General features: G+C 44.1%; 30 protein-coding genes and 1 pseudogene across 83 annotated transcripts in view; 15 read left to right on the plus strand and 16 right to left on the minus strand.

The window, feature by feature from the left end:
- The window catches only part of atp11a (ATPase phospholipid transporting 11A), a 58,941-nt gene extending 56,785 nt beyond the window's left edge, over positions 1–2,156 (minus strand). The window contains exon 1 of the mRNA XM_054787851.1: positions 2,025–2,156. The gene's annotated coding sequence lies outside the window, so the exon portion shown is untranslated. The remainder of the gene's footprint in view (positions 1–2,024) is intronic.
- Positions 1,754–22,147, plus strand: tubgcp3 (tubulin, gamma complex associated protein 3). Its single transcript, XM_054787972.1, has 23 exons — positions 1,754–1,943; positions 4,369–4,476; positions 4,877–4,944; positions 5,419–5,496; positions 5,600–5,808; positions 6,043–6,218; positions 6,408–6,520; positions 6,851–6,976; positions 7,074–7,142; positions 7,199–7,331; positions 7,399–7,565; positions 9,652–9,762; positions 10,202–10,310; positions 14,910–15,099; positions 15,200–15,335; positions 15,402–15,470; positions 15,547–15,682; positions 16,816–16,904; positions 17,058–17,189; positions 17,257–17,397; positions 17,463–17,579; positions 17,653–17,747; positions 19,961–22,147. The coding sequence occupies exons 1-23, from the start codon at positions 1,868–1,870 to the stop codon at positions 20,025–20,027; spliced, it is 2,715 nt and encodes a 904-aa protein (XP_054643947.1). The 5' UTR covers positions 1,754–1,867; the 3' UTR covers positions 20,028–22,147.
- A 3,757-nt stretch (positions 22,148–25,904) lies between these two features.
- Positions 25,905–93,031, minus strand: LOC129188023 (fibroblast growth factor 14-like). Of its 4 annotated transcripts, XM_054788001.1 has the most exons (6): positions 91,825–91,932; positions 89,955–90,117; positions 60,246–60,356; positions 50,885–50,988; positions 35,995–36,193; positions 25,905–35,756 (listed from the first exon to the last, which is right to left on the minus strand). In XM_054788001.1, the coding sequence occupies exons 2-6, from the start codon at positions 90,022–90,024 to the stop codon at positions 35,608–35,610; spliced, it is 633 nt and encodes a 210-aa protein (XP_054643976.1). In that variant the 5' UTR covers positions 90,025–90,117; positions 91,825–91,932; the 3' UTR covers positions 25,905–35,607. The 4 variants fall into 4 exon arrangements, with proteins under 4 accessions (XP_054643976.1, XP_054643983.1, XP_054643957.1 ...); XM_054788008.1 differs by lacking the exons at positions 89,955–90,117; positions 91,825–91,932 and adding an exon at positions 92,703–93,031; XM_054787982.1 differs by lacking the exon at positions 89,955–90,117 and having other exon boundaries at positions 91,825–93,031.
- Positions 93,032–98,091: 5,060 nt separating this feature from the next.
- cdadc1 (cytidine and dCMP deaminase domain containing 1) lies at positions 98,092–108,579 on the plus strand. Of its 2 annotated transcripts, none has more exons than XM_054792054.1 (11): positions 98,092–98,607; positions 98,700–98,794; positions 100,921–101,098; positions 101,249–101,525; positions 101,601–101,807; positions 103,108–103,250; positions 104,043–104,092; positions 104,179–104,348; positions 104,417–104,606; positions 104,713–104,752; positions 104,821–108,579. In XM_054792054.1, exons 1-11 carry the CDS (start codon positions 98,514–98,516, stop codon positions 104,919–104,921), a joined length of 1,545 nt encoding a protein of 514 aa, XP_054648029.1. In that variant the 5' UTR covers positions 98,092–98,513; the 3' UTR covers positions 104,922–108,579. The 2 variants fall into 2 exon arrangements, with proteins under 2 accessions (XP_054648029.1, XP_054648038.1); XM_054792063.1 differs by having other exon boundaries at positions 103,108–103,223; positions 104,821–108,571.
- Positions 108,580–111,096: 2,517 nt separating this feature from the next.
- cab39l (calcium binding protein 39-like) lies at positions 111,097–128,096 on the minus strand. Its single transcript, XM_054794337.1, has 9 exons — positions 127,869–128,096; positions 116,890–117,011; positions 116,641–116,805; positions 116,453–116,571; positions 116,201–116,369; positions 113,686–113,745; positions 113,540–113,605; positions 113,331–113,474; positions 111,097–111,855 (listed from the first exon to the last, which is right to left on the minus strand). Exons 2-9 carry the CDS (start codon positions 116,989–116,991, stop codon positions 111,676–111,678), a joined length of 1,005 nt encoding a protein of 334 aa, XP_054650312.1. The 5' UTR covers positions 116,992–117,011; positions 127,869–128,096; the 3' UTR covers positions 111,097–111,675.
- A 667-nt stretch (positions 128,097–128,763) lies between these two features.
- mcf2la (mcf.2 cell line derived transforming sequence-like a) lies at positions 128,764–179,300 on the minus strand. Of its 12 annotated transcripts, XM_054770364.1 has the most exons (35): positions 174,321–174,478; positions 158,097–158,180; positions 155,892–156,006; positions 154,628–154,718; positions 148,028–148,141; positions 146,659–146,775; positions 146,429–146,578; positions 144,561–144,685; positions 143,506–143,620; positions 143,293–143,412; positions 142,780–142,971; positions 142,528–142,719; positions 142,221–142,374; positions 142,094–142,146; positions 141,935–142,014; positions 141,783–141,849; positions 141,562–141,677; positions 141,414–141,483; positions 141,206–141,298; positions 140,423–140,515; positions 140,218–140,343; positions 139,907–140,128; positions 138,440–138,532; positions 137,024–137,102; positions 136,888–136,954; positions 136,722–136,807; positions 136,457–136,549; positions 135,196–135,199; positions 132,815–132,828; positions 132,586–132,660; positions 132,289–132,390; positions 131,986–132,095; positions 130,696–130,835; positions 130,506–130,609; positions 128,764–130,419 (listed from the first exon to the last, which is right to left on the minus strand). In XM_054770364.1, the coding sequence occupies exons 1-35, from the start codon at positions 174,460–174,462 to the stop codon at positions 130,340–130,342; spliced, it is 3,678 nt and encodes a 1,225-aa protein (XP_054626339.1). In that variant the 5' UTR covers positions 174,463–174,478; the 3' UTR covers positions 128,764–130,339. The 12 variants fall into 12 exon arrangements, with proteins under 12 accessions (XP_054626339.1, XP_054626287.1, XP_054626253.1 ...); XM_054770312.1 differs by lacking the exons at positions 132,289–132,390; positions 132,815–132,828; positions 135,196–135,199; positions 174,321–174,478 and adding exons at positions 178,356–178,487; positions 179,229–179,300; XM_054770278.1 differs by lacking the exons at positions 132,289–132,390; positions 132,815–132,828; positions 135,196–135,199; positions 174,321–174,478 and adding an exon at positions 175,418–175,550.
- Positions 179,301–179,477: 177 nt separating this feature from the next.
- Positions 179,478–197,497, minus strand: arhgef7b (Rho guanine nucleotide exchange factor (GEF) 7b). 3 transcript variants are annotated; one of them, XM_054770384.1, is made up of 22 exons: positions 197,043–197,497; positions 196,391–196,474; positions 192,906–192,990; positions 192,719–192,834; positions 192,419–192,623; positions 188,833–188,924; positions 187,244–187,338; positions 187,019–187,114; positions 185,502–185,624; positions 185,294–185,432; positions 185,171–185,230; positions 184,947–185,093; positions 184,776–184,862; positions 183,323–183,401; positions 183,093–183,223; positions 182,815–183,009; positions 182,646–182,739; positions 182,472–182,561; positions 182,013–182,171; positions 181,732–181,828; positions 181,605–181,659; positions 179,478–181,530 (listed from the first exon to the last, which is right to left on the minus strand). In XM_054770384.1, exons 1-22 carry the CDS (start codon positions 197,205–197,207, stop codon positions 181,408–181,410), a joined length of 2,517 nt encoding a protein of 838 aa, XP_054626359.1. In that variant the 5' UTR covers positions 197,208–197,497; the 3' UTR covers positions 179,478–181,407. The 3 variants fall into 3 exon arrangements, with proteins under 3 accessions (XP_054626359.1, XP_054626351.1, XP_054626367.1); XM_054770376.1 differs by having other exon boundaries at positions 182,013–182,384; XM_054770392.1 differs by lacking the exon at positions 182,013–182,171.
- A 1,416-nt stretch (positions 197,498–198,913) lies between these two features.
- Positions 198,914–217,508, plus strand: LOC129188471 (protein-tyrosine kinase 2-beta-like). 3 transcript variants are annotated; one of them, XM_054789048.1, is made up of 30 exons: positions 198,914–199,265; positions 199,346–199,626; positions 200,949–201,127; positions 201,190–201,277; positions 201,356–201,435; positions 201,526–201,588; positions 203,446–203,500; positions 203,582–203,722; positions 205,525–205,596; positions 205,678–205,779; positions 206,960–207,077; positions 207,158–207,188; positions 208,651–208,676; positions 208,776–208,823; positions 208,900–209,003; positions 209,091–209,172; positions 209,272–209,372; positions 210,150–210,265; positions 210,322–210,440; positions 210,515–210,604; positions 212,703–212,907; positions 213,004–213,094; positions 214,212–214,256; positions 214,361–214,459; positions 214,568–214,600; positions 214,819–214,843; positions 214,933–214,973; positions 216,157–216,291; positions 216,375–216,455; positions 216,529–217,508. In XM_054789048.1, exons 2-30 carry the CDS (start codon positions 199,423–199,425, stop codon positions 216,760–216,762), a joined length of 2,808 nt encoding a protein of 935 aa, XP_054645023.1. In that variant the 5' UTR covers positions 198,914–199,265; positions 199,346–199,422; the 3' UTR covers positions 216,763–217,508. The 3 variants fall into 3 exon arrangements, with proteins under 3 accessions (XP_054645023.1, XP_054645029.1, XP_054645037.1); XM_054789054.1 differs by having other exon boundaries at positions 210,340–210,440; XM_054789062.1 differs by lacking the exon at positions 214,568–214,600.
- A 1,105-nt stretch (positions 217,509–218,613) lies between these two features.
- LOC129187402 (inosine-uridine preferring nucleoside hydrolase-like) lies at positions 218,614–222,363 on the plus strand. Of its 5 annotated transcripts, XM_054786614.1 has the most exons (9): positions 218,630–218,667; positions 219,335–219,438; positions 219,611–219,815; positions 219,883–220,062; positions 220,132–220,243; positions 220,329–220,465; positions 221,697–221,774; positions 221,992–222,108; positions 222,185–222,363. In XM_054786614.1, exons 3-9 carry the CDS (start codon positions 219,636–219,638, stop codon positions 222,335–222,337), a joined length of 957 nt encoding a protein of 318 aa, XP_054642589.1. In that variant the 5' UTR covers positions 218,630–218,667; positions 219,335–219,438; positions 219,611–219,635; the 3' UTR covers positions 222,338–222,363. The 5 variants fall into 5 exon arrangements, with proteins under 5 accessions (XP_054642601.1, XP_054642571.1, XP_054642598.1 ...); XM_054786626.1 differs by lacking the exon at positions 219,335–219,438 and having other exon boundaries at positions 218,614–218,667; positions 219,635–219,815; XM_054786596.1 differs by lacking the exon at positions 219,335–219,438 and having other exon boundaries at positions 218,616–218,667.
- A 1,291-nt stretch (positions 222,364–223,654) lies between these two features.
- LOC129179077 (nucleoside hydrolase-like) lies at positions 223,655–226,741 on the plus strand (annotated as a pseudogene).
- Positions 226,727–230,211, minus strand: unc50 (unc-50 homolog (C. elegans)). The gene is made up of 6 exons (XM_054786641.1): positions 230,094–230,211; positions 229,192–229,461; positions 228,991–229,111; positions 228,774–228,913; positions 228,580–228,687; positions 226,727–227,270 (listed from the first exon to the last, which is right to left on the minus strand). The coding sequence occupies exons 2-6, from the start codon at positions 229,457–229,459 to the stop codon at positions 227,134–227,136; spliced, it is 774 nt and encodes a 257-aa protein (XP_054642616.1). The 5' UTR covers positions 229,460–229,461; positions 230,094–230,211; the 3' UTR covers positions 226,727–227,133.
- Positions 230,212–230,437: 226 nt separating this feature from the next.
- ndufs1 (NADH:ubiquinone oxidoreductase core subunit S1) lies at positions 230,438–238,619 on the plus strand. The gene is made up of 19 exons (XM_054786583.1): positions 230,438–230,585; positions 231,004–231,080; positions 231,176–231,267; positions 232,410–232,517; positions 232,612–232,688; positions 232,770–232,851; positions 232,929–233,059; positions 233,129–233,314; positions 233,390–233,524; positions 233,607–233,721; positions 233,799–233,944; positions 235,223–235,351; positions 237,082–237,211; positions 237,295–237,455; positions 237,522–237,676; positions 237,747–237,922; positions 237,994–238,128; positions 238,198–238,270; positions 238,350–238,619. The coding sequence occupies exons 2-19, from the start codon at positions 231,008–231,010 to the stop codon at positions 238,439–238,441; spliced, it is 2,196 nt and encodes a 731-aa protein (XP_054642558.1). The 5' UTR covers positions 230,438–230,585; positions 231,004–231,007; the 3' UTR covers positions 238,442–238,619.
- A 153-nt stretch (positions 238,620–238,772) lies between these two features.
- On the plus strand, positions 238,773–247,515 carry zgc:110699 (uncharacterized protein LOC325371 homolog). Of its 6 annotated transcripts, XM_054786707.1 has the most exons (10): positions 238,773–238,901; positions 240,956–241,000; positions 241,088–241,256; positions 241,339–241,412; positions 244,467–244,523; positions 244,595–244,668; positions 244,759–244,897; positions 245,216–245,309; positions 246,749–246,820; positions 247,037–247,515. In XM_054786707.1, the coding sequence occupies exons 4-10, from the start codon at positions 241,361–241,363 to the stop codon at positions 247,143–247,145; spliced, it is 597 nt and encodes a 198-aa protein (XP_054642682.1). In that variant the 5' UTR covers positions 238,773–238,901; positions 240,956–241,000; positions 241,088–241,256; positions 241,339–241,360; the 3' UTR covers positions 247,146–247,515. The 6 variants fall into 6 exon arrangements, with proteins under 6 accessions (XP_054642682.1, XP_054642630.1, XP_054642652.1 ...); XM_054786655.1 differs by having other exon boundaries at positions 244,595–244,897; XM_054786677.1 differs by lacking the exons at positions 240,956–241,000; positions 241,088–241,256 and having other exon boundaries at positions 244,595–244,897.
- A 6,067-nt stretch (positions 247,516–253,582) lies between these two features.
- Positions 253,583–276,587, plus strand: creb3l1 (cAMP responsive element binding protein 3-like 1). Its single transcript, XM_054786090.1, has 13 exons — positions 253,583–254,146; positions 259,593–259,725; positions 262,329–262,415; positions 266,840–266,994; positions 267,057–267,138; positions 267,210–267,403; positions 267,483–267,629; positions 268,027–268,085; positions 269,952–270,020; positions 271,654–271,756; positions 271,850–271,976; positions 272,393–272,555; positions 274,889–276,587. Exons 1-13 carry the CDS (start codon positions 254,036–254,038, stop codon positions 274,923–274,925), a joined length of 1,467 nt encoding a protein of 488 aa, XP_054642065.1. The 5' UTR covers positions 253,583–254,035; the 3' UTR covers positions 274,926–276,587.
- On the minus strand, positions 275,354–279,451 carry harbi1 (harbinger transposase derived 1). The gene is made up of 6 exons (XM_054786104.1): positions 279,264–279,451; positions 278,968–279,133; positions 278,686–278,888; positions 278,317–278,612; positions 278,071–278,246; positions 275,354–276,761 (listed from the first exon to the last, which is right to left on the minus strand). The coding sequence occupies exons 2-6, from the start codon at positions 279,130–279,132 to the stop codon at positions 276,561–276,563; spliced, it is 1,041 nt and encodes a 346-aa protein (XP_054642079.1). The 5' UTR covers position 279,133; positions 279,264–279,451; the 3' UTR covers positions 275,354–276,560.
- Positions 279,452–279,477: 26 nt separating this feature from the next.
- Positions 279,478–294,055, plus strand: atg13 (ATG13 autophagy related 13 homolog (S. cerevisiae)). Of its 4 annotated transcripts, XM_054786063.1 has the most exons (18): positions 279,480–279,673; positions 280,351–280,431; positions 280,511–280,591; positions 280,711–280,830; positions 280,957–281,003; positions 281,930–282,070; positions 282,147–282,187; positions 282,829–282,925; positions 283,012–283,119; positions 288,789–288,879; positions 288,982–289,080; positions 289,249–289,332; positions 290,283–290,392; positions 290,468–290,594; positions 292,016–292,090; positions 292,159–292,266; positions 292,334–292,462; positions 293,563–294,055. In XM_054786063.1, the coding sequence occupies exons 2-18, from the start codon at positions 280,363–280,365 to the stop codon at positions 293,638–293,640; spliced, it is 1,605 nt and encodes a 534-aa protein (XP_054642038.1). In that variant the 5' UTR covers positions 279,480–279,673; positions 280,351–280,362; the 3' UTR covers positions 293,641–294,055. The 4 variants fall into 4 exon arrangements, with proteins under 4 accessions (XP_054642027.1, XP_054642038.1, XP_054642046.1 ...); XM_054786052.1 differs by having other exon boundaries at positions 279,478–279,673; positions 290,283–290,594; XM_054786071.1 differs by lacking the exon at positions 288,982–289,080.
- A 3,956-nt stretch (positions 294,056–298,011) lies between these two features.
- kpnb3 (karyopherin (importin) beta 3) lies at positions 298,012–310,941 on the minus strand. The gene is made up of 26 exons (XM_054784627.1): positions 310,799–310,941; positions 309,057–309,137; positions 308,479–308,671; positions 308,283–308,385; positions 307,034–307,130; positions 306,840–306,944; positions 306,466–306,588; positions 306,265–306,385; positions 306,098–306,185; positions 303,653–303,759; positions 303,416–303,540; positions 303,249–303,338; positions 303,005–303,178; positions 302,292–302,510; positions 302,135–302,218; positions 301,932–302,064; positions 301,745–301,866; positions 301,559–301,655; positions 301,315–301,487; positions 301,082–301,193; positions 300,934–300,989; positions 300,732–300,854; positions 299,914–300,133; positions 299,604–299,832; positions 299,396–299,537; positions 298,012–298,906 (listed from the first exon to the last, which is right to left on the minus strand). The coding sequence occupies exons 1-26, from the start codon at positions 310,874–310,876 to the stop codon at positions 298,820–298,822; spliced, it is 3,282 nt and encodes a 1,093-aa protein (XP_054640602.1). The 5' UTR covers positions 310,877–310,941; the 3' UTR covers positions 298,012–298,819.
- Positions 310,942–320,244: 9,303 nt separating this feature from the next.
- On the plus strand, positions 320,245–335,058 carry LOC129192250 (semaphorin-5B-like). The gene is made up of 22 exons (XM_054796055.1): positions 320,245–320,385; positions 324,096–324,284; positions 324,934–325,033; positions 325,117–325,162; positions 325,239–325,301; positions 326,167–326,265; positions 326,360–326,573; positions 326,650–326,935; positions 328,600–328,735; positions 328,828–329,035; positions 329,108–329,315; positions 329,386–329,503; positions 329,578–329,762; positions 330,063–330,206; positions 330,309–330,456; positions 330,544–330,769; positions 330,840–331,061; positions 331,133–331,303; positions 332,902–333,045; positions 333,744–333,779; positions 333,868–334,082; positions 334,167–335,058. Exons 2-22 carry the CDS (start codon positions 324,140–324,142, stop codon positions 334,326–334,328), a joined length of 3,276 nt encoding a protein of 1,091 aa, XP_054652030.1. The 5' UTR covers positions 320,245–320,385; positions 324,096–324,139; the 3' UTR covers positions 334,329–335,058.
- A 12,533-nt stretch (positions 335,059–347,591) lies between these two features.
- Positions 347,592–368,780, plus strand: LOC129187649 (voltage-dependent L-type calcium channel subunit beta-4-like). 4 transcript variants are annotated; one of them, XM_054787231.1, is made up of 14 exons: positions 347,592–347,825; positions 350,330–350,413; positions 354,147–354,317; positions 354,396–354,518; positions 354,623–354,750; positions 358,141–358,217; positions 358,666–358,685; positions 359,497–359,577; positions 362,561–362,619; positions 362,702–362,811; positions 362,880–363,031; positions 363,517–363,612; positions 363,684–363,869; positions 363,949–368,780. In XM_054787231.1, exons 1-14 carry the CDS (start codon positions 347,763–347,765, stop codon positions 364,201–364,203), a joined length of 1,605 nt encoding a protein of 534 aa, XP_054643206.1. In that variant the 5' UTR covers positions 347,592–347,762; the 3' UTR covers positions 364,204–368,780. The 4 variants fall into 4 exon arrangements, with proteins under 4 accessions (XP_054643206.1, XP_054643196.1, XP_054643223.1 ...); XM_054787221.1 differs by having other exon boundaries at positions 347,595–347,825; positions 363,946–368,778; XM_054787248.1 differs by lacking the exons at positions 347,592–347,825; positions 350,330–350,413 and adding an exon at positions 351,924–352,357 and having other exon boundaries at positions 363,949–368,779.
- A 1,115-nt stretch (positions 368,781–369,895) lies between these two features.
- LOC129187670 (ETS translocation variant 5-like) lies at positions 369,896–375,519 on the minus strand. Its single transcript, XM_054787260.1, has 13 exons — positions 375,354–375,519; positions 374,791–374,856; positions 374,645–374,720; positions 374,503–374,550; positions 374,365–374,415; positions 373,929–374,037; positions 373,635–373,832; positions 372,567–372,835; positions 372,380–372,445; positions 372,183–372,251; positions 371,136–371,287; positions 370,951–371,052; positions 369,896–370,872 (listed from the first exon to the last, which is right to left on the minus strand). The coding sequence occupies exons 2-13, from the start codon at positions 374,836–374,838 to the stop codon at positions 370,639–370,641; spliced, it is 1,422 nt and encodes a 473-aa protein (XP_054643235.1). The 5' UTR covers positions 374,839–374,856; positions 375,354–375,519; the 3' UTR covers positions 369,896–370,638.
- Positions 375,520–377,192: 1,673 nt separating this feature from the next.
- On the minus strand, positions 377,193–378,602 carry LOC129187697 (gamma-crystallin M2-like). The gene is made up of 3 exons (XM_054787310.1): positions 378,458–378,602; positions 378,053–378,295; positions 377,193–377,524 (listed from the first exon to the last, which is right to left on the minus strand). The coding sequence occupies exons 1-3, from the start codon at positions 378,473–378,475 to the stop codon at positions 377,252–377,254; spliced, it is 534 nt and encodes a 177-aa protein (XP_054643285.1). The 5' UTR covers positions 378,476–378,602; the 3' UTR covers positions 377,193–377,251.
- A 2,167-nt stretch (positions 378,603–380,769) lies between these two features.
- On the minus strand, positions 380,770–381,670 carry LOC129187703 (gamma-crystallin M2-like). The gene is made up of 3 exons (XM_054787317.1): positions 381,504–381,670; positions 381,180–381,422; positions 380,770–381,093 (listed from the first exon to the last, which is right to left on the minus strand). Exons 1-3 carry the CDS (start codon positions 381,510–381,512, stop codon positions 380,818–380,820), a joined length of 528 nt encoding a protein of 175 aa, XP_054643292.1. The 5' UTR covers positions 381,513–381,670; the 3' UTR covers positions 380,770–380,817.
- Positions 381,671–382,447: 777 nt separating this feature from the next.
- Positions 382,448–383,471, minus strand: LOC129187673 (gamma-crystallin M3-like). Its single transcript, XM_054787275.1, has 3 exons — positions 383,304–383,471; positions 382,975–383,223; positions 382,448–382,768 (listed from the first exon to the last, which is right to left on the minus strand). Exons 1-3 carry the CDS (start codon positions 383,379–383,381, stop codon positions 382,493–382,495), a joined length of 603 nt encoding a protein of 200 aa, XP_054643250.1. The 5' UTR covers positions 383,382–383,471; the 3' UTR covers positions 382,448–382,492.
- Positions 383,472–383,754: 283 nt separating this feature from the next.
- LOC129187681 (gamma-crystallin M3-like) lies at positions 383,755–384,668 on the plus strand. The gene is made up of 3 exons (XM_054787288.1): positions 383,755–383,896; positions 383,986–384,249; positions 384,336–384,668. Exons 1-3 carry the CDS (start codon positions 383,843–383,845, stop codon positions 384,612–384,614), a joined length of 597 nt encoding a protein of 198 aa, XP_054643263.1. The 5' UTR covers positions 383,755–383,842; the 3' UTR covers positions 384,615–384,668.
- Positions 384,669–387,749: 3,081 nt separating this feature from the next.
- LOC129187690 (gamma-crystallin S-1-like) lies at positions 387,750–388,557 on the plus strand. The gene is made up of 3 exons (XM_054787298.1): positions 387,750–387,779; positions 387,914–388,156; positions 388,234–388,557. The coding sequence occupies exons 1-3, from the start codon at positions 387,750–387,752 to the stop codon at positions 388,501–388,503; spliced, it is 543 nt and encodes a 180-aa protein (XP_054643273.1). The 3' UTR covers positions 388,504–388,557.
- A 90-nt stretch (positions 388,558–388,647) lies between these two features.
- LOC129187710 (gamma-crystallin M2-like) lies at positions 388,648–389,626 on the minus strand. Its single transcript, XM_054787330.1, has 3 exons — positions 389,528–389,626; positions 389,198–389,440; positions 388,648–388,970 (listed from the first exon to the last, which is right to left on the minus strand). The coding sequence occupies exons 1-3, from the start codon at positions 389,534–389,536 to the stop codon at positions 388,695–388,697; spliced, it is 528 nt and encodes a 175-aa protein (XP_054643305.1). The 5' UTR covers positions 389,537–389,626; the 3' UTR covers positions 388,648–388,694.
- Positions 389,627–404,007: 14,381 nt separating this feature from the next.
- Positions 404,008–419,419, minus strand: LOC129191899 (DNA-binding protein SATB2-like). Of its 3 annotated transcripts, XM_054795394.1 has the most exons (12): positions 419,208–419,419; positions 417,039–417,269; positions 415,432–415,617; positions 413,173–413,299; positions 412,958–413,081; positions 410,073–410,175; positions 409,452–409,502; positions 408,037–408,506; positions 407,764–407,964; positions 405,530–405,673; positions 405,248–405,439; positions 404,008–404,778 (listed from the first exon to the last, which is right to left on the minus strand). In XM_054795394.1, exons 1-12 carry the CDS (start codon positions 419,212–419,214, stop codon positions 404,203–404,205), a joined length of 2,412 nt encoding a protein of 803 aa, XP_054651369.1. In that variant the 5' UTR covers positions 419,215–419,419; the 3' UTR covers positions 404,008–404,202. The 3 variants fall into 3 exon arrangements, with proteins under 3 accessions (XP_054651369.1, XP_054651367.1, XP_054651368.1); XM_054795392.1 differs by having other exon boundaries at positions 407,764–408,506; XM_054795393.1 differs by having other exon boundaries at positions 407,764–408,506; positions 417,039–417,283.
- Positions 419,420–421,795: 2,376 nt separating this feature from the next.
- LOC129186984 (potassium voltage-gated channel subfamily H member 8-like) lies at positions 421,796–441,213 on the minus strand. 5 transcript variants are annotated; one of them, XM_054785804.1, is made up of 15 exons: positions 440,616–441,207; positions 435,920–436,153; positions 435,729–435,860; positions 434,965–435,110; positions 434,589–434,847; positions 434,355–434,512; positions 434,069–434,276; positions 431,126–431,497; positions 430,853–431,052; positions 429,958–430,207; positions 428,260–428,474; positions 425,208–425,482; positions 423,024–423,133; positions 422,896–422,948; positions 421,796–422,818 (listed from the first exon to the last, which is right to left on the minus strand). In XM_054785804.1, the coding sequence occupies exons 1-15, from the start codon at positions 440,689–440,691 to the stop codon at positions 422,120–422,122; spliced, it is 3,387 nt and encodes a 1,128-aa protein (XP_054641779.1). In that variant the 5' UTR covers positions 440,692–441,207; the 3' UTR covers positions 421,796–422,119. The 5 variants fall into 5 exon arrangements, with proteins under 5 accessions (XP_054641779.1, XP_054641789.1, XP_054641772.1 ...); XM_054785833.1 differs by having other exon boundaries at positions 422,421–422,711; positions 422,798–422,818; positions 434,069–434,512; positions 440,616–441,213; XM_054785814.1 differs by having other exon boundaries at positions 434,069–434,512; positions 435,920–436,124; positions 440,616–441,209.
- Positions 441,214–444,271: 3,058 nt separating this feature from the next.
- On the plus strand, positions 444,272–500,319 carry LOC129179123 (protein FAM184A-like). 8 transcript variants are annotated; one of them, XM_054771994.1, is made up of 24 exons: positions 444,272–444,907; positions 449,975–450,052; positions 451,317–451,451; positions 452,807–452,905; positions 458,716–458,922; positions 460,122–460,295; positions 460,376–460,537; positions 460,694–460,829; positions 462,231–462,412; positions 462,487–462,672; positions 466,598–466,720; positions 466,792–466,953; positions 467,026–467,147; positions 467,371–467,521; positions 471,222–471,336; positions 471,459–471,556; positions 472,593–472,746; positions 474,862–474,989; positions 475,486–475,670; positions 479,148–479,294; positions 479,381–479,498; positions 479,575–479,679; positions 481,369–481,494; positions 483,543–490,312. In XM_054771994.1, the coding sequence occupies exons 1-24, from the start codon at positions 444,722–444,724 to the stop codon at positions 483,552–483,554; spliced, it is 3,291 nt and encodes a 1,096-aa protein (XP_054627969.1). In that variant the 5' UTR covers positions 444,272–444,721; the 3' UTR covers positions 483,555–490,312. The 8 variants fall into 8 exon arrangements, with proteins under 8 accessions (XP_054627969.1, XP_054627960.1, XP_054627952.1 ...); XM_054771985.1 differs by having other exon boundaries at positions 488,898–490,296; XM_054771977.1 differs by having other exon boundaries at positions 481,369–491,306.
- Positions 491,907–499,642, minus strand: pln (phospholamban). Of its 6 annotated transcripts, XR_008569920.1 has the most exons (3): positions 495,142–495,160; positions 492,607–492,908; positions 491,907–492,478 (listed from the first exon to the last, which is right to left on the minus strand). XR_008569920.1 is itself a non-coding variant. In XM_054772063.1 (2 exons), the coding sequence occupies exon 2, from the start codon at positions 492,879–492,881 to the stop codon at positions 492,720–492,722; it is 162 nt and encodes a 53-aa protein (XP_054628038.1). In that variant the 5' UTR covers positions 492,882–492,908; positions 499,442–499,642; the 3' UTR covers positions 491,907–492,719. The 6 variants fall into 6 exon arrangements, 5 of the variants coding, with proteins under 5 accessions (XP_054628038.1, XP_054628047.1, XP_054628058.1 ...); XM_054772063.1 differs by lacking the exon at positions 495,142–495,160 and adding an exon at positions 499,442–499,642 and having other exon boundaries at positions 491,907–492,908; XM_054772072.1 differs by lacking the exon at positions 495,142–495,160 and adding an exon at positions 499,442–499,522 and having other exon boundaries at positions 491,907–492,978.
- Positions 500,320–500,510: 191 nt separating the features above from the next.
- On the plus strand, positions 500,511–519,081 carry LOC129179162 (uncharacterized). Of its 2 annotated transcripts, XM_054772052.1 has the most exons (10): positions 500,511–500,586; positions 502,705–502,768; positions 509,411–509,510; positions 509,891–510,184; positions 512,267–512,343; positions 514,056–514,398; positions 514,470–514,547; positions 514,607–514,776; positions 514,860–514,919; positions 517,580–519,081. In XM_054772052.1, the coding sequence occupies exons 3-10, from the start codon at positions 509,438–509,440 to the stop codon at positions 517,802–517,804; spliced, it is 1,320 nt and encodes a 439-aa protein (XP_054628027.1). In that variant the 5' UTR covers positions 500,511–500,586; positions 502,705–502,768; positions 509,411–509,437; the 3' UTR covers positions 517,805–519,081. The 2 variants fall into 2 exon arrangements, with proteins under 2 accessions (XP_054628027.1, XP_054628019.1); XM_054772044.1 differs by lacking the exons at positions 500,511–500,586; positions 502,705–502,768 and having other exon boundaries at positions 509,192–509,510.
- Positions 519,082–523,599: the final 4,518 nt, after the last annotated feature.

The raw sequence follows: 523,599 nt of genomic DNA on the forward strand, positions 1-523,599 counted from the left end.
ATATACAACAATGTAACAATATCAGCAAGTGTTCCCTTGTACTAAATAGTGCAAAAATATTGAAACTAAAGCAAAAACTACTATCAGCTCTCATTCAAACCCTTTGTCTATTTGCCCCCAAAGCCCCCCTGAAGCATGTAGCGCACTACTAAGCAAGTTTATCTTACCCCGGCTGCCTTCTTTGGTTTCTGACTTAACCAAGCCAAGCACTGAAGAAGTGGGATAACAAGATAGTGGTATAAAAGAACAGACTGAGTAAAAAACAAAACAAAACTATATTTATCACTATTACTAATGACATTGCATGAAAATTGTCTTGTTGGGCCGAATAAGATGACTTCCGTTCACTGCCTGTCACTCACGGCCGTTTTGTGGGTACGTGCATGCACGTAGATGCCCGCTACGCGTGCACATGCACAAAGGCAGTTGCAGAAAAGCTACTACCAATTTGGAGTCATGCTGTTGTTATGATAGCTAACGTTAGTAGCCAAAATTGGCCAAATAGATATCATTAGCTGACAGCAATGATAACTAATGCATGTGTGTGTGCGCTATGTGGGGTGCAGCTTGCATGCTGGGAGCAGGAAGGGCAGAATATAAAGCTTGCAGCATGTTTGAAAGTCAGCACCCTCTAGGCAGGCGCCTAAGAGTTGCAAACAGTCCCTTTATGAGGAGTATAAAGATATTACACTTGCGAATGCGGCTGCTAAATGCAAGATGGAACACTTTCTTAAAATCATGTCCACATCATTAACAAACACATGGCTACTGATACTGATATCGTATCCCACAAGGTAACCTGCTTGCGAGCCGGCTCCAGCACGTAAGTTATCGTGTGACGTATCCTGCTAAGAAGTGAACCAGTTTCATAACATGTTCGGATAGATAAATGTTGAAAATATGTATATATATATATATATATATATATATATATATATAATGTACTATGTGAAAGTTTTGAACCAATATTTTGGTTCATATAATATTTAGGTGTATATACATACATATATATATATATATATATATATATATATATATATATATATATATATATATATATATATATATATATATATATATATACATATATATATATATATATATATATATATATATATATAATGTACTGTGTGATATTTTTGAACCAATATTTTGGTATTCAACATCTATCTATCTATCGCTATTGGGACATCAAATAAGTAAACTTTTGAGAGCAGTATAAATGATTATGTAAGCGAGTGTACCCTCCATAACAATACATTGACAATAAAATCAAAATCTACATGAACAAAACAGAAAGCCTGACTACGATATTGACAATAAGAGTATGACTGCATGTGTCAAATTGGAGGGGTAGGAACAGAATATTCGGCGTACAATGTTTCGAGGGGGAAATGTTTTCCATCGTCTGTCCAGCTTGCGTTTCCTGGAGACGCTTTTCGGCGGGTTACGTCGAATGGTAACGTTAAGCGTACTTTAACAACTATATGAGCATCCGGTTGATATTTTCAGTTTAAAATCGTTACCTAAATGCTGCTGACATAACTATGATTGTTGAAGTAGCTAGTTAATGTCCCGAATGTTCATATTGCTGTCGGTTAGAAATAGTCTATATTTTTCACAATTTTAATGGCACATGGACATTTTTTGTAGGAGGGAAATATCTACTTACTCTTGCTTTGAAGACAACTTTTCACAGGCTGAGGTCGTTTTTCCTTTTTGACGCTACATTAAACTTAGCTTGTCAAAATGGCGTTGCTGGTTACTGGTGGATCGGAAGTAACTGTTTCTCCTTCATATATCGAGATGTTCATTTAGATATGTTTATTTAGATATTACACCGCGCGAAACTCTAGTCACGGACAGAATGGCGACTCTGGATCAGAAATCACCCAATGTGCTTCTCCAGAGCCTCTGCTGCAGAATCACAGGGAAAAGCGAAGGTACATTATCATAACTCTGGATGCGAACCCTCACATTCACATGCATCACTTTCACGCAGCATCGCCTGTATTCTCACTTACGTAGTCTAATGCCTTTGTTTGAATCCTTGGCAACATTCTTCCAATTTGGCTTGTCATCTTCTTGTTAGACTGCGCCGAGTCCGACAACATTTGATATGAAATTGGGTGTACCCGGTATGCATCATGAGAGGATGTGCAGAGAAGCGTTGCAGTATAAGTGTTTATCAAATGGCTTGCCTGTGATTCAGCAAGTGCACACATCAACCATCATGACTCTTCATCGTCTTGTTGGCTTTCTTAGAGAGGAACTCTTACATTTATACACCAATTGGTGACTGCTGCATGTATTGTGGGCGGGCATCCACGCAGTTGGATAACTAAACATTTGATCAGAGACAGTAAGCGCATGCAATAATATTCTAATCATCACTTTTTACTTTGATTGCAGTGCAAATAAGCTTTTGCAAGCGTATTTAGGGCAATAGACGGATATTATCATTACTGTCAACGTCACTAATTTCAGAGTACAAGTGATGTTTTCCCTTTAGAGCAGCGGTTTTCAAAGTATGAGGTGCTAAAATACTTAAGGCAATAAAAAAGAAAAGAAAATCAAACCTGCTAAGCCGAGGGTGTCCATAGTGCGAGCCAGGGGCCATTTGTGGCCTGCAGCTTGTTTTTTGTTGCTTCACCAAGCTGACATGCAGGCTGTTTTTTTCTTTTAATATGTACAGGTGCCGTTCAATAACTTGGAATATGGTGCAAAAGTTGTTTGATTTCAGGAGTTCAGACTGTACGATTTAAAGACTCAGGTAGTTTTTACAGTTCATTTACTGATTAGAGAGCGAGCTAGTAGTTTACAGTATTGAACTTTGTGACCATTTTTCAGAGATTTTATTAGCTGTAAGCAATAATCATCAAAATTATGAAAAAAACTAAGACATACATTCTTGCCAAATATGCTCCAGAAAAGTTAGGGATTGGGGTATGCCTCAGCCATGGCCAAACCTCTGCTTTAGAGTAATCCCATTATAAACAATTTGCTGCACAGTCCACATACAGTGGTGTAAAAAAAGTGTTTGCCACCTTCCTGATTTCATATTTTCTTGCATGTTTGTCACACTTAAATGTTTCAGATCATCAAACAAATGTAAATACTAGTCAATGACAACACAACTCAACACAAAATGCAGTTTTTAAAAGATTTTTTTTATTATTAAGGGAGAAAAAAGATCCAAACCTACATGGCCCTGTGTGAAAACGTGATTGTCCCCCCTTAAAACATAACTTACCTGAGCTCTATCAGTCTGGAAAAGCCATTTCTAAAGCTTTGGGACTCCAGCCAACCACAGTGAGAGCCATTATCCACAAATGGCCAAACCATGGAACAGTGGTGAACCTTCCCAGGAGTGGCCGGCCAACCAAAACGACCCCAAGAGCGCAGCGACGATTCATACGAGAGGTCACAAAAGACCACACAACAACATCCAAAGAACTGCAGGCCTCACTTGCCTCAGTTAAGGTCAGTGTTCATGACTCCACCATAAGAAAGACACTGGGCAAAAACGGTTCATGGCAGAGTTCCAAGACCAAAACCACTGCTGAACAAAAATAACATTCAGGCTCATCTCAATTTGTTCAGAAAACATCTTGATGATCCCCAAGACCTTTGGGAAAATACTCAAAAGTTCAACTTTTGTTTCCTGGAGACAAAAGTTGAACTTTTTGGAAGGTGTGTGTCCCATTTCATCTGGCGTAAAAGCATTTTACAAAAAGTACATCATAGCAACAGTAAAATGTGGTGGTGGTAATGTGATGGTCTGGGGCTGATTTGCTGCTTCAGGACCTGGAAGACTTGCTGTGATAAATGGAAGCATGAATTCTGCTGAAGGAGAATGTCCGGCCATCTGTTGGTGACCTCAAGCTGAAAGCAACTTGGGTTCTGCAGCAGGACAATGATCCAAAACACACCAGCAAGTCCACCTCTGAATGGATGAAGACTTTGGAGTGGTCTAGTGACCTTAAAAAGGAAAAGCCTCCAATGTGGCTGAATGACAACAATTCTGCAAAATTCCTCCCCAGCGCTGGAAGAGACTCATTGCAAGTTATCACAAACGCTTGATTGCAGTTGTTGCTGCTAAAGGGGGCCCAACCACTTATTAGCTTTAGGGGGCAATCACTTTTTCACACAGGGACATGTAGCTTTGGATTTTTGTTCTCCCTTAATAATAAAAAGTTTAATAATAAAAGTGCATTTTGTGTTGAGTTGTGTTGTCATTGACTGATATTTACGTTTGTTTGATGATCTGAAAAATGCAAAAAGTAGAGAAATCAGAAAGAGGGGCAAACACTTTTTCACACCACTGTGCCGTGACCCTTACTCATCACTGTTTGCGTGTCTGTCCAGCCGAAGTTGCCCACCAGTTCCAGTTTGCAGTGCGAGTCATTGGCAGTAACTACGCCCCCACTATTGAACGGGATGAATTCCTGGTGACGGAGAAGATCAAGAAAGAATGTAAGTTGAAGTTCAGCTAAAAACACCTGCCAATAACAACACATTACTCATTTTGACATCAATGTCCAGTCTCTATCACTGTCGTTTTTGTTGGGTTTTTTTACATTAGTGTACTAAAGCTTTTATGTTGCACTCTACTGGAAATGCTGAATGAGAGTGTATTCCCAGTAGGACCATCAAAGTTGTCTAGGTTGCGCCATTAGTCGGAAAACAATCAATCAAAGTGTTCATGCTGACGGTAAAAATAGCACTCCGTTTCCAGTAGGAAAATGTTTATTTAGCATAGATTGGTCCACATTGGTCACTGGATCTTACACTTGTGACTGAAGAGTACAAACTATTAGTTTCCCAACATGCTACATGTTTCTCTCTTGAACTTCAACTTTCTTACTCTTTGCAGTGCTAAAGCAGCGGCGAGAGGCGGATGCTGCTCTCTTCTCAGAGCTGCACAGAAAACTTCAGACGCAGGTTGGCATATCCACGCTCAACAAACACATAAACGGCATGATTATTGCACAGGCGTGTCTTAGGTTGGCCACATTAAAAGGTCTTTCCAAAATGTGCAGTCTTACTGTATTGGGGATTTGCCTGAAATACGGTGTACGCCGACCCAGAGCATCCCAAACATGCTCGAGGGGTGACGCGTCCGATGAGTATGCTGGCCATGCAAAAAAGTCGGGATGTTTTCAGCTTCCCGGAATTGTATACAGATCCTTGCAACGTGCGGCCGTGCATTATCATGCTGCAACACGAGGTGACGTCCCATTGCTGTAGGGCTGCAACAATTAATAATCGATTCTATCTATCCAGTTAATCAACAATGATGAGGGTGACTTTTGCCAGCCGTCTTACACGCACTGTTCGGCACTGTTTTGTAAAAAAGCATTTATTTAATTAAAGGTTTACACAATTTTAATCTGTTCTGTCTTCTTTGGTCAACAGGGTGTTCTCAAACATCGCTGGTCTGTTCTTTACTTGTTGCTCATCCTCGCTGAGGACCCACGCAAGCCCTCCAGCAGGGTTTGTTGGCCACATTGTTCTTTTGTTGTTGTTTTTGTTGTTCCAGTTCTTTTGTGCCCAGTGTTTCCTTCTGTAATAAGAACAATACTAACTGCCATACCAGGTTGGAAACTACGGGGCTGTGTTTGCCCAGGCCCTCCCCAGAGATGCTCACTCCACGCCGTTCTACTGCACTCGACCCCAGAGTCTGGCCCTGGGCTACGGGGAGAGGTGTGCTGGGCTGTCAGCCAGCATGGCCACCAGTGGGATCTCAAGTCTGGGAGTCTACACGCTCAACGGACCCACTCCAACTCCGCAGTCGCTGTTGGCAGGGTGCGGCCCATGCACATAATTCCAAACTTGTACCTATTTTGTTCTCATGTAGTCCTCAGATAAACAAACAGCGTGACCTTGTATTAATGAGGTTCATGCGGCATTACAGCACCATTTAATACCATTTTGCCTCATTAATAATGCAGCAGTACCTTTTGAGCGGTGGTGCCTGTGCTTACTAAACATGCAATCCAGACATACAAGTAAAAGAACTATGATTTGTGTTCCTTTCAGTCAACCTGCTCCATCTGCAGTCGGAGGCGCTCCGCCTTTGGGTTCTCGACTGGCCTGGGCTCTTCCCACAAGCTCTTCCCCCTCAGCCGTGGGCCCAGCCACCATTCGGCCACCCCTCGGACCATCGCTTTCTACAACCAGAGCGCTCCGCCCTCGACAAGATGGCGATGCAGCTGGTGGGTTTACGTACGACCGTAACACTAATGTCAGTGGATGGAGTGGCACTGTTTAGTGCTTATTGTGCATTAAAAGTGACCGGTTGGCCTTGAAGGAGGTGTCTGACTCTTCATCTGAAGCTGGGGCAGTGAGCTACATCTCCAAATGTAAATCTTCTGCCTTTGTCACTTTTATGTGCTCATCTGTAGGTGAGGTGAGCGAGGCATCGCTGGTGCGGGACATCCTCTATGTCTTCCAGGGGATCGATGGCAAGTTCGTCAAGATGAGCGCACAAGATAATTGTTACAAAATAGACACCAAGGTAGGTAACGCCCTTTAAAGAGGTCCAACTCAGTCCCTGCATAGTACGTAACTGACGTTGTACTCGCTGATTTAAAAAAAAAAAATAATGAACGTCACGAGTCAGCACCACTTTAGTAGCCACCACACATCCAGCAGATGATTTGATGTCCAGACAATCTGGGTTGATTGTAAAGCTTCAACAGATCAATATGGCGCTCTTTGGCTACGAGCCACATTGACCTGGCCTCTCTTTGCGCAGTCAAGCTCTCCTCTGCTCTTATAGTGTCTATAAATGTGGAAGATATGACCCGGCTTTGCCTCATTGTGTGTCTCATGGCACGCTCTCCAGGTGGTGGTGAACAAATCCCTGCGGGACACCTGCAGCAGACTGGCGGAGCTTGGCTGGCTCCACAATAAAGTGCGGAAGTACACCGACGCCAGGAGCTTGGATCGGGCCTTTGGACTGGTTGGACAGGTGTGTGCGTGTGTGGATTATTTGCAGTAGACATGATCCATCTTGATTGAGTCCAGCCACTAATGCAGTTTTTCATCTTCTTCCTCCTCCGGCACAGAGCTTCTGTGCGTCGCTCCACCAGGAGCTGAAGGAGTATTATAGGCTCCTCTCCGTCCTCCACTCTCAGGTATGAAGTCTGACTTTCCTCCCGGTTGTTGGTGCTGACATGTGTGTACATTGTAGTTGCAGGTAGAGGATGACCAAGGTGTCAACATGTGCACAGAGAGCACGTTGACTCTCAGAAGACTCTTGGTCTGGATGTACGACCCCAAAGTGCGGCTCAAAATGCTGGCCGCCCTCGTTGACTTCTGCCAAGGTACGCCGAAGCCGCACGGCTTGCGCTGTGCATAGACTTAGTAGAGTTGTCATTGTTTTGTTGCCAGGCCGGAAGGGTGGCGAGCTGGCCTCCGCTGTTCACGCCTACGGGAAAACAGGAGACCCACAAATGAGGGCGCTGGTGCAACACATCCTCAGCTTGGTGTCACACCCCATCCTTAACTTCTTGTATCGGTGGATCTATGATGGAGAACTTGAGGACACTTACCATGAGGTACGCGCACACACACACACACACACACACCTGGACTTGCATCTTAAACTGTGTATTCCAGGGGTGTCCAAACCTTTTCTACAGAAAAATGAAAAGATATGGTAGCCGCGATGAAATTATTCACCTTTTGAATAAGACTAAAACCAATATAATGCAGGTCAAAATATTGCAAGTAGTTAACTCTCGTGAAAGCAAGAACCGCGTACTAAACCAGTGCTTTTCAATAGGGGGGCATGGTGGGGTGTCAGCAGGGCCTTAACATTGTTTGAACTTCTTGCAGATGTTTTTGTGAATCTATTTCCATAATCAGTTGATCGCATGCACAATGGTCGTACCAGCAGCTCATACAGTGGTTTGTACAGATAAGTTAATAAATGCTGAGCCATGGAATATTTTGGTAGTTATGGCATAGAGGACCTGTTTACGTTCTTCTAAATACAGTTTTAAACATTATTAGAGCCCTCAAGACACGAAATAACATCCCTATAGTCACCTTGACGTTTGTATTACCCGATATAGAAGATATAATCAGAGAAAATAAGACATATTAGACATAAATAAGATAGCATAGATAGACTCACATGTTAGCAGTTTCTTGGGGGTTTTTTTCTCCACTTTTTGCCAGTCCCTCACAAGTTTTTTGTTCACACCAAACTTTTTTTCTGCTGCTTGACTACCATTTTCAGCTGCATATTTGACTACTTGCAGCTTGATTTTTATGATTTTCTTTTTGGGGGCGTTTGTGTTCCGTCTTTATAAGTTGATGTTTACGTTGTAAATTTTCAGTGGTCCAGGAGTGATGGGAGTAGCAGATACCGGCACACAAGCCTAGAACGCCTTCTCGCGGCTGTGAAAAAAAACATATACAGGTCGCTCCGGAGTATAAGTCCCAGGACCGGCCAAACCATGAAACAAGTGCAACATACAGTTGGGAAAATACGGACTACAGTGTTCCCTCATTTATCGCGGGGGATAGGTTCTCAAAATAGCCCGCAATAAGTGAAATCTGCAAAGTGGCCCACTATTTATTGAATTTTTTTTTACAATGATTATATATGTGTTCAGGCTGTAAAACCCTCACCATACACTTTAAATACTTTTCTCACAGAGGCATTAACATTTTCTCACATTTCTCTCTTGTTGAAACACTCTCAAAGTTCAAATTTTGTTTTAATTTTAATGTTTTACGTACTAGGTTGGACAAAAGAAATTATTAAGTGACTCACGTGTATTTCACTCCTCTGCCTCTTCATCCTGGTGCCGTTCCGCTGTACGGTAGCGTTTTTTTGTCCTTGTTAAAACATATTACTCCTGTCGTCGTATTTTTTTAAATATATTCCTCACACGGTTAGCTTCTTCTGTTTTTCCTATTGTTTACAGTATCTGCGGTTAGCAAGCAGCTCACACGGTTAGCTAGTTTGGTAGCCACGACCACAACAGGAGACGAGATAGAAGACAATGGGCGGTGCAGAGAGAATAGAGAGACACCGCCACCTCCTGCAAAAACACAGAACTACAACACTCAACTTCCCACAATGCAGTTCTTCTTATCGGGCCAGGCTCAGCCTGTACCAGCATTCATACCTGTAAGAAAAGGGAAAAAAAAACACTAAAATTGCACTAAAAAATGGAGCCAGACAACACTGTATAAAAAAATACTATAAAATTGCAGATCACATTGTGTGTAATTTCTTATTTAAGTTCATTTGAAATTATTCCTGAATATCCGAAAAAATATCTAAATACTACACAGGCCAACACATTTTTCTCTGTGATTTTTAAAAAATTTTTATGCATGATAATTTCCCTATTAATGTGACTTTTTGGACCAATCAAAAGCATAATTGTAGATGATACACTGCATGTATTTTTTATTTAAAAAACCTGTTTAATTTGCTATTTGATGTAAATTATTCCTGACTATCTGAACCCAGGTAAATACTTTTCCCCTCTTTTTATTTCTTCATATTTCCGGTGTGGCCCTAATCCTCCTTTGCAACATTCTTTTATACTTAGAAAATATGGACGTTGGACACACCTGGTGTGTTCATTACCTGTGCTTATATTTTTTTGTACCTGTGTGTAGTTCTTTGTAGCATCAGATCCAAACGTGAAGACTGATCGCCTGTGGCACGACAAGTACTCTCTCAGGAAGTCAATGATCCCTTCGTTCATCACCATGGACCAGGCTCGCAAGGTGCACACTCATGCAGATCATCACAACGATTAATCACACGGCCAGTGTGGATTCATGACTCTTTATGATTGCATCTTGAAATGCAACTTGTCCGTGACAATATGAATGTGCCTGCAGTTTTTCTCGCCATCTGCTCGGCCGTTGTGTCAGTCAGTTGTCGGAGGTTGACCTACTGAAGCCCCCATGTTTTGTGGGGGTGGTTCGGCACTAATGTATGCTCCACATTCATGTTGAGCAGCAATGATAATGAGTGGAATGGTGCGATTCTGAGTCACCGTGTGCCGTGTAAGCGTGAATCGCATAACATTTTTAATCATGTGAATTATGCAAATGAATTCCTCTGGTTTCACGTTGACTGTCCTAATAATGATACATTTTATAATCAGTAATGAAAACAACAATCAGCACCAGTTCAAACGGTGTCCTCCTTTCCTTCCAGGTTCTGCTGATCGGTAAATCCATCAACTTCCTGCACCAGGTTTGTCATGACAGAACGCCGCCAGGCAAAATCACACCAGCGTCCAAGTCTGCAGACACACCCAAAGATGGTAAGGGCTGTTTTTAGATATCGATATCATTGTATTGACACATTCTAGTGGGCAGTTTGTGATCCATGCTTTTCCCGCTCGCTGGCCTTGTCTTCACTTTCAGCGGTGAGGGGGAAAGAGGCGCACTAACGATCCCGTCTGTGGGTGTTTGTCTGATCAGTTTGATTTGCAGCTTTTACTGTAATTTGTCCCTCAAGTTAACCAAAAATGGCAATAAGTGTTACTGTGGTTCCATTTGGTGGTGGTATAAACTGCAAAGAACAGTTTCTCACCACTGCCAACTACAACCACAATAGCAGAAATATTGTTCAGCACGATGGATCCCACTGGGGATCTTATGAGGTCAAGATTCAAGATTTCAAGATTCAAGAGTTTTATTGTCATATGCATAGTAAAACAGCAGTTATACTATGCAATGAAATTCTTATTCTGTTCATTCTCCCAAGAAAAGAAAGAAAACACAAAAGAATAAGAACATAAGAAACATTAGATTCAAGATTCAAGAGAGTTTTATTGTCATGTGCATGGTAAAACAGCAATACAATATAATATAATAAATTAAGCAACAACAACAGAAGAGGCCGCACGGTGGTCTAGTGGTTAGCACGTTGGCCAACACAGTAACAGCTTGGAGATCGGGAAGACCTGGGTTCGATTCTCCCCTGGGCATTTCTGTGTGGAGTTTGCATGTTCTCCCCGTGTGCGCGTGGGTTTTCTCCGGGTACTCCGGCTTCCTCCCACATTCCAAAAACATGCATGTTAGGTTAATTGGCGACTCTAAATTGTCCATAGGTATGAATGTGAGTATGAATGATTGTTTGTCTATATGTGCCCTGTGATTGGCTGGCGGCCAGTCCGGGGTGTGCCCCGCCTGTCGCCCGGGGTCGGCTGGGATGGGCTCCAGTGTGCCCCCGCGACCCTAATGAGGAAAAAGCGGTGTAGAGAATGGATGGATGGACAACAGAAGAGACATTAATACAGATAAATAATATAAATAAAAGTGCTATGAGTGTGTGTGTGTGTTGCGTGCGGCGTGTGTGAGTGCTTCGTTGAGAAGCCTGATGGCCTGTGGGTAAAAGCTGTTTGCCAGCCTTGTGGTCCTGGACTTCAAACTCCTGTAGCGTCTGCCTGACGGTAGGAGTGTGAATAATGAGTGTTGTGGATGTGTGCTGTCCTTGATGAGGTTGTGTGTTCTGCGTAGGACTCTAGTTTTATAAATGTCTTGCAGTGAGGGGAGGGCTGCCCCAACAATGTTCTGTGAGGTCTTGATCACCCGCTGGAGTGCCTTCCTATCACGTGTTGTACAGTTACCGTACCAAACAGTGATGGAGGCGGTAAGGACACTTTCCATAGTGCATCTGTAGCAGCAACTCAGGATTGTGGTGGACATGCCAAATTTCCTCAGTCTTCTCAGGAAGTACAGTCGCCTTTGGGACTTCTTCATAATTTGTTGGGTGTTGTGAGACCAGGTGAGGTCCTCGCTGATGTGTGTGCCAAGGAACTTGAAGGTTTTCACCCTCTCCACCTCAGTCTCATCAATAAACAGGGGTCTATGCGGCTCCTTTTCCCTTGTTCTTGGGTCAATGATCATCTCTTTAGTCTTATCTGTGTTGAGAAGGAGATTGTTAGCACGACACCAAGCTATGAGGTCCGCCACCTCTCTTCTGTATGATGTTTCAACACCACCAGTGATCAGGCCGATGACTGTAGTGTCATCCGCAAATTTAATGATGCTAGTGTTGTTCTGGGAGGCCACGCAATCGTAGGTGAAGAGCGTGTAGAGGAGCGGACTCAGCACACACCCCTGTGGGATCCCAGTGCTCACAGTTCTTGAGCTGGATGTGCGATTGTGGACTCTGACTGACTGGGGCCTGCCTGTTAGAAAGTCAAACACCCAGTTACAGAGGGAGGGTGACAGGCCAAGTGTAAAGAGCTTATTAGTGAGTTTGTGGGGGCTGACTGTGTTAAAAGCAGAGCTATAGTCTATAAATAGCATTCTGACATATGTGTCCTGGCCCTGTAGGTGAGAAAGGGCTGTGTGGATGGCAGTGTTGACTGCCTGTCCTGAGTGTTGTGGACTGACTTGCATGATGTAAATATGGAAACGTTTACATTATCCGTGCATGTGAATGGATTTTGGTATTTTTTGTGGGCAAACATGTTTACAGTAGTCAGTAACAAAGTGAAATGTTGACTAAGTTATGGAATACAGTGGATCCCCGCATATACGCTCTTCATAACACGCGCATTCACACATTTTCATCAAAGACTATTTTGTATTTGTAGGAAAACCCGCCCATTTTTGCCTTTTCTGTCAAATCTTTTTTGTTTTTTGCAGAAAACCCATCTTGTCCATCAGGCCTGTCATGATAACCAATAAATTGATCGTATGATAAAAGAAAAACAAAAAAACAGGTGGATAATTATGACGCCCTGGATAAATTGACATGTGCATGTATGCGTGTGTTTCATGTGCTCGTCAGGCTGGATGACAAGAGGGTTGACTCTGCATCTGTCAATGTGCATTGGTTCTATAGTGGAATGAAAGGAGAAAGTGGGCCCTCATCTCATCCCAAGAGTAACAGTCTCAGTAGGGAAGTCCAAACTTCCCAGACCCCAGCCACTTTTTCTACTTCTTCTGGGAGGACACAGAGGTGTTCCCATAATCCCTCCAGCATGTCCTAGGTCTGCCCCAGGGCCTTCTCCTGGCTGGGCACGCCTGGAACACCTTTACCAGGGAGGCATCCGGGAGGCATCCGGACTAGATGCTCGAGCCACCTCTACTGGCTCCTCTCCATGTGAAGGAGCAGCGGCTCAACTCTGAGCCCCTCCCGGATGACGGAGCTCCTCACCCTAAGAGATGTACTTCGGCGCAAGACCATGAAGAGACTTGTACACAAGCAGAGCTGTTTTAATGTCTATTCTCCGAGCGACAGGAAGCCAGTGCTACTGGACTCGTATGCTCAAATTGCCTGGTTCTAGTCAGGACTCGAGCAGCAGCATTGTGGATGTACTGCAGCTGTTTACAGAGAAGGTCGTTACCGTAGTCCAGCCTGCTGGAGACAAAGGCATGGATTAGTCTCTCTAAATCTGGCTTAGACACTATTCCCTTGGTTTTGGCTGTTACTGATTTAACGTGGCTGTTAAAGTTCTGGTCCGAGTCCATTATTACCCCTAGATTTCTAACCTGATGATGAGGTTTTAGAGAGAGATTTGCAAGGTGACTTCCTCTTAGCAATGACAATGATTTCATTGACCGTTATGGAGTGACCGAAGGAAAGAAATCAGATGTTTGGTTGGTGGTCCTCACAACAAACGACAAAACAAAGATAAAGCCGATCACAGTGAGCTGAGGGAAGCGGTGAGCCAGACACACCGGCGTATATTATGCCACATAATTACCAGTCCAAAAAATGCTGATAATATTGATTATCGACAATAATTTGTTGCACAAGTATCGACCAGCTAAATTTATTTTTGTGACGGGCCTACGCATACACTTCCCTCTGCCTCTGCGTCTCCCCGGTTCACGCCACAGCAACACTTCCGGGGTGTTTCAAATATGCAAGTTTCGCGCGTCATTCTGATCACATGATGTGACACGTTTCATACGTTTCTCAAATGCCTCAGAAGGACTTTTATTATTGTTTGTTTTGATTTAGTGTTTATTTAGTGTTTATTATGCCAGCTATTTTGCTAAATAAATGTTTCTTTATTTTTTTTATGGTAAAGAAACTGTTGACTGCCAGTAGGAGGAGCTTATGGGCTTTAAAAGGGGAGCCTTTTCAGGCAGGTAGTTGAGTCTAGCGGGAGTTACACAGCAGGTAACGTGGCTGATGACTTTTTTTTTTTTGGACTAGTTAATCATGAGTGAGTGCAGTACTCATGAGCCCATTTTTTGTGGCTCATCTGTAAATATATATGCTTTCTTGCTCTTTTTCCACTGCTTTGCTGTGTTTTGCACTTTGGGATTGTGGCCATGAATACCACTTGGGCACTGACCCCTGACTTGGCCCGAGTCTGACTGGAGCCCACCACAGCTGGCAACCACTTTAGATGTATAGTTTATAGCAGGGGTCACCAAGGTTTTTCCTTGTGAGAGCTACTTTTACAAAATGAAAATGGCCAAGAGCTACTCATTTTTGTGACATTTATTTTCAGAGCTTATTTTAAACCCAAACAAAGCGAATATGCTTGTTTTACCAGAACATGAACAAAATGCTGGTGTCCACAACTCACATGTTGTATTTCAGAATGCATTTCTTTCTACTGTTCTTTCATTATTAACTGAAAACCTGAATGAAAAGCAGGCTTGCGGGCACCTCATGTGGTCGTGGGGGGCTACCTGGTGCCCACGGGCACCACCTTGGTGACCCCTGGTTTATATCCATATCTGCATTTATCTTCTTAGTATTCTATGAATGGAGCTGGAATATCATTGTTTGGACACAGGGTGGCGCCATAGAATCAAAATCAGGACTGATCAGTTTTGTTTTAGCAGCTGTGAGGTGTAGGTTTATTCCACGTGGCTGAGAACAAACGCTGTTTTGGTCTGTTTGCGTTTAAGTGTGTAATGAAAACAAGTCTTCTCTCTTGTAGCAGCGGAACTCCTATCAGACCTGGAGGGAGCGTTTCAAGAGAAGATTGACGCCGCCTACTTTGACACCAGTAAATACCTGCTGGACGTCCTGAACAGGAACTACCTTCTGCTGGAGCATCTGCAGGCCATGCGGCGATACCTGCTGCTGGGCCAGGGAGATTTCATCAGGCACCTCATGGATCTGCTCAAGTACGCAGTATCGGCCCTTCTGATGGATAACAGCATGGTTACGATTACAGCGGTGCAATGAAAGGATGGATGCAGCTTACAAATGATGTCATTATTTTAGACCAGAGCTAGCGAGACCTGCCACCACTTTGTACCAACACAACCTGACAGGAATCCTAGAGACGGCTGTTCGAGCCACCAACGCCCAGTATGACAACATGGAGGTCCTCAAGCGATTGGATGTACGACTGCTTGAGGTGCGTGCTTGTGTCATGTCTTCACAACTTGTGTTCATGCATGAATGAGGCTTTTGCTTCTTGCAGGTGTCCCCTGGCGATACTGGCTGGGATGTATTCAGCCTGGATTACCACGTGGATGGACCCATTGCTACGGTAACACACACACACACACACACACACACAGTTGTGCACGTTGAGTCTTGCTTTGAGACTCGTGTGTGTATAACAGGTGTTCACGAGGGAATGTATGGGCCACTACCTGCGAGTGTTTAACTTCCTGTGGAGGGCCAAGAGGATGGAGTACACCCTGACTGACATCTGGAAAGGACAGATGTGTAATGCCAAGCTGCTCAAAACCATGCCTGGTTTGTAAACACACACGCACACGAGTAGAACGTATTTACCGGACTATAAGTCGCACCGGCCAAAAATGAACAATGAAGAGGGAAAAAAAACATATGTGAAGCGGTGGTCCCAACCCCCGTACTTGCAAGTGCGTGCTGTCGACCTGCAAAAACGTGAGAAAAATGTGGGGATCTGTACGTGGCGAGTACAGCCTCAGTGCGGACTTGGGAGCGAGCGCACACGACGTAGTGCTTTTAGTGTAGGAGGGACTTTAGCTACGTGTGGACTGCGTCGAGGCTACAGATGCGTGCGACGTGCGTGCCCTCCGCTGCCAATGAGCGCACAGAGTGCTGACCGCCCCCACTCACGGAAATAAAAGCACGTAGAGGTGCTACATATAGTTCCCCTCATATTGTGATTCACACCTTTCCAGGTGCTCTGACCATTTTTTGTGCACAAATGCCGAAAATGGTCACATTTCACAATTCCGTCCTTTTTATTTCACGTTTTAGTAGTGAAAGAACATGTTTGACACTCTTGTAATATTGAATAGAATATAATAATAACGATATATGTTTTATTTTTGACTGTTGTAATTTACTTTGTATTTTAACTGTCCTGTGGGCTGAGGCACAGTGGTGACCCCTCCCCACTCCCAAGCAGCGTGAGGGCACGAGTGTCCCGCCTGCAGAGGGCGCCCATCTGCCACACATGCTGACTTAAGCGCTGAACACAAATTCAGCAAGTTGGCACATCAGGACTGCGGTGCCATCTTGAGGCAGCAGCAGGGACTTCTGGAGAACTTCGGAAGGTCGCACACTGTGGTCACCCGGAACGCAGTTCCCGTGTGAATGAGAGGCTGAAACGATAAAAGAACTGACAACGTTTCCAAGTGGATAGCTGCTTAGTTGTCTTTATGAGTTGACGTTTATGTTGTAAAGTTGCGGTGGTACAGGAGTGATAGGAGTAGCAGGTAACGGCACACATGCCGAGAGCGCCCTCTGGCGGCTGTCAGTGTGAAAAAGAACATGTATAAGTCGCTCCGGAGTACAAGTCGCAGGACCAGCCAAACCATGACAAAAGTGCGACTTACAGTTTGGAAAATAAGGTGACTTTCCATCCTGTACAAGACTGATCTCTGGTTACCTTGCAGAGCTGTCAGGCGTGCTGCATCAGTGTCACATCCTGGCGTCTGAGATGGTCCACTTCATCCACCAAATGCAGTACTACATCACCTTTGAGGTCAGGCCATTAGCGTGGCTATTATACATGATTACATGTCCTTTCAAGGTTCTAAATCAGGATTAGCACATGGACCCTGGACCACTGTGTGGGTGTGAGTGTTTTAAAAGGGCAAAGGCGTCCCATCTAAATCTGGTTTTGTGTGTCGAGAAGGTGCTGGAATGTTCCTGGGACGAGCTGTGGAACAAAGTACAGCAAGCGCAGGATCTCGACCACATCATCGCTGCCCATGAAGTCTTCCTGGACACCATCATCTCCAGATGCCTGCTGGACAATAACAGCAGGGTAACGCACAACACACACAATCTGTGGAAACTACATCAGAAAAACGAAACCCACGTCTCTTTTGCAGTCTCTTTTGAACCAGCTGAGGGCCATCTTTGACCAAATCATCGAGTTCCAGAATGCTCAGGACTCCCTCTATCGCTCCGCACTGGAGGAGCTTGCCCTCCAGCTTCAGTTTGAGGAGAAGAAGAAGCAGAACGAGGAGGAGGTAAGTGGTTCAGGGAAGAGAAATCAGCTAAGAGATGCCTTGCGGACGACACTTGTTCCTTCCAGGGTCAGTGGGGCGTGACGGCCGAGCAGGAAGTGGAGGAGAAGAGGAGGATTCGGGAGTTTCAGGAGACGATACCAAAGATGTGCTCCCAGCTCCGCATCCTCACACACTTTTACCAGGTACGTGTCCCGCAACCAGCCACCACCTACCTGCTGTTCCCCTTCGACACCTTTTCCTGTTTTATCTCTTCAGAGTATTGTCCAGCAGTTCCTGGTGCTCCTCACTACCAGCTCGGACGAGAGCCTTCGTTTCCTCAGCTTCAGACTGGACTTCAACGAACACTACAGGTATGGCTGAGCCCAGGATGATCCACGGATCATATGATCATCGGATCATATAATCATCGGATCATAGCTATACAGGCGTCCCTCCTTTATCACAGTTAATTGGTTCCAGACCCGACCCCGGTAAATGAATTCCCGCGAAGTTGGATTCCGTGTTAATAAATGGAATATTTTGTATTGTATGTACTTTATTTATCCCACAGCGGGGAAATTTACTTGTTACAGCAGCAAGACAAGTAAAGAGAACAGTGTAAAGAAAGCATAGTGTCTACAACATGGTTCAGGTGGTGCAGGTGTTGTAGAGCCTGACAGCGGTCGGTATGAAGGACCTGCGGAACCTCTCCTTCTTACACCGTGGGTGTAACAGTCTGGTGCTGAAGGAGCTGCTCAGGGAAACAACAGTGTCATGTAGCGGGTGAGAGGTGTTGTTCATGATGGATGTCAGCTTAGCCAACATCCTTCTCTCCCCCACTTCCTCCACGGAGTCCAGAGGACCGTCCAGGACAGAGCTTTTCATAGTTATGACGTAGAAAACTTGTCTACGGTCTTCTAAATATGGTTTTTACCATTATTAGAGCCCTCTAGACGTGGTATAACACCCCTACAGTCACCTTTACACTCCTATTACCCAATATAGTTGACATAATCAGAGCAAACAAGACATAGTAGTCCTAAATAAGAGAACATAGGCACACACGCTAGTGGTTGTTGTTTTTTTGTTTTTCTGGCCAGCGTACTTCATGCAGTCTCATCAGTGTATTGTCATGATAGCTTGAAATGGCTGTACCCTCGTATTACCCAATATATTACACATAGTAAGAGTAAATTAGCCTTTTAAGACGGAAATAAAATTCCTGCTCGTGTGTGTCACAGTAAGTGTGTTCCCTAGGAGACCTTGGTGTCGGGCGGACAGATGTGTGGGGAACAGGAAGTGACGTCTGAGGTTTAGCTTGCTATGGGTTGTTATTATGATTATCTTGTTATTATTATTATTGTACTTATATCGTATTGTATTTATCTCACCCAACAGTGACTGACTTTTATGCTTGGAAATGCTTAATTCAGGTGAAGAATACTTACAATATGCTTTTTCTTTACTAATATTTGCTTTTCCTTTGCTATTGTCCTCCCCAGAGCAACAATCCTGCTAGCCCAGTATGTCCGTGGTGCGGAATTACTTCAGAGTTTCGCCGTAGACTTGTAAATACACAATTTGCAGGGACTGTAGAGCGCTAAGAGTGTAATGCGGCCACCTAATTAGCAGCGATGATTACTACGGAACGGGTACCGCTGCACACGCTTTACAGCGACGGCAAAGCAGCTGCGCAGCGTGGCGTACAGGAAACAGGAAACCGAAATAAGAGCACAAAACAGGAAAACCAAAAGTGAAGTCCAACCTGTCATGCGGAACATGACACAAAGCGGTGGTTATGCCAGGGGGGAATAAGGCGTCTTGCTTCCATACTTCTAATCTAATATCACACCTCAAAAAGGATCACAAGCAGCATTTTGCCACTTCTTCTATAACATGAATTGCATATTGCAGTCCAGTGTTCCCTCGTTATCGCGGGGGATAACGCCGTTGGGCTGTACTCGTTTTTGTGTCCTTGTTGAAACATATTGCTCCTGTTGGCGTATTTTCCTCCTTCCGTAATGGCGCCCTACAGCTGCAACTTCTTGCTCCTCCTCTGCCTCTTGGGTGCGACCGCAGGTGCCTTTGCCGGCGCAAAACGTTTCGCCGACATTGTGGGTGTTGTCTGGGATAAAACATACGGCGCTTGAGAGTCACACTGCTAGCGACGGAACATTTACAGTATGTACATTTGGCAAGCCGAACACATTCCATACTGCACAGGAAGGCACGGAGGAGATTGATTGGCTGCGGGACTGTAGACCATTGTCAATCAGGACGCAGAACACAATGCACGTTCATATGCTGAAAAAACAGAAAAGCACAAAAAAAAAAAATTCTGTGAAACTGAGTCTGCCAAAGGTGAACCGCGATGTAGCGAGGGAACGCTACCTGTCTTATTTCCATCAAGTAGAAGAAGCATCATGCGTTGCCACATTAGTTTGAGGGAAGAGCTGCTGCCCATTTTGGTATCTGGGATGAACTGCTGTACAATATCACTAAGAAAGACAATATCGGGCATCTTTACTCACGACACTTCCTTTTGCTACGGGATCAACCTGCTTACTGACCGTGTCGTCCTCAGGGCCAGAGAGCCGAGGTTGCGAGCATCGCTCGGAGCCACACGGGGGCGACGGATGTCCAATATCTGACGTCAAGCTTTTGGAACATAAAAATCACAAACAGGGACGACCAGCACTTCACTCCGAGATGACGTCCTGCCTTGATGGACACTGTTGCACTGCACTTAACCTGGCAACAGTGGGGGTGATGGCATCCTATTGGAAGATCCAGGAAACTTTCAAATTGTTTTTGTGTTTAAAGTACAGCCTTACTGATTGGAAAATATGTTCCTCCACATGGTTGTCAAGTTGCGCCCCAACACGCATGTGTTTACAGCGGTGTGAAAAAGTATTTTCCACCTTCCTGATTCCTTCTTTTGTTTGCATGTTTGTCACACTTAAATGTTTCAGATTATCAAACAAATGTAAATATTAGTCAATGACAACACAACTCAACACGAAATGCACTTTTTATTTGAAACTTTTTATTAAGGGAGAAAAAAAACCTACATGGCCCTGTGTGAAAAAGTGATTCCTCCCCCATTAAAACATAACTGATTAATTAAGATCTATCAGTGTGGAAAAGGTTATAAAGCCATTTCTAAAGCTTTGGGACTCCAGCCAACCACAGTGAGAGTCATTATCCACCAATGGCCAAACCATGGAACAGTGGTGAAACTTCCCAGGAGCGGCCGGCCAACCAAAATGACCCCAAGAGCGCAGCCACAACTCATCCGAGAGGTCACAAAAGACCCCACAACAACATCCAAAGAACTGCAGGCCTCACTTGCCTCAGTTAAGGTCAGTGTTCATGACTCCACCATAAGAAAGACACTGGACAAAAACGACCTGCATGGCAGAGTTCCAAGACCAAAACCACTGCTGAACAAAAATAACATTAAGGCTCGTCTCATCTTGATGATCCCCAAGACCTTTGGGAAAATACTCTGTGGTCTGACAGGACAAAAGTTGAACTTTTTGGAAGGTGTGTGTCCCATTACATCTGGCGTTTCAGAAAAAGAACATCATAGCAACAGTAAAATGTGGTGGTGGTAGTGTGATGGTCTTCAGGACCTGGAAGACTTGCTGTGATGAATGGAAGCATGAATTGTGCTGATGGAGAATGTCCGGCCATCTTTGATTTTGGTCTTTGGAGTGGTCTAGTCCAAGTCCTGACCTGAATCCTATTTCCTTAAAAAGGAAAAGCCTCCAATGTGGCTGAATGATAACAATTCTGCAAAATTCCTCCCCAGCGCTGGAAGAGACTCATTGCAAGTTATCACAAACGCTTGATTGCAGTTGTTGCTGCTAAGGGGGGCCCAACCACTTATTAGCTTTAGGGGGCAATCACTTTTTCACACAGGGCCATGTAGCTTTGGATTTGTTTTCTCCCTTAATAATAATTAATATAATAATAATAATTTCATTTAAAAACTGCATTTTGTGTTGAGTTGTGTTGTCATTGACTAATATTTACATTTGTTTGATGATCTGAAAGATTTAAGTGTTAAAAATAAAAAATGAGGAAGGGGGCAAACACTTTCACCCCACTGTACATGCATGCGTGTGTGTGTGTGTGTGTGTGTGTGTATAGGAACATCTTTACACCAGTGGCTTTGCATCTCCTTAGAGCGAGATGGGTCCGCTCACGAGTACAATTTTGTATTTGTAACGGTCATAAAAACTTGTATTTAATCCATTTTGTTACCAATTTCTGTCTATGAAATGAAATGCGTCTCGTACCGGTCGGAGCGTATTTCTCAACAAAACACGGTCGACTGTCACAATCATACATGAGCTGCTCGTCTGTGCTGCGATGTTCAAAAGAATGTTGACAAGCTCATGCTGATTCTTGCAGTGAAACCCAACACGTCACGCAAGTCGTACTGTTTCTTTTTTATTATTAAATAAGGAGTTAATTCCAAAATGACAAAAAAAAGACTAGCAAGAGAGTAGTTAGTGGCAAATATTGAACTTTACCTCAGATTAAAGAAATATAATCAATTGTAATTCCGATGGTCCGTTACAAATATATTTTTTAATGAGGTTTTTTTTTAGTTGTCATGAATAATTGGTGCTGCACGTGTAAATAAGTGACCTGATGCTGAAACTGGCTGTGCTTTCTCTGTCCTCTGCGTTGCACATCCCATCATGTGTCAACTTCACCGAGCTCACGTCTCACCTTGCCGTCAATAAAGTCTGGTTTTTAAGGGTGTGATGCATTTGTTCATCCTCATCGCCACCTTCAGGCTACTCGCTACAAACATCATGAATAGAGTAACGCCTCGTTTAGCGCAGTTAACTGGTTCCAGAACCAGCTATGAGGTAGGATAGCCTTATTTATACATGGAATAGTTTTGTATCTTCTAAATACTGTTTTTAACATTATCAGAGCCCTCTAGATATGACATAGCAACCCTATAGGCACCTTTACATTGGTACTACCCAATATAGTTGACTTAAGACAATCTGAAACAGCCTCACGTGTTCGCATTGGGAGATCACATGATCGCTGAGTGCTTCCTGTGGTGGCCAATGTCTCATCAATGTAACATTACTGACTCCTAGTGGCCATCTTGGAATACTACATATCACAGAGCTAACCCTAGCCTACATTTGATAGGCTTACAACATGCTTATACAGTAACAATACTTGCGTACTTGTACGTTATAATTGCACACACACAACCATTAACCTGTGACAAATACTGCAACCTGTTCAACGATGACGGTCGCCCAGGCCTTTGTGTTTGAACGGGTGAGTACCGTGCTCCGCCCAATGCATCTTGTTTTTTAACATGCTTAATTTAGTCCAAAAAGATATCAAATTTGCTTAAATATGCAAATTTGCTGACTAAGTGATATATAAGTGATATATATATATACATACGTATATTAAAAAACATGATAGAGTGAAGCTGCGAAAGTCAAAGCGCTAACTGTATGAAAGAGAGAAATGTGACTGCCTGTCTGAGAAAAGTGTATCAAGTTAAACATACAGCATATAATCATTGGGAACAAAAAAATGAGGTTGGCAACTTCGCAGACTTCACTTACTGCGGACTATTTTGTGAACCTATCCCCCGCGATAAACGAGGGAACACTGTACATCATTTAAAGGCTCGGTTGCAGTGTGAAGTCTGCACATTTGAAGCGGTAAAGCGTCTGTGCGGCCGCGTCATCGTGCACGGTATCTCTTGCGCGATATCTAGTCCTGACAGCCAGTCATGGAGGGATGCCTTCAGACGCCCACTTCACGTGAAGGCTCGGCCCTGCGTTGTTATAATTGAGCAGCAGGGGGAGGAGTGGGTCTATATTTGGCTGGATCTTTAGTACTGTACAGTATTACGTCTTTTATCCTTCCTCGGCTTATGATTGACTTTTTGGTTCGTGGTTCACACTAAAAATGCAGAGCTAACCCAGATGACGTCATCCTAGCCCAGCTCCCCTGCCGCAAACAGGCGCACTTACATCACCTGTGGATCATTACGTATTCGACCCACTTTGTATCTACTTCAATATCGATAAAAAGTGCCTGACTGATGATTGGATGAAGACCAACTAGAGCAGGGTTGGGCAAACCAGGCCCGCCAAGCGCCTTCATCCGGTCCACCTGGCATTTCCAAATTCCTTTTTTTTAAACCTTTGACATAGAAAGTGTAGCCGCCAACATGACTTGCAGTGCTATTGTGGCACAAAATAGTCAGATGCAATCTGTAGCCATGCGTCAACACACACGACGTGCAGAGTAACCTACCTAGCGCACCACGTGGGCATACCAACCACTATCTACGTGCAATACCCATGCCAAAAAACACCCATATACAGTACTCCCACCGCAAGGCATGCTGGGTAGCTTGTGGTACTCTTTCTCCCAACCTTTTGCCGTGTTTGTAGTGATTTTTCTTGATCGCAAAATATGCTGAGGTCGTCAGAGACGTAAACAAGGAGCTAGCATGCTCTTGATATCCAATGTTTTATTGTTCATAGCTCATATTGTTATTGCAGCTTGGCTACCCAGCATGCCTTGCGGGCTTTTGGAAATAACGGTTTCAAGTTACGTGTTATGTTTAGCGCTCAGTTGCTGATTTATGCGATGCGTGAGCTTGCTGTGTAGGTGTTGTGTTTTCGTTTTGTTGCACCGTGAGCAAGTATGTCGTTCTGTGCACGGACGGCAAATTTTCTAACCCAGTGTGGCCCGCGAGACAAAATGTTTGCCCACCCCCGCGAGGGCAAGAGCGAGCCGTCACCCTGCAGCAGGTCGCTTTGCACCCACACGCACTCCTCCGCACGTCAGGCACAGTGATAGGCCACACCGCCTGAAACCAGCGAAATGCAACAAAATGGAGAGCAGTGAAGCACGCAAGCCGAGTACCACAAATTCATACATGTTGGCAGGTCTGCCTGTCCCGCCCCACTATTTGAGAAGCACTGACTCATAGTGACGTGTACGGCCCCCTCCCCTTTGATTGGCTGCGTGGCGAATTAGTATTTTCAGCAGGCCTGATATTCTCCTCTACACGACCTTTGGCCAACATTTTAAGGTGCGACCGGAAATAACCGTGTGCTGTCAGGTCGACCACTGACGGCTGACATTTAGTGGCATTTCCTGTAGCGGGCGTACGTCTGAGAATCTCATCAAAACGATGTATTCCTTTTCGTCGACGAGCTGACCCCAAGACACGCCACAGATTTTGCTTATCTGCATGGCGGATGTTTTTGCCTGCTTCTTTTTTCTTTTGCCTGCCGGAGGTCAGGTTTGGCTTTAACGAGAATCTTGAGCCCGGACGCCAGCTGTTAATTGGACATTTGCATTTGTGGGCTCCTAATGAGGCTAATTAGCTCAGAGAGTGAACAAGGTGTGACGACGACAGGAAAGTGAAGTGAATTCAAGAGGCGGATTAGTGCTGGTTGCAGGTCAGCAGGGTCAAAGTGTGACATGTCTAACCTGCCAACGAGGAGGAATGGACCACAGATCCAACCTTCCTCTTCGGCATGCGGCTTGACCTTGTGACAATTAACCCGTTAACCAACCGCTGTGCATCGAGAGTCATTGTAAACCCACTAAAAGCAACCCAATGTAGGTGAAGATATACAAAGACAGGGTTGTCCAAAGTGTGACCTGGGGGCCATTTGCAGCCCACGGCACGTTCTAAACAAAATCAGTATATCAGATATCGCTAAGTACGGTCATTTCCGGGGTATAAGACGCCACTTTTTTCTTACACTTTGAACCCTGCGGCTTATAAAGCAGTGCGGCTAATTTATGGCCAAGTTGTAATGTCGTGACATCTCCTTTAAGAGAAGAACTACTTATCGCAAGTCAGTGAGGAAACGGTACTTCTTTCTTTGGCAGAAGCCAATCACGAGCTATCAGTGCTCTCACGGCGAGCTTGTAAACCCGCTGGAAATCGCAGGAGGCTATCAGTCAACATAGCAGTCTGACTCACGGTGTCATCTTACAAAGAACACTGAAATCATCACACAGCAACCTAACACTCAAAGGGTAGCTAAGAAAAATACAATACATTCGAAACAGTTCTTTTTACAGACCAGAGTTAGCTAGCTTTTTAGTACCTGACCGTTTGGACTGCCCACTTTTGGTCTTCCTCAGAGTGGTCACGCCCTGCCTTCACTGACAGGAAGACAACAACATCTGACAGGACACGTCACGGGAACATCGCGCGACCACTCTGAGGAAGACCGCAAGTGGGCAGTCCAAACGGTCAGGTACTAAAAAGCTAGCTAACTCTGGTCTGTAAAAAGAACTGTTTAGAATGTATTGTATTTTTCTTAGCTACATTTTGAGTGTTAAGTTGCCGTGTGATGATTTTAGTGTTCTTTGTAAGATGACACCGTGAGTCAGACTGCTACATTGAGTGATGACCTCCTGCGATTTCCAGCGGGTTGACAAGCTTATCGTGAGGCCACTGATAGCTCGTACAAAAAAACTAGCTAACCCTGGTGTGTAAATCTTTTTACACACCAGGGTTAGAATACATGAATGTTAGACCAAATTAACCTCATTGGACTAATACTACTAATATGAGTTTAAAATAAAAAACAACAGCTGCTTTAACTTCATCCCATGATGCATTTCGTCCCGGCAAAGCATTTCATTGGTTATTGCTGCCGGGGCGCTGCAATGATGTCAGCCTCCCTCCTAACCTACGGGTTCTCTTTGCTAACACTTCATTTCCTTTTTGTGCACAAACAGCACTCTCTACACGTGCACCTGTAAGAAGGGGGTAAACATATTGATTCCAAATTCCTTTTCCTCTAGCCTCTTGCATGTGACACGCGCAGGTGCACACCAATCAAATGTTCCGCCCCGCTGCCAGCTACCAAGGCCACCTAGGCGGAAAAACACGCCAAGAAAATGTTGCTTTTTTGTGTGTGTGTGTCTTGGAACTGCACTCTGCATTGATCTCCCCGTCTGGCTGATTGGCTTCTCCCACGGCTTCTGTCCCTTTTCCTCCTTCGCTGCCTGCGAGAAGGCACGGACGTTTGCTTTTGCAAGAAAAACCGAGAAAGAAAGCTGAATCCTCCCTGTTCTTTCACGCCGTAGAGCCGTGAATCAAAGATGCTTTTCAAGGAAAACACATTTTTATGAAAGAACCAACATGCTGGGCTATTCTGCAAAAGCGCCATTGCTGCTTGTCGTCCTTTTGTGCGGCCGTCCCGCACGGCTTCAAACAACACATCGGACACATCGGCCAGCTGGGTCCGCACAGTCGCTTCCTTACAATTCACCAAACTGCAGAGGCGGAGCCACCGGCGCACACCTGCAAGCAATTAGTCTCCTGGCCTTCTTAAGCTTGGCAGTCAGACTCAGTCGTTGCCAGATTGTTCCTCGGACTTCGCCCGCTCGCTGCTCATCCCTGCCCCGTGTTAGTCCTTTCTGGTCGTCGTCCTTTCTGGTCCAGTTAATGCGAGTGTTCTTCCCCTGCCTGGCCACCTCCAGCAGTTACGAACCCTTTGTGCTACGGTATGGTTGGCGTCCTGCTTGGTTTTTCAGCAGCGCTCTTCGTCTGGTCTTTCTGTTGGCTCTTGTATAGTGTTGTCTTTCTCCCTGCTGGACATTTTGAGTTCTCCTTGGCTGTGGCTTAGCTGAGTTCTTCCATTGGACTGTGTACCTTCTTTGTATTATTTTACTCCTGTGGAGGCCATCTTTTGTTCCAGAACGACGGTGTCCTCTCTGCATTTGGGATCCAAACACTGGCTTAGGCCAACTCGTGACAAAAGCTGCATGTTTAAGTGTTAAGATGGCCCTTTTTGCCATTTTTCTCGCAACAAATGACCTTCTCCAGTACAGCACTGTTCAACTGATGCTCACGAGGGTGTAGTACCACAGTGTGTTCCCAACACTGTTCCTATGCAGACAGAGGAGGTAGTAAGTACCCCAGAACGTGGCCCACCTGTATGAATGAGTTGCACCAACTGCCAAGGCTTGATCAACCTCCGTTTCTGAAGAACAGCTTTAAATTGTTGACCCATTTTGTGGTCCCTGAAACAGTATCATTCTGAAATACACGTTATTTGTCTGTTTTGGGTAACCTTACCTTTGTTTTTTCCAACCTCTGACACTTCACCACTTACCTTTGTAGCATTTCAAGCTATTCACTGGACGTCAACCACTTGAAGTTCAATCAGTAACTGGAAAAAGCGGGGCATTCTGAAACTTTTGACCGGTGGTGTGTACCACTTCCAAAACGGACATCATCGGTAAACCTGCTTTTGTATGTGAAAGTCATGTTCAGGTTCCACCAGTGAAACATGTCGTTATTATTAGTCCAAGCTGGAGAGACATGCGCACATGCGCACGTCCTCAGCAAACCACTTGGCTGCTGCTTTTATGGTTGCCATGGCGCCCAACAAGCATCTCTAGTGGGGCAGAATCAGTATTCAGACTGTGCTTGCTTGGCTGAACCTGTGTGTGTGTGTGTGTGTGTGTGTGTGTGTGTGTGTGTGTGCACCAAATGTCACTTATCACCTGAGAGATAAATGATTGCTTTCTCACCTCTCGTCTCATTCTCTTTGCTTCATCAGACTTCCTGTTGCTCTGAAGGGGAGGAGAGAGAGGCAATGAATGGAAGGGTGGGGGTGGGGTGGGGGTGGGGGGTGGGGGGGACAATGGAACGAGGCAATAGACAGGAAATGGGGGAGCAGAGGCCATCACAAGAGGCGGGAGCGTTGACAGCTTGCACCTCTGACGGTTTGACAGCGGAGGCCTGATGAGGTTTTCTGATGTGTGATTGGTCCATTTGAGGGGAGTACAAGTAAACATTTCTGTGTCTAATATTGTCGAGTGTGAACGTTTCCAGCGAGGGGAGCGTAATTAGAGAAGAATGTCAGAGTTGATGTTAACCTTTCAGTGTGATTGACAGCAGGCTGCTTGCCACGGGGCTCCCGATGCTTTAAATAATCCCGTCACTGCGCCGGAACCTCATTTTAGGGAAGCATGAGCGTGAGGATGGGGCGCTCCCCCGGGGGAACAAACGTCCTCCTGCCACGCCGGTCCGAGTGACCAACGCAGCGGGATATCTGCGTGGTTCCAACAGGACTTCACCAGCGTGATGGTGGAAGGCATGCGTGTGCGTGTGTGTGTGTGTGTGTGTGTGTACGTGCACAGACAAACACGCGGTACCGCGTCTGTTGTCTTTGATGATAATGAAGCAGACATGAGGCCGCTTCTCAAGTGAGCTCTCAACGCCACCTGAAACACATTGCTGCGTGTGCATGTGTGTGCGTGTGTGTGTGTGCGTGTGTGTGTGTGCGTGTGCGTGTGTGGCAGATGAGTTCTGGATTTAATGAACTCAACCACAAAGACGGGAATATTTTATAACGTGAGTGGCAACAAAAAGTCATTTTGCTTAGCAGTTGCGCTCTAAAAATAAGAGATGGGTCATGTTTGTGTTTGCTGTGTACAAATAAGATGACATCATTGACAGCGGAGCTCATTCAATTCAGCTCATTCACTTAAAGGGATAGTTTGCATTGTGATGTGGCGTGACATCCCCGTCATCAACGGTGACTTACCCTTAGTGCTCACAGGACCAGACTATGAATGCTGGAGCCAGCTGACTTTGGGTGAGAGGCGGGGCACACCCCGGGGCAGTCAAGCGGCACAGGGCGGGGCACATAAGACAAACAACCACAATTTAGAGTCGCCAACACGCGTGTTTTTGGAACGTGGGAGGAAACGGGAATACGTGACGAACACTCACGCACGGGGAAAACATGCAAACGCCATACAGATGCGAGATTCGGAACCCGGGTCTTCCCGACCTCCTGACTGTGTGGCCAACATGCTAACCACTCAGGCCCAAGTCACTGTTGATGTGCTACGCCGCTGGTGGGGATGTCATACTACTTCATATCACTAAAACCCAAACTATCCCTTCCACGCTACCGACAGGTGGCTCTGAAAGGGGCGAAGCGTGACTGAGAAAGTCATGTTCAGGCGTACTGCAGGGAATAAATTCATCAACAATCCATGCTTCCTTTCTACAAATCTTTAATATCGTTCTGTTGTGTGTATACAATAGGTGAGACACAAACTGCACAGTGCAGACATAATTTCTTTGCATAATGTGGATGTAAGAGGAACTGAACATTTACTGAAAGACAGCAGACAGCACGAGCCACCCTTTGCTACCCAACTTACTACAACGACACAGCTTGCTTTACGGAGTGTTTCATCTGGACGTACTGTAAATGCTGTCAAGCATCTTACTGGTGTAAATCAGTAGCAGAAATGAGCTAAATGCGGCTTTGCTTCTTTTACACATTTCTGACATGACCACATGCATTAGCCCCCTTGCACCCCACCCGCGTCATTGGCCCATAACACGTGCAACAAGCGGAAACGGTCCGAGCAGAGAGAGGAGTTGCAGGACTGGCTCCCTGCACTTACAGCCGACGCAATAAGTGGAGCAAAGGGTCACTGATAGTCATGTAGTGTGTGAGTGTTTGTGCGTCATAAGGCCTTCTTCTGTGAGAGGAACACAGTGAACCTGAATGAGACGAGCTGCAAGTCCTTGTGTGTCTACTGTGCACCCGCACCGGTGCTGCACGCCAACTCCACGATGCACGCGTCTGGCAGCGGCGCACCAGTGGAAATTAAAAGTCACCCAGGTTTGTCGTGATTGCTCCCTTCTAATTAAAGCCGGCGCTCTTTCTGCGTGCGAAGCTCATAATTGTAGCTTTGGTGCCGGGCTAACCACCGGCGGGGAGGAACCTCTCAGGAGATACTCGCAGTAATTGCGTCCCGCGTCAGACGTGTCATTATCAACCTGGAAAACGGCGTTGCATCTGCATCTTTGGTCCGTGGTCGTTTTTCACTGGACCGTCATTATTCTTGAACACATGCCACAGATGTTCCACAGCTGCGTTCATCCTGCTGCTAACTAACCTGACGAGGTGGGCTTCTCTGAATAGAAGGACATGCCTTCCCCCAGGGCCGCCCCCTGCCAAGCTGGAGACTGTGTCACGAGCAGCAGCGCCACAAGGAATTCTCTGGGCAGCGACAGTCACCACATTTTTAGGACCCAACTGACCCATTGAAAGCTATTTTTAGACTGTTTGAACAAATTTTTATGAATCGATACAAATTTGTTCAATCAATTATTTTTAATGCAAATACCAAATGAACAGAGTAAAAAAACAAACAAACTGCGTCCTCTCCCTTGAAAGGCAGCAGCTGTACCATTACACCACCAACGGACAGATGAGCGGGTGAATGCGCGTCTCTTCCCCCCCCCCCCTCTACTGCCTCGGACTGGCTCACATTTGCACGCAATGCGTCCCGTGGCACAAAATAAGGCCCCCACCCCGTGGATCCTGGGGTCCTACGCCCAGCACGGTTTCAGAGTGTTGGGAAATTCAATAAAGGACGAGAAAATTCTTAGTAAGAACTAGCAGACAACCACGACCTGGTATTAACTATTTTTGATAGCGTTCTTATGCATGTGCACCATAAACGTTTACAGCAACTCGAATGAAACTGAAATTAAATGTATGAAAAAAAACGTTTTGCCGATGGTGAGATTTCAAGTACTTTGAATGCGATCCAAATAAAAGCCTGACCTTCGTCTTGTGCACAAACACATCTCTGCGACGGTGGACGGTGGACAAGGATGGATCCAAAGGGACACAATGACGACGTACCTGATTGTCAGGGCTAGTTCTCTTATCACTTCCTAGCAACAATGATACAACAAGTGTCACAACACAAGCTAACAATCCATATTTCGTTGACGCGAGACAAGCACAACACCGGCCTCCCTCATCAGCGCATGGCACGTGAGCCTCGGGTGGGCTGAGATTCAAGAGTGTCTCAACATGCGGTGTACAGTGGAGCCTCGAAGGTCAAACGCAACTTCCAGTCATTGCGAAGGTGAGTCCTTTCAAGTCACAATGTGACTTTTGAAAGAAACAAACTGGTCTGATGATGCCGGAGTCCTTCGTTTCTGGTGTATGTTGGTGTACTTTCCCAAAAGCGTTGCAACAAAGCCCCAAAAGAAAGCAAAATGCAGAAGTAGTGAGTGACTTCAGACGCCTGTGAATAGAAGGACCTCAGGGTGTTGGTCTTCAGAGGTTCCACTGTAAAAACCCTCAGCCAGCGATTAGAGAATCTACAACACGACGTCCTGATGAGACAACAGCAGAAATACACTTGACAGGTTTTGTCCTAAGAACACGAGGCTCGCTGTGATTTTTGTCGTTGGAGTCGCAGAGCGGATGCATTATTCAAGGTCACGGGACTGCAGGGGAAGGAACAACGTACAGTGGATCCCTGCACATTTGCCATTCAGCTTTCACGGCCTCGCAAGTTTGCAAATATTTGGTAATTCCACCATGAGTCATGAATAACCGGATAAATGCATGCTAACACAGCGTACAGCACACATGTGCCGCTCTCAGAAAGACCACAGTTTGTACATGTTCATGCCTCTACGCTTTGCTGATATTGTTGTTTTGGCATGCGTTGAGAATTCGCAATTTATTCAGCAGTCCTTGAACGCACCGTAATTGCTGCGCTGTGTGACGCAAAATTTAGTTTGGCTATGTAAGCACCGGCTTTGACAGTCGCTCCGGCCTCAAAATGAGCAGCGAGCTGAGCACAAGCTAACACGTACTGTAACTGTACGTGTCTCAGGGTTTGGGGGGTGCTATGCATTAGGGCGGTTGGATTGGCCGCTGTGCTCATAACATTTGATTGCCTGTTGGTTGGTCTGTTAGCGTCTCTTGCACGACGCTGTGGCCAGCAACTCATACGATGGTTTGTACAGGTAAATTATTATAGGTTGTCAATACAATTTCAAATGGGGAGGGGGGAATCAGTCGGAAAAGGGTTGATTGCACTGTCCCGGTTGGGAATGAGGTCCTGCCCCAGGTGGAGGAGTTCAAGTATCTCGGGGTCTTGTTCACGAACAAGGGAAGGTTCGAGCATGAGGTCGACAGGCGGTCTGCGGTAATGCGGTCGCTGTACCGGACCATCGTGGTGAAGAGGGAGCTGAGCCGGAAGGCAAAGCTCTCAATTTACCCCCTCATCTATGTTCCCACCCTCAGCCAGCCACCCTACAAGATAGGGTGAGGAGCTCAGTCATCAGGGAGGGGCTCAGCATGGAGCTGCTGCTCCTTCACATGGAGAGGAGCCAGTAGAGGTGGCTGGGGTATCTAGTCCAGATCCCTCCCGGACGCTTCCCTGGTGAGGTGCTCCGGGCCTGCCCAGTCGGGAGAAGGCTCACAGCTGGCCTGGGAACGCCTTGGTGTCCTCCCGGTGGAACAGGAAGAGGTGGCTGGGGACCAGGAAGTCTGGACTTCCCTACTGAGACTGCTGCCCCCGTGACCCCGACCCTGATAAGCGGAGGAAAATGGATGGATGGATGGATCATTGAGAACCACTGTTGCAAATCGTTACTGGAATAACACAGAAGTAGTGTGGATTGTGGATGAGGACACAGTTTGGAGAAAGGCCTTCTCGAGCCCCCGTGCTAGCCTCTAGAGCAGGGGTAGGGAACCTTTGGCTGAGGAGCCAGGTGTGGTTCATCTGATGACTGGTCTGACGACATGGCTCTCTTTGTTTCTTAACACCATAAAATGTATTTTCATCTTTTTTCGCTGACATTTTAAAGTAAAACATGACCGTAATCCCAGTGTTAAAAATAACGTTGAAAGTATAAAACTTTCCTTTGCATTTGAATCCACCCATCCAGAGCCAATGCCAACTGTCCTTCCAATATTTTGCGGGTCAGACCACACTTGATTATTCCTGGATAATGCGCTAGCCTACCTGGGTCACTAAGAGGTCAAGAAGTATCAAATTGTCAGCTAGCTAATTCTGCAGAGCCACACCTTTTGACGAAGAAGATGGCGAAAAGAAAGAAAGACACGGAGTCCGGTTCAAAACCATGCAGCACCGCAAGTCGCAAGTAAGAAGCAGTTTACAGCTTCAGTAAAACTACTACAAAGAATCAAATCAAAGATGTCTGCACATTTAGTTGTATTCAATGTTAAAAAAACATGATCTGCCTGTCACAGAAACACATTTTAAAATGTGCAGCTTCCAACGCTCTCTCAGCCAAAAAGGTTCCGCCCCCTGACGCCCGGCTAAAGGCTAGACTGGGACTCACATTCCGTCTGTTCCATCCACTATCAGTGGTGAGCACCGATACATTTCTTTAACTGCGTTTCATCAGTGTGAGGCTTAAACCCGGATCCTGTCGCAAGTGAACAACGGCGATTGAAGACGGGAGGGAGACGTCACTTTTATTGCTTAGCAGGAAGGTTTGAAAGGGGAGGAGGGTGTCCGTGTATCAAAAACAGACATTTTTATGAGCGTATCAATAACTCGCGTATTTTTTGCCATTCGTTGGTGGTCCCGGAACGGAGCCCCTTGCAGAAAGCGGGGATCGACTGTACTGTGTTCCTGCCACTGAGGAGTGAAGCCTGGAGCCGCCATCCTGACGTGCAAGCGGCTTCGTTTTTTTTCCCCCCCAACTGTTGCTGAGGGGATACAGCTCGTCTGATTAGTCACACAGCCTTGTTTCTGTCCTCTTGGTCAGTCATTTTGTTCCAGTCCGCAGGGAGGGACAGCTTCTGAAATCACATCTGCTGAGCCTCCAACGTCATCCTGAGTCATGGATGGCATGTCTCTTTCGCTGGCGCTAACAGGACAGGAGTGGGATCACAGTAGTCGTATCTCCTCGGTGAGAATATACAAGTGCAACTACCAGTGTAGGTCACCGCCATCTGAACCAGAAGCCCGGGTCTTGAACTTGATTTCAAGCCCTGAACAGATCGGAGCCGAGGTGGCGGTCACAGTGAGGAATCTATTTGGTCTGCTTTCACTGAGGAGGGTGGTCCTTTTCGTTTCCGTGCACTTCCCCCACGCTCGACTGTGTCGTGCATTATTTTGATTGAGGCTAAAATATCTGTGCTATTGGCGGTTGTCACCAAACCTTCGCCAGCTATCAAAATGTTCCAAATGGTTTTCACTACAACACCGTGGTGTCACACGTCATAACACCTGTACACAGCACATCCAATCAGATGACTTGGACATGATTTACCCTGTTCATTCGTACGCCCACTCCGACCGTTAAATTCAAGTTCTTGGGAAGGCAGCAGGTCATGATACACTGTAGGAAATAGGAGCTCATTTCTGTCCCTAACAAGGTACACACGCGATCGCACCCTGAGGACCACGCCTGGAACCTTGTGTACCTTTTCCAGGGTCCAAGCACTGACAAGCCATCTTCCTTCCCGCTACATTCTATGTGTCCTCTGCTACTCCACGTAAACAACGCTGCTACCTTTCTGCCTGAAGCCCCGCCTTCATTTGCTTGGCGCTACACACACACGTCGTCGGCTCGAGCCATGTGAATCCTTCCTGCAGATCTTGAGTGGAGCTCCACGGGGAGGAGGTCATCGTATTCTTTAAGGGAGCTGACAGGGAGGTAGCAACAGAGGTCTGTTCCGTGTCTGTGCAACCAAGCAGCTCGGTCTTCAACCAGCGTTTTGATAAGCTACCAACAAAAGGAATAAACCCGAATGATAGACAGTGCCTGTCGCATAAGAACCAAACGTGTCAGATCGCAACTTGTAACAGAACAATGAGTGCCAGAGCCGAACTCGTGGCTGCGTCCTCATGACGCCGTCATGTGTGTCTTAACCATTCAAATCAAAGCTGTGGTGCTTGTGTGTGTGTGTGTGTGTGTGTGTGTGTGTGTGTGTGTGTGTGTCTGAGGCCAGCAGCCAGTAAGCACATTTGGCAACAGAACACTTGACGATCAGAAGAGGGAAAAACAGGCCCCTTAGTAACAGATTGTCACAGGAAAACACCGGCGGATACGACACTTTTGTACATTTTTGTTTGTTTGTTGTCGTCTTAAGAAGTCTGTCTTCTCCAAGGGAAGGTCCAACTGCTGCCCACTTCCATTTGGCTGTCGTCATCTTCTTCCTCTCTGGCCCCCTGCCGCCTGCAACACCGGTTCTGTCCAATAAGATGAGAAGCGAGGTGCCTGGTGAGGCTCCCTGCTGCTGATGAGTCCAAACTTGGCTTGGAGTTTGTTTTGTCGCATTTGTTGCAGAGTCGCTGGCTTTTCCTGGACTTTGCTTGGCTGGGTGAAGTGGGAAAGAGGCTGGGGTGGCGGCTCGGGCGGGGCTATGTCTCCTCCTTGTCGGGTTTGCTGACAGGCTTGCCGCCATTCATGACCACCGGCTCGCTGGTTGTGCTTTTGGAAGGCGGGCCCCCGGCGAGCTTAGGCACCGCCTCCCCTACATCGTGCAGTGAAGGCTCTCGGTACATCGCAACTAGAGGGGTGGATGGGAGAGTCATTTAAGGAATGGCGCCGGGGGAGGTGGGACGGGGGTGAAGCCACGAGGAATGAAGAGTTCAGAGAAGAAGATGAGGGAATGTAAAGAGAAGGTAGAACATATGGATGACATATGGATGATGTAAATAAGGGGAAGGATGAAGGAAAGAGAAAAGGGAAAATTCATGAAAGACTCTTTCAGGTATTAAAAATACAACCAATGAGGCGAGACTTACCTTCTATCGGTTTAGGCAGGAAATGTGCAGCTGGTTTGGTCTTCTTGACTCTGTTTCCCTTCATGGCCTGGCCTTCCTTGTTGAGGCCCAGAAACCAGGCTCGGCCCGACTCCTTCTGCCTGTAGAGCATGGAGCTGTAGATGACGTAGTAATTCTCGAACACAGACTCCTTAAATTTGCACTCCGGGGTGAACAGTTCCTGATGAGACAGGCAGAAAAAGCCTTTTCCGTTATCTCGTGGTGTCTCACATGGAACAAATGATGTGAAAGAACAAACATCACACAGTTCCTCAGAGGAACGGAAAAGAAAAGAGCTCATCTGTTGATTGCTTGAGCTTTTTAATGCGCGAGTCAATAAAATGTCCAACGTGACGTGTTCACATTGATTATTTTGTCCGGAACACAAGAAAGCAATGAAGCAGCCACCGATCCCAACCAATTATTTCATATGAGGAGGAACAATGTTCAAGCAATCTTTGAGGGCAAGCTTTGCTTTCATCCGGTGAAATCGTGTCCTCGTCCACTTCAGTCACCAGCAGCTAAAATCCATGATGGTAGGCAAACCGATACTAGGCCAGTTTGAATGATCTCGGGCTGATATCCCAACATGTCTGGGGGATGCAGCTGGAACTGGAATGGCAGTGGAGCGCTGATCTCTGCCAACGCTAATCAACGGTCCTACTTTGGACAAGCACCCAATGGCTGGCAGAGCCGTCCCTACCCGAAGTGGCGCCCCCGCTCCATTGGTCATTTACATAGCTTGCCAAAGAACCCGCATGGCATTGTACGTCTTTCATTTGTAAGTAACGTGTCACCAATTCACACGGTTGGCAAATTACAAAGAAATAATAAAAAAATAATATAAATACCCTTACCACCAAATAAAAGTCCTGTAAATAAATAAATAAATAATAATAAAAATAATAAATACAATGACATTTAACATGATTATATATTTATTATTTAAAATTAAACAAAAATCCTGTAAATAAATAAATAATAATAATAAAAAAAATAAATACAATGACATTTAACGTTATTATATATTTATTATTTAAAATTAAATAACACATTATATAACATATTATTATTATGACAAGCAATTTAAATAACACAGTTTGCACACAATAACCCTACGTACAGTAGAAGCTACATTTACAAAACTACAAAAACGAGTCACAAAACCACGCAGGTGCGTGTTGAAATGTTTATTGTTCCAAAAATTGACAACACAATATTATTGTCCATTTTTTGATACCAAATAAACCTCTGTTATGATAGTGTATCAATAATATTAATAAACAATAATCCTTGAATCACCACCGTATCGCTTGAGTGCCCGAGTGATCCTCTGTGCTAGGTCGTCCGGGGGCTACACGACCGGTCAAAACTTTTAGAACACCCCAGTTTTTCCAGTTATTGATTGAAATTCAAGTGGTTCAAGTCCAATGAATAGCTTGAAATGCTACAAAGGTAAGTAGTGAAGTGCCAGAGGTTTAAAAACAAAAAGGTAAGGTTAGCCAAAACTGAGAAATAACGTGTATTTCAGAATGATACTGTTTCAGGGACCACAAAATGGGTCAACAATGTAAAGCTGTTCTGCAGAAACGGAGGTGGATCAAGCCTTGGCAGTTTGTGCAACTCCTTCCTACAGGTGGTCCACGTTCTGGGGTACTTACTACATCCTCTGTCTGCATAAAAGCACACTGTGGTACTAGCATCAGTTGAACTGCATTGCACTGCAGAAAGTCATGTGTTGCTACAAAAGTGGCAAGAAAAAGAGGAATTAAGAATGGAAGAGCAACAGACCATCTTAACACTTAAACATGCAGCTTTTTCCTCCAGGGAAATTGGAGAGTTGTAAACCTTTTGACCGGTAGTGTACAGTATATGCCCCTGGGAGGGTCTCCCAAGGCAAACAGGTCCCAGGTGAGGGGCCAGACCAGGAGTGATTCAGAAGACTCTATGAACAAACACAAGAGGAGGGATGCGAGATACCGGGGCCTCACCCTGGAGCCAGGCCCAGGGGAGGGGCTCACAGTCGGGCCTTCACCTGTGGGGCCCGAAGAAGCCCCCGCCTCCGTAGACCCACCGTGTGCGGGGGCAAACATAAGGGTCCGGTGCTATGTGTTTTGGGTGGTGGTTGAGTGCTGGCGCCTGGGCGACCTGGTCTTCGGCGGCCAAATCAATTCAATTCTTGGGACATAATTTATTTTAATAATGCAATATTTCCTTTAATATGTCATCTTTCACTCTGTAAAGTCGCGTAATCGACGTTTCCCACATGTATATTCTCACAGGCAATTGGCACCGCCTGTGCGACAATCCTCAACGTTGGCAAAGGTGAAAGCCAGGCTGAAAAGGCTTCTATTCTAGTGTGCACATGACAACCGAACGTACTTTATCTGCACTCTTCGTTTGTCCTATGGAATGATTCATGGAATGGAATGTATGTAACGATGCTTTTATAAGTGATTTGACTTCCTGTAAAGCACTTTCAATTACCTTGTGTGAATTGTGCTCTTGCCTTTGTATTGACATGATGCTGTATTTCATCTTTTCCTTGCACCCCCTTAGCATGTGCATATACTGTATTGCCTGATGGGCCAGCCCGCTCTAATGGCTGGATCTCGTCATTAAAGTGCCTTCATTGTTCACTACAGGTGAGGGATACGTATCTAACAGTACTTCAAAATCTCCAATGTTTTTTTGTTTTTTTTAATGAATTGGTTTGAACCTTGAATCAATTCTGCACCACCGTCTGATGGATTGTTCCGTGGCCCCGACCCCACCGCCCTGCAAAGCAGTGTGCAGCCCGATCAACTCGTAATTTCCAAACAACAAAGTGAAGCAAAGTGAACAACTGCGCAGAGGCCATCGTGTTCTAATCAGCTATTCACCAACACTCCGCGCAGATGAACGAGCATGCGGGGATGAAGTGCCCCTCACATGTATGAAGAGGCCCAAAGAAACCCCCCTGTTGGGCAGGCTGGGCCCCGTCTGTCTGGGCCTTCTCTTATTGGCTGTTGTGGGCCTCTTGCCAGAGCCACAGACACATTGTCATTCAGTGCAGGTCTGCTGGTCCGAGTCTCATAGCAACATGAGGAAGAGAGGCGACAATGTAGCCGTGGCAACCAACCAGCGCTGAGAGGGAGGGCTCGCTGTTTGTGTGTGTGTGTGTGGAGAAGGTGGTGGGCTGTGTGAGATATAAAGAAATAGACTGACAACCGCTCAGTAATGTAACGTCTTAGAAGATCTAACACCGTGTTCTCCAGCTACCTCGGGAAGTCGTCAATGTAGCGCCAGCAAGCAGCTGCGAGGGATCACATGAATACACACACACACACGCACGCACGCACACGCACACACACTTGTGGCTCTGAGAGTGAATGGAGGGAGGTACGGGAGCATTTGCTCGGCTATGAAATGTGACTAAATAATTGGTTGGCGACAAATGGAGGCAGGTGATGATGATTGAATGCTCTATTTATGACACCGACACAGCGCCACCAATCACGTGTGGGTGGCTGCAATGATTCCAACCCGTCAGAGGAGCTTTGGGGGATGAAATAAGCTCTAATACATATTTAGTCCCGACCTCGGGCCAAGATTCATAATTCATTTGTTGAAGAAGATGATCTTTTGTGATGTGCGCAGCGCCAGGTGCACGTCGGCATCGGTCAGGGAGGTCATGCATCATTCAAAGCTGCTTTTAAAATAAAAGCAGTTTGACGCTCCAGCCTCCCAAAAGCAGATGAGTCATTTTAGCGCCGCTCGCCCGTGCGCTCCTGCCGTCGTTTCAAAACAGCAGAGGGGCAAAAGAATGAATGAATGAATGAAAGCAAGAAAGAGCGGGGCAGAGCAAAACTGGGACATGAAGGAGGAAAGGAGGGAGGATAAATCACAAAGGCAGGAGGACGACAACAGGCTCTTGATTGGAAAATCAGCAGGAGATTCTCTGTCTCGCTCTCCTCTCGTATCTTGAATTCTCTATCTTTCATTATTCTCGTTGCCTTTGTGCCTCATGGTGCACGCAGGCCTGCTCTCTTATCTTTTCACTTGCATGTGTTCTGTGCATGCACGGCTCAATCCCATCTGCTCCCCGCATGATCAAATAGAAGAAGGGTCACCAATATGTTGACCATCGCCTTGTTGCACCCGCTTGATGCCGACGGCATCCTTACCCGCTACGGACGTAGCCGCCACTAAAGCAGAGCACGCTAGGAAGGCACAGAGTAGACTGCAGACCTCTGCCAAGGCCCAACCATCCCAATTGGCACTGAAAAATGATGGATGTAAAAAATAAAAAATAAATCCCATAATGAATGTGTTCTTCCTCCGCTAACGTCCAACCCTTCCACAACGTTTTGTGTAAATCGGTATAAAGTGGAACCAGTTTCTGTCGACCGAACACTGCAAAAACAGCCCAAGTGATCTTAAAATGACACAACTTTTCTTATTTCACGCAAAAATTCCTGCCGATGGGGTAAGCAAAAATGAGCTTGGCTGGAATTCTTCTTGTGACTTGAACAATCTAATGAGTCCTAAAATAAGAAAAGCAAGTTGTTCTTAATCACATAGCAAGATTTAAGTGCAATGTTCTTATTCCAAAGTAATACCTAAGCTCTTATACGATTCATAAGTTGAGATCAAATGTACTTTTATGAGGCTACGTTTGAGCAAAATGCAAAAACTACATTTCAAGAAAGTAAAAAAGTCCAATTTTAAGCAATTGTTTCTTATTTTTTTCCGAAAAAGAAAAAAAACTTGTCTAGCAATTTTCACTTGAGAAGGTATAGCTAGCCAATTCTTACGAAGATATTTTTTCTTGCCAGAAATTTGTTCTTTTTTTCTAACAACAAGCTAAAAGCTGAATTTTGATTCATCTTCAGCGACAGATTATAAATATTTGCCTTAAAATGAGAGCAAAAACTGCTCACCTGATTTTCTAAATTTAAGAACGGACTCACACACAGAAAATATATTTAAAAAATTGCTGATTTCAGAACATTTTTATTCAAGAAAAATAATCTTATACTAAGAAAGTACAGCTAGCCAATTCTTATGAAAATATTTTTTGCCAGAAATGAGCTCTTTTTTCTAATAACAGGCTAGAAACCTTATTTGGATTTTTCTTCAACAACAAATTAAGAATAAAACTGGTTTCTAAACTTTCTAAATTTAAGAATGGACTCACACACAGAAAACAAATGTAAAGATTTGCTGATTTCAGACCAACGTGGAAGAATATAAGTTCCTGGGGGTCATAATAGATGAAAAAATGAGTTGGAAATCTCATATTAAAAATATACAACAAAAGGTGGTGAGAAATATCTCTATATTGAATAAAGCAAAATATGTTCTTGACCAAAAATCACTCCACACTCTGTACTGTTCCTTAGTATTAGCATATCTAATGTATTGTGTGGAGATATGGGAAATAATTACAAAAGCAATCTTCACTCACTCACTGTACTGCAAAAAAGATCCGTGATGATCATTCATAATACCAAGTATAGACAACATACACACCTTTATTTTTAATATCACATATTAGTGATGATCATTCATAATACCAAGTATAGACAAAATGAAAACATTTATACGCCAGAACTACGCTGAAAAGCCACAGCATTTCCGTGTGTGGAATGAAAAGATGGAAGGGATTGAGTAAGGAAGTCCAACAAAGTACAGAGATGAGCACATTCATAAACAATACAAGCAGTTGATGTTTGCTAAATACAAGGCAGAAGAGTCTCGATCATCACAATGATGGTTCTGTCAGGTTTCTGTTTTTTTTTAAGTTTTGTTTTTTTTAATTTATATTTAGTAGGATTAAATAAGCTTTGCTCCTTCCTACTCCTTTTGGACATGTGAAAGAATGATTCATGAGATGTATTCCATTGGAACCTTCATGTTCAAATAAACTAAACCAAACCAAACCAAATGTGAAGGCTGCACCGCAAATTTCATAGAGCGTACCAAGATTTATTACATGAAATCTGGTCATAAAATCTGTGTAAATGTGTCAAATATATTAGACTTGATTCAAGAAAATATTACTCTCTTTTTGTCTAGTTTATAAATGTAAAAATGAGTGAATTTACATTCAAATCTTGCCAAAACATAATTGTGATAGTGTTTATGACAATAGGTTTCCTTCCATACGCATGATAGGTTCACTGGAGACTCTAGAAATTGTAAGAAAATAAAATAGTACTCCTACATCTACAAAATGTAAAAACATTTTTGCGTTAATCTAGCTTCATAAAAGCAAACTTAATCTCAATTTAAGAATCTTATAAGAGTAATTTGGCTTACTTCTTACCTCGTAGTAAGAACACTTGACTTAAATCTAGCTAAGTGGCTCAGAACAACTCGCTTATTTTAGGACTCATATTCTTAAAAGTCACAAGAAAAATATTCTAGTTATAAGAATTCTAGCCAAGCAACTTTTGCTTACCCCACTGGCAGAATGTTTTGCTCGTAACAAGAAAACTTGTCTCATTTTAAGATCATTTGGCCTTTTTCAAGTATGGCTGTTTTTGCAGTGTACACTGCAAAAACTAAAGCGGGGGCGTTGGAGTAATAGTAAGAGAACGGAGGAACGGGACTGATGAGTTGGCCGACATAAGCGGGTTCCACTGCACTCGATGATGTTGCACGTCAATAAATGTTCACATGAGCTCACGTAAACAAAACATGGACATGACTGTTGGTGGCAAGGATGAGTGGCACCCACAAACAAACAGCCGGAAAGCAGCGAGCTGGCGTTTGTGGCACCATCAACCCGAGCGAGCGCTGAATGACAGAAAGGTCACAGGCTCTCCCCGAGAGATGTGACTACGCGGCCTGATAGGCCAAAGACAGGCTGGCTGATCGACTGCCTGTGGCCAGAATCATGCTGATGAAGTAGAAAGGCTCTGCGGCGGCCAAGCAGCTGGCGTGGAGCTCTTGAGAAATGCAACACGCACACCTCCTCGCTCTAAGAAAGAAATTTTAACTACAGTCAAACCCCAGTTTTCGTATGACCCAGTTCTCTGCAAAAATGTTGCCTTGGGTTTTGTACACTGTCATGGTTTTGGTCTGTGATGACACTTAAACCAGCGCTGTACTAGCATGTCCTTCCATGTCATCCACTGCCCAAAAAAAGCAGCCGACATGTTGCTGACTCACTGCCCGTGCATTTTTTATTGAGTGCGACTGCTAAACAACCCGTCATGGAGCCAAAGAAAGTTGCGAGCACTTTGATAAAGAAGATAAAGATCTCGCCAGGATTCACGGGAAGTCCACGTCAACAGTAACTTCCATCCGTTCGTCATTTATAATTATTCTGCATTGTCTTCTGCAGAAAATGTATTTTTTGTGAATATTTTTGGGTGTTGGATTAATTGGATTTACATGATTTTCGATGGTCTGATCCGTGAACCTTTCATTTTGTTTCTGCAGTGATGCAATGACAAATCAGCCGTGGTCCGCAGATGGCCCCTGGGCCGCACTTTGGGCACCCCTACTTCTCTGGATCTTCGTCGGGGTCGGGCGAAGCGATGGTGGTTGAGGGGAGAGGGGCTGCGTTACAACAGTCAGTCCTCATGAGCAGCGTTTTTTTGGAGGTGCTCATCTGTGGAGGTATATTTGTGCCTTCATTTCGAGGTAGCTAAGGCTGATTTTGAGCCACAGCGTGCAATAATTGCTGTTGCGTGAGCAGGCGCATCGATGCACGCTGACACTCTCTCTAGCCTTGTCGCTCAACCTGTGAGCGCCAGGCCAGCCGGTGTAGATGCGTGTGCTCATGGTACCTCCGGTCGGGTTTTGGGGACCGGGCTCCTGGCTGGAGCTCGCGGGTTGCGTGCCTGGAGAGCGGCAAGGCGTGTTCAGCGATCAAAATGCGTGCCTGTTGGTCACTCTCCGGGAGGGGCGGGCACTCATGTAACAATACAGTTTTTCCTAATATTTTCGCGATCGACCGGCAAAGTCTTGAAGATCGACTAGTAGCTCGCGATTGACGGGTTGGTGACCTCTGTTCTACAAGTTGCAAGTTAAATTCTGAAAAACATCATACAACCATTTCCGAATATTTCAATGAATGCCTTCCAAACGGGTCACGGCAACATGTTATGCTCAAAGTTCCTTGAACCAGATTTTAGAAACGGGCTGGTGCATCACTCAGACACCCTTGTTTAAAAATGACAAACTCTCACAGCTCACCAAGGTTCAGCCCGGCGTGTACGTCAGCGTGTGTGTGTGTGTGTGTGCTCCTCAGTTTGTGAGGGTGTTTGTTTCCAGTCATTATCACAGCACTAATTACCCAGGGGGATTGTGGGTAAACAAATTGTTCCACAGAAAAGGGATCCAGTGGTGAAGTGGGAAGAGAAGGAGTAGAGGCGAGACAAAAGGCGGGACGAGCGTTGTTGGAGACAGTGAAGTGGTTATTGTGTAACGCTTCCAGCAAACAGACTGGCTGGAAACATAACTCCTTGCAGGAGGTAATAACGTAACAAAACTCCAAGGTCAATGGCCTCCTTGATGGTTCTCTTAGCAAAAGTGAGAGCACACGTTGGTTCTGGAGCGTCATACTTTGATGAGCATCAGTGTGGGTGTTTTGGATGCGCAAATCACAAGCTGGCAAAATTCTGAAACACGACTGGTGTGTGTGTGTGTGTGTGTGTGTGTGGCATAGCTAATATGTCTAACATTTATTATTGCTGCCACTCCTCCCTCTCATCTCACTCGATGCAGACACCACAGCATTTGCCGTCTAAGTGCTGCACTGACAGCTCTCTGAATGGAAGCACCCGCCCACGTGTTTTGGCTTGTGCCAGGCTGACACACACACACACACACACACACACACACACACACACACACACCTGAAGCTGTCCTGTTGAAAAAAAACATTCAGTGCAGCAAGAAAGTGCAGAAGAAGGAGGCAAAAAGGGCAATTAGAAAGGGCTGAGCAAATGGAAGGAGGGATGCTGCGGTGGTGACACACCAAGCAAGGCAACGCTCAGACACTGACAGCAACTTAATAGCGATGAGTTGGATCGTTACCTCCCGTGATGTTTTAAATGCCCTGCTTTTGTTTGTCTGTCTGTGTGTTGTTTTTTATTAATACATTTTTAATAGCCTGCATTTTCCACGACGAGTGACTGTTGCAAAGTGTCGCCACAATTTCCACACAATGACTCATAAAAATCTAATGAGTCATAAAACTGTGACTCAGTTCTCTTTGAAACTTTTATATCAACTAAATATTCATATTTAGAAAACAAATATACCGTCATAGAAATGTATATTGACTAGGGCTGTCAAATGATTCAACAGTTTAATCAGATTAATCACAGTTTTTCAAATTAATTAACCCTGATTAATCAAAATTAGCAACTACAGTATGTCTGAAATTTGCCAATTTTTACTGTATTTAATGAACATAAAGATACATGACAGGACAGGATTATAAATATTTGTACGCATTAACAGCTCCAAATCAACTGAATATGTCAATCAAGCTAAAAGATACAAGTCTAAAAATCTGATAGTAGCAGAACATTTGAAACCACACTTTAAACCGTGTCACTCGGATGAAGGGTTGCGTTCAAAGACGTCACATAATTTAAGGTCAATTTACTTTTATTTTTCAGCATACTTAAATGTAGCAAATTGTACATCCGAATGAAGAGTTACAAAGTGAGTGATGGAAATATCCACTTCATGTTCTTCCTGTTTATATCCACACACACACACACACACACACGCACACACACACACACACACACACACTACAAAAACTACATTTCAAGAAAGTAAAAAAGTTGGATTTTAAGCAACCACTTCTTATTTTTTTCCTGAAAAGAAAAAATATCTTGTCTGGCAATTTCCACTTGAGAAAAATAAATCTTATATTAAGAAAGTATAGCTACACAATTCTTATACAGATTTTTTTTCCCACAAGTTAGTTATTTTTTCTAATAAAAGCTGAAAACGTAATTTTGATTATCCTTCAGCAACAGATGAATATATATTTGCCTTCAATTAAGAGCAAAAACTGCTTACCTAACTTTCTCAATTCAAGAAGGGACTCACACACAGAAATTATATCTCAAAATTTGCTGATTTCGGAACAACACTGCAATTTTATTTGAGAAAAATAATCTTATATTAAGAAAGTATAGCTGGACAATTCTTATGAAAATATTTTCATAGCATAGCATATATTTATTTGGTCTTCTACAAGTATGGCGGTTTTGCAGTGCATTATAATGGCGTTGTTGTGATGTTCGGCGTGGTCCTGAATGCATCTCGTGTTCTTGTAATGAGAAGGAGGAAGTGTGGATCCCAGGACCAACGGACTAGAGGCGTGTGTGAGCTGGAGATACATGCATGCAGGACACCGTGTTGGAATTGTACTGCTGTTGATGAGTCGGGGTCAGAATGAAGTTAGAAAAGACGGTGTGAGGACGCTCTACTGTGCTCCCGTCTGCCGTCGTGACAGAGAGGCGCGCTTGCTCTGGTGCGCATGCGTTAATTACGCTAAGAAATGTAACGTCATTCATTAAATATATTAGCCTCTGCCGTTCACGTGTTATTTTTAGGACGTAATTAAGGAAATCCAGAATCGGGGTTAAATGGAATCCAATGTGTGTACACAAGGTCAAGATCTGATCCGGACTGCACATTTGACAGCAATGTATCATCATTATTTTTGAACAGCTTTAAAACACATAAAACGACCAGAGCATAGTATTATAGTATATGCACAGTATATGTTAGCAAGGTTACCTTCTGCGTATGACTTACCATCAGTCCATTTGGAACCAGAACAAACAGGCTTTGGCAAACAAATCAATCTCTGCATTTTAGGGCACTGCCTTTGTAATTATTAAGAGTGTGTAAATATTTCTGGGACACCCTTCGCAGTATGTTACATTTGAATACAACCGGGTCATTTGTTAAAGAACTTATGGAATAATTCGTCAGTGGCTCAGGGGGTAGAGCAGGTCGTCCAGGAACCAGAAGGTTGCCGGTTCGATGCTCCACCCACTCAGTGTTGTTGTGTCCTTGGGCAAGACACTTCACCCACACTGGTGTATGAATGCGCAGCTGTGGATACAGATGTAGATTACCAGTACCAGTGTGTGACTGGGGAGTGAATGAATAGCGGGTGCACTTCATTGTGAAGCGCTTTGGGTGCCTTGAAAAGCGCTATAAATTATTATTATTAATTTGCCACAAATAAGTTACCTTGACAACAAGTGAAGCAGGAGTGAGATGTGATAAAAAAGCAGCAGGATCAGCTTTAGGGTGAAAAAGATGGATAGACATAAAATGATGCCGTCCGGCCTCGGTCTAACTCGCTGAAACCAGCGTGACGGGAGACGCTTTCTTTTCTCATCTTAGACACTCGTACTCGTGAAATGCCGTCCGCGCACACGAGACACTCTTTTCTACTCTACTTCATCTCACGCACACACCAAACTCACCCATACTTTGCCCGGCGTGGGCCGTCATTATCAGGCAGCAGCTCATTGCACACTGAGCCATCTGTGTCACACCCTTGAACGCACACGCACAAACACGCGCACACGCGCACACGTCGCCAGGTGCTTGAAATCTGGGATGCGTAGTAAAGTCTGACCATGCACTGCATAACAGCGCATCATTAACACATAGCAAGAAGAGACTAAATCATTTGAGCAGCAGCAAATGTGGCATTAAAAGCAGACGAGTGACTCCATTATTTAAGTCATCAATTCATATTATTATTATTATTATTATAGATTATGTTTACGCTGGGACCAGACAACACAAATACCTCCATCATGAGATTTCAGTTGATATTGGTATCAGTCGTGCTGCCTATGATGATACAGACAGCAAAGTACGTCCACGTATGTTCGCCTTTGGATTGTAAATATGCAGTTTGCAACACTTGCAAAATCACTGCAAGGGGGTGTAAGGCATCTTCCTTTAATGCTTGTAATCTGATATCACACCTCAGGAAGGATCGCTCGGATGCAGCTAGCGGAGCTGCAGCAAAATAATAAGCGTATGTCGGCATTGGTAATTAAAGTGCCTGACAATATCGGTATATCACCACGATAATCTAAATCAATTAATGGAATGATAAATAAAACCAAAGTGGATCATTTTGCCCGCCTCATATAAGTGTTGGATAAAACATTTATATGCGAGAACAACGCTGGAAAGCCACAGCTTTTCTGTGTGTGGAATTAAATGATGGAACGGATTAAGCAAGGAACTCAAACAATGCACCGAGATGAGCACATTCAAAAACAATACAAGCACATGATGTTTGCTAAATACAAGGCAGAAGAGTCTTGATCATCACAATGATTGCTCTGTCATGCTTGTTTTTTTACTGTTACTATTATTTATTATGACACTGATTATTATATAAAACATGACATGGAATGCAGGAAGTGAACTACATGTACTGTACTCGATGTGGAATGGATGGGGGGTAGGATTAAATAAGCTTTGCTTCTTCCTACTCCTTTTGGACATGTGGAAGTGTGAAAGGATGATTCATGAGATTTGTTCCATTGGAACCTTCATGTTCAAATAAACCAAACGGTTTATTTGAACCAAACCAATAAATTGACATGTGCATGCGTGTTTGTTTCCGTCTGTCTCGTCTCTTTACCGCACAGGCTGGATGACAAGAGGGTTCACTCTGCATTGTTCTGCGCGCGTTGGTTCTCTATTGGAACGAACGGAGAGAGTGAACACCCCCCTCAGCCATTCAGCCTCTTTGTCCCAGTAGGTGGAGGAGGGGCTGCTAGTGAGTTGATACACAGAGTTCAGGTCTGCCAGGTTAGCGTTAGCACAAGTTAGCGCCATGAGCAAGCGAACGCAAATATGAATGATGGCACAAATGCGATGGTTTCCAAGCCAGATGCCACAGCCTCAGTGGGGGCATATTTCACTTTCACACAGAATGAAGCAGGATGAGCGCATGAACACCGACAAACTGATATGTGCTATTTGTTGGAGAGTAGTGCCGACGAAGAAGGGGAATACGAGCAACTTGCATGTGCACCTCAAACACAGTCAACGCTTGCTGAGGCGTTTGGTGGGCAAAGTAAATATAAACAAAACAGTGCAAAGTGGTGCACGCTCACAGACAGTGTCGTTCGCTACATGTTTTTCTTAATAGAGACAGGATCTTACTTTCATCTCATCTGCTTTTATTGTTTGTATTTGTAGTCTTTTTTTTAAAGCCTAGTGAACGTTGTTTGATTGTGTGAGCTATGAGCGATATCTCATAACTATGAGAGATATCTCTCACAGCTCACACATCTGTCTTATGTATCTTGTTGTTTTTGGTTACGATTGTGATTTTTATTTAAGTGCAATTTTTGCTAAAAGAGACCGAGAGCCCATCTTATTTTCATTGGGTTTTTCTTTGTCTTTTTTTTGTTGAATTTATTTGATTGAAAAGCTCTTGACATTCAAATTACAATGTTAAATACTCTTGATAAGTTAATGTTTATTGCTTTTGATACAATGTACTCGCATTATTATGCCATATAATTTGTGAAAAAATGGTCTGAAAAAATTTTGTCGATGATATCAATGATCGACAGCAAAATTTGTTATCGTGACAGGCCTAGTATATCACCTATCATAGCTAGTATCAGATATTTTCCCTTCGCAGTGGAAATGGCAGATTTTTGCAGTTTGCCAGTTTTCAACTGGACAAACAGGACTTTCCACATTCGTACTGTGAATTGTGTCCTTGTGATGTTTAATGAGCATCTCTTCAGCTTGTAGCAGCCAATTAAACGTCCAGAGCTGACATCATTACGAATCAGAGGCTGGACTTTGGTGCACACTTTGCAGTGTTGGAATGTGATCACACGCCATTTAGAGGGGATTTCTTAAAATTCAAAGTGAGTGTGTGTATGGGGTGGGGAACTTCTGTTCTTTAAAGGAAGCCCCTCATGCATTTGTTGGAAAGCCCGGCAGAGCAATCAGATCTTTCCTTGTGTTTCTCATCACGCTTTCTCTCGTGCCTCTCCTTGCCATTTTCCCAACATTTCCTTTCCTGTCTTTTCCCCTTTAATTGCACACCACTTTTTCCAATTTTAATACCTCCACCTCACAAATTATGCTTACAGCAGCTTCTGTTCGTTAACAGGATTATAAAAAAAGATGTATCTACAAAACCAACTGACACAAAACCTCATTAGGGTATGAGGCATGCATTTGTTTTCTTCATTTTGCTTACATTGTCAGTGATGGGGTGAAGGGGACATTAATATAATTCAAATTTAACTCAAACATTTGTGCTAAAGTGTTTGATATTGATCATAGGCAGGGCAGTCATTATAAAAAAACAAGTCAAAACATGTCAACTAGGGCTCCACACATTTTTAAAAAAACATTGTGATCTTGATTCAAACTAATATGCATTTTAATTTCAAAATGAAGACCGCATCACAAACAAACGCTGATGTTTTCTTCAAGGACTCACGCTGCACTGTCATTGCCATGATGGCCGACACTTTCTCCTCACTCACACTGTCCCTCAGCGAGCGATGGTTCCACCTGCCCATGGCCGACGCCACCGGCAAGGCTTACTGGCTACCATTCATCAGCTCACGGGAGGAGCGATCGCATGAATTAACAGACTTATCTTTATTGCATTCAGTCTTTCTAAGTGATTTCTTTAACATGCGGAAGTGTAAGCATACTGTATGCCCGTGAGCATGGTGTGTGTGTGTGTGTGTGTGTGTGCATGGGAACAAATCATCCCAATCTCACTTTTAAGCAAGCATTTCCTGCAGAATTGTGCAGCCATAATGTAAAACATTCATCTGAGTTGCAATATACGTATGTGTGCATGCACGCATGCATGCATGCTTACCGAGGAGTAGAGGTGACCCTCTCCGTTCATGGCGATGTAGAGACCGGTCTTGACTGATTGGATGGCCACAACTCTGAGACCCACGGGAATTAAGTTGAACAGAGCTGCAAACAAAGATAAAACATAGTGGTCATATGGCCATGAGCGTGCTGTAAACAGGGATGGACACTAAACTCAATGAATACAACTCTTAAGGCTCCGTCCCCCACTGCCGTTTAACCATTCCATCTGTCTCTGTCGAAATATTTACGTCAGACGGTGTCATAGGGTGGCCAATTCAAGTATTTGGCCATGCATGGTAGATAGAACAGCTTGAGTAACATCCAAATATGCCTCAGAAACATCTGCTTAAGTATGAACGGCGTCTTCATTGAACGTCGAACGCCTGAGTAGCGTCTGCCTAGCGTTGAAGTCTCGTAACATTGGGGACGTCATGCGCAAGGGCGGCTCAAATTCCCAAATTCTTGCAACTTCAGAGGACACATTTTTGCGGAAAGTATTGGTGACATTCCAAAACTGAACAAGCATTTGACCTTAGGTGTCTTTCTCGTTCTGTTTTTGAACAGTTCTTCCTTTGGTGCCACAGTGGGAAGAAAAAGTAAGTGAACCCTTTGGAATTTCTACAATTTCTGCATAAATTGGTCATAAAATGTAGTCTGATCTTCATCAAAATCACAAGAACAAACATACAGAGTCTGCTTAAACTAATACCACACAAATAACTACCGGAAATTCTTCTACTTTTTTCTTCATCTTTGAACCCTGCGGCTTATGCAGCCATGCGGCTAATTTATGGCTAAATTCTAACCTTGCGACATCTCTTTACGTCAGAACTGCTACTAATTGTTTAAATACTGTGCTAGCTTGTCAACCCACTGGAAATGGGTCATTAAATATACCAGTATAGCAACATAGGTCTGACTCATGATGTCATCTTTCAAAGAACACTTGACTAACAACACTAAATTCATCACACAACAACTTAACACTCAAAAGTTGCACCTGACAAACATACAAACATGTCCTAATGTGACTTTAAATTAAAACAAAACAACATTTAAAAGTTTTCCCATAAGTCATTGCGTCTGAACAAAGCATTCATGGGTGCGCTGCAATGACATCAGCTTCCCTCTGGGCTTTGGGCTACGGTTCCTCTGGCTCACTCTGGTGGACAGAAGCACATGATAGCTCATGATTGGCTCCTGTCGCATAAAGAGCTGCCTGGTCGTCAGGGGCTTGTGTGCGCTACAACATGTCATTTTATGACGTGGACACGTGCGGCTTATACGCCAGTGTGGCTTATATATGAACAAATGAACAAATCTGTTTTTTCCTCTGAATTTAGTGGGTGTGGCTCACACACTAGACCAAACACAACCAAACATTTCCCGTAGTTGCAGATCAGACGTGCACAATGATCAGGACGACTTTAGGACCTTTCCTCTTTACAAAACTGTCGCAGTTCAGAAAGATTTCCGGTGCGAATAGCTCTCTCGGGGGCATGCCGGGTTGAGGTCTGGACTCCGACTGAGCCACTCCACACTGCAAAACCAAAATTTCAAGAAAGTAAAAAAAAACATTTTAAGCAACCATTTCTTTTTTTTCCTGAAAAGAAAAAACAACTTGTCGAGCAATTTTCACTTGAGAAAAATAATCATATATTAAGAAAGTATAGCTAGCCAATTATTATGAAGATATTATTAGCCAGAAATGAGTTCTTTTTTCTAACAACAATCTTAAAAACCTTATTTTGATTTTTATTCAACAACAGATTAAGAATATTTGTCTTAGATTAAGAATAAACTGGGTTCTAAACTTTCTAAATTTAAGAATAGACTCGCACACAGAAAATAAATGTAAAGATTTTCTGATTTTGGACCAACGTGAAGGCTGCACAGCAAATTTCAGAGAGCGTACCAAGATATATTAAATCATAAAATAAATCATAAAATCTGTCTAAAATTATTAAACTTGATTCACGAAAATATTACTCCTCTTTTTATCTAGTATATAAATGTAAAAACTATTGAATTGACATGCAAATCATGCCAAAAAAGAATTGTGATCGTTGTTATGACAATGGGTTTTCCTAAATTAAGTCAATCTTAGACACAATCACACTTTATTCTTCTTAAATAAAAAAGTTGCATTCATATCATTTGTTTCGTGCTTGTTGAAAAGAAGTAACCAACATAACTAGCATGCCGACGTGAAGAGACGTTAGCTGCATGGTGGCCGAGTGGCTAGTATGTTAACCCCACAATCAGGCAACCCGGGTCCTGTCAGCACACATCTCGCACGCTCCCCCCGTGCACTGGCTTCCTTCCCTGTGCATGGTGGGTTCATTGGAGACTTAGGAAAACAGAATAATACTCCTACATCTACAATATGTATATTATGTATTTTGCTTACATGTAGGCTCATAATAGCACATTTCATCTCCATTTTGGAATCTTATGAGAGCATTTGGCGTACTTTTTACTTTGTAATAAGAACATCTGACTGAAATCTAGCTATGTGATTACGAACAACTTGCTTATTTCGGGACTCGTATTCTTAAAAGTCACAAGAAAAATATTCTAGTGATAAGAATTCTCGCCAAGCACATTTTGCTTGAAATAAGAAAAGTTGTCTCATTTTAAGATCATTTGGGCTTCTTTCAAGTATGGCTGTTTTTACACCCGTCCTCTTTTGAACCTCAACGGTTGGACAAACGGCCTCCAGTTCATCTGCAAAATACCTTGAGAAACCTGGCAAGTCATTTTCCATGGATGATAGCAGCAAAGCACGCCCATACCATGACGCTCCCTCTGCCCTGCTTCACCTTTGGGATGAGGTGTTGATGTTGGGCTGCTGTGCAATTTTTCCTTCACACGTGGCGTTGTGCGTTCCTCCCTAACAATTCAGCTGTGGTTTCATCGGCTCGTCTAATATTTAATGTTGAACTTTCTCCATTTCTAGACAATTTATCTAACCGTGGACTTTTGGAAATACTTTAGAGCGGACACTGACGTCACTGATTGTGCGAGCGGTGGCTTGGAGCACGGTGGCGGGGTGAGCCTGAGGAGAACCTTTTTGTTGACTGTTCTCATAGCAACTATCGTGAGTTCCAAACTGCACTGCTAGTATCGTCGCCAACAACCTAATCCATCCATCAAAGTAGGCGCCGCCGCGGCATTTTGGATTTTTAAGCTATGCCACAACACTGTGTGTTTTCTATTGGCCAGAGCAGCTTTACGCCACACCTCCAATCTTGTCTCATTGGTTGGATTTCAGGTTGGCTCACACCTGACTCCGGTTAGCTCTTGGATAATCCGTAGCCACTTACTTTTTCCTCCCCGTCCTGTGAATGTTTACATGTTATTTTCAGTGAAAATATGAAAACTAGGGCTGTCAAATGATTACCATTTTTAATCAGATTAATCACAGTTTTTAAAATTAACTCATCATGATTAATCACCATGTCACACGTTCTGAAATATGCCCATTTTTACTCTATTTTATTGAAAGAAAGATCAATGACAGTGCAGGATTATATATGCATATATATAAATATATATATATATATATATATATATATATATATATATATATTTGTATGTACTGTATCAGCAGCACCAAATTAACTGAAAATTGAAATCAAGTTACGAGATGGCACACGTCTAAAAATCTATTTACCTAGCACTGGTTCCTTTAATAGCAGAATATTTGAATCAGACTTTAACTGTGTTATTATGAGCAAGGAGGAGTTGCGTTCAAAGACACCACATCATTTAAGTCCCATTCTCGTTTTGAGTGTATCTTCTGGGATTTCCGAGCACACTTAAATGCAGCAGATTGTACTTCCGCATTAAGAGTTACAAAGTGAGTGATAAGAATATCCACTTATCGTTTTTCATTGCATTTCTGTTTATTTAGAACAAAAAACACACTACCGGTCAAATGTTTTAAAACACCCCAATTGTTTGCGGTTATTTATTGAAATTCGAGTGGTTCAAGTCTGGTGAATAGCTTGAAATGCTACAAAGGTAAGTGGTGAAGTGCCAGAGGTTGGAAAAAAAAAGGGGTAAGATTACCCAAAACTGAGAAATAATGTGTATTTCAGAATGATACTGTTTCAGGGACCACAAAATGAGTCAACAATTTAAAGCTGTTCTGCAGAAACGGAGGTTGATCAAGCCTTGGCAGTTGGTCCACATTCTGGAGTACTTACTACCAGAGAAACAGTGTTGGGAACACACTGTGGTACTACACCCTCATGAACATCAGTTGAACAGCATTGTACCGAAAATCATTTGTTGCGACAAAAATGGCAAGAAAAACGGGAAGTAACAATGGAAGAGTGACAGACCATCCTAACACTGAAACATGCAGCTTTTTCCTCCAAAGAAATAGGAGCGTTCTAAACCTCTTGAGCGGTAGGGTACATGCATAAGGAAGACGTCGTTGTGATGCGTTCAGGTCAGAACAAAGTTGTATAAGAGCGGCAGACTCTGTGTGACGCTGTGGGGAGCTACGCTGTGCTGCCGTCTGTTGTCATAACAGAGAGCCGTGGCTTGCCATCATGCGTATGCATTAATTACGCTAAAAAATCGTACGTAATTAATTAAATAAATTAGTTACCGCCCTTAACGCGCTATTTCTGACAGCCCTACTGAAAACATATTTTTGGTGTGGCATTAGTTTAAAACAGACTCAGTTTGTTTATTGTTGTGATTTAAATGAAGATCAGACTACACTTTATGACCAATTTATGCAAAAATGTGAGAAATTCCAAAGGGTTCCCATACTTTTTCTTCTCACTATCGATAATATTTTGGAATAAGATATGCTCCCCTTTGCAACAGTGGAAAACAACGGCTTTAAAACACCTGCTGAAAAGGATGGACTCACGATGCCCAGCGAGCTCCGTGGTCACAATTATTCAGCACGACGAGCTCTACCACAAATGTACAAGGAAGTCAGACAGACAGTTGCTAAGCCTGATGCACTTGACAGGTTGGTGTTCCTGGCACAAAATAAGGACTAAAAAAATACTACTCTTCAATTGAAAGTATTTTTGAGTTGCTGACATTTTAAAATGTCCTCCTTCATATTTTCTTCTTTTGTTCTTAGCTGAGGATTTGAGCATAACTAAAAGGTTTGTTATAAAAAAAAAATAATATAATAATATATAAAAAAATATAAAAAATTATATATTTATTTCAAAATGAAAATGGCCTACTTGATTTAAGAGGATATTTTTAGGTACGATTTTTTGATGTGCATCTTGCACAAAGCTTTCAAATTTCCATCCTCATGTTAAGTGTTTATTTTAATAAAAACAACTTGACACGCACATTTGGCTTTCATTTTCTCTAAACTCACTTTGCTTAAAAAAATGTGGGGATATACAGTCATGGGAAAAAGGATCAGACCACCCTGGTTTCTTCAGTTTCTTGATCCATTGTAATGCCTGGTACAACTATAGGTACGTTTGTTGGGACAAACACAATGATGACAACAAATACAGCTCATAAGAGTTGAATTTAAGAGCTGATATCTAGCGACTTCCATGCTTCTCTTATTATGAACAAAAATCACATAAGTTCTTACATGAATAGCTAAAGCATCGTACTGCCAAACAATGTAACTCTTGTTGTCATTGTTATATTCGTCCAAACAAAGGTACCTTTAGTTAAAATGAACAAGGAAGTGAAGAAACAAGGGTGGTCTAATCATTTTTTCCATGACTGTGTGTTGTATATCCATATTCAACCTAAGTACATCGGGGATATGAGTTTTGGTCCACATCGCCCAGCCCTACTCCTCACCAGACATGTTTTCCTTTCTACCTCTTGCCCTCACGCGTCTTCTTATAAATAAATGACTCCGTGGCGGTCTATCAATTAAACTTTTATGAAGCAACACCTCGACAACAAGTCTCTGTCGACAAATGTTTCAGACTAATCGCTGACCTCACGGGTGGATGAGTGGATATAAGGTTCCACAAACACTCTCTTTTAGAAAGATTGGACTTCCATGTTCACTTTCTGTGGGTGTCACGCCATGTGTCCTGATACTTTTGTGTCTTTTGTGCCGGGGACGATATGCGTGCATATAATCAAAACAAAACGCTGTGATGAAAGACTCGACAGCCGACACTGAATGATTTTGTTTTAGTGGTGCATCTGCCTTCCAATCAAGGCTTGATTACACGATGGAAGGCAGGGCCCTCATTAATCAAGACCGCTTCTAAGTGCTTGTTAAATCTCCCCGTAAACCAACACACACAACGTTGAGCGCCGAGCAGGAGGAATGTACGAACTGTGGAAAGGTGATCATGCGTAACAGAAATGCTTCCAGCTGATTAGAGGAGAAAATAACATTCCTATAAATGGCGTTCCAGACGTCGCGGCTTTCTCTGCCCGCAGACGAGAGAGACAAAGGCCGGAGGTGAGAGACGCATTACACTCTGTTAATCCACATGCCGAGCCGTGCGTGTCCGCATTAACGCCAGGGCTGCGATATGCAAACAGATGGGACATTTGATGCTGGAGACGGTCACGCGGAGCGGCGACATCACGTTCGCAAATAATGCGAGGAGTTCATCATTCAACCGGAGGCCATGTCAGGTTCCGAGGTCTCCCGGCAAGGGAACTGTGATGGCAAAATGTCCAAACAAGACCCATCACCACCCATCACGTGCTCACGCATCAGGATATGCGTACATACACTCGGCTTTCGGCAAACATTTGTGCCCAAATTTAGTTCCATCCATCCATCTTCTATGCTGCTTATCCTTATTAGGGTCGCGCGTATGCTGGAGCCTATCCCAGCTGACTTCATGCGAGAGGCGGGGTACACCCTGGACTGGACGTCGGTCAATCCCAAACTTAGTTATCATACAATGTTGCGCATCACAAACCATTTTACGAGGGGTGTCCGATGTTGGCTTGCCGATATGCCGATATTGTCCCACTCTCAATTTCCGATTCCTACATCAACTGATACCGATACCGATATGTGTGTAACATCACATACCTTCTTTCGTGACAGGACTGGAATTATTATCTTATTATGTATTCTTATTACTATGTATTATTATTATTTATGATGTAATATTGCAGTACAAATGTTCTATTTTTCAAACTATTTTCTTGTTTTTCTTATTGCTCATGTCTTGCCTTGGTTGTTTTAGTTCATTATGACATTTTTGCAGAGCTGCATCTATCTATCTATCTATCTATCTATCTATCTATCTATCTATCTATCTATCTATCTATCTATCTATCTATCTATCTATCTATCTATCTATCTATCTATCTATCTATCTATCTATCTATCTATCTATCTATCGATCTATCTATCTATCTATCTATCTATCTATCTATCCATCTATCTATCTAAACACATATCTGTTGTGAAGTTAATGGATACAGCGTCAGCAAAGTGTGGCCGAGGAGTCTTGCCTGCCGCGTCTGCCTGTCACTATTTCCGCGTTTTTTGGGTTTGTTTTTTTTTACATTGGACTTGAATGTCGAGTGGACTCGCAGGCACACGGGGCTAAAAATCTGTAAACTCCTAAACTTTGCATAGAAACGCCCACAAATTCAGCAATGTTTTGCGACTTTGGTGCTTACAGGGCTATATCGGCTTTCATTATAAGGAAAAAAAGATATCAATATTGACCGATATTACATTTTTATGCCAGTATCGGGCCGATACGCATGTTTTCATAATTTGACATGTACAAGTGGAGGAGTTCTGGTAGAGTGAGGGAAGGAAGGAACGTGAGATCAACAAGCGAATTGGTGCGGCGTTTGCAGTGATGCTGACTCTGCATCGGGCTGTTGTGGTGAAGAGAGAGCTAACCCGAAAGGCAAAGCTCTCAATTTACCGGTGGAGCTACGTTCCTACCCTCACCTACAGTCAGGAGCTTTGCGTAGTGACCCAAAGGACAAGATGGCGGGTACAAGCGGCCAAAATGAGTTTCCTCCGTAGGGTGGCTGGGCTCTCCCTTACAGATAAGGTGAGAAGCACTGTCTTCCGGGAGAGACTCATCCGCATTGAGAGGAGCCAGATGAGGTGGCTTGGGCATCTGGTCAGAATGCCTCCCGGACGCCTCCCTGGGGGGGTGTTCAGGGCAAGTCGAACCGGTAGAAGGCCTCGGGGAAGACCCAGGACACGTTGGAGAGACTATGTCTCCAAACTGGCCTGGGAACGCCTCGGGATCCGCCGGGAGGAGCTGGACGAAGTGGCTGGGGAGAGGAAAATCTGGGCCTCCCTGCTTAGGCTGCTGCCCCCGCGACCCGATCACGGTTAAGCGGTAGAAGATGGATGGATGAATGGATGGATATGTGCAATTCTAAATGCATATAAATGATGAATTAATGAATGTTAAACGTTACTTTGACCTTCACGGAAGGCGTGATTCTTGATGTGATTGTTCCCAAAGACACCATGTGGCAGCGAGACACAAGACGGACGCCATCTTCCTGTTTTGTCATGAGTTATTTCTTGAATTCACTTCAGTTCAATGGTGTTTTCACCCTCTTTATCAAAATGCTGGCTTTCTTTGGCTCCATTTTGGGGTTACTGAGGTGAGAAACACTATTGAATCCAAGAAATAACTCATGACAAAACAGGAAGACGGTGTCCGTGTGGTGTCTCGCTGCCACATGATGTCTTTGGGAACACTCGTATCAAGAATCACGTTTTCACTGAAGGGAAAAGTAACCTTAAATGTTAATTTACTGCTTTCATTCATTCATTCATTTGCATGTATTTATATGCATTCGGAATTGTTTTCTGCATGTCAAACTATCATTTTAAACCTATAAAAAAGTGTTTTGGGCTAACATTTTTGGCTTTCTGGAAGAGATTAATTGGATTTACATTATTTCTTATGGGAGAAACTGATTCAGTTTGCGTCCGTTGCGGTGAGAGTCTGACATCCTGGGACCAATTAATGACGCTAACCAAGGTTCCACTGCAGTTTTTCTATATTACAAGTGTTTTGTGTTAACTTTTTGGAATGTCTGGAACACAATAACTGGAGATTTCAAGCATAAAGTCGTACGTTTACGAGAATAAAGTCGTAAATTCACAAGAAATAAAAAGGCATAAATTTATGACTTTTTTCCTCCTAAGTTTAAGACTCGTAAACTCGTAAAAAAAAAATCGCAAATGTACAACTTTCTTTCTCGTAAGCTTACGACTTTATCCTCGTAAATTTACAACTTTATTCTCAGCATCTTAAAATTCTCAAAATTATTAGAAAATGAAAAGGCAGAAGAAAGGCAGGAGGTTTGTCCTGATGTACAGTACATTACTGTATGTTGTCATGAGTGAGTGTGTGCGTGTGCGTGTGCGTGTTTACAGGAGTTGGTGCTGTCGTCTTTGGTCCCATCCAGACTTCCATCCTGGCCCATCTGGAGATAGAAGCCCTGCCTGCAGAACAACCTGGTCACTATGCCCTTCAGCTGTGGTTCTACAAGAAACAAGGCAAGGAAAGGAGTCAGAGGTAAACACACGGGTCACATTCAATCAGATTTAATAAAACTGTATAAAATTATTTGTCAAATGTGCATAATTGGCCATGGCAACATTTTAAAACCTTAATTAACGACAGAACATAAAGTTATTTCATTTCATGCAGCGGTAGACGCGCTTGCGTACGTCTTATAACACTCACAATAAGACCAGCTCGTCGCTTTGTTGAGTCATTAAGTCGCTAAACCGGCAGCACGGCATCTTCTCGTTCTCTGGCAGACCAGGGGCCTCATTTACAAAAGCTTGCTGTGCACAAAAAAGTTACATCAGCAGGAGTCACATGAACGTACGCGTCTTTCACCGCACACGTTGGTATTTATATAAAAATGATTTGTGGAAAAAGAGAGCGTACTCCTTCACCCATGCCTGAATGTATGGCTTTTTGCAAAAACAAAAGCAATTTAGAGTCTACCGTGAAGCTAACTATGTTTTTGCCATCACTGAACTTGTCTTCAGTAAACCTACAGTCTTTACGTCTCAAAAGACAAATTAGCATCTTTGATGAACCTAACGTACGTGTTATCGGCGTCATTCAGGAAAATCTTGGCCTCTGTGAGGCAAATGTCGGTAGAGTCCCGGTGAAACGTTTTAGAACACTCCAATTTCTCTGGAGGAAAAAGCTACATGTTTAATTGTTAAGATGGTCAGTCGCTCTTCCATTGTTAATTCCATTTTTTGTTGCCATTTTTGTAGCAACACATGACTTTCTCCAGTTCAATACTGTTCAACTGATGCTCACAAGGGTGTAGTACCACAGTGTGTTCCAAACGCTAATTTTAGTCAGACAGAGGAGGTAGTAAGCACGCCAGAACGTGGAACACCTGTAGGAACGAGTTGCACCAACTGCCAAGGCTTGATCAACCTCCATTTCTGCACAACAGCTTTAAATTGTTTACTCGTTTTGTGGTACCTGAAACTGGCATTTTTGTATCATTCTGAAATACACATCCTTTTTCAGTTTTGGCTAACCTTACCTTTTTTTTTTTAAGCTCTGGCACTTCACCACTTACCTTTGTACCATTTCAAGCTTTTCATTGGACTTGAACAACTTGAATTTCTATAAATAACTGGGAAAATTGGGGTGTTCTAAAAATCTTGACTGGTTTTTCGTCAACATCAAGGACATTTTAGCGTCTACGATGAAGCTAACGTACGTGTCGTTGTCGTCAACAAGGAGCTCAAATTTTTCAGACACAGGAATCGACACCACAAAATAAAGCTCATACATTCAAAAACACATGAACTACAAAAGTCATAGCACCACTGGGATTGTTAACCGGCCCTTGAAAAACACCATCATCCATTATTTGGAAACAAAAAGTCTGCGTCTCGTATTGATGGGAAAAGGGAAGCACTTTGTCCTGTCAGTCAATGAATAACAGCACGCTTTCTATGACATTTTATGGCTTTTTCCCGCTCTCACCGGTAGGCTACCTTCCGTCTCGAGAGACAATGGTAGCGTATGGAGACCATGTGCTGCCCATTCAACATGGTCCCCCTCTCAGCCTCGCCAGCTTGGTCCAACGGTACACGTTAGAGCGTTACAATTTGGAGCTGGTTTTGGTTGCAGGAGCAAGGTGGGTGAAGTGTCTTTCCCCAGGGACACAACGACAGTGACTGGGTGGAGGGAGCGTGGATCGAACCGCCAACCTTCTGGTTTCTGGACGACCTGCTCTCACCAGTAAGCGAGCAAAATGCATACGTTTTCCCAACAATCCCTGTTAGCGTCTTCTGAAGCAGAGAACGCAGGTTTGATCCGGGCTATGCTGACGTCAGAAGGAGTCACCTGTTTTATTCCGTTAATTTTGTTATTTTGTGTTGTTCATGTGTTGGTATTACTTCAAAGCATGCATCTAATTAAATTCAGTTTCGCGTCAAACAGTATAAAAATCCTTTTATATAATTCACCACGCCGGTAGGAGTTGGTAAAAACAGAAGGCTCAGAAGTGATCGTGTGTTTTTCTTCATCTCGGTTCAGTTCTCACAGTGGAGCTGACATTATTAACTTGATTCATGAAGTATTGACATTCCAATTTTTGTTTTTATTAGATATGCCGCTACTTAGCCCTCCAAAATAACCTTTATACAGCGCTTGACGTAATGACCACCAATCTCCTTCTGGGAGTCGCCATGTCCATCTTTCCCTCCTTGACAGTCCAACACGTGCTCATTACGAGCATCATTACATTCATGAGCTATTTAGCATTGACCACTTCTAGATGGTTGTGGGAGGAGTAGTGGAGTGGGTGGAGTTCTCCTGCGCACAGTTCACCGCTGGTGGGATTTAGAATAGGAAAACTGTGCAGAAATGTGTGCCGTGTGATTTTATACATCGGAATTTTTTCTTGCGTTTGTACGTTCTGAGGTTTGTGAGTACGCAATGTTTTACGCTGGAATCCACGCACACTTTTGATAAATGAGGGCCCAAACGCGTATGAGTGTGTTAAGAAGCAGAGTCACGATGCCATCGTTCATGAACGAGAGTGACCAGGGAGCGCCAAATCCATTTTCATTTTTTTTAAAAGGTAGTGCCAAATGTATCTATGGTGTTAGGAATGGAATATTTTCCACTCCGTTTTGGGTGAGTAGTGAAACATATTTGCACGTTCATAACAGACAGATAACACACAATCACAAGGCCTTTCACTTGGAACAAACACACCGTGTTCAGACCAATACACCAACAAACAGTTAAAGGGAAGCTTCCTGGTCATTGGGACCGCCTCCACAGAAAGGCTTATGAGGGAAAGGAACTCTCTCTCGCATCTTGCTAGGCCTTGGCTGTGTGGCTGACCGTTCTCTCCAGCGCTGGCATTGCAATTGCTTGCATTCACTTCAAATGCAAAAATTGTTCAACCGACTTTTTGACCTGGACAGAACCCGAGAGGTCCAAATTTAGCAGAATTTATTCATGATGGGCCAACCCAAATAAATGAATTTATGGGAGACACTGCTCATTTTTGATGGCCGACGTGAGACATTCATTCAACAATATGTTTGTGGTTGTACTTCAACATTGTTACAGTATTTTGGTTATCTACATGTAAGGAGCAAAACATGCGATACTAAGATGAGCATCATTCATTAGCTGTGTAATGGTATATTTTTTGATCAAGGCTCTTGTATTAGAGCTCATTACAGTGTGCAGCTGTACCTAATGTTGAGCAATGAAATAGTTAGACAAATGTGACATTATGTACAGTTATAACCATGACAACATATCTTGGAGGCACATTTGAAATTCAGCTTGAGCAAAGTGGCAGCATGTGACGCCACATCCTGAGGGACTTCCTGTAGAGAAGACCAGTCAAGCACATCAAATCCATCACAGGATTCTCGGACTAAGTCATCCTTCCTGGTCGTTGGTGCACTTGGAAAACTTTGCTAAGGTTGTCAGGTTAGATAGAAGGTACGTCATGAATCACTGACTGAAAATGGAGACCGAGAAACGATTGGCACATGCATGTGACCACACCCACCGTGCTAAAAGCATGCTGGGAATCCCCTTTGTGTGTGCGTGTGAGAGCCGGAGCGTAAAGGTAGAGTCAAGGTGATGCACAGAAACAAAACCGAGGTTGACCCAGTTTGGGATGTGTGTGAGGGGGAGGGGGGCGGGGGCGCTGGGGGTGTTTTCCATCTTTGTGACGGATCCATTTTGTGCAGCGGGAAGAAAGGGAGAGGAGGTGTCAAGTTGGTGCGCTCGTGATGTGACAATGCATGGGGCGTAGTCACCAACGGATCTCTACTTTACTTCAACATTATTAGAATAAATATCAGAGGGGTTGTTGTTTTAAATGTGTTACATGATGAGAATATAAAAACAGTGTATTTTCTTCAGTGGGGGGACACAACCAGCATGTGCCTGGTATTGTGGTTCACACATCTACATATTAAAAAAGCAACACATGACATGAATACAAACACAAGCGTCTGCCGAGGCCAAAAGATGCTAACATTGTCATTCATCCAGGTCATCGTGTTCTCAGGGCATTCGATCGATCGCAACTGGACTGTTCGGGTAGCCTGAGAAGACGTTTCGCCTCTCATCCGAGCAGGCTTCATCGGTTCATGCTCAGAGACTGAGCATGAAGGTGAGGTGAGGTGGGACACACGCCAGTCAGACTAGATAGGACAGCTCTAGTCTGAGAGCCTGGCGCAAGATCCAATCTATTTATCCTCAAAGGGAGGGGGCACCTGCCTCCTGTCTTTGAGCATGACCTACACTAGAGCTGTCTTATCTAGTCTGACTGGTGTGTGTCCCACCTAGTCTTTGAGCATGAACTAGACAAGAGCTGTCCTATCTAGTCTGACTGGTGTGTGTCCCACCTCGTCTTTGAGCATGAACTACACTAGAGCTGTCCTATCTAGTCCCGACTGGTGTGTGTCCCACCTAGTCTTTGAGCATGAACTAGACTAGACTTGTCCTATCTGGTGTGTCCCACCTAGTCTTTGAGCATGAACTAGACTAGAGCTGTCCTATCTAGTCTGACTGGTGTGTGTCCCACCTAGTCTTTGAGCATGAACTAGACTAGACTTGTCCTATATGATGTGTCCCACCTAGTTTTTGAGCATGAACTAGACTAGAGCTGTCCTATCTAGTCTGACTGTTGTGTGTCCCACCATTTTTATAGAGCATTGAAAACCTGTTTACGGCCTTCTAAATATGGTTTTTAACACGATTAGAGCCTTCTAGACAAGAAATGACACCCCTACAGTCCCCTTTACACTCCTATTACCCAATGTAGACATAATAACAGAAAGTAAGCCATTTAAAACAGAAATAGGACCTGTGTTCATGTGTGTTGCTGTAAATGTGTTCACAAGAAGTGAACACATTTGGACAGGAAGTGAGTTGAGGTTTAGTTTGCCATGGGTTACGGCTGCAAAAGTAGCTGTTGTTGGGGATTGTTTTGGCCGTTGTGAGATAATTTAAAAGATTATTTAAACCTACAATAAAAGCCTGTTGTCCCGACGATCAAGTCTGCTGCTTGTGTGTCTCGCCGTACATTACAGTAACATTACTGACCCCTAGTGACCAGTGTAGAATACTACATATCATCACAGCGTCTTTGAATGCGTCTTCTGAATGCCTTACATTTGTATTTTTGTCCATGTAACCATTTTTGTGCTTGAAACGTTTAATTTAGGCAAAAAATGTGTAATATTAAATATGCATTTTGTTTTTCTAATAATAGCCGCATTCAACCACAAAACAGCATGATTTAGCTAATGTACTTATTTTTTTTAAACCTTGAGAGAGTGAAGCTGCAAAATTCCAAGCGTAAAGTGGCAAGGGACGACTGTCAATCAATCTATGCCGGCGTCCCATAAATGTTCTTCCACGAGGTCAGGGGTCGTCAACCTTCAGCATCAAAAGTGCCATTTTGCTTCCACTTCCGGTAAAAAAAAAAAAAAAAAAGTCTGGACCGTAAAACATCACACAGCTTATAAACTTTGATGCCAATGCTGAATTGCCATCAATAACCATTCTACTGAGCCTGTCCTTGATTGTCTTTGCAGAGGGAGGCATTCTTTCATTTTCTGAATCATTTCTTGTTTATTTTTTAATTTGAACAATAGATGCTCTGATATTTTTATGAACGTATCTGTGAACGGCTTCCTCTTCCTTCCCCAGCCCAGTGTTGCCAACTTGGCCTTTTTCTCGCTAACTCTGGCAACTTGGTGATTTATTTTCCCAAAAGCGACTGGCGACAAATGTAGGGTCTGGTATTTGGAGACGTAAAAGTGAAAAAACGTATTGTTCCTCCCCGCCTCACAGCAGTCACAAGCAGCGTGACACCGTCAGCTCCCGCAGCGCACTATCCGCCTCTCCCGGCGTCACCACCTCGGCGATTAGCGCGTCACGGGCTCCGAACACATACAGCAGCTACGGCGCGCTTCTCGTTATAAAACATATTGCGATGCTCTCGTAAATGAAATAGTTTCACTTCACTCTGCGGTAACTTGCTCCAAACTCGGTCAGCTTTTTTCTCTCCAGTGAGACTCACCGCATACACTAGCCTACCGCCCCTTCCCTTGCTCATCCAATCAGCAGTCAGAACTCAGTCTACATGCATTCACGGACTTGCGGTGAGTCGGATATTTCAAATTCTTTTCGAAAATGCACTTTCCCCTACTTTCCCCTAAATCACAGAGCTCAGCAAAGGGAGCCGCAACAAGGACCCGCGGGTTGCCGACCCCTGCAGTAGGTGGAAGTACCGATGAGGTACATAATTAACCTGTGTAACCACCTGTTGTCATTCACACAACAGAATAAGTCACAGCACGCTTGGTGGTGCGCCGTCATGTAATATCCATTACGGGCTGAAAAGAAAAATGGTTGTTTAGGGGGAAAATATCTCTACGAGCAAGATAAGGGAAACAAATCGGACAGTGGCAAGATTATCTAATTGAAATGGGTCTCTCACTACAGAACCATATGCAGCCTTGCAGGCTGCCAAGGTCACGCTTTGTGCTCAGCTTCGGTTTGTGGCAATTTATTAAACGCGTGTGCAGAAACCAGTGATGTCTGACCGTGAAGCTAAAACAAGCGTCCAGATCTGCAGTTCAGAATCATTTACCACAAAAGGTGGGCTCACGCAGGTGTGGTGTAAGCTTTATCGAGGTAAATGGGGTATTAATGAACTCAATTTAGATTTTAATCACAACGTCCAGACTGGTTTTGAGCACAATTATAGTTTGGTGATGGATTGGTGATGCCAGCTGTATAATGGATGGAAAAGAATCAATGATGGCTCACAGGGAAACTGCAGCTAATCAGCATTTGTCCATTCAGCTGTCTCACATGCGGTTACCCCTTTAAACACGCCGTCTTTCCTCCCTCAGTCGCCAAGGTGATATTCCCTGCTCTTCCCAGAATCTCCATACCCTGTCTGTTACTAGGGAAATTCCCATCTGCACGTTGCCATGACAACAGTCTCGTGATTCCACAGTGTTCCAGCAGAGGGGTATTCCCCCATACGCACGCACACACACAGTCGCGCAGTGTGGTGCGACTCGTGCGCCGGTCCCTCGGTGATGTGAGGCGTCACTCTCCTCCTCGTCCACTTGAGCCTTGCGACGCACGCACTAAATTTTGGGTGTGACACATGACGATAACGCCGCTTCTGCGTCATACCGAAGTCAGAAATGAGAGTTCTTGCTGAAACACCGTTGGAATGAAGGCGCCGGTGGCCGCACCTCGTGGCCGACTCTCGTCTTTGTCACAACGAGGCACTTCATTTGACACCGTCGTTGGCTCCAAGTGCCGCGCGCGGACTTGACACAAGTGCACAATGCGGGGGCGAGCGCTTCTGTCCGCTATTGATTTTCCATACCTGCGTATGATTACGCATTGATTCAGTCACGGGGACGCCGCACAGAGAGCCTTTCCTTCACAGCGATGACATTTGGACAAGAAGCGGTGACACAGCCGCTCGACGTTAAATAAGATCACATCAATTTTCACATTTACAAGATTTACATGCGCAAGTAAACTACAGTGAATGACTCAAGTCAATTTAACGACACCATAATGCGATCAAATTTACAGACAAAACGCACAATGATAGTAATTGGATCGAGGTTTACGCCCACGTCTCATGACAAGCCAATTATGAGGCCGTATCTGTTTGAATATCATTTGGAGCTCCACTCTCTCCTTCACAAAACCTTTGGAAGACAGTAGGGGATGTTGGCAAATAACACACAAACACCCAGAACCGAGCTGGTGCACGTTGCCAAGCTTTTGCCGTCGGCGCTCACAGCTGTGTGTGTGTGTGTGTGTGTGTGTTGGGGGGGCGAAAGAGCTGGAGGGAGTGATGGAGAGATCTGAAGCAAAGGAGGAGGATTAGAGTTACAGGAAAGGTGGTAGATAGATGATGGCGGGAGGCTGTCGTCGTCTTTGTTTTAAAAAAAGGGAAAAGGGGTATAAGGATGTAAAGACAGGTTTTTCATGAAATACGTGTTACAATCTCGCAGACAGGGCAAAATATCCAAAGCAGGCGTGTCCAAAGTGCGGCCCGACGTCCATTTGCAGCCTGCAGCTGCTTTTTTTAAGCTGGCTTGCTGCTTATTCCAGAAATAAAATACATTTAAAAATGGGGGGGGGGAGCACAAAAAGGCAAAGAGAAATTACTGAAATGCTGATGCTAATAACAACTTCTGATTGCATACTGGAATGGGTTTTCACCCTACTTCACAAAACAGCATGTGGCCTTCCGGGGATGACGTTTGGACACTCCTGGCCTAAACACGTGATGGAGGACTGAGAAAAATGGCACGCTCACGTTCCCGATTGGAATGTAAATATTTTTAAGCATCCTGTTCCTCACCAGTCCCATCAACATGACACCTCAATATAGTTTCTTGGACTGTTTCAAATCGCACTTCCGTCAGTACACTTTAGTGTGTGTGCTGTGTACGCTGCGTACTTTGTCCCAGAGGGCGTGAATTTTGACGTAGTGCTGTCCCAAATCCATTACTGCTGCCGCGCACTTACCAGAAATGACGCTCACAATATTTGCTCTCTTCTTCTTGTTCTCTTCTTTTTGCAACGTGCAACCACTCACGTTAGCCCCCCTCTCCCTGCGTAGCCAAGACGGCAATGATCGAGGGCGGTGAGGGTCCGCGGTCGTACCCTCGCCATTTGGGGCGTGTTGAGTGCACTGCTTATTGCCGTATTCTCACTTATGCACTCAAAATGTCAAGTGTGAGTATGAAAGTAGGCGAATTGAGACACAGCCTAAGCTCGCGTTCTGTCCCTCCCAGCCGCTTACCTGCAGGCAATCAATCGATTCCAACCACACTTAACAGCTATGAAAACGAACAGAATCTTCCTTTTCATGTATTTGTCTTGTGCGTGGACTGCAGTTGTGTTGACCTCTACGCACATTTTACTCAAAGAACATTACACAAAAAGTCCTCGTGCAAAATAAAAGACGGTGGCTTTCATTTGGGCGGTAGTGTCGGAGAGAGAAAGAGAGACTAGACACTACAGACCAAATCTCTGACTTCAATAATGAATGCGTTGGGAAACTACCGAACCATAGGACACCACAAGACATGATCGTGCGTGTGCGCGCCCGCAAGAGAGAGGAAAAGGGACGAATTTGTCAATTTTGTGATTGTGCAATATTGATGTGCTTGCGCGTTTCCCACGCGTGAAGGTGTCCAAAATGTGCATATGCGTGCATGTCAGTATAGGCGCGTCTGTCCGCCGATTTGTGCGTGTGTGTATGTGTGTGTGTGTGTGTGTGTGTGTGTGTGCGTGTGTGTGTCCCGCGCACACCTTGTCTCCGTAGCCTTCTCTTCTTTAAGCCGAATATCCGGACTTTGGAGAAGATGTCGACCAGGTTCCCGTTGCACAGCCCCTGCTTCTTGCCGGGGCTCTTCCGTCGCCGGTGAGTGGTGGGTCGGTGAGCGTGTTGCTCCCTCGCCTGCCGCTTCTGGCGGATCAAGCCGCTCGCGATGGCCGCTGCCATGTCCCCGCCGACACAAAAGCAGACCTGTCTCCGTCCGTGTCTCCGGTCTCGTCACTTGTGTCCTCCGAAGTGTCTCGGAGCGCAGACGATACCGCGCCCCACAGTCTCGGCTTTGCCAGCTACAACGGCCCCATTACTTCACAGTCCGAGGCAACCGGCCATTGGCTTTCAACGCACAGCTGTTTACCTGTCCGTCACGTCCCGACGCCCTGTCTGTCAGTCAGACGGCAGCGGCTCTCAATGAACGGCTCGTCCGCTTCATTTGAGCGGTTTGACAGCGAGCCCCCCCATGGCGAACACGAGCTTCCGAGGAACAGAATTGTTGGGCGACTGAAAAGCGTCTCCTCCGCCGCCGGAAAGCGTCCGTTTGTGCTCGGCTGAAAAGGGCGCGAGGCGCGCGTGCCGCCGCGAGCCGCTCCAGGTGTGTAAAACGAACGTGAGTCAGACAGAGCCTCGCCGGAAACGGAGCCGTCGGGCTTTCGAAGTTAAACAAACACACGCCCGGCAAGTGGGCAATTTAACGACAAACGTCATCATCATGATTTAAAGCACGGGGCGGACTAAGCGTACTAAGTTTAAGTGCTACAACATAAACAGATAATAATTAGCTATTGGCACCTGTTGTTGATGAAACTCGATCTAATCACACGCCGAGGGGTGTTTTTAAAATTCCTTTTTGGGTTCAATTTGATCCTCAACAACCTAAAATCAGCACGAACATCGTCTTTTAAATGCCAAGCGCAAACTACGCTCCTACTTAAAGTTTTAATGTGAAAGTATCAAACCGGATGCTCTGGTAATTGTCGCCGCGGCTGGTTGGACGCTACAGTGTTGCTGGAGCCACGCGCCCAGCGAGGCACCTCACACACTCTTTGACAAAAACAGCTCGTCATCATGGCCGGTGCAACACACGCGAAACGATCAAACATGATTTCTTTAAACCAAGTGAACTGGTAAAAGTTTGGTTTTTTTATGTGTCTGAGGGAGAATTGTGGTTTTGTTGTCTTTTAAGCAGGTGTTGGCAGCCATAGGCACACGTGCCATTGTGGGCACCTGCTGGCCTAACCAATGGCACACAAGCAACTCAATGACGTCATCATAACACTTGTTGAAAGCAGTGCACTTATACGGTATACAGTGGATGTTTGCTATCAGTTAACTACAACGTAACAATGCTAATCACTACAAGTGAATGTTTTCATAAGAATGGCCGCATTCTTGGGTGACTCGGTCCAATTTTCACACAAAAGCGCCGCGCTCAAATGTAACGTGTGCACATAATTGATACTGTCATGGACTTAAAAATGCTAACAACGTGATTTTATAAAGTCTAGAGTTTATGAACCACTTTGCTGGAGTGTGGCTGGCAATCCAGAAGTTTTTCATTGGGGTGGCCGAGGTGAACCTGACCGGAACCGATCAAAGTAATCAAGGAAATCTTACCTGCCGCTTGCACTTCACGCAACACGCGCTTTTATTGACAGCTCCGCCACACGAAAAGTCGTGTGCTGCAGTGAAATGCGTCCAAGCGGAAACGGCGGTTAGGCTGAACTAACGGCCACGACCACCCTGGCCACCCTCGTAGCTCCGCCACTGCTGTCGGTGTTAATCACATCGAGCTCTTCTAGAATGGCAGCATTTTGTGCATGATATCTCGATCACAGGAGGACAAGGATGATCAAAGTATGTCAACTTGGCTGGCATTTGTAAACAAATGTGGTGATTTGCCATTATAAGGAGTTCATATTAACCCATCACATGAAATGTTAAAAATGACAAAAAAAAAAGGTTGCAGACCTCTGCTACGGAGCAATGACTGACCTACATAACTTTAATTGAATTCCAGTGATCCGCTATGAATTGAAATGTTCCCAGTGTTTCCCTTCCCAGAACTAGAAGGCGTATGACACAAAGTATCCTATCAGGAATCCTTGCGTTGTTTGTGATGCTGACACGTCCATGACAATGGTTGAGCAAAACAGTTAGATTGCAGTAATGAGGTCAGCTGATAAACACGCACACAGACAGCAACTCCGCTTGCTGGCCCATCACCGCATCCACGTGCGGCTCACGACAGCCGCCTGAAAGAGGTTTAAAAATGCAGGTGCAAGCCTGCCCCACATGTCTGTCGTTTGCATCAGGTGCACGGCGCTTCCTTTCAAAGAGGCTGTAAGCTTATACCGGATGAAACTGGACTCCACCCATACGTCCTCCCATGCTACAGCATGTGACGGTTAGGTCACAAGCTAAGGATATCACGTCGATAATTACAAAAGGTCCAGTCAAACGTTTGGAAACATTCGAGTGTCGGGTGTTGCAGTATGCACCGCATGCACACCTACAAACTTTACGTAACATTTTGAGCTAACTATCATTCAGGTCTTTTTGTTTCAGAGACAGGCACTGACGTCCATGAGTATGTGTCTATATGCAGGGTTTCCCCTAGGATATTTCAAAGCTGTGGTGGTGGGCTGCATGGCCGGGCGGACCGCCGGCGCGTCGTAAATTTTTATGACTTATTAACTTACTAACTTATTTCTTTAACGTTTTCCCACAACCAGCAGAACATGAACCGAGAACACTGCAAAACTCTTACCGTAAATTCCGGTGTATAAGCCGCACCCACTAAATTTAGAGGCAAAAACAGATTTGCACATACAAGAGCCGCACCGGACTCTAAGCCCCACATGTCCACGTCATAAAATGGCAATGTCTGCGAGGACTAGGGATGTCCTGATCGTCTGCCAAGCCGAGATTTTAGAAAAAAGCCTTCTTGCACAGATGCAGCCTTTTTTAGATTTTAGACACCTTCCAGTCAGGGGACAGGGCCTTTCATAGCACTGGGTATGCACTTTTAAATGTTTTTAATGACTGATTCTGGTGGTTCGGCCATTTCAGTGCTTTTAGACAAAGTGGTGCTTTCGACATAGTCGACCATGCTATTCTTTTATCTGGCTTGGAAAACCGTGTTGATGTGAGAGGGGCTGCCCTTGAGTGGTTTAGTTCTTACTGGTCAGGGAGATGCCTTACTGTGGGACTTGGAGACTCCACCTCATTCACCGCCCCCTCTTGACTGTGGAGTCTCCCAGGGATCAGTTCTTGGGCCCATTCTATTTGCTCTTTATGTGGTCCCACTTAGTGCAATATTCAAAGTGCCTTTGTTTTTATTTGATCTTTTAGTTTTTACTGTAGTAATTGTACTTTTACTTCTTATTATTTGTGGTTTTACTAGTCTGTGCAGCACTTTGGAAACAGTGTTTATAAAATATGTTACGTATATAAGTGAAGTGGATTTGGATTTGAAGATCAAATAATATCAGTTTTCTCAACTGGGAAAAAACACTACCAAAGGAGGCGCTCGGGCAGCGGAGCCTTCGTTCCGACAGTCAGTGCTTTTGGTCGGCAAATATAAAAAAAACAGTGCAAAATGGGGCTCACTCACAGACAGTGTCGCTGGCTACAATGCAAAAATATACACACAGGCAACTCCTGTGTCAAGCTAATGTCTTAAAGAGGTACACCGGACACTACACCTGAGTACCATCTCGTGGTTCAAATGTGAATTACACCGCTCATAACAATAATTTAGGAAAAAATGGCTTCAAAAAATGTTGCCGATAATATTGAATATCGACGATAATTTGTAGCACAATTATCGACCAGCAAAATGTGTTATTGTGACAGACCTTGCTATCACGCACGCTGGCATAGACGGGCTTAGGCTGCGACAAGCTGTCGTCAATTGACTACACATTTTACAGACAATTTTTCATTCTCTCCAAAATAAGTGAACGTCTATCTGGTCACACATGCGCAAGTGCCAACAGGGGCATGTTTATCAAAATAAAGTGCAGTTTTTGTGATATTTTAATTGTTTTCAAACTAATTGTGGTCAATATGTTCATAAATAATTAGCTATATATATATATCTATGTCGCATGTATATCCATTCATACAGTATATTACTTAACGTTGCTTTCAAGTTTAAAAAACAACAACTAATTTTGAAGGTTTGGTGGCTTTTATTTTGTCGTGGCGCTGTGCCACGATCAATTACATGTAGCGGAAACCCTGATACATCCAAGCAAGGCTGGAATAAAATGAGTGTATCTTCTTAAATTGGGGCTGTGGTGTGTCATTCAACTGAAACGTGCATGCGGTTACGTACACGCACCCACAAATTAATTAAAAACGTCATTTTGGTTCGTCAACACGACACTCACTTGAGAATGAGTTTACATCAGTACACACTATGTGCACTTGTCTCAATCGCTTGACTCTGATCGATTAACATTCTCCTTATTGCTAAAACAAAACAGGCCATTGTCGGCCTTTGGCTTTTATTTTTTTCGGTACTCCTTCATTGAATTCTTGTGTTTAGTGTTTTATTACTGTATTTTATGTCGTCCATGAGCTCGGTGTGTACAGTGTGAGTGATTTAGCAGGGTATAACTTTGCCGTAAGATCTGACTTACAGAAAAACTATCTAGGAATGGAACTTGTACGTAACTCAAGGACGACCTGTAAACACATTTGCACTGCCGGGGAAACTGTGTAGAAACCGTTCGTAGAAATGAAAGAATTCAATTATGCATTGCTAACTAACACAGCAGAACTCACCGAGGCATGTTAACAGTCTTTCTGATGAGTGTAATGTAAAAAAAAAAAAAAAAGAAGGAAAAAAATGCTTCGGAAAATATTAAAGATCATTTTTTTGTTATGTGGACACAGCTTAATGATGTGTTTTCTTGTGCTTGTATCAAGTTTAAGTTCGGAGAAGATATGCACCTTATTAGCGTACTTAATTATTAATATTAGACTGATTATCATATTATATTTAAAAATTGCAAATGTATTTTTCTACAATGTTGTAAAAACGTAAAAGTAATCAAATATTTACTCCAAACGACTTCAACGTTTCAGCACCACGGATAGCTCTACCAGCAATTGCATTTGTGGCCACTTGAGGGCGCCACAGTGCATGTAAGAGCCTGCCTGCGGTTCCATTTTATTTTCCACAAATGTCTCCCTGATGCATGCTGCATTTCCTGATCTCACAGCAGAAAGCTGTCAAATGTCCGCATATCCTCTCCCACATCACCGCTTCATCTGCTTGCGATACAAGATGCTTTTTCCCAAATGAGAGCCATCTTTGCTTGGAATATGCAAATCACGGAGTGTGAACTTGATCCCGGCCACGCCAAATGAAAGCGTGAGTATGAATAAATCAAAGCCGCATTTACATTAAAATTCATGGATTCGGTTGCTTTTTATAGCAACACAGGAAGGCGGGACACCGACTTCAAAGAGTAATTCACTCCCACCCCCCCCTTTCATCCACATGCTTCATGCAATAAACATTTGTACACGTGGAAGCACTCGAACAAGACCCCAAACATGACACATTCATTTATGATCAAATACACCGCCCCCGTTTTCCATTCACACACCCAAGACGGAGCACACAGACACGCCCTTCCACTCAACTCGTCTTTGCAAAACCCTGTGGAGCTACACAGGGACAAGGGCGCCCCTTACTGGCAACTATTGAGAATGCAACTCTTCTGCCTTGCTCGTTTTTCAGACCATGCAAGCAAATGGGATCCCCACAGGTCATAGCTATTTGGTCTAGTATAACAATGTGGTACAATAGGAGCAGATTTCAGGCAAAGTCGCTGATGGTGATTAACTCATTCGATCCCAGCCATTTCTCAAAAGACAGCCCCTACAGTACGGGCCATTCTAGACCATTTTGACTGATTTTTCAAGGCACACAGAACATTGTGTTCTGTGGTTATATAAACACGGAACCTACCAAAAGAAAGGTTAGACGCTCGTCTTTCATCAGAAATAAAAAGTTTGCTTCTTTCTTTAGCAGTAGAACATAGGTAAGTTTCAAGAAAATGTCAGTTCCCAATAAAAATACGAGAGAAAAACTGCTTAACTTTCACTTGGACATCATTTTTTTGTTTTTGTGACAGCTCAAATATCCTAAACGACTACACCACAACATAAGCAACACAAAAAAGGGTTGTTTTACATCAAATTAACAATTTATTTGCAAATATAACGCCATGAACTATTCACAGTTTTCACATTTGGAACTAAACTGTGAGTGCGCACGCGTGTGCACGCGCATGCGTGCGGGTGCCTGCGTTAAAGCCTTCTTAATCATGATTAATTAATTTAAAAACTGTGATTAATCTGATTACAATTTGTAATCATTTGACAACCCTAGTTTTAAGTTGAATTTGATTTTTCAAGCATAAAAACGCCTAAATGATGTAAAATACAAATGCAAGACGTTCAGAAGGCGCATTCAAAGACGTTGTGAGGATATGTAGTATTCTACACTGGTCACTAGGTGTCAGTAATGTTAATGTAATGTTCGGTGAGACGCACACACACCAGACTTGACAGGCTTGCAGGTTCGAATGCTCTCACAACAGGCACAATAATCCCCAACACCGACTACTGTTGCGGCCATAACCCATGCCAAGCTAACACTCAACTTTGAACCCCTGAAGTCACTTCCTGTCCTCCACCTGCTCAGCACCAGAACACATTTACACCAACACACACGAGCACAAGTCTTATTTATGCTTATTTTCACTTATTATGTCCACTACTGTGGGTAATATGAGTGTAAAGGCGACTGTAGGGGTGTTACTTCATATCTAGAGGGCTCTAATAATGTTAAAAAACATATTTACAAGGTCGTAAGCATGTTATAAAAATATTCATTTTCTAATTGTTGTTATTGTTGTTTTTCTTTTTTACTTCCTGTTCTGGGAAGCAGCACATCCTGCAGTGGCTACTGTCGTAACATTACTGACACCTGGTGACCAGTGAAGGATATTACATATCATCACAATGTCTTGGCACGCCTCTTCTGGATATTTACCTCCGCCAAGCACGGATGTGTTTGCGTTCAGAATAACTTGGAAAATTCTGAATGGACTTGGACGAAATTTTCAGGATTTGTCAGAAATGGGATATGGAAGAACTGATTACATTTTGGGATGATCCAAAATTCCAGATTTTCCCAAAATTCAGCCTTTCTCCTAAAACTAATTACCTGCTACTACTGCCGCATTTCTCAACCGATTCAAGCCATGCCAACATCAAACTGTTCAACACGTTCATGACGTTCAGGCTACCTACAGTATATACTGGAAAACAATTACAAATGTTCCCAAAATTCACAGTTTTCCCGAAAACTAATTACCCGCTACTTCTTCCACATTGCTCAACTGATTCACCTCATTCAACAAAGTCAGGACATTCACGTTGTCAGCCACCGCACAAACACCCCCACATTTTCTTCTTGCAAAATGCCTTTGATCTAAAGAGCTCCAGCTACTTCCACGCTTCTCAACACATTCAGACCCTTCCAAAGTCCAAATTCGGGACATTTAACCTTCCCGGTACATTCCACTATCATGCTAGGTATGTTAGCATGTTAGCATTTTTTGCTATTTTCATGGGTAGACACATGTATAAAGACTTAGCATTATCATGCTAGGTGTTAGCACGCTAACATTTGCATAGTAGCATTTTTAGCCATTTTCATCGATAGACACATGTCAACACATAGCACTATTATGCTACGTGGGAACTATGGCGCTTGGCGGAGGTCTCCAAGCGCTTCTACTTTATATTTGTATTTTAGTTAATTTAGCCCTAATTTTCATGCTTAAAAGGGCATCAACAGTGCTTAAATGTGTTTTTTTTATACCAATAATGTGCCGTGTTCAACCACGAAACAGCATGTTTTATAAATTCAGATATTTTTGAAAAACCGTGAGAAGAGTGAAGCCTTGAGATTGCAAGTGCAATGTGGTGAGGGATTACGGTGTTGAAATCACTGCTGTGAAAACATTTCAGGTCAACAGCTCATGTTTTCAGCAAATACTCTTTTTTTTACGGTCTGACTTGTTGCGGAGGTTTTTCAAGGCCCGTCGTGGCGGCGTCCGCACTGGCTGAGAAAATGTGAATCAAAGCAAGTGGGGGGGCGGGGGTCATGATTGAGACGCACAGCGCGGCGGGGGGGTGAGGCAGACAGGGCGGAGACGTCGTCTGCGTACGGGTGTCCCCCACACACGAGGAGCGTGAAAGTGAGCAGGATGAGTCATAATTCACATTCAGACATCCGCCCACACGCGCAGGTTCACGCAGGCACGGGGGAAGTCCACTGTTACCACGGCAACCGCTGATTAGTGACGCAGGCGGGTCTCCGAATGTGGCGAGACGGCACCTGCTGAATGCTGACAAGAGGCGCGCACGCACGCGCGCACACGCCAATGCCTCACATTCGTAATACATTCATGAGATTGTTTTCTCCACCTACCGTCTCTCTAGCTACCATCTGTCATCCCCTTCCCTGCCTCCCTGCCTCCTTGCCTCCTCTTTCCTCACTACACCGCCCGCCCGGTGGGGAGCAGCAGAAAGAGAACAGACAAGACTAAATTATTCATCCCTTCTTTTTTTCTTACATCTCTGTCTGCTCATCTCCTTCCCTCGTTCTTTTCTCTCTCGCCGTTCTTTCTGCAAACCATCGCTACGTAGCGTGACGCTACGCTGACCTGGGACCAGTGGACTTGTGCATTACAGTCATTATGTAAGGAAGGGGACAGGGTGGGTACCCAGCGGTTCTGTTTATGCCGTGTGGTAAGAATCTGCCAGCCTTGATAATGCACTCTGACCAGCGTCCTCACATTCCTTGTGAGACGTACTGTATGAAAAGCACACCAGGCCCCAAGTAGGACGTCCTCTTCAACAGCAGTCTTTTTTTAGAGTACTGGCCCATTAAGCAGCATTACACAAAAACTAATCATCCAATCAGGCGTGTTTCTACCGTGCTTATCCTGAGTCATGAGCGGTATGACGGGCGGTGAAGGTGGGGGTGGGGGGTTGGGGGGACCGGGGGTAAGTCTCAGTTGATGGCCTTGCAACTTCATGTCAAAGAATCCAAACTATCCCTTTAAGCGTAGCATGCTGCCGCACAAACTATTTAGCCTCCCATTTATTTATTCAAACCATAAGAAAACAAAATGGGGCAGAAGGACAAAGTAAGAAGCTAAGAACTTACCACTTCCACACAGAATGGGAGGAGAACTTGTTTTCACTATGTCATGTGGGACACGCCATGGCTGACTGCGCGTGGTGTGAAGGTAATGTAATGTAAGGCAATGTCTCATCAATGTAACATTACTGATGACTACTTATCAGAATACGACATGTGACTCGTCTTTTGGACTACTAATGGGCCATAGTCGACCCATTGAAAAACCACAATAGAGTGAGGGAGCGATGTTTGAACCACAGAGTGGCCAGGGACGACTGTATTCTTTGTTGGGGGTGTCACAAGATATTTGTGAGATCTCGCGAGATCGAAACGTGACGAGATTTCTCATTAGGAAAAAAACTGTCTCCCGATAAATAAATAAATGAATTAAAGGCAACGAAACGAACAGAACAACGCAAAATGGTGTGCTTTCACAGAGTGTATGTGTTTTAATACATTGCAAAATAAATGCTGCCCTTTAAAGAAGCCAGCATTTCAAGAAATGCTCCAAAAGTTTGGCAGACAGTACGAATGGCCTGTGAGAAAATACGTCACAATGGCCCATTCCACAACTTCACACAGTGAGAGACGACATATTAAAGGTAATACTGCATTCTTATGATATATTACTATTGTTATTATATAGTATTGTAACGTTAGTGGTTTATTTGGTCACAAAAAACGTTGGTGATATCGTTTAGCGTCAATTTTGTAGGATAATAAACATTTCAAAACGCACCCGCATTGTTTTGTGACTCATCTAAATAACAAAGTTTGCCATCTTTTTGCGTTCTGATTTTCTTAAAAGTCACGTCTCGTTCTCGTGGACCCAATCTTGTGTATCCTCTCGTCCCGTGAGTTGGGTGTCTCGTGCTCGTCGGCTGTCACTCTGTCATCCGCAAGTTGCAGACATTCTTGCGGTTGTTTACGATGTTTACCACTGGCAGAAAAACACCCCAGAGAATGATTACACCACCACCATGATTGACCGCTTCCACACGGTTCTTAGGTTGAAAGCCTCACTTTGACTCGTCCAAACGTGCTTCCAGTCATGATGAGCGGATCTCTCAGTCGTGCTCTTCTCGTCTGACCATAAATCATCAGAAAAACCAAGACCCATGTGAGCCAATGTCTAGTTTTTATGCAAATATCGGCCAATAACATCAGCGAACCGATATTATCGGACATCGCGAGGACGGATCAAAGAACAAAGCGTTACATATTTGTAATGAGGAGCTAGTAAGCTTTTACTTTTGCTAACTTGCAAGATGAATAATTCTTTCCTTCCTCGAATATTCGCACACTTGGTTTTTTGACGCTTGCATCTTATCCTTTATCACAACCTTCGGCACACTTGGTATCGACCAGCCTACGTCCCCCCCCCAAGCTAGGTAAAAAGACATCTGACATCTGAAGTGCCTCGGCCTTGCTCCCGGGACGTGAAACTCTTCAAATTGATCTATGGTTTCTGAGACATATTTGGAAGCATTAAAGAAAACGAACCAACAGCGACAAAAAAACTTTCAAGCGGTCCTTCGAGACGGCCTTCGACACGTGACACGCGACACGCGACACTTCCGGCAATTTAGGAGGCCCAAAATAACAAGGTAAGCAAAACAACCTTTCTTTGGAAAGGAGTGATTTCTGCCCGTCCCCTTGTGGGGGGGCAGATTGCTGGACCTGACGAGGAAAAAAAGGCATTTCTTATTCAATTGCAATAATTACAATAGAGCCTACCAGTACGAGCGATCCCCCCCCCTTCTCTTTTTTAAAGAAGAAACATGAAGAGAATAAGACGTTTTGACATTGTGAGTTGACGCGGATCCTACAAGTGGTGGATGTGCTGTCAGGTCAAGTGTCTTGACTGCTTGACTTTTGATATTGCGAGTTGACGAGGATCCAACAAGTGGCCTCATGTTAACGTGGAAGATGTCAAAGCTACAACACCTTGACAAAAATGGACCCATTTGTCATGGAAAGGACCTCTTTGGATGACAAATTCCATGCTGGCAAAAGGCGGTGGACCAGGACTTGTTGTCAACATAAGCGGGACCAACTGAAACGGTAGCACTGAACCGCTGTGATAATGAATAGAAACAAAATGAACATATTTTGGGACAAAAGTACGATTCTGCCAAAGACACAACAGCCGCAGTTGTTTGTGTCGCCACCCACGGTCCATTGGCAAGCGCTTTGTCTCGCTTATCCGGCCAGCAGCTTCAGGCCGTAATCAAATGTTCAGCTTCAGTTCAGCTATTGTGTTGCATGAAAAAAGTCTGAGAAATGTTAACAGATGGACAGAGGGGGAGGAAGGAGGTGGTGGATGATAATAATACAAACAGCAGTACCGGCTTGTCCGGCTCACGGTACAATCACTTCCAAGTGAGTCGATAAGAAAACAACACAATACACCTTTGTGTCGTTATTTAGTTGAAGCTCAGTGTTAAGACGCACAAATTTCAGTCAAATAGCTTCTTATAGAAGGCCTTCTTGACACACACACACACACACACACTCACACAGCACAACTAGAGCGGCACAACACTCGCAGATAACCCACGGAAAAGCACTGAGAGGGGAAGATGGTAAACAGACATGCTTTCATCATGACTGGGTCAAAACCCGACCGCAACAGGTGAATTTCCTTGAAGTCGGATTCCTTCTTTATAAATGGAATATTTTCCGACTTAATGTGAGTGTGAATGGTTGTTTGTCTATATGTGCCCTGCGATTGGCTGGCGACCAGTCCAGGGTGTACCCCGCCTGTCGCCCAAAGTCAGCTGGGATAGGCTCCAGCATGCCCCCGCGTCCCTAATGAGGATGAAGCGGTATAGAAAATGGATGGATGGATATTTTCCTACTTGGAGCATACAAAGCCTGTTTAGGACCTTCTCAGCACCACTATAGTCACTTTTACACTCGTATTACCCGATATCGTAGACCAGTGTGGAATACTGCTTGTGGTTAAGGAGCGACTCGCGATGGACGTCATTTGCTTTGTTAACGAGCAAAGAGCACACACGCAGCAATCATCCACACAGGAGCTGCTGCCGGCCACGACTCATGGCAGCATCTGCGCTCTCCACGCTGCGAACAAAAGATGTCATCTGAACACGGCCGTGAACTCCAGCTAGCTGACGTCACAAACGTCACTCCACAGGCCCCACTCCTTAAAGGCACACACCCGTCACAGATATGGACATGACCCCGCCCACATCCCTTTCTTATTATTTATCCTGAAATGTTCAACACTTTCAACACAAGCTTAAAACCTTCTTGTCTTTTTGACTCGTGTGCATCATCAGCGCACGCACACTGATGCTCGTTTGAAGTCACGAACATGACAGGACGTGTCCCAATAATCCAGGCCCAAAAAATAGTAGTTACTATGGTCAGATTTTGAGAAAATGTCTCATTTGCACCGACGTGACGACTACATAAGCAAGCAGCCTACACACTTTTTATCCCGGTTCCCCGCGCGCACATACAATATAATTCACCCCCTGGGGTTGCGCTTTCAGGTTGGGACAAAATACGCGTGACAGCTGGTGTATGTGTCTTTACGGGACATGCCTTTTTATTCAACTTCACTTGTGTGGATGGACATTTTTTGTTTGTTTTTTTTTACATCAGAGTTCATTCTTGCCTAAAATTTCTACATTCTGAAATGACTATGGTTGTTTTGGTGTGGTTGTTGGTTTCAATAAATTGCTTGTTGATCGACCACCCCTCCGTCATTCTCTCAATGTCCGCTACAGCATTTTATATCAACACTAAAGCATCACAAGCCGTGAGTTTACGGCTGTGGAATGGGCAGATTACGCACTTCCCAGCATGCTTTGCTGTTGTCACAATGATCACTTTTGACTGTCTTACGCCTCCTTAAGGTGTTATTTTAAACAGACAGGACGTAATAGTTCAAGTGCTGCCCTTTTTTGTCATGTACAGTTCAAATTTTTCAGACTTTTGGGATGAACCTTATTAAGAATGGCTGTGCTAGACGCAATATCGTTTCCACTTGAAAAATGAAAATGCCAGAGGAATCGCTTAATTACGCAGATCTCTGTCAGCCCTTTGTTCGATAAGGTCCGTGGGGCGCTGTTTTCCAAGCAGTTCTGCGGGCCAGATTTGGCCCCCGGGCCTGAGTTTGACATGGGGGCTCGATATAGAGCACTTTCCTTCTGGGCTCTTTCCTCCATCTTCCTCATTACCAGTCCAGTGCTGTAACCAAATATATTGCTCCAGGTTTTTCCATACAATTTTAAATCGTGTGATCATTGACTACTTCTCCGACAGTAACGCAGTCCAAGGAGCCAGGAAGGCTAAACAACAATGGCGGTTCAACAATGAACTTTGGCAGCCATTAGCGCACACAAGCATCTCAGTCACAAATGCACGTTTCTTATCCACTCCAATGTTTTGGCGTCCAACTCACAAACGAGTGATTAAGCAAGACAATTTCGTGTTTGGTTCCCCTTTCTTCAGATCCTTACCTGGCTCAGTTTGGTTTAAAGCAGCTCGAATTCGCCGTTCTGCAACTTTTAGGATGAACTCAAAGTCCATGGCCAAGACAAACACGCATCCACTGAGTGTACTACCCTTTTAAAAGGCCCTCAAGCCCCTATCGAGGCCTCACACACACAGATATGCAGTGATGTCATGCGGGGCTGTCATCGGCCAAAAGGTGACCGAGCTCAAGCTCAAGCGCCTGCGACCGACAGCCCAAACGAACCAATCAGCCTCTGCGTAGGCTCTCCAATGCTCGGAGGCATTTCAAGCGTCACCAATGAAACACTTCTCCCACAGCAAGTTGCAGAGTAGACTTGCAGAGTAGAGTGTTCCCCAGCTTCTTATCACCACGTCGGTGAAAACACCTTCTCGTCAAGCCTTTGATGGCTCGCCGCTCTTTAAGTGCCCTTGGAAAAAACAACGCTCAGCAGTCCCTCCTGCTGTCACACAAGTTTGTACAGTCTTTGAGAGTACAGTCAGACCTCCCTTTTAGTATCATTCAGTCTTCCGAGAACAATTTTGGCCATCATTTTTCCCTCGGTTTTCGTACACTGTCTCAGTTATCGGTTGCATTTTATGCTTTAGCACGCTGAATCTTGTGGTCTTAAAGCCTCACAAAAGCAAACTTTATCTCAATTTAAGAATCTTATAAGAGCATTTGGCTTACTTCTTACCTCGTAGTAAGAACACTTGACTTAAATCTAGCTAAGTGGCTAAGAACAACTCACTTATTTTAGGACTCTTTAAATTCTATAAAAAAGAAAAATATAAATAAGAAAAATATAATGTATAATATATTACAATATATATTATATATATATTATAATATATAATATATACATATATAATATATAATATAAAATATATAATGAAAACACTGTCATTTGTTCCAAAAGGTCTGATGAAAGCCGAGGGAGATCTTCCAAATCCAATTAATCTAATTAATCTCACCCAAAAACATGAACATCCATCCATCCATTTTCTATACCGCTTCTCCTCATCAGGGTCACAGAGGCATGCTGGAGCCTATCCCAGCTGACTTTGGGCGACAGGCGGGGTACACCCTGGACTGGTCGCCAGCCAATGGCAGGGCACATATAGACAAACAAGCATTCACACTCACATTCATACCTATGGACAATTTAGAGTCGCCAATTAACCTCACCTGCATGTTTTTGGAATGTGGGAGGAAGCCGGAGTACCCGGAGAAAACCCACACACACACGGGGAGAACATGCAAACTCCACACAGAAATGCCCAAGGGAGAATCTCCGATCTCCAGGCTGTTAGTGTGTTGGCCAACGTGCTAACCACTAGACCACCGTGCAGCCCAAAATATTAACAAAAAAATACCATTTTACAGAGCATAATCATAATTTTACATTCAGAAAACAATGTGAAATAAATGACAAATGGATGGAACTTGCTGTTGATGAGGACTTCCCGTGCATCCTGACAAAATCAAATTCAATAGTCTTTGTCACCTTCTTTATCAAATTGCTGACACTCGCAACTTTCTTTGGCCCCATGGCGAGTTATTCAACAGTCACACTCCAAAAGAGAGAAAATGCACAGACAGTGAGTCAGCGACAGGTAGGGTGCACTGTTTGGACATGGAATGATACTGAGATGAATTGAGATCTATGAGTGTGGAAAAGGTTATAAAGCCATTTCTAAAGCTTTGGGACTCCAGCCAACCACAGTGAGAGCCATCATCCACAAATGGCCAAAACATGGAACAGTGGTGAACCTTCCCAGGAGTGGCCGGCCAACCAAAATGACCCCAAGAGCGCAGCAACGACTCATCCGAGAGGTCACAAAAGACCCCACAACAACATCCAAAGAACTGCAGGCCTCACTTGCCTCAGTTAAGGTCAGTGTTCATGACTCCACCATAAGAAAGACACTGGGCAAAAACGGCCTGCATGGCAGAGTTCCAAGACCAAAACCACTGCTGAACAAAAACAACATTAAGTCAGTTTTGCCAAAAAACATCTTGATGATCCCCAAGACCTTTGGGAAATACTCGGTGGTCTGAGGACAAGATGGTTTTAGTTAAAGTTCAGTGTTAAGACCTGCAAAGGGAGCTGACTTTGTCAAACTCTAAAAAGAAAAACCCATTTGTGCATTGTAATCTAAATTTTAACCTTCCAAAAATGGTCCCCTTACAGGCCTGTTAGATATTATTATTACACCTTTAGATTCAGTCTGTTAGCTTGCTAGTGCATTTTCAGTCTAATACCTTTTTATAGAAGACCTTCTTGACACAAACACACTCACACAGCACAACTAGAGTTGCACAACACTCACAGATAACCCATGGAAAAGCAAAAGATGAGACAAAAACATTTTGGATGGTGTGTGTCCCATTACATCTGGCAAAAAGAACATCATAGCAACAGTAAAGGATGGTGGTGGTAGTGTGATGGTCTTCAGGACCTGGAAGACTTGCTGTGATAAATGGAAGCATGAATTGTGCTGAAGGAGAATGTCCGGCCCTCTTTTCTGACCTCAAGCTGAAAGCAACTTGGGTTCTGCAGCAGGACAATGATCCAAAACACACCAGCAAGTCCACCTCTGAATGGCTGAAGACTTTGGAGTGGTCTAGTCCAAGTCCTGACCTGAATCCTATTTCCTTAAAAAGGAAAAGCCTCCATTGTGGCTGAATGACAACAATTCTGCTAAATTCCTCCCCAACGCTGGAAGAGACTCATTGCAAGTTATCACAAACGCTTGATTGCAGTTGTTGCTGCTAAGGGGGGGCCAACCACTTATTACCTTTAGGGGGCAATCACTTTTTCACACAGGGACATGTAGCTTTGGATTTTTCTCCTTTAATAATACAAAGTTTCATTTAAAAACTGCATTTTCTGTTCAGTTGTGTTGTCATTGACTGATATTTAAATATTTTGATGATTTTTGAACATTTAAGTGTGACAAACTCAGGAAGGGCACAAACATTGTTTCACGCCACTGTACCACAACACAGCGTTTGTCTTTGGTGGTGTGCTGAAACACTGTATTGAACGACCTGCACTGAGTGTGTGTGTGTGTGTGTGTGTGTGTGTGTGTGTGTGTGTGTGTGTGTGTGTGTGCAGTATGACGTACAGAGCAAGTACAGCACAGCAAACTCATGCTGTTTTTCTGCAGAGTCAGACTGTTTGGACAATGAGGCCACAAACTAATGAGCTCACTGACACACACATGCATGCAGCTTCTTTGGATTGACCGTAGAGGACACATCCCCGTGGCGGTCCACGTTCTGTTAGCTCATCACCCAGCAGCGGACACAAGCAAAGTTTGGAAAGCCGAGGGAGAACTTTGTGATCTGATCTGATATTTGTCAGCGTGCAAAGCAAACAGGGAGTGTGTTTATGTTCGAGTGGCTCTTTGGCTTCAGGAGTCGGAGCTGGCACGAACCCGTGAGCGTTTTGAATAAAATATGAAGCACGTCGCCTTGATGGCAACCCTCCAGAGAAGGCGAGTGAGCGTGTGCACATATTCAACGGTGGGCTATAAAAGGGCCAAAGTGTCCAATCTAGGTCACACCACGTATGACCCATGACACTGAATTACAACGTAATGTACCTTGATGTCTCGATGGCGCCAGTCTTTACATCGCTTATCCTCAGCCTGTCCCGGCTGACGTGAGGCAGACTACACCGTCACAGGGCCGGTCAAGTGAATTGATCCCACGCCACCATTTGTTTCTTCTACGTGACTCAATCATGCAATGCCAGCGGAATACAAACGTTAGCGTGTGTTCATACGGCAGCCTACCGCTCCCTAAAGACACACAGTGACTTTTTAACTTGACTTTTCCACTTTACTCACCCGTACTTCTTCACTCTCCCAATAAAGCCTAAAATCAGTCCAAAAATATTGATTTATTTATTCATATTGCCTAAATTCAACATTTTCAAGCGTAAAAATGGCTGAAAATGGAATATAAGGCATTCAGAGGACACATTCAAAGACATTGTGATGATATGTAGTATTCCACACTGGTCACTAGTTTGTCAGAGACACACAAGCACCGGACTTGACCACCGGAACAACAGGCTTTTATTGCAGGTTTGAATGATCTCACGGCAGGCACAACAATCCCCAACACTGGCTACCAAAACCCAAAACAAACTCAACTCTGAACCCCTGACGTCACTTCATGTCCGCCCCACACTCAGCTCCCCACTAGCGCCGGAACACATTCACAGCAACACACACAACCATGAGTTTTAATTTATGTCTAAAATGGATTATTTTCTCATACTGTGTCTACTGTATTGGGTAACAGGAGTGTAAAGGTGACTAGAGGGGTGTTATGTCATGTCTAGAGGGCTCTAATCATGTTAACTGCATTTAGAAGATCATAAAGGGGTTGTCTATTCTCTAACTAAAAAAATATTCAATTTATAAATAAGGAAATCGTACTTTGCGGAAATTCACTTATCACGGTCGTGTCTGGAACCAATTAACCGCAATAAACAAAGGATTAGGCCTGTCACGGTAATTGATAAATCAATTAATCGAACGATAAAGAAACAAAAACAGGTCGATAATTATGATGCCCTTGATAAATTGACACGTGCATGCATGCGTGTGTTTCATCTGCTGGTCTCTCTGTACCACACAGGCTGGATGACAAGAGGGTTCACTCTGCATCTGTCTGTGCTCATTGCTTCCATAGTGGAATGAACGGAGACAGTGGGCTCTCATCTCATTCAGATTCCTCGGGCTTCCTGAGGCGTTTGGTCGGCAAATATAAACAAAACAAAATGGTGCGCACTCACAGGCAACTTCTGTGTCAAGCTAATGTCTCACACAGGTACACCGTACACTATACTTGAGTACCATCTAGTGGTTCAAATGTGAATCACACCTCTCATGATAATAATTAATGAAAAAATAGTCTCAGAAAATGATGCCGATCATTTCCATTATCGACAATAATTTGTAGGATGATTATCGACCAGCAAAATTTGTTATTGTGACAGGCCTAAGCCGGGGGATTTACTGTACATTGATTTGCCAAGATACACACAAGGACAAATTCCAGACTTTATCGGCTGTTCGGGTCTCATTCACTCCACCTTCACAGCTGATGAACAAAGCGTGACTGACGTGACTGACTGACCATCCGTCCTCTCCCTCTGGGCAACCAAGACTTCACGTCTCAGCACATTTTGGAGTAGTAAGGACATTAACATCGACACCCTCCGCTCCAATATTGGCAATATTCTACTACCGGACTATCTCCCCACCCCCGATGAACGGGCACATTAAAACAATGAACTAAGCAGCATTTGAAACTCTCTTGGTCTGTTTCCTCCTCCTCAGTTGCTCCCTCGATCCAAATTAAAACTATTACTTTGGTTTAATCAGCTCAAGCAGTTCAACAGTTTTAATCTTTTAAGTCCGACCCCTCCTCAGTCACCAGTGGTGTGCCCCAGGGCTCAATCCTGGGGCCCTTTCTCACCATCACCTACCTTCCCCCCCTCAGCAGTATCTTCTGCAGATTCAGCATCCATTTCCACTGCTTCAGCCAGCTCTACCTCTCTAGCAAACCAAACTCCATACCTCAAACTTCCCAAAACTAAACAGCAACCAAACCAAACTCACTTTCTCTCTGGCCACTGACCGCTTTCCAGCGCTCCGCTTGGCACCTTCACAATAAAAGCCCAGTGACGAGTTCTTCAGCAAAGTGATCCCCGTCTCTGGCAGACCAGGCACTTATGAGGTGTGTCACGGCGGGGAGTTAGGATGCAAGCTACGTTCACAGACAGTCCCATGATAATGTGTTCATGAGGCAGCCATCAATATCACTGGATGGGAAACGCTGGCATAGGTAAAACAACTGTCATGGCGACCGAATACTTTGGCAGAGTTCTGTGTGTTTATTAGCAGCATTGGTTTGTACGGTTTGTGCTGACACATGCAGGCGCACGTACACACACACAACTGGAGCTTTGCCATCCCAGTGGACCCTTACACAACACAGTAGTGCAGGCCAACACGTGCTGAGTAAGCAATATTATGAAAAAAAGCTCACATGTCGTTGTCAGTTCAAGTGGCCATCTGTGAAGCTGACTGTTTGTCCAGTCTGTCAAAGCACCGCGACAGTGCTTTGTAATCACTGAAACGCCGGGAAAAAGTGCATTTGGCACTCAAGGGGCAGACAAAGAGAGAGCATAGCATGGACGTCTCCGAAAATGAACGTGAATGATCCTAACATTGACCACTGATGGGATGCCGCGCACGCTTTCAGAAAGGCACGGCCATCAGAATGACGCTTGGGACCGACGCTGGCGTGCATGACTAAGCTGCACACTCCCCGATGCAATGTCAATATGTCAATAGCGTGAAACACGTCCACGTGCCGGAACACTGCCGACGTCAACCTCTGTCTGACCTCCGGCCAGTGTGGAGGGACGCGAGCCTGATGGGAAACAGCAAAAATAATTCAGAAGTTTGTGTTTACTCTGATATAACAGCGCCTCTTGCCAATACACGGTGTTCCCTTTGAAAGGATGCATCTGTGGGACGAGCATGCGCTACGTGGTTGTGCCCATGTTGATCGTCCAGTACACCCTGCAGCTGACGATAAGGTGCCTGACTGGCAGTTGATCTGGTCCCAGTTAGACCTGCAACAATTAATCAATGATTAATCGATTATACAATTAATCGACAACCATTTTGATATTGAATTGATTGGTTTTTTATTTAAAAATGTAAATATCCTCTGATATCCTCTCCATCTAGAGCCTAACTGATTACTCGATTAATCGAAACAACAAGCGATGAAGAAACTAATCATTAGTTGCAGCCCAAGTTTCAGTGTATCTCAATCGCGATGAGATTCTCTGCAGTCTGCGAGCGAACTTCACCCTCCATGATGCCCCCCTAGAGAAGTGTTCATGGACGGCCTTGAAGGGATAGTTGGGACTTTTTGACATGAAGTTGCATGACATCCCCATCGGCAGTGTAGGAAGCCAAAGGTGACTTACCACCCCCACTTGGTCCCGCCAGTCCAGTTCTGCTGATTATTTTCGTATGTTGTTTGGAGAAGCCAAACTCTCAGCAACTAGGCGGAACGACGTCATTTGGACCAGTTTGCACAATATTAAAACCCACTTGGAGCCACAAAACCTATTTGACCACTAAATTGTAGGTAACGCGACTTATATAGTTTCTTTAAGCATGGTGTCGTTTTCCTTTTCTGTCTTCCTGGCGGAGTGATGAGCCACAACTGTTGCCACCTGGCAATTAATCACATTTCTTAATGTTGTAACACACCAATTAATTCCAGGACAATTCTCCATGCTCCTTTGATTGCCATCGTTCATTAGCTAACAAGCGAAATAGATGACCAGCATCGTGGTTTCTCACCAAGCTGCCTCATCAGAAAACACAGCCCCTGCCACTTTGGTGGAGAATTGCACGGCACACGCTCAACTCCCACATAGAACCTTCAAAGTCTCATGACGGCATCAGAAGAGACGGCGTAGTGACTACACACACACACACATCATCCCCTGCAACATGATTGACGTCTAATGTCTGAGCGATACAATCAATGTATCAGTCGGGCATTGGGCTTGACTACCTTGGTTTCCCCTGAATCTTAACTCTTCCAGCAACCAAGACCTTTTGGTTTGTTGCATGCTTCCAACTTTGTGGGAAAAGTTTGGGGAAAGCCCATTTCTGTTCCAGCAGGACAAAACCAGGTCTACAAAGGCATTCAGGGATGAGTTTACTGTGGAAGAACTTGCACAGAACCGTGCCCCCGAAGCCCATCAGGCCTCTCTCAGGTCCAACATCGCAAATGTTCTTCTGCATGAACGGTTGAAAGTCCCTAAAGACACACGTCCATTTTCATTTCTTGTCGGTGCAGATGATTTTGTCTAAGTCGAGTATAAGAGAGATGAAAAAGTTGTCTCCGACACAGCTTGATTCTGTGAAGTCAGCTCCCTGTCAGGCTCTGCTGAGCACAGCATCGCACTGGGCCTTCTGTCTCTTGAGGGAGATGTTTGTGGTCCTACACAGAGACACACTTTTTGCTCTCCATACTGTCTGCCTCCACAGCAGGAGTGGAAATAAGGCCATGTGCTGCTTAATCATGCAGGCTAGTGGAGCCTGAACTGCCCGCATGCTGCATTAGACTTCATTTTCCGCAGCATCTCTGCCACACACACTTTTTTTGCACGCACTGCCGCTGTATGTGCGCTACAGCACCTTACACCTCAACCCGAGACGCCCTCGCTTCCCTCAACTGCAGAGAAAACAGCAGCAACCAGTAGCACAGTCACAGCAAAGTCACTCTAATTAGCTCCACGCACACTCAAACTCACCAGTTGGGTTCTTGGTTTTCTTGAGGCTCCTGCCACAAAGACACTGCAGCATATGCGATCCTTTACTGAATATGTTGCTCCAGATAAACCGCATGGATTTGGCCGAGACGGGGGAGGAAGAGGAGGAGGAGGAAGAGAAGGTGGGGGACGAGAGGCGCACCGGATGCGGCAGCCTAAAATTCACCCACCGCATGGGGGCCGGTCCGCCCCCCTGTTTGCATGCCAGCGGAACCGGCCAGCTGTCGGGCTCAGTTCGACGGTGCTTGGCTCCCCCGATCTGCACCATAGAAAGGAATAAGAGAAGCAAGCCCGGTTCGTCGCCCGGTTTCTCGCCCGGTTCCTCCACCCGCACGTATTCAGCCTTGACGTCGTCCCCGAGCGGCAGGAAAAGAGCGACCTCCGCGGCGCTTCCCTCTGGAGGCCGGTGGTCCTCAGCAGGTGAGGAAGAGGAGGACGAGAAGGTGGTGGAGGAGGAGGAGCGGCTGATTCTGCCGCGCTCCCGCCGCGGCGTCAAGAGTCCCCGAGTGCTCCGCTTCGAATGGCGTCGTCGTGTGCCGCGCGGCGCGGGGAGAGGAGCGGCAGCGGTGGACAGGCATGCGGCGGCGCTAGCGTGTAGTCGGCGGTACGCGGCAGCTGTCGGCTTCTGCACAAAAAACCATTGCATATTAGTGAAGGAGGGATGGCAGGGCTCCGTGCGTCCGTCCGTCCGTCCGGGGGTGGGGGGAAGAGGAGGAGGAGGAGGAGGAGGAAGGGTGGGAGGGTTTGCGGATCCCGGGTGTCCGTCAGCAAGTCGGTGGCATCTTTGTATCGGTAGAAGCGGGCAACAACTGCAGCGGAGGCTCCTTTCTAAAGGCGCACGCACGCACACACGCACTCACACGCTAGATGCAGAATCCTCCTCCAGCAGCCGCGCTGGTCCTCATCTGGTCCTTATGTGGTCCTCATGTGGTCCTCATCTGGTCAATCACTGCAGGGAATCTCTGCAATACCGTTTTCTCCTCAAAAGTCCTTATGAATATTTCATCCGTCTTTCAGCATCCACTTCTCAATAATCCATAAACTCCAGTGCGCAAAGGTCTATTGCCGCTGCCTCCTCTTCCTCCCGCTCTTTCTCGCCTCCTCACAGGTACGCGGGAGACGTGGCGGGAAATTGTGCACGGGAGAAGCGGATCGCGGACTGCTGCTGTGAGATAACCGACCGCCGGCTGGGCGCGAAGAGGTGCAACGAGTCACTTTAAGCAACCTGCCAGGCAGCAATAACAAGCACACCGACACGCGGCATCCGCTTGGCACCTTCACAATAAAAGTCCGGTAACAAGCGCCTCAAATGGGTTTGAGGGCACGTGTGTGGTTTTCCAAACGTCGCTGGTATCGACACCAGGGGTAATAGCAGTATCGGAGTGATACTGGCGTGATGAGATTGATATTCCTCTGTTCTCTTTTATGTTTATTTTCACAAATATCTGCATGTTTTTGTTGTTTTGTTGAGCTACGTTGTTACATTGTTGATGTTTTTTATATATATCCTGTTTACAAACAAAAACTCAGCCCAGGAGAGATTTGGGGGCAAAAAGTTAATACGTTTTTGGTTTTGCTTTGCTTTTTTGTAAATTTTGTCTGTAATATAATGTAGACACAAATGTTATTATTTTGTTGATATTGTTACATTGTCTTATTGATATTTTATGAGTAAAAAGAAAAACTCTATTGGTATCAAAACTGGCCCTGCATTTACATGACATCAGATTGATACCAACATTTGCAGTATCACCCTCGCCTTTTTATATGTATTTATTTATATGTATATAAAATATATATGCCAACTTTTGGGGGAATTTGACGTGTGTGGACTCTTACTGTGAAGGAAAGGTTTACTTCCGGTTTGCTTGTGCAATTTGATGTGGCCCAAAGGACAGCAGACGCATGCAAGCTTGCTGACACGTGGTTCCCACGCCGTCAGTGGGTTGGGGGGGCAGAACCGGCAACATCTAAGGAGAAAGATGGCGTCACTCAGGTGAGAAACCACATTCATGTGTCTCTCTTTCTTCTTGGTGTCTTTCTGGGCGCATTATTGGAATAAACGACCACATTATTAGGCACTTGGCATCAAAAGTAAATGGTGCTGTCCCTGGTGCTGGAGCTCACAGTCACTGACACATGCAGAAATATTGTAAATCCCCAAAATAGGATCAAAACTGCATTACTTTACAAATACAGAAACAGTAAACCGTCCAACACTTGTTGCAGTCATACTGACAGAAAGCATGAACAAGTAGTAATACAGCGGTGTCAGAAAGTGTTTGCCCCCTTCCTGATTTCCTATTTTTTGCATGTTTGTCACACTTAAATGGTTCAGATCATCAAACAAATGTAAATATTAGTCAATGACAACACAACTCAACACAAAATGCACTTTTTAAATGATTGATAAATGATTACCCCCCTCCCCTTTTTAAAACATAACTTAACTGAGATTAACTGAGATCTATGCATGTGCAAAAGGCCTTACTTGCCTCAGTTAAGGTCAGTGTTCATGACTCCACCATAAGAAAGACACTGGGCAAAAACGGCCTGCATGGCAGAGTTCCAAGACCAAAACCACTGCTGAACAAAAACAACATTAAGGCCAGAAAACATCTTGATGATCCCCAAGACCTTTGGGAAAATACTCTGTGGTCTGACGAGACAGACGTTGAACTTTTTGGACAGTGTGTGTCCCATTGCATCTGGCAGTTCAGAAAAAGAACATCATAGCAACAGTGAAATGTGGTGGTGGTAGTGTGATGGTCTGGGGCTGATTTGCTGCTTCAGGACCTGGAAGACTTGCTGTGATCAATGGATGGGTGATGGGTTCTGCAGCAGGACAATGTGGCTGAATGACAACAATTCTGCAAAGATGAGACTCATTGCAAGTTATCACAAACGCTTGATTGCAGTTGTTGCTGCTAAGGGGGGCCCAACCACTTATTAGCTTTAGGGGGCAATCACTTTTTCACACAGGGACATGTAGCTTTGGATTTGTTTTCTCCCTTAGTAACAAAAAGTTTCATTTAAAAAATGTATTTTGTGTTGAGTTGTGTTGTCATTGACTAATATTTACATTTGTTTGATGATCTGAAACACTTAAGTGTGACAAACATGCAAAAGAATAAGAAATCGGGAAGGGGGCAAACACTTTTTCACACCACCGTACAGTATGTGGTATTCTGGTCACTAGGCGTCAGTAATGTTACGTTGATGAGACATGACATTAGATTAGATGACCTTCACACTGCATGGAGTCAGCCATGGCATGACTAACATGATATCGTGAAAGAAACATTCTCTTCCCATTCCGTGTGGAAGTGGTATGTTTTTGGCTTCTTACTTCTACCCTACTTTGTTTGAAATCTAGGTTCCTACCCTCACCAATGGTCAGGAGCTTTGGGTCGTGACCAAAAGGACAAGATTGCGAGTTCAAGCGGCCGAAATGAGTTTTCTCTGTAGGGTGGCTGGGCTCTCCCTTAGAGATAAGGTGAGAAGCACTGTCATCCAGGAGAAACTCAGAGTAGAACTGCTGCTCCTCCGCATTGAGAGGAGCCAGATGAGGTGGCATCTGGTCAGGATGCCTCCCGGACATCTCCCTGGGGAGGTGTTCAGGGCACGTCCAACTAGTAGAAGGCTTTGGGGAAGACCCAGGACACGTTGGAGAGACTATGTCTCTCAGCTGGTCTGGGAATGCATAGGGAAGCCTGGGCTTCCCTGCTAAGGTTGCTGCCCCTCGGATAGACAGTAGAAGATGGATGGATGGATGGATGGATGGATATCTCCACAACAAATTCCTACATTGGTGTATCCATGCCAACGGGCCCTCCTGTGCTTTCCTAACTGATAAAGTTTGAATAAATACACTTCTGTCCCTTCTTTTCAGTGGGACACTTGCATCAGACTGCGATGGGTTTGGGTAGACTGCCTCCTTCTGTGTGGAACAAATAAGACACTTCTTTTACCACCAGTCAGGTTGTAATGTAAAGGGTTAACATTTTTCCCTTGACAATGCAAAACAAGAAAAATGAGCTTCAGGCTGATCACATGTTTTAAATAAAGCTTGTTTTTGTCTTTGGAATGCTATCCAAGGTGGGATTCTGGGAGCCTGAGTGTTTGTTTTAAGAAACGGAATCATCCACCAGCGGCGTCAATAAGCAACAGTTGTTTGACAGAGCCTCTGCAGTGGCAGCAAACGGCCAATTATGAGCGAAAGCACCAGCAACAAGCCTGGCTTTGTTTGCTGCATTGCAGTGTCAACAAATGAGCTGAGGATAATGAAGCGCGGCGGCTGGACCTTGTATGTACTATAGTGACATGGGTCATCACACGCACATGCAAACACACTCGTTAGCGCAGGGTGAACCAGGCCGGCATCACACAGTGTTCTGTGCGTGTATTGTCTGGAAGAGCTCAAGGCTGCAGCATGGGATTGCTGTTGTGTAAACAGCCACCGGTGAATATGCTCGCACGTGTGTGAGCTTATCTCACGCAGGTGATGATGCACAAGGGAAAATAAAAGACAGAAAGGCTGAAGAATGGAAGCTATGAGTCAAACAAGCTGAGTCTGGATTCAGAAAGTTCAAAGTGAACATTTTAAAACTGCCTTTACCAGCAGAATCCAACATCAGCATCCTTTGCGCATTTGCCGAGAATGCGCCCCAACTCCAAAGGGTGAGAAGTGCCGTGTGGATCAGACCACTGCAAGCCAGCCTCGATTTGGGTCTCATTACATTTTCAAAATTGAAAAATTAAGTTTGATTTGATTAGGAAGCAGCCAGGATGTCACCTACAGGGACTGATATAAGGTAACTGATATGGTAAATATAAGGGCTTGCCTGGCACAGCTGCACATTGTGGTGTTCTTAGAGCTGATTTGTTCGTGAGAAATTTCCATGAAGATATTTGACCTATTTTGACCTCATTTTGCCTATCGAGGTGGGTCTTTGTTTTTGTATTTTATAATATAACTTATATTATAACATGTATTATAACATAACATGTAGCTGTACACTGAGGTTTAAATAAATCCATTTAAATCAAGATTTGATATCATGTATTTTTTACATTTGTAATTCATTTTACACAACACACATAATTTGGTCATACATTATTAAGACAACAAAAAAATCTGAGGAGCCACTTGAGAGCCGAAAGAGACGGCTCTTTTTAGTGAGCCGAATCAAGATAACAGACTCTCTAAAAAGAGCCGACATTTCCATCACTGTTCAAAGCTCTGTTAACACAATAACCGTGCATTATACTGTATTTTCCATTTTTACCTGTTTTATTGGTAACTCATTTAACTTTGTAAAATGACAAAAATACAAAAAATACAGATTAAGGGGCACATTTTGACCAGTTTTGTTTTTACTGGAACTCATTAAAATGACAGCAATAAATAAATAAATAAATAAATAAATAAATAAATAAATAAAACAGGCTAGAAAAGAGTCCATTTTGACCATTAAATGAAATGTTTGTTTTATTGGACCTCATTAAAAATGAAAATTAAATTTAAACATCCATTTTTGACCAGTTTAAAAAATTGGACCTCATTTTAAATAACAGCCAAAAACCTAAAGAAAAAAATACAGGTTCATTTGGACCATTAAAAAAAATGTTTTCCGTTGGCAGGCAATAAATGCCAAAAATAAAAAGGCCATTTTGAACAGTTAAAAAAATGTTTTTCATTGGCCCTCATAAAAAAATTACACCGGAAAATACTTTCAATTGTTTTAATTCAAATGAATAATTAAAAACGGGCTAAATAGCCTGTTTTGACCACAGTCGACGGCGTCACCTAGTGTACATATGATGAACTACACGTTGCTGCTCCAGATCTCCACTTTACGGTAACGTTATTTTCAGGATTATTATTCTCAGGAGCTGTTATTTTCAGATTTTGCATCAACGATCTCACCCAGGCGACTCAGACGCCAACCTTCAAGCAGGCTGGCGGAACCATGCTCATAGGGTTCATGGTCAAAGCAAGCTACTGACTTCAGGAACTGAGTGTATACTCTCCATTCATTTTGGGTTAAAATGATATTCTCGCATGCTGGACGCTGGATGTGTTTTTTTTTTTTTTACTCCATATGGAGTCCTAGAAGCACCACCTGTTAATTTTTTTGCATTTCATTTTTGAGAAATTGAAGATTTGTGTAATAAATTGGTATTTAATATTAAAGCAACATTTGACTTTCCACGCCCATGCGCAGACGTCACGTATTTGCGGAAGTAATCCGTGGCATCAACAAACACGTCCGTGTTCTCGCGAGCGAAGAACACACTTTAGCCTGAAACATCAGATACGTGAGAGACTTCTTTGAGGACACTTGTCGTGGCTGTGTTGACATAAGGAGGCAAAGGTGAGCATTAAAAAAAGAATCTTTCGCCGAGCTGTGTGTCAAAGCTTCTCCGACCTTCACCGCTTCAAGCTAGCAAAATGACAGGCAGCTGCTAAACTGAGCTCAAGTCACTGATCTTAGATCAGTACTTTTTCTCCACTGGAGTCTGTGATGATGCGTTTTTGTAAACCCTGAGTCTTTAATGAATTTGGAACGCTGAAGCGGACAAACACAAGGGGTGTCAGTCACCTTCTCCAACTAGGTACTCGGAATTCCCGACTTCCGGGTACGGCTTAAACGCAGCAAGCTGATTGAATGGAAGAAGGCCAGGGAGAGAGTAGGACTAATGTGGGCCAGACGAGGCCTCATGGAAGAGACTGCAGCAGCCAGACCATTAGCACACTACAAGGTTTGGCCTTTTTTTTTATTTTTAAATCAGCAATGCAGCATGTTATTTATTTATTTAGTAACACTAATGCTAATGATGGTTGTATGGCGCAGGTCATGGTCCCAGGTTGTCAAAGATAAACCTGTTCAGCTTGTTGAGTTTGTGGCTGGAACTGTTCCCTCAGGAGCAACCTGAAGAAGAAGAGCAGGTGGGTGTGTGCACAAATATTTACGACAGGAGTGATCATTTCAGGTCAAACTAATTTAATATTAGTCAATGACAACACAACTGAACACAATGCAGTTTTGAAATGATTTGCGATTGTGAATTGCAATAACTTGCAATGAGTCTCATCTTTGCAGAATTGTTGTCATTCAGCCACATTGGAGGCTTTTCCTTTTTAAGGTCATGCCACAGCATCTCAATAGGATTCAAGTCAGGACTTGGACTAGACCACTCCAAAGTCTTCAGCCATTCAGAGGTGGACTTGCTGGTGTGTTTTGGATCATTGTCCTGCTGCAGAACCCAAGTTGCTTTCAGCTTGAGGTCACCAACAGATGGCCGGACATTCTCCTTCAGCAAGTCTTCCAGGTCCTGAAGACCATCACACTACCACCACCATATTTTACTGTTGCTATGATGTTCTTTTGCTGAAAATTACACCAGATGTAATGGTACACACACCTTCCAAAAAGTTCAACTTTTGAGTATTTTCCCAAAGGTCTTGGTGAGTTTTCCAGGTCCTGAAGGAGCAAAACAGCCCCAGACCATCACACTACCACCACCACATTTTACTGTTGGTATGATGTTCTTTTTCTGAAATGCCAGATGTAATGGGACACACACCTTCCAAAAAGTTTAACTTTTGTCTCGTCAGACCACAGAGTATTTTCCCAAAGGTCTTGGGGATCATCAAGACGTTTTCTGGCAAAATTGAGACGAGCCTGAATGTTGTTTTTGTTCAGCAGTGGTTTTGGTCTTGAAACTCTGCCATGCAGGCCGTTTTTGCCCAGTGTCTTTCTTATGGTGGAGTCATGAACACTGACCTTAACTGAGGCAAGTGAGGCCTGCAGTTCTTTGGATGTTGTTGTGGGGTCTTTTGTGACCTCTCGGATGAGTCGTCCCTGCGCTCTCGGGGTCATTTTGGTTGGCCGGCCACTCCTGGGAAGGTTCACCACTGTTCCATGGTTTGGCCATTTGTGGATAATGGCTCTCACTGTGGTTGGCTGGAGTCCCAAAGTTTTAGAAATGGCTTTATAACCTTTTCCACACTCATAGATCTCAATCTTGGCATGATGTCTAGCTTTTGAGGATCTTTTGGTCTACTTTGTTTCACTGTCTAGCAGGTCCTATTTGATGGAGACCAAGTGTGGCAGTAACCAGGCTTGGGTGTGGCGGGTGGGCCAATCACTTTTTCATTTTTTTCTCCTTTAATAATAAAAAGTTTAATTTAAAAAGTGCATTTTGTGTTGAGTTGTGTTGTCATTGACTGATATTTACATTTGTTTGATGATGTGAAACATTGAAGTGTGACAAACATGCAAAAAATAAATCAGGAAGGTGGCAAACACTTTTTCACACCACGGTAGTCGAGCAAAGACTGCATCTCAGCTTTGTGATATCAGTGAAAAGAAGCCTATTATTAGTATTATTAGTGTGAATCCTGTTAGCTCTTTTTTTCGATTTTTGCTGGGGTTTTTTTCCCCAAATATTTCAACTTTCTTTTTAAATAATCTTTGTCAATTTCTTTTTTAAAATATTATGGCTTTATTCCCATAGTATTATAACTTTCTGCAACCTAATTTTCCAAAAATTACAACTTTATTCGTTGTTTTGTTTCTCATATTACGAGTTTTAGTGTTATTGTTTTTTAATATTTCAACTTTACACTACTAATATTACATTATTTTTATTTAATTAATATTATTTAATTAATATTATTGTCATCAATATTTATTTAATTTAATATTATGTCATTCTTGTAAAAGTGCGACTGTTTCTTGTTAGATTACAACCTTTTTCCTCTTAATATTTTGACTTCGTTTTTGTAAAATTGCTGCTGATTTTTGTACTTTTGCTGCTAGGTGCTGTCTTTTTAAGTTATATTTTTTTAGAATATACCGGGGGCCATACTGACCAGCATGTTTTATGGACACAATTATTACATTTATGATGGATTTGGTTGGCACTAGACAGTCCAATTAAAAAATGTAGCGTAATTTGTTTTCTTGCACACAAAAGTGGCATATTGTTCTCACCCAGCAAAATTATTTCATGTAAAAAACAAAATACAAGCTTGTTTTTTCTGGGTATTCTAATCCTGCTGTGTTGCAGATCCGTAATGTGGGTCTAGTGGTGGTACGGGACGCTAAGGTGGTGGGACTCCACTATTCCAGACATGAGCTCCACGCGGGACAGGCAGCCATCATCCAACACGGCGCCCGTCTGGCCGACTGTCAGCTGTACTTCTCCAGGCGACCATGCGCCACCTGCCTGAAGATGATCATCAATGGTGCGCAGAGGAGGCGATGAGAACGTTCTAAATGTGTTGATTGGGCTGTCGTTGCATTTTGTACCTCATGAAGTGTCTTCAGGTTTTTTGATTACTGTACACGAGTGAGTTTTTGTCCCGCTTTCATCAGGACCTCATTTGTGTTTCCAGCTGGAGTGAGTCAGATCTCCTTTTGGCCTGGAGACCCTGAGTGCAGCATGCTCAGGTCCAGCCCCCACGGTCCTCCCATCCCAGAGGAAGCCATGCTGGACGCCATGGCTACCGAGAAGCTGAAGTCCAACAGCCGCTCCCACATATGCTTGCTCCTCCAGCCTCTTGCCCCCGGCATGGCGCAGTTTGTTGCCGAGACGTCCAGAGAGTGTGATTTCATGGTGGAAGCCGCTGATGATGATGATCTCGGCCTGACCGCAGAGGAACTCTTCAGCAGGTATTTGCCCTCGCTGTTATTTGTGCCTCACACAGATAACGCTGGCTTTCAAGAACGTCTGTTGGTCTCCTCTAGGGAACAGGAGAAACACTTCCAGGATTTCTCCAAACATTTCCTGATCGAGAACTCCCATCAGCACAGAGAGATTCTGACCCGGATGCATCTGGAGAACTTCTGTGTGGAGCCCTACTTCTCCAACCTGAGACACAGCATGAGGGAGGTGGTGGAAGTTCTGGCTGCAGTGGCGGCCGGGGTGCCACAGCGACACTGCGGCTTTCACCGGTTAGAAGCGCTCAACCCCTCCCCTAGATGTTGCCCTCGTTCTTTGATTTTTGGCGAGCTGCAACATTTACCCTCAATTCCGGTGCATAAGCTGTTACTTTTTTCTCAAACTTTGAACCCTGCGCCTGAAACACCGCTGCGGCTAATATGTGGCTAAAAACTACATTTCCCACGATGCTTGGTGTGGTCATGTTTGAATCTTCTGGTATCTCCTGTACTTCAGAACTGCTAGTAATCATTTAAATATGTAATTCGGAAAATACAATTACTAAGATAGTCCATCATAAGGGCAAAAAAGTACAGGAAACAACCAAAACACGCCGAGAAGCCTCCATTCTTAGCGTTTGCCAACCCTGTCGTTGCTTACGCTCGAGTGAGCAACATCAACCACAGTTTATACTTTAGCCAAATGTAAAGACATTGTTGGATGTGGAATTATCCAATGAACAACATAAATATACCGCCAAGATGGCCAAGCCTGTTATGACGAATGAAAACAAAAAGGAGACGTGACATATAAAAGCGGAGACGCACCTGGATCCAGGAGAATCCACGCAGGGATCCACGCGCTACGATGCCTCAGAGGTGCCACCGTACCGTGGTTCTCAAGCACAAATTCCCTTTGAACCTTTCCTACACCAAAACATTCAGCTCATTCAGGTCAGTCCTTTTGAAACATTCTAAAAAATCTGACGTCTGATTTTTCACAACAACATTCCCGTTGAAAAAGAACCATTTTTCTTTTCCAACAACAAAACATACGGGCTTCTATTTTCGACGTGGCAAAAATTCCAGGTTTTTCTAGAACTCCATAATTTCAAGTCCAAAAATACCCGTTGCAACCCATACCTGCATTACAAAAATAAAAATCCACATCCCAAAATTGTCCATCTTCCCCAAGATTCCCAAGCACAATTTCCCTTTGATAAAAAAAATAAATAAAATCCCAGTTTTCCTGGAGTTTCCATATATTCCAGGCCAAAAATTCTCTTTGAAATGAAAGAAAAAAACATTGGGGACATTTGCACCATTGAAAAAATGTCCAATGTTCCTGGAAGTCCATATTTTCCCATCCCAATTGAAATGAACGGCATTTCCCAGTTACCAATCCTAGCATCAAAAAGTCTGGCTGTACGTGCTGGAAATTCCCATTTGCCCCAAACTACTTCCATTCCAGCATAAAAAAAAATCTACATCCCAAAATGTTCCACTTTTCCAGTAATTCCACATTACAGTTCAGCTTGTCAGCATTCCAATTGTCCTTCTGCAGCTGTTTGATGCTGTCACCTTTGGCACACAGGGAACCCTTAGCCGCCGATGCATCATTATTGTCGACGCCCCCTCGCCATGAGAGTGTGTCCCAAGAAGTTGCCCGTCATTGCATGATCCAAGCCAGGCTCTTGGCCTATCGGACAGGTCTGCTCAGAAAACACAAGCTTCATGGTTGTTTTTTTTTTTTTTTTTTAATCCAAAACGTGTACAGTGGTGTGAAAAAGTGTTTGCCCCCCTCCTGATTTTTTTTTGTGCATGTTTGTCACACTTAAATGTTTCAGATTATCCAAAAAATTTAAATATTAGTCAATGACAACACAACTCAACACAAAATGTCATTTTTAAATGAAACTTTTTATTATCAAGGGAGAAAACAAACCCAAACCTACATGGCCCTGTGTGGAGACGTGATTGAATTGTGGAGGAGAATGTCCGACCATCTGTTGGTGACCTCAAGCTGAAAGCAACTTGGGTTCTGCAGCAGGACAATGATCCAAAACACACCAGCAAGTCCACCTCTGAATGGATGAAGACTTTGGAGTGGTCTAGTCCAAGTCCTGACCTGAATCCTATTTTCTTAAAAAGGAAAAGCCTCCAATGTGGCTGAATGACAACAATTCTGCTAAATTCCTCCCCAACGCTGGAAGAGACTCATTGCAAGTTATCACAAACGCTTGATTGCAGTTGTTGCTGCTAAGGGGGGGCCAACCACTTATTAGCTTTAGGGGGCAATCACTTTTTCACACAGGGACATGTAGCTTTGGATTTTTTTCTCCCTTAATAATAAAAAGTTTCATTTAAAAAGTGCATTGTGTGTTGAGTTGTGTTGTCATTGACTAATATTTACATTTGTTTGATGATCTGAAATATGCCAAAAAAAAAATCAGGAAGGGGGCAAACACTTTTTCACACCACTGTAAAGGTTGGTGTAACCACCTTCTCTAATTGTCGTTATGCTTCCAGAGGACCCTAAGGTGGGCGTCGGTGCAGTTATTTGGGCCCACAGTCAATCGGTATACTCCTCTGTCTTCTTTACAATCCTTCTACTTTTGTTGTTTGGACTTAACCAAAGAAAAAAAACATCCCTTTCTTGTCCTAGGCTGCCCTTAATGGCTCAGGTGGTCTGTCCTTAGTGGGCTGCGGGTATAACGCTTACCCAGCGGGTTCGCAGTACGCCGAGTACCCACTCATGGATGACAAGCAGGAGGACAAACAGCGGCGCAAGTACCGATACATTATCCATGCCGAGCAGAACGCCCTGACCTTCAGGTATCAACTTTGTGGTGTTATCGTCAAACCATCACGGTGCCGCCTGACAGCAGGTCCAAATCTTCCAGAACTCGTGACATCAACCCTGAAGAAGCTGCCATGCTGTTTGTAACAAAATGTCCCTGCGATGAGTGCGTTCCTCTGATTCGAGGCGCCGGCATCACGCACATCTACACCAACGACCACGACAGGGATCGGGACAAAGGCGACATTTCCTACCTCCGCTTCAGCAACCTGAAGGGCATCCAAAAGTTCATCGTGAGCATTCATTCATTCATTCCATGTTCACCCCTGAACCATTGAATGGGATAAGCGTACATCTTAACTGTCACCAGATGAAAAAGTGAGTATCTTGTCTTCGCAGTGGCAAAGGGACCCTGTCGCTTCTTCTTACGTCACCGCCAGTAAGCTTCATTTCGTCCTGCTTTTTGTCCCGCCTGACACTTCTTAACAGCCACGTCTTTGCTTCCAGACGGTTATGCTGGCAAGCGCAGCAGGGCGGAGGCGCAGGAGAAGCACGGCATCAAGAAGCTACGCAACAACGGGGCCAACAACTTGAACCCCGTGAGCTGAGAATCAACCCGAGCCAGCAGCGTTGCACGAGCACACTGGACCTGAACTTCCTCTTGCATCGCCATTTTTTTTCTGGTGGTCCACAAACATTTGATGACAAATGTTCCTCATTCTGTGATTGAGGAGAACATGTGGAGAACTCAACACACCACATCGACTTCATCACTAAGAAGCGAAGAATGCATAGTCACAGTGGAACCTTTGTTAGAGTCCACCCGGGTAGTGCGTTTAGCGGTTCATTTATGCCACAGTTTTGCGAGCATTCTCTGATTAACGTACAATATGGCGCCCATCTGGTCTTGTTATAAATACACTGCTTGAGTCCAATGTGTTTTTATTGATTTGATTTGTATTATTATTTTACAGTTACATTACAATTTATATGTACATATACAGTGGTGTGAAAAAGTGTTTGCCCCCAATTTCTTTTTTTTTTTTTTTGCATGTTTGTCACACTTAAATGTTTCAGATCAAACTAATGTAAATTTAGTCAATGACAACACAACTCAACACAAAGTGCAGTTTTTAAATGACATTTTTTATTATTAAGGTAGAAAAAAATACAAACCTACATGGCCCTGTGTGAAAAAGTGATTCCCCCCGTTAAAACATAACTTAACTGAGATTGAGATCTATCAGTGTGGAAAACATTATAAAGCCATTTCTAAAGGTTTGGGACTCCTTCCCAGGAGTGGCCAACCAAAATGACCCCAAGAGCGCAGCCACGACTCATCCATAAGGTCACAAAAGACCCTACAAGAACACCCAAAGAACTGCAGGCCTCACTTGCTTCAGTTAAGGTCAGTGTTCATGACTCCACCATAAGAAAGACACTGGGCAAAAACGGCCTGCATGGCAGAGTTCCAAGACCAAAACCACTGCTGAACAAAAACAACATTAAGGCTTGTCTCCATTTTGCCAGAAAACATCTTGATGATCCCCAAGACCTTTGGGAAAATACTCTGTGGTCTGACGAGACAAAAGTTGAACTTTTTGGAAGGTGTGTGTCCCATTACATCTGGCATTTCAGAAAAAGAACATCATAGCAACAGTAAAACGTGGTGGTGGTAGTGTGATGGTCTTCAGGACCTGGAAGACTTGCTGTTATAAATGGAAGCATGAATTGTGCTGAAGGAGAATGTCCAGCCATCTGTTGGTGACCTCAAGCTGAAAGCAACTTGGGTTCTGCAGCAGGACAATGATCCAAAACACACCAGCAAGTCCACCTCTGAATGGATGAAGACTTTGGAGTGGTCTAGTCCAAGTCCTGACCTGAATCCTATTGAGATGCTGTGGCATGACCTTAAAAAGGAAAAGCCTCCAATGTGGCTGAATGACAACAATTCTGCTAAATTCCTCCCCAGCGCTGGAAGAGACTCATTGCAAGTTATCACAAACGCTTGATTGCAGTTGTTGCTGCTAAGGGGGGCCCAACCACTTACTAGGTTTGGAGGGTAAACAATTTTTCACACCACTGTACATATGTACAATACAATGTATTATTTATTTTTATTATTGTAATTAATTTTATTATATAAAAACAATTAATTTAATTAAACTAAACTATTCAAAATTATTGTTAATGTATTTTTGAACACAGCATGGCCTTCTTAGCATCCTATTAACTTGCTACTACAGTACATGGAAACAGGAATCAGAAGTCATCTCGTCTATGATGTCCACAGTGGTTGACTCAAAAACACGTTTTTACAGTTTTCATAATCAAAACGCATAAAAATGATGATCAAAACGGGTAAATGAACATTTAAGGTTGCTTTTACCTTGATTGAGGGTGATTGGAGTCGGACCTTCTGGAACAAATTAATGACGCTAACCAAGGTTCCACTATATTAAGAATGGCATAATAAACTTTAAAAAATACACCCATAAATCAAAGCAAAGCAAAATAAGCCAAATAAAAATGGAGAACAAAATCAAGCAATTTTGGATTCTTAGTGCAAAAGTTAGTGCATTAAGTCTCTATTTCATTCAAGATTTTTTGCACCATTTAAACTTATCAAAAATATATTGGGTGTGGTACAGTCCAGGGTGTACCACACTCCTTGCCCGAAGGCAGCTGGGATAGGCTCCAGCATACCCGAGACCCTTGTGAGGACAAGTGGCATAGAAAATGTATGGATGACTATATAATATTATAGAATTTTTCATTATTTAAATGACTTTAATATGAAAAAAAAACGGAGTAACCTATCTGAATTTGTAGATAGTATTTTGCGGATTCACCATCACGGTTATTCAAAAATGTATGACATGGTCAACTAAGGGCAATTTAAAAAATATATGCATATTTAAGCAGATTTTACGTATTTTGGGCCTAAATTAAACACTTTTTAGCATAAAAATGGCTAAATGAAGTAAAATACAAATACAGTGTACAAGGCATTCAGAAGACGCATTCAAGGACGTTGTGATATGTATTGTAGTATTCTACACTGGTCACTAGATTCAAGATTCAAGAGTTTTATTGTCACTAGGTGTCAGTAATGTAGTAACAAAACTCTAACATGTTTGAGTCTATATTTTCTAGTGTTATTTCCTCTTATTATGTCTACTACATAGGGTAATATAAGAGTAAAGGCAACTATAGGGGTGTTACATCATGGCTCGAGGGCTCTAATAATGATAAAAACTGTATTTAGGTTTTCTGTGCTCAAACTACAAAAATATTCCATTTATGAATAAAGAATCCTACTTTGTGGAAATTCACTTATCACAGTCGGGTTTGGAACCAATTATGAGGATGATAATTTTTCATCCATACGGAGGAGGCCTATTTTAAAAATGATAAGGCATCTCTAGGTAAACTTACATTAGTGGCTGTGTCCTGGTCATCAAAATATGGTCACCCTACTCTGTACGCAACTTTATATACCATACGTATTATTATTTATTATTGTGTATTATTATTTATGTATTTTATTGAAATAACCCCATAGAGCCATCCTGTGTTACAAATGAGCAGCACACAAAGCAAATTGTTGAGTTCCCATCATTTTATTTGTCGTCAGTGTGGTACACAATACGGGGCGTGTGCAGTGGGGAGACACCGCAAGATCATGTTTTGACTGCATGAAAGTGATGGAATGCCAGCTGCATGTCATCTAGCTGAAAGAACATCCACTGGTGAATAAACCTGATCCCTTAAAGCTTTTCTTTTATTGGTTTGGCGCATTTTGCAGTTCATTTTCGGGATTTGTTTTTGTACAATTGCCAGTCCAATGTAACTACAACTGCTCATGGTCTCCGAGAATGGAACTCTGTAGTCGAGAGCCGATTGTCTTGAGAATGAAGCCCCCCTCTTAAAAGGGACGGTTCACACTTTGACATGAAGTTGTAGGACATCCTCATCTGCAGTGTAGTCCATCAACGGACACTGACCCCCCACCCGGTCCCCAAAGTCAGTCCACGGTCAGTCCACGCAGTTGCTGGAAGACATATTTAAACGAGATGTCCGCGGCGCCACGTCGCGGAAGAACATGCGAGTGTCTTGGTCACACACACAAGAATGGACAGGCGACAGGGCGCAGGAATACGGCGGGAGACAAATATAACGCCGAGGGATTTGTGATGCAAATTACCATTTTGAACACATTGTTTTGAGACGCCAAACTCCATAGTAGCGTAACCCCAGCGACTACCTGGAACTACGTTCATCACCGAAATCCGACCAGTACTGGACATAGGGGACCAAGTGGGGCAGTGGTGGAGGCAGATTTTCATTGGGGTGGCCAAGGTGAGACCATTACTCACATAGTGGTGGCAATAAGTTGATACCTGAATTGTCCCGATAGCCAGTGGGGTGGCCACCATAGACATAGACACAGATAGACGCCGCATCGGTTTCTACACTGGCGATAGATACATCAACGTCGCCACCATATTGGAAGTATCAAGGCTGCGCTGTAAACGAATACAAGTAAATGTACTTACTTTCATAAATCGCCTTGCTACCAAGAAATGTAAGTTAATGGCTGTCCTTTATACATTCACACAGTTAGGCACCAAAAGTTTGAGAAGATCAAATACATTGTTTTTGGTAGCTAACTGTTCCCCAAGTATATCAGTGCCTGTATGAATATATAAACCAGAGACATTAACTGAAATCTCTTTGTAGAAAGGCGCTTTATGAAAGCAAGTATTTACGTATATTCCTTTCCAGCACAGCCTTGACACATCCAATATGGCGGCGACGTTGACGTACAGCTCAGCGCTCGATGCGGCATCTATGTCAACGGTGGCCACGGCCACCACTGGCTAACCTGTAACTCCGCCACTATTTTGTGGACCGTCTATTAGAGCAATTAATAGCTGAGCAGTGTGCCGAGGACATGTTTTCAATGCAGTTTTTGGATTCCGCTCCCCATCATGGCGACCAAACCCGCGCACGGAATAATACGGAAGTGGATGCCGATCGGCACTCCCATTTTAAAAACACTCGACTCCATGGTTTCCATGCCCACTCACACTGCTACAGAGAGCTTGCAATATTAACATTTTTATGAGCTGAATCACCCTTCAGAATTTAAGTCAACATAGTGAGAAAACTGGACCCGAAACAACCCAAGTAGTCATGGAAAACTTACTTACCGCTTGCCGTTCAATCAAGACGCGGTTTTATTGACAGTTCCTCCACACGGAAAGTTGTGTGCTGCAGTGAAACGCTTCCAAGCGGAAACGACGGTTAGGCTGAACTAAGGTTCTGCACCACAGAGCCGCATTTGTCAAAATTGTCCCCCAGCCATGGGGGTGGCCACTGGGCTGGGCGGAGAGGGGCCAAGGGTGGCCATAAGTCACTGTTGATAAGACTACACTGCTGATGGGGATGTCATACAACTGCATGTCAAAAAATCCAAAGTGTCCCTTTAAAGATAGAAAAACAAAACCCACTGCAAACTTAAAATGGCACTTCTGAATCTTCCACTCAACATATCAGAAAAAAAAGCTCCTCATTCACTCTGGGCACTCTCTTATAAAAGAATTAAACTGATTAGCCCAAGACGGGGGAAAGAAAACCTTTACAAACATCCATTTAAAATCGAGGGAAAGGCTTCTTGAGACGTCATCTGTACTTCTGTGAAGAAGGTGTCGGACGTTTCGCTCCTCATCCGAAGAACTTCGTCAGCGAACTAATAAGTGCTGGTAGCCTAGGCCTTAAATACAGTAAGAGTGGGCGGAATTGGTGTGCCAACACCCTCCTTCTATTGGTTCCTTACACTAAGCCTGGGCGTAGTAGTGGTCTAATCCTCTCCTGCCATTAGCACCTCAATCAAAGGGAAGTGTAGCTCCCTGTAGTTGGGTATGAACGACTCTGATACTGGCTCGTTAGCATCTATTGTTCTGGCTCGGCCCTGGCTCCACCTCATTTGCAAGACTAAGAGCTGTGGGTTTTGGTCTCAGTAACCTGCTGAACACAGGGTCCAAATTAAACCTCAAACCACCATTCCGATTCAATGATGGGTTCTGTTGTTTGACAAAAATAGCTTCCTTTACTCCTCTTTCAAACCATCTGTTTTCTTTGGCCAAAATCTTTACCTCGCTGTCCTGAAAAGAGTGATTGGTTGCTTTAAGGTGTAGATGTACTGCTGATTGAGGACCACTAGAATTGTCCCTGCGATGTTGATAAAGCCTTTTTTGGAGTATTTGCTTAGTTTCCCCAATGTAGTGCTCTTTGCATTCCTCATCTTTACAGTGGATGGAATAGACCACATTGCTCTGTTTTTGGTTTGGAGCCTTGTCTTTAGGATGCACTCATTTTTGTCTCAGGGTATTTACTGGTTTGAAATAGGTAGGAATTTTGTGTTGCCATAAGATCCTCTGGAGTTTTTCGGAGACCCCCGCTACATAAGGGACTACCACTCCTCTCCTTTTTGCTTCTGTGAGGTGGAGCCAGGGCCGAGCCAGAACAATAGATGCTAACGAGCCAGTATCAGAGTCGTTCATACCCAACTCAGGGAGCTACACTTCCCTTTTATCGGAGGTGCTAATAGCAGGAGAGGATTAGACCACAACTCCGCCCAGGCTTAGTGTAAGGAACCAATAGGAGGAGGGTGTTGGCACACCAATTCCGCCCACTCTTACTGTATTTAAGGCCTAGGCTACCAGCACTTATTAGTTCGCTGACGAAGTTCTTCGGATGAGGAGCAAAACGTCCGACACCTTCTTCACAGAAGTACAGATGACGTCTCAAGAAGCCTTTCCCTCGTTGGACAACTCCTGTACGACTGAGAGCCTACACAGACGCATCCATTTAAAATACAGAAAGTGCTAAGAGGCGCGCCGCAAGAAGAAAGATCAAACCGTTAAATGTCCGCTGTAGCCCAGTTAAAGGCTCTTCATTTACAAATTAAGAGTCAATCACGTTCTTGTTGGCAACATTTGGTGTACGTTTAGTGAGATGGCGTCAAGCTGTAAACAGTTCTTCTATCTTACACCTGTCGCAAGTAATGTTGGGTTTTGGGGTCACCGAAGCAACCGCATACTTATTTCCATCAAGTACGCAGTTACAGAATTTCATCAACGTGATTGAAAATAAAGAGAATGTATTTTTAACCGCTGCGTTACTGCTACATGCTAATGACCAAAAAATATGAAATACAAAAGAAACGTGATTGAGAACTATTCTTGCACACATTTTAGTGGCGCAAAAGAGCAAATACAAATATCTTGATTTTGTTTAAATAGTTAATGTGTTTGTTTTTGTTTCTACATGTTCCTACTGATAAAGAATTGGGCTCTAGGAGGCCGGTTTCTTGAGATCCCTGATCTGTTTGATTAGGTAGGTCTTCTCGTCGTTGAACTGCTCGTCGTCCGTGCGGTCCTTCTGGAAGTTGCTCAGGAAGTCGATCAGTTTGGTCTGGTTCTTGAGGAGGATGTCGACGATGGGCTGCGTCTTGCTGGGGTTGGCGACAAACACCTGAGCGCAGGGATGGATAAAAGGAAGGAAAATGTTAAAAAGGAACAGCAGACAGCGCAGGACATCGTCGCATGACCTCCGCTTTGTGAGCAACTCAGGCGTCTTTTTCTTTGGCTTTTATTACAAAAGGGGTGTTCAAGACACTGTTCCTTACCTGTTGCCCCTCCCACTCTTGTTGCTTTGTTTTTATTGATTCTGCCATAACCACAAGTCGGAGATAACGAAATTAACAAACCAGTTGCCCTTCGTTAATGGCGGTTGATTGGTTCCAGACCCGACCGTGATAAGTGAATTTCAGCTAAGTAGAATTCAATATCAATAAATGGAATATTTTTGTAGTTAAGAGCATAGAAAACCTGTTTACGAGTTTCTAGATACGGTTTTTACCTTTATTAGAGCCCTGTACACATGAAGGAACACCCCTATAGTCACCTTTATACTCATATCACCTAATATCGTAGACATGATAAGCAATAATAACACATAATAACTCGCACGTTAGCTTTGGGAAAGTTCCTTGTTGTAGTGTCTCGAATGTAATGTAGGTCGATAGCATGGCATCATCCATCATCAGTATGATGTTTGTCACTTGATTGATATACACGGCAGCCACTATGACGTGCTTCTGGCATACATACACGTACATCTGTAAAATAATGGACACTGCTGCACTACTGCTATATTTGTTTACACCAAATTGCCAAAGTCTTATGTGCAGGCTACTGGATAGGAGTAACAGGAGTGTAAAGGTTACCATAGTGGTGTTATTTCATGTCTAGAGGGCTCTAATAATGTTAAAAAGCGTATTTAGAAGGTTGTAAAAAGGTTTTCTATGTCTTATATGTATTACTTTGTCTTACTATGTGTACTACATTGGGTAATATGAGTATAAAGGTGACCATAGGGGTGTTACTTCATGTCTACACACTCTGCAGGGACACAGGAGACGGTCGTTTATTCTAAAAGGGTTTGAAACTGTGTGGGGAAAGTAAGGACAGAGGAAGAAGCCAAAAACGAGAACTTTACTTCACTCTGCATCCATGGCTGACTCCATGCAGTGCGAGTTAAGGTAATGTAATCTAATGTAAGGTCATATCTCATCAATATGACATTACTGACACCTAGTGACCAGTGTATAACACTACATTTGACTAATAATAGGGCATAATCAACCACAAGACAGCTATCTTTTATTAATTCATTAATTTTTGAAAAGGCGCAATAGAATGAGGGAGTAATGTTCGAACTGCGAAGTGGCGAGGAAGGAATGTACTCCAAGACTTCGACTCGTTTTTCATAGAAATGACCCCTTTGGGTGTCAAATTTTGATGGTGTCAAAAGGAGGACATGGAGGACCGGAACTTCACGAGTCGGTTGGGGGTTGTCGACATAAACGGGCCAGACTGTTGATAACTTATTTTTCATGTATGCTTGTTACAAATGAATGTTGTTCAAGTCGTGGCATCTGTACCTACCTTGAAGACGTGGAAGGCCTCAAACTGGATGTTGGGACTTTTGTCTCTAAGCAGGTTCATCATCATCTTGAGATTCTCCGGCTTGCTGATGTAGCGCGTCATCACGGTGAAGTTGTGTCGGTCCAGCAACAGCTCGCCCAAAAGCTGCGGGAGAGGCTTGCGTGTCACATGACCAACTGGGCCGCGCGCCGACTCGTGTGTGTACAAACCTTGAGCGACTGCCTCTTGGTGACGTAGTTCTCAGAGTGCAGCAGCTTCTCGTAGTTTGCAAATACCTGCGGCGACACATCACCGCTCAACACACGGCATGCCGTTTGCATTTGCTGCGGCACCGGGCCGGTCCACAATCACTCACCGCATCGTAGTTTTGTTCCAGATACTCCGCTACGAGCACTTTGTGCCTCGTCAGGAGATCCTGCAAGGAAAAGCAACCTGGTGAAAAATGATGAAATTTATCCCACGGGGGGGGAAAATATAAATCCAATTCATCCGTTCCAGACACCCAAAAATATTAACAAAAAATTAGGGCTGTTAAAAATAGTGCGTTAATGACGGCAGCTAATTTATTTCATTAATTACGTTTACATTTTTCACGTCATTAACGCACGCACATCACGTCAGGCCACTTCTCTGTTATGACGACAGACGGAGCTACAGTAGCGTCCCCACACAGTCTGACCATCTTTTTGAACTTTCTTCTGACCTGAGCGCAATTCCAACATCTTATACGTACAGTCAAACCTGTCTACAGCGGCCACTGAAGGGAAACGGCAAAAGTGGCCGCTATAGACAGGTTGGCGGCCATTTTGAATTTGTGCACACACATATTAACATGTATTCATAAAAAGACTGGAGCAAAACCAAGAGACATAGGGGAAAACGCTCTGTTGACACATCAACAGGTAGGTAAATCTAGGTAACAGCTCCGGTGAGGAAACTAGTAATATCAATAACAACAATGACATTCGACGGCGCTGGCCTTTTATCCGCCACAAATTGTTATTGACCGCAGCTCCGCGGCCACCAGGCATGAAGCGGCTGCCTCTTCCTCCCCGGAGAAGGCACAGCCCGCCAAATAGGAGCGCAGGACAGGGGACGCTCGCTCCTGTCCTGCAGAACGTCACAAATTTCCATCTTTGATTTTTTTAAAACTCGATTTTAAAAGCAAGAAATACAAATTTGAGTGAACGAGCCCGAGGATATATGTACAGGATACGCGTGAAGCAGTCATGAATGGGTGTGTGCGTGAACAATTGAGTGCGGCAGAGGTGCGAAGATCGTCGTAAACTAACAATACCATCGCTCCTTTCTTATTCAATGGCCTTCTAATCTCTAATTAGTCGGCAATTAAGTGATATTTTAGATGTTTTATTCAGGTGTTTTGGCTATTTTAGAATCTATTCACGGCATTGCAAAGTGGGAAGATTACCGTTTTGGCCGTCATTGAATCTTTTCAGGGCGGCATTGCAAAGTAAGAAGACGGCTTTTTTATGTCGAACTAAGACTCAGTAATTAAAGTCTACACACGACAGCTTCATTGCTTAAAAAAACTAAACTTTTTCGTGCATGAAGCTTCTGCTTGAGTCGGCATTTTGGCCGCTATATGCGGTCAGATATTGATCAAGGGATTCAAAATGGGTGGCCGCTGGCCGCGTTAGACAGGTGCACAGTGCGTCCTCCTAGGAATGACACTTTGTCATTGTCACGACACCACAGCGAGTTGTGTTCACTGGCATAACGAATATCACAACAACGTCTTTATTATGCGTGTATGTGTCGTCTAAATTTACAGAAAAATAAAAGGAAGCTAGTGATTGACTTCAGTCCATCACCATTCAGGGCCGGGAGGTGGCAGTAGTGGACCACTACAAGTACTTGGGAGTCCACATGAACTGCCATTGACATAAGCCGGGTGGCCAAACTGATCCGGAAAGCCGAACAAGTTATCGGCACTCAGTTGGAGGCGTTTGTAAACAGTGAGAGACAGGAGGACACTGGACAAACTGCTCTCCATCATGGACACCCCACCCACCCACCCACTCCACAGTGGAGCTCATTCTCCAACAGACTCCTCCAGTTCCGTTCCCACAGTGAAAGCTACATGATTTCATTCATTCCACACGCCATCCAGCTCTACAATACCTCACCTGTCTGCAAAAGATAATTCACAACATTATTTCGCTGTACTGTCTGCCCTCTCTTGCATAAAGTGCAAATTGACTTGTATTTATATTCGTACACACTATTTGGAAATTGTGTTAATCTTCTATTCTTTTTATTTCGATATTTTATTCATATTGTGTCTTTTTCTTTTTCTTCTGCAAATGAGCTACTGTAACCTTGTGGATCAATAACGTCTAAGTCTAGGAAAACAGTAAGTGGATATCCTTATCACTCACTTTGTAACTCTTTTTAATGTGGAAGTACAATTTGCTGCACTTCAGTACGCCCAGAAATCCCAGAAAATACATCCACACTCAAAACATGTCGATTCAACTTAGTGTACGTTAGGTGGTGTCCTTGAACGCTTTATGGCTCAATAATAAAGGCGGTCAAAGTGTGATTCAAATGTTCTGCTACTATTAAAGAGACTAGCGTGAGGACATTTTCCTACATGTGTGCTATCTTTTTGCTTGAGTTTAATTGAATACATTTCATGTAATTTAACAAAATATAATTGATACATACCAATATACATAATTGTGTTATGTCATTGATCTTTCTGTTAATAAAAAAAACAAAAATAGGCTTATTTCACGCATCATGACAAATGGTGATTAATCACGATTAATTCATTACATCTACTTTTCCATGCAGAGAACAGTGCAAACTACATAGAAATGCCGAATGAAATGGATGATTTGAGGTACCTTAAAGGTGGCGAAGGCGTCGGAGGCGATATCAAAGGTGGACATCTCCACGTAGCTGAAGAATCTGTGGAAATCATCTGAATAAAGAACCACCTTGGCCAGCGGCTCGTGGCGGATGCACTCCCTCAGCATGATCCCACAGTTGAGCGCCACCTGTGGTGCCTCGTACCTTCAAAGCCAATGTGGGTCTGAGTCACTGAAGCAGGTCTGGCCTGTGCGTGTGTGTGCCTGTGTGTGCGAGGTAAGACTTACCCTTTCAACAGGATAAAGAGAACCTCTTGATGTGAGCAGAAGTATTCCACAGTGGGACACCTGGTTCCAATCTGCCTCCTCAAGATGTTGTTAAAGATCTGACACACGTCCTTCTTGCCCTGAAAGCATACGTGCAGCAAAGCAGACCTTGAAGCTAGCATCGATGTGATGACACGTCACTGGCTCACCTCAAAGTCGATGACCTGCAGGTGCTCCACTAGTGTGATCAGCAGGCCGCTGTTGTAGAGCTCTTGGGCCAACTGGGCCACCGTCTCTGTGTGCGGCTCCTTATCGTTGCTCCCGTATAGAATCTCCTTCATGGACACCAGACACTTGGACACCTCCTCAGATGCCTGCAGGACAAACAAGGAGGTTGGAGCCAGACTGAACAGTCTTGACAGGGGTCATGTGCCGTTTCACAGATGGCATCCATCTACCTTGTCTGTCTTTTTGTCCTGCTTAACCAGCACAGCCAAGTTCTCCTTGAGAGTCTTGACAATCTCCACCGGAGTCTTGTGGGATTTACCAAACAGGGGCATGATGGACACACACTCAGGTCCTGGGAAGTGCACATACGAGACATATATTTCTTATCTTGTGCTTCCTTCAACGCTAAAGCAGGGTGGCGGTTGCTTTTGTGGCGACACCTAGAGGCCGCAATAATTCATTGCATTGAGCTTGTGACGCATTAGGCACACAAACAATGATTAGATTCAAGATTCAAGAGTTTTATTGTCATATGCATAGTAAAACAGCAGTTATACTATGCAATGAAATTCTTATTCTGTTCATTCTCCCAAGAAAAGAAAGAAAACACAAGAAAGAATAAGAACATAAGAAACATTAATACAATATAATATAATAAATTAAGCAACAACAACAGAAGAGACATTAATACAGATAAATAATATAAATAAAAGTGCTATGAGTGTGAGCGTGTGTTGCGTGCGGTGTGTGTGAGTGCTTCGTTGAGAAGCCTGATGGCCTGTGGGTAAAAGCTGTTTGCCAGCCTTGTGGTCCTGGACTTCAAACTCCTGTAGCGTCTGCCTGACGGTAGGAGTGTGAATAATGAGTGTTGTGGATGTGTGCTGTCCTTGATGAGGTTGTGTGTTCTTCGTAGGACTCTAGTTTTATAAATGTCTTGCAGTGAGGGGAGGGCTGCCCCAACAATGTTCTGTGAGGTCTTGATCACCCGCTGGAGTGCCTTCCTATCACGTGTTGTACAGTTACCGTACCAAACAGTGATGGAGGCGGTAAGGACACTTTCGATAGTGCATCTGTAGAAGCAACTCAGGATTGTGGTGGACATGCCAAATTTCCTCAGTCTTCTCAGGAAGTACAGTCTCCTTTGGGACTTCTTCAGAATTTGTTGGGTGTTGTGAGACCAGGTGAGGTCCATACAGAGCTTACAGGACACTTTGTTATGGAACAATTTCTAATACACGTCTGCCTTGGTGATGATGTGTCTGTAAGTAATGTGCAACTATAATTATGATACCTATGTGGATTGGGAAATGTATTTTAGACAGCAGTGTTGTTTAATTCGAACACTATTGTAGCTAAATAAATACACACAGCTGATGTTAATTCATTTGTGAATCCAAAAATGAAGTTTTGGTGTTAAAATACGGCAAAAAAATGTGACTAATTTTAGCCACTGTCGCTTTAGTTTGTCTCCCTGTTGGTGTAAACATTTCCACCTCCTTCTTCTTCTTTCCCTCTTGTGAATTGAATGTGGTTTGGAGCGGCACCCTCACACTCCTAAAAAAACAAAAAGGTTTGATAGCTCGATCATAAATACCACTTACATGTGTTTCTTTTCCTTCTTCATGTTGCATTTTTGGCTGCTGCAACTTACAACTCCAGAGCAACTTGTAGCAGGGAAAATACGGTATTTATATGAACATCCATCCATCCATCCATTTTCTATACCGCTTCATCCTCATTAGGGTCGCGGGGGCATGCTGGAGCCTATCCCAGCTGACTTCGGGTGGCAGGCAGGGTACACCCTGGACTGGTCGCCAGCCAATCACAGGGCATTTATATGAACATATAATCAAAATGATTATTTTAGGACACGTCTACAAAATAGTGTTCCGTAATAACAGAAGAGTTGACCAAAATTCAAACACTTTTCAGACGACAGGCATCACATGATATGGGCGATATAAGATATAAGCATACCGCACGATATACGCCAAAGCTAACGCAGCCCTCTATACGCCTTCCTTTGGCACCTGAGAGGCACATTGCAGCGCCATCTGAGCAAGGAGCAGCACTGATGACGACACTTGCTGCCTTCGTGGAGGAGGTCATTATGCAAGAGCCAGCCGGGCTTGCAGAGTCACATTCTCGTCTCAACGTGTCAGACTCTGGTCAAGATACGAGCGCAGGCTTTTTTTTAGTAAGGGAGAAAAGGAGGTGCAGGTTACTTGCGGGCGAGAGTGGCCTCAGGTAGAGATGGACAAATAACAGGAGTTCCGCATGTACTGGTGTAGGGGACAGTTTGGACCCAGTGTGCGACGGATGTGTGTATTACATACAGTGGATCCCCACATGACTCTAATTTGCCCATAGGTGTGAATGTGAGTGTGAATGATTGTCTATATGTGTCCTGCCATTGGCTGGCGACCAGTCCAGGGTGTACCCCACCTCTCGCCTGAAGTCAGCTGGGATAGGCTCCAGCATACCTCCACGACCTCACTGAGTTCCAGCGGCATAGAAAATGGATGGATGGATCCTCGCACATTCGAGGTCCAGCATTCACAACCCCCCGCAAATCCCTAGATTTCAGGTCCATTTTTTTTTCTTCAAAATTGGCCATTTTTTTCCACAGAACACACATCCCATTCACCCCACAGCAGCAGTACTGTATAAACACGCACAAACACAGCGGTTTTTACAGATTTATGCGTCACTGATGGTTTTTTTGTGCAGCGCAGTGATTCTACACTTTGTTTGGCCGTCCTTGAACGCACCGTAGTTCTGGGCTATGGCTCGGATTCCATCTGTTCATCTATCATTTGACATCACTGACAAATTTTAAGCTTTTAATGGCTTTAAATGAGCGTGTGAGGCATATTTTTGGCTTAAACTCGGATTGTGTCATAAGTGAACAATGGCAATTGAAGAGAGAAGGGGGTGGTTCTGGAGTTGAATTTTACAACAGTCACTTTTATTGCAAATGTTGATCCAAAATTGGAGGAGAACGTCGTCTCTCGTTTATGGCGGTTAATCGGCTCTAGACCTGACCGTGATAAGTGAATTTCCACCAAGTAGGATTCAATATTAATACAAATATTTTCACAGAGCATTAAAAAAACCTGTTTATGACTTTCTAAATACGTTTTTAAACATTTTTAGAGCCCTGTAGACATGAAATAACACTCCTATAGTCACCTTTACACTCCTATTATTCTTTGTTTACACCAGCAATGCTAATGCACAGCCTACAGAGGGTCACTGCTAGTCATGTGCGGCGTGATACTGAAATATTGATATTTCCGATACACGCTGTTCATGCTGTAGAATCGATTCGCAAATCAACATATCGATACTTTTCATTAGGCCTGTCACGATAAAAATGTTGCTAGTCGATAATAGTCCTACAAGTTATTGTGAATCATGAATATATTAACAATAATTAACAATAATATCAAACAATATTGTTTGGCTTTGTAACAAACCTCTGTGAGTCAGGTCCCTATCTCCAATAAAAGATCCAATAAAAGTCCATCCAAAAAATACAAAATTGGAAATAAATGGGTGTGCAAAATACTTTTTAGGGTAGGACTAATAATTTGACGTGGTTATAGATCAATTTATGGTGTGATTTAGAATATATGACATTTTTTTTTGACAAACTCACTTCCAACGCAATAGTAATTTATTGATGGTCCCTAGTATAAACGACCAGCGGTTACAGCAGCACTTCCCATGTGAGCTCCCCGCACCGTGACACAGCAGTCCAGCACAGTGAGGGGGAACTAGCACTGTAGCTACGGAGCCGAATATCCAACACGAAACTAACTTCACCATGGGAAACCGCGGACATGTCTGCATGGTGGTGTTGCGATTTCTTCTTCTTGCGGGAGGCGGGAGTCAAGTGGCGACCAGCTTTGGGGCGCATTACCGCACCTACCGTGTTGGAGTGTGGCCCACAGTTACGAACGTGATACGGCAACCCGATCGACCCGATCTCGTGGCGGAAGCTGATACTATCCCATCTTCAAAATAAAGCGGACCGGGAGCCGATCCCGATCCTAAGCATTGGATCGGGTCATCCCTAATCGATGTTATTGACAACATTTTTTGAGACTTTTGTTTCATTAATTACATGGCATGATAAGAAGACTACATGGTATCAAACGTTACAAACTTTAATTTAACTCCGTTTCAGGTGTGCATACAAGTTGGTCGTATTGCCCTTCTTCCTCGTCACTACTTTGCAACAAATGCAACACAGCAATTTATTATTTCATATTTGAAAAAAAACGCAACGTAGCGAGGGATCTTTGTTCGAACTGCGACGTAGCGAGGGCTTACAGCAAATCAAAATATGACGGTGTACAACACTGCTGTTATGTTTAGCCACAAGGGGGCAGTGAGACACAAGGTTTGGTGAGACGTGCGTGGCTGTTAAGTGTTCTGTTTAACAAACAAAAGCAAGCGGCATCGCACGAGTAAAATGTATGAAAAAGGGAGCCTTTGTGTATTCTTATTCCGCTTTTCCATTGCAAAAAAGGGAAGTGGGGGTGAGTTAATGATTATTTCGCCATAAACTCCAGCTATTTGTGCACACGTCTCGCAGCCCAGTCGATACCTGCCATGGGACAGAGCCGCACTGAGAATACGATGCCAATATTTTCATGCTGTGTCAGGTTTAGTGGCGGTTACAGATCACAGGCAAACTAAAACAAATGCTTACTCCCACATGCATGCAGGTTAAATCACCTTGCTCAGCCCTCATCAGCAGGATCAGGGCCACAAAACAAGACAAGAAAGCTGGAATATGACGAAAACAACGGCGTAACTTAACACGTGAATGTCAAATATGCCACGTAAATGTAAATGGAAGACAGCTGCTTGAGAGAGAGAGAGAGAGAGAGAGAGAGAGAGAGCGACCTGCCGAACGCATCGGGGCACGTTGATCAGAAGTGCGGGTATGAGTTCAAAGTGATGACAGCTGTGACGTTCAACGGCCATTCTTTCAAAAAACATGATTTAGTCTCGTGATGTCTTCCGCAAAGCGCAGCAGCGCAGGGGTTGTGTTTTTGCCGCCGTTTATCTGTTTGTTTGTGTTCAAAGTAACTTGAAAAGTTCGCAATGGGTTTGGATGAAATGTTCAGGAATTGTCGGAAATGGGATATGAAAGAACCGATTCCATTCCACATTCAGGACATTCAGGCTACCTATATTTACACTGAAAAAAAAAATCTAATCTAAATTTTCCCAAAATTCACGCTTTTCCGTAACACTGCTATTACCTCCTACTACCATGTCCACATTTCCCAACCGATTCACCTCATCCCAACATCAACCCATTCAACAAAGTCTGGACATTCATGCTATTAGCCACAGCACAAAAATTCCCACATTTTTGCTTCCCGAACGCAAAATGCCTTTGCTCTAAAGAATTTTAGCTACTTCAACATTTCTGAACTGATTCAGAACATTCCGACATCAAAGCAATCAACTAACTAATTAAGGACAGTCGTGCCATTTTCCACATACCAAGAATTCAAAATTGTCTTGACATTCCCATTTTTCCAAATGCAAAATGCCTTTGATCTAAAGAGTTCCAGCTACTTCCACATTTCTCAACCTCTTCAGACTGCTCCAAAGTCAAAATTCTCAACTCATTCAGGACATTTAGCCTTCCCGGTACATTGCATCATGTTAGGTGTTAGCATGCTAACATTAGCATAGTAGCATTATTATCCATTTTCATAGCTAGAAAATTATACAACCACTCAGCACTATTATGCTACATGTTAGCATGCTAACGTTAGCATATTATCATTGTTAGCGTGCTAACATTAGTTATCTAAATATGGAGATAAAATGTAGGACTAATATTTATGGTGTCCATCACAATATGGGGGGGAACTATGGCGCTTGGTGGAGGTCTGCGCTCTCCAAGTGCTTTTCTAGTTTGTCGTTATTTTGCATTGTTTTGTGCATGTAAAACCACTAATTCTACAAAATGTATTTTTTGTTAATATTTTGGGGTGTCTGGAGCGGATTCTTTGGATTGACATTATTTCCCATGGGAAAAATTGCCTCGGTTTTCATACGATCTGGTTTTCATTTGACTTTTTGGAACAAACTGATCACAAAAATCGAGGAACCAGTGTACTTTCATCATTTGATTCTTCAACTACGACTTTTTTCTCTTAATACGTTGACTTTATTCTTGTAACATTAGAACTTTTTCCACAAGCTAATTTTCCAAAAATTCTGTTTGTGTTCAGGATTGCCACCCAAAAAAAAGAACGTCTTTTTGCTTTTCGGGGGGGAGGGGGGGTCAAAGTAGTCCACGTATGATTATGACTACTGCCAGCCACCTTGTCAACAGAATGCAATAAATCCTCCACAGTGGACTTCTACCAAGACCCGTCTTTGGCCTCACGTCTTCTCTAAAGCCTGACCAAACGTTACGCAACAGACTTTTAATCTGACGACCACTGGGCTCGGCCTCAAACGCTCACAACACCCGCTGCTGTGTTCAACTGAAAGGGGTCCATGTTGTCCCATATGTCTGTAAATGACACATTGCGGTAGATTGGCTTCTACGGTATCATGCTGTCACACTTTCCTATCCCGACAATCCCTTGTTTGAAGTTCATCTGGAGGTCGTGGCTTCACTCTTGTCCACATGCCACGCTCCGCTTGCATCTGCTGGCCAAGCTGCCCTCCTTCCACACACGTAACAACCTTGACACCTCACATTAGACCGGTGCTGTCGCTTTAAGCTCCACAGCCCTGATGGTGGCCAGTGTTTGATGACACTCCACTGGGGCTTACCAAAACCCGTGCGGGTGACGGGGATTCGGACATTAGCGCAGCGCGGCACAAAATCACGCACATAACTGAACGCGGGCCATTGAAAAAACATCAGCAAGAACTGGTTGAGCTGTGTGCCCTCAGTGCAGCCTACAAGGCAAGCTTTTCTTGAAAGACTTCAGCAGATCCGTGGCAAAAGCCCGACCGTTCGCTAGTCACACTGTAGCTGTAAACAACACACTGTTGTACTGTGGGATACAGCAGGAGTGGACAAGCGTTTTACACCGAAGGGCTGCTTGCAGAATAATGAAAGGATGCAAGTCATCCTTGATGATTACGCAATTCCCCAATTCATCTACAACCATTTTGTGATTCAAGTCATCATTTTTTGATGACAGAACGCGTAATAGGACGAGTTATGAAGATGACCACGCCAAACAAATGTAAATAACCTGATTTCAGCCTCTCAAATGTGAATTTCCTTGGTCGTCCATGGAAGCAGATGTATCGTCTTTGTGCTTCAGGCAGAACAACATATTCATGCACGTCGGCTTTGGCTTTGGAAACCCGTGATGGACATTTTTACCTCCTTTCTGACATGTTGCGCACCAAACCACTGACTGTTTGTGTCTGGTGCATAACCGATTACTCCGTTGATCCAAACGACGACCTCAGATTAATCGACTAAGGTCATTTTTAGTTGCAGTCCTAGATTTCTTCTTCACGTGTGTAAAACACGCTAAAACCAAACCAGTCTTGTTGAATAAACACAAAATACAGCCCAAAACATTTCTCTCTCTCTTTTTTTAATCTACAAATTAATACATTTTCTGGTTATCCAAAAAATATATAAAATATTACCAGTTAAAATAAAATAATTTTTGATTTTTTGGCTATTTTTATCTGTTCGACAAAGTATTAGGGCCACATCGGAAAAAAAATCCTACATTTTGGACTATAAAGTCGTAAATATACCAGAGAAAAAGTCGTAAATTTACAAGAATAAAGTCGTACATTTCCGAGAATTAAAATCGTAAATGTACGAGAAGAAATTTGTAATATTAAAAGAATAAAGCCATAAATTTGCGAGACAAAAGTGGAAACTTTATGTTCCAGGCATTGCCTTAGACAGCAGTGAAAAGGGGGGACTTGTGTGACGTTAGCCTTGGCATTGCGGAGGGGGCGGGGCAAGGAAGCACAAGCGGAAGTGAGAAGGGCTAGCCAGGCTAATCTAAATGCTCAACTGTGTTTTTTACCACGTTCTCAATAAAAGCTGGCCTGAAGCAAGAGGAAAGTTTCCTTCCTTCCTGAAGAGCTGTGCTCTACGACACCATCACACCTCATATTAGCACTTTACACTTTATTCTCCTCATATTACAACTTTTCCTAAATTGACAACTTTATTCTTGTCAATTTACAACTTTATTCTCGTTATACGACTTTATTCTCGTAAATTTATGACTTCCTCATAATAATATGACTTTTTCTCATAAATTTGTGACTTCATGGAAATTTACGACTTTATTTTCAGAATATTACGACCTTATTCTTGTAATATTATGACTTTTTTCTCATAATATTACGACTACTCTCTATTATGACTTTTTTCTCTGGAAAAAACAGAATAAAGTCGTAAATTTATAACTTTATCCGTGTAAATTTATGACCTTATTCTCTAGTATTACTATTGTCTCGCAAAAAAAAAATCATTACAACTTTTTTCTCGTAAATTTGTGACTTTATGTAAATTTACGCCTTTTTCTCGAAAATTTACGACTATTTTCAGAATATTATGACTTTTTTCTCGGAAATTTGCGACTTTATTCTCGGAAATGTATGACGTTATTCACATAAATTTATTCCCTTATTCTCGTAGTATTACTATTCTCTCGAAAATTTCCGACTTTATTTTCATAATATTAATATTACTTTTTTCTCGTAAATTTGTGACTTTATGTAAATTTACGACTTTAATCTCGAAAATTTTTGACTATTTTCAGAATATCATGACTTTTCTCGTAAATTTGTGACTATGTAAATTTGCGACTTTATTCTCGTAAATGTATGACTTTATTCTCGTAATGGATTACGACTTTTTTCTCGTAAATTTGCGACTTTATGTAAATTTACGACTGTAATCTCAGAAATGTATGACTTTATTCTTGTAATGGATTACGACATTTTTCTCGTAAATTTACAACTTTATGTAAATGTATGACTTTTTTCTTGTAAATTTACGACTTTATTCTCAAAATCTCTGATTTTTTCCCCCCAATAGTCCTAGTTCTGCAACTAGTCAATGAATAATGTATCTATCTAAAATTTGAACAATTAATAATTTATTGATACTAAACTTGAATACGAGGGGAAAAGGACAAAAATGACTACAATACCTTTTTTTAAACCTGTTAATACATTAATACATTTCCTGGTTATCCCAAAAAAATAATCATATCAGTCAAAAACAAACTTCTGAGATTTGTTTTTGCTAGTTTTTTGAAATATATTAAAAATGACAGCTCACGCTGTGTTAAGGAAAACCAAAAAAATGTTAATGTAAAAAATTGAGCAGTAAAATTTGATACATTTTGACTAAATCATCCCATTTCAAAGTCATTTTTGGGTATAAATTATGCGTTACCTAATCGGTGATCACTGAATGAAACGTGTTGCGTTTTGTTGTTGAATTTGACATCATCGATTTGTTATTGCGGATCGGTGAGGGCTTCAAGCTCGGTCAAGTCTTTGTGAGTTCTGTCTGTAATTTCCTAGTAGTCCAGATGATGTCATCTTTACCGTTTGTCCCGGTCCCTGACGCCTTTGACAAAGAGTGCCGGGGGGTCGGCAATTTCTTTGCAATGTTACTTGTACAATGACAATAAAGCTACCAATCTAAGCACTTAGTCCTCCGTTAAACGTGACTAGATGTTGCGATTCCTGCTTTCTTAAGTCACGTGCTTTCTTGGTGTTTTGTCAGGTACCCATGCGCATTTTTTCATTGCTGGCGTCCGCGTCCGCCCCCTCTGACTGCAGGAAGTTGACCACATGCTGCTCTGTTGGAGCAACATCATCTTGTTCTCCTCCTCTGCTATCAGCTGCCCTGCGTGTAACGTGGAGCCCTGTCAAGACGCTCACGCGAGACGATATTAAAGCCGTTGGTGTCAGCAAAGATCGAGATCCGGGGGGGTCGGGAAAAGTGCCAAAATAGTCGAAAACTTTTAAAATGGTGCATAGCGCTTTCAGCAAGTGACATCACATTTTTTTATAACATATATAATTTATTATCAAGTTAAATGGATTAAAAATAATTATCATGCAATTTATTCGCCGATTTTATAGTAAATTAAATCCAATTAATTGAATATTTTTATGTTGCTGCATTTGCAATTCAATTGAAGTTATTGTAAATTATTACACATCCACATTCATAACTTTTTTATATATACAGCAACAATTTAAAAACTTTTTTTTTTCCAGCGAGGTCCGACTCATCTTTTGTAATGTTCTAGTGCAGGCCGTTCTAATGGTTGGTTTGAAAAACGGTGTCTTAATCTGGCATTTCTTGGCAAAAAAAACACAGTGAACTGGGCCTCGATGCGTAGGTCGACATATGCGGGTTCCATTTTACGTACTAAAATAATAAACACGCTATTACGCATTGACATGCCTATCTGACCTTGTCAATCACAACACACTCATTGCCTGGTGATGCTTCCATGGCATTGGTGCTTTTTCACTCATGACCCATCACTCCTTTATTTCTACATTACTGTATTTTAGAAGAGATTTAAAATCAAATCAAATCAAAATTACGACAGGTTGTTGAAGAGGCCACGCCACTGGCACCAAACCCACCTACCTGTTCAACATTTAAACGTACTTTGAAAGCCTGTGAAACAGACAAATTGATGGACCATTTCTTACTTCCGCAATGAAGCGTTACTTTTACTTTTACACTGACCGGAAGCTGCTTTTGTCATCCTCCTAGCGAGCCTGACACCTGACGTCTAAAGTAACAGCGGGCTGGGAAAAGGGGGAAAACAAAAATAAACACGCACTCGTGTCAATATTGGGGGGCGGGGGGGTGTAATGACAGAATAGCCAAAAACAATCAGAGCTTGTGACGACGTGTGCCGTTGACAGCACGTGCACAAGCGGCAGACAGCTTGATTTGACAAGGCTACACCCCTCTCGCCCTACAGCTCAGGTCGCTTTTTTGTTTGACAGATTTCCAAACCTAATCACAGCAGTCTCCCTCGTATCGGCAATAACAGCGGCTACAAATGTCCACTGGGACGTCATCTAAACGAACATATCAACGGGCTGACCCGGTGAAGTTACACAAGACTACCAAGGGCAATAAAACATCCCAGTTGCGTTCACGGGCAGATCTCCTAGAGAGGATACTTACAAGTGAGGAAGAATCTGTTGTGTTTGAACGTCTACGGCGCTTCTGACCCGCTTCACAGCCGCCCTGATTAACTTCGGCCGTCACGCCAGGGCTGTTAGTTCGCCGGTCAGCCAGCTAAAGAGTGCAAAACAATTTAAAATGTGAGCAATCTGTTAGGAAGGCAGTGCGGAATTCCATCTGGTTGATTTCGAGCCTTTTGTCGAGTTAGCAAAGGCGAGCCACACGACTTCCGGTATAAACGTTTGGCGTAAAAGCGGGTATTTCATATCAATAGGTGTACAAATACAAAGGAGAATGAAAGACCAGTGGTTTAGAAAACATATCGTTGAAATATATTCTTTGATGACTCGTCCGTTACACACTATATACGTTTGGACACAATTGGATTTTTTTCGTCCGCTTCCGCAGTGAAACAGACAAAAGTCCGTTTTAACTGTATTCCTGGCGTCACTTCCGGTTATGTTTCGCTTGCTAACTTGATTTATCAGTATCTTTCCAGGCGCGGTAGTTCTCGTCCGCCTTACCTCACAGCACGCCTTTGGGCTTCTCTTGTCTGTTGTATTTACCAAATCATTAATGAGAAATGTAAGCCTTAGATCTTATTGACAATTAAATGTAGATACCGGTGTGACTTGTCATCTATTTTTTCTTTCATCTGGACAAATAACAGTGTAGGAAACTACCTAGGTTGCACAGTAAACGAGTTTGAACGCGCCCGAGCTTACGTCGTGACGCTACCACTGATAAAAGTTCATTGGACGGTAGCTATCACGTGCCGACGATTCGTTTCCGACGCAGTGTGTGCATTTTTGTAAATATAGAAAAACTACAAAAAACATGTTGGCCTTTTAAAAAGTGTTTTTTCGACTGGCTGAAGAACTACAACAAATCTATATAGAGGAAATCATCTCAGACTTTATTAAAGCAGCTTCTGATTTTACATACAATAAAGAAATACATATTTACAAATATACACAGATAATAGCTTTATATCAATGCCATAATCAGCAGATATACAGTAGGAAAATAAAGACCGTGGTTGCTGCAATGTGCTGCATAAAAACAAACTAGAAAATATAACCAATTTCTCCAGCCTTGAAAGTACAAATGATTGTGATCAAACACTGACAAGTTTAGTGCCCGTGTGGGGCAGAAAATAACCACTCGTAATGTATTAGCTGGTACAAATGTTTGAGTGACGATGCACAAAAGACTCACAAAAAAATCCTCTTCATGACTAGCATGCTCTTGAGGAGGAATACATGTGAGGTATACCTGTATGTATATATATATGTGTGTGTGTGTGTGTGTGTGTGGCGAGAGAGAACACATTTGTACAACAGCTACATCCACTTCTGTGTTACACTGACCAACACACAAGGACAGCTTCCGGTTGAGATTCGCTGGCCGAGTTTTCATCTTTTGCATGTGAACAACGCGTCCTTTCACTGGGAAGACATGCATTCCGTGTTGGGGGGGAATTCGATTTGACGGAGAGACATTTTGCTTTAAGTGGTTCTCCACGAAAAGCACCAGGATAAGCCATCAAGAACACCGGATTGAGACGGGAGGCAAATAAGGGCCGTTCCGAGCAATAAGGTTCACTGTCGCACGTTTATCGTGAACTGAAACCAAGAGACTGCCTTGCAAGTGCAGTCAACGTGAGCGATGAGGGCCCGAAAGGTTCCCGGGCGATTGTCAGAGGTGCGCCGCCTCACGCGTTTCTTGCACGAAGTGGTGACGCGTCTGTCAGCGAGCTACATGGCAGCACCGTACTAAAGCAAGAGCGTTGGAAGGCTGAAAGGTGCAAACAAGCTGAGCAGGTCTGAGTCTGCTTGCTCGGAGGGAGGTGACTACTATGAAATGCCTGAGCTGGGCTGGGACAAAGCCTGTTTTTGTTCCTAAGACGAGCAAGCAGCGGCCCACGACAATCAGAAATTGGAGTTCCCATAATGACATTTCTCGGCAGATAAGCAGAAACAATTCCCTAAGCGTGACTAATGAGGCTACGCGTTCAAATGTGATGTTTGGTGACGTTTTGCACGTGCAAGAATGTGCACACTCAAGACTTCAGTCCCAGTGGGGGCGGGAATGCAGTCACACCTACCAGCCCCGGGCTTCCTCAGGGGTTAATCCGGAGCAGCTGAGAGGCGAGCCCGACAAAAGAACAAGGTCCATGTCCCGTCTCTGATTGCTTTGTCTACGTGACAGAGGCCTAGCTGACCGCGGGCGCAGGTCTCATTGGATATTCATGAGAAGAGGCCTGAGCTGCACTCAAAGACATTTCCAGAGTGATAGTTTGCCTGATTGCAGCTTGACGCCCGTTTTCTCTGCAGTCGTCGGGGCGCCACACGGACCAGCGTCAATGCTACATAGTGAAACACACACAGACTTGTCACGGCAACATCGCCGGCGCCACCCGACACTTTTGGTTTTCTGTTGAAATGCAGCAAACGGCCGTGGCGGACGGGTCAGGGTTTGATGTCGGAGAAGCTGGTGTAGGTCTCGCTGCAGCTGGAGGAGGTGCTGAGGTTGCCGGAGACGCTGTCATCTGCAGGACCAACAAAACATCCCCAATGGTGGATTAACTGACTGCTCCTGATTGCATTGAGTGTTTTACTGATGGCCGAGCCCAACCTGAGCTGCTGAGCGACTGGGACGACTTGGACTCTGAGATCAGGCCCGGTAGGTTCGCCGGTGCCACCCAACCCTCCTTGCTGCTGCGGAGGTTCTTCACAAACCTGCACATGAAGCACATTTGCTGACAGTGACAGCGAATAAAAGCCGCTCGGCTGCCGATGCGGCGATTGCGTAACGAGACGTTTACCACTGCCCCTCCTCGCCCTCTCTGATCAGCTGCACCACGTCGCCGCTCTTGACGGACAGCTCCTGAGGCCCCGCCTTCTCGCAGTCTGCTACCACCGTGTACTTCCCCGGAACCTGAAGGGGGGAAAAAGGCAACACCATCTACTCGATTGAAAAGCTATTAACGGACTAGAACGTTCACACATAAACACGGCTAAGAGAAAACATTCAAACAAATATTCCCAAGACGCAGTCCAAGACGTGATAAGTCGTATTCTACACTCGTCACCAGGTGGCGGTCGTTTTGCATTCACGTGGCAACAGCCAGCACAGGAAGTAACAAAAGAACAACGACAAGGAACTCTCCCAATGCTAACAATGTTTGTTTGGTTTGGTTTCATTTCATTTGAACATGCACGCGAGTCTGTGAGTCTATATGATGTCTTATATGATGTCTTATATGATGTCTTATACAGTCATCCCTCGTTTGTAATTGGTTCCAGGCCGCAAAGCAGGATTCCTTATTTATAAATGGAATATTTTCACAGTTAGCACATAGAAAACTTCACAACCTTATAAATACAATGTTTAACATTATTAGAGCCCTCTAGACAGGAAATAACACCCCTATAGTCACCTTTACATCCGTATTACCCAACATAGTAGACGTAAAAAAAGAAAATAAGACATAAACAAGGCACGTGCTTGTGTGTGTTGCTGTAAATGTATTTCTGGTGCCGAGTGTAGGGCGGACAGGAAGCGACGACGGGGCTCAGAGGCGGGTTTTTAGCTCGGCGTGGGTTACGGCCACGACAGTAGCCCGTGTTGGGGATGACTGCGCCTCTTGTGAGGTCATTCAAACCTGCCACAAAAGCCTGTTCTGGCGTTCAGGTTAAGGTGTTCGCGTGTCTCGTCGAACATTACAGCAACATTGCTGACACCTAGTGGCCGGTGTGCAATACTACACATCATCATGACGTCTTTGAATGCGCCTTGTGAATGCCTTATCTTTGTCTTTAGTTCATTTAGCCATTTTTATACTGAAAAATGCTTAATTTAGGCACAAAATATACTCAGTTTGCCTAAATATGCATTTTTTACTAATAATAAGCTGCAGTCAACCAATTAGTAGTATTAATACTACTATTACTACTACAATTAGTTGTCTAGTATTCCCCATAGTAGTCGGTGCACTATGTGTCGTTAGCATAGTTGTGCTATGTGTCGCTGTCAGGGCCACGGGTTTGAGACCCCTGCCTTAGAGGTTCCGCCCCATGCAACTTTTTATTTATTTTTTTTAATGAACTCTCACCAGCTTCTGTGCTACGTCATCCTCGGGGTCAGAGTTCAGCGGCTCCTCTCCACTGGAGTAGCCATCGTTCTCCTCAGAGGCGTCCACCGAGAGCGACGTCTTGGGCCAACCTGGAAGAAGACGCCTGAGTGTTATGAAAGTGGACCCTGGGGGGAGGTGAGGGTGGTGGGGGTGACAGAATGGCACACGGGAACAAGACGTGCGTGGCGTCCAAATCACGAGCACAAGATCCACACTGGACCGCCAACATCCTGGCAACGCTTTCAAAAGGCGAGCACAGCAAAGCACAGCACACGGCCGTACCTCGCCGCTTGCTTTGCAACAGACTCGAGGCGCTGGTCCACTTGACTTTGCTCAGGCTGACGTGCGGGGCTGGACGAGGACAACAAACAAGAGACACTCGTTCTCCATTGAAAGTCTTCCACCCGATTGGAGAGCGACAAGACTCATAAAGTACTGTGGTGATGATGAAGTTCTGACAGCGGGTGGACGTTCTAACGTCCCAGCAAGCCCCCCTCGGATGACGGCCAACACGTGAGATGAACACGATGACAACACACGACAAGATGGCTGACAGCCTGTTGAAAAGCAACGGTGTACCTTTGAACCCAAACGGAGTCGGGTCGCTCTTGGCCGAGTTGCGCTTGGCGCCGTGCTCGGGGCTCAAGGCTGAGCCTGGCAATACAGGCGGCGACAGTGAAGTGGGGGGGACAGAGACAGAGACAGAGAAGAGTAAGGCACCAGGCAGCAAAACAGGAAAGAAACAGTCGTTCGGTCCTCGGTCTTGTGTGAGCTGCTGCTCGCGACTCTTGCGATACTGCGTGATGACCGCCAGGAGGCAGAGTGGAGGCATGTTTTCATTGGGATGAATTTATCTTCTTGCTGGCTCACTGCTTCCTCAGGGGTGTCCAAACTTTTCACATCTATTTGATATTTTGTAAAGCAACACATGCAAATATGCTAACAACTTATATTTATATACATTTATCATTTAAATATCAAGAAAAAACTGCATCCCAGCGAAAATGTATCAACTTTGCATTTTTTCCCCCATTTTTGCTGTTGATTTATTACATTTTCCTAATATTTCAACTTTCTTCTTAATTAATGTTCATGAATTTTCTTTTCATAATATTACGACTTTATTCCCATAATTCATGTTTTTGCCGGCGTTTATCTGTTTGTGTTCAAAATAACTTGAAAAGTTCTGAATGGATTTGGATGAAATTTTAAGGAATTGTCAGAATTGGGACATGAAAGAAATTACAAAATTTTGACGGTGATCCGAAATCCAAAATTCACACTTTTCCGTAAAATTGCTATGACCTCCTTTATAGGTAGACACTTAAAGACTTAGCACTATCATGCTAGGATCGTTATCATGCTAGCATTAGCATGCTAGCATTGTTAGCATGTTAACATTAACATAGTAGCCATTTTCATAGGTAGACACATATAACGACTTAGCACTAACATGCTAGGTGTTAGCATGATAATGTTAGCAAATTAGCATTGCTAGCATGCCAACACTAGCATAGTAGCATTTTTTTTTTAGCCATTTTCATAGATACACACATATATAAACATGTAGCACTATTATGCTGCCTGTTAGCATGATAACATTAGCATGGTAACATTGGTAGCATGCCAACATTAGCATAGTAGCATTTTTTTTAGCCATTTTCATAGATACACACATATATAAACATGTAGCACTATTATGCTAGGTGTTAGCACTGCTAGCATGCTAAGATTAGCATTCTACATATGTAAATTAGATTAAATAAATGTAGGACTATTTGGAATATTTGTGGTGTAAATCACAATATGGGCAGGAACTATGGTGCTTGGCGGAGGCCTGCGCTCTCAGAGTGCTTTTCTAGTATTATAACTTTTTCTCTAACCTAATTGTCCAAAAATTACAACTTTGTTTTGTTTGGTTTGTGTCTCATAATATTGTGACTTAAAAAAAGGAAGAGCAGGATTTCTTTAATATTTCAACTCGATGCTACTAAAACGACATTTACCTCACAAAAGTACAAATTTATTCTCATAAAAGTACGACGTTTGTCTCGTTAGCATAGGACTTTTTACTCTTCACATTTTAACTTTGTTCTCAAACAATTGCACCTGTTTTTTTTCCTGCTGTTTTTTTATTTTCCAACCCTCTTGTAAATGTTTTTCCTCATCGTTCTGACTTTATTCCCCACAGCATTTGGACTTTATTATCATAACATGACAACTTTTTCCTGCAACCTCATTTTCAAAAAATGTCAACTTTGTTGTTTTGCTTCTTTCTCCTAATATTCCCTCTTTCTCATTTCGTTAAATTCCGACTTTGTTAGATTACAGATTTCGTCTCTTAATATTTGGACTTTTGACCATTTTTACTAAAATATAGTTTTAGAATGTGCCGTGGTCCAAAAAAAAACAAACAAAAAAAACACCTGCGAGCCGCAAACGGCCCTGGGGCCACACTTTGGACACCCGCGTGCTGCCTCCTGTCACACTTTCATGACAAGACACACATCAATGACCTGACTAGGTCAAACAAAGTCTCGTGTGGATCTTACGGGGGCCAGGACGTGCAAAACAACTTTAACAAATTGTGAAACGCGCCAACATTTCACAAAACAAGTTAGTGTTTCAGGAAACACGCTGACAAAAGCCCGAACAGATCACAATCACACAAACCAGAAAGGCAAAACACCAAAGCCCAGACTGACCGGAATGGAGGCCAATGACGGTGCATGAATGCCGGTGCATGAATGCCGGTGCATGAATGATGGTGCATGAATGATGGTGCATGAATGATGGTGCATGAATGACGGTGCATGAATGCCGGTGCATGAATGATGGTGCATGAATGATGGTGCATGAATGATGGTGCATGAATGCCGGTGCATGAATGCCGGTGCATGAATGATGGTGCATGAATGATGGTGCATGAATGATGGTGCATGAATGACGGTGCATGAATGACGGTGCATGAATGACGGTGCATGAATGACGGTGCATGCCGTTGACATGATTGGCTTGAAACGTGTCTGTGTGTGTGTGTGTGTGTGTGTGTGTTTGCTGTGTTGAACAAAGACATGAAATAGTTGAAAACAATGCAATCGAGCGGCAGTGAACGCTCATCTTCCTTACAATGAACGTAGCAGATGAAAATAGAGCTTCCAACACGTCTTCTGCGTTCTTCCACCCAATCAGTCTGCATGAATACATTCTTGTACGTTTGGCTGCGGTGTGATTCCATGAACATCACTTTGTTGTCAACTCTACTGATGGTATTTGCTGCATGTATCAGTAAAGAAGTACAACTTAACTAAACGGCATCTCATGTCACGACGGCTAATTAACTTGTATCGCTTATGTGAATATTTGTTTTTTTGTTTGAAATAGCAAAACAACAACAGACGAGTAATATGCAGTAGTGTGAAGAAGTGTTTGCGCCCTTCCTGAGTTCCCCTGTTAAAACATAACTTAACTGAGATGAATTGAGCTCTATGAGTCTGGAAAAGGTTATAAAGCCATTTCTAAAGCTTTGGGACTCCAGCCAACCACAGTGAGAGCCATTATCCACAAACGGCAAAAACATGGAACAGTGGTGAACCTTCCCAGGAGTGGCCGGCCAACCAAAATGACCCCAAGAGCGCAGCCACGACTCATCCGAGAGGTCACAAAAGACCCCACAACAACATCCAAAGAACTGCAGGCCTCACTTGCCTCAGTTAAGGTCAGAGTTCATGACTCCACCATAAGAAAGACACTGGGCAAAAACGGCCTGCATGAGTTCCAAGACCAAAACCACTGCTGAACAAAAACAACATTAAGGCTCGTCTCATCTTGATGATCCCCAAGACCTTTGGGAAAATACTTTGTGGTCTGATGAAACAAAAGTTGAACTTTTTGGAAGGTGTGTGTCCCATTACATCTGGCAAAAAGAACATCATAGCAACAGTAAAATATGGTGGTGGTAGTGTGATGGTCTTCAGGACCTGGAAGACTTGCTGTGATAAATGGAAGCATGAATTCTGCTGAAGGAGAATGTCCGGCCATCTGTTGGTGACCTCAAGCTGAAAGCAACTTGGGTTCTGCTAATGTTTCCTGAAACACTAAAGAGCTAAACAGTTTGCTAAAGTGTTCCGCACTTCCCGGTCACCAACAGAACGTAAAGGAAATGTACCGCGTTGGTCAAAATGGCGTTGCTTCCAGTAAGTGCGGGTGTCGGTGCGTCCCCTTCCGGTTTGGGTGATTGTGTTTTGTTTGGGTGTTTTGCACGTCTTGGCCAGCAGCTTAGATTAGAACTGAACTTAGCCGCACAGCGAGTGGAACGTGTCCCAACACTCTGAGATCTCCAGCTATTCCCATCATCCAGATGGGGAGGGGTTCAAGTGCAGCCCATTTGGCATTGTTGGCCTGCAGCACTCCCTCACAGAAAGAAGCCCTCGAGGTTTGTTCAGGTTACCTTTTGGACTCTTGAGAGTGCTGAAGCCCTGCAAAGTAAAACGCTTTTTAGCCACCGAGGACCTGTCCGTGGTTAGACTTGTCACCGTCTCATCTGGAAGCAATGTGGTGAAATGCGGGGAGGTGAGAAGATCACAGAATCACAAAGGGAGCGCCGAAAGAACATGGGGGGGGGGGGCGGCGAAGAGAAGAGAAGGAGGCCAGATCAGTGAAAGATAAGAAAGCAGTTTTAAAAACGGTCCCAGGACGCCTTCGAGAGCGTTCACCTTTGTGTTTGGGTGAAGAGCTGCTGTCGGACGCGGGGCTGGGCTCCGGCTTCTTCTGGTTCTTCTGGCTGCTGCTCCAGAAGGGGCTGCGTGGGGACGGCAGGAGAACGTCACCACCACGGCACACGCAAACTGAAACTGGTGAGGAATTGTCGGCAGCGCCAACCTGAGGGAGATGGAGCCGTTGCTGCTGGCGTGGTTCGGGGAGTCTCCGCTCTTCTGCTGGCTGGCATCTGCAAATGTTTGGACAAAAAGTCACCAGCGGATCCAGAGGAACCGAGGTGGGCGGGCGCGCACGGTACCTCTGCAGGCTTGGAGCTGCTGGGTGAGAACTTTGCGGATCTCGTTCAGCCACGCCGTTTTGATCTCAGGTGTGGGAGCCTAGACGTGACAAACAGGATGGAAGGGGAGCACACGGTGAGCATGAAATGCTTCATTTTGCATTCGCGTGGCGTGTTTCCACTTTAAGACAGGACTAGCAGTACAGCAGGGTGTCCTAGGAGCTACCTGGGGGCCATTTGTAGACACCAGCTGCTTTCTTATTGGCCCGCTGCACATACATGTGAAAATAAACACAATTTAACAAGAAAATAAAAAAAACAACAACCAAAAAAATGGAAAAATCTGCAGAAATTTTACAAGAATAACAAAGAGTTGTAATCTAACCAGAAAAAGTCCTAATTTCACAGGAATAATGAAATATTATGAGGATAAATAACACCTTATATTAAAGAAAGACTTTTTTCTTAAAGTTGTCATAGTACGAAAAACAAAACAAAGTTGTAATTTTGGGGAAATTTTGGTTGCCGAAAAAGTTGTGATGTTCCGAGACTGAAGTGAAAATATGATGAGAGTCAAGTCGTAATCACGAGAAGAACTTTCACAGGAAGAAAACTGAAATACGTGAAAAAGCAGCTGTCATTTCACGAGAAGAACGTCAAAACATTCTAAGTCAAATTATGGAGAAAGAAATGTCATTTTAGGAGCATCAAGTTGAAATATTCAAGAACATTTGAAGTTGCAATAAGAAACAAACTAAACTTAAGTTGGCCTTTTTGGAAAATTAAGTTGCTGAAAAAGTCATAATTTATGAGAAGAAAATTTATGAAGATTATTTAAGCGGGAAGTCCAAATATTTGGAAAATTAAAAAAACAAAGAAAAAAACAGCAGAGACTCCAGCTGATCCTTCGACAACAACCAAAACGTGCAAAAACGAGGCAATTGTTCCATTAGCAAATCATGTTAATCCAATTAATCCGTTCCAGACACCCAAAATATTAACAAGAGATAAACTGTATCGAGAATAATTCTAATTTTACCTGCAGAAAACAATGAGAAATAATTACAAATGACGAATGGATGGAACTTATTGTTGATGCCGACTTCCCATACATGCTGGCCGGATGGAATTCAGGAATGTTTCACACCTTTTTTATCAAAATGCTTTGCCTGGCAACTTTCTTTGGCCCGTGGCGGGTCATTTAGCAGCCGCACTCAATAAAAAATGCGTCAGCAACACGTCGGGTGCTTTGTTCGGGCACTCGATTTCGTGAAACGATACAGTACAGGGCAAAAGGACGTTGCACGCAATAGGGTGTGAAAACCGAGGCAAAGTTTGGTCGAAAAACTTTTCAAAGAAAAACAAATTATACAAAAACCGGGGTGTACAAAAACCGCCAAAAGCTGATTTTTCCAGATAATAACAAAGAAATCTTACCTGGACAATGAAGACTTCCTCTCTGGAGTTACACCAAATCTCAAACTTCTTGTTGTCTCCTTTCGCGCTCTCTGTGATTCCCACCGCACTCATCTGGGACGGGGAAAAGGCGAAGCCAACGTGAGTGTTGGACAGCATCGAGTCATACGAGTGCTTGGAAAGTTAAGTCCAACGTTAAACCTTTCACACTCATGTACCGGAGCTTCAAGACAAGAGCAAAGGGTACGTAGGACACAAATTCTCTTAAATATCTACCTGCAGAGGAAATTCCGTTAAAATCTCATGTTGCGAAATATGCTGATTTTGCCCCGGAATTACGGCGTACATGCAATCTGTAGTGCGCCGTGCGCAGTGTGGCCTACACGAAATGACACTTGATTTTCTTCCCTGGACTTTTTGATGATCAGAAAAATGGAAATGGCTGCTCTGTTGACTTTTAAAAGAAATGTCTCAGCCTAAGTTATGACATATTTTGTGGTACGGTTATACTTGCCAAGGTCCGTGGGTCCATCACTGCTGTTGTCTTGACTCGATGTGAAAGCAACGGGAACCAAAGGCACCATTTCCCGCTATGAAATGTGCTCTAACTCCTTTAATACTTGGGGTCGAGAAGTGAATGACGTATCCAATTAAAGTTCAAGTCAAGTTTTATCACAGACTTGATTTCATTCAACCTGTTCATTCTCAAGCGTTGGTTGCACTTTATTCATTCATTCATTTATACCCAAATCCCTTACAAAAAAAACAAGGCAATCGAGGAAACGTCAGCCGCACTGTCCAGTCTCCACACTGGCTAAAAAGCCACTCAATCGATTACAAGTTACTGGCTCGTTTCGGATCGTATCGTTCTACATGAACCGACATCGTCCTTGAATCGTATCGGCAACCACGAATCGTGATACGCATCGTGAATCGTTACAACCCGAGTTTGTTAGTGAGTCTCGGCTCGCCACAAACTTCTCAAATTCAAAAGTGACGAAACCGAATTCCTTTAAAAAAAAAAAAAAAAGATGACTTTACAAAGTCGAGAGTTTCACCCTCACCGTCGACAGCTCCTCCGTTCGCCCCTCCCCTCAGGTGAAGAGTGTGGGTGTCATCCTGGTTAGCGAGCTGTCATACAAATCCCACATCGCCTCCGCAATATGAATCGTCTCCGGCCTTCCCTCACGACCCACGCTGCCTCTATCCTGATCCACAGCCTGGTCACTTTCCGCTTCGACTACCGCAACTCACTCCTTTTTGGTCTCCCCCAGAAGTCCTCCGTAAACTTCAACTGGTCCAGAACTCCTTCATTTTGTCACATCACCCCCCCTCCTACAGCAACCTCGCTGGCTCCCGGTCCATCGGAGAATTGACTACAAACTCCTCCTTCATACCCTCAAGGCCACACACGACCTCAGCCCTCCGTACCTGCAGCATTCTACACGCTGCACATGTGATTCTATTTAAAAATAGCGGCGGACTCACGTTGAGAGAGTGTTTAAAGCTGTAAGACGGGGCTTTTTCGTATCCCTCGCCGTTCTCCTCCCTCTTCTTGCAGAAGAGCAGGGCCTTCTCATGCAAGAACAGGTGCCTCTGCATGGGCTTGAACCTGGCTAGGTCCTTGACCTTGGCATGGCCTTTCTTGTGCTCCGTCCACACACTGAAGGAGCCCTGCATGAGCAAACGACCCAGCTCCGAGAGGTTTCCCTGAAAGAAGAAAAGGAAGCTACTGTCACTCACAAGCTGCACAGACATAAAAAGAGGAACACTGAAACCTTGCCAAAATGCACGCATGCCTCATATCCTGTGATGGCAATCAGGTGCATGGAGTCATTGACAGCCTTAAGGATGCCCAGAATGGAGGACAGCGCTTCCTGGAGGTCGCTGCAGCCATCACAGCCTTTGCTGTATTTTAAGAACTCCTGCCAACACAAACAGGGAGGCATCGTCAGTCTTGTGCGCCTCATGCAAACTAACCCCCACACCATCGCAAGGCGTCACCTTCAACAGCAGCTGGTACTTGGTGATTCTCTGAACGGGTTTAAGGAGGTAGGAGTCCAATCCGAGTTTATGCTCCAGCTTCTTTTGACACTCCTGGTGTACAAAACATTCAACAATAAATCCCTTCTGTTGTGCCTGGACAGCACTTGCACAAAATCATTCTATTTTGAACAAGTGAAGGAAACCTCTCTCGCACAAATATCAGGGAAGTCCGATAACATCGGCCCAATACTGGCATAAAAATGTAACATCCTCGATCTTGTTCAGTTGTGAATTTACGTTTCCCACGATAACGGAAGCTACCGAAGGCTAGAATCTCCGCTTGATGATGACGGCTTTCGTCTTAGCCACGGCTCTGCTGCCTCGATACAGCTTCTTTCCTCCATGTGGACACACACCCATGCGGGACCTCGCTCTCATGGCACGTAAGAATGTGCTTGAATAAACAAGTGTCATATCCATAGGATAGAATATATTACTTCAAATCTGATAACAAACTAACAAACAGAGCTGCTTGAAAGCTGCGGTCTATGTTACGCATATCGAAATAGGAAATTGAGAGTTGGACAATATCGGCATATCGGACATCGCTAACAAATGTTGATTCTATTCACAGGCGCTGATTCTGAACTGCTCCGGATGTCGCAGCGTGGAGGATTGGAGTTGTGATGCATGGGAAGATAAAAGGCTAACTGGGGTTGTTGCTTTAGCAATAATGGTTTTCATCCCCAATTCTGTAATACCACGCATTGTTATACTGCTGAAGTTCATCATGTAAAGAACCTGGAAGAAGGCACAGTCGGAGCACTGTCTCCATAAGCTCTCAGAGCGAGGTTTATTCTGGCAGTAAGCCTCGTAGATCTGCAGGTCCTTCATCTGATGAAAGAACAAAAGCTTTTGACTTTTCTGCAACAATTGATGAGGTGTGTTTGACAAGAGGAAAGATCCTTGCTACTGATTTAACCTCATGAGTCTTAATTCAATTGCTTACTCGTTCCAAAAAGCAGCGGCCCACAAGTTCAGGGCAGTCGGTGTATGCCTCCAGTTCCTTCAGGAACGTCCTGGAAATCCAATTCGGATTAGTCGAAGATACACGAGCGCACAAAAGGCCGGTTGTTTCCTCTCTGAAAGAAGCTTACCTCTTATGAAACTGGTAGATTTCAGACATATTCCCAAAGAGGATGTCCTTCTTGCTCAGCAGCGTGCTGGGAATGAGGTGAGCCATGGTGGGGTTGTCCATCTCTGCCGCATAGCCCTGGAGCAACACATGCAGCGCTGTTCAAGAACTCTATCGACCGTCGTGCACACCACCACCACCACCACCACCACCACCACCACCACCACCACCACCAGAGCTCACCTCCAAAACACACAGAAGCTCCTCCACGTATGCTCTCTCCGTCTCCAGCAGCTCATTCATCACATGGCTGGAAAACACACACATGCACACACATGCACAGGCCTGTTTTGTTGTTGTTGTTGACAGCAATAATGAAGTCTGAAGACTCTCACCGTCGCAGCACAGCCAGGTTTTCTTCTTCTTCTGAGAGGGAGGCGTGTCTGGTGCCACCATTGTGTACGGGGGACTCCACCTACACAAAACAAAACCTTCAGCGTGGCTCCCAAAGGTTTCAAGGTGTCGTGTTTGATACGGCTGACAACAGCATTGACCTTCTTGCAGAGGGCGTTATCTGCAGAGTACCTCCTCTCTTTCCTCTGTTGATCTGACGAAACGAGAGGAGAACGTCATATCGTGCAAATCTACAAATACTCCTGCATCATGATGGAAAAGGCATACTGGGAGACGCCTGCGGGGACTTGACTTCCGGTCTTGGTGCCACAGGCTGAACTGGACGTGTCTGTTTGGCGGCAAGTTTTTTCAGGCTGATGCGTCTCTTCTCAAACATCTCCTGGACGGAGCTTTGCTTCTGGAAAACTCTGTCCACCTGGTCCTGATGGAAGACATATCAGCGAGATGGAAGGCTTGTAGAAAGGTACATAACTTTGGTCCGGGTTGCGGGGGCAGTAAATTAAGAGCTTTGCCATCATAGCAGCAAATAAACAAGCCAACATTCATGAAAACGTAGGGAGTCAGACAAACTGACCCTGAGCTGAGGTGTGAGCACCGCCTCATACTGGCAGCAGATGGCACTGCAGTCGACGAGGGTGTGAAGCAGCGCCGTCTCCAGGTATCGTTCCAGTTCTTGCAGGGCTGCCTCCGCTCCGTCCTGTGACTGACATCGGTCCACCGGCTGGCTTGCCAGTAAAAAGATTCCCTCTTCGCACCAACGGGAAGCCTGATGGAACACATCCGTTACGCACTTTTAATGTTCTCGCAGAAACACACGCCCGAGTACCTTCTCCAGAGCATGGTGGAGCTCCATTGCTGTTAACAGGAAGTTCTTCTTGGTCCTCAGAGTGGAGCTGATCTCTTCACACACTCCTCTCAGCTCACTGCACTTTGGCCGAATGGAGTCCTCAGCATAGTGAGAGCTCTCGATTAGACTGTCGCCTTCGCTGGCCAGTGACAGGGCGTAGTCCAGAACGTCCTGTTGGAACATCAAAGAGGCCCAACATGGAGGGAGGTTACATGAAGACAGCAGAGGATGCAGTGGATGATGAACTGAAATGGAAAAGTCATGTCGAATAGACGTACTACATCAAAATGTCCTCATGTTGTATCGTAATGCCAACAACTGCCTCTAATTGAAATTCTGAATAGTCATGTGGTTCTCCGTATGAAACCCCCTGAATCAAGTGTCTATCTACTCTATTGCAACTCTACAAAACTCAGAGTCAACAACTACTGTATTTGTTTTTATACACCATGTTAGAGTTGTGTTGCAGCTGTTTCAGCGAGTGTTCCTTACGCAGGCCTTTTCCTCGTGACCGCTGAGCTCTTGGAGGACGTGCTCGGCATGGGCGGGGCTCACGCTGACCTCCGAGAAGCCGCATAACCGCTCTGATGTCACGTCCAGCTGGGAGCGTACCTGCGAGCGGCAACACAATGGCAAAAAAAGCATCTTGGAGACGATGTTTCTCCTCCGAGTCCAGGGAGGCCTGGAAATGTGTTCTCATCTCACCTCACGGAAGTGCTGCTCGAAATGGCGAAGCTGCAAACACTGCTCCAGTTTGGCGCGGTGCCGCTCCCAGAAATCATCAAATGCCGTCTTCGTCTCGTCCAACTGACCCAGGAGTCTGAGAAGAATCACCAGAAAAAAGGTCAAGTGAGTGGTGGTTATAAAAATGTACAGGAATCCCTTGCCACTTCCAATTCCGCGGCTTCGCTCTCACGGTTTTTCCAACGTATATTGATAAATCATGCTGTTTTGTGCTTGAATACAGCCCATTGTTGTACAAATTCAGGCAAATTGTACATGCGTTTTGCCTAAATCAAACATTTAAGCATAAAAATGGATTCATCAATTCAAATGCATTCAGAAGACGCATTCAAAGACGTTGACGTAGTATTCTGGTCACTAGGTGTCAGTAGTGCTACACACAAGCACCAGACTTGATCGCCGGAACAACAGGCTTTTATCGCAGGTTTGAATGGCCTCACAACAGGCACAATAACCCCGAAGAAAAACATGGCCTACTGTTACAGCCATATAACATAGAACTCAGCTAGAACCCGCGTCATCACTTCCTGTCCGCCACTCACTCTGCTCCCCTAGGAGATATGCAGTATTCTCCACTGGTCAGTAGGTGTCAGTAATGTTACATTGATGAGACAATAGCCACAACAGGAACAGAAAAGGAAGTAAAATCAGAACCAGGGACTCTTCCGATGCTAACATGTGGGAAGCTATATTATGTCTTATATGTGTTTTCTTCTCTTATGGACAATCGATGCGATGCAAACACAAATGACAGCACAAAACACACACAGAGCAGTTGCTGTGTGTATGTTTTCTACATGTTCATTTGCTGTGTGTTCATAGTGTTATTTCTTTTACGACACCGTGAGTCAGATTGTTATGACCAAATAAGGCAAGCTAAAGTGCTTCTGACCATGTCTTGCACAACGCCGAGTGCCACAAGATTATATTTTTATACTTGCAACATACAATGAACTGGCGACGACACATTTAAATCACCCTTCATAAACAAGCACACAGTATCAAGCCCCTGTTACCGCTGTACAGTGGCTAAGTTGTCCAGCTCATCGTGGGTCATGCTGTAGTCTGGGTCCGTGCGCAGAGGCTCATTGATGCACTCCAACAGGCGGCCTCCTTGAGACTGCGCCACCTGCAGGTCCTCCTGGAAAACACATGCCACAACACGAAAGGACGCAAGGGCCCCTTTGATATTTTGTAAACCAGCACATTGAGATATTAGGGCTGGCAAACGCATTAACGGATGTTTCCTTAATCGTACGCGCGATAAACGTGGGCGCGTCCTGTTTGACCCTCGGCCCACGCTGTAGTTTCAGGAAGTAGCGGTGACTGTGAAGCGGGAACAAATATTGAGCAGAAATGGACAAAAAAGGGTATTAATTGGTAGATTTAGCTTCAAAGCCCTGGCAGATGGCTCTCACAACAAGACCAAAGTTATTTGTGTCTACTGTCGCTGTCACGGAGTCAACTTGCCAGAGAAAAGCGAGAAGTTACTGAAGCACTGCCGGTATTTTTTATTGTCATTTATACAGCGGTACCTTGGCAAATGTGGGCCGTCTCTCGGCTGATTTTTTGTACTGCCAGCTAAAATTTGGGCACGAGCTGCTAGTTAACGGCAGGCATAGCCGAGGACAGCTATTTGACCATGGCTGAAGAGCCAGTAGTGCTAGCATTAGCAGCGCACTAGCTAGTCATCAACATATCAGTAAAACACACGTACATTATAGCCATCCATCCATCCATCCATTTTCGATACCGCTTCATCCTCATTAGGGTCGCGGGGGCATGCTGGAGCCTATCCCAGCTGACTTCGGGCGACAGGCGGGTTACACCCTGGACTGGTCGCCAGCCAATCGCAGGGCACATATAGACAAACAACCATTCACACTCACAGTACATTATAGCAATTTATTTTATCTTATTATGTATTGTGTACAACTATGACAAGAACAACATCAAATTTAAAGCATAAAATAATAATACCGAGCCGCCATCCACCAGTACCAGCCTGGACTTTTGTTTTTCGGAGAGGTTGTGTACCGAAGAAATATCCACATTAGTGTTCAATAAGGTCATCAAATCTTACCTTTATGCATTCTCACATAGTATCAGCATTTGGGAGCAAATATGAGGTGAAAGAAAAAGGCTAAAAATACAGTATAGTAGTCTATCTGCACAGCGTGGGACAAAGTTAGAAGGCGCGTTCAAGGGCCATCAAACAAAGTGGAACAAAAAACAGCTGGCATTAAACATGCAAAAAACTGTGGGTTTCTAAAGGTATGTTATTTTTTTAATAATATATTGGCCCATATTTCCAAATTGATATCCCTTTACATAAAATTTGATGTAGTTATCGTATTTCCGTATCAAATCATTTACCCGTTACTGTATTGGTATGAACTTTTTCTTCTTAAATTACACTTTTTTGCTCGCTTTTCCATTTCTGTTGTTGTTTTCCCCCCACATATTCAACATTTACATTTTCTTTTTCCCTGTAATATTATGACTTTATTCCCATAATATTTTGACTTTATTCTCATATTATTCAATTTTTTTTCCCCAACCTAATTTTGCAAAATATGCAACTTCATTTTTTTGTTTTGTTTCTCATGCTACGACTTTAGAAAGAATAACATCTCTCTTTCTTTCATTTGCAACTATAGGCTTCTAAAAATGTTTTTCCTGATAATATTCTGACTTTCTTCTCGTGAAACCTTTTTCCCCCCGTGAGATGACACTTTTCACGTCATATTATGACTTCACGCTCCTAATACTTCGATTTATCCTTGCTAAAGTACTGCTGGTTTTACAGCACCGACTAACATCTGGCAACCCAATAAAAAGTGATGACATCCTCCCCGTCTAAGATAATAAGTGGGAAACAGACCTTCATTTTGTCCTTCTTCAGAGAGTGCGCGTGTAGCAGGCTGGCGGTGGCCTCGGCATCGTTGGGTAATTCTGTCTCTGCGAGCTCGGTGCCAAAGGCCTGCAGAGTGTGAGCTGTTGTCTTCACCATGAGAGCAAAGGCTTCAAGGGCCTGTGGTGAACATGCAGAAGCATGCATACACACCGGGCGCACAGAAAGGTAGCATGTTGGATGCTGGCGTGTGGACATACAGTGCGGTGTGAAATCCAGCTTTCGTGGCAGTATTCCAGCGAGCCCCCCAGCTCTGTGGTTAGTTGTCCTGGGTCGATGTAGGCATGGAGCTCGGTCACCGAACTCAGCATGACCACCTGCACGGATGCAAGACAGATTGGAACCGTGGGGGCGGCACATGAGTCAAGCAGAACAGAGGGAAATAAATTACCGTAATTTCCGGTGTACAAGATGCTGCTATTTTCTTAAACTTTGAACCCTGAGGCTAATTCATGACTAAGTTCTAATCTTGCAACATATCCTACTACTAATCGATGGAATACTGTGCCGCTCACGAGTCAGTGAGGAAACGGTAGCTCTTTCTTTGGCAGGAGCCAATCACGAGCTATAAGAGATCTCATGACGAGCTTGTCAACCCACTGAAAACTGCAGGCCATGACTCAATATAACAGTCTGACTCAAAACTCATCACACAGCAACTTAACACTCAAAGGTAGCAAAGAAATATACTGTACAAGTACCAATACGAGTTTAAAATAGTTTAAAATTCTTCCCATAATTCATTTCATCCCAGCAAAGCATTTCATTGGTTATGGCTGCGATGATGTCAGAGGAGCCCAGGGGGAGGCCCCCCTGGGCTCCTCTGGCTCCCTCTGGTAGACGGAGGCAGCATTGTAGCGCCGCAGCAGCAATAACCGATGAAATGCATTATGGGAAGAAGTTAAAATAGCTGTTTCTTTTATTTTTAAGTCGGATTGGTACTTGTTTTGTGTATTTCTTAGCTACCTTTTGAGTGTTAAGTTGCTGTGTGATGAGTTTAGTATTTGTAAGATGAAACCGTGAGTCAGACTGTTGACCTGCGATTTTCAATGGGTTGACAAGCTCGTTGTGACTTCCCTTATAGCTCGTGATTGGCTCCTGCCAAAGAAAGAGCTACCTGGTCCTCGTGAACTTGTGCGCACCACAATATGCCATTTTATGACGTGGACATGTGCGGCTTATAGTCCGGTGTGGCTTATATATGTCCAAATCTGTTTCTAAATTTAGTGGGTCTGGCTTAAAAAGCGTGTGTCCCATACACCGGTATGGTGTATAAGACAATATATGGTAGAAAAATTGCAGGGTCCGCACGGTGGCCTAGTGGTTCGCATGTTGGCCACGCAGTCCGGTTTTCTCCCACATTCCATGAGACTCCACGCGTGAGACCCTAAATTGTCCATAGGTATGAATGTGAGTGTGAATTGTTGGTTGTCTATACAAACCCTGGCGACCAGCCCGGGGTGTACCCTGTCGTTCTCCCAAAGTCAGTTGGGATAGGCGCCAGGACAAGGACAAGGTGGAATAGGAAATGTACGGATAGACAATTGCAGGGAGATAAACCAGCCGCACCTTCATCTTGAACTCATCCTTGTTGAACTTGAAGAGGAAGTCCGACAGTGCCCGCTGGAGCAAAGTAGTGGGACGAAGCACCAGAACCAAGTTTACATTCCCTGGAAAGGAGCCCTGGGGAAGCATTTTATTGTCTAATGTTAGTCACAATAATAATAATAATAATAATAGTAACAATAATAACCAGACTTCTTCAGTGTGCATCTTCAGCACATTGTTCCATGGACACCAGATGTGGGACCTCATCAGTGGTTGGTGTGGACCAGTGATTCCAAACCAGTGATTCACCGTTTTCTCGAATGAACGCGCATTGTTTTCTACGTCCTTGTGGTGTATTAGAGCGATCTATCGGTGCTCTGTTGCATGTGTTTAGCATGTTATTGTATTTCCTACTGCTGCCAGTAGAGGGTGTTGTACACGCTCGTGAGAGTTGAAGACGCGTGCAGCATCTTGTCTCAGTATGTGTTTACGAGCATATTAGGAACCCACAGTGACAATAGCCGGCTAAATATAGAGCCTTATGCTTATGCTTATACGGCTTTTACGTTTTTTTGCACGACAGGCAAAAGAGGTGATGACGCAACTCTCCCCTAATGGATTTCACTTCAGAGCAATTTTAAGACATACAAAATGTGTGCATTTTATAAGAGCTCGGCAGAGATCACGTGGGCGGAAAAAAGCACACTCGACAGCAAGGAGGAAGTGAGAGAGCGTGCAGGAGTGTAGCGCGCAGAAGGTTACGCATTGTAAAGGACTTTTAAGCAACGCGCACGCACGTGCATGCACACGCGTCACACACATAGTTCATTTCCAAATGTGAAAATTGCAAATAGTTCATGGTGTAAATTATTTTGATGTTGTTTATTTTGGTAAAGTTGTTTCCATATTTAAGCCATCACAAAAGCAAAAAATGTTTGTGCCAAAACAAAATGTATCCTTTCACAAAGAGCTGGTTTTCTCCCTTTTTTTTTTTTAGTCGTGAATTGATATTTTCCTGAAACTTACCTAAGTTCTACCGCTGATTCCTAAAGATCAGAAAAAGGTAGAAAAACCTTTTTCTCTTGACGAAAGACGGGACGCCAATCTTTCTTTTGGTAGGTTCCATGTTCACTGAGCCGTAGAACACAACATTCTGTTGCCCTGATCGATCAGTCAAGATCAGTCAAAATCGTCTAAAATGGCCGCTACTGAAGGGGCTGTCTTTTGAAGAATGCCTACGATTGAATGAGTTCATATTTATTTTGTGAGATTTCTTTTTTTCTTTTTCTGCCTCACACTTTCAGTTCCTGTGGGACTAATGGCCATGTGCCCACAGAGTATCGGTACTTTTTGAGTGAATGTCGTAAAGTGCAGCAAGACTGCAAGAACCAAACAGAAGCAGAAGATGCCGTGAACGTTTGTCAAACAGCTGCACCGCAACTTTGGGAATAATGCAAGCGCCCGTCTCCTCGGTTAAACCCCCCCGAGAATTAGAATTATTGGGTGAACGTCCTTGAGCACATTGCAAGAAAATGTGCACCAAAAAGAAGCAAATGTAGCTGCGACCGAGTCAAGAAGATGACCTGCACGCACCGAGCACAAACACATTCATCCTAGTCATGAAATGCCTGCATGGAGTTGCCATGGAAACCGCTCTCCTGGGAAAATGCACAGGCAGCGATGAAGCCACCGGGCGAGGGATGATGGAGACACACACACACACACACACACACACACACACGTACGCATTTTGGTTATGTGTTTTCTTAATTGTATATTGAGAAAGTGTAACCCAGACTAACACTCAATCCACAATGTGCATTTAATTTATGGATTAATCCTGTGCGGCCCGAGTTGCATTAACATGACAATGCACACGCTGCCTCACTACATGCTAATACACACACACACACACACATATTCGTGATGGGCACACAGACAGCCAAGCACATCCGAGATGAAAGGCGGCCATAAATAAATGATAAGAATTAGAATACAAATTTCTGCTGGCAAGGTTGTTTTATATTCTCTGAGGGAGTAAAACCGACCCCGTCTTTCCAACAATGTCCTTGTGGCTCCCTTGAGGGGGTGGGCAGGAGAGCCACGTGCTAATCCACAAAGCTTGAGCCCCCTGTCCTTTGGAACAAAGAGGGCTTTAATGTAGCAGTGAGACGCTGTCAACCGTACACACAAAAGTGTTGGGACACGGCTCTCGGTTATTCTTAGCAATCAAGGGTTCAGCTAGACCAGGGGTGTCCAAACTTTTTCCAGCGAGGAAAATGAAAAGGATGCAAAGGGCCACTTTGATATTTTGCAAACCAACACGCAGAGAAGCTACATGTAGCTCAAGAAACAAATGCATGTTTTTTCCTCATAATAATACGAGTTTATTCTTGTAAAATTGCGGCTTTTGTGCTTCATTCGATTGACTTTTTTTCTTAATATTTTGACTTTATTCCCCTAAAATTACAGCTGTTTTTTTTTTCCAATTTCTGCTGGGGTTATTTTATTTCAATTATTTCATTTCAGCTTTCCTCTTGTGAATTTTCTTCTCGTAATTATAACTTTATTACCATAACATTTTTTATCTGTGTCTTTATTTCAACATTGTTACTAAAATGATATTTTTCCTCATATTACCAGTTTATTCGTGTAAAATTACAACATTTTTCTCATTCGAAAATTTTTCTCTTAATATTTTGACTTTACTCTGTGTAAACAGTAGAAATGTTTTCCATTTCTACTGTTGATTTTTTTTGTATAAAATATTTGAACTTTCTTCTTGTCTATTTTCTTCTCCTAATATTTTCACTTCATTCCCATGTTATAAGTCCCCCGCCACCCCCCCAACCTAAGGTTCCAAAAATTACAACTTTATTCATTGTTTCTGACTTAAAAAAAAAAAAAAATTCTTTAATATGTCAACTTCATGCTACTAAAATGACATTTTTCCTCACACTAGTACTTTATTCTTGTCAAATGAAGGCTTTCTTTCCTTGCGAGATTACAACTCTTCTCTTCATATTTTGACTTGTGATTGATTTTCCCATTTTTGCTGCTGCTGTGTCTTTGTTAAATTACATTTTTAGAGTGTGCTGGTGCGTGGTCACACCTCTGAGCTAAACTCATTCATGGTCCCCAATATTAATCCTTTATATTTTGGATTGGCAATCCTGCCCTCCCAGCTTTGTGGGAAACATGAAGTGTGTCCAGCAGATCGTCATTCGTCATGGTCGGCTCTTCAAGTGTATCAAAGCGTGCCTCCGCGTGTCTCATGCACATTGATGGGCACCACTTTTTTTCTAGTTTATTGCCTCTTTCCTGCTCTTGGCACATTCTTTACCTGCAGCTGCGAGAAAATATAGACAAACAGTGCCAAAACTAGTCTTCACGCGTGCCATATATTCATAAATGACACGTATTGCCACGACAAATTGCAAGAATATGTGGAGGCAAAATGCGTGCATGTGTAAACACCACTTGACTCGTGGTGCAAACCAAAAAATAAGCTTAGCACGTAACAGGTAAGTTAAGACATAATAAACTGGCCGTAGAGTGACCAAGGGTCGCCACATAGCGCCACCACTGTACAACGGCACTTCCCGTGCGAGCTCCCCGCACCGTGACACAGCAGTCCAGGAACAGTGACGGGGAAGTACCGCTGTAGCTACTGAGCCGAATATTTAACGTCCACCGTGAAACTAACTCCACCACAGTACACCGCGTGGCGTTTTCTTCTTCGTGCGGGTGGCAGGAGTCGCACCTACCATGTTGGAGTGAGGCCCAGAGTCACGAACGCGATGCGGAAACCGGATCAGCCCGATCTCGTGGCGGAGGACTATATTATCCGATCTTCAAAATACAGCGGATTGGCAGCTGATCCTGAAGGTCCGATCGGGACATCCCCGAGCGATAATGCATTTTGCTGACAGAATCCAGCCATGTCCCGCAAAATTGAGAGCGACAAACGCCAACCTACAGTATAAGTTACTCATGCTCGCCTCCATGGCGGCAAGTAAACTACATTTCTACAAGTACAAGTACTACAAGTAGTATAGTACAAGTAGTTTAGTATCGCTATCACTGGAGGACAGGGAAGAGCTAAACACGTGACACACTGAGCAAGCCATACTAGCCACTAAATTTGCAACTTCATTCTGTTTTCAGTTGTCTCTCACAATATTGCGACTTTAGAAAATAAAATTTAATTTCAACCTTATTCTTCTGAAAATGACATGTTTTTCCTAATAACATTATGACCTTATTCTCATAAATGTATGACTTTTTTCCCCTTATGACGAGGCCTGTCACAACAAATTCTGCTGGATAATCAATTTTAGAATTGATTTTTTTCATTAGTCATGAGAGGTGTACTTCACATTTGAACCACTAGATGGTACTCAAGTATAGTGTACGGGGCACCTGTGTGAGACATTAGCTTGAAGTTGCCTGTATGTATGTTTTTGCAATGCAGCCAGCAACACGCACCATTTTGCAGTGTTTTGTTTATATTTGTAGACCAAACCCCTCAGTAAGCGTTGACTGTCGGGACAAAGGCTCCGCTGCCTGAGGCACCTACACCGGTAGGTTTTTTTCCCCCATTTGAGAAAACTGTCCGTGTCGGAGTTCATGCGCTCTCCGTGTTCACTCTGTTTAAAACCGAAATATTCCCACACTGTGGCTGTCGGTTGTGGCATTTGCCTCAGAAACCATTGCTTCTTCTTTATGTTAGCGTATGCTGTCTCAGCATGCCTTGTGGTGGGAATGTATGGGTGTCATTTCGGCATGGGTGTCAAGCGTAGATGTTTGTTTGTGTGCTCACATGGTGCAGTAGGTAGGTCACATTGTGGGTCACCTGTTGTGTTGTATGGATGGCATTTTTTCTACAAGCTACGGGTTGCGTCTGACTAGTTCCTTTGCGATTCAAGCATGCCACAGTAGCGCTGAAAGTCACGTTGCCAGCTAGTTTTGATGTTAGTTTTTAAAAAACAAAAAACTAAGTAATTTATAAACACCCGGTGGGCCGAATAAAGACGTTTGGCGGGCCTGATGTGGCCCGCGGGCCGCAGTTTGCATATAACATTACAAACTCCGTGTTTTCTCACACTTTGGCTTCTTTCTGAAGCAATTGCCCGGTGGCCGAACACTTTTGTCCCTGCAGTGTGGACTGGAACACGCTATAGTCACTGTGCAGCAGCCAACTTCACCATGCAGCGTTCGCTGGCACACTCGGCTGACCGCATGCCCTTAACTGCGAGAATGGACTGCAACAGGGATGGGGGGTGAATGGGGGGGTGTATTTCAATGATGTCGTTGGACCTGCAGTGAGGCTGTGGGCACAGGGCAATTAAATGTAACCATTTCCAAGAGGTTGAAGGTCATCTTCCAAGTCAAGCAATGTGTCCCTTTCTCGCTCTTCGCTATGTGAGCACACTGCCCATTCCCCCCCCCCCCAGAAGAATAGCAGCAGGCGACCTTGAGGAGCAAAGCTTCTCGTGGGACGACAAGCGACCTTCCCTTGGCAATAGGACGCTCTGCTATTTGCTAGTTCACAAAGTGGGCAGATGGCACGCACTCTGAACCACACCTTACCTAAAACCAGTTGACAATTGTATATACTGTACATAAATATGTATATACTTGACCTGGAAAGCGCAATGCCTCTGCGAGGCTTACTGTGGCAGTGGGCATACTTGGTCAAATACAAAAGGGAGAACAAGCTAGCCTGATGAGCTAGGTGTCCAATTAGCATACATTAGCATGCATCTGCATATATCCAAGATGCTAAACAGTGTTGCACCGGGTAAGCATCTTGACAACAGATGTGTGGACTGTGGTGAGGCTGCGTCCCAGCGTGAACAAGCGCTGCCTAATGACGATTAACAGATACCTTCATTTTCGGTGCGTAAGCTGCAACTTTTTTGTTAACCTTTGAACCCTGCGGCTTCTACTAATGTATGGCTAAAATCTAATCTCGTGACTACAACTAATTGTTTAAATACTGTGCCGCTCGCGAGTCAGTGAGGAAACGGTAACGCTTTCTTTGGCAGGAGCCAATGACGAGCTATCAGTGCACTCACAAGTTCGTCAACCCACTGGAAATCACAGGAGGTCATCTTACTGAGAACACTAAACTCATCACACAGCAACTTAACACTCAGAAGGTATACCTGGCAAATATACAAACATGTACCAATATGAGTTTAAAATGGAAAAAACCCAACTCTTTTAAAGTTTTCCCATAATGCACTGAATCTGAGCAAGGCATTCATTGGGGTGCTGCAATGACATCAGCCTCCGTCTGGCGTCATCTGGTAGCCACAGGTGTTGCAGCACCATCCATCCATTTTCTTTGCTTCTTGTCCAATGAAATTTTAAACTCATATTTGTATATTTATTAGGTGTACCTTTTCGAGTGTTAAGTTGTTGTTAAGTTTGTAAGTGAGTCAGACTGTTATATTGAGTAATGACCTCCAAGCTCATGAGTTTTTTTCACAGCTCATGATTGGCTCCTGTCAAATAAAGAGCTGCATGGTGCTCACGGACTCACGTGCGCCACAATATGCCATTTTACGACGCGGACACACACACACACACACACACACACACACAGTGCCTTACTGCAATCCGGAGCAGGGTAGCCCTTACAGCGGCCCATCGGTCCAGTCGCCTGTCGATGACCAGGATGAATCCCACTCGTGATGCTGCGACGCTGCAATAGAGAGGACCACACTGTTCAAGTGTTCTATAATGTGGATTACAAACATTGAATAATTGTTGAATACATTTCTGCCAGTAATGTGTTTACAATCAGAACCTCATGATGTTGACAGAACCTACAGTCACCATGGCAACCTTGGCTCTGCACTTGTGTGTAACGATCTCGCCATCCGTTCCATGCGGAGCGCCATATGCAGCAACCTCATCAAGATAATGTACGAGGCAGTGTGTGTGTCTGTGTGTGTGTGTGTGTGTAGTAAAAGCAGCCATTCCAATCAAGGTCTGGTAGAACATACCGACGCGCATCCTGACATCTAACAAAATAAAGCGTAACGCAATATTTGGACACGAAATGTGGATAGCAGTGTGTTTTTCCACAAACAGACACAAACACTCGCAAAACGCTACCTAGCGAATGCAGCAGCACCCAATCCTCAATGCGTCCATTCTAGGATAAATATTCAAGCCAGCGCACGGAGCTCGATCATCCCTGCAACTCCAGACTTAAAGAGAGCATATTTATCCTCAATATTTCGATGCTGTCATCCATTCCCATTCCGTTATACCATTCTGGCTGATTCCTGCAGCACTCATCATCTGTGTTGCTGCCCGCAGATGGAGAGAGGTGACCGTTCTCATCCTTAAAGAGCCCCCCCCCCCACAGACAACTCCTCCTCCTCCACCACCGCCCGCTTCACCTCCTCAGCCAATCGGAGGCGAGCCCTGCATCTTACTGTTCTCCCACAGCCAATGGGAGCTCGGGAGTGCAGCTCGACTGGCAGTTGGGTGCATCGAGCTGGTGGGAGCGGAGGGGGGGATTCAGAGAGGGCTGCAGGATGTGGAAAGATGTAGCCGCGAGGAAAAAAACAAAAAAACAAAAAAAAGGGAACGCTGAAAGGCGGCCATGACGGACATAAACAGATTTATGTATAAACGCCTGCGGTGTTCCATGTTTCTTAACATGATTACATTTTAGTGAAATATCTAAAAAAAAAAATCAAATACAATTTTCTCTAACATAAAAGATCCTCATCCTCCCTTCCTACGATTTCTCCAAGGTGTATTTTTATGCCTTCAGTGACTTCATGCCTTACATCCCCGGCACTGTGGCTCTGTGCTGCCATCTGTTGTTGCCAAACGGCACGGTGCCTGCGGCTCAACTGACCTGGGGACACCACTGAGGTAGCCAAGGACGTTCTGGAGCTCGTCTTCCTCCAGCTCGCTGAAAGATGGGAATTCTGGGAAGATGATGACGGGGCTGCCGTCGGCCCCGCGGCCCCCTGCGGGCAGAGAGGTGAGCGGTGAAATCACCGGTGGTTGTCAGGTGCAGTCGTCCCTCGCCGCTTTGTGCTTGGAATGTCGTGGCTTCGCGCAATCACGGGTTTCCAAAAACGCATGAATAAATCATTGGTGTTTTGTGGTTGAACGTGGCCTATTAAAAATGGTTAAATGAAGTAAAACAACAAATAAATGTAATCCAGAAGACACATTCAAAGACATTGTGATGATATGTAGTATTCTACAATGTTCACTAGGTGTCAGTAATGTTACATTGAGGAGAGGAGAGCCTCTGCAGGACGCACTGCTCTCCCAATGCTACCGCATGAGTCTATATTACTTCATATTTACGTCTAACATGTCCTATTTTCTCTTGTTGCGTCTACTATATGGGCTAATACGAGTGTAAAGGTGACTATAGAGGTGCTATTTCACGTCTAGAGGGCTCTAATAATGTTAAAAAACATATTCAGAAGGTCGCAAAAAGGATTTCCAAGCTCTAACTACAACAATATTCCATTTTTAAATAAGAAACCCTACTTCACGGAAATTCACTTGTCACGGTCAGGTCTGGAACCAATTAACCGTGATGAACGAGGGACTGGTATATTTCTGTCATGCTCCCCTGAGGAAAAAGAAATGTTTTCACACCCTATTGGCCCATTGGCCACTTGTTGTCAGCTTTACCAGCTCATTACTTTTCAAAAAAGGAACATTTGTCCCTCGTTCATCGCGGTTAATTGGTTCCAGACCCGACCGCGATAAGTGACTGTCCGCAAAGTAGGATTCAATTTTAATAAATGGAATATTTTTGTGGTTAGAGCATAGAAAAAGTGTTTGACTTTCTAAATATGTTTTACCATTATTAGAGCCCTGTAGACACAAAACAGCACCCCTATAGTCACCTTTACACTCCTATTACCCAATATAGTAGACATAAGAGAAAATAAGACATAGTAGACAAAAATATGACATAATATAGACTTATACGTTAGCATGGGAGAGTTCCATGTTGTTTTTACAGTACTATTTTCTTTGTTTTCACCACATTGCTAATGCGCAGGCTACGGGATCATTGCAGGGACACATGAGACGGCCACGACTTTAAGCACAGCATGCTAGTTAGCCTCCAATTTATTTATTCTAAACTTAAGAAAGGGTTTCAAACAGTGGAGAAGAAGGACAAAGTAAGAAGCCAACAATCTACCACTTCCACACAGAATGAGAGGATAACTTTTTTTCATGTTCTATCATGTTTTGTGTCATTACTGATGCCTCGTGACCAGAATACAACATATGACTTTTTCAATATTTTTTGACTAATAATAGGCCATAGTCAACCACAAAACAGTGCTTTATTCATTAATGAGTCAGTGAATCACTTTTTCACACAGGGCCATGTAGCTTTGGATTTTTTTTCTCCTTTAATAATAAAAATGTTCATTTAAAAACTGTATTTTGTGTTGAGCTGTGTTGTCATTGACTAATATTTAATTTTTTTTGATGATCTGAAACATTTAAGTGTGACAAAAATGCAAAAAAATAAATCAGGAAGGGGGCAAACACTTTTTCACACCACTGTAAATGGGATCCTATATAAACTAGCATGGAGCTAGCGCATGCTTTCTTTCTACAGCATACAGGCATTCCCCACTATTTGAGAAGCTGATCATTTAGCAGCTGCACACTAGAGTAAAATGTTTGGGGTAAAACAACAGACCAAAGCGTGTGACCGAAGCGCACACAAAATGAAAAGGGGGCGTATACGAGCACACACGAGAGGATTCTTCTTTCACTGGTGGCTCAAATTGCAAAGCAGATCGTCAACGGCGGTGAATTATTCACACGCCGTCACCAGGCAGCCATTATCGTCACGGCAACCCATCCCAAGCGCGTGTGGTTCTGGTGCGAGTCTGAATGTAAGTTTTTCGTAGTCCTTCATAAGTACGGTATTTCTCTGTGGGCGTGTGCGTCTCTGGCAATACTTCCTGCATGTGACTTCACGCGCATGAATCAAAGCAGTGTCATCTTTATACAATCACAGTATCCAACAATCAAGATACAACAGGAGTGTAAATGACAGCAAACCAACCTGGCAGGGTGGCAAACTGCTTCTGGAGCTCAGAGCCAATTTGTGCCGCACACAGAGGAACATCTTGTGTCTGCAGGATTTCATCTAGAAAGAGAAACATACTTAATTCCCTGTTTGCTGTTCTGCAAGCGGGAGTCAAAACAGATAAGGTAGTAACAACAAATTTATGTGTAGGGTGGAAAAAGTAGCCACGTGTTAGAGAAATGCCAGATGAGGGGTGTCCAAACTTTTTCCACCGAGTGTCACATACTGAAAAATGAAAGGATCCAAGGGTCGCAAGTTATATACACGTCAAGAAAAAACTGCCTCTCAGCTTTGTGACAGAGGTGGAAATGTGTTTTATTAGTATGAACTTTGCTCTTTTTCCACCCATTTCTGCTGTTATTTTTTAGTACAGTTTCCAATGACATTGATGACTTCATTGCCTTAATATTAGAACTTTTTCACCAAACTAATTTTCCAAAAATTACAACTTTATTTTTGGTTTTGTTTGTTTCTCATAGTATTACACGATGGACTGTTTGGGCCACATTGGGGGGAAAAAAAAAACATTTTGAGAATAATGTCGTGCATTTACGAGAATAAAGTCGTACTTTTTTTCTCGTAAATGTACGACTTTTTTGGGGGAAATTTAGGACTATTCTTGTTGAGAAAAAAAGTTGTCAATTTACAAGAAAAAAGCGTTGTTTTTTTTTTCTTGTCAATGTATTATTTTTTCCCATAAATTTACTACTTTGTGAGAAAAAAGTCATACAGTCTTAAATTTATGACTTTTTCTTGAATAGTCATATTTACAAATATTTACAAATATTCCTAAATATTCGTTGGATTTACAAATAAAGTACGAGAAAAAAACGTCATAAATGTACGAGAATAAAGTCGTAAAAATGTTTTCCCTCATAAATGTACGACTTTTTCTTGGAAATTTACTGCTATTCTTGTAAGTGAAAAAAAGCTGTAAATTTACGAGAATAAAGTCCTAAATGTACGAGAATAAAGTGGTAATTTTTTCCCCCATAAATTTTCAACTTTTTTGTTGTGAGAAGAAAGTCGTAAATTTACGAGACAAAAAGTCGTAAATTTACGACTTTTTTCTCGAATAGTGGCATTTACAAATTACAAATATTCCTAAATATTTGTCGTATTTACAAATAAAGTCGTAAATTTACGACATTTTGTCTCGTACATTTACGACTTTCTTCTCATAAATTGAAGATTTTTTTTCTTTGAAATGTAGAACTATTCTTGTCAGAGAAAAAGTCATAAATTTATGAGAATAAAATCGTAAATGTACGAGAAAAAAACATCAAATGTACGAGAATAAAGTCCCCCCCCCCCTCGTAAATGTATGACTTTTTCTTGGAAATTTATATTCTTGTCAGAGAAAAAAAATTTTTTAATTCTAAATTACTGCAGATTTTTACATGTTTTTTTGTTTGTTTTCCTGCTAAATTACATTTTTAGAATGAGCCACAAGCCAATAAAAACCCCAAATAAACCCAGCCCTGTGTTAGATGGGTCTACATGGCGTGGGTCTGTGAGTGGCTGTGTTTCATACGTGCAAGCGAGCGTGAGCAGGGTTATTGACAGCACGCTCACATAATTGTACAGTAAGTTGGATTAAGTTTGGTGGTTAACATTTCATGTCGGATGCCATTTTGTGCGGTTGCGATGACGCTATGACTGGGAAGGTAATCTGTGTTGGCTGTTTGGTCGTCTGATTGACTTGGGTTATTTCCTGCATGAATTACTAGAGAGGTTTGGCTGCTGGCAACCCTGGCTCTGGTTCTGACCGTGAAGAGAAGCGGAGGGCGTAGAAGCAGCAACTGAAGTCAGTGAAATGCGGTAACAAAGTAAAAAAAAACAAAACAATAACAACCTCTGAAGCAAATTTTAGATGTCGGAGCAGAAAGTTTCGCAGTGAAAGAGCATGCCAGTTGCTGACTTGTCTTTTGGGCATCGGGAGCACTTCCATGTAGCATGGGCCAACCCGAAGAACATAAACAAGCTGTTGTAGGACAAGCAGTGCGATGTTCAACAAAATACAGTATTTTGGTTTTCCTGTGTCACTGTGATGACATGTGAAAGTGACAAGTAGCGAAGTCACAAGCAAATGTGCAAGTGATATCAGTTTCGGTTTTGATTTCGGCTACGTTCACAACTGCTTATGTTGACATCAGTCAGCGAGTCCAAACTGCCCGTTTGGAATTTGCATGAGAGCACCAAACATGCGACATTAAAAAGCGGAAGAAAGTTTTATTCTCTGATGAGGAAAAAATGAAACCTTGATGGTCCTGAAGGCTTCTAAGATGACTGGCACGACAAGGAGATCCCACCTGAGATGTTTTCCCACACGGCACAGTGGAGGGGTTGCCATCATGATCCTTCATTGGAACAATGGAGCTTCAGGTTGTGCAGGGCCGTCAAACGGCAGCTGGCTATGTGGAGATGTCGCAGGGGGCATCTCTCATTACTGAAGGCCCTCGTCTGTGTGGTAATGACTGGACAACGTTGAAGTTCACAATGCCCGCCTGACAAATGACTCTTTTGGACCATCCTGCGTGTTCCCCTGATCTACATCCGATTGAGAACATTTGGGGATGGATGGCAAGGGAAGCCATCTTCACCACCTGGAGCAACATTCCCACTAGCCTCCTGGAGACGATGGCATCAAGCATGACCAAACCCATTTTTGAGGTTATTAACAAGAATGGCGCAGCTACTCATTACAGAGTAATTTTTTGAAAATTGTATTCCTACTTTAGGGGGGGTTCAGGCTTTTTTCCCCAGCTATGGTCTTGCATTTTGAAGCTCTCCTAAAAATCCAGCAGTGCAAAATGTAAATTCATGCAATTTTTCAACTGGTCTTAACATTTTGATCAGGAGTGTTTGAGAATGATGAGGCAGCTCTGTGTCTTTGCATCTGTGCCTTGCTCGTCGGCACCTCAACTCAACCTTTTCAACAACTTTAGGAAGCAAGTTGTGTTACTTGCGTGTTTTCCAGTCCTCTTATTCAGCCTCCAATAGAACGGGAGCAGTAGAAATCAGCCACATCACAACCCAGACACCCTGTATGTTCCACATACGCACCAAGGAAGCGACTGATGCGCTGTGTAATCGCATGCGCATCTGTGAACAAAAACCGAGAACCTCGCATGCGGTTCCTGGTGTGTCGGCATGTGGACAAAGGTGGGCAGAGTCGGGTGCAAGCGCAGCTTTACATGCAGTCTGCTGACACTGGCGGAGAAACGCATTCATTAGCATGACAGCACAAACCAGGGGCAGCTCAGCCATGTCCCTCCCTTAAGCAGTTTGTGGTTCTGTGCTTCCTTGCTCAGTGGCACACTGACAATGTTTGGGAGGGAAACTGGAATATCTCCAGCAGCCAGTTCTAATCTCCATAATTGGTGTGAGGTAGAGCTTCTGCGTTTTTGTTCCTTCAGGGGTACAATGGCTCGTTAGTAAGGTGGTACCGTAGAAGGTACTGCTTTATTACCTTTGATCTAGGACTTTTACTACTTGGGATACCTTGGAAAAGGTACAAACAACTTCCTTGGAACTCTGCAATCAACTCATAGGGTTATGCTAGTGTACCTTGAAGAACACAGACTCCTGTGGTGCACCTATTTCTGACCGTGTCTTGCAAGTCAAACCGACAACCTCCCGGTCCCCAGGCCAAATCCTTAAACGCTGAGCTGTCCCCAGTTCTTTTTTGGTAGCAAATTATAGACGTGCTAAAGCCACCAACGAGCACGAGAAGGAAAGGTAGGAAAACGTATGGAAGTTAGAATATGGCAAGATGGAGACGTGGCACAGCCGCAGGTCCACTTGGCAGACTTCAAACAAACCACAAGCATTCCAGCAAAGCCGAGCAGCCTCTAATTTGACCGCTATAATTAGCCATTACTACAGCAGAGGGGGTGAGAAGCTGGGAAAGACGGACTTTGCAGCAAATACTGTTTAGTACCACGGCTACTAACGTACTTTGTGTGTGTCGTCTACACGCTGGCTCACTGGAGCTGCTCTTTAATGCGTCTGGCACAAGACTCAGACTGGCTAAAGTAACCTTCTCCACTAGTATGTCGTACGTTGGTAAACCCCGTTGGTACGTTGGTAAACCCCACTCCCCGACGCCTTCAAGAGCCCCGCTGGATTACGAGTTGACAGCTTGAGCTTTTAGCCCGTCGGCTAGCGCTGCTTAACTCTCATTTAGAGGGGATCGGTGGACCCGATCCCAAACATGGATTTACAGCGGATCAGCAGCCTACCCTGATCCTGAAGATGGGATTGGGACATCCCTAATTTTCATGTTGCACTGCTGGATCTTGGGAGGTTCTAAGTAGAGCTTCAAAATGCAAAAAGAAGAAATGCAATTTATTGCAAACAAGCATTAAAATGAAATAGTCATCGTCTGTTCGAAAGTTTAAAAACCTCATTAAAATTCAAATGAAGGTTTGAACTTTTTTGAATGTTTAAAAAAAAGAGAGAAATGTGAGAAAATATTATTGCCTGTCTGAGAAAAGTGTATAAAGTGGATGGTGAGGGCTTTTACAGTCTTAAAACATGTAGAATCTTTGAAGTTGGATGCTTCGAAAAAATGTCACTTATTGCAGGCCACTTTGGGAACCTGTCCCCCGCGATAAACGAAGAAACACCGAACACCACAGATACAACGTCCAGTGCACAGAAGGACATCAGACATGCAGGCGTCTTGCTTTCTTCACTGCTACTGAACTCTAACTGCCAGCTTTGTATCCCCTCCAATGAAAGAAATCAAACTGCGAATGAACCCACTTTGTGTGCGCGCACACACACACACACACACACACACACACACACACATATTCACAGTGGAAGTGGGGCACACACAAATAGTGATTATGGGGGGCCGAGAAAAGAATGTCCCTCCGCCTTATTCACACCCTTCCCCCTACCCGCAGATCTCTTCCCCATTTCATTCATGCTTTTTCCACAGACAAACACACACACCCCAACATGCATGCCAACACATGAATTTCAATATCAATTTGACCGTTTTTCTCCGTCCCTGACAGCATTTCATTCAATATGTCAACAATAACACACACGGCCGTCCGTTTGGGCGACAGGGCGGAAAAACAGCTGAGAAAGTCACACCAAGGAGGAGGAAGGGGATGAAAACCAAGAGCACGAAGGTGCTTGCGTCTCCGTGGGGTGAAGCGGGACAGGATTTCTTTCCACGTGCTGGCCCGCTGATTGCCGGCTTTCCCTTATGAGGCTCAGCAAGGTCAAAAATTCCCCTCAAAAAATTGACGGGCTTCTGACCTCACCCGGCAAATTCGAGTTTTTGGCATCCTTTCTTCCCTGAGGATAATCACTTGTGTTGTAGCGAATGCTGGAGCTGTAAGCCCAATATCATTTGTTGTGTCTAGTCATGAAGGCCCAGCTAATATTTTCAATTACAGCGTCAAACCACACACACAACCAGTCCTTGTGTTCTGCTGTCATTTTATTTCTGCTAAACACACACGCAACGCCAGTTCAAACATAGCAGCCAGCTGTTAATGGCTGCAAGTGCTAGCAGCTCTGGTCAAAGTCCTGGGAAGTTAGCGTACACGGGCCACAGCGCACACACACACACACACACTCACACACACACACACACACAACACAATACATACAACATGCATTTAAAAACAGAGTTGTGCATGCACGCACACACAGCAGGGGTCCACTCAAATACCAAGAGAGAAAATGGACAGTTGCACGTGTATGCATGTAGAGCTGCAAAGATTTGCCTTCCACTCTGCAGCTGTGTGTGTGTGTGTGTGTGTGTGTGTGTGTGTGTGTGTGTTGACTCCTGTAAGGGAAGCCAAGCTCTATTATCTGGCATTACGGTGAGGCTTTACCAAAAGTCCATCTGTCACTCACACACACACACACACACACACACACACACACACACACACACACACACACACACATCATGCTCAACAACAACTGGGTCACACACGATGACAGTGGTCTGGAATGTGTGTGTATGTGTGTATTCTGTTTTTTTGTGGTTCAGTGGTATAATTTGTTTGTTGCGCTGGTCTGAGGTGTCAAACCATTAAAGCAGGAAAAAAAACAGGCTTAACAGCTAACTAGCCCATTGTACCCTCGTGGCCTTTCATGCAAGTGCAAGGTATGCATTTATGCATTTTAGTGTTACCCTTCTTTGGTTTCAAAATAAGTAGCGCCAGCCAAAGTAAGTGCAAAAAAAAAAAAGCAGCCTCTCTTGAGCAGACCCTGCTCTTAGCTAGCAGGTATCATATTTTGAAAGCCAACATGCATAATGAAAAGGACAGAAAGCAACATTAGACAGCAACTGAGACTGGGCCAGTACTCCCCCTGGACGTTGCATGTATACAAAGTCATTCTATACGCACTCAAACAAAACCCCAATCACCATTTTCAGTTAAGGTTGAAAATTGTGCCTCTGTGCCTCAGCAGTTTGATGAAGAAGGTTGACAAACACCACGGAATTCAAGGAATGGTGGCGGTGTCCGAGTGGATCTCGTCCTTGTCAACAATCGCGTCTTTAAATGAAGGCAAAACTGACATATATGCCTTTCATTCCTCATTTCTATGTTTTTAAATGTATTTTGAAGTGTTTTCTGCATCTAAAACTATAAAAACGTTTTCTGGAATGGAGTCACTGGATTTGTACTGTCTTGCAGGTGCATTTGACACCGTGCAGCGACACTATGATTCTGGCCGGCACGCTGCCTCTCCATATGCTAAAGTTGAGAGGGTCACAATGAAAAGGTCAGCGATCGCCTGTGGGAAGGCGAGCCGCTACCCCTAAAAGTTCAGCACCTGGGGGTGAATGTCAGATCTGTGCACCAGCAAGACTAATGTGGTCTTTTAAGTCTCTGTTGTAGTTCTGCTACACCTGTGCGCCGCCTTTGACACAGTTGACCATGTGATCTTATTACAGAGGTTAGAAAACTGGGTGGGAATCTCTGGTACTGCTCTAAACTGGTCCAAGTCCTATCTGAAGGACAGGAAGTACAGTAGACGCCCCTATAACGTAAATAATCCGTTCAGAGAACGTAATGTGATAGGGTTTTTACATTATATGAAGCGTAAAATACATGTAAATAACCTAATCCGTTCCAAGATCTTCCCAAACTCACCCCTTTGGCACTTCAAAATATTCAAAGCCCACCAAATATGGTGGGAAAATATAAGAAAACATTAGCATAAACATAGTAGAGTAACATTCCAAAATAAAATAAGGTAATAAATAAGATTACCGTAAATGAATAAACCTGAAAAACAAAAACAATTCTACCGTTCATGAGTGTCTTGATCAGGAGCGCAAGTGGAGGCAGGAAGGAGGAGGAGGACTAGCCTGAGTCGAAACGCGACTCAAAGAGTCTAAGAGTCAGCTGGTCTCACAGATAAACGCACACGCACTACACGATAATGCTGTGTGCAAAATATTAATTTGTAACTTAACTTAATTCTTTAACTTAGTTTAAGGGCGACTACGAAGAGGAAAGGAAGTTGAAGGGACAATCAGCCAGAAGATGTGCGCCAATCCTCCACTTTGTGTCCATCAGCACGTTTGACTCAACAGAGTGAATTTATTGATTGTGTTCTCTCGGTACGTGGATGCAGGGGCTGTTTTCAGCGCAGAAGCCCCTTGAGGACCAAATAAAACGTGCGTTACATTGAGATGATTAAAAGTTGACATGCACACAGCTCACATGCCAGATTGCATTACGAAAGCCCGGCAGCTTCTAAGCTTGACTTGGCAAGTCGCAAAGCGTGCAAGGGTTTTGATACCTTCACAGCCGTTGTGCGCGTGCGCGCGGCGGGACACCTGCCTGCAGGGAAAACACACGCACATGCACGTGCACACACACACACAATAAAGTGGAGGAGGAGTTTACATTCAGTCTCTAAAAAGGGGTTTTCCACCATGTTACTTCCAGAAGACAACAGTGAGCATTAATGGGACACACACACACACACACACACACACACACACACACACACACACACACACACACACACACCCTTCATATGCGCTGTTGACCTCAGGACACAATGCATGGTTTGCATTATGTAACGCTGATGGACGCTGATGCTTTCAACACAAGAAGCGTCTTGGGGCAAACCCCCCCCCGCCCCCCCCATCAAATCAATGACTGTGACAACGTGAGGCCGTGCGCCGTCATTCGGCTTATTCGGAACATTCACACGCCGTTCCGCACCCCCCCGTGTGACACATTTTCCGCGGCGATCAGCTGATTCAAGAAGATGACTTCCAATGGAACAACATGACCTCTTCTTGCGGATTGAACCCATTTCTCAAGAAACATTCTGACCACGCCAAGGAGACATGGGCACTGTTGCCAGCACGTAGAAGACCAAGCCAACACCAAAAGTAGTGGGTTCCCTCCTCAGCCCATGCCATGCACCTTTACATACGCTAACCTCCGCCATTGAAACTGAATGGCATTCAGAAGAGCACAGACCTCCGCCAGGCGCCGTAGCTCCCCCCATTAATAATTTATTTTATGGACATATTTAGATGCCTTGGCCATGAAAACAAACCATTAGAATTGGATTCATCACGATGTCAATATTAGTTCGGCAGTTATTCACAGAAATGTCATTTTCCGTAATGGCGTCGTTATTCGGGATCCCGCTCTACAGCTTTTGAAGATACACCAAATCCAGATTCCAGCGTCTTGGCTAAATACGATGGTGTTGGTTGCATGCTTATAGCGTCACTTCTTGTCTTCCTAGGATGAAAAGCCCAGAAGGTCCAAAAGGTCCACTATTTCTTTTTAATGTCTGGAATGAGACTGGATCAGTCTTTGATATTTTGTAGGAAACTTGTCCTGTGTTTTGTTTCCAAGTGCTCTGACCATCTTTTATTGAGTTCTATGCACAAATGCCGAAAATGGTCCCATCTTGCAACGTTAAAGAATACTTTAAAACAATTGCTGGCTCCAGACGGCGATCCGGACCCCCACCACCCAAAACGTAATCACTTCTTCCATATCCCATTTCCGACAATCCCTGAAAGGTTCACCCAAATCCATTCAGGACTTTTCAAGTTACTTTGAACACAAACAAACAATCAAACAAATAAACACTGGCAAAAACATAACCCGCTGGGCGGAGCTAATTAGATCAGCAAATGAAATTGCGCACTTTCGGAGTTATTCATTCGCATCCTGCTCGCGCAATTTTGTGAAAATACTAAATGACTTCATTATCCAGACGCTTTGATGTTGGAACGATCTGAATCGGTTGAGAAATGCGGACATAGCTACAACTCTTTAGATCAAAGGCATTTTGTATTCCCAACAATGGGAATGTCAGGAAGTGGGAATTCTTGGTATGTGGAAAATGGCATGTATGTCCTTAATTAGTCGAATGCTTTGACTTTGGAGCGGTCCGAATCGTGGAGAAACGTGGAAGTCGCTAGAACTCTTTAGATCAAAGGCATTTCGCGTTCCGGAAGAAAAACTGTTGGAATGTTCGTGCCGTGGCTAACGGCATGAACGTCCTGCCTTGAGTTGATGTCGGAATGAGGTGAATCGCTTGACAAATGTGGATGTAATAGTAGGTAATAGCGGCATCAGTGTCCCATTTCCGCAAACTCCTGAAAGTTTCATCCAAATCCATTCCGAACTTTTCAAGTTATTTTGAACATAAACGCCGGCAAAAACGTAACTGCCGCTCTGCGCTTGTGCTTGGCAAAGGTAACGAACACATTGTTAATACAAACAATACAAATAATGACACAAAATAAATAGAAACATACATTCTAATAATCAAATATTAAACACAAACATATTAAACACAAATCATGACGTCCAACACTTGCGAAGTCGCTCTACCTGTCAACACCTTCAGTTGCAGCCACAGCCTGGTGATATCAAAGCACAGCTGAGATACTCGGTTCACAGCCATCATCGCTGGTTGCTGTGTGACCCCCCCCTCAGACGCGTGCAAACACTCGCACCCGGCCGCATGCCGTCAGAGAACGTCCCAATGGAAGTGTAGGCGCTGGCGACCCATTCCTGCACAGCTGAGCACCCGAGCCGCTCACTGAGCTGTCACTGCACAGTGGCGCTGCACGCACACGCACACTCACACACACTTCCAAACAAAGTATCCCACGGGCAGGCGGAGCCACAAAAGGTCCGCCCCCAGTTTCACATTTCACAGTGTTTTTACACAAAGAGCATCACTAATGGGCTGCACACAAACTGTGAACATCTTTATTTTGATATCTGCTTTTGTCACACACACACACACACACACACACACACACACACACACACACACACACACACACACACAAAGCCACCCTGAGGATATCACTTCACTAAAACAAAACCTATTCTGCTGGTTTCCATGATGCAACTGATTGACTTCCTTGTGCAGGAAGAAAAGCCACAAGGTGTGGTTGCCGTTATGCTAGCCGTGTGAAACAGGTAGCGCTTCCTTCCTAGCGGAACAGCAGCTAGAGCTCCCGCCCAACACGAAACCAATATATGAAACATATTTATTCAGTGGGGGGGTGGGGATTAGGTTGAGTCCGTACACAAGCTTAATGTTGTCTGCGACATGCACTCTATTGTCACCTTGACACTCGTATTACCCGACATAGCAGACATAATAAGAGAAAACTAGAGAAGCACTCGGAGAGCGCAGACCTCCGCCAAGCACCATAGTTTCCCCATATTGTGATTTACACCACAAATATTAATCCTACATTTATTTTATCTACATATTTACAGTACATTCCTGAACAATGAAAACATACCATGGAAGGGTTTGAATGACTTTAAAATGCTAACATTAGCATGCTAATACCTAGCATAAAAGTGTCTAGCTAAAAAAAATGGCTAAAAATGCTACAATGCTAATGTTAGCATGCTAGCAATGCTAACATGCCAGTGTTAGCATGCTAACACATAGCATGATAGTGCTCAGTGTTCATATAAATGAAAATGGATAAAAATGCTATTATTTTAATATTAGCATGCTAGCAACATGCTAGCACCTAGCATAATGGTGTTTTTATGTGTCTACCCATGAAAATAGCAAAAAAAATAATACAAGTATGCTAATGTTAGCATGCTAACACCTAGCATGACAGCGCAATATATCAGGAAGGCCAACTGTCCCGAACAAGTGCTCTGGCCATTTTTTTTGTGGAGTTATATGCACAAATGCCAAAAATAGTCCCATCTGAAAATGTTAAATAGGCCTTTAAAAAAATTCCTGGATCCCCAAAATGTAATCAAATGTAACCACTGTTATGTTAGCATGTTAACATTAGCATAGTAGAATTTTTTTGCCATTTTCATAGGTACACACTTATATAAAGACTTGCACTGTCATGCAAGGTGTTAGCATGCTAACATTAGCGTGTTAGCACTGCTAGCATGCTAACATTAGCAGTCTAAATATGTAGATAAAATAAATATAGGACTAATAGTTACGGTGGAAATCACAATATCACAATATACAGCGCTCGGCCGAGGTCTGCGTTATCCAAGTGCTTTTCTAGTCGTATTTGAGTTCATTTAGCTATTTTTATGCTTGAAAATACTTCATTTCTGCCAAAATACAAGAAAACGTGTTTAAATGTGCATATTTTTTGGACTAATAATCAGCAGTATTCAGCCGCAAAACAGCAAGATTTATTAGATTTTGGAAAAACTGGATACCAAATAGTGTGAAGCCATGAAATTTGCAGCGTGACGTGGCGAGGGATTTTACCGTAGTATATTTACTTTACTTTCATAGATCACACATTGTGCTAAAAACAAGCCCCTTGGAAATGTAGAGAACTTGAATAAGTTCCTAGTGTGTAAATGGGAACATGTGCATCCATGGGATGTAAATGAGACGTGTGTGTGTGTGTGTGTGTGTTTGTGTGCGCGTGTGTGTGGATGGGATGTGGTGCAGACTAGACATCATTTATTTATTTATTTGACACACAATTGACTCCTTCCGCTGCCGGTTCAAACGCTACTGAGAGTAAACAGGAAGACGCCAATTCAGACGTGACTCAGACCAGAAGACGATGTCAGAGAATAAAGAGTACTGATACTTTATATCCTTGATCCTCTTGCTTCTTAATAAAGAGTAATGATACTTTATATCCTTTGTCCTCTTGCTTCTTGTGACCTGCGTGGAATAGAGCTGGTTTTTGTTTGCATTTGCTATTTTTGTGACCAAAATAACTTCAGAGCTTCGCAGATTTACACTAAATGTTGGGCAGGGGTGTGGCATGGGCGAGGGAGAGACTATGAAACAGGAAGCAATGTAATTTGGAAACTCATTCAGTCATCTCTCACCCTGTCATTTTGTCAATTTTATCTCCGCCAAGCGCGAAGAGCAGGTGCGGAGGTTACGTTTTTGCTGGCGTTTACCCGTTTGTCTGCTTGTGTTGTCTGTTTGGAAGTGGGATCTGGAAGAACTGATTACATTTCGGGGGAGATCCGGATCACCGTCCGGATCCAGGTATTTTTTAACATTGCGAGATACGACCATTTTCGGCATTTCAAAAAATGGCCAGAGCGCCGGCCATATAAGACAGTGCAATCCTATCAAAATACAGGACAAGTTTCCAACAGGTTCTGCAAAATATCAAAAACTGATCCAAAAAAAAAGCTACCGCCACAGAAAGATTGCCATCCTGTTGGAAAAACAGAGAATTTTTATTATTTTAGGTATTGATATGGAAACATGCAAGCCAAAATGGCAACAGGTTCGCAACCGCTACATCTATGCACGGCCAAAAATAATGGAAAAACAGAGCAGGGTCGGTGCCAAGAGTGTTTTGTCCACCAGCCATTAATTAGTCAATTCGTCAGCAATGATTCCACTCACCGAACCAATTTTACTCAAAACAGCGCTAAGTGTTGATTTATGCGTCTACACATGAAAAGATAAAAATGCTAGCAATGCTAACATTAGCATGCGAACACCTAGCATGATAGCGCAATGTACCAGGAAGGCTAAATGTCAGGAATGAGTTGGGAATTTTAACTTTGGAACGGTCTGAGTCGATTGAAAAATGTGGAAGTAGCGAGAACTCTTTAGATCAAAGGCATTTTGCGTTACGAAATAAAAAATGCGGGCATTTTTGTGCTATGGCTAATAGCATGAATGTCCTGACTTTGTTGAATGAGTTGATGTTGGAATGAGGTGAATCGGTTGGCAAATGTGGAAGTAGCTAAAACTCTTTAGATCAAAAGCATTTTGCATTCCAGAAGAAAAACTGTGGGAACTTTTGTGCTGTGGCTAATATCATTAATGACCTAACTTTGTTGAATGGGTTGATGTTGGAACGGTCTGAATTGGTTGAGAAATGTTGAAGTAGCTAAAACTCTTTAGATCAAAGGCATTTTGTGTTCCGGAAGAAAAACTATGGGAACTTTTGTGCTGTGGCTAACAGCATGAATGTCCTGACTTTGTTGAATGGGTTGATGTTGGAATGAGGTGAATTGGTTTGCAAATGTGGAAGTAGCTAAAACTCTTTAGATCAAAGGCATTTTGTCTTCCGGAAGAAGGTTGACAAATGTAGCAGGTAATTTATTTGAGGGAAAAGGGTGAATTTTGGGAAAATTCTGAATTTTGGATCACCCCCAAAATTGAATCAGTTCTTCCACATCCCATTTCTGACAATTCCTGAAAATGTCATCCAAATCCATTCGGAGCTTTTGGAGTTATTTTGAACACAGACAAACAGACAGACAAACACTGGCAAAAACCTAACTGTTGCGTTTTGCGCTGTGCTTGGCGGAGGTAATAACAGAGGAAGCTTTGTTCATTTGGCCTCGACATTCTTCTCTACGCTCTCGTGCCTTTTGATCGCACCCTCACACTATCGCAGTTTTTTCAAGTTTAATTCATACATGATCGCTGTTTTGTGGTTGAACACGACCTATTATTCGTTATATTTAAGCAAATCGTGGCCTAAATTAAGCATTTTCAAGAAACGAAAGGGCTAATGAAAACCCACTAAGTTTGAAATGAAACTGCTCAAGTTCCCCGCGCCACACAACATTTTGGAACATGTGGGGAGGCACTCCACACGTCCCCACTACGTGTTCAAAGGGATCACCTTCAGCACGAGTGAAAAGAGTGTTTGTTAATTAGAAGCCTACTTCCTGCTTCATGAAGGACGGCAAACAGATGGGCGGTGCCATAAGGGTTCAGGGAGGCGGACGGTTGCGTTGCATCCGAGTGAAATGGGCTTCACAAGAAGCAGATGAAGAAATAAGAACAATAAATGTTGTGATTGTCACTAAAAGAGGAAGTCCCTCACCCGAAACACACACACGGGACGGTCACAATGCATACACGCGACGACCAAGGAAGCTCAGAGAAGTTGAGCAACGCATTTTGGTTGTGCAAAGAGAGTTCTCCAAGCTAGTCAAGTGACTTGTTTTATTTTTCCTACTCTTGAGAGTCGCCCATCAAGTACACAACCAACTGTAATTAACCTTAAAGCCACGGCAGCAAACACTGTGTAGACTGGACTACGGTAGAGGTGAGCAACATATCATAGGAGGTACGTGAAGAAACATTAAAAACAGCGTGGCTACATTAGCATCTAACGCTCGCTTGAACGCCTCATCGTGTGAACGGCAGAAGAAAAGAAGACACAAAGTTGTTCAGCGTTCTGTGCACTTATATGAAACAAATGAATACCAAAATTTGCGGTCATTTTGCGCTTTGTGACATGCGACAACACCGATTTCTTTTCCGATTCGATACTGTGTAAAATTCTGCTGCATTCCGCGGAGGACAGCACAGGCTCGGGGGCTGATTAGCCCCAGGGCGGGGTTGACGCTTGTAGTAACAACGAAAAAAGGAGCGAGACAGGCGGCGTGTGCGCCCGGGAACTGTGGGGTTGTTTGTTCCCGGCAGTGAAGAGGACGACTTTAGTGGTTTTAGAGGACGGGGACAGCGATGAATGACTTTTCTGGTACGCTACTGTTAAAGCAGCCATATTACATGCACTGTTTGGGAAAAAAAGCATTTATTTCATTCAATGTGATTCTTTTCTTTTTTTTTAATCTTTGTGTACTAAATATTCCACGTTAGGATGTTTTCTGGCAGGCTACTGTTATCTATGTTACTAGGGACGAGCGTAATCTGGCTGGAGATATAAAGTCAGTTGGAAATCAATCCATGTCAGTTTCAGTCTTAAAATAATTTAAGCCCACATCCGGTTCATGCCGCCCACTTGGAGTACAGATAAGGATACAGATGATTTACATGGGTGAACAGATAGAGATAGAGATAGAGATACAGGTGTACTCGCTCATCCCACTGTATGTGTTACATGCACTATTCGGCACTGTTGAAACAGCCGTGTTGCACCACTGTTTGGCACGCAGTGTGTGGGGGGGAAGAAAGCATGTATTTTATTCAAAGTGTTTTAAAAATCTCTGTGTAATGTATTTCTGTGCACTAAATATCCCACTTTGTGACATGGACACCTGTGGCTTCTATATGTACAAATCTGCTGTTTCCTCTAAATGTAGTGGGAGCTAGCGGCTTATACAACGGAATTTACAGTACACGCCAGTGTAGCACAAATGATTTTGAGGTTGTCACCGTAAGAACAGTGTTCAATTTCAGTTTGAACTCGTAAGAAAATCACCGTGCTGAACTTCAGGCAACGCTGATCTGATGGCGCGCAGGGCGGCCGAAAAGACGGCAGCTGCCAAGGTGACAAAGCATTTCCTTGGAGAGTTCTTGCCAAAAATACACATCGACTCCAAATAAAGACCAAAAGAAATGGATCAGCGGCGCCGTGACGGGCATCCGGCTCCAAAAATAAACTCGCAACCAGGTTCAGCGGCTTGCAACGGTGGAAATGCAAGCACGCAGCTCCTGCACACTCACAACTATGCAAATGAGCTTTTCATTGCGAGTCACCTTGGCTAAACCAGGATGCAGTGCTTCTTTACAGCCGTGCTGTAGAATAGGATCCACTCTAACGCTCCCGTTGTTGTCATTCTGTGATGAACTGGCTTTCATTTACCTTTGATGAGTGTGTGTTACGGGCACCAAATAGTTACTGAGGACTTTCAAAGCGCACGACCCTCAAGAGCCTTAGGTCTCGTGCTTGGCGAGTTCAAAGATATTTAAATGGTGACTTAGCGCTTCTACTCATGCAGGTGAAAGAAGACCCACACTTACAAAGCAGCTGTTGGCAGCACTGGCCGTATGTGTAGTAGCTCGCCATCTCTGCCGCCGAGATGCAGACAAGCCTCTCGCCTCTGAGCTCCTTCCTCCCCATCGTTTCCCACTCCTCCTCCTCCTCCTCTTCCTCCCGTTCCATCTTCACCTCCGCAGGTAAAGAACGGCAAGACGCTAGCTCCTACCTCGCCGCACTCTCCTCATGTGTATTTGTCCGTCTCCCTCGTGTGCACATGCAGACACACACACACACGTGCACCTGTCAACTTGCGTGATCACGCCTCCTCCCTCTGTCCCGCCCCTGCGTCTCGCTCTGCAAACTGGCAAAGCGGACATAAATAACGCCTAACCCCAAAATAAGAGTCCACATTCTTGCATGCGACCTGGAGTCCTCACAGCAAAGTATGGAAGTGCACCACACGTCACGCAATGAACCCAACTTGAAGGGACCAGAGTCCAGCGAGGCTTAACATTATCCCAGCCACGCAAAGGTCGTTCCAACGACTGATACACCGACTCAGCCGCCTGTGCCTTCAAAACACACATCGTTGGCCCTGAGGGATCACAGTGTTTGCTTAGAAGTGATCAAACAGCAAATGTCCACAAAACACGCTGGCTTCTCTGACCTGTTTGGTTTCATGCTCTCGGCGGCGTGCGCCGTTGCCTTACGCAAACACGGGATCGGGCATGTGACTGCCAAGGAAGCGAGGCGGCGCGTCTTTTGACCAAAATCACCACTCACCTGAGCTGTTGATCTGCGAGTAGCGAGGACTGTCGTTGTCTCCTGCTCCTCCGCAGCACAGACAGGGAGACATGATGAGGACAAACAACGGCTCGGATTGCTATTTTGCTGATCTTCTTCTGCTTTTATCGTTCTACTTGTTGCTCAACCTTTGACAGCAAGTCAGCTGAGCCCCAAGTCTGCTTGGGTATAAAGTTAGTTAGCAATTAGCCACTTGCAAGAGCTAATCAGTGACTAAGGCCCAGCGGCTGCGTCCGCACTTAAAGGAATACGACCGCAGCATATAGGGTACGCATACACACGTGCTCCAATCATGGGGTGCACAACTAGGAGTCCAAGGAGGCACAACACTAACCTGAAATGGGATGACGGCCGCTGCTGAAGGTGTTTGGGTGGAGCGGGCCAAAAGGCAAAGTGTGAAGAAGTTGAGCCAACAGAGTTTGGAGCTCTTGAATCACCTCGGCTAGAGACATGGTCCCATGCAACACCAACACGATCCACACGGCCGCCGCCGCGTGTTTATTTGACTTGATGTCTGTGCTGCTTTATCAGAGGAAGAGGGAGGTGGACGAGGGTGGTCTCGGACATTACCCCCCCCACCACCACCACCACCCCGCATCTGCTCAAATGTGAAAAGCGGTCACATTTTATTTACAGCACGCCCTTCTGGGCACATATAAAAAGAAGGGGGGGAAGGAAATGATTGTACATATTATCTTAAAAAGGGGGAATTTTGCCCATGATCCACCATCCTTATGTGAGATGTGAACACACATCGTTCTCTTTTCTGTGCGTTCTAAAGATATAAAAAGATCAAATGCGCTTATTCCGCTTAAAAGGCTTCTGAAAAAAACCCTCCAAAAAGTGCCAACAATGCTCCATTTGCATGTGATGTTTAACATATATAATGTGACGTGCGTACTAACCAGGCTACAGCAGCATCCATCCACCTTCTACCGCTTAGCCGAGGTGGGGTCACACAGGTGGGGGGCAGCAGCCCAAGCAGGGAAGTCCAGACTTCACTCTCCCCGCCCACTTCGTCCAGCTCCTCCCGGCGTTCCCTGGCCAGTTGGGAGACAACGTGTCCTGGGTCTTCTACCGGTCGGACGTGCCCTGAACACCCCCCCAGGGAGGGGTCCTGACCAGATGACCAAGTCTCTCAATGCGGAGGAGCAGCGGTTCTACTCTGAGTTTCTCCGGGATGACGATGCTTCTCACCTTATCTCTAAGGGAGAGCTCAGCCACTCTACGGAGAAAACTCATTTCGGCCGCTTGTACCCGCCATCTTGTCCTTTCAGTCACTACCCAAAGCTCATGACCATAGGTGAGGGTAGGAACGGAGCTCCACCGGTAAATTGAGAGCTTTGTCTTTCGGCTCAGCTCCCTCTTCACCACAATGGACCGATGCACAGTCAGCATCACCGCAGACGCCGCACCAATCCGCCTGCTGATCTTGCGCTCCATCCTTCCCTCACTTGTGAACAAGACCCCCAAGGTACTTAACTCCTCCACTTGGGACAAGATCACATCCCCGACCTGGAGATGGCATTCAAGAAGGTAAATGCTGGCACTTTCTGGCTTCATTTGGGGTTATTGAGGTGAGAAGCAATACTGAATATCAGAAACAGCTCATGGTAAAACAGGAAGGTGTCTCGCTGCCACGTCGTGTCTTTGGGAAAAGTCCTATCACAAATCCCAGACAGGTAACCCCCGTGAAAAGTGTGGCTCTACTGCATATTGATTCATTCGGAAGCCCTGCAACTTCTTACGCCAAGTCTTTCTAAGCCATCTCTGTAACAACTCTTGAGGGGATCACACTCCTCATCCTCCCTGGGAAAGTCTATTCCAGGGTGCTGGAGGGAAGGGTACGACCGTCAGTCCAACCTCGGCTACACGAGGTCCAACCCTTGCAAGGGTGCTGGAGGGCACGTGGGGGTTTGCCCAACCGATCTACATGTGTTATGTGGACTTGGAAAAGGCATTCAACCGTGTCCCTCATGGTGTCCTGTTCATAATTTTCATGGACAGAATTTCTTGGCGCAGCCAAGGCGTCGAAGGAGTCCAGTTCGGGGGCCTTAGGATCTGGTCTCTGCTATTTGCAGACGATGCGGCCCTGATGGCCCCATCGGGCTGTGACCTTCAGTGTTTACTGGGGAGGTTCACAGCTGAGTGTGAAGCTTCTGGGATGAGACTCAGCACCTCCAAATCCGAGGACACGGTTCTCAGTCGGAAAAGGGTGGATTGCACCCTCCGGGTTGGGAATGAGGTCCTGCCCCAGGTGGAGGAGTTCAAGCATCTCAGGGTCTCGTTCACCAGTGAGGGAAGGTTGGAGCGTGAGGTCTACAGGCGGATTGGTGCAGCGTCTGCAGTAATGCGGTCGCTGTAGCGGACTGCCGTGGTGAAGAAAGACCTGAGCCGGAATGAAAAGCTCTCTCGTTTATTGTGTTTAATTGGTGAGTTCTTATTTCTAAAAGGAACATTATCGTATTTAGCGCATAGAAAACTCTTTACTACTTAAATACGGTTTTTAACATTATTAGAGCCTTTTGGACATGAAATAACACCCCTATAGTCACCTTCACACTCATAATACCCAATATAGTAGACATAATAGCAGAAAATAAGCCATTTCAGACATAATTAAGACTCATGCTCGTGTGTGTTGCTAGGAGACCAGAGTGGGAGGGCGGACAAGAAGTGACGTCGGGGGTTCAGAGAAGAGTTTTAGCTTGGCAAGCGTTACGGTGGTGGCCCGTGTTTTTCTTAAGGATTTTTCTCATCATTTAAACCTGCAATAAAAACCTGTTCCAGCGATCAAGTCTGGTGCTCGTGTGTCTCACCTAACATTACAGTAACATTACTGACACCTAGTGACCAGTGTAGAATACTACATATCACCACATCTTTGAATATGTCTTCTGAATGCCTTATATTTGTATTTTACTTCATTTAGCCATTTTTATGCTTGAAAATGCTTAATTTAGGCAAGAAATGCGTACAATTTGCTTCCATAAGCTTATGTTTTAGGTTGTATTCAACCACCAAACAGCAGGACTTGTTCATTCGTATGAAGTCACAAAATGCAAAGCATGAAGTGCTTCAAACAGCTCCAACGTGTTGGAATTGAGCGCTGCTGTTGATGTGTTAAGGTAGGAATAAAGCTGAGTGGAGAGTGTCACACCTGCGGGGACGCAACACTCGCCTCCGTCTCCCGATGTAACAGCCAGGTGTGGCCTGCCGTGATGCATTATGTGTTACATTTGACAGCCCTATCGTAAACAAAGGTTTCCTACCGCTGACTGCCGACAGCACCTCCAGCGTTTGCTCCAGCTGGTCTTGCACAGACAGCTCTCCGCCCATCCCGGCGAGGAGAAGACGGCCAAGACCCGAAGCGGATCGTGCTCCTCACGTGTGCCACGCGGCTCCTGAAAGAGAATGACACTAAACATGGCTGCAAGGCCGGCACCAACAGTCTTGAGCCAGGTGAAGGAAGGCAGACACGCGGTCACGTTCACAGGTTCGGGAATCAAACCAACAGATGCATGAGGCAGTGCATCCGCTTTTTCTCTTAAAACACACAAACATCTGAGCACAATCCAAGAAGAATTCCTGATCCAGTTACCAGTTTTGTTCACAGTGGCTCCTTTCATGGAATTCCACAATACAGCAGCGTGGCTTTTAGTCATAAGAGGTCTTGTGATGGGCCAGACTAAATAAAGACCAAGGCCAGGTCCACATGCACCACAATGTGACAGTGGGAACGGCCTTGAGCGGCCTGCAGGGAAAGTTCAACTGAATCGGTGTAGGTGTTTTCCAAATGGGGAACACAAACTTTCCATTACTGAAGCCTCGACTTGTAAAAGAAAGCTTGAGTCAGGTGCGCCAGCAACTTGACCTCATAGTATTCATGATTTCACGATTCAAACTCTTATTAAAATGAAATTAACTCAACTGTAATTGCACCAATTCTCACCAAAAAACATCGGTCAAATAATTACAGACCCAACAGAAGACTGAAACAACGTAGAAGCTAATCACTGACGACGGTCAGAGTTAAACACAACAGTGAGTCATCCACTGTTAAAGATCAATCTCCAATATGCTAATAAATCATATAAGCTGTCGTTTTAAATGTAAAATACGGCATGACGTATTAGCATGCCTACCAGTGACTGTTGCTGTATGGAACACAATTAACCGTTAAAATGCACAGCACGTATTTAAACTCCTCCCCGCCGAATGAAAGCACAGACAGGTTTGCTCGCTTTGTTTAGTCACGTTACCGTGGTTAGTTCAGAGTCCTCCAGAAAAAGTAGTGTCATCACGTAACAGGTGTTGGTCACAAATGTTAAATTGAATATCAAACGATTCATTTTCTGTTTGTTTTTCAAATTGTATTTATTTTTTTTGTTCTTTTTCATCAGGCCAGAAAACAAAGTCGTTGAATACACATTCATTCATACACCGGCATGATACGTGTGCTAGCTACTAGCTACCAGTAGATGGCATTACTTGGACACTGACGACAAGCACAGATGAAGAAGACAATGTGCTTGAGAGAGATGGCTAACTAGCATCACAAAACAAACTTCGATGTTTTATTAGTAGGCGAACCAGAACAGTACACACATTTGACTACAAACACGCTTCTTTATTACTAAAAGACAGGGTGACATCTAGTACACGAAATGGTGATCTTGACAATACACCTGTCAACAGTGGCGGAGGCAGAATTTTTTGTTTAGGGTGGCCAAGGTGAAACCATTAATCACATAGGGGTGAAAATAAGTTGATACCTGAAATGTCTAGATGGCCAGTGGGGTGGCTACCATAGCCATATACAAGTATAAGTGGACGCCGCATCGAGCGCTGAGCCGTACGTCAACGTCGCCGCCATATTGGATATGTCAAGGCTGCGCTGTAAATTAATGCAGGGACTCTCGGTTATACATCCATATACTAACTACATATTAAGTAAAATTTCTTTGTAGAAAGGCGCTTTATGAAAAGTACATATACTTGTATTCATTTATAGCGCAGCCTTGACACATCCAATATGGCGGCGACGTTGACGTATCGCAGCAGTGGAAAAAACGCACTCGATGCGGCGTCTATATATGTCTATGGTGGTCACGGCCAGTGGCGGAGAATAAATTGGCGCAGAAATTTTTCACGGCCACCACGTAGCTAGTTTTCATGGGGAAAATCCCGTTTTTGTCCTTCTTTCTCGTCACCATTCATTTTAAAAGACACCCGTATTTTTCAAATGTAACTTTAATTTGGGGGAAAAAAAATCAGCGCGGAATAGCTTCCGGTCCGCTCGGCAACACTCAGGCAACATCGTCGTAACACGTCCTGCAGGCGGAAGTTCAAAATACAACGGTAGACAAATCATCCAACGAGTAAAAAGTATGATTATTAGCGTCGCTGTGGGCATAACTGGCTGTGTATTTACTTAGTGTCGAATCACCTTGTCGACCCCAAACAAAAACAGGCCAGTGCTTAAGCGAAAAAATTACAGACCTCGTGAAGAATGAATAGGAAATACGTGGTGACATCTGTCATGTACTGTGCAAGTTGTGTGCAAGAAGCGGTGATTCTGTAATGTTCCTTCTCCATTGCCATAGCGTGCGCAGTAAAGTTGCGCAGCGTTGTACGATCGAGCACATGCGATAAGGCAATATAAGATGTCTACAACCTCAACTTACGCAAGGCTCCGTAATTTTACAACATCTAGTGGTAGAAATAAGTAAGTACAGAATATGTTAGCGATATCGGAAAAGGGTGATAGCTATTCTAATTGCATTCTCGATGACAGCTATGTCACGTATTTAGAAAACAAAAATAACGCTAGACTAAACCAAAACCTACCAAGATTAAACTAACCAGACCTGTTTAATCAGTGGAGTTATCACTTTATTTCACATTTGCTGACACGCTGGTGACATAAATAGGGATGTGAGAATCGCCACAATTAAACACAATAATTAGGAATAATAGAGGTTAATAGAGGTTTTCAATGTGACAGGTGTTTCATTTATGGCTGATATTGCTAAGCTTAATAGTTTGGGATCAAGGAATGTTGATGACAAACAATCTTAATACTGAAAAAATGATGTGTTACAAAAAAGTACAGCGTAAAAAAACAATCACAATACAAAAAAACCCCAGTATCTGTTAAATGACATAATTGGCATCATAAGAATCATGTCCAGTATCGTATTGCTTTGGTTTTGAGAACGCAAACAAACCAGAAGGAACAACAGGATTTGACGTCATCTTACCGACTAGATCACTAGTCGTTTGGGATGAGTCCCGACGAGAAGGCGAAACGCTCTTTGCGTGTCAGAGGTTGGTCTCATCCCAGGTCGGGTCATTCATGTTCTTCAGAACTCTCCTGATGATCCTCTCCAGCTCTTTCCTGGCTCGCTGCTCCTCCTCTAAAGTCCTCTTCATCCTCTTGTTGTCCTGCAGGACGACAGCAACGTGAGCGGCCTCCTCCTGCTGGTCGTTCTTTTGAGCCCGGCAAAGCGCACGCTCACCTGTTTGAGCTCCTGGACCTCGTCTCTCAAACTGTACACGGTGTCCACCAGGCTCCTGCGGTGGCACGGTGTTATTTTCATATCCAGTAATTGCGCACCGACCAATCACACGCTGACTATACGCTACCTCTCTTCCATCACAGTTTGTCCGTTACTCCTCGTTTCCTCCACTATGATCTTCTCCTCCTCTGGGAACAGCATGTGGACGTCCCTCCTGCTGGAGCCTGACCATAGGATCAAAAAGGGGGGTGGGGAAGCTGCAGTTCAAACGCCGTGTGACAACATGCAAAACGACACAGCAGCTTACATTCACATTCGGTCCAACAACAGGGACACTAAAGTTCTAACTCTACTTGCAATCTACCCGGGTTGCCGGTGTTTTGTTTTTTTTCGGACTTGCTATCTTACGAGAAAACGAAGCGGTCCTGTAACTAGCGGCGGTCCAGATACTGTCATAATCCGAGTCCTCTGACTGGTCGGAGCACGGCAGGTTACCCGGGATGCCGGTCGCCAGGAGGCTGGAGTCGGCGAGCACATGGTTGTGCATGAGATCAGTCCCTTGCCAGGCTGCCCCATACAGCCACCAGCGGTGGGACAACGGTGCGGGTGCAGCGATAGCAGGAACACAAACCGCAGATGTTGGGGTGCAGGACAAAATGAAGTAAAAAATATTTGTGTAATAATCATAATGGGCAGAAAGTGAGAAATAATAATGCACAGAAAGGGTGGAGGTGGAAAAAAACGTGGGAGAGGAGAGAAAAGCCTCGTTAGAGCTGAAAGCTGAGAAGAAACAATGGTTTTAGAGCCGAGCAGGCACATTCACGTGGGTGTACTGTAAAAACGGTCCGGATATGCGTGTGCACTCACTGGAGTTGAGAGTCTGTCTCGTCTTGGCGCTCGTACAGTACGCCTCAATCACTTTTAGTATCTGGGCGTCCTCCTCGAGGGCTGCTGTACCTGCGACAGATTATCACGAGCAAAGGGAGACGTCACGTGGACATTTTCCACCGCTTCAGGTCACTTTTAGAGCTTCCCTCTTACTCTTTCTGATGGTGAAGTCCTCTTCCGAGGGTTTCCTTTCAGGCTTCCTCTTGGGAAGCAGCTTCTTCATATTTTTTGGACTCTTGCTCATATCCTATGCATGGCGGGGAAGGGTGTCGTTTACATTTCACTGTCAAGAGCTCCACATCCTGCAAAGTGTAACGAGCACCTCCTTGTTGGAAAGGGCAGCAGACGGCCGCAGAGGAGGTGCCGGACGAAGGCAGCTCATGCTCCAGGGGTTTGGGGCACTCGGTGGCTCCAGCGGCCCGCACGTGGAAGGATGGGGGAGGGTGTGGTAGGTGTGTCCGCTGCCGCCGCCACAAGACTCTGAGTGTCTGGAAGGGGTGGCGGGCAGGGAGGGCAACTGGGAAGAAGAGACAGAGGGGGTCAGTCAGTGACGAAGCAGTGAATCCGTGGGTTTCAGGTGAAGTAAAACGGCAGACGGACTGTGTGACACACAGACTGAGGCTTGTGTGCGTGTGCAGCAGGAGTGTGTGTGTGTTTGGTGAGAAGGTCCAGCCAGTCCAGTAGATCCTGCTGATTGTTGCACGCCACCTGCATCCGCTCACACTGCGAACCTGCACAACGCACACACACGCAACCAGCGAACGGCTTACATGTAGTTTGCATGGAAGGGACGATAGAAGGTAAAAAACGAGATCAATAAAGTGTCTGACCAGAAATTTCAAAAGCATTCCTCAGGTTTTCCCCATCTTCTATCCTGGAGATCAGCATGCCCGACAGTGGCATCTTCCCCTTCACAGACAAAATGTTTTGTGTGGGACACATCATAAATACCACATGGTTGCGCAGGTGGTCCTGCGTTCCGTTCCTAGACTGCGATGTAAGTCGATTTTTGGTGTGAGTCGGATCTTCTACCTAAACTGGAAAAGGTCTCTGAGAGCACAGACCTCCGCCCAGCGCCATATTTCCCCAGCAAAAAATATTCAGCAGAAAACAAAAAAGGTTGTTTATCCAAATGAAGGGTCATGCTGGGTCAATTGTATGCAAACTGGCTTGCTAACTGCACTGTATACAATGCCTGGTAAGCCTCATGAAGCACTTAGATTCTCCCATTCCTTCAAGTAACGCAACCTTCGTCCCTTAAAGAAATACATATATCATGATATAACAAAAAAGTACGTACATTTCCTCTTAGCTATTATAGAGCTATATAAACCTATCAATTCTGGACATACATTTAATCAGAGGAATTTTACACGATTGAAAATATCTGAGAGATGGACAGTGCAAAACCCCTAAATGATCCATCATAAATCTACATTGCAATCATACGTACAGGTGAAATGTTCGTCCACAGCCTTTGAACTGGCGATTTGTGCAGTTAATAGCTGCACATGCAGGCGTCTTAAGGCAAAATTTGTGTCCAATCCGAATTAATAAAAGAAGTTCACCACGAATGCAAAAGCTTGTCGAGAAGTGTTTCTTGCGAGTAGCAATATGGCGGCCGTTTGCCTTCACAAGTCATCGCCAATGAGCTATCCAGATATATAATATAGATCAGTGGTGTCTACCCATGAAAATAGCTAAAATTGCTAGAATGCTAGCATGCTAACGTTAACATGCTAACACCTAGCGTGATAGCACATAGATGTACCAGGAAGGCTAATTGTCCCGAAAGAGTTGAGAATTTTGACTTTGGAACAGTCTGAATTGGTTGAGAAATGTCATCATAATTAGTTGTATGGAAAAGGGTTAATTTTGGACAAATTTAGAATTTTGGATCACCCCCAAAATTTTATCAGTTCTTCCATATCCCATTTCTGACAATTCCTGAAATTTCATCCAAATCCATCCTGAACTTTATTTGTTATTTTGATAGATTCCTAATAAAGTTTTCAACTTTGTTTACATTTTTTAAAAAGGATTCTTTAACATTGCGAGAAAAGACCATTTTCGACATTTGTGCATACAACTCCATAAAAATCGGCGAGAGCACTTGTATTCTTCCTATCTAACTACAAGTAGTTCTCGAGCGAGTCTCGTCTTTACCGACCAAAATTAGGCTTTTAATTGATTTTTTGTGACCACGAAACGATGACATTGGGAACGCCGTAAGCCGAGGACCACCCGTATATGAAGGCGGGACATCGATATATCTAACCAAACCTGGTAGATGAATCCACTCATCCTCAGACTTGCAGAAAGGAAGAGCAGCGTGTGAGGGAAGAGCACAAGGTAACGCTCGCTGGACCCCTAAAAGATACACAAGGTGACTGTTACACACACGTTCCAACTCATGGGCTCTGTGTGTCGTCCAAGTGTCCGAGAGGTTCACACCTGACAGTTCTGAGAGCAGACGGCAGCCTGGGACATGTGAAGAACAGGGCCGAGGGTCTTGATGTCGTCGCCCTCCCAGTTCCTGATTGGCTCAGTTAAAATCTGTAACTCCAGATCCTTCTTTTTCCTCGTTTCTTGGCACACAGCCTGGACAAAGGGGCGGTCCATGAACCACCTCCCAGGATGAGAACACTTGACGTCTATGTGCTGTATTTCTAGCTTACGGCAAGGCTTTGGAATGACGTCATAGAAGCTTGGAGGTCACCTCTGTCTGGGTGCTGGTCCTGAGATAAAGACATCATTTAAAACTGTTGCCTCATAAGTTGCCATTTTTAGGACAGACGTACCTCCATGTGTCTGTCCAGTTCCTTCAGAAGGGCGGGGTATTTCTCCAGCCGAGTGAAGGGTTTACTCAAACTGGTGGTCAGAGTCAGAATCCCCGGACTGGATGCCCCCCTGGACTCCATGTACTCCCCCAGCTCCTCGCTACAGAACAGGCAAGGTAGACACGTTTCCATTGCTCAAAGCAACCACTCCGTTCTTCTCTGACTTTACCTTTGCTGAGTCAGCACATTGACAGCAGATGGATGGTTTGCGCAGTAGGCCACATAAAGGGTCTTCATCTGGGGCATTAGACTCTGGAAAAAGCCTCCGATCCTTTGCTGGCATTCTGGAAGCCTTTAAGAAAAAAAAAATTGTTTTTTTTTTTAACCGAACCCTGCTAGTTGTCTTTGTCTAGAAAGTGAAAACAAAAAATCAGAGTTCAGAACAAATAGTTAAAAGTGCATACAGTGGTGTGAAAAAGTGATGGCCCCCTAAAGGTAATAAGTGGTTGGGCCCCCCTTAGCAGCAACAACTGCAATCAAGCGTTTGTGATAACTTGCAATGAGTCTCTTCCAGCGCTGGGGAGGAATTTAGCAGAATTGTTGTCATTCAGCCACACTGGAGGCTTTTCCTTTTTAAGAAAATAGGATTCAGGTCAGGACTTGGACTAGACCACTCCAAAGTCTTCATCCATTCAGAGGTGGACATGCTGGTGTGTTTTGGATCATTGTCCTGCTGCAGAACCCAAGTTGCTTTCAGCTTGAGGTCACCAACAGATGGCCGGACATTCTCATGCTTCCATTTATCACAGCAAGTCTTCCAGGTCCTGAAGACCATCACACTACCACCACCATATTTTACTGTTGCTATGATGTTCTTTTTCTGAAATGCCAGATGTAATGGGACACACACCTTCCAAAAAGTTCAACTTTTGTCTCGTCAAACCACATTTTCCCAAAGGTCTTGGGGATCATCAAGATGAGATGAGCCTTAATGTTGTTTTTGTTCAGCAGTGGTTTTGGTCTTGGAACTCTGCCATGCAGGCCGTTTTTGTCCAGTGTCTTTCTTATGGTGGAGTCATGAACACTGACCTTAACTGAGGCAAGTGAGGCTTGCAGTTCTTTGGATGTTGTTGTGGGGTCTTTTGTGACCTCTTGGATGAGTCGTGGCTGTGCTCTTGGGGTCATTTTGGTTGGCCGGCCACTCTGGGGAAGGTTCAACACTGTTCCACCAAGTGTGTTCTTAAGTTAGTCAGGTCAGCAGTGTCACGGATGTGTGGCTGAAGTGAGTTCCAAAGGGAGGGGGCGGCAACAGGGAAGGCTTTGTCCCCCCGGGTTTGGCGCTTGGCCCTAGAGACCACCAGCGTAGACGGGCCACTTTATTAGGAACCCACCCTTCAGGCCGTAACGTGCATTTAACATCCTGGCAACCGGCACGGACACTACGTGGGGTCAGACGTAAGCAACAAGCAGGCCCATTCTTTTTTTTGGCACTGCATTACTTCAGTGTAACACCAGGTGGCTACGCAGACAAGCTCTATCAGTTTGAACCACATCATGTGCTATATTTAAGAAAAGCTCATGCTGTGAGTGGATGTTTCATCGCATACGCTTCCTGATCTCAACGCAACAACATCATTGCAGAGCAGTGACGACTACAGTCTGCCGTAGTTTAACGTCTAGAACTTATACGACCAAAAGGCAACATTTGTGCATTGCCTAGCAGACGAAACAGATGTGGCCACTGACTTTGTATGCTCCTCCAAGGACTGAACCAACATCTGCTGGAAGGTCGAGATCTCCTCTAGATTTCCTTGAATGTGGCTGATGTCGACGCTGCTCAGCCTGCAACGAATCAGGGAGGACACATTTATAATTCAGCGGTTCCGTGTGGTTCTTTTTTGGATCATTTTGACATATTCATGATGTGCGTGCCCCTTGTATTTCAGGAATCTCGGTAAAAAATGACTCAACCTGTCGGTGGGTTGGAGGGAGCGCAGGTATGACACCAGAAGACTTTGTAGCTCCCTTGAATATTCGCTCTCTGCTTCCAGGATGTTCTGTAAAACCTGAACACACAACACACACACACACACACACACAGGACATTGTTACAAAATGATGTCACGCAAAAACTGGACAAGTATTTTGAGAGGATCCATTAGAGGAGAGGCAAAACTGTTTATAGTTTGTTCGGAAAGGAGATTCAGGTACGCTAACGGAAGATGGGCAGGCTGAGGAGACCATGGCAGCTTGCATTATTTAAACAGGCACACATGCAGCACCATCCCCGAGGCAAGGCTGTGGCAGAAACCAATGGAATGGAAGAAATAACCCACATTCTCTGCTAGACGCACGCACGCCGATCCAGCTCCCTGGTCATTCATTGCGTGTTCAGCTCACAAAATGATCAATTGAGCTTACAAAAGCAGACAGACGCATGGCAGGAATTCTAAATAACACAAGAGCGTCTTTGTAGCTTGTTGACAATTTTCAACATATAATAACAAATACTGACTGCATGCACTATTATGTGTTGAGCTGTTAGTTGACTGTTAGTTGAACCTCCGCTACAGGAGGTCCCGGTCGTGGAACACTGGATCAAGGCTGCCCTTTGTCACCTGTTCATCATTTTCATGGACAGAATTTCTTGGCGCAGCCAAAGCATCGAGGGAGTCCAGTTCAGGGGCCTTAGGATCTGGTCTCTGCTATTTGCAGACGATGTGGTCCTGATGGCCTCATCGGGCTGTGACCTTCAGTGTTTACTGGGGCGGTCCACAGCTGAGTGTGAAACTTCTGGGATGAGACTCAGCACCTCCAAATCCGAGGTCATGGTTCTCAGGGTGGGTGGATTGCACCCTACGGGTTGGGGATGAGGTCCTGCCCTAGGTGGAGGAGTTCAAGTATCTCGGGGTCTTGTTCACGAGTGAGAGAAGGTTGGAGTGTGAGGTCTACAGGCGGATCGGTGCAGCGTCTGCGGTAATGTGGTCGGTCACTGTACTGGACCGTCGTGGTGAAGAGAGGGCTGAGCCAGAAGGCAAAACTCTCAATTTACCCTCCCCAATCTATGTTCCCATCCTCACCTATGGACATGAGCTTTGGGTGGTGACCGAAAGAACAAGGTAGCGGATACAAGCGGCCGAAATGAGTTTCCTCCATAGGGTGGCTGGACCCACCCTATGAGATAGGGTGAGGAGCTCGGTTATCCGGGAGGGGCTCAGAGTAGAGCTGCTGCTCCTTCACATGGAGAGGAACCAGTTAAGGTGGCTGGGGTATCTAGTCCAGATGCCTACCGGACGCCTCCCTGGTGAGGTGTTCCGGGCATGCCCAGCCAGGAGAAGGCCCCGGGGCAGACCTAGGACACGCTGGAGGGATTACGTCTCACAGCTGGCCTGGGAACGCCTTGGTGTCCTCCCGATGGAACAGGAAGAGGTGGCTGGGGACTGGGAAGTCTGGACTTCCCAACTGAGACTGCTGCCCCCGCGACCCGGATTAGTGGAAGAAAATGGATGGACGGATGAGCTATTGGAATAGTTTTTGTTTTGGGAAAATGTGATACTTACGACATTGTAGTAGGTTTTACTGATGATAGATGTGTCAAAACCTTTTGGAGGACTTCTCAACGTCCCGGACTTTGGTTTGTCAGCTGCTTTGTCTGTACAACGACAAAAAAGGTGGAAAAAACATTCAAAGAGCTGAGACATGCAAAGAGAGGACACATACAGTACATGCCATGGATACCCGCATATTCACGACCCTGCAAATTTGTGGGTTGTTGATCAGAACATTGTTTTTGTTTGTGGGGAAAAGTCGCCATTTTGTGTTTATGCTCTCCATAATTAGGCTGTTTATTGGTAGAAATCGAATCAAATGTAATTTACCCTACATTGGTAAAGCTTGGGCTGCACACAAAATATTCAGAGGACAAACTTCAAGTTGCTTGAGGATGTGTTCTTGATATGCAGTAAATCAGTTTGATATTCACACCTGACTCACACATCACAAACCAACAGGAGCTCATCATTCCAAATGCCTACCTCGCTCACGGTGCAACCAAAAAAGCAAGTAACACGACTATGCAGGTGTGGAACTAGACACTTACACACTAATACTGTATACATGCAAAACCATACTATTTCATACTGATTTACTCCCCAGTACTCCCAGGTCCACCCTGGCCCCATGTGGTACCACTTGCTAGGGCCCCAGCTATGGGCAATTAGCATGAAACCGGAGTCCCAAAAGGCAGTTCTTTGCTGCATGCAGCATTGTTCTGGAAACTCCTGTGACGTCACTGGAACCATGCACTGGCTGCTGCCTTGCCAGTCGATCGTTCCTTTGACGTGGAGAGGGGAGACTTGTTGCATAGGTACCGACTTGTCTCCCAAATCTTCCCACTCCAGGCTGCTCGCACTGGATAGGTCACTCCAGGTGCGATCCTATTGTCTCCTATTTACTTTAGGACTTTATTCCCATATTATAACTTTTTCCCCAACCTAATTTTCCAAAACTTTATTTTGTTTTGTTTGTAATCTTACAACTTTGAAATAAAACATTTTTTTTTCTCTCTAGAGTACAACTTTTTTCTCTGAATATTTTTGGCTTTATTGTTGTAAAATTGCAGCTGTTTTTTTCCATTTCTTCTGCTGTCTCATAATTATGACTTTATTCCCATCATCCATTCATTCATCCATCCATCTTCTTATCCTCACTAGGGTCACGGGGGTATGCTGGAGCCTATCCCAGCTGACTTCGGGCGAGAGCGGGGTACACCCTGGACTGGTCGCCAGCCAATGGCAGGGCACATATAGACAAACAACCATTCACACTCACATTCATACCTGTGGACCATTTTGAGTCGCCAATCAACCTAACCTGCATGCTTTTGGAATGTGGGAGGAAACCGGAGTACCCAGAGAAAACCCACGTACGCACGGGGAGAACATGCAAACTCCACACATGAAATGCCCAACAAAAATTCAAACCCAGATATTCCCAATCTCCTGACTGTGTGGCCAACATGCTAACCACTAGGCTACCATGCGACCCTATTCCCAAAATATTCTTACTTCATTCTCATAACATTCTAACATTTAAGGGTTTCGAAGGGGTTACCACAAGGGTCGGTGTTAGTAAATGATGAATGATCTTTGCAATCATTTGTCAGATGTCCTTTGTCATTTTGATTGTATTGCATCGTCTGTTGTGCAAGCTTTCACTGACTTACAGTCGGCCTTTAATGTTGTTCAGGCGTGTCTACAAAGGTTGAAGCTGGATTTGAACAGACGAAGGTTATGCTGTTTCCCAGGGCTACTGTGCAGTCCAAAAATGTTGCCGTCTTAACCTCTCAAGGATCAGCCATTGAGCTGGTCTCGTCTTACAGGTACCTGTGTTTCCATGTTGATGAACGTCTGACTTATAAGTACCAAAGAATTACTGCATCAAACAGATCAGTGTGTGGATGCAAAACAACTCAACCTCATCATCAGGTTAGAAATCTGAGGGTAATCATGGACTTGAACAGCCACATTAAATCAGTAACACCCACCTAAAAACATCGCCACAACCAAGGGAATAGTGTCTAAGGCAGATTTAGAGAGACTAATCCATGCCTTTGTCTCCAGCAGGCTGGACGACTGTAACGACCTTCTCTCTACACGAGCTGTAAAACAGCTGCAGTACATCCACAGTGCTGCTGCTCGAGTCCTGACTAGAACCAGGCAATATGAGCATATGAGTCCAGTAGCACTGGCTTCCTGTCGCTCGGAGAATAGACTTTAAAACAGCTCTGCTTGTGTACAAGTCTCTTCGTGGTCTTGCGTCCTGCGGGCGTGCAGACTCAGGACTAAACACTGTGAGGCTGCGTTTCAGTTTCACGCTGCCAAAATCTGGAACAGTCTTCCCGAAGATGTGCGGCAATCCTCAACGTTGGCAGTGTTCAAATCCAGGCACGGGATAACACTGTCACTGGATGCAAAAATCTGACCCATCATTGGAGTTTGTATAAAAAAGCTGAACGGTGCATACACTCATGGGCTGACGTGTATTGACAAAGCTCTACTTGGGATGGTCCCATCCTATCTCGGAATGTACCTTGTTCGGAATCATGGACATTACAGGTTACCGTCCACTGGCTTTTTCTTTTTACTCTGACTGTCCCCCGTGTAAAAAGGCATTTTGTTTTGCTGCTCCCTTTGCAAGATGAACTCAAATCATTGGGCTTTGGATAAATTCTTAAAACGAAGGAACTCGAAGGCATTGGACTCTGTCACTGTTTTTAAATCAGATGTTCCGCTTCTTTTTAGCTGATCCGTGATCATTTTACTTTTTTTTGATTGAACCACTGCTATTTATTTCTATTTCTGCTTGTAAATGCTGCTGCCTCTCGGCCGGGTCGCTTTTGAAAAAGAGATCTTATATCTGAATAAGCTCCAACTGGTTAAATAAGGGTTGAATTAAAAATAAATAAATAAATCCGCTACTTCATTTTCCAAAAATGACAATTTTCTTTTCTTTTTTTGTTTCTCATAATATTATGACTTTAAAAATATAACGTTTTTTTTCTTTCATATTTCAACTTCATGCTACTAAAATGACATTTTTTTTCCTCATAACATTCCGACGTTTACCTGTAAAATTTTCCTGATAGATTACAACTTTTTTCTCTTAACATTTTGACTTTTTTCTTGTAAAATTACTTCAAAACTTTCCTTTTTTTCTGTTTTATTTTTGTTAGTTTTCTTGTTAAAATCAAATGTATAGAATGTGATGTGGGCCAACAAAAAACAGTTTGGACACCCCCGGTGTAAACAAAGACTGATCCTAGTAAGTAAACGGGAGGCGTGTGCTCACAGTCCCGCAGCAAACGGCTCACATTAACCAGATCGGTCCGCTCCCGGTCATCAGCAATCACAGCGCTCCACCCAAACCCCACAGAATGTTCCTCCGTTCCTGTCTGTCCGACATCTGCAAAACTTCCTGGCCTTGTCTGCCAGGCATGTTTCCTTCCTTTCTTTCCTTCCTGCCTTTCTACCCCCAAGCAACACACACATAGGATGTGTGCACGTTTGACAGTGTCCCTGTTTGTTGCAGTCTTGTATATTTCAGCCATAATAAAACGGCATATGTGCAATTCCTCGCTGCACCTACCATTTCCTTTCAGCTCCCGCACGTAGTTACTGGGGAACCAGCCACTCTTGCCATTGAGTGAACCTTCCCACCAGCCCCCCTCCTCCTGCCTGCTCACACTGATGATGTCGCCCTTGGAGAAAGACAGTTCGTCCTCATTTGTCTGCTGGAAGGCGAAGCGTGCCTTGACCAGAAAATGGCCACACCCACTTCCCTCCGACATGTCCTGCAGCATAAGAGACACGTGCATCACGTACAAACATCTGTGCATGCGTGCTGACTTTCAGCGTGTGAGACTGTGTCGTTGCCGCAGCAACTTACGAGGCTGTGGTACTGAGGTGGCGGCAATTTGGACGAGCGACTTTGACTGTTCAGCGAATCGAAAGATTTAATCCTCAGTGTGGCGGAGCGTGGGACACACAAGTTGGAACCTGATTCTGAACACAAGGAGCATAGCTGTCAATCATCTTGAAGATACAATTAAGAACTTTTATGCAAACATCATTACCTTCAGTGGCTTTGTTCAGCGCAACCAGGGAGTTTAGGACCTTGGGGAAGCTGAGTCCCTGAAAGAGGTCATTGACCTCAAAAGGCTGCAGGGTTGAGAAGATGCACAGTCAATCTAACGCAAGGGTGTCCAAACTTTTTCCACTGAGGGCCACATACTGAAATATGAAAGGATGCAAGGGCCACTTTGACATTTTGTAAACTCGCCCTGTGTGAAAAAGTGATTGCCCCCTAAACCTAATAAGTGGTTGGGCCCCCCTTAGCAGCAACAACTGCAATCAAGCGTTTGTGATAACTTGCAATGAGTCTCTTCCAGCGCTGGGGAGGAATTTTGCAGAATTGTCATTCAGCCACATTGGAGGGTTTTCCTTTTTAAGGTCATGCCACAGCATCTCAATAGGATTCAGGTCAGGACTTGGACTAGACCACTCCAGAGTCTTCATCCATTCAGAGGTGGACTTGCTGGTGTGTTTTGGATCATTGTCCTGCTGCAGAACCCAAGTTGCTTTCAGCTTGAGGTCACCAACAGATGGCCGGACATTCTCCTTCAGCAGAATTCATGCTTCCATTCATCACAGCAAGTCTTCCAGGTCCTGAAGACCATCACACTACCACCACCATATTTTACTGTTGCTATGATGTTCTTTTTCTGAAACACGGCGTTACTTTTACAACTTCCAAAAAGTTCAAACCTTTTTCTTGTCAGACCACAGAGTATTTTCCCAAAGGTCTTGGGGATCATCAAGATGTTTCCTGGTAAAACTGGATGAGTCTTAATGTTCTTTTCGTTCAGCAGTGGTTTTGGTCTTGGAACTCTGCCATGCAGGCCGTTTTTGCCCAGTGTCTTTCTTATGGTGGAGTCATGAACACTGACCTTAACTGAGGCAAGTGAGGCCTGCAGTTCTTTGGATGTTGTTGTGGGGTCTTTTGTGACCTCTCAGATGAGTCGTCGCTGCGCTGTTGGGGTCATTTTGGTTGGCCGGCCACTCCTGGGAAGGTTCACCACTGTTCCATGTTTTGGCCATTTGTGGATAATGGCTCTCATTGTGGTTGGCTGGAGTCCCAAAGTTTTAGAAATGGCTTTATAACCTTTTCCACACTAATAGATTTCAATTAATCTCAGTTAAGTTATGTTTTAACAGGGGGAGGGACAATCACTTTTTCACACAGGGCCATGTAGGTTTGGATTTTTTTCTCCCTTAATAATAAAAATTTTCATTTGCAAACTGCATCTTGTGTTCAGTTGTGTTGTCATTGACTAATATTTACATATTTATATTTGAAACAAGTGTGATGCAAAAAAATAAATCAGGAAGGGGGCAACCAGTTTTTCACACCACTGTAGGTGAAAAAGCTTCTTTGTACATATTTTGACTTCATTCTTGTAAAATGACTGCTGATTTTTCCATTTTTAGTGTTGTTTATAATGAGTTTTGTTTATAATGCGTTACCTTGTTAAATATTGTATGTTTTTGGAATGTGCCGCGGGGCAAGAAAAAAAACTGCTGCAGGCCACAAATGGCCACAAATTTAGACACCGTTCACCTAGTGCACCCTCTGCTTATGAACATATCACGGCATGACACCACAGCACTACGGCACACGTCTGCCTAAAAACAACGCGTTTAGTTGGGGGGTAGTTGGGACGCCGTTGCGACTGCAGTCTGAAGCGGGATTACTCCCAAGTCTGAGCCCCCCTTTGTTAATCTCCCCATCACACACACACTCGTGTATAGCCATCATCAAAATACCTCTGAGGCTCTTCTAATCTTGTGTGCACAACACACACGTTCCCAAGGCGTGGATGGAGAAATGTCGCTGCCTTATAAAGAAATGAGTGACCCCAAATAAAAGGTTCATTACATTATATGCAGTAAGGTACTCAAACATGATATACACTAAGTCCCCTACTAACGAACATCCGACGTGCGAACATTCGGAGATACAAACACAAGCCGACTGGTCTATATTTTCATGTGTTTTGCCTGATAAGTCCATATTTATACTGTACATGCTTGACCAGCAGAGGGCACTGTGACACTGCTAATGGGACCAACAGCTACAGGAAGACGAGGAAGAGGAGAGAGGAAGGCTAAGAGTTGTATGATACAACCCGGACAGAGCGTGTGATTCAAGTTTATGAAGAGTTAATAGGCCTGCTTAATTCTACACCACCCACAGAACACTACCTCTTTTAGAAGAGTCTAACGGCAATGACCATTTGTCCTTTTTTTCAATAACTCCTCCAACTCCACCACAACGACGTATGCTCGACCACTCCTCTTCAAAGGTAAATAACATTTATCATTACATATTATTATATCATTTTTATTGTTGTTTTTTTCATTAATTATCCTGGTTTAATATTACTACTGCATCCGAACTCATATTTACATACATACACATATACTGTATATGTATACACGTACATGTAGTACCTATATCATTGCTAATATTACCTTTTCCCCTACTTAAGAACAATTCGACATAAGAACGGTCGTCTGGAACCAATTGTGTTCGTTAGTTGGGGACTTAGTGTAGACTCATTATAGTCTCTATTGTGTGCATTGCAGGCATTCATTGTTTGATTAAAAGCAGTGTAAAAGATTGGCCGAGGACTTTTTCCACTGCTAAAAAATATATGATATCCATTCCTATTTCATTAATAACACAGCTCGAAAAGATTCGGAAGTCCTTTACAATCCACTATGCAATCCAATTGGACAGACAGCCCGCCTCGTCTGAATTACTACGCTGATGTCAGCCAGGCCGTCGCTAATGGAGGCCTTGGCGTCCGCCGCTACGGCTGACATCTAATCAACCTGATTGGAAAATCCAATGCGATGCGTGACATGTTGCATTACATCAACCTCCCACTCTCTTTTCATTTCTCTTTTGCTCTTCACAATGAAGCCAGGAACTAAAGTAAAACCGTAAAGTTGTTTGTTTGCGTGTGGGTGTGTTATTAAAGTGTTATTATATAAAAACAGCTGTAACAGGCACATTTTAATACTCCCACCTGCACCACAAAGTGCATCACACAAACAGCAACCTACTAAATATATTCTAAACTCTCACACCTACTGCAAGGTCAGAAGTTAAAATAGAAATATTTCCGCATCATGTTACCATGGCAACAACTGTCAGTCGTTCTTTTTTCCCCCTGACATTTATGTTTTAAAAATGCTGGAGTTGCATTTATTAACTTTTAGATGACATCACTCAACGCAAATGGCGTTGTTTACCACGTTAAATGGCATATTTTTTTTGTAATTCAACATCTTTCTATCGCATGCGTGTAAATGAATACCCTATTTCTGATTTAAATGGGACGTTTCCTGCCAAATAGTGCGCACCTGTAACTTCGCACACCTGACTGTATTGTCAGCAGATTTTTTGTTGTTGTTTTTTTGGTAAGGGAGTGTCGTTTCAAGCCTCCACATGGTGTCAGGACTTTAATGAAATCATTATTACGGCGTGACTCACCTCCACGCCGAAAGCCCCGCAACCTTTGATGAACTCGCTAATGTTCCTTTGACGTTCCCCGTCGGTCCTCGGCTCCTGGAAAAACTATGCATAAAAAAGTCGCTCAGTTAGAGTAGAATATCCAGCAACAATTTTGATAACTAGCAGCGGGAGCATTTAAGATAAATCGACTCGGAAATCGTCTTTATTCCAAGCGTGGTTTGCTACACTTGTCACTTGACGTTTAGCAGTGTTTGGCTAGCGTCAGTAGCCGGCTAGACTTCCGGTTGAACTTTCAAAGTAAACATTTAATTAGGGGGCGCTTCATTCGCTCGTGGTGTTAAGTTGCTGATTTCATAAAGGTATTGGCACTTGTTTGTATAAATTGAGTAACTACGAATGTGCTGGTTCCTTTGAGGAATATCACCTACGTGAGCGGATACAACTGCCTTTATTTTGAAAGCAACATTTCCTGCCTCCGTATGTGCATGCGCGCCCTTGCAGAAATGATGAGGTCTGTGATTTACGGTTTAATAAACAGCCTGTTTTCCTTCTTGGTTTTCTTTTTACCCCTTTTAGCCTACTGCAAATGTTCACCCTCATTGTTTGTGCTACGTTTAAAATCTTGTATCATAATAATACATTTCCCCCCATAGTCTTTCCCAACACGTACTTTGTCCGTCGTCCCCGGTCTCAGTCGCTCCAGCAGCCTGCACAGCACGACCCCGTCCTGCAGAGACGTCTGAAGGAAAGCCTCTGGATCAGAGATGCTTTTCTTGGGAGACTCCAGGACCCCGAGCGTGATGAGCCACGTTACCGTCTGCTCTGCCGCGTTCATCCTGGACTCTGGAAGGTCACGGGCCGGTAACAGGAGCGTCCGTGGCCTCCTCACTTTAAATCCCTTACTTTTTACACACAAGGCAAGAGGAGAGCAGAGACGTTTCAACACATTGTTGAGTCACTCCAGCTGATATTCCAATTTCAAAACACGGATGTCCCCCCCTCCAGCTCTCGCTCCCTCTCTTTCTCTCTCTCTCTCTACGTGCGGATGCTGGCATCACTTTTTTTTAACCTTGCAGAAACACTGGCGTCGAACACAGCAACGCAGGTAGAATTACATGCAATCAGTTCATCACATCACATGCGTGAAGAGATAAATTGGTGTGTTCTCCCTGTGGCTGCAAGGACATTCCATTATTAATTCATTGACCTGGTAACCTTCCATCTGCAGCTGTACCACATGGGGCTGTGTCCCCACCTAGTGGACAGGGATGCCAATTGTCCCTTCTTTGCTGGATCCGTAAACTGTGCCCAAGTCAATGAATGCACTTTCTGTGACTGCATGTACAAACATCTCTTATTTTATAATAAAAATGCAAAATAAGTGAACAGTTACAAGATTAAAGTGTTTTTATTACACGTAAATGTCACAAATGAGCGTAAATGCAATGCAATTAAAAATGTTTATATATACCCAACTTATCAAAATTGCAAGAATCTACACTGTTGGATAGTAAGGAGGTTCTAAGAAGAGCTCCAGAATGCTAAAAGAAGAAATGGGAGTGAGACAAAAACATTTTTGAGTCAGCAATTTATTGCAAAGAAGCATTCAAATGAAATAGGCTGATCAAAAGTATCAGACCACAGCCTTTAAAAGACAAATTCTTGGAAAAAAATGTGGGTTCAGTGTCATGATCTCTTGATGGCAAAGGCAAAAAGGCAGGGCCTCTTGCTGCGGAGGTTGGATGCGTCATGAGCAAGACAGCCATGTGAAATTTCTCCAAAGATCCTGAAGGTTTTGGAAGAAAAAGGTCAAGTGGTAGACCCAAAACAATGTCACTGGCCCGCCGTCAAAACACGGGACGATCCTCGGCCCAAATGAAGGTAGTTGCTGGTGCCGAGTGCAGTCCAGTATCCATTAGACGGCATCTGCGAGAGAAGGCTTATAAGAACAAAAAAACGTATTCAAAGGCCTCGTCTCCTTCAAAATTGCCCGTTTGGAATTTGCACGAGAGCACCAAACATGGAACCTTGACGGTCCTGATGGCTTCCACCGTTACTGGCATGACAAGGAGATCCCACCTGAGATGTTTTCCCACAGTGGAGGGGGGCCGGCATCGTGATCTGGGGGGCTTTCTCCTTCAATGGAACAATGGCGCTTCAGGTTGTGCAGGGGCGTCAAACGGCAGCCGGCCATGTGGAGATGCTGCAGGGGGCATCCCTCCTGACTGAAGGCCCTCGTCCGTGTGGTAATGACGCTGCAGTCCACCACGCCCGCCTGACAAAGGACTTCTTCCAGAGAAATAACCTCCTGGAGTCTTGCAAGCGTTGGATTTCGCTGTATTTTATTGTTATTTTTTCTGAATATATGAAAATAAAATGGAGTCGCATTGAGTGTGGGGTAGAGAGGAATGACAGCTTGCCTTCCTCCAAAAGTGGGGGGGCGTATCAGAAAACGCTTGAGAGCACTGCTTGCAAAAAAAAACAAGTGGTTTTCACATGATGTGCCCTGACGCAATTTCCTGATTTTACTTCGCATCAAACCCTTAACATGTCTACTCACCGTAGTAAATTGATCAACTTGTGTTTTCAGACATTCGGTCTTAAATCCAACAATCTTTTGTCCAAAAATGCCGGGTGCAGGTCAAGTGACGTTTGACAGAAAACTCTGCATCAGTCCTGTCAGTTTTTCTGTTCGCTGCTCTTCAACTTCCTCATTTGCGTGCAAGCGCCTCTTCCTCTTTCGTTTACTGGTGTGGAAGTTCTTCGGCGTGACGCTTCAAACAGAGTTTGGTGTGTTGAACATCGACAGAGCAGGCGAACGTTAGTTTGCTTTCAGATTGAGAAAAGTGGCTGCCGAGTCCTCGTGTGCGGTGGGGAAACTTGTGCAAGACGGGTGAGTACAAGAACAAAAGTCATTTGCGTGTTCATATAGAACAAGCGGATCATGAGTGTGTCCCTGTCGTCCTTTTGCAGCCCTGGTGTGGCCATACATGAAATGGGTGTGACAACAATGAATGTAGTCTACACGATCGTGTGTGTTCGTGTGTGAAATGTCCGGAGACAACAGCACCCTGTCCTGGAGGAGCATGTCTCCCACCAGCCAATGGGGGATCCCAGATATGTCTCCCACAGCAACTGTGGGAAGGACAAGTATCTTCCCAGCAAAGATCATCAAAGTCTGTTTCCTCAGCAACAGTTTCAACCTTGGCAAGAACTTCAAACTGGTCCGCTGTGATGAAGGAATGACAGTCAGGGTATGTGTACAAATACAAATACAGTGTTTGCCCCCTTCCTGATTTCTTATTTTTATGCATGTTAAATGTTTCAGATCATCAATCTAATTTAAATACTACTCAATGGCAACACAACTGAACACAAAATGTACTTTTTAAATGAAATGTTTTATTATTAAGGGAGAAGCTACATGTCCCTGTGTGAAAAAGTGATTTCCCCCTAAAGCTAATAAGTGGTTGGCCCCCCCTTAGCAGCAACAACTGCAATCAAGTGTTTGTGATAACTTGCAATGAGTCTCTTCCAGTGCTGGGGAGGAATTTAGCAGAATTGTTGTCATTCAGCCACATTGGATGCTTTTCCTTTTTAAGGTCATGCCACAGCATCTCAATAGGATTCAGGTCAGGACTTGGACTAGACCACTCCAAAGTCTTCATCCATTCAGAGGTGGACTTGCTGGTGTGTTTTGGATCATTGTCCTGCTGCAGAACCCAAGTTGCTTTCAGCTTGAGGTCACCAACAGATGGCCGGACATTCTCCTTCAGCACAATTCATGCTTCCATTTATCACAGCAAGTCTTCCAGGTCCTGAAGACCATCACACTACCACCACCACATTTTACTGTTGCTATGATGTTCTTTTTCTGAAATCCGGTGTTACTTTTACGGCAGATGTAATGGGACACACACCTTCCAAAAAGTTTACCTTTTGACCCGTCAGACCACAGAGTATTTTCCCAAAGACCTTCAGGATCATCAAAATGTTTTCTGGCAAGTTTTCTTTTTGTTCAGCAGTGGTTTTGGACTTGGAACTCTGCCATGCAGGCCGTTTTTGCCCAGTGTCTTTCTTATGGTGGAGTCATGAACACTGACCTTAACTGAGGCAAGTGAGGCCTGCAGTTCTTTGGATGTTCTTGTGGGGTCTTTTGTGACCTCTTGGATGAGTTTTGGCTGCGATATGGGGGTCATTTTGGTCGGCCGGGCACTCCTGGGAAGGTTCGCTACTGTTCCATATTGCACACCAGTAAGTCCACCTCTGAATGGCTGAAGAAAAACAAAATGAAGACTTTGGAGTGGCTCAGTCAAAGGTTAGCTTCAGGGAGCAATCACTTTTCCACACAGCGCCATGTAGCTTTGGATTGTTTTTCTCCCTCAATAATAAAAAGTTAATTTAAAAACTGCATTTTGTGTTGAGTTGTGTTGTCATTGACTAATATTTACATTTGTTTGATGATCTGAAACATTTAAGTGTGATAAACAGGGGAAAAAAGACATCAGGACGCAAGCAAACATTGTATAAGGTTGTGATTGGCAAGAATGGTCCTGAGAATAAGCTTCTGTCTCAGGATGTCATCAGCATTGTCCTGTCTGGTGGCTGTGTGGGTCCAGACATAAAACACACCCTCTGTTATGGTCTCCTCCTCAAACACCTCAAGTCGTCTGAAGTACACTGGCTGCACCCCGACCTCACCATGTTGGAACTCACCCAGCGATATGAGCAGCAGCACCTGGAGGCTGAGTGGAGGTACGTTTGGAGTACACGTGCTTGAAATGAAGCATGGCTGACCGTGACTGTTACTTCTCCAGATATGACCTGAGGATCAGATACATTCCATCAGATTTCATGGAAAGATTCCAAGATGACAGAACCACCATGCTCTACTTTTACCAGCAGGTTGGCTGCGTTGCTTCTTGTTGCACACAACGCTGCACAATCTTGAAATAAAATCTTCACGCCTAAAACTGCTTGCAGATACGAAGTGACTACATGCTGAAGTTTGCCTCCAAAGTCAGTGATGGGATGGCTTTGCAGCTTGGTTGCCTGGAGATTAGGTAGTGCGCACACACACACACACACACACACACACACACACACGTCATTCGTGGTTTCTAAGAAAGCCTCAAATGCTTAAATGCTTACAGGAGATTCTACAAGGACATGAATCCAAATGGACTAGAGAAAAAATCCAACTTTGAGCTGTTAGAGTAAGTCATTGCCTCAAACACTCACCTGCTACATCATTAGGTACACCTGGACAAGCTAATAACTGTGAAAACATTATAAACTGGTTAGTATCTATGCATAAATTAGCATAGTTTCTCGTTTAGGGAATCATTAGGCAATAAAAGTGTTAATAATTGTCAGGGGTGTAACGGTACATGTATTCGTATTTAGGTATTTTTAGTATGGCGTTTTCAATTCGGTACAGTGGCGTACCAAATTCCCACGCGCTATGCATTAAAAGTGAAAGACAGGAAGTGTACAACCGCAGCAGAAGCCTGGTTGGCATTGCCAGTCCAGCCTGTTTCTGGCGAATGCTGGCCTCCGCCAAGGCTGCCCTTTGCCACCAATTCTCTTCATAATTTCCATGGACAGAATTTCTAGGTGCAGCCAAAGTGTCGAGGGAGTCCAGTTCCGGGGCCTTCTCTTCGGGGGCTCTCGTCTCTGTTATTTGCGGACGATGTGGTCCTGATGGCCTCATCGGGCTGTGACATTCAGCGTTTACCGAGGCGGTTTGCAGCTCCCTGTTTCACAGTTAATTATTTGTCACGGCTTATTAGGAGTCAAAAATGTCCATATTTAAGCAAATTTGACATGTTTTTGCCCGAAATTGGACATTTTCAAGCCTAAAAATGTCTGAATGAACTAAAATACAAATACAAAGCATTCAGAAGACATCCTCTTGTATTGTATTGTATTGTATTGTATGTACTTTATTTATCCCACAGCGGGGAAATTTACTTGTTACAGCAGCAAGACAAGTAAAGAGAACAGTGTAAAGAATGCATAGTGACTACAACATGGTTCAGGTGGTGCAGGTGTTGTAGAGCCTGACAGCGGTCGGTATGAAGGACCTGCGGAACCTCTCCTTCTTACACCGTGGGTGTAACAGTCTGGTGCTGAAGGAGCTGCTGAGGGAACCCACAGTGTCATGTAGCGGGTGAGAGGTGTTGTCCATGATGGATGTCAGCTTAGCCAACATCCTTCTCTCCCCCACTTCCTCCACGGAGTCCAGAGGACCGTCCAGGACAGAGCTAGCTCGCCTGATCAGTCTATTTATCCTGCTCCTGTCCCTGTACCAAATGAAACAAACCGTAGGCTAGGGTTATGTGTGTCGGTGGTGACAGGTTTTGGAGAAACAAGCGACTAGCTCTTGAAAAGAAGCCCAAAAAAACAGGGAACTACAGAGCTTGCAAGTGACTACAAAAAAACAAACCCAAAGTCGCCTATAATAAGCGGATCTGGCAACACTGATGTGTGTAAGTCTGTCTTATTTTCTTTTATTATATTGGGTAATACGAGTGCAAAGGTGACTATAGGGGTGTTATTTCATATCTAGAAGGCTCCAGTCATGTTAAAAACCATACTCAGAAGGTCGTAACAGGTTATTTCTGTGCTCTAACTGCAAAAATATTCACTTTATAAATCAGGAATCCTATGTTGCGGTACATTCACTTATCACTGTCAGGTCTGGAACCAGTTAACCAAGATAAACGAGGGACGACGGTACAGTACGACGGTATGTTTTTATATGGTCCTTGGCTTACCGGAGGCTCCATAGACTCAATATTACCATCCAGATGGTTCAAAGAGGCTTTCTTTCCTGCTAAATAGAAATACAATTCATTCATTATCAGTAAGATATATTATTAGATGTTAGACTGATGTGCTTTGTCACCCACAACACAAAGCAAAGATCCTTAGCTTATTGACTGACATTGGATTGCTTTTAGCATCTTTAATGCAGAAAATGCAGCAAAGCGCATCTTGTATGTGACCCTTGGTGGGAAAACATTCCTAAACACTCCAAGGTTCATTATGGTCTGACTTTCTTCCATTAGAAAGGACGTGGGACTGGACTTGTTCTTTCCAAAAGAGCTGATCAGCAGCATGAAGGTACAGACACCCGAGAGAACCATCATATGTTCTGCGATGCCCCCCGCTGTCATGCCTAATTTGTGGCTTCCCTCGCCTCAGCCCAAGCAGCTGCGTCGGCTGATCCGACAGACGTTCCAGGGCTACGGCACTCTGAACCAGGAGCAGTGCATGGCCAAGTTCTTTGGCACTCTGGCGCAGTGTTACAACTACACACAGGAGAGCTTTGCCTGCCTGCTGGTGGTGAGTCTGGATGGATGTTAAGCTTCTCAGGTCACATGATCCTTGAGGAGGTCCTTCAGGAGAGCGGACACCTCCTCTAAGGCTGGCCGAATACGAATGCTGCTATTTAAATTGGTGGATTGTTTTTGTGAAATGCTGTTTTGTTTGTTTCCCTCAAGGCAGAAACTGGTGATGTAGTTTTTCAGTTATGCTCGTGGCGAGCAAATACACAAACCTTCTCCATCACGCTTTGCACTTGGCAGCAGCGTAGTAGTGCTCACTTTTCACTGACACTGTTCAGAGTCATGAATTTTACAGTGTTTCATATTGGGAATGTAGTTTTCTTTAGCTAGAGCAGGGGTGTCCACATTTTTTTCCACCGAGGACCGCATACCGTTCTAAAAAAAAAAAAAATATCAAAGGAATTTCGGAATAAGGCTAAAAATGTGGTCACCAAATGTGGAGATGTTATTCAGAACGAGACCGGATCACTCCCCATTACTCCATGACCACTGAACAAAGCAACAACTTAGCAACAGCTCAGCTTCTACAACAACCACATGACCCGCAAACGGAAGTGAAACCCTCTCCCATCGCACTACCCCTTGATGGATGTCTTACCTCTATCGTGGGTCGCCACACACAATATATTTAAGGGTAGAGTAATGGTAGGGTTTGTGTTGTTATTAGTTATTAGTATCAACATCTCATCTTTTTCTCGTTACAATATGTCCAAACAAAGGCCGCATACTAAATATCTGAGGATACGGGGGCCACTTTTACGTTCCTTAAACCGAGCTATGTAGCTAAGCTAAGATGTTTTTTATATTTATAGAAAAAAACTTAAACTTAAACATATTATTAGTGTCAATGGACTTTTTTTAGCGTTTATTTTATTCTTGAAAATATTTCCATTTTCTTCTTGTACATTTTTTCTTTTTCAATATTATGTCATTATTCTCACAATACTTTGACTTTAATATCATAATATGATAGCTTTTACCATATCTAATTTTCCTAAAATTGCAACTATATTCTTTATAAAATTGCAAAAGATTTACATACCGTGAATTCCGGTAGCTGCTACTTTTGTCTTGAACTTTGAACACTGCGGCTTATATAGCGCTGCGGCTAATTCATAGCTACATTCTAATCTAGTGACATCTCCTTTACTTCAGAACTACTACTGATTGTTTAAATCCCGTGCCGCTCGCGAGTCAGTGAGGAAACGGCAGCTCTTCCTTTGGCAGGAGCCAATCACGGGCTATCAGTGCACTCACAACGAGCTTGTCGCCCCGGTGGAGATCGTAGGATGTCATTATATAAAACAGAATAACAACATAACAGTCTGACTCACGGTGTCATCTTCCAAAGAACACTTTACCAACACTAAATTCACCACACAGCAGCTTAATGCTCAAAAGGTGTACCTGACAAAAACACCATTATGCACCAATATGAGTTTATAATAAGAAAAAAACACAATATTTTAAATTAATATTTTCCCATAAGGCATTGCGTCTGAGCAAGGCATTCATTGGGGTGCTGCAATGATGTCAGCCTCAAACTTCGGACACCCCTGGGCTAGAGGAAGGCATGCAAAATACAACAAGTCTATCTTTGGTCGGCTGGATTTTGCCTCCAGTTCAAGCACAGCTTATGAGTTATCAGATGGTGTAATTGTACTTCATGTCATGTCAAACTTTACCACCAGTTCATGGTAGGAAACATCTCCCACCACAATGACCTATTTGTCTCAAAGCCTCACACGCATCACGTACATCTTTGCCACAATACGTGTGTTTGTGTGTGTTTCTCTCCAGCACGGTTGGAGCGTGACAATAGACCTCGTCATCGGCCCCGAAGGTATCAGTCAGCAAACGGACAACTCGACAGTAAGCTCACTTGCTCTGCAAACTGTTTTTCAGCTTTTAGATGACATCTTGGTGAAATAAAGACAATGTTTGATTCCCCAGCCCCTCCGTCTGGCCACGTTCTCCCAGGTGAGCAGCATCACCTGCTCGACAGAGAGCCACGGCCGAGCTCTGCTCAACGTTTATATCGTGGGAACCAAGCAGGTAACCGAGGGACTTAATACGTCCTGCATGGATTGTCTTCTAGTCTTTCTATAATTAAAAACATTACAAAAAAATACTCTATGTCAGGAGTGTCCAAAGTTTTTTTTATGGAGGATCGCATGTGGAAAAGTACAAGAATTGTGATATTCTTTTCCTTCTTTTAAGTTATTAGAATTACTACCGTCATTTCCGGTGTATAAGACGCACCAACTAAATTTAGAGAGAAAAACAGATTTGTACACGTATAGGCTTCACCGGACTATAAGCCGCACATGTCCACGTCATAAAGTGGCACAGTGTCCGTGAGGACCAGGTAGCAGTCGAGCTTGTCAACCCATCGGGAATCGCAGGAGGTCATGACTCACGGTGTCATCTTACGAAGAACGCTAAACTCATCATGCAGCAGCTTAACACTCAAAAAGTAGGTAAGAAATAAACAAAATAAGTACCAATACGAGTTTAGAATGAAAAAAAACAACAATTTTAACGGCTTGCCAGCAAAGCAGTTCATTGGCCGTGGCTGCCGAGGCGCTGCAGTGATTCAGCTGTCTCTGTCCACCACAGGGAAGCATGATTGGCTCCAGGTTTTCAGTTAATAAAAAAGCGTTATATGTATAAATTATTATTACAATTAATATGAGATTTTAGTATTAATTTAAAGAAGTACAGCAAAGAAATTTGCCAACTTGACCCCAGTGTTGGCTTACCTTCCTCTCGCTGATGCTTTGATTAATTAGTGGCAAGCAACACGATGACACGATAACAAAAGTCCTTGTTCATCATGAATCTGTTTTTACCTGAGCGATTTTCACCGTTTAAGGACTCATGTGCGGTTTGAAGTCTTCACGTTCGCCACACGTCGACAGCGAGCGCCTGTGCGGCTGCGCCGTCACGCCACGCCACCTGTTATGCTACGTCTGCGTGCACCCCTGAGAGCTAAAAATGCTCAAATCGAAATAAAGCCTTTCAAGACTTCACAGACCTCATAACATTTTGTACCTTTTTTGTTTTTGTGTGGCCCCAATCGCCATTCGGAACATTTTGATGATGACAACATCCCACAGGCCCATAAAAACAAGCGGAGGCCCGCAAATGGCCCCCAAGCCGGATTATGGGCACCCTTGCTTTAAGTGTTTTTATGTTCTTTCTTTCACTCCCTCCCTCCGATTCAACCCTACAGCCGCTCTCTGTGAGCACGGCCTCTCTGGCCGTAGCAGAAAACATGGCTGACCTCATTGACGGCTACTGCCGGCTGGAGGGCGTGTCCGAGGGCTCGCTGATTAGCAGACCTAGCAAAGGTATGCCTAAATTGGACAAGTCAGCCTATGTTACGGCAGCTGATGCATTTGCTAATATTCTTCATCATTTACTTTTACAGTGAGAATGAAGCTGCCTGACATTCCAAAACAGTGAGTTCATACTTTGTAAGACGTTCCTGAAACACGTCATGTCCAACCCTGACAATTATTGTAACACATGAGTACATTTGACTCATATTCTCAATTACTGTAGCTAGACGGCCCTGCGGTTCAATTCCTGGATGAGCCCCAATAAATATGTGACGGCGGGAAAGTCAGAGACAGAAAAAAACCCTCCCATGCCCAAAGTAAAGGTCCTGATGCGTAGTCCCGTCATCTCGCTGCTACCCCTAAATGAGAAAAAACACACAACTCAAACCCTAAACAAAACAAGCCCAAAAACAGGATCAACCGGTCACACCGGTGCAAACAAGACCCTAAAGGTTAATGAGAAAGGAACCCAGGCTGCCGCTCAGCGTCGTGCCCGCGGCCAGCGAGAACCAGCGGAATGGCCCTGGAGCGTGACGAGGACGTGGAAACGAGCCTGCAGCCTGCGGACGACGGCAGCACTAGCAGAGCGGGGAGTGGAGAGAGAGTAACGCTCACCTGCACACCTTTATATGCTCCGGAGAGGGCGGGGCCAATCAGGAGCTGTATTATGGTACATACAGTACAAGTGCATTGCAATATATTACATTTGATTTCAGGACTTCAGGCTAAGAGAGCAATTAAAGGCGCAGGCAGTTTTTGCAGTTCATTTGCTGATTAGAGCGCAAACCAGGGGCGTGGAAATCTGACTAAAAGTCTGCGTACGCCAGAAACCCAAAATGTGCGCACGGACGAAAATATTCAGACCTAAAAAAAAAGCGACGTACGCACACATTCACGCAATTTGCGCTTCACGTGCCGTCCAAATGTGCGTACGCAACACGCCCACGCCCTCTCCACGCCTCCAATTCGGCATAAATGCTCAAAGCAAACTGGCTCATGAATGCGGCATCCATATTTAATGACCCCTTGATCGCATTTCTCCCGATTCTTCTGAATCACGGCTACCGGGAAGCCAAAGACGAAGAAGCGGAGCTTCACCGAGACTCAGGTGGAAATCTTAGTTGGAGAGCTGGAGGCCCGTGAACACAGCAGTGGCATTGCACTGCAAAAAAAGGGCTGGACAAAACCTACTGTTGATACGGACATCCCGTACATCCTGGCAAGATGGAGTTCAAGAGTGTTTCTCACCCTCTTTATCAAAGTGCAGGCACTCGCAGCTTTCTTTGGCCCCATGGCCAAAAAAATGAGTGAGTCAGCAGTGCTTAGGGTGCCTGCTTTGTGCACTTGGTTTCAAGGAATGGACTAGTTTGTTACCAGCAATATTGAGACCGAGTACAAAAACCGGGGCCAAATCTTCCACGATTTCCGAAATTTTCCTCGAAAAACTGAATCGTCTGAATCCGGGGCGTACAAAAAAACAAAGTTTGGCAGTACTAATTCTGCTCGATGGAGAAAGAAGATTGCACTGTGCTTGTCTTTCTATGACGTGTCCGCCTAAGCAAGGCTGTTTCATCTCTTCCAGCGATGATTCCCCTCGACCCAGTAGAGGTTTGATGAACTCTAATACAAATCATGCAGACTAATAAACAAAAATACATCATGTCGCACATGGGAGCCTTTCGAACGTTTGCCTTTTTGTCCCGTCAGGTTCGGACATTTATGCTGAGATTCCTGAGAACACGCTGGAGCCGTGTAGTGAGTCCAACACTGAGAACGCTTGACCATCACAATGCTGCAAGATCCTTGAAAGGTTGTCCTGTCTTTTTGCTAGTCGACTCAGAGAAGCATAGGATCTCCCGAGCTGACGTCATGGTGGGCGGGATCCTGGGCGAGGGCTTCTTTGGAGAGGTTCACAATGGTGTTTACAAAAACCCGGTGAGTTGACCTGCATGTTAAAATATTGCAAAATGGCCTGCCCACGTAAGATGGAACGATCACGGTGACTGAGTGTTGTGTGTGAAGACAGGGGAAAGGATCCAAGTGGCCATAAAAACGTGCAAGGACTGCTCACCGGGCGTAAGGGAGAAATTTCTTAGTGAAGCTGGTGAGTTGCAATGTTGTTTTCGTGTGTGTTTTTGTTCTCCAGTGTACGGGACTCACCACCTTTGGATGAAGCGAATGAATAAATGACATGTTGTTTCAGACTTGATGAAAAATCTGGACCACCCTCACATTGTACGACTGATTGGCGTCATTGACGTCAACCCGATATGGATTGTCATGGAGCTCTATGAGCATGGAGAGGTGTGTATGGAGCTCTAGACACTGCTGTTGCTGAAATACACGGACCACGGTCAACCGCGTAGGCTGACTAGGGGCATCACGAGTTCACGAGACGAGACACGAGATTGGGTCTAGGAGAACGAGACGAGAGACAAGATTTTTTTACGTTACTTTTAGAAAAGTACAATGAAAAAAATATTACAAATATATGACAATAATTTGCAATCTTCAGCACACTGTGTGTATGCTAGTGGCCCCGCCTCCACCCACTGAGACAACGAGACTGTACGACTGACAAAAGTGCTCACTTCATTCAGGCCGTTGATGTATGGAGCAAAATGTGCCACGGTGCTGAAACCCTCTTCCTGCCTGTTTGGAGGCGAGAGACAAAGAAAACAGAAATGCCAAAATATCGAGGCCGGCAAAATGATCCAGTTCATTTTCATTTATTGTGTGATTAATTCATTCATTTATTTTCATTTATTTTTTATTGATCAAAAAAATGTTGTCACGGTTTAATCTCGCCAGATCTTGTGACACCCCAAATGTTGGCGCCGACTTACACGTCTACCTGACATATGGGTTCCACCGTATAGCACAACAATTCACAAATAACATGAGAACAAGGGATGTATTTACTGTATTTCACTTTCCCTACTGTTGTTGGATTCAAATTTCCAAAATTGTGGGTTCTTTAATAATTATTGGATTCGATCAGTAACTATTATTAGTAAACTACTGACTGAGTAACCCAATAATTGACCCGAGTGAGCCTTGGGTGTCTGTGTGTGCTGTCAGTTGGGGAAATATCTGATGGAGCAGAAGTACATCCTGACAACAGCGACCTTAAATCTGTACTGTCTACAAATCTGCAAAGCCTTGGCTTACCTGGAAGGCCTCAACATGGTGCATAGGTATGAGCAGATAACCTTGCACCTCGAGAAGTGGACTCTCCAACCTCATTGTCCAGTCTGCCGTGCTTGTGCAGAGACATCGCGGTGAGAAACATCCTGGTGGCATCTCCTGACTGCGTCAAGCTTGGTGACTTTGGTCTGTCTCGTTACATTGATGACCAAGAGTACTACAAAGGTACACACACACACACACGCACACACAAACAAGTCACCATCTCATCTCTTGAAATTCTCTCCTTGATCATGCAGCATCAGTTTCACGTTTGCCGATCAAATGGATGGCACCGGAATCCATCAACTTCCGACGGTTCACTGCTGCCAGCGACGTGTGGATGTTTGGTGAGAGACGCCCTCATGCTTTGTGTGACGACCTGTGTTTGGTTAGCCTAAATCTTACCAATAAACACAAAAGCTTATTTTTACACCCAGTGGTGACGTAGTTACACACGTACACGCTGTAATGCAGTGGTGTACTACCTGTCAGTACTCTCATTCATCCAAGTGACTGTGGTCTCAGGGCAGTGAATCGAGCGCAACTGGACTGTTCGGGTTGTCTCAGTTCATGCTCAAACACTAGATAGGACAGCTCTAGTTTGAGGGGATAGTGCAAGATCCAAAGTATTTATCCTGTAAAGTAGAGGCACGCCCAAATAAAAACGGTTTCACTCTCTTGTGGCACAAAACAACACTAGTTAAGCTACAATGGAGTGGGGCCTCTTCTCTAGTTTCAGGGGTTGGTGCAGGATCCAAAGTATCTATCCTCTAAAGCAGGGGTCACCAACGTTTCTCCTTGTGAGAGCTACTTTTACAAAATGAAAATGGGCAAGAGCTACTCATTTTTATAACATTTATTTTCAGAGCTTATTTTAAACCCAAACAAAGCGAATATGCTTGTTTTACCAGAACATGAACAAAATGCTGGTGTCCACAACTCACATGTTGTATTTCAGAATGCATTTCTTTCTACTGTTCTTTCATTATTAACTGAAAACCTGAATGAAAAGCAGGCTTGCGGCCACCTCATGTGGTCGTGGGGGCTACCTGGTGCCCACGGGCACCACGTTGGTGACCCCTGCTCTAAAGTAACAGCGCTACCAGATAATAGCGTTTTCACTCTGTTGTGGTGCAAAACGACAGTCGTTAAGATACAGTGGCGTGGGGCCTCTATTCTAGTTTGAGGGGTTGATGCAGGATCCAAAGTATTTATCCTCTAAAGTAGAGGCACACCCTAACAAGAACAGTTTCACTCTGTTATGGTGCAAAACGACAGTCGTTAAGCTACAATGGAGTGGGGCCTCTGCTTTAGTCTGCGGGGTTCATGCAGGATCAAAAGTATTTATCTTCTAAAGTAGAGGAAAGCCCAAATAAAAACGATTTCACTCTGTTGTGGTGCAAAACAACAGTCGTTAAGATACAATGGAGTGGGGCCTCTCTTCTAGTCTGAGGGGTTGATGCAGGATCCAAAGTATTTATCCTCTAAAGTAGAGGCACACCCTAACAAGAACAGTTTCACTCTGTTGTGGTGCAAAATGACAGTCGTTAAGCTACAATGGAGTGGGGCCTCTGCTTTAGTCTGCGGGGTTCATGCAGGATCCAAAATATTTGTCTTCTAAAGTAGAGGCAAGCCCAAATAAAAACGATTTCACTCTGTTGTGGTGAAAAACAGCAGTCATTAAGATACAGTGGAGTGGGGCCTCTCATGCAGGATCCAAAGTATTTATCCTCTAAAGTAGCGGCACACCCAAACAATAACCACTTCATGCTTTTTTGGGGCAAAACGGCAGTCGTTAAGATACAGTGGTGTGGGGCCTCTGCTAGGTTTGGGCATTGTTTGAATTTGAATGTTTTGATTCCGGTTCCTAACGATTCTCGATGCCGATGCTTTTAAGATACAGGGTCATAAAAGTCTGTATGGTTTAATGTTAGTCCCGGTTCCCATTGATGCTTGAGACTCAATGCCCAACCCCCGTCTGCTCGAGTCTGAAGTGTTGGTGCAGGACTCAGAGTTTTTATCCTCTAAAGCACAGTATTGTCCACCTACCTCCCACATACAATCCCTAAAATAATAAAAGAAGCAAAATGGTGGTGGGCGGGACACCTGGCGAGAAGAGAGGACAATCGGTGGACTGGGCGTATTCCAGACTAGGCACAAGAAGAAGAAGGGGAAGACAAAAACACAGATGGAGGGATGACCTGACATCGTATGCTCGGGCAGCCTGGACAAGGACGGCAGGGAACAGGTGATGGTGGCAGATACATGAGGAGGGCTACATCCGACAGTGGATGATGGAGCCGTGATTGATTGATGGATCCTGCACCATCACCTCAGACCAGACCTGTTGTATCGAGCCTTTGACCTGATGAACTTTCAGTGGATTTTGTCAGACTGCGGGTGTGGCTAGCCAACTCGACTCTGCTGTACTGTGTGTTTGATCAGGTGTGTGTGTGTGGGAGATCTTCTCCATGGGCCAGCAGCCCTTCCTCTGGCTGGAGAACCGGCAAGTGATCACCCAGCTAGAGTCCGGCGTCCGACTCCCCAAACCACTGCTGTGCCCGCCAGATGTTTACTCCCTGCTGACCCACTGCTGGGCCTACGAGCCACATGCCCGGCCCGGCTTTAGTCAGCTGGTCTGCTCCCTTAGGTAATCCTCTACCCACCCTGGACACACTGCTGTCAACTACTAAGCTTGAATTGTTTAGAAGATTGATGATGGACACTCACTGTAGTGTGGTGATAGGGACATTCACACAATGGAGCAGGCGGATGAACCAGAACGCATCTCATCCATCTCGCTACTTGACCTCGAGCACAACGAGCCGCCCCCAAAGGTACTCTCCAGCCACATGACGCCAAGATTACGTCCCTTGTAAACCTGCGATTCTCAAACAGTGGGGCGGGGGAAGGTGTTGGGGAGGGCGGGGGGGGGGGACTTTCATTATGAGTGTTCGTAATGTGCAATACCACTGGTTTCTTTTCCAATCCGATACTGAGCAATATTCAGGCTGGTATCGGCGATACTTTGTGTAAATACACCTAATGTGTCTGGTATATTTTTAAAAGTAGTGTACAGTATTTGCATTGTATGCTGAATGTTTTTTAAATGATTGTTGTTATTGCTGGTGATACTATCATTATTATTATTATACTCTATTACGACTTTATCTCAGAATATTACAACTTTTTTTTTGTAAATTCCCCACTTCATTCTCATAACATTACAACTTTATTCTCGTAAATTTACGACTTTATTCTTTAAATTTATGACTTTTTTCTTGTAAATTCACAACTTTATTCTCGTAGATTTACGACTACATTCTGATATTACAACTTTTTCTCTGAAATTTACGACTTTATTCTCATAATAACTTTTCCTGAAAATGTACTTCATTCTCGTAATATTACAACTTTTTTTCTCACAAATTTACAACTTTATGACGTAATATTACTACTTCATTCTTGTAATATTAAACAATTTTCTCTGAAATTTACAACCTTATTCTTATACATTTAAGACTTCTTTCTTGTAAATGTACAACTTTATTCTCAAAATCTCAGATTTTTTTTCCTCAGTGTGGCCCTAATACTCCGTCGCACATTTCAGAGCCTTTACTTTGAAAACTGAACATACAGAAATAAAGCATGTCAATTCTGACTTGCACAAGATCCACATCATTTCTCTGATATAAACATAAACGCATCAAAACAAATGCTCTGGTGAAATGCTAATTTACATTGGAAATCCCAAATAAGTGCTAGCGATTAGCATCAGCATTTACGTGGTGATTTGGAACATGAAATGTACATTCCACTGAAAGAAATAAACTCATCTTTCAAAGAGTGCTGTACATTTTCTGTCCTCTAGGGGGCGCACGACAGACACTTACTGTATTGAGAATGACTGCTTTTAACCAATAGCTCATCTCCTCTCTTCTGGTCTTCCACCAGCCTTCCAGGGTGGGCACCATCCGGCCATATGTCCCACGTGTGCAGGTCTGCTTCATGTGCATCCATATGCTGCAGTGCATTGTGTGCATCATGTCAAAAGCACCACGTTGTGTGTGTGTGTGTGTGTGTGCGTGTGTGCGTGTGTGTAGGGAAGGGACGAGCGAGAGCAAGTTGATGACACTTTACGAAGGCAAAGAAGAGAGATGCTGATAGACAGACAGTGGCTGGAGCAGGAGGAACGACAACTGGTGACACACACACACACACACACACACACACACACACAACATAGTGCTTTGGGCATGATGCACACAATGCACTGCAGCATTTTATTTCATCATGTGTTTGTCTTGCAGCATCCTGCTGTGCGACAGGCTTCAGCTACCAAGGTACAATATTTTTTTGACTGACGGCTCAAATATTTGGATTGGAAAAATGCTCAACATTTGGGAAAAAAAACAGTTTTCATAACGAATCAGAGAATATTCAGCGACACCCGCTTGTGTGTTTGTGCATCATTTGATTGTTCAAACAATTCAAGATGCTCTGCAAAAGCAATAAGCACTAACTTGACATGACTAATGTGACTTTTTTATTTTATTTGGAGCTTCCGGAAAAAAGTTTGGCTGACGGTGAGTTGCTGCGATATTGTTTGACTTCAAGTCCAACTTAACAAATGTTACAGAGAGAACGTGTGTGATTTCTTCTATTTGTGTTTTAGGTCCTCCAATAAAGCCCCCAGTGCCTCCTGACATCACACCGGTAAAAACAACATCTTCTCTCTGATTAGCCTAACGATAAAATAAGATTTGTAATCTTATACTTAAATCAGGGGTGTCCAAAATGCGGATGAGGGGCCATTTGTACCAAAAAATCCTGAAGGAGACTGTCCGGCCATCTGTTCGTAAAAATGTGTCACTGTGTCAATTTACAACTTTATTCTTGCAAATTTACGACTTTATCTTGTAGTATTACAACTTTCTTTCTCATAAATTTATTTCATTCTCATAAATTACAACTTTTTTTTCTCGTAAATTTACGACTTCATTCTCGTAAATGTGTCATTGTGTCCACTGACGACAGCTTGTCGCAAGCTAATCTCATCTATTCCAGCGTGTGTGATCGCTCACTTTGCAACCTCATTCGACTTTCTGGCATCTTTGTTTACACGTTTTGCCCGTCTCTCACCGCCTCTCTGGCGGCGGCCGGCTAGCGCTTTAGAATGTCAGAATATTGGCTTCACCTCTTTGTAGTTTTATAAGTGTTCTACTCAAACATGGCATGAGCACAGTGAGTAGAGCTTTGTGCTTTGTAAATAAAGTACAATTTAAATGTTGGCAGTCACGTAAAACACAAATAGCTCACCTCTCCTTTCTTTGTCAAAGCAGCTTTAATAGTGCTGCAAGTTGGATACACCTGTGCTAACATAACCCTGGACTCTGAATTTATACGGCATATACAGGACAGATTTACCACAAAAATATTGAAATTGTGATTTTGTTAATTGTGTTATTTTGATCTAAAAAAAAATCTACATTTTTGAACAATTCATTTCTCATGTATTTGTATTACTCTAAACGGGCATCAAAGTAAATCTGGGTCTGTGTCAAATAGTACAAAATGTACTTTTGTACTAGTCGCGTAGTACTATTCGGACGAAATAGGTCGGGTAACAAAAGGAGGCTCGACATTAAATGCCATTAAATGTTCTGCTGGTTGATGAAAAAAGTGAAATAAATACACCCAGTTAAATACAGTAAATAAGTTAATGAATGAATAAGTCTTAGGACTTATTTATGGCGGTAGGCTCCAGCCTACCGCCATAAAAAGTCATAAAAATTGCTATTTGTCAAGAAGTTGACGTGATTTTGTGGTGTACACTATGTCCCTCGATGGAAAACCTTTGGACAGCCCCAATTTAAACGTTTGAACTGTTGTGTTCCAGTTACGTCCCACAGCTGAGCTGGACCGATCAGGTGATCGGGTGTACTCGGGTGTCATGGCGATGGTCAGGGAGGTGGTTCAGCTTAAGAATGAAGTCAACACGCTTCCAGCCTCAGAGTATGCCACCGCTGTCAAAGTAAGCGTGTGCCGTTTGTGTGTGTTTTCACTCTGCCATCCACCACCTTCCACCCATGAGTCCATCTGTTTGCCGCCACCCAGGCAATTGGCGTCACTCTCAGAGGCCTGATTCAAAGCGTTGATGACGTCCTGCCTGTCCTGCACGACTCAGTTACCAGCGAGGTATGATCGCACGTCTGGGATACCACATGCCCAATTCACACTTACAGGTATGCTTTGGATTTTGCTGTCTCAGATTGTGGGCACAAAGAAGCTCCTGAACAAGGACTTAGGGGAGCTGATCAATAAGATGAGACTGGCCCAGCAGAACTCAGTGACGACACTGAAGGAGGAGTGCCAGAGACAGATGTTGGCTGCCGCACACACACTGGCACTGGACTCCAAGAACCTGCTGGACGCAGTGGACCAGGCCCGGGTCATGGCCACCTTGCCCACAGCGACGCAGGATGAGGACGGCCCAGGGGAGTGAGGAGGGATGGGTACCGTTATTTCTTATACACGGTGTCCCAAATGATATTTTTCCCTGATTTTTCCCTGTCATCAACCTTTTAGAGTCCATTTTTAATGTCCTTGAACAAACCTCCCAATGATAACAGTATTCTTTTTCAAAAATAAAAACTTCAAATGCACTGTTCCACATTATTATGCACAACCCGGTTTCAAAGCATTTCACTGCTTGTTAAGGAGCGAAAATGGTCATTTGTTGAATTTGCAGCATAAGGAGGTCAAGCAAATGCTATTTCAATCACTAACATTTGAATGTAACATACTTCACCACAACTGAAGTCACAGCGTCACAAATAGCTTTGGTTTTGTCGAGATACTCATCTGCCAGGGCGCGGAAGCGAAACTTAACATCCAAAATACCTTTTTCTTTGCCCATTTCTGCTCAATATTTGTTCCCGCTTCCTCAGACTACGGTGTGGGCCAACTTTGACAGCCCTAATAAAAATACATCAAGAACACAGTTGGACTCACACGGTGTACTAATGACATAACAAGATGTGCGCCATATTTTATGCTACCAGGGAAACAAATGCAAAATGCTGGCATAAACCAAAAAACACGCTAACCAAGGAATACATTAACCAAGGTTCCACTGTATAGGTTTTGTTGGGTTTTTTTGCTTTAATAAATCTTTCATTATTATATTAGTTGCATGGTCGTTGTTTGCTTGTTGATTTATTTAGAATTTGTTGTTTTGTGAATTGAAAAAAAAAGCAGTGTTATAAAGATAATGTGCAATTTTTTGTAAATTCATTGCAATAAAGTATTTTTAAAAAGAAAGAAAAAGCTTATGTCTTTTTTTCTTATAAATGTACAACTTTATTCTCAAAATCTCCGATTTTTTTTCCCAATGTGGCCCTAATACTCATTTCATAGTTTGAAACCCTTTAAGTTTAGAATAAATAAAATGGAGGCTCACTAGCTAACTAACAGAATCGGCAGCATAAAACTCTGATCGGCGAATCCCTAGAGAGATGTGCTCAGTCTTTCGGTTGAGCAGGGCAGTGATAGTAATCTGCCACTGAAACTGCTCTCCTGTCGGGAGATGATGCTGCGCGTTGGATGATGCTGGTTGTCCATGCTGGAAAGGAGCCTCCTCAGTGTCCTTTGCTCTGCCACAGATATCAGGTAGTCCAGTTCACTGCCAATGGCTTCCTCAGAGCCTGCCCTCCTCACCACTTTGTTCGGGCGTGTGGCGTCCTTCTTCTTGAGGTTGCTCCCCCAGTCCCACAAGCGGTCATTAACAGGTTTTCTATGCTCTAACCACAAAAATATTCCATTTAATAATTCTGAATCCTACTTTGTGGAAATTCACTTACCGCGGTTGGGTCTGGAATCCCAGGGTGTTGGGGTTAAGAAGCCAGTGTATAGCTTGCTAGTCTTTGTTTGAACTCGAATGAAACGACCCCTGGTGTTCACATCTTACTGTTTATGTGAATGTTTTCTCCCCTTGGAAGTCAGAAGGAATGCAATGTTGTCCTCGTAGCACATCTTTGACATGGAAAAGAACCATACATCGGCACCATGGACCCCACACTCCCTTCTAAAACACAGGGAATAAAAGAAGCATCTCCTTTTAATGTGACTGTGTAGCATCCTAACCCTCCACAAGGAGCTGGGGAACATTTCTGGCTGAATATTTGCTGGCAACCATTTAGCAAACTGTACTACACTTTGAAACGCTGTTGATGTTGAAACTGGAAACATACCAAAAACATTTCATGGCCTCACAGGCATGGGTGTTGCCTGTTACATAAGAACCCTTTGCTCTTTAAAAAGATGCTCTGCAAGTTTGCCGTCTCAGAAGCTCACGTTCACGTTTGCAGGCAACACGGAAGACGCCCATCCTTCAACGTTCTCACCCCAGGTAAGGATCGTTGTCGTGTGATAAACTGGCAAAAGAAAGCAGCTAATTTCACACAAGTACTCTTAATGAGCTTTTTATTTATATTGTGCCGCTTCTTGCATAATGCGATTATGGAGACACAGTTAGAAGCTTTTTCATTGACTATTTAACACGTGCGCACGTGTGTGGGTAGTTAGCTATTTTATCTTATTTCATATGATAATTTTTTTTGTATGATTCCATTTTTGTTGGAACATTTTCCAGTTCTTGCACAGCATTGCATGTCACAACAATACCCTACCATGGGGCCAAAGAAAGTTGCAAATTTCAGCACTTTGATAACGAAGATGAGAAACACGACATCCATTCGTCACTTGGAATTATTTTACATTGTTTTCTGCAAGCACAGTAATTCCTCGTTTATTGCGGTGAATTGGTTCCAGACCCGACCGTGATAAGTGAATTTCCATGAAGTAGGATTCCTTACATATTTCTAAATTCAATATTTTCATAGTTGGAGCATAGAAAACCTTCAAAATATGGCTTTTAACATTATTAGAGCCCTCTAGACATTAAATAACACCCCTATAGTCACCTTTACATGTGTATTACCCAGTATAACAGACATAACAGAAAATAAGCCATTAAAGACATAAATGACATAATAACTCGTGTGTGTTGCTGTCAGTGTGTTCCGGTGCTAGGGGTCAGAACGGGGTGGCGGACAGGAAGTTAACTTGGCATGGGCTACGGCTGCAACAGGAGCCCGTGTTAGGGATTATTGTGCCTGCTGTGAGTTCATTCAAATCTGCAATAAATCCTGTTGTTCCGGTGATCAAGTCCGGTGCTTGTGTGTCTCACCTCTTGGGTATCTAGAATGGATTTGTTGGGTTTACATAAGTCCCTATGCAACTAAACATTTGTGTTTTCGTCAGAGTTTTTTGAACATGTGATTGTATTCAAGATCAGTTGAGCGTCGTTGCTGCAGGATGAAAAAGAAACTTATACTTGATGTGGACACGGGTGTGGACGACGCTCAGGCCATTATAATGGCCCTGGCAGCACCCGATGTGGAGATATTGGGCATCACCTGCTGCCACGGTAACACCCCCTTGGAGAACGTCCTGAAGAACACCCTGCGGGTTCTGAAAGTCTGCAACAGACTGGATGTAAGTCTGTTTGATTCCTGATTGAACTAAATGCTTCGGAGGTTTCATCAGCGATCAAACTTCGCAGATTCCAGTGTACGCGGGATGCTCCCAGCCTTTGCTGTCCGACACTAAAAATGCCAGCGATTACCACGGAAAAGACGGGCTGGGGGACGTGCCTGATCCAGATGCTCCGGGATTGGAAATGGTGCAGAAGAAAAAAGGTGTCCAGGCCTTGTTGAAAATGATCAGACAAAACCAGGGGGAGGTAAGACGAGAAGAGATTATTTGCATCTAAAAGTCCTATCAAGGCCAGTGAGACTCGTCTTGTGTGTAGGTGACTCTGGTGGCCACAGCGCCTCTGACCAACCTTGCAGTGGCAGTGCAGCTGGACCCTTCCCTTCCCAAGAAGCTCAAGGCTCTCTACATCATGGGGGGCAACATTGAGTGTAGCCGTCTATCACTCCCAAGCATGCCCTTGAATTCATCCTGACTTACTTGGATTGGTTCAAAGTGTGTATGTGATGTGTGCAGCCAGGGGGAACACCACCACGTGCGGGGAGTTTAACTTTGTGTCCGACACGGAGGCCGCCTACGTGGTGTTGGAACGCTACACCTGCCCCACCTACATCGCCTCCTGGGAGTTCAGCTGCAGGAACAGCCTGCCATGGGTGAGTCCTCCGACCTCTTCCTCCCTCCACCTCACCGTCTCTACATTCTAGGAATAATACAAACTCATGATGAATGAGATATATTGTTAGGTTTCGCACTGTAACGAGAGATGCTCGATATTGGCTGTCTTACCGATGTCTGACGTACAGTAATCCCTCGCGACATTGCAGCTTCAGTCTATCGCAGTCTTTTAAAAATATATTCATGAATAAATCATCAAAATGTTACGGATCTTTTGCCTGAATTTGTAGTTTTCAAGCATAAAAGTGGTTAAAATACAAATATAATGCATTCTGAAGCCGCATTCAAAGACTGGTGTGTAGTAGGGGTGTAACGATTCACTCACTACATCTATGCATCCATTTATATTCCCATGACTCAACTACATCGATGTGGGTTCTGAAGTTTCCATTCAGGACGATCTAACATCGTTTAAAAGGTAATCCATCAACAGAATCGATACTAGGAAACGAAGCATTGGATTTAAGCACAGCAGGCTTCGTATGGATAAACGTTGCAGTCTGCCTGTCAGTGACGTCACCAAGTTTCAACACCTAATTGAAGATGCCATGCCACATTCATTTGCATCATGTCCCTCATTGGGTGCATGGTGCAGGTTTGGATTGCACTCTTTAAAGTAAACAATTCATCATGGTAAGTGATACCATCCTCTGTTCATCCTGATTTTAACTCATTTTTGTAGTCATTGATCATTTATTCTTAAGTATGCCAGCATTATTCATAATTTATACCTGATTCCCTGACAACAAACAACATGAATCTAGGAAACTTCACAAAATAGTCCCATTTTCCCTCGTATTACCCAATGTAGTGGAAATGATAAGAGAAAATAACACATTTAAGATATAAATAAATATATAAAAATATATACAATAAATAATAGTATGAAAACTGAGGTTTGACTGTATTGACCTACAGTGGGTTTGTTTTAGCATCTTTAATCCACAAATGTACCAAATTATCGATATGAGGCCCACATTTTATCTGTGGGCAGATATGAATAAAATGTATCATTATTATTGTTATTATTATCATTTGGGCGACAGGCAGGGTACAGACAGACAGACCACTATTCACAGTCTCCGATTAAGCATCCGTGGAGAAGCCAAGTTCCATCTGAATCTGCTGGCTGCGAGGCAGGAGGCAGGCAACGCCGCCGCATCAATAAATGGTGCTTCGCGTTGACTGAATTATGTCTTTCCTCCTCAGTCTTTTTGTGACAAGTGGCTTGCAGTCAAGACTGAGAAATCTGCCTTCATGAAGACCATTTCAAGCCTGTCCATGAAGGTATGAGTCGCTGCGTTGTAGCGTGTAAATAGCTTTAACGTCATATAAGGCAGAGCTTTACCGTACCTCCAGCATGTTTCACGTCATCACCCCCCCCCCCCCCCACATCCCCACCTCCAAGCACAATTTGACTGACAGAGCGCAAACTAGATCATATACACTCGTCTATAAGATGTACGCTCCAACATGTCAAGAATGTATCTTCATGCCATCACAGAAAGCTCAGTCAGCAGAATATGAGAAAGAAATCACAGCAGGAAAGGGCTTCAATTCTTGCGACAGCTACGCTGTGGCCGCTGCCATTGATGACACGCTCATCACAGAGAGTGAGGAGGTAAACGATGGCTGTTTTTTGGTCCATTTAAACGGAATTGGACTCCTTTCGGTCACTGTCTCTGTTGGACCCTCAGGTGGCAGTGACAGTGGAGTTAGAAGGGGCCTGCACCCGAGGCATGATGGTGTTGGACTACATGGACATGTTGAAGAAGAAACATAAAGCCATCATCATGAAGAAAGTCGACCTGGAGAAGTTCAAGCAGATGCTTGTCAAGTCACTGATGTAGGACGCAGACAGTGCACTGCAGCTCAGCAAGACAAATAAAATCAGTTTTGAAAGAAAGCTTTGTGGTTCTTTACTTCTTTATGCTCACTTCTATTGGGTATTTCATACTCGCTGATGTACGGTGGTGTGAAAAAGTGTTTTCCCCCTTCCTGATTTCTTATTTTTTTGCATGTTTGTCACACCTAAATGATTCAGATCATCAAACAAATGTAAATATTAGTCAATGACAACACAACTCAACACAAAATGCAATTTTTAAATGAAAACATCTTGATGATCCCCAAGACCTTTGGGAAAATACTCTGTGGTCTGACGAGACAAAAGTTGAACTTTTTGGAAGGTGTGTGCCCCATTACGTCTGGCGTAAAAGTAACGCCGCATTTCAGAAAAAGAGCATCATAGCAACAGTAAAACATGCTGGTGGTAGTGTGATGGTCTTCAGGACCTGGAAGACTTGCTGTGATGAATGGAAGCATGAATTCTGCTGAAGGAGAATGTCCGGCCATCTGTTGGTGACCTCAAGCTGAAAGCAACTTGGGTTCTGCAGCAGGACAATGATCCAAATCCATTCTGTTGAGTTGCTATGGAAAAGCCTCCATTGTGGCTGAATGACAACAATTCTCCAAAATTCCTCCCCAGCGCTGCAAGAGACTCATTGCAAGTTATCACAAATGCTTGATTGCAGTTGTTGCTGCTAAGGGGGGCCCAACCACTTATTAGCTTTAGGGGGCAATCACTTTTTCACACAGGGACATGAAGCTTTGGATTTTTTTTCTCCCTTAATAATAAAAAGTTGCATTTAAAAACTGCATTTTGTGTTGAGTTATGTTGTCATTGACTAATATTTACATTTGTTTGATGATCTGAAACATTTAAGTGTGACAAACATGCAAAAAAATAACAAATCAGGACGGGGACAAACACTGTATGTATAAATCTGTTTTCCTGTCTAAATTTAGTGGGCACATCTTAAACACCGTAAAATGTTTACCGTAAATTACTGTAAACAAAAGCATAAACTACTATTGTGTCTCAATCAAATTCTTTGGCTTTTTGCCGCCAAAGCCCTCCTTCATTTGTGGAAAAATAAACATAAAATAGTACTGAAAAATATAAATCAATCAATTGATACATCCAATACTAGTATGGCACTTGGTATCGATTCTACCACTAGTTCACGGATGATTCTAATTCATGGAAAAATATGTACACATCTGTTACACAGCGCCACTTTAAATGCATAAAATGTGTAGATATCATGTGATACATTGTGTTTATTGCCTCCAGCTGCGGGGACTACACTTATGCAAGAGTGGTAATGGGGTCTGGAATGTTCAAGCGTAGAGTGCAGTGGCAGTATGCTGTTTTTTGGGGCTCTTTTAAATGTTTTTATTTTCCATCTGCACACTTTATAGTCAGAATGTGGTTTGGTGTATACCACATGGACCTGCATTGCAATTCATCTGCTGTGAATTTGTGCTATTTACTCACAGTGACAGGTGTTGTGTCCCCTTTCCCTCTGCTGCCTCCAGATACGATGAAGAGGCTGATCCTCGATGTGGACAAATGAATGCTGTACAAGCCATCATTTCCATTGCCAGCAAATACCCCGGGGAGGTGTGTTGATGATAAACCTCAAACAACAGCTAAGACTTCTACTGTAGACGGCGTTCCGGGCAGCTTGGCCTGATATAGATAAATAGACAAACAGGTATTTCATTGATCTCCAAGAGAAATTGGAAATTTCTCAACATTGACGATTGTGTGATTTTTCCCCCCTTTAATTTGTGGTTATAATCACAAGAAAACACAAGACAAATTTAGGCAAACAAAAATAATATTTCTATCTACACACTTAAGCACGAACAATTTAACAATGTTTAAGGCAACAATATAAAGACAATGCAACAACAGCGACAAAATAATACATTTACTGCTGTGCCTTGGTTTTCGTTATTCGTTCGTTCAACGTAGTCAAAAAAAAAAAAAAAAAACGTACGAAAACCGAAGGAAATGTCTCCCATAGGAAATAATGTCAATGCAATGAACTACAATATGTAGTCAATCCAAAAACATGAACAAAAAATACGTTTTATCAAGAAAAGGGCTGTCAAAGAAACGGAAGTTTCATTTAACCGCACTCATTTTGTTGACGAGCGATTAACGTGCCCCAGTGGGTGGAGTTGTCACGAGGTTTGTCGCCGGGAAGAAGAGAGAAGTTACTGGTGCGTTGCAGGTATTTGTTTAATTGTCATTAATATAGTGGTACCGTGGCATATGAGTGTCCCAACTAACGAGTTTTTTTTTATGCCAGCCGTCTCTCGGTGGATTTTTGCTTTTAACTGCTAGCTAAAATATGGACAAGGAGCGACTAGTTACGGGCAGGCATAGCCAAGGACAGCTATTTGGGGCATGTGTCAATGACAATGGCTCTAAATAGCATTAGCTCTCGTTAGCCTTACTACCGGGAAATATTTTCAACACACTTAACATACGTACATTATAGCCATCTTATTTTTTTATTATGTATTGTGCAACACGATCACAGGAATAACATCAAATTAAAAGCATATCAACAGTGACTTACCAGCCTCTTGGTCCAGCGAGTACAAGACACTACCATCTTCTTCCGCGACAGTGCGACACGGCCATCTTGTTTGCGTGTGTGTTCCACAGCGGAAGAAGATGCAAGATCTTGGTCACATACACAATACGACAGCGCGCAGGGATACGACAAATATAACGCCAAGTGATTTGTGAGGTCTGATTTTTTTTCGAGAAGGCATTTTTCTGATGCAAATGTATTACTCTTTTGAACACATATTGTTTTGAGAAGCCAAACTCTTTACATAAATGTCCCAGCAACTAAGCGGAACTACGTTCCTCGCTGCTGACAGGGCTGTCACACAACTTCTTGTCAAAGAATCCTAACTATCCCTTTAAGTGGGATTAAGTTCACTTTCATGGTAAAGAGGGACTTTGCCATTCATCTCATCACTCTTCATAACATTCTGGAGTATAAGCAAATTGCCATCATAAAAACTGAGGCAGGAGACTTTGTGAAAATCAATACAGTATTTGTGTCATAAAAACTTTTGGCCACGACTGTCCGCCGCCACCAAAGTGGCTGCCTGGGACACTGTGGCCACTTGGGGGCGCCTAAACACTGACATAATCAGTCGTTGAAAAAAAAAAAATAAAAATCATCCACACTGTTTAAAATGGCTGGGAAAATGCGGCAAGTTCATTGCATCAATTTTGGGGGTTGTTGGACCTCATTAACGTGGCTCTGACCCACCTTTTATTTGCGTTTTTCATCCTTTTAAATGTAAAACCACTCAAACTTATCGTTTGAAATGTGGCTTGTGTGTGCAGGTCATCCTGGTTGCAACAGCGCCCCTCACTAACCTGGCCCTCTCAGTCAAAATGGACCCCTCCTTGCCCGTCAAACTGAAGGCGCTCTACATCATGGGAGGCAACATTTAGTGTACGTCACATCACTTTACAACCCGGATGTTTCTAGGCTCTGAATGACACCTTGTGTTTTGCCATGTGTGGAGCCAGAGGGAACACAACAGTGTGCGGAGAGTTTAAATTCCTGGCAGACCCAGAGGCGGCCTACATCGTGTTGGAACGCTACACCTGCCCGACCACCATCGTTTCCTGGGAGTTCAGCTGCAGGAACAGCCTGCCATGGGTGAGAAGCAGGGCTTTTTCCATATTATACAAATAATGTTTTTGTGTGCCTTAGTCCTTTTGCGACACATGGCTAGCCCAAAACACGCCTACGGCGTGTGCAGGTTTAGGTGGCATTAACTCACAATTCAATTTTCATGTCAAACAGCTTTCAGCAATTTTACATGTCCTGGACCTGAAGATGGTGCAGACGGCTCGGTATCAAAAGGAGCTGGTGTCAGGATCCGGCTTCAACACCTGTGACACCTACGCCGTGGCTGCAGCCACCTGCGACAACTTGGTGACAGAGAGTGAGGAGGTAACTCCATTCTCGACAACTCTTAGTGCAGTGGACAGGTAGAAAGATGTCTGTGGTGTTGCTGGTGCAGGTGGCTGTGATGGTGGAGCTGGAAGGAACAACCACCGGAGGCATGATGGTCCTGGACTACATTGAGGCGCTGCACAAGAAGCATGAGGTCACCATCTTGAAGAAAATAGACCTGGAGGTGTTCATGCAGCTGTTGATGAACACGTTGAAGTAGCGGCTGAGCTCCCAGCTTGCTCTGCACGCGGCATGCAGGCATTACTGGGAAGTGATACCATTATGACAGCGTAGTGTCGTCCACGCAGACTGACTGACTTGATTTGATTGACTGTGGGAATTACAAAGAAGGTGATGCAGATAATTCCCACAAGAAAGTCCCAACTTTGAAGATCAAGTCAATAAAACCTTTAATTGAAAGTGCTGGAATGTACACTTCAGGGAAAAAAAATCCCCTGAAGCTTGTCTCTTTTATTTCTATTTCAACAGACTTTTTCCAGACTTCCTGAAAACCTAAAATACAGTTTCTTTTTCTGAAGCAGTTCTTCAGTATATATTACAACTTGCCAGAATATTATTTACAAATCATACAAAAAGAACTGAACGCTGTCTCTCACCTGCTCCCTGGTTTCTGCACTTGCAACACGGCGCTGCGTCCCGATGGAGCGTCTCCCAACTCGAACACAAAACAAACGCCAGTCTTTAAATTAGAGTCACAATTGGGCGAGCGAGTGTCCCACATTACTGCAAGTCATCCAATGTGTCACTTGTCGCAGTGTCCAGCTTCCATCGCACCCATCTTACTGGACTCGGTACTTGTAAAACCAGCAGAGACCTCGAGTAAAGTTCCAGCCCAGCGAGACGGAGAGGATGTAGAGGAAGGCGAGCAAGGCGAAGGGGTAGAGCAGCACCACAGTGTTCTTCAGAAACGGCAGAGCTGTGTGAACAAGTGACACGGGAGGACATGTTTAACAGCTGATTTATTCATGTTTACAAAATAATGCATTATTGCATCTATAAAACGTTTTGTGTCTGAAATGTGAAGAGTTTGATTTCCCAGAAAGAGATCAGGTGGACACACTTTTCTGTCTTTTCTATCTTTTAGTGATGAAATTGTCTGGAAGATGTCACAAAGTACATCATGCCAGACCTCTGCCCTCAAAGTAGGAAGCCCCGAACTAGGAAGTGCCTACCAGTTTATACTGCACTTGAGTCCCGCCCATGCAGGGGTGTTACTCTCTCCTCAGTGGATCAGCGTGTCAGACTATGTGTTAGTATTTAAATGACTCAAGCTTGTGTCACTCAAGGGTGTGTGTTTGTGTGTGTGTGTGTATTCCAGTGTGCAAGCTAGCTTGATAAGGTTACCAGGCAACCTGTCTGTGCACAATTCCTAACAGTGCAACCGCTGTCTAAGCCTACAGTTCTTCTGTTGTATGTTCTGTGTACGTCATTTTTTTAAGTTATAAAAACATGTATTTAAAGACAAATCTATTCTTATCATTACTTGTTAGTATCAACATTTCAGCATTTCTTGTTACGTCATGCCTTTTTGCTCTATTTTTTTCCATTTTTACTGTTTTTAGTTTATTTTCCTACAATGTGAGATGGGCCCATTAAAAAACAAGAGTCCTCACAACAGACGATAAAACAAAGATAAAGCCGATCACAGTAATTAGTGAAAAAAATGGTCTAAAAAATGCAGATAAAATCATTTAGACGATAATTTGTAGCACAATTATCGACCGGCAAAATTTGTTATCATGACAGGCCTAGATTCAAGATTCAAGAGATTTATTGTCATATGCACAGTAGAACAGGTAGTTTTGCTATGCAATGAAATTCTTGTTCTGTTCATTCTCCCAGCAGAAAGAATGAAAGAAAAACACAAGTGCCACCAGGTTGCATCTTCTTGGCAGTATTGCTAATAATGACTCCCCCTCTAGTCAAAACCTGGGCTGCACGCTTCTGGAGGTGTTCTGCACTCTTCCACACCTGGCCTTCTCGGGGAAATACGTAAACCAGGGGTGTCCAAAATCCAATTTCAGAGTGTGAGTGTGCCCATTGTCCCTTATCTGTGATCAAATGTTAATGAAATATTAACAATTAAACAAGAATTCCTCCTATTTTTTGTTTTTTACCTTGCTTTCCTGTACTCAACCCCCAAAACATTTGTTTTTGTTTCCAATTTAAATCTTCAGGCTGTTTCATCAACTGCTGACGTGTACTAAAATGTGAAGGTGACTCACCGTTGTACCCCAAGAAGGTGATGTAGAGATAATAACCAATGGCTATAAGCCACAGCGTATTTCCAACAAAGTATCCCAGGAACCAGTCATAGTTAATCATCACCAAATCTGCAACAAACATGACCACAGAGCTTAAACGCAGGATGTTTAAATCACAATCTACTCACACCGACAAGAGAACACTGTCTACTCACGGTTGATGAAAAAGAGCTGTAGGAAGTGCAGAATGACGAGGAGCGGGTAGAAAGCGTTGAGGTGAACGTCAAACGCATAACCCCACTCGACATCAAAATCTCGGCGTGGATGCTTCACCAAGTACTTGTTGCTTATCACCCTGGAAAGAGCAAAGTGATCACTTTCACTGCTCGCAATCCAACACTCAACTGTTTGTCGCATCACCACGCAACTCACCACATGAGAGTTGATATGAGGAGTCCTACCCCTATGCAATCAACAAAGACCACCCACAGCAGTAGCTTCAACGTGTCAAGAACGCCCATGTCCAGCACCAGGCCGAAGCCTATTGTTGACACTGCGATAAAAACACACACGCACAGGACGTAAAGGATCAGTCGTGCCACCCTCACATTCATCAAGTGACGCCCGACTTGCCACATAGCCAGACGCTGAGCACCACGAGGAAAGCTGGGTCGTCCCGGGCCCACTGGTCCTTGGTCTGCTTCCTGTAGTGGAAGTTGCGGTACACCCTCTGTGGCGACGTGAACAAATAAAGCATCTGCCACAGGGCAAATTCGAAGTCCATCTGCCTGAAATGGAGGAGTCGCCGCAAGTACTTGTAGCGTTTGGCGCCCGCGGTGTGACGAGCAGCGTCCCTCGAACTGAGGCCACCGTTGCTGTGTTGGCTGGTGGTTGGCAACATCACTGAAAAATAACAGTAACACCACGCAGTTAGTAGACGTTTGTTGAATTTTCCCGGTTTCAGTTTCAACTTCAGTCTGTACAGTACAGATAAATAGATATTGTCAGTTCCTCAATAGTATTTCACATCGGGGGGCCGTGAGAACATTTCTGTCCCCCCAGTAGGCGCATCACAGAAAATAATTGAGAACCACTGCTGTAGTGTCTTATTGCTTTTTCGCCTTTAATTGGCCCTGTCGGCCACAGTAGAAAACGACATTTCTATATCATTGCAACATAAGGAGAACTACATTAAGACAGACAAAGTGCTTAGATAAGGACATTTGCGGATACATCGACTCTAATACAGTATGTCTTGCTATTGGATAAACTCTAAGCCTGGATGTCGCATTTTGAGAAGAGTCTCAAATTCACACATTTTATGCTCATTTTCAACATCAATACCACCATACGGAATTGTTGCCACATTTGATATCAGTGCTAGATGGCTGGTGCGATCAGTTAGCTTTTTGCTAACTACAACAGTCACAGTACGCGACGGCCTGGTCGTTTTGACTCGAGGCCAGCGTGGAGTGATGCCGACGACTGCTTGAAAGCCGTTAAACAATGGTGTCTCATTTTCTGCGTTGCTTTACCTTTTGGGTTTTCTCCTTCCCTTGAAGGAAACCAAGTTTTTCTTGGTGGTTTGTGTAGCTGTTGACGACGCTTCCTGAAGAGTCGCGAAAACGAACACGTAGAAGCTTCCGGTAACCACTGAGGCATTGTGGGAAATGAAGTCGTTATATGATCTCATCCCAAAGGAACCCAAACCAACTGCATAAATAAAATAAAAATAATAAAAATAGATATATTTAAAATCACATATACAATAATGAATGTAAAGTAATATATTTAGAACATTAACAATGTTGGAGTGCAATTTTAACACATTTCTTTGGCATCGCCCTGCTGTTTACACGTGTGTTCGCCAGATGGCAAACTACTTTTATCGTGAACTGTGATGCCGCCCTTAAAAAAAACGGAAGAAGAAGAAGAATCTCTCGCTAGTTCCGCTAACTACGACGTTGCCGCTGGATTGCAGGAATAAAATCACCGCTGTTCTGGTCCAGAAGGCCAAATAGCGACAGGTAATAACTCTGGACACATCGAATATATTGAAATCGTTGCACTGTTGAACTGCCAAACAAGTAGAACATCACTTGATATCCAGTGTAATCCCCAGTAAGCCTGTTACAACACAATGTCCTTGAATAGTACTCTTAGCTAATGCTAGTAGCATCTCAGCAAGGACTCTCAGCTAGCTTGCTGTCACCTATATCTCTCGTGTAAACAAAATATATACTTGGGAGTGTCACATAAATTACGTTAGCGTGTATCCACAACTCTGCTTTCTTGAATGTTAGATGTATTTTTGAAAGATGTTAACTGTGCGTGTCTTAGTTTGTTGACAGCGGAAGCTCCTGAGCGAGCCCATACGTAAATGCCGGTTATTTTTCGGGATTCTTGTAAAATTTCCTAATTTATTTTATTTCCTTTTGCGTGAAGAATCATGTTGCGCCTGCCGAATGTTGGCCGAGCTCTAGCCGGAGCCACCAAGGGCAGCCTGGCTCCATCCAACACCGGTAAGTTGTCTGTGTGTGAATGTGTGTGTGTGTGTGTGTGTGTGTGTGTGTGTGTACACATGGTTGCTTCTGTCCAACATGTGCATTTATTTCAGTGCATACTTCTGTGCGTGCTGCGAGCAACATGGTGGAAGTGTTTGTGGATGGAAAACCAGTGGAGGTGGAGGCTGGCACTACGGTCCTGCAGGTTAGTCGATCTGTCTTGATAGAAATGATTAGAAAAGCAGAAAATAATCAAGTCAAGAAGAATGCCCGCTCTCTCAGCAGCACAGTACATTCACTTGATAAATATAAGTCAAAAGAAACACAAATTAATGTGATCGCTCCTCTCTTGAGCCTCATTGGTGGCGTCGATGGGTAAAACTAGGGCAGCATGCTGTCTGGGGGATGTGGAGAGTGAGGAGGAAGTGTCGGCCGTCGTAAAAACGAAATCAGATTGCGCATGAGTGTGAATCAAGACTATTTTTGTGGGTGTGTCTGCAGCCTAGTGCTGTTGTGTTCTAATTAGGGATAGGTCGGAGGCCGGGTTCTGATACCAGCTGGAAATTTCTGATCCATGAGCTGCGTCTGTGCTTTAATGCTGCAAGCTTGTTGTCAGAAAACATAGCCAAAACAGTATCAGCGAACCCCTCACCTGTGCCACACACACAAACACACATTACACATGCAAGTGGCTCCGCCTGATGCGTTCACAGCCACACAAAACAGTCCCAATCAGAAACTCTTAACACTCCGCACAACGTACGGGTCGCTACAATGTCATACTTTACTGAAGAGAAGAGCAGCCTCTTACTAAATCAACAATAATAATAATGTAGTGACCTGGAAGTTATGTGTGATAAGAGTTCAGAGTATTTCTACTATTTGTGAAGCATTGAATGCATCAGGCTGAGCACTTGCGTGTGCAACTTTGCATGTGTGGAGACAGCTATGTTGGCTGATATTCTTTTAGCTACATTTGCCATTAGCTGGGGCGGCAGCGGCTCAGGAGGTAGCGCAAGAACCGTAAGGTTGGCGGTTCGGTCCTCGCGCCCTCCACCTAGTCTGTTGTTGTGTCCTTGGGCAAGACACTACACCCACCTTGCCTCCAGTGCTGCCCACAGTAGCGTATGAATGCAAATGAGTGTTTGGTGGTGGTCGGAGAGGCTGTAGGCGTGAATTGGCAGCCACGTTTCCATCAGACTACCACAGGACAGCTGTGACTACAGATGTAGATTACCACCACCAGTGTGTGACTGAGGAATTCAGATGGGAGGTGAAAATACGTGTATCAGTACATCCGTATTTAGACTTGGACTAGTTGTTTTGTCTGTTGCCGTCCCCCATCAGGCCTGCGAGAAAGCAGGAATCCAGATCCCAAGGTTCTGCTACCACGAGCGCCTCTCAGTGGCTGGAAATTGCCGCATGTGTCTTGTGGAGATTGAGAAAGCTCCAAAGGTGAGACAGACCGCCTGATCCGTCGGGAACTCTCCCGGATGGGAATCCTGAGACTGTAAAAGCTGCCTAAAAATGTTTTGCTTTTCGCCCGTAGCCAGTGGCAGCCTGCGCCATGCCTGTCATGAAGGGCTGGAACATCCTCACAAATTCAGAGAAGACTCGCAAAGCGAGGTGTACAATTCAGTCGCAGTCCAACTCAGTGTAACCTTCGCTTCAAGCCAGTGTTGCCTAATGATGATGATGTTTCGCCAGGGAGGGAGTGATGGAGTTCTTGTTGGCCAACCACCCACTGGACTGTCCCATTTGCGATCAGGGAGGCGAGTGTGACTTGCAGGTATGCCAGACCCAAAATTAGGGGGAATTAGAATTACAGCTCAGCCCGTTGTAACGCTGCACCTGCTGCGCTTCCAGGATCAGTCCATGCAGTTTGGTTCGGACCGCAGTCGTTTCACAGAGGGGAAGCGAGCGGTGGAAGACAAGAACATCGGGCCGCTCATCAAAACCATCATGACTCGTTGCATTCAGTGCACACGCTGTGTTCGGTACCCCGAAGATTAAGTGATGATTTGTAGTCGCTTCAAATAAAAAACATTCCGTTTTTTTCCCCCCAGTTTTGCCAGTGAAATTGCTGGCGTTGAAGACCTGGGTACCACGGGAAGAGGAAACAACCTGCAGATCGGGACGTACGTGGAGAAGATGTTCATGTCTGAGCTGTCGGGCAACGTTATCGACATCTGCCCGGTCGGCGCGCTCACCTCCAAGCCGTACGCATTCACTGCTCGGCCATGGGAGACCAGGTAGGAAAAGCTGCAGGCGAACTGGGGAGGTGGGCGGCGTAAAATGAGACATTTGTAATGTTAAACACGTTGCAGGAAAACGGAGTCCATTGACGTGCTGGACGCAGTGGGCAGTAACATCGTGGTGAGCACGAGGGGGGGCGAGGTCATGAGGGTGCTGCCCAGGCTGAACGAAGACATCAACGAAGAATGGATCTCTGACAAAACCAGGTACAACACATGAGGCACTTTTTGCCCAAATGATTCCCAGTCGTCCAAATTTGAGAACATAAGCTCTGCTGTGTTCCTTCAGGTTTGCTTATGACGGTCTGAAGAGGCAGCGATTGACTCAGCCACTGGTGAAGGATGAGTCAGGTCAGCTGACTCCAGCCAACTGGGAGGATGCCCTGACTCGCGTGGCAGGAGCCGTAAGTGTTTGCTGCTTGTTGCTAGCGGCCTCGATGATCCTTCTGTCGCTCTCACCTCGTGATGACTGTGTGTTTAGCTGCAAGGTGTGCAGGGCAGCCAAGTGGCAGCCATCGCAGGAGGCATGGCCGACGCGGAAGCCCTCGTCTGCCTTAAAGATCTCCTCAACAGTCTCAACTCAGACAACCTGTGCACTGAAGAGGTCTTCCCTATGGCTGGAGCTGGGTATGTAGTGAACCAGACTGGTAAAGGGGCACATACTTCACAAGCCTTCTTCCATCTTCGCAGAGTAATTCCTCGTGCTTTGAATTTTGCAGTTTCATTCTATCACGGATTTTCATAAATATGAGTCAATAAAGCATGCTGTTTTGTGGTTGAACAACTCCAATTTGTCAAATATGCATATTTAAGCAAATGTTACATATTCTTTGCCCATTTTCATGCATAAAAATGGCTAAATGAACTAAAATACTGTACAGTGGTGTGAAACAGTGTTTGCCCCCTTCCTGATTTATTCTTTTTTTGCATGTTTGTCACACGTACATGTTTGAGATCATCAACCAAATGTAAATATTAGTCAATGACAACACAACTCAACACAAAATGCAGTTTTTCAATGAAACTTTTTATTATTAAGGGAGAAAAAAAATCCAAAGCTAAAAGCTGTGCTGTGTGGAAAAAGTGATTGCCCCCTAAAGCTAATAACTTTAGCTAATAACCCCCTTAGCAGCAACAACTGCAATCAAGCATTTGCCTTTTCCACACTGATAGATCTCAATTAATCTCAGTTAGGTTATGTTTTAACGGAGGGGCAATCACTATTTCATACAGGGCCATGTAGGTTTGGATTTTTTTCTCCCTTAATAAGTTTCATTTAAAAACTGCATTTTGTGTTGAGTTGTGTTGTCAGTGTCTAATATTTACATTTGTTTGATGATCTGAAACATTTAAGTGTGACAAACATGGAGGAAAAAAAAAAGAAATCAAGAAGGGGGGGCTAATGCCTTTTCACACCGCTGTACTTTATGTGGCATTCAAAGACGTTGTGATGATATGCAGTATTCTACGTTGGTCACTAGGTGTCAGTAATATTAGTGTAATGTTCTGTGACAAACACCTGACTTGATTGCTGGAAGAACAGTTTTTATTGCAGGTTTGATGTCACAACAGGCACAATAATCCGCATCACTTTGCCCCCCACCACCCACCACCACCACTACCCATTTTCCTTAGGGAACACATTTATAGCAACACACACAAGCACAAGTCTTATTTATGGCTGTCGTGTCTACTATATTGCGTGATATGAGTATAAACATGACCACTTGTGTTATTTAATGTCTAGAGGGCTCTAATAATGTTTAAAAACATTTTTAGAAGGTGGTTAAAAGGTTTCCTATGCTCTAACTACAGAAATATTCCATTTCTAATTAAGGAGTCCTGCTTGGCATAACCAATTAACAGGGATTACTGTATCTCCATGCATGCATGCTTTATCTGCAGCACTGATTTGCGGTCCAACTACCTTTTAAACACGGGCATCGCCGGCATCGAGGACTGTGACCTGCTGCTGCTGGTCGGCACCAACCCGCGCTACGAGGCCCCGCTGTTCAATGCCAGAATCCGCAAGAGGTAAACTAATCATAAACCCATACATGTGACGTATAAAAAATACAAAAGTTAAAAACTGTCTTTTCCTGGTTGGTAATTGCTGAACAATTCCATTAGTATTTGCTGCATTCGCTTTGATGATTTATGAGCACATTGGTAGCATGAGGTGTTAGCAAGGTAACTATTGTTACAAAAAAGGATCTTAAAGGGTCACTGACATGATTTATCAACTTTGCTTAAACATGTGATATATTGTTTGTATTTATGTTCTACATTGTTGTTTTTTTGAAAGCCAACTGTAAATTCACAAAAATTACATTTATAGTTCATGGCGCCAGCCAATGACAAACTCGTCATAGAAGCAAAGTGTCGTTTCTGGAAGTGACATCAGCGGAGTAATACCTCTCAGCTAAAGCCGAGTAAACGAACGCTTCTCAAGGTAGTTTGTCGTCTTCGTTCAAGATTCAAGAGTTTTATTGTCATATGCATAGTAAAACAGGCAGTTCTGCTATGCAATGAAATTCTTATTCTGTTCATTCTCCCAAGAAAAAGAAAGAAAGGAAACACAAGAAAATGAATAAGAACAAAAGAAACATAAATACCAATAAATTAAGCAACAACAACAGAAGAGACATTAATACCAATAAATAAGTGCTATGAGTGTGTGCGTGCGGTGTGTGTGAGTGCTTCATTGAGAAGCCTGATGGCCTGTGGGTAAAAGTTGTTTGCCAGCCTTGTGGTCCTGGACTTCAAACTCCTGTAGCGTCTGCCTGACGGTAGGAGTGTGAAGAATGAGTGTTGTGGATGTGTGCTGTCCTTGATGAGGTTGTTTGTTTGCGATGTTTTTAATCAAAATAGTAGTCATTCCAAAAGGTTGTGTTACTGCTGGATGTTTACTTGATCCAAGTGACACTAAGTTTTTCTTTTCCAAAAGACAAAGGTTTAAGACAAAAATGGAGAAGCAAATGAAGAGACGTATGGAAGCCCACGTCAAATTTTTCTTGCGGTGTTCATTTCACTTACAAGAAGCATTTGGCTTGAAAACATTATGAAAAAGAATGCTATTCCACTGGCGGAATAGTACCGGCCGGTAACCAGGAAAACCAGATTCAGTCATGTCTTTTTACACATTGTATTCTCAACACTATCCCATGATGGCAACAAGGCTGCAAAGCATTACATGTTATACAAACAGCTTTTCACAGCGATATGTTGGCGGTGGGGGGTGGGGGGCAGGGTGGTGTTAGCGGCTACTGCTGAGACGGAAACGAAATATGAAATCAGGCTTTAGAAACTCCTTTTCCGCTCACCAATAAGCCTATTTAAAACATTCATTGAAGGATAAGCAACTCCAGAGTAATCTACACTTACCATTCTGTGCTTCGAAGGCGACCAATCTTCATCTCCAAGTGTTAAGCCTGAAGTCCATGTTCTGCAAGTTCTCTATTTCATCTCCAAATGTTTCTGCCTCCTCAACCTATCGACACAACGCTCGAATCTTTGCTATAATCACTGTAAACATCCTCCTGTCTCGTACAGCGCCATGTTTGTGTATCACTCCGCTGATGACGCTTCCGGAAACGGCTACCGCCATGAGCTATCAATATAATTTTACATTTTAAAATTACAAACAATGTATAACATATTTAAGCAAAGTTGATCATCATTAAACAGGAAAGCGTTTAATAGTTTACATTCAAAACTGTCGTCCACTTGATGTAAACACAAAAATGTTTGTCCACGTGGTCCAGTTGGCTTCATAACGAGCTGCGTGTTGCCCTGGTGGGTCACAATGTGGACCTGAGTTACACGTACGACCATCTTGGAGAGGAGACGACCGTGCTGAAAGAGCTGGCCAATGGAACGCATCCCTTCTGCCAGGTGACGGCCGCACTCGGCTGACTTTGAGCAAGCAAGCTACAGGAAGGTTCATGTTCTCCACTCATTCCTTTCTCCGCCCGCAGGTCCTTGCAGCTGCTCAGCGTCCGGTGGTCGTAGTGGGCAGCAGCGCTCTACAGCGAGAGGACGGCGCTGCCATTTTGAGCGCCGTTTCCACCATCGCTCAGAATGCCAGAACGAGCAGCGGAGTGGAGGAAGGATGGAAAGTTCTCAATGTCCTGCACAGGTACGAAACGCTGCAGCCAAACTGTGAAGCGGATGTCAAAACTTGAGCTTCCGTGGGTTTGAACAGAGTGGCCAGTCAGGTTGCGGCTCTGGACTTGGGCTACAAGGCCGGCGTGGACGCCATCAGGACGAACCCACCCAAAGTCCTGTTCTTGCTGGGAGCCGACGGCGGGTGCATCACCCGGGCTGACCTTCCTAAAGATAGCCTCATCATCTACCAAGGTGCTCCCACACTCATCCTACCAACATGCCACGAAGAAACCAGAGAGAGCATCTTTTCAAATCCTCACAGGTCACCATGGGGATGTTGGTGCAACAATGTCGGATGTAATCCTCCCCGGCGCAGCATACACCGAGAAAAATGCAACTTACGTCAACACAGAGGGGAGGAGCCAGCACACCCGCGTAGCTGTCACAGCACCAGGAATGGCCCGAGAGGACTGGAAAGTCATCAGAGCTGTATCGGAGGTGCGTGTGAGATCACACTTGATGCCATTTTATACTCAGTGCCTCAAACAAATGGGTTTCTGTGCCATCAGCTGGTAGGCGTGACTCTGCCCTACGACTCCCTGGATGAGGTTCGATCCAGGCTGGCCGAGGTGTCTCCCAACCTGGTGCGCTATGACGACGTGGAGGAGGCAAACTATTTCAAGCAGGCAAACGAGCTCGCTAAGGTGAGCGTTGCACCGAGTGACCGAGGAACTGAGTGGCGAACGTTAATCAGCAATGTCATTCCCCATCAGGGAGTGAAGCAAGAACTCATCGCCGCTCCTCTCGTACCACCGCAGCTTTCGGTAAAGGACTTCTACATGACAGGTACGTGCCGTGTTCACAGAGAGGAGTACGCCAACGCAAAATCCACCTCTTAATCCCCGTCACGTTGTCTGTCGTTCAGATGCAATCAGCAGAGCCTCGCAGACGATGGCCAAGTGCGTCAAAGCCTCCACAGAGGGCGCTGCCGCTGTCGACGAGCCCTCCATTTGTTAGACGCCAACACGCATCCATAAACTCTTAGGTCTACTGAAGCCATTCACACTTCTCTAAAGTCTGTGTTGCGCCTTCTTAATTTAAACGTGTCCTTGTTTGTAGCCACTTCCATCGTTTTCACTCCTGAGAACGAGCTTTGTTGGGGTAAGCGAAAATGAATAAAATATTATCCACTGTTTCTTGAGTGCTTTTCATTTCCAAAGTGTGGCCCACAGCTTGTTTTTTTTATTTCTATACAGTCAAACCTTGCTTTTTGTTGCTCCAGTTTTTGTATGATTCGGTTTTCGACAAAAGCTTTCCCCAGTTTTCGTGCCCTGTCTCAGCTTTTGTGATTTACAGCCATGGGGCCAAAGAAAGTTGTAATTGCCGACAATTTGCTAAAGAAGGTGAGAAAGACTTGAGTTCAAGAAAAAAGTAGGAAGATGGCTTCTCCCTCCTCACCAACAAATCTTCAATAAAGGTAAAAAGATTATGTTAAAATGTTCCTTTTATCCATTTCATTCATCATTTATTATCAGTTCACATTTTCTGCATGTAAAATTGGATTTATTTTCTATAATGTGTGTTTTTGTCATTATTTTTGGGTGGCTGCAACAGATTAATTGGATTTTACATTATTTCCTGTGGGGAAAATTGCTTTGGTTTTTGTACTTTTTGGTTTTGGAGCAAATTAATCATGAAAAGCCAAGTACCACAGTATTCTAAAAATAAAACCATCAATAATGAGATATATTTTTATATATTTCACAATTTTGATTTGCCACCTTTCAGCAAAGTTAAAATGTGGATGCTTGATATCGTTTTTTTTACCGATATAACGATATTGTCCAGCACTTAATTACCGACACCGACCGATACGATATTGGCAGCAGCTCTTCCCACAGACTGATCTTGTGTAATGAACACATTATGCTTCTTTTACCGTGATGAATTTAACAAATAAACACTATACAAAAGACAAACGTGGCAATGTGCAATACACGTAATAGAAAAAGTGCCGTATTTATTTTAAACATTTTGCCTCACCAAAAAGTCACTTTAAAAAATGACCAATTACAGGAAGACGCCTTACTTCCTCCTGGAATAACCAGCGCTTTCGTTGGAAATTTAAACTGTTTTTGTAGACCTTCATTTTTTATATGCCGTCTGACAAACGCTCAGCGTTTTTATTGTGAAGGCCGGAAGTGTGCTGTTTTGTCTTTGGGCTCTTGACCAACGACGGTGTTGTGTTGAGGCGAAGCTAGCACCTCCGTGATGATAAAAAAAAAAGTGTCTCCCAAGCTTCACGGCTGCCGTTCTTTCAACGTGTTTCGCTTCCACCAAGTCAGCGGACATCTTTTTAATACACTCGCTTACACAAATAGACAATCCAAAGGAAAAACTTGGAAATAATTCCACACCACGGACAGAAAGCACTGCGAAATACGTCCCGGACACGCAATCGGTTTTACGCGTATGAACGCGTCTTATCCGGTCTGCCTATTTTTTTTTTTTTGCAGTCACGTTAGTCGCGTAATATACGGCATCCGTCGACCACACACACACATGCAAACGTGAAGATTTGCAAAATTACAACATCAGCGATCTTTTTTTCTTTTTAAATATCATATCCATGGTGCAAGTAGATAATTTACATGCCCTTTTTTCCTGCTTCCATATTAAGTTTTTTTCGCCACTGAAAAAATACAGACGTAAGCTGTATTTGCTGTATTTGTATTGTATTTGCTAGGAAGATATGTTTCTCCGTTTTGAAAAAAAAATCGCTGAAATCTCTACATCAATCCATCATTGCACTCTGCTTTTGGTTGTTTACAATCAAATATAACTGCATTTTATTTACTTCAACCGGGTATGACGTTTACGTCTGCCCTACGTGCATTGTGTAACTTTTTACGTAGCTCCGTCTTGGTGGTGGTCATAAGACGATAGAAACATCCGCATGCTAACGAATGCTTTTAATAAAAATCACTAACAAAATAACCCCCCGAATATATTACATATATGAAGTATGGTTATTGACCATTCATGTTCACACATTTAAACAACAATAACTACCACACCACGTGACGTCGCAGCAGTGCGGTCGTAAAAAAATTGCTAGGTGCATGCGTAGAACTGATGCGTTTCTGGAACGGATTGCGCAGACACACCGCATCGAGGGCTGGGCCGTACGTCAACGTCGCCGCCATATTGGACGTGTCAAGGCTACGTCGTAATATACAGTACTTGGGAAACAGTTAGGCACCGAAAACAATGTATTTGAGCTTCTCAAATTTTTGGCGCCTAGCCGTTTCCCAAGTATATTGGTGCGTGTGTGGATAACTTAAATTTCTTTGTAGAAAGGCGCTTTCTGAAAGTACGTACGTTTACAAAATGTATCGGCTCCCTCATCCTTCAATTGTTCATTTTTGAAGCCCTGATTTATACAGAACAGAAGATATTCGGGTTCTGATTTCTTGATGCACCGCTTTCTGCGTAAAAAACAACAACAAATCATCGCTTGTGTAATTACAGTGTGAGCAATGTGTGATTTAAGCGCCAAAAGAAGTGGTTGAAAGTGTAAGTATATCGCAGGCCTCAGTAAATTATGGTTTAACTTTGCAAGGCCTTGAGAAAAACGTTGATGTAAGTGTCTGTTGTGACCAGATTGGGAAGCTGGGTGTCTGGAATTGTGTCCTCCACCCTACTGGCTCTTGTTCTTTCTTCAGTCAAGAGTGAGCGCGTGTGAGCGAGCGAGCACCAGCATAGGAAGCAGAGACTTTTCCCCCCCCCACCCCCCCCTTAGCCGTATTTGGTATTTGATTTCATTTTCTAGGTCAGCGTAAGATCAAGTTCTTTGCAGTCTTGTCCATCTCTGCTGGTGTTGATGCTTTTTCTCTCCCTGCTCCGGACCAAAGGAGGCTTGACGCAAGGACAGAGATGGTTCCAGTTAAGCTCCTCGTACTGGGGAGTCCAAACACAGGAAAAACAGGTAGGCAGGTGTAATGATGGCTGGCAGACCAATAGTGGATTTCAGTGTCTTTCCACATCTGATTTGGGGTAGAGGTTTTTCTAAATAAGGATCTCTGAAAGTTCTGAAGATGACCCTTTCGCGGTGAACCCCGCCATGGCTCGTCACCTCCTCCCGTCTCTTGTCAGATCTGCTTGTTTGTCATTTCGTGCTCTCACTGCTGTGAGCCGTCCACTTGAGCGCTTGTTTAAACTTGCGAAGAGGTTCATTCTTTCTTTCTTGTGAAGGTTCCAGTGTCACCACTTTGCCAAAATGTTTAACTCCTTCATTCATGTAAATAGTAACCAGGGAAAGTGATGATTGGGTTACATTTTTTTGAGGAAACCTTCAAACATGTAAAAGAATCAGGATTTAGCTTTGCAGTGGCCTCGGTGCGGTTGAGAGACGCATCATGAGCAGAGCCGGCTGGCCCGTTTGGCAATATAGGCAGGTGAGGCGTGCCCTCCAGAGGGTGCCAGAAACCAAGAAAAATACCACCTTCAGTATAATTATGTTAAAACCAGGGCTGTCAAATCATGAACATTTTAAATCAGATTAATCCCAGTTCTCAAATTAATCATGATTAATCACTATTTGCAACTACTGTATGTCTGAAATATGCTCATTTTTACTGTATTTTATTGAAAGATAAATGACACACAGGATTATAGACACAGTGGTGTGAAAAAGTGTTTTCCCTCCTTCCTGATTTCTTTTTTTTTTGCATGTTTGTCCCACTTAAATGTTTCAGATCATCAAACAAATGTAAATATTAGTCAATGACAACACAACTCAACACAAAATGCAATTTTTAGCTGAAACATTTTATTATTAAGGGAGGAAAAAAATCCAAACCTACATGGCCTTGTGTGAAAAACTGATCCCCCCCACACACACAAACACACTTTGGGACTCCAACCAACCACAGTGAGAGCCATCATCCACAAATGGCCAAAACAAAGAACAGTGGTGAACCTTCCCAGGAGTGGCCGGCTGATAAAAATGACCCTAAGAGCACAGCCACAACTCATCCGAGAGGTCACAAAAGACCCCACAACAACGTCCAAAGAACTGCAGGCGTCACTTGCCTCAGTTAAGGTCAGTGTTCATGACTCCACCATAAGAAAGACACTGGGCAAAAACGGCCTGAGAGTTCCAAGACCAAAACCACTGCTGAACAAAAACATTTTCTTGTCTTGATGATACCCAAGACCTTTGGGAAAAATACTCTGTGGTCTGACAAGACAAAAGTTTAACTTTTTGGAAGGTGTGTGTAAAGTAACGCACCAACAGTAAAATGTAAAATGTGGTGGTGGTAGTGTGATGGTCTTCAGGACCTGGAAGACTTGCTGTGATAAATGGAAGCATGAATTCTGCTGAAGGAGAATGTCCGGCCATCTGTTGGTGACCTCAAGCTGAAAGCAACTTGGGTTCTGCAGCAGGACAATGATCCAAAACACACCAGCAAGTCCACCTCTGAATGGATGAAGACTTTGGAGTGGTCTAGTCCAAGTCCTGACCTGAATCCTATTGAGATGCTGTGGCATGACCTTAAAAAGGAAAAGCCTCCAATGTGGCTGAATGACAACAATTCTGCTAAATTCCTCCCCAGCGCTGGAAGAGACTCATTGCAAGTTATCACAAACGCTTGATTGCAGTTGTTGCTGCTAAGGGGGGCCAACCACTTATTAGCTTTAGGGGGCAATCACTTTTTCACACAGGGACATGTAGCTTTGGATTTTTTTTCTCCCTTAATAATAAAAAGTTTCATTTAAAAAGTGCATTTTGTGTTGAGTTGTGTTGTCATTGACTAATATTTACATTTGTTTGATGATCTGAAACATTGAAGTGGGACAAACATGCAAAAAAAGACATCAGGAAGGGGGCAAACACTTTTTCACACCACTGTATATTTCCGTGTATTAACAGCTCCAAATTACCTGAAAATTGAAATGAAACTGAAAGATAGCACACATGCATGAAAGTCTATTCACCTTACGCTAGTTTCTTTAATAACAGCAGACAATACGGATTATGGACTGAGCATCAAACTAGCAACCATCGGATTGGGAGGCAACCGTTCTACCACCTGAGCCATGCCACCCTATTATTTTCCACCATCAGGGGACGCCATTTAATTTGTACATTCATGTTCAGTGGTAAAAAGTGTCACAGAAAATACCAAATAACAGCAAATGCGGGGATTTTTTGAAAGGTCCCGATACATAGCCAACGTCTCCTGAATGAGCTGAACATTTTGGCGTTGGATTGGTTTGAATCGGATGAGATTATCGCTACCTAATGAACTCATTCAATACCAAAGACGTATTTATACGTTTTTATGATCCCACACGCCCGATCTCAACGTTTTCATATGTCTCTTACATGTTTTTCTTTTTGCGCTAGAGGCAAAAAGAGGTGATGACGCAACTCCGCACTAATGCATTTCACTTCAGAGCACTTTTAAGCCATAAAAACGGACACAAGGTGGCACATGATAAATAGATTGTGGTGTTATATTTGTAAATAAGTTATTTTATTATTATTTGAGCTGTCACAACAGCAAAAAACTATTGGTGTCAAAGTGAAAGTTATGCTTGAAATGTATTTTTAGTCAGTTACTGATATTTTCCTGAAACTTACCTATGTTCTTTACACTGTATTCTTTACTTGCGTATCTTGCTTGCTGCTGTAACAAGTGAATTTCCCCGCTGTGGGATAAATAAAGTACAAATACAAATGTTGTACTACTGATTACTAAAGAACGGAACAAGGTAGAAACCAACTTTATTTTTTGGATGAAAGAGGAGAGTCCGATCTTTCTTTTGGTAGGTTCCATGTTTATATAACCACGCAACACAATATTCTGTGTCCCTTGAAAGATCAGTCCAAATGGTCTAAAACGTCGGGTACTGAAGGGGTTGTCTTTAGAAAAATGTGATTGAATGAGAGTTAATAAGCAATTCATTAGATTACTTTTAACGCCGTTACTTCCAACACCAGCCACTAGCGTGTTCTACTCTTCTGTTTCCACAGCCTTGTGCGTCCGCTTCATGACCAAGCGCTTCATTGGCGAATATGACAACAAGAAGGGTAAGACGGTGGCAGAAGGTATCTCACAGCACGTAAGCCTTCCTCTTATGTCATGACGCGTTCCATCACAGAGACGACCTACAGATGCTGCCGACTTGTGGACCAGGAAGCTGTGGACTTGGAGATCTTGGATACAGCTTGTAAGGTAACATTCGGCGTCGCGCTACTCCCCCGTGAGCCCACAAACCTCGTTGCGAGCGGCTTGGTGACGCGTCGGTGGGGTTGTGCGCGACAGGAGAGCTGTGCGTCTTCGCTGGAGGCCTACATCCGCTGGGCTGATGGCTTCCTGCTGCTCTACACCATCACGCACCGCCACAGCTTCCTGGAGGTCCAGCATCTCAAGAGACTCATTGACCAAACCAAACAGAGTCTGGGTAAGAAAGGTGTTTGCTCACTATGATGGGAGACATCACCCATATTTGACAGCATCACCAGTTTAAAGCCTGTTTACTCGCTAAAACGCCTGAACCAGCACCATGTGATGTGCTCCGTGTGTTTGCTCTGGTCTAACTCACTCAGACGCCTGCCTTTTGTCACCTTGGCACACACACACACACACACACCAGATGCTCACAATGGTGTGGAGACATAAGTGTTTACACAGTAGCATGTGATGTTAATCATTAAATTCTCAAACAAGGCTTATACGTCTTCATCCGGTAAGTAACTGCGTGCGTGCATGTGTGTGTCAGTCGTCCCTACAGTTATTGTAGCCAATAAAGCAGACTTGGAAAGTGGCAGGGAGGTGACAACAGAGGAAGGACAGAGACTGGCCAATGATTTAAGGTATGTATGTACGTTACTGTATGTACTGTATGTGTTTATACAAGAATACACACAGTGGTGTGGAAAAAATGTTTGCCCCCTTCCTGATTTCCTTTTTTTTTTTTTGCATGTTTGTCCCACTTAAATGTTTCAGATCATCAAACAAATGTAAATATTAATCAATGACAACACAACTCAACACAAAATGTCATTTTTAAATCAAACTTTTTTTTATTAAGGAAGAAAAAAAATCCAAAGCTACATGTCCCTGTGTGGAAAAGTGATGGCCCCCTAAAGCTAATAAGTGGTTGGGCCCCCCTTAGCAGCAACAACTGCAATCAAGCGTTTGTGATAACTTGCAATGAGTCCCTTCCAGCGCTGGGGAGGAATTTAGCAGAATTGTTGTCATTCAGCCACATTGGAGGCTTTTCCTTTTTAAGGTCATGCCACAGCATCTCAATAGGATTCAGGTCAGGACTTGGACTAGACCACTCCAAAGTCTTCATCCATTCAGAGGTGGACTTGCTGGTGTGTTTTGGATCATTGTCCTGCTGCAGAACCCAAGTTGCTTTCAGCTTGAGGTCACCAACAGATGGCCGGACATTCTCCTTCAGCAGAATTCATGCTTCCATTTATCACAGCAAGTCTTCCAGGTCCTGAAGACCATCACACTACCACCACCATATTTGACTGTTGCTATGACGTTCTTTTTCTGAAACGCCAGATGTAATGGGACACACACCTTCCAAAAAGTTCAACAGAGTATTTTCTCAAAGGTCTTGGGGATCATCAAGACATTTCCTGGAAAAATTAAGATGAGCCTTAATGTTGTTTTTGTTCAGCAGTGGTTTTGGTCTTGGAACTCTGCCATGCAGGCCTTTTTTGCCCAGTGTCTTTCTTATGGTGGAGTCATGAACACTGACCTTAACTGAGGCAAGTGAGGCCTGCAGTTCTTTGGATGTTGTTGTGGGGTGTTTTGTGACCCCCTGGATGACTCTTCGCTGCGCTCTTGGGGTCATTTTGGTTGGCGGGCCACTCCTGGGAAGGTTCACCACTGTTCCACGTTTTCATAATTTCTGGATATTGGCTCTCACTGTGGTTGGCTGGAGTCCCAAAGCTTTAGAAATGGCTTCATAACCTTTTCCACACTCATAGATCTCGATTAATCTCAGTTATGTTATGTTTTAACAGGGGGGCAATCACTTTTTCACACAGGGCCATGTAGGTTTGTATTTATTTCTCCCTTAATAATAAAATGTTTCAGCTAAAAATTGCATTTTGTGTTGAGTTGTGTTGTCATTGACTAATATTTACATTTGTTTGATGATCTGAAACATTTAAGTGACAAACATGCAAAAAAAATAAGAAATCAGGAAGGGGGCAAACAATATTTCACACCACCTTATATACATACCGGTGTGTGTGTGTGTGTGTGTGTGTGCGTGGGTGTGAGTGTGAAGGAGTGGTTTCAGGGAACTGTCAGTGGCCGACACTGTGTTAGCTGTAGAAGCAGCCGTGTTTCAGCTCATCAGGTTAGTTTCAGACACACTTTCAACACACAGCAGCCACACACCTATCTCTGTATACCATTTGCTTCGCCGTAGACCTGCACCGGGCTATAAAACACACCACAGCCCCTGTAGGTACACATTTACAGCCAGTTATGTGTGTCCTTCTGTGCACAGGAAGTTGTGTGTGTGTGTGTCACCGCTCATGGCCGGCATTGTCTCACCTCTCATGTGTGACAGGCGGGTGTTGGATCAGCAGCGGCCTCTGCCCGACCGCCGTTCCTACATGCTGACCATGCGTCACGCTCTAACCAAGAAGCTGACCCGCTCTAAAACCATGCAGTGGTGACCTCAACACACTCATCACCGTGTTGATGAGCGTTGTGCAGTGTGCACTTGGCGATATTAAAACATGAAAACCACTGATTTTGCTGGATTCCTTATTTATAAACGGAATATTTTCATAGTAAGAGCATAGAAAACCTGTTTATGACTTTCTAAATATGGTTTTAGCATTATTAGAGCCCTCTAGACATGAAATAACACCCCTATAGTCGCCTTTACACTAGTATTACCTCATATGGTAGACATAATAAGATAAAATAAGACATTTAAGACATAAATAAGGCATGTGCTTGTGTGTTCCGGTGCAAGGGGAGCTGACTGAGGGGCGGACAGGAAGTGAGTTTTTAGCTTGCTAGTATTGGGGATCATCATACCTGCTGTGAGATCATTCAAAGCTGCAATAAAAGCCCGTTGTTGCTGCAATCAAGTGTGGAAAATCAAGTGTGTCTCAGCGAACATTACTGACACCTAGTGACCAGTGCACAATACTACATATCATCACGTCTTTGAACGCATCTTCTGAATGCCTTACGTTTGTATTTTAACTCCATTTAGCCATGTTTATGCTTGAAAAAGCTTTATTTATGCATACACATGCACATTTTACTAATAATGGTCCATTTTCAACCACAAAACAGCATGACTTATTCATTCATATATGTTTGGAAAAGCATGACAGAGTGAAACCACAGAATTTGAAGGGTGGCGTGGCGAGGCGAGGCACTGCCGCACAAAAGTATTGCATAATTCATTTAAAATGGTGTCTGACAACAACAAAAAACTCAACAACAAAATTTTGGTCAAAACTGACACAACAAATACTTTTTGCAGTGTCATTTTAATTATTTTTTTAAATTATTACTTTTTGTATACTCTAATATAATTATATATATAAAATAAACAAAATAAATAATACATTTTTATTTATAATTTGAATTTGTAACAAAAACATAATAATAAAATATATATTTTTAGAACTATTTTTAAGTGTCTTTTTGACATGCATTATTTCCAGGCTTTTGCAGGCCACATAAAACAAGATGGCGGCCAGAATCTGGCCCCTGGGCAGAGAGCAGTGCTTCTCAAACAAACATTCAAAAACTGTATACTATTTTGGAACAAAATAATGGCCCGTATTTCCAAAATGTATATCCCTTTACATAAAATTTGATGTAGTTATTGTTACAGTTGCCTAGCAAATCGTTTACCGCAAAGAGATTTACTTCCCTACTTATTATAGAAAATAACAATTTTTCACTTGCTAACTATGGACAAAATGTGATTAATCTCAATTAAACATTTTTAATCGGTTGCCAGCCCTAGTTATTGTACAAAATTATTAAATGATCTGGAAACATTTCAAGTACAAAGTATGGGTGCAGGCAATACTGGTACAATCTGGTATCAAAACGATACCACAATTTGCAGTGTCGCCTACCAAGTGGGGCGGAAAGACGATGAAATGGCATACTTGCTTTAGCTCGCAGTAGCGGGCCACCCCCAGTAGATGGCGGTGTGTTCTGCTATTAAAAGCCACTCGCCTGACATTTTTGCATTTCTTTCGCTACACAATGCTAATTTGACACCGCGTGCCTGCCGTTAAGTTGATCACAGTGTAATCACAATGCAATCATTCGGCAGGGCTGTGATTACAGTCTTCCTCGCCACCAGCCGTAACCTCCCTCCACTTCTTTGTGATCAGTGGAAGGAAAAGAAAAGAGACAGAACATGAAAGGCACTACAAACTGGGAGGGAAACCGCTTATTTGCGGTGAGGAACGAGGACCACCAGCAAATCGCTAGCCGGCTCAAAAGGTCAGAGGAAATGTGGAGGGAGAAAGACAGCCTCACCAAAGCAAAACACACTCAAATAAATATAAAACTCATGTAAGTTTTAGCATAAATCGATATTCACCAGCATGAGTGTGCCTCTTAGTAGCTGGGGAACGAATGACGGTCACGGCGGTCACCTAGGAGACACAGGTCAAAACTCATACTCTTTTGGCTTAGAACAGACGATGAGTCATACGTACACAGCCAATCACTAACTTCCTGATCATAAATCAGGAAGTACCAGCCAATCAGGAACGTTGACATCAATCCATCCATCCTTGCAGTAAAAAACAACACGCAGAGAAGCTACATGTAGCTCATTTCACCTTTGTTATATAGGTGAAATGCTACTAAAAATGACGTAATTTTCCGTAGCAATACGAGTTTATTGTTGTAAAATTGCGGCTTTTGTGAGTCATTCGATTATGACTTTTTTCCTTAATATTTTGGCTTTATTCCCCTAAAATTACAGCTGTTTTTTTCATTTGTGCTGTTTTTTTCATTTTCCAGTTAATTCTTCTCGTAATTCTAACTTTATTCCCATAATATTTTATGGAAATGGAAAATGGAAATGGAAAAATGGAAATATTACCAGTTTATTCTCGTAAAATTACAACAATTTTCTCATTAGAAAACTTTTTTTCTCTCAATATTTTGACTTTATTCTGGTTAAATGTCTGCTGTTTTCCATTTCTGCCGGTGATTTTTTTTGTATCAACTTTTCAGAATATTTATTCTTTCTTCTTATATATTTTCTTCTCCTAATATTTTCATTATTTCATTTCATTTTCATTGATTTTCCCATTTTTGCTGCTACTGTTTCCTTGTTAAATTGCATTTTTAGAGTGTGCTGCGGGCCGAAAAAAACACAGTCGCAAGCTGCAAATGGCCCCCGGGCCGCACTTTGGACACCCATGCAGTGAATGATACCAATATCACATGTCGCGACGTACAATCTCACGTCTGCTTATGAGAGCTCTTTGATCAGGGGTGTCCAAAGCCTTTTCGGGCCGCAGCTTGTTTTTAATGGCCTTGGGCATATTGTAAAACTACAGTGTATTCATTGTTAAAGACATACTGTACATCATTAGATATGACACTAACTTGTTTTGTCACCGATAATAATATTCTATTTACAGAAAATGACTGTATCATGAAGGAGGGGCGCCGCCAGGAATTCTGGGCTCAATTTAAAAAAAAAAAAAAAAATCACATCGGGGTCACCACATTTGGACGACCTAACTGACCCATGAAAAGATATGTGTCTTGAACTTGAATTTAGTTAGACACGTGTTTTGGCTAACTCAGATTCAGGTTTAGGACACATATTTAAATAGATGTTTTAGCTAGGGTGAGGACCTCGGTCATCCGGGAGGGGCTCATCGAGAGGCGCCAGTTGAGGGGGCTCGGGCATCTGGTCCCTGGTGAGGTGTTGCAGGTGTTCCAGCCGGGAGAAGGCCCCCGGGACAGACCTAGGACACGCTGGAGGGATTATGTCTCACAGCTGGCCTGGTGTCCTCCCAGTGGAACTGGAAGAGGTGGCCAGGGACCGGAAAGTCTGGGCTTCCCTGCTGAGACTAGAGCCGCATAAGCGGAAGAAAATGGATGGATGGATGGATGGACATGTTTTTGGGCTTAAAACAAATGTTCAAATACATCATTTTTAGCAGAATTTTAAGAAAAACTGTCCACCCTCTGCCTTACGAGGTAGCAGCTGTACCATTACACCACCAAGGACCGACAGGTGAACAGGCAGTGTCAGATAACTTGTCTTTTTTTGTCCTCTCCTGCCTCAGGCTGACTTGGTGTTCTATGTCCCCTGCGCAAAATGTAGCCCCCTGTGGATTGCAGAGCGCATGCAGGGGGCGGCCCTGGACTCCCCTGTTGTAGATCTTTATAATACAGATACAAACATACAGTCCTCAAAACGGACAAGTTTCCAGTCCCTTGAGATTTGTCAACATTGTACGATGATATAGGAGCTGGAAGGAGAAGAAATGACCCGTGAGACAATAAAGTACAGGAAGTCGGCTGTGGAGTAACATGAGCGTATTATGTAAGAATAGTGGAGGATTGCAGGAAAAGAACTGATCCTAACGGCTCTGTTTCAGCTTGACAAACCCTTTTTGAAACGCCACAGATTTGGTCAATGAGCAGCAATTCCCTTGGCAAGCTCAGGCATGGTCCAAAATAGGTTTGCTAGGTTTGGGGGCTTGGAGCTATACATACCAACCCCAGAGAGGACCTGCTCACATGCTTAACTTACTGACTGATGGGAACACCCATTTCACCAGTCCTCAAAATCTCATCAATGTCTTTGTTCTTTCTTTCTTTAACCAGTTAGGTCAGTTAAGCATCTCGCTGCCTGGTGTGTAAAATAGATCAGAAGTCTTTGACTGAGATCAGTTCTGACATTTTCAGTTCAGTCTGTATCGTGTTGCAAGCGGTGGGGCCAGCATAGCAAAAAGCTCTTTTCCCAAATTCAGTTCTAACTCTGGGCGCCTTTTAGATGGTGAATTGTGGAAGCACAGAGCGTAGGTAGGACAGAACTAATCCAAGAAGAAACTTATAAATCATCATGCGTCCGGGAGCTCAAAGGGGGCCGCTCTGCCTTGGCGTACGGCTGACAGTGGCGAGTGAGGCGACCACAACCAGTAACAAATCGTAATGCACGATAATAAACGTGTCCAGTGCCCGAGGACATTTTAACGAGGCATCCATGTACAAAGCATCACCATAATCAATCAACGACAGAAAAGTTGCAGAGACAAGATATTTCCCAGCTCTGAGGGAAAAACAGGATTTGTGACTGTGAAATCCAAGTTTCACCCTCAATTTATGGACCAGACTGGCAATGTGAGCCTGGAAGGAGGGTTCTTGATCAAGCAGAAAGCCAAGACATTTGTGACGAGGGACCGTCTCTATCTGTTTGCCGTCGCTAGTTTGAATGGTCTTCACAGGCTCTGGAACGTCATGTTTATGAGAGAATACCATCATTTTAGGTTTCTCTGCACTTACAACCAGTTTCAAAGATTGTCAACGAGTCAGAATCATATTAAAAGCCATCTGTCCAAATTCTAAAGCCTGGGAAAGTGAGGAAGAGCGTTTCATCGGCATGAAGGTGACACAAGGCATTTGATAAGTTATCACGCAAGTTTATGATATAAATAGTGAATGAAACTGGATTGAACCTTGAGGTACTCCTTTGGGGATGTTCAGAAAACATGACGAGGTACCAGCCAGATGGACACACTCTGTTCTGTTTGTGAGATAGTCTGCAAACCAAGTGGAAGCCTGGCTTGAGATACATGTACGGGAACGAGTCTCTTCAGTGCATCTTTGAAAGAAATCCACGAGGGTTGCGTAACGTAACAGGCCAAGGATGCACACAAATGTGCCTTCTATTTGTGACAAACAATAGACCTGGATCATTTTGCTGGTATAAATTACAGCCTTCTTGTCGTGATTGTCTGTCAGAAAGCAAACAGGAGCTGTAGGCCATCTCAGGGTGTCTCGGACTACTTTTGCTTGGGGGGGCTGGAAGGTCACAAGTCGACAATGATATGTTGGAACCTGGTTGTTTTGTGAAATATTTAAGGGAAGGGGTGCCCCAACACTTTCCACGGGGACTGCATACTGAGAAATCAAAAGATGTCGGGGTATTTTTTAGTGTGTACAGTAGATATGTTAAAAGTGTGTTATAGGTCAGTGTCTGTCTCTGTACTTCTTCTACAGGCCGCCTGCTAATTTGTTTGAGCCCTGCTGGCCCCTCGCTGGAGGTTTGTGTATTGATCAAGCATGGATACCATACATGCAATGTGTGAAGACTCTGATACTAAAAGCGTTGCCTCTAACCAGCGTGCAAACGCCAGTGCCCCCTCACAAGCAATATAGTTTCGATTTCAGCTATATTGACAACCGCTTGTGTCGACGTCAGCCGGCCAGTCCGAGCGGCGTCGGGATAAGCGGGTTCCACTGTAACTGATAGAGTGGAGGATGCACGGTGAGATACATTGTGGTGATCCACGACGACCATACATTTCAAGTTGAAACTTGGAACCGTAGGATGGGGGTGAGTGTTTTGACTGAAATATATATTGTGACAGACTGGCTAATTGTGTTGTTCGCGAACAAACCAGCTCTAAGAACCGGCTCTTTGAAATGAACGACAGGTGACCGGTTCGCGTCGATTCGTTTTTTTCCTTGTCTTTTTTTCTGTTAAAGGCGAATGTCATTGGTGAAGATGTGCGGCGGCGTCTCTGTGTCCACTCTGAGCAGGGGGAGGGGCAGGGTTAAAACACGCTGTGGTGCTCTTAAAGCCGATTCGTTCGTGAGAAATTTGCATGAAGAGATTTTACCAATTTTGACCTAATTTCTCTATTGAGGTTGGTCTTCATAACATTATATTATAGTATGTTTCAGTATTATAGTATGTTTCAGTTTGTTTCAGTACGGTTCACTGAGGTTTGAATAAATCCATTTAAATAATAAACATTTGATATCATGTATTTTTTTTACAATAGTAATTCATTTTACACAATACACATAATGTGGTAATAAATTAATTTAGGACAAGAAAAAAGTCTGAGGAGCCACCTGGGAACCGGCTCTTTTTATCGAACCGAGCCAAAAGAACCGTCTCTCTAAAAAGAGCCGACATTTCCATCACGACTGGCTAAATGCTGAATGGTGACTCAGCTGTTTAATAAGTACGCATTGGAAAAGAGTTTTCTGACGTCGGGTATGTTGGTGTGCGTGTTTGCTACGTCACGCCTCGTGGGCGGGGCTTCGCTGAATATTCATGTGCGCGTGGGAGCTCCGGTGCTCGAGAGAGAAAGCTGAAAGGAGGCTCGGCTCTCCAGCGGCTGGATGAGGATGACGGCCGTTCCCACATTCATGTGAATTACCGCCACCGTCGAGCCTGCCACTCGCAACCGGAGCCCAGAGACCGAGTGACGTCCTCTGTGGCCGCCGGTACCGCGGCCGGGTGTCAGGACGAGCTGTTTGGGACGTTTTGTTTCATGACTTCTTACCGGCACGTGCGCAACTATAATAGGCTACAATGATGGAGTCTATCTTGGACACTTTGACAGCAGATAAACTTTACTCGTCCGGAAGCACCAACCTGTTGGACCTGGAGGAACTCAACGACGGAGATTTCCTCACCAACGTGGTGAGTCCCACACTACTCACGATGAATTGAGCACTCTTTCAGCTGATGGAAAGAAAGCGCACCGGTAGTCGGGCGGATGCTGCATTCAAAGTCCTCTAAAATCAACACACCTCAGCTGCCTGTTCCGCCCGGACCCGGACATCGGAAGGGCGGTGACAGATCCTGATTGATATCCGGTGCTATTAACCTTTTTAACCTTTCTGTGTGTCTTTATGTCACACCATATAACTTTTTCACCTAACTCTCATCAGTGTCCATCTTCATCGGTCGCCTTTAATTCCAGGTGTTTTGAAAATGTTGGTTACCTTATTTAGCTGTTCTACATCACTGTAGTTACAATGTTTAATTACTGTCTCTCTGACGGTGTCCATCAAAATGACCATCACTTGTAAAAGCAGCTTTATAAAATGCAGTTCCTTACTGCCCGTGTCAACCATATGGTCAATCCATGCGCGCACCCCGGGATCGAATCAGAGTCCACTGAATCAGAGTCGAGAGCACTAGGCTTCCAGCTAAAAGCCCGAGCTGTCAACTGGAGGTCCAGCGCGACTCTTAAAGGGATAGTAGAGATTTTTGACACCCACATCAGCAGTGTAGTCCATCAACGGCGACTCACCCCCCACTTTGTCCCCGAATCGGCTTGTAACACAAAGCTGAAATATTACATTTTATTGGTTGTAGCATGCAATTGAGTAAACAAAAGCCAAAGAATATCAAATAAAAAACAAAGTATGCGGCCCTGGTGTGGTGTGTTCACACCTGATTAAGCTTATCACCACCTGATAAATCTCGCTAACTTTCACACGGTGGCATGACTGCTGCTGTCTTGTGGGTTGTTCTCACGCCAATGAATGCCAAAGCGTCAAACGATTTCGGGATTGCACCATGCTCTCGGTATGTAAGGGAACCCGTGCAAGCGCAGGTGTAACTTTCCAAGTTCAAACAAATAAGCCTCTTGCCGTGAGGCAACAGGTGCTTACCATCCGGCCTTTCTGTGACCTGCCGTCCTCTGCCTCTATTGGACAACAAGTTACCAGTGGCAACAGCAGCACCCGGTATCTATACCTCAGGCGTTATGCATTTCATGTCAGCTGCTGCAATGTAGCAAATTGAGCATCTCCGTGAAGCCGGTTGCGTGAAAGAGTACAAGCTGTATGCGAGAACATGCGTATTCCTACCAATTTATGCATAACAAACTCGTCCGTTGCCCGCCAGAAGTGAGTTGTGAGTGCCAGCAATGTGATAAAGAAGGTGAGAAATGGTACGGAATTTCAGGAAAAAAAACACCGCAAAGTAGGAAGATGGCATCCCTCTCCGCCCCTCTCCGTCTTTGCCATCAAGGTAAAAATGATGTTAAATGTTCATTGTTTTGCATGTAAATCTATAATTGTCTTCTGTAAATGTATTTTTGGTCATATTTTTGGGTGTCTGCAATGGAGTCATTGGATTTACATGATTTCCTGTCGGAAAAGTTGCTCCGGGGTTTGTGCGTTTTGTTTTGTCACACTTTTTGGAACAAGTTAATAACACAAAACACTGAAGTATCACTGGTTGAAATAAAATGACCCAGTTTGCAGTACCATTGCTAAGGCAGACAGTACCACTGAGACTCTTTCATACAGTAGAAACTCCAAAGTCCGCACCCCAAAAATGAGCAAATTTGAAGTTGGTCCAAAGATTTGTGGAGAAATACGCCTGGAAAAATGTTACAAACATCAGCATGTGTCAGAAAAATATTGTGAGACTTTGTCTTGTTGGTGATGCCACCACACTGGGGTACAATTTGATGGCGAAGAGGAAAAGTGTCATGATAACCGTAGAACAGGAATTTGAACTTACTGTGACATCAGGAAGTGTCACAACTGATGACCACATAATTTAAATACACTTTTTATACCCAGCTTACCATATTGACTTCAGCAATACTCTGCCGCTCTGTAAACACATGTTGTTGTTGTTGGTGTTGAATTTTTTATGTACCGTACATTTCTTTCTACACTTTCTGCTTTTTTAATATGCAGGTTTGCCTCTTCTTTTGACTGTGTCCTATTCATTTTTTGTTGTTTTTTTTTTGGTTTACGCTCCATTCAGACCTTGCACTCCAGCTGTAGAGCGACACACCCATCTCATTTGCATGCTCGCTGCTGGTTGGCCACGGAGCTGCCAGAAGGAATGTGAGCAGGCATGCTACTGTGTGTGTGTGTGTGCGTGTGTGTCTTGTGTTTTCATGAGAACTGTAGTTGACTTGAGTGTGCACACAGGGGCCACATTAACTGGGAGACGAGTGAAGCTAAATGCGGCCAAACCACCGCAGCCACATTAAACCAAATACAGTAGGGAGCGCTGGTTTTGTTTTTAACTGCAGTTTCAGTTAACATTTTGAAAATGTATTCCTTCCAAGTGGCCATACAAGGAGGTGAGAATATGATCCAGTGTTCAGCCCAAATGTCGTTAAGTTGCTTAAACGCTGACTTGTTACAGGAGCACACAAAATAATGCTGTATCTAAAAAAAATATTTGTTTATATACTAGGGACAGTCAATAAATTAGTTTGTTAAAAACAAATGTCATGTATCCTAAATCACACCACAAATTGATCTAAAACCATGTCAAATTTTTTTTTTTAATGTTTTATTGGATCTTTTATTGGATTAGGGACTCACAGAGGTTTGTTCCAAAAGCCAAACAGTATTGTTGGTCATGCTGTGGAACAAACAAAGTACATTCGGCAATGCTTTGGTTGTGTTATTTTTAATGCTTGGAAGAGCTATTTTCATTCATTTAAAATTAATGGATCCGGATCGGATCGGCAAGGCTATAAAAAAATTTGAATTGGATCGGAAGCCAAAAAATGTGGATTGGGACATCCCCACGGGCAAATGGTTGGCGGAGTGGATGCGTTGAAACCAAGCACAGTTAATTACAGGCATAGCCGTGCTTCCTGCTTTTATAATGAAACCTTGCATCTGTTGCCTCTTCCTCTCTTCTTTGTCTCTTCTTCACTGATGACACTCAAGCATGAGAGTAAGCTTTTTCCCAGCGTAGAATGCAGCGTGCAGGTAATCATACAGCAGGTCCACTTGGACAGCAGCTGTTCCAGCAACAAGTGTCCATCCCCATGTCAGATATATGTTTGTATTCTATTTTTGAATTTGTATGTTGCGTGTGGTATACATAACCAGCAGAGTAATCACGATGGGAACGAAAGTGATCATTTTTGAGTGTTGTCTGCAGTATGTCAAGGCAAGACAGAAAAATGCACCCATGATGACAGGGATAATGACATAAAGCCTCATCCAGGTCCAGAACCAGTCCTGGATTCATAGAATGTAATGCGATGGGTCAGTCTGCTGAAAGAGTACCAAAAGTGTGACATAGCAAGCAAAATTGAAAGGTATTTTCTAACCAATTTGCATATTAAAATAAATGATAACTTAAATATGCAATGGTGTGAAAAAGTGATTGCCCCCTAAAGCTAATAAGTGGTTGGGCCCCCTTAGCAGCAACAACTGCAATCAAGCGTTTGTGATAACTTGCAATGAGTCTCTTCCAGCGCTGGGGTAGAATTTTGGGGGAGAATTGTTGTCATTCAGCCACATTGGAGGCTTTTCCAGCATGATTGCCTTTTTAAAGTGATGCCACAGCATCTCAATAGGATTCAGGTCAGGACCTGCCATTCAAAGGTGGACTTGCTGGTGTGTTTTGGATCATTGTCCTGCTGCAGAACCCAAGTTGCTTTCAGCTTGAGGTCACCAACAGATGGCCGGACATTCTTCCAGTCTTCCAGGTTCTGAAGCAACCTGAACAGCCCCAGACCATCACACTACCACCACCATATTTTACTGTTGCTATGAAATTACGCTATGAAATGCAGCATTACTTTACACCAGATGTAATGGGACACACACCTTCCAAAAAGTTCAACTTTTGTCTTGCCAGACCACAGAGTATTTTCCCAAAGGTCTTGGGGATCATCAAGATGTTTTCTGGCAAAATTGAGATGAGCCTTAATGTTGTTTTTGTTCATCAGTGGTTTTGGTCTTGGAACTCTGCCATGCAGGCTGTTTTTGCCCAGTGTCTTTCTTATGGTGGAGTCATGAACACTGACCTTAACTGAGGCAAGTGAGGCCTGCAGTTCGATGGATGTTTTTGTGGGGCCTTTTGCGACCTCTCGGATGAGTCGTGGCTGCGCTCTTGAGGTGATTTTGGTTGGCCGGCCACTCCTGGGAAGGTTCACCACTGTTCCATGTTTTGGCCATTTGTGGATAATGGCTCTCACTGTGGTTGGCTGGAGTCCCAAAGCTTTAGAAATGGCTTTATAACCTTTTCCACACTCATAGATGTCAATTAATCTCAGTAAAGTTATGTTTTAACGGGGGTGCAATCACTTTTTCATACAGGGCCATGTAGCTTTGGATTACATTTTTCTCCCTTAATAATAAATAGAATAATATAATATAATAATTAATAATAATATAATAATTTAATTTGTTTGATGATCTGAAACATTTAACATGCAAAAAAATGAGGAAGGTGCAAAAACTTTTTCACACCACTATATTTACCCAAACATTTTGGCAGGTGCCCTTATCTTGCATATGAAACCTTTTAGTGAATACATTTATTCACTAGTTATGTCATGCCGGAGGATCAGGCAGGCATGTCTGTGAAGACACACGGGTATACTCAACACAAATGAAGGCCTTTGCTGATGCTGACTGCAGCCTAATAACCATAAGATGGTGTACAGTACGCCAGAGAAGGGCTTAAAGATGCAGTTTGTCCTGACTAAGCGCCCCAGTCTGTCTAGATAAGGCTAACATTTCAGTCGTGCATTCTGTGTGTGGATGCTGGTGAAGTCACAGCATTGCGCCGTCTTCCAGAACATCACAGCTCAGTGACTCATCTGAACTCAGGATGAACGTTTGTTGTATGGAATGACTTTGTTCAAACCTGAAAGAAAGTCAAATGTCATTTATAATACTTGTCATTTCTTCAACGCAAAAACACACACACACACCAAAGATCTATCCAGCTTAACAAACTAAAACTAACTGCTATTTGGTGGAAGTAATACATTTGGGTACTTGACAGGCCGCCCAGTGTGTGTGTGTGTGTGTGTGTGTGTGTGAGTGTGTGCACGCTGTATACACAAGTTTGTTCCATGAAGTGTTTCAACCCAAGTTCAACCTTTGCTGCTGTAGAAAGACGAACTCATCCCTCATGAAATGATTTTTTTTCGTAATGTTTCCCTTTGCTCAGCGTCCAGTGCGCCTGCAGAGCAGCTGTTTCAGCTTCTTGACTGACGCTTTTACTATCATGCATTTCAAATGCAGAAACCCTGACAGTCAGAAACGTAATTGACAAAGAGGATGCGGGGAAAGCCTTATTTCATGTCACCCAGGTACCCACACAAGTCAAAAGTCTTCATTTTTGTGTGTTGCAGCCTTTCTCGGGTGACCAGATGGAGGACTTCAGCAGTGAGCTATTCAGCAGTTTCTTTGAGGACCACCTGCTAGAGCGCCCCCTGCTGGCAGACCGACATTCACTTCTACACATGGACATCGACAGCAGCCCAGGTCAGTCTTGGTATTGTGTTTGCCTTATTGCAAATAAAGCCAAGCATCGACAGTAGAACCTCAGTTTTCAGTTCAAAAACTGTTTGCCCCCCTTCCTAATTTCTGATTGTTTTGCATCCATCAAACACATTTAAATATTAGTCAATGACCACACTACTCCATGAAATGTTTTATTATTAAGCGAGAAAGAATCAAAAAGCAAGAAATTCCAAACTTACGTGGCATCATAGCAACAATAAAACATGGTGGTGTTAGTGTGATGGTCTTCAGGACCTGGAAGACTTGCTGTGATAAATGGAAGCATGAATTGTGCTGAAGGAGAATGTCCGGCCATCTGTTGGTGACCTCAAGCTGAAAGCAACTTGGGTTCTGCAGCAGGACAATGATCCAAAACACACCAGCAAGTCCACCTCTGAATGGATGAAGACTTTGGAGTGGTCTAGTCCAAGTCCTGACCTGAATCCTATTGAGATGCTGTGGCATGACCTTAAAAAAGAAAAGCCTCCAATGTGGCTGAATGACAACAATTCTGCTAAATTCCTCCCCAGCGCTGGAAGAGACTCATTGCAAGTTATCACAAACGCTTGATTGCAGTTGTTTTTTCTCCCTTAATGAAAAAAAGTTTCATTTAAAAACTGCATTTTGGGTTGAGTTGTGTTGTCATTGACTTATATTTACATTAGTTTGATGATCTGAAACATTGAAGTGTGATAAACATGCCAACAAATAAGAAATCAGGAGGGGGGGGGGCACTGTAAACTCAATTATTTACTTCCGGACACTCAAAAATATTAACACAAAACACATTTGTTTGATAATAAATACCGTTTTATATGCAAAAAAAAGTGTGAAATACATGCTGAATGACATGGATAAATGAACATTTAACATCATTTTTACCTTTACTGAAGACTGGTGGTTGTTAGGAGGAAGAAAGGAAACAGAAATGGACTTTTTGATGGTTCTGTGTGCATTCTATGAACAAATCAACTACAATAAAGATGATTAAATCTGGAATCTGTCTGTATTGACCCAACTCTAAAGGAACTACGATCCATTCTTCACAGAGACTGAGTCACTAACGTGTGGGGGCGCACGCAAACTCAATTTGCAGTTTCAACCGGCCTGTGGAACTATGTGGAAAATAGCTTTCAGTTGCTCAGTTGCTTCAACAGTGCTTCCAACAATTTGCATGATCATGTCATTTTTCCAGTATCAACTCTCACTCCTTTGACCACAGCATTATATATTGCACCGATTACACAACTGTTCTTACTACGGGTGCCACATTCAGGCCAAAAGTAAGAAGAATTGAACTGTACATGACTAGAAATGACACCACCTTCAGTATTACACCCACACACGCCTGACCCCTTCAGGATGCAGCGGTACTGCAAGTGCCTCCAGCATGACATTTTTATGTATATTATTGATCCGATTAGCAAGAATAACAATGTCACACTTACATTAAAGACCTTACAGGGCTGTGGAAAGTGTGTGAAGTGCGACGGTAAGCAGGCACGCTCGCAGCTCGCATGACTGTGTCATGGGTCACTGGGTAGCAGAGGCTGTGTACGAAAACCGAATCATATGAAAACCAGGGCGTACAAAAATGGTGGTTCCACCATAGTTCCAAAGTATGAGTGATGGTTCCAGTGACCTCCCACTCGTTGCCAAATGCTGGGTTGAAGGTGTTTGCTTTCAAGTGGGTGAAATCCAAGGAACTCTCTGCAACCCTGCTAATATTTTGAAATGGGCTTTCATATCCTGGGATTCCTGCACATCAGCCAGTTGCTTGACCCCTCAGTCAACATCTGCACACAAATGAACCCCAAACTCCGACTTGGCCGGATTTCGAAGCCAACTCGGCATGGAGACCAACTGTATCAAGTTTTCCCCAAAACCTGTTGACAACTCAGGGTCCCTCCTCTTCCACTAAAAATCAGAAGTCTGTGTTAGCCTTGGCTTGAAAAAATCTTGACTTTTAACAGGTGAACGTGTAGTATCAAGTGGCTGTTTTTAAATGACTGCACTGCTTTTTGAGCTGAAACCTCATGACCTTTTTACAGTATGTTTCAAAAATGAGACTAGAAAAGCACTCTGAGAGCGCAGACCTCCGCCAAGCGCCATAGTTCCCCCCATATTGTCATTTACACCATAAATATTCCAAATAGTCTTCCGTTTATTTTATCTACATATTTAGATTCCTTGATCATGACACCTAGCATGATAGCACCATGATTCCTGGGAAGGCTAAATATCCCGAACAAGTGTTCTGACCATTTTTTTTGTATTTTTTTTGGTCCTATCTCGCAATGTTGATGAATCCTTTAAAAATTCCTGGATCCAGACAGTGATCCGGATCACCCCCAAAATTGAATCCGTTCTTCCATATCCCATTTCCGACAATTCCTGAAAATTTCATCCAAATCCATTCAGAACTTTTCAAGTTATTTTGAACACAAACAAACAGACAAACAAATGCCGGCAAAAACATGCCACTGCGCTTGCGCTTTGCGCTGCTCTTGGCAGAGGTAATAATAGTGTGTATAACTGTTATTTTGTCAGTAACTCATGACCGCCCTCAATCTTTGGCTTCATAGATATCCAAGCGGAGCACAGCTATTCTTTGAGTGAAGACTCCGCCCCCCAGAGCCCTGCCCTGTCAGTCAAGATGGACCAAGACTCGGGTGGGTAACCGCGTCTTCATCCTTCGTATGACTGGCGTCTGTGAATTTGAGCCTCGCGAAGAGCGAACGGGTACAGGCTGTTGTTGTGTCAACACTTCCTGTGATTTAGTGTGCACGCGTTGCTGCATAACATGCACGACAGAGGTCCTCTTCATCTTCCTCCTGGCCTCCCTCCCGTTTTTCTGTCCCTGTCTAAGTGTCTTTGCTCCTCTGTTCTCCGCTTGTCCCAGGGATCCTTCTGTCTGTGCAGTTTTCCCCCTGCTAAGTAAGCCCTGCCCACCTAGCGCGGACACACACACACACACACACACACACACACACACACACACACACACACACACGCACACACACTGCGCTATGATAAGCATATGGTTTTGAGTGCAGCTTTAGCCAAAGCCAGAAGAAACTCTCTCTCGCTCCCTCTCTTTCTCTCTCTTTGTCTTCCTTATGCTCGCTCGCCCTTAATCCAATTCAATTCACTTCAGCTGTATGAATATCAGATTACCTGCTCGGCCAAAATAGTGGGATGAACAGAAAAAATGAGTTCACTTGGAAATAAAAAAAAAATAAAAAAAAAAAGCAACAGCAGTGTGTCCCTCAGATTTGTCACACTTTAAGCGGGCTCGTGTTTACAGAGAGAAACAGGATTTGAGCGCCTCACTTGCGGTTGCTACCATGTTGACAGCTACACACATCCGTGCATGCATTAGTTATTCGGTTGCATCCCAAATGTTTTGTGCTTTTCTGCTGCACTGCAATGTCGCTCTGGCCTCTGGTGTAAGAACACATGACTTGAGGTCTTTAAATATCTTCATGGCCTCCCATCTTGGTCTGTGGTCTCACAGTATTCCTGACTGGTCAGGTCCTAGTTGGGGACAAGCTGTGCGTTTTACTGCGGCTCCTGACCCGCTGTGCTGCACCCGCCATTGTTTTAATAGAGCTGCGCCCCGCCGAGATCAGAGTGTTCTCCCTTTACCTTCTGCAGCCTTTCATCAATGGCCATGGGTCCTACCTGAGTGTACAAAAACCTGCCTGTTTTCTTCGTGATTTTATGGAAATATCAAATTCCACTGAAGTCGCATGAATGCCTCGTAAACTCTGGTGTTACAGTAATAAAAGGTAACCATCATGCTGTAATTATGTTAGCGACAGTGGTTTCTGCCTTGTGAAAGGATGGAGGTGGAGGCTTCCACTCAAGCTCCCATCGCTTAACGAGGCAGCAGACTCAGCAAGCAGTAAGATGGGCCTCATTAGTGTCGCCCCAAACTGTGTCAGTTGTAGGCCCAGTCTGTGAGCCAAACCTCTACACTACAACATCATCTGGAGCAGTTCTGAATCGATATTTTGTGAAAAACATGACAAAAACATAAAACGTGCCAATAAAACATCTTTACTCGCCAGATGTCAACATTCCCTCCCTCCTCCGGCAGTCGTTGTGGGCGTAACGTGGCTTGTCAAACTCTGATTAAACAACCACAGGACAGAAAAATGCTGACGTTATTGTACGCCTGCTAGCTGGCCCTCTGAGGCGAATCTGAAATCTGACTGGTTAAAGAAACAGCCACAATACTAATAGCGTTTAAGTGACATGGGCCAGCACTCCTGATGCTGAAGGCCCTGAAGGCAGCTTACATCGACATGGCAACTAAGGGGTTCTGGTTCCACTATCACTCTCGCCGTTGAATCATAAAAAAATGTTACATGATCAAGATTGTACCATTTTGACTACATGAGGGTGGCCTGAGTACCTGTATACATTTTTACAAAGAATGTCAGTTTTTGTTATAAATTGCCTATTTTTATATAAAAACAGCCTAATTTGTGTTAATCCAGAATAGAAAACGACGCATGTGTTTAACAGAAGACCTATACTTAGCATGCATTAGAAAAATCACCTGCTTCAGTGGCACAATTCAAAAGAGCTGAGGTGAGCGCTAGCCTTGAAACTTTGGAAACATTTTGAAACGGTTAAATATGACTCCAGAACGTGAAGTGCAACTTGTGTCAACGGTGTCTTACATACAGTGGTGTGAAAAAGTGATTGCCCCCTAGAGCTAATAAGTGGTTGGGCCCTCCTTAGCAGCAACAACTGCAATCAAGCGTTTGTGATAACTTGCAATGAGTCTCTTCCAGCGCTGGAGAGGAATTTAGCAGAATTGTTGTCATTCAGCCACATTGGAGGCTTTTCCTTTTTAAGGTCATGCCACAGCATCTCAATAGGATTCAGGTCAGGACTTGGACTAGACCACTCCAAAGTCTTCATCCATTCAGAGGTGGACTTGCTGGTGTGTTTTGGATCATTGTCCTGCTGCAGAACCCAAGTTGCTTTCAGCTTGAGGTCACCAACAGATGGCCGGACATTCTCCTTCAGCACAATTCATGCTTCCATTTATCACAGCAAGTCTTCCAGGTCCTGAAGACCATCACACTACCACCACCATATTTTACTGTTGCTATGATGTTCTTTTTTTGAAATGCCAGATGTAATGGGACACACACCTTCCAACAAGTTCAACTTTTGTCTTGTCAGACCACAGAGTATTTTCCCAAAGGTCTTTGGGATCATCAAGATGTTTTCATGCAAAATTGAGACGAGCCTGAATGTTCTTTTTGTTCAGCAGTGGTTTTGGTCTTGGAACTCTGAGGCCTGAAGTTCTTTGGATATTGTTGTGGGGTCTTTTGTGACCTCTTGGATGAGTCGTTGCTGCCCTCTTGGGGTCATTTTGGTTGTCTGGCCACTCCTGGGAAGGTTAGACCTTAATAATAAAGAGTTTCATTTAAAAAGTGCATTTTGTGTTCAGTCGTGTTGTCATTGGCTAATATTTACATTTGTTTGATGATCTGAAACATTTAAGTGTGACAAACATGCAAAAAATAAGATATCAGGAAGGGGGCAATCACTTAACATCATTGAATATCATTTAAAACAGGTAAGGCTGTTAAGCCACCTTCGTTTTATATACTGACAGTGAATTTTAAGGCAAGAAATCAGGCTAACCTCAGAGGTTTTTGTTCAAATTATCTGTCTTCAGTCACAAATATCAACAAACATCAGTGGCAGGAAGAAATTAATAGCTTTATTTGGAATACACGATGCATGAAGAGGTGGGTTATGAAACAGTATGTGTAAATCACACATATCATTCAAGTGTGCTTCGACCTTGTTTTAATGTGAGCGAGTCTTCCACTCGCATTGGGATTCAGAGAAAAGTTGTTGGCTCATACCGTCTCTCATTCAGAAGTCAGAAATAAGTCATTGGCTCGCCAATCTGAGTCAAAGTTAAAGGAGCTAGACCAGAGCAGGGGGAGAGACACGTGAGAGGGTGCCAAGTCATATTCAAAAACGCCTTGCCGGACGAAACCATGCCGCACCGTGCCGTTATGTAACATCATAGATCATATGTAATGATCAAAATGTACTCTAAATTCCTGTGTATAAGCCGCACCCACTAAATTTGCAGGAAAAAACAGACTTGTACATATATAAGACGCATGTGTCCGCGTCATAAAATGGCATATTGTAACACGCACGTGTCCTTGAGGACCAGGGAGCTCTTTACTTGACAGGAGCCAATCATGAGCTATGAAAAAACTCACCACAAGCTTCTCAATCCATTGGAAATTGCAGGAGGTCTTTACTCAATATAACAGTCTGACTCATGGTGTCATCTTACAAACAACACAAGCAACTTAACACTCAAAAGGTGTACCTAATAAATATACAAACGAGTCTAAAAAGAAAAAAAAACCATCGCTCTCCCAGTTTTCCCTTAATGCATTGCGTGTGAGCAAAGCATTTCATTGTAGAGGACAAGTAGAAAGTGGATGGATGGATGGTGCTGCAATGCTGCCTCTGTCCACCAGAGGGAGCCAGGGGATCCCAGAGCCCAGAGGGAGCCTGACGTCATTGCAGCGCCCCGGCAGGCCCCAATGAATGCTCTGCCCAGATGCAATGCATTAAAGGAAACCTTTAAAAGTTTTTTTCATTTTTAGCTAGTATTGGTACTTTTTTGTATATTTATTAGGTATACCTTTTGAGTGTTAAGTTGCTGTGTGATGAGTTTAGTGATCTTTGTAAGATGACATTGTGAGTCAGATTGTTACACTGTTATATATAAGGACCTCCTGCGATTTCCAATGTGTTGGCAACCTCATCATGAGTGCACTAATAGCTCGTGAAAGAGCTACCGTTTCCTCTCTGACTCATGAGCGGCATGGTATTTAAACGATTGGTAGTAGTTCTGAAGTAAAGGAGATGTCACGAGTTGAGAATTTAGCCGTAAATTAGTCGCACCGCTGTGTAAGACGCAGGGTTCAAAGTTTAAGAAAAAAGTAGCGGCTTATACACCGGATATGACGGTAATTGTCATTTAAACATAACCACAAACCGAAGACATTGAGAGTGCATCCTGTCTGTTTCCTAGAGTTTGAATGGAGCTTCAGTCAGGATCTGTCAGCCATCTTAGTGAAACAGGAGGACCCTGATGTGGGTCAGAGGTCAGATCCACAGCCTGTGGACGGCCCAGCTTTCATCCTAAGCCCTGCTCCTCCACGAAGAGGATCGCCGTGGAGACACACAGTTAGTATCCTACTCCACAGCAAAGAGATACACATTGAAAAGCTCGCTTTTATTTTACGCAGGTGCACAGTCCGGATGATGTCAAGCCGGTGGCTATTAAAGATGAACCGAGAGAGATGGGACAGTACCTCAGCCTGGCTAGCGGTACACATTGCCACTCCATTCCTTCCCTCAGAATAAGCAAAACAACTTCTCAACCGACCTTTTTTCTCCAGACGACGCCCTCCAGCTGCCACCCACTCCGCCGAGCAGTAACCACGGCGACAGTGACGGTTCCCTGCCACCCTCCTCCCCCCACCCCCCTCTGCCGCCGTCTTCCCCGCAGCCCCAACAGAGGCCAGGGGGTCGTGGCTCCTTGTCCTCCTCATCTACAGCCATCTCATCTTCACCTCTACTAACCGCACCACACGTCAGTCCCTGATGATTCCTCGTCACGAACCGCTACACGCCATCAATACTAATGCTCTCGCTAACGCATCGTTGCACAGAAGCTGCAGGGTTCCGGACCGCTCATGCTGACAGAGGAAGAAAAGCGGACTCTGGTCGCTGAGGGATATCCTGTACCCAACAAACTTCCTCTCACCAAGAGTGAAGAAAAGGCGCTGAAGAGAGTCAGACGAAAGATAAAAAATAAGGTACATTGTTCCGCACTTTATTGGGATCATACATGGATTGGTTTTACACCTGTAGAACCAGTGATTGTCATCGCTTTTTATTGAAGTGGTGTCAACACGGGGGGCTAGATAGATAGACCAAGGATGTCCTAACTTTTCCCATCAAGGGCCGTTTACAGAAAAATGGAAGAACTTGGGGGACCACTTTGATAATTGCCTTTTTGTTTATTATATTTGCTTTTTAAATTTAGTTAATTCATTTAACTACTTTTAAGTTGTTTTTTTTGTGTTGTCCTAATCTCTTATCCTTTGTAATGTTCCGATGCAGGCTGTATTTAATTTTAATGTTGGAATAAGCCTATTAAAAACAAGCCAGGTTTAGTGAAGGCAATAAACATGATTTTATTTCTTGAAACAGATCTCAGCTCAGGAGAGTCGGAGGAAGAAGAAAGAGTATGTGGAATGTCTGGAGAAAAAGTGAGTGGTGGAAAAATAACGCTTTGTTCTTTTTTCCAGCCCTTTTCCCTCTTCTCTTATCTGCAGCTCCCCCTTTTTTCTTGTTACACTGAATATATGACAACATGTCAGTGGCACCGACCTTTGGCCTCCAGCCTATGAGTGGATCACATTTCACCTAATGAAAACCTGAAAGGGTTTCAACCAAACCAACAGTCTCTTCCCACTTATGCGCACCACGAGAGCACACGCCATCCTCACGCCAGTGAGGGGAAAGTGGGAAAAAAAAAAGGCATGGCGGTCAGAGTTCAAATCCAGCTGTTTCTAATTTGAAAGCTTTTCCCAGCTGACTGTGCAGCCGCTGTCACAGGTTAGACAAGGTTCATCATTAAGACAGAAAACAGCCTCTTTGTGTAGGTTTTTGTGCTGGGCTCGAGCGGTCGGTCGCATGTTCCACAGGATTACTGGTCGATTCCTCGGGAAGCAAACAGCCAGGGGTGGGAGTTTGAGGAGCATGTGTTGAATGAGGTGCATTCAAAGCCAACACAATTGCATTATAGTGATGGATCAGTGAGATTATCAGGGAGAGACAAAACCCTCCATTTGTGTGAAAGCAGTGTTTACAATCACTGTAAAGCAGAGGCGGACCTTACATTTTGTACCTCGGCCTTCAGTGGGGATTGAAACGTTCCAATCCACATCTTAATACCACCGCTATCACATCACAATTACACAAGCCATCAATAATATACAAAAACAATATAATAATGCGTAGTATTACAGAATTGGGGATGAATACCATTAATACTGAAGCAACAAACCCTGCTAACCCTTTATCTTCCAAACGTCTAGACTACAACATCATCTGGAGCAGTTCAGAATCAATATTTAACTAATAATGTGACAAAAACAAAAGCAATTAAAAAAAAACACACCACGCTCACCACTCAGGGGTAAGCACTGGTCTGGAAGGCTTCCAGTGGGGGTGGCGAACAAACCCTCTCCCCAAGCTGACCCACAGTATACACTACCGCTCGAATGTTGTAGGACACTCCAATTTCACTGGGGGAAACAGCTGCATTTTTAAGTGTGAAGATGTTCCGTCTCTCTACCATTCTTAATTCCCTATTTTCTTGCCATTTTTATAGCAACAAATGACTTTCTCCCGTTCGGTACAGTTCAACTGATGCCCACGAGGGTGCAGTACTGCAGTGTGTTCCAAACACTGCTTTTATGCAGACAGAGGAGGAAGTAAGTACTCCAGAGCTTGGAACACCTGTAGAAATGACTTGCACCAACTGCCAAGGCTTGATCCACCTCCATTTCTGCAGAACAGCTTTAAATTGTTGACCCATTTTGTTTAGCTGGCCCTGTGTGGTTGGTTAAGGAAGCAGCCCCATTGCTAATAGTGTTTAAGTGACGGGGGGCAGCATTTCTGATTCTGAAGGCCTTGGGGTAGATTACATTGACTTGGCAACACACAGAAGCTGAGATCCGATTGGACAAAAGAATCTAACATACATGTACTGGAAGCAGTGCGACCAAGATACACTCTACAAAATGAAGATAATAGACTCTTGGGAGTCGATTAATACAATTTCATGGAACAAATACCCAATTTTAAGTTGTAATTGTAGGTCAGTGCTTCTGATAGTGTGTAAGACTGCAGAGAAGGCCTTGCTGGGTCTGATGGCCCACCACTGCTGTAAAGTCAATACCCCCAAATGATGTGTCCATCAGTTCATGATCACAAGGAGGAGTTTGGTAAGAATCCACATTGATATTACAGGCGAAACATAAGAGTTCGGGTGCTTTTGTTTGATTTATTTCTCTGTTTGGGAGTAAGTAGGAGAAAAGGAACAATGTTTGTTTTCTTTGTTCTGTCAGGGTGGACAACTACACGTCAGAAAATGGCGACCTGTGGAGAAAAGTGGAAAACCTGGAGACTGCCAACAGGTAGGGATTTAAAAGACACACAAACACTGATAGCAAAGTGATCCCATCTCTCCTGCACGTTTAGATCCAAGTAAAACATAGGTTAGGTTTCAAAGAAGGATCTCACACACACACACACACACCCCCGGTAAGATTAAAGTACACGTATCTTAAAATGAATGTTTCTTACCAGGCTTGGCATGAACCATAAGAACCATAATTACACGTGCAGACAAGATGGGATGCTTTGAATTAGTGTAAAGAATGCAGCTTCATGTTTAGCAGCAATGACTCTCATCTCGCCTGCGTCAGGAAAAACAACAGTTACCTTTCACTGTCTGCTACCCAAAAACTTAAACAATTCTTCTTCCTCTGTGATTTAAAAAAAAAAAGAGTTCTTGTGTGCTATTTCCAGAACAGAAAGCGATTGTATCGTCTCCAACTAATACTGGCTTTAAGTCTTTCGTGACTTTACCGATATATATATAACAGTTTTGGTCCCAATGTTGACCCCTGGGGGACGCCACATGATATAATTAAGAGCACAGGTGTATATTATCCTAGCTTCACATATTACCTCCTGTCTGCTAAGTAGTTCAAAGCTAATCCTCTTATTCCATATCTTTCTAATTTTGTAAATAGAATATTGTGATTAATTGTATCAAAGGCTTTTGTCAAATCCATAAATAGTGCAGCTGCGCACTTTCTACGGTCTGTAGTGTTGGTCATTTCCTAAAGCAGTTCTCTCATTTTTAAATATTTTAAAATATGAGTCCAGGGGGCTGTTTGGAGAGAGATAGGGGTGTGGCCAAGGCTGGATAGAAGTACCGGTGGTGCCTGTGGTGGTGGTGGTGGGGGATGGGGTTCTGTCTGGAGCAGCCTGTAATCACAGCTTTCTTCAACACCCCCCCATGAGTCAGTATAGCAAGTCTAAAAAAAAAAAAAAAAAGATCCTGGTTCCCAAAAGTGTCTTCTATCTAGTTATTAGTGGTGGTTTGGCTCACAATGTGATCCCAAATTGCATTCAGTATGTCCTCACAAAGTCCTAACACAAAGGTGTGAATGTATGCGGTGTCTGTTTGGATTGAATGTGATGATGAAGATCCAGTACTCAGTCCTGTATATTGAAAATATCCATCAGTCATTGCGGCTTGACATCAAAGTGTGAGTGTGTGTGGTGGGGTGGGAAGATGATGCTCATTTTTATGTGTTTCTCAGCGTGGGCCCTGCAAACTTCTTGGTAACGTTTTCATGGGGACTTGGGGAGTGACTGGCTGTGCGACTGCATGACTCACTGACTGTGCCAGTTGAATATTTCTAACTGACAATAATTCATGGGGTTGGGGTGTTTTTTCTCTGTGACTGACCCAGCCAATGGCTGCTGTTGAACATGCAAGACAGCTCCTCTCAAACGTTCAACCGCGGGTGTCTGTGAGGGCTACCCGGGTTTCTGTCTCCCCTCAGTGGTCACAGTGTGTCATTGCGGCGCATACCGTCAGAACCCTGCTCTCCAGGTGCCGCAAAAAACACCAAATTATATTCTTCTACTGTTCTGTCGGTTTTAGTGTGTATGACTGAAAAGTATGAAGAAATAAACGCAGCAATTGTGATGATATCAAACATTCATTTTTTTGTGTTCCTCACCTGTCTGCAGGAGCCTCCTACAGCAGCTGCAGAAACTCCAGTCGCTAATTTCAGGGAAAGTTGTCCCCCGCTCTTGTAAAATAGCATCAACTCAAACAGGGACGTGCCTCATGGTAAGGGTGGCTGTTTGAATGTCTTTGCCTTCCATGCGGATGTCACATTTGCATAAATGGCCACTAGAGTGTTTTGTTGTTCTCTCTATGCAGATGATGGCCTTGTGTTTTGTCCTGGTTTTGGGGTCCTTCTCTCCTTGCCTCTCCTCCCTCTCTTTCGTCACTCATGTCTCGTCCCCTCCCTCGACCCAGTCAGAGGATCTATACGCCACCAGTCAGGGTACGTGGGCACTTAATAATTGTTTTTCTTATGCATTTTACGTCAAAGGTATTTTTACACTTGTATGGCCGATAAAAAGTTACTTTAAAATGACCTGCATAGAAAAACAACAGCATATTTACAGTTTTTTGATATTTGATCATAGTGGTTGGAGCTGATTATTTCTATTTCCTTTGGGGGTTTTTTGGCTACCAGTATTTTGAAATAGATTGTGCTCAACCTCAGAGATTCCATTGTTTTTTAAGTCCTTTTTAAAACCTGCATTAGTATGTGGTCCCCTTAGTCGACCACATGAATTGGAGCGCATCCCACAGACGAGATAGTGGAGTGAAAGGCTGTGTAGCTTCATTCTGGGGTGGTGGGGTTGACAGGATACCGTCCACAAGACAACCTAATGAAAGCCTGTTGTGTTGCAGTCCGTTCCCGCAGCCTCCTCTTCTTCGATGAAGACTCTCCGCTGGAGGACACAACAGCGACATTACTAGTGGAGAGTATAGAGTCACAAAGTGGCTTTCAGACAAGCCGCTACACAGCCGACGCCCACAGGAACGATACAAGAGGGCCCAAGTTGGACCACAGGTATGGTTTTCCTCTCCGACCGCAGCAGTCCCGAACGCTACCGCTCCGGTCAAAACTGAACATACGCCCTTCATGTGAATGAATGTCATATACCGTAAATTCTGGTGTAAAAGCCGCCACTTTTTTCTTAACTTAACTTTCTTAAGTTGCACCTCATCCATGACTGAGGACTTGTGGCTCAGTAATCCCTTGCGACTTCGCCTTTCAAATTTCATGGATTCACTATTGCGGTTTTTAAAAAATTAATAAGAAAGCTGTTTCTTGGTTGAATACGCACTATTATTATTTTTAAAAATGCATATTTTAAACACAATTAACTATTTTTGCCGTAAATTAAGCGTTTTCAAGCATAAAAATGGCCACATGAACTAAAATACAAGTAAGGCATTTAGATATGTAGTATTCTACACTGGTCACTAGGTGTCAGCAATGTTGCTGTTATGTTGGGTGAGACGCACAAGCACCAGCCTTGCTCACCGGAGCAACAGGCTTTTATTGTAGGTTTGAATGATCTCACAACAGGCATAATAATCCCCAACACGGGCTACTGTTGCGGCCGTAACCCATGCCAAGCTAAAACTCAACTCTGAACCTTCGATGTCACTTCCTGTCCTATTTAGAAGGTAGAAAACAGGTTTTCTATGCACTAGCTAGGATAATATTCCATTTGTAAATGAGGAATCCTACTTCCGGTTGGGTCTGCAACCGATTCACCGCGATAAACGAGGGATTCCTGAATGGAAAATGGATGCAAGGGTGATGGATATTCGAGCTTGGAGCCACAATTCCAAATGAGGAAATTGTCGTTTTTTAAAGTCATTGAAGAGATACAGTGTTCCCTCGTTTATCGCGGGGGAAAGGTTCCCAAAATAGCCCGCAATAAGTGAAATCCGCGAAGCAGCTAACGTTGTTTGCAATTAACAAAATATATGTTTTTATACACTTTTCTCAGAGAGGCATTAACATTTCTCACATTTCTCTCTTGTTTAAACACTCTCATAGTTCAAATTTCTTTTGAATTTTAATGATCAATCTACTAGGTTGGACAAAAGAAATGATTAAGTGACTCGCGCGTATTCACTCCTCTGACTGTGCTTCGTCCTGGCGGCGTTCCGCTGTAGCGTTTTTGTATCCTTGTAAAAACATATTGCTCCTGTCGTCCGCCTCCTCCTCGTCCTATTCCTTGAACCAAAGATTCATTTAGCCGGTTAGCTTCTTCTTCTTCTATTGTTTACTGGCGGTTAGCAAGCAGCTCACACAGTTAGCTCGTTTGCTAGTGACTACTGACCACAACAGGAAGCAGCACGAAGGAGATTGATTGACATTGGTCTACAGCCAATCAGGACGCAGAACACAATGGGCGGGTTCTCCCTTAGCCAATAAGGACTGTTGTGGCTCTATGCTATTTTCTACTGTCCATCCATCCATCTTCTACTGCTTATCCACGGGCGGCTTGTGGGGGCAGCAGCCGAAGCCCAGACTTCCCACTCCTCGGCCACTTTGTCCAGCTCCTCACGGCGGATCCCGGGGCGTTCCCAGGGTTGGGAGACATAGTCTCTCCAAAGTGTGCTGGGTCTTCCCCGAGGCCTCCTACCAGTCGGATGTGCCCTGAACACCTCCACAGGGAGGTGTCCTGACCAGATGCCCGAGCCACCTCATCTGGCTCCTCTCAATGCAGAGGAGCTAACTCATTTAAACCCCTTGTACCCGCGATCGTGTCCTTTCAGTCACTACCCAAAGCTCATGACCATAGATGAGGGTAGGAACGTAGATCCACCGGTAAATTGAGAGCTTTGTCTTTCGGCTCAGCTCTCTCTTCACCACAATGCACCGATGCAGAGTCTGCATCACTGCAGACGCCGCACCAATCCGCCTGTCCATCTCGCGCTCCATCCTTCCCTCACTCGTAAACAAGATCCCAAGGTACTTAAACTCCTCCACTTGGCGCAGGACCTCATCCCCAACCCGGAGATGGCACTCTACCCTTTTCCGGCCGAGAACCGTGGACTGGGTATTGTCTACTTTGGGTTCCTAATATGCTCATACAGGCACAGGTGGAGCTGCACACGTCTTCAACATGAGTATACAACACCCTCTACTGGTAGCAGTAGTAAATACAATAACAGACACATACAGCAGAGCACCGATTGATCGCTCTAATACACCACAACGACGCAGAAGACAATGCGCGTTCATACGCTGTTAAAACAAATTTGCACAAATATGTAAAAACAGCGGAAGGTGAACGGTGATGTAGCAAGGGAATAACTGTTGTTGTATATGACCGGACATGAATCACTCATGACACTGACGCCTGCTTTCGCCCCCCACAGAGAAACGAAACCAAAAGAGGTTTCAGAATTCTTCTGACAGCGTGACCCATCGTTTTGTCACATCCCAGGATCCCGACTGCAATAGCCGCTCCCTCCGATTCATTGCACCCCCGCCCATACACCTGCCCGTATTTATTAAGAACATCTCACGTTGCAACTTTGAATCAAGTGACATCATAGATCTCATTCACTTCATGTAAGCACATAAACACCTCCACTGTGGGTTTCTTCTTCAGCGTGTTTTAAAGTCAGCATGCTGGTGTCCTTCAGGACAGGAAGTCATTCAAGTGCCTTCCTCTCGCCTTTCTCCACTTGGCCTTAAACAAAAGGTTTAGAGAGCCAACCAAAGACCCCCAGTATTAAGACAATGTAACGTTTTTAACAGACCAGTTCATCTACCTATGTGTGGCTGTGAAATCTGTGTGACACCCTTTGAGGTCCAACTTTTCCATTTCATCAGCCTGAATTCATTTATATTGTTCCCCCCCCACCACCGCCAAAATATAATCATGTTCCTGTTGGAGAGGTCTAACAGAGGGTGACACACAACTATGTATTTTTATGGATTTAAAACTGTACTGTATATATAATATATTTGCAGCATCAAAATCAAGCATATTTAAATTATGCAACAAAAAAAGAATAAACGTATTGTTTTTAAGATTACTTTATATTGTCTTGTTTTTCTAAATAATGTAAAAAAAAAAAAAGCCACAAAAATAACAATAGTTTTGCAAGCATCAAGAAAGAGCATATTTGCTTTTTTTGTTGCATAATACAATGACATGTTGTGTTGACCATTGGGACTGTGTAAAGATGAAGATGGTGGTGTGGTAGTGTAAGTGCTCTGTGGGGTTGTGGGGGGTTGCTGTACTGTACAGTAATTCTGTTTTACGTTTCACTGCTATTGCACCAAAATGCCATTTTCCCCCCTTAAAATGAAAGAAACATTGACATGTTTGCAAAATATTCAACAGGAATTGCCCCCGATTACCACAATCGAACTGGATTGCGGTATTACAAATTATGTCTGTGCGACAGTAGTGTGTCTTGTATTTATTTGTATTTGTAGAAAGTGTTTATTGCTGAATTACATTCCTGGATGTGAAAAACCACTACCATCCTTAAAAGAACCTGAGATAAAAATGTTCTCCACCACTACTCATCATTTGAGAATGAAATGTACACATTGCAGTGCACTCTGGTCCCAAAAGACGACATTCAACAGACCTGTCACACTGTTTTGTGTATGGTTTGGTCTACTCACAACATGTCATACGTCAGTGTACACACAGTATATTGTGTGCTCTTGTAAATATGAGCCCAACCGCTGGAGACATGTTGCAAAGCCATCTGTGTTTTTTAATGGGTTAGGAAGATTGATGGAGGGGTTGGGTCACTTTTTCCCAAACGTGGACAACAATGAAGCTAAACTGTCTGGACATCTGGCTCACAAATGCTTGAGGAGAAAATCAAATCAAGCAATTTCCACAGAGGATTGTTGTTATTGTTTGTTGTACAGAACCTTGCATGTTCCTCCGTATATTCCCATGTTATCGTAGTGTAGTCAGTAGAGTAGAAACCAGCAAAATATTAAAAATCTGCATCAGCATCGCCGTGTCTGTGGAGTTGCTTGCTTCTGTGTCCGTCCAATGTGAGCGCCAAGCACACATTAGCTGAAGTGCTTGAGGATGAGCTGTTTGCGCAGTTCCTCCGCCTGGATGTCACGGTCCTCAGGTCTTTGCTCCAGAATTTCGGGCTGCTCCAGAGGGTCTGTCCTCTCCAGAGTCCAAGCGTCCAATCCTGACTGCAGGGAGGCGTTGTGGAGAACACAACAGGCCAACACAATGGACGAACTCCTCTCTGGTGAGTACTGTGCAAAGAAGCTCAGAGGTTTACTCATTTCCATTATGAATTCATGCATACATTGGTGTTGCTTGCTTTCTTTTTTTTTTGCATGTTTGTCACACTTAAATGTTTCAGATCATCAAACAAATTTAAATATTAGTCAATGACTAGCCCCCCTTTAGCAGCAACAACTGCAATCAAGCGTTTGTGATAACTTGCAATGAGTCTCTTCCAGCGCTGGGGAGGAATTTAGCAGAATTGTTGTCATTCAGCCACATTGGAGGCTTTTCCTTTTTAAGGTCATGCCACAGCATCTCAATAGGATTCAGGTCAGGACTTGGACTAGACCACTCCAAAGTCTTCAGCCATTCAGAGGTGGACTTGATGGTGTGTTCTGGATCATTGTCCTGCTGCAGAACCCAAGTTGCTTTCAGCTTGAGGTCACCAACAGATGGCCGGACATTCTCCTTCAGCAGAATTCATGCTTCCATTTATCACAGCAAGTCTTCCAGGTCCTGAAGCAGCAAAACAGCCCCAGACCATCTCACTACCACCACCATATTTTACTGTTGCTATGATGTTCTTTTTCTGAAAATGTGACATTACTTTTACGCCAGATGTAATGGGACACACACCTTCCAACAAGTTGAACTTTTGTCTAATCAGACCAGAGTATTTTCCCAAAGGTCATCAAGATGTTTTCTGGCAAAATTTGAGACGAGCCTTAATGTTGTTTTTGTTCAGCAGTGGTTTTGGTCTTGGAACTCTGTCATGCAGGCCGTTTTTGCCCAGTGTCTTTCTTATGGTGGAGTCATGAACACTGACCTTAACTGAGGCAAGAGAGGCCTGCAGTTCTTTGGATGTTGATGTGGGGTCTTTTGTGACCTCTCGGATGAGTCGTGGCTGTGCTCTTGGGGTCATTTTGGTTGGCCGGCCACTCCTGGGAAGGTTCACCACTGTTCCATGTTTTGGCCATTTGTGGATAATGGCTCTCACTGTGGTAGGCTGGAGTCCCAAAGCTTTAGAAATGGCTTTATAACCTTTTCCACACTCATAAATCTCAATTAATCTCAGTTATGTTTTAGGAGGGGGTTGGGCAATCACTTTTTCACACAGGGCCATGTAGGTTTGGATTTTTTTTCTCCCTTAATAATAAAAAGTTTCATTTAAAAACTGCATTTTGTGTTGAGTTGTGTTGTCATTGACTAATATTTACATTTGTTGGATGATCTGAAACATTTAACTGTGACAAACATGCAAAAAAATAAGAACTCAGGAAGGGGGAAAACACTTTTCCCCACCACTGTGTGTGTTCTATAATAGACATAAAATACCTGCAAGTATCCTTTGGTGCCATCTAAACATCTGAATCTGGTCTGGATGGCTCTGAACGTTCGATCCACTATCTCATGCGTGGCCGTGTGAGCAAGGTTATATTCAAACTCTGCAGGGGATTGCGGGCACACCACGGGGGTCATCAACCACTTTTTTAGGGGATAACGGCTATCGCCTAACAAACAGAAAACATTTCACCTCTACACCAATGAACTGAACTTCCAGATCACACAAATAGTGATTACCCAGCAAATAGCCCTCCTGAGTTCCCTGCAGATGTTTGAAAAGGTCAGATCTCTCCAAAACTTCCACACTCTTAAGGCCGCCAGGCCAGTGGGTTTCTGCGCTGAGTAGCAAGCCCCTGGCATCACAAACTAGCTGACAGCCAACAGAGTGAAAACCCTTCTTGTTCACGTAGGACGAGTCTTCGCTGTTGGGAGCTTTAATGGAGACCTGAACGCAGTCCAGCACTCCCAGGACTCCAGTCAATCCCGCCACCCTCTGGAACTCCTGGAAAGTCTGCTCTCTGATGGCAGCATCTCTGTGTGAAAAACATCACTGCTCAACTTCTGCTGCTTTTGTCTGTCTGATTGCACAACAGCTTCTTCTCAGACCTGTTCAGTGTGATGAACTGGGGAGCTTTCTCAACCAGAGCTTTGGTCACATTGGACACACATCTCGACATGGATGCCTGGCTGATTCCGATGGTATCTCCCATTGATGTCTGAAAAGAGCCAGATGTGTAGAAGCCCAATGCGGCCAGTACCTGGACCTCAGGACTGATGGCTCTGGACCTCTGTGTGCGTCTACAGAGGGACTGTAAGACAACATAGTCGGTTTCAGAAAGATGTGGTTCGGATCGGATGTGATCACTTGCACATGTGACAGGGGGTCACCTCTCTGAGCAGCTCCACCAAATACTGGATGAAGTCTCTGGGGAAGCCGAATTGTATGAGGAGGAAGTCGTCAGACACCGAGCACAGGTTGAAACGGTCCAAGGTCTTGTGGCCCCGGCCATGCAACAGTAGATCACAATCCAGAACGGCTATTGAAATCGCCATGCTGCATGCAATCGATGCAAATGTATCATTAGTAGAAACTAACAACAAATTCTATCGTCATTTTATGCTCGCTGCACATTGTTGTGAAGTCAGAAACAGGTTTTTTTTTATTATTTACGTTCAGCACTTACCTTCACCGCAGACGTCTTTCAAGAAAACTAACTTACTACACTCGTTCGCAGATTCAAAAAACTACAATTCTTAACGCTAGGTGCTTGTACAGACTGCTATTGAGATGTAACCCCCGTCTTTTCATGCACAGTAAATTTCTTCGCCTTTAAAATAGTCATTCGTATTGATGTTCTCTTTTATTTGTATGTACTTTTTACATAAAGAAACTCAACGAAAGTGCTGCTGGGAAAGGGGTGCTATCTAAACATGTCGACATGGGGATGATAAACAGAGCAGTAGCACAGCCTCTGTTGACGTGGTTAACATTGGAATTGGGTGTATTAACATCTCTAGAAAACGACATTAATGCTGTATACCTGTTCACCTGATTTGTATTTCCCGGAGCTGCGTCGCGAAAAGAAAATCTAATGTAAGGTTTGCTTTTTTGTAACGGGTTGAAGTGCGCGGCTGCTAGCTAGCGGGCAGCTAGCATGAGCTGTTTTTGCTAATGATTAATCGGTTCTCATGGTGGATAACTTATTTAACCATTGAATACATTGATGATGTTGCAGTCGTACGTTATTCTACCTGTTAAAAGTGTGCATAATAATGTGGTTGTCAGTGGATTGATGTTACCTTCAAATGTGTACGTGCATTTTAATGATGACGTGGAGGCCTCACTGGTTATCTAATGACCATAAACGCTTATGCTTTAATATGCTTGCCGTATTAAGCGTTATAATTGTTGTTACCAGCATTTGCATTACTGCTGATGTTGTATCGGCAAAGCCATTGTGAAGCTTCTCTCGGAGAACCGCATATCCATCCGTATATGTTAATATACAGTATATACGTATTTTTTATATAGAAGTTTACCATTTACGTTTTTAAAATGGTAAGACTGGAAGCTGTTTTTAAGTATAATATTTCGTGGCATTGTTTGATAAATGCAATGCAAAATGTTAGCTTAAAGGCCTTGTTTAAGAGTGTTTTATATGTTTGGTCTTTTTTTTGTAGCTACACTTCCACGTATTCATGTTTTTTGGGCGAGGTTTGATGCCTGTGATATGCTTTTTAAGCATCTTCATTGTGTGCTCATGTTTGCAGGGTGGTGGCAACATGGAGAGTGACCTGAGCCTCCAGGATAAAAAGGACTTGGACAAGTTCATTAAGTTTTTTGCCTTGAAGGTGAGCGATAGATATGCTATGTTGGGTGACTGGTTGGGGGAAACTTTCCCACAAAACAAGTTTTATTTTATATTTGTAGACCGTTCAGGTGATAGTCCAGGCTCGCCTTGGTGAGAAGATATGCACTCGCTCTTCTTCGTCCCCTACTGGTTCTGATTGGGTAAAACTTTGATCATCTTTTTTTTTGTTGCAACGAGTCATAATAAGATAACAATTTATCACATTGTAGAAAATGAAAGGTGCTTATCTTGTATTTTACGTGTGTGTTTGTTTTTCCAGTTTAATTTAGCAATCAAAGACATCCCAGAGGTGACTCATGAAGCCAAGAAAGCATTGGCTGGCCAACTCCCTGGCGTTGGGCGCTCAATGTGCGTGGAGATCTCCCTTAAGACTTCCGAGGTAAAATTCTCAAAGCTTGTTGCATGCATTGCTCCTCATATGAAATTAGATTTGAATGTAAAGCCAGAAAGGTGGCGATGATACGTAACTCAACACCATCATCATCTGCCTGTCTGTGTCATTTAGGGAGACTCCATGGAGCTAGAGACTTGGTGCCTGGAAATGAATGAAAAGTGAGGTTTTTTTTTATTGCACATATTTTTATGGAACGTCGGTGTGTGTACTCCCTGGTTTTTGCAGGATGCATTTTTTTATCGAAAAGGCTTTCGTGCAGCCAAACAGTGCGGCGAATAAACTAGTCGAGTGCCTGAACAAGGCATCTGCACACTGAAGACTCAGTCTCTGTAAAGAATACATGGTGGTTCTTTTCTATAGGTGGATTCTTTATTGCGTGGGTGTGGTTTATTTGTTCATAGAACACACACAGAACGATGAACAACTTTCTCTCCTTCGTCCTGTTAAGCACTGCGCCTTGTCCCGATGAGGCGTTCAAGCACACTGCGTGTTTCTGAGTGTTAGAGGAGTCGGTGCTTCTTTTAAAACATTTCAGACGGCTGCAGAAAAAGTTGCAAGTGCCAGAACTTTGATTAGGAACTTGAGAAACACTAGTTAATTTAAGAAAGAAGTCGTAGTCGTCTTTTTACAATAGGACTGTGAGTTAACACAGATTGCAGGAGGAATGGTTTAAGGGTGACACATAACACAAACAAAGCCGGGACATTATTTATTGGCAAAGGTACAACCAAGCAAAAGTTTCTAACAACTTTGCAAGTACCGCAACACATTCACAGCAACACACAGCACCATGAGTCTTATTTATGGCTTATTTTCTGTTTTTATGTGTTACTATATTGAGTAATATGAGTGTAAAGGTGACTATAGGGGTGTTACTTCATGTCTAGAGGGCTCTAATGTTAAAATCGCAGTCTGGTCTGGGACCAGTTAACGGCGACAAACAAGGGATTGCGCATGTAAACGCATAAATATTCTCTATAAAATGCCTGTTGTTTTTTTTTGGTGTATGGAAATGAGTAATTGGATTGACCACTGCATTTGTAATATTTATGATGCTCATTAAATGTGTTTATTTCTTTCGAAGGTGTGATAAAGATATAAAAGTGTCATACACAGTCTACAACCGACTGTCTGTCCTTCTGAAGTCTCTGCTGGCCATCACCAGAGTAACACCCGCCTATAAACTGTCCAGAAAACAGGGGCATGACTATGTCATATTGTACAGGTGAGTTACAGCGTAACCGTTTCTAATGTGTTTACACAATCAGTCAGCTCATTTTTTCTGCTTCTTTGACATCCAGGATCTACTTTGGGGAAGTTCAGATGAGCGGATTAGGAGAAGGTAGCTGTGAAGCGGGCCTTACATCCCGACGGACGTGCTCCTATGTGCAAAAATGGGGGGGGGGGGATCGCAAGAGACGCGCACGTGGCTTGCACGGATTTTCAAACACGCAGACAGCACGCAAAGCCCGTTGGGAAAAAATGTGGATGCAAGGGCAAGGCAGAGGAGGAGCATGTGACCCTTGCATGTGTCGCAAGTTTAAAAGTACATTGTGTGCATTGATTCCTCCAGCTGTGCGCTCCGGTTCTCCCGCTCATGATAGCCGTAGGCGCTGTAGGAAGCCAATACGCCCATCTTGTGATCAAAGTGAGCGGGCTGCACGATCCTCATACAATGCCCACACCCGTACGTCCCCGGTGAGTGCAACGTACGACAGCCTTACATGGAGCGCGCCTACCAACGGAGCGTGAGCGGCAAGCACGTGGGTGTCACGAATCACTTGCTCCATAAGTACGACACACTTGCAACCCCTTTGATACCCTACTTCTTCTACGTGCTGGCCACAGCGTGTGGTGACACGTACGTCGAGATGTCAGGCCCGCTTTATTGCTTTCTGCAGCAATCATACATACGTTTTACACAGTAAATCTGTCGTGTATATTAGCTGGTGAGCTTATTCAATCATGTTACCGTTTGTGAAGGTTTCCAGACGGTGCGTGTCGGTGTTGTGGGCACCCCTGTTGGTACTATCACACTGTCCTGCGCCTACCGCACCAACCTGGCGTTTATGTCCAACAGGTGACATACACTTTTAGAAACATAAAGCGACATTACAGAATGTACACTTGATTAGTTCTCGTAACAAACATATCCTCTGCTTGCAGGCAGTTTGAGCGGTCTGCGCCGATCATGGGGATCATTGTGGATCACTTTGTGGACCCTCCCGGTGGTAACCAGCGACCTGCACATATGGGTCAGCCCTGCAACTACAGGTACTTGGGAAATTTAAAGGGTCACTGACATGATTGATCAACTTATTGTTTGTAATTATGTTCCAGGTTGTTCAGTAAATTTGTCAAAATGACATTTAAAGTGGGTGGCGGGAAAGATGGCATCCATCTCGGAAAGGGGGCGTTTCCGGAAGTGACGTTGGCGAAGGCGCGTTCGCACGTAAGCGGACTTGGGCGTTTACAAATGATGTTAACGACGATTTGAGTGATGCGTCAATAGTTTTAGAGGAGGAAGAAACATCTGGAGATGGAATGGAAAACTTGCAGAGCAGGGAATTAAGCCGTATTTATTCGAACCACCGACGATGAAGAGACATGAGAATAGTAAGTGTAAATTACCTTGGGGTTGCTTATCCTTCAATTATTATTTTAAATTGGCTTCTTAATTCAAGATTCAAGATTTAAGAGTTTTATTGTCATATGCATAGTAAAACAGCAGTTATACTATGCAATGAAATTCTTATTCTGTTCATTCTCCCAAGAAAAGAAAGAAAACACAAGAAAAAGAATAAGAACATAAGAAACATAAATACCAATAAATGAAGCAACAACAACAGAAGAGACATTAATACAGATAAATAATACAAATAAATAAATAAAGTGCTATGAGTGTGAGCGTGTGTTGCGTGCGGTGTGTGTGAGTGCTTCGTTGAGAAGCCTGATGGCCTGTGGGTAAAAGCTGTTTGCCAGCCTTGTGGTCCTGGACTTCAAACTCCTGTAGCGTCAGCCTGACGGTAGGAGTGTGAATAATGAGTGTTGTGGATGTGTGCTGTCCTTGATGAGGTTGTGTGTTCTGCGTAGGACTCTAGTTTTATAAATGTCTTGCAGTGAGGGGAGGGCTGCCCCAACAATGTTCTGTGAGGTCTTGATCACCCGCTGGAGTGCCTTCCTATCACGTGTTGTACAGTTACCGTACCAAACAGTGATGGAGGCGGTAAGGACACTTTCCATAGTGCATCTGTAGAAGCAACTCAGGATTGTGGTGGACATGCCAAATTTCCTCAGTCTTCTCAGGAAGTACAGTCTCCTTTGGGACTTCTTCAGAATTTGTTGGGTGTTGTGAGACCAGGTGAGGTCCTCGCTGATGTGTGTGCCAAGGAACTTGAAGGTTTTCACCCTCTCCACCTCAGTCTCATCAATAAACAGGGGTCTATGCGGCTCCTTTTCCCTTGTTCTTGGGTCAATGATCATCTCTTTAGTCTTATCTGTATTGAGAAGGAGATTGTTATCACGACACCAAGCTATGAGGTCCGCCACCTCTCTTCTGTATGACGTTTCAACACCACCAGTGATCAGGCCGATGACTGTAGTGTCATCCGCAAATTTAATGATGCTGGTCGAGGAAAAGGCTTCTTGAGACGTCATCTGTACTTCTGTGTAGAAGGTGTCGGACGTTAAAAAATAAACAGTCTGAAGTAGAAACCTTCTATCAGAGATTGCAAACCAAGCTTACGCACGAAACCTATCAGGAGGTTTGTGAATTTACCAAATCAGGTTATATGAAGCACCATAGCAAAACCAAAGAAAGGCATAAGGGAAAATTCCAGAAACTTCTATCGGAAAATCGACCACAGCTTGTCGTAAACACTAAGGATGGGGGGAATCAGACCAATACTAAAGAAAATTGGATCAAAAATCTGTCAGACAGAAGCCTCTCGGAGACAGAGAAGGCAGTATTAACCAAGGGTCTCAACTTCTCAGTGACTCCTAAAACGATACCCACAGTAGACTATATCACAGCAGCTGAATCGGCCATCAAGAACAATAACCTTTCTAGAACAGAGGCAGGGGACCTTCGTCTGAGAATATCGGCCCTTCTCAGTAGTGCCAAACCACCACCGTCCAATATCACGTTAGGTGAGAGGAAAGCATTAGCGGCTCTGCAGAAAGATGAGAGCATCACCATCTTACCAGCTGATAAGGGCAGATGCACAGTGGTTCTCAACACATTGGACTACGAAGAAAAAATAACAAGTCTAATTAGTGATGCCAACACATATGAGCAACTTAAAAGGGACCCATCCAGTAGGTATAAGAAAGAAATCATACACTGTCTCCAAAAGTTAGAGAAGGAAGAACTAATTGACAGACAGATGTATCATAGGTTATACCCTGGGGAGGCTACACCATGTATCTATGGCCTTCCAAAAATCCACAAGGAAGGGCTTCCCCTCAGACCCATTGTCTGTAGCATTGACTCTACCACGTACAATGTAGCGAAATATGTAAAAACAGTCTTATCCCCATTGGTAGGCAACACTGATCATCATATAGAGAACACAAAAGGGTTTGTGGCGAGCATCAAAGACCTCAGATTGGAGCCAGAGGAAACTTTGGTGTCTTATGATGTGACTTCACTTTTCACATCTGTCCCCACCTCAGCAGCAGTCTCGGTGGTGAGGAAGAGACTGCTCGAGGACTCAACTCTGCATCGGAGAACAAAACTTAGTGCTGACCACATCTGCCAATTACTGGAAATTTGCCTTAACACCACATATTTTCAGTTTAGAGGGAAATTCTACAGACAAATTCATGGTTGTGCTATGGGCTCACCAGTCTCACCCATAGTGGCGAATCTGTACATGGAAGAGATGGAGAAACAGGCTCTCACATCCTTCTCAGGGACAAAACCAAGGCACTGGTTTAGATACGTGGATGACACCTTTGTCATAATCAAAAAACAAGAAATTCAGTCTTTCACAGATCACATCAATGCGGTGGACACCAATATCAAATTTACTCGCGAGGACACTAAAGAAAACCAACTAGCCTTCTTAGACTGCAAGGTAATTATAGGAAAGGACAGACAGCTACTTACAGAGGTCTTTAGAAAGGCCACACACACTGACCAATACCTGCTTTTTCAATCAAACCATCCACTACAACATAAACTAGGGGTTATTAGGACCCTCCAACATAGAGCGGAACAAATACCAACTAGTGCTGAGGGAAAGAAAAAGGAGACACAACATGTCCAGAGAGCGCTCTCAACCTGTGGGTACCCACGGTGGGCTTTTAACAAATGTCAAAAGAAGAGAGTAGGGAAAGAAACCCAAAAGCCCACAGAAGCAAAAAGGAGAGGAGTGGTAGTCCCTTATGTAGCGGGGGTCTCCGAAAAACTCCAGAGGATCTTATGGCAACACAAAATTCCTACCTATTTCAAACCAGTAAATACCCTGAGACAAAAATTAGTGCATCCTTAAAGACAAGGCTCCAAACCAGAAACAGAGCAATGTGGTCTATTCCATCCACTGTAAAGATGAGGAATGCAAAGAGCACTACATTGGGGAAACTAAGCAAATGCTCCAAAAAAGGCTTTATCAACATCGCAGGGACAATGCTAGTGGTCCTCAATCAGCAGTACATCTACACCTGAAAGCTACCAATCACTCCTTTCAGGACAGCGAGGTAAAGATTTTGGCCAAAGAAAACAGATGGTTTGAAAGAGGAGTAAAGGAAGCTATATTTGTCAAACAACAGAACCCATCATTGAATCGGAATGGTGGTTTGAGGTTTAATTTGGACCCTGTGTTCAGCAGGTTACTGAGACCAAAACCCACAGCTCTTAGTCTTGCAAATGAGGTGAAGGCAGGGCCGAGCCAGAACAATAGATGCTAACAAGCCAGTATCAGAGTCGTTCATACCCAATTCAGGGAGCGACACTTCCCTTTTATCGTAGGTGTGAATAACAGGATAGGATTATACCACTGCTCCGCCCAGGCTTAGTGTAACGAACCAATAGGAGGAGGGTGTTGGCACACCAATTCCGCCCACTCTTACTGTATTTAAGGCCTAAGCTACCAGCACTTATTAGTTTGCTGACGAAGCTCTTCGGATGACGAGCGAAACGTCCGACACCTTCTACACAGAAGTACAGATGACGTCTCAAGAAGCCTTTTCCTCGATGGACAACTCCTGTACGACTGAGAGCCTACACAGACTTAATGATGCTGGTGTTGTTCTGGGAGGCCACGCAATCGTAGGTGAAGAGCGTGTAGAGGAGCGGACTCGGCACACACCCTGTGGGGTCCCAGTGCTCACAATTCTTGAGCTGGATGTGCGATTGTGGACTCTGACTGACTGGGGCCTTCCTGTGAGAAAGTTAAACACCCAGTTACAGAGGGAGGGAGACAGGCCAAGTGTGAGGAGCTTATTTGTGAGTTTGTGGGGGCTGACTGTGTTAAAAGCAGAGCTATAGTCTATACTATAAATAGCATTCTGACATATGTGTCCTGGCCCTGTAGGTGAGAAAGGGCTGTGTGGATGGCAGTGTTGACTGCATCATCCGTGGACCGGTTCTGGCGGTATGCAAACTGTCGAGGGTCCACAGTTGCCGGGATGCTCTTTTTGATGTGGGTCATGACTATTCTTTCAAAGCACTTCATAACAATAGGAGTGAGTGCTATAGGGCGATAGTCATTCAAGCAGGTCACGTTGCTTTTCTTGGGCACGGGCACTATGGTGGTGGACTTGAAGCAGGTCGGTACAGATGCTTGTGCAAGCGACAGGTTAAATATGTCAGCAAGCACAATGAGCGTATAGGGTCTTTATAGCCTTTTTTTGTGTGTGTACTGCCGTTGCTACCCGTGCGTCCATTTTGTATGCCGCTTATCCTCACTGCCGCTGTGAAAATGATTTGAATGCTCGTCGCTATGGTGGCATAGTGTTTACGATCTGTAAATATGACTTACTGTTCTGTGGCAACTTTGATGTGTTTCGTCTTGTCCCTTCCTGTGTAGCATAGCATCAGGAATAGCATCCTAGCATCCAAACGCATTTGTACCGTACTTGTAAAGGTGTTGCTTAATCTTCAGTGAAATGAACGTTGCAAATGCGAGGTGATGCGCCCGCTTGGCTGTCGTTCTCTGCAGTTGCGTCATTCGTTGTCCCCCTTAAACCTTCGAAGAAACTTACAATATCACTCGGACACTGTGAACGGCCAGCGGCAACAGAACGATTTGGCACGGCTACTGTTTTGGATGGAAAATAAACTGAACAAAGTCGACGACCCGCGTCTAGAAGCCTTTCTTTAAGCGGCGATCCCAACCCGCCGTGCTTGCGAGTGCGTGGTGTCTACTTGCAGAAACGTGGGCAAAATTTGCGGATCCGTACGTGGTGAGTACAGCCTCCCTAGCGGATTTGGGAGCACGCAGCACTGTTGCCAGCTCGGGCTGTTCGCTGTCCTAGAAGTTGCCAGATGATGTCATTGTCTAATTTGCATGTGATGTTGTAAAATGCTGAAGGAAAAAAACATAACCCCATAAGAGAGACAAACAAAGTGAGTAAAAACACCTAAATTACCTTTTTAGAAGTCCAAATAAACTTCATTCTTGGTTTGCTCATTTAAAATTGGCCATAATTTCATCAAAATAAAATAACTAATATTTTTATCTTGTGGGATGAGGCACAACTGCCACACATCCTGACTTGAGGAGCGGTGGACACAAATTCAGCAAGTTGCCGCATCAGAACTGCGGTGGAATGGGCGGCGGAGTTCTGGAGGACCACGGAAGGTTGTTCTCTATACACCCAGAACATATATAGAATATCATTACAAACGGTATATTTAAACAAACTTGATCAATCATGTCAGTGACCCTTTTAAAGGGTTTTGAATGTTTGATTAGACAGATTCCTCCCCTCCACCTCAGAGCACCAGATGATGACGGAGCAACATTCTCAGGGGTTCAGGATTCACAGGAGGCTTGCACGACTTCCTTCTCCACTTCCCCTCCCTCTCAGGTAAGATGACACGCCTCCATTTCCTGACTCCCTCGTTTGCTCCACTCTCTCTCTTACATGTTTTTCACTTTTGTTTTTTGTCGTCTTCTGACTGCTTCTCAGTGTGTCTGTACACTGAGTCCTTCTCCTTCCAAACTGTCTAAAGCCCTCCCTCTGGACAGTCCACAGTTCCCACTGGTTCCTGGAGTTGTCACTCACACTGTGAGTCTACACTTGCTTGTTTTCCCTCCTGTTTTACTTCCGACCGAATTCACAGATGGATCTTTCTCTTCATTTTTTAACTAACACAACCACAAACCCCCATTGACTCTACATTTAATGTAATGTCTGTTTTGTTTACGCTGCTCTGTCTGTTGTGTGCATGTGCAGCTGTACACCTCCAGGTTATGCTACCAGCCTCCTGTCCAAGCAGGAACTGCTGACCTTTGTCACGCTGCTGCCAATCCAAACCAGGTAGCAATCACTCTACTCACGGGATGTTCAATAGAAGCTGAAGTCAGTGACGTGCGGCCAGGGCAGGTGTGCTGTAGTATGATTTAATTCATTTATCTTTTTATGCTTGATGTTTACTTTCCTACCGGTATATTGTCTGATACCAATATAGGCAGCAGCTCTTCCCTCAAACTACCAGTAGTGTCAGGTCGCATCTCATGTGATGAATGAACACAATGTTTCTTTTACTGGATGCCACTGAAGGCATTTCATTAATAAACACTGTTGGTGCAAACGTAAGACAAATACTGCAATATGCAAGTGATAAAAAAATATATCATTATCAGCAGAAAAAACAGAAATCTCATTTTTATGCCAATATTGGCTGGTAATATCAGTCAGCTGATTGGACATCCATCCATCTTGTACCGCTTATCCGAGGTTGGGTCGCGCTGGCAGCAGCCTGAACAGGGAGGCCCAGACTTCCCTCTCCCCGGCGGGTCCCGAGGTGTTCCCAGGCCAATTGAGAGACATAGTCTCTCCAACGTGTCCTGGGTCTTCTCTGAGGCCTTCTACCGGTCGGACGTGCCCAGGGAGGCGTCCAGGAGGCGTCCCGGAGGCATCCTGCTGGCTTTGTCAAGCCGTGACCTTCAACTCTGACTGGATCGGTTTGCGGCCAGGATGAAAATCAACACCTCCATGTCCGAGTCCATGATTCTCGCCCGGAAAAAGGTGGAGTGCCATCTCCGGGTGAGGGATGAGATCCTGTATGTTGATGGGACGATAAACTGCAGAGGGAAGTGATGAGGTGAAGCCAACCTCCTCGCCAGTCACGGACCTCACCGCACGCCACTGACTAAAACTTTGATCACTCTGATAACTCCAGGAACCTTCAAGTGACGTTACATAGCTCGTCCAACAGAGGGCGCTGGCTGGTTCCAGACGTGATGCGTTTTTAAATGTCTTCTCAGACGGTGCATGCTGGGAAGGAGGATGGGGTTGTGTTGCATCCAGCACAGCCACAGCGTGGAGCTGATGCCCATCTGACAGCAGAGCACATCGCCAACGTAGCTGGAAACAGGTTAATCTCTCTGCAAATTAAAGCCAAATTCTGTATGAGAGACATCCTATATCGGCGGTGTTCATCTCTTCCCAGTGGCGACAGTGACATTTTATCCCAAAGTGGAGAGGGAAGGAGGAGCACTTCTCCCTCCGATCCAGTCGTGTCTCTCAGTGCATTCACGAGGAAAGTGGGAGCCTTTGTCAATAAACCCAACGCACAGGTAATTATGCACGCGTTGTCCATATGCTTCATTCATGTTGAACACATTATGCGTCTTTTAATGCGATGCCACGAGAGCCTTTAGTTTTGCTGCCCTCTCCCTCTGGAACTTTTATCATCGCACCCGCCCGTAATTGCATTGACCTGTCCACCTTTTAAGACTCTTGCTAAACCCATCTCTTCAAACTTGCACATTGTTTCATGCTTCCATTTTATTAATTGCCTAGCTATTCTCATTTGAACTCGATATTATGTGTATTCTTTTTGCTTTATTGTACATTGTATTAACTGCATTACCTTTGAGTTTTTAGAAAGGCGCTTCTAAATTAAAATGTATTGTTATTATTATTAAAACAAGGCCGATACTGCAATATTCAATACAAGTTATAGAAAAAGTGACATTGTTTTTGTAAAAAATAAATAAAAAAATCATGACCAATAGTCGACTATTACAGCATGTCCTTCTGTCCATGGCAACACATTTTGAAAGCTGCACACTTCTATGTGGCACCAACATCCGTGTAAGAACAAAGATAAGTGCAAAGTATGAAACTCTGGACTAAGAATAGTCGGTAGGATTAGAAACTGGGCTTCTTCAGCATGTCTTTGCCGGTAGCTTTTACTGAGCGATTCTTCCTAGGGTGTGATATTTGATTAGAATTATTGAAGGAAGACCACTTACTCCCCACCCCCCCCACTCCCAGTGTCATCTTACAAATGACACTAAACTCATCGCACAGCAACTTAACACAAAAAAGGTATACCTGGCAAATAGACAAATATGCACCAATACAAGTTTAAAATGGGGGGAAAAAAAACGACTTAATGTTTTTTCTTAATGCATTGCGTCTGAGCAAAGCGTTCATTGGGGCGCTGCAATGACGTCAGCCTCCCTCTGGGCTCCGGGCTCCCTCTGGTGGACAGAGACAGCATTGCAGCACCATCCACCATTGTCTATGCTGCTAGTCCTCCAATGAAATGCTTTGCTCAAATGAAAGACATTATGTGAAAACTTTAAAATGTGTGTTTTTTTAAACTTAAACGCATAGTGGCACATGTTTGTGTATTTATTTGGTATAACCTTTGAGTGTTAAGTTGCTGTGTGATGATTTTAGTGTTCTTTGTAAGATGACACCGTGAGTTGGACTGTTCCCTCCTGCAATTTCCAATGGGTTGACAAGCTCATCGTGAGTTTTTTCACAGCTCATATGCCATTTTATGACGCGGACACGTGTAGCTTATACACCGGTGCGGCTTATACTGTATATGTACAAATCAGTTTTTTCTTCTAAATTTAGTGGGTTTGGCTTATACACCGGAATTTACAAGCAGTTTGATGAAGTATGGTACCGATATGATCCAGTATCTCATGTTTAGGCCAGTATCAGCTTTTATATTGGCTTTTTTTTTATTTGTTTGCAGCTAACAGCCACTATGGATTTGCCATTTGCTGCATTTGCTCCCAGAGGCCTGGACTCCGAGGACAATGACCCAATGGTAAGCGTGGATGCTAAAGATGGACGTATTTGAACACCCAAGATTTAGAGTTTCATTTGCGGGCTCAGGTCCACCCTCCAGACTCTCCCACCTGCCTGACCCCCCTGCAGGCCAGCCTGCGCTCGCAGGGCTCAGAGGGATCCGCACAGCAGGACGACTTCGTCATGGTGGACTTTGTACGTGCATCGTCATGTCTCAGTCCGTGCCCGAATCTTTTCTCCTGATGCGTTGTTTCACCTTTAGCGGCCGGCTTTCTCCAAGGACGACTTGCTGCCGATGGATTTGGGAACCTTCTACAGGGAGTTCCAAAACCCTCCGCAGCTCACGAGCCTCTCACTTCACATCAGTTCCCAGTCCATGGCTGATGACCTGGTAACGCTTCTGTTGACCTTAAAGGGCCACTGAGATGATTTATCAACTTTGCTTAAATACGTTCTATATTGTTTGTAATTAAGTTCTTCATTGTTCGTTTCTTGAAAGCGAGCGTTAAATTCGTAAAAATGACATCTTTGTACGTGGCGGGCGTGCATGTTGATCTGAAGTCGTCAGCAAAGGGGTGTTTCCCAAGTGACGTCGGCGAAAGGGACAGCTCTCATCTTAGAGGAAACAAATATGGGAGAATGAGCCTAAACGGGTCTTTGGAGCCTTTTTTATTCTGTATTTTGGCGCAGTCCCTGCCCCGCCCTGCCCCCCACTGTCAACCTATCACTGTGAAAGTATGTTTTATAACGTGTATAATGCTTTGAATGCTTGTAGCTGTGGTGGCATAGTGTTTACGATACAATATGTAAATAAGACATGACTTACTGTGTTCTGTGGCAACTTTGGCGCCCCTCTCCTCCTTTTGTCCTGTGTAGCGTAGCATCAGGAATAGCTTCCTAGCATCCAAAATATAATAATTTATACCGTACTTTCAAGCCAAATGCTTCTTGTAAAGGTGTTTCTTCATAGCAGGCGGCGGTCCATATGTCCCTCTATGTATTTGCTTCGTTCCTTTCAAACCTGTCCGCATACGAAGTACCTCGCCTGGCCACGGCGGGTGGCTTGCACCGCTTAATACTCTGGTTCTCCTGACATCCACAGCTCCACCCGGAGCTGCTCGGAGCACGAGTCCACTTACAATGCACCTTGCTATGGTGGCTATCATACTTGCTTCGTTCATTGTAGTCTTAAGCCTTCGTCTTTTGGAAACAAAAACAAACTTACAGTAGTATCACCCGGACACAACGATTTTGGCATGACTACGAAAATAAACGCGCTAACTCTGCAAGCGTTTCTTTACCCTGCTTAAAATGTCATTTTTTACGAATTTAACGTTTGCTTTCAAAAGACGAACGTAGAACAGAATTACCAAAAACACAGAACATATTTACGCAAAGATGAAAAATCATGTCAGTGACCCTTTTTAGAAGTCGTGCAGTGCATGTTGGCACCATCACAACAACACAAATGTTGTTTTTTTTTCTATGCAGGATTCGCTGCCAGAGAAACTGGCCATCTATGAGAAAAACATTGACGAGTTTGACGCGTTTGTGGACATGCTGCAGTAGAAGAGGGTGGTGACGCCTGGAATATAAGCTGTCCTGCAAGAACGAGACTACAGTTGCACTCGAAATGATTCCGATATCAGTGGAACCTCGGTTTTTGTTACTAATCCGTCCCAAAAGGCCCAGACAAAAACCGCATACATTCTCCCAGGCTGCAACTTGAAACTGTTGTTTCCAAATGCCCGCAAGGCATGCTGGGTAGTCAAGCTGCAATAACTCCTTGTTGACGACCTCAACATATTTTGCAATCAAGAAAGATTGCTACAAACACGGCAAAAAGTTGTGAGAAAGAATACCACCAGCTACCCAGCATGCCTTGCGGCAGGAATATATGAGTGTTTTTTTTGGCATGGGTATGGCACGTAGATATTTCGAGGAAAAGGCTTCTTGAGACGTCATCTGTACTTCTGTGAAGAAAGTGTTGGACGTTTCGCTCCTCATCCGAAGAGCTTCGTCAGCGAACTAATAAGTGCTGGTAGCTTAGGCCTTAAATACCGTAAGAGTGGGCGGAATTGGTGTGCCAGGGTGAGGAGGGTGTTGGCACACCAATTCCGCCCACTCTTACGGTATTTAAGGCCTAAGCTACCAGCACTTATTAGTTCGCTGACGAAGCTCTTCGGATGAGGAGCGAAACGTCCGACACTTTCTTCACAGAAGTACAGATGACGTCTCAAGAAGCCTTTTCCTCGATGGACAACTCCTGTACGACTGAGAGCCTACACAGACGCACGTAGATATTTGTTTGTACGCCCACGTGGTGCATTAGGTAGGTTACTCTGTGCGTCGTGTGTGTTGACGTTGTGTTGTTTGGATGGCTACAGAGTGCATGTGACTATTTTGGCGACTCAAGCGTGCCACAATAGCAGTGCAAGTCATGTTGGCAGCCACACTTCTGACGTTAAAGGTTTAAAAAAAAAAACTAAAGGAATTTGGAAATGCCCGGTGGGCCTGATGTAGCTCGCGGGCCGCAGTTTGCCCACCCCTGCTCGAACACTCGGAAATAAGCAGTGCGCTTGAATGTCTCATTGGCACTCCAGCGCCTGCAAGGAGTGCGCGTTCTGTGAACAAATAGATGACAAAAGGATTCCCTGGCCGGAATCTGCCTTTTGTGTCCCAACTGTAACATTTTGAATGTTCAGAGATTGAGTCAACAATGCGTGGAAGCTTTGTTGCGCACTCGATTCACCGGACCACTTTGTGAGGTGCGCTGTTTAACAAGATATTTTTGTCGAAAACCGAGGTTCCTCCGCAATTGTAAATTCTGCAAAGTTGCAGTAAACCACCAAAGACAACCAATGTAAATATTCTAGTCCAGATTGTTGTAATTTGCCATCTTTTGAAAGCTTGCCATGAACAAGGAATGATTTCCAGTGCAACTGTATATCAAGTGTTTCCATCCCCAAGCCGCCGACTGGCATCCTTCACTGTAAATACGACACTGGTCCTGCTTCAAATATTCACATTTAACCAGAACACACTGAGCATCATGTCACTTTAAGCACCCGTGCAAATAAAAGCATGTATATTCCAATATGATGTGCACAAGCTGGAAGTCAGGGATGCAATTAGATGCTCAGTGTACAGCAATTGATGTTGTTCCCAGCTGGTCTGAGGAGTTCACCTTCCCAACACCCTGTCGTTATTTAACGGTGTATATATTTACTTTACACTCGTACACGTTTTCTTGAAAGATTGTTCCACTTTTCTCTCGCCTGAACTTTGCACAGCAGCGAAGCTTTATACACCCCCCGACCGAGCCCCCACCCTCGTCTTACTACCCTCATGGCAAGCTTGCACACAAAACGGATTCTACATCAATGTTGTCATGCTTTTTAAACAACCTGCTTCAAGCATTGTCAAGGATTTAACCCTTCAAAACTAGCTTATTTATTTGAGTATTTTCATTATTTATTACAAGACACAAGAAAGGTAATTTTCCATGTACAGTAATCCCTCGCCACTTTGCATTTCACGGCTTCACTTTTGCTAAAGTGTATTTAATAAATCATGCCGTTTCATGCTTGAATACAGCCTATTAGCAAAAAATGCATATTTAAGCAGATTGTATTTATATTTTGCCTAAACTAAACATTTCCAGCATGAAAATGGCTAAATGAATTAAAATACAAATACTCTTAAGGCGTTCGAAGACTGATGATATGTAGTATTGTACAGTGGTGATCACATGTTGAGACAGGAAGTACTGGCAGAACTCGGAAGTAAAGGAACAAAAAGGAACTCTCCCAATGTTAAGACGTGAGTCTATATTTTTGGCTTACTTTGTGTTATGTGAACGATACAGGTTTCCCTCGCGGTCTCGCTGATTTTTTTGTTCCTTTTTTCAGTGTATGAGCGCTATTACAGGCTGAACCTCGCCCTTTAAGAAGTATTGCATTGTGGGAAGTTAAGTGTTGTAGTTCTGTGCTTTAGCACATGCAGCGGTGTCTCCATAGACAGGAACCAAAAACAAACTCAATCACATTGTTTTTGGTGCCTAACTAAGTACATTTATTAGTATATTCATGTACAGCGCTGCCTTGACACATCTAATATGGCGGTCACATTGACGTACATCTCAGCGATCGATACGGCGTCTAGCCGCCCATTGTCTTCTGCATCCCGATTGGCTGGAGACATTGTCGGTCATCTCCTTCGTCCGGTCTCTTGTGGTCATGGCTACCGAACTAGCTAGCTCGCGTATGTTTGGTGTGCCTCCACGTGACTTTGAACGTGACATTCGTTTCTGCACCGCAACCATAACATTGAAAAACAAAATAATTGCCTGTCTGCCGCTGTTGCAAAAGCACAAAGCCTTGACCCGGCATCTTTCATGTCACGCGCTAACAAGGCTGCACCTTAAACATTAGCAAAAATAACAAAAGTTTTTGAATTCGACGACGTGCACGGATAGTGCGGTTGGGTACAACACTTACGGGAAGAATTGACAGAAAGGGAACAAACCCTGGTTGTCACGTGTCTTCATATGAACGGGGGGGGGGGGGGGGGGGGGGGGGGGGGGGATAGAACCCAAAAACAGAGACTGACAATAAAGTTAAAATTTACTACTTTTTTCTTGTACGAAAAAAAAGTTGTAAATTTACAAGAAAACAGTCATATTTTAGAGAATAAAGTCTTATGAGTTGTAAATTTATGAGAATAAAGTCGCAACAAAAAAAAATTCAAGTTGTACATTTACGAGAATAGTCGTACATTTATGAAAAAATTAGCAAATTTATGAGAAAGTCATATTACAACATGAACATGAAAATGTGATATAAACCTGTACGTTTGAGAATAAAGTTGTAAATTTATACAAAAAAAATCATAAATTTACAAGGAAAAAAAGGGTAAAATTCCGAGAATAAGTTGCAAATTTCTGAAAATGTGATATAAACCCGTACGTTTGAGAATAAAGTTGTGAATTCATACAAAAAAAAAATCGTAAATTTACAAGTAAAAAAAAGGGTAAAATTCCGAGAATAAAGTTGTAAATTTATGAAAATGTGATATAAACCCATACGTTTGAGAATAAAGTTGTAAATTTAGGAGAATAAAAGTTGTAAATTCTTTTTTTTTTTGAAAGTTGTAAAATTATGACGATAAAGTTATACATTTCCGAATAAAAGTCGTAATATTACTAGAATAAAGGCGTACATTTACGAGAATAAAAGTCTTAATATTACTAGAATAAAGTCGTACATTTACGAGAATAAAAGTCGTAATATTACTAGAATAAAGTCGTACATTTATGTGTCGGGGTAAAATAAGAGCTCTTCAGGAAGGAAGGAAACATTCTTCTTGCTTCAGGCCAGCTTTTATTTAGAACGTGGCAGCAAAACAGATTCGCCTGGCTAGCCTTTCTGACTTCCTCCTTCCTTACCCTGCCCCCTCCACATGCTTCAGGCCACATAAGTCCCCCCTTTTCATAGCCGTCTCAGGCAATGCCTGGAACATAAAGTTACTACTTTTTTTCTAGAAAATGTATGACTTTATTCTTGTAATATTATGACGTTATTCTCAAAATCTTGTTTTTATTTTTTATAAATACTTCAGTGTTGTGATTTCTAGGGAGCGCAGCAGCATTCATAGCACTTTTTGTAGGTGTCATTTGACTAGAAATGATTGAAAGACAATTCTTAAAAGTTGGGCTACCAAAAAATGTAAGAAAAAGTATAATTAAAAACATTAAAAAATTCCAAAAAGCCAAAATCACTTAAAAAAAAAAAAATCACTGCGTCCCAATTCAAAAAGAAAAAAAGCAATTGTTTGGTTAATAAGTCATGTAAACCACGTGTGTTATTGTCAAATGTAGAAGTCAGACAAACTCCTCCACAAGGAATCCACAATTCATATGAAAATAAAAATAAAAAACCCTGAATTTTCCACTTTTATTGTTTGTAGCTTGTGAAGTCCCATCACATGCCCGCTGGGCTGTCAGGGTTACACCACATAGTAGAGAGCATAGTCGCACGCACAGATACTCTACAAGTCTTTATCCTGCAGCCTTCTTTGTTTTGCCGCCCCGTGCCGCTGCTACCTAAAAGTGAGGCTTACAGGCCGAGACGAGACGAGACTCGTCTCCGCTGGATCCGTGTGGAAGGCGAGGGGAAAGAAAAGCTGCTTAAAAGTCACCGTTCAATCTCCCCGATGCAGTAAATTCACTATGTTCACTAGAGTTAGCCGCTTAAACATGCCGGTACTTTGCAAACATCCCCTCTGACAGAGGCCGTCCCCACCCCCCCAGGTAACTGCCAAAAAAAAAAAAAAAAAAAAAAAAAAAAAAAGATAAAAATTCACAGGAGACAGGCAGCGTTTGCCCAGTGTGCATCTTCACCTCATTCATCTGTGCAGTCCAATGCAACGTCCCGTCCCGTCCTCCCCTCCCCCAAATACATATCACCCCCCCTCAGATCCCAATTGGTGAGTTTGTGTTGGGTGGAGTCACATTGAGGGAATGGTTGGAAACATCTAGCTAAAAAGGACATGAGACTGGGCTAGTCCTTGACGTCGGGGTCTCCTCCATGTTGGCTCCCTCCAGTCTGTTGGGTGTGGGACGTACAATAGGCCGGAGGGGTGGGAGGGGGGCGTGTGTCCATACGCACTCTGCAGATCAGGTGGAGGAGTGTATGAAGTCAACTTTTCTTTAGGGGCTTTCTTTAGAGTGGGGGTGTGACCAGGAGGTTCAGGCGGCATTCAGTAGATCCTGTATGGCTTTCTGCTGAGTCTCGTTCAGCGTTGATGTGCACTGTGACCACAAACCCCCCGACACCTGCGACAACAACCATCAAATCACACTCATGCACTGGAGGGGTCCACTGGACTGCATTTTCTGGACTAGGTCGCTTAAAATCAACACTGCGGCCTAAAATAGCACGCAGGTATCCTGTGATTGTAGTTGCACATTACAGTCTCCAAGTATTCCATAACAGAAAGCACTTGGCATTCTATTTATAGCGTATCTTGCTTGCTGCTGTAACAAGTGAATTTCCCCGCTGTGGGATAAATAAAGTACAAATACAAATATTTAGGCGTCTGACTGCGTCACAGGCTCAACTCAATGAATTATTGCGGCCACTGGGTGTCACCAAAAACCACCACCACCACTTTAAAAAGGGACAGTTGGGAAGTTGTAGGACATCCCCAATCAGCAGCGGCTTATACAAATCAAGACATTTCATGAAAACACTTGATTGTAACTTTAGTGGCTCCTTTTTGGAGAGCGTCTACACAGCCTGTACGGTTTTCAACAAACGCTCACCTGTACTTGACTGATGACATTTGCCAGACGTTTGCTGCAAGCGTCTTCGTGCTTCACCGACTCGTTTGCGACTCCATCCGCAATGATGCCAAAGAGTCGGGGCAGGTTGGAGTTTTCTGGTCCGAGGACGATGGGATTGTTGCTGTGGCGAGAACAAACCCTTTAGGGATGACACACACACACACACAGGAATGAGTCGGCGTCCTACCTTTCAATGAGGTCACACAGGAAGTCGAACGTGTGGACGGCCTCCTCTTTATCTTCATTGAGTGGCAGCCAGGTGATCCAGTGGGGGAGGATCTCACTAACGTTTGCACACTCGGGCCGGAACCTCATGACCTTGCCAACGGCAGAGATGCAGTTTTCTGTGGCGTTGACGTTCTCCTTGGCGCGCGAGTCGGCCGCTTGGATGACTCGTACCAGCAAGGGGATCGCCTCTGGAGCATGAAAGTGGGGCGGACTATGTTGGCATCGTGTGCAGTACCGCACGGTACTACGTCACTAGGAGTTTCTAGTACCTGTGCAAAATGGACGGTAGTTCTCTCCTCCATATTGCGCCATGACGCCGACGCCGTAGGCGGCCGCTTGCCGGACCTCGGGGCTGGAGTCGCACAGAGACTCCAGCATCGGCCGCAGAAAATACTCTGCGTATTTGAAGGAAGATGGGCTGCAGTGCTCCACCACGTCATCAAAAATACACAGGCCCCACTGTCGGTCAGCCCACGGCCTGTTGGGACACTGGAGGACAAAAAGTAGGTTAAGCCTTCAACGGGAACGTGTGACGGATGCAGAACAGGACTGCAGCGCCGAGCTCACAAAAACACACTAGAAGTTCAACTGGAATCCTAAAAATTGACTTTTGCAAGAAAAAACAACCCAAAACCCTTTTTAGAAACACGTGGTGATAAAAAAGGTACAACATGCATGAAAAAAAATTTTTCTATGGTTTGCTGACGATGTTTTATCGTCCAGTGTTAAGATTTCGTACTTTGTTTGGCGGTCCTTGAACACATCATACTTGCTTGAATACTTGAAACTTTTATTTATTTTGTTTCCAGCCAACTTTTTTCCACGTTTGCTTCAGCATTTGTTTTCCCGCTATGAGCTGACTGATATAATCGGTTATCGAAAACGGCTTCCAGAATGTGGGGAAATCTGAAAACGGCAGCTTGTCGCTTCAGAACATTTCAGCTGTTTAACAAAAACGATGACGTCGCCGCCACGTGACCCGAGGTAAGCTGTGACGACAAGCCAACATGATGCCCGAATATTGCGACTGGCGTGACGCACCCCGGTCGACATTCTCCCGATATTGGTGGTCTTTTTCTCCACTTACTATTAACTGGACGATGAGCTGCAGCAGCTGTTCAAACCAAGGCAGCACCTTCTCTTTGTAACTACTGAAAACAGAGTGCAAGATGTCCGACACTTTGGTCAGGATGTACACGTCGTTCTCATCCTGAGAAGAGGAGGAAGGAAACAAAGCTGTTAGAAGTACGCTTCCCAGGTGTCGTGTAGCCTTGTCGTCAAACACTCACCTCATCTTGCAAGGTTTCCTCCACCTGCTCGTCGTAGTCTTCATCCTGTCTCTTAGCTGTGAAGAAAGTGCAAGTATGACAGATCGAATATTGCGGGGCCCCGTCTTCCATCTCCAGCACATGAAGGTCCACGGTCGTGAAGCCTCACCCTGCCTCAGCTCCTGGTTCTTAAAATGTTCCTCCAGCTTCCCTTTCAAGATGCCGCCCAGCTCCTCAAAATGCTCGTTGTTCAGGCAGCCATCTCCCATCAGCTCAATGCACTGGGAGATAAAAGCATCAGCCAGAAACTGTCACAAGTGGCGTCACAGCAGCAGCAGAACGTGTGCGAGGAGCTGCTGCCTACATCAGTACGGAAAAGCAAGAAAGGGTCTAGTTTATTACCTTGGCAAAAGAATGCATGATCTCCGAGCGGACGTCCAAGTCTGGCTCCGTACCGATAGCCTTGATGAGGGCATCGCACATAAAAAGCCACATTTGGGTGAGGTACTCCGGCCCTCGGACCCGTGCACACTCCAACAGCAGCGGCATGGACTCCGCCGCCGCCACCCGCACGCGTGAGACAGTCAAGGAAACACGGACGTGTTGTTCAGAGAAAATATCCCGGGTGAGTGACAGACAAGGATATCATCGTGGAAGTAGAACTTCAGCAGAGGAACCATCAGCTTCACCACCTGCTCCGTGTACTCCACAAAACCCTCCTTCAGCTCTTTGGCGTAACACACCTGCAACGTACAGTAATCAGCCAGTTAGTGTCCTCGGGTTCCATCGACAAACGTCTCGATGGTTTGATGAAGCGGAGCGAGATGCTCACCAGCATCTGACAGGCGGTGGACTTCTCTTCCAAGCCAGCCGTCTTGATTCCAAAACTCTGCTGATCTCCAAGGTTGACAAACTCCCAGCCATCATCCTCTGATATGTTCTCCATGTCCTGGGCTGCAAGAGAGATTTGTTTCATTGTTTGCAGCCAACCTTCCTGTGGGTGCGAACGGCCAACTTACTGTCCAGGAGGGCCACCTCAGGTTTGATGGAAGCAGTCTTCATTAAGGGGCCCATGACCACGGGCAGATACTGCTGAAACTCCTTCCCCAGGATCTTACACATCCTGGCCCAGGCTGAGATCATGTAGGAGATCTTCAAAAAGGAAACCCTCATTAAACCCCCCCAGACAAGCTAAGACCAATGTACGGCCACGCCCCCTCACCTGTGGATCATCATCATCCAGGTCATTGAAGTCAGTCTGAGTCTTGAGGAGCAGCTGCATGACAGCAGAGGCGTCTGGCATAAACTGACAGGGGTGAGAGAATTCAAAATGTAAGTCTGGAAGGCGTCATCAGCCACGTGATGCACTCTGGACGTACCTTCTCCTTGCCGACAGCGAGGCCAATGAGGCTGATGCACTCAATGGTCTTGCCCCGCAGCAGCCGCAGCTCCTTCTGCACGGCGTTCTCCACGATGTGCTTGAGCGAGGGCATGAACGAGTCATAGTACGGTACAAACTTCTCCTCTGCCGTATCGGCCACAGACGCAATGGAGGTCACCACCTGTTCCAGGACCAGCTTGGTACCCTTCTGGACCAACTGAGGAGGGATAAGAAAAAAGGCGCTGAAGAGACGTTTTCTGGTCAAAACGGCAAAAGTATTTTATCGTTTCAGCCCCTCGTCCACACGGAAACGGCGTTCTGGGTGCTCTGACAAGGTATTTGTTGAAAACGGCTTCCTGAGTGGGGAAAAAATCTGAAAGCGTCTGCTTGTCATTTTTGTGTGGACCGCCTAAAGAAAACGATGACGTCCCCGACCCGCCGCCGCCAGAAGTGAGCTTTGATGACAAGCCAACATCGTATCTGGAAACTTGGACGGACACGACTCACCTCAGTCTGATATGTTGCGGTTTTATACTCATGACTCGCAGAAGTCATTCCACTTTGTCGTAAGCGTAACTTATGTGCACGCGTTCTTTCTTCTACGGTTTGTGCGTCACGTGGTTCCGTCGGTAAGACCGTTTACGGTGCCTTTACTCATCTCAGGAGTGTTCCCGTGTGGACGGGGCCTCGACCAAAAGAGGCTTTGGGTACCTCTTGCAGCTTGGCCACCATGATGACGTGGAGGTGCCGCACCAAGTTTTCCAGGTAAGGGATAAGCAAGGACTTGGGGCAGTCTTCTGTGAAATTGATGAGGGCTGCAGCAGCGTGCGCCTGCACTCGGGGGTTACTCTGGTCATCCATGGTCTGAAGCAGCGCTGATATCACCTGAACAGGAGGAACATTTAGTCCACACAAGGAATCTTCTCATCGCTCCAGCTCTTTAAGCTGCAAGTACCTTAGCATGGAACTTCTTCTGGAAGGTTGGCGCAAAGTCTGTGGCCATTTGTCCAATAGCGTTGCAGGCAGCGTACCGCACCCTTGGATGCTGAGGAGGGTTCGTTTTTCGGTCGGTATTTATAAAAATCAACACATAATCACTCAAACGTGAAAAAAGGCTCTCACTGGGTCAGCACAGTATCGAAGAACCACATCAACAATGTCATTAAGCGTAGCCTCCATCTGCTGGTGGCAGCCTTCCCCGATGGCAGACAACGCCATCAGTCCAGCATGGCGGTACTTCCAGTCGGCTAGAGAGAGACATCGAGATCATTTCCAGAAAAAGTCTAAAAACATGATACATTTGTTGCTGGTCGAGGTTGTGTGTGTGTGTGTGTGTGTGTGTGTGTGTGCATTACTTACAGTTCTGCAGCATGTGCATGATGTGCTGCTTGATCAGCGGCAGAATGATCTTATCTCCCAGACCACAGGCAATTCTGTCCAGGGCACTTTCTCCAGCGACAGCGTTGCTGCCGGGTGACAAAAAGGTGAACGTTGTCAAAAGTGGGTTTGCTTTGGTGGCAAATCAGGATGTTGGGTAATTCCGACATCGGTGTCGGCGCACAAGTGATGACGTCGTGCTCCACAGAGCGGTGAGGCATCTTCCTTTACACTTCTAATCACCTCAAGAAGAATCACTCGAGTCTCGCAGCGAGACGTGCTGAATGAGCCCAGCTTAGAAATTGCATTACTAATATTGGCAGACCGATTTTAAATCGGGGTTAAGCCCGTTTTATGCTTTCCGCATTCACGAGGTCCGTGCGGACAAATTACATCACTTTTGCGCCCGCGCCCTCTCAAGTGGCCCCTTTCATGCGGAAAATTCCACCTCCGCGCATCTCCAAATTTTCTCAACTACGCAGATGAGACACACGGGGAAAAAAAGGCAGACAAGCAGGAGATCGTTTAAACGTGAACACCGAAACAAGGAGTGTTTTTAGTCAAGTTGTTCATTTTATTTTGCCGTGTTCAGCGTGCCTTTTGTAAGCACGTTCTCCTGCCAGGGTACCCTGTCCCTGCGGTGGGAAGAATGACGAGCTACGATTGCAGCACTCAAAGGAGAAATAGTCAAAAGAAGGAGACGCGCAAGTACCGTGGTAGACGCATGTTTTCGATACACTGCCCGCTGCAGTTTGGGAGCAGATGCCGCACGGAGTATCAAGTCACACGCAGTCTCTCCAGCGAATTTCCACACGGCTCGTGTAACCCAGCCGTAAGACGCCCTGCTTTAATATGTGTTTCGTTCACGCGTGACGTGCTAAATGAGCCCAATTTAGAACAATTTAGAACTTGGCTGCATTAGTCTACAGTTCCAAACTTGTGTTCACCCACGATTGCGTGGCCTCCCAGAACAACACCAGCATCATTAAATTTGCGGATGACACTACAGTCATCGGACTGATCACTGGTGGTGTTGAAACATCATACAGAAGAGAGGTGGCGGACCTCATAGCTTGGTGTCGTGATAACAATCTCCTTCTCAATACAGATAAGACTAAAGAGATGATCATCGACCCAAGAACAAGGGAAAAGGAGCCGCATAGACCCCTGTTTATTGATGAGACTGAGGTGGAGAGGGTGAAAACCTTCAAGTTCCTTGGCACACACATCAGCGAGGACCTCACCTGGTCTCACAACACCCAACAAATTATGAAGAAGTCCCAAAGGAGACTGTACTTCCTGAGAAGACTGAGGAAATTTGGCATGCCCACCACAATCCTGAGTTGCTTCTACAGATGCACTATGGAAAGTGTCCTTACCGCCTCCATCACTGTTTGGTACGGTAACTGTACAACACGTGATAGGAAGGCACTCCAGCGGGTGATCAAGACCTCACAGAACATTGTTGGGGCAGCCCTCCCCTCACTGCAAGACATTTATAAATCTAGAGTCCTACGCAGAACACACAACCTCATCAAGGACAGCACACATCCACAACACTCATTATTCACACTCCTACCGTCAGGCAGACGCTACAGGAGTTTGAAGTCCAGGACCACAAGGCTGGCAAACAGCTTTTACCCACAGGCCATCAGGCTTCTCAACGAAGCACTCACACACGCAACACACTCATAGCACTTTATTTATTTATTTGTATTATTTATCTGTATTAATGTCTCTTCTGTTGTTGTTGCTTAATTTATTGGTATTTATGTTTCTTATGTTCTTATTCTTTCTTGTGTTTTCTTTCTTTTCTTGGGAGAATGAACAGAATAAGAATTTCATTGCATAGTATATCTGCTGTTTTACTGTGCATATGACAATAAAACTCTTGAATCTAATATGGATATCCAGCATGTGCAGCTTCCCAAATCAAGCTTCAATTGCATTCTTATGTATGAATTTGTTCCTTGTTATTATTATTATTATTGTTATTATGTTATTGGTATTTCAGTTGACCTTTGGACAGAATGTTTTCAATGACTATCAATGAGTCGACAACTATTTTGTTGATGGATTCATGGTTTCATTTGAAACTGTACTGTAAATATCCTGATTTCAGCCTCTCAAACGTGAGTCGTACTTTCCTGGGACGTCCATGAAAGCAGCACTATCTTTGTGTTTCACACACATCAGCTTTGACTTTTGGAAAAGAACAATCGGCATTTTTGCCTCTTTGCGGTATCTTGCGAGGCAAACCGCTGGACATGGGTATTTGTACTTGGATAATGCGATAAGGCGTAGGAAAATGCGTACACGCCAAGCCTAGTGGTAGAACAGTGAAACTACCGATGGCTACAGCTGTGCCACATCATCTTGCTATGTGCTACACAACTTGACCAAACACGGCACGGCACGGCACTTTACCTGTCAAAGTCATCATCTTCCAGCTCATCAGCCATGGCCCAATCCTCATCATCCTCCAAGTCCACCATCATAGCCAGCATCTGGGGCACTGAACATTCGCACCAATCACAACAGCATTCCCAAATCATTTCCATCACTGTGAGCGGCATCGTAAAACACAGCCTCACCGCTCTGAGCTACAAGTGTGGTGTGTTTCCTCAGCATGGCCGCCGCCGTCTCTGACAAAGTGACGATGACCTCCAACGCCAACTGTCTCTGCATATTGGTCAAGTTGGTATCTGCACAAAGCTGAAGAGATGTATCGACATAGCAGAGTTGAACGAGGGCAGCGTTGAGGTATTAGTGTGCGTTCATGTTTTCAAACACACCTTCAGGCTGAGCTGCAGGGTGGCCTCCAAGTGAGGTCTCAGATATTTAGGTGCCGTGTCTGCAATTTCAACCAAAGATTTGAGGACAGAGTCGTCTCCCTGGTAGCACGACTCATTCACTGCCTGATCAGAACCAGGAATGGCGGGGGTTAATGAGGACAATTCACAAGGTTCATACATCGCTATGTTCCTCAAGTCACGCTACATCAAGACTTCTTTCCACTTTTAGGTTCAAGTTGGCATTTAAACAAAGAGAAACCAGAGAGAAAATTCCAATCTTAAAACGCGTAATTTGGCATTTTTATGTTGTGTATGGGCGTCATGCAAAATCCAGCATCAAAAGTTTGCGGAGGAAGAACGGAAGAGCTCCAAACCTGCAGGATGCCTGGCAGTAGGTCAGCAAAATGCTTCAGCAGGGCTGTGTTGCTTTCATTGGACAGAACAAAGGAGGCAGCAGCCCGGGCTGCCAGCGTGCGGATCTGAAGGATGAGGCACAAAAAACGTCCATAAATTCAGGAATGATGCAACACTCCAACTGACCTGACCTACATTTCCATGAGATATTTACCTGTGGGTTTGCTTGGTCCTGCATGCACTGAACAAGCATACGCTTGATGACCTCCATGTAATGCTGCTGCTGGTTGCCGAAGATCCCGGGGAAGTTCCTGAGGAGAAGAAGCAAAGACAGAAAATGAGCCACCAAAACATCTTCCTTGAACTGAAACCCACAGTTGCTGAAAATCTGTGGAACCTCTACAAGGTAAATCAGAAAAGCGTACCTCTAAACAGGCACACAAACTTTGCATTTGTACTACGGATGTCCCGAGCCACATTTGCCTTCCGATACGATTTTTCTTTTTTATAAATAGTCTTGCCGAGCCGATCCTTTTTTTTTTTTTTTTTAAATAAAGCTTTTGTTACAAACATGAATTTGTGGAAGTGAATATGGTTATGTGTCAGCGAGTTAGGTCCCTAACCCAATAAAAGTCCAACGAATAAAAAAATTAAATTGGAAAAAAATGGGCATGCAAACTACATTTAGGGTAGGACTAATCATTTGACATGGCTATAGATTAATTTGTGGTATGATTTAGAATATATGACTTTTTTTAACAAACTCTTTAACACAATAGTCATTTATGGAGACCGTAACTCACATAGGGGTGGCAATAAGTTGATACCTGAAAGGTCTAGATGGCCATTGGTGTGGCCGGAAAATGCCATGTAGCTCCGCCACTGTACAGCGGCACTTCCCCTGTGAGCTTCCCGCACCAAGACACAGCAGTCCGGGCACAGTGAGGGGGAACTACCGCTGTAGCTACGGAGCCGAATATCCGACATCCAGCTGAAACCAACTTCACCGCGGACATGTCTGCGTGGTGGTTTTGCGTTTACTTCTTCTTGCGGGTGGCGGGCGTCGAGTGGCAACCAGCTTTGAGGCGCATTACCGCACCTACCGTGTTGAAGTGTGGATTTACGAATGGACTGGCCCGATCTCGTGGTGGAGGCAGATATTATCCGATCTTGAAAATACAGCGCAATGGCAGCTGATCCCGATCCTCAGGAAACCTCAACTCAGTGAGCACACGAGGGTTTTACTTTTTGTATTTGTGACGTGTATTCCAGTGGGAAGAATCAAGCAGGGCGAATAGACACCAAAAGCTTGCCAACTCTCATTCAAAGCAGTGCGGCTCCAGCGTCACCATGTGCTTATTTCAAAGCTGAGCGGTTTTATTTGGAAAATGTGAACAAATGGGGGGGGGAGACCCCACCCCCTCCCCAAACAAATAGTCGCTGTAAAATGAACAGAGTCTTACCAGAATATGTGCAAGGCAGCTTCTCGCAGGCCAACATTGTCAGAGTTGACCGAGTCAAACAGAAACTTGAGCGCCTCTGGCCACTGGTTGTTACCGTCGTCATCTGGATTAAACGACAAACGTCTCATCTAAACCCATTCTGTCAAATTTCATAAAAATCAAGATGTAATAATAAAAAAAAGTGTTACTATATTACCAATAAGGTTGCGGGAAAGCTCTGCTGCAATGTCGCAGACTTTCTTGCGGATGTTTGGCGAAGTCTCCTGTTGGATGCTGGCCAGAAGCTCTGTTTTGATGACCATCTGCATCTCCAGTGTCAGGCCTGGGTAGATCTCTTCAAAGGAGGAGGACAGGAGCCGCCGCAGAAGCACTGCTGCCATCTGTCTAACCTGAAGGCAAAAAAATAAAATAAATAAAATAAAAAGGTGAAGCCTTTTGCATGTTGTGGTCATGACATAAACCGGACCATCCGTTAGGATTTACGAGGCCATTTTGCAATCTGCATAGCAAACCAGCAGCATCACCACCCCTGGAGTGAGCCCGTCCCCGCCTGCTCCCATTTCAAGACTAAAAATATCAACCTCGAGGTAAAGAGAAGGCGTGCACGCCTGAGGACCAAGCAGCTGGTGGATTCGGGATAGACACGAGGGCCCCGGATATACCAAAGCTATGACTCATGGCAAACAGTTGTCAAGGCCGACGAGCCTTCATTTGCCACCAAAATATTTCACACATGCAGGTAGGATTCTAGGAAGCGTGCTGATGTGTACGCACCTCCTCTGCAGCAGATGGCTCTCTGACAGCCTGGAGCAGGAAGGTGATCTTTGTCTGACCAGGGATGGTGTCGTAGGTCTCCTGCAAATACATAAGGTACATTATATAATAAAACAATAATTCTGGTTTCCAGCGGAAGCGGAAATGGGTATGTGAGGATACTTCAGTCCGATTGAGAGAGTTAGCACAAAGCACATGACACACATTTTAAAAACGTCCATTTTTATATGCGTTTTGGCCTCTCGTCCACACGCAAAAGGTGGGTTTTTGTCTTTTAAAAACTGAGCTTTTGGAAAACTGGCCGCTACGTACAATGCATTGTACACGTAATATCACCATGTTGATAAACAGAGGTGGTACAACGCACAACCAAGTCAGCACTGGCTGCTTTTTCAGACATCGGATTGGACAAAACATGCATGACAGTCGCAGAATGCGCTTTCATGTCAAGGTTCTTTTTTTAAGTGGCGGGAATGTGCATTTTTGAAAATATTAGTGTTTGTGTGGACACGGCCTAGCGCTGGAAACGCCTCACAAGAAATGCCAACTATAAAAAGACAGTGAAACCACAGAGAATACAATCTGTGATCAACGTCTTTGGGTCAATCAGGTAAAGCAAGCAACAGGGAACCTGAATTTCTGCTTAATAAAAATGAATGCATTTGTATTCATTTGCCTGACAACGCAGCTCAGGATCAAAGCAGTGGCAGTGCAGCAGGGGATGAATCGAACTGCGCATGTCAACAAAAGCCACTTCCTGTCTTGGGATGCCGTAGGATTGTTTATTAACACAAACACGGTCATGGTACGACTGCTTTGTCGTTCTTTGCAGAAGGATTAGCAGCGCCCGTCATGTATTAGCATGGAGGTGGGCAGTAAGCACAAGTGCTCACTGGTGAGGAAAGTGTTTATAAAGACAGAGCCACGTCCAACCAAAATTCGGGTGCCGGAGAGGACATGACTTGTAACAAAGCTTTGGCGGGTCGTCAGGGTTGTGAAGAAAGTGAATAGGCCATCGCGACTTAGCTTGAACAAGCCAGTCGAGATACGCAGCTGCGGTGAATAGGCAGTCAGAGAGGGTTCGAAATGAAATCGGGTGCATCTTGGGTGACACCAAATGAGACAGTGTAGTTCATATAGCGGTTACACACTGAAAGCAAGGGCCACTGCGGTTGCTAACAACTCACTTCCGACCCCCGAACAAATTTGTTTTTATGAATAAAAATGTAATTAATATCCCCACTATAAAAATATCAAACTGTTCCCCACGCACCGTTTGTACAGCACCAATGGACATCGCTACAGTGTACCGGATAAGTAAGTTAGCCACAGGGAAGTAGCTTGCGCCATGTAGCGCAAGCTACTTGTACTCCTGTACTCCCTTAGCTTGACGCCTATCCTCCATATCAGCTGGACAATTTAGACTGTTTACTACCGTTGGGGCATTTTACTTCCAAGCGAAACGATCGGTCGTGACAAAATCGCGTGTATGCGTACACAAATCCAAGAGTGACACGGAGACAATTCCTGTGTTGAAGCTTGGCCGTGCCCGGCTAACTACGCAACATGGTCCAGTTGGCTAGCATGGTAGCTTTAGCTGACGACTATCCAGCGTTGGCCCCTATTGCACGTGGGCTATATACTTAGCAGGGCGGTTAGCTTCGGCTAACCAACCCGCGCCACTTGGGTACAATCCAAACACTCGACAGTGGTGGACTCAAACGGATCCGAATACTTCTCACCTCTGATTGTTTCCTGACATCGTTGTCAGGGTTGATCAGGTTCCCCAGCAAGAGGAAGAACTGCTGCTGTTCCGCCATTGCAGTGATCCAAAAAAGACCAGCCGGGTGAAGACGCGGCGAATTGAGCCGGGTTGTCCCTGCTTGAGTCGCGCAACGCTGCTCGCCTCCCATTGGTTTACTTTACCAACTGTGCTCAACGTCCATTGGCTCTCGCCTTGAGCATAGGCACAGAATATTGGCTGAAATGAAACCTTCTCCTTAATTGGATGGAGTAAACACAGAAAAGTGAATGTCTCGTTCCTATTCGCTAAGACTGTATTATCAAATCGCGGGAAAATTGTTCGCTAATGCCAGCGATATGGAAAGAGAAACAAAACACTAATTGCCCCAAAAGTTTCACAAAACAATAGCCAACCCATTAACGAACATAACTGCATGTGTAGACATAATGTATAAAATAGGTTGTACTTGCTTTGATTTGTATGGCGTTCTGACAAAAGCCAAACGACTGTAAACATGGGAGATGTTTACAAGTGTTAACAATTAAGAGCTCGCTACACTTTAGGGTCTCAAAGTTGATTTTTCGCCGTGACGTGGGGAAACAATTCTGGCTGATCGACTGTTCGGTCGTTCCCTGAATTGTTGTTTTTAACACATTAGACCGTATTATTTATCAAAGTTCACTATTCAGTCCATTTAGCGTGCACACGTTTCACACAAGCTTCTTTATGACGACTTGAACTGTGTTGGGAATGGGACGTGGACCACTTTTGTCCAGCAGATGGCAATCTAACAAAGTATTTCATGAAGCTGAACTGAAGTTGAGTTCTGAAGCTCACTGGACACGAGTGAATTTATTTGTGCTTTCTTTTGTAGCCATAAGAGGAAGAGAATGTAAAATGTTATCACCATAAAACGCACGTTATTACTACAAGTCCCAGAATGCACCACCGTCACGTGTGTGTTTTCGAGCAGCGGTCCCCCACCCTGCTGTTGGCAGTGACGTTCATAGTTTGTTTGACTCAATTCATTTTGTGACCTAAATTTGAAAATGGTAAAATTGAAAAATTGCTATGTGAAATGGTCCTGAAAAATCTCTCACTCAAGTTAGCGATTTAGCAACAGATTATTAGCTAATTGCAGGAGTGTCCAATGTGAGGCCCGTGTTAGTTTTTATTGGCCCACGGCACTTAGAAATAAAACAAAAAAAGACAAAAATGGATGGGATACACAAATGAGATAAAAAAAAACAACTTTTTTTTCTTTTTTTTTTTTTTTTACTATATGTGCAAATGCCTTTTTATGAAATAGTTTTTAAAACAATGACAATAAAACTCTCTTGAATCTTGAATCTTGAAAAGGCTATAAAAGCACGCTGTTAGTGTAATATCTACTAAAATATCTCATTACTAATGCCTTCATTTTACATACCAAAAAGCAGCAAAATGGGAATAATAAAGACGATATTAAAGTACTTCATTTTTTTTTCAAAATGTACAATTGCCTTTTTACAAAATAACAATTTTTAACAAGCTATTACACGCCATGTTAGTAGTATAAAAGATCTCATTAATAATGAATTAATTTTATTTTTGCAATATACAGAGGGCTGATATAAACAACCTAATAACTGGTTGGGCCACCATTAGCAGCAACAACTGCAATCAAGCGTTTGCGATAACGTGCAAGTCTTCCAGGTCCTGAAGCAGCAAAACAGCCCCAGGCCATCAAACTACCACCACCATATTTTACTGTCGCTATTGTTGGATGTTCTTTTTCTGAAATGCAACGTTATTTACATGCATTGATTGAGTTCCTTACTCAATCCGTTCCCTAATTTGATTCCACATACTGAAATGCTGAATGTTATTAGCGTTGTCCGTGCATGTAAGTGTTTTAAGTTTGAAAGTGCTACTCCCTTTTGGACATGTGTGAAGTATGTTGTACTATGTGATGTGTTCCAATGTAACTCGTATGCATGTTGAAAAGAAATGAAAGGAATACCGTACAGTTTAAATTTGCATTCATGTCATGTGTGCATCTACAGGTATGTGTACTTTGTCAGCCTTGTCCGCATCTAATTTTAACGGAGGTTGAGAAAGTCTAAAGATTTCTATTAATGACGCTTGCTATGCCAACAGAGAGAGAGAGAGACTCTCTCCTGTTCTGGGCGTTATTTTTATAACACATTTGATGACATATTTGGCTCATTCTGCATGTTTTGACAACACCCCCACTCGTGTGAATTATAACCTGCTGCCGTTCCTGCACAGGCCAGACCGCCGGATTGCTGGCTCGAGACGATCCGTCCTCCTCCCACATGAAACATGACCATGGAAATCACCACGAGTGAGTTGTTGCTGTAAATGTGTTCCTTAGCTTGGTGCAGGTTACGGCGGCAGCAGTAGCCCGTGTTACAATTTTTTTCTTGTAAATGTATGACTTTATTCTCAAAATCTCCGATTATTTTTTTAAGAAAATAAAATTTGTAAAATTACGAAAATAAAGTGATAAATGTACGAGAAAAAACGACTTTATTCTCATAAAAAAATGTTTTTTCTCCTAAACTTATGAATTTATACTTGTAATATTACAATTTTTTTCTCATAAATTTACGACTTTATTCTTGTAAATGTACAACCTTATTCTCAGAAATTTAAGTCTTTATTCTCAAAATCTCAGATTTTTTTTTTAAGAAAAAAGTTGTAATATTCCAAGAATAAAGTGGTAAATGTACGAGAAAAAAAGTCATCAATTTACCACTTTATTCTCGCACATTTACGACCTTATTCTCGTACATTTCTGACTTTTTTTCTTGTAAATTTTTAGACTTTGTTCTCGTAAATTTATGATGTTATTCTTGGAAATGTAGGACTTTTTTCTTGTAAATGTACAAGTTTTTTTTTTATTTGAGACTTTATTGTCGTAAATGTATGACTTTTTTCTCGTAAATGTGCGACTTTATTCTTGAAGTTTTTTTTAAGAAAAAAAGTTGTAATATTATGAGAATAGAAAGTGGTAAATTCATGAGAAAAAAGGCAATTTTTGAGAATAATGTTGTAAATGTACGAGAAAAAAAGTCGCAAATTGACCCTTTTTTTCTTGCAAATTTACGACTTTATCCTCGTAAATCACAACTTTTTTTTGTAAATGTACGACTTTATTCTGGTAAATTTAGGACTTTTCCCACGCAAATATATGACTTTATTTTCAAAATCTAAGATTATTTGTTGAAGAAAAAAAGTCGTAATATTGCAAGAATAAAGTGATAAATTTATGAGAAAAAAAGTTGTACATTTTCGAGAAAAAAGTCATAAATTTACGAGAAGAAAGTTGTAAATATACGGGAAAAAAAGTTTGTTAACTTTGTTCTTGTAACATTACTACTTTTTTTCTCGTACATTTACGACTTTATTCTCTCTTTATTTTTATTTTATTTTTTTTATTTTTATTTTTTTCAGCCCCAAACTTTCCTTTATTTGGGCACGGTGTCAAAAAACAACTGTCAACAACTGTGCCGAACTTAATACCGAAGTAGCTGTAAATGTCGTCTTTTTGAAATGTGACCAGGCTTACTCAGACAGCTCAAGTGTTCGAGCAAAAGCCTGCCACACAACAAGTGTGCATCATGTCAAAATATATATAACAACAACAGAAAAAAGAATGCATCACAACAATATGAAACCAACGCATTCCACGTCTAGTTCTGAGAGGGCGCTTTCCTGAAGTGACGTCACGTCCACATTCTCAAGTCTTCGACAGGATTGTTCTTCTGTGGCGGTAAGCAAGTTCACCAAACTCCCAATCTCATTCCACATCATTGAATCCATCGAAGTCGTCACCCTCGGTGTTGCTAGCGTGGAGCACCCTCTCGTGGTTGTCGACGGTAATTCTATTTATTCTCTCTTTAGAAATGTACAAGAAAAAAAGTACCACTTTATTGTAGAAAATTTACGACTTAATTCTTGTAAGATTATGACTTTTTTCTCATAACTTTAAGACTTTGTTCTTGTAAATTTACAACATTTTTTGTAAATTTTGGGCTTTTTTTCTCATTAACGTACGACTTTATTCTTGAAATCTCAGATTATTTTTTTAAAGAAAAAAGTTGCAATACTCCGAGAGTAAAGTGGTAAATTTATGAGAAAAAAAATTGTAGATTTTCAAGAAAAAAGTTGTACATGTACAAGAAAAAAATCATAAATTTACCACTTTATTCTCTTAATTTACCACTTTAGTCTCGTAAGTGTAGGCCTTTTTTCTCGTAAATGTACGACTATATTCTCGTAGTATTACAACTTTTTTTCTTGTAAATGTACAACTTTATTCTTGAAATCTCACATGATTAAATTTTATTTTTAAGTCAGAATATTACCATTTGTAAATGTACAAGAAAAAAGTCGTAAATGTACCACTTTATTCTTGGAAATGTACAACTTTATTCTGGTGAATTTACCACTTTATTCTGGAAATCTCAAATTTGGGGAAAAAAAAAAGACAACGCCAAATGTATCTGAGGCGGTCCAAATGTATTTGTAGTGGGCCGCCACCAGTTAATGGATGACTCTGCTTTGGTAGTTATGATTTAGTTGAGGGTCACGGTGAAGTTGACACCTGTCGATCACGAGACTGACACATGGAGACAGACAACCATTCACGCACCTGGACAATTCTGGGACTTCAAACCTCAAACCCTCCTGCAGTGAGGCAACTTGGCTACTTTCCTACCCAGGGGTAAATAAAAACGCCACGACTTCCCCCTGCACCCGCAGTGTTGGATACTTTTCATATCTCCCGATATTTTCCCGTCCAGTCAGCCTTGATGCATAATTTGTCTAACCGTCTGTGTGTGCGTGTGACCTCAGCATGCGCAGGGAAACGCCAGCGACTGCGGTGGTTTCACACCCCCACACTGCTGGGCTTGTTAAGGCGCCTTGTTAGCGAGCAAGCGCGTGCGTCTGAAGCGTTAAAGTCAATATTTCCTGGTGTGATGCAGGCTGGTGTCACAGTGGAGCACTATGCGCTGCACAAGGCAGCCATTGAGGGCCGTGACACCAGGGGTGGGGGACAGGGAGCAGGTCCAGGGGGTTAAGTTGTCGGCTAACTGTGGGGCTCCTTTGCTGCCGGTTGTGGATTCACGGAGCTCCCTGGGGATTAATGAACCCAAACAACACTTATTCCAAAGCGTGGCAAGGTGACTGATACAAGGTCTGACGATCGTTTCGTGACTCTCATGACATGATGCAGGTCGTACCAAAAGAAAACTCACGTTTCGTATTAGCAGGGAAATTAACATCATTTTAGTGGCATGAAGTTGTAATATTAAAGAAAAAAAACATTATTGTGAGAAACAACACAACAAATACATTTTCGGAAAATTTGGTTGGGGAGAAAGTTATAATGTTACGAGAATGGAGTGAAAATATGATGTAACAAATAAATAATTTGATGAATTATATTGTAAAGTCGTAATGACAAGAATAACATTTCCAAAAAGAAAGCTGAAAGAAAGCCGTCATTTTACGAGAATGAAAGTCAAAATACGAAGAGAAGAAAGTCGTATCGTAACCAGAAATATTTTATGGGAATAAACCCGGAATATTATGAGGAAAAAAAATGTCATTTTAAGAACAAAATGAAAGATTTTTTTTATTTTTTACATTTTTTTAAAGAAAAAAAATTTAAGAACATTTGTTTTAGTCATAATAATACGACAAAAAAACAAAACAAAGAATAAAGTTGTCATATTTGGGGAAAAAAGTCATAATATAACAGGAATAAAGCCAAAATTACAAGAACATTTTCAAGTAGAAACCTGAAATAATAATAATAATAACAAGAACCCAGAAAAAATGAGAAAAACAGTACTGAAGTACTAATAATGGGCTTTTTCACCAGTTTTTTTTTATATATAAGACTTCTTTAGCATATACATGTGCTGCTTTACAAAATACAGCAGCCCTTGCATCCTTTCATGTTTCACTAGAAGAGGGACCGCACCTCGCCCTGACGTGGGATACCGGGGCCTCACCTGGAGCCAGGCCCAGGGGAAGGGCTCGCAGGCGAGTGCCTGGTGGTGGGGTCTTCACCCGCAGGGCCCAGCCAGGCTCAGCCCGAAGAAGCCACGCTGGATCACCCCGTCGTAGACCCACCATCTGCGGGGGCAAGCATAAGTGCAATGTGCTTTGGGAGGCGGTGGAGGGCGGGTGCCTGGGCGACCTGGTCTTCAGCGGCCAAATCTGGTTGTTGGGACATGGAATGTTACTTCTTTGGTGGGGAAGGAGCCCAAACTTGTGCGAGAGGTTGAGACATTCCGACTCACCTCGACCCACAGTTTGGGTTCTGGAACCAAACTCCTCGAGAGGGGCTGGACCTTCTTCTGATCTGGAGGGGAGAGGCGGCGAGCTGGTTGGGCTTACTAATAGCAACCTGGCTCGGTGCGTCTGTGCTGGGGCTCTCAATTTACCGGTCGATCGCTTTGGGTTGTGACCGAAAGAACGAGAAGGCGGTTATGAGTGGCTGAAATGAATTTCCTCCGTAGGGTGGCTGGATTCACCATAAGAGATAGGGTGAGGAGCTCAGTCACCCGGGAGGGGCTCAGAGTAGAGCCGCTGCTTCTTCCCCTGGAGAGGAACCAGTTGATGTGGCTCGGTTATCTAGTCCCGATGCCTCCCGGACACCTCTTTGGTGAGGTGTTCCGGGCATGCCCAGCCGGGAGAAGGCCCCAGGGCAGACCTAGGACACGCTGGAGGGATGATGTCTCACAGCTGGCCTGGGAACGCCTTGGTGTCCTCCCGGTGGAACTGGTGGAGGTGGCCGGGGACCGGAAAGTCTGGACATCCCCCAGCACCTTGACCAGTCTGCAATGTTTCAGCCTCGCCAGTGACAGGAGATCTGTAAAAAGCCACGCGGAGGAGGTCATCCTGAAGGTAGTCATTCATCCTCAGGCAGCTCGCTGCTGTGGTGAGACGGCGGCTGAGTGATAAACATCCCATCACATTCCCTCACATTAAGTTAAGGATGGGGCTTGGCAACATCATTTGTCATTTAGTGGATATGAACCTTTCATTTCATGTTTCATGTGTTGTTTGGATTGCTCTTTACACTGTTTCAGTTGTTGATGTTGTTTATATTATAGTTTAGTTTGGTTTTTATCCATTTCATTTGATCTGTTTTTATTGTGGTTTATTTTGGCTACTTGTTTTAACCTATGTTTTTATGTCTTTTCATTTTATTTTAGGTGATTTAGTTGTACCTTGTTGCCTTTTGTGAGTTTCTGTGCCTTCTGTGCCGTATTATTCTGTACAGCACTTTGCTCCACTGTGGTTGTTTTAAAGGGCTTTACAGATAAAGTTGGGTTTTTGTATCATTTATGTGTCTGTCGCGTTTGGAAATTGCAGTGTACAACTTTCAAAACAATAATCAGCGCCATCAGCACAGTAGAACTGATTGAATCTACGGAGTAATTGAAAAGTAACTGCCTGTTTTTAAATACTTATAAATGACTGATTTTTTGTCTTTTTTTTTGGTTTGTTCTTTAATGTATGAGAATTTAGTCTGTATTTTTGTCAGATTGATGAATTACAATAACATACCATAACAATTCAAACTTTGATAGAAATGAAAATGATCACCCTACAGAGGGGGGAAATCAAAGACACCCCAAAAATGAAAGTGAAAAAATGATGCAGCACACTGGTCCATTTAGCTAAAATGTCATTGTAGCAACTCAAAATGATTCTCAGTAGTTTGTGTGGCCCCCACGTGCTTGTACGCATGCCTGACAACGTGGGGGCATGCTCCTAATGAGACTACGGATGGTGTCCTGGGGGATCTCCTCCCAGATCTGGACCAGGGCATCAATGAGCTCCTGGACAGTCTGAGGAGCAACCTGGCGGTGCCGGATGGACCTAAACATAATGTCCCAGAGGTGTTCTATTGGGTTTAGGTCAGGTGAACGTGGGGGCCAGTCAATGGTATCAATTCCTTCATCCTCCAGGAACTACCTGCATACACTAGCCACATGAGGTCGGGCATTGTCGTGGACCAGGAGGAACCCAGGTCCCACTGCACCAGCGTAGGTTCTGACAATGGGTCCAAGGATTTCATCCCGATACCTAATAGCAGTCAGGGTGCCGTTATCTAACCTGTAGAGGTCTGTGCGTCCTTCCAGGGATATGCCTCCCCAGACCATCACTGACCCACCACCAAAGCGGTCATGCTGAATGATGTTGCAGGCAGCATAACGTTTTCCACGGCATCTCCAGACCCTTTCACGTCTGTCGCATGTGCTCAGGTTGAACTTGCTCTCATCAGTGAAGAGCACAGGGCACCAGTGGTGTAGTTGCCAATTCTGGTGGTCTATGGCAAATGCCAATGGAGCTCTACGGTGCTGGGCAGTGACCACAGGGCCCACTACAGGACGTCGGGCCCTCAGGCCACCCTCATGGAGCCTGTTTCTGATTGTTTGGTCAGAAACATTTACACCAGTGGTGTCAATAGTTGCTTGTGATGGATTTGTTTATTCTTATTCTTATGTATTTGTGTATACAGTCACTGGTTGTAGGCGTGTCAAAAGTCTGGGATTCATTACATCTAATAACCGGACCTTGGCAAGTACTACAAAATATGTAATTTAGGCTGTGAAAATCTGTTTTAGAAGTCAACAGAGTAGCCATTTACATTTTTTTGCTCATCAAAAAGTCCAGCGAAGAAGATCAAGTGTCATATTTTTCATGTACAGGCAAGCTTCACCCCACACTAACCACAAGAAGTAGGCCTACCTCGCTATCATCCATGACAGGAATCTATAAAATCCACCAACATCCACTTGGTTTTTTTTAGCATGATTTTGTTATAATAAGCTCTAAATTAACCATATTTTATTTACTTTTATATTTACAATCAAGGCATCTATAGTGAAAATAGGACAATGCAAACGCGACATGTAGTAAAAAAAACCCAAAAAGATTTCGCACCATCCGATATTCATGAAATTTCATCTGCAGGTAGATATTAAAGTGAATTAATATCCTACACACCTTTTCTCTTGTTGGACTTAACATTCGAAGCACTTGTATGAGTCGATGCGGTCCAACACTCAGTATAAATCCGAAAAAAAATTGAAGAGGAAGAAGTAATCTACCTAAAAAAACATGTAAACCAATGAAAATACACCCGATATCCTACGAAAAAAAATAATTTTTAAGGACATCCCCACGACTTTCGTTATAGGGGAAAAAGACGATACTGATATTGACTGATATTACATTTCTCTGCCAACATCGGCCCAATAATATCGGCGAGCCATCCCTAATCAAAAGTGTGAACCTGGACAAACAAGCTCAGTCAGGACCCAAAACTTCCTTCTCCATTTGCAGTTAGTGTGCACAAAAAGGCCAGCCCCCCTCAAAACCCCTCAACCACACTCCCCCTTTACTGCTCCCCCCTCCCTGCACACAGGCCGGTGAGCGTGCCAGCGTGAGATGGCGTGGAGGAGCCCTCTCTCTCGTCTCTCACATCGCTTTCCTCGCCATGTGAAGCAGGATCTGTGCCAGACGTTTGCCTCCAGAGTCGCTTTGGTGATGGTGAGCAGAATGCTTTCTAAATATTGTCATAGAATCCTTTGGTGTTCATCGGTGCAGTTTGGCTTACTCTCTGCAGGCTTATTGAGCTTCCTCTTAGTACGCATACCACAATAATACATGTTTTATTACATTGCAATGCTAATTGTGTATCCTTAGAGCAAAGTTTAAATTATCTTGTGTGCCTTTTCTCGGGATAGAGTTCAAGAATGTGACTGGCACCCTTCAAAGTTGATACAGTTGGCAGGGTGACTATACTTGTAGATATAAAAAGATAGGTATGTCAGGTTGGCTTGTGAATCTATGCACGGAGAGGCCCGCTCATGCTGGTGTTAGGGGCGAGAGATGTGGAGATGGGAGGAGAGGCGTCCAGTGCAGCTGTGTGCCTCTTTAAGATTCCAGCTCTCTACCTCCTCTCGCCGCTGCCAAACCGGTATCATTAGCTCGGGCGATTTACCGAGCGGCCATTGTGGAGCGTTAGTGTGTCTTTTTAAGTGTGGCTAAACTAAGTCCATTCACTTGTAAAAGAGCGCGACCATTGGCAGATAGTTGGCAGGCTGCACAGAGAGGCTATTCACCCCCGTAGGAAGGAGCTGAGAACTGCCTCGGAAATGCTCACAGGCCCCTTGAATATTTTAACGGGGAGACTTTGGATGCCCTCTCAGGATCCGACATGCTCCTGTCTGCATGACCTGACTTCAATGCTCTGCAGGAGCCTCATTTTGTTGTCTCATGGATTTTTGGCGGATTTTTTTCTGTCCGTGGTTGTCTATATTGAAAGGTGAAACACTCATGTTGTCATCGGAGGAGTTGGTGGGAGCAGTGAGGGAGATTCACTGTGCCTCTTGATGTTTGGACGCAGGCCGAGTACTCTGGTAAAAAGTCAGACCCCGGGCACCCCTTTTATTTCAGATGCCATGTGTAACAAATTAAACCTCCGTTGAATGAGGACATAATGACTTGTGATCAATGTCCTGGCTATAAATAATGCCATTAAAGAGGTCTCGACTGGAATTTAATGAAGCTCTCTTCATGCGTGCATTCAGTGCCTCGGCATGTCCGTTTGGTAGCGCCGCGGATCACATCAAATAAAGTCAAATACTGGCAAAGAAAATAAACAGCCGGTTGACCCGGTGGCTTTCTTCCATATCCTTCTTTTGTCATATCAGTGCAATGAAATATTAGGGGTGATGGACAGTGAAAAGACGTCACGGCTTCAGTGTGTCCAAAAAGAAAAGATGCAGCATTCAAGCAGCGAGCACTGCTGCAATATCAAAACAAATGTGTTGTTGTACCTGCTGGAAAATGGTGTTCATGTAGCATGCTTAGTGTATCTTTAGCCCACCTGAGGAGAACAACATGTAGAATAGAGCAGCGAGAGCTGAGAAGGAAACTTCTAAGTATGTAAAGACGATCTCGGGCTAAAATCTCGGCAAATTCTCTGCTTCTGTCTGTCTGGTGGTCACATGTTCACTCTGTGTTCTGTGCGTTTTCCTCCCACAGTCCAAACACACACAGGTCACATGAATTGGCCTCTAATCTCTTCACAGGCTTTAAACTGTTTTTCCAACAGAGGCCACCTTAGAAACCAGTTTAACAGCGAAAGCTCATTTGTTTTGGGACAACATTCAACCTTCAGTCTGTTTGCAGATTCCCATACGAGATAATGGAAGTAGGAATAATCTATTCCAAGTAGAAACAACTCCAGGCTCACCACTCTTAATTCTAAGTAAGTACTTTTTCATTCATTCATATTCTACTGCTTATCCTGTCTGGGTCACGGATGAGCTGGAGCCTTTCCCAGCTGAATTTGGGCGAGAGGTACACTGGTCTCATGAGCCTCTTTTGTTGCATCCTCCCATGATACAGTCAGCAGACAGTATCCTAAAGAGTTGGAACAGAGTACTAGATCTGGTCTTGACATACTGTAGATGTGACAATGTGAGCTGTTGACCTACATGATACGTCCTTTCCCGGTCGGTGATGGGGGTCTTTGTCGCCCTTGTTCCCCTTCCCAAATGGAGGATGACTCCAGCAGTTGTTCTGGGAGGGACCGGCATTGGTTGATATTTTTTTCTTGCTTGTGCCGCCAAGTGTACCCACCTTGGGAGAGCCTGAGGGTTGTTGGAGATGAACACAACCACCAGTTGAGACTGAATTATTGAATGAATTATTATTATGGGCCTGCAAGCAAAGCGCAGCAGCCTGGGACGATAAATAAATAAATAAATCACACAACGAATGAAAATCAATGTATTGCCATCATCTGCACGCCTGTCTGTTTTCCTCGTCTCTGGTCTCCAAACAGGCAGGAAGAGAGTTCAGTCTGTGCATTGGTTGCAGCACCTCGGCGCGTTTGTTCCACAGAACAACAGCATGAACGGAGCGAGCCCTCTTCTCAGTCATACAGTCTCTTTGCCTCGGTCAGCGGAAGCCGATGGCGTACACACGGGGTGCAGAAGAGTGTAGCCTCGTGTTGAGCGATGCAAAGTAACGTAATAGAAATTAAGCGACAGGAAAGGAAGTAGAATAGAAAGTGGAAAGTAATAGAAGAGACATTTTAACATCCAGACTTCATTTTTAGACTGCTGTCTAAAATGCCACATTTCTCACTCCACACAGGTTGCACATTACTGACAGAAACATAGTCTCCAGGGCAGAAGTGTATTAGGAGGTATTTCAAAACGCTTCTGGTACGCTCTGTGTCATTCAGTTTGTGTGCCTAACTGTGTCACAATTATTTGGGCCACTAGGGGTCGCCAAAAACCTTTATCTTAAAGGCAGCACATGTTATATTATATACTGTATACAGTATTAGGGGTGCCACAAGATCTTGTGTCACATGATCTCACAAGATTAAAACGTGACAAGATTTCTCGTTCAGAAAAAAAACAGTCACGTGGGCACTAGGCCTGGGACGATAATAAATGAAGTCATCACACAATAAATTAAAATGAACCGGATCATTTTGCCAGCCTCAATATATTGCCGCGTGCATGCGTGTCTGTTTTGTTTGTCTCCCGCCTCCAAACAGGCAGGAAAAGGGTTCACATTTGTTCCATAGAACAACGGCATGAACAGAGTAAGCCCTTTTGTCAGCCATATGGCCTCAGTGGGTGGAGGCGGGGCCGGTAGCGTACACACAGAGTGCAAGAGAGTGTAACGCAGTAGAAATGAAATTAGTAGATTGCAATATACCGTCATATTTTTTTTCATTGTACTTTACTTAAGAGCAATGTTAAAATCTAGTCTTCTTCTCGTACAGCCAATCTTGTGTATCGTCTCGTCTTGTGACCTGACTGCCTCGTGACACCCCTATTGTTTGTCTTTGTTGGGCTATACTGTGCCAACCTGCGATGATGTAACACAATTTATTGAGCTGACAAAACTATCACCATTGTCACAAGCTAACCCGAGCTGGGCTACTCAGAGGTTGGTCTGATCTCAGCATAAGGAGCGTGGCTTCACGACCAAAGGCGTAAAGGTTCTGCTATACTTTTATACACAGCTGACTGAAAACGTGCTGATGACAGTAAAAATTCAGTTTCGCAACGACGGTTCAAAGGCTTTTTGAAGCGACTAAGCCATGCTGAGTCCTGCTGACAGTCTACTGGAACTGACTTGCTGGAACCCCAGTTGGATAAACACTGGAGTTTAAAATGACTGTATAAGACAGTATCTGAGAATGACAAGTATCTTCTCACCTCTTGCAGGTCTTTCCAGAGGACCTGATAGGCGAGTGGATGTGCTAGGAACTATGGTGACGTCAGGGTGGGGGACATGGGCCCTGTCTCCTTGGGGCCTCGTTCTGGTCGTGTGTGTGCTTGTGTGTGTGTCCCAGCAACCCCCTATCACGCCTGCAGACTGTAACCGAAAGGAGCATCCGGTTGTATCCAACCAAGGTGAGGAAACTGTGAACGTCAGCTTTCAACCTCATTTTTGATGTCAGTTTTCCATCACATTTGACGTTGCACTTGTAGATTATGAGACTGAATGACTTTGTAATTTTACTATTTACTTTTTTAAACTACTACTTTTTTAGGAACAGAATTACTCCTTCATAAATGTAATTAGTTACCAGGGGAAAGTAATTATTATGTTTACGTTTTTGAAAAAGCAACCAATTTTGATGATTTTGGACACGATTTGACAGTATCATCAAAGACTTGCGACTCGACTTTGACATCAATGACTCGGGACATGACTCGGACTTTAGTCTGATGTCATTTCCAATAAGAGAACATATTTTCCCTTTGAATCTGCCTCATTGAATGCATCAATTAACGTTCAATCACGTTTTAGAACAAACAAAGCAAAATTTGAATAGAGTAAACAGCGCTTACGACTTGTAGGGACTCGAAAATTTCAAGCCTACGACTTTAGATTAAATTGACCTGTATTGTTTTGACTTGAGACTTCACTTCGGACTTGAGATTAAAGACTTACTTGAGACTTGACTTGGCAATGACTTGCTCCCACCGCCGTGGAAAACCTTCAAATAGTTTTTGACGTAACTTGTCTCATACTCTACCTACCTTTCATGTACCACAGCCCTGAAGACATGGATGAAGGAGTTCTCCCACCCAGGAGTGAAGGATTTCTCGCAGCTGGCCCTGGACCTTAGCAGGAAGCAGCTTATTGTGGGAGCAAGGTGCAAGTTATTACACACTAATCAGACAACAGACAAACAACAAAAAAAACCCTAAAGACTATTTTAAAACATGTCTTTCCCAGAAACTTCCTCTTCAGGCTAAGTGTGAACAATGCCTCCCTAATACAGGTGACATTTGCGTCGTTCTACTTTCACAGTTGTTGGTGTTGTAAATGTTCAAAACATTCCTAAACCTTTGTTTCAGACGTCAGAATGGACACCCGATGAAGACACAATCCATTCTTGCCAGAGCAAGGGCAAATCAGAGGTAGTGAAAATTACATACACACACACACACACACACATATATATATATATATATATATATATATATATATATATATATATATACAGTATATATAATATATATATTGTTTGCCCCCTTTTTGATTTCTGATTTTTTTGCATGTTTGTCACACTTAAATGTTTCAGATCATCAAACAAATGTAAATATTAGTCAATGACAACACAACTGAACACAAAATACATTTTTTAAATGAAACCTCTTATTATTAAGGTAGAAAAAAAATCCAAACCTACAAGGCCCTGTGTGAAATAGTGGTACTGCAGGATCTCCTTGTAGACGTACTGGTCGATCATCTGGCCCTGTAGCAAGAACCCACAGTGACGCCCCTCACATGGAACAATGTGATCAACATGAACAGTGGAACTTTTCTGACACGCCTCGTATGTAACCTGCCTGGTTCAGCCAGCCCTGTAATCCGCCTGGGCTTGAACCAGGGTTCACCGAATGAGAGTTGAGAGCACAAGCCATTGAGCTAAAAGCCTGGGCTGTCAACCAAATGTCCAGAGTGGCTCTTAAGGCGTCAGAGAGTGAGGTTTACCAACGTACTTTTGCACAGCTGCACTCTCACCCTAAACCTCATTCTCACCTGTGTCACCTGGTTCAGCCAGCACGGGGTTCTTCCCGGCCTTGAACCAGAGTTCACAGAGTGGGAGTCGAGAGCGCTAGCTGTTGTGATAAAAGTCAGGGCTGTCAACTCGATGTCGAGTACGTCTCATGAGGCATCAGGGAATGAGGTCTACCAATGTACGTCCACGTCGCTGCACCAGCTGCCATCCATTACGTAGACTCATTGATGACACCACTGGCTTCTATGTTTTCCCTACAGGAGGAGTGTCAAAACTACATCAGGGTTTTATTGATCAGTGGCAAAACACTCATCACATGCGGAACCAATGCTTTCACACCCGTCTGTGTGACCAGGGAGGTTGGTGCAACCTTGATTCTTGGAGAATTACACAGTCTAGGTAAATGACTTCAAAAACAGCAATGCTGCACATCGTGTGCTTTCTTCCTGTCAGATTGGTAACATAAGTCAGGTGTTGGACACAGTGAATGGTGTCGCACGATGTCCCTATGACCCTCGCCACAACTCTACGACTATGGTAACGGAGAAGGGTGAGTTGTATGCCGCCACGGTTATTGACTTCTCTGGACGCGACCCTGTCATCTACAGGAGCCTGGGGAACATGCCCCCATTGCGCTCGGCCCAGTACAACTCCAAATGGCTCAACGGTAAAGAATTTATTAAGTTAGTTATTTTATCTGCCAGCTTTCTCTTCACCACTTCCTATCACCCCCCCTCGCACAGAGCCTCAGTTTGTGTCTGCTTATGAGACCGGTCGATTCGCCTACTTCTTCTTGAGGGAAACAGCTGTTGAAAACGACTGTGGAAAGATGGTGTTCTCTCGAGTGGCCCGGGTGTGCAAAAACGACATGGGTGGTCGTTTCCTTTTGGAGGACACCTGGACCACCTTTATGAAGGCTCGACTGAACTGCTCCCGCTCAGGAGAAATTCCCTTTTATTACAACGAACTGCAGAGCACCTTCTACTTACCAGAGCAAGAGCTGATCTATGGCATCTTCACCTCTAATGTGTAAGTCATCCTTGTTAGCACAGTGGAACCAGTTTAAGTCGACATCTCCAACCCATAACCGGTTGGCGACTGTTGATGAAATTCTCCGCAACCCAATAAAGGCCACAAGGACCGCTCTGTTAAATAAATTTCACCTCCCCTTATGTGTTCGTTCATCTCCAACTATGATAGGGAATAAGACTTACACACCAGTAGAGGGTTAACAAAATGGATTTTAAATATGTCAGACCGAATAGAATCACAGTACAGGATCCTCCTGCGCCCTCCTGACCAGAAGAAGAGAGATTTTCGCGCCCTGTGCGTTGAAGCTCCCAACTTTTTATAAGTGTTTCTCCAGACGACTGACGTATGCTCTCGTGCCAAGATACCTTATCTGGAACGTTCCTTGTGAGTGCGTGTGTGGCGGTAATAGCTGAGAGTCATGTTTTGCTGACGTCGTAGTCTTCCATCAGCAACTTGTCTGGACAATTAGTACAAGCAGGCAGCACATCCAAACTTTGGCCTGCTTACGACCAGTACTTTCCTATGGCGTATCAGCCAGCAGATTATTTGAATGTACTTTATCTTACGTGTGTCTATGATCTACTTGCAATAAATGTTCACCCATTCAGTTGACAAATGAATAAAACAGCATTTCTATAATCTACTTGTAATAAATATTTACTCAGCTGACAAGTTAATAAAACAAAAACAAATATTTAAAACGGTGCACTCTGTTAGTTGCAAATGAAAGGACCATGGAGAAGTCTACTGGGAAAGAAGAAATGCCGAAGCTTTGAATGTAAGCGGCAGTTCCTTTCCTGTTGCTCCTCCCAGAGGTGGGAGCAAGTCAGTGTTTTGCAAGTCTCCAGTAAGTCTCAAGTCTCGAGTCAATGCTCCAGTGAAGATGTGTCCAAACCCTGATTGGACGCTAACAGATGCATTCAATGAGGCAGATTCAAAGGGGAAATGTGTTGTCTTGCTGGAAATGACATGATAACGATTATGTTAGTTGAATACTTTGAATGGGGGCACATTCTACTCAACACACTCACTGAAAATCTCAAGTCATCAGAGTAAAGTCTGAGTCAAGTCCTGAGTAATTCATATCAAAGTCAAAGTCGAATTGCAGTTCTTTGATGATATTGTTGAGTCCAAAGTCATCGAAATTGTGACTTGGGTCTGACTCGAGTCCAAGTCCACACCTCTGGCTCCTCCCACCTTTCTGCCCCTTCTTTCGAGGGGTCTGAGCCACTTTGTTTCACACTGCCTAGCGATAATGAGGAATTAACAACGTATGTCGACATAAACTGATTTTTCCTCGAAAGGACCCCTCTGGGTATGTACCCTGTATAAGAACACGGTGGGCCAGGACTTGATGTGTTGTTCACATAAACAGGGTCGACTTAAACGTGTTCCACACCCATCTTTGTATTAACAGGAAGAGGCGTTTTCAGGGTCGTTTTTTTTTTTTACTTGTCTTTGCCTAACATCACAGTGTGTGCCAACATTACTGTGCACTGACTGGAAGATTCTTGATCCGCCATTATTATGTTGCGCCTTCTCTGCAATTGACTTTTTCCAGGCTAAAATGTTAGCATTACCTGTTGCTCCGGCGTGCACGTGGATGCCTGCAACTGCAAATAGTTGTTTTGATATACACCCTTGTATGTTTAATCCGGCAGGAACAGCATGTCAGCCTCTGCTGTTTGTGCTTTCAACCTGACTGCCATCACTCAGGCCTTCAATGGACCTTTCCGCTACCAGGAGAACCCCCGCACAGCCTGGCTCTCCACTCCAAATCCCATACCCAATTTTCAGGTAGGCCTGCTAGGGACACCACTTTTTCGTAACGTTTAAGCATAAACTACTTTTTTTTTTGAAAGAAAAAGAACTCTATTTTTTTTTGTCAGTGCGGCACACTGGATGAAGGCGGCGCTGGTGGGAACCTGACGGAACGCAACCTCCAGGATGCTCAGCGGCTCTTCTTGATGCACGATGTGGTGCAGCCGTTGACGGTGAATCCTCTTCTCACCCAGGACAACATGCGCTTCTCCAAGCTGGTGGTGGACGTTGTGCAGGGTCGCGATGCTCTGTACCATGTAATGTACATCGGCACTGGTAAGAAAGGAATGGCGAGGACCACAAGCAGAATCAATGCTAAACCTATTTTGTTTTCTGTTGGCCAATCAGAATATGGCACCATCTTGAAGATTCTCTCCACAACTAATAAAAATCTTCACGGCTGCTACCTGGAGGAGCTCAGGATTCTTCCTGATGGGCAAACTGGTTCAATCAAGAGCATAAAGATTCTTCACAGTGACAGATCTTTGTTTGTGGGGCTCGATGACAAACTGCTGAAGATCCCATTAGAGCGATGCTCCAGCCATCCAACTAAACGGTACGGGAAACGGTCCTGCACTTCTAGAATAGAATTATATGTTTGACCTGATCTAGTGGCCTAATATTAGACGCTGTTTGGAAGCTCGGGACCCTTACTGTGGCTGGGATCACAAACAGGAGCGTTGCACAACCATTGAAGAGAGCACCAACATAAACCAGTGGACCCAGAACATCACCCAGTGCCCCGTTAGTCACATGATCTTACACACTCACTTTCCATATATGGTTCATTAGAAAAAACAGTATTTTCTTTGTTGTAGGTAAGGAACCTGACACAAGATGGTGGGTTTGGCCCGTGGGCACCATGGCAACCCTGCAACCACAATGACGGCGAGGATTCCATCAGCAGCTGCATTTGCCGGTCCCGTTCGTGTGATGGACCAGTAGCCCAGTGTGGCGGCGTCGACTGCAAGGGCCCGACCATTCAGGTGGCCAACTGCTCCAGGTAGGCTTAATCTGACTATGAGCCAAATCTTCAAATTATATTTGTCTTTAAAATACATTTGGTACGAGTATTATTGCAGGATCCACCAAGCGTTCACAGTCCACATGGTATGGTGTGGATTGATAAACAATCAGCAGGTTTTTGTACGTAGGCGAGACGGCAATAGCTGCGACAGCCATTTCACAGTATTTGGCGTAAAAAGCATGACCATTATTATTATTTGCATTCTTATATTCCTTTGTAACAGAGAATGTGTGACTCTGTGTCCAATCAGCAAACAAATCTGACTCTGTTCCTCAGGAATGGCGGCTGGACTCCCTGGTCTTCATGGGGGCATTGCAGCAGCAGTTGTGGTGTCGGTTTTGAAGTGAGACAGCGGTCCTGCAATAATCCCTCGCCTCGTCATGGGGGTCGAATCTGTGTTGGCCAAGGTCGGGAAGAGAGGTGAGAGAGAACAAAAAGGGAGGGAATCAACACTGTATGGAAGTGTAACCAAGTGACATTTTGTGAAGGTCGTCCACATTTATGGAACGTTTCTGTTTTCAGACTGTGCAATGAGAAAAAAAAATGCCCGTTGCCAGTGTTGTGGACTGCGTGGGGGCCCTGGGCTCACTGCAGTGCTGAATGTGGAGGAGGGGTTCACGCCAGGACCAGAACCTGTAAGAATGGAAACACCTGCCAAGGATGTTCCATGGTACAGGGCTGCTTGTGCGTGGACTCAGTCAGTCGGCTCAGAGCTTTCACGGATTGTAACAGGGGTTCTGTTTGTTCAACTGTCTAGGAGTATAAGACCTGTAACCTAGAGTCCTGCCCTGAGGTACGCCGCAACACCCCCTGGACCCCCTGGATTCCAGTCAACGTCAGTCGAGATGGATCACGCCATGAGCAGAGATACAGATACACGTGCAGGGCGTTGCTAACAGACCTCCAGCTCCTTCAGTTGGGCAAGAAGAAGATAGAGACGAGGTTTTGTCCAAATGATGGTTCTGGAGCCTGCCAGACTGACTGTGAGGACATGAGATCATTGGCCATTCATTAGGGTGTGATAGTGAAAACTGTTTCTTTGTCTGTGTCCAGCTCTCGTTGATGATTTGGTCAAGTCCAGTGGTCGAACTGTGTCACAGCCCCAAGATGCACACTGGGAATCTTGGGAAACCTGGTCCAGCTGTTCCCAGCGATGTTCTAGAGGCTTTCGAACCCGGCGACGTGGTTGCTCAACGGGAGAGCGCAGGACCAATCCAAGTGCCTGTGTAGGAACCCCAGTGGAATATCAAGATTGCAACTTGCAACCATGCTCAGGTAGAACGCGTGGAGTCTTGTACAACTCTGCCCTGTTGCCGCAGCATCATTTGTTCGGTTGCCTGTTTCAGTGGGAGGCGCCTGGTCATGCTGGTCATCCTGGTCCCAGTGCTCTGTGAGTTGCGGCGGAGGCCACTTTCAGCGGACAAGGTCATGTGACAACCCGTCCCCGGCCAATGGAGGGGACATCTGTATTGGTCTACACACTGAAGAGGCACTTTGTAATACACACACTTGTGAAGGTACAACATCATACATCACACACTTTTTTTTTCCATAGTTTGTTGTTAGTTTCTTATCGCCAGGTGCGACTTATATATCAAAATATATACAGTGGGGGTGTCACGAGACACTCGGTTCGCGAGATAAGACGAGAACGAGACGAGGCGAGATTTTAACTTCACTTTTAAGAAAAGTACAATGAAAAAATATATGACAATCTACTAATTTAATTTCTACTACATTACACTCTTCTTCACTCTGTGTGCATGCTACCAGCCCCGGCTCCACCCACCGAGACAAAGACACTGTATGACTGACAAAAGGGCTCACTTCGTTCATGCCGTTGTTCATTTGCCGAACAAATGTGCTAAGATGCTGAAACCAATGCACACAGTGAAGTCTCTTCCTGCCTGTTTGGAGGCGGGAGACGATGAAAACAGACACGCATGCACGTGGCAATATATCGAGGCTGGCAAAATGATTCAGTTCATTTTCATTTACTGTGTGATCACAGGTACCGAACAGGTACCTTTTTATTGTATCCATGTATTTTTTTTATATTTATAAAATGTACTTATTTCAGCTTTTGTTGCTTTAGTTTTTCTCCTTGCTAGTGTAAACATTGCCCCTTCCCTCTGGTTTCGTCTTCTTCCCTTGTGAAAAAACGGTCGCTCTGATGATAGCTCGATCGTAAATACCGGTAGATGCGACTTATTTACAGTGGTGTGAAAAAGTGTTTGCTTTTTTTGCATGTTTGTCACACCTTCCAAAAGTTCAACTTTTGTCTCGTCATACCACAGAGTATTTTCCCAAAGGTCTTGGGGATCATCAAGATGTTTCCTCGCAAAATTGAGATGAGCCTTAATGTTATTTTTGTTCAGCAGTGGTTTTGGTCTTGGAACTCTGCCATGCAGGCCGTTTTTGCCCAGTGTCTTTCTTATGGTGGAGTCATGAACACTGACCTTAACTGAGGCAAGTGAGGCCTGCAGTTCTTTGGATGTTGTTGTGGGGTCTTTTGTGACCTCTTGGATGAGTCGTGGCTGCGCTCTTGGGGTCATTTTGGTTGGCCGGCCACTCCTGGGAAGGTTTAAGTGTGACAAACACGCAAAAAAATAAGGGAAGGGGGCAAATGCTTTTTATACCAGTTTGGTTTTTTTCCTCTTCATGATGCATTTTTTGACTGATGCGACTTATAGCGAGGAAAATACGGTATGTGTGATTATTTTAGTACTTTATACTGATAAATCAGACATGTGAAAAGTGTTTTGCAAAAGTGTTATTTATCGCTTTGTGTTTGAAAGGTTAACCATAAATATGCTCCTTTCATCCAGCCAGTTCCCCTGAATAAATACCGATGTGTTTATATGTACTGCTGGGAAATCTCTTCCATGCAGAAAGTGGTCGGCAAATATTTGCATTGAGAAGGCAAACATGGTTGGTGGAGCGAATCAAAACTTTTAACTACTATTAATGAAGTAGATGCAAAATGTCACTCAAAACACTTGAGCAAACAAAATAGTCAATTGCAATGAACCTGAACTGGATAAATGGTACAGAATGAATGAATGGATGAATGCATGATTCTATGATTAATTGGGGTTTTTCCACTGGTCATCAGGCTGGGGTGTGTGGTCCGGGTGGGGGCACTGCAATGAGGAGGGTCTGCAGCACCGCTCCCGTCACTGCGGCGAGAACCAGGAGGCTAATTTGTGCCCCGGTAACGTTAGCCAGGCCAGACCGTGCCAAGTGCACGAGGTTGAAGGTAAACACGCACGCTGATGTTGCTGTAAGTGCCTGCAGTGATGAAAATGACAACATTCATTACACCTTAGCTACAAGGAAACTTTACGGATTCATTGATCTCGTCTACCCAAGGCCGTAGCTGATCCTGTGGTCTGTCCAGGGACCACGGTCTCCGGCACGCGTCAGTGGTTGCTACCACTAGGGGCACTAAAATCACTGAAGCGGCTTTAGTATTTTCTCCCTTTTCTGGACATTTTGAAAGCACCGTTAGCTGAGAGATCATGATCTATTGTTATTATTATTGAACATGCAGATGCGTGTGGTCAGGACCAGCTGCTCTCTGACACGGACCAGCAGCCCCTACCACTAGGGGCGGTAAAGGCACTGGTCGGGACCAGTGGGTCAGTGGTCATGACCCGCTTCTTACTGGTAGCGATACCAATGATTTCCTTTCAGATACTTTGTGCAAATTCACCTAACATGTCTGGTAAATTTTATGAAGTTGTGCATTTCATGTCATAGCATAAAGAATACAAGACATTTAATGAATTTATTGACTCAAATGATATCATCATTAATTGAAGTTATTCATTTATTCATCTGAGATAGCAACCACAGAATCGGCTACAACCCCTGCTACAACCCCAAACTGGGGCCCAGAGCACAATTTTATTTTATTCACTGAATCAAATCACTGGTCTTTTCCTCTCTCTTCAGTCATTCTACCTGGACAGGAGGACCACAGCTGTGGAAGTAAGTGAAACAAGGAACTCTCAACTCTCTTTTGTGGAGCGTGTTTGAGAGTGTTGCATAAGCTCTCTGCTCATATTCTCTTTGACAGCTTTCACCTTACTCCAGTTGGCCGCTGTGGGTATTGCCAGTTTTTTCGCCGCCGCCCTCTTGTCGGCACTGGCCTTCGCCTACTGTCACCATCTGAGTCGGCCCTCCGTGGAATCAGCAGTCATCCACCCCACCAGCACGCACAACCAGCTCAACTACAGCAAGCGGGGCAATGCCGTGCCAAAGAATGAGAAGTACATTCCTATGGAGGTTGTGGTGGGTTATCGTCAAATCTTTACTTTCCTACCAGTCCCTCAACTTGAGTGTTGATCTTTCGGTTATGCTACCTTAAACTTCCAGAGGCTACACAAGAACAATCTTCACGTGAACGACGATGCAAGCAACCACTTTCCTTCCTCCGTGGCTTCCAGCAACATGTTTGCCACCACCTATTTCCCCCCCAACCTGGGCAAGTACGACTTTCCCCCCGAAGCACCGTGCAGGGCGTACATGCACAGCTAACATCAATGAGCACCCCGGTGCTCATGGACATGAAATGACCCAAATCACCTTGAATGATTTTGCAACATTTACCTACATCTTAACAGACATTGCATTCGTTTTGTGTAAACCTTTTCATTTCCTAAAAAAAAGAAGATAAATGTGTGCTGCACTTTAGAAGATGGGATTTATTGACTTGCGCACGGCCAGTGAAGATGGCTCCTAGACTAAAGATGCGTATCTACCAATTAATAATAACACATGAAGCGAAGAACTCACTCGGCCTCATGATGTTTGGCACTTTGTGTAAAATCATGCAAAACTGGCTCAAGATCAGTTTTTCAGTCAAGCGGATGCTTCGTCCCGTTTGACGTGTTCTATTCTCTGTGCAATTCCCTCGTCTTTGCTGTTGATGTTTCCCGGAGAACACTACGTGATTTGGAATTATCGGTGCAGAGAGATGAATTGTTACATTTTTTCAATATTTTTTAACATTTTAATGTTTTTTTTTTCATCTTCAATATATTTTTCTATAATGTACTATATAAAAAAAACAACTGGGTGAGTGGTTAGCGCTGCTTCCGCACATCATGAAGAGTCCAGCTTCAAATCAGTTTGCACCTTCTCGAGTCCAAAAATGTGTACTAGTTTGATCGCTTCATCGAAGGCTTGAGCTTGTCTGTGGGTGTTCGTGTCTCAGGCTACGTTCCCACTGCAGGGCACGACGCCCAATTTGGATTTCTTGTTTAAAACCGATTTTTTTTTTTTTTTTTTTTTTTTTTTTTTTTTTTTTTTTTTTTTTTTTTCTTCCTTGATGCTTGTTATAAAGCAAATTTGGAGCGCCCGGACCGGAGCAGGAGGGGACAGAGAAGAAGAGAAAAGGAAACGGGGGGGGGGGGGGGGGGGGGGGGACAAAAACAAAAAAAAGAGAGACAAGAGACAAGGACAACAGCAGCAACAACAACAATTGTGACAGAACAACAGAAACATACCGAACGACATCAGCAAATAAATGTCCGTGACAACTATAAAGACGAACAAGGATAAAGGACAAATCAATATCAACAACCACAATGACAAAGCTGTCAATGACAATCAGACATAATAGCAGTCATGAAATGATGACCTATGACAGTGATCACAATGACAATACTGCATTGAAACAGTCGCACACAATAGCAGTCATGAAATGATGAATTATGATAGTGATCACCATGATAATACCGCATTGAAACAGTCACACATAACTGTAGTAATGAAATGATTATCCATGATAGTGAATAGAATCAAAGTTACTGTAATGCACATCATTGTAAAAAAAAAAAAAAATACATATACACACATATATACATACATACACATACATAAATACATATATACATATATATATATATATATATATATATATATATACACATATATACCGCACATACACACATATATATATATAGTCATACTGCTGAAATCACCGTCGCTGTAATAAAACCAACAACATAATAACACCCTGGATAACTCAGTGAGTAATGTGGGGAAGTACGTATGTACTGTGAGTGTGCATATGTACAGGTATCTCTGTATGTAAGGAAGACTTCATATATATATAAAGGTGCAGGAATGTGTGGGCGTGTGATTGTCACTGAGAGTGCATGAAAGGAAAGGGGCCGCCTTCCACCTCCCAGAGAGCCCCGCCCCAAATAGCAAGGCCGGGCCCCGGCCGCCAGAAGGCCACCAGGCCCATAGGGGCAGGCAGCACAAAGAACAGTGCCCCAAGAGCCAGCCCAGAGAGCCCCCCCCCCCCGGGAAGACCAGTAAGGGGCCGAAGAGAGGTAATCCCAGCCAAGGACAGGGCGCCAGCGGGCCGGAGGACTGCCAACCCCCGAGACCAGCGAGAGATCACACCCCACAAAGGCAGACGGGTACCGGGGGCCACAAACCGGCAGGCCCAGAGACGCCTCCACAGCCGGAAAGAAGCCCGCCCGCGCCGGAAGCGCCAATTCTCCCCCACCGCCACCCCCACCCCCAGGGAGCGGAGCCCGGCCCGCCCCGGGCCAACCCCCGCCCGACCCCCGACACAGGGCCGCCCCGCCAAGGGATGCAGGAGGCACACCCTCCACCCACCCGGCGGAGGCACGGGCGGCAGAGATGTATCGCCCAGCACCTGACCCCACGGAGCAAACCCCTGTATGCCCCCCCCAAATAAATAACTAAAATAAATAAATAAATAAAAATACACACACGCACGCACATACACACTCCTACGCACCCACACACACGCACATAAACGCTCCTACGCACAAACACACCCCTATGCGCACGCTCATACACACTCTTACTTACTCAAGCGCGCACACACACACACACACACACACACACACACACACACACACACACACACACACACACACACAGTGGTCGACTGCCCGACACCCGGAAGCCCCACCCTATCCCCCGTTGGTAACCCAAGGAGCAGCGGAGCCGGGGACCCCGGGGTCCCAGACATACGATTCAGAACCCAGGGGCGGAGAGCGCAGACTGCCGGGGAGCAGGAAGACACCCGGCCACACCCCCCCAGCGGTAGGACGCCGCCAGCGAGGCAGACAGGGGAGTCAGCGAGGAGGAGAGCGGGAAACCGAGCAGGCAGGCGGGAAAACGGGCGAGCAGCCAGGCGAACCACCACACAGCGCCAACCGAGACCCGCGGGCCAGCAAACCCCGAAGAGAGAGCGGGAGCACCACACCCCAAGCCGCAGGGAGGCCAAGCACCAGCGCCGAGAAGGCGAGACCAGCAGCCGACCAGCCGACGGCCCCCACATACCACCAGAAGCCAGACCAGCCACATGCCACCAGAGCCGACAGCGCACCACCCGCGCACCGGAGCCCCACCCCCGACAAGCCCACAGACAGACCGGGGGAGGCGAGGACACAGACAGCGGCCCGGCAGCGCACAAAGCGCAACGGCGACAGACGCCCAAGCGCCCGGCAGAGCACGACCCCCCCCAGCGAGCCCGGCCCCAGGGCACCCGCCCCCCCACCCCCACCCCGCCACCCAGGCCCACAGTACCCGCAAGCATGACCAAGCCCCAACCCACCAGCTGGCCCGGCGCCCCAGCAGCCGCCACAGCGCAGCAACCACCGGCCGCCGCGACAGCACACGGGCCACCCGAAGCACCAGCACCGCCCCCCGGAGACCGCCGAACCCGCCCCAAGAGCGCAGAGGCGCCCGCGGCACGTGTCAGTCCAGGGGGGGCACCGCAAGCCGCCCCCCCCGGCGCAAGCCCCGGCATCAACAGGCCCCAGAGGGCCACCCCAGGGAAGGGCAGGCGAACCAGACAAGGGCACCCCACAGGCCAGGCCGCCCCGGGCGAGCCACCGCGACGGCCAGGCCCCCGGCCACACCGCCGACCCTGGCGGGCAGACGCCGAGGTGCACGAGGCACCCCAATCCAGCCCGCCCCACCCGTGTATGTGATAAGGTGTGATAGTGTCTATGATGCAATTAAAAAAAATAAATAAATAAATAAAATAAAATAAAAGAGGATGGTGTATCTGTGTGCATGTATATGGAGTGTATGTGGATGATAGCTAATGATGCAATTAAAATCGGGGGACAGCTGCCGCTCGGAGGGCCCCTCACCTGGCCAGCCCCCCCAAACCCTAAGTGTCTACTCTGCGATTAAAATTGGGGGGCAACAGGTCAGTGGCACAGCAGGAGCAAAGGAGCCCCGCAAGGCAGCTCCCCTCCCCAATCACGCCCGACCGTAGGCCACCCCCCAATGTCCTATATATATGTGAGGTGGTGCAGTGGCACAGGAAGGACGGGGGCCCCACACCCCAACGCCGCCCAAACCGAGCAGGGGGGGGACCAAGGACACATGACCGACCGGCCGCCCACCACAGCCCAGGCTCGGGCGTGCCGCAGGACACACCACAGGCCCTACCCGGCCCGCCAGGATGCCCAGTCCGGCCCACCCAACCCCCCAGAGGCGATACCCCCAGTGCCCCCCAACACCGGAGCCCCACCGGAGGTAGCGTTCACAGCGCCACCCCCAAACCGCCAAACACCACGGACAAGCCACACGCCCCCAAGGCAGATCCGACCGCCACCAGGACAGCGGGAGCCGCGCCCACGCGCCCCCCGCATACCACCACGGCCGGCAAGGGAGCAACACCACGACGACCACAAGAGCACCGGACCCCACATAGAGCGGAGCACGGCCGCACCCACGAAGCACGCAGGCCAGAGGCGCCAGGGAGGGACAGAGAAGCAAGCACCGCACGACCGGGCCCGCGAGAGGAGCGGCCCCCGCCCGGCGCCCAAGCAGATGCCCCCGCCCGCCCCGCCCACCGCCACGCCACAGACCGGCCACCGCCCCACCCCCCGCCCATCCACCAACACGCCAAGGGGGAAACCCCGGAGGGAGGGAGACAACCGCCGGCCCGGAAGCAAGGACCAGCCCGACACCAGCAGGCAGCAGGGACCGCCCGCCAGCCCCCCGCCAGCCCGACCCCCAAGCCCCCGGCCAAAGCCACCCCCCGACCGCCCCACCCCGGAGCAAGCATCCTCCCGCCGATCCCGGGAAGCACCACGCAGATGGACACCACGCCGCCCGCCCCACCGCGCAACCCGCCCACGGCCCCCACACGCCCCACCCACCGAGCCACAGCGGCCCCGTCCCTGAGGGGAGAAAGCAAGGGATCCCCCCCACCCCAGCACCACGCACCCCCCACCCCGAGCCCAAACCGCACATCCGCGACCCCCACCTCCGCGCCCCCCGTCACCCGGGGGACAGCCACAGGCGCCGGAGGATAACAGGCAGCTCCCACCTATCACACATACACCACACACATAAATCAGCGAAATAAAATAAAATAAAATAATTTTAAAAAAAAATAAAATAAAAATAAATAAATAAAAAGGGGCAACCCAAACCACCCTCCCACCCAGGGGAGATGGCTCCGCGGGGGCAGCCGGGCTCAGGCACCCGCGCCCCCACCAGGGGGAGAGGCCGGCCCCCACACCCCACACCGGACGGCCCCACGCGGCAGCCGAGCAGGAGGGCCCAGGGCAGTCCCCGCCCCACCCCCAGAGGCAGAGGAGGCGAGGGAGAGCCAGCGCCACCAGCCGCACACGGGCCCCCCCAGCAGCAGTAGGCGCCCGGCACCAGCAGGATGCAGCACCCCATCCACCCACCACCCCGGAGGCCAACCAACGCCGCCCCCTGGGCGACCCCCCCGACCCCGCCCCCGCCCCATCACCCAACCCGGACCCCTCCCCACCCCCACCCACCAGCCCCCCCAGGCAGGCAGCCCAGCAAAGAAGACCCGGGACACCAAGCCCGATTTAAAACCGATTTGTGTACGTGGTCGTTCACAACACCGAACAAATGCGACTGGTTAACGTGAACGCAAAGCGTCTGGAAAGTGATGTGCATGCGCTCACATTTCCGCGTGTTTACGGAAGTAACAATTCCTAGAGTGTGCGCGATACCATTGATTTCATTTCCGAGCCGATACTGGGTAAAATTCAAGCTGGTATCGGCGATACCGATCCGATACTATGGTCAAATTGACCTAATGCGTCTGGTAGATTGTAAAAAGTAGTGTACAGTATTTCACACCATAGCATAAAGAATACAAGACATCATAGTCATTGATTGATTGATTTTAATTGAGGTAGGAATACTGAGGTGGTGGGGGGGGGTAGTATCCGTAGAAAGCTGGGATAGAAGCCCTGGTTTATCGCGGGGATAGGTTCCCAAAATAACCCGCGATAAGTGAAATCCACAAAGCCAGCTTTATTCTTTTATACTGATTATGTATGTTTAAGGCTGTAAAACCCCCCACCATACACTTTATACACTTCCAGACAGGCATGAACATTTTCTCACATTTCTCTCTTGTTTAAACGCTCTCAAATTTAATTTTAATTATCAGCATTTGACACAAGAAATTGTTAAGCGTATTTGGCTCCTCTGACGGTGCCTGTACTGTTGTGTTTTTCAGTGGTCATTAAAACACATTGCTGCCGTACTCCTCCTGTTGCAGTCCTCCTCGGACCGAAGATTCATTTATTCCGTAATGGCGCCCCGCACCCGTGTAACTTCTAAATTCCTTCAGCGTGTTCAGACGTCCAACCTCTTGTGCGATGGTTAGCATCCTCCACGCCTTTTTGGCCGCAGAATGTTTTGTCGACATTGTGGGTTTTGTCGGGGAGAAACTTGCAAGCATACAAAGACTGCAAGACACGGCAGGGCCGAAGGAGATTGATTGGAGTTGGAGTTACTAGTCAACCTTTGTGAGAACATTTTGAAAAAAATGTATTATCCTATCAGTGCCCTCACCTCCCGGAGAGCGACCAGCAGGCACACATTTTGTCCACTGAACACGCCCGTACGGCTCGCCGCTATCCAGGCAGCAACCTGCGAGCCCCAGCAAGGAACCCAGTCCCCAAAACCCAGCCAGAGGTACACTAGTACACCGGCTTGCCTCGTATCCCAACTCTCCCCCCTGCGCAAGAGGGAGGGAGTGACAGCGCACTGCAGCGATGTGCCTGCGCACACAACAGTAATTATTGCACGTTAATAGGCCTCCAAAGTCTGCCTTTGCTACCTCAAAGTTAAGGCACAAATATAACTCCATAGACGCGCACTTCCCAAAAAGTCTTTGAGCTGTGACGCTGCCGCTCGTTAAGGGCTAACGGTTGTAGCGCATTCACAAGCTACACTAACAAGCCGCGTAGTTGTGGTTTGCTCATGCCCAAGGTGCGGCTCAGGGGACATCTGTGGCCCGTGGCTCATTTGTCATTGCATCGCTGCAGAAAGAAAATACAATTTTAAAAAATAGCAAAAATGATAAAAATACAGCAAAAAGCACAATGAGAAAAAGCTGAAATGTTGAAACCAACATAGGGTAGATGTGCAGGTTCACGGCCAAGACAAGGGATCTTGGTGTCAAAAGGTTGGTGACCACCGGTCTAGGGGACGCACAAGACAATGGGTGCAGACAGACGAACGAGGGAAGAGAGAGACACTCAACTTCCCACAATGCAAATCTTCTTAAAGGTGCAGGCTCAGCCTGCAAGGCGTTCATAAGCTGAAAAAAAAAAAAAAAAAAGACGCTAAAAATTGTGCTAAAAAAAACTCGAACCACGATGTAGCGAGGGAACACTAACTGCACATCTCAAGATGTCAGGTATGACGCTCCAGTATTCCAGTCATGCAGCCCATGACCTGGTATCGCTATCTAGTAATTGATGATATCGTTTTACCACACCAAGCAGGTAGGTATCTGTTGCTATTCCACCTTCTCGAAACTAGTATGGAGATTGTTGTAAAAAATACGCTTTGGGGGTTCACGTATGACATAAACGTAAACCACCGCTCCAGTTGAAAGGCTGCCATCTGCTGGAAGGAGACATAATCTGCAGCCTTATTTGCACTTTTTGAGGCAATATTTCATATAAACTGTTTCCTTATTGTGGATTTGCTTCTCTTCGGTGTGACTTGGTGCCTTGGGGAAGTGGGCTGTGGGTTGGTTATGTTGGTTATGTTGGTTATGTTGGTTATGTTGGTTATGCTTTCTCTTGGCTCCACCCCAACACATGTGGTGTTCTGCTGACGCACTCCCACAGGGTTGCGGTGGCTGCTGCTCGGGCTATCTGTGGGTGCCAGGTGAGATTCTGGTACTGTCACACGCTCTTGAAGGCTTTGGGGGGGAGAGATGGACCGTTTAGGCCAGTGGTGTCCAAATGGCAGCCTACGGCTGTTCTTCATTGGCCCATGGCCAAGAAAAAAAAAAAGGAAAAATCAGCAGTAATTTTACAATAATAGAAAGAATAAAGTCAAAATATCAAGACAAAAAAGTTGTAATCTAAGCAGAAAAAGTGGTAATTTTACAACAGAAGGGTTGTCATTTCATGAGGACAAATAACATCATTTCAATAACATCACGGTGGCCTCGTGGTTAGTATGTTGGCCACACAGTCAGGAAATCTCCACTTGGGCATCTCTGTGGGGAGTTTGCATGTTCTCCCCGTGGGTGCGTGGGTGCGTGGGTTATCTCCTGGTACTCCAGCTTCCTCCCACATTGCAAAACTAGAAAAGAGAGCGCAGACCTCCGCCAAGCGCCATAGTTTTACTCATATATAAATATATATACTCATATATACTCATATTTAAATTCCTTGGGCATGAAAACATATCATTAGCAATTGAATTCATAATGATATACATTTTAGTTCAGTCCTGATTCAGAAAAAGTTTCTTTTCCGTAATGGAAGATACAGCAAATCCAGCTTTCTCAGTGTCCTGGCTAAATATGGTGTTTGTTGCGTGTTTATAGCTTCATTTCTTGTCTTCCTAGGATGAACTCCCAAGGTCCCCTATTTAATTCATATTCTGGATCATAGTATCCGGAATTAGACTGGATCAGTCTTTGATATTGTGTAGAACCTGTAGGAAACTTGTCCTGTAGTGCCCTGAACATTTTTTGTGGTGTTATATGCACAAATGCCGAAAACGGTCCTCTCTCGCATTGTTAAAGAATCCTTTAAAAAATTCCTGGATCCAGACGGTCATCTCGATCACCCAGACAATTTAGTCAGTTCTTCCATATCCCATTTCCGACAATTCCTGAGAATTTCATCCAAATCCATTCAGAACTTTTCAAGTTATTTTGAACGCAAACAAAACATAACCTCCTTGGCGGAGGTAAACATGCATGTTAGCTTAACTGGAGACTAAATCAGGGGGGGCCATTACGTCGATCGCGAGCTACCGGTAGATCGCCATGGTAGTTTGCGTCGATCGCGTAAACGTCACTTTGTAGTTGTCATATGACATCAGTCAGCTGACATTAAGCTCCCCTCCTGATTCGCGCTCGCTCCCCCGCAGCGTTTCAAGCTACACGCGAAGACGCAACTTTCATCTTTATTATTGTGATGATGGATGAACTAACTTTGCGGTAAGTTGTCTAAAGCTATAACAAAAGTTATCTGTTCACTTGTAGCGGCTAGCTACGTAGAACAAAAGTGTATTGTTTACTGGCTTTGCTTGGCGTCATGAACTCTACTACAGAAATCAGTGTTTTCTACACGTTGGCTTCTTAAACTATTACTTCAGGATGACATTAAAAATGTGCCTTGATTTGGGCTGCATTGTCTTTTGCATCATCATTTTACATTCTTGTATATGGCTAATGTTTGATAGCAAATGCTAACTGGATGTAATACATGAACTGGGTGCCCTCATGAACGTTACATAGCTAACTTCATAACCAGTACTCAGGTTATGTACACAACTATTTAGGAGTTATGTGGAATGATCTTTATTTCCATATTGAAGTGAATTATGATAGCAACTACTTTGATGACTTGTCAACTTTGAAAATGTGAATGTGAAATACTAATCATGAATATTTACAATAGAATTTCAGAGTTTACTGGTTACATTTTGTATATGTTATATGTTTTATAGAAAGAGGTACATCATTTGGACTTGTACTTGCATGCTGAGAAAGTGCGTGCTCTCCTGATATACATGTATAACCTACAGAAATACCTACTCCTATTTTTTTGAATATAAATATAGTAAATACATATACTTTCTATATTTATAGTAGTCGGTAGATCTTTGGGACTTGGTCATTTTAAAAGTAGCTCGCAGGCTAAAAAAGTGTGAGCAGAGTGTGAGTGTGAATGGTTGTTTGTCTGGAGGTGCCCTGCCATTGGCTGGCCACCAGTCCAGCGTGTACCCCGCCTCTCCCCCAAAGTCAACAGGGGTAGGTGCCAGCATACCCCCACGACCCTAATGAGGACATGCGGCATAGAAAATGGATGGATAGTAGCATAAAGTTGAAAAAGTAAAGAAAAAAAGTGTAGTAAATAAAATAGACTTAATAGTAACATCATTAGAAACAAACAAAAACAAATAAATAAAAATAATATTTGGAAAATTTGGTTGAGGAAAAAGTTTAATAATATTACGAGAATAAATTAAAAATATTATGGGAATAAAGTCGTAATATTACGAGAAGAAAATGTGCAAGAAAAAAGTTCAAATACATGTTTTTGCTGGTGTTTATCTCTTTGAATAACTTGAAAAGTTGCAAATTGATTTGGATGAAATTTTCGGTAATGGATCCAGGAATTTTTTGAAGGGTTTTTTAACATTGTGAGACAGGAGCATTTTCGGCATTTGTGCATATAACGCCACAAAAAATGGTCAGAGTACTTGGAAAACAAAATACAGGACAAGTTTCCAACAGGTTGGACAAAATATCAAAGACTGATCCACAAAACATAGGATTGTTATTTTGCTGTGAATCACAGTATGGGGGGGGCTACGGCGCTAGGCGGAGGTCTGTGCTCTCCGAGTGCTTTTCTAGTTTTTGAAGTCATAACATTATGAAAAACAAACACAATAAAGTTGTTATTTTTGGAAAATTTGGTTGGGGAAAATATGATGGAAATAAAGTCAAAATATTATGGGAGTCAAATCAGAATATTTCAAGAAGATAAATGTGTTTATTATAATAAATAATATTCTTGTAATTATTTAAGAAGAAAGTTGAAATATTTGGAAGAAAAAAAAGTTGATACAAATGACACAATTGTCACGAAGCTGAGATGCAGTTCTTTTCCTGAAACATGTAGAACGTCCTAGCGTTCGTACATCAAATATCAAAGTGAGCCTTGCACTCGTTCATGTTTCACTACCCTGCTGGAAAAAGTTTGGACACCCGCGCGGGTGCCCTAAGCCTGGTGTGCCCATTACGTCGATCGCGAGCTACCGGTGGACCGCCAAAGTTTGGGTCGATGGCGTGAACGTCACTTTGTGGATGTCATGTCAGCTGACATTAAGCTCCCCTCCTGATTCGCTCCTGCAACTTTCATCTTTATTATTCTCAGTATGGATAAAATAACTGAGCGGTAAGATGCTAATACGTATCTAGAACAAACGTTATCTGTTCACTTGAAGCGGCTAGTAATGTTGAAAAAAAAGTGTATTGTTTGATGGCTTTGCTAATTCGCGTCATGAACTCCACTACAGAAATCAGTGCTTTCTACACGCCCGCTTCCTAAACTGTTACTTCACCATGAAATGGAAAATGTGCCAATTGCTGAAACCTTTGTTTAATATGTCGCCTCGACTTCGGCTGCATTGTCTTTGGCATAATCATTTTTGCATAATGTTTGCTAGCAAATGCTAACAGGATCTTATACATGAACTGTGCCCTCTAATGAACGCTACGTAGCTATTTTGACTGACTTATTAGCAGCACTCAGGTTATGTACACAACTCTTGAGGAATTATGTGTATCTTTGCCATATTGAATAGAATTATGATACACATATAACGTACATGAATACATACTTATGTTTTTTTAATAAATATAGTAAATCTATATATTTTCTACATTTATAGTAGGAGGTAGATCTTTGGGACTTGGTCATTTTAAAAGTAGCTCGCAGCTTGTAGCTTGCTTAATAACAAGCATCTAAGTCAAATAAATTCTGTACAACAGGGGAAGTGTATATCCCACTTCTCCCTGGCAGAGTAAATCTGTTGAGCACTTGAGGGCATTTAGATCTACAATTGAGGGCATAGATCTACAATTCTATCTGCTTTAAAGGCTGGACAGGACAGGGGTAAAAAAAATATTTTAAAAAATAAAAGTAGCTCGCAGGCTGAAAAAGTGTGAGCACCCCTGGTCGAGGCTGACACGGCCTTTCCCCAAAACCGGTCCTGGGTAAAACACTGTCATCCTCTGAGGCACCCATAGATGAAAATGTTCACGAATCTCGGCTCTAGTCCAGCACATCAGTTGCTGCTATGACTCGATCCTGAGTGTCATTTAGGCCGGAGCGTTTGTGGAACAAATAAACCCGTACAGTGCCCACTGGCTAACCCCAACCACCGCCGCTAACCGACCGTTAAGTACGCGTTGGTCAAAACATGGTTCGTCACGTCGTTAATTAGCGGCACCGTCAAAGTCAACCGCCGATACATCCCACAATTCCGCATTTTGTCGACTTACGGTTTAGCAAAAAAAAAAATTGATAGGAAAACGATTTGACAAATTGAAAAAATCAATTAAACAACAATATTTTTAGTTAAATATATAATTAATTAATGTAAGTAATATTTAACATACTTTCCAGCTTTATAGCGAAATGAACCTCAGGCCCCACGCTGGTTACCGGAACTACTTAACCAGCCTTCAAAGTAAGAGCCCAAGTTAAAAATGTTCAAATTGTATTCTGCAACAAATGAAGCTAAACATTTTACAAAGTAAAACAAGCGAGCAATTTATGAACGACACAATTAAATCCAAATGTTTTTGGTTAAAAATATTTTACTCAGCACAAGCCGTTGCAGTTTGGAAAAATACTGAAAGTCGGCTTGCCTTCAAAGTAAAAGTCTTTGGGTTGAACCTAATATTGGTGCCGAGATGATCGTACGTAAAACACCATCTTGAGCGTTACCCACCGCTTGGAACGTTAGCGGTGGTCCTCAGGTGTGTTAACTTTCACGTCACGTTAACAGCCGGGTTAAAGTTAACTGAGTTTTGGACAACAAGATAACGGTGCCGTTAAAGTCAACGGTCGGTTCAGTCTAGTTAACCCGTGGTTAAATAAATAACCCAGTGTTGAACAGGTGTCTATGTCTCTCAGATACTGTTCACAAATCTGACTAAATCCATGCCAGTGAGCTGCCCACCTCACAAAATGCTGATTACGCAAAGCACAGGTGTGCCTTAGACTGGCCACAACAAAAGGCCACTCCAAAATGTGCAGTTTTACTGCCAGAAAACCAGTCAGCGGCTGTGCCAAGGTTCTGGATCTTGTCAGGAATTGGAACACGTTATTACAGAAAGGCGGTTATTTTCCAGTAATCTGCCGGTCGATCATCTTGTGATGTCCATGTTAATACTGTATATGTCTTGTATATACACTTTGTTTTCTACACTGTGGTTGTTGTTCAAGTGATTCATGAATAAAGTCGCTGTGGTTCTTCATGCTTTCATTTATTGTGCATTCAGGGTGACGTCACTGCAGGAAGAAACTCTCAATGGTCCGGTTTGAGGCCAAGGAAATAATAACTGGTTTTAAATATATTACAGGTGCATTCTAACCTGTCTGCAGGCTATTTTATGTCTAAAATAGCCAACACCTAGCCCTCTCTGCAGGCTAAATAAAGACCCCCCTCCCTCATCCATCACTCAAGTCCATCTGCTTGAGAGTGAGCGAGCATCCTCATCATCCTCATCCTCACAAGTCTTCCAGCTCGCATCAGCTGCAGGAGCACCTGCGCCCTCGCAGTGGAGGAGATCAGACAGCGAGAACTCATGTCCCCCCGCTGTGCGGCGTGAAGCTGGATCACGCAGCCCGAAACCCACCACCCCTCCGCTGGGCCGCACCGGAGCAGCCGGCTCTCTGGACCGATGTCCTGGCCGAAATGTCCCGACACATCTACATACGGAACAAGATTGGTGAGGGCATCCAAGCGCCCATCTTCCAGGTAACGTCTCTCTAAATGACATCTCTTGCACTTCGTACATCCCATTTTATGTTTAGAGGGTTTTTTGTTGCAGCGTTCCTAATAAATGGACATTCATGGATGCTGCATTTCAATGTGTTGGCTTGATCGTCTCTACCTTACATTCAACTGGATGACGTTTAGCAAACATTGTTCAACTGATCATGAGAACAGGAGGCTATTTCAAGTCTTTTTGTGTGTCTTCTTGGCTTGAGAGATGGTGACCCAAATGAATGGCCCTGTTTGGGCTCTGGCTCATACTGACGTTGTCGTTCACTCTGGAGAATTGGACAGAAATGGGGCAAATCACTGGCAGATAATTAATTTAGCTCTCTGGAGACGAAGCCTGCAGTTATATTTGGACTTTAAGGGGGCGAGACAAAGAGAGGGAGCGAGGAAGTAAGAGGACAAAAGACACAATTCTTAAAAATAACAAAACGAAATTCAAAATCTTGCCATCAGGGAGGGGGTCACATGACCAGAGAGGCTGTACAGTGTTCCCTCGTTTATCACGGGGGATAGTTTCCCACGATGCTTGAAATCCTTGACAAGGATTACATATGTTTTAAGGCTGAGGCAGGCATGAACATTCTCTCACATTTCTCTCGTTTCAACACTCGTCTTCTAAATGTGGGAGGAAACCCCCTCACGCACGGGCAGAACATGCAAGCTCCACACAGAGATGCCCAGCAGAGATTAGTCATGTTCGTGCACCCTCCTTTGCACGATATGACGGCGTCGCAAATGTTGCACCGCGCCGGAATTTCAGCCAAACTTTTCAGGTTGAAATGGATGAACACGCGCTTCCTGACACTTCTTCTACGTTGGTGTTATGCGGCCATTTTTTCCAGTCGGCAGGCTGGTCCGTCATTGAAAGTAGGAATTGAATTTTTTTTTCAATGAATGATCCCGGGAGAATCGAAATTTGTTAGTCCCATCGATGGTCGATGCCCAACCATACAAGTTAGTTACGGAAACTAAAATCATTCTGACAAAATGCCGCTGCAGACACAACACAACAGAGTCGCCCCTTCCCACATGCAGAACAAGCACCATGATTCATGGGGCTTTGCAAAGTAAGCAGTAAGCCGAACCTGTTCCCGAACATTGGCCTCCGCCCAGGCTGGCCTTTGTCACCGATACGGTTCAGAATTTTCATGGACAGAATTTCTAGACACAGCCAAGGCGTCGAGGGAGTCCAGCTCAGGGGCCTTAGGATCTCGTCTCTGCAATTTGCAGACGATGTGGTCCTGATGGCCTCATCTGGCTGCGACCTTCAGCGTTTACTTTGAAGGTTCGCAGCCGATCTCGGATGAGACTCAGAACCTCCAAATCCGATCTTGTGGTTCTCAGTGGGAAATGGGTGGATTGCTCCCTCCCGGCTGGGAATGAGGTGGAGGAGTCCAATATCGGCTTATATTGTAGGATATCTGTAATTTGGAGCCTTGCAGGGATCCATTTGATGAGCAACTTCCAACCCTAGTAATATTAAAGACCGAAATGGGGCCACAAACAAAATCTTATTTAGGGTCACTAAAAGCCTTGGAAAAAAACTAGAAAGAAACGTTCTTGCTTCCATCGCAATGCAGCCAACACCACCACCTGCACCTTCACGTGGTAGGCTACACTACAAAGGATTCATAGCCGTCCGTCTGCCAATAATGTGAAAAGAAAAGTCCTGTGTTATCTGCAACTTTGTATTAGGGAATTGGCTCCACCACATCCGAAACTTTCAAGCCTCCCTGCCCAAAGCTGATTAGAAAGGATGATGGATTCCATCATACACCTACTGTACGTCATGTTGTTGCTACACACGTGCTGTATTATTATGCTTGGCATTTTAGTCTTTACTATCACGTATTTATAAATTACTACCGACAGCCAATTTTCAAAGACAAAAAGCATGCGTGAGCAAGTTTTCCCACAATTAAAAAAAATCCATGAATATGAATGCTGAGTCACAAAAAGTCCGAAATTTGGACCAGGACTGTGTTCTGCCTTGCACCAAGTGGCCGTGCAGAAGTGTGACATGGGCTGGATAAAATATCGAATGTATGTACAGTATTTGATCACAGTCAGGAGATCCAGTTTTGAAACCCTGTTGGAACGTCTCTGTGAGGAGTTTGCATGTTCTCCCTGTGCTCATGTGGGTTTTCTCCAGGTGCTTTCTCCCACAGTAAAAAAAACATGCATGTTAGGCTCACTGAAGACTCGCAATTTCCATCGTGTGAATGTGAGCACGAATGGTTGTTTGTCCGTATGCGCCCATGATTGGCTGGTGACCAGTCCAGGGTGTGCCCCGCCTTTAGCCCGCTAACAGGTTATGAGGACAAGCGCTATTGCTTTACTGTATATAAGAGTTACTGTATATTACTAGGTAGGCTACTGCTATTGCTGATTTGTTTTTCACTTTAGGTACTTTGGCTTCCTCCCACAGCCCATAAACATGTTGAAAATTGTTTTTCTACTGCATGTGCTTGGTCCAGGTGAACCGGGGGACTTACGCCAGGAGGAGCCGCCTGAAGAGGTCTGATGGCAGCACCACCTCCACCAGCTTTATCCTCAGACAGGTCCTGAGCAGTGCAATACAGTACAGTGTTCCCTCTTTTATCGTGGGGATAGGTTCCCAAAATAGCCCGCAATAAGTGAACTCCGCAAATAGCCAATTATATTTTTTTTACAATTACTATATATGTTTTAAGGCTGTAAAACTCCTCACCATACACTTCATACACTTACTGTACCTCAGACAGGCATTAACATTTTCCCACATTTCTCATTTGTTTAAACACTTTCAAAGTTCAAATTTCGCTTGAATTTTAATGATCAACCTTCTGTTGGATACAATAAATTATTAAGTGACTTCGTATTTCACTCCTTTGACCGTGCCTCTTCGTCCTGGCGCCGTTCGACTCAAGCGTTTTTGTGTCCTTGCTGAAACATATTGCTCCCGTCGTCGTATTTTCCTCACGCGGTTAGCTTCTTCTCTTTCTTCTCTTGTTTAGAGTATTGGCGGTTTGCAAGCAGCTCACACGGTTAGCTACTTTGCTAGCCATGACCACAACAGGAGAGATTGATTGACACTGGGGTACAGCCAATCAGGACGCAGAAGACAATGGGCGGTGCGGACAGAAGAGAGAGAACGTCCCACAATGCAATTCTTCTTAAAGGGCCGGGCTCGGCCTCTGAGAGCGTTCATACGCTGTAAAAAAAAAAAAAAAAAAAAATTGCACAAAAAAATCTGCGAAACAGCGAGTCTGCGAAATGTGAACCGCGATGGAGTGAGGGAACACACACACACACACACACACACACACACACACACACACACACATACTAATAAAAACAGTATACAAGTGTCCGAATATACACATAGAACACCAGTTGTGCACATTTTGCGCAAAAAAGATGCCTATCGCTGCCCGGAGGCATAGAACACCAAGTACCAAGTGCCCGAGGCAGGAGATTAAAAAATGAGTAATCTAACATGTTCGTTGCTGCAATGATGGTGGTGTAATGGTACAGCTGCTGCCTTTTCCTCCCCTGTTCGTGATACAGTCATTTTGCTAAGGGGCGGGGGAGGGGCCCCCATTTAGGCCAGGGGCGGTCCTGTATGTAACTAAAGGTCACTGTAATGAGATAACTTTCTTCTGTGCTGGTTTTGTTTTCCAACATACGTTCCTTTTGATTGAACGGGACTGCATGTGTTGACGTGCACCCGTAAGAAGCTTTATTTAGCGGTTTCCAATATGAAATTGCACATTTGAAATTTCGACTACGTACTGTATGTGGGTATTGAGGCAAGTAACAATATTAATAACTTCATTTTTAATTGAAGTTAAGGAGCGGGAACCACAGGAATGTGCCTTATACTGTATATAACATATATATACAGTATATATATGTTCTATTGTCCTTCTTGGTGTGAGTATTAGCGGCTTCCTTGCACTTTCTAGCACAGAATCCACGAGGATGAGGGCTAAAAGGGAAATGGTGGATGCTGCGCTCCACCCCTTCCACCCCCCTCCTCCGCTGATCCCTGCTGCCTCCCAGCTGACTGGCCAGCCAGACAGCCAATCAGATTGGTGCACATTTGCTCGGTCATCAGGCTTGGATCTGCTGCTGCTGCTGCTGCTGTTTTGCGTGTGTGATGAAATGAAATGCCAGAATCGGGCTACCTCCAGGGAGAGCCTCTCTGTCCTATAATGTGAGCCAGCCAGCAGCTCTGTGGGATCTGGGAGACGCTGCATCCATCAGGCCTCCAGAGGACCAGACGCCATCCAACAGGAAGGAGAGATCTCTGTTTTTTATAGTCTTCTGCGCTGTGAAGAGAGGGGATTGTCGTCATTCCCCCCATCCATCCTTTTTCTCCCCTCTCTGGTGGCCCCCTCCCTCCTCCTCCGCCTCCACACTTGCTTCCCCCCCCCCTCATTCTGTGTCAGAGGAGCGCGTTGGAATAACGAACCTCCATGTATGACAATTTGTACCTGCATGGATTTGAAGACTCGGAGGCGGTGAGTGCCTGAATGTGTGCTGCTGTCTTTGTGCCCACACAGAGCTTGCTGGAGAGGCCTGTGGGGGTCTCACCAGCAGCGTAGTGCAACGGTGGGCTATGCTTGCTTAGAGGGGGTTGGGTGGGTGTTGGTGTGTGAAGGGGTGGGGGTACACGGTAGGCGGATGGCCTCTGATGTGTCATTCCCCTCCATTTACCTCCATGTGTGAACGTGATGTACGGCTGCTGCTGCAGTCCGACATGATGAGCCAGGGCGAGTCACTTAGTGCTCATCATCACCAGGAGCAAAACATGTTCATTGTTACGTGCTCGAAATATGCGGGCCGAGCACTTTACAGTCCACCTGAGGCTGCCTGTGCCGAAGGCTCTGCCGAGGCGAGGAGAATCACGCGTCGTGATGTCATTAAGTGGATTGTGATGTTGATGAGTCACAAGCTGAAGCTCCTCCATTGGACGATGGCTCGGATGCTGCAAAGCTTCCACCCAGACCCAAAGAGTGAAACACTCAACTGGCACGTTCGTGTTACACAGACGACAAACGAAAGCAGCCGTGGTGCTCACACATATTACCCACAATGCAACACAGTCCATACTCGAGCGTTTCTTTTGTCAATTTTTTCTCAAGCTGAAGTAACCGTTTTGTCTCCTGGAGCCGGATAAGAAAAAGCCATTACACAGATGACTTCCCCGGCTGAGCAGCGCACGGCCGTGCTGAGCTGATCTTGATGTGTAGAATCAGCAGAGTAGGCCTTTTATTTAATCACAGCTTTAGAAACATAGCAAGTCAAGCAAAGGGCATTTCTGCAGAGGGCATTTGTTTTCTTTTATCGTGCAACTCAAGTGTCTTCCTTGAACTGATAATTGTAATGTTATATACATTCAGTATGTTATATATTCTATTTATTTTTAATTTAATTGAATGTAATACATTTGGTTCGTATTTATTTTGTTTATTTTTAAAAATATTTTTTTAAATTTATTGTGTTATATTTATATTCTATTGATTGGTTAAATGTGAAGTTGGAATTTCACATTCTCTATTCTCAATTATTTTCTGTCATGCCCCCCTAAGAGGACAGACCACTGAAGCTCCAATCCATGAGTTTGAAAGGCTTGCAGTTGGACTTAACTTTCAAAGCACTCGTATGACTCGATGTGGTCCAACACTACATAAAGTATAGAAGTATAAATCCAGCATAAAGCGTGGCGATGACATCACAGGCAGAGTGAATTGAGTGTAGCATCTGTCTCTTTACAGGACAAAAACTCACAAACTTGTGCTTTTGGAGAGGACGAGTCGGCAGTGCTTATTCCACTGCACATGTGCCAACCACACTGTAACCCTTGGCAACCACAACAGTCGCCTTTACATGACGTCATCCGCGCACCCACTCAACAGGCATGACTAATCAACTTACACGTTACTCGTAACAGTTAGATTTGTTGTAACACCTTCATTAAAAGTGCTAAAAAAAACACACGTCCATTACATCCTGCCGTGTTTAAATCCAACGCTTTATCTCCTGGTGTCGATTCAATCGACTGATTACCTTTTAAACCACGTTAGATCGATATAAGTCGTCCGGAATGGCAACTTGCTGAACACAGATCGATGTAGTTGGATCATAGGAATACAGATCGATACATCGGTGTAGTGGATGAATTGTTACACCCCTAAATTTTATGTGTATAGTTCCCCCTGCCTCTCATGCCCCCCATGACACCTCACCAGGGGGACCTACCCCACTACTTGAGACGCACTGACCTGCTGGGGTGCTCTGTGTTCGCAGGGCTCAGCTGATTCATATACTAGCAGACCATCAGACTCAGATGTCTCTCTGGAGGAGGAGCGTGAGGTGCAGGCCCAGGTCCAGAGCCAGAGCCCAAGCCAGAGCCAAGGACCGGGACAGAGCCGGCAGGAGCGGGAGCAGCAGGCCACCATCCAGCTGGAGAGAGCCAAGGTAGTCACCCACACACATGGAATTTGCAGGTTCTTTTTTTTTTTTTGGTCCTACAACTGATTGTGACTGTTCTTCCAGACCAAACCTGTGGCATTCGCTGTGAGGACCAACGTCAGCTACTGCGGCGCTCTGGATGAGGATGTTCCCGTTCCCGCCACAGCTATCTCCTTCGATGCCAAGGACTTCCTCCACATAAAAGAGGTTTGACGCGCCATGCGAATGAATCAGTCTTGTATCACCGAAGAACAATCAAGGCTATTTCCTTGTGTTGTTTCCCGTCTTCTGTGGCCCTTTTGTTTTTTTAGAAATTCAACAATGACTGGTGGATTGGCCGCTTGGTGAAGGAGGGCTGCGAGATCGGCTTCATCCCCAGCCCACTGAAGCTCGAGAACATCAGGCTCCAGCAGGAGCAAAAAAGAGGACGAGTTCAAGGGTAAGTAACAGGAAACCATGACGCACATGGCAAGTTGTTCAAATGAGGGGGAAATCGGCTTTCTATGAATGATTGACTAAAATTGATTACTACTAAGTTCCATGTTTAACTTTGGGTGGGTGCTACTGCAAATTTTGTTATCAATCAGATACAGACTAAATACAAGGCCAGTATTGCCAATACCGATACTTTTTACTTGACATTTTTAAATTGAATGACTTTGTCTTTAATTTGTTACAATCATGACTCCGTACAGAATAAAACACAGGAATAAGATCATTTAACAGAATAGAAATACAGCAATAGACGACAATTGAACAAGATCAACGAAAGTCAGAGTAAAATGAATGCAAAGTAAAAAAGCAAAATCAATTTTTCGCTGTCATGCAAATCCTTTGCTTTTTTTTGCCTCCAAAGCCCTCCTGTGTCCGATAACGTATTCCCAGAGACTCTAAACAGTACTGTATCACAGCAAAAGAAAAAAACACACATCAATACTATGGATATTTGTATTGATCTGCCAACCTGCGTGTAAACATATAGCTGTTTGTAAGGGTATGTTTACATGGCAATGACCTCGTAAAATTGGGATGTTCTTTGAGACGTCAAATGAAAAGCCTTGTCAACAAGTGTAAAAACGAGTAAAACCACTGTAATATGCATGCGAGTCCAGTGCTAGTTAACACAAACACTCCCATATGTGTATGCCTGACAGTAAACGCTTAACACGCATGCCCTCCGTCTGGACAGCATTTACATCTGGGGTATCCAAAGTGCGGCTGGAGGGCCATTTTTTTAGCCTAAATTAAGATACATTCATGTGACACGGTAATCCTCGTTCATCGCAGTAATTGGCTCCAGGTCCGACCGTGATACGTGAATTTCTGCGAAGTAAGATTCTTTATTTACAAATGCAATCTTTTAGTATAGTTAAAGGATAGAAAACCTGTTTACACCCTCCGAAATACAGTTTTTAACATTAGAGCCCTTTAGAGATTGCATAACACCCCGATAGTCACCTTTACACTTGTATTACGTAATATGATGTAAATGTGTTCCGGTGCCAGGGGAGCTTAGTGGGGGGAGGACAGGAAGTGACGTCGGGGGTTCATAGTTGATGTTTAGCTTGGCGTGAGCCACAGCCGCAACACTAGCCTGTGTTAGGGATTATTGTGCCTGTTGTGAGATCATTCAAACCTGCAATAAAAGCCTCATGTTTCGGTGATCAAGTCTGGTGCTTGTGTGTCTCACTGAACATTACTGACACCTAGTGAGCAGTGTAGACTACTATGCTGATTGCTGTTTAAACACGTTTTACATATTCTTGGCCTAAATTAAGCATTTTCAGGCATACAAATAGGTAAATGAACTAAAATACATACACGACATTAGGAGACATCAATCCATAAACCCATTTTCTCGTGGGGGCAACAGTCTCAGTAGGGAAGTCCAGACTTCCTGGTCCCTGGCCACCTCTTCCTGTTCCATCAGGAGGACACCGAGGCGTTCCCAGGCCAGCTGTGAGACATAATCCCTCCAGCGTGTCGTAGGTCTGCCCAGGGGCCTTCTCCCGGCTGGGCATGCCCGGAACACCTCACCAGGGAGGCATCCGGACTAGATGCCCGAGCCACCTCGATTGGCTCCTCCCATGTAAAGCCACGTACTCTGAGCCCCTCCCGGATGACCGAGCTCAGCGACTCACCCTACGAGATAGGGTGAGTCGCTGAGGTTTGACTAACAGTCGTACCCTTCCCTCCAGCACCCTGGAATAGACTTTCCCAGGGAGGCTGAGGAGTGTGATCTCCCTACAGGTGGAACACACCCTTCGCTCAATCTTCTTGAAAAGGGGGAGCAGCACCCCGGTCTGCCAGTCCAGTGGTACTGTTCCCAACTTCTATGCAGTGTTGAAGAGACGTGTCAGCCAAGACAGTCCCTCAACATCCAGAGCCTTGATGCTACGGAGGCTTTTATTGCAGGTTTGAATTACTGTATCTCACAACAGGCACATTAATAACATAATAATCACAATCATAACACGAGCTACTATTTAGGCTCAACTCTGAACCTTCGTTGTCACTTCCTGTCCACACATCTGGTAGACATTTATTGCAATACAAGCAAGTCTTATCTATTTATGTCTTGAATGGCTTATTTTCTCTGATAGGTAGACTAGGTAATACCTTAGTGTAAAAGTGGCTATAGGGGTGTTATTTCATGTCTAGAGGGCTCTCATAATGTTGAAAAACGTATTTCAGAAGGTAATAAACAGGTTTTCTATGCTGTCCTTACAAAATATTACATACTTTGTGGAAATTCACTGAACATAGTGTATACACTACCGGTCAAAAGTTTGACAACACTCCAATTTCTCTGGAGTGTTTAGATGCTCTGTCTCTGTTCCATTGTTAATTCCCCTTTTTCTTGCCATTTCTGTAGCAACACATGACTTTCTCCAGTACAATGCTGTTCAACTCATGTTCACCAGGGTGTAGTACCGCAGTGTATTCCCAACACTGTTTCTATGCAGACAGAGGATGTAGTAAGTACACCAGAACGTGGACCACCTGTAGGAATGAGTTGCACCAACTGCCAAGGCTTGATCAACCTCCATTTCTGAAGAACAGCTTTAAATTATTGACCCATTTTGTGGTCCCTGAAAAAGTATCATTCTGAAATACACATTATTTCTCAGTTTTGGGTAACCGTACCTTTTTGTTTTTAAACCTCTGGCACTTCACCACTTACCTTTGTAGCATTTCAAGCTATTCACTGGACGTCAACGACCTGAATTTCAATCAATAACTGGAACAATTGTGGTCTTCTAAAACATTTTGACCGGCAGTGTATTCACCTCCATTGGACTGCGTTGAGCATCTTTAATGCACAAACTGTATCAAAGTGGCCTCCACATCCTTCAGGGGTTTTTTGTATGTGGCCCTCACTGCAAAATGTTTGGACATCGCTGGTTTACATGAATTGGAAAGTGTAACCTTCCGAGACACTTTTGAAACATTTGCTATTGTCATAGAAACCAGTGACAATCTCCTGCACGCCACGAGTGATTTGGTTCGGTGTACATTTTTTAGGATGGTTTCAGGACCGATCAGCCTTGCATGCGCTTTCTTGTGTATGTGAAGGTGTCGTCCAGCGTTTGTAAAGTAGCTTGCATGCACTTCCTCAAACCTCAAAGCGACACTAATTAACGCTAATATCGCAGGATCAGACTGCTCCATCGCTCCACTGGCAAGCTCGGTGACTGCCACCAAAGTATCTCAGACGATACCCTGTAGTCGGGTTTCCTGGAATGATCCCTTTAGATTTCCTCACATTTTCCGCATTAATGCCACGCTGTGTTTCTGTCTCTCTTTATCCCCCTCTTGTGTTTTCCAGTAAGTCTGGAGGGAACTCCTCTTCCAGTGTAGAGGATGAGGTGTCTGCCTCTATCCGACCCCTCATATCCTCGGCAGGTGAGCGCATCAGACAGGGGGAGAGGGCCCTAAGTAGCAAGCCACCTGCTTAGAGTCGAGCCTCCTGAACCACAGCAGCCTAGAATAAGACCATACAGCCTTCCCATGTCTCTGATTAGAGCATAAGTTCACTGCCTACAGTTGTTGGTACATTTTCCCATGATCCTCCTCTTCCTCCAGTTGAGGACTGCAGGCGCTCTGAGACTGGGGCTTACCACAGTGTGAACCCAACGACAAGACTATGAACCCCCCCATGAACAGCACTCATGTGATTTTGTGACTATAATAGGAACATAGAAACACTTTTTTTCATATTTCTCTTTCTGATAGTTGATAGTTGGTAGGTTTCCTTTGCTCATAGCACGCATGTTTACAAGGTTTTTGACTGTGGCTCCTCCCCCAAGCAGCCGCTGATGACCCTGTCGCTGTCTTCTCTCCCCTCCCACAGGAAAGCAGAAACAGAAAGTGGTAAGTTGGTGAAACCCACTCATGAAGCATCCGCTGAGCTCTTGTGGCGTCCATTGCAGAATGACAGGAGCTTGTGGCGCTCTCGCCACACATCCCATGGAGCGCAATACTTCAGGCTCACTGAAGTATCAAAATTGCCTTTACACATTTATTTGTTCTTACATCCGTCATGAACAATGACCAGCGTAACCATGTAGTTCAAATATGTCTGTCAGCAGACGATACCGAAGCACACATCTGTGTCCTGTTCGCTTGCCACACTGGCATGTCGCTCCTCATCCTTTCAACCTCTTCTTACGTTTAAGCATCGTTTTCCGCAAGCATTACAGTTTGAGCAGGGTTTTTTTTGCATTTCCATTGTTCATAAGCTGTGAATGGTCCCAAAACCGCAAGGCCGCTACCGCTACAGACACTGCAGTTCATTCATTAATTGTACTTCTTGTCGTAAAATGTGTCTTCAGCCACATGCCAAGGAGGAGGAACCAAAAATAACAGACGCACTTCTTTGTTGTCTTGATTACGACCTCACACTCCTCTGTTGAATTCGCTGGCAATGATGCGCTGTGACGCCACGCTATTCATATAGTTCACATAGCTATCACCATCCTAAATGCATCATGACAAAGTGAACTGAACTGTACCGCTTGGTGGAAACATGACTTGAATAAGTTTGCTTCATGCACCAGCAGCCTGTCATCCAACATCTGATTTTCATCCACGTTCATCCGCTGCCCATAAACAGAGCCGTCTGATTGTCTTGTTGTGGCTCACATTTGGCTGACTGCTGCTGACGAAACGTTTGCGTTGACAGACGGAGCACATCCCCCCGTATGACGTGGTTCCCTCCATGAGGCCGGTGGTACTGGTGGGACCTTCACTCAAGGGTTATGAGGTGAGGTTCAGAAGACTTTTCTTTCACTTCTCCTTTTCCGAGACAATCCATCCACCTCACCGGTACGTCGTATCGGGATGCTAATTGGACAGAATGATGATTGCACAGGTGGGCCTTAGGATGGCCAAAATAAAAGGCCATTGTTGTGGAATTGTAGAGATTATGGCTTCCGATAGGGGGAAAAGCATCCTTTAGTATGAGCATTCAAACTTTTCCGCTGGGACATGTAGACTAAATCACCTTTTTGATGGCTTTGGCATACAGTGGAGCCTCAGTTAGAGTACGTCCCCTGTTAGTGTGCTTTTCAGTGAATGTTGAAAATTTACGCACATTTTCATACAACAATACGGTCGTGTTAATACCCTGTGTGAGTCCAACTGTGTTCTTAATGTACATTATTGGTTACACGTTTTAGAACACCCCATTTTTTCCAGTTATTTATTGAAATTCAAGTCGTTCAAGTCCAATGAATAGTAAATGGTAAGGTTACCCATACTGAAAAGTACCGTAATGTGTATTTCAGAATGATACAAAAAGGCCACAAAATGGGTTAACAATTTCAAGCGGTTCTGCAGAAATGGAGGTGGATCAAGCTCATTCCTACAGGTGTTCCCAGTTCTGGTGTACTTACTCCCTCCTCTGTCTGTTTAAAAGCAGTGTTGGGCACACACTGTGGTTCTAACTCGTGAACATGAGTGGAACAGCATTGTACTGGACAAACTCATTTGTCGCTACAGAAATGGCAAGAAAAAAGGGAATTAAAAATGGGAGCCAGACAGAGCATCTAAACACATGAACAATGTAGCTTTTTCCTCCAGAGAAATTGGAGTGTTGTAAAACCTTTGACCGGTCGTGTGTTTTAATCACAAAACGTCCTTAGCTTATAACAGAGGAGCTAGCTTGCTAACAAAATGGCAACCGGAAGCCAGCTACGTAGCCCGTCTATGATGTCATCACTGAGTTTTACATGCATAAAACACTGACTGTGTTTACATGCAGTCAATATTCGGGTTAAAGGTCAATATTCCGGTTTCTGAAACATTTGGAATAAACCGTTTACATGCAAAAAAAAAAAAGCCGCACGGACAATGTTTCGACGCACGGTAAACGTCATCTCCGCTTCTTCTTCCTGTATCCAAAAACAACAACACCACCACCGGCACGGCGGATAATGAACCCCTTTGGTTGCGTTTCGGTGCTGGTACTGACCCACCAGCAGTACTTGACACTATTCTGTCTCACCTTCTTCATTAATGGAAGGCGAGAATGTGAAGAAATAGGAAATGGAGCCGGAGCTGTGTCATCCATATCCATGCTTCATGCCCAGACAGAACATGCGCAGAACACAAATTAATCTTCCTTTTGATCGGGATATCCCGATAGGCGTAACATGACCCGATTTTCGGGTTAGAAAAGGAGTAGCCCAGGGGCAATATTCAGGTTTTTCAAAAGGGTTATTGGTGTTTACATGGCTGTGCTAATATTCCAGTTATGATAAGGTTATTTGACTGCATGTAAACGTAGTCAATGACAAATGAAAGGGATAAATGAACATTTAAGGTTGAGTTTACCTTCATTGAAGATGACATTATTGACGCGACTCTTCTCAAAGGCACGATGTGGCAGTGAGACAACACAAACACCACTTTCCTGTTTTATTGCTTGAATTCAATAGTGGTTTTCGCCTTCTTTATGGCTCCATTTTGGGTTATTGAGGTGAGAAACACAATCGAATTACAGACATAACTCGCGGCAAAACAAGAAGGTGGTGTCCGTGTGGTGTCTCGCTGCCACGTCGTGTCTTTGGGAATAGTCACATCAAGAATCACGTCTTCAATGAAAGTAAAAGTAACCACAAATATTCATTTATCCCTTTCATTCGTAATTTATATGCATGTGGAAATGTTTGCTGCATGTAAAACTATAAAAACGTGTTTTGCGTTAACATTTGTGGCTTTCTGGAATGGATTCATTGGATTTACATGATTTCTTATGGGAAAAATCGATTCAGTCAACATCCATTTTGGTTAGAGTCGGACCTCTTCTGGAACGAACCACCGGCACAAATGTACCCCAGATAGCGAGAAATACCCGGCATCAGTGTCTCATTGCCAGTAAACTTGGTGCACGTTCAACATGACACGATGCACATAAATCATCCTATACAGTGAGACACACAGTTTGTCGGGCATTTTGGTTTGCAGGTGCCATTGTTGGTGGATTTGGGCCATTTTCAACTTAGTTTTCTGGGTAATTTTCTAATGTGGGCTGTGTTAAATTTTACTTGCATTCATTATGCACTTCGTTCTTGAAGAATTTTGACAGTTGCGTACTTTTCAGTGATGACAATTGCAACATCTACCCGCTTCTTCTTTTTCGGTTCAATACTTTCGACTGCCAGTCGGCGGTTGTTCCATAGCGGCCATTATTTCAAGTTAATCCCTCCCCTCTGCCAACAGCGCACTGCACGGCTTCACAGTATGAACGTGAGTATTCAACAGACCAACACTCAGCCATAGCATTTCTGATTTCTGAAAAATTCAAAAGCACACTAGGAAGTTTAATCTTAATTGCGTAAAGGATGCCAAGCTAGTGTGGCTGTGCCATAGTACGTTGCGTAAACCTCACTCCCTGATACCTTAAGAGCTGCGCTAGACGATGAGTTGACAGCCCAAGGCGTTTAGCTCAACTTTTCCGTGGGGATGAGTGGATTGTGTGCGGGGCTGGACCACGTGGGTGACCGCTGTTACACTGGTGCCGTGCAGGTGAGTGTTAGCGCGGCTGTGCTATAGTACGTTGGTGGACCTCAAGCTCTGCACTGAACAATGGGCCGACAGCCCATCTCAACTTAACTGTCATTCAGTGGGGATGTGTAGATTGGGTTGAGCCCCAGCATATGCAGGGTTGGACTGTGCGGGTGGCCGTCGTCAATATGGGAGCTTTTTAGCTGATGACCTAACATCTGTGAACCTCTTGTGTACAGGTGACTGATATGATGCAGAAAGCACTCTTTGACTTCCTGAAGCACAGATTTGATGGCAGGTAGGACGCGTGTGACCATCTTTCTTCATGTTCTCCTTTCAAATCAAGTGGATCTTCAAGAATCTTTGTTTCCGCCTTGCAGGATATCGATTACACGAGTCACGGCGGATATATCTTTAGCCAAGAGATCTGTCCTGAACAACCCGAGTAAGCGGGCCATCATTGAGCGGTCCAACACCCGTTCCAGCCTCGGTGAGGAAAAGGCCCCTTCGTTTTGGTCCTGCGGCCAGTCGATCCTCACTTGTGTTTTGTGTCATCAGCTGAAGTGCAAAGCGAGATCGAGCGGATCTTTGAGCTGGCCCGTTCCTTGCAGCTGGTAGTGCTGGATGCCGACACCATCAACCACCCGGCCCAGCTCCTCAAGACCTCCTTGGCTCCCATCATTGTTCACGTCAAAGTGTCCTCACCTAAGGTACGCTCCAACGGGGGGGTTTTCCCACATGTCCACTTCATGGAGGTCATGGCGTTTATTCATTAGATGAAGCTCGGTGATCTTCACAGTGACGGAGAAGTCATTCAGTGGACGCAAACAACAAGAACATCTTGATATTTAAAGACAGAATTCCCCAATGTTAAAAGGTAGCAGTTTCTATGATGGGTCGTGCTTTTCCTTCCAATCTGCACCGACTCAACTGCATCGTAGCCCCTTTGCATGGGGCGCACACACACACACACACACACACACACACACACACCACACTTATCCAGAGCGACTACAGTGAAGATCAACAAGTTTTCAACCAAAAATCCTTCAAGATTTCAGTCTGGTTAGAATGAGTGCACATTTTTAAGCGCTCTCGTTATGTAGATCTCACAGACACTCTGAGCATGAGCAGTGCATGCCCAAGACCTCCAAAAATCCGCACTTACACGTCTGTGTTTGTCCTTGTCATCCAGGTTCTACAGAGGCTAGTCAAGTCCAGAGGGAAATCTCAGAGCAAACACCTGAATGTCCAGCTTGTGGCTGCAGACAAACTGGCTCAATGTCCTCCGGTCAGTGGGCATCTTCACAGCACGTCGGCCTTATTTTATGCAAATAATAACAGTCGGGCGTTTGCTGGCAGGAAATGTTTGACATCATCTTGGACGAGAACCAGCTGGAGGACGCCTGCGAGCACCTTGCCGAATACCTCGAGGCCTACTGGAAAGCAACACATACCTCGATGGCGACGCCCTTGAACCCCTTGCTGGGACGCAACCTGGGCACCAGCACCCTCACGGCGTACCCCACCAGCATCTCTGGACTGCAGGTACACCTCCACCAGTTATTTTTTAGTTTTATGTACATGACCGATTGCTACTCACCAAACTTGTGCGCCATCTTAGCAGAGCCAAAGAATGCAACAGAGCAACCACACGGGAGACCACTCCACTGCGAACGAGCGTCGCAATCTGATGACGTCTGATGAGAACTACCACAACGAGCGAGCACACAAGGGACGCAACCGCATGTCGTCGGGCTCGCAGCATAGCCGAGAAGACCCCTACCAGGACTACCAGGACCCCTATCAGGATGCGTACAAGCCACACCGCAACCGTAGCTCCCCGGGCAGCTACAGCCATGACTCCCGGCACCGGCTCTGAACCCACTTGAATCATCACAGGCGTCCAGATGGTCCAGATTCCACCCACGAATGAACGCTGCCACATAGCCAAGATACCCCCAAGTTGCCCCTATTTTCAGGGTGGTTCTTCATGCCTCCAAAACGTTCACTAAATTCATTCAAGTTTCAGGACGCCCACGCCAACTTCTGGACCTTCTAGATCACGCCGAGAAGAACGATTGTGCTGGCTTCCGTCAGCAGTGGTGCTGACGTGCCGTCACACCGTGTGAGAAGGAGGTCCGCCGCACACAGACTGCTGACATCCGCGCGCCTAACCATGTAAAAATCCTCTCGCCTTTTAGCTTCCTGCATGTTGATAGATGATGAACGTCTGCTTCCACTGCATAGCTCTTTTGTAACTATCCTGTACATACGGACGTCCCATTTGGTGAATCACCGAACTGCGGTTTGAACGGAGGGGTGAACTGGCTGCTAGTTGAAAACTTGGTGCTTCACATTCCTGAAACATTTTGGTTGGTTAACATCACTTTTCATTTAGGGGCAACGGCCCCTGCCAACGGTTTAGGAGCTCGAGTATTATTTTATTTTTTTTATTTTATGTTTTTTTAAAGCATTTACTGGGTAAGTTTCAATTTGGTCGTATTTAAATGACAGTGCGTTCTTTTTGTTTCCGTGTTGTTTTAGTGGCTTATTTCCTGTGCTTGCTTTCGCCTGCGTCTCCTCAGGTCCATTAGGTGCTTGCCAGCCCCGCCCACATGCCACCATCTCCTAGCCAATCAGCCTCCTGCTTGCTTTTGCGTCACGTTGTGTCACTCCTTGAATCCTGACCCCTTTTGTTGACAAGTTAAAGTCACATTAACTTCACTTTCTCCTTTTATTCAACTGAAAGTTCTGCCTAGAATGAATTCATTTAGTTTTTGGATCCATCTTGCCAGCTTGATTGTTCCCTTGAGCTCGCAACACGACCCTTGAGCCGTCGTTCATGCTAGCATGATGCACATTTCTCCCCCCTGAGAAACGAGCAAAGGAAAGAGAACTGTTGCGTTGCCGTAGGAGGCCGTGCACAGTAACACCTAACAGACAAACGTGTCTTTGAGAAAGTGTTTGCATGACTTGAGGCGAACGATGTGACGTCGTGGGGGTGTCCATGTAGCTCACCCACATGGTGCTGCTGTGGTTGCTGGTCATCATTTTAAAGCTCCTTATGTTGGTGCTTTGGTTTTTTTTTTGTAAATATGTTCTTCTCCAGAACACAAACCCCACCAGCCGACGTTAAAGGAAAACTGCACTTTTTTGGGCGAGAGAGTTTGCCCATCGTCCACAATCCTTACGTGAGACATGAACACACGTCCTTCTCTTCTCTGTGCGTTCTAAAGATAGGAAAACTCATGACTGCACATAATGGGACACACCTAAGCAGCCTAACAAAGACCGCTATTAAAATACCTCCAACAAGGGTTTATGGTGATATATCCATGCTGTAACGTAGTAACCGGTACGTTCATGATGGACTGGAATACTTCACAGTATTTTGCCGTATTTTTATCCTTTTAAGCATGACCGGAACTTCCTTCCTCGGCGCATTGATGTCACATAGCGACACGTAAACGAAGGCCTACACCTGCCGTTAACTTTTCCAAACTCAAAAATAAAAACACAGCAGCTGTGGTGTCAGCTGCAATACAGTATGTAGCCTTACAACAACGTCGCTGTAGCCGGGTTCATAAGCACGTCAAGCGATGTGGAAATGGAGATTTGTTGCCACTTTTTGGAGTCTTTTTCAGAAGGCTTTATAGGCGGAAGATGTGTTTCCCATTACGTGCAATAAGGAGCTGTCTCTTTTTATCTGTTTTTTTATCATAAGAACGCAGAGAAAATAAAGGGACATACAGTGGTGTGAAAAAGTGTTTGCCCCCTTCCTGATTTCTTCTTTTTTTGGATTGTTTGTCACACTTCAATGTTTCACATCATCAAACACATGTAAATATTAGTCAATGACAACACAACTCAACACAAAACCTTTTATTATTAAGGGAGACAAAAAATCCAAAGCTACATGTCCCTGTGTGAAAAAGTGATTGCCCCCTAAAGCTAATAAGTGGTTGCCCCCCCCTTAGCAGCAACAACTGCAATCAAGCGTTTGTGATAACTTGCAATGAGTCTCTTCCAGCGCTGGGGAGGAATTTTAGCAGAATTGTTGTCATTCAGCCACATTGGAGGCTTTTCCTTTTTAAGGTCATGCCACAGCATCTCAATAGGATTCAGGTCAGGACTTGGACTAGACCACTCCAAAGTCTTCATCCATTCAGAGGTGGACTTGCTGGTGTGTTTTGGATCATTGTCCTGCTGCAGAACCCAAGTTGCTTTCAGCTTGAGGTCACCAACAGATGGCCGGACATTCTCCTTCAGCAGAATTCATGCTTCCATTTATCACAGCAAGTCTTCCTGAAGCAGCAAAATAGCCCCAGACCATCACACTACCACCACCATATTTTACTGTTGCTATGATGTCCTTTTTCTGAAATGCGGCGTTACTTTTACGCCAGATGTAATGGGACACACACCTTCCAAAAAGTTCAACTTTTGTCCTGTCAGACCACAGAGTATTTTCCCAAAGGTCTTGGGGATCATCAAGATGAGACAAACCTTAATGTTGTTTTTGTTCAGCAGTGGTTTTGGTCTTGTAACTCTGCCATGCAGGCCGTTTTTGCCCAGTGTCTTTCTTATGGTGGAGTCATGAACTCTGACCTTAACTGAGGCAAGTGAGGCCTGCAGTTCTTTGGATGTTGATGTGGGGTCTTTTGTGACCTCTTGGATGAGTCGTGGCTGCACTCTCAGGGTCATTTTGGTTGGCCGGCCACTCCTGGGAAGGTTCACCACTGTTCCATGTTTGGGCCGTTTGTGGATAATGGCTCTCACTGTGGTTGGCTGGAGTCCCAAAGCTTTAGAAATGGCTTTATAACCTTTTCCACACTCATAGATCTTAATTATACATCAAATCTCAGTTATGTTATGTTTTAACGGGGGGGGCAATCACTTTTTCACACAGGGACATGTAGCTTTGGATTTTTTTCTCCCTTAATAATAAAAAGTTTCATTTAAAAAGTGCATTTTGTGTTGAGTTGTGTTGTCATTGACTAATATTTACATTTGTTTGATGATCTGAAACATTTAAGTGGGACAAACATGCAACTGTCATGGGGGGGCGTGAGAGGCAGGGAGGGCTTTCAGTATTAGTGCAGACCTGCCAACATGTATGAATTTGTCGTACTCAGCATGCATTTTGACTCTTGAATACGCTTGTATGCTTCACTGCTCTCCAATTTGTTGCATTTTGCTGGTTTCAGTTTCGAGATCAGTCTGTACAGTAGAAGTGAATAAATAGATAATAATCAGTTTCTCGACCGTATTATTCGATTCGAGTTCCTATGAATCATTCACTAAATTGAACCGCGTACTCGATTCACCAAACGTGGTAGCATAGGTGAGTAAGTGAACGGGTTAATGGATGCGTAGACCCGTGACTCCCGATTCAGCAAAAAAACTTGCTCGTTTCGAACAACTCGTTCATGACCGGCATGCAGAAATGTCTCTTGTTTATTTGGCATAAACGTTGCAGCTGCATGCAAATTCTACATACTCATTAAACTGAAGTAAAAGTGAGCTTATGTTTAACACGCGTCACGGTGTGGGGGTTGCGCTCTGATAAGAGAAATCTTTTACGAGCACATGAAGTTCACTGCTGTCACCAGTGCAACCAGTGCAGCACCAGTTTGCTATGGATGCATCGGACTTGATTGAGATCTCCTGCAAGATACTTGAGCGCTTAGCATATTTAGTGTCAGGGTTTGACGTTATTCGTGTCAAAATCAGGTGGCGAGCTACCTGTTGGACACCCCCAGGGTAAGTGACGTTAAAGATAAAGAGGAGAAGGAGCAAGTAACCCTGTAGTATTTTAACCGCTGCGGTTGACCGAGAGGGGAAACATTTTCCATGTAAAATAGTACAAAAAAACAGCGTGCTGCTTGAAAAGATGAGAGAATTTCCGCGTCTCTCGTGGCCAATTACGACCGGAGAGATGTGCAATTAGATGAAACGTTGAACAAAACAGAGGGAGAATAATTCCAGTCAAAAAGCTGATTTATTTGTGCTTATTTTAATAACGTCTTTTGAGTGACGCTCCACACAGTGAAATGAAGGCAACAACACCACGAAGGTTTCAGTCGCGTGCCCTACAGAGCAGCACGCTGTTTACGTACTGTACTATGCAACCGCAAACTGCGTGCAAGGCTTCATGCCGTGGCCTCCCCGAGCATCTCCTTTTCCACACAGCTTCATCTGGACTGTCAAGGGAATCTTGTGTTTATTGTGGATTTGTCTGTGGAAGGTGAAAACCCCCCAGCGGCTAATGCGCTATTTGCATGCATAATATACCCTTCTTGTTTATAAAGAGGAATTAGAGAAAACCATGTGACTTTGGAGGTGGGCTGCGTTTAAAGGCAAAGCTCCAAGTGACTTCAAATATTTCTTTTGCAAAATAAAAAAGCCGTTCTGAAGATTGTCTGCTCTAATCTTGTCTTTTCACACATTGTATGCGCAGGATATCGATTGGTGACGAGTAAGGAGAAAAAAAACTAAAAACATTTTTACTGAAGACAATTTTGATATTGTGGAAGATTTTAATTTCAAAGTTAGACCTTATTTGTGAAAGTCAGCTTTTATAATTGGAGGCCTGGCTCATTGAGACAAATTTACAACACCTGACCGCTAGAGGTCAGTATTTCAAGTACAGTACATCATACTGTAGCTCTGATTAATGAGTGGTGGGTGCATAGAAAATTAGATATACAGTATACACATATTATACATGTGTATTTATGTAACGGATGCCAGCCTGTGAAGCTGTGCAAATGTACGTTGGTAAACCTCACTCCCTCTGCCTTAAGACCTGCGCAGAACACACCATCGAAATCCCGATCTTTCGGCCGTGTGGTCAGCGTTCTCGCCTGCCTTTACGAAAGTCGTGTGTTCATACCCCGGTGCGGGCATCGCGAAACAAGATGGGTAACATTTATTTATTCATTAATTAGGGATGCTTAGATCAGGTTATTGTGATACCGATCACATAGATTAAGGGTACATTTTTACATCTACCACTGGATGTATCAGGGGTCACTAACGTTTTCTTCCTGTTAGGAGCTACTTTTACAAAATGAAAATGGCCAAGAGCGAGTCATTTTTGTAACATTTTCATACTTCAAGCCAAGCAAATATGCTCGTTTTGCCAGAACACGAACAAAATGCTAGCATCCTCACGTTTTGTATTTCAGAATGCGTTCCTTTCTAGTGTTCTCCCATTATGAACTGAAAACCCGAATGAAAAGCCTCATGTGGTCGTGGGGGGCTCCCTGACACGTTGGTGACCCCTATATGGTGGCTATGGTGTTGGTGGCTTTATGATTTGAAAGGGGGGGGCGTACAATTTAGACAAAAGCATATTTGACTTACTTTTTCAAGTAAAGTCAGTAAGTTTCCTGTCTTGACATTCATTGTTGTCAGTGGGTAAGAATAAAGTCCTGCTCCAGACCAACACTGCATGTTCTTTTCAACTGCCACACTGGCGACCCCGACGTGCCCCCAATGATACGTTACCATTTATCAGTGGTGAGTACCTACACATCCAAGGTGAACACACTTAATATTAAAACTCGTAAGAGTAAAATAGTTTTATTGTATCAGTGAAGATGAACGGAAGGCACACGTACAGCATGTGAAGGTCAATACTTTCCTCCATTGATCACAGAACAAAACATTCATGTTTAATCTGCAAAGCATGAGGTCGCTCTGTCACCGACACATGACGCAAATCACTGCCGTTTGCAAAAATATATTCATATACCGTTTAACTATACAGCGTTTCTACACACTGAAGCGACTCTACTATACAAAACGCAGAAAACTACCTCAACACAGTTGATCGTAAGAAATCGTCATGCTAGGAGTGAATCAAAAATAGTAGCAGTACTTTTTGTCATAAAACAGTTGGGGGGGCGGGGGGGGGGGGGGACAACAAACAAGTCCATATAATGCCAAAAATATTAGCTTTGAAAACACACAAAAAAAGACATTCCAATATACGTGTTTATAAGGGGACATCTGGAAAATACGAGAGTCCCTTTCAGGCAAGTTCCAGAGTTGCATGGCTTGGAGAGATTGTTTTTGGTTGAATCAGAGCACTTCCCCTTGCCATCTTTTCATCATAAGGTGTTTTCAGATATTTGTGAGTGGTGTGATGTGAGTCCGGTACAAATGATTGTTTGCAGAAATATTACTGAAACACCGTGAGGGGAGGTTTGAAACAGACAAAGCCATACCAGAGTGAAAGTACTTTCTACAGTTTAAAAGTATAAAAGATCTCAAACCCTCATCGTGGTCTTATAATGTAGACTGTGCTTTAGTACAAGCAGCTGTCGGGGAAGCCCAGTCTCTGAATGCACTGTTCGCTCCCATCCGCCAAGTAAGGACCCTCCTCCTCGTAGGCGGGCAGGGGCAGCCCGTCCTCCTCGGCAGCAGGTAGGGGGGCATCTGGGTCGGGTTTCAAGCTGGGCCTTTGGTTGTCTGGGAATGCCAAGGAGAAGAGCGCCTGGGGGTTGCACACAAACTTGTAGACGTACCTTTCCCCGGCAACCTGCAGGAGGAACCAATCAAAAGGAGAGAATCTGAGCGCTTGTCGCTCCTTTTTGGATCGCCGTGATTTCTCCCTTACCTTCTGCATGATGCCCTTCTCGTAGTAGTATCTCAGTGAGCGGCTGAGCTTGTCATAGTTCATGGCAGGTCGATTCTTCTGGATCCCCCAGAGCCGGGCCACCTGGATGAAAGAGGAAAACATCAAACCAGACCTTTCATGATGTCTCGCTTCAGGGTTCATTGCATGACGCCACCCCGACCAACCTCTTCAGGGTCAATGAGTTTGAACTCCATGTTGCGCCCTGTCCACACAATCAGATGTGCGTTGGCCGGGTCGTCCAGCAATGTGAGTAGAAACTGCCAGAGCTGCAGGGAGCCGCGGCGCTGGTACGGCAAACCGTCCTGCTTTATTTTACCTAAAAAAAAAATAAATAAAAAGCAGACCTGCTTTATGTGCCGCACACGGGAGGCGGCATCGCCTCTACTCTATTCATTTTCAATGGAACCGGTGCGATACGGTGATTACCGCGGGCCGCTTGGCTGAGCGGTGACACGCGGTAATCACCGTATCGCACCGAAATTTGTGCCTGTGTTCGTGCGTGTCATGCGACGCGTGTCATGCGACGTGTGTCTCAGAAAGTTGAAAAATGTTCAACTTTTCATCGCTGTCACCCAGTCGAGGACCAATCAGCAGGAGGTTCATTGGTCGACCAATGAGCAGACAGAATGCTAACCAGTACGCTATGCTTGCCGTGTCAGATTTCCCGGAGCTATTTGACATTTCTAAAAAAAGAATACAGAGATATAAAGAAAAAAGCAGCGGCATGAGCACTCTTTGGTGCCAGAGTAAACATAGCGGGAAAGTTTACATTCATTTACACGAACATTTCTGCAAGTTTATCTTTACTACCAGCAAGAGTACTCGATCAACACCTCGGAACTACTTTGATACCCCCAATCACCCAATTTAAAAATGTTTCAAAGTGTATTAAAAAATAACAGCAATATATTTGGCTACACCACTGGACTCTGAACATCGACCAGAAGGACTGATAAAGAGCCCAGAATGATGGGCGTACCGCGCTCCTCTAGAAAGTGAAAGTTAAGCTTGTGTGAAAGTGAAAGTTAAGCTGGTGTGAGAAAATGACAACAATGCATCTTTTGTGTGTCTGCCTCTTCTCCCAGTTTTTCCATCAGTCACATGTAAGTGTTGTGCAACTCTGATTGTGCTATGTGAGTGTGTGAGTCAAGAAGGCCTTCCATGAGAAGCCATTAGACTGAATCTAGAAGTGTAATAATGTCAAACATTACCCTCCTGTCTGTCCGGAACAACGCAAGCATCGTCGTAGTAAAAGTGTGATTCAGAGTCACAAGGGAACCCTGCAAGTGGAAAATTTGATTAAAACAAACTCACACTGAGGTTCTGCAGATGTGGAAAACAGAAGCGCACACACACACACACACACACACACACACACACACACACACACACACACACGCACACACACCTGTGCTGCTGTTCTGGTACAAGACTGAAGTTTTGCCAAAGGATGATGACTGGCAGGTTTGGACCTCTGCAAGACATAAACACATGGCTTACGTGACATCTCGCTCGTCATCTGTCATGGTGGACCGCGACATGAGTTGGTCCACGTGTTGGCGACATAAGCCTGTAGTACGATTACCCACACACACCTGTGTCAAAGCTGAAGTCTCGTGGCTCTTGTTTGATGGTGACATGGTTGAAGGTGACCGCGCTCGGACCGCAGGGTACCGCCTCCGGGTAGCGCGGATCCACCAGCTCCTGTTTGCAAACGCCTCGGCCACTGAGTGGAGCCAGAGGCTCTGACAAGTGCCGCTGGTACAAGGGGCGGCTGACGTGGCTCGAGTGGGGGTAGGGCGCGTTGTCCATCTTTTTCGGTGGTAGAAAGGACAAACACGGTTCTGACATCTGTCTCTGAAACCTGAGAGGACATTTCAGTCCAAAGCCATGAGGTTGTGCTATGTGAAATTACAGCGAGACAAAAACGCCAGCCGGATATTATGTGACTCATTCAATACCAAACATGTAGTTATACGTTTTTTTAAGCCTGAACGCCCAATCCCAAAGACATATTTATACGTCGTTTTGCGCGAGAGGCAAAAAGAGGTGATGACGCAACTGCACACTAAAAGATGTCACTTTTAGAGCAGTTTTAAACCATAAAGATGGCCACAAGGTGGCAGAAGTGCAATTCATAAGAGCCTGGCATGGATCTTTTGCATGTCCATGTGCTGCTCAATGAATTAGAATTTGACCAAAAAGTAATGTGAAAAACTGTAAATAGTTCAAGGTGTTATATTTGTAAACAAATTGCTATTTTGGTGTAAAACAAGCCTTTTTTGTGTTGGTACAGTTGTTTAGGATATTTGAGAGATCACAAAAGCAAAAAATATTTGTTTCAAAGTGAAAGTTATGCTTGAAATGTATCTTTTTACACAAAGCATTTTTTTCCTCCCTTTTTTAGTTGGGAACTGATATTTTCCTGAAACTTACAGATGTTCTACTGCTGATTAAAGGTAAAAACAAACCTTTTTTCTGATGAAAGATGAGAGTCTAATCTTTCTTTTGGTAGGTTCCGTGTTTATTTAGCCGTAGAACACAATAGTCTGTGTGCCTCGAAAGATCAGTCAAAATAGTCTAAAAAGGCCGCTACTGAAGGGGGTGTCTGGGATTGAATGAGGTAAATAAAATGAAGCAGTAAAATTGGGTTTAGGACTCACCTCTGTTCAGAGCCAAAAGCTCCAGTGGGGCAGCGGATAGGATGGCGTGGCAATGCAAACGGCGAGTTCTGATTGGCGTGCTGCTGTGGCATGCTGTGGTGGTGGGTGGGGCTCGGGGTAGACACCTGGTTTGTGGGACAGCTGGTAACCCGCCTTTGCACGGGCACCGTGAACTCTGCTGGTTTCCTGTCACAGGCACTTTGGAATGGGGGAAAAAAAGGAGGATTTCTGACTCGCTCTGCACCGCATACCGTGAAGGTCTATTCCCACCGCGCAGGCAGGAACGCGTCCTACCTGTAGCTGTAAAGGCACACATCTGCGTGAGGCGTCCTGCAGGGGGACACGTCTTTGGACGGGCTCGACTCTCGCTTCACTTTGCTAGCCGGCGGCCCTTGAAATATCACTGCAAAGCAATAAATGCACCACTTATTCGGTCCTTTTGAAACATATTAATGACGAAAACCGAGGTGCCACTGTGTATGCGTGATCCAAACATAATATGCAGCTTGCAAACAACAAATGGAGAGCAGATGGAAGCGATATGAACATTTGCCGACCGCTACGACTGGAAATACAGTAATGGTGCATTACAGATGGACTGCAAAAACATCCGAGTGTTTGTTCCTTCCTCTTCCAGCACACACAAACAATCTCATCAGGAGAGGAGGGCTTAAATAATTGATGTATGTTCAACATGACGTTCCCCCCTCCCCTCATGCACTCTACTCACAGTTACTGGACTGGAAATCTGGGACAAACTGCTCATCGTCAGGAACCTGAGCTGTCAAGGGAAAGATAAAAACAGGTCAGATGTTACATAAAACCCAGGAAGTTCATACAGCATGTCCCAGAATGCCTTCTTCTGTACCTTCTGCGATCCAAATTTCCTGAAGCTGGCTCAGATCCTGGAAAAGGTCTACGGATACACATACAAAGCATTTTTATTTTTAAATCTCCAAAGTCTAACACTTTCTGCAGACTTATAGGAAATAAAAACATCACAGGCGTACCCTCTGTGTCTTGATCCAAGCCAGCATCCATGAACTTCCTTTTCCGGTCGCCGAGGCATCGCTCTGTGTGGCATTTCTGTACACAAACGGCAGGGAGTAGGCATCAGTTGGCAACCATGAATGCTTCCGATACAACATCGACTTACACTCTCTGGTACCACAAAGGGGACTTGTTGGTCATAAAAGCAGTCCATGTTGCAGAAGTCTTCAGCCTGGAGTAAATAGTAAAATAAATATGAATTATATATATATATACATAACGGTTATAACTTTTGAATGACGCTGTAGTCGTTAAATAGTGAGTTACAGCGACTGGAACCGTGGCATTCCTGTGGTAAACAAAACTGTGAATGGAGTTGACGCAAGGAGGGGGGCGGTGGGTGCTTGTTTTTCACAATGAAGTGAAACTTGATCCCAGTCGGGGACGGTGGGGGCGGAGGGGCAACTCGCCATTGACAAGTATTTTAACACAACTCAAAGACGCACGATTGACGACACAAGCGGGTCGAAAAGAGCGGCAGTTGCGCGCACACACCCGCACGCACGCACGTACACAATTGCACTGCGTTGATAGATGCGATACAAAAATGGACGCACTGTTACCTTTCCGTCATAAAATGGCGAATGACTGCAGCGTGATCGAAAAAAAAGGACCCGGAACCGTTGTCGGGGTGAATAATAACACAAATAACAACGCTCCTCGTCTCACCTGACAAGCGAAGTTTCTCAACAGTGTGAAAGTTGAACTCGATCAGGGTTTCCTCCCCTACATTCCCCGCAAAGCCTCGAATAAAAACTCGGCTGCGGATTTTTTGCTCAATGGAGAACCTCCCGGCGCTGGATGCGAGCCAAGCCCGATGCCCCCTTCTCATTGGCTCGCTCAAGTATCAGTCAAGTGTCAGCCAATGTACTCCGAGAGCGCTCTTCCAGACGTCCCCTGTGCTTTTTTATGAATGGCCTCGCTTCATTCATGCTGTCTTAAAGGGCCAGACGGCACATTACGTAATCACGTCCATATTGAGGAAGTACAGAACAGTACAGGAATAAAAACGGTTATCCAACCTCGTGCCTGTATTGAGTACAGATGAAAAGGAACACATTTCCAACAACTATGTGTTACGACTTTGTCATTCAGATATCTGTACCTTTTGAATACTTACAGTGGAACTAATTTGTAAAGCCAGTGTGCAAATACAACTAATCACAGTAACTTGTGACAAAGTCCCCTGGCCTCTTTTTCATGGCTCAGCAAATTGTTGGTGTTCTACTCAAAAAGTGACGATTCACAGAGTTTCTTGTTCAAACATTAGCCGTATGCTGCAGTTGTTGATTTACAAAGCCCATGTTGACTCAGAAATCACATGGATCGTATGCGTTCATAACGTCACGGTTAAAGTAGGTTTTTATTTTTTCTCATTCAACCGTAGCTTCTGCAGTCGACCGTCTTACAATCTGGCCTCAAAACTTGCAGCGATGTGAACACAGCAGGCAAGCATTGTGGATTATATAGACGCGGCTCGAAGAAACGTGAGGATTGTCACACATCCTGTGGAAGACAGTTCCAGATTTTGGCAGCATAAAACTGAGGAGACCACCGTACTTTGGCACAAGCAGAGCTGTTTTAAAGTCTATTCTCTGAGTGACAGGAAGCCAACACAGAGACCTGAGCACTGTACTAATATGCTCACATTTCCTGGTTCTAGTCAGGACTCGAGCAGCAGCAATCTGGATGTACTGCAGCTGTTTGACAGAAGGCCGTTAGAGTAGTCTAGCCATCGTTCATTAGTACTTATGCATTTCAAATTTAAAATGCGTTTAATAAGTGTGTGAGGCGTGTTTTGGGCAGCCACTTTTATTGCAAATGTTGATCCAAAATGAGGAGGAGAACATCAATGTTGATGCAGCATCATAGCTGCTAGAGTGACATAAATGGACATTCTTATGGGCTTCTCAATTACATGTGGTTATGTGCTGTTCGGAACATAAAGTTCTATGTACTTTATACTCGGTAGTTTATTACACAGTTTTATTTTGGTTCTACCAGCCTGTGGTCTACCTTTATTGCATGTTGGGATTTGGATGTTTGTGTTGAACCTTTACTGGCGTGAGCGAGGTTGCAGTCGTGCGTACGTATGTCTTGTATGTATTTGTGTGTATTTGTATTTGGTGCGCACCATCGAGCCCCAGCGTCTGTAAGATGAAGACTAACTGAAAGTGGATATTATTCAGACTCCAAATGGAATCATCAGCACATCAGTTAAGCTGTGCATGGCTGGTCTGTGTTTGTGCACAAGCTGAGTATCAGCTATGCGGCGCTGCTCACTGTTGGTCACCTCAGAACAATGGCTGCTGGCATGCCACCATCCGCCTGTGTCATCAGAGAGCTTTTTCAGCTCTTTCTGGGCTTTGCCATCCGCCACCAGTTGCTAGCACACCTCATGCCCATACTGGCTGGACAACAACCTTCACCTTCACCGTGACTCGTCTTCTACCCTTATGTGTTCTTTTACCGTGAAATCAAAACAAACAAGCTCACACGACACAACACTCAAGCTTGTGCATTTATTGCAGGGGAGGATCAGGTTGGGGGAGGGAGGTGGCGGTGGGCTAATAGTCTGCAACGCGCCTCATGGAGCCCACAGTGGGATGAAGGGCCCCCCACTCGGCATGCCGCCTGTATTCGCCCTTCTCCAGCAGGTACTGGCGCCCCCTGTAGTTGGGCTGCTCGTAGAAGACCCAAATGCCATCTTGAACATGAGCCGAGTGAACGTCCCGGTAGCGCCAGCGGTCCTGCAGGTTCGGCTGGTCGTCGCTGAATTCCATCATCTGGCCGTCAAAGTCTGGACGTTCGTAGATGCGAATCCTGTGCCTGCTTGGAGGCTGGAACGCAAAGCGGAAGTATTTGTGAAAGCTCATTCTTTTCCTTAGCTTTTCTTCCTGGTTCCTGTGTCGCTGCTGCAGGAGTAGTCAATCATCACACCATTTCAAAGATTTACAAACTGTTCAAAACACATGAGCAATATGTTTGATTACAGCGCTGGACTGTAGCATGGATCAGGCTTGATGAAGAGCACAGGATGAAAGTACACAGAGTCTAAAAATAGCAGCTGCCGCGCCCCCTCTAAAACATGAAGGTTAAGTTTGTGTGAAAGTGAAAGTGAGGCTTGTGTGGGAGAGTGAGAACAACGTGTCTGCCTCTTCCCCCAGTGTTTTTCCATCAGTCATATGCAAGTGTGGCGCAAGTCTGATTGTGCACCGTGAGTGTCAAGAAGGTCTTCTATGAGAAGCTAATGGACTGAATCTAAAGGTGTAATGATAATAACATCTAACATACTGATAACGAGCATCACTTCCGCACCGTGTCACCACCGTGTCACCACCGTGGTCCCCTTTCAAGGGGCAACTTACGTGTCTGATCAGGCGACAGGAGCGGATGGTGTCATTGAAGCCGTTCCAGCTCTGGTAGTTGGGGTACTCGCCCTGCACCAGCACATACTGGTAGCCCATGTACTGGGGCCTTTCGTAGAGGACCCAAGTGCCGCCTTCCACCCGGATGGAGTTGCAGCGGCTCAGGTGGGAGCTGAGCTCAGGACAGTCACTGCTGCATTCAAAGTAGCGGCCCTGGTAGTTCTTGTCCTCGTAGAAGAAAATCTGCGACAAGGAAATTCTGTGTGTTTCAGTGAACGCTGACACTTCTTCATGCTGCGGCTCCCAAACATCATTTTTGTGGTACTAAAAGCGTCTTTGCAATGAGAACGTATCGTAAAGCAACCTTTGCAAGGAAGAGTAACTCCCAGCATGCGATATACTCACCTTCCCTGTGCGCTCCATGGTCACTTAGTCACTTTCATCACATCAAAATCCTTCATTCAGGCTGCCTTGCTGCCACTCCACTTTTATATGAAGGCTGATGAAATGCAATGCCAGTGGAATGATTGTCATTCAAATGAGCTGCCCATTAACTTTGGCGCATTAGCTGATGCTGCATTTGGCCTTTATATGTGTTGATACTGAAATTTTGAATGAACGCTGACGTCTGACTCGAGAAAAAAATGCAGTTGGGTTTGGATTTGCCGCATAAAACAATGCTGTTGTTTGTTGTTTGAGATCGCTAATGACATGATATAATTTTGCTAATGCACAGTGCTTACTGTATGGTAGTGAACGACATGTCTTCAGTTGATGGGGTGTAAAACAAATACAAGCAACCTTTTCCACTTTTCACTGGTGCAAAATCTATGATTTAGAAATACAAGCTTATTATATATAAGCTTTGAAGCTGTGACTTCTGGGTTCCCGGACAACGCAAGCACGGAGGGGCTCTAAGCTGCAGAGCGTGGCGGCCAAAACAACCAACGCTCCGCAGGACATGATCATGAGCTGAGTCAGTAGCGATGACAGGAAAGCTCCAGATTTGCAGTGATGGAAAATAAATCTTATACTGTGAATTTGTGAGCAGAGCCCACCCTGCCCGATGTGTGCCCGAGGTGAGATTTGACATGCCGCCCCCTCACATTTACATACTCTTAAAAAGAAATGTAACTGTCTTTCATTTTCTATGATAATATGTCACCCGGTTTACATGAGCGGTTCTCGGAGCGGACAAGATGCCTCATTCATGTGCTGCAGGGAATAACATTTCACAGGTAAGACTTAAGAATCCATCCATCCGTCCATCTTCTATGCCGCTTATCCTCATGAGGGTTGCGGGGGTATGCTGGAGCCTATCCCAGCTGACTTTGGGCGAGAGGCGGGGTACACCCTGGACTGGTCACCAGCACATATAGACAAACAACCATTCACACTCAGAACACGCAAACTCCACACAGAGATGCCACTGAAGAATCACCTTTGACAATATTTGGCCCATAGACAGCATGATTTGGCCATTCTAACATTGTTTTGAGAGCATAATTCATTTATTCATTGACGTTACTTCCAGGCTGTTACACTAATCGGTATCAGTTGACATCAGAATTTGGAAATGAAGAGTTGGACAATATCGGCATATTGGATATCGGCAAAAAAGCCAATAACAGACGTCCCTAATAAATATTTTTGGAATGTGGGAGAAAACCGGAGTACCCGGAGGAAAACCATTTTGAACCCATCTCTTCCCAATCTCTTGACTGTCTGGCCAGCATGCTAACCACGAGGCTGCCCTGCGTCACATCGGACTCAATCATACTTACAGATACTTTTAATAGAATTGTACTGAAGGTGCATTTTTTCCCAATTTTTTTGCCAAGCCCTGGCATTTTCCTGTATTGCCTAATGGGCCAGTCGGCTGTGGTGATGGTGACTGGCTACAGTAAAGCACAATTCCATGTTTAGCCAGTGAGTGCCAGAGTTCGGCGTTCATTAGACACACACTTCATGTATTACGTCCAGTTAGCATTTGCTATCAAACATTCCACATATGCAAGAAATGAAAATCATAATGCAAAAGACAATGCAGCCAAAGTGAAGGCAACGTATTAAAAAGCTTTCAGCAACGGGCACATTTTTCAATTCGTGAAATAAGAAACGGAAGAGTAGAAAAACACGCATTTCTATAGTGGAGTTCATGACACGAAGCAAAGCCCTCAAACAATTCACTTATTTCAACTTAAATAGCCGCTACAAGTGGGCAACTTGTGTTATAGATGTAAGCGTCGCACCGCTGACTTAGTTGATCCATAATCGGAATAATAAGTTGCATCTCTGTGTGTAGTTTGAGACATGATGCTCACCGTTGCTGCGGGGGAGTAAGAGCGAATCAGGAGGGGAGCTTAACGTCAGCTGACTGATGTCATATGACATCTACAAAGTGACCTTTATGCCATTGACCCAAGCTACCTTCGCGATGGATGTAATGCGGACGTATGCAACTGGCGCTCCAAAGTCAGAATTCTTTTGCATGTATGAACGTTTTTCAAAAAGTCATAACTTTTAACTACATAACTACATTTATGAAGGAGTCATTTCATTTTTCAGTAACATTTTTAAAAAATGTTTGGCACCCCCGTAGCATCTGCCTATGTTGCCTAATGGGCCCGCTGGCTTGGTAACAGATATAATAGGTATCATATTTGACTGTATAACACTGTGGTGTATGTGAACCAGTAACAAACGAAAGAGTCTGCTGGAGTTTCCTTCTCATTTATTGATGGTCAATGCATTTCCACTGGAGGCTAGAACTCTGTGATCCTGCGGAAGGAGCCTATGCCGGGAGAGGAGGCCCCCCAGTCGGCATGCTGCCGATACTCCCCCTGCTCCAGGAGGTACTGGTGCCCCCTGTAGTTGGGGAGGTCGTAGAACACCCAGGCGCCATCGGTCACCACACAGGAGTAGGCCTCGCGCACCTTGTAGGTGTCATACAGTGAGGGACAGTCGTCCGTGCACTCCACCATCTGGCCCCCGAAGTTTGGCCTCTCGTACAGTCTCAGCTTCCAGGCGCTGCCGTAAACCTGGGAGCACGGGAGATATTAATAGCACAGGAGATATTAATAGCACAGGGAATAAAAGCCACTCTGCCCCACGACGTGGCGCTTACGTTCTTTATTGCGCGGCAGGATTTGACGCTGTCGCTGAAGGCCATCCACTGCTGGTTGTCAGCATACTCTCCTGGGCAGAGGATGTACTGGAAGCCCTTGTAGTTGGGCCTCTCGTAAATCACCCACACGCCACTCTCCACCCGGATGGAGCTGCAGCGGGTGAAGTAGGTGTGCAGGTCTGCGCAGTCACTGCTGCAGTTGTAGCAGCGGCCCTGGAACTTCTTCTCCTCGTAGAAAGTGATCTTTGGCAAAGACAGGAGACACTGTGAGGCATTTGCACTCGGAAAACCCCCCCCACAACAGTCCTAATGCTTTTATCTCACCTTCCCCATGTTGATGTCCCGCAATACTCAGTCCTTGCTGCAGCCCCATCAAAGTATTTATCGATAAACAAAATGTGCAGAGCGAGGCAAGCCTTTGATACCCAGATGAGGTGGATTTACATATCAGCAAAATGGTGCCGTTTGATTGGCTTTTGTTCCACTGTGATGAGGACTGGCTATCAAACACATGCTGGAACAGGGAGGGCAGTGGTGTCCCCCGATGGGGGTTTAAGGGGAGGGCTGAGGTGTTCAATGATGCATCCCACATCACTCCAGTCGTTTCTGGTGCCACTTTTACAGCATACAAATGTTTTGTTTGGCGGCGGAGCCTATTGTCGATGGAGGTAAACACGAAATTGTCTCACACGTTCACAGTTCCACATTCACAGTGCGTGTGAATGCTGAGAAATGCTGTGACCGAAGACGAGTTGTACTCATGCAAGAACAGGATAACATGCAGGGGCTGTGGGCGGCATAGCGCTTCATTATTATTATTATTATAACTTATTTTAATTGCAGTCCTTTTCTGTCCATAATCTTGCCTTTCACCATTTTACCGAAAAGGTCCAATATTTCACAACGCCTACATTTCATTTTTAAAAATATTAAGTGTATTAATTATTCATCTATTTCTTCATTCATGAAGTGAAATGAATGAATTACCCAACCCCGTGTGCCCCGCCTCTAGCCCAAAGTCACCCGGGATAGGCTCCAGCATTCCCCCTGCGACCAGAGCGAGTACAAGCGGCAGAGAAAGTTCAAAAATTAATTCTACAAATATAATTCTTAGAATTAGTAGAATTCGATATGCTTTTATGTAAATGTATATCAATTTGAAATAATAACTGTAAAACTCGGAATTCAATCTTAAGCAATATATTTTTTAAATGCCTGTTTCTAACATGCTGACGTGAAAACATGATGACCAAAGAAACTGCAGCCTGTTTTGTGTATTTCAGCTTGCTTTATTCACCAAGTGACACATGAAGCTAACAGGAGTCCATGATGCGCCTGATGGAGCTCAGTCGGACGATGTTGCTCACTCCCATCTCGCGGAGGTTGCGGTGCTCGCCGGGCTTCAGGTACAGCATCCTTCCCCTGAAGTTGGGCTGCTCAAACATCAGCCAGTGACCCTCCATCACGTTGCACGACTGGCAGTCAGACATGCGCAGGCGGTCCACGTTGTCGCAGTCGTCGGTCAGCTCGTGCATCTGGCCCCCGAAGTTCTCCTTTTCGTAGATCCTCACTCGGAAGGGTCCCCTGTGCTGTGGGTCGAGAGACGCCGGCAGGCAAAATGTGATCACGAGCAGATCCCAAACCCGTCCTCAATGTTCATTTGCTTGAAAAGTTGCTTTTGGCCGTGTGTCAACATGCGCAAAGAATCAGAGGACCAAGAATGCTCAGTCAATAACAACTGCAACGCAAAATCGATCTCGGAATGCGTCTACTTCCAAGCAGTGCATGCACCTACCAAGGGAATCATGCGGGAGGACCGGATGCAGTCACTCATGTTGATCCCCATCAGACGCTGGCTGTCTGGGTACTCGCCCCTCCGGACCAGCACCTGATGACCCTTAAAATTGGGCTTCTCATAAACCATGAAGAGGCCGCTCTCCACCCGGCAGGAATTGCACCTGCTCAGGTAGGTGGTCAGCTCGGGGCAGTCGCTGCTGGTCTCGTAGGAGCGACCCTGGAAGTTGCGGTCCTCGTAGAAGATGATCTGCGAGAGAGCAGTGCCAAGTAAAACGTTTGTGAGTGGAAAGCTGCTCAGCCCGTGATGGTCCACCATTTCTCACTTACCCTCCCCATGGTCATGGTATTTGTGAGATAACTGCAGATGTACAGCTTCGGCATCAAGCCGTGTCCCTTTTTATACATTGCGCTTTGTCATAATACTTCCACATGGATTGTGCTAAAGCCCTGGAGTCATCACTCTATATTGTGTGCCAGGCTGTATCACTATAGGGTGACGGACTTCACTGTATGTCAGAATGTAGCCATTGTTAGAGCTGGATGTTTAATGCTGCAAAACTCAACTATGGAATCGATAGTGGCAAAGATCTGTGTGATGACCTGACACAAAAGGCCTCATACCAGCTGGAAACTCCTCCATAGATTTTATGTACAATTAATAAGCGGCCATTTGAGGAACGTGTCGCTTCTGTGATGAGTTTGCATTACACCCCTCCCCAAAATGAATTCAATAATGACTATAGAGGTCTGCTGTAAAAAAAACAAAAAAAACAGCCAAAGAATGCGGGCCCATGCGCACTTGTGATGAGTCATGATGTTTCACACAAAGGTGTGCAAGGTTGTCTGAGGCTGAGGGTCGGTATAAAATGGGCTCAGTTGTTGGCATGGTTGCAAAAACTACAAGCGTCACCATGGGCAGGGTAACAGCCAACCCAGAGTCGCACATAGTTTCGAATCGCACAAGTGTGGCAAAACTGTTACAAGTTTGCGCTGTGTGTCTCTTTGCCAGATCATTTTCTTCGAGGAGAAGAACTTCCAGGGCCGATCCTACGAGTGCAGCAGCGACTGCTCCGACATCCACCTGCACCTGAACCGCTGCAACTCCTGCAGGGTGGAGAATGGCTGCTTTGTGCTGTACGACCGCTCCAACTTCATGGGCAACCAGATCTTCCTGAGAAGGGGCGAGTACTCGGACATGCTGCGCATCGGAAGCATCGTGGGCATGGGAACAGTGATGATGGACACTGTTCGCTCTTGCCGCCTGATCCCCATGGTAAGAACTTTTCTGTGGAGCCACGAGCTCCTGGTTATTTTCGAGAACGGGTGGACTTGCCATCACATATTTTACTCGTCCAACAGCACAGGGGACAGTTCAGGATGAGGATCTACGAGCTCGAAAACTTCACGGGTCAGATGCAGGAGCTGCTGGAGGACTGCGAGTCGCTCCAGGACCGCCTGTACATGTCCGACTGCCAGTCCTGCAACGTGATGGAGGGCCACTGGCTGCTGTTTGAGCAGCCCAACTTCCGAGGCCGTATGATCTACGTGAGGCCAGGAGAGCACAGGAGCCTCCGGGAAAGCGGTATGAGCAACATTATGAGGATCAGCTCCATCAGACGCATCACGGATGTGTGCTGATTTCCAGTCATGTAAAAAAAACTGTCATTCGAAATAAAGTAAAAGAACAACCTTTGTGTGGCTGGCATTAAACTTTTTAAAAAAATGTTCAGGTCCGTCCCATGTGGACGGGGCCTGTCATTATTAGAACTGGCTTACTTTCAAATAGACATATTCTTTACACACAATAACAAACAAGTTTCACATCATGAGCATATTTGAACGGAATAAAGAATGTGGAGCAGAAAGGTGTTCCCTTCCCTACAAGCACCTTCATACCAATTTTCTAAATTCCAATTTTACATTGAGACAGAGACAAGGCTGCAAAACAGCCTTTTTCAGGCAAACGTGCACGCGTGCTGGTGTGCCGTTTGGAAGTGATGCTGTCATCACTCTCAGTTGTGCAGGTGGGGCCGAGCCCACAGTCAATGTCACAATGGGGGATTGAGAGCAAACAATAGCAAACTCGGCGATGATGTATAAAATGAACAGTGTCCTGCTGACGCAGATAATAGAATGGTGCCCCATTGAAAGCCAACCATATGAAAGCTGCTGCTTGGTGAGCAGTATTCTTGTTTTCTCCCCAAAGGCAGCAATGCATTACAATGTTTAGGTAACGTGTATTCAATCAGTATGAAGTACAGTACTGTGCCATAGTAGTAGTAGAGGGTGAAGAACAGACTGGCAGTGCCGTTATGATCCTGGGGCAAGGCAGGGCAAGCTTTTCAATCCGGCCCACCCAAAGTTGCCAAAATAATTCATTAAAACTTGATATCGGTCGGCCGATATTATTGGCCACCACTGGCATAAAACTGAGATATCAGATCATATCGGAATCGTTTTTTCTTCCAGTATTGATAAGTGAGACCTCATCCACCTGCACCGTACTCCACAGAGAAACAGAGCTTTTTAGCTGAATACGCCCACGGTCTGGAATCTTTTCCAAGTTTCACCTTTGGACTGTAAATATGCAGTCTGCCATGACTGTTAAGTACTGCTTATGTGAGGGGGGAGTAAGGTGTCTTCCTTCAATACTTCAATACTAATCTGATATTTGGCTCCTGTCCATGTGAAGGAGCAGCGGTTCTACTCCGAGCACCTCCCGGAGGGGCGAGCTCCTCACCCTATCCGTCAGGGTGAGTCCAGCCACCCTACGGAGGCCGCTCGATCTTGTTCTTTCGGTCACGACCCAAAGCTCATTACCACAGGTGAGGGTGGGAACATAGATCGACCGGTAAATTGAGAGCTTTGCCGTCCGGCTCAGTTCTCTCTTCACCACGACAATCCGGTACAGCGACCGCATTACTGCAGACGCTGTTATCGGTATTGGTCATTGAAGACCTGGACAACATGGGTATATGTATCGGCAAGAAAGCCGATATTGAGTCTCTGTAATAAAACACTTAAACAGGAGGTGACGTTGCCTCTAGTCCATTCATCTTCAATGGAACCTGCACGACAGGGTGGTTAGCGCGAGTCTCCATCCAGCCAAGCGACAGGCGAAATTCGTGCACATAAAATTTGGGCACACGCTGGTTTGAATTGGTTGAAAACGCTGCGCTTTCATGGCTGCGGCATGGGAACTCATTGGCGGCAGAGTAAACATGTCGGGTAAGTTTACACAAATTTGCACGGACATTGAAGTAAGTTTATCTTCAATACCAGCAAGACAAAATGTACTCGATCAACACAGGCCGCTTTTCCTCCTCTGAACTACAGTACTTGATACCACCAAATTCCCTCAACATCTGACAGCCAATCAAAACCGTGGGAGACTCGTAATTCGCTCTGGATGTGAACGCGTAGCTCACAGCCGCTCTTCGCCTCCCGAAGCGGTTGTTTGTCGCTTCCCGTGTGTGGCGCCCATAACGCCGGCGACAGTGCTGTATTTACGATGCTATTTTTAAACTACCATAAGTCTTGAACCATTTGGGCATTTCAAAACTAGAGGCTCTGCGCTTTCCAGTGATATTACAGTGTGTCAGCAACGAGAAGACGAGGCTTTGATACAACGCAGAGTGGGGGTTTGTTTACAAAGGAGTGTGAGCATGTGAGAAAGAGGGAGCTTTATACAACAAAAGTAATATTTTATTGCATATTTTGCCATGTTTTTGTTTGATTGCAAACATGGCTAACACTTTACAATAGGGTACACAAAGTTACACAAAAGTTCATAAGGAACGAGCCTACCTAACCCTAACCACTACTCATTAGTTCCTCATTAGTTCTTCATTAGTTCCTCTGTAGTTTGTCTAAATTTATGTGCCTTAGTCATTAGTTCCCCATCAGTTCCGCATTAGTTCTTCATTAGTTCCTCAGTAACTACTGTATTTTTGTGTACCTTATTATAAAGAGTGACCCAAACACGTAAAGGAGGAGGTCCAGGAGGTAAAAAATCTGCAGCTGTTTCAAGAAGGGAGGAAATAAAGTCATTTATTGCTTCACTTTCTCTGTTTTGCTACTTTACATACACAGGAACCACCAGGGACCAATCAAACCTTGCCTGACTTAGACAAAAGAGACGCTTCCAAAAAATACTGGCCTAAAGTCCATCTATAGCTATATCACACAGTTGAAAATAGATCATATATCGCCAAAAACTTTGCCCACCCCTGTTCTGGGGGCTGTAATATATTCAAATCTGTATGTAAAAACTGTGCTATATGTCCTTGGACTGACTGTGTTTATGCTGACATCCTCATATTTGGCAGTAGGAACCCTTAAACCCTAGTTTGTTTGATTTTTATTTCATGTCAACTGCCTTTCCATTTGTTATTCTTTTTACTCTCTTGTTGATAAGGTTTTAATGCAAATGTTAAGAATTGTTATTATATTTGTGGAAGACCCCACTAATCCCTTGTGTCATTCGACATTGAAAACGAATGTGGAAATTGTAATGAGAGCGCAGTCTCGCAAGCTAATCCCAATCATGCAACTCATGGATGCGGGGAACATAAAGAAAATATTTGCTGTATGTGTTGAGGTATGCTGTAAGTGCTTTACTTACATGAAAACAAACAAAAAAAACGTACCACCACACAAAACAGAAAAATATGCATTGTTGGAGAGAAACTGCTGACCGTCCTGCTCATTGTTCTGTGCTACAATGACACGGGTCATTTGCGGGTTATAAAGGCCAGAAGCGCCTGCAGCAGTATGACCAGGGTTAGCTACACAATGGGAAAGGTGAGACCGCTTGTTTTGCTGTGTGCCTCTGTGGGTTACCCACAGATCACCTCTCATGCAAAACTGTATGATTTTGTCTGAATGAAACAACTTTCTGGATTTTCCTTAACTCTTCTCAACTAATCTGCTTGTAGATCATCTTTTACGAAGACAGAAACTTCCAGGGTCGCTCCTACGAGTGCAGCGGCGAATGTCCTGATCTGCATTCGCACTTCAGTCGCTGCAACTCTATCAGGGTGGACAGTGGGGAATGGATGGTCTACGAGAAACCTGACTTTTCAGGTTATCAGTACTTCCTGAGGAAGGGCGAATATCCAGACTACCAACGCTGGATGGGATTTAATGACTGCGTGCGATCCTGCCGCATGATCCCGAAGGTAGATATCTATGCCACTGGGTGTGTCTTGTCGTCATCCCTCACAAGTGCTAATGGATCACCTCATCTCCTCCTCAGCTTCAAGGTTCTCACAGGCTTGTTGTCTACGAACGCCCTGAGTTCAGGGGTCAGACAATGGATCTCAGTGATGACTGCCCTTCTCTGTATGAACGCTTCCATTTCAATGACATCCACTCCTGCAACGTGATTGACGGTCACTGGATCTTCTTTGAGCATCCCCACTATAGGGGTCGCCAGTATCTGGTGCGTCCTGGAAAATACAGGCTTTTTAACGAGTGGGGGAGCTTGAGTCCAAGGGTGGGTTCCATCAAACGGATCACTTTGTAAGAAAAATGTCACATTGTCTACATCGATGACTGTTAATAAATGCCCTCAAACAACCTCAATGACTGCTTTTGCCCTGTTCAAGCTGGTTGTCTCATGGTGCTGAAAGGTCTTTCATGTGATTCACTCAAAAACCAAAACACAACATTTAAGCCAAGCATCTTTATTGTGAACAGAGAGAGAGGAAGAAGGTCCTAGTTGGAGTCAGTGATCCGCCTGAGGGAGCCAATCCTAGGACTGGCACCTCCCCAGTCGCTGTATCTGCGGTACTCGCCAGGTCTCAGGTAGTAGGTCCGGCCTCTGTAGTTGGGCTGGTCGTACAGCAGCCAGTGTCCGTCGACCACGTTGCACGAGTTAATGTCAGACATACGCAGGCGGTCCTGGACATTCGGGCAGTCGTCGCTCACCTCTTGCATTTGGCCGCTCATGTCCGGCCGTTCGTACAACCTGATTTTGAAGGAGCCTCGATGCTGGAGAAGAAACAAACATGAATAAAGCATGTTTCTTTCAGTACTTTTAGTCAACTCAGCAGTCAAGGGATATTGTGAAAAAGTGCTTCTTCACGGGTGCTAGACTTTTTGCAGAGCCAATATTAGACTTGCTTCACATTTGTTTCAGTTCAAGGGTATGTTGTTTCTTTTGAGTATAAGACAGCCCATTAAGCTTCGACCTATCTTCTGCTCAGACCTACACTTACCACCGGAATCATGCGACAAGAGCGGATGCAGTCGTTGATGCCGATCATGCGCTGGTTGTCTGAGTACTCCCCTCTGCGCAGGAAGTACTGGTGGCCCAGATAGTGGGGCCTCTCGTACACCATGAAGCAGCCACTCTCCACCCGGATGGAGTTGCAGCGGTTGAAGTAGGGGTGCAGGTCGGCGCAGTCGCTCATGCACTCGTGGTGCCGACCTTGGAAATTTCTGTCCTCATAGAAAATGATCTGCAAATGTTGGATATGCACAGCACCGGCTCACACATTGGGCTCTATGTTCAACGGTTCTGTTTGCAAGCAACGTACTAAACCTACCTTTCCCATTGTTCTCTTGGTGGGGGCCAACTGATGCTCAATCGGCGCTCTTAGTTTCGCTGCCCTTTTATATTAAGTAGCTGCATGATGGCACAGCACAAAGTATTGTTATACAAATAGGTTTTATAACAAATCTGGTTATGTATGGCAACGCGGCTGTGATGGTCACGCATTGTTGTCCCGTTTTGACATGTTCATCACTATTGATCAAAACACCAGAATGCGGGCAGCGCAGGGCTCACTGCTCCCAGTATCAGCAAAACAACAGCGGCCTTTATGTGTCGCCTTTTCATTCACAAAGATCCCAAATACTGCTAGCCAACATGTAACAAGCCTCTACAGTGGGCCAAGCAAATCAAGTACCTTTACATTCACCAAGCAGGTGGGCCACTAACGGAATGACTTCTTTTTGACAACACTTTACTTATACTTGGGTGCTGCATGAGATAAGGATCCCAAGACATAAAGGCTTGTTTACCATAGTGAGCAAATTTTAATGCACACCAAAACAATTGGGACCAGCTCTCCTACTAGTTACAGCGAATGCCTAACTAGAATTATTAACAAGAATTTGATGTAACCTCACTCCCCAGACACACCTGCACCTAGTGGTGGTTGGCTTCTTTTGTGATGTACCTAAAATATGTTTGAAGTGTAAGAATTTCAGCCAGACATCTACAGACCGCTTTGCACGCCCTACATTAGCTGACCTCTTTTTCAAAAGAAATTAAATTGTGCAAGTTCTTCGTCTTCGTCAAGCATTCTTAGTGAGGAAACATTTTGTTTCTAATAGTGACTATAATAATTCTCAGAAGTGGGAGGATTAATTGTCGTACCACTGCTGAGAGTGGGTGGACTAGATGTATCACAGAAATGTGTGGTTGTAGACACAGTCTATATGGAATGTATTCATCTTAGGGTGGTGGCAAGGTTTGGTTTGCACATCATATACTGTAGTTCCAAGTGCAGAAGCGTGACTATAGGTTAATATTGTCATCAGTAGCACTCCATCTTGGTCGAAATCTGGAACATATTGTATAGCATATGCAGAACTGTAACTTTGGAGTGACTTTGCTGTGATATTTTTTTGCTAAAATATTTGTCCTGTGTTTTATTGTGATTATAATCATGACCCACAAAATAAAGGCAAACCTGCAAAATTATCGAAGGATCGTGAAAAATCACAAGTGAAAATAATCTGTATCAGCATTGGGGTTAAAGGAATGGTTCATATTAATTCTATGACGCCCCCTGTGGCCATGACTACACAGTGTACAGTATATGTCAAAGCACAGTGGGTACAAGCCAGCATGAACACACATTTTGACTGGATGGCACCACTGTGTGGCCACTGATGATATCAGAGCTCCACTAGCATGGACACAAATGTGGCACTGCACATGTAAAACTGGTAGCCCACTTTCCAAGAAAGATTTGCTGCAATAACTTCATACACTCCTGATCAAAATTTTAAGACCAGTTGAAAACTTGCAACAATTTTCATTTTGGATCATAAGGAGGTTCTACATAAAGCTTCAAAATGCAACCTGCTTTGAGTAAGCATCCTTCCATCCATCCATTTTCTATGCCACTTATCCTCATTAGGATCGCCGGGGTATGCTGGAGCCTATCCCAGCTGACTTCGGGCAAGAGACTGGTCGCCAGCCAATGGCAGGGCACATATAGACAAACAACCATTCACACTCCCATTCATACCTATGGACAATTTAGAGTCTCACCAGTTAACCTAACATGCATGTTTTTGAAAGTGGGAGGAAGCCGGAGAACCCGGAGAAAACCCACACACGCACGGGGAGAACATGCAAACTCCACACTGAGATGCCCAATGGAGATTCTAACCCAGGTCTTCTCGATCGCCTGACTGTGTGGCCAACATGCTCACCACTAGTGCTTTGAGTAAGCAATTTATTGCAAACAAGCATTAAAGTGAAATAGACCGTTCATCAGCTGATCAAAGACCATAGCCTTTAAAAGCCAAAATCTTGGCAAAGAAATGTGGATTCAGTGTCATTTTCTGTCAGGTATTCACAGTGTCATGATCTCTTGATGGCAAAGGCAAACAAGCTTTCCCTCTTTGAACTCAGTTGGATAGTTGAGCTGCATAAGCAAGGCCTCTCTCAGCGCACCATTGCTGCTGAGGTTGGATGCAGTAAGACAGTCATTTGAAACTGCTTAATAGATCCTGAGGGTTATGGAACAAAAAAGACAGGTGGTAGACCCAAAAAATGTCACCGGCCCTGAAATGGAAGATCCAGCTGGTGGTCCGTGAAGACACAGGACGATCCTTGGCCCTAATTAAGGTGGGCACTGGTGCCGAGTGCAGTCCAGTCACCATAACCATAACCATGGCATCTGCAAGAGAAGGGTTTTAAGAACAAAACACGTCTTCAAAGGCCTCCTCTCCTTCAACGCCACAAAATTGCCTGTTTGGCATTTGCACAAGAGCACCAAACATGGGGAATTGAAAGGTGGAAGATTTTTGTTTCTCTAATGAGAAAATATGAAACCTTAATGCTCCTGATGGCTTCCATTGTTACTGGCATGACAAGGAGACCCCACCTGAGATGTTTTCCATGGGGCGCCATCATGATCCTTCAATGGATCAATGGAGCTTCAGGTTGTGCAGGGGCGTCAAACAGCAGATGGCTGTGGTGGGGATGTTGCAAGCGGCATCCCGCATGACTGAAGGCCCTAGTCTGTGGGGTAATGACTGGGTTTTTCAAGGGGACAACACTGCAGACAGCGGATGCCCTTCGTGAAGCCGTCTTCACCACCTGAGTAATACTCCCACAAGTATCCTGGTAACACTGGCATCAAGCATGCACAAGCATCAAGCATCTTTTAGTGGGGTTTTAGGGTTTTTGTCTTAAACTTTTGATCAGCTGACGACTGCTCAACAAAGCACTCACACATGCCGCACGCAACACACGCACACACTCATAGCACTTTATTTATTGATTGATTGATTGATTTATTTGTATTATTTATCTGTATGAATGTCTCTTCTGTTGTTGTTGCTTAATTTATTGGTATTTATGTTTCTTATGTTCTTATTCTTTCTTGTGTTTTCTTTCTTTTCTTGGGAGAATGAACAGAATAAGAATTTCATTGCATAGTAGAACTGCTGTTTTACTATGACAATAAAACTCTTCAATCCTTGAATCCTTGAAAAGCCTATTTCAGTTTTATGGTGGTTTGCAATTGCTGCTTACTCAAATTTTTTTTTGTCTCAGTCCCATTTCTTCCTTTTTTTATTCTTTTGAAACGACTTAGAAGCTCAAGATCAAATAGGGCAAATTCTTGCAACTTTTTTAACTGGTCTTAAAATTTTGATCAGGAGTGTATTTACAGCAACTTACTTTTATGCTTTAGCAACCAGTGCAGCATAACTCACGTGATCATTTTTGTTGAAATGTGAAGCTGCAAATGAGTTCCACCGACAAGACGGCTTTCAGTTGCATGCCTGTGAATATTCTCATTCATCCAGGTCATCGTGTTCTGGTATCAACGTCGTTAGCATCCCCTTCAGATCTAATGATGGTCATGGACCCATCTGAAACCAAGGTGGCTATGCCTTGTTTATTATTTAGAGGTGAAATGAGTCTTTTAGGAAAGGACAGCATTGTACAGTATGTGGGAGAAAGGTGGTGCTGTAGACCCCCTCCTCTGATCAAAGATGGCTTCCCTCACTCCTCTTTCAAACCATCCTTCTTCTCTGTCCAGAATGTGTACATTTTTGTCCTCAAAAGAGCACGCTTTCTCCGCTTAGTCTTGACCTGAAGAATTAGCCCGTCCGTGTTGCTCAGTAGCTGCTTGGTTTCAGTTGCTTCTTCTCTCTTACAAAGCACTGCAATGACCACACTGAAAATGTCCCATTATAAAAGCACCCTAATTCAGTAATTAACCAGTTGAATACAAACCCCTCCAATATTAGTGCCTATTTGGCACGACATTAACCGGTTCATTAATGAGCCTTGAGCTCCTTCAGGGCGATCCTGCACGCATAAAATAACCAACTTTTGTCTCAGCATTCTTTACTGAGTTAATTAAATACAAAATAATGACTTGACCTTGTGTGTTATAGGGAACCAAAAAAACGCACCTCATTTTTGCGATGCAAAAGTGAGTCACATAAGTCCCAGTCGGCATGTTTAACAAGGCACACCATGTTTGTTTGTGGCATCTGGCAGCACTTCCAAGTAGTTCATTTACATGGTTTATTTCGGTTGACTCTGCAGTGTTGGTGTTCTGCGGTGTCATTATTTCTTTTGTTCCCACAACAGAAAGAGTTTTCCAAGGTTGGATGAATTTTTATTTGTTTACGTAACTTGTCCCTCCAGGTTGGGAATAAGGTCCTGCCCCAGGTGGAGGAGTTCAATTACGTGAGGGAAGGTTGGAGCGTGAGGTCGTTAGGCAGATCGGCGAAGCGCCTGCAGTAATGCGGTCTCTGTGCCGGACCGTCGTGGTGAAGAGAGAGCTAGGCCGGAAGGCAAAGCTCTCAATTTACCCGCCCCCCATCTATGTTCCCACCCTCACCTATGGTCATGAGCTTTGGGTCGTGAACAAAAGAACAAGATCGCCGATGTCACAGTCATCGTGCCATTGTGTGGTGCACCTGTCTCCTTTTGTTTGTCTTCCTCCCAGATCCCATGGCCATGGCTGGAGGCGGAGCTGCTGAACGCACCTGAGCTTGATTGCCCACGCTTTCTACTTAAACTGACTGCAGACATCTGGGAGACGCCGGATTATTGCCAGATACTCCAGGACACACCTGCGTGGCAACTAGATTCTTGTACCTACTCTATGTTCTCTAGCGTTCAGCAGCAGCAGCCTTCAGCCGGCACTTAGTTTCAGTTTTTCCTGGTTCACCTGTTTGCTGGAACCTGCACCTTATGTTAATTTGCTCCACTGCAGAATAAATTCTGTAAAGACTCTTACCTGCCTCCTGCCTCTGTGTTCGGGATCCAGACCGTCCTCACACCAAAACGTGACAGTCGATACGTTATGAGTTTCCTCGGAGGGTGGCTGAACTCACCTTAAGCGATAGGGTGAGGAACTCGGTCATCCGGGAGGGGCTCAGAGTAGAGCCGCTGCTCCCTCACGTCGAGAGGAGCCAGTTGAGGTGGCTCAGGACCTCCCTGGCGAGGTGTTCCGGGAATGCCTAGCCGGGAGAAGGCGCTGGGGCAGACCTACGACTCGCTGGAGGGATTATGTCTCACAGCTGGAGTGGAAACGCCTCGGCGTCCTCCCTGTGGAACTAGAAGAGGTGACCAGGGACCGGGAAGTCTGGATTTCCCTACTGAGACTGCTGCCCCCGCGACCCGGACCCGGATAACCGGAAAAAAATGCATGGTGTTGGTAGTTGAGTTCCACATGCCAGACATGATTGTTTTTGTTTTGGCACACCTGCGCTCTGTGAAGGAAAGTGGGAGAACAACGCTGCCAAAGGCGTTAGCTAGGGCAAGAGACTGACCTGCACAAAAGGATCGCTGCAGGCTGAAATAGTACCAGCCACAGGTGATCGGCTTTTGTGAAAGGCATTTATCGGCATATGCCGGTCACACTATTTTTCACGGAAATCAGCCGATTGATCAGAGCATCCCTAATTATATTAGAGCTGTCAATCGATTAAAATACTTCATCACGGTTAATTGCATTTTGTCCATAGGTAACTCACAAAGAGGTTTTTATCTGTAATTATATTATTAATATATTATAGAATTACAATATATTATATTCTAATTCTATAAAGTAGGAATCTTTGGGGTAAATCTTTGGGCTAAACGATGCACTCAAATTGTAGTCATGGGTGAATGAATGGGTAATATCTTTAAGAGTAGTTTTTAATGAACGTGTTAACAGTTAGCATAGGTGCTAACCGGTGGCTAAATGCAAAAACGGTGGCAGTTTACTCATGTTTTGATAGTAGGCAGCCACGGCTGCAATCACTCAATGCTGGGGTTTTGGGGTTTTATACATCATATTTTTAAATCAATTACTTCAACCTGCGACTGTTTAAACGTTTTCCTCTTCTATGCGCACTCCCTACACACTATTTCAGACCGCAGCAGTCCAACACTGATGCTGTCACCTTTATACAATATTTTCGTATTATTCTACTATCCAGTGTTAGTGAGTGTGATTTTCCAGTGTGATTTGATTAAATCGCCATATATCTAAATAATATGTAAGACAACTACATATTTGTTCCCTGAAACCTGAGCGGAGGGACACAAAATAACATACAAAGGTAGTTCTTCCCTCGTGTGCGTGAGCGTGTCTGCTGGTGCACGTGACATTTAGCAGTTGCACAAAACCGCCACACGAGGGCGTTATTTTATTAGAAAGCTGTACCTGCCGCTGCCTGTCTGAACCTTTACCATCAAAATAAGAGCGTAAGTATCGGGCTTCCTGCCCCGAATTTCAAAATAATGTGCCATTTTTATATTGAAACTTATTTTTGACCCAAAACGTCTAATATATCAATTTATTCACTGATTTTAAAACTTTTTAAAAATATATTTTTTAAACCCCAAAACGACAGATCCAGAAACACAGATCCACATTTCAGCTGTGGTTTCATGTGAAACAAACAAACAAAAAAGAAAATCTTCAATCTTACTTGCACCTGCATAACATAAGCTGTAAATTAAATTGCACAGTACTCAAACATATGCATATTGTTCCTTTTAAGTTCCAAGAAAAAGAGACATGAGAGGAACACTGGGCACATTTTCAGCCAGCCGTGCATTTCTCACAGAGCAATTGAACCTTCTTCCTCGGTCAGACAGCCGTGGAGACAGAGGTTGATGAAAAATGAACCCTAACAGAAGGGTTCCACTCTGGCTCTGTAATTTGCAGACAAATCTCTGATTCCCCGTCCGTCGTCTGTGTGCTATTTAAAGCATCTGCATTCCACTGTGAGAATACGCTGATCTCTTGGAGACAGTGCAGTGCCAGAAATAACAGGTTTGGACAAACACACGGCTGAGGCGTGGTGGGCCTGGCTGACCATGACTGAGTTCCACTGTGGTTTTCAGTCCACTATTCTCTCGCCTGTGTCCATCTCTTGGTCTGTTTTTCTCACAGGCAGTGCACTGGCAAAGGGGGAGCAGTATGTGATGGCTTCTCAGCTGAATCACTGGAAGGCTCAAGTCTGGGAATGCATGGTGACTGCACTCAGATGCTCCTCTTTGTGCTCCATCTGTTTGAACTACAGGACTTCGCTGGCCAATATGGCAAACACGACATTTGAGAGCGGCTATAGCGATACATATTGTGTGGTGTTTTACACTATGCTGCAGATAGTGTTGCAAATTCAATATTTTCTAAGCGTATTTGGACAATGAAACTTCTTGTTCAAAGAGGATGTTTTTAATATAACAAAATATGGTCATGTATACAGGTGAATACGCATAACATCCATCCATCTTCTTCTTCCGCTTATCCGAGGTTGGGTGGCAGGGGCAGCAGCCTAAGCAGGGAAGACTTCGTCCAGCTCCTCCTGACATAGACATAGACATACTGAAGTCTTGCCAACATGTCCTGGGTCTTGTCCAAGGCCTCTATCAATTGGACGTGTCCTGAACACCTCCCGAGGGAGGTGTCAGGGAGGCATCTTGACTAGATGCCCGAGCCACCTCACCTGGATCCTCCCAGTGCGGAGGAGCAGTGGTTCTACTCTGAGTTTCTCCCAGATGACAGTGCTTCTCCTCCTCCCTCTAAGGGAGAATCAGGCCACTTTATGGAGAAAACCCATTTGGCTAATTGTACCCGCGATATAGTCCTTTTGGTCACTACACAAGTTCATGACCATACGTGGGGGTAGGAACGTAGATCGACGGTTAAAGTGAGAGTTTCGCCTTTCGGCTCAGCTCCCTCTTCACCACAACGGGCCGATGTAGAGTCTGCATCACTGCAGATGTAACGGATGCCAGCCTATGAGGCTGTGCAAGTGTACGCTGGTAAAACCTTCTGCCTTGAGAGCTGCGCTGAACACGCGGTCGACAGTCCGGGCTTTTGGCCGTGTGGTCAGCGCTCTCGCCCCCCATTGAGAAGGTCCTGTGTTCGATCCCAGGTGCGGGCAGTGTGAAGCAGGGCGGGTTACACAGACGCCGCACTAATACGCCTGTCGATCTCACGTTCCGTTTTTCCCTCACTCGTAAACAAGACACCGAGGTACTTAAAGTCATCTACTTGGGGCAGGATCCCATTCAAAACCCGCAGATGGCACTCCACCCTTTTCCAGGCGAAAACCATGGACTCGGACTTGGAGGTGCACACACCAAGTTGAGGATCACGGCCGGATGAAGCCATCAGGACCACATCATCTGCAAAAAGCAGAGACCCAATCCAGATCCCCTTTACGTCCTGGCTGTGCCTAGAAACTCTGTCCAAAAAAGTAATGAACAGAATCTGTGACAAAGGGCACCCTTGGCAGAGTCCAACCCTCGCTGGGAACTCGTCCGACCGGCAATGCGGACCGAGCTCTGACATTGGTCATTCGGGGAGCAAACCGCCTGAATTAGCTGGGTACGTCCTGGAGTACTCCCCACAGGATTCTTTGAGGAACACAGTTGAACACAACAAGCCCACAAAACACATGTGGACTTGCACCTTCAAGAACCCTGCAGAGAATGTATAGTTGGTTCACAGTTCCACGACCAGGACAAAAAACACACTGCTCCTCCTGTATCTGCGATTCAACTATCTGGCAGATCCTCCTCTCCAGAACCCCTGAACAGACCTCACCAGGAAGGCTGAGGAGTGTGATCCCACAATAGCTGGAACACACCCTCGGGTCCCCCTTCTTAAAAATGTATGGCGCTGCAGAAGTAATCAGTTTGCTTGAGGCAGCGCTGTCTATTTGGAATGAATTAGCTTGACATTTACACACATGCTCACACAAAACAAAACAAGAGGTCATCATATCAAGCGCCTCCCTCACCCAAAAAAGTGGAACACACAATGTAACTGCACCACGTAGACTACGTGGGTACCAAAATACTTTCCCACTAATATTCATGCAAAACGATGCTATTTCATGGTAACATATAGCCCTCAAGGCAGGCTGGGTAACTTCCTGTTGGGGTCTTGTGCGTGTGGGCTTTCCAGCTTTGGGGCCATAACCAACAGCGGAAGATACTGGGTTATTTGTCCATCTTTGAGTCTGACAGCCAGCAATATCCCCTGCCAATGTGTGGCTCGGCACAGTGGCGGGCGCTAGTTTCTCACAGACTGCAGCACAGTGTTAGCATTAGCATGGCTACGGGCAAGCACAACTCTGCCGGTTACATGTAGAACAGAAAGCCCTGTCTACTGGCCAGTCAGCCGGCGCTTCCTTGCGGCTTTCCTGCACTGCAAATGTGGGTCCGATCAGACCTTCAAGTCAGTCGGGATCCTGGCTGTGAGGCGCCAGTTGTACTGCAGTTGCACTTATTTACTAGTTTATGCTCCATGTGCTATTTTAAATAAAATATCATTCATCGGGGAGGGTGACAACAACCGCGGGGATGACAAGTGGAGCTGTGCTATCATCCTGGGATGCGGCATCATGAATTATTTGCCAGGAAGATAACACTAATTTTGCATTAGATTCACGGCCCACTGCACCTGCGCATTTTTACCCCCAACACACAAACACACGCGTGCACGTTTGTTGCCTCTCCTGACTCCTGACACTGTTTGTGTACAAGAATGTAGGTCAGCTATGCGTGTATGTGCGTTGCTGTTTTATGGGTGTGCGCCGGCTGTGCGGACACACACAGTGTGCTGGGAGGGGGGAGGGGGACGTACACACACAATCCAGCGGCAGGTCAGTTTAATATTTCATCGGGCTGATGGACGGCGTCTGTTGCTCTGCGAGCCAAACATCATTACGATGCACTAAGTGACTTAAATCTAATTAGAGCTGAAAATCACATTAAAGCCGCTCAGTGATACAGGAAGTAGCTCACCTTTTTTTACACTGGTGTAAAAACAGAAAAAAAAACAACTGGTTACCAATAATAATCGATATCTACATAGCACTGGGCGAAGAACTATCGCTAGCGATGCGCTGGCCAAAAACAGGCGGTTAAGGTTACTGTTTGTCTTGCTTGAATGTGGCAAAAAGCAAAACAAAACGCTCCTAATTATCACCATGCTGTGTGACTTTGCACCAACGCAAACAACAAAAACACACATCTTGTGTGTGTGTTGGCCTCTATAATTGATGTGCAATGAGCGTGTAAACAGCTTCCACTTTGGTTACATGCTTTTGCACTCGTGTGTGTCTCCGGATGAAGCGTCGTCTTTGTTTTTTCTTCGCTAAGCATTTTCTATGGATTTTACTTTTACTCATCGAAAACTAGGGGAAAGCGCGCAGTGAAACGGTGTACAGAATGTTTGCGCATCATCTGTCTGGCAGCTTTGGATTTTCAAAATGGAGGAGAAAAATAAATGTTTGACCACATTTGAGAGCAGCGGAATAAACCACAAAGCTGTAATTTGTTTCCCTGCCTTTGGCTCTGCCTTGCAATGTATATGAGACAACAATGGAAATGCACAGCAAATCACAGTCCCACGGCCTTTTAAGTTGACTTTATTATGGCCTTTACAGTTACACTGTTGAAAATCTATTTTTGCATGCATGTATCTGAGATGTCCTTCTCATTAAAGGCCTGTTTGGCATGAATGTCTGTCTTACCGCACTCTCTGATCTTGCCCTGAGATGGAATTGTCTTCAGACATCAACATGTAAGGGACGTGGAGTTTTAAAGCCTCACCCCGTCACAGCGCCGCGCTTCAACCGTGGCAGGAGGCAGACATGTCCTTGTTCTCTCCTCCTTCGATTCCCTTCGTCCCTTGCTGTGTTTGTACTGAACAGATGCCAGCGCTGGGTAAAGCCCTCTCCAGAGGGGCCGCCAGCAGCATATTGGTTTATAATTAATGAAATTAGGGCCCGTGTCAGCCGAGGAGGCTTTCGTCCTGCCGTAAGGAAGACTGCTGCCTGCCAGAAGGCTGATGGGAAGGAATAGACGCATGTAGTGGATCACATGCTGCTTTACAGAACACCAGCAAGATGAATTCACCCCAAAATCATTAATTTGGGATGTTTAAGTAGCCAAAAAGAGTTTTTTTTATTTTTTATTTGCCTTTGGCGTATTTTAAACCTAAATTTAATTCACTGCATCGCCGGAACCCCAGGTTCTTCAGGTTTTCTGTGGGTAATTGAACGTTTAGCCTCGCGTAACAGCATCATGGCTGCAAATTGTTGATGGCCTCTCTGAGACTGCTTTTGTGTGTTTGGATGCGTAACGGAAATCTTTGTGAATACCAGACAGTTGTAGTATTGTATTGTATTGTAATATTGTAGTATTTCATATTCGTAGTGTCTGTGGAATTTTAACATTTCAAATGAGTCCCTCTGCCTTTCATGCGCTTGTGCCTCGAGAAAAAGCAACAGATCCATCCAAATCAACTCTGAATCACGAGCGCTTGACGAAGACTCGAGTTTCACTCCATGAAAACTCAAGTCTCAATGGCTCATGGGTAATCGATGACAAGAAAGACTCAAGTTTCACAGATTCGTGGATAGTCCATGAAGACTCGGGTCTCACTGACACATGGGCAATCGATGTCGATGAAGGCTCGAGTTTCACTGATTCACAAATACCTCTCGAAGACTCAAGTCTCACTGACTCATGGGTAATCAGTGTTGACAAAGGCTCGAGTCTCATTGACTCACGAGTGTGACTGCATGAGCTTGTTTTGCAGAATGTGGCAGTTATAGTGTTTTGTGCTTTGTTGCTTTGAGTGACTCGATTACCTGATTCACTTCAATGAGTGACTCGCAAGACCTGGAGTCAGTAAAAAGCAACAAAGTTCAAAGCAAGTTTAAAGTTTACAACAAACGGCTATGTTGAGAAGCACGCGGTAGCGGAGGGCAAGCAGGCCCTCTGCGATGCCGCCAAGGAACAGCTGGTGTTAATCGTGCATGTAACGGTCCAGCGGACCGGAGGAGGGAAGGTGGCTTGAAATCTCAGACACCTGCTGGCACTTCCTCCAGTAGCTGCGTAGCCGGTGTGGAGAGCCCGCAACCGCCTGGGCAGCTGTGGCTCTGACCGTCCACAAGACTTGGACTGATGCTAGACCTGATTTCATCAGCTGATGACACACTCATTTAGCATTTCATTTCAAACAAATGTTTGGTTTGACACGCGCACACAATTATTCAGAGCGCTTGAAGTAAACCTTTTGCCTTACGTAACCGTCAGCTGAGTTCAAAGCTCAGGGAGCCATTAAGAGCTACAGCGACTCGTTTGTGCATCTTTAATCTTTTTATCTTTAATGAATAAAAACAACAGGGACGCCTTCGTGTGAGTTTATTACAAAGCTTATCAATGTCTTATTAAATCAAGATGACTGCTCTGATTAGGAAAGAAAAATCGCTTTTTTCCCAAAAATCTAATCAACGAGACATTTGATCTGAATCTGTACTCAGTTGAAGGCCTAATAGTTTGCTTTGAATCTTTTTTGTGGGTGCAAAAATGTTCCAAGGGCAACCAAAATCTATTTACAGCCACACACACACACACACGCACACACACACACACACACACACACACACCCACACACACACACACACAGACAAAGTCAAAAACAAAGCTGCCCTAATTAAGTGTTAAGTCTACTTGAATGAGATGTGATGTGGTTTGTGACTCGTTGCTTTCTGGGTGTTGGCGGCCAGCTCTCACGATGCGTTCATGTGCATGCGAGTGAGAGATGCGATGGCTGTGAAACGTCCATACACGTGTTGTTCTTCGTTGGCAGAATGAAACAGACTAATGAGCAGCGTTGGGCAACTTACCCTAACAAAATGTAATTAGTTATAGTGACTAGTTACTTTCCCCAAAAAAGTCATTGAATTAGTAAGAGAAGTACTCCTTTATAAATGTAACTAGTTACTAGAATAAGTAGTTATTCAAGGGTTGGGATTGGTACAGGATCGGTGGCGCGCAACTACGTACACATGGAGAGGAACCAGTTGAGGTGTCTCTTGGATCTAGTCCGGAAGCCTCCTGGACGCCTTCGTGGTGAGGTGTTCCGGGCATGCCCAACCGGGAGAAAGTCCTGGGGCAGACCTAGGACACGCTGGAGGGATTATGTCTCACAGCTGGCCTGGGAACGCCTTGGTGTCCTCCCGGTGAGACTGCTGCCCCCACGACCCGGACCCAAATAAGCGGAAGAAAATGGATGGATGGGATGGAATGGATTTTTTTAAACCCTTCAAATATGTCAAAGAATTGGGATTTGGGTTTGCAGTGCTGTTGAGAGATGTTTCGTGAGATTATCGCAGTTAACTGATTCCATGATAAGTGAATTTCTGAGAATTGAATATTTTTGTTGTTTATTACTGACTAAATACGTTTTTTAACATTATTAGAGCCCTCTGGACATGAAATAACACCCCTATGGTCGCATGGTGGCCCAGTGGTTAGTGTGTGGTCTACACAGTCACGAGATCAGGAAGATCTGGGTTCCAGTCTCCGTTGGGCATCTCTGTGTGGAGTTTGCATGTTCTCCCCATGCGTGCGTGGGGTTTTCTCCGGGTACTCCGGTTTCCTCCCACATTCCAAAAACATGCATGTTGGAGACTCTACATTGTTCATAGGTATGAATGTGAATGGTTGTTTGTCTATATGTGGGATAGGCTCCAGCATACCCCTGCATGGAAGTATTTTAGAAATCAGCAACATAATTGCTAAACGAGTACAGGAAGTAGAAGTTATTTGATTTGAAATGTTGGTGTTAAGTCGTGCAACACTTATGCACACGCTGTGTTTTTGCCGCTAATTACCGTGTGTTGTCTTCAGCGTTTTGTAAAGTTCTGTCACTCTGAGTATTAGCCTGTTTTTCATGCTTTAGCTGAGGGGAGGGTGTGTGCATGTGTGTGTGTGTGAGAGAGAGAGAGAGAGACAGAGGCCGTGCAAGCAGAAGATCACAGGTGTGTTTTGGAGCTCCACAGAGAGCCTCCTTCCTCCTATAACCCCTGCGCCCCCCGGCCCTGAGCATCCTGGGTAATATCAGCCCGCAGAGCACCTGCGTCCTTATCCCGCAAATCACGCACACACACAAACACACACGACTAATTGCCCTTTATCAGCTCGCCATACGGTTCTAATAGCCAGCTGTGTGCAGGGATCCGATGAAGTGTGCCAAGAGTCACTGATGCAGTCGCAATGTTATATGAGAGCCAATCTCACGTGAGCTTGCACAACACTTCCAACACAGACACAACTCGCACATTTTCCACGCTTCACGTGGGACTTCAGCTCCACAATGTGCGTTGTAAGCGACGGGAGACGTAAGTGTTCTCTCACTCGCACTCTTTTTTTCTACAAAGAGCCATTGAAAAGAGAATAGCAAAACTTTATTTACTTCAGGAAATATGAAGCTAGTAATAATAAATACTGATGTTCACATGTAGCTCGTTGGATGCAGCAACAATGGGACAATAAATTATATATATATTCATAAAGGAACACGGAAGTGGCTCCAGTTGGTGTGGAGGTTTAGGTGTACCAAGACAACTGCATTCAGTTTGGGAATAATAGACCAATAAAGACTACAGTGGGTGGAAATTGTCACGGATGCTTCACATTTTTGTCCCGTTATCTCTGCTGCTCTGCAGAATTTGGGCTGTCCAAGCTGCTGTATGGCGACAAGGATGATGTTGCTGTTGCTGATGCTTTCCCACCATCCCCTTCTTCTCGATCCATTTCCACCTCTCTCTCGGTTCCCAGCGGCTCTGATGAAGCTCTCCCGTCTACACTCGACTCCTCGCACACATGGAGCCCCTTCTCTCCTCGGACCACCTCAGAGGGCGGTGGACGCTCCCGCTCGTCGTCCCCAAAGCCCGGCTCCTTGGAATTGTGGTGCTTGAAGTTGTAGCGCTGGTTCTGGAAGAACTTGACAATGGTGTGCTTGGGCAGGTCGAGCTGGGCCGACAGGGTGTGTATAGCCTCCTGGTCTGGGTAGAGGCCAACGTCGCCAATGAAGCTCTGCAGGATCCCCAGCGCCTCCAGGGAAATTCGGGTTCTCGAACGGGCCTTCTTTGGTCCTCCGAAGGCAGGGCTCATCTCAAGCTGAGGCGGCCCGCTTTCTGGTTTACGCAGGAGGGGCAAGGCGATGAGCTGCGGGTCGACACGGAGAGGGGATAGAGGTCTCAGAGGTGGCAGAGATGGTGCCTGTCCAAAAAAAAATCAAGGGTTTAACATTTCATGGACCTCCACTCCATCTCTGCAGAGGCATTAATAGCAATATATTCAAAATGCTCACATGTCCAACAACCACGTAACTGGAGTGCCTTACCGGGGTGGGGCGGCCGAAAGTGTGGTATATCAAAATGAAACGACCTAAATAAAGATAATGGTAATGGTTCCTTTTTCTCTGCGTCAATAATTACAGGCTTTGCTCTGAGTGATACTGAGGTTCGGTCTGACTGGCAAGCATTTGGGGTTTTGTCAGGGGACTGTTTAACAGGAACTGTGCAGGCGGCTCACTGACCACATCTATTTTCAATGACTTATTACACAAACAAAACAAAAGACAAGAGCTGCTGAGGACCGTGAAGCAGGAAACTCGGCCCACTAGAAATTCCCTAACTGTACGGCAGTTTTGATCTGCGCCCAAAAATGCTCTGGACAGGATTTGTACCTGCTGCTCTGGGATGTGCAGGACGGGATGTTGCTTGTCGCCGTGCTGCTGCCTCGCCTCCTCCTCATAAACCTGGTCACGGTCAGCTTGCGGGATGGAGAGAAATCGGCGGATGGTGCACAGGTTGTCCCATAGTGTGCGGTTCTCAGGGCTCGGGCTTTCTTTCCATCTGAGAAGCTCACACAGCCAACCCTGGCAGAGAGGGTGCCGGTGATAACGGTGATATGAAGCAAACCAGGAGATGTGCGTGTCATTCACAGCAAACAAACTCTCAGAACTTACCTGGCTTTTGTTGGCAGCCACCTTGGCGAACAAAGCCTGGGAGACCTTTGCCCTCTTCATCTCTTGCTGGATCTCTTCATAGATCCCTGAAGTGATGCTCACCAGCGACTCCAGCTTGAGGGGAGACTCTGCACTGGGTTTAGTCTGCAGACAAGAACGACATCTTCAAGGAAAACTGCACTTTTTTTGGGGGGGAATTTTGCCCATCCTCCACCATCCATACGTGAGCCATGAACACATACTGTATGTCTTTCTCTTTTCTGTGCATTCTCAAAAAAGACAGAGCTAAGAATGCACATGATGGGAAGCACTTATTCCGCCTATAAAGCCTTCGAAAAAAAAGCTCCACAAAGCGCCAGTAATGCTCCATTACACATAATGTGACTTGCATATTAACAAAACTACAGCGACATTGTTGTTATTATTATTATTAACATTGTCACGCCAATGGAACTACGTCGCTGCCGTATTGACACCTGGCCACACCACACGGGCTAGCGACCAGCTTCACCACACACTCACCTGCCGCGTGTCACAATGCGCTTACAATGAGTTCACAATGCCTCGGGTGGCTACGGAGGGTAAAGCTACATATTGGAGCTGCTGCTAGGTGTTTATTTTTGAGTTCGTAAAAGTTAATGCTAGGTGTATGCGTTCTTTTCTATGTTGCTATGTGAAATCAATGCGCCCAGGAAGGAAGTTCCTGCTTAAAGAACCAAAATATGGGAAATACTGTTAAGTATCATGAATGTACCTGTTGCTACATGGTCACAGCATGTACTGTACAGGTATATACAGTACAAACCATAAAACCTTGTTGATAGGTGTGTGCAAATTAAGTGCGGTAATGACCTGCATCTTTTTATCTGTTTTTATATCTTTAGAACGCACAGAAAAATGAAAGACGTGATGTGTTCATGTCTCATGTAAAGATTGCGGATGATGGGCAAAATTCCCCCAAAATTGCAGTTTTCCTTTAAGGTTCCTCTGATGTGACGTGAGGAGCCAATGTATCCGCGTATGATTGACAACAATTTGGCACATCATGTAGAACTGCTACTTAGATCGCCAAGGAAGTTTGGACCGATCGCGTCAACGTCACTTTGCAGGTGTCATATGACATCAGTCAGCTGAAATTACGCTGCCCTCCTGATTCGCTGCTGCTGGTTCCCCCCCCCGCGGCGTTTCAAGATACACATGGAGATGCAACTTTCATTTTATTATTCTGATTACGGATAAAATAACTCAGCGGTAAGACGCTTATATCTATAACAAAAGTTATCTGGTATAAAAATCTAGTTAGGTAGAAAAAAAGTGTATTTGACGGCTTTGCTAATTCGCATCATGAACTCCATAACAGAAATCAGTGTTTTCTACACGTCTGCTTCTTAAACTGTTATTTCACGATGAAATGGAAAATGTGCCAATTGCTGAAAGCTTTTTAACATATTGCCTTGACTTCGGCTGCTTAGTCTTTTGCATGATCATTATCAATTCTTGTAATTCGGTAATTCTTGCTAGCAATTGATAACTGGATGTGTCCTCTAATGAACGTTACGTAGCTATTTTATCAGCACTCAGGTTATGTACACAACTATTGAGGAATTATGTCATTATCTTTATTTCCATAGTGAATATAATTAGGATATCGGCTACTTTGATTACCTGTAATCTTTGAAAATGTGAACGTGAAACACTAATCATGAATATTTACAATAGTGTTTCAAAGTTTACCGGTTAGATTTGATATGTTACATGTTTTATAGAAAAAGGCAGATCATTTTGACTCGTAACTTGCATACTGAAAAAGTGCGTGCACGCCTGATATACACATATTACGTACATGAATACGTGCTCATTTTTTTTATACATTCGGTAAATATATATTTTCTGCATTTCAAGTAGGAGGTAGATCTTTTATGAATGTGTGAGCACCCCTGATGTAGAACCATATTCTTTGAAGTGGGGGTTTTCGAAGTGTGGTACAGTGAGGCCCCCAGTTTTCATATGACTGTTTTTGCCAAAAATGTTTCGCACACTGTCTCGGTTTTTCTTTCATTTTTTTTTTGTTTAAAGAAGGCACTAAATGTTTTATTGTTGCTGCTTGTAATTACCATTGAACTTTGGTAAAACATGTTTTACTTTGTGTCGATTTTCCGCCATCTAAAATGGAATTGAACGGAACATTCATTTTCCCAGACAACAATGGTTCTGGTGCCTCGGTGTGTGTGTACCGGCATGTGTCTGTGTGCGTTGCCATTGGAGACGGCGTTGTGGTTGGCGTGCGTGCTCCTCTCTCGCTCCTCCTGGTAGATGCGGTCTCGTTCGCCTTCAGGTAGACACAGGAAGCTGTGCATGGCCTTCAGGTTGACCAGCAGCGACTGTGAAGCTGAGCGGGGATCTTCCTCCTTGCGTAGGATCTCTGACAGCAAGCCCTGCACGTCGATGAGGACACCGTTGGGGTGCAATTTTGAAGGGACTTTATTGGGCTGATGAGGTGAAATTACCTGCGTGCGATTAAAGGCCACCCTGGCAAAGACAGCTTGAGAGACACTGGCTCTCTTCAGTTCGCCCCTGACTCGCTGGTAGATATCGGAGGAGACTTCAGCTCCTGAACAGGTGGCAGAGGGCTCTGCAGGGCTCCTGAGGCTCTTGCACGTTTGTGAGATAGGCGTGTGGTTGACATATTGGTGGGCGACGGCAGATGGGGGATGCTGGGAGAGCAAGCGGTTGACGGTCAGTTGCTGGTTGATGAGGTGCGCCATGGTGAGCTGATGACGCATGAGCTGTGGGGACAGGAGGCCAGCGTGTCCCAGATGAGGTAGGGCCTGGGGGCGCAGAGGAGGGCTGGGAGACTGTAGCAGGGTGGAGGTCGGCGGATCCAGTAGGTGAGTTTTGATGGCTCCGGTGCCACCCAAGTAGGGTAAAAAGGAGGGAAGACGCTTGGTCAGAGCACTTGGCTCCCAGTCTCTCTCCACTGTGTCAAATACATTCAAGGTTTGAGTTACGCCTGTGAATAGTCTTGTGAACCAAGATCATTGTAGTCTCAGGGCATTAACTTGATCCCAACTGGACCGTTTAGGCTGTCTTGAAAGACGCTTCGCCACTCATCTGAGCAGGCTTCATCACTTCATGCTCAAAGACTAGATAGGACGACTCTCATCTGAGCAGACCTCATCAGTTCTTTCTCAAAGACTAGAGAGGACGGCTCTCATCCGAGCAGGCTTCATCACTTCATGCTCAAAGACTAGATAGGACGGCTCTCATCTGAGCAGACCTCATCAGTTCTTGCTCAAAGACTAGATAGGACGGCTCTCATCCAAGCAGGCTTCATCACTTCATGCTCAAAGACTAGATAGGACGGCTCTCATCTGAGCAGACCTCATCAGTTCTTGCTCAAAGACTACAGTAGATAGGACAGCTCTACTCCTTCTGGTATTCATAGGGTCACACTCAAACACTAGATCTAGAGGTTCTAGTCTTATCAAGGCTTCATCAGTTCATGCTCAAAGACTAGATAGGACAGCTCAAGTCTTATCTACGCTTCATCCGTTCATGCTCAAAGACTAGCTAGGACAGCTCTAGTCCTATCTCGGCTTCATGAATTTATGCTAGTCTTTCAGCATGAAGAGATGAAGCCTAGATAGGACTTGAGTTGTCCTACCTAGTACTGAGCATGAACCGGTGAAGCGTTTAATAAGACTAGAGCCTATAGATCTAGTGTTTGAGTGTGACCCTATGAATACCAGAAAGACTAGAGCTGTCCTATCTAGTCTTTTAACAAGCACTGATGAGGCGAAACGTCTTCTTAGACAACCTGAACAGTCCAGTTGCGATCAATTCAATGCCCCGAGAATTGAACTTTTGATTTAGCTTTTCTCTTCACATGAAAGACAAATGAAAAAAGGAAAGAACAATGTACCTTTGACATGAGATTTGTCCTGCGGCTGCCACATTTTGTCTGCATATTCACCTGAATAAACAATCATAGTCACCAAGAAGTGCCATCATTCAATCACAGCGCATGTTCAAGACAACACTATTTACTATCACACACAAAAACTTTGGCATCGTTGGCCTGCCAGCATTTTTGGCGATGACAGTCGATGTTATTGTCTGAGCAACAGCATCTTTGGTGGGAAGTCATTTTTTTTTCTCTTGGAGTTTAATGACTCGTCCTCACTGCACTCAATGTGTTTCTTGTTACACATGTGCTGGGTTGAGGATCATACTCTGGGTTATTAGGAGACTAAAAATTGGAGTGAGGTTTGGCAGGGTGTCAAATTTGTACCCACCGCATACTATGGGTGTGTGGGTGTGCCTGTAATGGGGAGAGGGAGGTTGCTGTTTCCCATTATAATTTAAGACGGCTTAGTTCTGCCGTGTGTATTAAGGGTGACATTAATGAGAACCATGTGTGACAGTTCCTTCCGACCGTGAGCCGTCACTGTCGCGCGGCACGTAAGCTCGACGCTTTAGCTGGAGCACACGTGCGCATGCAGAGCAGCAGAACAGAACCAAGCACGTGCATGTGAGCCATCACCTTGGACGCGTACGTATCGTTTGTACCAGTGCCCGAACTCCTGGCATTTGGAGATGGAGATGTTGGCGTAGTAGGAACTGTTGACGATGGCAGAGATCATACTCTGGCAGAGAGAGATAACACGTGGACAGTGAGGAAGGATGAAGAAAACCTGACAGTAGAGAAGCCACATTTTTGCACCACATGGCAAAGAAGGCAGTCATAATCTAGGTTACACGCAAATGCGTCTGACATGAGAGGGACAATAGACTTGAGATTACAATTCACAGCAGTCAGGCTGCACACGCAGACACCACACACACTCACGCTAATGGTTAATTTCATTATGACTCAGAAATCAGCCCAAGTGAAACACACTCAAGCTCTCCATGGTGTATGTGTGTGTTGGATAATTGAGGAGTGTGTTTCCGAATCCTTTCCCATGGGATACAATACACATCTGTGTCAATGTATGTGTGTGTGCGTCGCTGGTGATGAGAAGCACATCCACCCTCGGCTCTGAAAACTGAAGCTGAGCTATGAGGTCATCTCCTAATAAGTGATGATTATGAATGACTCGACTTGACTATTCCATCAAAAATGCCCAAGCTCACAATGGAAGACAAAAGTAAACGCCTATCCTCAGCTGCAACAGGACATCCACACTCTCGTTAGGCAAGTGATGTCTTGATTGTTTTCTCTGGAACCCAGCGCCTGGGCTGCCCATTTGCAAAAAAATCAGTCATTCATATTCTATACCGCTTATCCTTGTCAGGGTCGCTGGAGCCTATCCCAGGTGACTTTGGACCAGAGGCGGGGTACACCCTGGCTTGGTCACCAATCAATCATAGGGGACTTATAGACAAACAAACATTCACACCCCATGAGGGAAAGGCTTCTTGAGACGTCATTCCGCCCACTCTTACTGTATTTAAGACCTAGGCTACCAGCACTTGTTAGTTCGCTGACGAAGCTCTTCGGATGAGGAGCGAAACGTCCGACACCTTCTTCACAGAAGTACAGATGACGTCTCAAGAAGCCTTTCCCTCGTTGGACAACTCCTGTACGACTGAGAGCCTACACAGATTCACACCTATGGACAATTTACAGTCTAGAGCAGGGGTGCTCACACTTTTTCAGCCTGCGAGCTACTTTTAAAATGACCAAGTCCCAAAGATCCACCTCCTACGATAAATATATATTTACTGTCTTTATAAATATGAGTATTTATGTACATTGTACATGTATATTAGGGTGCACACACTTTTTCAGCATGCAAGTTATAAGTCGACATGAGGGGTGGGAATCTCTGGCCACCTCACGATTACGATTCAGAGGCCTGCGATGCGATGATAAAACTTCTTTTTACTCACTGGGTACTACTAAAACACAGCATATTTGTAATGAGCCACAATTAAAATAAACATCAAACAGATGAATTTACTTCCATTATCTTTTAATAATAGGAAGGTTACGTCTACCAACATACTTCCCATTGCACAGAACCAGCAGGAAAAGTCGAGTGCACCAGTAGCAGCATAATATTTCTGCTGTATAGCGAAGTCAAAAACAGCTTCCATACAAAATATAGATTTCTGTACTAGCAATACAAGAATAATGCTTTCAGACGTTAGTATATTATGAATAACCAATAAAACTAGGCTGCCCTTATTCACAATTGCAGTGTTGGTGAAATAACGTCGCGATGGAACGTTGTATCTGGGTTCCAAAGTGCGCAACAAGGCAAGAAAGCCCTGCTTCTCAACAATCGAATACGGCCGCAAATCCTTCACAATAAAAGTTGCGATTGACTTTTCCCAGTTAGGTGGAAAACGAGTTATCACCTGCTCGATGGTTCTCTGGTTGGCAGCAACTTCAGCTGGCCGTTTTTCCTTCTGGTTCGGGTGGAAACGTGCGGAAACGTGTGGTTTCTCATATCTGTCGTGTTCCCAAAATATTTTAAGTTTGTATGACAAAACTTGCATGTTGTCTGGCTTCTGTCCAGCTCATTTTTACTATTAACTACGTGAAAGCCAAAGTGCTTCCAGATGCACGCTTTAAAGCCAGCGGGTGCGGGCTGGAGTATACGCTCGGCAATTCAATATGGCAATGAAGATAGTAACAAATAATTCCTCAATAGTTGTGTGCATAAGTAAGTAATATGTCAGTCAAAATAGCTACATAGCGTTCATTAGACACACACTTCATGTATTACGTCCAGTCAGCATTTCCTATCAAACATTCCCAATATACAAGAAATGAAAATGATTATGCAAAAGGCAATGCAGCCGAAGTCAAGACGACATATTAAAAAGGTTTCAGCAACCGGCGCATTTTCCAATTCATCATGAAATAATCGTTTAAGAAAGGGATGAGTAGAAAAACACGCATTTCTATAGTGGAATTCATGATGCCAAGCAAAGCCCTCAAACAATTCACTTTTCTTCTGCTTACTTAGCCGCCACAAGAGAACGGGTAACTTTTGTTACAGATATAGGCATCTTACCGCTCAGTTACTTTATCCATAATCGGAAGATGAGAGTTGCGTCTCTACGTGTCGTTTGAGACATCTTTTCACCATTGCCGCGGGGGAGCAAGAGCGAATCAGGAGGGGCACTTAATGTCAGCTGACGGATGTCATATGACATCTACAAAGTGACCTTTATGCGATCGACCCAAACTACCTTCGATCTACCGGTAGTTTGCGATCGACGTAATGGGCACCCCCGGTCTAGAGTTTACCGAAAATGCGTGTTTTTGGAATGAGGGAGGAAACTGCAGTTGCCGGAGAATATCCACGCAAGCACAGGGACATTTCAACCCTCACTTTCCCCGCCGCCATCGATCAATTTGCAGTTTATTGTTGACAACCTATCCTCATAATGTTACGTGCTGGTCCTACTCACCTGGGAGAGAGGACACTCCTTGGCCAGAGCGCTCTGATTGGTCTCGCTGAGCAGCTCCTTGAGGGCCTTCCTCACGGTGGCGTGCGTCCACTGCTCGGAGGGCAGCTCCTCCAGCCGGGAAAAGCTGCATGCATGGAAAGCTGCTTTTAGATACACAAGCAATTGTAATGTTGTGGTTTGTGTGATTCCCTAGTGCATTCCACACTCAGGAGGACCTGTGCAGCAGGATCCGCAGCGTGACCATGTGGTAAACGTCCAGCAGCATGTCGGCTACCGTGGCCTCTGGAGCGTCTGTCAGGCAGTGGATGGGCATCGGCTTCCATTGGCCCACTTTGATGATGCCTGAACAACACACACGTGCACACACAAGGGTTGATGTGATCGGTTAAAGTTAAGGAAAACCTTGAGTGCAGTCAAAGTAAAAATTGATTCAGGACAGTGAAAGAGTTGCTGTTGCTTCGACCGTCACTAGAAGTCTATTGCGTTAAGATCGCCTGAATCAAACACACACAGTGAATGTGTCTTTGCCGCATGAGCGTGATAGCAATGGCAGCTTGAGAACAAAAGCGGTGCTCCCTCTGGACTCTCAGCTTGATGGATCAGAAGGGAATTGTAAAATCAGAGCAGTGTTTTGATGTGGAGTTACTAAACAAATGCAATGTCATCAGTCTCCTATCGGGCCTTTTTGCTTCCTATGGCTGGCTTCATTTTCAAAAACACGGGCATTAAAAGGTCAAACGTTACATTTAAACGATGACAAGTGGACTGCTGGGACTGAATCCTTAATGTTGTATGTGTAAATATGGATAGTGTAAAAGCCGTTTCTTTTCCTGAGCTTTTCTTCCCGGTTCTTAGGACCGCATCGCTATCGGAGAAGTCGTCAATGAAGTAGTCAATGATCAAGAGCAGTATATTTGATAACAGCGCTGGACTCTATCATCAGTCAGGAAGATCAAGGAACACGGCCAGAATGAAAGTACATAGAGTCTGCATAGCAGATGCTGCGCCCCTCTAAAATTGAGTGTCAAGTTTGTGTGGAAGCGAGAGTTAAGCTTGCGTGAAAGAGAACAATACATCTGTTGCGTGTGTCAGAGTATTTTTTCCATCAATCATATACATGCGTTGCGCAACTCTGATTGTGCTATGTGAGTATGTATAGCATTTGCTTTGCCCCTCTAAAAAGTGAATGTCAAGTTTGTGTGGAAGCTTGTGTGACAGAGAACATTACATCTGTTGTGTGTGTCCCAGTATTTCTCCATCATTCATAGGCATGTGTTGTGCAGCTCTGATTGTGCTATGTGAGTGTGTGTGTCAAGGAGGCCTATGAGAGGCTATGAGACTGAATAATAATAGACTGAATCTAAAGGTGTAAGAATAATATCTAACAGTTACCTAACTTATGTCAGCGTGTGTTTCTGAAATAATATTGCACAGTAATTATGTTTTCAGAATAAGAAACAGCTTAATTTAGTCCAGGAACCCCCCTCGGGCCCGCTTTAAAAATACTTCACTGAGCCAAATAAAATGGAATCAAAAGAAAAAATAGACTGTATAATTTTGGTTGTGACCACACTTGTGGAGAGGTTGGGGGTGTTGTGGTGATGCCAGACAAAATATATTTATTTGAAAAAAAAAAAGGTTTAGTTTGGGTGGAAGGGGGTCACATACAGGGCGTCGTCCGCTCAGTTAGTGCGCCCTATGTTTAGGGGACACCACCGTGGAATGTCATGCGCTACTCCATTTTTATTCATACTAACAAAATACATTCTTGGTATTTGAACAAAACAACACAACTTGCTTTTATTGTCTTTCTGGCACCCAGTGCACTTATGTGGTCGAGCAGCCCATCTGGAAAACAGCTATGATCCATCCAGTTGCTGCTGTTAATAATTCATTACTCATGAATTACCAAACATGTGTGATAGAATATTTTGCCTTAGTCTTTGCCAGATATGACAGACTTGAGATGTTTTGTTGTAAATTATAAAAAAGAGAGAGAGATTTTCTCAATTGAGAGTGGGGAATATAGGGTTGTGAGGATGCCACTAAGCAGTGATGCTTCTCGCTTCAGTGGCGCCCCGCCTGCCGTGTGTTTTGTTGATCGCACCTTGAATGAGATAGCGGTTCGAGTTGATGACCCTCTGTTCTTTTGTGCTGTGTTGTTAAGCTACTCTTAGCAAATGAAGTTTTGAAGTTTTCCTCTGACCATTTCCTGTGCGACTTGAGCTCGCCACAGTATGTATGACTCGAGCTCGCCACAGTATGTTTTATCCACGTCATGAGAGCAATACTGGGGGTGACGTTATCCCAGATGTCGAGGGCGCCTAATGAGCACAAATAAAGAAGCCGCCACTGACATGAAATGCTACAGAAATGTGATTAATCATATAATTACAGCAATAGGAAGATCAGTTGTTATTAAGTCAAAAAACAAAACTCAAATGTGATGAACAAACACACACACGCGCACACACCTCGAGCCTGTGCAACGGAGCCGTGCGAGTAGCCCAGGGACAGTAGCGCCGTCTCCACCAGTTGTGTGAACAAAACGTCTTTTCGGACTAGCACAAATTCTGCATGGCGGTGACCACGCGTCTCGTTGTCACTGGCCACGCCCACATCCGCATGCTCCACCACGCAGTAGACAGGAATCGTCACACCTGGCACACAGACCAGAAAGCCACACATGTAAAAAGTTGTACATGTTTATTTCATAGAAAAAAAAGTGTTTGCCCCCTTCCTGATTTCCTATTTTTTTGCATGTTTGTCCCACTTAAATGTTTCAGATCATCAAACAAATGTAAATATTAGTCAATGACAACACAACTCAACACAAAATGCACTTTTTAAATGAAACTTTTTAGAATAAGGGAGAAAACAAATCCAAAGCTACATGTCCCTGTGTGAAAAAGTGATGGCCCCCTAAAGCTAATAAGTGGTTGGCCCCCCTTAGCAGCAACAACTGCAATCAAGCGTTTGTGATAACTTGCAATGAGTCTCTTCCAGCGCTGGGGAGGAATTTTGCACAATTGTTGTCATTCAGCCACATTGGAGGCTTTTCCTTTTTAAGGTCATGCCACAGCATCTCAATAGGATTCAGGTCAGGACTTGGACTAGACCACTCCAAAGTCTTCATCCATTCAGAGGTGGACTTGCTGGTGTGTTTTGGATCATTGTCCTGCTGCAGAACCCAAGTTGCTTTCAGCTTGAGGTCACCAACAGATGGCCGGACATTCTCCTTCAGCAGAATTCATGCTTCCATTTATCACAGCAAGTCTTCCAGGTCCTGAAGACCATCACACTACCACCACCACATTTTACTGTTGCTATGATGTTCTTTTTCTGAAATGCCAGATGTAATGGGACACACACCTTCCAAAATGTTCAACTTTTGTCTCGTCAGACCACAGAGTATTTTCCCAAAGGTCTTGGCGATCATCAAGATGAGACAAGTCTTAATGTTGTTTTTGTTCAGCAGTGGTTTTGGTCTTGGAACTCTGCCATGCAGGCCGTTTTTGCCCAGCGTCTTTCTTATGGTGGAGTCATGAACAAGTGAGGCCTGCAGTTCTTTGCATGTTGTTGTTGGGTCTTCTGTGACCTCTTGGATGAGTCGTTGCTGCACTCTCAGGGTCATTTTGGTTGGCCGGCCACTCCTGGGAAGGTTCACCACTGTTCCATGTTTTGGCCATTTTTTGATAATGGCTCTCACTGTGGTTGGCTGGAGTCCCAAAGTTTTAGAAATGGCTTTATAACCTTTTCCACACTCATAAATCTCAATGAATCTCATTTAAGTTATGTTTTAACAGTGGGGGCAATTACGTTTTCACACAGGGCCATGTAGGTTTGGATTTTTTTTCTCCCTTCATAATAAAAAGTTTCACTTAAAAACTGCATTTTGTGTTGAGTTGTGTTGTCATTGACTAATATTTACATTTGTTTGATGATCTGAAACATTTAAGTGTGACAAACATGCAAAAAAAGGAGAAATCAGGAAGGGGGCAAACACTTTTTCACACCACTGTATGCTCTCTTTTTTAGTGTGTGTGTGAAGATAATGTGTCTGTGTGTGTAGAAGACGCACCTCCCAGTGGCCTGGTCCCAGCGTCGCTGCCAAGTCGGACTTGTGGAGTGTCTCGACCGCCATTGACCTCCAGAAGGCTCATCTTGCATGGCGGTGATCCGCTCCGGATGGGACTCTCGCCTCTCTCGCCCCCCTCCTCCGGGCTGCCTCGAAGGGTCTCGGCTTCACAGACTTTGCCTCCCTGCTGCTCCATCCTCCTGCACACTCCGGGTGGGTCACCCGGCGTAGAACCTGGAGAACATCAGCTACAAGGATGAGCTCACTCAAAGTCTGTAACTTAAACATAACACTTCAATGAAAGTGTTGATGTGCATCATTATGGGTTTAACCATTGTAATTAGTCTTCCTGAGAGTCTTCATACAATATAGTGTGATATAAAACACAAATAAACAAAAAAAAAAAGGTTGACCTCTGGGCCATCTGAGCTCATGAATATATTAGTTGCAGACCACTACAGGGGACACTTAGGAGGCAGACGTCCAGTTTGCGTGTGCGTGTAACTCAACCTTAGCGTTACGAATTGGTGTGATATTATGCAACACAACACAGACTTGAAGAAAACACACATAAGTGTCTAAAGAGTTGGACCCGCTGCAGACCAAACACTTGTTCATCTAAACACAGAGGCTCCAACAGCTTGACAATATCGGCACCCCGCCCCCTCATTGACCAGTATGACAATTAGGGATGTCCTATGATATTGCGATATTGGCATCGTTTTTGTCTACTGATAATGATTTTAGCTCGATATCGATATTGGCAAGTTTTGCCTCGGGATTGTAAACGTGCAAGTTGCAATGAGTGTGACGTGCTGCAAGGTGTCTTCCTCTGATACTCCTAATCTAATATTACACCTCAGGACTGACCTACCTGCAGCAAAATCCCCAAAACATGCTGAATAAGCCCAGTTTGTAATTTCACCGATCGTATTAGTCCAGAGTTTCACACTTTGAACTTCACTGTCTTCTTATATGTGGTGTTTGTGCCGTGTAGAAATGCCTAACCTGTCGTGCTTGTTGATAGTAGGAGAACATGTTATTTCAGTTGACTTCATTATTTTGTTGAGGCACAATGTTTAAAATAAACATGGCACCTTTTCCTATAATTTCCATTGCATGTTGCAATATTTGTCCTATTGTGCACAAACGTGTTTATTTGCGAAATGCATCCAGTAACCTGACAGCAAAAGAAGCATAGCGGGTAACACTTTACAACCGAACCCTAAACCCTAACCACTACTCGTTAGTTACTCATTAGTTCTTCATTAGTTCCTCAGCAACTGGTCTAAATGTATGTGTCTTAGTCATTAGTTCCTCATTAGTTGTCCATTAGTTCCTCGTTAGTTCCTCAGTAACTACTGAATTTTTGTGTACCTTATTGCAAAGTGTGCTCATGGTTTGAGGGAAGGGTTGATATGGTTGATATATAACTTCTACCGTGATGAAGAGGAAATGAATCACTTGAGATACGTCACCAAGCTTGAGAGTCTGCTTTTTAATTGCAATTAAACAGGAGTTGTCACACCAAATAATGCGTCTGGAACCCTAGCGACGCACTTCCGGATTGTTAGTGAATACCAACACAAATGCACGATTCATCTTAAACCAACTCTTCATTCGTTTGAACGCGCGTTGCACACAAATACAGCTGCTCACCTGGAAATGTAAGGACTTTTTTTGGTTTTTGTTTCATTGCATCAACTCTTGGTTAGCTTCTGAAGCGTCACGCGTCACGGCAGAATAAATAAGTACATGTTGACACTTATTGTGCATTTATTGTATCATTTAACGGGAAAATAACAGAGAATGTGCAGCAGTGAACAGCTTTTGCTCTGATGAAGAAAAGAAAGTCACGAGGAGAAGGTGTTGAAATAATAAAACACGAGTGAGCAAATATGAGAAGAAAATGACAGCTTGTGCAGGGTTAAAGTAAAATGAATAAATATGATAAAGTAAAGTACAAAAAGATAATAAGAGTAAATACAATTAAAAGTACTTAAAATTAATGATGAAACTAAACAAGTTAGAATAAGCAAAGCTATTAAGAATAAATGAATACATAAATATCGTACTAAAAATGTGAACAGAAACACGCATCTTATAAATGAACTCTGTCAAGCAGTGACCAAAGAAAGAAGGGAAGACATGAAACCTCCATTAAGGCCTTACTTTTCATGACGCCACCTCGCTTGCTGCTGAATAAAGTCCATCCATTAGCAAAGCTCAGCGGCTCCAGTCTGACTGCAAACTTTTCCTTCGCGGCACACACACATGCGCACACGTGCACGCACCGCACACTCGCGCGCAGGAGATGTGAACACGAGCGGCGGGAAGGACTGACTGCTGCTCGTGCGGCTGTCGACTCAGTCTCCGAGCTGAGGGGAAGTAGGCTGGGAGACGTGGAGTGGGAGGGAGCCCCGCTGACACGATGTCAAATAGTGACTGCGGACTGCGGATCACTCGGATTGAAGGTTGGGGCGGGGGCATGAGGGGGGTTAGCCCATAGGTGTGTGTCTAGGAATGCCCACGTTTTTGTTAATGCTACCAACATAATCTTCGATTGGTAATTGGACGAACATTTAGCAGGATTAAGGAAGGCGGATGCTAATTAGCAGATGCTAATCTAAATGCTAAATGCTCAACTGCTCTGTTTTGCTGCCACGTTGTAAATAAAAGCTTGCCTGAAGCAAGGGGAACGTTTCCTTTAATATTACGACTTTATTTTTGTACATTTCCGCCTTTTTTTCTCGTAAATTTATGACTTTATCTTCATAACATTACGACTTTTTCTCTCATAAATTTATGATTTTATCCTAAATTTACGGCTTTATTTTTTTTTTTATTTACAACTTTTTTTTTTTTACATTTTGGACTTTTTTTCATAAATGTATGAGTTTTTCTCTTAATTTACAACTTTATCCTCCTAAATTTACAACTTTATTTCTGTACATTTACAAAAGATTTTGTAAATGTATCACTTTTTTGCTCGTAAATTTGCGACTTTATTCCCCTAAATTTACAGCTATTTTTGTAAATGTATAACTTTTTTGTAATTTTTTTTCTAAATTTCCGAATTTTTCTCTTGTTAATTTACAACTTTATTCTCCTAAATGTACAACTTTATTTTTGTAAATTTACAACTTTTTTGTAAATTTGTGATTTTCCTCTCATAAATTTACGACTTTAGTCTCCTAAATTTAAGACAATTTTATTTAAGTTACGACTTTTTTTTAAAACTTTTTTTTTCATAAATTTACGACTTTTTCTCTTGTTAATTTACAACTTTACTCTCCTAAATTGACAACTTTTTTTTTGTAAATGTATGACTTTTTTCTCATAAATTTCGAACTTCATCCTCGTAACATTACCACTTTTTTTCTTTTAAATTTCCGACTTTGTTCTCCTAAATTCATGACTTTATTTTTGTAAATGTTCCACTTTTGTTTGTAAATTTACTGCTTTTTCTCTTGTAAATTTCCGACTTTTCTTTCTATTCTTGAAATCGGAGAATTTCTTTTTCCATTGTGGCCCTAATACTCCATCGGGGGAAAAGTTAAGACAATCCCAAGGTCCCCTGACTGCCAGGGGGCGCAAAAAAATAGGTAATTATTAAAAATAAAAAGGAGGGGGGGCAGACTTCCTGGTTGCACCCCTGGTACTGGCTATATGATATGAAAAATGGAACCATCAAATCACCTTTGTTTAGACAAAAACATATTTGACTTATATTTCAAGACAACATATATCCCTGGGGGTCGCACGGTGGTCTAGTGGTTAGCACGTTGGCCAACACCATCACAGTCTGGAGATCGGGAAGACCTGGGTTTGATTCTCCCTTGGGCATTTCTGTGTGTTCTGTATGTTCTCCCCGTGTGTGCGTGGGTTTTCTCCCACATTCCAAAAACATGCATGTTTAGGTTATGGCTGCTAACCACTGACCAGGGTGTACCCCGCCTGTTGCCCGAAGTCAGGTGAGATAGGCTCCAGCATACCCCCGTGACCCTAAAGAGGAGAAGCGGTATAGAAAATGGATGAACCTTACACAGGATGAGACGTTTCTTTAAGGAGACTTTCTTTAAGTTCGATGGCGTTCTAGCAGGACTTCCAGTTATTCAGCGGGGCTCCAAGTGAGAGTGTCAGCTCTTCCACGGCTGAGAGAGGCTGGTCATTTAGGCCGATTAATTAAATGATTTAGGCTGGCTACAGGCTGCATGCTGCAATAGTATGAGCCACAGGTGATGGGCTTCTGTGATCAGCATTGAAAGGCATTTATCGGCATATGCCCATCACGTGCTTTTTCACGCAAATCGGCCCATTTTGAACAGTAGCCGAACAGGAAGTCACTGTTTGCATGATTTATGCTGTGGCGCAGACAGTAGGTATGTTGCTGCACCTCATGTGCCAGCGCAGGTTCTATTGACCATCTTTCTCTCACCTGTTTCGTACTGGCCACCTATCTCTTTTAGCTTCAGTGGCACCCTGTGCGAGACCCCCCACCGCCCCTCGTAGTTTTGAGATGTTGCACTATGGTCAGAGGTCCTTGAACGCACCATTGTTAAGTGAGGCAAAGCCAAAGTGATACGTTTATGGAACTTTATGACACAGCTTTAAAAAAAATATGTTCATTGATAGTATTCGATTACTATTGATTAGCGATGAGTATGCATTTTATACTTTAAAATCAGTGTTTAATAAGTGTGTGAGGCATATATAGTTTAATGACGTATGTGGTCATTCATGCAATTATCAGAAAGGAACTGAAAACAATTCTCATCGAATCTGTTTATTTTGGTGCCGTCGATGCATCCAACCTCAATATTTGTTCAATGTTGACATCTAGTGGCAATCAGACGAACTGCACTTTTAAGCACCTGACCACCAACCTCCTCCTTGAACAAGTAGATTCAATTTATTGTTGTGGGAAGCTCATCGTATGTCTTTAAAATCCCAGTTTAAAGCATGGTACCAACCATGGTACCAACAGATGTTTTTACACAGTTGTTCACATGCAAGACACCTTTGTCATGCAGTAACTGGTGCGGTGTGTAATTTCCCGCTCTCACTCCAGTTTGGCGCTCCGCTTACACTCTTGGCTGCCCCTCGTCCACGAAGCTGAGCTGGGTGGCGTGATCTTCCCACGCTGCCTCCCCCTGGGGTGCCGTCATTCTAGAGGGCTGGAGAAGAGGCTGGAAGTCAAGCTCAGGAGGTGAGTGCACATAAAGGGGAGGTGTCAGTTGTGGATTAGAGTGGCAGAAAGGGCGGTGCTGATATTGGGAAGAGCTGCAGGTTGGTGGCTCAACACTTGGTCCTGTTAAGTCCAGCAGAAGAGGTGTGCAGGTCGATGAAGAACAGAGGGACGGGATGGAGAATGAGGCAGAAAGCGGCATGAGCGTGTGCTCACGGGGAGAAGTGTTAAGTGATGGCGGAGCTGAGCAATGACACCCGACCGGAGGGTTACCGGAGGTGAGGATTTGGGAATCGGAACAGTGCAGGGGGCCACACTCTCCTGCGTGTGTGCTCCTGCAACCTTCAAAAGCCTTCATGCTCAGCGGAGGAGATGATGGCTCGGGTTCCAGGAGGCGCTGAAGATGTCGGTCCTCTGCATGCTGGGTAAAAAGTGGCGGTGCTGGCGAGCAGCCGTGTGATGAGATGCTGGGAGGTGGTGTCACAGCGCTGGGCATCAGCAGGGTGGAGGAGTTGTGAAAAAGTGGTTTGAGAAGTCGCGTCATTTCCTGAAGCTCATGACGCACAGTGGTTACCTGGCGGGAAAGAACCTTCATCTGGTTCAAGAGTAGAGGTAAAGGTATTAGGTCACATGAATCCACACCTTATGGGAGTTCAAGTGCAGCAGACTTGCCTCGCGTTTGAGCTTAGAGATAGCCTGCATGGTGTCACGGTCATATTGTTCCTCTGTGGACAGACGTGTACAAAAAGGCATCACAGAAGGTCAAGGACTCGTGGAAAGGATGCTGGTTTGTGTGTTACCTGCTGTCGCAGAATCAGGACTGGCGAGAAAACTCTGTGTGGAGCTGGGAGTAAAATCAAACTTTGTGGCAGAACCACTTTGATTGTCTGTTTCAATGCCGTCCACAAATCTGAATGTAAACACAGATATCAGGAATATAAGGAGCAATCAGAAAAGGTAGACTAAAATATTGGTCACCTGTGAAATCAAGAAATAAACTGCTGAAACACAAGAAAGTATTGTCCAGCCCTGAGGTCGGACAATTCTGAGAATTGTACCATGCCTCGGCGTATGCTACGAGACCCCCGTTCAGTGACTATTAAAGGGTCAATTTTGCTGTCTCTGTGGCTTTTTTTTGCAATATATTCTAAAAGAAGTATCGGCTGCAACAAAGGTTGTGAAGAGAACAACATGATAAGAAAGCATAGAACCAAAGTTAGTTTGGAGACTCGCATTCAAAGACAATACCTACTGTCAATGATATCTGTGACACGATTCACTTTCTCTTCATGCCTTCAATAGTCATTGAAATTAAGAATCCATCCATCTATCCATTTTGTTCTGCTTATCCAGGTCCAGGTCGCGGGGGCAGCGGTGTTAGTAAAAGCCCAGACTTGCCCGTCTCCGGTGACCTCTTCCAGTTCCATCGGGGAGAGATGGAGGTGTTCCCAGGCCAGCTGCAAGACATAATCTCTCCAGTTTGTCCTAGGTCTGCCCCGGGGCGTCCTCCCAGCTGGGTATGCCCGGAAAACCTCACTAGGTGTCCAGGAGGCATCCAGACTAGATGTCCGAACCACCTGAACTGGCTTCTCTTGATGTGAAGGAGCATCAGATCTACTCTGAGCTCCTCCCGAATGATCAAGCTTGTCACCCTATCTCCTTGGATCCACAATCTTGTTTTTTCGGTCACTACCCAAAGATCCTAACCATAAGTGAGAACGTACTGCAGATCACCCTGTAAATCAAGGACTTTGCCTTCCAGCTCAGCTCTCGCTTCACCGTGGTGGTCCGGTACAGCGACCACATTACTACGGTCACTGTGCCGATGAGCCTGATGATTTCACGCTGCAGCCTTCCCTTATTCATGAACAAGATCCGGAGATAGTTGAACTCATCCACCTTTGGCAAGGCCTCACTCCCAACCCGAAGAGTGCAATCCACCTTTTTCCGTCTGAAAACCATGGCCTCAGATTTGGAGGTGTTGAGTCTCATCCCAGAATCTTCACACTCGGCCGCGAACTGCCCCAGTAAACGTTGACTGAGGACGCGTTCAGGACCATATCAGCCGTAAATAGCCGAGATGAGATCCTAAGGCAGGGCCGCACAGTGGCCTCATGGTTAGCATGTTGGCCACACAGTCAGGAGATCTTTGAGATCTGGGTTAGAATCTCCGTTTGGGCATCTGTGGATTCTGGATTTGTGGATTCTGCATATTGTCCCCGTGTGTGGGCTTTCTCCGGGTACTCCGGTTTCCTCCCACATTCCAACAATATGCATGTTAGGTTAATTGTCCATCGGTATCACCGTGAGTGTGAATGGTTGTTTGTCTATATGTGCCCTGCGATTGACTGGCGACCAGTCCAGGGACAGGCTACAGCATACCCCCGCGGCCTGAGTGTTGGATGGATGGAGATCCTAAGGCCCCCAAACTGGATATCCTCAACACCTTGGCTGCACCTAGAAATTCTGCTTAAAATTCTTCATCAAAATTATGAACAGGATCGGTGACAAAGAGCAGCCTTGGCGTGAACAGGCTTGACTTACTGCTGCCAGTGCAAACCAGGCTTCTGTTCCGGTTGTACAAGACCTAATGGCACGTAGTAGCGTGCCATGATCATTGCGCACTTACCGCAAATGACAATATCAATATTTATCCACTTCTCTCCTTTTTAATTGTGAATTGCAACCACTCGAGTTAGTCCTTCATTTTCCCCTACATGGCCAAGACGGCGATGATTGAGGGTGGTTAGGCTCCTTAGCTGCACACTCACTCATTTGTGTTAAGTGTAACACCCAGATACGAATGGCGCACTGCATTTTGCCGTACACTCAAAATGCTACGTGTAAGTACAGAAGTACATAAATTGAAACAGCCAATGTTTCATCCAGCCTTTCGCGGCTGACTTTGAGGCGTGCACGCATCTGCATCCTGATTAGAATGTGTACATCCCACTAACTCAAGAGATCAGTGACTGTTTTCATACCGAGGACTGAGCTCTGGCTGCAGGCAGCTGAAGCTCACCACGGGGATCTGCAGGCTGGTGGGCCGGGTGAGGTCGTTCACCAGTCTGAAAGGTCTTGGTGGGAGCAGAGGGGAGCGTAGAGGGGAGCGCAGGGGCGAGCGCAAGCCTCGTCCAAATCTGCCCAGGGGAGGAATCTTTGGGATAGGTGAGCGTTCTCCCTCCGAGTTTGACCCCTCCTCATCCTCCTTGATGGAAGGAAGCTTCTTCACCAGTCCTCCGTTGCTCTCACAGTCAGCCTGAAGTGGGAAAGATGTGGCAGACTTAAACAGTACAATGTATCCTACCTTTGACAAGGTCAAATATCTGCAAGTTTCCATTCCAGAGTTGCACTGGAGCTGAGCTTCATTCACTTCATCATCTCTGCAAAGGAAGAACCAAGCAGCACCATTCACTCCTGTGCAGAGTCTGTCAGGGGAGGAATGTGTCTTTTCACATCCATCCCTTCCTTTCCTCTTTTTCTCAGCTTTCACCATTGTCTGACTCCCCCGCCACCCCATTTCTTTCTTCCCCATCCAGTCTTTGGCTCACGTGCGAGCAAGACTGGTATTTTTAGATCACAGAGGTTTAAATTTAGCTGAGGATTTTGCTCGGGGGGGAAAGGAGCGGAGTGGGGAATGTTTGGGATGTGTGTGCGCTGCACGTGCCATGACAAGGCTGTTAAGCAAATAAGCGTCTCTCGGCATGTGTCAGAGCCAATATGCTTATGGTGTGTTGGCGTGCACAAGCGTGAGTTTGCATGTACAGTGGCACCTCGTTTATCGCGGGGGATAGGTTCCCAAAATAGCCCGCAATAAGTGAAATCTGCGAAGTAGCCAGCTATATTTCTGTACAATTACTGTACATGTTTGAAGGCTGCAAAACCCCTCACACTTTATAGACTTTTCTCAGACTGGCATTAACATTCAACTCTCAAAGTTGAAATTTTGTTTGAATTTAAATGATCAACTTAGGAGATCGGACACAGGAAATTAAGTGACTCACGCATATTTCACTCCTCTGATCGTGGCTTGTCCGTTAGGCTGTTAAAACACATTCGTCCTCCTCACCCTCCATGAACCGAAGACTCATTTACACTATTCCAGGCGCCCTACAGCCGCGTAACTTCTGCCTTCATTCAGCATGTATGAAACAGGCAGTCTTGCACAAGGAGACTGATGGTCTACAGCCAATCAGAACACAGAACGCAATGGGTGGGTTCTCCCTTAGCCAATCAGGAGACGAAATGTCTGGAAACATTTTCAACTCTCACATGAGTGTACAACACCCTGTACTGGTAGCAGTAGTAAATACATACTAATAAATAATAACAGACACATGCAACAGAGCACCGAGAAATCACTCTAGTACACCACAAGGACACAGAACACAATGCGCGTTCATACGCTGTTAAAAAAAAACATGCAAAATTGCACTGAAAACAAATCCGCAAAAGAGCGAATCCATGAAAGGTGAACCACGATGTAGTGAGGGAACACTGTACTGTGGTACCTCGGTTTTTGTTGTTAACGGACGCCATCTTCGTATTCTGCGATGAGTTCTGTCTTGAATTCAATAGTGTTTACCTTCTTTAGCAAATTGCTGGCGCTCGTAACTTTCTTTGGCCCCAAGGCGGGTTATTGGGCAGTCGCACTCAAAAAAGTCACGGACAGCGAGTCACCAATGCTGCTTTGTTTGGGCACTCGATTGTTCGAAATGTGAGGCTAAATTTTGGTGACATTTTTTGTCAAAAACCAAATCGTATGAAAATTGGAGCGTCGGAAAACCGGGGTTTATCTGCATGTGCACACGTCTGCAGGGCGTATGTTTGTGCACAAGATGGTCCACAGCTTCCCTCCCCCTGCAGCCTCCTTTCATCCTGATGTTTTTCGACGCCTTGTCTGCATGTGGGTTTTATTCTATTTTTATCCAGCCAGGGGTGACCCCACCCCTCCCCCGGCTCGTCTGACAGCACTATTTTTAGCCCCACGCTGAGTGGAGAAAACACTCCTGCAAGTCTAAAGACATTACTGCACGTGTGTGTGACTTGTTTGCAGTCGCTTCAGACGACAACCGGTGTTTAGTTCAACACGGGGAAGCAAGTGGAGTGTGCACGCAACAGCCGAGGTCCGCTCGTAAGCGTCTGGCATCGGAAGCAACCGCATTTAGCTGCCATCCTTAACCACTGGCTGCATCTCAGGAAGGAGACTGCTTTCTTTCCCTGGTCCAGATGGCTAATCATTGTCAAAGTACAACGCCATTGCTCCACAACGGTGCAAAGTGTTGGGTGGCAGAGCATGTGGCACAGCTGCGACTAATCTTCCAAAACAGATGGATTCAACTCATGGCTCTTAGCCAGAATCTTCTTTCAGGCATTTAACGGGACATTTCGCTTCTGCCTTTCACGTTTCTGCAAAAAAAAAGTTGTTTGCAATGAAGACATATAACTTGAATTCTGTTCTGATGAAGGCAGTGATGACGAGTGGGGATGTCCAATAATATCGCAATTGTTTTTTCATCAAGCATTAGTTTGAGGGAAGAGCTGCTGCCAATATCGGTATCGGTTGATATCGGTAATGAAGTGCTAGACTATATCTGTAATGAAGTGCTGAACAATATCGGTATATCGGATGTCGGTATCGAGCATCTCTGATGATAAGATGCCTACAAATATTGAATGAAAGCAGCACTTTAAGTCTAGTGGCTTCCGTTTTTTTCCATTTGCCATCTTTTGTGGATCACCAGGAGGACTGACAGTCTACGTCAGATTGGCAGCTCACCTCATCGTGAAGAAGGAACAGGGTCCAGACTGGTTTTCTGGTCTGCTTTGGGTGATGATCAGAGGAAATTAGAAATAAGATTCTTTCACAGGATGCTGCACTTGATTCTTGCATCCAGGGACAGATGCAGAACATGCCAGAAGGACGTGCCATCTGGCCGGGGAACATCTTGGGAACCCCCAGGGGATCCGCTGGGTCTGTGTGTGACTTTTTTACGCCCTTAATGTATCGTAGTCTGCTCAATTTATGGACTGTACCTCCATGCTGTGTCCTTCCCGGAGGTTATACGTTAGGTCGTGTTGGATCTCGGAAAGGAACTTCTGGGCGTAGTCGGGGTACAGGCAGAGAACCTCACGGAGGCCTTTGAGGCTGATGTACTGCAGGTCACAATAGGTCAGCGCCTTCACGCAGGCATTGGTCTTAATCACTTCCTCCTGCGTCAGACAGTCCGAGCCAATCAGGTCGCCTCGTCCTGGAATGTGGAGGAAATATTTGATTAAAAGTTGAATTGCTTTTACCCACGGTCCAAACAGGAGGAAGATAATGCGCAAGGGATGTCCCGATCCACATTTTTTTGGCATCCGATCCAATTTTTTTTTTTATAGTCTTGCCAATCTGATCCGATTTGGCACCGATCCTTTCTTTGGTTACAATTGAATATGGTTATGGGAATCGCGCTTCGAAACATGAAAAATAATGAAAGCAAAGTATTGCTGAATGTACTTTTTAATTACACAGCACGACCAGCAATGTTTGGCTTTTGTAACAAACCTCTGTGAGTCAGGTCCCTAATCCAATGAAAGACCCAATAAAAGTCCATCAAATTGGAAAAAAATGGTGTGCAAAAATACTTTTAGGGTAGGACTAATCATTTGACATGGTTATAGATCAATTTGTGGTGTGATTTAGAATATATGTAAATATTTTTAACAAACTCATGTAAGCTATTTTTTGACACCCTTATTTTATACCCCCCCACAGCGTTGTTGTGTGTGTTGAGGTCACTTGACGGGAGTCAGTGGACAGGTGAGCGGGCTCAGCGCATCCTGCAGCTCCTGCTCCTGTCCTCCCATAACGTTAGTGGAATCCTCACCCGCTCGGTTACACTCTCTTCAACGCAGTAGTAATTTATTGACGGCCCCCCAGTATAAACAACCTGCGGTTAGAGCAGCACTTCCCGCACGGGCTCCCTGCTAATGCGCTCGTATTTTTCTTCACTGAGGGATGAAGATGCATTTTGAAGATGGTGATATGTACCGTGTTGAACTGTTTTCTCCATTTTCTGCCTTCCTCTGTATCACACCCCCAAATTTACAAATCCAGAGTGGCACTGCCCAAGCAACTTGTGTGCGTGGAGCTGTGTTTCCTGGAGAAGAACGCCAACTCACCTCCTGTGAATGAGCCCACTAGGGAAAGGCATGACAAAGTGTGTGTGCTAGTGTGTGTTTGTTGCATTATGTTGTGGAAGTGAATATGTGCACCCCCCCAGCCCGAGATGTTAATGAGGCCCTCTGCAGGCACAGCTCACTTAATGAGTTCCACTAAGCTAATTCAACCAGTGTTGCCATTTAGCTTGATAAGGAGATCTCAGATGATTCCTAAGCTGTTTGGGGAGATGGAGATGGACAAAAGCTTGCAGACTGGCGGGAGGAAAAGTGTTTTAGATGCACAAGGTAAGAATTCTGGGGCATTCATGACTGTTGTTATTCCCAGTGCATTATTTGTAATTTGTGGGTGCTTACTCTTTATGATAACTCTAAGTTGTCTTTAACTTAAAGTCCCGTCCACTTGTAGACACAGAAAAACATGCGGGGAGTTTGTTTTTGAGCCACAATATGCATCGGGCGAGGTTTGCACTCTACACCGTGGTGTTCTACAGTAGTGCTGTCCATGGTTCTGAACTTCAGAGTCCTGCTGTTTGAGTACCACGTGAAGAAAAACATGTTCTTTCTCACCCAGAATGGCGAGCACAGTGTTGTCCTTCAGCACCTCCATGGAGCCGGAGCACACAAAGTAGATGGCCTGTAGGGCGTCGCCCTGGCGGATAAGGAACTCCCCGGGAGCACAGAAGGAAGTCTTGATAATTAGCGAGAGGGAGCGTAGGCATCCCCTGCTGGCCGACTCAAAGAGTGGCAGCTGTAGCAGCTCCTTATTCAGGTGCATGGCGATGTCGGCCCTCAGCTCGTCTGGGAAGTCCTTCAGCAGCTGGGGAATGCATGCAATTTAAAATATGAAGACGACCAGTTGAATAAGACATTTAACTTCAGTGATCCCTTATCACGGTCAATTGGGTCCACACCCGACCGTGATGAGTGAATTTCTGCGAAGTAGGATTCCTTATTTATAAACAGAATATTTTCATAGTTAGAGCATAGAAAACCGGTTTATGGCCTTCTAAATACGGCTTTTAACATTAGTAGAGCCCTCTAGATGTGAAATAACACCCCTATAGTTACCTTTTCACTTATATTACCAAATATGGTAGACATAAGAGAACATCTTTCTTTTCTTGGGAGAATGAACAGAATAAGAATTTCATTGCATAGTATAACTGCTGTTTTACTATGCATATGACAATAAAACTCTTGAATCTCTTGAATCTTGAATAAAACATATAAAAGACAAAATATAAACTCACACTTGGTTAGCATGGGAGACTTCCTTCTTGTTGTTCTTTTTTTACTTCCTGTCTGTACAGTACTTCCTGCGGGTGGCTATTATCTCACCAATGTAACGTGACAGACATCTAGTGACCAGTGTAGTCTTTAGTCTTCCATCAGTTAGGCTTGTGTAATGGTCTGACATCATTCGGTTTGTGCTGCTCATCATTTCACAAAATGTATTTACTACCTCACTGACGTCGATGCCGTTGTTGACAGACCAGGTTGTCTGGAAACACTCCATCATACGTTGCTCAAGGGCTTTGGGCAGCCGGTGCACCCGGATGAAGTCTTTCAGATCCTTAGTGCGGGTGTGGTAAAGGGAGCGACGTGAGTACATCCTCTGGATGATGGCGGTCACGTTGCCGAACACCACGGCATGCATTAACGCTACGGAAGAGACAGACGTGAAAATGAAAACCATGCCGGCTGTCAAAACTCTCAAGTGTGATGTTTTGCACACCTCCGATCAGCATGGTGCAGATGGAGAAAATCTTCTCGGAGTCCGTGTTGGCCGAAACGTTGCCAAAGCCCACGCTGGTCAGGCTGCTCAGAGCAAAGTACAGCGACGTGACGTAGGAACTCCGCATGGACGGACCACCACTCAAGGACATCCCCGTACCACCGGGCGACCTTGCACGTGGTCTGCTTCCGTTCCATTGGGCCGCGCCCAACAAACCCGCCCCGTTCAACGGCTCTGAGCTGTTCCACTGGCTGGAATTGATCAGTTCTGGTGTCACGGTTCCTTGAGGTGAATCGGAGACCCCCAGTAGAGAGGTCAGTGGCGCCAGGAAGTATGGTGTACCCAAACGTTTGGCAAGCTCATGAAGCCATCCTGTTGGGGTGTAAAGGAGGGTAAATTTAGAAAAATCTGTTAACAGTGGATTATCTGTCCGCCAGTCGACAAACTGCAGTGCAATGACCTCCTATCTTGATTTACAGGTTCATGATCGGGACTTTTTGGTGTGTCTTGTGGGCTTCGAGGCACACTTGCCTTTACCAGTGAGTGCTGCCAAACGATTGTGTGGTATGGGTCAGTTATTTTGATAACTTCATGTCTTGGAGATACAAACAAACTGAAGTGCACACTGTCGGCTGCATGGCTTGAGCTGACCTTCAGCATTATTAGCTGTAACAAGGCAGAAAGGGCAGCGCCGTTGTGTCTTTTGAAATAATTGAATCCTCGCTTCTGTCGTTGCTTTCTTGGCTGCCGCACGTGTGACCAAGAATAACAGTCAGCCCCGCCAGCATCTCACAGCATTGTTTTTATTTGCGGCGAGCGCAGTGGGAGGTGAGACAGATCACCGTCATTGCACTTGTTCTCCCACAAATGGAGCACACTTGCCACAGTCTTCTTCACGCTCCGCCGACGGAACGATGCGCCGCTTGGTTTGGTTTGGGTATGGTTGTTGTTTTTTTTCTCCCTGTCCTCACTGCCGGTTTCTTTTGATTTGCAGATTCTGGCGCTTCTTGACTGGGCGGGGTTACGAGGCGCAGCTGCGGCCAATTTCCCATCAGCACCATTCTGTGGGACTGCAGCTGCTGCGAGATGCTGGATTGATGTTTTGCATGTGCTTCTCGTCAGCTCCATTCATCTTATCGCAAAGTTTGTGTCTACACTTTTGTGTAATTTGTATAGACATCAGGTCTATTTCCTTTTGCATCTGTGCCTGTGTCGGTTATTTGCAGCAATGTAGCTTCACCTTTCCTGCTCCAGAAAGTATTTCTGTGTGTTTGAGCTTCCCCTAGTCTTCTAGTCTGCACCTTTACAGTCACATGACACTTTGTTTAGACCTATATTTGGATGCATGCAGCTGCATGGCTCTCTTGCTATTATTGATTGTGCTGTCATGCATCTTAAAGGCCCCCAGATGACCAACTGCATCACTTTGCTTGTCTTCCAGCATTCATTGCCACAGTGGCAAGTTTAGTTTAGTGCTTGCAAAAACACCTTGCTCAGAAGTTGTGGTGTTTGTGGAACTGAAGGCCAACTGTTTTTTTTTTGTTGTTGTTGCAAGATTTACATGCAGGGCTGCCCCTGGCCAAATTGGGGCCCTAAACACAATTTTTCATGTGGAATTTTAGTGCAAAATAATAACAGAACACAAAAAAACACTGTTCAGGGCTGGGATTGAACCTGCGCCTTAAATGGCAGCAGCTGCACCATTACACCATCAGGGTCTGACAGACAGATTGCTTCTCTTTTTGTCCTCCTCCTGCCTCGGGCAGCTGACTTGGTGCTCCCCCATGGATGGTGGGGCACTGCACAGGGAGGAGCTCTGTTTGCATATCACCGAACATTTACATTACCGTAATTTCCGCTGTATAGGACGCACCTGTGTTTAAGCCACACCCCTCTAAATTTAGAGAGAAAAGCAGATTTGCGCATACATAAGCCACACCAGACTATGAGCCGCACGTGTCCACGTCATAAATGGCATGTTGTGGCACGCACGAGTCTGTGAGGACCAGGCAGCTCTATATTTGACAGAAGCCAATCATGAGCTACGAGAAAACTCACGACAAGCTTATCAACCCATCGGCTATCGCAGGAGGTCATTACTCAGTACAACAGTCTGACTCACGGTGAAAGAACGCTAAAATCATCACACAGCAACTTAACACTCAAAAGGTAAGCAAGAGACATACAATACTAGTACCAATACTCAGTATGACAGTTTGACTCATGGTGTCCTCTTACAAACAACATTAAACTCATCACACAGCAACTTAACACTCAAAAGGTAGGTAGGAAATGTACAATACAAGTACCAATACGAGTTTAGCATAAAAAAACAACTATTTTAATGGCTTCCCATCATGCATTTATTCCCAGCAAAGCATTTCATTGGCCGTGGCTGCTGGGGCGCTGCGATGATTTATTCAGATGCCTCTGTCCACGAGAGGGAGGCTCCCTTCATTACACCCCAGCAGCCATGGCCAATGAAATGCTTTGCTGGGAATAAATGCATGATGGGAAGCCTTTAAAATAGTTGTTTTTTATGCTAAACTCATAAATTGTATATTTACTACCGACCTTTTAAGTGTTAAGCTGCTGTGTGATGATTTTAGCGTTCTTTGTAAGATGACAGAGTGAGTCAGACTGTTATATTGAGTCATGGCCTCCTGCGATTTCCGATGGGTTCACAAGTTCGTCGTGAGTTCCCTCAATAGCTCGTGATTGGCTCCTGCCAAAGAAAGAGCTACTGTTTCCTCACTGACTCGCGAGCGGTACAGTATTTAAACGATTAGTAGTAGTTCTTAGTAGTTCCAAAGTAAAGGAGATCTCACAAGATTAGAACATGGCCATAAATTAGACGTCAGGGTTCAAAGTTTAAAAAAAAGTAACGTAAATTACAGTAAATCCATAATCCTGCCGCTCTTGTGCCATCCAGGATTCACAAACCTATGTCCCAAGAGGTGGGGCTGTTGCTTTCAATCTCGCTGCGGCCAATGAAGTACCAGACGCATGCCATCCAGTGGGCCAGCAGGGCAAAGGTGGACATGAGCAGGGTGAGCACCACAGCGCTGTACTGGGAGTAGCGGTCCAGCTTCTGCAGGAGTCGCAAAAGGCGTAGGAGACGCACCGTTTTCAGCAGGTGCACCCCGAAGTTCTGGGTGATGGGCGTAGAAATGGGCGTTGAAAAGTGTGCGTTTGCGTGCGTCTGTTTCTTGGTGTGCGCTAGACTCACCACGCTGATGTTGAACGCGTATAGCAGGTCAAAGGGCAAGGCGGCAATCAGATCCACAAACAGCCAGGATGTGACGTAATGAATGCAAATTGAACGGGCGTCATACACAACCTGGCCAGAAGTGCTCACATAGGTGGTTCGAAAATTCAGCACGATATCTGACACAGAGAAAAACAAACAGGGAACTTTCAGCAGCACAGTGAAATACTGATGCAAGTGTAGCAGCAGCCTCACCAATCATAAAGAGAATCTCCACCAGGATGTCACTAACACTGGGCGGATTTCGTGCCGCCGACCCGCCATCCTCTCGCACCTCTACTGCCGTGAAGCAGACATTGTAGGGAACCGTGACGGCTACGTAGAAGGTCGCCAGCAAGATCAGCCAATCCCAGCCGGCCTTGAATGCGCCGTAGTGCAGGAGGATGAAGCGGGACTTCTGGATGTCTGCCACCTTGTACTCTGGTACTGGATTAGCGTTGGCTCCCAGAACACTCTTGTTATGAAACAGGCAGAAGCAAGCATAGGGATCAGTGAAGGAGCCGCTTATGAAAACACAGCAGTACTGTCCAAGTGGGGACTTCTGACTGAGCACAGCACCAGCAGTTCTCACATTGTTGATATTCAGCTTGCTCTTGGTCTTGTCCTGTTTCTGAAGATGTCCAGATAGCTGATAGAGGACGGCTCGACTGCGGCGGCGCTCCATGTTGAAGCCTGCAGGGCGGCTGATCTGGTGTACCTCCAGCCCAGTTTCCTCATCTGCAATGAGGAGGATCTGTGACCCACCTGCAAAACGCATGCTGGATCTTTCCATCAGTTTCATTGTTACATTTAGAGATGCTCCTTATCGGCTTTCTTACCGTCTGTACATTTTCTATGCCGCTTATCCTCACTGGGGTAACGAGTGTGTGCTGGAGCCTATCCCAGCTGATTCGGGCAAGAAGCGGGGCACACCCTGGACTGGTCGCCAGCCAGTCGCAGGGCACACATAGACAAACAATCATTCACACTCACATTCATTCATTCATACCTATGGACAATTTAGAGTCTCCAGTTAATCTAACCCACGCAAGCACGGGCAGAACATGCCAACTCCACACAGAGATGCCCGAGCAGATATTGGAACCCAGATCTTCCAGGTCTCCCGACTGTGCGGCCAGCACGCTAACCACTGCATTCCTAATACGTAGTTGCAATTCAAAGAGAAAACTTGGAAATAATCCAGACCGCAGACATACTGAGCATCTTGCTCTGTGCATCACAGCGCAGTTTGATGAGGTTTCACTCATTATCAGCAGAAAAAACGCTACCAATATGATCTGCCAATGTAGGCCAACATGATTGGACATCCCGAGTTAAAATACATTTGTATCTTACCTGTGTCAGATTCATTGCCATGGTCCATGCCCTTGTTTTCTGTGATGTCCTTATGCGAGACCAGGAACAGAACCACCTCACTCTTCTCATTTTTAATGGGCACAATGTCCAGCAGACACCAAAACTTTGACCCTGCGCAAAGAAAAGCGGTTGGAGGACTCACTCTGCTGGGATACAGCAACAGCTCGTACCGCTTTTCTTATACAGGACGATTTCAGTCTTGAACTCCCGCCGCTCGTCCAGAGCTCTCTGCATCTGCGAGGTGAGGCGGTCGCTGGTCTCGCCACCGTACAGGAAGTGACACGTGCAGCTCTTCTGCATCAGCTCGCCTCGGGCAAAGCCGGTCAATTCGCAAAAGCCATCGGAGCAGTAGACGATCGGGTAGAGGGTTTGGACCTGGGCATTCCCCAAAACAAAGTTGCTGTCTGGAGAGGGGGAATTGGAACCATTATGAAGACCAGTAGAAGGGGTTCTCTAATGCATTTCTAAATCACCGGTATGGGAGAACAGTATTTTCATCTGAATGTGTTGCTGCTTTGGAGCACAGAAATGGACCCAGCGGTTGTTTTTGTTTGGTCAGCGTGTACTCGGTACTGAATTAAAGTAATATCCCCAGTGCACCTTCATTAAGACGTTGTAATGTATAGAGCACTTCATTAAAATGTATTGCAGGGCTCTCCTCGTTTGGCCTGAGGATTGAGGAGTGATTCTGCTCCCTTTGAAGAGTCTTCCTCTGGGAGAATTTAACGTGCCTTCGCTCTTCTGCCACTCCATTGTTCCCCCTAAATTATCTTTTGCTCATCCAGCGCAAGTCTGCAGCCTCTCTATCTACCGAGTCGCTCCAATAACCTTCACGCAGAGCTCACTCGAATTGCATGAGCAGCAAAACGTAGCCGTGTTTGTGTTCTAAAACTAGTTCAACCACCTTTGAAGGAATTCAGAATAGAATTCATTGAGTAAGGCTCCATGAATGGGCTCACTGGCAGTATTGCAGATTATTCATGAGAGGAAAATGTGCATGTTAGCATTATGAAATGGCGTCGAGTTATGGGACAGTTGTGCATAATTCATTGTGAAGCAGAGTGAGCTGGAACGGGTGACCCGTGGAGCTACGATGTTAATTCCAGCGAGATCATTAAAGTCCACATATGAGTGAATGTGGACTGAGGAGAATGTTGGCTTTGAAGGCCATGAGCTTCACTGGAGAGACTGAATGAGAGGATAGAAGGAGGAAGAAGAAATTGGGGTGTGAATAAAGCTCATGTAAATGTGCTGACCCGACTTTATTTTGACAAGAGGAACAAGGCGGGCCTTGGTGCCTGTCCAATCAAGTTTTAAATGGAACTCTTTTGCGGAAGAGAATCTCACTTCAATGGGCGTCCATAATGCGTTTGTATTTATCTGTATGCTTTTCTCAGAGGAAATGACCTCACTGGTTGCGCTGAATCGAACGTGAATGGAGCCGAACAGCATCGGGTTGAGACATTTTTAACAGTGCTTACATGCAGCGGTGTATTGTCGGTAGGCAGATTACAATATTATCACAATATCGGTCGTAATCAAAACACTAGCAATGTCCCGATCCGATCTTCAGGATCGGGATCGGCTGCTGATCCTCTGTATTTTGAAGAACGGACAATATCGGCTTCCCCCACGAGATGGGATCGATCTGGTTGCCGTATCACGTTTGTAACTCTAGGCGCGGCCACCCCACTGGCCATCTAGACATTTCAGGTATCAACTTATTGCCACCCCTATGTGAGTAATGGTTTCACCTTGGCCACCCCAATGAGAAACTTCTGGCTGCGCCACTGCTCGCAAGGGAAGTGCTGCTCTAACAGTTGGTTGTTCAAACTAGGGACCGTCAATAAATTACTATTACGCTGACGTGAGTTTTTTTTTTATTTTTTAAAATGTCATGTATTCTAAATCCCACCACAAATTGACCTATAACCACATCAAATGATTAGTCCTACACTAAAAGTATTTTGCACACCCCTTTTTTCAATTTAATCTTTTACTGGATGGACTTTTATTGGATCTTTTGTTGGTTTCAGTCCTATTTATCAGATCTCCTGCAGGTTGCATTCATCATTACAGAAGAATCCAATCGCATGAAGGTCAGCCATGGCATCCCACAGGTTTCCTTGCTAGGACCTGTACTGTTCAGCCTTTATATGTCCCCCTTGGACAATATCATTACAAAACACTCCCTTAATTCCCACTGCTATGCAGATGACACACAGCTCTACTTAACAATGAAATCTAACCCAAGTAGTCAGCCGTCCAGTCTCCAGGCATGTCTTCAAGACACCAAGAGCTGGATGACCTCAAACATTTTACTATTAAACTCAGATAAAACTGAAATCATAGTCCTTGGTTGCCAGCACCAGAGACGAGATTGCAAATGGTCTCTATCACTTGATGAAGAAGGCGAGAGACCCTGTTGAATTCAAGAAATAACTCATCGCAAAACACGAAGGTGGCGTCCGTGTCGCCTCCCTCGACCTATAAAATCCTGCTGTGATGCAAAATAACTTCTACAGTATCTCGCAAAGGTTTATTTTTGATGTGTGAGTGTGAGAGATGAAAAAACGTTTGTTGCTGACACGCACCGATGAGGGAAACATCCTTGCACTTTGGCAAAATATGTAACCCACGATATCCGTGATGCATGATGTCTTTGAGCGAGGTGAAACGAGAAGTGCTTAGTCAGCGGACACATGCACAGATGAGCACTAAAAGATGACAGATGAGTGTACAGGATTCTTTGTTTGCCATTTCAAACTCCTTCACTGCAAAGTGCACTTTCACTGTGAATCATCCTCAGCCCTCCCTTCTGTCACACAGTTACTTTGCGCCTTCGGTGCGTCCCATTCACTGACTTTCAGGGTTTTGCGTGTGTGTGTTGCACACAATTTGATCTGTCAGGTACTTTTACCGCAGATGCTGATTATGGCAAGCGCAGACAGTGAATGTTTATTAAGCTGCGTCTTCTTGTTGCTGGGAGTCATTATTGGGGCAGCTATTGCTAAACTTTCCCAAGTCCATTTTTGCTCCTCTTAACTGAAACAAATGGCAACCGCACCCTTTTGGCTGGTGACAAATACGGCCGCACACTTCCTGGGTCAGCCAGCCTCATTAAAATTCCCCGACTGTGCTTTTACTTCATATCCTGCCAAGGTTTGGAGGCTGCGCAGCAATCATGAAGAAAAAGCTCAACAAGGGCATCACTCCAGTCATTGTTTTCTGGCTCCAACGTGCTCCTAGTGTCACCATTCAGTGCTTGAGTCAGTGGTCATGCTGATGTAGAGGGGCCGCCTTAATCTGTCGCCATGTTCCGCACTGATGTAGGCCTACGGTTTGCTTGGAAATTGTCGCTTGCGTTGACAAAGTGCGTGAAATTTCCGCTCACGCTGACGCTCGATTCTGCGGAAATCTCTTGTATTCCGACCTGTTCTCATTAAAGGTGACGGTGTGGAGGTGGTTCACACCTACAAATACCTGGGAGTGCATCTGGATGATAAACTGGACTGGACTGCCAACATAGATGCTCTGTGCAGAAAAGGGCAGAGCCGTCTGTACTTCCTCAGAAGGCTGGCGTCCTTCAAAGTATGCAAGAAGCTGCTGAGGAGGGCTGAGGAGGCTCCTTTCCATCACGGACAACCAGCATCATCCAATGCAAAGCGTCATCTCCCAACAGAAGAGCACTCTCAGTGGCAGATTACTATCACTGCCCTGCTCCATTGAAAGACTGAGCAGATCATTCCTCCCTCACGCCATGCGGCTTTTCGACACAACAGAGGGGGCGCGGTAAAAACATACGCAAGACTGGACTTACAGTATTAAATTATGTTGTATTATTATTATGATGTATTATTATCACTCTTTATGTATTATTGCACTACAAACTTGACATGATCTGTCCCCTATTTCTTGGTTTATTTATTACTGTCTATTTCTTATTTTACTGGTTTTTATTTTATTTTGTGATTTAAGTGATTAAGGTCATCATGACATTTTTGGATATGACATCTATCTATCTATCTATCTATCTATCTATCTATCTATCTATCTATCTATCTATCTATCTATCTATCTATCTATCTATCTATCTATCTATCTATCTATCTATCTATCTATCTATCTATCTGTCTATCTATCTATCTGTGTGTGTTACATAAGAGCGAGCAACCAAAGTTCATGTGTGGTTGTGAGTGATCTGAGTGAGGTTTACACATTTGTAGTAAAACGATGGGAGGCAGCGAGCGAAGTTCTTTTCACGTCAGCCGTTTTTTTCAGATGGGATTTCGCGTTACTGCAGGGTGGAATATATGTGCACCTGAATACCAGATGGGCCCTGCTTGTCAAACATACAGTATGGTATATTTCTGCAAATATTTAATAAGTATTTACCGACAGCAGGACTCACATGGAGGAATACTTCAATCGGTTTCCAGAAAGCCACAAAAACAACTGGAACTCTGCCTTACTGAATGATTGATCCCCCCCCCCCCAGTTGCATACATTTGGCACAACCCCGCCATGTGCATGTGATGCTTAATTAATACACTGACTCACTGCTTTAATGAGCAATGTACTGTCCGTGAAAAATGCACCCAGACATTTCATGTTTGACTGCACGTGCATATGCAGTCGCATGCATTTGCATCATTTTATCTTGAAACGAGCTGCAGATGTTGCTCATTAATCCTTCGCGTGTGCGTGCGTGCGTGCGTTATCATTCATCAGAATCCATTCACCGGACACATTTGCATCACATGCACAGCAAGCACTGGTCGTGTAATTCACGTGATAACGATGACTTGTTTGAAACATTCACTGCGCAGCTGAAATTCCACACAGTGATTGACAGATAACACTCACGGGTCCCATCGAATCGAGTGGCGATGGTATCCAAGAAGGTGTTCTGAGGTGCGATGAGACCCCGCATCACGGGCATCCGGGACCGGGTCGAGCCGCGTCTCTCCCGGCGCTCCGAGCCATTGCTGTCGCCGGCGGTGGTCACGAAGCCCGGGAGAAACCTGGACGTGGTACCCGGCGCTCCTCCTAGCCCCTGGAGGAGGGCGCCGAGCCGCGACACCCGGGACTCCACGGTCCAAATGTGAGCAGGTGATCCCGGCTGAAAGGAGCAGAGAGGTGCCCGTGGAGGACGGAGGGGAGAGGATGGAAGCGTGGACGGACCACAGCGTGGATGGTCACATTTACGCACGGGTGGTCTGCACCGCAATCCCTCTCCCCCTCCTCCTCTTCCTCCTCCTCCCTTTCTTTCTCTGCCCTCTGTCCTTCTCTCCTCTTAATAGTTTGCTTTAAATATTCATGTGATCCAGCAGCATTCCTAACCCCACGGGAACGTGCATTTGATCGAGTTGATCTTCTGCGAATGCTTCATGGGTGAAGATGCAGGTGATGGAGTGAAGAAGTGGAGGTGTCAACCAAACTGGGGGCGGGTGTTGTTGTCAGAGAGGAGGTTGACATTCTCTCAGCGGTGTAATTTTCAAATCAAATACTGAATGGCCTTCAAAAGTCAAAATCAGATTAAAGGAAGTCCTCAAGAGAGATTATTGAGAACACGAGGCCATCTGTTGGTCAACTCTGGTTGGTAAGTAAAAGCATCTGCATTTTGTCGGATTTTTTGTGGACTGGTACTAAACTACCAACAGCTGCTTGACATAACATGTTGATCAGATTTTAAATTCGGAACTGAGCTACAGCAGCATGCCTCAACAGCGCCTAGCTAGCCGACGTGCCATGTACAGTGCACCAAACTTCAACTATGCAGTGCAGTCTATCATTTAAAGATTCAATGATGCTAAATGCTTACCTGAAATCTATTCCAAAATGAATGAGCCGGGGCGCAGGTGCACCGGTCTACCACAAGATGGTCTCCCCTCAACCATAAATCCATGATTTAGCAGTCATATTTCCCAGCCAACTATAAACCCGTCATTTATCAACATTAGCAGTATCGCCTAGTAAACCACGTTTCAAGCAAATAATGCAAAGTGTTTGGTTCTGTGGTCTGTGTGTGTTTTTTTTTTTTTTTTTACATTTGTGTGTTTCCGTTTTTGTAGAATTCCCGGGTTCTGGAGGTGGGCGGAGCTATGAGCAGCAGCTGCTGCCGCTTGGCAATTTGGTAAGTGGGTATTTAGGCAGTCTAGGCAGCGGCAGGCCCCCCGAGGGGAAATGAAGAATAATAAATTAATGGGTTACAAAAAAAAAAAAGAATTTTTGCGAAAAGTATTGCGAGATCTCGCAAAACTTTACATTTAGAGCATTGTGCTTAAGCTACTTTGGATGTTAGCGCTATGATGCAAGTGTTTACTTACAGGACAAGCAGTGCACACAAGTGAGAGAATCCGATGCATGGTTCATCAATGCCTTTCCTTTAGAGTACCGGAACTCAAAGAGACGCGTTTCCATGAGCAACACCAGCTCGGCCTGGATGTTAGAGTTTTATTTTCAAAAGACGAGCCGAATAACATGTGGTTAGCATGTTGGCCACAAAGTCAGGAGATCAGGAAGATCTGGGTTTGAATCTCCGTTGGGCATCTCTGTGTGGAGTTTGCATGTGTGTGGGTTTTCTCCGGGTACTCCGGTTTCCAAAAAAAGCATGCATGTTTGGTTAATTGGTGACTCTAAATTGTCCATAGGTGTTAATGTGAGTGTGAATGGTTGTTTGTTTATATGTGCCCTGCCATTGGCTGGCCACCAGTCCACGGTGTACCCCGCCTCTCGCCCGAAGTCAGCTGGGATAGGCTCCGGCATACCCTAGTGAGGATAAGCGGCATAGAAAATGGATGGATGGAGCCGAATAACCGCCACGGAATTGGAAACTTGTTTCTATAGTTACAGTATCGCTTTGTACGGCACTGACAGCAGGTGGACGTGGCTCTGCAGATTTACTTTGTTACTTTGCTATCAGCCACCTTGAGACTTTCTCTAAAACCTCATCATCATCAGGTTAGAAATCTGAGGGTAATCATGGACTTGAACAGCCACATTAAATCAGTAACACCCACCTAAAAACATCGCCACAACCAAGGGAATAGTGTCTAAGGCAGATTTAGAGAGACTAATCCATGCCTTTGTCTCCAGCAGGCTGGACGACTGTAACGACCTTCTCTCTACACGAGCTGTAAAACAGCTGCAGTACATCCACAGTGCTGCTGCTCGAGTCCTGACTAGAACCAGGCAATATGAGCATATGAGTCCAGTAGCACTGGCTTCCTGTCGCTCGGAGAATAGACTTTAAAACAGCTCTGCTTGTGTAAAAGTCTCTTCATGGTCTTGCTTGGTCATGTTCGAGCCACATGAACCATCTCGAGCTCTGAGAAGCTCAGGGAGGGGTCTCCTGCGGGCGCCCAGAGTCAGGACTAAACACAGTGAGGCTGCGTTTCAGTTTCACGCTGCCAAAATCTGGAACAGTCTTCCAGAAGACGCGCGACAATCCTCAACTTGTTTGTTTTGTTTTGTGAAATGATTTTCGAATGATTTTATGTTTCTATGGAATGGTTTTAGGATGTGATTGTACCCTTCGTTTCTGCGAAGCCCTTTGAATGACCTTGTGTACGAATGGTGGTTCGCCCTGCCTTGTAAGGGATGCGCAGATGCCGAAGATGGAAATCAAATGATGGATTTCCACCCCATTTTCGCTCTGTAGATGCAAGCTACGACCGGAAGCGTGTCCTGTAGCTTCACATAGTTTCAAAATATTGCCAGATCTTGCAAAAGTTTTGTGAGATCTTGCAAAATTCTGTCTTTTTTTTCGAATGAGTATTTTCCGGTCTGCTCATGCCTCCTTGTCAGTATTGTCGCTTCTTGGCTGTGTTTTCCTTTTTGCGGAAGTTTCTGCCAGTTAGTTGAGTAAGCTGCTTGTTTTTTTCCATCTGTTTTTAATGTTCTTTTCCCCATGGAAACGCCGTTCTGCTCTGCTGGTGGGGGTGTTTGTTTGTACGTCGCGCTTTTTGGCTTTACTTGGATGCCACGGTGCTCATTTTTGGATGTTTTGTTTCCTGTGATTTTTATTAAAAACTGCTCTCCAAGTTGAAAGCCATCTCCTCAGGCTCTGCTTCCAGGGTTCACCTCAGCTAAAAAAAAAAAGTAATTGTTTATATTTAAAGTCAAAGCATAGTGTCATCATTCCAGCCTTTCATCCTGACAGTGTGCCTTTTTGCTCTTGTAGTTACCATTTTTTGCTGGGTTTTTTTGTTTTTTATTCCTACAATGTTTCGAAAAAACTGACCGCGTGCTAAAAATGGCCCCCGAGCTGCACTTTGAACACCCCTGTCCTATGTCTTTCCCTCAATTTTTGCGATTGTGTGTTGTGGTTTATTTGTTCTCCTTATCTGTTACACTTAGAAATGTTCATGTCGACACTCCTTCAATGCAGTTTAAACGTTTGACCACAAGATGTCAGTGTAGGACAATTGGCCAAGGTGGATAAAATTAGTATGTGACGTCACAAGTCCTTAAAACAATCTATAAACAGCATCTGGCTGTAGAAAACACACACTCTTTTCATGCTTTGTTACCGTGCAGTGTTACCGTACCGAGTTACGGTATGGATTTATGGACGTTGACATAAGTTACATTAAAATAATTTTCGGAATGTAGTTTGGCTTTTGAACTTGATGTTTTTCTTGCGTTCAAACTTTCCGACAGCCAGCGAAGGCATCATCCTGCGGCTGGACGGGAGCGTCCAGGCTGGGGAGGCAGGACGCCACCGGGACGTCCGTTGACCGTCAACATGTCCGCCGTGAACAGCTGGCGTCGAGAGCCGCATTAAAAAGGTGCGTGCGCGCCATTGGCTGAACATCTGGTGCGCGTCTCCGCCTCTTGTCATTCAGGCGCGCGGGTGCGTATACGATGGGACTGCCCCCACTCGGCGCCTCCACAACAATGGAAGGATTGCACGCGTAGCTCCATTTTATTTCCGTGCAAACCTTTGGGGTTTAACCATCCCGGTGAAAATGGCGACGGGGGCAGGCTGGCAGCCCGCGTACAGCACCTCGACGAACAGTAGCAGCAGCAGCAGCAGCAGCGCCAAATACATCCCATCGTCAACGTCCGGCATGTTCTACGACGGGAGCCTAACGCTGGAATACACGCAGGATCTTCATCTGAAGATGAGTAAGAAAATCGCCCAGCTGACCAAGGTGAGTGATGCTTGGAGCAGGTGGGGATGGAGGCGGAGTACGGGGGCTCTTTTGGCGCGGGAAGCTGCTTGTAAACATGAGGGGAAGTGAAGCCATCCCACTGATTGGTGCAGTGTGTCGTTTTCAAGTTGCACGCTTTGGGATGAAGCCCCAAATACCGACTGTTGGTGATATGCGTTCCTTTTACTTACGTCACGTCTGTGGAAACATTCACTGCACCGATGAACCTGTGCACGTTATCTCAATGCAGCCATTGCCACCGGGTGGGCTAGGGGTGGGGTGGGGGGTGGGGGGTTACGTAATCTTAGGGGATGCAGAGCTTCCAGTCTTTCTACCTGCGAGCAGAGCAGTAGTGCAGCAATACTATGAGTAGTAAGGAGGAGAGCCGAGGTGGCAGCAGTGGGTGGAAGCGGAAGCAGAGCCAAACGTGCAGTGCAGGCAGAGAACACAAACTCAATTTTACATAACATGCAGACAAAGGAGGCAGGTTGAACACTTTGTGTGACTGTGATGGCTGCTTTGCCGTGCAAAGGTCAGATGTGACTATGGCGAATGGGACGACCTCACTGGCTTGGTTTTGTGCCCAGTGCACAGCTGAGCTAAAATCCCTCTTCCCAGATTTTGTTTTGCTCCTATTCAAAAGAAAATCCCCAAGTGCTTTGCTTAATGGGAGCAAATGAGATGATTTCCTCCCTGCAAGCAACAAAGACAAGAACGAGGATTATTCATGTGTGGCATAACTACATCGTCGGTTGTCTTTGGAACAGACGCATGTGACGCTGCTCAGCCCTGCACCCCGGCAAGGTCTTCAACCCTCGTCCACAGTCCCTACCAAATGAGAGTTCAGTTTAGCCGTGCAAGCCACAAGCTGTCAACTCGTCCAGTGCAGCTCTTAAGGCGTCAGGGAGTGGAGTCTACCCAGTCCCCGAGCTGCGGCAAAGCGGATTGTTAAGGCTAACTTTTGTTCGCTCCAGCCGCAACAAAACATCTCGCGTACCCTCAACCACCATCGCTCGCCTGTGACAGGAAGCCATCGAGCCAACCAGGGATGTCCCGATCCGATCTTCAGGATCAGCATCAGCTGTCGATCATATCACGGTAGGCGCGGTAATGCGCCTCAAAGCTGGTCGCCCCTCCAAAGAAGAAGAAAACGCAACACCACCATGCAGACATGTCCGCCGTGTACCGTGGTGACGTTCGTTTCACGCTGGACGTGGGATAGTCGGCTCTGTAGCTTCAGCGGTAGTTCCCCCTCAACTGTGCCCGGACCGCTGTGTCATGGTGCGGGGAGCTCGCACAGGAAGCTACGTGGTGACATTTCAGGTATTCCCCTCTGTGAGTAATGGTCTCACCTTAGCCACCCCAATGAAAAATTTCTGGCTCTGCCATTGCTCGCACCGGAAGCGCTGCTAAAACTGCTGGTTGTTTATACTAGGGACCGTCAATAAATTACTATTGTGTTGAAGAGAGTTTGTTAAAAAAAAAGTCATATATTCTAAATCACACCACAAGTTGATCTATAACCACGTCAAATGATTAGTCCTACACTAAAAGTATTTTGCACGCCATTTTTTCAGATGTTATTTTTTACTGGATGGACTTTTATTGGGTCTTTTATTGGATTAGGGAGCTGACTCACAGAGGTTTGTTACAAAGCCAAACAAAATTGTTGGTCACGCTGTGGAATAAAAAAAGGAAATTCAGCAAAACTTTGCTTGCATGATTTTTAATGCTTTGAAGAGCTATTTTCGTAACCATCTTCAATTCAACAAATTCATGTTTGTAACAAATCGGCAAGACTATAAAAAAAAATCGTATCGCAAGGCAAAAAATGTGCATGGGGACATCCCTATGAATGATGTACGTCCTCCCATCCAGTGGAAGAGCATCTAATTGTTCTGCCTGTCACGATACAGCTGACGTTGATAAATGAACAAAGATACATTATTTCTAGTCAATAAATAATCATTTTACCAATTCAGTGAAATTGTATCATTTCCCGCGGCACACTTGATGACTTGAACTGGCGCACTAATGGCGTCCCTGGTCTAAGGAACTTATGACAAGTGCTGATACGTTTGCCATCGCCAGAGAGCTGAACATGGAAGAAAGTATGCAGTTTGGCTGCTTTTGCTGCTCTCACTTTGCAGCCTCCACTCGTACTGGAAGACTTTCTTCGTGTTTTTGTTTTTTGTGCTGGCTCACACTCTGCTAAAGTTAATTCATCCGGTTTAAAAAAAGACTGCCTTTGACGACATTGACAAGCCGTTCTTGAAACGTCCTGCCGTGTTTGTTGTGAGAATGCGGAGGTGAAAAGGCCGCATTGGAATCAATTGCGTGACACGATCCTGTGAGAAGTCCCAACACTCACGAGAAGTGTTGGTCCCTCGTCGGCGGTGATGCAATTACGATGACGACGGGAGCTTTGTTTTTTCTGCTCGGCATGTTTCCACTCCGAGCGGTGAAAAGAGATGCCAACCATCATGAACGTACTGCAGATGTTCTTACCTCCAGGAAGTGTGGCTGGAAGCACACGAGCAGTTTCGTTCATCGCTGGTTTGTTGCATGCGGGATATCTTTTCTGTTTCTGAAACCCGGAGACACGAATAGTAATGTGTCTGCGTTCCTGGGAGACGGAGAGACAACGGGGAAAGCAAGAAGAAAAGAGATGAAAGCAGCGGGCGTCGTTACAATCATCATGTATAATTAAAGCAGTGCTTCCTTGGCTGATGCAGGGCGGGGAATCAAAGGCCCCCGCAGAACAGAAAGCTGAAATGGACCTTTTTCATCCATTCTTCATAGCTGCAACAATAACAACATGCAAATCGTGTTGGATGCATTTGTGGTCGTTTAGAGGGTGTATCTGGTGCCTGGTGCCTGGGTGTAATGGTACAGCCGCTGCCTTTGAAGGCAGAAGGCGCTGGTTCAATTCAAATCAGTTCATTTGGGATTTATTGAGCAGGTTTGTTTCCCATCTATTGATGTTACAGTCGTCCCTCACTACATCACGGTTCAAGCATTGCGCCCCCACTCTTTTGAGGTTTAGCGATTTAGCGACTGCCCTGCACAGTCATGGCCAAAAGCTTTGAAAATGGCACGAACGCAGCCTCGGTTTTGATGATGGCCATTTGCATATACTCAGAATGTTATGAAGAGTGAAGGATGAATGGCAACGGATTGCAAAATCCTCCTTTGTCATGAAAATGAACTTAATCCCCCAAAAAACATTTCCATTGCATTTCAGCGCTGCCACAAAAGGACTTGTCTGGCTAACATAGGTGAGCGCGTTGACAAGGACAAAGGCTGGAGATGATGACTCTGTTAGCCTGATTGAGTGACAATAACAGACAATAACAATCAACATGCTTTATTTCTCTATGTTCAGTTTTACAGTGCCTCAAAAAGGCTCTGAACTGAAACTTAAAGGGAGTCTTTATTGAGAAGCTGCTATCTGTCTGCTGCGCTAGCAAGTAGAGGCCAAACATTAGCGGGAGCAAAATAGGAAACCTTCGAGGATGAACTGCTTTGCTGGGGAAAAAACCTTGGTTAAGGTCGTTAACCTGCTCCAGAAGGTCCGACGCTAACCGAAACGTACGCTAATGAAAAAATGAACATTTAAGGTAACTTTTACCTTCACTTGAGTGATTGTTGACAAAGACACGATGTGGCAGCGACAGCAACACATCCACCGCCTTCATGTATTGCCAGGAGTTATTTCTTGACTTCAGTGGTGTTTCTCATCTCAAACCGCTCCTTTTTCTTTTGATCACGGCCGCAAAATAACCCAAAATGGAGCCGATGAAAGTTGCAAGTACCAGCATTTTGATAACGCAGGTGAGAAACACGACTGAATTCAAGAAATAACTCACACAAAGGTAACGACAGTGTTGATCGTGCTGCCACATTGTGTCTTTGTCAACAATCACGTCTTCAATTACGATAAAAGTAACCTTAAATATTGATTTCCCCCGTTCAGTCATCATTTATATGCATTTAGAATTGTTTTAAGCATGTAAAACTATGACTTTAGAACTATAAAAACGTGTTTTGTGTTAACGATTTTGAGACTTTTGCGTGTTAGTGTTAGTTAGTGTTAGTTAGCAAAGAACTACCGCTGATGACATCACAGACGAGCGACGGAGCTGCCTTCCGGTTCCTCATATAATCAGCCTAATAGGATGCTAGCAAGAACGTTGCGTGATAAAAATACGTCAAGAACACAGTTGGACTCACGCGGTGTCTTAATAACGTGACAAGACACGAGCGGTATTGTACGCTAACCGGAAAATGCACACAAATTTTGGCGGAAATTTTTCTATGTTAACCAAAACATATGCTAACTGGGGTGTACGCTAATCAAGGTTTCACAAACTGAGGTTATTGGACAGAGACATAAGACCAAAACTGTGAAATTGTTGTTTTTCCTCTGTTAAGCATGGTCATTAAGAACTACTAGGAGAGAGGTTCACTTCTTGTGAAGAAGGCTTCAGGACGCCCAAGAAAGGCCAGCAAGCATCTGGACTGTCTCCAAAAGTTGATTAGCTGCAGCATCGCGGTCGCTATTGCTCGTTATTGTGTGTTATTATCGCAGCCTATCATTTGTCAGCGGGGACAACCAGTCAAACTCCCTTTCACAAAATGTGGATCTGCCAACTCCAGCAGGTCTACGATTCGGCACTATGTGGTGAGCTGTGGGGGCCGCGGGGTCTTAAAATCGCTTAAGCTCGAGCTGCATTTGCAGGAAGTGCACCCTGTATCATTCACCTGCAGAGCTTCTAAAAGCAGCTTACGCTTGTGGGAGCGAGTGAGCACGACGGAGGAGATGTTCCTCACTCCAGCTTGTGCGCAGCTAATTGAAGTTTAACGGTGTAATGCGGAGAAATACGTATTCAATTTGTGGATGCGTGAATTCACTTTTCTGGACAAGACATTGGACAAATAGCCTCCCCGGAGGTGACCGCATTGTCTTCAGTCTGTTTGCTTGTCTTCTCGTCGTCCAGCTTTTTGATCTCATGTTGACTCTTCATCCTCATTCCAAATCCTCATTCTGTTGTCTCATTTTGCCAGGTTATTTATGCTCTCAACACCAAGAACGATGAGCATGAAGAGGAGATCGAGTCTCTGAAGGAAGCCCACGAGGATGAGGTATGAACCCCACTGAACGCCCGTCCATCCATCTTCTCTGCCGCTTGTCCTCACTAGGGTCGCGGGGGCATGCTGGAGCCCATCCCAGCTGGGCGAAAGGCGGGGTACACCCTGGACTGGTCGCCAGCCGTTCGCAGGGCACATATAGACAAGCAACCATTCACACTCACATTCATACTTATGAGCAGTTAAGCTAACGTGCTTATTTTTGGAGTGTGGGAGGAATTTTTCTAATATGAAAGAATTATTCTAATCTGTCCGGTACTCTGCAAAAGACCGAGGCACTTAGTTTTGTTTTTATGATATCTCCAATAACCTCAGTTTGTGGAACCTTGTTTAGCGTACGCCCCGGTTAACATATGTTTATGGCAAAGTTTGTGTGCATTTTCCAGCTAGCATACAATATGTGTCACGTCTTGTCATGTTATTGATACACCACGTGAGTCCAACTGTGTTCTTCACGTGTTTTCATCACGCAACATTCTTGTTAGCGTCCTCTTAGGCTGATTATACGAGGAACCGTAAGTCAGCTCCGTCGCTCGTCTGTGTTTAACCAAGGTTTTTTTTTTTAAGGTTTCCTATTTTGCTCCTGCTAATGTTTGGCCTCTACTTGCTAGCGCAGCAGACAGATAACAGTTTCTCAATAAAGACTCCAGTTAAGTTCCAGATCAGAGCCTTTTTGAAGCACTGTAAAACTGAACATAGAGAAATGAAGCATGTTGATGATAATTTACGTAACATGCAAAATCATTTCTCTGTGGCATTCAACATAAACTAAATGCTTTTCAACTACAATGCTAATTTACACTGAAAATCCCAGACACCCGCCAACGATTAGCCAGATGGATTTTACATGGCGACTTTGAACACCTCCACATATTCCATATTCTTTATTAAACATCTGATACATAATATGCATAAAATACAGTCAAACACTGTCTAAGGCTTAACAAGAGACAGGACTGGCATATTCAACCTCTTAATGGCAGTAGACTACTGGGCTTCAAATGCATCACAGAGCGTCGTATTAATAGACGGCACCCTGCTGCATTAAAAAGTCCCTTTCAGAATAACACACTAGTTGACAATTACTGCTCTAGCTAATATCTGTCCTAGCATGTCAAAATGACTGCAGTGGAAACGCTCAAGGCAGGGGTGGCCTAAGACTTTTGCACAGTACTGTCACATAAATGTTCTTTTCATTGTTTTAGGGTTTATTGTTGTGTGTCAAGACAGGAAGTTGTCATTTTGCATTCCCCCCCAGGTGCAGCACATTGTGACTGAAACCAGAGACAAGATCATGCAGTACAAGAGCAAGATGGCGGACGAGGCTGACCTGCGGCGGCGGCTGGCCAGTCTGGAGGAATCCGTGGAACTCCACGAGCACATGAAGAGACAGGTGCTTTATTTAGTCGTCTTCAGCATGGCGGCGGACTGACTTTAGACGCGTAAGTTACGGACGTTAAGTTCCTTGTGAGACGTGATGTAACAGTCATGTGAGAGACATGAGTGGATCTAATAAGCAGCACATTTGAGCAAACAGCAGCATGGCGGCATCACGTGCGTGCTGCGCTGAGTGTCAACGCCGCCCATAATCAGGGTTTCTGCTGCATGCAGTTGGTCGTGGTGCAGCGCCATGACAAAATCAAAGCCGCCACACCTTAAAAATGAGGGTTTTGTTTTAAAACTTGAAAGCAATGTTAAGTAATACTGTATATTGTATGAATGCATATATATGCTATATAAATACATATATACCGTAGTTTATTATTTACGCACATTTTGACCCCAATTAGTTTGAAAACAATTTAAAATATCGTAGAAACGTTCTTTATTTTGCTACACATGCACCAGAATCGGCTGTCTTCCCTGTTCCCGCTTGCACATGTGTGACCAGATAGACGTTCACTTTATTTTGTATTATCGCGAGAATGAAAAATAGCCCATACGATGTGTGGCAGGCGAAGCTCTTCCATCCCGGCGTGTGTGATCATTTCAGTCTCACTCCACTTTCTGGCATTTTTGTTTACACATTTTGCCTGGCTCTCACTGCCTCTCTGGCGGCAGCTAGCTAGCTCGTTTTTGTCCCATGGCGTACGTGCTAACTTACTTTTTTAAAGTGTCACTTAACAGTCTTGCTCTCTTGTTATCACTATAATGCTTATGGCTTGTCTTGAAAAAAACTACATGTGCGTCTAAGTTGTTTAACATAAACACGTAGTGTTGCCAGCTTTAGCTAGTGATGCTATCACGGGGGTCCCCAACAGGTGTAGCTCGTATGCTAGCAGTAGTAGTTCACCAAAACAATTAACAACAACAATTAATTTCCCATGTATTAGTGCTGCTCTAAAACAGGAATCAATTAAATTTAGGTTTGCGTCAAATAGTACAAATACAATTTCACTTAGTACTATTGGACTAAATAGGTCAGGTAACAAAAGGAGGCTCTTTAAGTGCTCGCAGAAACTTTGCCATGAAATTGTAACAGTAATAATAAGTAATAATAACAGTTTTGCAATGTTCTCGGTTCATGTTCATGTCCAGTTGTTGAAAAAAGTTACATTAATAAGTTAACAAATAAATGAATGATCAATAGAAATGGTCATTTGTCTTAATAATAATAATTAAAAAAAATTGCAGACGCAGCAGCGGCACAACACAGCGGCGGCAGTCCGCCCTCCTGTGCGGCCCATCACCGCAGCTTCAAAAAACAAAATCCTTGGGCAAACGCTGATAACGGTTGTGGTCTTGCAGGCTCTTGCAGAGTTTGAGATGTACAGACAGAGAATGGAGGATTCACAGCTCTGCACCGAAGCCCAACACACACAGCGAGTGGTTTCCATGAGCAGAGAGGTACACACACACACACACGCGCACACACACACACACACACACACACACACACACAATTAAATAGATCAAACAGTACTTTTATTATGTAATTTCTTATTTTAATAATTAGGGTTTTTCTTCATAACATAAAGACTTTATGCTCATAAGATGACAACTTATTTTCTTGTAATATTCTCAAAAAATTACTGCTCTTTTTTTGTCGTTTTTTTTTTTCATTTTTCTGTTTAATTTGATTTACTTTGTTTAATTATTTTTAGAATGTGCCACGGGCCAATAAAAAAACAGCTGTATGCCGCAAACGGGCCCCAGGCCTCACTTTGGACACCCCTGGTTTATAACAGGGATTCTCAACTGGTGGGTCGCGAGTCGTTCCCAGGAAAAAAACAACTCCACTTTTATTCTGAAGGGGATTTTCTTTGCAGCGGGGTGCCGTGACAATGCTCTGTAGTCTGCTGTTTAAAACCTGCTGTCAGAGAAGAAGACCAACACAGTTTGGCAGGATTGTGTCTCACAGGAAATGGTAAGTGGCAAAGGAAGTGATCAATATTCGCAACGATTAGCCAGCAAATATTGTAGCTACGTTAACCTGCAGAATGAGAGGAAATTTATAGTAATAATCAGTGGTGTGAAAAAGTGTTTGCCCCCTTCCTGATTTCTTACTTTTTTGCATGTTTGTTCACATTTAAATGTTTCAGATCATCAAACAAATTTACTTTTACGCCAGATGTAATGGGACACACACCTTCCAACAAGTTCAACTTTTGTCTCGTCAGACCACAGAGTATTTTCCCAAAGGTCTTGGGGATCATCAAAATGTTTTGTGGCAAAATGGAGACGAGTCTTAATGTTGTTTTTGTTCAGCAGTGGTTTTGGTCTTGGAACTCTGCCATGCAGGCCGTTTTTGCCCAGTGTCTTTCTTATGGTGGAGTCATGAACACTGACCTTAACTGAGGCAAGTGAGGCCTGCAGTTCTTTGGATGTTGTTGTGGGGTCTTTTGTGACCTCTCGGATGAGTCGTGGCTGCGCTCTTGGGGCCAAGGGAAGGTTCACCACTGTTCCATGTTTTGGCCATTTGTAGATAATGGCTCTCACTGTGGTTGGCTGGAGTCCCAAAGCTTTAGAAATGGCATTATAACCTTTTCCACACTCATAGATGTCAATTAATGTCAGTTGAGTTATGTTTCAACAGGGGGGGGGGGCAGTCATTTTTTCACACAGGGCCATGTAGCTTTGGATTTTTTTCCTCCCTTAATAATAAAAAGTTTCTTATAAAAAGTGCATTTTGTGTTGAGTTGTGTTGTCATTGACTAATATTTACATTTGTTTGATGATCTGAAACATTTAAGTGGGACAAACATGCAAACTAAGAAATCAGGAAGGGGGCAAACACTTTTTCACACCACTGTGTGTTATAGAAATTGTGAGGCGACTTTTCGGCAGCAGTGGGTCCCGTTTAATTTGTCCTTTGGTTTTTAGCAGACTGACAACAGCAGGAATGGAAATGGAATGGAAAGTAAGAATGCAGACTGAATGTTGAAATATATAAACCAACAGGGCGTGGCTCCCCCGCTCAATCAATCAGAATTTACTCTCTCCTCATTTCAAACACCGCCCCTAATTAGTCTACAGGTGGCGGCGATTGGAGGACAGGGACCTCCGTCTGACGTAATACAGGTTTATAAAACGTGATGAATGCCAACACAGGAATTGAGTCGACAACCTCTGGGCTGAGAAGCAAGCACCTCCTGAGCCGTGTCGCCTGTGTAAAGGCAGCAAAATGTCTCAGTCATGGAAAATGGCAAATGGATTTCCACCAGTAGGAGGCACCAAATGTATTGCCCAATCATTTTCAGTGGGAAAATTGCCACCAAAAATACGAAATTACAGTAAATGTTGCAGTTTTTTGAAAAGTCTGAGAAGATAGACACCGTGTCCTGAATGAGCTGGACATTTTGACACTGAATTGCTTGAATTAGTGGACAAAGAACTATGAAGAAGCCCAATAAATTGATGAACAGTGGTGCTCAATTGAATTACGTGTGAATGCTGACATGCCGAAGCTGAACTGAAATGTAGAACGGATGTTGAAATGTCCTGGACGTTTGGAACTGGATTCACGGACTGAGGATCGAATCAGCAACCATCAGGTTAGGAGATGACCACTGTACGATCTGAGCCATGCCACCGTGCAAAGAATAAGCAAAATGCTACGTGTAATGCTATACAGTGTTCCTTCGTTTATAGCCCAAAATAGCCCGCAATAAGTGAAATTCATGAAGTAGCCAACTTACCTTGTGTACAATTATTATTACGGATGTCCGATAATATCGGCCCAGCGATATTATTGGCCCAATATTGGCATAAAAATTTGATATCGGTTGATATCGGTATTGGGTTTTTCCCTATAATGAAAAGCGATAATAACAATCTGATATATATATATATATGTATATATATATATATATATATATATATATATATATATATACTGTATATATACACAGTCAAACTTGTCTATAGCGGCCACTAGAGGGAGACTTCAAAAGTGGCCGCTATAGACAGGTGGCCTCTATAGACATAGTAGCGAACGGAAAAGAAGACGGCTTTGTTTGTGTCGAATACAGAAGATGAGGACTTTGATGGATTTGTGGATGAGGATTGATGAAAAATAACGTGAGTACATTCGAAGATACTTCAATTAAGTACAACCCAACTCAGTTTTGCTCCCACTGCCGCATGCATGCTAGCGTATGTTTTTTTTTATTGTAGCGTCGCCGGGAGCACGTCCTGTTCCCAGCCTACTTTGCGGTAATGTTTTGGTGCAAATGCTCTTAAAGTTACATGTTTGACCAGGAAATAGCAAGCTCAAAAGAAGACGGCTTTTTTATGTGGAACAACTGACAGTTTGTGTGGATCTTGTGAATGATTGTGACTGAGCTAGGACTCAGTAATTAAAGTCTACACACGACGGCTTCATTGATTGAAAAACAAAACTTTTTCGTGCATGAAGCTTCTACTTGAGTCGGTATTTTGGCCGCTATAAAATGGGTGGCCGCTGGCCGCGTTAGACAGGTGACTGCTATACACAGGGTCTATAACATGTACATTTGCTGCGGGGGATTTTTCAGTGGCTGCTATAGGCAGGTGGCTGTTCTATAAAGGTGGCCGCTAAGACAGGTTTGACTGTGTGTGTATATATATATATATATATATATATATATGTATATATATATATATACTGTATATATATAGGCCTGTGGGCTCCCTTACTTGCCGTCATCGAGGCATCTAGCGGCGCCAATACGTGGAAACACTGTGTCACGTCCTGTGTTATTCTTCGCTGTCGGAACTGGGGTTCCATATGTTGAAACCACGGGCGTGGGTGTGCCACAGATTGCACTGACGTTAGCTAACTCGTTAGCTTGTAGCAGCGCCGGCACGGTCTTGTTGTTTTTACCCACGCGCAGGGTCACCAAATGTGGAGATGCAATCACAACCAGGCAGGAGTCGAGGTAGGTGGCACCAATCAGATTACTCTCCACTCAACTCAACAATAAGCAGCAATTCTTTGGCAATAGCTAAGTGGCTCTGTCAACCTCATGACCTGGAAACAGAAGTACACTTGGTAGATAGAAAGATGGTGTGATATATCCATATATTAGCTAAAAAAGAGTGAAACCTATCTCGTTAGGGTGGCTTTACTGCAGTGAGGGCGACAACATATTTTCTCTAGCATAGCGACAGCACAACTGACAACTCCTCCATCCAACAGACATACTCCACATATGCCTAACACATTAGTGCCATCTAGAGGCATTGAAGTGTCACAACATGACCAATACACTATAAAACAGATAGATACTGTATCATCTCCGAGGGAAATATCTACAGGGTCGAAAACAATATTGGGGGTCACCAAAATGTGTTAATTCCTTGACATGCGATGTTACACATATCAGTATCGGTTGATATCGGAATTGGAAATTGAGAGTTGGAAGACATCAGCATATCGGTTATCGGCAAAAAAGCCAATGTCGGACATCCCTAATGATTATATATGTTTTAAGGCTGTAAAAGCCCTCACCAAACACTTTATGCACTTTTCTCAGACAGACATGATCATTTTCCAACATTTCTCTTTTGTTTAAACACTCGTAACTGCAAACCTACATTTGAATTTCAATGCCCAATCGATGAGGCTGGAAATTATTAAGTGACACATGCGTATTGCACTCATCTGACCGTGCCGCTTAGTCCTAAAACATTGGTGCTGTATCCTTGTCGTCCTCCTCCAACCGAAGATTGATTTGTCCGTAATGGCACCCTACAGCTGCGTAACGTCTACCTTCCTTCAGTCCACAAGTCCAACTTTTTGTGCGATGGTTTGCGTCTTTTACTCTGCCTTTTGGGTGCAGAATATTTTGTGGACATTGTGGGTTTTGTCGGGGAGAAAACGTGCAAACACACAAGAGTTCAGACCACAGCAAACACGGCAGGTCGGCACTAAGGAGATTGATTGACAATGGTCCACAGCCAATAAGGACGCAGAAGACAATGGGTGGGTTCGCGACGGAGTGAGGGAACACTGTATTGAAAATGAATTTCCACCAATGGGGGCGACATTAAAATGGTCCATTCATTTTCAGTGGGAAAAATGTCACAGGAAATGTTGAATTATGGAAAATTTGTGATTTGGAGTCCTGATAAATAGCCTACAAGCACTGAATGAGCTGAACATTTTGATGATTAAATAGTTAGCGGACAAAAAACATCAAAATATGGAATGTTGGAATGTAAAAATATGAGAATGGTTGTTGATATGATGAACGATTACAAAAGGACAGCAGCCGTCGTGCTGAGAGACGACCAATCTACCACCTGAACCGCGTCACCCGGTAGAATAGATGGAATGCTACAGGGATGTCAAATGATTTTTCACCACCGTTTAATTTGTCCATTCGCTTTTAGCAGACTAAAAATGGCGGGATTTGAAATGTTGGGAAGTAAAAAGGCAGACCGAATGTTAAAACAGCAGGATTGAACCAGCAACCACTGGACTGGGAAACAACCACTCCACCTCCTGAGTCATGTCACCCTTTAGAATGAAAAATGGAAAATTATGATCCACCCGTAGGGGGCACCAAATGAATTGGCCATTCATTTTCAATACATAAATGACCCGCATCTACAACCCACAAGGCATGCTGGGTAACCTCTCGGGATCGTGGCTTGTCATTGGTGGGTCTCTCTGCCAGGCCAGTTGAGAACCACTGTTTGGGAAGTAGCAGCACAGGTATGTGTCATTTGGTAACAAACTTAGGGCTGCAAAAAGCCATTTGCTTATTCTCACATGCCTGCGAGCCTAAAAATGGTCCTGTACTCGTTGCTGCTTTTGCTATGGCAATGATGAATGATTGGGCTGACAACATATCGACCGCATGCATCCTGTCAGTGGCAGATGCGTACATTAAAAACAACAATAAAGTAATTGGGCAAGATTTCATATATCATACCATATCAAACCACATGTCACATGTCATCGTTTCGTGGCGTCACCTCCACATGCTGAGCTAGCGTTCCTCGTCCCACCATCACGGAGGCATGGCATGTCATCTCACGTTGCATTTTTATATATTTTTTACATGTCTGTGTGATTTGTCTAAGCGCAGCAGGGGCAGGGAAGCTGCAAGCATTCGCTCATGTCAGCTTATGTCAAGATATTTGAGTCAAACGTTTTGCAACTTTGGAGCGAGCTACCGTGGGAGTTGGCGCTCCAAATTAGAATAGAATATTTTCCGTGGTCTCACTAGGTGGAGGAGATGCGTCGGGATTTTGAGGAGAAGCTGCGGGCGTTCAGCCAAGCGCAGGCCCAGTTTGAGGCGGATAAGCGGCGGGCGCTGGAGGAGCTGAGGTCCAACCACCGCCAGGAGGTGGAGGATCTTCTAAGCAGCCAACAGAACCAGAGCGCCACCTCCACCGAAGACCAGGAGAAACTGGCCGACCTCCATAGACAAGAGGTGGGACAGAGAGGAAGAGAGAAGAGCTTGACGTTCATTAACTTTGGCTTTTGGAGCCTTTTTACAGCAAGTTACTTGCAAACGTAGGGTTTTGTTGTTGTGCAGATGTGAGTTGTTGCATGTCATCCCGCTCTTTTACTCCCATTTTTCCTTTCCTATCAACTAATACAACAGATAAGAAGACTGAAAAAGATCCTGAGGGATTATAAGCAGCATAATAAGTACCGTAATTTCCCGTGTATGAGCCGCTACTTTTTTCTTCAACTTAGAACCCTGCGGTTTATACAGCGGTGCCATGTTCTAATCTCGTGACATCTCCTTTACTTCAGAGCTACGACTAATCGTTCGTCGCTCGTGAGTCAGTCTTCCCTTGGCGGGAGCCAATCACAAGCTCCAAGGGAACTTACGATGAGCTTGTCAACTCGTCGGAAATCGCAGGAGGTCATTGCTCAGTATAACAGTCTGACTCACGTAGGTAAAAAATATACATTACCAATACGAGTTTTGAACAAAAAAACAGCAACTATTTTAACGGTTTCCCATCATGCATTGCTTCCCAGCCAAGTAGTTTGTTGACCTTGGCTGCCGGGGCGCTGCAATGATTCATTCATCTGCCTCTGTCCACCAGGGGGAGCCTCTCTCTGGTGATCTGTCTAGATAAATGATTTGGGAAGAGGCCAGACATTACATATTATCACAGAAGTCCTGGTTTCCACTGAAAACCCACCAGACTCTGGTAGACAGAGTCAGAGTAATGCATGATGGGAAGGAGTTAAAATAGTTGTTTTTTTTCTAAACTCTTATTGGTACTAGTATTGTATGTCTCTTGCTTACCTTTTGAGTGTTAAGTTGCTGTGTGATGATTTTAGCGTTCTTTCACCGTGAGTCAGACTGTTGTACTGAGTAATGACCTACTGCGATTTGCGACGGGTTGATAAGCTCGTCCTGAGTTTTCTCATAGCTCATGATTGGCTTCTGTCAAATATAGAGCTGCCTGACAGACTCGTGTGTTGTGCCGTTTTCTGACGTGGACATGTGCGGCTTATACTGTATATGTACAAATCTGTCTTCCTCTCTAAATTTAGCGGTAGTGGCTGAAACACCGGTGCGTCTTATACACCGGAAATTACGGTAAATCTCAGACCAAATTAACAAAAGCACAGCAAGAAAAGCTGTCTGTCTTATTTTTCCAAATGCAGGTGGAGTCTCTGATGGAGAGGGTGGAAGAGCTGACCAAGGATAAGGTCCGGGTAGTGGAGGAATACGAAGCCAAGTTGGCCAAGGCTCAGGAGTACTATGAACGAGAGCTGGAGGCCATGACCAGAACACACCAGCTCACCACAGAAAACCTGCTTGCCTGGAAAAGGACCGAGGTAGAACCTCATCACCTCCTTAACTGCAAAGATTGTCTTCATGGTCAGAAATGTGAATGACGTTGCCTCCTCGCGTTAAGGTCGAGCTTCGGAAGGAGTTCCAAGCGCAGGAGGCAGCGCTGCAGCGCTCCCTATCCAAGCTGAGGAGCGAGCTTCAGAGAGCCCAGGAGGAGGCACGTGAAAACCGGGACAAGACCAACAGACTGCAGACGTCTCTGGTCAACGCTGAGGGAACCATTAAGGTGAAGAATGTCTGTTTGGGCGATGAAAATAAAAAACCTCAAGGTGGAAAATGTTTTTTCATACTCTGAAAGCGGAGGGAGGTCTGTGAGGTGCTGCGGCATTTCTGAACAGGAGATGGCTGGCTTGTTAAATTTTTCATGTCCTGTGTGCTGCAGAACCTGCACAAGCAGCTGGAAGAAGCCATGCAGGACGGCGAGATCTGGGTGATGCAGCTGAAGGACACCGAGTATGAGCTGGAGGGTTGCAGGGAACGAGTGCAGCAGCAGGCAACAGAGATCCTTCACAAAGCGAGTGAGCCACAGATTGTCTATGAAGAAGATGGATTGTGGGTTGAGAGAGTTGAATGGCAAAACACATGCAGAAATTGAGCGGAGACAAAAAATACAGGCAGTCTGGTGGTGGATCTGCCTTTAGCAGTGATGCGATCGCAAACGATAGAGGTGACGGGGGTGATGTAGGTGACGTTACACAAATGTTGACAATGCAACAAGCTAGATGTTAGCGTTGCTGAGACGTGGCACGACACCGGAGCCTGACACCAGAAGCAGTTCAGAGTCGGATGACTCAGAACCCGACCCTGATTCTTCTTGCAAGTGGCTGCCGTCTGGATCGGTCAGCAGCAGGGATTCACCCCCACATCCAGCAGACCCCACCATCACTCTGAATTTGCTTCTCTGCAGAAAAAGCTCGTTTTCTTGGTCAAAATCAGGTGTTTTTGATGAAAGAACTACCGCCAATAAGTTTCTTTAGATAGTTTCATTGTTTATGTAGTCCTAAAGCCAAAACTCTGGCAGTATGGAGCTCTCTGCTCTGAAAATGGCTGGCGGTCAATGACTTCATGAAAAAATGGTCTCAGAAAATGTTGTCGAGAACATCGATTATTGACGATAATTTGTAGCACAATCATCCATCCATCCATCCATTTTCTATACCGCTTCTCCATGCAGTATGCTGGAACCTATCCCAGCTGACGTCAGGTGACAGGCGGGGTACACCCTGGACTGGTCGCCAGCCAATGGCAGGGCACATATAGACAAACAACCATTCACACTCACATTCATACCTCCAAAGAAGCTAACATGCATGTTTTTGGAATGTGGGAGGAAACCGGAGTACCCAGAAAACCCACACACGCACGGGGTGAACATGCAAACTCCACACAGAAATGCCCAAGGGAGATCTCCAGACTGTTACTGTGTTGGCCAACATGCTAACCACCAGACCACCGTGTGGCTAGCACAATTATCGACCAGCAAAATGTATTGTGAGATGCCTAGTCACACTTACTACAATCACGCTGTGAGCACTAAAATGACAACATTTAACAGGTAAGTAAACACACATAGGGCAGCTACGACCACTATAGGGAATAACAAACAGCAACTGTGTTAGCTGTAAACATGTAACTTCACAGAACGAGTGCTGCAAGGCATGGTGGGAGCCAGCGTCACTCCCTGCTTCCCAGCATGCCTTGCAGCACTCTATTGTATTGTGAGATGATTCCAACTGAAGCCTGATTCTGTCGTGCTTTTCTTGTTAGCTCTATCAAGGCAGAATTGAGTATACAGCTTTTGTATTAAACATCATAACATTGTGCAGGATTACCTAATATTATAAAGTATCGTCCTATATGTGTAATGTATGTCTGTTTTGAATGTTGGTCATTTTAGATGTCATTCACTTGCTTACCAGGTCAGATCGGCTCCCTGCAGGCCACCCAGATGGCTCACGAGGCTTCCATCAGGAACCTAGACCAAGAGCAGAGCCGTCTGAAGGAGAAGATCGGCAGGCTGGAGCAGGAAAGGGAGGCCCTGCTCAACCAGAACCAAGCGGCCAGTGAACAGCACAAACAGCAAGTGCTAAAACTGGAGCAGGTGCATTTCCTAGAAGTCAGCAGGGGGTGGAACACAAGTCCATACGATCACATTAACACCTCCCCTCTTGTCAGTCATTGCGTGAGGAGCACCAGGGCTACGAGAAGGAGCTCTCCAGACTGAGGGCTCACTACGAGGAGGAGACGCGGCGCTACAAGGAGGCCCAGATCAGGGCGTTAGAGGAGATGGAGGAGAAGCACCGGGCCATGCGGGAGGAGGTTCAACAGGAGAAAGAGGAGGAGAAGAAGCTTCTCATGATGGTGAGTCGGCTGAGCAAAACTGGCAGGTAGCAGCTTCCACGTGCGGCAATGAATGTAAAACGTGAGAAATGCACAGCCCCCTCTAGTGACTGCACATTTTTAATGAGGTCACTCCTTCCTTCATTGTTGTATAACCTCGTGGACCACCACAAGCATATCTTGTGTTACTGATTCCGTATTCAGAAAACCAACTCACGTCCATGATAATAAGCCGTTTGACTTCTGAAGGGGTTTATCTTTTGGTTTGATGCGCCCTCCTCCTCCCCTCAGAGCTCCCACTTCCAAGGCTGCATGAAGCTAACTGCTAATTGGTTGATGTTGACGTTAAATCCTGCCTCCCAGCATTGTGCAAGCATGTGGGAGTCGGATGACGGCATCCCTGAAAGAAAGAGAGAGAATCTTTCAGTTTGTTTTTAAAGCAAGACAAATGAAATAGGACGTGGAAGGGCGACGATGAATGTGGTCTTTTTTTTTTTTTTTTTAAAGAACAACTTTCATCTTCTGTAATCTTTTTCATCTCTGCCAGCAAGACATGAAAAAGTTCCGAAAGCCATCACACTAATTTCTCCTGCTCTGTTAATTCCAAATCCCATCCTAGCCTGAAGAGACTGCGACAGAATTTCATCAATTTGCCTGCAGGTGGCAGCTCTGTTAGTGTGCTGATACATCCACTGGTCCTTGACAACTGCTGCACCTCAGTAGTGTGGATGTTGATTAGTGGGACCTGACTTCTTAGGCTCACACCACGTGCCATGCAGACTTTGCAGGCGTTTGTCCTCCAAAGAGAAGGATGCAGGATTGCGGTGGCTATAGTTTTTATCTTAAAAGCATTTCATGACCAATTACAGTTGGAAGAAGGGCGAGTTTGTCAACCTACAAAATATTTATATGAATTTTCTGTCACTCGGTGAAAATGGCGGGGCCGCTAATTTAACCGGTGCCGATGTAAACGATAGTAAGTGAATAAAATAGCTACAGTTGTCCCAATATAGTAAATATAATAAGAGGAAATAAGACAAATTAAATAACATAGGCTCACACGTTAGCAGTTCCCTGTTTATTTGTGGACAGCGTACTTCCTGCGGTGGCTATTGGCTCATCAGTGTAACGTAATGGCGGCTTTAAATGGCTTTACTGTCACTCTTAGGCGTGGTAAGCTGATTGAACAGATGAAGTAACAAAACATATTTTATACAAAAGGCGCTCTCAGTGGAGAGGGAAAGGTAACAAGCACTACTACAGGTTCAGTCCAAGAAACACAAAAACAGAGAACAATGCTGGGGGGAAAAAAAGGGTAACAAGGCTGCAGGAGACACGCGATCAAAGGCTAAACTGAAAACGCTCCCGAAAGTCGAGCAGGAAATATTTAGTCACACTATGCTGAGTGGATGAAATACTCACGACGTAGGAGGACAAACAACTCGAGAGCAATATGAATAATAGCGATATACCAGGCAGGTGGCACAGGTTGCCTGGAAGTCCCGAGGAACAATCGTCTTATCAACAGTGCCTGCGTGATTGCTTGCAGGTGTGCACAGACAGCTCCGCCTCTGCAGGTCAGCGTGCACTGTGGCGGAAAGCAGATAGGCGGCAGCAGAGCGACAACACAGAACATGAAATTTACACCTGTATAATCCAATGTGTAGACATTATAAGAGTAAATAAGCCATTTAAGACGTAAATAAAACTCCTGTTCGTGTGTGTCACAGCAAATGTGTTCCCTAGCGGACCTTCGTGGCAGGCAGACAGATGTGTAGATGACAGGAAGTGAGGTCAGAGGTTCAGAGTTGAGTTTTAGCTTGTCGTGGGCCATGTCGCAAACACTTGTTATTATTATGATGATTATGTTATTAGTTTTGAGTGACAGAATTGAAACCTCCGACACCTAGTGGCCAAAGTAGGATACCACAGTCCCAATTAGAAGGCCCATCCATCTATCCATTTTCTATGCCTATCCCGAGAGGCGGCGTACACACTGGCCAATCAGGGCACACATACACAGTCAGATTCACAATTTAGAGTCTCCAGTTAACCAAAGTACCCGGAGAAAACCCACGCACGCACAGGGAGAACATGCAAAAGCCACACAGAGATGCCCAACGGAGATTCAAACCCAAGTCTTCCCGGTCTCAGGACTGTGTGGCCAACGTGCTAACCACTCGTCCACCGTGCGGCCTCAACTACAAGAATTCTTCTGTTTTGTATTTGTATTTTAGCTCATTTAGTTAGTTCATTTTGCCATTTTTATGGTTGAAAAGGCTTAATTTAGGTCAAGAATAAGTAACATTTGCTTACATATGCATTTTTTACTAATAATAGGCTGTATTCAACCATGAAACTGCAGTCATTCATCAATTACTTTGTGAAAAATAGTGTGGGGGCTCGATGTTCCAAACGGGACGTAGCAAGGGACGACTGTACCGTATTTGCCACTATAAGTCGCTCCTTAGTATAAGTTGCATCAGTCCAAAAATGCATCTTGAAGAGGAAGGAAAAGCACAGTACATGTTGCATTTATCTGTATTTACGACTGAGCTACCATCAGAGCGAGCTGTTTTTTAGGAGTGTCATAACAGCATTCAATTCACAAGAGAAGACGATGAAACGAGACAAATGAAAGCTACAGAAGCTGAAATAAGTCACATTTTTTAAGTACTTGGACACAATAAAGACTTACCTGTTTAATTCGTGTCAGAATGTTCTCGAAGAAGACACTTGTATTACATGACATGGCGCCTGGACGCATCCCAGTGTGTGCAAACAAGTCAAACAGCCAGATGTTAACAGCAAAAGTTGTTTTTTGCATTCATCAATGAATTAAACTACACTGAAAATCATGTGTGTGTATTTAGTTAGTCATTGGCTGACGCAGCAGCTACAATCTCCAAGCTAGACATAATTAGTGTCTGAGTTACACAACGCTGTTGTCTAAAAGACCACATTTCTCTTTCCACACAGGTATCCTATAATTATAGTTGCACATTACTTACAGCAAGGGTGGGCAAACTGCGGCCCGCGAAGCATCATAATCTGGCCCATAATAATCTGGTTGTTTCCAATATATATATATATATATATATATATATATATATATATATATTTAACCTTGAACATTGAAGCTGTATCCGGCAACATGACTTGCATGACGTGTTGTTGTGGCACCCTTGAGTTGTACAGTAAATAGTCAGACGCTCCAAACAACCTACTACTGCACTGTGTGTGCATGCAAATAAATATCTACACAAAATACCCCTGCCAACATTACACCCATATAGTCCTGCCGCAAGGCATGCTGGGTAGCTTGCGGTACTCTCCCTCCCAACATTTTGCCATGTTTGTCACATTTTTGCTCGACTGCAAAATATGTCGAGGAGGTTGCCAGGGACGGGAACGAGTAGGGACGCTGACATACTCTTGAGATCCAATGTTTTATTGTTCATAGCTCGTTGGCCTGCCCAGCATGCCTTGCGGCACCTAAAAGTAACAGTTAAAGTTACCTTTTATGTTTACCGCTTAGCTGCGTTAACTTGCTGTGGATGTGTTGTGTTTTTGTTTTGTTGCACTGCGGGTAAGTGTGTCATCCTCTTTGATGGCCACCCATGCAGGGATCGCCCCTCGGTCAAATTAGTTTGCCCGCCCCTGGCTTACAGACGCATGGCATGAGACACGCAGCCTCCAAGGCAGAAGCATATTTCAAAGTATTCTGTGACAATAAAGTGTCTGTTATGCTCCGTGTCATTCAATTTGTGTGCCTAACTGCGTCACAAGCTCAAGTCAACAAATGATTCTGGCCACTAGGTGTCACCAAAAAGCCAACCACCACTTGAACTTAAAGGCATTTGCATTTGAAAATAAGGCACATTTTGGGGAATTGAGGGAAAATTGGCAAATTGTTTAATTTGGTTTCTTTGAATCTCCTCCCCAGAAAATGAGTCAGGAGTTTGAGATAAAGCGTCTGTCTCTGGAGGAGCAGCGAGACAGAGTGCAGCAGCAACTGGACAACCTGAAAGAGGAGCTCTCTGCCAAACTCAACATGGCCAATCAGGAGGTCAGAGTCTGAAAACGTCAACGCTCACATTTTGTCTGTGACTGGTGAGTCATTGTGGTGGGTTTCCCCAGGTGTCACACCTCCAAGAGCTGCTAAGGGAGCGGGACCAGAACGTCAGCTCAGCGCAGAACCAGATCACATGCTTGAAGGACACACAGGAGAAGCTCAAGATCGAACTCGACGCCACCAGAGCCCGGGTCAGAGAGACCAGCAACCTTCTCACCGACCTACAGGTGAGCAAAGCTTGGACGCGCAAAGCCAGGATGGAAAAAGCAGGTGGAAGATTGCGCTGTGTGTGATTGTAGGAGGAGATTGAGACGCAGAAACAACAGCATGAGGCCAGAGTGATGTCCATCCGAACAGAGGAGAAGCAGAAGATGGACAAGATGGCGGACAACTTGGACCAAAAATGGAGAGATGCCCTTCGGTAAAAACAAAAAAAAATTGTGATGTCTAATTTTGGCTGTGATCTCACTACCAGTCTTCTTGCAGAGGCGGTCCAATCATGTTTTGAAACTCTAATGTTTGATGACATCAAGTGACAGCACAATAGCATTAGGACCAATGCTTGTCTCTCTGCAGTCACACAACACTAGCAGATTAATTCAACCTTTTCCTGCCGAATAAAAGCGTTGCGCCTCCCTCTGTAGTGAAGAAGTGCGGCTGCTGAGGGAGGAGCTGAGCGAGGAGTACGACGCTGACAAGCAGGCGGCGCTGACTCAGCTCTCCCAGCAGAAGGAGCTGGAAATGATGGCCGCCAGGGAGGGCTGGCAGAGGAAGGTGGAGGACCTGCTTGAACAGGTAAACCCATACGCTTTGAGTCAGGGTACGCTAACTAATATGGGCCGACTCTCATTGGCTGTATTTCTGAATAAAATATTAAGTCAATGGCATTTCACCTTTTAAAGCAGTGATTCTCAGCTGGTGGGTCGGGACCCAAAAGTGGGTCGCAGACGGCTAGTCAAGCTAGTCAGGAAAAATAGTGTTTGCCCCCTTCCTGATTTCTTATTTTTTTGCATGTTTGTCCCACTTAAATGTTTCAGATCATCAAACAAATGTAAATATTAGTCAATGACAACACAACTCAACACAAAATATACTTTTTAAATGAAACTTTTTATTATTAAGGGAGAAAACAAATCCAAAGCTACATGTCCCTGTGTGAAAAAGTGATTGCCCCCTGAAGCTAATAAGTGGTTGCCCCCCCCTTAGCAGCAACAACTTCTCTTCCAGCGCTGGGGAGGAATTTAGCAGAATTGTTGTCATTCAGCCACATTGGAGGCTTTTCCTTTTTAAGGTCATGCCACAGCATCTCAATAGGATTCAGGTCAGGACTTGGACTAGACCACTCCAAAGTCTTCAGCCATTCAGAGGTGGACTTGCTGGTGTGTTTTGGATCATTGTCCTGCTGCAGAACCCAAGTTGCTTTCAGCTTGAGGTCACCAACAGATGGCCGGACATTCTCCTTCAGCAGAATTCATGCTTCCATTTATCACAGCAAGTCTTCCAGGTCCTGAAGACCATCACACTACCACCACCATATTTTACTGTTGCTATGATGTTCTTTTTCTGAAATGCGGCGTTACTTTTATGCCAGATGTAATGGGACACACACATTCCAAAAAGTTCAACTTTTGTTTCATCAGACCACAGAGTATTTTCCCAAAGTTCTTGGGGATCATCAAGATGAGACGAGCCTTAATGTTGTTTTTGTTCAGTGGTTTTGGTCTTGGAACTCTGCCATGCAGGCCGTTTTTGCCCAGTGTCTTTCTTATGGTGGAGTCATGAACACTGACCTTAACTGAGGCAAGTGAGGCCTGCAGTTCTTTGGATGTTGTTGTGGGGTCTTTTGTGACCTCTCGGATGAGTCGTTGCTGCGCTCTTGGGGTCATTTTGGTTGGCCGGCCACTCCTGGGAAGGTTTGCACTTTGTGGATAGTGACTCTAACTGTGGTCCCAAAGCTTTAGAAATGGCTTTATCACCTTTTCCAGATCATAGATCTCAATTAATCTCAGTTAAGTTCTATTTTAAAAGGAAGGCAATCACTTTTTACACAGGGCCTTGTAGGTTTGGATTTTTTTCTCCCTTAACAATAAAAGGCTTCATTTTGTGTGGTGTTGTGTTGTCAATGACTAATATTTACATTTATTTGATGATGTGAAACATTTAGGTGTGACAAACATGCAAAAGAAATAAGAAATCGGGATGTTTCCTTCATGCTGCGTTCATGCGTGACATGCTGAAAGAGCCCAGTTTATAATTTCACTAGTTGTATTGTTCCAGAGTTTCAGAACTCTGTTTAGAAATGTGCAACTTTCCAAACTGTATTGTTGCCAGCATTATTTAATTTAACTTATTGTACTTATGTAGATGTTTGTGCAACATAGAAATGTGCAATTTTCCAAACTGTTTTGTTGCTAGAATTATTGAATTGGATTCTTATTTGTGAATTTTATTTAAGTAGAAGTTATGTTATTTTAGTTGACTGTTGGTCTTCCGGAGGAGAATAAGTATCAGACCTCCTCCAAACCTCTACACCAGTGGTCCCCAACCTTTTTTGACCCACGGACCGGCTTGTGTTCCCACAAATCTCCTGAGGACGGGGGGGGGAGTTCGTACATTGTAGCGATTTAATTTATCTTATTTATGATGTAATGTGTAAGTAAGACATGAATAACATCAAATTAAAAGCACAAAATGAATGGTGACCCACCATCCACCAGTTGAAGTTCCAGCCAAGTGTTTCCAGAGAGATGATGACATGGCTGTTTGACGTGTGTGCTAAAAGGCAGTGCTAGCATGAATTAACTTGAGACAAATGTGCACATTAGCACTCAATAAGTCATCCAAACTTACCTTTATGCATTCCCACATAGTATCAGCATTTGACACCAAATATGAGGTGAAAGAAAAATACAGTGGTAGTCTATCTGTGCGGCATGGGATAAAGTTAGCACACCCACAGTGGACATGCGTCAAGTGAGACGGATGTAACAGAGAGAATCCGGCCACTTTTCAAAATAAAACATAAAAAAAATGAAATAATGGAAATTATTTTTTCTTTGTGTGCGGCCCGGTACCAAATGACCCACGGCCCGGGGGTTGGGGACCACTGCTCTACACTACAACATCATCTGGAGCAGTTCAGAAATGTTGTTTTTCCCCAGAACAACATGGATGTCAATATTGAGTACACGCTACACCCAAGCATCATTTTAGCTTTAATCACAAGAAAACTGCCACATTTGTGAAGAAGTTCTAGAAACACGGCCCCCACAGTTAAGCTGACGCAGTCGGCCATCCCGCCTCCGGCTAAGTCGGAGCTCCGCTGAGGCACAGTCCAAAGCACCAAATGAGGCTCGTCCTGATTTCTGCCAGGACGCCAGTGGCCCCGGATAAAAACACTTTGTGACAAGCTGTAGGCAGCGACTACCGAAGGCAGCTTGGCAAGCAGAGCGCCACATTCGGGCCAACGTTGACGAAAGCCGGTTGCATCATCAACCTATTTTTTTGCATCAGTTTGTAGTAAATGAGCTATTTCACTCCCCACAAAACATTTTCTTGCACAAAATCTATACCTACTGGCCACAATATTAGGTACATCTGCACATCTCTTCATAGGATCCGTTAAAAGAGCTGTAAAGAAATCATGCTCAAATAGTAGTAATCAATGATGTAGCATTTCACTACTTCTAATGGGTGTACATCTATATAGATCTATAGCTATAATGATATTGAATTTTATTCAATTTAATTGATATTGAATTAATTATTTATATAAAGTTAATATAATTATAAATAGATAATTATTTATTTAATATTAAATAAATACAATTATCAGTAAATAATAATAAATAATTATTTACTGAATTTAAAAAATGTATCTATATTTCTAAAGGGGAACCTATTTCTGATAGGTAACCAAAAAAATGCATACTCATTTGTATTTATACTTTTATTTTCAAAACCCAGACGCCTCGCCAAAGCAGAACAAGCCTAAACACGTCAAAAACGATGATGGTCAAGGCCATACTGTTCCACAGCAGCCTGCAGGACTCCAATGCAAGTAGACTGTAACAGCGCAAAGTGAAAGTAATGCATAACCACCCTTAAAACTGAATTGATTCCGACCCCGATGGTCTTATTCAACCCTAACAACCTCATCCCGAGTAGCGCAGCGCTTCTCATCCTCATCCTCTCGTGTTGAAGCCATTTTTACTTTACAGTTGCTGATGTCGTACCCCCCCCCCCTTCCTAATTCCATCCCACCGCACTAAATCCTTCGGGGGATTTGACTGCTAGAGGAGTGGAGGAGAATTCACAGCCTTTTAAGCATCGATAGCCACAGTGTCTCATCAAAACGACGCCTTTTGCTGGTGGATGCTAGTTGTTCTTTGGCTCTCACTGACAAGCTGTTAGTAGCTTCCATCTTCACATCACCCCCAGATGCATGACGTGGAACAGTTTGACATGTATGTTGTTTCCCCTCACCCCCGTGCAGATCTCTCTGCTGAAACAGTCGCTGGAATTGCAGCTATCTCAGTCGCAGGCGGCCCTGCAGCAGCTGCAGTCTCAGTTCAGCCAAGAGAGGGAGCTGCTGAGCCAGCAGCTCAAAGGTAACCCGAAGACACATCAGACCCCACGAGCGCCGTATTTAGTTTGAAAGCCGACTTGCGGCGGCATTGACGTCGGCAATCGTGCTTTGTGTGTGACAACTCGCCTCGTTTGCGTTTCCCAGAGATGCAGAGGGAACATCAGAGGAGAGAACATCGACTACAAGAGGCTCACTGCTGCGCACTGAGCACCATGGAGGAGGCCCGGCAGCACCAGATCCGGGTACGATACATGCATAATCCACGCGGGGGCCTCAGCTGCCCCCACCCCTAGCTTAGTACGGTGAAGCAGTCCAGGGAACATTACATTTTGTGTTGTCATTGACTAATATTTGAATTAGTTTGATGATCTGAAAGATTTAAGTGTGACAAACATGCAAAAAAAAAAGAAATCAGGAAGGAGGCACACACTTTTCCACACCACTGTACGCATTCATGCTCTCACAAATAAATGTACACTACGACCACAATTAGAGGGAGACTTCAAGCATCCATTGTGAAATACGTGTGGTGCTGTGTGTGTTTTTTCATGAATGGGTTTTATTTTGCAGTGTCTGAAAAGACTGCGTAATAAATACTCATCAAGTTTTTATATGAATACAAACGTTTGCGGTGAAAGATGCTCACGTACGTTTCACCTGCACGAACTCAACTTATTTGTGCGCAGCAACCTTCATAAATGAGGCCCCTCCGTCTCCTAGCAGTTCAGTCTGAATAGTTTCTCTTTTCACGTTTCAGTGCGATGCAGGCGTTCTTCTGTAGTCATTTCCTCAGGAGAGGAAATGATAGTGTTGAGCGTGCGTTTGCCAGAGGGCAAACATGATCAATGCAGACAAATTGCTGATTTGTGGAAAGCCGGAAAACAAATAATGAGCCTGTGAGAAAACCACCAACACTGCCGCGGAGGAACTGATTGTTTTACCTCGTCCATTTTGCTCATTTCTCTACAAAATTATTTTAAAAAATGGAGGAAGCTAATGGAGGATTTGATGCTAATCTGTTACTATAATTACCACGCAGGCAGAAACATTTCATGCAAGAGGATTAATAAATGAGGTCTTGATTGCCTCGTCGAACAAAACAATTTGAGGGGACTTTTCTTCGATGTTTTATTGTTATTTCAGTTCTTGCAGAAAATTGTGCGACATTTCATATCAATGTGTGTATCAGGTTTCGTATCTTTTAGGGATGTTTTTCGCTTTAGTTTCAACTTCACATTTTTCAGCATCGTCTTCCTCCTGCTTTCTGTCACCGTCCAGGCACTGGAGGAGCGTCTGAAGCAGGAGCAGAGAGAGGAGGTTCATGCTCTGAAGGAGGCCCACAGGAGGACATTGGACATCCTCAGACAGCAATCAGACCAGGAGCTCCAGACGCTGAGATTTGAACTGGAAGACGAGGGCAAAGCCAAACTGGGTAAATGCAAATTTGTAACGTATTTTTATCACAAAACGTCTGTGTTAGCAGCTTGCTAATCGATGGAAAAGGGAACTTGAAGTCAGGTCCGTCGCCCATGATGTCATCATGGCTCTGTAGTTCTTTGCTAACTGCGACGCACCGTCTCAGAAATGTAACGTAAAACGTAAAACGTTTCTAAATGCACATAAATGACTGAAAGGGATAAACGAACATTTAAGGCTGCTTTTACCTTAACTCAATCAACACCAAAGATGTTTTTATAAACCCGAATGCCCAATCCCAACAACGTGTTTATCCGAGTTTTACGGGGGTTTTTTGCAGGGGAGGAAAAAAGAGGTGACAACGCAACTCTCCAGTCAGGCGTTTCACTTTCAGAGCCATTTTTAAGCCATAAAAACAGCAGAAGTGCCTTCGATAAGAGCTCGGCAGGGATCGCGCAGATGTAAAAATCACACATGACAGGAAGGAGGAAGTGAGAGAGTGTGGAGGAGTGTAGCGTGCAGAAGGTTAAGCACGCATTGTAGGGAAATTTTAATGCATGCACACGCGCACACACGTGCACTCACATAGTTCCGTTCCAAATGCGAAAATGATAAAGAGTTCATGGTGTTATATTTGTAAATAAATTGTTATTTTGATGTAAAACAAAACTTTTTGTGTTGTTTATGTTGTGGTGTAGTTGTTTAGATACTTGAGCTGACACAAAAGCAAAAATAAAGATGTTTTTTTACCTTTAGTCGGGAACTGATATTTTCCTGAAACTTACCTATGTTTTACTGCTGATTACTAAAGAACGGAAAATGGTAGAAACAAACTTTTTTCCTGATGAAAGACGTGAGTCTAATCCTTCTTTGGGTAGGTTCCATGTTTATATAACCATAGAGCACAATATTCTGTGGGCCTTGAAAGATCAGTCAAAATGGTCTAAATTGGCCGCTACTGAAGGGGGTTGTCTTTGGAAAAATGGCTGGGAGTGAATGAGTTCATTGAAGCCGTGATTGTTTCCAAAGACACGATGTGGCAGCAAGATCAACACGGACACCAGCTTTGTGTTTTGCTGGAGTTATTAACTGAATGCATTGCGTCTGAGCAATGCATTCATTGGGGCGCTGCAATGACGTCAGCCTCCCTCAGGGCTCCGCGTACCTCCGGCTCCCTCTGGTGTACAGATGCAGCATTCCAGCGACATCCATCCATTTTCTATGCTGCTTGTCCTCCAATGAAATGGTTTGCTCAGACAAAGTGCATTATGGGCAAACTTTAAAATGTTTTTTTCATTTTAAACTCGTATTGGTACAAGTTTGTATGTTTATTGGATACACCTTTTGGGTGTTAGGTTGCTGTGTGATAAGTTTAGACGTGGACATGTGTGTCTTATAGTCTGGTGCGGCTTCTACACCGGAATTTACCGTATGTGTCAAGTTTCATCGATTTGTCCTCCTACATCAGGGATGTCCAAAGTGTGGCTCGTGGGCCACCTTCTGCGCATTCTTAAGATACAATTAAACAGGAAAACTAAAAAAAACCCAACAGCAAACATGGAAGAAAAGAGCAGTGATTTTATGAGAACAGTAAAAATATTAGGAGAATAAAGTTATGACATGAATTAATTAGTTAATCTTTCAAGAAAAAAAGTCAGAATTTTGCAACAGTAAAATCGTAATATTTATATACAGGACAAAGTTGTAAATGTAAACGCAAAAGAGGATGTTTAATTTTAAAGATTTTTACTTAAAGTATTATTTTAATTATTTTAAATATTGTGAGAAACAAAACAAAGATAAAGATGCAACTTTTGTAAAATTAGGTTGAGAACGAAGAAGAAAATGTTGTGTTTTGGGATAAAGTCATCATATTATGAGAAAAAAAGAATATAGTTGAAATATTTATTTTTCAAAAATCTAACAAAAAACATTTTTAAATGCAGAAATTTGCAAAAAAAAAGGCAAAGTTCATAGTAATAATACACGTATATAACATTGGTTGATTTACAAAATGTAGAATATGAATGCGGTCCCCGCATGGTTAGATTTTTCGGTGCGTTGGGACTCTCCTAGATCGCACGCTCAGTGACTCATTGATTTCAAAGGCGTCTCTTGATGTTTCTGGCAGCGTCCCTTCGTGCCGAGCTAAACCACCTCCACGCCACAGCCATCGAGCACCTGAAGCAGATCCACATGAAAGAAAACTCTTCCGCCAAACGAGAGCTCGAGAAGGCCATGGAGCATAGCCACCAGCAGGTAACCAGGAGCTCATTTTTGCTCGGGACACCTGACGTCAGTGCCACATCGGTACTTTTGGTGCATGAACGGTCCTCGAACCTCTACTTAAAAAATGGAAAACATACACATTTTGTCCAAAAACAGTATTTTGGGACATGCAATTTGAGCAGAGCAGCAATTTATATACTTCAGTAAAATAAATCCAATGACAACTAAGTCATAAATTCACCAATATGAAATCAAATCCACAACAAATTGTCCGAATTATCACAGCACACACACACATGCTTGTGTTGTAACGTTGTTCAGAATTCCTGTGTTTGTGAATGCACCTTGCCTTGATAATGAGGAGGAAGCGTTTTGCGTTGGTGTGGAGAGCAACGGAGACCTTGCTCTTGCTGCGGAGGGCCGAGTCCGCTTTCTTTCTGCGCCATCTGCACCCATGCCCTAACAATACCGAGGTTCGGTGCGCATCCCTGATCTTTGGACTTGTCTTTTCCTCTGTGTCGCGCAGGAACAAGAGCTGCTGGTTCGTATCTCGGACCTGCAGGCGGAGATGTGCTCCCGAAGCAACCGCATCACAGATCTGGACCACGAGATCCACTCGTTGAATGAGACCATTGACACCCTGACCCGAGAGCTGGAGCTGAAGGGCAAAGAGGTGCTTCGGGTGCGCAGTGAAGCTAATCATCAGATTAGGTAACACATGAGGCTTTTTTAATGATCTCTGAACTGATCTGTAGCCAGCATGTGGACGTACTGATGTGTCTCCCTTAAACCGTTTACCCCATAAATATTAGTCCTACATTTATTTTATCTACATATTTAGATTGCTAATGTTAGCATGCTAGCCGTGCCAACATGCTAATGTCAGCATGCTGACACCTAGCATAATAGTGGTAAGTGTTTATATATGTCTAGCTATGAAAATGGCTAAAAATGCTAATATGCTAGTGTTAGCATGCTAGAAATGCTAACATGCTAACATTAGCATGCTAACACCTAGCATAGTAGTGCTAAGTGTTTATATATGTGTCTAGCCACAAAAATGGCTAAAAATGCCAGTATGCTAACGTTAGCATGGTAGCAATGCTAACATGCTAATGTTAGCTTGCGAACACCAAGCATGATAGTGCAATGTACCGGGAAGGTTAAATGTCCCCAATGATTTGAGAATTTTGACTTTGATTTTGACTTTCTGAATGGGTTGAGAAATGTGTAAGTAGTTAGAACTCTTTAGATCAAAGGCATTTTGCATTCCGAAAAAATGGGAATGTCAAGAAAGTTGGATTTCTTGGTATGTGGAAAATGGCATGAATGTCCGTAATTATTAGTTGAATGTTTTGATGTTGGAACGGTCTAAATGGGTTGAGAAATGTGGAAGTAGCTACAACTCTTTAGATCAAAGGCATTTTGCGTTCTGGAATTAAAAAAATGCGGGCATTTTTGTGCTGTGGCTAATAGCATGAATGTCCTGACTTTGTTGAATGAATTGATGTTGGAATGAGGTGAATCGGGCTCTGGCTGAAGTGTGATAAATAAGGTGGCATCAGCCCATGATGTGATCTAAAAACAAATAATAGGATCTTGAGCTGAATTATAAAAATAAGAGGCAGCCTGTGGAGAGAAGCGAGTGCAGGAGTGATGTGTTTCTGCCTTTTAGAGCCTGTGATCAGGTGAGCAGCCGCATTTTGGACCATTTGTAGTCGGTGAGTGGGGGACTGTTCAAGGCCAAAGTATAGGGAGTTACAGTCGTCAAGGCCAGATGTGATCAAAGAATGAACAACTGTTTCCATCTGGTTCCTGACTTAACCTTCCCGAGGAGTCTGAGCTGGAAAAAGGCCGTTTTGACCACTGAACTTAACTGTTTATCAAATTTAAAAGAACTTTCAATAAAAACAGCAAGGCTTTTTGCAGGGGTGCTGCAGTGGGAACTAAGTGGGCCAACTGCGCTGATAAGACCAGAGAGAAAGTCGGGGTCACCAAATACGACAATCTCTGTCTTGTTGTTGAGCTTGAGGAAGTTTATTGACATCCAGGCTTTTACGACTTGTAGACATTGAAGTCATTTTTCAGATGAGTCTGTTTCAGAATTGAATGGCAAATACAATTGTACATCATCTGTGAAAAAACGGAATGGGGTTTTATATTTTTTAAAAATGGATCCCAGAGTCAGCAAAAAGATAATAGGGCAGGGCCCAGGATTGAGCCTTGAGGTACTGCGCAAGAGAAGGTTCCAAGGTTGACGGAGAAGAACCTGTTTGATAAGTATGATTTCAACCATTTTCGGACCTTTGAAGCCTGCACATGACTCGGGACGATGGTCAGCCGTGTTAAATGCCGCGGTCAGGTCTAACAGTACCAGCACAGCTGAACTGCCGGAGTCACCAATTCAATGAAGATCATTCCATTTTTTGAAGACAGCTGTTTCTGTACTATGACGAGATTTCAAACCACATCGGAACGTTTCGCAGATGTCATTTGAGTTAAGATGTGAATGTAACTGAGTATAGACCACTTTTTGTAATATTTTGGATAAAAATGGTAGCTTGGAAAGAGGCCTATAGTTGGAAAGGACAGAGGGATGGAAGTTCTGCTTTCTTAGACGAGTCCGCACAACAGCTTGTTGTAGCAAGTCAGGGACACAACCAGAAGTGTCCCTGGCAGGAATCTGTCTGCAGTAGGGATGTCCCAATCCCATCTTCAGGATCGGGATCAGCTGCCAATCCGCTGTATTTTGAAGACTGGATAATATCGGCTTCTGCTATGAGATCGGGGGAGGCAACATGTCCGACATGTCCGCGGTGTACCGTGGCGAAGTTAGTTTCAAGTTGGACGTCGAATATTCGGCTCCGTAGCTACAGCGGTACTTCTCCATCACTGGGCCCGGCCTGCTGTGTCATGGTGCGGGCAGCTCGCATCGGAAGTGCTGCTCTAACTGCTGGTTGTTTATACTGTACTAGGGAATGTAAATAAATGACTTAATTAGTTTGTTAAAGAAAATGTCATATATTCTAAATCACACCACAAATTGATCTATAACCACGTCAAATGATGAGTCCTACCCTAAAAGTATTTTGAACGCCCATTTTTCTCATTTTATTGTTTATTGGACGGACTTTTATTGGATCTTTTATTGGATTAGGGACCTGACTCACAGAGGTTTGTTACAAAAGCAAAACAATATTGTTGGTCACACTGTGGAATAAAAAGCTTGCATTATTTTGAATGCTTTGAAGAGCTATTTTCATAACCATATTCAATTCCACACATTCATGTTTGAAACAAAAGCTTATTATTAAAAATGTTTTAAAAAGAATCGGTACCGGATCAGAAGGCCAAAAATCTTGCTAAATCGCAGATTTGCTACCCAAATTTTTTTTAAAGCGCAATTTTGCATGTTTTTTGTACGCGTGTTGTGCTCTGCGTCCTTGTAGTAGAGGGTGTTGTATACTCATGTGAGAGTTGAAGACGTGTCCAGACGTGTCCGCACCACAACAGTTCTGATTGGGAAAGGGAGAACCCGCCCATTGTGTTCCGCGTTCTGATGGCTGTAGAACATGGTCAATCAATCTCCTTCGTGCAGAACTGCCTGTGTCCTGTCGTATGATCGCTAGCGTCTAGGATCATACGTGCTGAATGGAGGCAGAAGTTACGCGGCTGCAGGGTGCCTGGAATACTGTAAACAAATATTTGGTTCATGGAGGACGAGGAGGAGGAATGTGTTTTAACAAGGATACAAAAACACTCCAGCCTCACGGTGCCAGGATGAGCCACGATCAGAGGAGTGAAATATACGTGTGTGCGGTCTTGTAAGTTGATCATTAAAATTCGAGCGAAATTTGAACTTTGAGTTTTGAAACAAGAGAGAAATGTGATCAAATGTTAGTGCCTGCCTGAGGTAAGTGTATAAAGTGTATGGTGAAGGGTTTTACAGCCTACTTTACAACACTACTTCACGGATTTCACTTATTGCGGGCTATTTTGGCAAGCTATCCCCCCGCGCTAAACGAGGGAACGCTGTAGCGTCCTAACTGAAAAAGATTCACTATTCTTTTGACCTTATGATAACAGAGACATACTTTTGGCAGTACTTTTTGTCAAAAACTGAATCCTACAAAAACCGAGGTTCCACTACACACGGAATTGTTCTGTTTGCTTGTGTCCCTGCTGCAGGGCTCACGAACAAGACTTTGCAAAGAGGCACGAGCGGGAGATGGGGGAGCTCAGCGTGGTCCATCACAGAGAGACTCAGATCATGTTGGCTGACTTCAACAAGGCCCAGGAGGTTCTCAAAGACAAGATCTCCGCTTTGCAAATCCTGTAAGAACCACAATCCTCAGAATCATTTCATCTTCTTCCCATCACTGATGTGTTCTCTGCTTACTCCTTCGTGCACGGCCTTCCAGGCTGGAGGGTACCGAGGAGAAGTTGAGGAACAGAGAGAGCCGACCTGAAGATCTGCATCTTATTGCGGAGCTCCGTGAGATGGTCACAGAGAGGGAGGCTCTGGTCAAAAAGCTGGTGGTGAGTAAACCCGATCCTGAGGCTGAAGTCCGAAATAAAGCACGCTTTGTCCTTAATGTTTTTGTCTTTGCAACAGGATGACAAAAAGTTCTACCAGCTGGAGTTAGTCAACAGGGAGACCGGCTTCAGCAAGGTCTTCAACTCCAGCGCCAATGTAGGAGTCATCAACCCGCTGATCAAGGTCAGTGGGTTTGTGTGGCGTCATCAGCCTGTGCCTGAATGCTCCCGAAATCCCGACACAAACATATCGTGAGATTGTGTGTAGTGCGGGCTACCTGCATGTTGGCACGCGATGCATGTGTTGCGATACACAACAACAAATATTGTGTCCTTGTAGACATTTATCGGGCAAGGAGCGGGTGGATCCTGAATGCATCACTATGAGGATGTAGAACCGCATGATTTCTAGCACCCAGCAATGCAAAAAAAAAAAGTGTTTCGGTTAAAATGTTGTAGTTTACAAAAAAACGAAATAAAGTCATCCCTCGTTTTTTGTGGTTAATTGGTTTGAGACACGACCGTGCTAAGTAAAGTAGGACTAGAATATTTTCCTGCTTAGAGCGTGGAAAACCTGTTTACAACCTTCTAAATACGGGTTTTAACATTATTAGAGCCCTCTAGACATGAAATATCACCGCTGTAGTCACCTTTCACTCGCATTAGCCAATACAGCAGACACGATGATAGAAAATAAGCCGTTTCAAGACATAAATAAGACTCGTGCTCATGTGTGTTGCTGTAAATGTGTTCCAGTGCATAGGGGAGCTAAGTGGGGGGCGGACAGGAAGTGATTTCTTGGGCTCAGACTTGACTTTTAGCTTGGTGTGGGTTACAGCCACAACAGTAGCCCGTGTTAGCGCTTATTGTTGAGAGATCATTCAAACCGGCAATAAAAGCCTGTTAATTCCGGCGATCGAGTCATAACCAGCTACTGACACCTAGTGACCAGTGTAGAATACTACATATCAGCACAACTTCCAAACTATCTTTAAATGCGTCTTCTGAAAGCCTTGTATTTGTATTTAATTCATTTAGCCGTTTTTATGCATTGAAATGCTTAATTTGGGCAACAAAAAAACATCAAATTTGCTTAAATATGCACATTTTTGACTAAAACTGGAACGTATTCCACCACGAAACAGCATGATTTATTGATTAATATGTTCTGAAAAAGTGATAGAAGTGTTTTTTTAAATGTCGCTGTTTTGGGTTTCAATTTGAAACGTGTAACTTGAAATAAATGAAGGCTCTATTAATAGTTTTATTTGGACTTTTTGGGATTATTCGTGTTTTCTTGTGTTTGTTTTCATTCTGAAAACATGTACAAGTGCAAAGGTGACTATAGGGGTGTTATTTCATGTCTAGAGGGCTCGCAACAGGTTTCTATGCTGTAATTCCCAAAATATTTGATTCATAAATAAGGAAACTGACTTATCACAGTCGGCTCTGGAACCAATACCGATACCAAAAGTGATACCAAGATGAACCAATACCTCATGTTTATACCCGCTGTTCCTGCTGTGTGGTCATCTATTAATCGTTCATTCCAGGATAGAACCAATGCACACAGACTGATGCGGAGTGAACCCTCTCGTCATCCACGAGCAGACACGCAAACACACGCATACGTGCACGTGTCCATTTATCGAGGGCGTCATAATGATCGTTTTTATGGTTGGAATGATCGATTATGGTGGCCGGCCTATGCCCAGCTGTCTTTTAGGGGTTTTATGTGTTCATACTGAAGAAGTCAACTGCAGCGTGCTTACGTGGGCTGCTACCACCCAAAGACCACAACATTGCTGCTTTACTTATCATGCGGTGTCCCCTCCTCCCCGACCCGCCTCTCTGTGTGTGTGTGTGTGTGTAGTTAAAACCAGGCAGCCAATCAGATCAACGCTTGGCCCGCTTTCCTAGCCAGTCAGCTCTCCGATTCGTCAGCCCTCCCGCCGTGAGTCGTGCAAGCGAGGAAGAGGAGGGACTGGAGGTGGAGGAGGTAGGACCGGGAGGCCGATCAGCGCCTCCTCACTCCCCCCTCCGACGTACCCTCCCCCGTCTTAAGAAATCTCAGCCGGCCCTGCGCCCTCTCCCTCACCTGCCTCAGCATCCGCCACCGCTTCCTCTTCATCCCCCGCCCAATCATGCTGTCGCTCATACTCCTCATCCTCAGGAGCCGCAGCATCAGGCAAGTTGTAGGAGGTGAGAAACCATGTGACTCGCTGCCACGGCGGCCTTGAGATGACGCGGCAGCCGTGCTTGCTGCCCCCACTGTCACCGTCACCCTCCAACCTCCCCTTTTAGTTCTGCTCACGACCGCCCTCACCCCTCCAACCCATTGCTCCCTTACCCGCTCACCCCAAACGCTATTTTTGGCAAATTGACATTTTTAGGTCTTTTTTTCCCCTCAGAAGAAGTCAGCTAATTTTTGTTGCACGACTCTTTAAATGAGAACGCATCCATTCTCAAACCTTCAGCCGTTTGAGTTTACAATGACCGTATTTTGCGGACTATAAGTCACACTTTGTTTTCATAGTTTGGCTGATTCTCCAAATTACAGTCAACTCATACTGAAGGAGGAAACATGAACCGACGACAACCCCGAGAGGGCGCTGTAAGCTTGGGATAAATATATGCTGCTCCAGCCATTCAGTGATGTAGGAAGAGATCAGGAGCTTGGTGAAATTGCTTCCCGGTAACTTGCTTGTTCTCGCTGGCGTGTTATGTGAATTTATGTTCACCCGCATTCACTCCTTGAGCCTATAGTGGAGAGAAACAACTCTTTATGTATAAGAATAAAGACGTACATTTACAACTTTATTCTCGTAATATTACGCTTTTTTTCTCATAAATTTACGATTTTAATATTGCGCCACTTCTAGGAAATGTATGACATTATTCTCGTAACATTACGCCTTTTTTCTCGAAAATGTAAGACTTTATTCTCGTAATATTACACCTTTTTTTTCATAAACTAACAACTTTATTCTTGGAATATTACACCTTTTTTTTTGTAAACTAACAACTTTATTCTTGGAATATTATGCCTTTTTTCTCGTAAACCTACCACTTTATTCTCGTAATATCACAACTTTTTTTCTCATAAATTTACGCCTTTTTTCTCAAAAATGTACGACTTTATTCTTGAAAATGTACGACTTTATTCTCATAAAATTACACCATTTCTAGGAAATGTACGACTTTGTTCTCATAATATTACACCTTTTTTCTTGAAAATGTACGACTTTATTCTCATAATATCAAAAGGTTTGGTCTCATAAACCTACGACTTTAATCTTGAAAACTTTATTCACTTTATTCACTTAATATTGTGCCATTTCTAGGGAATGTACGACTTTGTTCTCGTAATATTACAGGTTTTTGTGTCGTAAATTGACATAACTATCCGCCACAAGTGAACGGATTACTTTTGTTATGGATAAGGCGTCTTACCGCTGAGCTGGTTTGTCCATCCTGGAATGAATAAAGATGAAAGTTGCATCTCTGCGTGTAGTTTGAGACGTGATCACGTCGTCGTGTGCCATAGCCGCGGGGCAGCAAGAGCGAATCAGGAGGGGGTCACAAGGATGGCGTTTATGCGATGGACCCAAACTACCTTCGTGATCGACCGGTAGCTCGCGATGGACGTAATAGGTACCCCTGGTGTGGTTGAATTACGTCTAACGTTCTGCTACGTTAACGTCACATCACGTGATACTGTCATGGCGACTTACAGTTTAGTCGGTAAAATATGGCCATTATTTTAGTGTTAAAAGTGTGAAGAAGCAGGATGGAGATGTTGTTCCTCAAATGCACATTCAGTAAGAAAAACCACAGTTTGTACTCGTGATGCTCCTACAGCACATTTTCATCCCCCTACCAGATAACCACTTGAGACGGCATCAAATCCCAGTCTGCTTTTCGTTGCTATAAAAAGAGGCCACTTTTACTGCGACTTAGCATTCAAAGCAACTCCCAAAAAAAAAGAAGTGCCGGCTGCAAATGTGAGACTGTCGAGATAACGCTGCTGTGCTTTTGTTCTCTCAGCGAGTGGGCTGACGGATGACCTCTATGGAAACCCTGCAGGAGAAAAATAAGATGTTTTTGTTACTTACGGCAACAAATGTCTAGAAAACCAAAAATCTTCAACAGGTTTTCTAAGTACATTTGCCAGACCGGCTTAAATGTCGTGTGGAGATGTTGTTTCTAAATGTGCTTTTGTGGCGTGTGTGTGTTTGTCTGGCATGTTGGTGGTTTTCCTGAAGGTAAAACTGTGTCAGAATGCAAATGTGAGGTCCTGCACCCCCTCTGAGCATGCTCGGCACGTACCGTGGTACCTCTGATACGCTTCACACGCTCAAGACTCGCTGGAGATGATGCGTGCATGTCTGTTGGGGATATTTGCCACATCAGAGTGTTACTGCCTCGGCCCTTCGACTCATTTTAACCAATGTTTCTATTCCCTCCCTCAGCCTTCATGAGGCAAACGCGCCACCATCAGACCCCAAGGCAATGGAGGCAGGAAAAAGCAAAGTTTACATTGCAAAAACACAGGAGCTGTACGCTCGCTACTTCTCTTTCTGACGGGCAAAACTGCCATTCTGTTTAAAGAGGACGCAATGAGACAGATAACTACGTTTGGATTTTGCGAGGGTAGCAGGAAGTGTAACGTAATCGCCGTCGGTGGAGCCTCGTTCATATTTGGCATCACCACAAAAAATGCATGGTTGCATGGCACGAGAGAATGTTTCTCCTCATTCTGTTATGACAACGGGGTCGACATGTCGGATTGTTGTTGACTGTAGCGTAGTTCCGGCTTCCTCTTGCCAAGTTTAGCTAGCTGTCCCATTGCGGTGACCTCTGACCTCACTGTGAGACAAGCGGACATTTTTCATCCTCCTAATCTTCTTCACAAGCAACTGCTTTTCTTTGCTCTGTCATCAGACGAGAGACACCTGGAGGAGTTCTATTGGATTTAATGTACACATTGGGGGGGGCCATAAATACACGGTCAGGTTGGACGATTTGACTTGACATTTTTCAAGATCATTGGATGATTTTGTGAACTTCTTGATCATGATTGCAGTTAGAAAAAACAATAACAAACTTACATTTACGACTCTGTTCTCAAAATGTACAACTTTATTCTCGCAATATTGTGAGTTTTTTCTCCTAAATTTACAACTTTATTCTTGTAATATTATACGTTTTTGTCTCGTAAATTTACCACTTTATTTTCGTAATATTATGCCTTTTTTCTCGTGAATTTATGACTTTATTCTCAGAATCGTACACCTTTTTTCTCATAAATGTACAACTTTATTCTTGTAATTTTACGCCTTTTTTCTCATAAATTTACAACTTTAGTTTAGTAAATTTACCACTTTATCCTCATAACATTACGAGTTTTTGTCTTGTAAATGTACGACTTTATTTTTGTAATATTACGAGTTTTTGTCTCGTAAATTTACCAGTTTATTTTCATAATATTATGCCTTTTTTCTCATGAATGTACAACTTTATTCTTGTAAATTTAAGACTTTATTCGTGTAATATTACGCCTTTTTTCTCATAAATTTACGACTTTAGTTTAGTAAATTTATGACTTTATTCTCGTAATATTACAAGTTTTTTCTTGTAAATTTACCACTTTATTCTCGTAATGTTACACCTTTTTCTCGTAAATTTACAACTTTATTCTTGTCAATTTATGATTTTATTGTTGTAATATTATGAGGTTTTGTCTTGTAAATTTACAACTTTATTCTTGAAAATTTCCGGCTTTATTTGTGTAATATTATGAGTTTTTTCTCATGAATTTTAAGTTTATCCTTGTAATATTACAGGGTCAGGCAAAATGATCTGACACATTTGTAGGTTAAATAAAAGACAAATAAAGTCAAGAAACAAGAAAGTGTTTTTATTTTGGAAAAGTACATATAATGCCATTCTGTTTCATTATGTTTTAAAAATGAAATCAGTCAAATGGGATCCATTATTGTCCACACACTCAATGCAGATCCAGTCGCTGTGAAGTTGGTGACCATAAGAAGATGGCGTTTGGAGCTGGTAGGGATCATGTCTACCAAGATTGACGTGCACACGGAACGCTCGTTGTGTTGCAGTTACAGATTCCTTTGTTTGATAAACGTTTCCACAATGAAAGCGCGATGCTCACCAGTCCAATTCATGGCAGCAACTGAAAATGAAACCAAAAACAATGGCATTAGAAAGAAACAAAGCAAAATGGCATTATATGTACTAAAATAAAAACACTTTTTTGTTTCTTGACTTTATTTGCCTTTTATTTAACTTACAAATGTGTCAGATCATTTTGCCTGACCCTGTATATTTTTTGTCTTGTAAGTTTACCACTTTATTTTTGTAATATTACGCCTTTTTTTCTCGTAAATTTACGACTTCAGTTTCGTAAATTTATGACTTTATTCTCGTAATATTACGAGTTTTTGTCTTGTAAATTTACCACTTTATTCTTGTAATATTATGCCTTTTTTCTCCTAAATTTACTAGTATATTCTTGTAAATGTATGACTTTACTCTCATAATATTACAAGCTTTTGTCTCGTAAATTTACGACTTTATTCTCGGAATATTAGGCTTTTTTTCTTGTAAATTTGCGACTTTATTTTGATAAATTTATGACTTTATTCTCGTAATATTACACCTTTTTTTGTGTAAATTTACGAATTTATTCTTGTAATTTTACAACTTTTTCTCGTAGATTTGCAGCTTTATTCTTGTAATATTACACCTCTTTTCTCGTGAATTTATGACTATTTTTGGAATATTACACCTTTTTTCTTGTCAATTTTCTACTTTATTCTTGTCAATTTCTGACTTTATTCTCTAATATTTTGAGTTTTTGTCTCGTAGATTTACGAGCATGTACTCGGAATATTGCGCCTTTTTCTCGAAAATTATGACCTTACTCTCGTAAATGTAGGCTTTATTCTCGCAATATTGTGAGTTTTTCCTTGTAAATTTATGATTTTATTCTTGAAATATGATGAGTTTTGTCTCGTGAATTTACGACTTAACTCTTGGAAATTTTCAACTTTATTCTCGTTATATTTTTTCTTGTAAATTTACGAGTATATTCTCGTTATATTACAAGTTTTTTCTCATAAATTATTCCCGAAATCTCGGATTGTTTCTTTTTTTGTCAATGTGGCCCAAATACGCCGTCGTACTACTGAGTGAGTTTGGGACCCCTGAAATATCCCTTTTTTTTCGCTGCGCTTGCAAACTTTGGCGAGTTTTCGTGCATGTCGAGGCCCCCCAAAAAATGCAAGGAAACTGAATAATAATGAACAAAATGTAGCTAATACAATTTAGTATTGAATTACTTACAATTGTTGGAGCAAAATCAATGAAAGGTGACTCGGTCTGATGACTTGCAAATACTTGATGTTTTCAGTGAGTGAAATGTGTCCTCATTGAAAGTGTTCACCCAAGGTGGTCGCTACGATGTCATTTCCAGCAAGACAACATGTTTTCCCTTTCAATCTGCCTCGATAAATGCATGTTTTGTCTTGTCTTGACCTTGATATACGCTAGTATGGGTTCATTACCGATCCTACCATCGGTATCGATGTTACAGATGTTTGGATCGATCCGCCCCCCCCCCGTGTGAATTTCACTGAGGCGCATGAAAGGGAGCATTGAGCTTTCTTCGTGTCTCCAGAGCGTAGAGCCCAAACGCAAACGCAAACATAAACACTCACAGGATGCTGCAGTCTCGCACGCAAACGCTTTGTTTCTTTTACCGTCCTTTTAAAAACAACAACTACTTGAAAGTTTGCATTAGCCAATTTGGGAGTCTTATTTAAGTGTGAATGTCGCCGATGTTCAGTGGTGTGTGCAGTCTCCAGTGCACGGTCATCATCTGCTTCGTTTGCCATTCCCAAAAGCTCACACACACACACACACAATGGCGTGTTGAAGGAGCGCCAGTTACCCTTAGCGACTTGCACACTGCAGCGAGCTTGGGCACTTCCTGTCCCACCAACCTTTATTTTTCATGCTTTATGTTCACTTGGCTTTACTACGACGAGTATTACGGCCACATTGGGAAAAAGTATATAATCGGAGATTTCGAGAATAAAGTTGTCCATTTATGAGAAAAAATCGTAATATTATGACTAGTAAAGTCATAATTTTACGAGAAAATAAACTTGTAAATTTAGGAGAATAAATTAGTAAATTTACGAGAAAACACTTGTGACATTGCAAGAATAAAGTCGTCCATTTAGGAGAAAAATATCGTAATATTACGAGAGTAAAGTCGTAAGTTTACGAGAAAAACATTTACATTACAAGTATAAAGTTGTAATTTTACCAAAATAGTCATACATTTACGAGAAAAAAACTCACATACATTTACCAGAATAAAGTTGTAAATTTACCAGAATAAAGTCAGAAACGTATGAGAAAAAAAATCTAAATATTATTCTCGTAATTTTAAGATTTTTTTCTCGTACATTTATGACTTTATTCTCGTAATATTATGAGTTTGTTCTCCTAATATTACAAAGTTTTTTTCGTAAATTAATGTTTTTTTTCTCCTAACATTACAAGTTTTTTTTTAAATTTACCAGTTTATTCTTGTAATATTACAAGTTTTTTCTGGTAAATTTACAACTTTATTATTGTAATATTACTCTTTTTTTCTTGTAAATGTATGACTTTATTCTCGTAATATTACTGTTTTTCTCCTAACATTGCAAATTTTTTTTCGTAAATTTGCGACTTTATTCTCGTAAAATTACAATGTTTTTTCTCATAAATTTGCAACTTTATTCTCATTATTTTACGAGTTTTTTCCCGTAAATTTCGTACTTTATTCTCGTAATATTATAAGTTTTTTCTCATAACATTACAGGGTTTTTTTCTCGTAAATTTACCACTTTATTCTCGTAATATTACCAGATTTTTATCATAAATTTGCAACTTTACTCTCATAATATTACAATTTTTGTCTCCTAACATTACAAGTTTTTTCTCGCCAATTTACGACTTTATTCTGGGAATCTCATCTTATTTGTTGTTTTCTCGGTGTGGCCCCAACACTGCGTCGTACTTTACCAGCACCAGCAACTGTAACCTCATTGCCCGTCTTCTTCCACACTCCCAGAAGAACAAGTACCTTTCTTGGGATGCTACTACGTGAGGCATGCTGATTTTTAGCCTTGACACTTGACTTTTGCACCTTTTCACCTTTTTTTGTCCCTTTAAAGGTGTACTGTATGTTAGAATCCAATAATTCCCCCTATTTGGGGAGCATTCACGTGGACTGCGGGGCTGAAACGGACACCTGCTGTAGCCCCCTTTCTGCACGTCTTCCAACTGGTGCATGATGTTGTCTTTGTCGTCATCCTGTAGCGCCGTAGCAACACCAACGCTGGAAAGGATGTGATGGAGACGTGAAAACAGGAACAGGATTACGGCTCTGAGAATGTATCTTTTCGAATCGCACTCACGGTGGTTTTGGAGAGCCGTCCCGAGACCGCGCCCCCTCTTTTCTTTTTCTATCAGTGCAACAAACCACGGAAGATGCTATTATGTCGTGCACCCCCTACGTTGAACCACTGCTGGGTCATTCCACCTTGCACACTGTGATGATCACACTGAGCTGTGATGACTTGATTTTTTATTTTTTTGCATTGAATTGCACTTTATTTTCACTTTCCATGCGGGCGGTGTCAGCAGTTAAAGGGTTGTCCTGTGAGGACTGGTGGCCAGGAAGCACATCCTAAGGGAAGGGAGACTTTTAAAGGAGCATTCCAACGTTTTTGCACATGTCAATCGATGTGACGCTCTTGTTGTGGTCTTAAATTGTGAATGTTTTCCAAAAAAAAAGAAACATGCACAGACTTGGAAAGGTATCCAAGGTAACTTTCAATCACCTCTGATGCTTTACGTCCTTTTCTCCCGAGCACTCGTTTATTTGATGCTGATGGGTGCACTGAAGCGTCCATCGTAATCACACGTTTGCATCGCCACTGATGGCTGCCAGCATCCTGCAGCCAGCACCCCGAGTGGGGGGGCGCTTCACGTGAAAATGTAATCACTTCCTCTTTAATATGATACTTATTTACCCCCCCCCCCAAGTACCCGAGTGTTTTTAAATGTATCAGCCCAGCAGGGGGTGTTTCTCACCACCTGTTAGAATACTGCCACCAGGTGGCCGTCAGTGAACTGCAACTTCCTGAAATGGGAGGGTGTTTTTTTCCATGTTTGTGTCGTGCTCTATAAAGTCCAGTCGCCGGCTCGGTTCTTCTTCACTTTCAACTCCGCCTCCTGTCACACAAACCGCAAAGAGGACGGCGGTTGGTCTTCGAGCTGAAAGTGGACCGACGGACTGTCGGACTTTGGTTTGTCTCGTCCTTTTTGATGTAAATGTAAAACGATTATAACAATGTTTATATTTATATCATTTCTGTTGTATGTTATCAGACAATAAAATGATGGTTGTGATGTTTGACGGACGGTTTTGTGCATTTTTAGTCACAGGAAAGTTCTTAGCAACTAAAATAAAAGCACTGTAAATTATTTGTAAGGCAGAATGCAGCTTCAGTGGAGGATTTGTGGCCCACAGATCTTCTTTTAATGGCCTGCGATACATTATAAAAATGTATTTTTAAAAAACAGCAATCAGCAAAATTGTAAAAAAAACAAAAAAAAAAAAAAGTAATTTTACACGAATAAAGTCAAAATATTAAGAGGAAAAAGTCTATCTCGGAAAAAGGCATCATTTTACGTAAATTTACGTAATTTTAGCAGCATAAAATATATTACTATTAAATTAAGATTAAGATTATATTATTTAATATATTAAATAAATATATTAAAGAAAATAGATATAAAAGTTGGATGCCTTATTACATCTATTATTTGATGTATTATTACATTATTATTCATCCATCCATCTTCTACCACTTATCCAAGGTCGGGTCGCGGGGGCATCTGCCTAAGCAGGGAAGCCCAGATTTCCCTCTCCCCACCCACTTCGTCCAGCTCCTCCCTAACACTAAACCCTAAACCCTAAACCCTAAACCCTAAACCCTAACCCAGCTCCATCCCGAGGAGTTCCCAGGCCAGTTGAGAGACATATTCTCTCCCATGTGTCCCCAAGGCCTTCTACTGGGCGGATGTGCCCTGAAGGCATCCTGACCAGAAGCCACCTCATCTGGCTCCCCTCAATGACGGATGACAGTGCTTCTCACCTTATCTCAAGACCACAGGTGAGGGTAAGAACGGAGATGGACCGCTGAATTGAGAGCTTTGTCTTTCGGCTCAGCTCCCTCTTCACCACACCGGACCGATGCAGAGTCGATTAGGTGGTCCGGTACCTCGTATCCCCCACAGAATTCCCCGGGTAACACGGTCGAATGCCGTCTCCAAGTCCACAAAACACACGTAGACTGGTTGGTCAAACGCCGATGCAACCTCCAGAACCCTGCCAAGAGTGTAGAGCTGGTCCACAGTTCCAGGACTAGGACGAAAACCACACTGCTCCTACTGAATCCAAAATTTCATTATCTGACGGATCCTCTCCAGAACCCCTGAATAGACCTTACCAGGCTTCTCAGCCTTCCTGGTGACTTTCTACCACAGTGAAATGTTATTTTTAAAACAAACAAGGAATGCTTTGGTTTGGAGCTTGTTTTTGTCCCATGGGGAAGTGGATCTTACCTTTATGGGGTACGTACTAACTTAAGTGTCACTGAACAACTTTACGTCGACCCTAAAACCCAAAGCCTAACCCCTAACCCTAGCCCCTAAAACCTAACCCTAACCCTAACCCCTAATCCTAGCCCCTAAAACCCCAACCCTAGCCCCTAATCCTAGCCCCTAAAACCCCAACCCTAGCTCCTAATCCTAGCCCCTAAAACCCCAACCCTAGCCCCTAATCCTAGCCCCTAATCCTAGCCCCTAAAACCCCAACCCTAGCCCCTAATCCTAGCCCCTAATCCTTGCCCCTAAAACCCCAACCCTAGCCCCTAATCCTAGCCCCTAAAACCCCAACCCTAGCTCCTAATCCTAGCCCCTAAAACCCCAACCCTAGCCCCTAATCCTAGCCCCTAATCCTAGCCCCTAAAACCCCAACCCTAGCCCCTAATCCTAGCCCCTAAAACCCCAACCCTAGCCCCTAATCCTAGCCCCTAAAACCCCAACCCTAGCCCCTAATCTTAGCCCCTAAAACACCAACCCTAGCCCCTAATCCTAGCCCCTAATCCTAGCCCCTAAAACCCCAACCCTAGCCCCTAATCCTAGCCCCTAAAACCCCAACCCTAGCCCCTAATCTTAGCCCCTAAAACCCCAACCCTAGCCCCTAAACTCTAACCCTAACACTAGCCCCTACCCCTTACCCCTAGCCCCTAACCCTAACCCAGTGACCTTTTGCCAGTGGCCCTTGGAGTTGTCTAACGGCGCCCGTGACCAGCAGCACTCATCAGAAATAATTTGAAAAATGTAGTTAATCCAGGTGATGGGTATCGGCCGATCTCATCCATGGATGGTCGGTATCGGAATGGGCAGCGTAGAACCCTGATCGGGGCGACCCTAATACAAATAGCAATAGTAATACTGTACATGCAGTCCTGTCTTTAATCAATATGCCAGACATGGTTGCACATATTGATCGATCACCATCAAATCATTTGAATGTGATGTCAAAATGTAATCATTTGACAGCCCCCAATTTGAAGTGATCACATTTGTGTCAATTTGATTGAGTAACTCGTTGAATCATGTTTACTGATCGCTGCCCACCGCAGCCAGCAGCCTCTGCTCCTCGGAGATGAAGGACTTCCTTTGGAACATTCAGCCATGATTGCCAAACAGGTTGTTTATTGATCAGCGTCATCCGCACATTCAGTCATTTGACATGAGGGACAATTCCTTACAAAGCTGATCTTGTGATCCCAGGATGGAAACGGGAGTTCGATGCTCCGTCCAACCTGTGGAAGTGCAAGCTGTGAGTTTCACACTTTGTTTTTGCAGTAAACGTGACACACGATTGGCTTGTTTTCAAGCATAAATGTGCAATCGTTTCCAACGTTTAGCTGCTGGCGGGTGCGTAGCTCACTCCGTTACTAAGCGGGTGCCCGGCAGTGTTAGACGGGAGCGGCGTAGGAAGACATGCGGTCTCATATCGAGTGGATCGGTGAAGTGTGAGGAAGCCCGGTCCGCGGCGCGGCCTCAGCTGCTCAGCAGGACGATGATGTAGATCAGGAGCAGACAGATGAGGATGAGTGTGAAGTTGACGAAGAGCTCCTGCAGGTTCCTCTTGGCCTGCGGAGTCACCTCGATTTGGGACGCGCGGCGGATGGCCGACTTGGTGATGTGCTGCACGCGCTCCATGCCGACGTCTGCAGTCAGAAGGTCAGGCTGGAGGAGAGAATCAGGACATGAAGGTACTGCCGGATGCCTGGGCTGGACTTGTTACGCAGCAGGAAGTCTGTTCTTATCAAAATAGGAAATAGACGAGAAGGAAGGTCACACACCTACTTTTCGCTCCTGGAATAAGTGCAAAAAGCTTTTTTTTTTAACAGTCCTCAGTTTCTCATCGACTAACGCTGGGGTGTCCAAAGCGCAGCCCGGGGGCCATTTGCGGTCCGCGGCATACAAGAAAACTTTTTAAAAAAAGAAACCCAACAACATCAGAAATGGGGGAAAAGCAGCAGTTATTTTACAAGAAGAAAGTCAAAAGATTGCAAGAAAAACATCGGAATCTCACGAGAAAATGTTACGGGAATAACGGAAATATAACATCATTTTAGTCGCATAAAGTTGAAATATTCAAGAAAAAAACTTGTTGCTTTCTGGAAAGAATAAAGAGAACCAAGTCCAAACATTGTGGGAAGAAAATCAGAATTACAGGACGAAAAGTTACAAGAAGGAAGTTGCTGTAGTTGGAGAAAAACCAACAGCAGAAATGGGAAAAAAGGCGCAATTTTGTGAGAAGTCAAAATATTAAGAGAATTTTACGAGCATCACGTCTAAATATTATGAGGAAAAGTGATGTCATTTTAGTAGAAATATTAAAGAAAAAAAGATGTTATTCTCGTAATATGATGAGAAAAAAACAAATGTTGTCATTTTTGGAAAATTAAATAAATAAAATAAAATCAATCCAAATAAAATAAAATTATGGGAATAAAGTCATAATATTATTATAATATAATAATATTGTATAATATTATGAAAATAAAATTTACGAAGATTATTGAAAAAGAAAGCTGAAATATTTGGAGGGAAAAAACAGCAAAAATGAAAAAAAGGCGTAATATTGCAAGAATAAAGTCAAAATATTAAGAGAATTTTATGAGAATAACATCTAAATATTATGAGGAAAAATAACATCATTTTAGTAGCATAAAATTGAAATATTAAAGAAAAAGGACCTTATTTTCATAATATGAGAAAAAAAAACAACGAATGAAGTTGTAATTTTTAGGAAAATTAGACCACGGAAAAAGTTCTTAAGTTACGAGAATAAAGTGAAATATTCTGAGAAAAAAGTTATATTCTAACAAGAACAAAAAAGATGTTGTGATTTTAAAAATAATGTCATTTTAGTAGCATGGAGTTCAATATTAAAGAAAAAATACATTATTCTGTTTTTTTAAGTCACAATATTATGAGAAACAAAAAACAAAATAAAGTTGTCATTTTTGGAAAATTAAATAAATAAAATAAAATCAATCAAAGTAAAATTAATAAAGTAATATTATGGGCATAAAGTCATAATATTATGAAAATAGAATGATTTTAAAAGAAAGATTAAATATTTGAAAAAAAAACAAAAATAACAAAAATGGGGGGGGAGAAAAGAGCAAAGACCCAAGTTGATCCTCATAATAGAATTTTAGGCTGAGATGCAGTTTTTTCTTGGAATATGCATAACTTGCTAGCATATCAAAGCAGCAAACTCGCATCCTTTCATTTTTCACCATGTGGCCTCACTGGAAAAAGTTTGGACACCCCTGGGCTCTGAAGGTTGTCATTCAAGTCCGACTCGCTCCTAAGCTCATCAGTGCCGTCATGCGCCCACCCCCGCACCCCCACCCCCAGCGCTCTGGTGACCTCTTGTGTGGTGTGATGATAAGAGAGCTGCCCGAGGAGGCGCCAGCTGAGGTCTGTTGATGCGTTACCTCGGACTCGTGGGAGCGGCAGCATGGGTGTCATGCCGACAATGTCATGTCAGTCCCAGTGGGCCCCGTTTTGTTTTTTTACACCTTTCCTTTCTGCGTGCTGAGCTCGATCGGAGATGAATGTGAGCGCGTGCGAGGAATTGAAATGACTTTCAACACCGCCGTAAATCCCTTTTGTGATTTGCTTCGGGACTCGCCTGTGGTCAAAGTCAAGGTGACAATGTGACCAGGCTCACGTGCTGCCGCTGCCACGATTTTTGCTATTTTTATTGGGGTAGACAGTTTTGGATTCCATCATGGTGTCGAAAGTACAGATGACAGGGCCGTAGCGGCTACCTGGTGCCGCGTACCGCCTTTTCATCACAGCTATTTTTATCTTTCTGATTTGTTTCTTCCACCCCTAATCCGTCCCTGAGTCCCTGATTATCTCTCGACGTGTTAGCACCTCAGACGGCCTCATGCCTCACCAGATAACTCTTTAAGTGTGTTGGTCTGCTCATACCTCCAACGCCATCCTGGCTGGAATACTCTGTGTTCTGACGAGACAAATGTTGAACTTTACTCATTACATCTGACGTAAAAGTAACGCCGCATTTCAGAAAAAGAACATCATACCGCAGTAAAATATGGTGGTGGTAGTGTGATGGCCTGGGGCTGTTTTGCTGCTGTGACAGACTTGCTGTGATAAATGGAAGCATGAATTCTGCTGACGTGGCCTAGTCCAAGTCCTGACCTGAATCCTATTGAGATGCTGTGGCATGACCTTAAAAAGGAAAAGCCTCCAATGTGGCTGAATGACAACAATTCTGCTAAATTCCTCCCCAGCGCTGGAAGAGACTCATTGCAAGTTATCACAAACACTTGATTGCAGTTGTTGCTGCTAAGGGGGGCCCAACCACTTATTAGCTTTAGGGGACAATCACTTTTTCACACAGGGACATGTAGCTTTGGATTTTTCCCCCCTTAATAATAAAAAGTTTCATTTGTTTGATGATCTTTTGTTTCGCTCGACTTTTTTTGAAACGTTCATCTTACAAAGCAAGCCAGATGGAATCACTTCCACTCCAGCCAGAAGTGTACTTGGACTTGGGACTGTGGGAATGATGACATCACACGATCACATGACACACGTCGATAAATGCCGCACAATCTCGGCCAGGCAGGCTGCTGGAAAGTAATCGTCTGTTTCTGTGTGAAAATAATTCAGTGTTCCCAGTCAGTATGAGGCTCTTTGGATAAAAATAGATTTGAAATGTTGTTATTAACGTTGTTATTAACATTATTTGTACAGTGGAACCCGTGGATGTTGCTGCATCTGAGCTTTGTGATGTCGGTGAAAAGACCGATTATCAGTACCGACATTGGTCGTTGTGCTTTTTAAAACATTTTTGCTGTTGTTGTTGTTTTTTTTAAATAATTTTCCAAATATTTAAACTTTCTTTTTAAATTATAAGTAAATGTGTTATCAATTGCTATATTCATTGTTATTTTAAATAGAATAATTTTATTAATAATTTTTTCTTACATTTTCTTCCCGTAATACCACAAATAAACACAAAAACATACATAGACACTGTTTTCAGGTTAGGTGTTAGCGTGCTAGCTATAAGCATGTTAGCATTGTAGCATGTGAACTGTTGGACCACATCGACTCATACGAGCGCTACGGATGTTAAGTCCAACTTTAAGCCTTTCAGACTCCTGGATCGGATAAAAGTTAGGTAGGATATAAATCCGCTTAAATATCTTTCTGCAGATGAAATTTCATTGAAATCTGATGGTGCAAAATATGTTCATTTTGGTCCGGAATTACTGTGTACATGAAATTTTTAGTGAGGCACTTGACACTTGATTTTCTTCCCTGAACTTTTCAATGATCAAAAAAATTTAAATGGCTCCTCTGTTGACGTTTTCGGCTGACATCAGTATCGGAATTTGAGAGTTGGATAATATCGGCATATCGGCGAAAAAAGCCGATATCGGTCATCCCTAATTATAACTTTTTCCATAACCAAATTTTTCCAAAAATTACAATTTTGTTTGTTGTTTTGTTTTTTTCTCAGAATATTACCACTTTTAAAAACTCATATTTTTCTTTAACGTTTCAAATTTATGCTGGTAAAATATCATTATTTTCCTTTATAATATCACAAAGTTATTCTCGTAAAATTACGACTTTTTCTCATCGAATTACAACATTTTCCTCTTCATATTTTCACTTCAGTCTTGTAAAATTACTTCATTTTTGCTGTTGTTGTTTTTTTGGGTTTTCTTGTTCAACTGTATTTTTAGAATGTACCACCTATCAAACGCACATTTGCGTTATTTTTCCCCCTTGTTTACGTCGTTAAACCGTTCAAGGGACGATGAGACAGAAGGAATCCACATCCAATCGGTCGGTGACGCCAGCGCGGGACGTGCATGAAGACAGTCGGCTATTGTTAGCTGCTCTTCACGTGGCATCCCTCCCGTGTGTCTGCGATGTGTCATGCGGGCGTCCAAAAAGCTCCGCTGCGCTTGGCTTGGCAATCAGTTAGTTCCGCAAAATTTGTCACAGGCTCTTTCACGACTCGCAAGACGTCAGGGATGCTTCAGGATGAACCTAACAGCTGTGCAACCTAAGTTTTTGTGAGTAGCGGAAAAGGACGCAAGAAGAACATCAGGCTAGCTGCCAAGAACATGAAGCTCAGAGAGACTGCGATCGGTCCGCTGGTGCAAGCGGAGCGTCGCTGACAACAGCTGCTGGGCGCCACCGCTTTGCCTCAACATTCCTCCTCTTTAAAATCATTTGCAGTTTCCACCGTCAATTTATTCTCAGAGCTGCACGCACAAATGTGTTGCCTTAAAGGGACAGTTGGGGTTTTTGGACGTGAAGTTGTCGGACATCCCCATCAGCAGTGTAGCGCATCAAGACCCACTCGGTCCCCTAAGTCCAGTTCTGGTGGGATTTCGGTGATGAAGAACGTAGTTCCAGGTAGTCCCTGGGGTTACAAGGCTTCTCAAAACAATATGCGATCAAAAAAGTCATACATTGCATCACAAAAACGCCTCCTTGAGAAAATCAGACCTCACAAATCCTTGCTTAAAAAATGCACGATGTGGGTGCTTTGTTTGCGCAATCGCAGCAATACAGTACAGGGTAAACAGACTAGTTTGTTACGTGCAATATTTAAATAAAAAAACGAATCATACAAAAACGGGAGCATACGAAAATGCGAGGTTCGACCATAATTGGTATAGTAGCTGACCAAAGCCTAACAGACACTTCCCAGTAGGATGCGGTGCAAACTACAATCACATTCATGAACAAACTGTTGAATGATTTACCTCTTTGGCGCGCTCAGCCTGACCGTTTTACAAAGCAGAAATGATACCGCATAGCGCAGGCGTACTTCGTCACATACACGAGAACGGACGGGCGACAACAAATACAGCGCAGACCCCAGCGCCAGCGTTTCTAAACTCTTATTGGAACATATTTGTATATTTTATCTGGTTAACCTTTTGGGTGTTAAGTTGCTGTGTGATGAGTTTGCTGTTCTTTGTAAGGTGACACCGTGAGTCAGGCTGTTGTATTGAGTGATGACCTCCTGCGATTTCCGATGGTTGATAAGCTCATTCTTTTTTTCATAGATCCTGATTGGCTCCTGTCCAGTAAAGACCGACCCGGTCCTGATGAACTTGTGTGCACCACAGTACGCCATTTTATGATGTGGCCATGTGCGGCTTGTATGTGTACAAATGTGTTTTTCTCTCTAAATTTAGTGGGCGCGGCTTAAAGACCGGAAATACCGGGTAATAAATCATGCTGTTTGGTGGTTTAATAAGGCCTTTTAATAGTCAAAAATATGCATTTTTACATATTTCTAGCTGAAAAATTAAGCATTTTTAAACATAAAAAATAGCAAAATAGAAGTAAAATACAAATATAAGGCAAGACCTAGTGACATGTAGTCATCTACACCGGCCACTGGGTGTCAGTAATGCTACTGTAATGTTCGGTGAGACACACAAGCACCAGACTTGATCGCCGGAGCAGCAGGATTTTTTTTAATGATCTTGCAACAGACACAATAATCCCAACGTAGGTTACTATTGTAGGCCCCACGCACGTCAAGCTAAAACTCAACATCACTTCCTCTCCGCCCCCCACTCAGCTCCCCCAGCACTGGAACACTTTTACAGCAACACAGGCGAGCGAAATGGCTTATTTGCTCTTATAGCGTCCACCATATTGGGTAATAGGAGTGTAAAGGTGACTACAGGGGTGTTATTTCATGTCTAGAGGGCTGTAATACGGTCAAAACGCGTCTTTAGAAGGTTGTTGTTGGTTTTCTGTGTCGTGAAAGCATTCGATTTATAAATGAGGAAACCTACTTTGCGGACATTCACTTATCACGGTCGAGTGTGAAGCCAATTCACCAAGTTAAAGGCGAGCTCGCTGGATTTCACGTTGCCTCCTGCCTGTAAAGCTATCATTATTCTCTATACAAATATTTTTTGGTCATATTTTGCTTGTTTTTTGTGCGTTTTGGTTTTGTCAGTAACGTTACTATTATTAGACACGCTAATGCCAGTCCAGTCCCACACCCCTGCAAACTCCAATCACCATTTACATCTCTTGTATTGTATTGCCACGAACGTACGTGAGTGTTCTTCTCATCCATACGGAGGCGCACTCGTGTTGCTTCTTAGAGGTTCATTTCCCCAAAACCAAAGTAAGAAGAATGAGAACACTTTGAATTCTTTAAGGATGCTGCTGCTTACCTTTCAGATGGGAGCAGTTCTGACTGGTGTGTGAGAGAGAAATGTCAGCTATGCCAGCATCGCCAAGGCTGGAAACAGAGAGAGAGAGACAGAGAGAGAGAGAGGGAGGGGGGAAAAGAGTCGTAACAAAGCATCGGCATTAATAACAACCAATGCCTAACGGGGGAAAAAAGTCTCAGTCGCCAGCGTGAACATTTGTGGTGTTTTTGTCAGCGAGGCGTTAACGCTTTAATGCTGCAAACGTGCTGAAGAGTGTCCATGTTTGCACGTGAAAGAAAAACACGTTTAAAAAGGGAAAAAGTCAAAAGAAAGTTGCAAGGAAACCTCATGAGGAGCACGGGAGTGTCGACACGAGGCTCCGACAGTGTGATGTCATTTCTTCTGTTGTGTTGTTTTATCTCGAGTGGACAGCAAACGTTAATCCTCCTCGCGCTGGAAAAGCTCCAGCCTGAGATGAAGATGCATTAAGGAAGGCAAACACGAGTTCAAGAGCGCCTGCGGTGTGAATTAAAGATAATACAAATGTTTTCTCAGCAGGTACGTGAAACAAGCTGGCAGAGCTTGTAGGAGATTGAGTAGAGGCTGGAACGTGAGAGGTTGCCAAAGGAGGAACTCAGTTAATGACATGTGGAGCCTATTTTGCACCGCATTCATCACTGGAACGCTTACAAGCAGTTACTATTCACTTGCTTTTCTTAGTAAAGCAACGCAAACACGGTCTTTTCAAAAATGCCCAAGCTCTTTTCTTTTTTACACTTCTGTGTTTACGTGATCTCTACCAAGCCGAGTTTGTGTATTTCCTGCTGAGAAGAATGAGGGTTTTTTTGTGTGTGTCTTTTTTTTGTGTGTTCCAGGAGCTGTAGAGCTTTGCAGCCTTACATGGCGAAAAGGCTCCTCTGACCCAAAACTGGAGCAAGAGGGAGGCTGGAACAGCTTTCTGGCATCTTGAGTTGCAACAGGCCTGAGAAAGCATCTTTCACCTTCCAGCGCACAAGAGGTGACAGCAGCGGACGTACAAAAGTCATCAGTCACAACTGCTTTTCTTGATTTTAATGACTTTTTTCACTGCAGTTACGCTGACATGTCGACACAGATACTAAGCCGGGTGTTGGTACATGGTGCCAGGAAGGACCCGTTACATGTCGGTGAGGATGTGGTGGAAATATTCCTGTCCCATGGAGCCTTTTGCACAGTGCAGCGATGTGAAAAAGTGTTTGCCCCCTTCCCAATTTCTTATTTTTTGCTTGTTTGTCGCACTTAAATGTTTCAGATCATCAAACAAATGTAAATATTAGTCAATGACAACACAACTCAACACAAAATGCACTTTTTAAATGAAACTTTTTATAATAAGGGAGACAAAAAACCCAAAGCTACATGTCCCTGTGTGAAAAAGTGATTGGCCCCTAAAGCTAATAAGTGGTTGGGCCCCCCTTAGCAGCAACAACTGCAATCAAGCGTTTGTGATAACTTGCAATGAGTCTCTTCCAGCGCTGGGGAGGAATTTAGCAGAATTGTTGTCATTCAGCCACATTGGAGGCTTTTCCTTTTTAAGGAAATAGGATTCAGGTCAGGACTTGGACTAGACCACTCCAAAGTCTTCATCCATTCAGAGGTGGACTTGCTGGTGTGTTTTGGATCATTGTCCTGCTGCAGAACCCAAGTTGCTTTCAGCTTGAGGTCACCAACAGATGGCCGGACATTCTCCTTCAGCAGAATTCATGCTTCCATTTATCACAGCAAGTCTTCCAGGTCCTGAAGACCATCACACTACCACCACCATATTTTACTGTTGCTATGATGCTCTTTTTCTGAAATGCGGTGTTACTTTTACGCCAGATGTAATGGGACACACACCTTCCAAAAAGTTCAACTTTTGTCTCGTCAGACCACAGAGTATTTTCCCAAAGGTCTTGGGGATCATCAAGATGTTGTCTGGCAAAATGGAGACGAGCCTTAATGTTGTTTTTGTTCAGCAGTGGTTTTGGTCTTGGAACTCTGCCATGCAGGCCGTTTTTGTCCAGTGTCTTTCTTATGGTGGAGTCATGAACACTGACCTTAACTGAGGCAAGTGAGACCTGCAGTTCTTTGGATGTTGTTGTGGGGTCTTTTGTGACCTCTTGGATGAGTCGTCGATGCGCTCTTGAGGTCATTTTGGTTGGCCGACCACTCCTGGGAAGGTTCACCACTGTTCCATGTTTTAGCCATTTGTGGATAATGGCTCTCACTGTGGTTGGCTGGAGTCCCAAAGCTTCTAGTATTCTAGTATTTGTTCCATGAAATTGGATTCATTTATTCTTTTAAGTCTTTTTTGAAAAAAATGATCTTGGTCTGGGACGATAATAAATGAATTCATTCATCACACAATAAATGAAAATGAGGACCACAGCTGCCCTGGGGTAGTCTGATGGAAACGTGGCTGCCAATTTGCGCCTATGGCCTCTCCGACCACCACCAAAAATGCTTTCAAACTCGTACACCAGTGTGGGCAGCACTGGAGGCAAGGGCGACGAAATGTCCTGCCCGGGGACACGACCACAGTGACTGGGTGAGGGGAGCGAGGTTCCAACCGCCAACTTCCGGTTGTCTGAACTGTCCGGTATGTCTGACAGTCAAAAGAAGAAATGCTCTACATGCCAAAAAGCATCCAACAGAATGTAGAAAAGGGTTTTTCCATCTGCAGCGGGTGTTTATTCACATTCCCTCTCCTGTTCATACACCCCCCCGCCACTGCCCCCCCGTCCCTCTGTAGTCCAGATTTAGACAGCTATGTGGGGAGCTTCTCCCCGGAGGCCTTGCACATGAGAGCAGGATTTGTCAGATTTTATGGAGTAAGAATCCCAGTCGCAGTCCTACTGAAACTATTCATCTATTTTCTTTACCGCTCGTCCTCATCAGGGTCACGGGTGAGCTGGATGCCGTCCCTGTGAATCAGCATAACCACTTCAATATGCTAAATATGCTAATATCCATCTTGAGTCCCTGGGGGCACGGTGATGTTCAGTCCAGTAACATTTGACATACAATAAGCATAAAGCCGTTTGCACCTGACCGAACCGTGAATTTGAAGCGCTGGAGTGCAGAACCTGCTGGTGTCATTACCGTCAATTCCGCTGTTTAAGCCGCTAGTTTTTTCATAAACTTTGAAAACTGCAGCTTATATGGCAAATGCAGCTCATTTCTCATCTCTTGTACTTCCAAACTACTCCGGATTGTTTAAATGCTTTGCCCCTCACGAGTCCGTGACGCTCTTTCTTTGGCAGGAGCCAATCACGAGCTGTCGGTGCGCTCACAACAAGCCTGTCAAGCCATTGGCTGCCAGTGGAGGTCAGTATGTATACAACATATACGTATAACAACATAGCAATCTGACTCACGGTGTCATCTTTCAAAGAACACTTTACTCGGAGCACTTAATTCAGCACACAGCAACTCAATACACAAAAGGTGTACATACAAATATACAAACATGTCTTTAAAATTTTAATTTTAATGTTTTCCCATAAGGCATTGCGTCTGAGCAACGCATTCAATGGGACTCTGCAATGACGTCAGCTTCCCTCTTTTTGCTTTGGCTGTGCTTTGGCTGTGCTAGTTCCTGGTGGACAGAAGGAGCATTGCAGTGCCACTTTCTACGCTCTCCTCCAATGATGTGGTTTTCTCAAATTAAATGCATTATGGGAACACTTTAAAATGTTGTGTTTTTTCATGTAAAACTCGTATTGGTACATGTTTCTATATTTCTGAGGTGTAACATTTGAGTGTTTCCTACACACAAAATGTGTGTGGATGCTATTGCACAAATGTGTAACCGCTATTGACAGTATACGTAATTATAAGAACTTCGCCACTTCACGCTTCAAATTTAGAGGGTTCACTCTATCAGGGTTTTTCAAAATGTTATGAATTATTAAATCATGCTGTTTTGTGGTTGAATAAGGCCTATTATTAGTTTACAAAAATGCATATTTAAGCAAATTTGTTGCCTAAATTAAGCACTTTCAAGTATAAAAATGGCTACACGAACTAAAATACAAATAAAAGGCATCCAAAGACTTTGTGATGATGTGTAGTATTCTACACTGGTCACTAGGTGGCAGTCATGTTACTGCAATGTTCTGTGAGACACACAAGCACCAGACTTGATTGCCAGAACAACAAACTTTTATTGCAGATTTGAATGGTCGCACAACAGGCACAATAATTCCTAATAAAAAATCCTTTATTAAAAAAACGGGCTACTGTTGCTGACACGACCCACACCCTGACATCACTTCAAGATTCAAGAGTTTTATTGTCATATGCACAGTAAAACAGGTAGTCCTGTCTGCCCCCCACATAGGGCCCCCAGGGAACACATTTAGAGCAACACACACAAGCCTATGTCTTATTTTCTCTTGTTATGTCTACTATATTGGGTAATAGGAGTGTAATGGTGACCATAGGGGTGTTATTTCATTCTAGAGGACTCTAATAATGTTAAGAACCGTATTTAGGTCGTTTTAAGGTCGAAAACAGGTTTTGTTTTTGATTGCTTTGGCAATTTTCTATTAATACAGATTGTCCACAAAACCAATTGTTTTATCTATTTTACGAGCAAAGCTTTGGGAAGGCGCTTGGCAAGCAGAGAGAACATCGTCTGTTGCTGGCTCATATCATGAAGACGTAAAAGCACAGACACGTACGCTGATAAGGAACGATAAATCACAACAACCTGCCGAGCAGAGACGCTGGGAGAAAGCTAGGAGGGCCGTTGGACTGTTTAGCCTAAACCTAAAAGAAAAGATGACTAAAATGTTAATTTTGCTATCACACTATGCTCTAACTACAAAAATATTCCATTTATATGGAGGAAATTCACTTATCACGGCCAGGTGCGGAGCCAGTTAACCCTGATAAACGAGGGACTGTATACTAGGGATGATCCGATCAGGGTTTCATGCTGTGAAATCCACCGATACCGATAAGTGTCAATTTGTGAATGTACCAGTGGCTATACAGTCTTCCCTTGTGTGTAGCGGGGGACAGGTTCTGCGAAAATCCGCGAAGTAGCTAATTATGTTTTTGTCCAATGATTCTATATGTTTTAAGGCTGTAAAACCCCTCATCACACACTTGATACGCTTTTCTCACGCAGGCATTAACATTTTACCACATTCCTCTTTTGTTTAAACGCTCTCAAAGTTCAAATTTCGTTTGAATTTTAGTGCTCACCTTACGAGACTGGACACAAGAAATGATGTGACTCACGTATATTTCCCTCCTCTGATCGTGGCTTGTCCTGGCGCCATCAGGCTGTAGCGTTTTTGCATCTTTGTTAAAACGCATTCGTCCTCCATGAACCAAGGATTCATTTTCAGTATTCCAGGCGCTCTACAGCCGCATAACTTCTGCCTTCATTCGCTAGCAGCTAGCGATCACACAACAGGAAACAAGCAGTCATGCACAAAGGAGACTGATTGATAGATCAGAACGCATAACACAATGGACGGGTTCTCCCTTAGCCAATCAGGACTGTTGTGGCTCTACTACCCTCTACTGGTAGCAGTAGTAAATACAATAACAGACACATACAACACAGCACCGATAGATTAATACGGCACAAAGATGCAGAAGACAAAGCGCGCTCATACGCTGTTAAAAATTTTTTGCAAAATTTCACTTTAAAAAAAAATCAGTGAAAGAGCGAATCCGCGAAAAGTCAACCGCGATGTAGCGAGGGAACACTATATCAGGGGTCACCAAGGTCGCGAGCCTCAATAAATCACCACACGCCGCCAAGTGCCCGCCCCCCAAATGCCGTACCAAACTAAAGCTTTGTAAGCTTTGAGTGCAAAACTTAAATCACTCTTACAAGGACAGGCAAGTCCCACACGGCAGACATGCTTGCTTTGGCTTCGTGGAGGGAAGGAGGGCGGGAGACGGACGCTACAGGCTGGATGCTGCAATGGGGGCGGAGGTGATGGCCGGATGTGATCGGCATATGCCGATACTGTGCTTTTTCACGGAAATTGGCCGACACTGATCGGTGGCCGATCAGTCGGAGCACATTTACATGATCATGATGACTTGTTTGACTGCAGCAGCCTCACTTGTTCGAGAGACAGGTTGGAGGACATAAGGGAACAAGGAAAGAGGTCCATCTTGCGAAGTGTCTGGCAATGATGTTGACTTTATTTCATTTTTTTATCACAAATGAAACAGCCTCACTTTACAATGAACGACTTCACCTCTCTCAAACCCTGTCAACCCCAGAGGACGCCTTCTGCGGCACCGCAAACCTGTCCCACGCTTCACCTGTCCATGAGGTGATGAGCATAGCAGCACACCGCCTCCAACCAGCTGAAATAAATCAGACGCACTAAACCTCATGTGAAGACAGAGTTCCACAGATCCAGTGTGCACACCGGAAGACATTCTTGCATCATTTTTAATACCCAGAATTTTTAAGCTGCAGGCCTCTAAACTGCTGAGTACCGCAAGGCGTCGGCAACAGCCTCCTGCGCTCGCAACCATCCTGAGCGTGCGTGTCACACATCTTAAAACAAAGACATGACAACCGAAGCGGCGCCATCTTACGGCAGTAAATGGGACTTGTGCCTGTGGTGTCCGCCGTGTAATCCACGGGTGTCCAAAGTGGGGCCCGGGGGAAATTTGCAGCCCGCAGCTGTTTTTTTAAATCGGATTGCTGTCATTTGTTATATCATTTATTTAAGAATAAAGTCAACATATTAAGAGAAAAAAGTTGTACTCTAAGATGAAAAAAATCAGAATTTTACAAGAATGAGGGTGTAATCTTATAAGGAAAAATAACATCATTTGAGTTGCATAACATTGAAATATTACAGAAAAAAGACATTTTCTCACTTAGTATTATTATACAACCAATAAAGTTGTCATTTTTGGAAAATGAGGTTGCGGAAAAAGTTAGAATGTGAGCAGAATTAAGTGGAAATATTCTTGGAATAAAGTCATAATCACAAGAAGAACATTTACGAGAAGCAAGTTTAAACTGTTGGAAAATTTGAAACAAAAAACAGCAGAAACACAAAAAAACATTTTATGAGAATCAAGTCAAAATATTCAGAAAAAAAACTAACGAGAATAAATGTGTAATATTATGAGGAAAAAAATATGTCATTTTTGTGTCAGAGTTGGAATATTCAAGAAAAAATGTGTTATTTTTTAAAAAGCTGTGATATTATAAAAAACACACAAAATAAAGTAATTTTGGAAAAAATTAGGTTGGGAGATAAAGTTGCAATATGAAATAAAGTGAAAATATGACAGAAAGAAAATTGAGAAAGACTGTTTAAAGAAAGACGAACTATTTGGGAAAATAATTTGAAGCACCAATGAGAAAAGAGCAAATGGTACCAACGGCCGTTCTCAGCTCCAGTGTGTGACAAAGCTGAGACGCAGGTTTACCTTCTTGGCACATCTGCTGCACATGTGCTGCTCTACAAAGTGGCAAAGTTGCATCCTTTCATTTTTCACTATGTGGCCATCGGTGAAAAAGTTTGGACCCCCTCGGTGTGATCATATACACCAAATGGGCGGCACCGCCCAGAGATACCCGACTACACGCTGACGCTACCCTGGAAGACCCTTGTCATTGTTCCACAAATAGAAATCAGCTTGGACGTGTGGTCGTGTGCAACAGAATACAGACCACACAATACGCACACAAAGCCTTTATTTATCAACTGCATCAGCAGTCCTGTAAAACATGTCCTAATATTTAAAGCTGAAGCTACCTCTACTTAGACTGGAGTTTCCAGTATCAACAAGCACTGCTTTATTGTGAAAACACTCCCAACCTTTGAGAGGGCCCAACAGAGACGCCATTCAGAGTACGTCTGATTGTTATGGTTATGTGAGGGGTCCTGATTGGCTGTGGAGATTGATGGTGTAGGACAGTGATTGGACCCTGAGGTACCTATAAAGGATTTGTGTGGCGTCTTTGGTCGGCTGTTGGACGCACGCAGTGGAAAAATAGCTGTTCTATTTATATAGTCCCATTTAACAGAACAGGGTCATCTGTGTCGCACACGGGAACACAAGCAGCCGGAATATAGAGGCCCAGTGGGTCATGAGACCAGTGACGAGTTCCCATTCTTGAAAAACCTAAAATCCCATTTTGAAATATCATAAAAATGATAAAAGCCAAAATCCATCCTGAATCTATTTTCAGACTAGAAAAGCACTCAGAGAGCGCAGACCTCCGCCAAGCGCCATCGCCCCCCCCCACCTTGTGATATACACCATAAATATTAATAAAGTCCTACATTTATTTGATCTACATATTTGGATTTTTAATGTTAGCATGCTAACACCTAGCATGACAGTGCTAAGCCTGTATACAAGTGTCTGCCTATGAAAATAGCTAAAAATGCTTGTATGCTAACATTAGCATGCTAAAATGCTAGTGTTAGTATGCTAACATGTAACATAATAGTGCTAAGTGTTTATATATGTGTCTAGCTATGAAAATGGCTTAAACTGCTACTATGCTAATATCAGCATGCTAACATGCTAACATTAGTATGTTAATATATATATTTAAATAAGTGCCTATATGTACAGATGTGGCCGGTGGTACCTGTACGCTACAGTGCTACAAAAAATGCTACTGTGCTAATGTTAACTTGCTAGCAATGCTAACATGCTAACATTAGTATGTTAATGTATATATTTATTTAAGTGCCTATATGTACAAATGTGGCCGGTGGTACCTGTACGCTACAGTGCTACAAAAAATGCTACTGTGCTAATGTTAACTTGCTAGCAATGCTAACACGCTAACACCTAACATGATAGCGCAATGTACCGGGAAGGCTAAATTTCACGAATGAGTTGAGAATTTTGACTTTGGAACGGTGTGAATCGGTTGAGAAATGTGGAAGTAGTTGAAACCCTCGCTCCCGCCACCCAGTCACTGTCATCGTGCCCCTGGGCAAGACACTTCACCCGCCTGGCGTATGAATCCGAATGAACGTTTGGTGGTGGTCGGAGCGGCCGTGGGCGCGAATGTTTCCGTCAGACTACCCCAGGGCACAGATGGGTACAGATGTAGCCTACCACCACCAGTGTGTGACTTAGGAGTGAATGAATAACGGGTTCACTTCATCGTGAAGCGCTTTGGGTGTCTTGAAAAGCACTATAAAAAAATTAAGATACATAAAATATTATAGCTAGATGAATAACAGATAAGATAAGATGATACAATATCATTTCATAGTAAAAGATCTAGGTGCAAAGGCAATAATAATAATAATAATAATAATAATACAGTAGGCTCGGGGTGTCCAAACTTTTTCCACCATACTGAAAAAGGATTTTTCAGTACAATTCAGTACATTTTCAGACAATTTAATTTGTAGATATTTTTTAAATTTTGTAAAAAAGCTAAAAAAACATACATGTAAAAACAAAGCTCTGTGTCATTATTAGTTATTAGTATCAATAGTTATGCTTTTTATCTGTACAAAATATATATACATATATATATATATATTTACAAAAAAAGTATTTTTAAACGATTTTATTGTATGTTCCATACCAAACATTTCGAACTTTGGACTCCCTTGTTGGTAATGTAATGTGAAGTTCGGCTCCTTTCTTTTCGATCGACTCCCAAAGATGAGCGGCTCTTTGAGCGTTTGTTCTGTTCCAGCAGCCTTCATGTTTTTGTTGAATCAAACTTTGAACAAACGTGGTCCACAGCGTCACCCCGTGGATTAACTGTTGAATTGCACCTGCTTCCATCTGTTCAACGTGTGGCATCGACGGCAGACGAGTCACACAATTGAATATTTTATCAAACAAAAGGCAACGCCTGTTCTGTCTGCTGCTCCTCGGTGTGACATTTGTCACACGTCAGAGGGGCCTCCTGGATCACTTCCTTTGCAAGAACATGTAACTCCTCTGACCGCTTTCGACAGGAAATAACCTTCTTACTTCTTGCAGCTGTTCCGTTTTCACTCAGCTTTGGAGATGATGGTGCGGATGGCTGCTGCCTCTTCAGTTGTCCTTTTCCTGCTCTGCAGCTGCTTCCTTGCCTCCACAGGTACCGCTAACGTCTTTTCAAGTCATCTACCGTTCAGTTCAATGTTCTTGTTGATCGGTAGCATCACTTGCAAAATAGCCTTCAACAGAAATGATCGCACTAACACACAAGAAGTTCAGTCGGCAAGGTTTCTTTGCAACATTCAGTCCGAGGTATCGGCGTATTTCCCTCTCAGGACTCGTGGATTTGCTCTGAAAAGAACCTCAAACGCTTTCAAAGCAAAAGTAAGACCAGGGGTGAACAGGAAGTGAAGCAGTGACTTGTTAGAGAAAGATCCAGACTCATAATGAATCGGATGTGTTGTCAGTTATTAGGAACCACGATACCCAGCATCAGTGCCCCCCCTTTCCTGGACTAAAGATCTTTATTTTGTTCCAAAGATTCCAAGGATGACTGTGACGCCTACGGCGCCATCGGTGGCAGCTTCACCGTGCCTCTGCACCACCAGCTGCAAACATCAGAAAACTTGCGATGGAGGCACAACAAGACGAAGATATTCGATCAAAGACGGAACGGGGAGATTTCCACCGGGAAGCCAGACGATATTCATGAAAACGGATCCCTGAAACTTGTCAACATGAGGAGAAGTAGTTCGGGCGCATACATGCCAGAAGTTTATGGTACCAGCGGAAGATCGATGACGGCTCAGAAAAGCCTGTTTTTGTGTTTGCTGGGTGGGTATCAAGTCCACGTTTCCACTGCTTGGCATCTTCACTCAGCTGCACTATGACGCATGCTTCCTCCCGTTAGCGTACGACATGGGGGGCGTCTTGTCGTGCTGTTAATACACCATCTATGTTCTATGTTCTATGGCTCCAGTGGTGTGAAAAAGTGACTGCCCCCTTCCTGCTTGCTTTTTTTTTTTTTTGCATGTTTGTCACACTTCAATGTTTCAGATCATCAGTCAACGATCGCACACATGAACACAAAATGCAGTTTTGAAATTAACTTTTTGTTATTAAGGGAGAAAAAAATCCAAAGCTACATGTCCCTGTGTGAAAAAGTGATGGCCCCCTAAAGCTAATAAGTGGTTGGGCCCCCCCTTAGCAGCAACAACTGCAATCAAGCGTTTGTGATAACTTGCAATGAGTCTCTTCCAGCTCTGGGGAGGAATTTAGCAGAATTGTTGTCATTCAGCCACATTGGAGGCTTTTCCTTTTTAAGGTCATGCCACAGCATCTCAATAGGATTCAGGTCAGGACTTGGACTAGACCACTCCAAGGTCTTCATCCATTCAGAGGTGGACTTGCTGGTGTGTTTTGGATCATTGTCCTGCTGCAGAACCCAAGTTGCTTTCAGCTTGAGGTCACCAACAGATGGCCGGACATTCTCCTTCAGCACAATTCATGCTTCCATTTATCACAGCAAGTCTTCCAGGTCCTGAAGACCATCACACTACCACCACCATATTTTACTGTTGCTATGATGCTCTTTTTCTGAAATGCGGCGTTACTTTTACGGCAGATGTAATAAGACACACATTCCAGAAACTTTGGTCTTGCCAGACCACAGAGTATTTTCCCAAAGGTCTTGGGGATCATCAAGATGTTTTCTGGCAAAATGGAGACGAGCCTTAATGTTGTTTTTGTTCAGCAGTGGTTTTGGTCTTGGAACTCTGCCATGCAGGCCGTTTTTGCCCAGTGTCTTTCTTATGGTGGAGTCATGAACACTGACCTTAACTGAGGCAAGTGAGACCTGCAGTTCTTTGGATGTTGTTGTGGGGTCTTTTGTGACCTCTCGGATGAGTCGTTGCTGCGCTCTTGGGGTCATTTTGGTTGGCCGGCCACTCCTGGGAAGGTTCACCACTGTTCCATGGCTTTAGAACCTTTTCCACACTCACAGATCTCAAATTACTTGTAGATAGAACTCAATCACCATGTAGGTTTGGATTTTTTTCTCCCTTCCTATTAGCTAGCGAACAAAATCAAAAGTGCAACCTGAAGTCAGCTACGTTACAGCGGTTGACTCTCAAAAATGTTAACACAAAACATGTTTTTATCATTTTATAATTGTAGTTTTGCATGCATAGAAATGGGCTCGATGAAAATTGAAGGTTACTTTTACCTTCATTGAAGACTGCTGTTCCCAAAGACAGGATGTGGCAGCGAGACACCACACAGACCCCGTCTTCCTGTTTTATCACGAGTTATTTCTTGAATTCAGTCGTGTTTCTCACCTTCTTGGTCAAATAGCCGACGCTTGCAACTTTCTTTGGCGCCATTTTGTGTTACCGAGGTGAAAAACACCGTTGAATTCAAGAAACAGCTCGTGGCAAAACAGGAAGGGGGTGGTGGTTGATCTCGGTCCCATGTCGTGTCTTTGGGGGACAGCCACGTCAACAATCACATCTTCAGTTGTAAAACTATAAAAATGTGTTTAGTGTTAACGTTTTTGGTTTTCTGAAACGGATTAATTGGATTGACATTATTTCTTAGGCAAAAAACTGATTTGGTTAGAGTCCGACCTTCTGCAATGGATGACGCTAACCAAGGTTTTACTGTACTCTATTTTTTGTTATCCATTTTAAAGCGTCAAGGGTTTGCTTTCCATAGTTCAGACCTCTGCCAAGGCAAAGCAATCCCAGCTCATAGATACTAGCTCCATACGTTCACTTTGTCACTGAGATTAATGTATTAGTCACAGAAATGTTTGTTTTTAACGGCAAAATCCCCCAGTTTCACCAAAAGTGGACCCTCATCTCATCGCAGCCACTCCACCTGTGCAACATAACCGTCTGTTGTTTCCGTTCTCATCAGATCCCGTCTCCAAGCCCGTATTGAAAGTGGAATGTGATTCGTCAGGCAACGTGAAATTCACGTGCACGGCTGCTCAGGTGAGAGCAAACTTTTTTAGCATTTAACGTCACATGTAGTTGCTTTTCCTGCGGCGCCAACATGCGTGTACGGTGGTGTGGAAAAGTGTTGTGTCTGTGTCTGTGAAACGATCTCTATATACACTGAAGCTGACCTAAGCTTCCATTAAAACATTGCAGATGGTTTAAAATACAATACAACGTTGGAGTTTATTCAAATTCACACTGAAGCAATGCAATAAAATAATAATAGAGAAAAAGAGAAGCAGTGAAAGATAAGATATCAAAACATCTCTGAAAATAGCAAATTTCTTTATTTTGATTTTTGTTATTGTTATTATTATTATTATTATTATTATTATTAATCTGTGCTTAGCCATAATATTAAAGATCTAGATGCCGAAGTTCAGATTTCTTCTTTTTGAAATTGCTTAGTACCATTACGCATGTTGATTTGAGATCAAAGAGTTGGCAAGCATTTATGAACTAAAAATTCTTTTTTCTCCGCCATGAGCCTGAAAATGGGGGTGCGGTTAATACACGGGTGCGGTTTATACACGGTGCTTTACGGTATCCAAAATTGATCAGTGTGGAAAAGGTTATAAAGCCATTTCTTGGGACTCCAGCCAACCACAGTAAGAGCCATTACTATTTGAATGCCGTATATTCATATTTTTGTTAATTTATGCTGCAAAATGCTTAATTTAGGCGACAAATACTTACAATTTGTTTAAATATGCGTATTTTTTTGTAATTATTTTGGAAAAAACGCGATAGAGTGGGGTCGCAGTGTTCCAACTATAGCGAGGGACGACTATATTTTTGAAGGTAAAGCATAGAAAACCTGTTTACGACCTTCTAAATACGTTTTTTAAACATTATTAGAGCCCTCTAGACATGAAATAACACTCCATAGAGTAATCCCTCGTTTATCGCGGTTAATTGGAGCCTGACCGTAATAAGTGAATTTCCACGAAGGAGCATTCCTTATTTATAAACGGAATATTTTCATAAAGCATTTACGATTTTCTAAATACGGTTTTTAACATTATTATTAGAGCTCTCCAGGCATGAAATAACACCCCCAAAGTCTCCTTTACACTGGTAATACCCAATATGGGAGACAAAATAAAACAAAATAAGCCATTTGAGACATAAATAAGACTTGTGCTTGTGTGTGTTACTATAAATGGGGTCCATGGGACCTGGAAGAGAGGCGAACAGGAATGCATTATACTGGATTCAGATTTTTATTAGGGATTATTGTGCCTGTTGTGAGATCATTGAAACCTGCAATAAAAGCCTGTGCTTGTGTGTCGCAACAACATTACCGTAACGTGACTGACACCTAGTGACCAGTGTGCAGTGCTACATATCGTCACAACGTATTTGAATGCGTCTTCTGAATGCCTTATACTTCTGTTTTCGGTCATGTAGCCATTTTTATGCTGGAAAATGCTTAATTTGGGAAGAAAAAAAGGTAAAACTTGCTTAAACATCGTAATATGTATATCATAATAGGCCGTATTTGACAATGAAACCACACAGTTTGAAGTGAAGTTGTGAAATTGGAAGTGCCACGTGGCAAGACGTTATCAGACGTAGAAAAGGTTTTGGGAACAAAAACAAAACTGATTTAATTCCTCAATCAGTCAGGGTGCTGGGACTTTTAGTGCTACATGACACTTTTTTTTAGGTTCCAAAAAAACCCCACTCACAGTTGTGACCCACAGACCCGCGATGCCACCCTTGAGTGGTTTGAAAATGACAAAGTTTTGCCAAAGGAAGGCAAGTGGACTCTCCTGCGTGTTGCCGAGGAGGTCACAAACAGTTTGTTCAAATGCAAAGTTTCCAACCGTGTTAGCTCCAGAAGCAGCGACGGTCGTGCACAAAACTGCACTGAATCAAGTGAGTATGATCCACAATGCTGCTCTTACTGGGTTTGGGGTTTGGCTCTGTGCTGCTATAATGCCTTCCTTTCTCACACTGGCTTCATTCAAGGCTCATCTATCTTCCCGAAAGAATTATTTGGCCTGGATTTTAGGATCATGGTGAGCATCCTGGGCGGCATGGGAGGTGAGCTCGTTTCAACATTACTTTTGGAATATTTCCAACATGTTTTTATTATCGCGTCTTCCCCCCACCAGGCCTTGCTCTGCTGTTGATTATCATCTTAATCGTTTGCTGCGTCCGAGGCGTACGAGAAAAAAGGAAACAAATTCAAGGTAAGGCGCGGCCCAGTGTAAGTTATGAAACACGCTTCATCCGCGCTCAATGACAACAGAGGAGGAGGAGCTTCGTTTGGGGTGGACCAATCGTGAACTACAGCGGCCTCAGTGTCATCAGCATCAGCCAGCTGGCCACACCGGACCTCGACAGCAGCACCGCAAAAAACGCGGCGTGCCGCAGCATCCCAGAAGCCAGCCGCAGTCCAGCCCCAAGAGACTGGCACAGGTGGGAGGAGAGAAAAGGCCTGAAGGTGGATAACAGCAGCCTACAGCCTCCTGACTGAATTCCTGTTTGTCACTTCCCTTCAGGCCTCCAGACCAACAACCAACGACGAGCAGCCTCCTCCTATTCCTCAGCCCAGGAAGAAGGTTGCAGCACAGAGAACATGATCTCCACCATCAAATAATATTTGGCTTACCTTGTTTAACCACATAGAGGACCAAAATAGTATTAACGGCTTTCAGCAACTACAATAATAAACACATTCAATGAATACATCTTGGACAGTTTAATATTATAATATAAACCATCTACAGTGGGGTGAAAAAGTGTTGGCCCCCTTCCTGATTTTTGCATGTTTGTCACACTTAAATGTTTCAGATCATCAATCAAATGTAAATATTAGCCAATGACAACACAACTCAACACAAAATGCAGTTTTTAAATGAAACTTTTTATTATGAAGGTGGAAAAAAATGCAAACCTACATGGCCCTGTGTGAATTGTGATTGTCCCTGTTTTAAAACATAACATAACTGAGATGAATTGAGATCTATGAGTGTGGAAAAGGTTATAAAGTAATTTCTAAAGCTTTGGGACTCCAGCCAACCACAGTGAGAGTCATCATCCACAAATGGCCAAAACATGGAACAGTGGTGAACCTTCCCAGGAGGGGCCGGCCAACCAAAATGACCTCAAGAGCGCAGCGACCACTCATTCGAGAGGTCACAAAAGACCCCGCAACAGCATCCAAAGAACTGCAGGCCTCACTTGCCTCAGTTAAGGAACAAAAAGAACTTTAAGGATCATTTGAATTTTGGCAGAAAACATCTTGATGATCCCCAAGACCTTTAAGAAAATACTCTGTGGTCTGACGAGACAAAAGTTGAACATTTTGGAAGGTGTGTGTCCCATTACATCTGGCGTAAAAGTAGAAAAAGAACATCATAGCAACAGTAAAATATGGTGGTGGTAGTGTGATGGTCTTCAGGACCTGGAAGACTTGCTGTGATAAATGGAAGCATGAATTCTGCTGAAGGAGAATGTCCGGCCATCTGTTGGTGACCTCAAGCTGAAAGCAACTTGGGTTCTGCAGCAGGACAATGATCCAAAACACACCAGCAAACACTTTTTGACACCACTGTATACGGTATGGTATCTCTTTTCTCTGCTTTAAATTGGAAATAATGAGTTTTTGTTAATAGTAACTTAAATAGAAAGTGTTTTCATGCCGCTATCTGCAGGGAAAAAAAGAGCTCTAGGACTCGAGTTAGAATTCAGCAGAGATTTTCCAGCAGGAAGATGCTTTGACAAGACGTGCCACGTTGTGCTTCCAAGTTTGCGGCTTCACTATTATCAATGTTATTCAAAAATATATAAATTCAGAAATCACGCTGCTTCGTCATTGAACATGGCCTATTTTTAGCAAACAAATAAGCACATTTCAGCAAATTTGATGGGTTTTTGCCTAAATTAAGCATTGTCAAGCATAAAAATGACAAAATGAACCAAAATGCAAATAGAAAGCAGTCAAAGATGTTGCAAAGATTTGTAGTATTGTACACAAGCACACAAGCACCAGACATGATCGCCAGAACAACAGGCTTTTATTGCTCTTAAATGTCTTATTTTCTACTATATTGGCTAATAGGAGTGTAAAGGTGACTAGGGGTGTTATTTCATGTCCAGAGGGCTCTAATAGTGTTAAGAGAAACATATTTAGAAGGTCGTAAACAGGTTTTCTATGCTCTAACTGTGAAAATATTCCATTTGAAATGAAGCAATCCTACTGTACTTTGCAGAAATACAGTAGACTTATCAAGATTTTTATTTTTTATTTTTAAAAAAACATAGTTTCACCAAATAGTTGAACCTGGCAGACATGAGTTGTGGTACGTGTTGATGTTTCAAACTGTCCTTTGCACCTCCGCCGCATGCTCAGCTTTCTGCACACTTGCAGAAAATATGTTTGTGGTTTTGAACGTGTGGACTGTTTACTGCTGATCGTCAGCCTGGTGGAAAGATTTCTCGGATGACAAGCGACAGGCTGCTATAAAAGTTATATATGTGCTATGCAGTTATATATATGCTATAAAGTTATATATGTGCTATAAAGTTATATATGTGCTATACAGTTATATATGTGCGCTACAGTTATATATGTGCTATAAAGTTATATATGTGCTATACAGTTATATATGTGCTCTACAGTTATATATGTGCTATAAAGTTATATATGTGCTAAAAAGTTATATTCAAGATTCAAGAGTTTTATTGTCATATGCATAGTAAAACAGCAGTTATACTATGCAATGAAATTCTTATTCTGTTCATTCTCCAAAGAAAAGAAAGAAAACACAAGAAAGAATAAGAACATAAGAAACATTAATACCAATAAATTAAGCAACAACAACAGAAGAGACATTAATACAGATAAATAATACAAATAAATGAATAAATATATAAATAAATAAAGTGCTATGAGTGTGTGCGTGTGTTGCGTGCAGCGTGTGTGAGTGCTTCGTTGAGAAGCCTCATGGCCTATATATGTGCTATAGAGTTATATATGTGCTATAAAGTTATATATGTGCTATACAGTTATATATGTGCTATACAGTTATATATGTGCTATAAAATTATATATGTGCTATACAGTTATATGTGCTATACAGTTATATATGTGCTATAAAGATATATATGTGCTATAAAGTTATAAATGTGCTATAAAGTTATGTATGTGCTATACAGTTATATGTGCTATACAGTCTTTTCCATTCCATTCCATTTTCCTCCGCTTATCTGGGTCCAGGTCGCGGGGGCAGCAGTCTCAGTAGGGAAGCCCAGACTTCCCGGTCCCCGACCACCTCCTCCAGCTCCACCGGGAGGACACCAAGGCGTTCCCAGGCCAGCTGTGAGACATAATCCTTCCCCGGGGCCTTCTCCCGGCTGGGCATGCCCGAAACACCTCACTAGGGATGCCCGAGCCACCTCAGCTGGCTCCTCTCAATGTGAAGGAGCAGCGGCTCTACTCTGAGCTCCTCCCGGATAACCGAGCTCCTCACCCTATCTCTTAGGGTGAGTCCCGCTACCCTACGAAGAAAACTCATTTCAGCCGCTTGTATCCGCGATCTCGTTCTTTCGGTCATGACCCAAAGCTCATGACCATAGGTGAGGGTGGGAACATAGATTGAACGGTAAATTGAGAGCTTTGCCTTCCGGCTCAGCTCTCTCTTCACCACGACGGTCCGGTACAGCGACCCCATTACTGCAGACGCTGCGCCGATCCGCCTATCGACCTCACGCTCCAACCTTCCCTCACTCGTGAACAAGACCCCGAGATACTTGAACTCCTCCACCTGGGGCAGGACCTCATTCCCAACCCGGAGGGAGCAATCCACCCTTTTCCGACTGAGAACCATGGCCTCGGATTTGGAGGTGCTGAGTCTCATCCCAGAAGCTTCACACTCAGATGCAAACCGTCCCAGTAAACGCTCCAGGTCACAGCCCGATGAGGCCATCAGGGCCACATCGTCTGCAAATAGCAGAGATGAGATCCTAGTTCCCCCGAACTGGACTCCCTCGACACCTTGGCTGCGCCTAGAAATTCTGTCCATGAAAATTATAAACAGAATTGGTGACAAAAGGCAGCCTTGGCGGAGGCCAACATTCACCGGAAACAGGCTTGACTTACTACTGGCAATGCGAACCAGGCTCCTGCTCCGGTTGTACAAGGACTGAATGGCACGTAGTAGCACACCACCAATCCCATACTCCCGGAGCACCCCCCACAGGACACCGCGAGGGACACGGTCGAATGCCTTTTCCAGGTCCACAAAGCACATGTAGACCGGTTGGGCAAACTCCCAAGTACCCTCCAGGACCCTTGCAAGGGTGTAGAGCTGGTCCAGTGTTTCGCGACCAGGACGAAAACCACATTGCACCTCCTGTAGCCGAGGTTCGATTAACGGTCGTACCCTTCTCTCCAGCACCCTGGAATAAACTTTCCCAGGGAGGCTGAGGAGTGTGATCCCCCTATAGCACACCCTCCGCTCACCCTTCTTGAAAAGGGGGACCACCACCTCAGTCTGCCAATCCAGAGGTACTGTTCCCGACTTCAATGTTGAAGAGACGTGTCAGCCAAGACAGTCCCGCAACATCCAGAGCCTTGAGGAATTCAGGGCAAAACTCGTCCACCCCCGGAGCTTTGCCATTGGGGAGCATTTTGACTACCCCAGATACCTCAGCCACGGTGTTGGAACTTATACAGTTATATATGTGCTAAAAAGATATATATGTGCTATAAAGTTATAAATGTGCTATAAAGTTATGTATGTGCTATACAGTTATATATGTGCTATACAGTTATATATGTGCTATACAGTTATATATGTGCTATACAGTTATATATGTGCTCTACAGTTATATATGTGCTATAAAGTTATATATGTGCTATACAGTTATATATGTGCTATACAGTTATATATGTGCTCTACAGTTATATATGTGCTATAAAGTCATATATGTGCTATACAGTTATATATGTGCGATACAGTTATGTATGTGCTATACAGTTATATGTGCAATACAGTTAAATATGTGCTATACAGTTATATATGTGCTATAAAGTCATATATGTGCTATACAGTTATATATGTGCTATACAGTTATATATGTGCTATAAAGTTATATATGTGCTATACAGTTATATATGTGCTATACAGTTATATATGTGCGATACAGTTATGTATGTGCTATACAGTTATATGTGCAATACAGTTAAATATGTGCTATACAGTTATATATGTGCTATAAAGTCATATATGTGCTATACAGTTATATATGTGCTATACAGTTATATATGTGCTATAAAGTTATATATGTGCTATACAGTTATATATGTGCTATAAAGTCATATATGTGCTATACAGTTATATATGTGCTATAAAGTCATATATGTGCTATACAGTTATATATGTGCTCTACAGTTATATATCTGCTATAAAGTTATATATGTGCTATACAGTTATATATGTGCTTTACAGTTATATATGTGCAATAAAGTTATATATGTGAGATACAGTTATATATGTGCTATACAGTTATATGTGCAATACAGTTAAATATGTGCTATACAGTTATATATGTGCTATAAAGTCATATATGTGCTATACAGTTATATATGTGCGATACAGTTATGTATGTGCTATACAGTTATATGTGCAATACAGTTAAATATGTGCTATACAGTTATATATGTGCTATAAAGTCATATATGTGCTATACAGTTATATATGTGCTATACAGTTATATATGTGCTATAAAGTTATATATGTGCTATACAGTTATATATGTGCTATAAAGTCATATATGTGCTATACAGTTATATATGTGCTATAAAGTCATATATGTGCTATACAGTTATATATGTGCTCTACAGTTATATATCTGCTATAAAGTTATATATGTGCTATAAAGTTATATATGTGCTATACAGTTATATATGTGCTATACAGTTATATATGTGCTATACAGTTATACATGTGCTATAAAGTTATATATGTACTATACAGTTATATATGTGCTATACAGTTATACAGTATATGTGCTATAAAGTTATATATGTGCTATAAAGTTATAAATGTGCTATACAGTTATATATGTGCTATAAAGTTATATATGTGCTATACAGTTATATATCTGCTATAAAGTTATAAATGTGCTATAAAGTTATATATGTGCTATACAGTTATATATGTGCTATAAAGTTATATATGTGCTATACAGTTATATATGTGCGATACAGTTATATATGTGCTATAAAGTTATAAATGTGCTATACAGTTATATATGTGCTATAAAGTTATATATGTGCTTTACAGGTATATATGTGTATAAAGTTATATATGTGCTACACAGTTATATATGTGCTATAAAGTTATGTATGTGCTATACAGTTATATATGTGCTCTACAGTTATATATGTGCTATACAGTTATATATGTGCTATAAAGTTATATATGTGCTATAAAGTCATATATGTGCTATACAGTTATATATGTGCTATACAGTTATATATGTGCTATAAAGTTATATATGTGCTACACAGTTATATATGTGCTATAAAGTCATATATGTGCTATACAGTTATATATGTGCTATAAAGTCATATATGTGCTATACAGTTATATATGTGCTCTACAGTTATATATGTTCGAAAAGTTATATATGTGCTATAAAGTTATATATGTGCTATACAGTTATATATGTGCTATAAAGTTATATATGTGCTATAAAGTTATATATGTGCTATACAGTTATATATGTGCTATACAGTTATATATGTGCTATACAGTTATACATGTGCTATAAAGTTATATATGTACTATACAGTTATATATGTGCTATACAGTTATACAGTATATGTGCTATAAAGTTATATATGTGCTATAAAGTTATAAATGTGCTATACAGTTATATATGTGCTATAAAGTTATATATGTGCTATACAGTTATATATCTGCTATAAAGTTATAAATGTGCTATAAAGTTATATATGTGCTATACAGTTATATATGTGCTATAAAGTTATATATGTGCTATACAGTTATATATGTGCGATACAGTTATATATGTGCTATAAAGTTATAAATGTGCTATACAGTTATATATGTGCTATAAAGTTATATATGTGCTATACAGGTATATATGTGTATAAAGTTATATATGTGCTACACAGTTATATATGTGCTATAAAGTTATGTATGTGCTATACAGTTATATATGTGCTCTACAGTTATATATGTGCTATACAGTTATATATGTGCTATAAAGTTATATATGTGCTATAAAGTCATATATGTGCTATACAGTTATATATGTGCTATACAGTTATATATGTGCTATAAAGTTATATATGTGCTACACAGTTATATATGTGCTATAAAGTCATATATGTGCTATACAGTTATATATGTGCTATAAAGTCATATATGTGCTATACAGTTATATATGTGCTCTACAGTTATATATGTTCGAAAAGTTATATATGTGCTATAAAGTTATATATGTGCTATACAGTTATATATGTGCTATAAAGTTATATATGTGCTATACAGTTATATATGTGCTATACAGTTATATATGTGCTATAAAGTTGCAGCGCAATAAATTTGAAAACTTTTGTTTATACATTATATACATTATTTTTTAAATGAATTTATGAATAATGCATTTTAATTAATATGTTTAATTATCAATTATAACATTTAATAATAATATTTTATATAGATACATATTTATTTTATAAATATTATTATTAATGTAATTAATAATAATAATAATTTTAAAAACCTACCCAAACAACACAACATGACGCACAATGTAACCTACCTGCTGCACCATGTGTGCATACAAATAAATATCTACACACAATACCCATGACAAAAAAACACACGTATATTCCGGCCACAAGGCATGCTGGGTAGCTTGTGGTACTCTTTCTCCCAACATTTTGCCGTGTTTTTCGCATTTTTGCTTGATTGCAAAATACGTTGAGGAGGTCGTCAGTGGAGCAAACAAGGTGCGTTTATTGTTGTTTGTCACCCATGCAGTGGCAGTAGCTGATGTGTGTGATGCGTTAACTTGCCTTGGATGCGTTGTGTTTTCGTTTTTCTTTGCACCGTGAGCAAGCGTGTCCTTCTGCCAAATGTTTTTAACCCAATGTGGCCCGCAATTCAAAAAAGCGGTGTAAATGCTCACCTTGCCTCTGGAGTTTTGCATGTTTATTCAATTTTTAAAAGAAATATTTCCCCCTTTTTGTTTAATCTGTCGTAGATGTGGGCATCTTCACGTTCGTTATGATTTATTCTGACTATTGAAGTTGTTTATTTCCAAGCACGTGTGTTACCATACACTATATTTTTTAAATTTAACAATAAATACTAGCATCATTTTAATGGAGCAAAAGCTTTTATTTTGCATTCCAATTTGACTTGAAATATGTAGACGTCATGCTTTCATGAGATGTGCAATTATTTACTTTGCAGTAGAGGTCGAAACCCGCATTGGTGAACCGTGACCACTAGATGGTGCTATAGTGTTACATTCATACAGCTGATACTGCTGTTCTTTTTTTGGTATTGCTGTCAATTTAGCGTGGGAATAGTTTAGATCAGGGGTCGGGAACCTTTTTTGCTAAGAGAGCCAAGAAAGACACATTTTTTAAAATGTATTTCTGTGAGAGCCATATACAACTAAATGTGTGTTATTAAGCATGACCAACAATTTTAGAGCATAATAAGTCTCTGAATTTATTATTTTTAATAACGTTGTTATATTGAAGCTAACCAATAATAAATACTGTAAAATACTTCTTACCATTAATGTGACTTCTGTGCTTGCGGTAGAAAATGGATGCATGGATTAAAGTGCATAAAGATGTTTTATATTTTGAATGTTATTTTTAACCCTGTGATTTCTGTCAAATAAAATTACAACAAAAACATTCTATTGTGTTAAAGCCAGAGAGCCAGATGCAACCACCAGAAGAGCCACATCTGGCTCCCGAGCCATAGGTTCCCTACCCCTGGTTTAGATGATATCGTCTTTATTTTTGTATCATTAAAGCTGAACGGGGAAAAGGAGCAAGATAATACATGTGCTTTAAAGTTGCAGATTGTAAAAAAAAAAAAGTGAGAGAGAAGCAACACATCAAACTTATACTGCCCTTTACTACACAAAGTGTAACATTTGGTTTGACTCAGAAGCTCCAGTGATTGCAGATCCTTCTCCAAAAGGTACAAGCTAGTTAATGACTGATAGCAGTCGGGT

Source organism: Dunckerocampus dactyliophorus, chromosome 1, assembly GCF_027744805.1.
Source record: "Dunckerocampus dactyliophorus isolate RoL2022-P2 chromosome 1, RoL_Ddac_1.1, whole genome shotgun sequence".
NCBI lineage: Eukaryota > Metazoa > Chordata > Actinopteri > Syngnathiformes > Syngnathidae > Dunckerocampus > Dunckerocampus dactyliophorus.

Bases quoted from the DNA above. Each gene is read 5' to 3' on its own strand.
- cab39l (XM_054794337.1), bottom strand. From the start codon at position 116,991: ATGCCCCTGTTTGGTAAATCCCACAAGACTCCGGTGGAGATTGTCAAG. The intron at 116,806-116,889 runs GTAGATGGATGC...TTTGTCCTGCAG, and splicing joins AGGACAAAAAGACAGACAAG to GCATCTGAGGAGGTGTCCAA. The intron at 111,856-113,330 runs GTAGGTACAGAT...CCCTGCGCTCAG, and splicing joins AGGCCTTCCACGTCTTCAAG to GTGTTTGTCGCCAACCCCAG.
- unc50 (XM_054786641.1), bottom strand. From the start codon at position 229,459: ATGTTGCCAACCACCAGCCAACACAGCAACGGTGGCCTCAGTTCGAGG. The intron at 228,688-228,773 runs GTGAGTAGACAG...TGTTTGTTGCAG, and splicing joins ACAGCTCTTTTTCATCAACC to ATTTGGTGATGATTAACTAT. The intron at 227,271-228,579 runs GTGAGTCACCTT...TTGTTCACACAG, and splicing joins CACCTTCTTGGGGTACAACG to CTCTGCCGTTTCTGAAGAAC.
- LOC129187710 (XM_054787330.1), bottom strand. The intron at 388,971-389,197 runs GTAAGTGTAGGT...TTTCTTCTCCAG, and splicing joins CTTGTCGCATGATTCCGGTG to CATCGAGGCTCCTTCAAAAT.
- creb3l1 (XM_054786090.1), top strand. From the start codon at position 254,036: ATGATGGAGTCTATCTTGGACACTTTGACAGCAGATAAACTTTACTCG. The intron at 259,726-262,328 runs GTCAGTCTTGGT...TTGGCTTCATAG, and splicing joins GGACATCGACAGCAGCCCAG to ATATCCAAGCGGAGCACAGC. The intron at 270,021-271,653 runs GTAGGGATTTAA...ACCTGTCTGCAG, and splicing joins AACCTGGAGACTGCCAACAG to GAGCCTCCTACAGCAGCTGC.
- LOC129187649 (XM_054787221.1), top strand. From the start codon at position 347,763: ATGTCCCGACACATCTACATACGGAACAAGATTGGTGAGGGCATCCAA. The intron at 358,686-359,496 runs GTAAGTTGGTGA...TTGCGTTGACAG, and splicing joins GAAAGCAGAAACAGAAAGTG to ACGGAGCACATCCCCCCGTA. The intron at 362,812-362,879 runs GTGAGGAAAAGG...TTGTGTCATCAG, and splicing joins CAACACCCGTTCCAGCCTCG to CTGAAGTGCAAAGCGAGATC.
- LOC129187690 (XM_054787298.1), top strand. From the start codon at position 387,750: ATGACCAGGGTTAGCTACACAATGGGAAAG. The intron at 387,780-387,913 runs GTGAGACCGCTT...ATCTGCTTGTAG, and splicing joins TTAGCTACACAATGGGAAAG to ATCATCTTTTACGAAGACAG. The intron at 388,157-388,233 runs GTAGATATCTAT...TCTCCTCCTCAG, and splicing joins CCTGCCGCATGATCCCGAAG to CTTCAAGGTTCTCACAGGCT.
- LOC129187681 (XM_054787288.1), top strand. From the start codon at position 383,843: ATGGGCTCAGTTGTTGGCATGGTTGCAAAAACTACAAGCGTCACCATG. The intron at 383,897-383,985 runs GTAACAGCCAAC...TCTCTTTGCCAG, and splicing joins CAAGCGTCACCATGGGCAGG to ATCATTTTCTTCGAGGAGAA. The intron at 384,250-384,335 runs GTAAGAACTTTT...CTCGTCCAACAG, and splicing joins CTTGCCGCCTGATCCCCATG to CACAGGGGACAGTTCAGGAT.
- LOC129188471 (XM_054789048.1), top strand. From the start codon at position 199,423: ATGTCCGGAGACAACAGCACCCTGTCCTGGAGGAGCATGTCTCCCACC. The intron at 199,627-200,948 runs GTATGTGTACAA...CTTCTGTCTCAG, and splicing joins ATGAAGGAATGACAGTCAGG to GATGTCATCAGCATTGTCCT. The intron at 214,844-214,932 runs GTGAGTTGCTGC...TTTGTGTTTTAG, and splicing joins GGAAAAAAGTTTGGCTGACG to GTCCTCCAATAAAGCCCCCA.
- LOC129187673 (XM_054787275.1), bottom strand. From the start codon at position 383,381: ATGTATAAAAAGGGACACGGCTTGATGCCGAAGCTGTACATCTGCAGT. The intron at 383,224-383,303 runs GTAAGTGAGAAA...GCTCTCTCGCAG, and splicing joins ATACCATGACCATGGGGAGG to ATCATCTTCTACGAGGACCG. The intron at 382,769-382,974 runs GTAGGTGCATGC...CTCGACCCACAG, and splicing joins CCTCCCGCATGATTCCCTTG to CACAGGGGACCCTTCCGAGT.
- mcf2la (XM_054770364.1), bottom strand. From the start codon at position 174,462: ATGGAACGGGAGGAAGAGGAGGAGGAGGAGGAGTGGGAAACGATGGGG. The intron at 158,181-174,320 runs GTAAGTGTGGGT...TTCTCTTTCTAG, and splicing joins GTGCTGCCAACAGCTGCTTT to ATGAAATCCTGCAGACACAA. The intron at 142,147-142,220 runs GTATGCCTTTTC...TCGTTTCGTCAG, and splicing joins GTCCCCGCAGGCGTCTCCCA to ATCAACAGAGGAAAGAGAGG.
- LOC129187697 (XM_054787310.1), bottom strand. The intron at 377,525-378,052 runs GTAAGTTGCCCC...TTTGCGTTCCAG, and splicing joins CCTGTCGCCTGATCAGACAC to CCTCCAAGCAGGCACAGGAT.
- LOC129179123 (XM_054771977.1), top strand. From the start codon at position 444,722: ATGGCGACGGGGGCAGGCTGGCAGCCCGCGTACAGCACCTCGACGAAC. The intron at 458,923-460,121 runs GTGGGACAGAGA...TTCCAAATGCAG, and splicing joins CCGACCTCCATAGACAAGAG to GTGGAGTCTCTGATGGAGAG. The intron at 479,499-479,574 runs GTGAGTAAACCC...TCTTTGCAACAG, and splicing joins CTCTGGTCAAAAAGCTGGTG to GATGACAAAAAGTTCTACCA.
- arhgef7b (XM_054770376.1), bottom strand. From the start codon at position 197,207: ATGAACGCGGCAGAGCAGACGGTAACGTGGCTCATCACGCTCGGGGTC. The intron at 185,094-185,170 runs GTAAGCTAGAAA...CCCTTTGTCCAG, and splicing joins CGTCATTCCAAAGCCTTGCC to GCTGTGTGCCAAGAAACGAG. The intron at 182,385-182,471 runs GTGAGTGCACAC...GTTTCTTCTCAG, and splicing joins GAGACAGACTCTCAACTCCA to CTTTCAGCTCTAACGAGGCT.
- LOC129186984 (XM_054785797.1), bottom strand. From the start codon at position 440,691: ATGCCCGTGATGCGGGGTCTCATCGCACCTCAGAACACCTTCTTGGAT. The intron at 436,154-440,615 runs GTGAGTGTTATC...CCCCCTCTCCAG, and splicing joins CACTCGATTCGATGGGACCC to ACAGCAACTTTGTTTTGGGG. The intron at 431,053-431,125 runs GTGTGCAAAACA...TCTCTTCCGTAG, and splicing joins CTGCACCATGCTGATCGGAG to CGTTAATGCATGCCGTGGTG.
- LOC129179162 (XM_054772052.1), top strand. From the start codon at position 509,438: ATGATGGTGCGGATGGCTGCTGCCTCTTCAGTTGTCCTTTTCCTGCTC. The intron at 510,185-512,266 runs GTGGGTATCAAG...CGTTCTCATCAG, and splicing joins CCTGTTTTTGTGTTTGCTGG to ATCCCGTCTCCAAGCCCGTA. The intron at 514,399-514,469 runs GTGAGCTCGTTT...TCCCCCCACCAG, and splicing joins CATCCTGGGCGGCATGGGAG to GCCTTGCTCTGCTGTTGATT.
- LOC129188023 (XM_054787982.1), bottom strand. From the start codon at position 92,488: ATGCAATGGTTTTTTGTGCAGAAGCCGACAGCTGCCGCGTACCGCCGA. The intron at 50,989-60,245 runs GTAAACACGCAC...CTTTGTTTGCAG, and splicing joins AGACGACAGCACCAACTCCT to CTCTGTTCAACTTAATTCCC. The intron at 36,194-50,884 runs GTAAGCATGCAT...CTGTCTCATCAG, and splicing joins AGGGTCACCTCTACTCCTCG to GAACTGTTCACCCCGGAGTG.
- atg13 (XM_054786052.1), top strand. From the start codon at position 280,363: ATGGAGAGTGACCTGAGCCTCCAGGATAAAAAGGACTTGGACAAGTTC. The intron at 289,081-289,248 runs GTGAGTCTACAC...GTGCATGTGCAG, and splicing joins CTGGAGTTGTCACTCACACT to CTGTACACCTCCAGGTTATG. The intron at 292,267-292,333 runs GTACGTGCATCG...TTTCACCTTTAG, and splicing joins ACTTCGTCATGGTGGACTTT to CGGCCGGCTTTCTCCAAGGA.
- LOC129187703 (XM_054787317.1), bottom strand. The intron at 381,094-381,179 runs GTAAGCGCCACG...CCGTGCTCCCAG, and splicing joins CCTGCCGCGCAATAAAGAAC to GTTTACGGCAGCGCCTGGAA.
- harbi1 (XM_054786104.1), bottom strand. From the start codon at position 279,132: ATGGCGATTTCAATAGCCGTTCTGGATTGTGATCTACTGTTGCATGGC. The intron at 278,889-278,967 runs GTGACCCCCTGT...GTTGTCTTACAG, and splicing joins TGGTGGAGCTGCTCAGAGAG to TCCCTCTGTAGACGCACACA. The intron at 278,613-278,685 runs GTCTGAGAAGAA...TTTTTCACACAG, and splicing joins CAGTTCATCACACTGAACAG to AGATGCTGCCATCAGAGAGC.
- LOC129192250 (XM_054796055.1), top strand. From the start codon at position 324,140: ATGGTGACGTCAGGGTGGGGGACATGGGCCCTGTCTCCTTGGGGCCTC. The intron at 326,266-326,359 runs GTTGGTGCAACC...TCTTCCTGTCAG, and splicing joins CCGTCTGTGTGACCAGGGAG to ATTGGTAACATAAGTCAGGT. The intron at 326,574-326,649 runs GTAAAGAATTTA...CCCCTCGCACAG, and splicing joins CAACTCCAAATGGCTCAACG to AGCCTCAGTTTGTGTCTGCT.
- pln (XM_054772063.1), bottom strand. From the start codon at position 492,881: ATGGAGCGCGTGCAGCACATCACCAAGTCGGCCATCCGCCGCGCGTCC.
- zgc:110699 (XM_054786655.1), top strand. From the start codon at position 241,361: ATGGTTCCAGTTAAGCTCCTCGTACTGGGGAGTCCAAACACAGGAAAA. The intron at 244,524-244,594 runs GTAAGACGGTGG...GTTCCATCACAG, and splicing joins CGAATATGACAACAAGAAGG to AGACGACCTACAGATGCTGC. The intron at 246,821-247,036 runs GTTAGTTTCAGA...CATGTGTGACAG, and splicing joins GCCGTGTTTCAGCTCATCAG to GCGGGTGTTGGATCAGCAGC.
- LOC129187670 (XM_054787260.1), bottom strand. From the start codon at position 374,838: ATGGACTGCTTTTATGACCAACAAGTCCCCTTTGTGGTACCAGAGAGT. The intron at 374,721-374,790 runs GTAAGTCGATGT...GTTTGTGTACAG, and splicing joins CCTTTGTGGTACCAGAGAGT to AAATGCCACACAGAGCGATG. The intron at 372,252-372,379 runs GTGTGTGTGCGT...TTCCACTTGCAG, and splicing joins GTACCAGAACAGCAGCACAG to GGTTCCCTTGTGACTCTGAA.
- ndufs1 (XM_054786583.1), top strand. From the start codon at position 231,008: ATGTTGCGCCTGCCGAATGTTGGCCGAGCTCTAGCCGGAGCCACCAAG. The intron at 233,525-233,606 runs GTACAACACATG...GTGTTCCTTCAG, and splicing joins TGGATCTCTGACAAAACCAG to GTTTGCTTATGACGGTCTGA. The intron at 238,271-238,349 runs GTACGTGCCGTG...TCTGTCGTTCAG, and splicing joins AAAGGACTTCTACATGACAG to ATGCAATCAGCAGAGCCTCG.
- LOC129187402 (XM_054786626.1), top strand. From the start codon at position 219,636: ATGAAAAAGAAACTTATACTTGATGTGGACACGGGTGTGGACGACGCT. The intron at 220,063-220,131 runs GTAAGACGAGAA...TCTTGTGTGTAG, and splicing joins TCAGACAAAACCAGGGGGAG to GTGACTCTGGTGGCCACAGC. The intron at 221,775-221,991 runs GTATGAGTCGCT...ATGCCATCACAG, and splicing joins TTTCAAGCCTGTCCATGAAG to AAAGCTCAGTCAGCAGAATA.
- kpnb3 (XM_054784627.1), bottom strand. From the start codon at position 310,876: ATGGCGGAACAGCAGCAGTTCTTCCTCTTGCTGGGGAACCTGATCAAC. The intron at 303,339-303,415 runs GTGAGAGCCTTT...AACCCTCCTCAG, and splicing joins TTCGATACTGTGCTGACCCA to CATCCAAGGGTGCGGTACGC. The intron at 301,488-301,558 runs ATATCCTTGTCT...TGACTGTCTCAC, and splicing joins GAAGTTCTACTTCCACGATG to GCGTGCGGGTGGCGGCGGCG.
- LOC129191899 (XM_054795392.1), bottom strand. The intron at 413,082-413,172 runs GTCCTCCTGAGT...CCATGCATGCAG, and splicing joins CTGCGGATCCTGCTGCACAG to CTTTTCCCGGCTGGAGGAGC. The intron at 405,674-407,763 runs GTACACACACAC...TCTTGTCTGCAG, and splicing joins ACGCACACAGACACATGCCG to ACTAAACCCAGTGCAGAGTC.
- cdadc1 (XM_054792054.1), top strand. From the start codon at position 98,514: ATGGAAGAAGGCCAGGGAGAGAGTAGGACTAATGTGGGCCAGACGAGG. The intron at 98,608-98,699 runs GTTTGGCCTTTT...TGTATGGCGCAG, and splicing joins GACCATTAGCACACTACAAG to GTCATGGTCCCAGGTTGTCA. The intron at 103,251-104,042 runs GTTGTTTTTTTT...TTATGCTTCCAG, and splicing joins CAGAAAACACAAGCTTCATG to AGGACCCTAAGGTGGGCGTC.
- tubgcp3 (XM_054787972.1), top strand. From the start codon at position 1,868: ATGGCGACTCTGGATCAGAAATCACCCAATGTGCTTCTCCAGAGCCTC. The intron at 15,100-15,199 runs GTACGCAGTATC...TCATTATTTTAG, and splicing joins CACCTCATGGATCTGCTCAA to ACCAGAGCTAGCGAGACCTG. The intron at 17,580-17,652 runs GTACGTGTCCCG...TTATCTCTTCAG, and splicing joins TCCTCACACACTTTTACCAG to AGTATTGTCCAGCAGTTCCT.